This window comes from Hypomesus nipponensis, chromosome 2 (genome assembly GCF_054491055.1).
Source record: "Hypomesus nipponensis isolate SF chromosome 2, ASM5449105v1, whole genome shotgun sequence".
Lineage (NCBI taxonomy): Eukaryota > Metazoa > Chordata > Actinopteri > Osmeriformes > Osmeridae > Hypomesus > Hypomesus nipponensis.
In genome coordinates this window covers 15,918,094-16,447,127 of record NC_140362.1, presented here as the reverse complement: position 1 = coordinate 16,447,127, position 529,034 = coordinate 15,918,094, and the positions used below count along the sequence as shown (strand labels likewise).

The window sequence follows — 529,034 nt, the reverse complement described above, 5'->3', positions numbered from 1 at the left end:
GAAAACCACATTTGCACATAAAAAGATTAAAAGCAACAATTAACTTTTTCCTAAGGCCCTTAGCTGGTGCTCATTCTCCTGCAAAGGACTCCTTGCTGCCCTGAAATAACGTATTTCTGATCCAATCTGATGCGTGCCATACATCTCCCTGTGTTGTCTGCATGTTATTATCCATCAGGGGGATTTTTGTTCTATTTTCTTCCTGCCTCATATTGTATGCATACATTCTAGGGAGTGCTTCCCCTAGATATATCCACTCCGCCAATATCAATCCTATTTCTATGTCTATGGTATCAATAAATGGTCAAATTAATACACGAGTGTCTTGACTCAACTGTCAAAATGTTGCCCTTGTACAATTTTAAACGAAAAGTTATTAGGTAGTTTTGACCATAGTTTTGACCATATCACTGTTGCTAAAAATGAAAGCTTATCCATTTTAAATAATGTATGTATGGGCTACAATGTTATCTTAAATATAACCATTCTAATCATTTTAAGAATGTACACTCATTGAATATGATACATTAACTGCAGTACATTTTTAATGTATCAATATAACATGACCCACATATAGCACTGTGTGTGGTAGCTTGTAATCAATACTGAATATGACATTGACTGCGAAAATAAATAAATAAAATAAAATAACATTTATTTGTATAGCCTTTTTTAGACGCAAGCATGTCACAGAGGGCTTCACATACGCCCATAGAACTGCCCCTCAACCAACCTAAACCCTCAAGGAAGACAAGGAAAAACTCCCAGAAAAACTCCCAACGGGAGAAAAAATTTAAGAAACCTTGGGAGGAGCAATTCAGAGAGGGATCCCCTCCTCCAGAGACGTTTGGTAAGAGAGAGGAGCAGAACACAAGCTAAACATAGTCATACAGTGTCAATGGGTTTTGAAACACCAAAATCCATTGTTTGGCTTTATAGCCGTTGGATAAGACCGGGAAACTCGCTGTTGGCTGTCATGGAGACTGTATTCCGGTTGACAACCTGGTCCAGTGTTGGTAGACCGACGACCAGGCAGGTCCTGACAGCTCAAACCCCCACACCACAGGGAATGTGTGGGGGGAACGGGACAGAGAGAGGAGAGCAGGGATTACAGAATGCCAGGAGCAGCTAACAGTTACAGTCATAATAGAATGAGATCCCCACCGGTCAAGTGTAGACTAGTGCAGCAATTTAACAGAGCTAAAAGGGTATTTGATGCAGCCCCACACACCAAGACAGCGACAGCCCCAATCGGTTGGAACATGAAATCTGTTCCAGGGGAAATAACTCTAAAATAGGTTATGGTGCAGTAGCTTGTGATCAATACTTTGACATTATACAGGCGTTTGGGGTGGACAACGTTTGGGAAGTGAATTATCCAGATAAAATCTGTGCAAGTAAAGGATCTACTGTTACCATCCCCTGCAGTTACAAGTACCCTGAAAAATATCATCCATGCCATGATACCACTCCAAGATTTTATATGGGATTTTATTCCAAATTTGGTAACACTTAGCTTTGATGGTTGCTTCTTTTCTTAACAGAAAGTGTGCAATACAATATGGATACCATAATGCATATTTAAGGTATAATGCAGTACCTGTCTAGGTTTTAATATACATGCCTCTCTCTTTATTTTAAGGTTGAAGGGAAAATACCCAAATAAGGAGAACAGAGATAGCGTTGACACACCGGTCTGTCTCACAGTGTGTCTCACATATACACTTCTCTCTGTGTGTCTCTCTGTCTCTCTCTGTCTCTCTATGTCTCTCTATGTCTCTCTCTCTCTCTCTCTCTCTCTCTATCCCATATACATCAACATGAGGGACACTAACCCATCACCCACAGGGAAGAGCAGACAGGATGTAAAAATTCAGTCAAATGAGGAAGTAAGTTTTGCCACCATTCTTTTGCAACGATTCCCCAAGGTTACTTCAAGCTTCCTCCAGGTACTCTCCATGCTTATTGGTGTTGCATTATTTGGGGCAGATGGACAGCAGAGACGGTGAAATAAAAAGGCCTCTCGTCACACTTTACTTATATACACAATAAAGCATGGAAGGTTGGATGGATGGTTCGTTGGACACTTTTAATGCTAAATGCACTAACCGCAAGTTCAAAAGTGTTTCGCAAGTGCAATGAAGAGATTAAGAGAAATAGGATAAATGTGTGAGGCACTCGACAACTTAGTCTTGCAACATCTAGATGGAGAATGCATGTGAAAAAACGGACATGAAAGAGTTACATAGTTGGTTGAGAGGAGTAAGTTTGAAAAAAGTGGTTTTTCGGTGAATATTAATATAATAGTACTGAATAGTATACCGCTAACAGTTTGTTTAACGCTTTAATACACTATTGAAATATGTATATTTCCCTTTTTCTCATAATGTATTGCAGGTACTGTATTGTGAACAAGACCAAACTGTGTTTACAGTTTATTCCACTAGGTGCCAGTAGACCAAGACCAATTTGAGAAGTGGTAAAACATAGCTAAAACTATCTTTGCCGACACTTTTATTATATCAACTTTTACCGTAACGTGGTTTCACGTGGAGTCAACTTACTTTCACAACTGAACAGTGAGGTATGACACGAGTGCAGATTAAACAGCAACGTAAAGCAGTCAGGAATACCTGTTTTTAATCCGCAAGTCAGATTCATGCAGTGAATACCTGCCGGAAAAATTCCAACGTTTGAGGAATTATATGGCCGTTCAGATGCCTTCTCCCTTGCAGTATCAGAGTCCCCGCCCTAGTGACTGCTAGGCCCTAGTGATTGCTAAGAGATACAGGGTTCTACAAAGACTTGGCCGTGGAAGTTTTGGCTGTGTTTACCAAGTTAAATACAATATGGCATGAGGGAAGGAGCAGCTGTAAGTCCCCTATAGACTTTTTCATCTTCTGGCTGCTTCTATCCAAATTGCATGTGTAGAGCTGAAATACCTGTTTTTACATTTGACTTTTGCTATCATTATCCTGTCCAATTCTCTCTTGTAACAGAACATGGGGTCCAGTCTTGAATACGCTATACGGTCCATCATCATTCATTCTTCTTTAGGGGGCAGCATTAGCCTGCTGCTTATACACTTGTGTACCATTTAAATCTGTGTACTCCAACAAGTGATAATGAGCATCCACATTCTTCCCCTTCTTTCTCTCTCTTCCCTGTCTCTTCCCCACTCTGACCTGCCCTGACTCTTTCACTTGTACCCTCCATCCCACTGTATCTCTTACACTTTCCCTCGAGTCTTATCTTTGTCTATATTTACCCTGTCTCTGTCCTACCTCTGTTTCTCTCTCCCTCTTTGGTCGTTCCACATTGCCATTCCCTGGAAAGTAAGCCTATTTGTTCAGCATTACTAGACTATCAAAACATTATCTGGTCAAATCAATTAGGCTTAAACCACTGAAGATCTGGTGGAACAATAGGTTAGGTACTCTATAGAACCACCTATAGTTTAAATACCTACTGGTCCCTACAGACAACCATCATCTTTACGAACTGCCGCCAGTGTATCAAGCAGCAGATCTACCAGGCTGAGCTGGACAACGTTCCAGCGGCCTTCGTGGATGGTTTGGTGACCAGTGGCGAGAGGCGTGGAGGAGTGTCCGCTCTCAGAGCCCGGAAGCCATGCTGAGATAGCCGCCGCCCACATCGCCACCGTCCTGGTTGTGCGTCAGAGCGGCCGCTCCCTGGGTCTGTCCGTACGCACGCCGTGCGCCATCGCCGACGCCTTTATGCCCGAGCAGGACCTTCAACTCTGTGTGTGGGGATGCCCGGCATCACAGCGACTGGAGACTTTAGCCTCTTACCTGTCCTTGTCCTCCTCCTCCCTCTCCTCCACCAAACCCTCCATAGTCGGCCCAGCACACTGTGCGGCCCTGCTTCCAGCCAAGGATGTTTACTACCAGGCCTGCCTGTTTGACCTCCTGGCCACAGGGGACCTCAACTCCAGCATGGCCTCTGTCGCCGCCCTGGAGGACGCCCGGAGAATGATTATCAACCCTGAGAAGGTGCATCTGTTGCCCGTCACTGCGGCAGGGGACAGACTCACATTGTCTCTGTCTGTGGTCCTGGCTGTGAAACTACTGGTACAATGGACCGCCACACTATGGGGGGGGCGGGGGTCTGTGTAAACGCTGGTGGTGAAGGGGTAGAAAAGCCATACGGTGACAACAGAGACACTGCTTTATTTGTCATATGGGAAGGCCTACTGAATATTACTTATTGATACAGTGTACTACAATACTACGATAACACTACAATGAAACAATAGCATATCAATTGTTTAAGTACATAACAATAATAACATCTTGATTACAGTCGCTAGCTGAATAAACGTATGGTGAACAAAAATAATAGAACTACAATGCAACAATAACATCTCTGTTCTTGCATCTCAGTTATAGTAGGCTAGTAGGCCTACCACAATGTATATTAAGTGGAACATTGACCAATGATTGTAGTTTCATGATAGATGGTTTAACTACACAATCAAACAAATACAAAGTGCAGGGAAGGGACAAAATCGTAGGTTTTGCAGAAAGTGAACATCTGCTAAGAGTTGCTTTGGGTGCCCATCGGACAAAAAACTGTTCCTGGAAAAAGCTTAGTTAAAAAAGGAACTCTGAAAGTGAGCATGAGTAACTTGAGTTTTTCAACCACTTCCTATATTCATCTTTTTTTTTGCATTAACACTGTGATCTATTCTGCTGATATTGGATAGTGAGAAGAAGGGTAGGGTGGAGAGGGAAGAGGACAGGAAGAATCATACAGAGAAGAGTAGAAAGGGTAGATAGACTTGGTAGAAAAGGGAGAGAAAAAATAGAGAGAAGAGGAGAAGGTAGAGAGAAGAGAAGAGGTAGAAGGAAAAGAGTGCCATGAGAACAATACCAGTGGGGTCCAGGGACAGACAGAACCTCTGGATCTTGGTTCTACTCCTCCTGACTGGTAAGTACGGAAGACATACTGCCGTGTAAACTCGCCTTGTCTGTCCCCCCACTCCATGGCGAGAGTTACATTGAGGGGTGGGAGTTGGTGGTGGTAGTAGTGGTGAAGGTCGCGAAAGCTCTCCCCTCTTACCAAATCTCACGCCAAGGTTTTTGAAAAAGTTGATGATAAGATCAAACCAACAATGGGTCTACTGGAAAATTGTTTGAGATCATAAAATATTGCTGTTGGTTAAATTTGACAAAATTAAAGAACTAACAGTTTTTGCTGGGTAGTTGGAATCATATCATGGTTTTCTGAAAATATTGCATCAGTTTAAAATAATGGATGTGTGCCCTGCATTGTTAGTTTATATACATATTTATATAAAATATAACCCACCAAATCATTTTAATAATGTACACACTGAATGTGACATTGACTGCAAAAAAATAAAAAAATAAATAAGAATGAATAAATTTTAATTTTGTGCGGTAGCTTGTGATAAATACTTGAATATTTTACAGGTGTTTGGGGGGACGAAGGTTGGGAAGTCAATTATCCAGCTTCATTCTGTGCAATCAAAGGATCTACTGTTATCATCCCCTGCAGTTACAAGTACCCTGAAACATACCATCCAGTTAGGGTTAGCTGGTGCGTAAACCATGAGATATGCCAGACCACAACTCAAAAATTTTACGACAGTAACTCCAGCACTAATCATTCAGGTTTTAAATATATTGGAGACAAAAAGAACAACTGTACTTTACAGATTGAGAATATAAACACAACAGATTCCAACACATATAGGTTCAGATTTGAAACATATCCAATAAATGCACACACAGGTAAATCAGGAGTACACATCGAAGTAAAAGGTGAGGATATTTGCCTTAACATCTGATTCTAATATTCAATATGAAGGCAACATTTTAACAGAGAGGTGTATTATGTCCCGCAGAAATTGACAACAACATTAAATTGAAGGTGACAGCTAGTGATGACAGACCCTCTAAAGAGGGAGTCACACTGAGCTGCACATCATCTTCACCCTGCATCTTCAACAACCTGAAGATCACCTGGTACCAGAACAACAACATTGTCCAGGCGACAGGTCCCACCCTAACCCTGAGTCCTGTTTCTCTGAGTGATGCTGGGAACTACTCCTGTGGTATAGAAAGTAGCCCTCTCTCTCGCTCTGATGCATACAGTCTCCAAGTGGAGGGTAAGTCAGAAATGCTGTTCATCCAGGCTGAACTTGGGGAAAATGTATTTTGTTAGTTTCCTATGGTACTATATTTTATTACTATATTATTATAAGTCTGGGTTGTGCATGTCCAGCCCTTACCCTTCCCCAATTCTAGGCTTTCCCTCTATACAACATCTGGGGAGATAGCATTGGTGTAACCATAGCATAGCAACACATGATTAGAATGTCATTAGTAATCCCAGTTTTCTTCACAGATCCATCCAAATCTTCCATTGTTCCCATTATTGTACCTGTCCTGCTGATTGTGCTGACCATCATAGCGGCTGCTGCTATTCTTCTCATAAGGAGGTACGTCTTCCAATACAATATCATTATGATTCACAGGTACATCTTACAGTTCTATTTGAACCAGTTATAATTTGATTTCAGACAATACATAACAAATGGATTTACCGTAATATATTTAGGATGTGATCTCTCTCTCTCTTTCTTAAGGAGGAAAGCAGAAAACCCTAAAAAGGAGAACAAGGATGGTGTTAGCACACTGGTCAGTTTAACATCCACAAACAATAAAAAACACACACATGCACATACGTGTGTCTCTTTTTCTTCACCGTCTTTCTTTCTTTCTATCTGGTCAAGCCTGGAGATGTCATGTACAACATCAAGACAACAGTACAAACCATAGGAAACAACCCACCGTCAGAGGAGGAAGTAAATTATGCCACTGTTAATATCCAGCACAAGACTTCCTCAAGGTATCGTTGATGATGAGGAAGCTGGTTGATGTAACATCAGTACTTCTTAACAGACTGCAGACTAGTTCCTCTAGAGAAAGATCAGTGTTGCTGTAATGCACAAGATTTTCTAGGCACATGCTAGAAAAGCTAGCCTTAAAGGTGCAATAAGAGCTTTTTCACACTGAAATACTATTTTTACCCCAGAAACCACTAGTTGTTTTAAGTAAATTGCTGCTCAAATCAAATCAAGTGCATGTGACATATTTATTCAAATATTTGTGAATTGTGTTGAACCAACAGGTTGATTGATATACTGTATATATGTATGCTTAGTCTTGTTTAAAAGAAACAAGTCAGCTATGTATGAAAATCTTCTGATCCTTAATTACAATTTGTTTTGTGTATTTTGCTTATAGGTCTGCTAATATCAAGCAGGAAGAGGATACTGTCATCTATAGCTTAGTGTCAAGGTACTGAAGATACAGTACATATCTCTGTAGCTCAGTGTCCAGGTAGTGAACATACAGTACATATCTCTGTAGCTCAGTGTCTAGGTAGTGAACATACAGTACATATCTCTGTAGCTCAGTGTCCAGGTAGTGAAGATACAGTACATATCTCTGTAGCTCAGTGTCCAGGTAGTGAACATACAGTACATATCTCTGTAGCTCAGTGTCCAGGTAGTGAACATACAGTACATATCTCTGTAGCTCAGTGTCCAGGTAGTGAACATACAGTACATATCTCTGTAGCTCAGTGTCCAGGTAGTGCACATACAGTACATATCTCTGTAGCTCAGTGTCCAGGTAGTGAACATACAGTACATATCTCTGTAGCTCAGTGTCCAGGTAGTGAACATACAGTACATATCTCTGTAGCTCAGTGTCCAGGTAGTGCACATACAGTACATATCTCTGTAGCTCAGTGTCCAGGTACTGAAGATACAGTACATATCTCTGTAGCTCAGTGTCCAGGTAGTGAACATACAGTACATATCTCTGTAGCTCAGTGTCCAGGTAGTGAACATACAGTACATATCTCTGTAGCTCAGTGTCCAGGTAGTGCACATACAGTACATATCTCTGTAGCTCAGTGTCCAGGTAGTGAAGATACAGTACATATCTCTGTAGCTCAGTGTCCAGGTAGTGAACATACAGTACATATCTCTGTAGCTCAGTGTCCAGGTAGTGAACATACAGTACATATCTCTGTAGCTCAGTGTCCAGGTAGTGAACATACAGTACATATCTCTGTAGCTCAGTGTCCAGGTAGTGAACATACAGTACATATCTCTGTAGCTCAGTGTCCAGGTAGTGAACATACAGTACATATCTCTGTAGCTCAGTGTCCAGGTAGTGCACATACAGTACATATCTCTGTAGCTCAGTGTCCAGGTACTGAAGATACAGTACATATCTCTGTAGCTCAGTGTCCAGGTAGTGAACATACAGTACATATCTCTGTAGCTCAGTGTCCAGGTAGTGAACATACAGTACATATCTCTGTAGCTCAGTGTCCAGGTAGTGCACATACAGTACATATCTCTGTAGCTCAGTGTCCAGGTAGTGAAGATACAGTACATATCTCTGTAGCTCAGTATCCAGGTAGTGAACATACAGTACATATCTCTGTAGCTCAGTGTCCAGGTAGTGAAGATACAGTACATATCTCTGTAGCTCAGTGTCCAGGTAGTGAACATAAAGTACATATCTCTGTAGCTCAGTGTCCAGGTAGTGAACATACAGTACATATCTCTGCAGCTCAGTGTCCAGGTAGTGAACATACAGTACATATCTCTGTAGCTCAGTGTCCAGGTAGTGCACATACAGTACATATCTCTGTAGCTCAGTGTCCAGGTAGTGCACATACAGTACATATCTCTGTAGCTCAGTGTCCAGGTAGTGAACATACAGTACATATCTCTGTAGCTCAGTGTCCAGGTAGTGAACATACAGTACATATCTCTGTAGCTCAGTGTCCAGGTAATGAACATACAGTACATATCTCTGTAGCTCAGTGTCCAGGTAGTGCACATACCTCTACAGCACAGTTTCATATTGGGTTGAGAATGACCATTAAGCAACTGCTTTGTCAAAGTTACCATTTACAGTAAGACATTGGCCCTTTAATGAATTTTAGCATTTGTGAAATGCTTAAAAAATACCCAACTATGTGCAATTAAGGGGTGTCTTTCAAGAAACATCTGTCCAACTTTGTTTTTGCCACAACTATGAGACTACCCTGTTTCAGGCCTTTGTGTCAATCCTGGTCTCTTCTGATAACCCTTGTCTCATGGTTGCACTATCAGTAACATTGCACTACTGTACTTCACTGTACTTCGCCATCAAGCTCCTGTATGGTCACTGACATAGTAATTGATTGACCTCTTAATAGTTACTTACACACTGTCACTTTCAGCTGCTGGTTGCACCATCTGTAATTTTGCACTATTGCACTCACTGTACTCCACCTAGGTTAGAATAGGTTATAGGGTTGTAATGGGTTTTATTTGTACTTAGGGTTAGTATTGTGTATCATTTATTGATATAAATGTATATTTAGGACGTTTTAGCTTTCAACTTGATTCACCTTGTATTTGATCTGTGCAGATGTCAGTGAAGAGCATTTGAAGGCGTACCATTCAGCCAAGTCGTGTCATCCTGCAGCCCTCCACAGTCCTTCAACCTTATGATTTACTATAGCACTGCAGTTGGGTCTAGCTTCAGTTTGACCTGAGGATTCCTGTTTTGTTTTCTTTGTTGTGTTATGGATCGCCTACTTTCTCCATCCAATCTGCTTATCTTGCACTGTCATATTTAGAAATGTCTGTATAATCTTTGTTTTTGATGTTTAAACACATACATAAAGACTCCTAACTTGATTAAATGATGTGCTCCACCTTTGTTGACAGGACAGGTTTAAGCAATCCAGGGGATAGATTTCAGGGTAAGGGTAGTGGGACAAGCTATAACTCAGTTTTCTTCCTGTCCGGGGTCTGTAGTCCTTCATGGGGTGTGGTTCTGTGGGGGTAAAAGCAGAGGAAAAGGTCAGGTGGTTCCAGCCTGGCTTTTGTTTGGCCAACGCTCCTCCAGGGTTGTCTCTCTGGTCCTCTCTCCCTCCTGCAGGCCTTGGGCTGGCTCCCTTTATGCCCTCCCCTGATTATCTGATGGGCTCCAGGTGTGACCACTGCCATGTGCCAAGTAGTTGTAGCATTTCGACAGGCAGATAGACTCCTTCTATCACCTCCCTGAATTGAAGTCTATGTACTCGCCTTCGGTGGCGGATTGGCTGGTCTGACTCCCCTGGTTTGCTACAAGGGGTCTCGTCTATCTATTTTGTTACAGTCTAGCAGTCTGGTTTATAAGGTCCAAGGATTCAACAATCTATTTGAAGTGTTTTATATCAATTTACTGTGCAAATGATAAATAATGACTCATAAGATCTTGATACATTTAGTCTGCAATCGCACGTAATGCTTTAGTGCATTCATCAGTACATGCAAATAGTTAAACATCAGCACAATTTTAAGCGTTACAAACAAGTAGTTTGTCAAGCTCTTGTGACCCAGTATCTAACCAAGTGAAAACCACATTTGCACATAAAAAGGTTAAAAGCAACAATTAACTTTTTCTTAAGGCCCTTAGCTGGTGCAAAGGACTCCTTGCTGCCCTGAAAGGGTTAAACATAAACAAACTTCCGCTGATAATTCAACACTGGCCAACAGATATTGCTATTATGTATCAGTTCAGTAAGCCATACAATGTGTTTCACATATTTTGACACTTAATAATACTTATTCTAATTCACAGATGTTCACTTTCATCAGTTTCATAATTTTTTGGGGAACTCTCCATAATACTTATAACAGTATATACTTATAATAAAATATAATTATGAGAACGTTTAAATGTTATTGAGTACTCTTATGTAGTATATAAAGTAAAGCACATGAGGACAATTAAGACGTTTCTGAACAAAAAAAGGTTTTATGAAAAAGGAAGTCAATCTGTCATAATTTCATGGTGTCTGAGCTGTCTGTGTCTTTCTTCGTCAGTGCAGTCTGTTCTGCTATTTATGGTGGTAGATAAAAGCGGAAGAGATTAATAGAGAGAGAAGAGGAGAGGTAGAGAGAGAGAGAAGAGAAAAGTTAGAAGACTAGTGTTAGATAGACAAAAGGAGTGGAAAGACGTCTAAAGGTATAGTGAGGAGAGGAAGAGAGAGGAGGAGAGATAGAGAGAAACAAGGAGGAGTTCAGGCATGGCACTAGGGCACTAGGAAAGCATGCTCATCTCGCTCCTCAACTACACTTGGGTTACATCAAGCCCATAGGTCCATGTCAAATGAGGCGGCAATAAAAATGCCTCATGGATACATGTACACTCATCCCAGGTTGTGTATGATTCTATGCTGCTGCCGCCCTCCACCATGCCATCTATCGAACACCAATTGGGTCAGAAACACACGTGGTTTAAATGAGTTATTCTTGATTGGACAGCCATTGAGGAAGTGCCTGCAGTCCTCAAATAAGCACCTGCACCCATAAATGTACAGGCGTAAGTTACACGTGAAATGTATGCATGAAATGTACTCATGAATCTACACATGTGTTTACACATGACATGAATGCCTGCAATTACAGGTGTAATGGAAGGCGGGAAATGAACGCATGCTTTTAGTGCTGTAATTGCAGGTGTTCATGTCATGTGTAACTACACGCGTAAACTAATGCGTGCATTTCATATGTAACTTACACCTGTACATATACGGGTGCAGACGCTTATTTGACGGCTGTGGACGATTCCTTAACGCCTGTCCAATCAAATGTATAAACCACGTGTATTTCTGACCCTATCGGCGTTCCCTAAATCTCCCCTGAGTTCTCTGCATGTTATTATCCATCAGGGGGATTTTATTCTATTTTCTTCCTGCCTCATATTGTATGCCTACATAGGGAGTGCTTCCCCTAGATATATCGACTCCGCCAATATCAATCCTATTTCCATGTCTATGGAATCAATAAACGATCAAATCAATACACGAGTGTCTTAACTGAACAGTCAAAATGTTACCATTGTTTGAATTTGTACAATCTGATAACTACAATTATTTAAAACAATTAATTTGCTGGCTAGTTTTGACCATGTCACTGTTTGCTAAAAATAAAAGCTTATCCATTTTAAATAATGTATGCATGAGCTACAATGTTAGCTTTAATATAACCTCTCTAATCATTTTAATAATGTACACTTTGAATATGATACATAAACCGCAGGAAAATTTAAATGTATCAATATAACATGACCCACATATAACAGTTTTGTGTTGTAGCTTGTGATCAATACTTTGATATTTTACAGGTCTTTAGACCCTCACATTTGGTAACACTTAGCTTTGATGCTTTCTTCCTTTCTTAATAGACAGTGTGCAATACAATATGCATGCTATAGTGCATATTTGAGGTATAAAGCAGTACCTGTCTAGGTTTTAATATACATGTCTCTCTCTCTATTTTAAGGTTGAAAGCAACCATCACAACCGTAAAAAAAAAAAAAAAAAAGTCCTCTCGTCACTATTTGATGACTCACACATTCAAAGATGCCGCAGTTCAAATACATTCATAATATGCTTGGAAAGTTGTTGTCTTCAAAGTTTACATTTGTACTTTTAGAAACATTGAATAAAATCAATTGCTCCTGAAGGATTGCTGTTTGGTAATATGACTGATGTATTGAACAGCCTCTGCCCACAGCATCCTGTTAATTGGTTCCTAGGCCTGCTGAATATACGTTATTCTCTAATGTATTTTTCTCACCAGATAAGTGTGAGTGGTAGGCTGAGGCCTCACTGCATTCTAACTGGACCTTCAATGGGTTCACTGGGTTCCAATCAGGCTTTGGCCCTTTGCTGCATGTCTTCCTTTCTCTCACTGCCCTTTCTGTCACACTTCACCTTTAAACAATAAAGCATGTAAAATGCCCCCGCCCAAATTATATATATTTATTTACTGTGACCGAAGATGGATGACAGAACACTACAGGGCTAAAGATCGTTGGACACGTTATTCTTGCTAAATGCACTAACCGCAAGTTCAAACGTTTTCTGCAAATGCAAAGAAGAGAAGTTGGTTAAATGTGTGAGACGCTCGATTTAGAACAACTTAGTCTCGCAACATGTAGATGAAACAGTTACTTAGTTGCTTGAGAGGAGTAGGTTATAAATGTGTGGTACAATTTTTTTGTATTCTTTTTTGGTAAATACTAATATAATAGTACTGAATAGTATACCGCTAACAGGTTGTTTAACACTTTAATACACTATTGAAAATGTGCATATTCTCGTTTCCCTTTTTGTCATAATGTAATGTGGGTACTGTATTGTGAACAAGTAACAAACTGTGTTTACAGTTTATTCCACAAGGTGCCAGTAGACCAAGACCAATTTGAGATGTGCCAAGACATAGCTTACTCAGCCAATCATTGTCTTTCTTAATTTCAGCAGCTTGGAGTTACCCCAAGCCTTGTGACCAATTCACAAAAAACTCCTGACCACCAGAAGATATTCAATTGATATCCCTGACGTAACTATAGCCTCCCATGCCATATGACAAATATGATTATGCTGTATAATAATATAAGTAGTAATGTATATTAAAGGCAGGGTAATGTTGTTGTTGAGAAGCACTTTTTTACATATTTGTTGAAATAAACTTCACATCCTGATTAGGAAAGGTTTGATTGATTTGATCTGTGGGTGTTGTTGATTGTAATAAACACGGCCAATCATTAAGGTCAGACCAGCACTAATATAGCATGGGACCGAATGCAATGATTGAATGGGATACTTGGGAACTGTCTGTTTACCCCCGGCAGTAGTCGAGTTCATGCGTTTTGGAGCAGTGGCTTTTAACGGACGGGGGAGGATATGGTTTGAATCCTTTCGAACAAAGTTGCAACCCATCCTGCCTACCTGTCTTCGACATGTTGAGTATTAAACACATTTTGCATGCACGTTTGTAAAATAATTTGACATTCACGTCACAGAGTCAACTGGAACGCCCCCTCAAAGGTCGGAATTTTAAATGTCAAAAGGTGTGTTCGACTTCATGCAGCGCAGCGGGGCGCCGACCATATATAAAGGCCTAGATATATCTATGGCACCGAAAGCCATTGGCTGATTTAGGTCAGCCGGTTGTCAAAGATACTTAAAGTCACCATAGGAACAAAAGTAAACACGGAAGTTGCGCTGGAAGTCACGGATCTCAAAATTAAACGCTAAAACTATCTTTGCCGACACTTTTATTCGACCAACATTTAACGTGGTTTCACGTGGAGTCACCTTACTTTCACAACTGAACAGTGATGTATGACACCATTGCAGATTAAACAGCAGTCAGGAATACCTGTTATTAATCCGCGGTTCAGATTCATTCAGTGAATACCTGCCGGAAAAATGCCAACGTTTGAGGAATTAGATGGCCGTTCAAATGCCTTCTCCCCTGCAGCTTCAGAGAGTCCCCGCCCTAGTAACCTAATTGCTAAGAGATACAGGGTTCTACAAAGACTTGGTCGTGGAAGTTTTGGCTGTGTTTACCTAGTTCAAGACAACAAGTCACGAGACGAGGAGCCGCTGTAAGTATATTTGTAGACGTATTCATCTTCTGGCTGCTTATATCACAATTGCATGTGTAGAGCTGAAATACCTTTTCATTTGACCTTTTTTTGACAATTTGAGAATTCTCTCTTGTAACAGAGCATGGAGTCCAGTCTTGAATACGCTATACGGTCCATCATCATTCGTTCTCCTTTAGGGGGCAGCATTGGCCTGCTTATACACTTGTGTTCCGTTTAAATCTGTCTACGCCAACAAGTGATAATGAGCATTCTTCCCCTTCTTTCTCTCTCTCTCCTGTCTCTTCCCCATTCGGACCTGCCCTAACTCTTTCACTTGTACCCTCCATCCCCCTGTATCTCTTACACTCTCCCTCGAGTTTTATCTCTCTTTCTGTCTTATATTTATCTTGTCTCTGTCCTTGTTTCTCTCTCCCTTTCTCCCTATTTGGTTCTTTCCACATTGTCATTCCCTGGAAATTAATTAATAAAACATATTTAACCACATTGCAGAACAAACTCCTTCAGAGAATCTTATTGAAGAGTCCCATTTCTTCAATGGTTTTTAATATTGGTTACTGTACTGTGCAGTATCACTTAAAAAATAATGGACCATGGCAAATTGGAATGGGTTTTTGTCAGATGTGCATGTGTTTGTATCTTGTCATTAGTTGTTTAAATACAATGACTGATCTGATGAAGATTCAACACATTGCATTCAAACAACACCAGATCTCATAACTGCATATCCCACTGCAAAGGGAATGATGATGCCAGGCCAGCCTATGTCATTATGATGCCCACTGGCACAGTCTGTGAGCTGTCAGCCCCAAAGCTCTTTGTACCCACAGTGCATATCTAGCCTTGCCCATCTCTACCAGCCTTGCCCATCTCTACCAGCCTTGCCCATCTCTACCAGCCTTGCCCATCTCTACCAGCCTTGCCCATCTCTACCAGCCTTGCCCAGCTCTATCAGCCTTTCCCATCTCTACCAGCCTTGCCCATCTCTACCAGCCTTGCCCAGCTCTATCAGCCTTGCCCATCTCTACCAGCCTTGCCCATCTCTACCAGCCTTGCCCATCTCTACCAGCCTTTCCCATTTCTACCAGCCTTGCCCAACTCTGAACCTTATACAAAAAAGAAAATCTTTCACATACACTGTCACACAGCAAGAAGCTCACAGGCAATCAGCATGGCTCCACAACACTATGGTGGATGTCGTAGCCTGCAGATGCTGAGTGTGTGATATGTTGATGGGAGCCCCTTATGACACTCTTCAGTAACCCATGTCCACTAAAAATAGATCCCATCAATCATCTGGTCCGATCAGCACTCCGCTCATGAATCACTTGCTTGAGAAATTGATGTCTTTTTGGAGGGATTGCTTTGTCTATTCCATTAAACTGTCTTTCAGTTGGACTATCCACAGTGATAAAAGAGGTCTAGCTACCCTTCCTGGAACACACCCTGTGGGACGAAGTGATTCAAGGACTTTGAAAAAAGTTAGGATTGAATGAATCATGACCATCTCCATCACTTACAAGTTTGAACACATTATATATTTGATTGATTTTCTCTATCCCCATTTTTGCTGTTCAACCCCTACTAATTGGCCTACGCCTTATTCATGGTGAACAGCCCGGGTATTGTATAGGTCTTCCGGGCCTGTCTCAAGAGCACTGTTGGTTTTGGGGATCCTAAATAGGGTGTGAGACAAGCCCCCCTGCAGAAACAGAGGGTACAGCTGTTTCACATAAGCCTCACTCCCTTTTTAATAAGACTTCACCCATCCCATCCATCTTATCGTTTAATTGCTATGTTCAAATGATTGACTCGAGAATGAGGAGCGATGCGTTCTGTAGCCTGTTTAATAAACAAGACTGACAGCCAGCCAAAGCAGGCTCTCCTCCCTTTTATTTAATTCCTACTGATTAGTGTGTGCAATGTTCTGGAAAAGGGCAGAGTTACAAATTCTAGCCCTGTTGGTTAACCCAACTGTTGACAGTGTAAATCATTCAGTTTTCCGTATTCTGCGTGTTCACTAAGATGGAAGTCGACTACGTTAGCAGACTACTGTACTGTAGGTAGCAGCTGATTATAGGCTGATGCATTTAGATTGGATGCATCATCAGGGAACTCCCTAAATACATATTAATGTAGATAATTAATTGTGTTTAATGGGAAGTTACTAACATTTGAAGAATTTATATTGTAAAATGTTTCTCTCTTCTGTCTCTGTTCCACCCATCTTCCTCCTGTACTTCTCTCCCTCTCATCTGTCTCTCCCCAGTAACCCTATCATTTGATCCACACTGTATCCCCCCCGCTGATATTTTACCTCACTCTTTCTCTCTTTTCACTCGATCTTTCTCTGTCCCTCCCCTTCTTTTCCTCCTCCTCCACCGCTATCCCCTCTTTCTTTTCCCCACTGTGCCACATTCCCTCTATCCTACCTCCTTTCTCTCTCCTCCCCGCAGTGACAGATCTAGGGCTCCCCTGGTCTTAATTGCTCCATGTGTTTAGTCTCCTGTATCTGGGCTGGCAAGCTTCTTTCTAACCTGCATCACTCCTGCAGGGACTCCTCTTTCCCCTCCCCCTGTCCCCATCTCCCCCTCTCTCTCTCCCTCCCTCTATCTCTCTCTCTCCCACTGTCTCTCACCCCTCCCTCTTCCTCCCCCCTTGCCTCCCACTCCCCCTGTCCCCCCGCCCCTCGCTCTCCCTCTCTTTCTCTCCCTCTCATACTCTCTCCCTCTAAGTCTCTTTCTCTGACTCCCCCTCTTCTGTCTCTTTCTCTATCTCTCCCTCCTTTCTTCCTCCCTCTCTCTCTATAAGTATGGTGCTCATATTGTAATTGGAGCCTTTGGGACACTCTGAAATATCCATGCAAATGAGTTTGGATTGTAGTGAGAGCTAGGGAACGATAGAGAACGGCTGCACCTTTGTAGCATTTCAGAGTCTAAAGACGATTTTGAGAGGTTGTGTTCTTTCTGCGAGTTGCCTGTGTGACTGTCAATGAACATAACTTAAAACATAGTGACAGGCATGCCGTATGCTGTAGCTACTCTATCTAGGTTCAGTTAACATTCACAATGAGATCGAATGGGTGCATGGAATTATGTTTATCAGGTGATATGTCTGTGGGTGGCATCCTGTGTGTGTGTGTGTGTGTGTGTGTGTTTGTGTGTGTGTGTGTGTTTGTTTGTGTGCGTGTGAGAGAGAGAGAGAGAGAGAGAGAGAGAGAGAGAGAGAGAGAGAGAGAGGGAGGGAGGGAGGGAGGGAGGGAGGGAGGGAGGGAGGGAGGGAGGGAGGGAGGGAGAGGGAGAGGGAGAGGGAGAGGGAGAGGGAGAGGGAGGGAGGGAGGGAGGGAGGGAGGGAGGGAGGGAGGGAGGGAGGGAGGGAGGGAGGGAGGGAGGGAGGGAGGGAGGGAGAGAGAGAGTTGGAGAGAGAGAGAGAGAGAGAGAGAGAGAGAGAGTTGGAGAGAGAGAGAGAGAGAGAGAGAGAGAGAGAGAGAGAGAGAGAGAAAAACTGTCTTTCTTTCCTCCTCGTTGACCCCTGACCCCTCAGAAAGGTACTGAAGGAGATCCCTCTGGGAGACCTGCACCCCAACCAGACAGTCCATGCCAGCCAAGAGGCCCAGCTACTGTCCCAGCTCCACCACCCAGCCATCCTCACCTTCTACAGCAGCTTCCTGGAGAGAGACTCCTTCTGCATCATTACAGAGTACTGTCAGGTAAATCCAGCTACGGCAAATACCTGACCAATGACCGAGGAATCAACCAAACCGAAGACCCGACCAAACAAATAAACCTTCCCTTTGAAAGACGTATCCCACGCGGAGCTGGTCTGCATATAGGCATCTGGAGACAAGTATACACACAAGCTCACGCTCACGACTCCACCTCTCAGAGCCCCCATTACAGACACAATGCCATTAAGATCGCTCATTGAGTCTCTGTAAAACTCCCATTAGGTTGAATGGATCCGCTGACGAAACGTCACATTCTCTAAGCCCACGTAGAGGTGGCTATGGACATTTTTCTCAGGAATGGGATATTAATGGCTGTACCAGAATGAGATGGACTTTAAATATGTATCTGTGAGAGGATGTGGAATGTGCTCATCGGTGCCTTGGTTTGTGTGTGTATGTGCCTGTGTGTGCGATCCCTTCCCTCTCATGAATGGGCATTCAATGTCGATTCGTTTGTGTTAATTTCCGAGGGCACATTGTTCACCCTCCATACCATCTCCATCTCAATGCCACAGGATAGGGACTTGGACTGCAAGCTGGAGGAGGTCAGAGAAGCGGGTCAGAGCTTACCCGAGACCCAGATCATCGATTGGCTGATCCAGCTGCTGCTTGGACTTCATTACATGCATGAAAGGTGGGAACCTTTGGTTGTGACTAGCCAGTCGTGTGGTCTTCTTCCCTCAACCAAAAGTCTTTGCATAGACTTGGTTAAACCCACTCCTTGGTATAAATACAGCTCATTTGTGAGCAATGATAACACTTGTTACACATATTTCAGTGTCCGTTATGACGTTACAGCCCAGTAAACCATAGTCTCAATCATTTCCATACGACAAAATTACGTCTTTCTTTTTGGACGACCTTTGATTTTCAAGTGCGAACAGTCCCTCAGGGCACCTGAAGTTGTGTGGCAGACAGAGTTGTGTTTGCGCCGTCACACCTCACAGGTTTAGAGGACCGAAAGCTCCGATGGGCTGTCATGCTCTGACAGCCAATAGTTGTAAAGCTTGAATGGTTACCAAGTGGCACAGCTCAGCTTGAAGAGCTGTTTCTATAAACAAGAGGAGGACGTGGTGTTGACAAAACTTCTTGTTTGCTCCTCTGACTCTCAGGCGAATCCTTCACCGCGATCTGAAGGCCAAAAACATCTTCTTGAAAAGAAACCTTGTTAAAATTGGTGAGTGGGCCCATGGGAGTTTTGGATGTCTGTGTGCCCCTAAAGCAGGGATGGCACAAGCCCCTCATGGTAGAGTTGAAAGCTCAACATGTGTGCAGGGACAGTGGATGAATAAACGTGAGGAAGTTGTCAGACTGAAGTAGTGGTAGAAGTATATAAAATGATGAAGGGTTGATCGCACGGGCGAAATATTTGTTGTACTTAAATGTCATGAATCTCCTACAGTCTATAACAACTGGGTTTATACTTATTCTGAGAAAGGACAATATAAATCAAATTAGACATTTGTTTGATTCATATTTTGTTGCTTTCCTTGTAGGTGATTTTGGTGTTTCCTGTCTCCTGATTGGGTCATGTGACCTGGCCACTACATTCACAGGTACTCCCTACTACATGAGCCCGGAGGTGCTGAACCAGCAGGGCTACAACTCCAAGTCTGATATCTGGTGGGTCGAGGACCAAACAGCTATTCCCATTATCTGCTGAGGACTAATGACATTCAGGGAATAAGCCTGTTTTCGCAGAGATTGAATGGAGCTTAGTTCTACTAATATGTTATCCTGTGGATGCTTTCTATGCTAGCTCTCTATCTTAGAGGAATGCTGTATGGTTGGAGCGTTAGAGAAGAGTAGAGTAAAATAGAAATTTAAATCCCCAAAGGGCGTGTTTGCTTTACAGCGAGATATCAAGAAACATGCAACGCATGAAAGCATATGACACCCACAAAATGTGTATGGGATCTGTCGCACATTCCGACACAACACTCAACCGCACAGTATTTCCTGGCAACTTCAAAGCTCTCCAGAATCAAAGGAAGCCTGACTGAGTTGAAATGGTTATTAACAGTAACATTTGATGAGTAGAAAGGTGTAGAAGGTTGGAATTTACCAGTCAACAGAATCCAACCCCATGCTTGTCCAATCAGAAACAGTCTTGCTTGAGCTTGGGGGAGATCATATGGTACGAGATATGTTGGATAGCAATAAGGCTGACTATCTGAGATAGATGGACTTGAAGGCATGGTTGCAGATATGGTTGCAGATATGTACCCCCCACCCAAATAAAACAATCAATAAATCACCTAAATTGAAGTGAACTTGGCACTATGTCATGCTGAATGGAGCCATCTGCCATGGGACCAATCTCTGCTATCTTCCACTCTCACACATGGCCTCCCTGGACCGTAAATCTATTTTCCCAAGGAAATGACCACTAATCTAAGACTGGGCATGGGGAAATTGGGTTTTTGCAGAGAGAGAGAGAGAGAGAGAGAGAGAGAGAGAGAGAGAGGGGAAGAGGGGGGGGGATACTGTAGATAGCATGAAACAGTGGCAGAGAGAGAGAGGAAGGCTGGGCGACCGGAGAGATAGCATTGATCTCCAGCATAGATAGACACACTCCTCCCAGGGTAGAGTGTTGTTGACTCAATGTCCACACCCTCCTACCCCCCCACCCTTTCTACTGCCACAAACCATACTAATGAGAAGAGAAGAGAATTCAAGTCTGTATCATTATAATGCCTTTAAAAAAAATAAGAATACAGTCTTTGGTGTGGAGACTGAACTAGTAAGTAGTGAAAATGCCTTTGTTCTCTTAACACATTATCACTGTGGTGAAAATGCAATCTGAACTGTCCAGCATGTCAATACTGTCAAGAACATATCCCTATTTTATGGATGAATCAATCATCTAGGCTATTATTATCTGACTTGTGAAAGGAATTGCAGGGGTTTGAAATGAGAAAGTAAAAGAGATGGAAAAGACAAAGCAGGGGATGATTGGTAAATAACCTGCAACACACTTTCTAAAATCCCATTTCCCCTATTCTGATGCTATCACGAAAGCTGAAGCTCATTTTTCCAGTCATATTTCTCCAACCTACTGCATACTCTTCCACTTTCAGATTCCAATATGATTATTCATAGCCGCTCTTGGCTTTTCTTTTATAACTATCAGAAGTATATGAGATGCGATTTCACCTCTCAAGATTGTGTGTGTGCGCGCGCGCGGTTTCTGTTTATTCAGCATTAATCCTCCAGGATCGGGCTCACATGAGTCTATCTTTGGGATTATAGATAGTGGAATATGAGACCAAATTGATTTTTTCTGTTTCAGTTACATCCGGTATCAGTTTGCACTGCCATAAAGTGTCCTTTATATGGATCAACAAAGTTCCGCACAACCTCATCACTGCCCAGGTGCTTGGGGGCTCAGGGGTTACCTTGGCTGACAGAACAGGGCCTTCGCTGTTATCTGAAATAGGGTTGAGAATAGTTGGTATGTATGTGCAATAGGGTAGAGAGGAGTTTGTATGTGCGACACGGTAGAGACGTAATAGGGTTGTATCACACACCTAGGCATTCCGGAGTTTGTTCATGGTGAGTGTTGGGGGGAACATGCCATACTGGAGATCATTTTAGATTGTATTGAGCTGTAATTGTCCATGCAGTGTTTACATGATAGAGCTCAGTGTGTTTCTCTGGTATAAGATGAGGTGTGTTTTGATCCCCAGGGCGCTTGGCTGTGTCCTGTACGAAATGTGTTGTCTGGCGCATGCCTTCGAGGGTCACAGCTTCCTGTCTGTGGTGATGAAGATAGTCGAAGGGGAGACCCCCACACTGCCGGAAGGTTACTCACGAGAGCTCAACTCCGTCATGCAACGGTGAGACACTTCTGAACCAAATGATGTAACCCAGCAGAACTATTTCTGACTTTCAAACTGATCCTTCTGGCCACAGGATGCTTGAGAAAAACCCTCCTTTGAGAATCTCTGCTGAAGAGGCTCTCAGGACCAAGATCATAGAGACTAGCATGCAGGTAAGACAATGCTACATCAGCATGTGTCTTGCATTCAACTGGCATGGAGGTTATATCACAACATTACCAGTTCTGCATTCAACTAGCATGCAGGCTAGACAACACAACATTAACATGTCTCCTTAACACAGCCATACAAGCATTACTATTGAGTAGCATTTAAGTCCCAAACAATTACTTGTTTGTTTGGCTGACCTAATATTAAAGACATTTCAGCAACATCATCCACTTTTTCAGGCTGACAAACTGAAAGTACAGTATTTGACTTTCTATCATATTTATTTATCAAATCAATATCTTCTCTGACCAAACGGGTTCATACCCTTTTCAAACCAAGTGTTCCAGTAGTTTTTCAAGCACTTATTGATTGCATTCAAATACAGTCAGAGTATCACACCACCCCATGTACTTATCACACACGCACGCACACACACACACACACACACACACACAGATAAATACATGCAAATACAGCAATCTAATTTAAAAAGCTATAAGCGTGTGAAATAGTAAACAGTTATGTTGTAAAGTAATAAACATTTCTACCAAGCAGATATTGTTGCATTAAACATGTTCATAAGTCTCTCATATGCCCAGTGGGGCTTCCAATGACTGAGCTCCCAAAAGAAGCTTTGAATTCTGTAAAAAATATAATTACACCCCCAGGCATGTTTCACTATGACTGTTCATGTACAAATCAGACTCAACATGTAGGACGGATTGATATTATAGCTACTAGCAATACCCAGTATATAAACCATGGTGTAGATGTTAAAGAAAACCCCTCCTCTACTTACACCCTGTTATCTTCTATTCTCTGTTATCGGGGTCATTACTACTGTATTTGGTCTTCACAAGATGACACAAAACACAGTGCTTTTTTTTTTTTTAAGTCTCTTTTCTGCTCGTCCTCCTCCTCTTCCTCCTCCCCCTCTTTCCCATTAGCTTTCCTCTGTGCTGGAATCCTCTGCAGGGTGACAACAGACCGCTGTAATTTGTGGGTTGGGTGTTGTGAGATTCCCCCCCATTGTTGTGTGAAGTGTTCCTTCCCCCCCTCTTTGCCCTGTGGCTTGGACCATACATCCTTAGTGTTAGGTTTTGAGAGAGATAATACAAGGGTGAGAGATGGAGGGAGAGATGGAGTGAGAGCAAGATGGAGGTAAACGATGGGATATGGACAGAGAAGGAGACGGAGTGGAAGAGAGATGGAGGGAGAGGTTGAGAGCTGGACTTGAATAAAGTGATATAGCGTGAGAGCTAGTTAGAGACAGTAGCTTCCTCTGTGGTTTACTTGGTTTCTCCATTTGTTATTGCAAGCTTTCCTCTCTCTCTCTTCTCCTCTCTCTCCCTTCCCCCTATATCTTCCTGTCTTAGAGCTTAAAGCACAAGCTCTTCAGCGCGACACTGAAAGACAAGGAGTCTGGAGGAGAGAGAGATGCTGTACAGATAGCTAAAGCCGTGTAAGTGTGTGATTTCTCCCCTCAATGTCTTTGCCTCCCCTCTTTATCTTTTTTATTCTCTCTATTCTGTATTAAGGTCTCCCTCTCTATCTCTCTAACTCGATGTCTCTCTGTCTCTGTCTCTGTCTCTGTCTCTGTCTCTGTCTCTGTCTCTGTCTCTCTCTCTCTCTCTCTCTCTCTCTCTCTCTCTCTCTCTATATACACTCACTCAATTACTCACACCCGTCAGTGTCTATAAAAACACATCCCCCCTCCAGTCCCATCCGAGCTGTGCATTTGGTTGGTGATAACCATGTGAAGGCTAAGTAGCAGCTGTCTCTTACCAGACCTAGGCATCACTGATGAGGACTACCTCCAATCAGACAGCATGTCCATCAGCATTAGCTTAGCATGGCCACTCTGTGGCATGGCTACACACTGCACACATGTTAAACTCACTGCATATTTACATTTTACATGTAAAATCCACGCATCCGTACCACCACACACAAGGACATATCACTTGTTTTTGGTTTGTGTCAGATTATTTGTAAATATAGTTCTATGAAAACCTTTCCTCTCATTGACACTTTTATCTTTTGATGCGTGTAACCCAGACAGAAGAAGGTTCACCTGCAGACCCTGCGTGAGAGGTCAGAGGTGGACAGGATGACCCCCAGAGAGAGAATGAGGCTGAGAAAACTGGAGGCTGCAGATGACAAGGCCAGAAGGCTGAGGTAGCACACACACACACACACGCACACACACACACACCAACACAGTCTCTATGAGGACATTGCTTGTTTTTTTTATTAGCGTGGTTGAGCGTAAGCATGGTCTGGACTGTGTCAGTGAGCCCTGGGACCAGGACCAAGAGTACCAGCGAAGCTGCTTACTGTCACAATTTACTGTATATTGCTTGTCCCATAACAGGAAATTGGCTGAGGAGAAATACCAGGAAAATCACAGAAGAATGCAGGAGCTTAGGAGCCGCCATTTTGAAAAAGTCAGCTTGGACGTCTTCAGTGTAAGATTTCCATCTAGAATAATGAAAGTGTATTCATAGGGAATAGGCACATAATTGGATGAAAATGATTTGTCTAGGAACTCAATTAAATGAATTCACTAATTGTCTTGAGTGCAATTAGTTTTCAGTTCTATGGTGGCACTTCAACTCCAAAGGTTTCTTTTTTTGGTGAAGCTAATTGCCTATTCCCATATGGTCCCATTAGCCAGTAGCTCCCCCTAATTGAAATTCAATTCCAAAATATATATATTTTTGTCAGTTTCTTTGAAATACTGGGTATTTTTTACGACACATGTAGTACACAGGGGACAAATTATCTTTTCACTTCTAACCAATAGGAGAGTGCAGAAGATGCTGATCACCAGACTTTGCCAATTACAGCTCAGGATTACCGGTCGCTGGGTTGCTCACAACCAATAGGAAGGCAGCAACAGGACAGAATGTGTATGTCTGAGCCAGGTGAATGCAGTAAGTTGATATCTCTCCACCATCAGAATATTATCTTTCACAAGCATTACATTCTGCCTCAGCGTGAAATTAGCAGGGTACATATTTCAACAGTTACCAGATGCTCATTGTCACTGTAGAAGGTCTAGAGGAAAGGGTCCATCATGATGATGTGTGTACACCCTCACCCTATCCTTTTATCCATCCATCTATCCATCCATCTCTCTCTCTCCCTCTCCATCCATCCATCTGTCCCTCCCTCAATCCAGCTATCTCTCCATCCATTCCTCCTTTCACCCATCTCTCCATCTGTCTCTCCCTCCATTCTTCCTTCTTTCTCTCCCGCCATCTCTCCCTAGTTCCAAGCTGGGAAAGCAGAGATAGAGATTGTTGAACCCAAGTCATACTTTCTTCTAACCTGATAAATAGAGCTCTGCTGAGTAGTTTTTGGGCAGAATGTAATGTGACGATAAAAAGGTTCCAATGTAGTACATGTATATCTCTGAACAGTAGATTTTAATTAAAGTAAATCCCAGGTACCCCAGACTGCCTCTGCACAGTTTAAAAAACTAACACCCTTCAGGAAATGTAAAAACCCTGCTCACACACTCATAATTCATAAGTCAACATGCAGTGAGAAGTAGCTAAGCACAGACACATACTGGATCAAACCACACTTTTATAGTGAAAACATCAGTGCATGACGCAAACAAACATGCTTAAATAAATAGATATTATATATATTCAACAGTAATGTTCAGTATACTCATGATCAACTCTAATAAAACAGTACAGTGCTTGTAAATACACTACTGTTCTCCCTCTCCCTCGCTCTGTCTCTATGTCTCTCTTCCTCTCTCCCTCCTTCTCTCTCTCTTTGCTGCTCCTTTTCTTTCTCCTTCTCTTCCTCTCACGGTCTCTCCCTCTCTTTGTCCATCTCCCTGGCTCTGGAGTTATTGTCCCTCCAGAGCCCTGGTTAGGGTGGTGCTCAGGTGGAGGTTGCTAAGTGAGAGAATGGAGGCGTTCAGGCGAGACAGCACAGACATACACCACAGATGCTTCCACCACACATTGCCTCATCATAAAAGTCCTAAGTGAAAGATGGAATAGGAGAGATAGAGAGGAAATGATACAGTGGTTGAAAGACAGAGGGGGGGGACGGGGGGGGACGGGACATTGATTGGGTAGACCTTGCATCTCCATCTCGGTGGAAGGTGAAGACTCACAGTGTAAAGGCATTGTACATGAATCCCAGTCAACAACCATTCATAGAATATACATGAATCTGTGGTTTTATTCTAACCTATCAAAGTATGTCTTCTCATAACAAACACCGTCCCTCTAAATTCCCGTTAGTAAATATAAAACAGAACCGTACCCTTCATTTACTCCAATGATTTGCTGCTTTGATTTACCCACTGTGAGTGTGGGTAAATCTTCCAGATATGTGTGTGTGTGTGTTCAGACATCCCAGAGGATCCCCAGACAGCAGAGGTCTACTATGATCAGGATGGCTTTGAGTCGTGCTCGGAAGAGGAGCAGGACTCGGCAGAGAAGAGCCCAGCTCTCACCTCAGACCTTTATCACACCTGTCAACAGGTGAGGGGTGTGTGTGTGTGTGCGTGTGTGCATCGTTCCTAAAACATTAATATATAATTAATATAAAGTTTGAATCTATGTGTTGAAGTTTGATCAGAGTCGTGCTGGTGCCGGATCACAGAGCATTAACTCTAATGGGTTCATTTGACAGAATCACTTTTGCACCATTTACTTCCATTACAGGAGTCAGAATCCATTATTTATACTGGGGTCGGAATGCCGTAATGTTGAAACGGCATTACTCTATAATACTCTGTATTTTAATCTAATTTATTTTTCATTAAAATGGCTCATCCCCATGTAATTGACAGTGGAGTATCTGCTGTCTGGGCCAACAGCAGACACTCACCGATATGGACAATTCAATCGGAAAGAGTTTATTGAGGGAAGTCTGTCTGTCTGTCTTGCAAGCTGTCTGGCTGTCTGTCAGTCGGTTGGTCAGTTCGTCTGCCTGTCTTGCAAGCTGTCTGGCTGTCTGTCAGTCGGTTGGTCAGTTTGACTGCCTTTCTTGCTATCTGTCTGGCTATCTGTCAGTCGGTTGGTCAGTTTGTCTGCCTGTCTTGCTAGCTGTCTGGCTGTCTGTTTGGCTGGCACAAGGTAATTACCAGAATAGCAAAGAGCTTGAAAATCTCATAGAAATTCAACTATAATTCTTTAGTTTGTATTCTGTAGCTGTGTAGGAGTGGGGTGGGGGTTGAGGGGATTAGCTGTTCTTCTCGTTCTCAGCTGGGTGCTTCAGTAGATAATGATGTTCATTGGCTGTGGGACTTACACTATGCATTCATTGTTTCGCATTTTTTCTCACCTATGTCCAGTTCCGAGTGAGAGAATACTCAGAGTTTTAGCTTTCTCTCCTCGGCTTCTGTCTCTTAACCAGCACCCGCTCATGTTTTAGAAAACACAAAATGAAACAAGCAAAAAATAAATGTTATAAAATGGATGAAAGCCAGAGGGCCTTTAGCAAGATTCCATATTGCGAGACCATTGACATGACTTTTGGCAGTGTGATGCTGTATTGTGAGACCATTGTTTTACAGGACTGACGGTGGCCCATTCATTCTGAACATACCTAGTTTGCAGTCTATCAGCATTTACAAGGCATTAGCATTAAATACATCATCACAACCATTGTCAGCATATCTTATCCTTGCCATTAACGCAATGTAAGTACTTTTATTGATGTGAGGGTCATTCACCTGTATCAAGGCTGTGTTTAGTTAATGTGTGTTAATGTATATGCAGTAATGTGGCCCTGTACACTGTTATGGGCTATGATATGGTAATGCTGTTTCCCATACTGCTCTTGCAGTCACAGTAATTAGACTCTAACGGTCAGGGACAACAGTCAATAGGGCCTACACTGATTCTGATAACACACACACACTTACACATTAGGGGTCACACAGACTGATATTACATAATGTTCATGATCAGATTAACGTTTCACATTGTGTACACGATCTCAGTCTTTTGTCCATAATTAAAATTCGATTAGCATTATTGTGATGCAAACCATGTCTCTTTCGACCAGTAAGATTCCCTGACATGAGGGAATGTACGTAATGATCAAGAAGCGTTTGGGAAATACAATGCAGAATTACACAAACTTATTTGGAATTCCTAGTGCATGCAAGGCACCAATTAAAGAAGAAGAATTTATATATTTGCCCAAATGTTTCCCTTCTTTTAATTTGAAAACGTATCAGGGCTGCCATCTAGTCCCTACTGGCAGAGAGGATGAGATTAAAACTATATCTCAGTGCTGGAGAAAGATAGACTATAGGAGAAGAAAACAAGATACTAAATAAATGAAGTCTGTCAATGCGAGGAATGGACCAAGTGTAAGTAATGAGGCCCGTTCCAGCTACTCGTGTGGTAATTAAGTAGTTCCTAGTGGCAGCCTGGGAGTCGAATTAGGCCACCCTAACAACCACAACCACTCCCAGACAGGAAACTGTAGAATGAGTGATAATCTCATATAAAACACCCTCAGTGAATTTCCAGGGGTCTGTATCCATCCAGACAAAGTTGATTTGGTAGTTGAATCAATGAAGATTTAGTAGTTAGATTAACTACATAACTTTTGTAGGAAAGTAGTGAGAAGTGCTCCATGCTTGATCTTTGGAGTCAGTTTCATCCTCCATGTTTCGTCCGCCATACTTCATCTTCCATGCCTGTACTTTAGCAGACCATCTCTCCATCCCCGCCCAACAGTAGCAGGGTATCTACAAGACTCAGGCTCTCAACATGCTCTCTCGTTCGGAAGGTTTTGTCTCCCCTTTCCAACAACATGTTGCAGTTCTTCATGCTTTGTCCCACCTCACCCACCTTACTCCCAGAGCTGATGTGGTTGGTGGCTGCTGACAGATTAGGGGTAGTGAATGCAACAAAGCACGGGGGGGGGGGGGGGGGAGGAGGAATGTGTCACCTGTCCTGTTCTCTCGCTGTCAGGTGAATTTACAATGCACCACTCCAGAGTTTCACAGGAGAGTGCATAGCTTCTGTGTTGGCGTATCGAGTGTGTCGGTGTGTGTTAGTGTGATCTTGGAGGTCAGCCAACAGCTGGTGCACTTTGGTCCCGGTGACACTACAGCTGCAGACACATCCTGTCGTGTGTCTTTGAGAGCATCTGCTGAACGTAATGTTGTCAGCTGAACGATTTCTCCTGAGATGAGGGTGTGTGTCTCAGTAGTGCTGTCGGGGGATTTAGGCTCATCTTTTTTTCGGGACAGTGTAATTGGCTCACGCTGTCTCCGGGGGAAGTCTGGTTTTGAACCCTATCCTACCTGTGATAGGGAGTGGAACATTCTTGGGGAGAGATGTGTCTAGAAGCATGAGGTTGACCATCCTTTCAGGAGAGCCCTCACCTGTCAGTGTGTGTTTGTGCTGGGGTATTTGCTCCTGGAGTCAATGTGGTTTAGCAGTACATTTCTGTCCTATAACATTCTGTGAACTTGTCTGCTTCTCCCTTGTTAACTGTATCAACTAGCAACAATTTATTCTCGAAATTATCTATTTACTGATTCATATTGAATGTGATACATTAGAATCTAAATGTTTTGTTTATTTACGTCATATAATGTTTCTAAACAAAAGCCAAAAGCCTTCCCTTAACAACACCGAAATGTGTAAACTTTTCCATACTGGATAAAGTGCTTATGTAGCCGGTGTGAATCGGTGAAACTCACTCCTCAGGTATGTAATGGACCACCCGCGTCAACAAATAGCTAGCTTTTCTTTGGCGTAGCTGGTAGTGGTGGCGCTTGGGAAGTGATGGCGTGTTCGACCCTCGGTGAAGGGTGAACACGGTCCGGAAAAGCCTGACGGAACTCGCAAGACCATGTCCGTTACATACCGTCACACTTATTAGTAACTATCTCTAACCCAACAATAACTCTTAAAGGGTAATGTTATTAACAAACTTTAACTCTGATTCTTCCAGGATAGTGACCTAAATGCAATGATTATGCACATGGAAAAAGTACTTCAAGGAGAAGTCAGTGGTAAGATATGCTTGTGTACTCACACACACACACACACACACCCACACACACACTCACACATGGATGTATGGTGAGGTACACAAAGACAAGCAAACACACAGACACCAGCATGAACTGAGGAAGCATTTAGCTCTGAAACTGATCTGACTCCTCTGGCTTTATCATGATGCTATTTGCAGCACCAGGAAGTGTTCCTTCCTCAGCCCAGATAGGGTTGTCCTTCCAGTATCTCCTACAGTCTGATTTATCCTTTTAGCATACTAGGTTTCCTTCTCATTACTGTGTACAGATTGCCTAAGGTTTAGGGATTTGTTTATCTGACTCCATTTTATGCACCCTTAGTTTCTCTACTCTTTCAATATTCTACCATTTCAGTCAAAGAAAAGATCTCTTTACTGTGATTGTTTGTCTCAGAAAGAAAGTTACCATGATGGCACAAATGATTAATCATTCTGCCATCACAATACAATTCACATCAAATCGATCTATCATGGTTAGATATCACATTAAGACTGTATTCATCCAGGCTAGATATTCCAAGCTAGTTGTGAATGCAGTCAGGCAACTACAATGTACTGTAAGTGCATTGTGCTCAACACATTTATATATGTGCATCCAGCGTTTTTTTGCATATTTTTGACAGCTTGGTTTTGGTATGTATTTGACTGTTGCCAGTGAATATTTCTGCGCATAAATGTTTCTGTGACGCGTAGCGAGACAGGAGGGTGTTCAGCAGAGATAGAATTCACATCCATGTGGAGGAATACAGAGAGAACACATGCTTACATTACACACATATACAAATGAACACACACACTCGCAGGATAAAGTCAAGGAATAAGGGTTTGAAACGTAGGAATGGTAAAAAGTAGAGATAGCATCTGCTATCTCTGTGTAATGTCCAAAAAAAGATCTGTTAATTACTCCTCAAACTTGTAAATAAAGAGCTATGGTATGATACGTACACACACACACACACGCACACACATACACACACACCTCTCTATTCCGCTCTCTCAAAATACAATACATAAAGCAGTACAGTATGTCCAGCTCTCTCTCTCTCTCTCTCTCTCTCTCTCTCTCTCTCTCTCTCTCTCTCTCTCTCTCTCTCTCTCTCTCTCTCTCCCTCTCTCTCTCCTCTGTTGGCTGATGCAGTGAACCATAGCCCTTATGTCAGATGCTGGCAGCTCCCAGCCCCTGCTCAGTCTGCTCACCTGTGGCGAGGCCTCCTCTCACAGCCAGCACACTGCATTTCAATACTGCCCCAGATACGTTTTTAAACTTTCTCCTAGTCCATTTATTACTGCATTAACAGTCTGGGGAGTTTCAGATGTTATGCTGGCCAGCAGAGGCATACTCAGAAACATTTCTTCACTGCCTTGGAGCACATGATATATCATGTTTTGTTGTAGCAATTGCTACTCAAAGCCACTGAGTAATTATAAGACTGTGTGTGAAATGGTTTAGATGCCTGAACTCCACAGATGAATAATAACAATATACAAAATAAAAGCGTGAATACAATACACAACAACAAAGGAACCATACATAATGGCTGCAACATGTTTATACACACACACTGTTGAGGGACAGTGTTGAGGGACACTCTGTTAAGGGACAAAGTGCTGAAGGTATGCTATGATGGGACTGTTGAACTCAGCCTTATATTTTTAAAATGTTGATGTTGTGAATAGCATCTGACGTGTCTCACTAAAAACAAATATATTTGTAATACCCCCATACTTCCACCGATTCAACCCTCCATTCTCCCAGGCAATATAGAAGTATTTTATATCCGAAGAGACAAGAAAATACATAGCATCATTTACTGAGAATAGAGATCATATCATAATCCCATATTGTTGTTGAGAAGCAGCGTGTGCAGTGTGCAGAAAGAACACTCCAGTTTTGCCCGACCAGAATCAGAGTAGAGCTATCTCAAATGGTCATCTGTGTGTGTGAGTGATTGTGTGTGTGCGTTTCACCTGAGCTCCTGATCTCTATCTGTTGTGTAGCGCACGGAGCAGCAGGAGGCCAGTGCAGCCCTCAGGGAAGCTCCATCGTCAACAGCAGCATGGTGCACACCAGGATTCAGCGCATGAGAGAGTGAGTGCCGACACTTCTCCTCACCCTCACCTTCAACGCCTCTCCTCAGACTGACTTCCTCGCCTCCCTCGCCTCCCTCACCGTAAACACGCCCCACACCCCACTGACCTTCAATACCCCATCACCTCTTCAACCTTCAACAATGGCCCTTATATGACTTCTTGTATTGGTAAGCATTCACTGTTAGTCACAGAGGACATGCATATAGAAGACACAATAAGATAACAACAGCATATAAAAACCAAAAATCTGTTCTATAGTTGTTTGTTTAATAGTGGTATCTTTCTCCCTGACGTTACCGCTGATCAGGTAAGCCATTGGTTTTGTGTACCTCTTTGCTCACTGAGATTCCCCAACATAGTGAGACACAGGCAGAGAGACACAGACTGAGACCCAGACAGTAAGACGAATGGACAGAGACAGAAAAACAGAAAACAATTGTTTAACGTTTAAATATGCAGTCGGGAGCTTAGAAGAGGTCCATAAATACTTTGCGGAACATTGCGACGATTAATCACTTAAAACTACTCACATACTGTACATCTTTCTGTCTTCCCTCTCAAGTCTCTCAAACGCACACACACACAGAGATTACACACTCCTGCTGAGACTTGGCTTGGCGTATTAATAACAGAAGACATTTCCTGTGGGAAGAAGAATTAGACCCTGTCAGATCCCAGCTATCGCTGCATAAAGGGCAGAGGAGGGGGAGGAGAAAGTGAAGAGATAGAGGGATGGAGGGAGGAGAGGAAAACAGGTAGCAATTTTCAGCAGCTGTGCTCCTCCCAAGCCTCCCCTGTCTCTGTATGATGGAGCCTGGGCTCTTTATAATATGGAGGCTGAGACCGAATGGGAGTAACCTATGGTGCTTCTGCCTGCCTGCATGTTTGTCTGTGTGTCTGTCTTTGTGTCACTGAAAGGGATTGTCCCAGTAAGTGGGCATGGTATTTGGTTTCTGAGATATAGTGGAGGGTTACAGACTGCAGGATTAGCACCTTCCCCACGTTCCTACCCTCAGTATCTCCACTGACTGGCGAGGGAGAGAGACCTGTCTACTTGTGGCTGTCTCTGTTTGAATTGGAACTTGACATTTAGTCCAAAGCATTGTAAATGAGTGGCTACTGCTATCATACCGTGAGCCTCTCATCGGTCTCATCACAGGTATAAAGAACTATTACACTAAAGTGCATTTGCACGTAAGTTCACCTGTGAAATTCCTTATTTTTGTTGGGTTTAAAAATGTAAGCTGATTGCTGGTAGAGGAGGGTAGGATTTAAATATGACTCTGTATTTACTGTTGTTTTGACGGCAGATGAATGGGTTTGATTGCTAAACCTTGATTAGCTCTAGACATGAAGTAGACAAGGCTCTGCTCGAGTGGTGTGTGTTTGTGTGCATGCGTGGGTGTATGAGTGAGGGATAAAGTAGAAGTTTTTGAACATTTCATAAAACAAAAAACAGCATTGAGGGGTAAAAAAGTTTTGAATCCAATATTTTGTTTATTTCATAATGCTCTCAATTTTATGAGTTTGATTTCAAATACATTTGATCTGTTTGACCTGAAATTATAATAAAATGGAGAAGCTGTTTGCACCAGTCACAGTATCTCATTAGAATACTTCACCTCAACAGGCTAGATAAGGACTGACTTTTCTGTGTGCACAGACACACACACACATATACACTCGGAGTGTGGTAGACTATTTTGGCTAATTTATCATGCAATGCTTACTCTCTATGCCATGCATCAGTTTAGCTTAGCAAGCATTCAAGTGATTGTCATAGTCCAATGGTCGCATTTGAGAATATTGAATATTTCAGGGCAGTTGTACCGATTCCAAGTCCATTGGAATGCCAATTATGTAAATCCAAATACATCCAGTACATCAAATGTCAGTGCTCACAAAATAACATGTGATCCTGAAACAGACCGCTTAGTGGTGTTGACGATCTTAACCCTCTCTCTATGCCACCCTCAGATCAGTGTCCCATCGTCTGGGTCCAGGAGTCTTCCAGAGAGTTTATGAGTACCTGAAAGAGGCCAGGACGAGGCATGAGAGTGACGCCAGCATAAGGGAAGCCCTGGCGAGCATGGTGAAGACGCCCAGCGACTGCTTTGAGGTTGACCAACTTCTCTACTATGAGGAACAACTACAGGAGGCCAGAGAAGGAGCAGGAGGACCCACACATACACATTCACAACACATATTCACAGAGACACACTCGCATGCATAGAAAGGTAACCCTAAATTTATATTAAAATCAACACCCCTTTAACCGCATATCATTGTAAAATCACTGTTTTCGGTGACTGAATACCTGACACAGTTAAACAAGGCTTTTACAGAAACTAGCCTAAGCTCTGCTCTTTTCAGCTGGTTCTTCCTTCGTGCTCTACTTCCTCATCTCTCTTGTGACGTCTCTGAAGGAATTAAGATGATAGTATTTCATCAATCTCACAGAGAAACCTTTACTGTTTCTACATACTCCCAATGCTTCTCTGCTGTTGCATTGGACCTCTTTGATGTGTGCAAGGACATTATCAGGAGAGAGATGGCGTGGGTCCCACTATTTAATTGCATCTTTACTCCCATCTCTCAGCAGCACCCATTAAACGCATCTTCAGTACATGGCTTCAGTGCAGTCATCAATATTCTTCAGTATGTACATTTCTTCATAGGCTTCAGAGCAGTTTCCAGGTTGAAACCTGTTCTCAAGAGACATGGGAGGAGTGAGGGTGGAAATATTTATATGTTTAGTAACAAAACGTATTTTCTTCATGAGCTGGTGTTTTGACAGGCAGGAGACCCAAACACTCCATAATGAACTGCATTTTATTTCACTCCTAAGTGTCAAAGTTTTATCACTGTTAAGATTCATTGGCATATACACAGAGCATCAAGTCCCCACAGAGAACGACTGCCTCCACCAGCTGGTGCTACAATACTGCGAGGGAGATGAAGGGGGAGAGAGAGATATAGAGGAGTGAGAGAAACAGGGAGGGAGACAGTTACTGAGACTGAGGGTGAAAGTGATACAGAGAGGCAGTGAGAGGACGAGAGAGAGACAGGAAGGCAGAGATAGAGACAGAGGGAGGGAGGGAGGGATCCTGAGAAGCCTTCTGCCTGTCAGTGCGCGCAACCTCTTTTATCTCCCAGGGTGTAACTGACGAGACCAGGAATGGAGGGTGGGGGGGTTCCTCCAGCTTTGTGAGATCAAACCCACACACGTTGTTACCCGCGGAAATCTTCACAACAATCCAAGCTCCAAGGCAGTGTCTTCCTCCCCCTCTGAAGAGCCTTCCTCCTCAACATGGTCCTCCATTGCCCACTTAGTCAACTATGAACACCTTGCTTTGGTTTTTCGAAGCATCTGCTTTGGTTTTTCAAAGCATCTGTTTTTTACTGTGTGATCGTGGTCATCCAAAACGAAGCTAATCAGCTCAGTATAGCTTGATTTGTCACCATGCACTGGAACATGCAGACACTCCCAATCTTCACTCCTCCCAATCTGTTCTTTGTTGTGAAAAATTATCCTTTTTTTTTTCACACACTTTTTTTATCTGACGATACAGATAAAAAGAAAAGTCTATACCAGTACACTGGTATACAGTGTATTTATAATCAAGCCGTGGGGGGATGACCCACAATCACTGAAGAAACAACTACCGTGGACATTTTCCAACTCATACTTCCAACCAGGAAAAGGCAATTTTGTTTGTAAAGGACAATTTGTGTGTTATGGAAAATGAAATTAGCAGAACACTCATGACAGCCTGAGGGAATGTGTGTGTGTGTAAGGAAGGGCGGGAAATTACAATGGTAGCTATATAGCAATAAATACTTTAAATCAGGGTGGGGGAGGGCTATAGGTCTTGAGAGTTATTTGCTCATCACACAGTGCTTTTATTAGGTTGGGAACAAAACCAACAGAGGGATCTTATTGCTTTGCTGTCCATGATGGACTCATTAAGCTGGGTGAAGGAGAAAAACAGAAAAAGAGAGCATTTGTTCATGGGCATGATTATGACCATAGATAATAGCACAAGCTTTGTTTTCAATTCAGAAAAAGAGCCGTACTGCTGTTGGTATCTTCCCAGATGGTCAACATTGAACACTCTTAGTGCTGCAGTTCTTTGGCCCGACAGCTGTTTAATGGCTTACGTGGCATTTGGTGTTTTTCATGCCACCTCAAGTGGGAGTTTGCTGAGATTCCACAAAGTTTGCCACAAAGTATGCGGCACAAGTTTAGGTTGTGTTGGGGAAGTGGTGCGATACACGAGAGCAGAGCTGTCTGGAAGTTCGTCCGAGGTCGTGCGTACGACGCAGCTCTGTATCGAACCCGGACTGCTGGACTGGGACAAAAACCACCGTCCACCTCCTCCATTCTCTGGGTTCGACTGGAGGGGGTGCCCGACAGCTTGATGTGGTGTGCTCCTGACCGTAATGCAGGGGCACCGCGAAAACATTTTGGGTCCCGTTGAAGCAATTTAGGCCCTCCCTCTCCATTTTGGTCATGTCCGTTTTTTTCAATCAACACATGGTGACACTGAAGTGACAGCAAAGAGGGACACAGTAGGGGATCACTGTTCAAAGTAGTTGTGAACTCTCACACACAGACATGTGAACCAGGTTGACAGAATAGTTTGCCGTCCTGCTTTAAAAGAGTGGGAGCGGTCACATGGCCCTCTGTGCAGCTTGTTCTCGTTTCCCTGAAAGGGAAAGAGGGATGCTCTGAATGGAGTCTGATTGAAAGCGAGAAAAAAGAGTGTGTATGTGTGTACTGGTGAACGAGAGAGCAGTAAGAGAGAGAAGTCTGTGATTGCAGCTCCTCTGTTATCAAGGTATTGCTGATGTGTTTCCTCTCCTCCCACTATTCCTCCTGTTCCTTTCTCTACTGCTGTCTGCAGCCTTCCCTCTCTCCTACACCCCAACTCCTCCCTCAGACATAGCACATAGCATGGTCAGTACAGGAATGCATTCGACTGAAATAATCACTCCGCCACAGATATTGATGAGGAGAGGTGAGTGGAAGAAGACTAGTGTGTTTAATGAATATTGAGAAGCCTATCAACACCAGACAAAAAAAAAACAAGGTCTCCATCACTGTCACAGTGTTTGTCTTAGGTTTTCAATCAAGTTATTTCTCTCTAACACAACAAACTGTCTTATCTCTCGCTCTCTCTCCCTATCTCTCCTCTTTCTTTTGCGCTCTCCCTTTCTACTTGTCTCTCGCTGTGTCTCTCTACCTCGAGGCTACATTAGTATTCAGCTATGTAAAGGTTTTTTGTGCGCTTTCCTGCAAGAAGATAAATTAATTGCCGTTTGTGTGGCAGAGGTAGCGACAGTTATACTCCAACAGACATTCCCATGGGCGAAGCCAGTTTAGAAGTAGAAGAGAATTCGTAGGGAGTCAGAATGTAGGCTTTAGAGATACTTACACTATGTGAATAAGATCAGCATATTTGATGGACGATATTCTGTCTAATATGTGAACTGTCTTGTTGTTCTTGATTTGATTGTGTCATTGTTGACATTATAGGCAGCATGATATCAGCTTTCTTGATACATAAGTGTTGACACAATCTATGTGGTGAAAATGCATTACTAAACATAATCAATGTTTACTCTCTGTAGAACACTAAACTACTTTGGAAAGATACATAACATATTCAAAAAAGAAGAAATATGTTTTCTTTGTTTTGGACAAGAGCGTACTTCACAGGGAGTCGGCCTTCATTTATATAAAAAAACTACCAGCACAATAAAACATCTAAATGAGGCCACGTGTGTCCTAGTTCTGTAGAGTGGATTTTTCCAATACTCTAATATCGCCTGTAACACAGAAACCTAATTTATTGATGCATTGGGGCTATGGTAACATGCAAATCTTATTTCTGTGTACCCCCAGGAACCACACTACAAGTGTTTCTCCCAGTTCTGGAAGATATAGACATTGTTCAAACACAAACCGATTGTTATTAAGTTATACCGAAGTATGTCAAGGGACTTGTGTTTCCATAAGTCAATGTTTAAACCCCTTTCAGCATTTTATTTTCTTCACACGGCATGGTACTTGATCGACAGTGAGCTTTCTCCATAAAACTACTTTGTTGTTTTTGTGTCTTGCATGGGCAAGTCTTATTAATACAGATGAAAGTTAACAAGCATTTAATAAGGGCCTTATGAACTCATAACTAATGCTTATTTCATCTGACAATAACACTGACCCTAGCCCTTACTAACGTTATTAACACTGATAAAGTGTTATAGAACACATATTAATGTTCATGGGTATCTTATAAGGACCTTGTTATATATTACCTTGTTATATATTACCTACCTAAAACTTTGCAATTCAATTCATTCTCCCTGTATTGTCAAAAAGCATGAAGGCATTCTATCTCAAAATTCTGACCATCACAGACAAGATTTATAATTATTTCTTGCTATTTCTGACTTCCATTGGAAAGCTGTCAAAACACAAAATAATACAAAATTACAGGCTTGGAATAAAGTTGATGTCATTGACTATTCTTTAAATGTTTGAGTCACTGCCATTAAGTATTGTTGTACTGTTTATGATTGAATCACTGTTAGCCAATCTTTGTGAAACTATCATTATAGATTCCCGAGTGACTAATGATACTGCAGACAGACTGCTTATTAGAATGATGAGAGAGGAAATACACAATCACAGTCACAGCTGGCAGTTCCTTACCGCCCATTTATCGATTAACATCGTTATGGCAGTGATGCCGTTTAATCAAACCTGCGCTGTGATGGTTCTGCCTGCCTCTGATCTCATAAATAGATGCAAGGCTCCAAATCACCCTTCCCACAATCCCCTTATAGGGACATCTGGATTGTATGCTGTCTGTACAGTTGTTCCTCAAACCCCTCAGTGTTAGCAGAATCAGAGCTTAGCAGAATCCATTGCACACTCTGTAACCCTATCTAATGAGGGGGCTTATACAGGGAGCCCCATCTCTGCACTGTCTGAGCTGAGACAACAAGGCAACAGTCATGTTGAGAAGGAAGGCATCCATGATCTCCCTGGGAGACAAACAGACAGCCATGTTAAAGACTGGAGCAGCACCCTGACAGGGTTAGCTAAGATGCTAGGAAGGAACACCAGAAGCAGCAGTGCAGTAGTGAGTGCTGGGAGCAGGAGAGACAGTTGCTCCACTGAGCAGCATGGTGTGGTAGTTAGGTCTGAAGGGAAACTCTAGATAGTAATATCTGACTATGCTCCAAACCCGGATATGCGAGAATGCATGATTGGGTTCGTTGTGTATTTAATTCGAATTCTTTTTTTTACACATCATTTATTTAAAGTTTGAGTTTGAATCAGTCAGAACTCACACGCCACATGATTTGAATGCCTCACGCACACACAGACCCATGGATGGAACCTTCATTCAGCACCTTAGACAGCTCTTCTCTTTTAGAAACCTTGTATATAGTGTTTCTTTTCAACTTAACTTAGGGCTTCAATATACTGATCCTGGAAAAGAAGCACTTTGGGAGCAGAACTCTGATTGTAGAAATTACTCTGTGACACATTAACAATAATGTGACAACTACATGAAAGTCTCACTACAAATGTCTCCTTTGCTGGTAAGTGAACATTGGTTGCTATTGCTAAGTGCTGCACAACACCGTGAGAAAAGACGACAATAAATAACTGTACGAGTTAACAAAGTGAAGACAGATTGGTGGGTAGTTCACAAGCAATGACTCACTGTGAGTGATGATGATGATGGTCGTGAACACTCTAATTTAGTGTTACTGTGCATTCTTTACAAGCTGACAGCCTTGACTATTGAACTGTCACAGTACCACCACAGTCATGTATGACCTCATGATAACTGAGACTGATGGCTGCTAAATAGAGCATGGGCATTCTAACCACTTACGGATACATTTCCCTTCAAGCGCTAATTAGTGAACTATACTGTCTCAAACATTACCACTAAGCAAAAGCTACCTCACTGTATGCATCCCTGCCTGGCCCTCAGAGTTAATGCCCACACATTCTATTTAATGTGTTGAAGCAAGCACTACTTAGTCCACATTACTGCAGCAAAATGAACCTTTGAAAAAATCCTGCTTTAAAAACAATAGCAACACACATAATCTATGTGGTCTTCCTGGAAGTTGTTGGAGGACACATGTCCTTGGTGACTGCAAGGTGTCCCCAGGGCAGCTGAGATAGTGTCTATGTGCCCCAAGGCTGGCCCTACCTCCTCCATCTCTGAACGTCATCCCTCTTTCCTCCAGCCATCACAGTAAATGAGAGGTGGCATCCATAATGGTCTTTCCTATCTCCATAATGTACCCTTGGGATGTGGAGGAAAGAGGAGAAATGGGCCCCACAGCAGACTGGACAGATTTTTATTGCCCACTACTATCTATCAGCAGGCTTGTTTACCCCTTGAGTTCCAGATGAGGGGGCTTAAATGTATATCGATGAGTCAATGATCAAAAACACCATCCAGCACCTTTTGTATAGGGTGTTGTTTCTGTATGTGCACTGTGGTATTGATGGATCTGGTGCTTGCTTGAGAGATTTGCCATTTGGAAGCTCAAGCAATAGTGAGCAGAGTTATATGTTTCAAAGAAAACTCGTGACTGGTTGCCAGCTATAGATAAAAACTGAATGTCCGGATGAAATTGATCAACATTTCACGAAGTTACTGCAAGCACCTTGTACCACATAACCCAAGGGTTTTCCTCCCCGAATCGTTCAGATTAAAGTGCTGGTTGTCAACAAGCTGCCGGTTCAAACAGGTAACAGCCTGACACACGAGGCAGAGCCCAAGCACATTAGTACCACTCAAAACGTGAACAAGAAGGAACAAAACCAGATTAATACCATTTGTCAGGTACAAAAGATCTCTGTTGAGAAATCCCAGCCATTGGCGAAGGCTATCTATCAGCATTTTATCAGGAAAAAGCACCTGTCATGAGTCTTTTCCTCATGTACACAGCCAGTGTGCAGACTAACAATGAACTGTCAAGAGCCCAGCTAATCTTTAGGGCCTCTTACCTTGGGTTGGCCGGCTTGGTCAATACCAAAACTGATTTTTCATTGTAATGAATACACAATGAAATCAGCATTTCACAATGCAATAGAATACCACAGACCCCAGCATTCCCAGTGCTCCCAGTCTAACATTCAGCACACAATACATACTGCATAATCAAAAGCAGTATGTACATTTTTTTTGTTAGTCAGAGGTTCCAGGGATCCTTTCTGAACTCGATATTGCCCATTGGAGTTGTTCCCCAGAGCTAATCTTTCACACTGTCACAACAAATACATCACTTACAATCATGTGCAACAGAACATGAAGATGCTGGAGACCTTCAGCGCAGCACCTGCACCCTATCTCTCATTGTCTCCCTCACTCTCCATTTCACACACACACACAAACATACAAACACACACTTTGCCACAGGATGCCAACGTAGACCCCCCTTCAAACACATCTTCACAAGGAGCTTCATCGAGGAGATGCTGCTACTCAGATGGTCAATAATAAAACCTCCATCTGACTGATCCATATCAACAGCTCTGTTTACATTGCTTCCCTGGTGGAGAAAGACCCAGAGGAATCAGTATTCAGCCACATGGCACTATTAATAACACATGACACAGAGCCACCAGTCCAAAACAAAAGAGATTGAAGGAAGAAAAATGCTTTCATATTTTATGATTTAAATCTGAAATAGATCAGGTTATTCTGATGAACTGGGGTTAATAAATAAAGCATTGCTGTTTCAAGTCTACGCCATCAACAGTTAACATTAGGAAAATATAAGGAATTTTATGGAAATGTAACAAAGTGAAATTGGTCTGTTGTATCCAGACACAGACCCTGGTGTGAGGAAGTAATCATTCTGTGCTGGCTAGGATATTCCAGGTTCATGGAGGGCCTTTCCCACTGAGAGCTCAACACAGTCAGGAGCTCTCTATGAGCTGTGAAACAGATCAATAACACAGCAGGGTTTAGAAAGGTCTATTTAGAAAGGTCTAGCTAGTCTCAAGTTTTCAGCTTTTATTGTCAGATGCACAGAAAAACACAAGGTCAGACTGGGCACTGAAATTCTTGGGGCAAGACAACGCAAAGCAACCTAGCATAACATGACATAAGTATTCAGTTTAACATAGATTACATCTATGATAAACTAATACTTCCATACCAGCCATACAAAAGAGTAATGTGACCTCTAATTTCTTCTCTTATCAGATCATGTTTCATTCACATCAGCACTTTCAGAGTGATCACTCAAGGAGACATGAGAGTGTGAGTGCGGAACCAGGATAGAGAATGTGAGTGTAGTACCAAGATACTAAGATAAGGGAATATAAAAATAATAAGTGCATGGAATTGCACACTTTCAGAATGGAATTTACAGTAAATGAATGTACTTTGCAAGGAGCGTTAGTAAAAAAATAAATAAAAAAAGTTAACAGTTGCCCTACGCGACTGACACGGTCAGCTAGCTGTAAGCAGTGAGCAACTGGGGGCTGCTGGATGGATATTCCCAAATGAAAAGAGCTGAAGCCTCTGCACATGGCTGGAGCCTATTCACCTGAGCAACCCTCACATCGGAGATTCCAGCTGGACAGAGATCAAACATATGGCCCAGTTCTGTCTGGCTTCCAAACACAAGCAGCTCTGTCAGTAGTCCTTGTATTTGCTTCCTATCTCACCCAGCTCTATCCTAAATGTCCTTTCAGAATACAGTGGCTGACGACATTTTACACATTCTACAATACTTTAAAACGATTTGAAATATTTGTATGGATTGCATTAAAATGTTTTAGTTGTTACTTCCTTAATTGGTATTTGATGAAAAATACATTTACACAACCCCTCTCCCTCACCCATTACCTCTCCCACTCTACATACCTCATCCCAACACCCCCCTAACACACCCCCCTCCGTCAGTGGTCCACCCTTGGCCATTCTGTCACTGGCAGACCATAGCAAATGATTGTGATACAGTACAGAAGGACTGTCTCGGTACTGGTACTTCAAAGGATTAAAGATTCCTGAATTCAGATGTGTGATGGTTAGGAGTCACCGTGCTCAGCATCTTGGGTAAGATATATTTCTTGGTAAACAGATTTGAAGAAATGATATTGCATTTTTCATGTTTCTGTAATTATCTAATGATAAAATACTCAATCCACAACATGGAAAGCTAGAATCGCAAAGCGGAACCGGGTATTCCTATATCTTAGATGCAAATTAAGTCTTACAAATGTGGAACTTAGAAGCAAAGAAAATTATTTGGACACACTGTGTATCTGGGACCTGCTGTCTGAGTTGGCTTCTAACAGATAGATCTCCTCTGAAAGAGTGCCATCATTACTTGCCCCCTGCCAAACTAATCCACTGTTACTTCACTTTCTTAGACCTCTCTTCCTGTCACACATGGATGGAAAGCACACGAACAGAAAGGTCCACTGCTGCAGTATCCAATGAGCTTTTGTAATTACAAGTTAATATGTGTCTTTGGATCTGCACTGTGTGAGAATGTGAGTGTGGTAATGCATATCATGTAATTGTGAGTGGTAGTGGGAAGAAGACCTCCACGCATTAACTACGACTTTGAAGTGAGGCAGAGAATGTAGAGCAGAGGTGAGGTGGGTCTTCCGGGAGAAGGAGGGTGGGGGATGGGGAGTTGCCATGGGAACTAGGATCTCCTGGTCAGGACGGCACAGCAAACGCTGCCTTGGGGAATTTTTCACTTGCAGCAACGCTGAACTCTAAGTGTTCATGGTGATATTTTACATTTTTTATTTATGATATTAGCACATTAAGCAGGTGAAATGAGCAAGGTTGGCTGACACGTTCTAAAGTGTCTCCCCAAACATGTTGATTCTATCATAGCAAAAGTGCTACGTGTAAACATATTCTCTAAACGTCTAAGAATCTTCAGAAAGATAATCGTGTGTTAGACATCTTCTCAATACCTCTCTTGGACGATATCCAGGGACAGCAATGGACACAGGCTCAGACAGAGGTGATGACCTGGTTCAATAGTTCCCTGATATCAGCTCCCCCTCCAGCAGCCCTGGGTCAAGCCATGACCCCTGACTTGGGAAGGACGAGAGAAGAGAGACATCTTTCTCATTAACTCACAGAGGAGCCAAGGCCACAGGGATCCCACAGCAATTAAAACAGCTTTTTTTGTGTTGCTACCTGCGGTTTTAGAGTTAAATTGAGAAAGAGGGAGAAAGAGAGCGAACTGGAGAGAGTTTGGTGTAAAGGTTGAAAGACATTACCCTGCACTACTTAAACAAAACCTGGGGATGACCTCTTAGGTCATCCCCCAGCACAGCCAACCTTTAACACTAGCACAGCAGCTGTACTTCCTGCAAGTCTACGCTTCTTCATTTGGGGAATCTACCATCTTTTTTATCGCTATTGTGGAAGGATGTATGTTGGAAATGTAAACAAAGTAAAAAAAATAAAAGCTTCACAATATGAGTTAAAGGAAGCAAAGGTCATTGAGTTGTAGAAGAACTCAGGGGGGCTACTTTCTTTGTGAGTCACCAGTAACTACTTCTCTCAGACCCTCCTCAGCCATGTTTGTCAAAGTATTTTTGAATCACGCTAAGAGAAACTGGCACCTTAATTAGGCTTCTTCTGAAGTCTAGAGCAGCTGCTGGTAGAAAACTGAGCATCAGTTTGAGCAGCAGCCATTAGACAGTCACTGTTCCCATTCCATGGTTCTATCATGTATAACTACTTAGGGAAAAAAATGTTGTGGACTGTTTCTAAACACTGTTTAGAAAACCTGCCTGAGCAAGAGCGTTTTCATGGTTTCACCAACATGACTGCAAGTACTGTGCCTCACAATATAGACAGTACATCATAATAATCAATGATAACCCCCCCCCCCCAAAAAAAAAACACACAAAAAAAACACTTGGTTCATTCAGTCATCAGCTAGTATTCCTGTGATAAAATATTGAAATGAGTTATGTTAACTGCCAAAGGAAAGGCACCATGGGGAGCAAGGCAATGTACAGTTTTCTAAAGACAGTTCTCTAACCGGCGGGATGAACAGTTCTGTCCAGACTGTTCTCTAATCAATATGCTGAATAGTTATCTGTAGACTATTAATTAACATGCTAAATAAGGCTTGGTTAATTGATTTTGCATGGCAGCATGGTTGTTGAGTATGACAATCAGATCACAGCATGAGGAGGGGTGTTTGAGGGGAACTGATTAGGAAGCACAGGGAAGGATGGATTTGGGGGAGGATTTGGTGATGCACGACAGGAGCTTATTTTGCATCTGTGTGCAATTACAATTAATCAACCCAGAGGAAGATGTGAAGTAACATAAAAGAATGAAGAGACATGCTCCAGGTCATTTAAGCCTAAAACTGGGCTCACATTTTTATTATTTGATTTATGGACTAGGATTGACACCTCTATAATAATGACAGAGGAATTACCTTGGCTTGCTACTGTGCTACACAATAAAATAACAACACTATCAACAGAAATTGCTGATTTATTTTGACATGAAAGCCATTGGCCAAGCAGCTATTTGCCTTCTACCAAGCCCATATAGTCTAACAAGCTGGCTTGATATTGAATGCATTCTTATCAATTAACCTCTACAGGTCACAGGCAATTGACAAGATGATTTGCTTAGCTACACAAATGGGATGTTTCAGCCAATAGGCTTCCTTCAGGCTATCCATGTACTTAGATTATTCCAGTTTGCGAGTGTGAGCCCATTGGTTTTTTGTATTTTGTGTTGAGAATCACACCACCAGGCGTGTTTATATTAGAACAGCTGCCTTAGATGACATTTTCAATCAGTCCAAAGTATTACAACAAAATGATTTATCACTTTGAAAGTAATTTTCCTATGGAAATGCTTCTTCAAACAAAACAAAACAGTTAACTACTATACAGATGCATGACCAGTTTTACTTCAGTGTGGTTTGGGTTGGACATATTGTGTTATGTTTAACGTGAAAAAGAGACTGTGTTGCAACCCAGTGATATTTTGACATGATAGAAAACACACTTCACCTGAAGGGTTTTTGGGGTAAAAAAAGAATCAGCAAGCTAAAATCAAATTCCTCTTGACCTAAAGAATAGAACTTCAAGTGCAAAAAAGCAAAGTCACTTCGAGATGATGACATGCATCCAGAGAATTGCGGGAAGGTTACTTCATATAACATCAGCCATGAGAGTCAGATTGAAAGTTTTAAACCTCTCTACCACTGCAAATCATAAAAACCATAGCCAATTTGATACCTTGATACATTGGACTGACAGAACCAGACAATGGTTTTCAGTTTAACCACTGACCACTAAGATCTGTTCTTTTCAGAGAAGTATAGAGGGGTGGATCTGGGGGATCCCCCCCTTCTACTACACTCAGAATGGCAGCTTACTGTCCTTGTAGTAGCTAATCAACCCCTTTCACAGCTCGTTGTCTTTGAACAAGACCCTCATTACCTCTGTTGCTCTCCCTACTCAGCCTACCTGCCAGTTAAATCTGCATGGCATTCAGCTCCCTGGGCAGACCGCTTTGACCTATCATGCACTCAGAGAGGTCACCAGAGACACTGATTTAAACAAAGACGTAGGTCAACACAGCTCAGAATTATAGTGTTTAGTGCTCACTCGGAATAATTGACCTCCCGTGTGTGTCCATGAATGTCAGGACAGCTTTGGTTTATGATTGAGGGCTACAGATGTCTATCAGTCCCTGACCTCCTGAAATACATTTCCAAACCTTGAAAACACCAAGGATAACTAGGGCGCAAATAATCCCTTATTATTGTTTGCTAACCTCAAAGATTTACAGCTAATAACTGTGATTCGCTGTAACTGGCTGTGATATCAGTTTTCTTGGTACATAGTGCAAGCCTGTTGGTTTACAAACAGCCCATCATTACATACAGAGCATCGTTTGCTTTGTTTCCTTTGCACACAAGCATAGAAAATATGACACAACCATCTACCTGCATGTTTTCATTTCTTTTAATCTGACTGACCATCCATACAAACACACACACACATCCAAACACTGTTTGAAAAAGGAATGAAATGGCTATCTTGGGACCTTGTTTTTTTCCATTACGTTTTTCTAACCATCTATCCCATAATTGGTCCCATAACACAGGGGTCCACTCACTGCATGGACGGCAGCAAATGAGTCTGTTTTCTTCTGTAAAATACTGTGTGATTAGGCCTCCAAGGCAACAGCAGTCATCTTCTGTCCCATCAACATGAATCAGACTGATGATAGAAGTAGACCTGTAGTTGTGTCTGGACTCCCACTTCAGTGATGGGGCTCATTTTGAAATACTGAGAGCCCTGTTTGGATTTACCATGAAAGATGCCACTCACTGGAGTCATGGCTGGCTGTGTGGAGCTGGCCAGAGGAGGTAGTTTCAAAGTCAACCTAGATCCCAGGATGTGGTTGTCTGGTGTTGGGCAATCTCATTTCCTTCTAAAAGGATTGGATTTAAATGATGCTGTGTGGTTCTAGTCCCTGGGGTGTTCATTTTGGTATGATACAATTTCTAAGGCATTAAGGAGAAATATAGTTTGATTTCCCATGACAACTCACTGCACTGTTACTGTTACACACACCACACACACACACACACACACACACACACACACACACACACACACACACACACACAGTAGACACACACACACACATATACACAATCAGAGAAACACGCATTATATGAAGTGTTCTTTCTCAGATCACTTATCTCTCTGATTGAGGCAACACACATCTGTGCATTGAAGTTAAGAGTTAAAAAGTATGAAATCTTTTTTATGAGATTGGAACAAAAATATTATTTCGATGATGGCATTCAAATACCAGCATAATCATATTTGTTTTAAGACATTTTAATGTTGTTTTATTGATTTTAAGACACTTAATGCTTTCACACCCCACTCTCCATCATACCTTATCATTTAACAGTGGGCCATGCTGATCTTGTGCTTGAGACTCAGTTAATTATTGCAAACATACAATTACTTAAATGTCATCTGATAGGCTTCAGTCCATCACAGAGCCATGGACCTTTCCACTGCACACCCCTGACATCTCAAAATCCCTCACTCCCTCCACCCCTCTTTAACTCACTATTTCCTTAACACAACGTATCGTGATGGGGGTTATTCTGGCAGCAGGACAACAGTCCTATCCCTACATCTGGTCACACATGGTTGAAGACATTCCACTTCAACTTCGGCCAATGCCTCTCTTTGGTCTAGCAATCCCATAGCTTTCCATGTGCATTCTAAAATTCATGATGTACAGTCAAAATCTTCTCAGTCTTCTGCCATGCTTTTCAATGTAAAACAGCCTGCAATTGTATATATTAGTCAAGACATTCTAACATTAATAGTTATTATTTTTGACCACAAGCTTGTTAACAACACATTGGCATCAACACAATACAATTCACAAAGATATTGATAAAGTGTTTATTATCATAAGTTGTTCATCCTTTTTCACACACTACTGTATGGTTACAGAACTATTGCAAATCATGTGACCATAATTTTAAATTCATTTTCCCAGAATACTCAAGTTGTGCTTTACGTTCTACTCACACATTTGAACATGCTTTAGAGTAGAGAATACCCTTCCCTAACCGACACTGTAAACTTGATTCCTCACAAAGAAAACAACATAAAACGCGTTCCTGAATCGTTATGAGCATGCAAAACAACAGTCCATGCATCTGCTCCAACTCCACAAGCAGCAGCTGAGGCTATGGGTATTAAAGTAGGTTGCCACTTAACTTGCATTGATCCAAACTGCTTTACAATATACGAATCTTACGAAATTTAGCAAAATCTCAACAAACTGTTAGAAAAACGAACAAGGGTGGTTTTCCATCCAGTACATTCCTTTATTCACATGCTTCATCTGTAGGGAAGCCAAGTTTGGTTGTAGTTGGTTATGCATTTCTGTGTGGGTGCTTTTTTTTCAATCATATAAATGTTTGAAATGTCAACAAATGCGAGCCTGTTAACATTTCAGCATGCACAACATAAAATATAATGTACCCCAAACAGTAACTGTCTTTTAAAGTTAGCTATGATGAGCTATCTGGGTGCAGAAAATGGGAAAGATCAAGGGCCAAACGTTATGGAAGACTGGTAGTCACTGGGCACTTTGGGCTTGATGCCCTTGCTATTGTAGTAGTCAACCACTTGGTTGGGCACTTCTGCAAGGACAGTCTTTGCCAGCGCTGAAGGGGAGGCCTGGAAGGGAGGGGCAGAGAAAGTCAGAAGAGTCACTTTTATGGATCATATTTAGAAAAGTTTTGCATGAGACAATGCAAACCAAAATGGAGCTACCATGTTAGCATGCATGCAACCATTTCTCAATCCTTTTCTACCAACCGTAACTCTAACCAATAGTGATTCTTCAAAGGGGGGGATGTCTTACTCTTACTGTATCACAGTGGCACAATTACTTTTGCTTACGTATCTCTTCGCATCAACCTAGTGACAAAGTAACATTTCCTTTCATCTCAATGCAACAACAGCACACAACCCTAGTTCGGTCATTTGTCTGAAACGCCTGTAGACTATGAACAACGACGATGAAGAAACAGCACCTCATTAGCACACAAAAGCATTTCGAGATTTTGCAAGTCACAGATCACCAAGACTGACATGTTTGAAGTTTCGGAAGGGGACAAACTGGACGATGTCCCGTAGAACGGGCTCCCCTTTCGGCGAGCGCAGGATCCCGTCGTCCCCGTCCAGCATCTGCATGTCGCTGAAGTCAGCGTTGCCCACGCCAACGATGATGACGGACATGGGCAGGTGGGAGGCTTGGACGATGGCTTTCCTCGTGTCCGCCATGTCTGTGATCACACCGTCCGTCAAGATGAGCAGAATGAAGTACTGCTACAGAGATGGAGTAAGGGGAAGGGCTTCATCAGTTGTTTTGCAATAAAAGGCTTGATTTCCAGGCTTCCTCAACCGAGCTGACAAGTAGACTAGTGAATACACAATATCACGATTTAACTTACAGAAGTACAATGTACGGTATTGATGTTAACCATAAATCCATCCACTACAGCTCACCATTGCCTCCTTGGTGTGCATTTCCTGTGAAGCAGAGCTGGCCACCTTTTCTATGATAGGGGCGATGTTGGTGGGTCCATAGAGTTGGATCTTAGGAAGGCAGTTCTGATAGGCATCGACCACACCCTGGATACCTACACATTCAGTATATAGACATATGTATATAGTATATGATGGTTAAACCAGAAACAACCACACACTTACACACGGGAACACACATGCACATTCTTCACACTGTGCAAATAATCCAGTCATTTTCCATATAGACGCCAGACAGTAACACATCACTGTAAAGGATCTGCAATATTAGACAACCTACAGCCTTAACGCGTGGCTTGATGAAATTAATTCAAAAAGCATTCTTTGATGATCAAATATCAACAGAACGTTATGAAATACAATCAAAATGCTGCAAGGCATGAAATGCAATAATGTGATGCATTGGTGAAACTGCATCCAAGCTATAAAATGTTTTAATGACGGGGTAAGGTTGCCCAAATGTTCTTTTGGGTCGTTCATGCTTCTGCGATAGCATACATGTGAAGCTGTTACAGTAAGTGGCCAGGCAGGATAGTGCACATCAGAGATGCCCCACTTTCACACCCTGTTCTCTCAGGAGTAAAGCAGATGTAATCAGACCTATCCTCCAGAGCCATTGCAGCAGCAGTAATGCTATTTACTCACTGACTGCGTTTTAGAGGTCACAGACAACTTGGACAATTTGACTTAATTAAACAGCCCATCCATGAGCTCATCCAGTGGGTCAAAACACACACGCGCGTGCAAGCACAGGCAATTCATTATCTGTGGGTGGCTTTCCTTAAGAGGAGCAGAATTCTGAGATGTGTAAAAGGGATCGAAGGAGCAGTGTCGTGACAAGTCACTGCTGCTTGGAGGGCAAGGCACAAAGTCTCAATTCTTGTAACAATGTACCTACTGGGCGAATAGAGTCAGTATTTCTGACCGTGTGTCCTCACTTAGGATGTGATTATATAGGATGTATCTCTCTGACCTGGCTAGCAGCCAGTGTCCTGGCTCTGGGAAAGCTGCACTCTTGGGCCTTGAATGAGGGATTCCATCCCATCTATCTATTACTTGACACCGGAACCCTTGATCAGTCCCTGGCAGGTAGAGACTTGTCTAGGCAGCTACTGGTTGGTGCCCCGTGTGAAGGAAATTGGGACAGGGGACCAGTCACACAAAAATAACTGTCCAAAAAAATCAAGTGACACCAATACACACCCGACAGTGGGGCGTGAGTTGACAAGCTGATCAGACTATTCATAGCCAGAGTGTGGAAACATTTGACTATAAATAAAAGTGGGCTGTGTAAATGAGACCAAGTCAGATTCTTTCTCTACGGAAGTCTCTTTGGGGGGGATGAAGTGACATCACGAGCATGTGACTGGCACTGGCAGTGATATGCACGAGGTTACCCCATGCCAATCCATCCCACTGAACCAATTGCTCACATCCTAGGAGATCGTGCTCTACTGTGACCTTAGTAACGTGCCGACAGTCAATCATGTTTCAAGTTTATTTTTGTTATTCTTCATATCTTTTTATTATTCATAACTCTTACATGATTTGTATGTGTTGGATCGTAAACCAGGAATGCAAGTAGCCTACATTGTATCTAAAGAGACTACTTGAGCATGTGTAATACATACAGACCTAAGCTCATTTTGTGTTCCAATTCTAAAAAAGGTGCACAATATCTCCCCGATGCTCTCGATTGAGTGTGTCTGCCGCGTCATAAAACGATAAAAGTAAATATTTTTGCACAATGATGTTCTTAAATGACTAAATGTAAAATGACTAAATGTACTAGGGAATTTGAAAAGTAAACGTAGTGAGCCATGTCATCCTCAGTAGTTCAAACCCCTAAAGACTCGTTACGAAGGTTGATTTGACTGTATGACACATCAGCCTCTCTCCCCGCAGCCTCACTCCCCGTGGAACACAATGCATTTTACAGCAGTATTAAACATTCATGTCTGGGAGGTCTGTCCCCTACAGAGTTATTATTCTGGCCTCCACCTATTGATTCCTTGTAGTTGGCAATGACAGAAGCCTCAAAAGAGTTAGTGGATTCTATGGGTCACCTTTCTGTGGGGTTTTCAACCAGTTCCAACCAAAGCGTTTGTCATTTGAAACTAGGAGTCGGACATTTAGATCTTGAAAATGTCATCCTAAAAAGCTGTATAGAATTACACTTCACATGTGCATGTGGAAACTAGTTTGAATTCATTAAAACCAGAGAGGTTTTTCCAATTCACTCAATACCTAGGACAGTTTACACACCTGCACATTCTGGGTTCTCCTCATTAAAATTCACAGCAAAGTCATGGGACACCTGGGGGAAGAGGACAAATATTTCCTTTAGATCTCATGATCAACATCCAATGTTAACACAAAGCAGAAAGTACACACTTACAAACCCCCCACACAGAGTTACACAACTAGAATAAAACACACACACACCTACACAAACACACACACACACACACACCAACTCAAATATGAATACACGCACACACACACAGGGCTGGACAATGGGCAGCATAATTGCGAGCATGTATCTCTCAGAAGCAGTTCCAGACAGCCACGGCAGGCAGTGTCACTCATTTCCTGCTGGGTAACAGTTTAGTGACTCAGAGTGGCAGAGCTAGGGGGCCTGGGGTTACGGGGGGGGGGGGGGGTTGTGTGGGGGTGTGGGGGCGTAATCAGCGGCTAGCCAGGAGAGAGAGCGCCTGGCCTGGCCTCCACACACCAGGGGAGTCATTAATAAAGTCCCACGAGGCTGAGCCCAACTGTGTGAAAGGCTGGAGCTGCTGAAATTACCTTAAAGTCAGGCGGGATCCGTGCACCGAAGCCAAATGCAGGGAACATTTTGTCACTGAATTGAGAGGACAAAAAAGCGACAAGAAAGGGATTAAAAAGCAAGAGGGCAGGCAGCCGCAGATACTAAAACTGGTTTGACACAACTGTACACACCCATATATGTCCATACACAACTGTCCACATCCATATGTAACCTTACACAACTGTACACAGCCAGGTCTCTTGACTTATTTACGTTTTCACAGTGGGAAAGAGAACACAGCAAATGTCTTCCCTGTGCAGTCACCTGTTGATGTGTTTGCTGATTTATGATTGTCCGCTTTTCAACCTTAAAGAGTAACTGTTGGATTGGAGCTGTTCCATTGCTGGTGGAGGCCACATCTTACCTGTCGTAATCCTGGCAGATCTCTCCCACGGCGACCAGGGCTTTGAGGTACTCGTTAGGCTGGTAGGGGTGGATGTAGTGGAGTGAGCAGCTGTTGCGAGGATCACCATTAGAGGCAGTGAAATCAATAGCTACCTGGGAAGACGAGTGGCAATCAAAGAAGAGCTTCATGCCAATTATCTAGAACAGCATCCTTTATCTGACACTTATGCAATACCGCGCTTCACACTCATGTTAGCTCCTTTCTGCGGTCTAACGCTCTCACTCTATGGACACTAATGGTCTCATTCAATCCTTTGACTGACTGACTTAGATTGCATGGGTATGTTTTGCATGTTTTGAGGCTTGAAATCATTCAGATGTTTGTTGTCCTGTTATAGAGTGGCAGACTGTGGTCCACACCGATCTCCTTGTAAAGCGGTCTGAGAGTCTAAAAGGCATATGAATTGATAAGTAGCCATGTTAGTGTGTGTGTATGTGTGTGTGTGTGTTTAGGATGAGCGGAACTCACTGTAAACTGGATCTGACAGCCACCCATAATGTAGTCGAGGAAAGAGTGCATCTTTATAATCTGTGGACCAGGGAAAAAAGCTCTTGACAGCAGCTGAGCAATGGCAAACTGTAAGAACATTGAGCCAATCACTGTGGTGGTGGAGTGATGGACACACTTACTGGCCACTTTGGAGCCCCTCACCCTCCATCTCAGCCTTTTAAATACCAGCTGACTGAGCATGGGGCTATTAGTGCCCAGGACGCCAGCTGGCCATTCACATTCCATATTAACCTCTGTGGTTTCATTAAAGAAATGTTGTTCTGTATAACCACTTACACTGAAGAGTCGGGAATGGAGGGAATGTTTGTTGATATCAGCACGTAGGTAATATATGATCAAAGGAATGGTAATTGTAATCAAATGACCATGTGTCATAATTACTTTCTATCACGTTAAAATAAAATAACGGCATTGACATTGAGTTCATTATATAACATACCAACTTGGTAGTGAGGGGTACTACAATACAAGCTCTGTAACCAATTCAAATCAACCGAAATGTCAAAGTACAACAGCCAGATTGCAGCCCAGAATAAAGCGCTTGCGTCATGAAATTATATTTGGTATTCAATGTTTTTTGTCATCACACTTACACCCTAGCACCTTGAGCTGCAGATCAGAGGAGTTATCTGTGAGGGCCATCTGTGACTTCCTCTTACAGAGGAAATGTCATGTTAGTCAGACCCAATCTGATCACACCCAACTTTCTCCTGTCACATTATGATGACAAAGATTACTGATCAGTCAGCCAGACATCAGGAGAGGAGGAGAGGAGTGGAAAAGGAGAGGATGGAGGGGGGGAATAGAAAGAAGAGGAGGAGGGGAGGAAAGAAGGATAGAAGGGGAAAAGGAGGAAGGGAGGAAAGGAGAGGAGGAGGAGAGAAGGAGAGAGGGAGAAGTAGAAGAGGGGAGGAGGGGAGGAGGGAAGGAGAGGGGAGGAGAAAGGAGAAAGGAGAGGATAGAAGGACAAAGGCCATGGATGAGGCTAGAAAGAGAAATGAGAGGAGGGAATACAGACTGAAAGAAATATTAAAGGCACGAGAGATGATTTTATGTTGTGAATCACCTTGCACTGATTTAGAATGACAATTCCAGAGTTCTTGTAGTTCTTTTTCTTTATCTTATATTTGGGGTTTATACACTCCCACTGGACCTGAGGAAGAAACAACAAGGACATACATGACTGTGTTAACCCAAATTGTTTCTTAGCATTCTAATCAGGATGAAATATTTTGGCTCTGGGGAGAGCTATATCTGTGTTTTGTTGTGTATTGTTCTGAAATGAGATAATAACATGATTCACACCATGGAGCAAACCTACCATGTTAGCAGGGAATAACAATAAACAGCACTAAACATGACACCATTCATCCCAATAACAGTAAATTGTTGCTTGCTAAAGAAGGATTATTCAAGGAGATCCATTTGTGATTATGCAGATTAACCAGTTCTTTCAAGAGCCAACTACTTTTACAGTAGTTCTACTTTTTAGACATTAGTACTCAAAGGGAATCAGGAGAAGCCTTTCAAAGCTTTCGAAATGTTCTCACCTGGTTGTGAACAACATGACCATTGGAATGCCTACCTGCTTCAAAACAGGTTGCTACTCTGAGGCAATCATTTCTGCTTCCAGAAGGAGTCATCCCTGCCTTGTGCATTAAGTACATGCTGTATGCTGGCCCCATACCTCTTCATCCACCTCCATTGGCATGTTTTGGTTGTTTGGCCAATATAAAAACCCCTACACTGCTGTGGAACTACATGCCTATCAAACAGACAACAGATGGACCTTCGTTTGGTCAAAACACAAAAGGATATGACAAGCTTACAGTCCATAATTCCATGAGAGAAACAATTAGTGGGCCAAAGCACTGCAGGGTTCCTTTAGACACTGAAGCATGTCACAGCATAATGTAACTATGTAATTACCCACAATGCCTCTGCCCAGAGCGGTGAGTCTGAGTGGTAATGAAGACATCTCTGCCAGGGCATAGAGGTTGCAGAAGACCCATTCATACAACATTGACAAAGTAGTTTGTCATTCTAGAGACAACATTGTGGCCAATAAAAAACATCCTGTCTAATCCTCTGTTCCCAGGAAGTCTGTTCCTAAAAGCTGCCGTTATCAAACAATAACAGGGGGATGTTAGGTGACATTTCTGTGTTTCTTAACCCAAAATGGATTATGTTGAACTTTCAGTTAGGTTTGACTGCTCAGACAATCTTCATGATTGAAGGTGATGATGTTAATTGGTGATAAATGCTGACCTCTACAAAAGTTATCATGACATGTGACTTGGAGATTACTGGTATGACTAATGGCACTGAGGATATGATGAAGACATATTCGTTATCCAGTCCTCATTGCCATTAGTTACACGAGCAATAACACCGACCTTTAAAACTGAATTTTCATCTCAAAGGACCATTAGTCATCATAAAAGGAACATTGCAGAAATTCAACAGGGGTGCTTTTCTGTCCCTGGAGACCAGTTCCCCCACACATCCTGTCAGAATTGACTTAGCTTAATAGAACATATTAAATCCAGTCGTCAAGCACCAGTTGGATTTTCCAGAACCCTAAAGGTAAGGACTCCAGACACTGGACTCAAGCAGAACAATACTCTTCCAACCGGCTCGCTTCTTGTCGAAGAAAGTGGTCTAAAACCTGTATGACACGTCATGGGGTGGGTGGAGGGACAAAAGGAGAGCATGATGATACATCTAGTATCCTGCTGTGAGAGATCATTGCTCTTTTCTCAGAATTGCAGGTGTTCTGTCCCACTGATCCACCTACCCATTGATATGGAAACAGGACTCTTGAGCCAACATGCCTCAGCATCAATGGGTCCTAGTCAGCTGTCAGCAGAACAGTGTACACAGCTCACACAAAGATAAACATTCCCTCCACCTGGACCATATATAGGAATACAGTATCACATTCCTACAGTGCTATATGTCATTATTATATTTTATAGTAGCAACACCCAACACTGACTTGTTTGTTTTCGGACACCTTGGCAACACTGAACCCTGACTGAACTTAGCTGGGGGATATCCCAGGTGGAGCCTTCAACAAATACAACCATCAAAACAAACTGGGGTCAGTGACTCGCATAGTTCTGCTTCAGCTCTAACCTGCTCTCTCTGTTGAGGACAGTCCAGGCTCAGGCTTTCAAGGAAGCACAACCCTACCTGGGGGGCTGCTGTTCATTTAGGAAGCAATGAGGATCAAAGACGATTTACACGTATTTATACTGTGTTTATACATAGATTTGTTTGTGAGTCCATGTGTATTACAACCATACAACACACACAAAGGTAGTGCTATACCTGTCTTCCATCCATCGCCCCTCTCATCTCTTTAAACGTGGCCTCAAATTCACCTATGAAGTCGTGCTTCCCATTGGAGTCCCAGTCCCACACTGTGCACTGGTAAAGAAGGGAAGGAGACAAGGAGAAGACTCATTGAGAGATGAAAGACAGACTGAAGTGAAAAAACAAAACATTTTATTGCTGTTACATTTAGTGCTCTGTGACAGTGGACAATGAGCTTTGATGTTTTGGTGTCTGGGTTGGAGACAGACACACTTTAACTTTGAAGGGGGGAAACTAGCCCTGGTTAGAATGCACTTAACAGTCCTACTGGAAACATTGTGTACTATGGGATGTTTCCACTGGGACCAGTAGGATGTGGGTAGTACATTTGCACTGGAACCAGTCAGATGCACAGACATGTTGAACAGATTCCCCAATGACGCAGTTCTATGAATAAAACAGCGAAGGACATTACTGAAGTGATCAACATTTGATGTCCCTCATGAATTATTGATTTGAAGATGTGAAGCAAAGGCTCTATAAGGATGTTATAAGGAGCAGATGAGTTGGTTCTCTCTGTCTGTGTGTGTGTCCTGTTTCAAAGAGATAAAGGACCGTTGACCCTTTCTTGATCTGTTGCTGTGATGCAGATCTATCGCTGCAATGTGATGAACAATTCTTTCCTGTCGTATTACATCAAGGGTGTTCACAGTTGACCGATGTATTACAGCATGGCTGTTCACAGATGAACAATCTTCTCCACTTTTACCCTCACCCTAACCAACCTCACCTTCACCTTAAACCCTATCAACTGTCACCCCAACCCTAACCAACTTCACATTTGCCCTAACCAACAACAATCATTCACAAGAAAAACATTTGACAAGAAGAAGAGTGACTTCTTCTCAGACACAGGAACATCATACAGGCTCGTAAATCCAGAGAGAGCAGGGGGAGGATTGAGAGAAAGAGAGAGAGAGAGAGAGAGAGAGAGAGAGAGAGAGAGATAGAGAGAGAGAGAGAGAGATAGAATGAGAGAGGTGCCTGCAATTCATCTCCTCAAGTGGCACATCCTCACTAACCGCAGACGGATCTTTCTTTTCTCATTACACTTCTTAGTTGTTTTCCTTTCAGTGAAACAATGAAAGATGGCCCCTACACAAAGGATCTGTGTCTGATCAATCCATGTCGGGATGTTCAATTAAATGTGTTTTATAGTGTTCTATAATGAGATGAGAATAAAATGCTGAATGGCTTTTTGAAATATGCCATGACCGAAATAATTTACATCATATTCGCAAATTTTGAACTGAGCAAGTGCTATATAATATTTATGAGACACAAACTGTCCTACGCATACACACACATATTGTTCTACACACACACACGCACGCACGTACACAAACATGCACACCCAACCTCTCACCCAAACTGTCAGCCACACAACGTCTTGGACAAGTGGACGACCCAGAGTCAACATCTGACAGGATTAAGAGGATCTTAGAGAATTCTGACACAAGCTCGTCAAGCCACCAAGACTTCCAAATTCCTCGTCGCCCCTCCCGGTTTTAAGGAGCACATAAATAATGCATCACTGAGAATGGGAATCTTGCTCCTTTCTGTGTCTGTCTCTCATTCCACAGTGCTGTCACATATGACCACAGTCTCTGAACTCTCTCTGGGTCTGGGCAGTATAAATCGCTAAATTAGAAGACTTTTTCTGCACATTTAGAATTGTTCTCTTGTTAAGGTCAAATGGAGTCAAGTGAGTAGCTGCCCAATTAAGGCCAGGTTGGTATATTAAGACGGTTAGTGTGTGTGTCTGTGTGTGTGTTTCCAGATATCCTCCCTGTCATTAATTATATACCACAGGCAGAGCTGGGTGGAAATGGAATACTGCTCCTGCTTTCATAACAGAAATGGCACTGAAGTTATGAAACCTGAAAACCCCCCAAAAATATCGAATGCTTGGGAGGAAATGTCTCAGCCTCACGAACGGGAGGAGAGGATGAAATGTCATGTTTATTTTCTAAATGTTTACACACTGTCACTTTAACTTGTCAGAGGAAAAGCCAATGAATTACAGAATCCAATGATGTGTCTCCTTAGGGAGCAAAACAACTAAAAGTAAAGAGGTTGAAGAAATGTACAGTTCAAGAGTTTAGTTGGGTGTATAGTGAGAAAGGAGGGAAGTAAATGGAAGGGAAGTAGGAGGTGAAGAATTGGGATAGCTCTTTAGCCCATTTAGCGACAATGACAGAAGTCGCCTTAAATACACAACATACATGTTTAATGAGTTCTAATCTGTTTCCCGTCAAGTCTTTTCAACTTAGCAGATAAATGATTCAAATATGTCAGAGGATGGAAGAACTTAAGTGTTACCAGGCCAAGTCACAGGTGAGAGTCATGTCTTCTCTCCCTTGGGAATTAGGACCAAGGCTACACAGATACACCACATCTCTCTCTCTCTCTCTCTCTCTCTCTCTCTCTCCCTCTCCCTCTCCCTCTCCCTCTCCCTCTCCCTCTCCCTCTCCCTCTCCCTCTCCCTCTCCCTCCCTTTCCCTCTCCCTCTCCCTCCCTCCCTCCCTCCCTCCCTCCCTCCCTCCCTCCCTCCCTCCCTCCCTCTCTCACTCTCCCTCCCTCCCTCCCTCCCTCCCTCCCTCCCTCCCTCCCTCCCTCCCTCCCTCCCTCCCTCCCTCCCTCCCTCCCTCCCTCCCTCCCTCCCTCTCCCTCCCTCCCTCCCTCCCTCCCTCCCTCCCTCCCTCCCTCCCTCCCTCCCTCCCTCCCTCTCTCTATCTCTCTCTTGTTTTCTCTCTATGCATCCTGCATCCTCCTTCTCTTTCTGTCACACTCTCACACACAGTCTCTCCTAAACAAACGTCACTTTAACTGTCTTTCATTCTACAGCTAAATATAACCAGTGGAATCCAATATGTCAAATGAAGACCTCTGACTAAATCGAGAATCAATCCATTGTCTGAATACAGCTGTTTGTGGAGACAGGAACTCTTACCTTGAGTTTTCGGTCATGGTCTCCACTACAAAGAGAGTTGAGAGACACTTTGAAGGTTATCCACATAGGGTTGAGGTTGTTCATAACAGTCTGTGAGCAGAGCAAAAAAGAAAGAAACAGTAAACCACTGGATGAGTGGGTTAGTCTCAGTTAGTGTGACTTGTTGTTGAGATTAAATCAACATGTACGGTTGAGACACGGTTCATGCAACAACACGTATCTACAGGATTAAGAAAGTATGGCTATATCAATCTCAGGCTTAGTTCATGTAGTTCATGCAACATCTTGCACGATCACATGCGTTTTGTCACATTTTTTCCCACTATATAAGGTTAGCCTCTATTTCAGCTGAGGTTAGGTATTACTGCAGTTTTGTTTTACCTCTGTTCTGTGTACAAGTTGTGTTGTGGAATCATCATTTATCCTGAAGATCTCTAGGAAGGGGTCTGATTTACTGAAAAAGTCCTGAACAGTCAAAACAAACATGTCAACATGAGTAGAAAAAAATCCCCAAAAGACATATTGTGCCAAGACAGTTATGATGACCCATTTGATACAGGACATCTACAGTGCTAGGACTTGCCTTGTCGTCCAATTTCCTGGCACTGAAAGACAGCTCAATATAGTCATCGTTCCCCGTCAACTCCTCAGCAGTGATCTGTGACAACACACATGATGAAGCACACACTTCAGTGGTGAAACACACACTAAAACAGTGCAAAAACACACCCTGTGATAAATGGTTTCCAGCCAATGAGTGCGTGGTGTGTCATGTTGTCATGATTTCTGTTTGACTGTTCTGTAATTTCGTTGTCATCTGAGTAAAATGATAACTGTGTATGAGTGTTCATCTATTATTAACAACAATTTAATTTTACCTGGGGAATTATGGTTTGTGTGAAGCCTCAAAAGAAGGGGTATTTGAAAACGGCCACTGAAACCTTCTCTGCGGTCTAACAAAGATTTTCCAGCACAAAGTATACAGCATAAAACAGGTTCCAATTTGTATGACAAAAAGAAAATAGGCCTTCAGAAACAGATGGGATATAATACTTACGATTAAAACAGTTTATCACAGACAGACAAAAACAGACACAAACTGATGCATTGAACATGTCTACACATGTCTGCAGGGATCAGTTGAATACTAGAAGATGCTAGTAAATGGCAAAAGCTGCCATGCAAAAAATTGATGAGCTCACGTTAGGTTTAAGGATAATGCTTGATGTTTTCTCAGTAAGCTATCACAATGTTGTTGAGCCTATGTGTGCCCAAACAAGAGTATGTTCTCAAGTAATTACACATTATCTAAAGACCCCAGCGTAGGGAGTAAAAGAAAGGTAAACAAGCCCTTAATTTCACAGTGCATAATTGTACTTCTTTACAGGAAAAGTAGAGTGTGGATGGCTGAGACGTAGCGAGAAGGGGAAGGGAGGGAAGAGTTCATTCCAAAAAGCGACGGGAAGCACAGCGGAGCATGTCAGTGTTTGTGTGTGTGTGACAGCGAGAGAGGGAGAGAAATAGAGAGAGATAGAAAAAGAAAGATAGGCACTTTACCAGTATGGAGGATTTGCCCACTGTGCTACCCTGTTTGAGCAAAGCTTTGGAGAGTTTTCTCTGGGACACAATCTGTTGGAGAAAGATAAGCCATGAGACACCTGTCCCTAGGTCTCCCCAGACTTGATGCCACAGAGGGAAACCATGGGGAGACAAAACAAGGAAGAGGGAACAGCAGTGGAGGAGAGGATGAGACAAGGTTTCCCATTATAGTGACAGGATGTCAGGAATCTCTGGTGAACTTACTATGGAGGAAGATGTTCATGAGGAAATCTTTACCATGAATGAACATAAACAAGTGGTGCCAAGACCGGTGCCTGGATTTTAATCGTGTTATTGTTTAAATGGTGTAAGTGTTGTATTTCCTAAGTGAATAGCATTAACCCTGCAGTGATTACAGGGAAATGGAGTCCACTATAATTCTACATCCCCAACATCCATATCCCTAACATTCTCTATCAGCACTCGAGCCTGAGAAAATAAACAGTACATCTTAACAATCACATCTTATCTGAGACAGACCCCCAGAACCAAATTCTCTGAAGGAAAGGATCTTAAAGAGCGCTGGTTGGATTTGCTGAGTGAGTACAGAATATGGAATGCTAGAGGTGCCAGAACAACATGGGTCTGAGTAGGTTGTGCCATAGAACCAACCTGGCCCAGCGTACACTCCATGGCGCCCAGAAAGGTCTCTTCCTTCAGCCCATTGTGGCTGCTGCTGATGTCATAGAGTTCGTAGCGTAGTCGCTGCACCTCCTCAAAGTAGAAGTCCAGAGTGAAGATCTTGGAGAAGGTGGGGCTGATGCTGCTCCGGATCACCTCCGTCCTGTCCACCTGGACGGACACATCCACAACGGTTGGACACTTTTTCGATTTTTCTTGAATTTTCTGGACTTGACAGTTCTGGCTGGCATGCAGCACCCTCTGATTGCAGTCTGCCGAGCAGGCAGATGGTAAACTATCGACTGTCCCCAGAAACAGATGGTAAACAAGATGATGCTCAGTGAGAAATGGTCCTTAATTGAATATCTATGTGGTTAGTCGGTTCTCCGAAAGCAACAGATAAGAACTGTTTGGAAGTGTGTAAACATCAGTTGACATCAATATGGATTATGTGTTTCTATTGCATGTGTATAAAAGTTCTGTTAAATCCATGTTTCTTTGTGAGACTGAAGTCAAGATTTTGAATGTGAACTGTAACTGTCATCAGGACACAGTAGGTTTCAATAGGAACATAATTATATGAATGGATAATAAGGCAGCACATATGAACACATGATAAGGTCATAGCTGATTGTGATCAACATAGGCACATAGGAAATCCCATTCTTTCCACAAGTTCCAGCTACAGTATATGATTCATCCATGTTCTCTTTCATTCTCTCTCTCTCTTCCCGCTTTCCCCACTTGTGTCAACCCCCAAGTATTAACCTTTAGTTTTTTCAGATAAAGCTGTTAGAGAGTCTGTCTGGTCAAAGTGATCTGGCAGGATGAAAGCATCTGCCTCACACATCTCCTCGCTGACTGAGAGGGAGAAGTCCTGTAGGAATCCCAGCATCCCTCTTCAACCAGCCAATTTTGATCTGACTGGGGAGGGAGGAGGATGAGACAAATGCCTGGTTGCAGCATGTGAGGGATGGAGGTTGGGGGTCTGCCTAAAGATTAGAAGGCATTCCAGAAGCTTCAAAAGACCTCTTATCCTTACAGTAGAAACAATGTGATAACCCCCCCCCCCTCTCTCTCTCTATAGCTCCCCATGCTCCTTCTCCCATAACCCCCCCCCCTCTCTCTCTCTCTCTCTCTCTCTCTCTCTCTCTCTCTCTCTCTCTCTCTCTCTCTCTCTCTCTCTCTCTCTCTCTCTCTCTCTCTCTCTCTCTATCGCTCCCCATGCTCCTTCTCCCATAACAACCCTCTCTCCTCCCTCGTATCTCCAGCTCCCAGCTACATACTGTAAACAACCCTGCCTGACCTGCCGTACTTAACCCTCCACAGCCTTCTCACCAGGTCCTGATACTAAGAGTTAGCAGTCCTCACCTCTTCCTGGGTGTCCTCATCTCAGCTTCTCTGTGGCTGGATAATCACATGCCTTTTGTCACATTTCACAGCCCACGTTAGGAGGCCGAGCACTGGGGAGGGGGTGCGGAGGTGGTGGTGGGGGGGGGGTTAAGGTCGCTATCCTAACACTAATCAGCACACTGACATAGGTGTGCGGGCAGACACTAATAATATACTACAAACATGTTAAATCAACCATGGGCTTCTTTTTTCTGTGTATGTGAATGCGTGCGTGTGGGTTTTTGAGCATACCTTTCGCAATTCAAGAGTCTATTTCCATTTGTGTTAAATTCATGATGGAAAGCCAATACACACTACTAAAGACGTCTCATAGTCCTTGATTTCATAGGCCATAGCTAAAACTCCATACTCTCCATTTACAAAAATGATTTCTTCAGGAGAACTTGAGGTTTAGTTTATGTGGCGCAGATGTAATTGAGACATACTCCTATAATTCTATATTAACAGTAAAGTAGTTCATTACTTTCAATAGTTTACATTTGTGTCACAAGCTTGCTGGAGGTTTCAAAATGTTTATATTGTTCTTTAAAGATGAGAGAGGCAGGAATTGGTTGACAGATATAAAACAATTTTGACAGAGAGTGTGTATGTGTGCGTGTGTGCGGGGAGGGGGGTTGGGGCTCTGTGGCAGAGTCGTTACTTGAGATAACAGACGCTGCTGGCTTTTTCACTGGCTGACAGACAATCTGCAGAAAGGTGTGGAATCTATTTCACACAGAGAAAGACTCCTATCTGAAAAAGGTTAACACACACACACATACACACCCACACACACACACTTTTTCAGCTAGCATGGTATGGGATTGTCATATCAAAGTTGGAACCACTAGCCATGTTTAGTTTTCTGTGAAAGCCATGGTGCAATACATACTCTCCTTTCAAACTGTGCATGAGATGACAAACACATGCATTTGATAAAAGGGTCAGGATTCAGTGGGGCTGGTGCCCAAGAGATTTCTCTACAGGCCTCAGTAAGGTTAGGAGCTGGTCAGCGTGGTTGTGATTCCCAAGCTTGGTGAAAACAAAGACCCTGTCCTGCACTACAAAGTATCAAACTTTACACCATCAGGAACAGGGCATTGGTTAATGACGCCTTAGATGCTTGATATTCAACTGAACACCCAGAAAATATGCATCAACGCCATCCTGAACCATCACCAGCTGAAACCACAGAACACAGCGGCCATTGGTGATCATTCACTGAAGGTTGGAGCTTTCGCTGTATTTTTCCTATCCAGTAAACAAACGGCACCATTAACACATGCATTCCCAAGAGAAACCGTTAGGGTTCTTTTGTTTCACAAATCAGAAGACTTTTTAAAACCTTGGAGAAGCAACACATCCAGAAGGCAGACAGCTAGGGATGTTAGCAGAGCGAGGGCTTAGCATCTCTGATTGCTGTGCTCAGATCAAGACAGCACGGCTCCATAATTCAGGTGCCTCGTCGGTAGCACTCCGCCCCATCAATTAAATAGGAGGGGTTGACCCACTGTGCTCTCCCTGTGACTAAACGCAGACAGTCTCACTGATGCTACAACCTTCTAGGACCTTCTAGTGTTCAGCTTCATTAAAATGTACGGAACACAGACACACAGCATTCAGACATAGACCTTGTTTAAACCGAGTCACAGTGTTTGGAATGTGTCCCTGATGGATAGTTTGGATACCAGTGACGGTCTCCTACCTCTAGCCACTGTCCATGGGACTGCATTTTGATGAGGACGCAAGGGTCCGGCTTGGAGAGGGCGTCACGGTCGGAGATTCCCTTGCAGGCCACCCTCAGCTCTACCTTAGTCAGGCACTGGCTGCTGCCGAACAGACCAAGGGAGTTGGCTGCCGATTCATAGATGTCGCTCATGTTGTAAGTGTAACAGGGTCGCTGCGGGGGAAAAACGCAACCCACACACTCATGCACAAACACACATGCACACACACACACACACACCAACACACACATACATATTCACACACAAAAACACACAGACAAACACACAGTGTTAACAGTGATTAAGTGATAGGGATGAAATAACAGCTTCCTATTCATGACTTCATCTTACTCCTTCAGTTGTTCTGGTGCACTCATTTCCCTTCATCCTGCATCCTCCAGCCTCCGCCACACTCCAAATGATCAAATCATGATTTAATCACCATAAAGTGGACAGGAAATGATCAGTATCTCTTTGCCCACCAATCACCTAATGAATCCTAACCCTCTAATCATCCAATCATGCAGCTTGAGCCCTTTCCACAGGAGCCTGGCATGGGCTCCACTGATGATAATTGTCGGTGGCTAATTTAATCAACAATATCAGTGGATCGTATTTTTCTGAAGCGATGGAATTCATCCAGTCTAACAATATGAAAGATGGTCCCCATATATTCATCTACTGCTCATGTGTCCATGCCCTTTAACTTCAACACATAAGCAGCAGATAGTTGATAACAGTTTGCTGGTGTGTCTGAAAATGCATTAGAAAATAAAGTACTATCCAATAATTTGATATTAATACTACTTCTCTCTTTGATCTGTTCCTTGTTCCAATCAGATTCACTCAGCCCCTCTCTGGGTAATTCGCCGTCTCCAGGCAAGCACAAGATAGCAGTTCAAACTAACCCTGTGCACATACGTAAACAATTCAGGGAGACAAAGAGGAAAAGAGAACAATTGGTGCCTCAAAAGGAATTCATAAGAAAAATAAAACCTTCCAAGATTCTGACCTAAACAGCAACCTTGCCAGCACATTAGTTTAATGATGTCATGGACAGTAGTTCAGTGATGTAATGGGCAGTACAGTAGTTTAGGGATGTCATGGGCAGTACAGTAGTTTTGTGATGTCATGGGCAGTACAGTAGTTTAGTGATGTCATGGGCAGTACAGTAGCTTAGAGATGTCATGGGCAGTACAGTAGTGTACTGATGTCATAGGCAGTACAGTAGTTTACTGATGTCATGGGCAGTACAGTAGCTTAGAGATGTCATGGGCAGTACAGTAGTGTACTGATGTCATGGGCAGTACAGTAGTTTACTGATGTCATGGGCAGTAGGTTGCAGAGGAGATTCCTGGCCTCTGGGAAACCTGTCAACAAAACGTGACAGATCTGCTGGACAGCTGAGCCAGCACCATAACATATCTTTAATCAACTAGAATCACAAAATATTTCTTCCATATTTGTGATCCATTCAGTTGTGTCACAACCACAGCAGTATCAAGGCTTTCACAGTTGATCAGACAGGTGCATCATTAAAGCACCAGCCCTTGAAGCCCCTTTAACAGCCATGGCTGTCATGCCAACATAACCCGCGTCTGACATTCCGTGGGACTACCAGCTGCTTGGGGCACTTTGAAACCCAGTTGTATCTCATACTCTTGTAATTGCCCTTTCTCTGAATGGGAAGGAACCATCCATGTGAACTCAAGCCCAGAGTGCGAATTATACAGTGACAATCGGAGGGGGTCAACTTCTTCTCCGGGGCGTAAAGTAATTTTTAAGATTACAGTTAAGAATTATATATAAATGTATCGACCCATCCAATCTTTTTTTTTTTTTTGGGGGGGGGGGGTCCAAGTCTTAATTAGGGGGGTCAAACCCGTCAACCCCCCCCCCCCCCCCCCGCCCCTTAATTCAAACCCTGCTTAAGCCATTAGCATGCCTGACCAACAACATGTCTGTGGTGGGAGAGGTTCAAGACTTCCAACACTCTGGGTACGACTGACGCAAGAGGTCTGTTGATGTCCGTCATGCAGGATGAGCCATGCTAAACACATTCAGCTGATTGGGATCAAGTGCAACCTAAAGTGTCAGTAAACAGATATGAAGCACTCAATATTTGATATGGAACAATGAGGTTTAAAAGTCAAGCGTCAGAATTGATGAGAATCCTCAATAACTGGATGTGCAGCATTAAAACAATGTTTTGCTTAAGAAAGCTTGATTTACATATTCACCTCACATAATGATTGGGACCACTATATGTGGCTCAATTTACAGATAACCTCACATAATTTAGTTATGGAAAAGAAATACCTTTCACGTGATCGTTCATCCTACGTGATGAAAAGAAAAAAGCTTTCGAAATGTTGTTGACCACTCATCTTCAATGAGAAAAAATATTTGATTTAAAATTTCACATTTCACATTTAACATATCACTTGTCTATCATTATGCTACATTCCATCCCTTCATCCCTCATGTGTCATCAATTCATAAAGGACATCGCATCAGCAACTCACCTTCAGAGATTTCAGAAAATCCAAGAGAGTCGTGGCAACAAAAAAAATAAACTTTTCTTGTTCAATAGGTGCGATGTGTGCGCACTCGGCTGATGAGGACGACCGCACCACACAGATGACCTATCTCCATTCTCAATCCATAGTTCTGGTCAACGTCAGTACCGGAGGAATGTTCCCCAGATGTGACTCCCTGTCGCTTCCCAGTCTCGCCCTTTTTAAGTTTATGGGAGACGTTGCAGGAGACTCCTGGAAATTCTTTCTTAGGGTCGTCCAAGGAGGTGGAGGTGGTTCTCATCACTTTCACACACACCCTCCCCTCCTTCGAAAGGAAAAACTGAAAGCTGATTGCTTTGCACTGGAAGCACACCTTGACGACAGTGTCATCTAGCGGTTACTTGGCATTCTGTCACACAAAGTGTTAATAACAGTGTACGTCTGACTTTAAATTCGTACTTAAAAGCGGTATACAAATACTCTATAAATATATTTCATTGTGTAAATTATAGAAGTTTGTATTTTATTCGGACAACAGACCCACAGACAGACCTAGACCAACATCTGGTTAGACAATAAGCTTGTTGCCCATGAGACTTTGCTTTGCGTCCTCGAGCAGAAACAACAGGTAGGGTATGCGTGCGCGCAACTAGGTGTGCCGTAGGTTACGGCGGAATTTACCTACTTTTCCCCTACAACTTTCTTGATAGTTTAGGATACAGTACACGGGAGGGATTGCAATATATGCTGTAGGATGTGGACATCTTTCACGATACTGTATTTTTTTTTCCAATTGTTTCCAAACACGTCTGGTTTAAAACTCTGCTTGCTAGCCGCCCACCTCGTTCAACCGGTGGGGTGGAGACTTTAGACAACACGCGGAAGTTGAGTTGAAGATCGAAACAAAAGACAGCGTGAACTATTGTAGAGAGAAGTTACTTCACGAGTAATTCTTTATTGCTGATTTGACCCTGGTGATTTGACCCAACAATACACGTGAGTTTGTTAATATTATATTATTTATTATTAGGCTTACACATATCACCCTCCAATGCTTCATTTCTCTGAATTACATACGCCCAGGGTATAAAGTTATTGTGTACTATAGTAGTTTCATTTTCCACCAGTTTTGCCTGATAAGTTATATGCCAAAGTATAGTAAAAAAAAAAAAAAACGTGTCCCTTCTCCTTACATTTTATGTGTGTGTCTTCATCTCTAACCTAGCCTACTTTATGTCGGTTAAACGGACATTTATTTTACAGCAGTAGCATGGCCTCGGCGGACCAAGTCTACAGTCCAACAACTGTACCGGAGACTAAGTCGAAAAACTGTTTCACAGTGCCAAATGAGTTTTTAGATAAACCACGGAGTCTGATAAAACTTGCTGAAGTGGTAAGTGCTCCATCGTTTGTCATTTATCCAACCTTTACACTAATAAGTCAGCCAGTCCAGTTTCCTAGTAGCAGTAAAGAGACAGCTATTTGAGGTTTGGAAAGGGACCATGCTGTCCTGTCAATGACTAAAATGTGCAGGTCACATCTAATTCTGAGATTAAAGTGTCATTCTATGCTCTTGAGAACTGTTGTAGTGACCACACCAGAATGATATGGGCAATTACTGTCATGCTTTGTGGTGCAAGTTTTTTACAGTACAGTAATATAACAGGCTTACTCATTTAAAAGACTATTGTGACCAGTGTCCAGCTGGTGTCTAAGGGGGAAGTGAAAATGCTGGGCTCTGGTGTAGCAAGCTACTGGACCAGAGAGGAGGGAAGAGCTGACAACAGCAGTTCTGTTATTACTTAGAATTGTCAGGGGTGGGATGGTAACTTTGCCATTCAATATAAGTCATGATTCCAACACAAGCTTGTCTTGTACATACAGTATTTTTCAGACATGTCCCTCTTTTACGGCCAGCCTGGTCCTGGACACATTAACCTGAGAGATTAGTTGTTGTTAGGGAACACAGGGAGACAATACAACAACACTAACAAGACATGTAGGTGGGCATTTAAAGCTCATATGATCTTAAAACTGGTGCTGAATCCATGACTGTGTTTATTTATATTGTAGGTGCCAGACACAGATATCCAGCTCTGGCTTGTTAACATGGCCTTGTATTTGTGGTTACACTAAGTCCCTTCACACACTAACTAGAATCAGGTGTTTGCAATACAGCTCAGCAGTTCACCCCTAATGAAATTAGCAGACAGATGCTGAATTCCTTTGCTGGGTTTATTTTAAACCTGCTGCTTCCACACACATTATCACGCAGTGCCAGATTGTGTGTATGTGTTGCTTGTTTCATCTTTGTCTTGCTTCGAACACAGACCACATTTCAGAAATGTGGGTCCTGGTTCCTCTTGGGAAGCATGACAGCACTTACAGAACATGAAAGACCCATTCACTCCCAATCCTATAGACGTCAGTGTGATGAGGAATATATTGAAAGCTGCAAAAGAGCCTCGAACAGATATTTACGAATATACAGTAAATGTATACTTAGATGTGTATATATCTATATATCTATATATCTATATATATATGAATAGGCAGTAGATGATATAGGCCACAGTGGTTCCCAACCCTGGTCCTCAGGGCACCCTGTCCTGCCTGTTTTAGATGTTTCCCTGTTCCAACACACCCGAGTCATATGAATGGTTATAAGCAGGCTTCTGCAGAGCTGGATAACAACCCATTCATTTGAATCTGGTGTGTTGGAGCAGGGAAACATCTAAAACATGCAGGGCAGGGTGCCCTGAAGACCAGGGTTGGGAACTACTGAGGCAGTGGGTGATATAGTATGTGCCTGAGTGAGTGTGCCAGAAGATGTGTAATCAAATACAGTACACATCTTTTGGACCCAAAATAGAATACAAACACATTTAAACCTTTATCCCTGCCTGTCAACCACACACAGACACGCCCTTTCACAAACTTTCATTATAGAAACCCACTAATGGATTGCGAGAGGAAACTGTGGAAAGAAAGTATTCCAGTGGCTGCAGTGTTTTACGGTGCTCCAGCCTCCATCTGCTCGTAGTAAACGTCCAAATATAGACTCACAGCCTCGTCAGTACAGCTGGCTCTGTCTGGGCCAAGAACCGGCCTTGTCTCTTATTCCATGAGGAAGTGGCCCTGCCCTCTTCCTATGAGCCAGTGGTGACGCTTCCTTACGGAGGTCTTGTCTCACACAGGACCACACACCTCAGGGTGGTACTGTGTGTACATGCACCTCTTAAGTCCACAGCTTAGCCCAAACTCACTCCTTTAGTTGGGAGTTGGTGTTTGTCAGATTACTAAAGCAGTAATATTGGAAGGCGGTCACGTGTTTGCAGTTCGCGGGACTAGTAATCGATTCCAGGCTGTGGTTAGCAAGGGAGGAAACAATACTGAGGAAAGCACCTGTATCATGCCTCGAGAAACTGAGGTTTCAATATCAGCCGTGGCTCTCCCTGTTTTGAACGTGGACTGGAGAGAACATCTGCTTTCATCCCTAGATGAAGTGTTTGGGTGTGCTTGTGTGGGACTAACTTAATAAAATAAAAGGCGTTGTCTGATTAGCTCTGTCACAGTCCAGAGACTACTCTGAATAATACTGGCAGGTCAGGGTGTTATGAAAGGGAGTTTGCTTTGGTTGTTTGCAGTGAAAATATGGCTTTGTATTTGGTCTTCCGTTGCAAAACAAAATGCAGCATTTAAGGGCTGCCAGTTGTAGCCATTTCCACACGTCAACATCCTCAAAGGATCTGGAAAAGGAACTTCCTTTGGCATGGGCAGTAAACATGTTTTCTTGGAACCGTTCTTGTTGAGATGAGATCAGAAAACCCAACTGTCCGGTTTGAGCTATAGAATGAAGCCTTCCTCTGTCCTAAGTATTGGAATCCTTGATCTGACACAAAGCATTTGTTTATTCTTCAGTTGCAGAAGTATGTAGCTTCTTGGTTCTTAGGTTTGGTGGCACCACCTGTTGGTGAGAGAGAGTTGTGGTTAAAATGGTGTGTGTTTCTTTCCTCAGCTCCTGTCGTTTGTAGCGTTCATCCTGGAAGAGGTGGTGACAAACTGTGCGAGCTGTGGTTCACTCTACTTCTTTGAGTTTGTCAGCTGCACAGCCTTCCTCTTCACAGCCCTCCTCCTCTTCCTCCTCACCACCAAGTGGAATACAAGAGTAGGAATCAGCTGCTGGTCTACTCTAGTGAGTTGTGTGTGTGTGCATACTGTATATGAAGGGTAATGTGTGGACTGGTAGTTGTTCCAGGCTGTCATTCTGACTTGTGCTGCTTGCAGGATTTTTGGTACACTGCCGTGGTCTTGGCCTTGTTCCTCTTTGCCTCCATCTTCTTTGCTGCAGACAATGGAGGGACGGACCTGGAGAAGGCTGCAGTGGTAAGTTCTCTTCTTTTGGGGTCCAGCCAGGAGTCTTGTTAGCCAGCTAACTTGAAATGGTTAATTTAGGTATTTGCCGACACAAGAAAGGGTACTATTTCAGTGATATAATAACAGCAGGAAACAGCCTAGTGGCTTGGTCATTTCAGCTCTCCCAAACAGCTGTTTAAACTATTTTCCATTGGGCCTTATTAATACTCATATTATTCCAAACGAAGTGTACATGAGCAGAGTCAATCTCCACAGAGGGAGTTTTTAAGGCAACTGTAGCTGGTTTGGTATGCTCATAAATGTAGTAACCACAAGATAGCAGTGTGGCTGTCATAATTGATGTCATATCTTCATGTTTTTCTTGTTTCTTTTCTAGGCCTTTGGAATTCTGTCCTCCATTGCTTTTGCAGTGGATATTGGGATTTTCATAAAACTGAAAGGTCTTCCTTTCAGACACCAGACCGACATAAGGAACAGGGATTCCCACAGCGGGCCAGCAGAAGTAGAGAAACTCAACACAGAAGAATAGTTCACAATACTCACACCACTCGATATTGCATCAAAATGGTTGTAACATTATGTTTTTAACATTGATATCTCAAGGGCAGTGGGCTTTTTAAATGTATCAATTTTGAAACCGTTTTTTTTGTCCAAAACATTCCTTGTGATAATTTCCGGTTTGGTCTTTTGTTCGGAGCAATCTTAATTTGTAAGACATGTAGTGCTTCCTCCCTGTGATAATTCAGCTTTCCCTAAGCAGTGACCATGACCTACCAGACTGACTTAAGTAGATGGACTTCTATCCCAGTGTATTACTGTATCTAATTCAAAGAGATTGATACTGTTCTATCTCTCTGTGTTTGGTTCAGCTTATATCACACTTAAAACACAACTGGAATAACCCAATTTATACACTTTATAGTATAAAATATTTGTATTTTCATATTTTTGAGTTGCTATTGTTATTTATATTTTTGAAAAACTACACAAATACTTTTTTATTTTATTTTTATTAGTTCATTAGGATTGTAAAAAGAAAAAAAAAAAAACTTCCAATCACATTGTTGAAGTTATAAATTTATTTTGGCATTTATACTGAAATTGATTTGTCTATATAGATTACAACTTGTGTGTTTTAAAAGATGTATTCTGCTGTCTTAGACTTCTTACTGTCTTATGCTGTTGACCAGCCATACCCATCACCCCTATTCTGGAATTACACCTGGATGGCAAGCAGATATATAGTAAATACCATTCTGTTGAGATTCCATCATTTTCTTTTAATCAGCATGACCTTATGTGCCTTAATGAATATAGCTTTGTTTGTGAAAGTGTGGAGTATGTTAATATTCAGACCAAATAAATCTGCGTCCCTAAACTTAAGTTTACATTCATGTAAGAGGTAGTGATGTCAGACATGTTAAATAGAAATGTTTGCCCCTCTTTTTGTTTTTTTATTTCTGTAGTTATGCCCATTTTATTTCTAATGTTATGCCCATTACAGGTAAGGACTGCAATACAACTAGACATGCTATTGCCATCTGCTGGAGTAGGGAAATTACCTAAATATCTGACTAACCGAGCTTTGCAGCCTACATTTTGTGGGGAAGTGATAAAGACGGATTTCACACACACACATAGTCCATAGTTGTGTTTTTTGGATTTACCTGACAGCATGTTGATATACTAAGTGACTTTGCGGTCAACCTTCTTGCCTTTAACTAAAGGAGAGCATCACTGTCAAGAGACGAGTACATGGACAACCAACCCCCAGCTCTCTTAGCCTAGCCAGTGTGTCAGAATGAAGGATTCATTCTGAAGGATTGATGGGATGTAATGTAACATTTAAGACTACTGACAACTGTCTTGTAAAAATCAGGCAAAAAAAAAACATGCTGTTAAGTACCATGTTAAATATGTGAGTGGCTGAGTGTCATGTCAGTGTGGTATTAGTGTTTGTTAGAGAGATCATCTATTGGATGCAAGTTGGTCTTGAGGCTGTAAAGCTATAAGTAGGTCTCTTCTCTGTAAACTGTACCTATCCACGTTTATATCATACAATAAATACCTGAATTTTGCTTTATGTTCATGTCCTTTGTATGTTAGAGCACACACCCGTGATAATAACACAGTTCTTTCTCCAACCATGACTTTAAAGGAAGTGCAGTAAGCCACAAGAGGGCGTTGTTGGTTCACAAACTGCTGGCTAACTACCTGTATAACTCCTCACAGGCCTTCCTTATCCAAACAGCTCTACAGACATCTCTCACTTTGGCTCCTCCTTCCCATCTCCCTCTAGCGAGATGGTCTGTGTGTTGCACTATACTGCTCCAGGAATGGGCAAGCATATTTTCTCATACCTGTCATTTGTTTGGTATGTTCATAATTATATCAAACTCCTATTGCTGTGAGGAATCTAAATACACATCTTTAGGAGTGTGACTCTAGACTAACTCTCTCCAGTGTGTTATTGGTAAAGCATGTACCACATGTTGTCATTCATTATAAGTTGCGTTGGTCTTTGTCAATGATAGATAACATGTTCTTAATCTAAAAATGAATAAAATAAATTTTACTTCAGTCAAAAAAGCATGTTTCTTTTTAATTAAACTTATAAAAAATTCTAATTATCAAAGACAAATCTGAGTTTAATTATGCATGGCATTGTGAGCAAGCATGTTGAAGCTAAAACAACACTGTCTATGGTAGCTGAGGCACTCAGAATACAGTATACAGTCATCTGGGTCTGAATAGGAACTGCATCTTGCTTGTCAGTTTACTACTAATGCACCAACTGGAAACACAGGCACATAAAGAGCGGTACTGATATCAAAGCATCATAGTTTTGATGATTAATCTACCACCGTTTTTTGGTAACAAAGCTTCATAGTGCACTTTAAATTCAAATACTGAAAAATGAAAAATAAATAAATACGTACTCACAGCAAACATTTTAGACACTTTCCACTCCTAACAACCCCAACTAGCAGTTTCACCTGTGCAGAACAAATACAAGCCAGCTGGTTATACAACTACGAGCCACTGGCTGCTGAAACAGACCCTGGAGGTATTACAATCTCAGCAGTTGGTTCACTCAAAAATCTATTTAAATATGCATGCAATGTATGCAAATGAATCTTTAATAAAAGTGAGTTTGAGAGCACTCATCCCAGAGCTGATATGTTGATTCTGTAAGGGGAAAGAAAACATAACAGTAGATCTTCTTCCAATACTGATTTGGATGTAAAAGGAAAACCAACATGGGGAGTGCCCAGGCATTGAAAGTGACCATCACACAGCACACTGATAATAATAATAATAATTGAGCCGCCTTGGAACTTCAGAGCATGGCACACTTGATCCATTTAAACAGATGCACCTACAACAGACACAGAGAAAGATGGAACAATGAAGAGAGGGAGGAGGATAGAGAGCTGAGTACAGCTGTTACATAGCAAAGCCCCCAAGACGTAGAGGAACAATGTCATAATTCAATTCAAGTGCTGTAACCAAATATTTTTCGTACGAGTCAGTCATGTCACTAAGCAACAGAGTGCCTGAAAACTAGTGATAATCATTTGACTTACTGGTAGGCTGGGAGCCACAGGACACCTTGTATGTAGTCCAAAGACTGACAGCCAGCAGGAACGTGGCTATGAAGCCAAACACCTGACAGAGTACACAACAGTGCTTGGAGTCAGTTCAGGTTGAATCCTTTCCCAATTTAAATTACACTACTGTTATATAAAGTAGGTATGTGAAGCATTTCTATGAAATGAAGCTATTCTTAAAAGATACACTTAGGAATATCAATAGACGTGATACAATAAATAAAGACATCCCCATCAACACAAATGCCTTTTAACTCCTGCTTGGTAGTTGAAGCCTCACATAAACATTAGATCAAAATGATCAAATTTCTTCTTATTCTCAAACTCTGTAGCCAAGTATTAAAACCATAGAACAGCAACAGTGAAGTAATCCAAGTGGTCATCAGTGAGGTCACTCACCGACCCGGCCACCAGTTCAGACACACCGCTACTCTTCACAGCTGCTACGATGGAGGCTATACCAACCAGGATGGTCCCCACGGCATAATGGAAGAACTCCTAGAACACAAAACTATATTTGGATTCACATTACCCACCTGTTTGTGTGTGCGTGTGTGTGTGTGTCTGTGTGTGTATGGAGGGAGGGGGGAGTAATGAATGGCCATAGATGGTTAGTAAATTCAAGAGAGAAAAAAAAAAAAAAGTGATGCAAATTGCAAGAAAGAGATTACAATGTGTGTGTTGTTGCTCACCGTCAGAGTCCAGTTGATACAGGGAATCTTGCTCTGCAGCCGGAGCAGGTACGTGAGGTAAAAGATGAGGAAGGCGATGAGGAACCACAGGGTCACCACCTCAAAGTAGCGGAAGGCTGACCAGTCTGTCCATCCCCGGGCCAGATGCACGCACAGAAACGCTATCAGGAGTGCCACCTGGAAACACACATACAGGTTTACTTCTTATCCTGATGGATTTTGTTTAGTTCAAACTGGGAGGTAAAATTATTTGTCATTAATATTTGAAGTGAATAATAATACATAAATCTGAATCAGCATTAGCAGCATGAGAATAAATTGCATTTGTAATGGGCCTTTCTTGCACTCAAACCGCTGAATGGAAAATAACCCTCAAAAGGACATGAGTTATTTGTTATTCAGGAAATTGGTTACAAGTATTTCATGAAACTGCAGAGGGTAGATGCCAGTGTGCAGCCGAGTTGGACAGGTGTGCATAGTATGACCGGGCGGGTTCTTATGACATAGGCCTATCTACTAGGAGGGGTTTGAATAGGAAGTAAAGCTAAACATCACCATCATTAATAGCGAGTTTAAACATCACATTTTCAACATAAAAGCCATTGGTTTGGATCATATTTTAAATACTTTGAATACGTGCGAAAAGAAGAGTATGAAAAGTCGTCTCAAAACTCGCAAACCAATTTTGAAACTGCGTTGTTTGAGACCCTACATCCACATCGTCATATCATATTTGGATTAGAAACTGTTTTTTTAATTTCACAAAAGTTTCTTGGCTTTAGTAGGCTATAGCAGGATGTGGGGAACGATATAATCTGATCTCACCATTTGAGCGATCTTCAGTAAGCCATGTGTGGAACGGGTGTAGTCCATATTAAAAAAACCTCCATCAGAAGTCGATGTTGTTGTAGTAGTGGTAGTTACAACAGTGTGAGACATTTTTATATTTGTAGAAAATACCTATTATCAAGATATATTAACCGTTATACGCCGTTAAGTGTCCAACAGTACGCAAAAGTCTGTGCTGTTCTGTTACCCGTCGTGTCCGAGTCATGGGGGTGGGGTTTTCAGCAAACGAGCAGTTTCAACATCAACGGATTCACTGTTGATTTTTACTCCATGGCTGAAAATAGGAAATCACAATCAACAAGTATAATCTACAAATTAGACCTAGCCTACTCATGCAAAAACGTTCTTTCTTCGTTCTCCCGTGCGAGACAACCTACTATCACACACTATCATCATGTTAATACATTATTTGACGTTTGGTTTGGCTGTTTTTATTTATTTAATTTCAATTTGAGTTGATTTGTCAGCTTGAAATACACTCCTACATTTCTAAACAATTTACAATAAAGCGTAGTTGTTTTCTAGAAATGATGCAACAGTTGGGACGCACCTACTAAAGAGTAATACACTATAATTAGTATAGAAGCTACAAGCTTTGTGGCTCACACATTCCCTATCACCAGATCATGTAAAGTAGCACTAAGTCCACAAACAAACACACTAGCACTCTCTGGGGATGGAAAAAGATTTAAATAGCAATACCAGAGAAGTCTCCACGGTCAAACAGGAACCACACCCTTAAAAGGCCAAAGTCATTAGTAGGCTAAAAACCCATTCTGCTTCACGTGTGCCAGCTGACATGACAGCTTTCTCACATAGTTTTAGCTTAGGCCACGCTGCACATTGCCAACTAAAAATAAAGCTCTCAAATTCAAAGAACACACAAACAAATGTATATGTTTATTTGCTTTACTTGAAGCAATAACAGGCATACAAATATATAATATAGAAATATAATGATTGATAGGATATGAGGGTGGGGGTGTGGGGGTGGGGGGGGGGGGGGGTCCAGAAGAGACATGGGTGACAGGTAATTAACAGATTGAAATCAAGTTTGTGAACAGTGTGATTAGGAGGTTAAGAGCTACATCGGTAATAAGGGGTCATGTGGAGGTTAGTGCAGTTTATTCATTATATGACGTTTTAGAAATTGCACAATAAAGATATGTCAACACATTTGCTTGTAGCTGAAGCCTGTACATGCCACAAACATCAACTAACCAAACACATCCCAGTTTATTTTCAACATTGTATCACAAACAATTTGTCTGTGGCTTTTCCCTTGACTTTTTCAGTCAGATGTTCTCAAAACAACAAATTATTTCGTAAATCCAACCAAAAACAGGAAAGTTTGCTCTCTCTAGGAACATCGTGCATGAAGAAAAACGGCCAAAAGCTTGTTTGCATACATAAGCATTACTTAATACCAAAGGAAAAGGGATTTCCTATGACTGTCAAAAACCTTTCTGTTGCTACTTCCTAAAGGAAGCATCGTTTTTATACAGCATGGGAAATGTAGATTTACAGTTTAAACAGTGTGGGACATGTTGGTTTCAAATCTGGAACAATCTCTTCTCCTGTTTCCTGCCGTTTGGAGAAAGTCACTGAAGCGTAGTTGACACCTGAGCAGTTAAGGCAAAATCTGTTGGTACAGTCAGTCTGTTGGTGCAGTCTGTCTGTTGGTACAGTCAGTCTGTTGGTGCAGTCTGTCTGTTGGTGCAGTCTGTCTGTTGGTGCAGTCTGTCTGTTGGTGCAGTCAGTCTGTTGGGGAAGTCAGTCTGTTGGTACAGTCAGTCTGTTGGGGAAGTCAGTCTGTTGGTACAGTCAGTCTGTTGGTACAGTGCAGTCTGTTGGTACAGTGCAGTCTGTCTGTTGGTACAGTCAGTCTGTTTGTACAGTGCAGTCTGTCTGTTGGTACAGTGCAGTCTGTTGGTACAGTGCAGTCTGTCTGTTGGTACAGTCAGTCTGTTGGTACAGTCAGTCTGTTGGTGAAGTCAGTTTGTTGGTACACTCTGTCTGTTGTTGCTACTCACCCTCGTCTTCTGTAGAGACGTGAGGTAGCCCCTGGAGAGCTATAAGAACATAGAGCCACGTGACTATGGTTACTTGTCAGAGGGTACTGGTCTTGTTCAGTACAATACTGAAAGGGTGGACTATTTCAATGTTTGAATTGTAAAACACGCTGAAGAGTAAAACTCATGTGGACCTGGGATGTGAATGACTGAGTAAACCAATTCCATTTCATCAGCTCCTATTTCCGTCAGGTCACTCTGCTCTGATCTCTTCTCTGGATGTTGGAAAATAGCAACAGTATGAAAACAATGATATGATCGATAGCCATGATGAAACTGTATCATACTCAGGGTTCGTATTACCGGGGGGCTTGGGGGGTGTTGACCCCCCTAATTAAGACTTGGACCTCCCCAAAAGAAGTATAAACAACAGGTTGGGGGGTTCGATACACGCCCTGGAGAAGAAGTCGACCCCCCGATTGTCACTGGATAATTTGCACTCTGATAATACTCACCTAAGTCCGTGCTGTTGGCATACATAGGGCACTCACAAGACTGACCTGTCGACAAGCAGTTTCACCATGTTATTATTTTCTGTTATTTCAGAAGTTGGAAAACAAGGAGAATCATAACTCACTATTACTGCCTTTGTGAGGCAATGTAAACAATACTGAACCAGTGTGAGGCTAAACACCTGGCTTAGTTTGCTCTTCACACCTGGGCAAGGAGAGAATCTTGTTAGTGTCAATGCTACCTGATTAATGCAGTTATACAAACAGGTATTTCAGAACACATGTCACCTGTTGTCTGAAGGACAGAGTCTCAGGATTCCTTGGGAGGAAAGGGGGACAAAGACAGCAGAAACACTGAATGACATAACTGTGCTATGGAATACTAAGGCAATCTGGAGTAAAGATACCCAAATAGATGAATTACGTTTTAATATCTTGTTTCAATGTACAGTAAACTACCCACCCCTCTTCCTTAGCAGAAACACAGCCACAACACCAAGCAGCAGCACCAGCATCACACCGCAGACAGAAAGCGCTACAGAGAGGCATGAAGCCTTAGGGGGGAAGGAGGCCTCTGCTCTCCCCAGCCTGTTGTCCGCCCTGCAGGTGTACTGATGTTGGATGTAGTAGGGTATTGAGCTTTTGATCTTGTAATCTCCAGTGGCATCCTGCTGGCCTGAGGGCTCCTCCTGGCCAGAGGACAGCCAGGTGATGGAAGGCTGGGGGTTGCCCTCTGCTATACAGCAAAGGCTTCCATTCCCTGAGCCAGAGGCTGTTCTGTCCCAAGTGAGGCTGAGAATCTGGACCGGAGCTGGAGAGGAAGAACACAGGCTCTTCATGTTCCTTAACCTCCTGACTAGAACTAGTATTTGATCAAATACACTGTAACATGTTCTGTTCCACAGTATTTTATTTAGACACGTTAGAATGTGTCTGCTTAAAATATGGAGGACTATATTCAAATGATATTGACATAGAACAATGTATGCCTTCACCTGTGACGTTGAGGTGTGTTGGAGACTGGAATCCATCATACTCCAATTCTACTCTGCAGTAGTAGTCTCCATTGTCTGTGAGTGTCAGGTTTCTAACCAGGAGGGAAAGTTTGCTCTCTCTTGGATCCTCGTGAATGAAGAATCGCGGCGAGGATTCAGAAACCAGGCAGCGATACGGTTTTCTCTGTGTGACATTTTGCATCTTGCACTCAAAGAAGGGCCTTGCGTTTGACCGTCTGAACAGCCACTGAACTGTGATGACCCCAGAGTATGTGTTTTGCTGTGGATGTGTGAAGGTGCAGGGCAGTACAACATCTCCCCCTACGGTGCCGTTCACCACAGGGGCGGTGGTCATGTGCCAGATCTGGGACAGTACGCCTAGAGGGAACAACAAAGGCTGAGACGTCTAGAGTGCTCCGAAACACAATCAATGCACCATAAAACTAACACAAGTATATTACAAAGACTCAAATGACTCCAGAGATGCTAATAGAAGAATGCTCCAGGATGGTCGGTTCCTACCAGGGATGACCCAGAGGAGCAGCAATGTCCACATGACCCTCCAGGTGAGCAGGATCTGGGCTCTAACAGATTCAATCTCTGCACGGAAGATGGTTCCAGACAACGGTCTCCTTCTGAGTCCTTTATCAACATGTGAACATGTACTTACCATTGAAATGGTAAAATAGCTGCTGACAGGAAACATTGAGAAATCGCTCACACCCACTTCCCGTTTAAAGTAGATTATTAAAAACTTTGGACTTCTGTTTTCATATATACGTTAGGGTAACTTTGGTTTATGGTGGATTGGTCTGATCACTTTAGATGGAAGATCTCAAGGACAGATGTTGTCCTCATCTGCTATACAAGTATACAACATAAAAATGTGTTTTAGGAATAATATGGTAGTGCACTCTATATTAGACATGAAAGTATGAACTCAGACACTGAATGACACTAAAGCAGTGTACTGGGAATACTGACAAATCTTGTGACACTGTGTCTGGGAGGCTGGGAGACAGTGAGTCAAGTGGGACCCACACATACACACACCTCACAATATACAATATCCTGAACAGTACAGTCTGGCTATGGACATTCAAGCTGTGCTTTTCTCTTTGAGTCTCCTGCTCTCAGTCATTGAAGGTAAGTCATCAACCATACTTTATAACCAAGGGACATACACACAAGGAACACACGAGGAGCCAGGGTTCTGAAACACAGGAGCAATTTCATTATTTTCTAATGATCTCTAATCACCTAATCACAACCCTTGGCTCCTTTCATTTTAATGAGTGATCTTGTCAGTGTGGCAGCCATCTTCGCCTCCACACAGTGTCTTCACAGCCAGGCTATTAGTGGCAGTAACTTTACAGCTCCTCCAACCTTCAGAGCTGCGTCAGCTGTTGCTCTTGTCCCCTCCCCTCTCCCTCTAGTGTGGGGCTCCAAGGACGAGGGCTGGTCCATGAAGGTTCCTCCTGAAGTGAGGACCATGGAGGGCTACCCCGTCGTGTTGCCCTGCTCCTTCACCCACCCTCACCACACGCTGCACTCCTCCCTGAAGGTGCTGTGGCGTCTGGGCCACGGCCAGGGCTCCAGGGTCCTGTTCCAGTGCTCTACCCCCAGCAGCACCAGCAGCTGCAAGCCAGGGCCTAAGCAGGACCAGCGTTACCGCCTGGAGGGGAACCCCCGCCAGCATGACCTCTCCCTGCGCATCACCAATGTCGCCCTGCAGGACATTGGCCGCTACTACTGCCGTGTAGAGGTGCCCGGCCACGCCCATGCCAGCTACGAGGACAAAATGGGAACCAGGCTCCGAGTGGAAGGTGAGAAGATGAGGGGAAGTAGCTGAGGGGGGTGTCCTAGGGGGGCAGACTAACTTGTGGTGGGAGGACAATATGAATTCTGAAGGTGTACGATCTTGCGTGTTTTGGGCCAATCTGCTTCTCTGGTGACTATCTTGTGTGTGGTGCTTGTGGCCAGCGGCCCCGCGTATCTTGGGCCTGTCTGTGGAGGGCAGCGAGGACTCTGGCTACAAGGCTCTGTGTCGTGTCCAGGGATCCCCACTACCTGATATCCAGTGGCTTGGCCAAGAGGAGCTCCTGGAGGGGGCCTCCCTTTCTCCGCTGTCCCAGGACGCTCCTGAAGAGCACCACACCACCAGCCAGCTGCTGGATGTCCACCCTGGGCAGCAGTACACCTGCAGTGCATCCAATCCCCTGGGGAAAGAGCAGGCCACCCTGTACGTGCTGTCTCCCAGGCCCCTGGCTGCTGGGCAGGGCCCCCCATTGCTGTTGCTGCTCTCCGTGTCCCTGGGGGCAAAGCTGCTGCTGCTCTTGGGGACGGGGACCTGGATGTTGCTGGGGGGCTTAGATACTGCTGGCTGAAATGAGACCCGTACGCCCACACAGATGTAAACTAAACTGAACTAAACTCAATAAACGAGACACTTCAAACTGAACTTTATCCTCTTTTATTTCTACATGTCACTGTTAAGATGCCTCAGCCTTTGACACATACTAGATTTCTTTCTGAAATCAATGTAAGTGTCAATGCATGCATGGAGTAATACATTTATATTAACCTCTCCAACACAAATTTCATTCATAATATTTAAATTCCACCAAACCAGTACAGTTAATCACACAATATAGTATTATAATTAATATAACTATTAATCTAATCACTCAAACAGCACTGAAAACGACAACAATTCTATTGTTAAGACCTTACATTCAACGTACATGACTATTCGTTAAACTAGATTTTTAAAAATTTTAAAAAATGTATCCTTGCTACAGTCCAAATGACTCAGCTCTGGATTGAGACCTAGGTCAGAGGGAAGTAGAGTGGCTTTCTGTAGCACAGAGCCGGGAGGGGTTTACAGCAGCTCTGGTCGCTCCAGTTGTAGTCATCCAGCTTCATGGCAGCACACTGGCCCTCCGTTGGGTGCCCTGGCTCATTGGCGGCCCAGCGAGTGACATCCAAGGCAGCCTGATTGTACCAGTACCACCCCCCAGTCAGGGAGCTGCGCCGCAGGCCTATCCACACCTCCTTCTTCATCTTCCCCTTCACCTCAGCTTTCTGTTTCTCCATCTGCTCGGTCACATGTTGCAGGAAGTAATTAGTGCTGAAGCTGATCTGTACCATGCCCCGGTTAAGGCAGTATGTCAGCGCCTCAGGCCAGCCAACCTCCTCTTCTCCCACCATCAATACCTCGGGCCTCAACACACAACCCCTCTGATCTGCAGGAGAGGAGGATTATGGGAAAAAAGGACATATGTTTGTTTACAAGCAACATCACCTCAACATACCGATACAAGAAAACACACAACTATCTTTGTTTTTAAACCATTCCATTTTGAAGCTAAATTTGATTCAAACTAAAATCACCTTCAAACAAAAAATGCATCGGATATTTAAAATGAGATTGGCACATATATGTGACTGTTTAAGTTTCTGTCACCATACCTGGGTACTTGCTAAGACTCAGAGCTGGACTTCCAAATACAGCTGTCCCTTCACTCCCTAGGTAATAGACAGCAATTTTGGAGGACTCATGCCAAAGCACTGTCACATCACGTCCAGCGTGTAATGCCACCAGCGCCCAGGAGTGGCTGGTGCCTTGCATGGGGTTCCAGTCAGCTGCCAGGGGCTGTGTACCTAAATGCACCCCGTCTGTGTCCTCAGTAGGAGCCATCAGGAGGGCTCTGTTCTCGGAGGTTGGGAGCGTGTGGAGAAGGAAGCAAGAGGAGAAGTCGTGGAGAGGGATGAGCTTAAGGAGCATGTTGGATATCTTGAGGGTGAGGGAGATGGGATTGGTGGAATTGATTTCCAACACAGAGGAAAATTGTTCGCCTGCTTGTCCATCGGGGAGACCCTCGTCCTCGTCCGTTGATGCCAAGAGGAAGGTGTCGTTCTCTGTGTTGTTTACCATGAAGGCAGGCATAAGGAAACTCGAGCCCCAGTTCTGGGTAAGGGGGAGGTAAGTGACCAGCATGCTGCAGCTGCAGTCACTGAAGAAAGCACAAGGGTGGCTGAGGAGGACAGCCACGGGATGGTCAGCAGATACCCTCAACCCTGGCTGGGAGATGTTAACCCACAGTTGAAGAAGCTGATACGGTTTGAGTGTAACAGATGTCTTGTTCTCGCCCTTCTCCGAGATGGTTACCTCGCTTGTGTTTTCAGTATTGACGACAAGGAGTCGGAAAACCACTTCTTCCATGCGCGTCACATCTAGGTGTCTTCCGTTTGGTGTGCTCGGAGCGGAGCCTGTTTGACCTGGTCCCCAAGGTGCCTGGTGCCACATTGCAGGTATGTGGTACTCTGTCCCAAGCCCTTGTGTGGGTGGGATGGGTGTGGTCTGGATGCTTTGTGCTCGTCGACTGACGGCTTGGACCGTGATGTTGCCATCGCTGGTCACATGCAGCACTTTACCGGAGATGTTTGACCTGTCGAGCTCCGTTGGGTTCAGCTGATTCATGACTGGGATGTTCACCACCACCATTTGACCTCGGTTCACCATTACGGTCTGGTAGATATCCTCCATTACAATATTGACTCTATGGTTGCCATCTATGGCTGTGATCTGGACTTGGTTCACAGGTTTCCATGGATGGTAGTAAGCAATGTTCTCAGGGAAGGCCAGGACGAAGTCTGTCCCATAACTATCCAGAGAAGACATGGCTGTGGATTTCAGAGAGGGGTGAGAATTAAACATACTCATTCAATTTGGTTAGATCATTCATTTGAGATCTGAATGGAAATAGGGTTTCGAACTGTCGCGACACCACGTGTGCAGAACAATCTAGTGGTCATCACTAGAGGGCGACAGACACCGCCTCATGTTCTCCGTCATACACACTTCATGTGTCACAATATTAGGCTTGAGGGCATAGTCACATGGTTCCTACATGCATCTGTTTAAACAACTGATTGATGGTAGGATATCAGATATCACTTAGGAATCAAAGTGATCTAGGCATTCTCTTTGTCCATACCTGTGTGAAAAGCTGTGAGGGTTAGCAGAATAACTGGTATGATTCCCATGATTGTAAAAGCACAGCAAACAGCGTACCTCAGGTGGGCCCACTTCACTTTTCCCTGCAGGTGTGGGGGGGTGGGGGTGGGGGTGAAAACATAATAATAATTTGTATGACTAGAATGAACAATGTAGCTTGGCAAAATATCTTCACACGCTCACATACTGTCACATAATAATTAACACAATAAAACAGAACTGTGGTTTTGTTACAAGATCACATGTCAGCAAACCAGCCCTGTCACCTAATACCTCAGCAGTTTGCCTTGTCAGTTTGTTGCTACAGACTAGGTTGCCTCTGTAGACAAGGCAAGTTTGAATATGAATTCAAATAGCCACATTCAAATACCCACATTGACCTTATGCACAGCAAACATTGAAAACAGATACAGTTTAGTTTACAGTTTGTTGTTGTGTGGGTAATCTGTCTGACACAGGCTGGTATGTGGTGTCAATTGATACTTCAAAGCTAATGTGACAGGAGGGACAATGATGATGAAGTTGGATTAAAAGCTAGTTAGCGGTAGGCTTAGCGATTAAGAAACTGTGTGTATCACAAATATGCTACATGGCCTACAAATAAAATTTGTAATCTGCAAACAAATACCAAAACCCAATATCTGGTTTTACTTTAATGTGTACAAAAACTTGTGCACTTGTCGTAATTTGTGGACAAACGCTTCTCAAGATACAAAATGTCTTCTGAATTTTTTATGTGTTAGTGAGTATAGTGCAATTATCATACCTTCCTCTCTACTTTTTGAGTTCAGCAGTCAAACACATTACCAGTGAGCACAGGTAAAGTGTTGACTGCATTTGTTTACCGAAATTTGAGACAAATGCAGCCACTACTTCCAGCTCACAATGCTCTCAAACTTCTATGAACCAGGTCGATTAGTGGTATTATACTTAACAAACACATGAACAAATGCATACGCAAGAACAGCTGACTAACATTAAGCATGTGGAGAGGCAGTAGTGAATGTGAAGCAGTCTGGTTAATACAGATACTGCAGGCAATCCCTTTGTTTTCTGTTGGTCCTTCTGTAGGTGTGCAGTCTCTGGGATGTGGAGCATGGCAAGTCATCATGTCTAGTCCTAACAGGCGGCCCATACACAGTAGAACCTTTGAACCATCCAATTGCAAGGCTCTTCGTTTCTACAAACATGTGGTACACCTCTATCCCTATGTACTTCAGGTACGGAATAGGACTTGATAAACACGTTATAGCAAAAGAGCCAGACTGAATAGTTTACTTGTTGATGAAGACACTCTTACCTGAGAGTAGAGACCCTTTCTTCACCAGCAGCTCCTGATCAGCTGTGAGAAGAGGTGTCAGACTGCTCTTTTCCTTTGGCCATGTGAAAAACACATTTGCCAGTCAAACTCTTGGTATTTGACTTCTCTTTGCATGGCCTACAGAGATTGGAGGTGAATGTGTAGGTAGGAATACAAGGTGACTTGGAAAAAGTCCTTTTACAAAGGAAGCAATATGATGAACACTTCAGTATACTCCACTGGAGTAATTCAGTGCAGTACTGTATAAAACAAATTCAAATTCGTTAAGGAAGCTTGTCTTGTATTTTTCTTTTTCGATAAGAAGTACAAACTGAGAATGTTTTCAAAGAATTTATAATCACACTCTTCATGAAAATCAGCTTGTAATGAAAATAGAGATCCATTTGTCCTGATAACCATTGTTGTGGACTTTAGAGGCCAGTACAGTCCTCTATTTCAGCAAGCCACTGTTGCACCTGACGGTTTCTCCGCTCGGTCTCTGCGGTGGTTCCACTCTGTGACCTCACATCCTCCCCTAACGTCAAAATGTTCTTCCCTAGTGGAAAGGGGCTGCTGTGTGGCGGGCCGTTGCCCTCAAACGCTCTACCCTGGAGTCTTTTAATTTCGCTCCGGCAGCGAACCTCCTTCAGCTTCTTGTAGTAGACCCTGCAGCTAAAGCCCTCCTTCCAGCCCTGCTGGATATGTATCTGCAGAGAGCCCAGACTTGGGTAGTACCACAGGCAGCTGGCACAGCGGTACAGCAGCTCCCCCTGGATCTTCTCCAGCGTCGAGCAGGCTCGCAGGAAACGAAAGTCCAGGTAGTCTGAGGTGGGCTTGGGCTCCACGGACACGCTGCCCCCCTTCCTGGCTGGGTGTCTGAGGTGGGAGGTGACCCCTGCAGGCTTCAGAGGAGGAAAGAGGGGTTCGGGGGCCTTAGCTCCCAGGATGGAGTGCTCAGCTACTCTTGGGGTCTGGGTGAAGAATGGGCCCCATTGGAAACCTGGATGGCAGGGAGAAATAGCTGGTATCCTGACGTTTGTGTTGCGATCGTCGAGTGCTGCAAATCGGGGACATTTTCCCCTGATCTGATGAAAATCCTCTATCATTCAGCCACCTGTCATTGGGTTGTCTTTCTGTACAGTCCTCAAAAGGCATGGATGAATGGAAAGGTGCATGACATGGACAACAAATCCATTCATCCATTCAAATTTGAAAGGGTTTATTTGTAAAAAAAAAAAAAATAGAAAATACTCACCCGTCCTGTCCATAAACCTTTCAGAAACCCTAGAATCTCTTAAGAGAGTGTGTGAAGACTTCATCTTAGCACACAATGAAGAAAAACACAATCTTTTTGGGCGAGGTTTATTTTATTGTTATTAATGGCAAATCCAAATGACAGAATTCTAAATGTGATGTCACAATAAAAAATGTTATGATTGTGAAATATTTATTTTTTAAGAATGTTGTAGTAGTTCACAGCTTTTGTAAAGATAAGCATTAAATTAGTACTTTACTTTGTTGAAATTAAACCTTATTGAGGTGTCAATAATTCAGAATAAAAAGGTTTAATCCATAAGGGGATAAGACATGCATAGCAAAACCACTTATAGTTGCCTTTAACAACCTCTCACATTAAAAAACTCCACAAATTGCAAAAATATTTCAAAACATTGTCCAACAATTGGATAACAATATGATTTTATAGGAGGGAGATACAGCCCAGCACGAAGCCTTCTGTGCAAAGTTGTCCCATGATGACTGACACATTCCATCGCATTACCGAGAATTAGTGTGCTGACCTGCAAAAAACATCCCACACTCTACACAGGGCCTGTTCACAGTGGCCAGGGTCACATGACTACACAAAGAGTTTGCTTTGTGAATAATGTCCCCTTATTGATTCCAGATCAAATATGACGGTGCCTCTGAGGGTCTTCTGCAAGGTTGGGCAACGTGAAGTGAGTGTTAGGGCGAGGTCTGGGGGCCCTCAGAATATGTTTGTCGGGAGCTTTTCCACCCAGTTCTCAAGGTCTTCAACCACACTGCCATAGAGAAAAAGTGGGATTTTTGTTAGACAATGTGAAAACATTTTGGGGTCCATTGTGAACCTTCAAAACAACCCAGGCGAGGGAGTGACTGTACTGACGAGTGACCAGTACAGATGTCTCATTTCCTGTTTCAGTGAAACACTTCCTTGTGTATAAAATCCCCCTGACAGTTCCTCTGCTGACTATGGTTGCTCTTTAGAGCCTGGCAGCTGAAAGTCTCTTTCTAATTCAGTTTCTGCACTTCTTCTTCACAACCACAACAACTACTATAACTGTTCATACACACAACCAAGGGGTTTCCCCAAATCGCAAAACAAAACCCTGATTTTCCAAGCCCTGTAACAGAAACACAGCTGGTACAGTTCAGTATCCTCCTGACGTTGTTATGAACTTCTCGTTCAGTGGTAATCAGGACTGTGGTTACAGCACGGCCCAGACACTCTTCTACCCACAGGGCAGTCTGGTGTGCTGGCCTCTCTAGTATGTTGAGGCCAGGGACTCCCCTAGCCCATGGTGCGCAGGCCTGTCTGGTAGCCTTTCTTCTGAGACTGGAGAAGTGGCGTCTGGGTATCAACATCCCTCAGAGAGGCCTTGCTAGCTGAGCGGAAGGTGCTCTGGGTCCAGCCGTACACCAGTGAGTTGAGGAGGCCCTGGGAGGCTGAGGAGAAGGCCTGGGGGGTGGACAGACAGGGATGGAATCAACCAGTGAACATAGAGCAGGGTTACTCCTTTTTCTTTTTTTACTTTCATCTTTAACAAGCTAGTCCCAATATCAGCACTGTTTGATGAATAACTCATTTGAATAGGGCTGTTTAGCCAGAACACACTGCCATAACTTTCAAAGGCCAGAAAAGTTGTGCATTACAGTAACAGGCAGGGGAATAGTTAGGCCAAACACCTCCTGTAGACCATTGCGTGATCATGATTTGTTCATTTGTGATCAGATGGAGTACTACCTGTGATAAGTAGAGCACCACTCCTACGAGTCCCTCCACTGCAGTGGGCTTGAGGAGCCTGAGAACTGCCAGGAACACAGCTAGGAGACAGAAGCACACAGACATGCTCTCTCTGTCAGTGAGACAATCCTGCGCAGGGCAGCACACAAGCAAGCCATGTTAGTTCCGAGGGTCAGTAGTTACCTGGTCCCCAGCAAAAGAGGAAGACTGAGGGGTAGAGGAGAACGCGTCTGTCCACAACACGGAGGGATGCCCACTGGCGGTCCCCTAGGAAACCACTGGAGGTGACGCAACGTCTGTAAGTATGGCGGGACTTTCCAATCAGGACCTGGTAGGGAAGAGATGTGTGGCATCACTGGTACATCCATGGATGTGATTGTGTACGATGTGTGTGTGAACGTAAGGTTTGTTTTGACCGATTGGTTGTCATTTTCCATACATGCCTATTCAGCATAGTTTGTATCATCCAAAGATCCAACTCACCACAATCCCCACCCAGGTGAAGAAGAAGGCGAGCAGGAAGACCGCAATGCTGAACAGGTGGCACAGAGTGCAGGCTGTGATCTGGTGCTCCTTTGTGGGATGGGGGGGTGGATAAAGAGCCCCCGTGTGCATGAGGAGACACCTGGTGAGCAGGGACAGGGATACTGGTAAGTTCAATCATTGATCAAGAATTGAAAAAGGTTCCATGAAAATGGTTGTATCCAAAATAAATATTTCTGACTGTGGACGCTGCTGGCTTTGTCTTAAACATTCACCTAGCACTTTGATATCTTAAATGTGCTTAACGACAACGTTTGTGACCATCGTACGAGTGCTCTCTGACGCAGTTGGACGCTCCAGACTTACTGGTAAGGCTGACTGAAGTTTGCATGGCACTTCTCCATGTTTCCAGTTATCAACACCGGCGTCATCAGGAGAACAGGAAGCACCCTGAGGGAAGAGAGAGTCAGAGGCAGGCCCGTACCAGAGGCAGGGTAGTCTGGGTGCTGACAGGTGCATCATTGCACCTATCAGCAATGGCTGCTTACCAGGACATGTAAGCAGCCATCTTGCAGAAGGTGCTCACTTTGCGGGGAAACTGAAACATGACAAGAGAAACTATGATGTACAGAGACCCCAGATGGTACCATTCATCTCTTGAATTTAAGGTCATGTTACACAAATAAGTATTACCAACTGATTTTCTTTTTTGAATATACAACAACTGTGTTTTACAGTTAGGCACCTACCTGAGAAGGACCTCCACTGACACTGCAGTAGAACCTTGTGCTGATGCTACTGTACAGAGCCCACATGTAGTTCACTGTGTAGCTGAAGGACGTCATGTACAGCATCTGAAAACAGTCAATAATACGTAACAACAGATTACAGATCATTTACCACACTACAGGATGCACCAGTATTACATTAGATGATCATGTGTCCTCAGGATCTGGGGAGATGTATTGGTAGAACTTAGAGAGGTGTATTCATAAAATATAGAGCAACACTCGAAAGTCCAGCCTGGAATCACCAATTGTATTGGTTCCCTAATTAGATTACTGTATGTTTTCAAATATACAGACAAACTATGGAAAGTAGGAACATGACGCAATGCCAAACTGTTGCAATTGACTTCCCCTGATGCGTTTTAATAAAAATGATTCTGTTTGAATAAGGACTGATTTGCTCATAACACTGCGTTGTTTATTTATCCATGGTCCAGTAAACTAGAACCAGGGAAATGGGTCATCCACAGACCAGTGTTGTCCTGCTCTAAACACTGAACAAGTGAAACTGGCCTGAAACTGTCCCTATTGCTCTAGTTCTATTTGGCCTACTTAGGTAGAGACCTGGAAAGTCTAATAGCCTGCCAGCTAATCTTTAGTTATTTCTCCAAGCAATGTCATTGAGTTCAACGCTTTTGCAGCGAGCCGAATATTGTCGATTCCCTTTTGCAATTTTCAAATTGGGGCTGGTACATTACCAGGTGGTGTAGATTAGCCCACTGAGGTGATACCTGTTCAAAAGTGTGCAGGTTGTAGCAGGTGGTGTGATTATCTCGGCCCTGGGAAAACAGCACAGCTCCAACCAGCCAGCTCAGTGCCAGCAGCATGTCAGTCACACTCAGGAGAAACAGAGCCTGGATCTGGGAAGGAGACCATCATCTTTAACAAGGATCATTCTAGTCCTCTCTAGTCTAATCTTCAATTCTACAATGTGACATGACAAACATAGAGAGCATTTAATACATGTCATTCCCAAGGCAAAGCCTGTCATATTTACTAACCTCTGGAGTCCGGGTGAGTTTTTTGGAAGATGCATGAAAAACAATGGATCCAGCTCCTAAAATGCTGCATGACATTAAAGGACCTGGTTACTATTAACTGAACTATGAGGCTGACGACACAACAGAACTGAAGTGCATAATAACACTGAGAATCCTTCTTACATACCTCAGAACTGCCATTATCAACTGGATCCATCTGACTGCAGTGTAAACCTGTGGATAGAACAGACGTGTCAACAAAAGCTCATTCAATTGAAGTGTTTTGCTGTTGTTGTTTTAGTAAGGAGGGGGGGTTCTGACTTAAGTTCTGAAAGTTTTACTCACAACGGTCCAGTCTTCAGATTGTGTCGTGTTTTGCTGAGTGTTGTTTGAGAAGACCCCAAAAGTGGCCATGATTTCCTTTCTGTTGTCAAGGTTCCAGACAGGAGTAGGAATGCAGGACTGTGGTAGCACTGCAGTGACTGTGACATCATGCTGCACATCCTCTCTGTTCACTGGAGCTCCACCTACGGCTGTCACCCCGCCCACACTGGCACATGAACGTCCTACTGAGATACCACGACATCCCACTGAGTAGATTCTCCATTCGCCCTATCTGGAGTAACTGCACCTCAATTGTGACACGAAAACACATACACACACACACACACACACACCCCACCCCGTTTTAGCACACTATTGTAATTAAGCTATTTTTGTGATGGGTTGCTTGGGGGAAATACTGTAGCATGTGAGTACCTAAAATAGTATGAATCTACTGTACACCTGCCAGTCCTAATAACAGGAACATAAGAAAGACTTTCTATTGGAACAGTCTGTGAAACAGTACTACTCTGTGAACTTTGTGAACTCTATCTGACACTGTTATCAAGCTATGTGCAAAACTAGCATTTTTATTTGTTTATATCTTTTTTTGCTGCTTAACATTACGAAACATCAAGATACAACTTGGTAGTTATTGATCTTGGTTTAGCACAAATTACTTTATTTTAAGGATAACAAACGCCCTTTGAAGTGCTATCTTTCAATTAATTCTCCACATCCCTTTTTAAAAGACAGACAGTTAACGTCTTGAGAAACGAAAGACACTCCACTCCTCCCGATTTCCAGTACACTCTCCACTTCACTCCTTCCCACTCCCACAGAACTCCCGGATGCACCAGGACTCGCTGACAGTATCGTGACTTCACCCCGGTATATCACTATGCGTTGTTTTTACACCTTTGTATTTTAATGGATAGTGCCGAACCCAAGGCCATCTGTGACAACACAGAAATACAAAACAAATACCATTTAAATCAAAGCAACTGAATCCTCCCTCTTTGCTTAGTAGTCAAAACCTTATCTGAGAGGTTGTTTCAGTTTCTGGCCTGACACAAGCCATTAACAATAAATCTCAGATAACAGTTTATAACATGAGGTCTTGAAACACGCTCAAGGATTTATCCTTGAGAACAATCTTTAAGCTTATCCTTATCCACCCACCAACCACCACGAGTATAAAAACCATGTATCTTGGTAAGATGCTTTGGTTGTGAGCTGTACAAGTGACCACAGACATCACAATGAAGTTGGAGCTGTTGGTAGGCCTAATGGCAATAGTTCTTAGCGTAGACTCAGTACCACTGGTCAAGAAAACGAACAAGAAGTTACTGGTGATCTCTTTTGATGGTTTCAGATGGGACTACGACCAGGATGTGGACACCCCAAACATGGACAAAATGGTGCAGGATGGAGTCAAGGCCAAGTACATCAGTCCTCCAGCCATCACCATGACCTCTCCTTCTCACTTCACCACCATCACTGGTAAGGAAGCATCATCACTAGCTCCACATTACACCAGCTGGCTGGGGGCTCTTATGAGTTCGTAGTATGATTACAGAGTGTATTTTAGCTAACATTTGGTTTGGGTGTTTATTCCTTGACAAAGCAGCTTTGAACATCTTCAATCTTTAGCTTAAAGGGTTTGTACACTGTAAATAAATGATTACAATATTTTAATTTTTTAATATATTAATTGGACAGACATGGTTCAATGGGGAGGAAAATATTATTCAAACAAGAGTCTTCGTAGGGACAGTGATTTTCCTCAGAGATCAGACCAATGTGCTTTTACCTCTGTCACTAAATCAACTGTATTACCTTAGTGTTTGAGTAAAGCTTCCGGTTGAAAAAAACTGGCTCACCTCTGCTCTGGTTCAGTATTATATAATAAACGTAACCGTTTGCCTCATGAGACTTTGGTCACCCTCACTGACATGTTGAAGTTCATCAACTATCAAGTTAACGGCTTGATCATCAATAACGTCTGAATTCCAGGAACTCCTTGTTGATAACACCTCAGAGAGCTCAGCTGTGGGTGAAATATTTCACACATTCCCATCTTCTTGTCTGTCTTCTCAGGTAGATGGATAGAGGACCACGGAGTGGTCCACAACATGATGTTCAATACCTCAACTAACCAAAAAATTCCTCACAAAGCCACGATGCAGAGATCTGAGTGGTGGGACAACGGTGTGCTGCCACTTTGGATCACAGCGCAGAACCAAGGTCTGAAAACCGCCTCCTTCTTTTACCCCGGAGGAGGGGCCAATTACAGCGGCCAATCCGTAAACAGAGCTCTGGTAGAGAGGCCCGGTCAACCAGACGACAACGAGACCGAGTGGCAAAATAACATTGACACAGTGTTGAGTTGGTTCAGCCAGGAGGACTTTGACTTTGTGACTCTTTACTACGGCGAGCCAGACAATGTGGGCCACGCTGTGGGCCCCGAGACGGCAGAGAGGAGGGCGATCATCAGGCAGATAGACCGTACCCTAGGCTACCTGAGGGACGCCATCACACGCTGGGGTCTAACAGAACACCTCAATGTTATCATCACCTCAGATCATGGCATGACCACCATTAAAAAAAGACCTGCGGTAAAGGAGATCATCCTCAATAAGTACCTCAACTTCTACCAGACGACTTCCTTTGAGCTCCTGGACTACGGAGGGTATGGGATGGTAACTCCGAAAGAAGGGAAGCTTCAGGAAGTTTATGATGCTCTCTCCAAGGCACCAAACCTCACGGTTTTCAAGAAAGAAGACATGCCATGGAGTTTTCATCTGGCCAAGAGTGAAAGAATCCCACCCATCATTATCATAGCTGATGAGGGCTTCAACCTAAACTCTGTAAGTGTTTGACCTTTGTCATTAAATCTGTTCAAAACAACATTTAGGCTCAGTCAACCGACAACTCTGCAAAGTCATGTAGGTCATGATGAAACCATAGCAGTTTCCTGTTTTGGTTGCGAGTGTACAGAAAGTCTCATTAACAGAGTAGGACGTTAGACTCTGTTACTAGCGTAACACGCCATGTTTGATTCCATACAGAGACTCCTCATTTATGTGAACAAAGGTGATCATGGATTCCACAATGGGCTAATGGACATGAAAATGATTTTTCGAGCCTTTGGACCTGATTTCAAGAAAGGTTACGTGTCCGAGCCCTTCGACAGCATCCACATATACTCCCTAATGTGCAGGCTCCTGCAGGTAGACCCGGCCCCTAACAACGGCTCCTTGGCCTTCACTGAGGGCATGCTGCATAGTGGTGAGCTCACCTCACAAACCCCCACACTGAGATTGGAAAACTTAAGAAATCACTGTTTATAGTGTTTATAGTATGTTCATACTAATAATCATTTAAAGGCGGGGAACACTGAACTAAACACATCTAATGTGATATCATAAATTACGCATACCCCAAAACCTGACCAATACCTGATAACTACTTATTCCCTCACAAATAAATTATTTTTCTGTTTACAGGTGGAAACAGCAGAACAAGTCAGATGTCTCTAAGTGTCCTGGCATCGGTTATGTTCCTTATTTTAAATGTCACATAGTTTAGCTTTCAGAATGGACTTGAGTCTAGTCTACAATCACCCTTCATAAAACTACACAGACCACTCTACAGCATATCACAACTTCAGTCTGCAGACCAGTCTACAGCATATCACAACCTCAGTCTACAGACCAGTCTTCAGCATATCACAACCTTACAGTCTACAGACCAGTCTACAGCATATCACAACTTCAAAGTCTACAATCAACAGCAACCCCCACCCATAATTAGATTTTTTAAAATGGTGTTTGAATAAAACATTTGACAATTTACACTTTTTTTTTTTTTGATTGCATCAATGTGTCCGTGCATACCTGCATATGTAGTGACCAATAGTTGTTAAATTGCTGCAAATATAACTGAGGCACACAGCCAAGATTACTTAGACATGCTCTTTATTGCTTTACTTCACAATTTCATTGACATCAGGTTTTGCATTTCTCATTTCATCACCTCCCAAAGTTGTCAAAATAGTTGAGATGCCACCGATCACTACATTTAAGACACATCCTTTAACAGGTCGGCCCAGATCAGCCACGTGGGACTGACAGGTGGCAACATGAATCCTACCCTGCGTCTTGGCTGCTTCACATAACAGTACTGGAGAACTACTTTGATAATGTGTTCTTCAGTGGCAAGGCAGGGAAGACCAATAAGACACTTGGTAGTTTTAAGTCCCAGCCAGCACTTTTCCTACTTGGAAGTATCAAGCTATTACACTTATACACACCAAGGCACTACAAAAAGTTAAAAATAAAAATGAATAATGATTCTTTAACAACAGTAGTTCAAAAATAATATAGACCTTTGTTTACCATAATTGTCATTGAGTGAGCAGTAACTGTGTAAAATAATTTGATATTTGACATGGGTTTCCTCCTCTGATAAAGTAGATCGATTACTGATAAGGGATTGATTACTGATAAGGCATGAATTATTAACTCATAAAAATCTTATCTTAAAATCTTAGCAGTTCTGCATGCTGTTCCACTCTTGCAAGAAGTAGTTGAACTACTACTATTAACAAAGAGCATTCATATAAGAATAAACTACAGCATAGGATTGTACAATTATATTTAAAATTCAATTGCAAAAGTCTAAACACTTTACAATTTATGTCACAGTATGAAATAAAAAGTTGAATGATTGGCATACATTTGCACTTCAAAACATCTGGGACAAAATACTAAATAAATGATTCAAAACCTTTATAAAACAGCCATTCAAAACAAAATACATTATTCATAAAACAAAACAGGAAAGAAACCATCACAGTTTTGTCCAGTGTAACATCGAAACGACCCCTCAAACTATGAGGGGAGGGAAGGAAGAAAACATGATGACCAGAGTACATATCTAAGGTTACGAGAGAGCAGAGATGAAGGTGCAGGAAAGGGATAGATAAGGACCTCAATAGGCCCCACTGGTTCCTGAGTCTCATAAAAGAATATCTACTTAGATCAAAAGATACATCTCGTTTGCCCTCTCTCTCTCTCAATGACATGTGCAGCTTAAGTGCACAGATATACATAACAGGACACAAGCATCCACTACATCCTTGCCATCTCCTCCTGGCACCTGAACTAGTTCTACTAAATTACCCATTTAGAATAAATAAAAATGCTTTACATACTGTAACAATAACAATAGCGAAGAAGACAAAAAAAACAACATAATAATTGGTGCATTAGCCATCTGTTAATATCCCATTGCATGTAAACCGTAAATGACCAATCAGCAGAGGCTACCAATCAGGCAAGACTTAATTACCGTACAGCCCCACCAATCAGGTTAGACCTAATAAGCATACTGCCCTACTTGAATCAAGGCAATACAAGACAACAAATTCTTATTCTTCAAAGCCCGTCTGAAGACTAACATTACTCAGATGAATCTGGCCTCCCAAGTGAGTAGGTGGGAATATAAGCCATTACTATACTGACATTTTGTATGTTAGTTACAATTTATTTAATTCGAAAAAGTCATAAAATAAAGATGAAAAAGGGAAGCTAACTAAAGTTGCAAGCATTTGAAACAATTTAAAGAACTGTTAACAGTAGCTTCACGCCAACCCTGTTTGGATTCAGATGTGATAAATAACTTGAATATAAGATAACATGAGACCATGCTAACCCTGAATCAGTAAGGATTATAGTTTTGTCGATGACAGATGTCTTCTAGGCAAGCTCACCATCACAGCAAGAAATCCCACCTGCTAACAAGTCGAGTAATAAGGATTTTACTATATAAAACAGGGAAATAGTAGGTTGTGTTTGTGAACTTTGATACACAGTCACATTGAGTCTATATCTGAGGTGCTTGATGTGTTTCAACATAATTCATATCATATATAATATTCACATCATATATAATATTCACATCATAAAAGCTGTGAGCGAGATAGGCTTGAGTCCTACTGAACGGCAAACTACATCTGCGTGAGGAGAGTGACACCCCAACGGTAACCCTCTCCCACCCTCATACATACTCAACAGCACCGAAATCAACATGTCAGAAATGTGCTCCGACCATTTAAAGCAAAGCTTTATAGCATTTTTAAAGAATGAGGATAAAACAACCAAAAATTCATTCAGGTGTTGAAACAGCACAGCTTGGATTTAGTTGATGTACCTTTTGCACTATACAAACACATGGGGCATTCATTTAATGTTGTCCAGTACACATAGATACACCTACTATATGTATAATAGTCTCTGGGCATGTCATCAGTACAACTGGAGATTCATTTTAACCAGGATCCAGAAGAAAGAAGGGAAAGAAACATTTCAAAACCAACAAATAATTTACTGAGATAATACTATTACTAATAAGATATACACCTGAAAAGAAAAGGGTTTTCACCATAAAACGATGATATAAAACAGAATAATCAATCTTTTGCAGACTAACTTTAAGAAAACAATTCAGCTGGGTAAGTGCGTGGTGTCCTCCAACTTGCCTACTTGGCTTTGGCATGGCAGCAGCTGCTGAGGAAACAGCCCCCCCTGGTGTAGGGGAGGGGGACAGGCAGCCTGACAGCCGGCCCTCGTGTGGAGGAGGGGTAGAAGCAGCATATCAACGCCCCCTGGTGTACAAGAGGCTTTAAGGCAGCTCATAAAGATGTTTCCACATCCATAACCTTGTCCCCATGCGCTCCTTCCAGGTTGATCTTCACACAGGACATCTTCTCCTGGCTGGTGGACACAAAGAAACAACATAATCATGATCTTCATCCTTTCATGATCCTCGTCATCATGATCCACCACCAGAAATTATTTCCAAAATAGCTTCTGAAATGAAGTAATCCAAAATAACATGTACGTATGTATGGACATTCCAAATAGGATGAATAAACAAAGCTTGCTCCTTACTTCTGTTTAACAAACCATACACCAATAGTTTGTTTTTACTTCAGTCTGAACTATAAAATAAAATCTGTCCTTCAAATTGGTCATTCCACACTACAACAATAACTAATAGCAAGCAGGAACAACATCCACAATATTGAAAACTTTCTAGTGTGGAGACAGAACCAGTAATTTATAATTTAATAGTTGCAGTTTCTAGTCATGGTTATCAGCATGACAACCCCAAACCTATGCAAGGACAGAGGGAAAGGACAGGTTTTTTTTTTTTTTGGGGGGGGGGGGGGGGGGGGGGGACGTCAAACGAAGCAAGGAGACAAAAACCCAGTGAGTTCCAGGAGTCATAGCTACCTTGCACTGGGTTTCAGAGCTTTGGCACTGTCAGAGTTCATGGCAACAGCTTTCCACATAGCAGTTTTGGCCATTTCATCAGAAATGTTTACCACAGATGGATCCAAACTGCAGGAAAAACACACACCACAACAATCTCAGCTGCATAAGCCACACACACAGGATGGGAAGCACACTGTCAGTCTGCTTTCTGATGAGGAATAAACACACACACACACACACACACAGAAAGACAGAGTTTCCCAGTGTTGACTTCACGTCCAAGCATGATGTGTGCTTAGATGCTTTCAACGTAATTCCAAAGATCATCTTGGAATTACTGCCAACTCTGGCACGGCATTTTATTACATAGCCTATAGTCTGAAAGTCCGAATGATGACAGTGATGCAAGGCATGTGCTGACACATACAGTATAGTACTCCCTTTATAGTGTCAAACTGAAGGCTGTTTAGTGTGACACTAATACAGTCTGGTTTAGGCGGTTACAGTGGTTGTCATGGTACAGAGTTGTTCACATGGTTGCTGTGGTGCTGGTGGTATAATAAAGAGGGTGGTGTTAATGCATCCAAATCTGAAACTAAACTGAAACACCATACCTGCCCAGATCTGCCAAAGCTGAGCAGACAGGTTGGGCTCCAGCTTTTAGGACAGGTAACGAGTCTATACTGTAGGTCAAGTACTGAGGTCTGAGAGAGCGAGAGAGGCAAGACAGCCCAGTTTGACTCAAGTTATTATGGGATGTTAATCATGGAAGGCGGGCTGTGTTAAAACGAGGCCAGGACATTGGCCGAGACAGACCAATCCACTTTACTCCACCCTGACGGACGTGTCCGACGCGATACTGTCACACCTGCTTTGAGACAGACAGGTCAAGACATTAGCCAGAGACATTTCTCTCTCTCACTGCACTTGAAGCTTTATAATGCTTTATAATGCTTGGTAAGGCGAAGAGTATGCTTGGTAAGGTATCCTGCAGGCGTTCAGGAACACTGGGTCGAAGAGGGTGCTCCTCTCCAGACTGACCTGACTTTGAGCCCTTTCACTGGGATCTTGAGGACGTTGTCTCTGTATGAGTGTTTTAATTTCTCGTTCTCCTCAAGCAAACGCTGGGCCTCCTGAGGAGAGTGGGGATAGATTAGGAACACACACGCACGCACGCACACACGCGAAGCATCCCGTTTGAGCAAAAAGTCGTCATTTTGCAGTTCCGACGCAGCACTGTGGCGTTCCCTCAAACCTCGGCCGTCTGAATGTCACACACCTCCTTGGCCTTCTTGTTCTTGTCATCCTCCTTCTTCTTCTTGCTCTCTGGCATCAGGTCGTCCAGCCAGCTCAGCTCCCTGCTGGTGAAGCAGAAGTCGAGCAGCTTCCGAATGAACACCAAGGCCAGGACCTGGAGGACAGCCGGGAGAAGCCAATCAGATTCATCTTTGTCATAAAAATTAAAAAAAAGATCGTTTCACCACACCAATCCATCCTCCGCGTACGACGACAGGGGGAGAGCCGCTACCATCATGGGGAAGACGACAGCGGCGGCGGAGGCCTTGATGACCCAGAGCAGCACCAGGCAGGTGAGCTGGACCAGGGTGAACACGTGGACCTTCCACAGGGGCACGTAGCGCAGGTAGATCAGGTCCGGCTGGTGCTTGGCTGGCATCCCAAACAGCTTGATACGGTCAAAGAACTGGGAGGGAAGGGGGGATTAATAAGGCTCCCGGTGAAAGACATACACGCACACACCCACACTGATTGCGAAGTCGGGGCCGTGGAGTACCTGGATGCCTTTGAGAGAAGACACGCCCATGTAGAGAAACACCCCGTAGAGCACAGGCATGGGGATGAACTGGAGAGGAGGGGGAGAAGGAGGAGAGCAAACAACAATGACCTCTGTGACATTTCTCGTACAAAAAAACAAAACAAAAACAAAGGGCTATACAAAAATCGATGTTGACGGGATTTGAAGTACTCTAGGGGTTCCCCCCGTTTCAAAACACCGTTCCACCAACAGGCGAGTTCCCCCCCACACGCCAGAGACGCACGTCTCACCTTGAGCACGGAGGTCATGAACACGGAGCAGCCCATGAGCAGGAAGATCAGGAACGCCGTGACCCTCTGTTCCCGGATCCCCAGGAACTTGGGCTGCTCCCCGGGGGCGGCGCACTCGGACTCCAGCTTCAGGCTGTTGACGTGGGAGATGGAGAGGACGGTGGCCGCCACGAACCAGGGCAGGCCCATGAGGGAGCACACGCCCAGCATCACGGCCACCACCAGCAGGTCCAGGTGGTAGCCACAGCCTTTCTGTGGGTGCGGTCGGGGATGGAGGGCAAACATGCATGCGACAGAACTTCAGTTAACCAGCTGCATGGGGGGGGGGAGGGGTTCCAAAAAGTATTCTCTCTCTCCCCCCCCCCCTCCCCTTCTCTCTCTCCTTCTCTCTCTCTCTGACCTTGAGTTTGTGCTCCTTCCTGTTGATGATGACGGCGGTGATCTGCTGGTCCATGAAGATGAGGATGGTGCAGAGCAGCGCGGGCACCGCGGCAGCCAGCATCGTCCACCAGGGGTTGACCCCCAGCGGGCTGATCAACCAGCCGCGACTCTTGGAGGTGGGCTGGAGGTGGAAAGCGAAAAAAGCCAGCGTTCAGTGCCACGTGATGCAGACATACACCCGGGTACATACATGGGATGATCATCAGGCCCTGAAATGTCTACCTCAAAGCGGTCTGGGACGTGGAGTTTGGGTGAGGGAATTCCCACCATGTAGTCGACCAGGACCATGATAAGGATGGTCAGGAACACGGCAAAGTCACTGATGGAGGAGCGCACCTGGACAACAAAAACACAAAAGTCACCCACGAACCACACCAAGTCTGTAGAGTTCAGAACTGAGGCAGCTCTGTCTGCTTTCGAATCTTTGGGCTATCTTGATTCGACACAGCGGTGCACCGCCGGGATGTGTGAGGGAGAGGCTGGACCTTGGTGGGGAAGTAGCGCATGGTCTTGAACTGCTTGAGGAAGGAGGACAGGAAGAAGGTGGTGAAGAAGAGGATGACGGACCAGAAGAGCACGTCGGGGATGAACGGGCCATCGTGCCCACAGGCCGCGCCCACAAACTGCCCATGGAGCCTCAGGCACTCCTGGGTGGATGAATGGAGAAAGGAGGGGAACGGGGGGGGGGGGGGGGGGGGATAAAGGGTGTAAGAAAAACATGACTCCTTCATTCATTGAAAAAAAAATCCAAGATCCAAACGTGTGTAAAAAGCTAGGGCGAACAGACGTGCTAACCTTGACGTCAAGGTCTTCCCAGGATATAGAGGACTGGGAGGGGAACCCGCTGCTGTTCCAAACCCTCTCCACCTCCGCGGTGCTGTTGTCTGGAGGGGAACACTGACACCTGTGACCAGACACCACGTTAACCTCAGAACCGCCTCCACAAGCAGGAACCACCGCAAGCCTCTCGACCTCTTTAGTAACCTGACCCCCTAAACGATCAGCCCCGGGTTGCTAACGAGTAGCAGCTTCGAGCGTGACCCTGCCGTGACCCCCCCGCCCCCCCTGACGAGGCTCTTACGTGTAGAGGGTGAGGTTGTCCAGGTGGTTGTGCATGTTGACGGGGTAGAGCTCGCCCAGGTTGAACAGCTTCTCCAGCGCCTCGTAGATGAAGATGAGGCAGATGAGCGCGGCGAACGCCTCCTCGGTGAAGCGCGTGATGTAGCACACGAGCGAGCTGGCGTCCGTGGCGACCAGGACCAGGCACAGGAAGGCCGTCCACAGGCCGATGCTGGTGCGCAGGGAGAGGTAGCAGAGCCCGTAGTCGCTGTGGAGACGACAGAGGTGGAGGGGGGGGGGGGGGTCACACACACACACGCACGCACGCACGACTGCACCCCCCCCGCCCCCCACGCCGTCCCGTCTGTGTCACCTGCAGAACTTGAAGAGGATCTTCTCGAAGACGAGGACGGGCCCCGTGCTCCCCAGGATGGTGAGGGGTTGGCCCGCGAACAGGGAGAAGGCGACGCCCGTCATGGAGGCTCCGAACAGGGACTCGATGGCACTCTGAGGGAACACGAGGGGGGGGGGGGGGTAGGGGGGTCACTACAGACAGCGTAACGCGGACGACTCGATGTGCAATGCGGACGAGGCGGGGTTAGGGGCTGCTGCCTCACTATGTTGCCCTTGGTGGCCTCGCCCAGCAGGCCTCCGAAGGTGATGACGGGAGACATGCAGGCGCAGTAGAGGAAGAGCACCGAGGCCAGGCACTGCAGGCTCAGGGCCTCGCGGATGTCACTCCAGTAGAACGGCCACTTCCTCCTCACGTCCATCACCAGGCCCCCAAACATCCTGGAAAGAGAGCACGACCAACCAGAGAGGGATCGAGAGAGGGAGAGACAAAAGAAGATCGTTCGCTCGGTTTGTTCTGCAAGGTACTCCGGGTCGATATTGGATTTGGCAACTATATTGTGAAAGGGGACTGCATTGTTCAGTCGTGATATTGGTTACGTAAATGAGAGATCTCAGAGCAGCCCTCCAGCAACAATTTTAATAAGCTCCCCTCTCCACCCACTCTGCATAATGCTGCTATAATGAGCTGCTGGACTCACCCACACTGCTCCTTCAAGAGGGACTTAAGCACCATTGTGTGTGTGTGCGTGCGTGAGTATGTGTGTGTGTGAGACCCACCTCCCTGTTCTCTGGAGCTCTGGTCCAGCTTGGTGCTCCTCTTTCTGGACCGGGTCAGACGAGTGGGCCGAACCGTTAGGGAGAGCGGGAATTTTCCTCTTCTCCTGTAAGGACAGACAGAGAGACAGACTGAGAGATCAGGACGGGGCGTCTGGACGGGTCGCCAGGACCCCACGTGGACCAGCTGCAGCCTCACCTGTGAGGGGACACTCTTGGGGGGCTCGATGCGGATGGTGGGGTCCCACTCCCCCGGCGGCAGGACTGTCACCTGGTCCAGGAACTCGTCGATCCCTGACAGGAGGTCGTTCCTGTCTCTAGCCTTGTACGCCACGTCGTGGAATATCTGTCGGGCGAGAGAGAGGGCGAGAGAGACAGACAGACAGTGGGAGGACGGCGAGGCTAAAACCACATCTGAGGAACAAGAGCGCGTCATCAGCGGCGACGCTTACCTCGTCTGTCATCAGGGTGGCGATGGAGCGCCCTATCTCGTGGTACTGGGGGCCCTTACCGTTCGGCCCCAGCAACAGGAACAGGAACCTGTCAGGTGAGAGAGGGGGGGGGGGAAGGTTTAGGGAGGCGCACACAGCACCAGGCGAGAGGGGGGAGGTTTTGGGGGAGGTGCCCCGTACCTGGTGGGCACAGGGACCTCGGTCAGGCCTGTGAGGAGCACGGCGGGGGCCAATCTGATGAAGGCGATGATGGGCCTCTCCAGGAAGTCCACCTCCCCCACTAGGACGTTGGACGCCTCGGCCCCCGCCGGAATCTTCTTCATGAAGTTCATGTCCACCTGGGAGGTCAGGGGTTAAAAAAAAGGTCAAAAAGGACAGAAAGAAGACCGGGAACGTTGTGACGAGGTACCGTTCTCGATTCTCTTCCAACGGGATTCCACACGGGGCCCCCAATGTCCAAGACCCACGTGAAACCCCTTGCCTACCTTCTCCAGGACATGCCAAGTTAGTTTAATAGAACCACAACTCAAGGAAAACTATTCTCAGGGTGCAGACCAAGAGCTTTTTCGATAACAAACGCCATCAAATCTTCGTGCTCTGTCTAATGGTTAAAGTACATAGATGCGTCTAGTGACAAGCCAGAACAGTGGTTCATGTCGAGTCAGGTGTCAAGTAACAATAACGGCACGTGAACATTCTCTCAATGTCACAACACGACCCACTACATAAGACATGCAGAATGACTTTACACAGATACCGCACACGTGCATATACGCTTCATCGCAAAAAAATCACCAAATCTCACACACACACACACAATACAGACAGGCGACACTTCACTGGCAACTAGACAACAAGGGCACTGATTGGACCACAGGTCCATGACTGACAGGTGGAGGGACTTACGATAGACCTCCTGGCTCCCCCTCCCAGGGAACCACATCTACAGGGACAGTCCTGCTGAGGGCGGGACAAGGTTAACACTCATCTGACGCACTCACATCTGCCCACGTGTTTCAGTTAGTGTGCGGCGGGACTGGTTGTCGTGGAAGCGGGGGCGCGTGCTGTTCTCTGTCATGGCAAGGCTGTGTGTTTTGGAAGGCGGGGGAAGGGGGGGGGGGGGGAGTCACCTTGCTGAAGTCCACCGTGCTGTTCTCCCTGCTGCTGCTCCCGTTGATGCGAGCCTCGCTGGGCTTGCTGCTCTCCAGGTTGCCAGGGGCCGACTGGGGGGACGCCAGGAGACCTGGAGGGGGAGCAGGCGATGAGAGCAGGCAGTACAAACGACTACCAAGTGGTCAACATCTTACATTGTGTGGTGAGGGAGGAAGGTTTTTCATGGCAGCATTCTGTTCTGTCTTTTTGACATGACTCCTGCTCAATGTTGAGCTTCCCTACACACTTATGAGTTGACGCTCATCCGCCAGCCTGAGAGAAAAACGATGTCCCTGCTCTCTTGCCCTTTCTAGTTCTTTGGAGCCCTCCCCGAGGCGCACACAGCCAGGAACAGCGTGTAGTCAGAAACGGACTCCATGACATCACAACCCCCTGCTCTCCACTTACAGAACGGGGCCTATCACCTGACACTGGATTCTGCAGCCCGTCTGCGTAACAGCATGCGCGTGTGCGCGACTGAACCACAACACGGCCGGCAAACCAGTGAGCTCTGATGCACTCGTCTCGGGCCCCTTTCATAGCTTTAACCAAGCAGGAGGTGTATGGTAGCAGCAGACACTCACATGTGAGGAGGGCATCAGAAGGGGGGGGGCAGGAGGAAGAGGGGGGGGGCAGGAGGAAGAGGGGGGGGAAAGAGGAGACGGTTGGTAGGAGAGATGAGGACTGGGGGGGGAAGAGAGGACAGGGTTCATGTCATGCCTGCCGTGTATTTGCCTTCAGAAGGAGGGGGCGGAGGGTAGACCACCACCTGGGGGAGGCCCCGTCGCTCCCCGGCCAGCAGCACCTCCGGCTCCACAGCCGGGGGCGCCGAGGGCGGGCGCGCGGGGGCGGGGGAGGAGCGGCCGCGGGGCGACAGAGGGGGCGTGTCCGGGCGGGCGGAGGCGGGGGGGGGGCCGGGCTGCGTGTGGCGGAGGAGGGAGGAGGCGCGTCGGGAGAGGGAGCCACGAGAGTCCCGGGACGTCCGGCGGGAATGAGGGGGCGTGGCCGCGTTGGAGGAGGAGATGGATGAGGTCCGGCGCAGGAGGGAGAGGCGGGAGGCAGAGAGACTGTCCCCTACAAGGGGGGAGGGTGGGGCAGTGTGGGAGGAACATGAGGAGACAACCACAGAGCAGAAAAGGTCAGGAGAGGCAGAAGCTCCAGAGGAGTATAAGGCTGGGCACGAGGCAGCGAGAGGCAGGTAGAGGCAGCCATGGGCAGGGCAGGGCAGGGCAAGTCACAGGAAAATGTTGTCGAGGAAAAGTTCATCATGTTGGGAGGCAACCAAGAGCACGATGAGAAAAACGAAGCCAGCACAGTTGTATAATCGGTTGAAACATTCCACCAGGCTAGTAAAACTACCCAGACCCCTTGGTTGCATCACACCACAAATTCAGAAATGAGGTCACCAAAAACAGACTTATACCAGGCAAGCAAGATAATTAGTGCTGTCAAACGATTCAAATATTTAATCGCGATTAATGTCATAATTAACTCGCGATTAATCACAATTAATCGCAGATTTTTATCTATTCTAAATGTCCCTGATTTCTTTTTGTCCCAATCTTTTTTCAAATTTTAATGCTCTTATCAACATAGAAAAGTGGTTCGGATTGCTTTGTGCAAATATTTTTTTTATTGAAAACAACATTGCAATCGCCTGGCTTTGACGAGGGGGCAGAGAATTCGCATCAGCTGTGTGCTTGGCCATCAAGTGGTATTTCAGACTGGACGTGCTGCGATGATAGCTCAGTTTACAACGACAAAACACACAGATCACTGGTCTTGTCAATAGAACCATTTGGCAACTTTTTAAAAGCAAACTTTCCATTCAGAATCTTATTGGCATCCATTTCGGCATCTCGCGCTCGTCATCCACTCAAAACGTAACGTTAGCCTACTACCAGAGAATGTCTAATATCCGTAAACGGGCTCTGCTACTACTCTTAAGCCAGCTCGCAAGCCAAACGAGTGTTTGGCGTGCCTGTTGTTTTGTTTCCGGTCTAGCTAGATCCGGTGTGGTGTTGTAGTTTTTCTAACGTCGGTAGTTGTTGCAACAGCATGTGAAAAAAAACTACAAAGTTTGCTAGGCCAAAAAGAGCGTTAATCGCGCGATAAAATAATTGACGCCGTTAATTTGGGTTTGCGTTAACGCCGTTAATAACGCGTTAAACTGACAGCACTAAAGATAATCTATCAGTCATACTATGACCATTGGTAGCACCACTTCTGTATGAATGGTTATTAATGAGTTTCCGTGGCACAGTGAAGTAATCTTGCCCTCCATGGAACAGGTTCCTCTCAAGTAGCAGATCAACCCTGAAAAGGTCACCCCAAACACACACACACACACACACACACACACACACACGGTACAGGCTGGTTGCTGTGAGTAAATAGAGTTATAACAAGAGGCTGATACTAGATCAGCTGATGCACACATGCTCCAGGACCAGCACACAAGATGTCCCAATCAAACTCTCACACTAACACCCACACACACACACACACACACACACACACACACACAAGGCCATGCACCAATCACAGAAGCCCGCGGGCCGTGCACCAATCGCAGAGGCCCTTCGTCTCCACACTCCATTTGCTCATCCGATAGAAACTTCCGGCTACAACGACCCACAGAAAACGAGGATCTGGATACGCGACATCAAATCAGTCGCGACCCCTAACTAACTTCAAGATTCGAATAAGACACTTCCGAAGTCGGTTCGAGTCAATTGTCCGACGGCTACCTTTCCTAACGGCAGCGGAGACCAGCCGCGCGCCCCCCGCGCGTCCAGGAGGAGTGGGGTGAAGAGAGGGCCCCTCACCGTTGCGCTCCAGCAGGTAGGGGTCCGACTGTTTCTTGCCTATGTCAGCGAAGGAGCGCACCAGCGGGATGCGGTTGCTGAGCTTCTTCTCGTTCTGGTGGTGGTGCCTCTTCAGCATGGCCTCGCGCACCTTCTCCCGCTGCTCCTCCTCCAGCTGCTCCGACGCCACCATGCTGTCGATCACCATGTCTACTCGCGCGTGTGTGTGTGGAGAGAGAGAGAAAGGCGGGGGACATTCAGTTTCATGAACTCAAGTGTAAACACAAATGCACCGTCAACCAGGACTACAACCTTTTTTTTGCTAAAACATTGTATATAGACACATAAACCACTACCATACAGGTCGCCACTTCACAAAAACGGTTCCACAGATGAGTTCCCTCTCTCTCACTCACGCACGCACACGCACACACCCCTCACCGGCAATCTCTTCTATGGAGCTGGCCCTCATGTCCAGCAGCACGGTGCCGTTGAGGATGCAGCTGCGCAGCTCGAACAGGCTGTGGAGGGACAGCGTGGCCACGTAGGGCTTGCTCCAGCGCTCGCCCCCGTCCTCCACGTCCTCCTCGAACTTCAGCCACCTGCACGCGCAACAGCCGGGGATCGAGACGCAGACCCCACACACACACACATTCATGACAACAGACACACGTCATTCATTTATTTCGCAGACGCTTTCGTCCAAAGCGACAAATAGTGCCTACTCAGGCATGCAAACGTTAAGATAGCTTGTTACTGTTTATGCGTATTTGTGTGTGCATGCCATGCATGTGTAGACACATACATGTGTATATGTGTGGGCAGGCTGTGTGAGGCGGTGCAGGCTATGTGAGGCGGTGCAGGCTGTGTGAGGCGGTGCAGGCTGTGTGAGGCAGGGCAGGCTGTGTGAGGCGGTGCAGGCTGTGTGAGGCGGTGCAGGCTATGTGAGGCGGTGCAGGCTATGTGAGGCGGTGCAGGCTATGTGAGGCGGGGCAGGCTATGTGAGGCGGTGCAGGCTATGTGAGGCGGGGCAGGCTATGTGAGGCGGTGCAGGCTATGTGAGGCGGTGCAGGCTATGTGAGGCGGTGCAGGCTATGTGAGGCGGTGCAGGCTATGTGAGGCGGTGCAGGCTATGTGAGGCGGTGCAGGCTATGTGAGGCGGTGCAGGCTATGTGAGGCAGTGCAGGCTATGTGAGGCGGTGCAGGCTATGTGAGGCGGGGCAGGCTATGTGAGGCGGGGCAGGCTATGTGAGGCGGGGCAGGCTATGTGAGGCAGGCCAGACCGTCTGACCTGGCCGTCTCCTTCCACTCGTAGACGTGCCCCTCCCTGAAGGAGAGCTCGTCCAGCTCGGTGAACAGGTCGTGGGGGATGTGCTCCTCGTCGTCGTCCTCCGTCCCCAGGATGAACTGCACCCGCTGAGAAGGCGTGTCTGCAAGGTCACACACAGGTCAGCCGCCTCTCTCTCTCTGCTGACGGTAACACGACAGTAACAGGAGGGGGGGGAGGGAGGGATGGGGGAGAGGGGGCGTGGCCTACTGCAGGTGGGCGAGTCGCGTCCTTCGTCCCTCTCCGAACTGCGGTCCCTCCTCTTGCGGTGGTGTTTGTGTCCGCGGTGACGGTGGCGTCGCTTGCTCTCTCGGCCCAGCGGCACATGGACGCCCACATACACCGCCCGGTGGCCTGGAGGGGTAATTACAGCAGGTGAGAAGGGGGCCTGTACTACGAAGCAAGTTCATAACACCCAGGATATATTTTCACTAGCTGGCTTCACCGGCTGGGTGCTCCATGAGGGTTGAACTGATCTGGCCAGATTGGATTCCATTGTCTTGGTTTCATAAGCTGGGTATCTGAATCTTAACTGTAGAAAACTGAACACCAGCCAGGCTAAATGAGGTCATTTACAAGCTCCATTACCACTGTTGTATGTCCTCGTTGGGTGATTATAAGCCACATCCTTATGCAACAGATACTAAAACATGCAAACGTTCTAACCTGCATCCAAATACACAATCAAAACAACCACCACAGACTCCAGGTCTAGAGTCAGCCTGTCCAGCCAGCCCCTCTTTTCCATTTTCCCCCCTTTCTTCCTCTCGTTCGTCACAGCAGGGCTAGGTGTGGCAGGCCATATAACCGTGCTGATACACATGGCGCCGCATGAGTCACTGGAAACACTCCCGTTTGGAAATAGCCACCAAACTGTCTCTATTAGTGAAATCTTCCGAATGCCACAAACCGTCCCTCAGCAGAGACACAGGGCGGGAGGGAACCCTAATAAGGAGAGGGAAGCGCTGGCGGGTCTTTGTGCTTATAAACACAGCCTTTATCTGCTCAGAGTCGGGTCCGCTGGCCTGCTCTGGCAGGGTGTCCTGCTGACGTCAATGGGGACCTCAGAGATTAGGACCAATAGAACAGAACGACAATAGGAGTGGAACTTCAATACAACAACCTGGGTGCCCGGCAACAATACCCCGTCTCACAACCTGCAGAGGTAGGAGCTCCGTGGGAAGTCTGGGGGCTTCACGGGTGGGACTTAGGCTGGCGGATGTGATGCTGAACTTAGGTTGAAGATGTCCAACTCAGGTTAGCACATGTCCAACTCAGGTTAGCACACTGGTCTTTCATTATCAATGCGTCGCTGATCAGATCCAGATGCCAGAGGTTAATTACTGTGTAAACTAGGGAACTAGCACGCAACTAACTAGCATAGTCAGACTGCAGAGGGAGAGGGGAGGCAGCTGGATAAGGTTGGGATAGGAGGCTGGGATAAGTGGCTGTGATAGGAGGTTGGGATAGGAGGCTGGGGGAGGAGGCAGGGGGAGGCCTTGGAGGAGATTGGCCAGGGCTCCACAGAAACATGGTGCATGTCAACACCTGCTCCCTTATTTCCAAACAACCAGCAATAGGAGTCTACAGACACACACACCACAAGAGCACATTTAAACACAGGATGACTAGCAACAACACTAACAGAACATGAATTGAATGAGTGTCTTTAGACAAAGGTCTACCCTCAGTGGCTTTGCAACACACCGTACAAGCGTGTGCGCGTGTGTGTGTGTGTGTGTGTGTGTCTGAGAGGGGGAGGGAGTGAAGCTGGCTGGCTGGCTGTGATCAGTGGGGGCCAGAGCAGCAGGGTTCATTCTGTCCATTGCTGTTATGAGAATTAGCTACAAACACACAACCTTCTCACTAACCTTCTGTCTCTGGCTTGTCATCATGTCACATGGTCAGGTCCACCTGTCCCAGTGTGGACTGTGCCTCATTAGACATTCATTGGAAGCCGGTGTAAGCTAAGTGTGTGTGTGTGTGTGTGTGTGTGTGTGTGTGAGAGTAACAATGGCCATGAATAAGCCTAATGCTCACAAGTTCTCTACAGAATCTTCTGTTGTGACACTCTACCCCTCCTCCTTTCTACCTCCCCCTCTCTCCCCCCTCCCCCCTTCTCTCTCTCCCCCCCTCTCTCTCTCCCCCTCTCTCTCTCCCCCTCTGATTCTGTGGAATGTGTGTGAACGTCAGGCTCCCTATCATACCAGAGAGAGGCAAACGTGACTGGAACTCAAGGAAAGGAGTCATGAGTATGCAGCTGTGAGCGTGCGTGTGTGGGTTCCTACTACGGCATTGTGGAAATAATTGTAAAACACCCATGCCCTGTGGCTGTAAACGAATCAGCAGTTATGCTGTTGGGCCTGTTGTCTGCTGCTTCGGTGTACACATAAACCCAGGACGGGACTAAGTTGCCACAGTGTGTGTGGTGGTAAACACAGTCTAAGTTACCACAGTGTGTGTGGTGGTAAACACAGTCTAAGTTACCACAGTGTGTGTGGTGGTAAACACAGTCCAAGTTGCCACAATGTGTGCGGTGCTAAACATACTCTCCAGCTCCTCCTTCTCAAAGTTGGTGTGGATAGTAGAACTTGTCTTCCCCAGGTCAACCACAGCTTCGTCATCATTACCCTGGAAACAGACGGTCACAAAGACGGTCACAAACAGTCACAGAACATCAACCAGAAGAAACACAACATTTCAGGTTCAGGTAGTAAACTGGAAACGGTGATATTACCCTGTCATTACAACATGGTCTATGGGCATATTGGTAACTAAAGTAAATAAGCACTGGTTACTGAAGAGAAGATCTGCATCAAGTTCCCGGTAACTCTTGTCCCATGACCAACCCTTATCATCACATCCTTTCACATCCTCTAACCAACACATTAGACAGCATGTCACACGACACCTTCAGAAAACTGAAGTCAACATCAGCTGGTAGCACAAACCCTTCTAAGCTAGTCAACACCAGTGTTTCCAAAGATCATTTTGCTGTGTTTCTAACAACACGAAAAAACAAGGTAGACAGGAAAACCCAGCTCAGACAGACCTCTCCAACCTTCTAGGCAGGTCCAGGCCAGAGGTGTGTGACTGTGATGCTGATGATGATGTATAGCTGGGTTCACCTGACCTCTAATGTTGGGGGGCTATTTTAGTCATGAGTACTATACCACGTTGGTGCTCCATTTCAGGGGCTACATCTGATTTCATTCGGAGTTTAAAAATAACTGCCACCCATAACACACCCCACAAGCCAAGAACACCCCTACCACTAGAATAACCCCACCTGAAATACCACGCTAACTAGCCCTGGACGAGACTGAACAGGACGGACAAGGTGGACACGCGTATTGCTGCCTGAATGAAAACAGGGAAGACCGTTAGAAAGACAGCTCGTCAGTTCCTCAAAAGTCAGTAAAGCTAAACTAGTCTACAGCACCTGGTTATACCCAGCGCAGAAACGCCACACAGTGCAGAAACGCCACTTGGCATAGAAACACTATTATAAACTGGATTATTGCGGATTCTGTTCCTCGCAAGTCTTATTCACAAAATTAGACAGCCCTCCTAACACTTAATCTATAAATCACACACACACACACACAACACACACACAGAGCATACCAATACAGGCTGAGCTGTTCTTGTGGTCCTCAGATTGACAATATCACCCCAGAAGTCCTGCATGGCTGGCCCAGATTGTTAGACTCAATCACATTCAAACTGCTGAGGCAGGACTACAAATCCCAGCCTAAACGGGAGGTTTCCACCGGTTTTCCCCTAACGAATCCTAGGAAAATGTACTCTGGAAAGGCAGGCACTGGTTATCATGGATACGGTACGCACGCTCAGTGCAAATATGGCCCATGTGTCTGCCAAATGGCCTTTACATACGCGTGAGTGAGAGCATGTTTGCGTATGCATGATTGGCTTGTTCCCAAAAGTTGAGTCTTGTTTCGACCGCCTACTGTAACTTCTTTATTTATAGTTCTGTGTGTATTTCTGTGTGTGTGTGTGTGTGTGTGTGTGTATTTCTGTAAAGGAGAGTCTGCAGCTGTGTGTATTTCTGTGTGTGTAAAAGAGAGTTTCTGTGTGTGTGTGTGTGTGTGTGTGTGTGTGTGTGTATGTTTAAGTGTGTGTAAACGGAGAGTGCACATTTGTGTGTAGAAGGAGAGTGTATAATGATGTGTGTGTGTATGTGTGTATGTAAAGGAGATATTGTAGCTGTGTGTGTAAAGGCAAAGGGGATGTGTGTAGAAGAGTGTGCGTTGTCGCGTCTTTCTGCTGAGTTTGTGTGTACGCCTGTGTGTGCATCTCATGAGCTACAGCACAAGAGAGGGTGCACCCCATAACATTTACATTACATTTACATTTAGTCATTTAGCAGACACTGTACGTCGCTCTGGATAAGAGTAAGTACAGAGACATTCTCCCCGAGGCAAGTAGGGTGAAGTGCCTTGCCTAAGGACACAATGTCGTTTGGCACGGCCAGGAATCGAACCGTCAACCTTCCGATTAATAGCCCAATTCCATAACCGCTCAGCCATCTGACTCAAAACAGTCTGAGTTGTGAACTGGAGTGTGAATGTGGAGAGCTGACTGGCAGTGACGTGACTACACTAGTCCCCGCCCATGACATTACCATACTCGCCCACTACAACTACGCCCTTAGCCTGACGAAGAAGAAGAGAACCCAAAGACAACAGGTAGGTGTACGAGAACCATTCTGATGTGATAACGTTCGACAGGAAAACCGTCACGTGAGCTGCAGCACATTTAAACCGCATCAGACGAACACGACGCCACATCCTCCACGCTCGCGTTCTCCACAGCTGTGATCGAGAAAGATCCTGTGCGTGAAACGGAGAGAACAAAGAAAGGAGGTAGAGAGAGGCGAGGGCAAAGCGCGAAAGACCGAAAGATGGGGAGGGTGTGAGAGAAAGTGTGAGAGAGAGCGAGTTGAGAGATTCCCACAGCTGCACTGTTTTCCTCTGACCTCTGTGACCTCTGGTCACTGCACACAGAAAGATCAGATATTACAGTACCTCTCGCCAATGACCCTAGCCAGAAGGGTCTGACGGTAAGCAACTGTTGATAATAGCAAATGAACACAGATAAACTTCTGATCCAATTGTCTGTATGTTGAAAAGTTTGGAAATTCATTGGCACGGGATGATTTGGAAAGTCGATGGTTTCCTTCAGAACACAAAGTAGGAGGAGCCAGACTAGTATGAAACAGTAGATGGTTTTGATAAATCGACACAGAAATAGCTTTGGGTGCCACTTGTCCTTGTCCATGTGTCATTCAATGGCCCAAACAGCAGTGAACCACAAAGCAGCCGGGGGAGCATTCTGATGGGAACAATCCCCTCAGAGATTATTTCAGCATTGTATCCTGTTAATGAACTGGCCGGAAGGTCAACGACAGACAGAAAAGAGGGTCTCATATAGAATGATTTTTTCAACACTCGTTAAAACCCCTCAGTTCCATGAAGCCCCTGTTCATCTCTAAACCAGCTTTAATTATGGTAATATGCATTCGCACTCCCAGAAGCCCCCCTCCCTCCTTGACAAACACTCACAGCTCCCCCCACCCCCGAACAAACACCCATCCCTCCTTGCTCGAGCCATCTGGGGTGTTTGAATGAGCACACAAGCAAACACACATCTCAGAAAATTCCCATTTAAAAAGACTCAGCCAAGAAGCCTACTGTAGGGTGAGAGCATACTGTGGTGACGGTATCACCAGCCCTCCTCTTCCTCTCACTGTCATTCACAATCTCTCACTTTCTTTGTCGACCCATAAGCTGAGCAAACGTAAACAACAAAAGCCTGGAAAAGGAGCTGTTGCAGCGTTACAGGATCAACACCAGGTCCTAGAGGGCTCAGGCCCATTACAGGTCACATCAATAGAATTACCATGGCAACACTAACAAGTTAGCTACATGAAAAAATATCTAGATGTCTGTAACTAGATCAGGTGATGCCAAGCTTAGGCGAGTCTTAGAGAAACCTGACCATCAATGAACCTTTTAGAAGTGCCCCCAAAAGAACAAGCTTTCTTGCATATCCTCTCACTCTTGGTCCTCCGCCCGTGTCCCCTTGTTCCCTTCACAGAGCAAGGTAAACAGACTTACCAAGCAACATCCATGCTCTTCCCCTCTCCTCTCCATAACGGTTAGAAACACCAAACTGGCTGACTTCCTCCTCGCTCTGCCCTCCCCTTTGCCTGACGCACTTCGTACTGTACACTGCTAGCACGCATCAACACCAATCTCTCAGCAAGGCTACCCCACAGACAGGGACAAAAAGGTAGAGACAAAGAGAGAGAAAAAAAATCAAAAGAGAGAGGGAGAGAGAGAGAGATGGATGGAAAGAAGCATAGAAAGCAGGGAAGGAGGCAGATGCACTCTAATAACCATCTGGCTGGCCCAGCCAATCAGACAAGGGACTCGTATTCTAATAGCCTCATACAAACACACACGCACGCACACAAACACACACCTTCCGGTCTTAGCATATCAGAGGAAGAGCACAGAAAGAAGTAGGAGGGTGAATAGAGGGGTGGGGAAAGAGGAGGTGGGGGATGGCAGCAGGGTCCAGTGTGAATAGCTTATTTATCCAACTCCTGCTTTAGGTCACTTACAGGCTGAGTAGACGCACAACACTGTAGACAGAATCATCCAGAAGGCCTAGAAGATATTAGCTTCATTATATCAATAAGGTCATTTTGATTTGCCTTGTTGGCACAGCTCTCAATGAGGTGACATTTTGTTTGGGCTTAAGACAGGGAAGATAGTTATAATCCTTATTTCTCAACAGGAAAACACATTACTGAAACTGGCATGAAATGCAAACTACAAACTGACAGCTACTGCAAAATAAATCAATGGCAGACTTTGACCTAATGTATTGATTTAGTAGAACAGTAGTATCCAGTCTAGTAAAATGACTGAATAGTCTTTGAAAAGATCAGACATCAAGACTCATGTTTTATTAGTCTGCGATGGAAAGTCTGTTAGGACTATTTGCATGGGTTCTATGAACTGCGTAGTAAAGAGAGCAGAGCAGAGAACTGACTATGGGGTCACTGAGGCAGACAGATGACATGAATAATTCCAAGCCAGTTCTTTTCAAAACACCCTGAATACAGAGCCATTAAGACTGGTACTTATTTCATAGAAACAAATGTGAAGGTTAGTCTTGGGTACATTCGATTTGATTCATATATTTGCCTGTAGTTAAACCCAGGCCGCACACAGTGGCAGTCTTTGGCCAGTTCCTCACAGGTCTGGATCCAGAGTGTGGGAACCTCAGTTGTGTAAATTGAATACAATGATGTGATTGTATAATGATGCAGCATGCAGTTCCATCAATAAGTCATAAAGCTGAGCTGCATGGGGGTCTGTCTGGAGGCAAGGCCTGTGGGAGTGGCCTGCTGCGCATGGCTGCAGGCAGGAGGAGCTACAAGCCTCCACAGCGTGATGCTACAGTAGCCCTGAACCGACATGAACCCTGAGCTAGCCTGCCTGCGTGTGTGTGTGTGTGTGTGTGTGTGTGTAGCGAAAGAGTAGGTGAATACATGCAAGTGTGTATGCTGCTTTAGCCCTGCCTTTGTCTGCTCAGGCCTCACAGTACAGTAGAGTTGCTGAGCGCCCAGACAGGAACAATGACACACTTCCTGCTGTGTCAAGCTCCCTGACCACGTAGCCCTGTCCCGACGCAGCCCCGATGCAGATGCAAAGTTGGGGATGATCGCTGGACAGAAGTGGGAAGCCAATCCGTTACTAAACAGGCAATTTACGTGGTGAGGCCTACACAAGAAGGATAAGCATGATGGGACCAGAGCTATAACACAAGTTTGAGGTAACATTAGAAAGCTAGGAGTTGGCGCCGAAAATGGCTGCCTAGGTAGGCTCTCCTGCCAAAGTAAATTCCTTGTCTGTGCAAACTTTCATGTCGAATAAACACCCAATTCTGATTCCGATTCTAGGAGCATGGTTCACGGTCAACTGTGAGAATATCCCAGTCTTTACGAAGGTCTATTGAGTTCATGTAGCTCTAATAGAGGGCTCGGAAGAACAAACCTGATTCAGCCTGGAACACAGACCAAAGGTTGCTATGGAGAAGCCTTCACTCCAAAAGCTGTCAGCAGAGTGCTGAACGCAGACGCAGACATGCACACGTCAAACTAGGAGTCTGAAGGATGTGGGCTCGGCACACAACTGAGAGCGAAGACATGCATGAGGGGCTGTTCCTGAAGTTGAGATGGACTCAAAAGAGAACCAACTGTTTCCGATTCATCAAAATGAGCCAACTTGTGAAGAGCCATGTTGATTTGTAACGTATGGGTTATTTAAAACCTTCTTTTCAATGAGAGCTGTCCATGGATGAATCTGAATTGTGCATCTGCAGTGTGTTGTGATGGGAGTAAAGTCACATTTTTGCCTGAGTAAGCTTACTAAAGCTGTCATGTCTGCAGGTACGACATAGGAAACAATAGCCTTAGTACACTCACTCGACTTTCATTTCACTGTCACAAAGACTTCAAAAACATGAATGGAACTGGTCAAAAAAATGTTTTAAGGAGGTTTAGCTGACATAGACATTGAGCGTTCTCCAACTAATGTCAATGAAACCATTCAGTGACCCAACTGTGTGAAAGTTGTTTTGTGTACCACATTCACTCGCAGCTGCTTCTTCTTCTAACGTTGATTTGTGATAGGCCTCTGTGACTCACAGGTGCTCAGTCTCTGGGGCGTCATCAGAGGGCATCACCAAGGAGGCCTTACAACACTGCCTTAACAGGGTCCCTGGGCTGGCTGGCTGGCAGGAGGATGCACTTGACAACTTAGGAGGGAATATCAGCAATGGTATGATTCTGTGCTAACATAAGGTATGTGGATGGTACTGTACAAAAAGTAGGGTTGTCTTGGCTTTATGAAAACAACAATGTATTTGTTACATACAGATGAACTGTAATCACAAAAGAGTGGAATGGGTCCTTTACACGCGTCTGGCGTCAAAGGAAGCTGCTTTAGAAGTAGGTTTGCTGGTAAGACATCTTCATCAACACTCATATTAGGTTCTGAGGGTATGGCAACAAACGTTCATAATACTTGCTCCGAAACCAAAATCTGGTACACTGAGTTTGGAGCCGGCCTACGTACTAACAAAGGATGACCTCATTAGATTGTTCTACGATTTCTAAGTATTTAGGTATGTTTCCATACTATTCGGAGGACACATTATTCAAGACATTGTATTCCCTTTCAGTTAGAATTCTCTGTTTGATACAGTAAGGGGTTTAACTGTCACCCAGATATGATCAGGAACTGTCCAATACTGATCTTAAATTACACACTAATAAACAATGATAATCTTTAGAGCAACACGTGTAACAGTGCAATTGTAAGTTTGACTAGCGATCCTGTGGCCCAAACATCACGTAAGTTTTTCCCATCGCTACCGGCGAGTTTCACTAATCTTACAGCAAAAAAGACACACGCGACTTCAAACCTGGCGACCTCGGAACCACGCGCACATCCTCATTCACAAAGAAATGAGTTTTGTTGTCTTATTTGAATATGATTCGCGTGTGAATCATCACTGGGGAGGAGACGAGACTGACTGGAGTTGACTAACGCTACTTCCTGGCGAACACATGGTTCTCTCCCCCCCCCCCCTCCTCCGAATAACTAACACCGACAAAGACCTCTTTCATTCTAGATAAGATGTATTTTCGGCACAAAAGGGAAGTGATGCTAAAATACGATTAACTTCATCTCCATCTATGCTTTTTGTTGTAGCAGACAAAATGATAGCATGCGACTGGAGTGAGCCCCCAACCCCCCTTTCTTCCTCCTTCCTTTCTCTAAAAATTGTGTCTGAAAGCAGAGAAGTCAGTCAAGCCAACAGGTATCGGAGGCTAAAAACTACCGTTACAAGATAAACAAAAAACTGCTGGTTCCTCACCGATGTCAGGAGGGGTCGCATCTGCTCGCTCATCTCTTCTTCCATTTTCCAGACTTCGTGGGACCACTCTTCCCTATCCGTAGGCAATTTGAATGTAGAACTCTGAACTGCCTTTTTTGACGTGTCACCACCGCCACTACAACAACTGGCAATTATAACTTAGAATATAACCCGCCCTATTTTGATTGACAGTTTATTTCTATATTCAGAACGAACCAGTCCCTTTTCTACATCCAACAAATTATATCGAAAGCCAAAGAGGCGGGTTTGTGACGCCCATTGGGGCGGAGCTTGTAACAAAAGCCGTTGGATGGATGCTGTTGATTCAGTGTGGTTCATAAAGCTGTGTTTCTCTCATCATTTTTGCCTCAAAATAAATGTTTCAAATATTTTGTGAGGGAGCGTTGTTTTGGGGATGAAGCATTCCATTGCCCAACTCCATTCAGTTCGAGATTGTTGGATGATTTGTGACCGAACCAAGATCAGCCCAGCCACAAACTTTACTAAATCAATTACTAAAAGACAGAACCGTCCAATACCCAACTCTGAACTGGAAATGATTTGTGCTGAAGTGTGAACTGTGACAAGAACTTCTGCATGTATCGGTTCTTGTAAGGAGCTTATACAAGATTAGCTGATTCCTATTCATGTAGAGTTTACTCCCGTTGTTAGTGTTGGTTGATTTAATCCTGAAGGATTACTTCAGACCTATTCATGTTCCAAGTCTCACAAGAATGGTAGGCTAAAACAGTTTCTGTGTTGAAACAGTCTTTAATATTTTATTAAACTATATGAAATATAACAAAAATAAATGTTATCCAAATTAATCACAGTGTCATCTGGGACAAGTATGTGCCTTTTATTGACTGTGTGTGAGTATATGTGAGACTTTTCTGTAATCTTATTAATTTGGGTTCAGGTGACACCTTTGTATCTAGTTCCTGGAAGCGATGGAGAGGCCAGCTACACAGGTGGGGCCAATAAATTAGCCTTTTTAATACCTTCTCCAGCCAAGCTTCAAAGGTTGGCAGGCTAGACCTAAATTAATATTTCAGCCACATGCTGACCCTTAAGGTAACATTTGTGTTTTAGATTCTACACACGCCTCTTTAAAACATTGAAAAGATCATGGACGTTGGGCCTATTGTGAAAGAAAACTTTATTTTATAATCCCAATAAAAAATTAAAGAACAAAAAACACAGACTTCAGGTAATCAACATGTTATGGGGTTTATACAGTATTTGCAATTCCACAGTTATAATATGAAACATTATGGAGAGCAAACCACATTTGGTTTTCAAGCACTCTGTAATAGCATACAGTTGGGAATTCAATACCTTACAAATTACATACTGTAATTGATTAACCTTTTTCATTTCAATAACATGAATGTCCTTACAGCATAAACTCAGATTATTATTGTAAACATGCTACACAACCTAAACAGTAGGCTTAATTTAGTAATATATCTCATTCGAATCCAAATCAATTTGATTCTCAGTCTGCCACACCACTATAACTCCTAAATTCTCTTTGTGTTCTTTGGACCTGTTCCTGCATTTGACCACCTTTAGTGCTTGATCATTTGTAACTCCAATTTAAATTTAAATTAGCCATTATGATACACACACACACTATATTTGGTGCACATGGAAATTGAAATCATACATCAAGTATCACAGATGTGTAGTTTCACTTATAACTTAAAAGCCTTATAAAATGATTTCTGCTCTGCTTTGTGCCATTGGCAGTAATCATACATCTGTGATTCTACTGACTTTAGGCCCAGGTAGTACATCTCAGTATCGTGCAGATTGAACAATAATAATCATAAATCGTGTTACTTTAAATTATAACCTCAAATCAGCAAGAAAGGTCTATAAACAGAATGTCTATGCTGTAACAAAACTTGTCCTTCTTGAGCACACGCCTCTGACAGATATCAAACATTTCCTGCCAGCCACCTCAGGGACCTCTGACAGCATTGTCCTGGGTGTTCCTGACTCTCATCAGCTTAACATCGGAACCTCGTACCAGACCAGCATTATTCCAACCTCCTCTCTGCTCAACTCAAATATTGGAGCACCCCCTTGTGGAACAAACCTGTTGGTGTGTACTTACTACCATTCCATGCAAGTGGAAGAAGACCCTCAGAATAAGAGCTGTCTGCCATCATTGCGACTATGATTGTGATTGAGCGAAAGCAGCTTCCGGAGGTGAGCGAAGACAAAATGCTTCACATTGGGAAGTCTAGATGTAGCCAGAGCAATGGATTCTGGCGTATCTAGCCTGTGACGAAGAACAATTGAGGGAGTCAGTCATTGAGAGAGAAAGAAGGAAGATCATTTTTGCTTATTTACAGTTGGGCTGTGACTTATCACTGTTTATTTTCACCCTCCTCTCAATCCTTTTCTCATTTATTTCCCTTCACTGATATTTACCTGGGAGCCTTGGAGCGAGGCTTGGCACTTGTGAAGGACCGATGGAGGATGCGAGTCCGTCGGGCCCCCAGAGGCAGTGTTCTGACCTGTGGGCTTTGTGTTCTGGCCAACCTCGGAGCCATTAGGTTCCTGGAGAGAGACGAGAGGGAGTCTCTGTACACCAGACCATGTCTGGAGGACAGGTTGCAGTGTTGACATGTGGCCAGCTGAAGGAGAGGAGAAGAGGCAAGAGGCATTTTCAGGTTATTCAATTGGGGCCCCACAAAAAATACCTCCTTCAAGTACCCAGAAAACAAACACATATTTACTCATAAAGAAGACTCATACAGATGTAAAGTAGGGTAGTTTAGGCCGGGAAAAAAAGTTCAGTTAAAAAAAGAAACCAAAACCAGGCTAAATGTTTCCTTCAAAGCTTCCGCTGCCTGGGGTCACGGGATGTAATACAGGCCCCCAGAGTGTATCTCTGTAATGGACATGAAGGCAGCTGACACTGCTGAGCGAGATAATTCAGCTGCAACTGTGATGTTGGGCTGTTGCGTTAGACGAGCTTGCTGCCTCTTTCCAGAAGGGTTTTAGGACAGCTCTCTGGAGAGCTTTAAATTGGTCCCAGACCTACTTCGGAATGACAACCTGTATTTGTACCTACAGAATTGTAACAACAAAGTATCCTTACATTGCACCACACAGCACTGTCTTTTCCATGACGGAAATTCTATTTGTTTTCTTAATTTCTTATAAAAGTGTGTAAGATAGCTGTATTGCTATGACGCACATAATTGAGATAATCATAATGCCTTTGAAGTATATTAAAATTAAATCAATACTGGTATCTTAATTGTATACAGTAATACATGGAATGTAGACTTATGTATTAACAGAAATAACAGAAGGTTCTGTAAGTAACAGAAAGTGTAATCATTCTTCTGTATGGATAAAGACGAAGATGTACATGTTACTAACTCTGTAAAAGGGATGGAATCAAACAAACAGAAGTAGACAACAAAGGTCTAGAAGTACTCACCGACACAAAAGCTGCCATCCTGATGTTGCTTGTCCTTACGTGCAACTCTCTCACAGTCTCTGTCTTATCCCAGTGTGGGACTCACTGACAGCCTATCACAAGATCAGAGTCACACAATGTGGGAGTCACAGGGAGGGGCCTGATCTCTCCTTTCTGCTTTTAATGATGTCACCAGGACAAGCCTATACCCACAGATGTAATCTGTGTCCAGATTGTGGATTAAAGTTACTGTATTTTACACACACAACATGACACACACACACACAACATGACACACACACACACACACAGGTTTATGGACAGACCAACCTATTTTATCTGAATTGTTCTTGGAAAGTGTAGGAACACACTGCTACTCTTACATCAGCCCCTAATTTGATTGTCCTGTTTTCTGTGTCTGGTTAAAGAATAGGATTAGGTATCCTGCGTGGTTACACAATGCTGACATGACATTTGACTGAAAGAAGGTTTGTCTGTTTGTCCTCAGCTGCATTCACATGCCCCCCCCATCCCTAACCTCCCCGCCCCCCCACCATTATAGGTGAGAAAGAATCAATGTATTGTATTACATAAATTGTATAAGTCAATGTATTTAACTTTTATTTGTCAATAAAACATGAAAAAAATGTTTTATCTCATACTGGAGTTTAATCACATTGTTTCCACATACGACCAGCTCCCATATGACAGTTGTCAAAGATGAGGCTGTAGTCACTGCCACCAGCCTTGACAAAGTCAGAGACAGTCTTGCACCCTCCAAAGTTTTTGGTCTCTTTGATCTAAAGAAAAGAGGAAACAACAAACAAACTACTTAAGTTGTTGTTACTACCATCATCATGATGTTATAACACAAAGCAAAACATGCATCTTTTGAAGAACCATAATATCCCTATGTGGTTACAAACATTTGGAAAAAAAAGGTACTTGCATTCCAGTCAGAGCTCATGTGTCTTGCAGCAACCACCACTGTCTGAGAACTCTGGCCAAATCCACCCCCCTTGTGTATAAGCCACTTGGTGCCGTCCTTAAGTGTTACTCTGAGGACCAACAACCATTCCACAAGTTAGTGGATCCGATTCCAACACATCCGTAAAAAATTAGGATGCTGCAAAGCTGACGTAAATCCCTCTGGCATTATTTGAACACACTGATGCATACTTTCAGACCGGAAACTACTTACTGGCACTGTAGCAGAAGTTGAACCCACACACAAACACACACACATGTAATCCTATTTAATCCTTTTACACGAAGAAAGAAAAAAAGAAAGACAGAAAGAGAAAGAGAAGAAAGAAAGGAATACAGTATTGGCCTATTGGAATGGAACTTCCTCTAACCTCCTGATCCCATGACTCACCTGACTCCAGAGTGGCTCAGTGGTCCTAGCTGGAAGGACATGCCATCCAGGGATCTCTTCATCCTGTCAGCTTCATACACTTTGGAGTTATACAGCTTCCTCAGGTCAGAGGCATTTGACAGATCAAAGTTATAAGATGAACTTCCACCTGCCAGAAGGGGAGGTGTTTGGTGGGACAATATCAGTACAAACCTGAGAAATAATATACAGTATAGACATTAAACAGACAGAGGGAAAACAACTTACCTCCACCGGAAGATGAGTTAACATCGACTACCAACAAGGTGAGCAGGGCAGCTAGAACGACAGCTTTAATTGAGAACATGACTGATTCTGATGTGACTTCTCACCTATCCTGTCTGAGCTTCATCTACTTATCCAGTCTAACTTTTCATGATGCCCCTCCTCATTTTAGTGTAACCACAGAAAGATTTGTGGACAGAGGGCTGCTAAATGAGCACAGTTCAAAGTGCATGTCCAGGCCCAAGCTACCAAGCCAAATATTTGGCTTTTGGGGAACTACACAATTGACAAAACATAAAAGTTCCAGACAAACAAATCCAATCCAATTTCCAAGAAATGTTTGCATTACAGCTTGTGGTCATTACAGCTTGTGGTTAAGACCATGGGCGGGTTTCCCAGATTCATTAAGAAGCTCTTAACACTAAGAGCTTCTTAGGAGCGTTCTAAGAACGCTCTAGAACGCTCTTAGAACGCTCCTAAGAAGCTCTTAGCGTTAAGAGCTTCTTAACGAATTTGGGAAACCCGGTCCATGTCTGCTGCAATCATGGACTTTTACAAATAATTATTTACTGACCTTTCAAATCAGGGTCAAATAATAGCTCCTAGATATATATATATAATTGCTGGACCACACATACAAAGCAAAAACAACACATTGTAAAGAACCTGCTCAAGATTTTAAAAAGGTTGGGGTACTGTTTATTCCACAGACCATTAATGTGCTTTTAATTATATGTGATGGTTGTTATAAATGTAAAGTTTATAATATTTTGAGCTTCAGAGTTCATCATAATCATTTTGGTAATAATATTGACAACAACATGGCATTAGGCTTGGCTCAGAAGACTGGAGCAGCTAGCATTGACTCCTCCAATGCCAGGAAGGTAGGCGTGATGCAGAATAGGCAGCTGGACAGACATTCTTCGTTGGACGCTGTGAAGCACAGAACCAGGAAGTGGTTAAAATACTGTCTATGTTGTTTGAGCACGTACCGTACCGTATACAAATCCTCAAGTATGTGTCTAGAGTACTAGGGCTTGACAACAGCCCAATTTCTGCAGATTCATGTCAGGGAAAGCTCTGAGCCAGAACGTGAGCATCATAATATAAATACAATGTCCATTCTATTGACATAGTGGAGCAAAGCGTTGTTTGCTTACTGTTCAGGTGAGTTGATGTCAGGGAGCGACTGAAACACATCCTCCTGGTTCGGGTCTTGCTGCTCCAGCTGTACCAGGGATCTACCCTCTCCTAAGAAAAAGAGTTGGGTGTATTTATACCCATTCATGTCAATAATTGTATAATGAGACATTTTTACTTTTATGTTAGGAAACCATCGTAAGAAATTGGGTTTGTAAAATTATTTTACAGGGTAGATGTTTTGAAATTATGTTTGTACCCAGTGATAGAAAATACTGAAAGAGAGCAGCCCATCGAGAGACACATAGATGGGCAATACCTGAGGTCTCTCTGAAGTAGACACTACTTCCTCTTTGGGCCATATGAGCATCCTGTGGGCTAGGCTCCTGTTCATGATTCTCTTGTAATTGCACAGCCAGTATCTCTAACTCTGCATCAAGCTACGAGATAGAGATAGAGAGAGGGAGGGGGTTTGGGGGGATAATGAACATACTGTAAATGGTCAAAATGCTGAACCAAAAACACATGAAAGAGACAAGAAAGGAACCATACTCTAGAACACCTGCTTGACATTTTGCCTCCATTCCTAATGGAAAGACAGAAATGTCATGTTACGTCTTCTTCAGACTTCACCTGTATTATTTGTCCGCAGAGGTGCTGGTTTTCAATTTGCAGATTGTCCAGCAGAGAAGCAATCTCATTTTTGTCAGTGGTCTGGAGGTCTCTGGTCTGGTCTTGGTCAGTGACTGTACAACTCCCTGACTCCTTCTGTTTAGGAGGGGACTGTACCCCTGTGGTTTGGCTGGCTTCAACAGGACTGTTCCTAATATGAAGAATCTACAAGTACAAGACAGTGCAGCTCATTTATTTATTCTATCTTATTCATAAATAAAAAGTTACAGCCCATAAGGCCTGGAATGCCTAACAATGGGCATCATATTTTATTAATGGGTTCCGACGGGAATCTACCTTTGGCAAGAACAGCAGACAGATGATGGAGATGTTGCAGAGCAGGATGGCAACAGCGAGAATGCAGAACTGCACACTGGGTTGGTGGCTGGTCACATGGTAGCCAGACACTCCGCACACACACAACACTGTCAAGATGAGAACACTGCCTGCCAGGTACACGCTATCATTCAAGGGAGGCTCCTGCACCTTCCTGGTGCTCCAGGCGAGAAAACACCCCAGTAGCTGATGATGACATGGAGTAAAAATCCTTAAAACATACCAAGAAGTGGCTTCCATTTAGTCCATGCAGAATGGAACAACATTTCAACAATAATCCTATGACTAAAACGTATCAAGCTGGTCGTACTTCTTTACTGTATTCTCTTAGTATAAAACTACCAATGACCTGGTAGTAACATCCCAGTAGTACAGCTCCAACACAGCTTAATGCTCTACTCACCATCACAGGCCCTTTGTAAGCATACATGATGGTGAGCCATAAATTCATTCTTCTACTTTCACAGCACGTTATAAAAGGCCTTATTACAATGTCCTCATCACTTGGATCAGTCTGAAATACACGTAAGAACACAAGATCAATGTATTTTACCACAACAGGTTAAACAACAGCACCCTTACACCCCAGACAGGAAATCCCAGAGGTCCATGTGGCCCAGCCTCACCTCCCAACCTGACTCTGACTCTGTGTGCCTGAGTGGGTCCACAACCTGCCAGCAAGTCAGTATGGCCACATCCGCAAACAGCAGCAGGCCAACCACCCTTCCTGGATCGCTGGCCTTGAAGCTCTGTGGACACAACAGGGTCAGGGGGTTGGTGGGTTAGAGGTGGGGGCTATCTCAGCACTGATCCATTCAATACAACATTATGATAAAATACTCTAGATACAAATGTTAACAGTATATAAATATAAATTCTACCTTGTTCATTTCCATATTCATGTACACTCTCCAGATTTTGGCTAATAAAGCTGCAAAGGTAATGCTGTGTCCTATGGACAGAAACCATGTCCTCACCTGACAAAGAAACAAAAGACATTAGGAATATTTGATCCTGTCTACAAAATCCCTCAATGAAAAGACGATAAGCCTATACTTACAGAGCAGAGGATCTGCAAATCGTGGTCTGAGACCAGGGATCTATCAAGGCCGAAAATGAAGATGGAGGTGAAGGACAGTATTGTCCCCAGGAAGACAAGGTTGTCCAGAAACAGCCCAGAGTTCTTCATTAACCTTTCATGTTGAGAGAAGTCAATGTACTTGAATGTAAAACAAACTCAAACTTGATCAAACCAGCTATGCCGTCAGGAGGACGAACAGGAGATCATTGAGGATGCTATTACGACTGATGAAAAATCCAAACAGACCTGTGGTCGCGGTTTTTGATGTTGAGGCAGAAAAACCCGATAGCTGTGATAATGGCTAAGCCTGTGGTGGCCGACAGGATGCTGTAGAGAGGCAGGCTGACTCCCTTCCTGAGTAGACGGACTATGGTGCGGTCTCTGGCTGGACCGGTTCCTGCCACGGACAACACCAGCCGAACCAAAACACTTATGATCTGGCTGACAGGCAATGCAGCTAAGCAGCTGTGCAGCTATTACACCTGAACAAGACTTCAAAACAAGCGGAGGACTGCCACATGAACCAAAGTTGCTCCTCAGGAACCCTAATGAGGAAGGTCAGGCCTCCTGCAAACTTTGGTGTGAACAGTTTCTTACCTTGAAACCTCATTTTGCGGGTCAGTTGTAGGACTTCAGTACTGGTGTTATACAGTCCCACTTCAACTTCTTGGCCCCCTGGAAAGCACTCCACAGTCAGATCTTTGATCACAAATCAAGGGTTCCATAACAACACTATTACATTTAAACACCTTTACCTTGAAACTGGCTTAATTTGAGACATCCCATTCGCTGTCCGTTTCTGAAAAAAACAGGACCCTGTTGGTGGAAAAAGGCCTTAGTGTGATGTAGAACATATACACTTCATATTCTGCTCTCAGGGGCTCAGTTAAAAACAGTCTAAAGTATTTATATACTGCATGTTAAGTCAGGCTTACTGTGACTCCTTCAAATTGAAGTTGCTTCATGGAATGCAAGACCATGTTCTCCAGCTCTGTGTTGCTGACTGTGAAGTTCCGATGGATGTTGTGTTTCTCTCTGTGCTTTATAGACTCCATCACCTGGGTTAATGCTAGTGCAATCGCCCAAACTCCGTCATAGGCAAATCCATGCAATTTGCTGCCCACCAACCGTTGCTGCCGTAGCTGCTGTTTGTATTCCCCCTCATACTCCTGTGGGGTCTTCACAAAGGAAAGAAGAAACAACATGTTGAATTACATAACACAAAACCAGAGGCAAGCCTGTGTTTATGTACAGTGTACAAGAGAAGTCTAAGACTACTGACCCTTCCTGAAATGCCTTTTATTTGTCGGTCGCTCAAATGTTTGAGGTCCATACTGATGTAGCCTTCTATTGCTTTCAGCAGACTCTTTGAGGAACATGTGGAGATGTTGGAGTCCTCCCACCACCCCTGTTTGTAACCACTTGGTAAAATCCACTGGTACTTCCTGCCAAACATGTTGAGGTTGTGAACCTGCAGGTGAAACAATGTTTTTTTAGGACGACACTGATGAGGCATTCAGATATAAGGATATGATTAACTACTGTATTAACTAATACAGGACTACTCTACGAAAAGTTGTAAATCTGGACTCACGCAGCAAAATACTTTGGAAGCCAACTTTTCATCAAAAAGACCAATAATTATCCGTACATCATTGTCCTGTGGAACCAACTATGATTATTTTAGATCTATAACATATTAATCCAAACCTCAAAGTCAAATGCATATAATATGTTATCTTACTGCACCTGTCACCAGTGTAACAATTAAACCAGAATCAAGAAGAACAAACACATTGGTTACCTTAAGCTTTTTTAAATGGATGCAGGGACTGTTAGAGAGTCTTTCAGTGATTGCCACATCAACTTTAGCTTCCCTGAGTTTTGTAGTCAGATCTTTCTATTTGAAAACAGAAGCAGCAAAGTATCAGTTCATTTTCATGTGTTTTCCCATTCCGTCTATAACTATACTATTCAATCTAATATTCATCGACTAAGACACAATGTACACCCTGTCATACTTACTGTTATTTAAATGACTTTTTCGTCACTAAGTCGTTTAAACTGATCATAAAAGGCGTTGTTTCAGTGTTCACCTCTAAGATGTGCTGTCTGTCCGTGAGGACGCCCACCCTGCTCCACCTGTACTGAGAGAGGATCCGCACCACAGACCGGCTCACGGTGGCGTCTGAGGGGACGGTGCAGAAGAGGTTGGGGTACCTCTCCCTGTCAGCTAAAACAGCTGCGCTGGCAGCAAACGACAGCTGAGAAATGTCACAGGGCCAATATGTGAAAAAGGAAAACACTGTGAGAGAGCAATGACAATTCTTTCAAATAAGTATCAAACTGGACTGAAGAGGAAGTGTTCTCCAGAGAGCTTTGATAAAAGGAATAAAGATCCATGTGTTGGTGATTGAGAGGGATACCTGCACAAGATTCCAATTCTGCACAGATTGTGCAATTGTGGAGGTCACAGATGGACACACACCTCCAAAAACCATTGAGTACTTGGTCCCATTCCATATGGCATCAAAGAAGGCTTTAAGTCCTTTGGCACTGTCACACTAGACAAGTCAAAGACAACATGGACTGCAGGTTATCTAAAAGTCTGTCACAATGCTGTGTAACAAGTGTCAACGGTCTCTTGATTACCAAAACAGAAATCATTACCTCAGAATCGATGACGTCAAATTGAATTTCATAGTTTCTGAGAGGTGGAGGCTGCGTGCTGAGGTCCTGCAGTGCTATCTGGACGGCTGGCAGCACCGTAGCGGTGAGGTTCTCTAGTCCTGGCCGGCTGGTGTGAGGTGTGATCCACAACACTGGAAGGGGATGGCGGACCTGGGCTCCAGAGGGCACCACCAGCAGCCATATGAGACTCAAGGCTACACATCCACCCACATCCATTCCTTCTGTTTCTGAGGCGATTCTTCTTCCTGCTTAGATACTCTTACCCGCAAGAAAATCTGCCCCTCTAACCCACTAGTAATCCTCAGCTGCTGTCCAGTCAAATGGTGCTGCCTCAAGAGAACCCCACGAAGGGTTAACAGGATAAAGATCTGGCAACAACAGATCACCTACATCTGCCATGGTGGTAATCCTCCACTCCTCGACACACACTCCTACTTGGCTGTAATGCTGTGGCCTCAGGCCGTAACTCATGACCTGACTTGATTATGATCACTTCAAAGGATTGTTTACATTTACATTTCGCTAACCTCTCAAACTGAAAATAATGTTTGCAACTTATACACATTATGTGTACTGTCAAACATATGGTTAACTCCTAAAACCTAATTCCATAATGACAATTGGCTTTTTACTTAATCTGGACCACAACGGATCATCTTGGCACAGTTTCTAAAAGGATACTCAACAGTAACATGTTTGTTCAATCCATGAAACTTCATTGACCTCTTCCATGATTATTTAAAATGTATTTACCTAACTTTAGTTTGTACTGTATGGGAACTATGTAATACTCATGTTCTGTCCAAGCAGAATTACTTTAATAAAATAAAAACTAGATAATTTCCAGTAAAAAAAAATAGTTGTATATATATATCCTTTTTTTTTTTTTTTTTTACAAATTAATATTGTATGAATAAGAAAAAGCCCTCAATGAATGCACTTTCATTGGTACTCCAGCAGAGGGCAAAAAATGTATTTGTCTTAAATGTTATTACAGGATTAGGACTATAATAGGTTAAAAAAAAATCAGGTTTAGATAGGCCACTAGGATTCTGTCAAGAGGTGCAGGATCAACACATTCAGTGTGTACCTGTACCTGTCACAAATGGCAATAAACATGAAAACTTAACTTAATACAAAGAACCCTGAAAAGCAAAATATAGCCTACAACTCTTTTACAGATAACGTGTGCACAGTGAATGTGGGGTTGTCATGTACAGTCATCAATAATCTATATTGAAAAAATACAGAAATAAAGATTGCGGGACAACATTTATTTTCCTATTTGCAGTAAAGACAAACCAAAAGTCAACATGAATTCACTTAAAATGAAATTATATAATTTTTTCTCCTTGGCTTTCAAACAGTATCAAGTTTTCCAAGATATTAAAATAAACCATTTTCATTACAGACACCAGGAGACTACAGCATGTGACGGATGAGTAGTATCTTCCTCCACCCGGGCAGCGGAAAAAAAAAACATCTTTGACACCAGCTCAAGTCTGGCCTTTACTGGGCTCCCTTGATCGACCAGCCGGTCGAACAGGTCCACCTTTACCTCGTCCGCTTCCTCCTCCTCTCTTCCTCCTCTGCCCATGCCTCAGTCCTCCAGCCACACCTCCTTCCTCCCTGGCAGCCTGTGCCCACAGAGCCTCATAGTTCCCTGGGGACTGGTACCCAGGAAGGCTGGCATCCAAGGGGTCCATGGAGAGGAGAACCCAGATTGCAGGCTGGTTTCGACTGACAGTGAGACTGTCCAGGCCTGCCCCTGGCTCCAGGGGCTCCCAAACCTCCAACACAGTGCTGTACATCAGCTTAGTGTGCTGGTAAAGTCCTGTCACCCGTCGCTTCAGAATTTCCACACATGTTATTGTCTTGGAAACACCTCTACCTGTCCCTGTAAAGACTATTTGACGGCAGGGAAGTTTATCCATAGGTGCGCTGCTCACCCCCTCCTCCTGGACTCCTAAAGAACCGCCTCCTTCACCAGTCTTAAGTTGCCTCGTTTCATTGCAGGCTGTCTTGGGCTTTGGCCCCATACGGCTGAAGGCATAGCGCATGATGTTGCGGATTTTGCTGCCGTCTTTGACCCGCACCTCCGGCGTGTCGGCGGGGAGGCCAGGGAAAGGGCAGAGGCAGGGCTGCTCCATCGTCCTGGCATGGCTGTAGTTCTCCATGTCAATTATAAATCTCTTTCTTCAATGGTAGACAGAATGAGGAAAGAAAAAATGAAGTATTTTATCTATAAATAGCGGCCCAAAAAATGTGGACAGCAAGTTATACTGTGTTATACTATTCTGGAGTTCTAGCTTGTTAACTTCAACAGTTATAATCACGGATACATTTTGAATAACTGCACACATCCGAACAATGGACCCAAATACTATGTATATATATTTTTTAATGTAATTTGTAAAATTGATGGACAGTTAGCTAGGTAGCTATGAATGAGCTTAAAGTTGGCTAAAAAAGCTAGCATCCCAACGTAGTTTGTTTATCCTTCCAATCAATAGGTAGCGGGGACAGCTATGATAATTGTACAATTAAACAGAAACCCGTTAGTCTTACCAGACGTTAAGCTGAAAAGGCATACATTGATATTATCTACTGTAGTGTATTTGTTTTCATCCGAAAAATGTGCCTGATCAGTGACTGCTGTCCACATGCTTGAAGCTTCCGGCCCCACAGCCATAGGAGTACTCTGCGCGCATGGGCAAATGTATCCCTTACATCTTGCTATGAGCTAACCTGAAGTAACACTGTTTAGTTTTCGATCCTGAATTTGCAGAAAGACATACGCGTCTGAAAACACGCACGCACGCACACACACACGTAGATATTGATACAAAGATATATATGTATAGACTTATATTAAAGTAGAGATATATCCATTCAATAGGATAGGCTATTATGGTATTTGATTACGCGAAGCATGCACATACAGTGATAAACTCGCCCTGGGCCCACAATGTGCTAGGACCGCCACTGGGTTAAGCTATGCTACCTGTTGTGTATGACGAAACTGTGATACCACAAGTACTAACCCCAAACACTCAATGCTGTCAATATATACAGTGGTGTGAAAAAGTGTTTGCCCCCTTCCATATTTCTTATTTTTTTGCATGTGTGTCACACTTAAATGTTTCAGATCAAACAAATTTAAATAAAAGACAAACATCTTGGCGATCTCCAAGACTTTTGGGGAAACACTCTGTGGAGTGACGAGTCAAAAGTTGAACTTTTTGAAAGGTGTGTTACATCTGGGGTAAAGGAAACACAGCATTTCAGAAGAACATGGTGGTAGTGTGATGGTCTAGGGCTGTTTTGCTGCTTCAGGGACATGCAAGAGTTGCTGTGATAAATGGAACCATAAATTCTGCTGTCTACCAATTAATCACCATGACACCACCCTTATTAAGCTCATCTCTGGTAGAGACAAGTCTGATTATAGGTGGGAAGCGGCCAACCTGGTGACCTGGTGCAGCCAGAACAACCTAGAGCTCAATGCTCTTAAGACAGTGGAGATGGTTGTGGACTTCAGGAAGAATACAGCCCCACTCACCCCCATCACCCTGTGTGACTCCCCAGTCAACACTGTGGAGTCCTTCCGCTTCCTGGGCACTATCCTCTCCCAGGACCTCAAGTGGGAACTGAACATCGGCTCCCTCACCAAGAAAGCACAACAGAGGATGTCCTTCCTTAGACAGCTGAAGAAATTCAACTTGCCAAAGACAATGATGGTGCACTTCTACTCTGCCATCATTGAGTCCATCCTCACCTCCTCCATCACCATCTGGTATGCTGCTGCCACTGCCAAGGACAAGAGCAGACTGCAGCATATCATCCGCACTGCTGAGAAGGTGATCGGCTGCAATCTGCCTACCCTTGAGGACCTGCACACCTCAAGGACCCTGAGGAGAGCAAGGAAGATTGTGGCCGACTCCTCCCACCCTGGACGCTCCCTGTTCCAGTCACTTCACAGAAGACAGAAGGCTGCGGTCCATCAGCACCAATACCTGACGCCACAAAAATAGTTTCTTCCCTTCCACTGTTCGTCTCCTCAAGGTCAAGGGGCCACACTGAATTTAATGACTTCCTGCTTGAAACCTGCTTGAAACACATTTCATTTTGCACTGCACTACAAAATTGTATCCAGTACATTTTTATGGTAATATCCAGTATCCTGTATCCAGTATATTTTTTGTAATATTTGTATTTTTCAGTATTGTTTTTAGTTACAGGCAACTTATATTTTATTTGATGTTATTGTACATTCTATTTTAATTCTAATTCCACTTAGTAATGCAACCATATGTACCCTTAGTATAGATAGTCCACATATATACATTTAAGGTTCCTATATGTTTATTGTATGCACCTTCCTGCCAAAGAAAACTCCTTGTCTGTGCAAACTTTCATGGCGAATAAATACAATTCTGATTCTGATTCTAAAGGAGAATGTCCAGCCATCTGTTTGTCACCTCAAGCTGAAGCGAATTTGAGTTCTGCAGCAGGACAATGATCCAAAACATACCAGAAAGTCCACCCATGAATGGCTGAAGAAAAACAAAATGAAGACTTTGGAGTGTCGTAGACAAAGTCTGACCTTAAAATGGCAGTTCATGCTCGAAAACCCTCCAATGTAGCTGAATTACAACAATTCTGGGATGAGTTGGCCAGAATTCCTCCACAGCGCTTTAAAAGACTCATTGCAAGTTATCGTAAATGCTTGACTGCAGTTGTTGCTGCTAAGGGTGGCCCAACCAGTTATTAGGTTGTAGGGGGAAATCACTTTTTCACACAGGGCCATGTAGGTTTGGATTTTTTCTTCCCTTAATAATAAAAACCTTCATTTAATAACTGTATTTGGTGTTTACTTGTGTTATCTTTGTCTTATATTCAAATGTGTTTGATGATCTGAAACATTTAAGTGTAACAAACATGCAAAACAATACGAAATCTTGAAGGGGGCAAACACCTTTTCACAACACTGTATATCAAACGTCACATTTAGCCAGGTTGATATGGCTATATTTTTAGGCCTAATATGGCTACAACGTTTGGTGTGAAGATTGCATTACGTTTAGGCTAATGTTGTAATGCTGCATGAAATAAAACGTGGCAAACATTTGTTTCCACAAAACAAAACACAGGGAGGGGTTGATGAGAATCATGAGTGATGTAAGAAAACTGAAACTTAAAGAATTGTGACCGTGACTATCCCTATAAATTCCAGTGTACTCATGACACTTGGAAAAAAACTGAGAGCACATCATGGGTGTCAGAGGACTGACCAGTTTTGTGGATGACAATGGACACATTTTACAAGATGTTTCCTTCAAGAACAGCAAACTGGTAATCGATGGCAATATCTGTACTACTTACTTTATTTTGCTGAACAACTGGACCAGAGTCACGGGGGAGACTATGATTCTTTCGAGGGTCTCATCTGTGGGTTTATCAAGGCTCTGAGAGACAATGGGATTGCACCCTATGTTGTTGTTGATGGTGGGTCTGACTATACAGACAAGAAGTTTGAGACTCTGAAACAACGAGCTGAAGAAAAGATTCACAAAGCTCACGACGTGTCAGTGGGTCGCAAAGGTAATGTCTTGCCACCTATCACAAAGCGTGTGTTCTCACAGATCCTCACCAGATTGAAAGTACCTTTTGCAAAGAGCATCGCTGAAGCAGACAGAGAAATAGCCTCACTGGCAAGGGAGTGGAACTGCCCTGTGGTCTCCAATGACAGTGACTTCTACATATTCGACGTCCCAGAAGGATTTTTACCCAGCGCACATTTCAAGTGGAAGCAAGGGGGCTTGAAAAGGGGTATTCCCGCCAAACACTTCACTCAAGAAAGGTTCTGCTCTTGGTTCAACATCGACCGGTCTCTACTACCAGTTTTTGCCTCCATTGCAGGAAACGATTATTTCAATCTCGCCAGACGGGGCTTGTCCATAAAATGGTATGACTTCTCGAAGCTGAGTGGGAGATTTGCCAATCTCGACGGCTTGCTGCACTGGTTAGGCAGTTTAAAAAATAAGAATGCCTTGAACGCTGTGCTCAAGCTAATGGATGACGGTGATAGGGTGAAAACAAAGCAAACAGAACAAGCCTTCATGTTGAGCATGGAAGAGTACAAACTATCTCCTAGCTCATTGGGGGAGTTCTTCAGGAACGGGACCCTACCTTCCAATATTCCAGAGCCTGTGAAGGTGTTGCCAGACTGGGCCCTCCCATCCCTGACGCAGGGGAAGCTCAGCTCGGACATCATTGACGTTATACTCTTTAGAAGAGCTATGCAGAATTCCCAGGTAGAGGACACTAGCTTACCCAGCGGACAAATCACCTCAAAGCCCATACGGCAGACATTGTACGGGCTTCTACTGGGTGGGAGCTCCCCTGTTTCGATGGAGACGGGACAGTGTATGGTTGAGGAGTATGACAGAGATGGCCTGCATCTGACTAGTCACATGGTCAAGCCTATCCTCAGCGGGCCTGTACAAAAACTGCAGCTGGACACTCTGGATAAGGTAAAAATAAATATATATGATGCAACATTTCAGTACTTGTCTAAAAGATTGAAAGGATTTTGATAAATTGATGATTAAAACAAACTTGAGCTTAATGGACCGAGTCAATTTGAAATTCCAAACTCCAAACCTGTTGTAACACAGGTTACAGTATTTTTTGGAGCAGAAGGCTTCAGTCTAGCTCTCCTCTCCGTCCTGCAGGCCCACCTCCCAGATCATCTGACGGTGATGTTAGAGACCCTGGGAGTGACTCAGTCTCTAGCTGGCGTCCCGCCTCACCTGCGTCTGCCTGTAAGCGTCACCTGCTATTGGATGACACACGCAGACCCTACCCCTGACCTGCCTCTCCTGCAGGCCCTGCTCCTGGGCATGGTCTATGGAGAACTCTGCAGACAGAAGAAGAAGAAGAAGAGAGGTGGGGACGCTGAAACACACACACACACACACACTGGAATGTTGTAATCAGGTATATCAGGGGATGCAGACTCAACGCTTTTTTCTTCGGTGGCTAAAACTAGAAGAGCCATGTTTGAGCTTTGTTAGCCCTGATTGCTCAACTGTGGGTGATAACTCCTTCTGTGTATGTGTCAGGGATCTCAAGGAGTGAGAGTCTGGTGCTGCAGAGGTTTGAAGGAATAGTCCAGAGATGTACTTTGAAGCTGGACCTGGATGTGGCCCATGCCTACAGCCAATGGCAGGCCTGCTTTAGAGAAAGCCTCAATTTGAATCAGCTGCTATGCTTCCCCCTGGTGGAGACAGAATGTGCATGGTAAACTGGAACCCTAACCATCACTAGTGTTAGCACTAACATTGTCTTTGTTGTTGACCAGGCTGTACAAGGGCACTCTTGTGCACCCCCTAGTGGTTGAATTGAGAAGAAGGGCGAGCCCAGAGTTTATCCTGGCTGGAGGCCCCATCACTGGGCCGCTGTACAAGGCCCTCCTGGACACTGTGCTCCTCTCCCAGGACTGCAGATCCATCATCTCCACGACAACCAGAGGGGCAGCTCGGGGCAGGACATAACCAAGGCAATCAATGGATGACGTCACAGCCGATCTGCAGAGGCTGGCAATCCCAGAATAGTCAAAACTCCAGGACAAGAAAAGATGGATCTGAGATTACCTATATATTCTAAGTCTTCAAAATATAGAAATTAATTGCCTGAGGAATGTAAAGAAATGATAGGAAAGACATGATTGATAGGGAAGAAATAATGGCCTTCCAAGTGTTTTTGTAAATCTACTAAATGTTTAATGTTTATTTGTGTTTTTATGCCATTTGAAATGTAATGAACATGTTTTAACATTTAATATATTGATATAATTGTACACAAAATAAACTGTTTTGATAAGTTACCCAAATCCTATTGGACCAATGTCTTCGAAACAAACAGCCCTGTGTGCATAACCAAACAATTTGTACTTTTTGAGAACAAAAATAGATCTGAAATCAAGAACAGATTGTGAAATGACAGAAGAATCAGACAGCCAGAAATTTAAAAGAGTAAAAAACGTTGCAAGATATTATCATTGATTGTAAAAAGCTAGCATCCCAACGCAGGTTGCTTATCCTTCCAATCAATAGGTAGCGGGGACAGCTATTATTCAGCTCTCCGTTCCTCTGATGCCAACCTCCTGTCCATCCCGCCGGCCAAGCACCGAACCTGGGGTGACAGAGCTTTACTCCATCGCCGCTCCCTCCATCTGGAACTCACTCCCAAAACCCATCAGAGACTGCACCAACCTATCAACTTTTAAATCATTTGTCAAAACGCACCTTTTTAGATCTGCTTTTAATGTGTAATTAATGTTGTGATTTTATATGATGTCCTTGTTTCATGTTTATTTTAAACATGTACAGCGACTTTGAAAACTTTGGAAAGCGCTAGGCTATAAAATTAAATGTATTGTTATTATTATAATTGTACAATTAAACAGAAAAACTTTAATTTTACCAGACGTTAAGCTGAATAGTTGAATACATTGATATTATCTTCTGTAAGTGTATTCGTTTTCATCCGAAAAATGTGACTGATGAGTGACTGCTGTCCACGTTTGATGCTTCAGGCCCCACATCGATAGCAGTACTCTGTGCCCATAGGCAAACTTTGCCCTTACATAATGCTATCAGCTGATCTGAAGCAACACTGTTTCGTTTTCGGTCCTGAAGTTGCAGAAACGAAAGACATGCGTACCTCTGAAAACACGCACGCACACACACACGTAAATATTCATATATAGAGAGAGATATGTAGACTTATATTAGAGAGAGAAATATATCCATCCAATAGCATAAGTAGGCTATGGTACTTGATTACGCCGAAACATACACATAAAGTGTTCTCTCAAAAACGTTTGGGGATTTTGTCATATGTTGTTATATTGGTTAAGGTATATGCTACCGTTGTCTATGACGAATGTAATTTATGCAACTGATATTTGTCTGTCTCCGACACACGATACATTAATAAATTATGCGTTATTGTTTATCTACGTCATTACCACAAGTACTAACCCCAAACTCTCAATAATGTCAATATATGTATATCAGAAGTCACATTCAGCCAGGTTGATATGGCTATATTTCTACGCCTAATATGGCTACAACGTTTGGTATGTAGATTGCATTACGCCTAATGTTGTAATGTAGCATGAAATATAAATGTGTCTATGGTTTTGTTTCTCCAAAGCAAAACACTGGGAGGGGTTGATGAGTATCATGAGTGATGTAAGAAAAACGAAACTGAAGGAAGTTGTGACTCTAGCTCTATAAATTCCAGTGAACTCATGACATTTGGAATAGGATTTCAACTCAGAAAGACAGAGAGCACATCATGGGAGTCAGAGGACTGAACAGTTTAGGGTTAATGAGAATCATGAGTGATGTAAGAAAACTGAAACTTAAAGAATTGTGACTATCCCTATAAATTCCAGTGTACTCATGACACTTGGAAAAAAACTGAGAGCACATCATGGGTGTCAGAGGACTGACCAGTTTTGTGGATGACAATGGACACATTTTACAAGATGTTTCCTTCAAGAACAGCAAACTGGTAATCGATGGCAATAATCTGTACTACTTACTTTATTTTGCTGAACAACTGGACCAGAGTCACGGGGGAGACTATGATTCTTTCGAGGGTCTCATCTGTGGGTTTATCAAGGCTCTGAGAGACAATGGGATTGCACCCTATGTTGTTGTTGATGGTGGGTCTGACTATACAGACAAGAAGTTTGAGACTCTGAAACAACGAGCTGAAGAAAAGATTCACAAAGCTCACGACGTGTCAGTGGGTCGCAAAGGTAATGTCTTGCCACCTATCACAAAGCGTGTGTTCTCACAGATCCTCTCCAGATTGAAAGTACCTTTTGCAAAGAGCATCGCTGAAGCAGACAGAGAAATAGCCTCACTGGCAAGGGAGTGGAACTGCCCTGTGCTCTCCGATGACAGTGACTTCTACATATTCAACGTCCCAGTAGGATTTTTACCCAGCTCACATTTCAAGTGGAAGCAAGGGGGCTTGAAGAGGGGTATTCCTGCCAAACTCTTCACTCAAGAAAGATTCTGCTCTTGGTTCAACATCGACCGGTCTCTACTACCAGTCTTTGCCTCCATTGCAGGAAACGATTATGTCGATCTCGCCAGCCGGGGCTTGTCCGTAAAATGGGCTGACTACTCGAAGCTGAGTGGGAGATTTGCTAAGCTCGACGGCTTGCTGCACTGGTTAGGCAGTTTAAAAGATAAGAAAAACGCCTTGAACGCTGTGCTCAAGTTAATGGATGACGGTGATAGGGTGAAAACAAAGCAAACAGAACAAGCCTTCACGTTGAGTATGGAAGAGTACAAACTATCTTCTAGCTCATTGGGGGAGTTCTTCAGGAAGGGGACCCTACCTTCCAATATTCCAGAGCCTGTGAAGGTGTTGCCAGACTGGGCCCTCCTATCCCTGACGCAGGGGAAGCTCTTCTCGGACGTCATTGACGTTATACTCTTTAGAAGGGTGGTAAAGAGTTCCCAGGTAGAGGACACCAGCTTACCCAGCGGAAAAATCACCTCAAGGCCCATACGGCAGATATTGTACGGGTTTCTACTGGGTGGGAGATCCCCTGCTTCAATGGAGACGGGACAGTGTATGGTTGAGGAGTATGACAGAGATGGCCTGCATCTGACTAGTCACATGGTCGAGCCTATCCTCAGCGGGCCTGTACAAAAACTGCAGCTGGACACTCTGGATAAGGTAAAAATAAATTATATGATGCAACATTTCAGTACTTGTCTAAAAGTGTATTGAAACAAACTTGAGCTTAATTGACCGAGTCAATTTGAAATAGACTCCAAACTTGTTGTAACCCAGGTTACAGTATTTTTTGGAGCAGAAGGCTTCAGTCTAGCTCTCCTCTCCGTCCTGCAGGCCCACCTCCCTGATCGTCTGACGGTGATGTTAGAGACCCTGGGGGTGACTCAGTCTCTAGCTGGCGTCCCGCCTCACCTGCGTCTGCCTGTAAGCGTCACCTGCTATTGGATGACACACGCAGACCCTACCCCTGACCTGCCTCTCCTGCAGGCCCTGCTCCTGGGCATGGTCTATGGAGAACTCTGCAGACAGAAGAAGAAGAAGAAGAGAGGTGGGGACGCTGAAACACACACACACACACACACTGGAATGTTGTAATCAGGTTTATCAGGGGATGCAGACTCAACGCTTATTGCTTAGGTATCTAAAACCAGCAGAGCCATGTTTGAGCTTCGTTAGCCCTGATTGCTCAACTGTGGGTGATAACTCCTTCCTGTGTATGTATCAGGGATCTCAAGGAGTGAGAGTCTGGTGCTGCAGAGGTTTGAAAGAATAGTCCAGAGATGTACTTGGAAGCTGGACCTGGATGTGGCCCATGCCTACAGCCAATGGCAGGCCTGCTTTGAAGACAGCCTCAATTTGAATCAGCTGCTATGCTTCCCCCTAGTGGAGACAGAATGTGCATGGTAAGCTGGAACCCTAGCCATAACTGATGGGAGCTTTGCACTCAAATTGAACTTTTATCATGTTATTAAGCAAATCATTAACAAAGGTTCTTCTCATTATAGTCAAAAAAAAAAAAAAAATCTGCTTTGAACAGATGTATTTTCTAAGAACTCATATACAGCCACCATATTCTGTAGCATAACAACTTGCGTAAATATTTAACCGAACTAAACAGTGAATGTTGGGTTTATGGCCCATGTAGAAAAGTGGATTTGTTCTATATAAATAAAGTCTGTATTTGTACAGGGCACTGTATTTGTACAGTTACATTTTTCCTTCAGCTACTGGTGGCACTATCAGCAATATGGCACTAATTGTACCCCACTTGTCTTTAGGTTAGTATAGGTTTATAAGATTAGTATAGCCTATTGTGTGCATGAGGGGCAGTATACTTTATTGTATATTATTTTGTATATTTAGGAGGTTTATTATATTCTATCTTATCATAGATGTAATCTATTATCCTAGATGTAATCTATGTTCTGGGTACTTTTATGTTAAGACTTGAACTTGAACTAGTGTTAGCACTAACATTGTCTTTGTTGTTGACCAGGCTGTACAAGGGCACTCTTGTGCACCCTCTAGTGGTTGAACTGAGAAGAGGGACGAGCCCAGAGCTTATCCTGGCTGGAAGCCCCATCCATGGGCCACTGTACAAGGCCCTCCTGGATACTGTGCTCCTCTCCCAGGACTGCAAACCCATCATCTCCACAACAACCAGCGGGGCAGCTCGTGGCAGGACATTACCACGGGAACCAATGTATAACCTCACAGCCGATCTGAAGAGGCTGGTGATGCAGTTGGAGCAGGAGGAAGAGGAGGATACCTGGAGAGAGAGGAAGATAAAGGACACCCCTGCAGAAGACCTGGGCTGGGTCGTCACAGTGAAAACTCGGTACAAGACCAAGTACAGGGCCCAGAAATTTCCTAACCCAGAATTGTCAAAGCTCCGGGACAAGAAAGGCTGGATCTGATAATACGTTTATATTCCGCCTCTTCAAAATATAAATTATTACAAATTATTATTATTATAAATAATGGACTTCCAAGTGATTTTGTAAATCTACTCAATTTTAAAATGTTTATTTGTGTTCCTCTGATGATTGTAAGGTATTTGAAATGTAATTAACATGTTTTCGCATTTAATGTATTGATTTAAATTGTGCAAAAAACTAAACTGTTTTGAAGTTCGCCTAATCCTAAGAAAAGACCAATGTCTTCTAAACAAACCTGTGTGCATAACCACACAATGTGTACTTTTTGAGAACAAGAACAGATCTGAAATCAAGAACAGATTGTTAAATGAGAGAAGAATCAGACAGCGGGACATTTAAAAGATTTATAAAACTTTTTAATATATAATTATTTTCATACCGTCATCACAGAGCACTGGTTTCAGCTGTGCAACACTCACAACTCATAAATAAAGAAAACAAAAACGGAAAAATAAACATGAATGAGTTTTTTCCCCAAACTGCATGAGACCAACGCCATCGCTAATTTCTACTTTCCACACACACACCAAGAGGAGGAAATTTAAAAAGAGCAAAAGCTGTATTGGAAAAGGAGTATTTATTTAAATAGCTAGCGATTTATATGCTTCAGGTATTAAGTGTTCAGGTGAGGTGCTCTACTGGCCAGGGGGAATTTGTTGTTGCCTTGCCAACGGGAAAAATTCACAAAGCCAAATCAATAACTGGATGATTAACAACAAGAGAAAATAAATAACTTAATGATTTCACAAAGGTACAGAAAAAAATATACAATTCAGGGGTTATAATGTTCATTTTGGAGCTAAATCTGTTCATTCTTGCTGACTTTGGTGATCAGACAGTGACTAGGACTGACAGGCTGCCCCCCAAAAAGGGACAACTGACAACTTTAGAAGAAGCCTGAGATTATAATAAACTTGGGATCATCAATAAGGGCCTCCAATACATACTCTGAAATCAGAAGAGATACAGTGAGCAAGAGTTACCAACAGCATATATGAGTGCATATAAATGTCACTAAGACCAATATATTTGCACTTACATTACAGTGTGGGACTGTACAGGTCTTTACAAACGTTCTCCATACCCACTGAGCAAAAGTACATTCCCAAATATGGAAAAAGCAAGTAAGATGCATCAAAGACAGACAGTAGACGGTGGGCGAACAGAACAGACAGGGTTCTTGGCTACGATAACACAGACCAGCGTTCCACAGACTGACAGAAGACCTTAGCTGGCTCAAACAGAAGGTTTGAAATATTGGATGTCCAAATCACTGTTTAACAGTGCCTTAAAAACAGTGTTCAAATGACGGAGCTAGTTCCACAACATATTTTCTTTTCTTTTTTTTCTTTTTTATTGTTGAATCTAGAGTAACATTTGTATTCATTCATTCATTGAAACCAGACATCATGAAAAACGTGGCTGTATTTATTTGGGGGAATCAGCATTAGGACTGTGGAAACTGCACTCACTCACCCATACTGGTCTGTATTAGTGTTAGAACATTTGAAACAGCCTGACACTTCACAGGAGGTGCTGAGCTGACACTGGACAGAAGAAACAGCTCTGATTGAAGAACTGGTTCCATGTTGAATCCAGCAGAGGTTCACAACACAAAAACAAAACAAATTCTAATGTAAGGGAATAAGAACAATGTGTGCCTCCAGGGAACACTTAAATTGAAAACAAATAAGAACAATCAACATAATTTAAAACAGAGTCTTAAATGTCCAGAAAAATCCAGTATATTTAACAACAAATAACAATTTATAGTGGTCAACTCTGACTCAAGTCTACACCAAAACAAAAACATTAAAAAAAGGATTGCACACATTTCAAGCTTTAATCAGAGTGACACACGTATCCATGATAGAGATTGTTAGAGCATGAAAAGAGGGAATGTAGAAAGTCATATCCCTGACTCTGTTAAGCTGTGGTCGCCCACCAACTGCTGAAGGCAAGGTGATACGAGGAAGAGAAGAAACTAGTAGGAAACCACTTAACGTCATGAAACCCACAAGGCATGTGTAGACGCTCCACGCAGAGGAAGTCTTCCTCCTGCAGTCTCGGTACCTAGACATGAGCAGCTGATCTACGAGAAGTCCCGGATGTTCCCTCGGATGCTAAAGTCCCAGACATGAGAAGGTGCTGCATGAACAGTTTACAGTGTGGGATAAATAAAGGTCAGACCCCTGGTCTGGAGGAGGGTAGAGTCTGAAAGGAACAGTCCAAAAGATCCTTCTGGAATGAGGATTGGGAGGGGGAATTTATCACTTTCATTTTAAACTGTGACAAAACTGTCAGTCTCTGTCCACCCCCCCCCCCCCACCGCCCTCCCTCCCTCCCGCCCCCAACCACTGTCAGTTAGCGCCTCCCCCTCCGCTGTGGAGCGTGCGTCATACTTCATGGAAGGAGTCCGACGCCTGGGTCAGCCGCTCGCCCCCCCGCCACCGCTCCATCAACTTGATGGCCTCTGAGACGACGCACACGGACGAGGTCAGCGCCACCAGGAACAGCAGGTCTGAGGAGCAACGCCACGGAGACGGTTAGTGCTTCAAACGACTGCAGCTCTCACAGCCAGCAAGCGTATCGGTCCAATAAAAGACGGACCGCGGACGGCTCAGTTCAGGGTGTAGTTCGCGTAGCGGGCCACATGGGGGCGGTACTCACCCAACGCACTGAGGCTCTCCGTCTGAAAGACGCTCTGGAGCGGGGGGAAGTAAATGACCAGCAGCTGGCCCATGATGGAGCCCAGCACAGCGTAGCAGAACATCCGGTTACTGCATAGCCCCAGCTCATGCACCATCCGAGTCTGACAGGGATTAAGGAGCAGGTTAGCAGATGTGTTGCAGGGTTAGGCTTAGAGACTGCTCTGACACACAGGGAGCCAGGACAGCACAGTTTCTGGGCTGGTCAGGGTCCAAGGCCTTTGAGACCAAGAGACTAAACCGTTCCCATGCCATGTCTGCTAGCTCAGGACCCACCTGGGAACGCGAGCTGAGAGCGTTGAACATGTCGAAGAACACGAAGCAGGTGAACGTCATGGTGGTGTCGCGAGGCGTGATCTCGTTGTCCCGGAGCTGGGAGAGGAGGAGGACAAGGCAGAGGACCAATCACACGGACACACATTAGGTTAAGTCTGGGGTGAGTGGAGCGGCGCTTTGAGAAAACACGACATAGGCAAGATTGTCTGGGTTTGTCGTAACATAGCAACAGATCAGAACCGTGTCTATGGCTCCCGGCGCCACGGTTACCTCTCTCCAGAAGACAAACAGGGTTCCGCACACGATGATGAGAGCAGACACCAGCACCTTGACGAGGAGGCTGCGTGTGATGATGCTGTCCCGCACGTTCCTCGGAGGCTTCCGGATCACGTCTTTGTCTACGGGCTCCACGCCCAAACTGGGAGGGACAGGAAGCACATATTAGAAAGTGGATCAGTCTTCATTTCCAGAAACAGCTAGGGTACCTCGATTGAATGACATCCAATTCAAAGATGATGTTCAACCTCTGACCCCCACCCCCCCCACTCCGCCCTCCTAGGTCCTAGAATCCCCAAGGATACCTCTGAGCTGGCGGTCCGTCCATGATGATGTTGATCCACAGGATCTGCATGGCGTTCAGAGGGTTGGGGAAGTTCATCAGCGTTGCCAGGGAGATCAGCGTGAGAGCAGCGATACTCCTGAGAGAGCACGTAGGAAGGGACATGAGAGCTGCTGAGAGGCCAGAGGATCCAGTTTCCTCTCCACAGGAAGACCAACTTCTCTGAAAGCACTTGATATGACTTCTAAAAGAACAATGCTGCTCATTCAAATATAGACTGATTTGCCAAAAGACAAGCCGAGTTATACTAATGACAAAAGTGCATTAGAAGCTGCTCAAAGACCATGTGAGCATGTTTAGCTGGGGAGATATCCTCCAGCATTTGAGGAGGATTGGCCATGTAACAGAAACATTGGAAAAGGGACGTTTATAACACGTTTTTAAAGAAATAAAGGATAAAAGATCGACCTTTCGATCTTTCCGCATTCTATGTAGACGCGTTTGAGACAAAAACAGAGAACTCACGTGCTCAGCTGGAAACGGACAAAGTTCTTGATGTTGTTGTAAATCCCTTTGCCTTCCTCAATGGCAGACCTGTGGGAGGCCAAACAGACATGCCCTCACATGACTGAGCAGAGACATGGCGGACCACAGGACACATTTACACTGGATTTAATGAGCCCTGAGAGGAGGAAGGGGAAGACTGGAGGGGGGGGGGTCACCACACACATGATGGTCTGGAAGTCGTCGTCCACCAGGATCATGTCGGCCGCCTCCTTGCAGACGTCCGTGCCCGTCTGGCCCATGGCCACACCGATGTCCGCCGCCTTCAACGCCACCGCGTCGTTCACACCGTCACCGGTCATGGCAACCACCGCGCCGATGTTCTGAAGAGACTGGAGGGGCAGGGAGCAGGAGGGGAGACAAAGAGAAATGCTTTAATAATACTGTAAGGCCTACTACTAAAACTTCCCCAGAACTCAGTAACTCGAGACAGTTGTAAAATCTCTGGCTATGGGAAGTGCTAGTCAACAGACCATGTCAGACTATTTACGTCCTCAGTATGAACTTCCTTGGGTCTCACCCACATGCTGTGAGTCTGAGGCCCCCACAGGCAGCCCAGGGCTCTTACCTTGACTATCTTCAGCTTGTGCCTGGGGCTGGCTCTGAAGAACACCACTATCTGTTAGGAGAGGACAGAGAGCACCATGCTCGTCACCAGCACCCTGACTGAGCACTACCACTATGGACATGGCACATCACCATGGACACAGAATCAACATATGGGATACTCTTTGATCACAATGGACAGAGCATCCACATATCCACAATTCTGCTGCTTGTTTGGCTCAGGAAAGGGTGGTCCATACCCCAGCACAGGCAGAACTATACGTTGTGCAATAAGCTGCGTGTGTGTGTGTGTGTGTGTGTGTGTACGTGTGAGTGTGTGCGCACACTTACCCGTGGGACGATCTGAGAGAGCTGCTGGAGGTCCATCTGGTCCACCTCCTCTCCAGACAGGGACTGAGAGCCCTTAGTGTACAGGCCCAGTCGACTGGCTGAGGACACACACACACACACGCTTTAATGATCATTCCATTCACACATTTTCACATATTTTTTAAGACCCTTTGAGAAGAAAAGGGTCAGAAACACTGACAGGCAGAAAGACAACACACACACCTATGGCAACAGCGGTCTCCTGGGAGTCCCCGGTGACCATCTTGACGGCCACGCCAGAGCTGATGAGCGTGCCCACTGCCTCCTTGACCCCTGACCTGGGCGGGTCAATGATGCCCACCAGCCCCAGGAATGCCAGGCTGCCCAGCTCAACCCCCGAGGCAAATGCCAGTACTGCAACAGACACACACAGTCATCAGACCTCTACAGCCCTTTGACACATTCCCAGAAGAAGATTAGCCAAAAAGGACACAGAATACACAGAACCCATTAGGTGAGGCCTTCCTGGTATCAGAGCAGGAAGGATCAGCATGTAAACATAGCTATTGTAGGGTAATACAGATAACGGTATGAGCAAACACTCCAGGCTACATGGAACGCCCCCAACCAATCCTGTGCTCCATCCTTCTCGGTTGGACAACTGCAAAGTGTTTTGGACAAGGGAGCGCCGGCGGTGTACCTCGGAGCCCAGCTGTACCCATGTAGCTCGTCTGTTGCTGGTAGAGCTCCCTCTGCTGGTTGGTCAGGGGCAGCGTGGCGCCTCTGCTGTTGTAGCTGCTGCAATGGCGGATCACGTGCTCGTAGGCCCCCTTCAGGTAGTACACACCTGGCTTGTCCTGAGGAAACACAGAGGATGGCCTAACCATGTGAAGTACACTCCTAGTTCATCCGAAGGGAACACAGGGCTCTACTCTGACCTATTGGACTTAGTCTGACCCCATGACTGTAGAGCTCAGGCCCTCAGAGAGCTAGACCAAGGGTAGCTCCTGCTCTCTGCTGCACAGCAACGAGAAGACCACAAATCCCTACAAAACGAGCCAAACGACCTCACAGAGTCGAAGATAAGGAGGGGGAAACAGCTGCTACGGTGTTTCGCAACAAGGAAGCAACTCATGCTGTCACTTTTCTATGTGCCATGCGTCTTAAGGATCGACCCGTTCTGCCAGGGTATCACGTTGCGTATTTCGGGGCGAGGAGTTGCGCGGGTCCTCCACCTCGGAGGTGTCTGGTGTGCTGACCTGCTGCGTGCGGTGGACACAGCGCACGGCCATCCACTTCTGCTCCGAGCTGAACGGGTGCTCTTCCACGCGAACGTACTCCTGCTGGAGACCCTCCAGACCCATCTGCAAGGGAGGCACGCACACAGGCACACTTAAAGACCTAAATCCATGGCGAAAGGGTGTAAAGGTGAATAAAAGGACACAAAAAAAAATACACACAGACACTCCTATCTCAGCACTAACTCTCCTTTCAGGACCTTTCAGGACCTAGGTATTACCTATGAAATATGAATAGAGAGACCTGTGCCAGTGCCCCGAGTTATCTGTAACAATGTGGCAATAAATTCCAACAACATTTCACAGGTTTCAAAATCGGTTTTCTTGTGTCAGAGAGACTTTGTTACATACAGCACTGTGCAATCGAATGAAGGAAAATCTCCTGTCGTATTATTCCTAGAAGGCTCCAATCTCCTGGTGTGGAGAGACTTAGAGCCTGTTTTCCTAGTGCCAGCTCCACAGCCACTCCCCAGACAGCACACAGGAGATCCGGTTTGTTCCCAGGGTGAACTGTGCTTGGGGTCACAGGTGTGCTCTGGTGCTTTAACAAAGATACCAGCCAGTCCTCCAAGTGAGGCGCACACGGCTTTTAGTCTTGTGAACAACACATCCTTACAAGGTGCGGTGGGAAAATCTCCACCTTGACATATTCAGGGGAATTTGAGACTAAGAGACAAGCCTTCTTTGTTGGATTTGCGGACCTGTTCCAGTGTCAAATATTTGTACATTATTATTCATTTATTCAATTGTAACTTGCCTAACTACATGCTCTTATGGTTCTTCCCTTTGGCACTTATTTTTTGGTTGTTCACAATGTGTGCTTCTTGTTTTGGCTACCCGCAATGCTTTGTGGCTATCTTGTTGTTATTATCAGTGACCTATGCACTTTGTAAAGCTCTCTCTTGGAAGTCGCTTTGGATAAAAGCGTCTGCTAAATGAATAAATGTCATTGAAAGTACCTTCATGGCGAGAGCAACGAGTGCTCCCTCGGTGGGGCGTCCCATGAGTGTGTTGTTTCGGATGACCGAGTCGTTACATATGCAGCCAGCCTACCAGGACACGGAGACAAACACACACACACACACACACACACACAGAGTTTAGAGACAGAGACAGAGAGCATGTGACCCTGTTGTCTGCGTCAGTGCCGACCAATGACCTCGCGGCCAGGCTCCCTCACCTCCACCACTCTGCTGAGGGAAGGGCTGGAGAAGCCGTGCACGACCTCCCCGTCCAGCAGCACCTCTCCTGCGCCGTTGTATCCCACCCCCGTCACCTGTCACAGGACAAGACGGAGGACAATCCAAATCACAAAAAGGCCCCAGGCCAGGTTCGGAACCTTCAACGACGAACCAGACCCACGGTCAGTGTAGCACAGCTACACATGCCGGATCGGGTCCAAACCAAGCTTGTGAGAGCTCCTCCCCACACCTCGGCGTGGAGTCCGTCCGATGTAAACAGGTGAGTGACCGTCATCTCGTTTTTGGTCAGAGTCCCAGTCTTGTCAGAGCAGATGACGTTGCAGCAGCCTAAAGGGTACGGTGAGGACGAGGAGAGCAAAGACGCACGTTTAGAATGCACCGGAAATCCTCTCCTGCACCCAAATGGAAAACCTTTATATTCCAAAAAAAGCCGCAAGTGCAACGAAAACTAAATACGACAACCCAATACTTTAAGGTATTGGGTTGACTGACACACACACACACAACCTATGTGTAGCTCACCTAGCGTCTCCACGATGGGCAGCTTCTTGATGATGGCCCGCTTCTTCACCATCCTCATCACGCCCAGTGCCAGTGTGACCGTCACCACGATGGGCAGGCCCTCTGGGATGGCTGCCACCGCCAGGCTGGGGGTGGAGGGGGGGGGGGGGGGGACAGGGCTTATGAAATCACACAGGGAGAGGCCAACCTAATGGAGGAACCAGACATTACACTGCTCTGGCTGAACATGAGATCAGCTATGCAGGCCAATTGGAACCATGTCAGGAGTTGTAATAACAGCCATGTGATCTCCTTAGAACTCCTATGATTAGGCCCAGTCAGATGACCACACAAGGTCAAAACAACACAAAACTGGACGACAGACCAGAAACACGCTGTGGTATACGAGATCATGACAGGAACACAAATCAGTACACGGCTTACCTGACGCCAATGGTGAACATGTCCAAGATGCGTTTCCCCTGGAGCCAGCCAACCAGCATGATCACCCCTGAAACACAGCAGCATGTTAGCCATGCTAACCTGAAAGACAGCAGCATGTTAGCCATGATAACCTGAAACACAGCAGCATGTTAGCCATGCTAACCTGAAACACAGCAGCATGGTAGCCATGCTAACCTGAAACATAGCAGCATGGTAGTTATGCTAACCTGAAACATAGCAGCATGTTAGCCATGCTAACTTGAAACACAGCAGCATGTTAGCCATGCTAACTTGAAAAACAGCATTGATAGGTGATATAACAGACAAGCATACACTACCTATTATTCCAAACGAATAGAGAGAGAGCTGTTTTCCTAGTAAGTCCATGCTTTTCTGTAAAGGTGTTTTGGGAGCCTATTTGATAAAAGAACAATTGGGTATAATTTAATCCTCAGAATTAAATTATTTTAAGGCAAAATACTCAACCAAATACTGTTAGAATTTTTCTTTTCAAACATGAGTGTTCCATTACCTCCTCTGCTTGCATCATCTTAAACACTTCACCAAACTCAGAATTTTCTCCCGTTCCTATGACGATGCCCTACGAGACAGGGGGATACAAACATTAGGACAACATGTATATTCACTGCAGAGGGATGAACTGTCTCAGAAGAGGATCATCCTTTTCAGAGTCAAATCAGTCCACAGCAGCTATGGAGGATGTTGCAGTACATTACCTTGGCCTTGCCGCACCGCACCAGGGTGCCCATGAAGGCCACGTTGCTACGGGAGGTGATGTCACCGTTGTGGGCGGACGGCTGGTGGGAGGTGGATTTGGAGCAGGGCGCGGTCTCTCCCGTCAGGCTGGACTCGTCCACTGATAGGTCAGTGGCCTGGAACACAGAAGGGCTTGGATTACTCTCTGGGGGCGGGAAACCTAATGAAGGGGTTAGGGTTATATGGGCACAAGTGTGTGTACCTCAAAGAGGCGAAGGTCAGCTGGGACTCTCTCTCCAACAGTCAAGCACACCGTGTCTCCAGGTACCAGCTCTCGAGCCAGCAAGTGCTCCAGGTGCCCTTCTCGCACACTGAGGGGAGGGGGGGGGGGGATTTTAGTTTAATAGTGGTTTAACTAGCACACGTGTGTGTGTGTGAGTGAGTGAGTGAGTGAGTGAGTGAGTGAGTGAGAGAGCGAGAGAGAGACTGTGCGGGTGAGAGAGAGAGAGAGAGAGCGAGAGAGAGACTGTGCGGGAGAGAGAGAGAGAGAGAGAGAGAGAGAGAGACTGTGCGGGAGAGAGAGAGAGAGAGATAGAGAGACTGTGCGGGAGAGAGAGAGAGAGAGAGAGAGAGAGAGAGAGAGAGACAGACACAGACTGTGTATGGGTGAGATAGACAGAGAGAGGGTGAGAAAGAGAGAGATAGGTTCTGACCAGTGGCATTCTGGAGGCACCAACTTCCCCAGCTCTGCCAGGGACTTCTCGGAGCGGTACTCCTTCAGAGACAGAGAAACACGGTGAAACCATGGCTACCCACGCCAACGTATTCAAATGCAGGCTGACACACATTGACTGCACACACCTCTCACTATGTTCCACCCTCTCCCTCACCGTGTTCCACCCTCTCCCTCACCGTGTTCCACCCTCTCCCTCACCGTGTTCCACCCTCTCCCTCACCGTGTTCCACCCTCTCCCTCACCGTGTTCCACCCTCTACCTCACCGTGTTCCACCCTCTACCTCACTGTGTTCCACCCTCTACCTCACTGTGTTCCACCCTCTACCTCACCGTGTTCCACCCTCTACCTCACTGTGTTCCACCCTCTACCTCACTGTGTTCCACCCTCTCCCTCACCGTGTTCCACCCTCTACCTCACCGTGTTCCACCCTCTACCTCACTGTGTTCCACCCTCTACCTCACTGTGTTCCACCCTCTCCCTCACCGTGTTCCACCCTCTACCTCACTGTGTTCCACCCCTTCGCTCAGCTCAGAACACATCATCGCTACACTGGACACCGTCCAGGACGGGAACCGAGATCCACTCACCTGGACGAAGGCCACCGTCACAACGATGATAATGGCCTGTCAACAGAAAGAAGGAATGGAGGGACACGTGAGAACCCGGACAAGAGAGCAGCACGGAACGCAGGCGGGTCTTCTTGCACAGACGTCAAAGCGCAACGGGGATGTCGTGTTGCCACGGGCGAGTGAACGGGGATGTCCTCTTACCACTGTGATGCTGATGGCGTCGTCAAACTGGTGCATGAGGACACTGATGACCGCAGAGGCCAGCAGCAGCATGATGAGAGGGTCCTTGAACTGAGGAGAGAGATACATACACACAGTAAGACAGGGGAGAGAACCGCGCACACACACACACACACACACACACACACAGAAAGACAGCAGTAAATTTAACAACACTCACATACCCAGCAGTAGGACAGAGCTGGGAGTAAGTAGAAGCAAGGAAACCATTTGTCTCTATGACAAAACCACGTTCTTTAATGTTCTAGCAGGCCACTGGCAGAGTAGCAGCTGAGCTGACAGGGCAGCCATTTACACTGTGGGGTATGACAGTGCTAGATTAATGGAGTAACCTCTGATTAGCCAGACAACAGCGCTGTCGAGCTGTTTGACAAGGCAAGAGGGCAACACAGCTAGGGGACAGGGTGTGCAGCACTCAGAAACATCCAATCACAGTGTGCAGAATGTTCCAGGTCATACCCGGGCCGTCACTGTCAATTGTCCAACTGCACGGTTTCAGCACACCAGTATTTATCACTTCAGTAGGGGAAAGAGCCATGACGGATGGCCTCGAAACAGGATGACAGGAGATTCCGATCCAACACCAGTGCTCTTCCAACCCCCTGTTTCCATAGCGGCCAGCTGGAGTCAGATATCTGCAGCATCAACATGCAGGCCTGCCATTATGCTGATGAGTCCAGTGGCATTCTCTCTTTTGTGCGACACACACACGCGCGCGCAGGGATTCAATTGTGGTGCTGCCTGTCATGTGGAGACCACGCCAGCTCCTGCTAGCTGGGCACTGTGGAGTGCGAGGCCTGGCCGAGCTACTGGTAACTGGGCGATAGTGGAGGGAGTAACACTGATAAGAGGCAGAGTATCCCTCCACCAGCCACACACACCACACAGTGACAAGACATTGGAGATAGGGTGGCTTTATCTGAAAAGCTTCTTTTCAGCGACCCTCTGACCCTGACTCAGCATTCTAGAATGGCCCTTCTCATACTGTTGGAGAAAGGCTGTAGAGTGTGACCTTGGCTTCAGGCAAACTGTGACACAGTTTGAGGGGCACAGTAGCCCCTCAGTCAACAGTCCTGAACACACCGACTTTGGGCTCAGCATACCAAAGTTACTACAAAAAGCAAAGATTAGGCACTGTTCACAATGACTAGCTTAGCTAACCAGCATGCTCTTTTCCAATATGTTGCCAAGGCAACAAGAGACCGCAACTTGCAGTCACATCCTTGAAAAGTATTTTACTTTGGATGCTTTTTCTTTTCCCTTTTGAAGCAGAAGTTGCAAGGGGCGAAACAAGGGCAATACAAGGACAGTGACACACACAGAGAGAGAGAGAGAGAGAGAGAGAGAGAGAGAGAGAGAGAGAGAGAGAAGGACAGCAAGAGAGTGAGAGTGAGAGTGAGAGTGTGTGTGTGAGTGAGAAAGAGAGAGAGCACAGCACCCCCATCACTCTCTTTTATCGTGAGGAAGAGAAAACAGCCTCTCCCGGTGGCAGTGCTATATTTATCAACTCTCTTCTCTCTTCTAGCCACAAAGCACTGAGCTCAAAACAGCCTAGATCTCCCCCTCCCTCCCTCCCTCCCTCCCTCCCTCCCTCCCTCCCTCCCTCCCTCCCTCCCTCCCTCCCTCCCTCCCTCCCTCCCTCCCTCCCTCCCTCCCTCCCTCCCTCCCTCCCTCCCTCCCTCCCTCCCTCCCTCCCTCTCCCCCTCCCCCTGTCTAGAGGACACTGGGAGCTTTTGTCCTTGTCATAGAAAACCAGAAGGGGAGAGTTGGTTGAGGAGGAACCGAACTGTGATATTTCACATGTCCAAAACACTGCTGTGTGTGTGCGCTTCGTCTGAAACCTGATGCCTCCATCAGTGATAGCAGCATTGGTACAGAAATGGCTGGAAATGTCAAGTCAGCCCTGGTACCACTCTACCATGAAGAATGCTATAACAGGTAACTGGCTAGATTCAACTTACAATTACTCATTTATTCCCAGTGTCTTGACATTGAGTGATTGCTGCTTGATTGGACTGGTCAAACTCTTCATTTTAAATAGATAATTTCAGCTTTCAAATGTTATACCAGTAGTCAACCAATATAAAAAATAAATAAGCTTGTAACTTTTTTTTTCCTTACTTAGATACCCAATTAGAGTAAATAACTCATTAACATAGATAGCATAGTCTCTCACCTGGCAAATATACTTCCTCCATAGTGGTTCCTCTTCACTGATGTCAAACTCATTCCAGCCATGGTAGGCACGGCGACGTGTCACCTCACTCTTAGACAGGCCGTACTGCAGGTCAGCCTAACACAAGGACAGAAAGCTCTGTTTAAAGTGCATTATCAACACCAAACAGAGTTCACCTCAACTGAACTATGTGCCTACCACATCTGTCTGTTTGTATTTGACCTTGGACACCATCCAGCTCTACACGGTTCAGGTGTCTATCATGCTAGCAACTTCAATATGGGTGAGATAATTATCATGCGATAAAGCTGTTATCAAACAAGCTCAAAGAGAAGCTGTGTCATCAGTGTGGGTAGATTATGTTTGGAAAAGGCATTGTTCAAACCACCAAGTCACAGAATCCTGCACATATCAAGTTCATTCATTTCATGACTGTGTGTATTCAGATATCATTCCCGATAAGACTTTTTGGATCTATTAAGTGTTGTGGCTCTACCAGTCTGTATGACATGATAAACGTACCTGCAAGGCACACACAACTTCGTTCACTGGTAGTTCACTGGCTTTCTTTGAGGTTAATACAGGAACCATGGTCTCATCTTCACTGGATGGTTCTCTCTGGGAAAGCTGCAAGACAAACAAAAACAGAAAATAATCCACTTTAGGGATATTAATATCATGATGTAATACAAAACTAATCCCTTGAGAAAAGTTGGCCCATAGCACACCAAATAACCGACTAACACTGACTGGGTTTAATAAAATATTATGGTTGTATTTATCTTGACTTTGCTAATGTTCAAACATGAGTCCAGATGTCCCACTGACCTGGACTGGACTGTGTCTGTAACTAAATCTACACTCAACCACATTGTGCCATATTCAAACATGGCAACCCAGAGGGACAAACCTGGCAACCCATAAGAGAGAACGTTTTGAAAAGGAGGACAATCTAATTATGGGATGCAATCAAAAACAGCATGACATACCAGAGTGAAGATAGCTAACTCTACCCCGTAGAGGCTACTGTTGGTACACTAAGGAGGCAACGTGTTGCATGACCAAATTTCATCAGAAGTGAAATAACTTGAATATATCCTCCCAAAATGGATGATATCACTTAGTCAGACCTACCCCCCCGAGGGAAATATCTAGAATAAAGCAAAGCCACTCACACGCTCTAGCCCAAATAAAAAGCCTTAACTCACCCTCATCATACCAGACTGAATCTGCATGTTAACAAGTAGGATATTTGAAAACTCCTTCGACCCATGGTAGGGTACATGACCATAGACGGAGGATCAAACAATTCTTCACACATTCCACTTTTGCCTACATTTGCTATGTGGCAATCGTGATGATTTGCTGCACTTCCCAGGGAGCGGTAGGCCCTGCTCCTAACCTGCGCAGGCCAGCAGGCTGTAAGCCGGTGAGCAGACAGCCTACCTGCTCTCCACACTGCGATCCTGACCCTTCCAGTCACACTGTGGAAGGTCTGCCTGAAGAGAGACTTTCTTGGCCAGTATCTCCCGACTCCTGTTTCAGGATCCAGTCCCAACGTCTCCCTCTCCGGCTCTCTCCTACCGGTCTCTCCGTTAAGATGAGACAAAGCGCCTTGCGTAAGAGATGGCAGTGAGTGTCCGGCTGAGAGGATCCCCTCTGATTAAGAGTGACAAGAGCTTAAACCCCGATCACACTCCTCCTCGAGTGCTCCTCTCTCTCCATGTCCCGGACAGGCTGGCCTAACAAAAACGACCAAGGCTTTCCCTGGGATTGACACTCGCAGGAGAGGGAGATTAGATTAGAAATAGGCACACTCTCTCTTTTCCTTCCCAACTCTCTCTCTCTCTCTGCACACCCTCTTTCCCTCTTCTCCTTACACAATGAACAAGCAAAGTGTTAATCATTGTCTTGGAAACTCTAATTAGATCCAGGTCAAACTCTGTGAACGAGGTTAAGGACTTGTCGGAGGAACAAGGCCACTGCCCGGGGGGGAGAGAGACGCGTTTCCCCACTGAGCAGCACAGAATCACCAGCCAGAACACCTGCACATCACCTCCTCAAAATGTGCACTGCCACAGAAAAGAGATTAGAAAATGGGCGAGTGTGCTTTTTTTCCCCACCTTGTAGGACTGTCCTATATGCCCACGCCTGATGGCAGTGTACATTAAGCAGGTCTTGCGTGGCGATAAGAGGTTTGTGGTTAAGATCCCAGAGGAGATAGATGGAGTCAGGGGAGAGTGGGGTGCTGTTGTAGCCTAAGCCATGTAGGAAGCCAGGAGCCTCTGAACCAAGCAACAGCCCACAATACAGAAATAAGGAACTCTGGTTAGTATTCAATGTAGGTAATTTCAGCTACACTAAAAAAACTGTCTAAATGTGGCTTTGGTAATGACTAATGAGAGCTGCTGTTTCCCACAAGCTTGAACATCCCAAGCCAAGAAACTCTTAGTACGGTCTTAACCATAAGCCTGCCTGCATGGGCCTCCAGGGAAGAAAGAAGTAAGAGTTGGAGACACTGTGCTTGGTCTTGAACCTTGATCCCTGACTGATAAAAGAACATGGATTTCCTGTTGGGTGTGATTCTGCAAGCGGCGCTTCTCACTTGCTATGACAAGTGAACGGGATCCTCTCTCCCTCAGGTAAACAGGGGTAATGAGAGAGAGCCAAGGAAGACTGGAGAGTGTCAACAGCCATCACAACATCTCGTTCCTACACAGATTCCTTGGCTGCTTCAATTCAGTACTTACAAAGTAAAATACTTCCAGATTTTCAGTATCTGGTCACAGAGACATGTCAGTACACAAGAGAGGAAAATAATGTGAGAGAATAGAGAGAGAAACAAGCAAAGGAAAAGGGAGTCTGAGAGGAGGATGTAAAGTGTGATACTTATACTTTGCAGTTGGACAGACTTTGCAAAGAGGACCTGCACAATTCACTGGTCATACCAATCATTCTTAATATCCCACTGGTGCACCATAACAAGTGTGTTATAACATCTGTCTCATAGACCTTTAAAATGTTACTTTACAGGATTGTTAAGGAAGTTAATAGGGTAGAAATTCTATAGTATGTCTATAAAATCACCATGCAACATGCCTCAGAAGAGGTTTGTTGTTCAAGTTAGCAACAACAACCATGATGGGTCAGACTTAGTTAACATTTACATTTTGTCATTTAGCAGACACTGTAAGGCACTCTTATCCAGAGTGCCTTACAGTGAGTACAGGGACATTCCCCTTGAGGCAGGTAGGGTGAGGTGCCTTGCCCAAGGACACAACGTAATTTGGCCAGGAATCGAACAGCCCGATTCCCTCACCGCTCAGCCACCTGACTCACTTAGTTAGGGGGAAGGTTGATTATGTTAATGTAATAGGATAACGTTCATTAGATAAACAGTCCCACACTTGATATTATACTTTGAGAAGGGCAGAGCTTATTAAGCTCTTTGTACTTTATAGTCATTATTTAACAGATTACCTTTCTTCTTGAGGGTAACAAAGAATAAGGCTGCACTGTGGACTAGCAGTGTTCATTCTAAGTGAGTTCTGTCTGTGCTGAAACAGTCAGCACCAGCATCTGTTCTTCATGCCGGAAAATGCTGTGTTCTTCACATCTGCCGTGACAGGTTTTTCAAAGACAACGGTTTTCAATGATGGTTGACCAAAATAGCAACCCTATGCATCGTTTCCCCCATCTTAAGAGAACTTCATGCAGTGATTTGAAACATATAACTGAAACATTAAGCCTTTCTAAAGATAAAGAAAGAAAGAGAGTGACTGTTGAATAGGGATTGGTAAAAAGAGTGTGTGTAGAGGCAGTGTGAGCCAGGCCTGGAGAGACAGGTTTGGTTTGCCACATACTGAAATTACGCCCACCCACTCTTTAGCAGGTACACATGAAGAGCAAACACACATTCACTCAGTGCCTGTCCCACACTAGGCTAAGTACACGTGCATACATAGCAAACACACAACTGTCCAGTCAAGTATTGAGACCGAGCCTACTGAGCATTTAAATGTATTAACACAGAACATAAAAACACAACTGTATTTGCTAATAAGCACTACTACGTCCCTGAACGTATGTGACTACTGGGTCTTTTTAACAAACGAAAAAGGGATAAGCCAACACCAATACAGATTATTTTCAACATCTCGTGCCTTGTCCCAGTGCTTGCCGTCAATTTCTCCATTATGTTACCAATCAGCCTAGACCTGTACTTGCCCTGAAGCACACGGAGAACATCAGACACACACACACTTAAAATGTCCAGCTGAATGACGGCAACATTGCCTGCCTGGACAAGAAAGAAGGAGAATGCACAGCTTTAGACACATTCAATTGTCAAACTAAGTCTTAACACAGGCCTCCCTTTGAACAATGTGTGTTGTCTGTAGACACACGTTGTGTTATTCTTGTTGTGTTATTCTCTGAAAAAGCACAATTCACAATGCACTGTCAATTCTACATTTCTCAAGAATAATGATCGGTATACCTTACCTATAGGTAAGCGTTCCCTCTTAATACTGAGATATTCTTTGTATATTCAAACAGGCCTGAGTCAAAGTATCAACCTCGGTTCTCTTTTTCATTGGGGTATCAGAAAATCAATGGATAATTCAAACATCTTATCGCAGAAAAAGTGGATTCCAAATCTGTGTAGAACAAACTTGCCAACCATAAAGGCTAGCTAACGCTATACTGTTCTCAATTCTCCGTAGCAAAACGAATTGTTATAAAGGACGGCGGTAGACACATTATGAAGCTAGCTAGCTAGTTTACAGTATGAAGTATTACTAGCTAGTCAGTATCAGCTAAGTTCTTATGAGAGAATACTCGCGCTGAGTGTGCAATGTTAAAATTCGCTAGGCTAGATAGCTGGCTACACAACGGACTTGTGTGGTGCTAAACCACCGGAGTAACCCCTCCTAGTATGGTTGGAACAATTACAGATTAAAGACCAAGGTGTGTAAACAGAATACAACATGCTTGCCAGTCGTTATTTGATAGCTATCTTGCAAATAAGGTTGCCTTACAGTACGCAAAATAGCTAGCATAGCTAGCAATCAGGCTACTGGGGGTAGCCTAGATGGCACTACTACAGTACAGTGATAACGCGTTGCTGGTCTTGCGTTGCCCACTCACCCACTACCAGACATGATATAATGTCCTTGAACATCAAAGCTTTTGTTAGCTAAATAGGTTACTGTTGTGAGCACATTTACCTTCCAATGTACTTTACGTCTATGAAAACGACTATGCCATCACTGTTGACAAATACGAGAACCGAGTCTAGTAATCCGGAAACTTACCAGCAGCTCCCGTTTCTTCAGCATCTTCCGTGTAATCTCTGTCATTTGACGTCTGCCTTGGTGATCGTTGATGAGGTCAACACGTACTGGACCTGAGCAGATGAGGAGGGGCCCACATGTTAAATTGTTCTCCAAAGCAACAAGGCAATCAAATTAAATGATACCAAACAAAGGAGTGTTAAAAGACTGAAGACAAACAAATTACTCAATGTTGACTGTTTGAGAAAAGTGAGATATTTCAATTTTTATTAGGCCTACTCATAATATACCACTATAATAGATATATATATGCGTAAATGGTCTGTGGTTGACGTTAGTTTGAAGTTAGTACAGTTTTGAATGTGTGTGTGTGTGTATGTGTATGTGTGTGTGTGTGTGTGTGTGTGTGTGTGTGTGTGTGTGTGTGTGTGTGTGTGTGTGTGTGTGTGTGTGTGTGTGTAATGGTGGGTTATAGCCGTGAAAATAATTTAGTAGTAGGCTAATATTTCATTTAGATTTCATACAGTTAATTCAGCACACCAGGAACAGACAACATGTTTTTCATGCTTTTAATGTTTTCTTTTCTATTAATCCATGCTTATTTAGCTTTAACATAGCAGTAGCTCCGGGTAAGCAGGTAGTAAATTCACATTTACCTGCGTGGGTCGCAATCGTGTCCGCTGAAAGAGTTTGTCTGCAGGCTACGAGACGAGAGTCTTCCTGAATAAATTGCCACCACAGATAGTTTTCACCAGTCTTCTCTCATAGCGTACCAATAAATAGTGTGATTCTAAAACCGCCAGGTAGCCTATATTATAAAATCAGGTAGGTTAATCATGTGACTACGAACAACGGCATTGGACAGTGACGGGGCACTCACATTTCCACTTCACCATGAGCCTTCAACCTGCAGTCAGAATGCCACCAACACTCTACGGATATAAGGAAAGGAATTTATCCGAGGACCTTCTGCAGTTCATGGAATAGAACAGCCTTTTTGTATACTGGGAAATTGAAAAGTGAGAGAAACGATGTATAATTTAGTACCAGGTCATCTGCTTTTAGAAACTGGATCACCAAGAGCGTTATTGTCAAATAACAGCTTTTAAACAATGTAAAGCATTTTTCTCTTGTATCCTTCAACAGAAGTGCTGTTGCCGTAGAATACGTAGCCTACCAACCGCACCACAAATTAATTATGGTAATCTTTATCAATATTTTTTTCCTAAATGTAAAATTGAGGCCACCAATACAAGATGTAATGGGGTGTCAAATTCAACATTGAATTATTCAACAAATTTGTAGCCCAGTTAATGTACTTATGTTATGAATGGTGTGTACTGGTAATGGTGTGTAATACTAAAAAATAAACAAAATTAATTGCCCTTACATAAGAAATGCAAATGGTAATTGGTACTTTCTTCAGAAAGTTTTCAAAACACATTGAACTTTTCATAATTTATCAGATGTGATGTCGATGAACATTGAGCTATTATAGTTCCGTTAAGAGTAAAAATAGAGGTTGTGCGACTACAAATAACCTTTAACCCGGATACATAGTATCAGCTGTTAGCTCCAAGAAAAAAAAATCGTAGAAGAAGTAGGGGAAAACAACAAACTCACTGGCTAGTTAAGGAAATGCAAAAGAAGACACAGCAACACATTTTCCGTAGAAGAACAACACAAATTAAATAGTTTGTAAGCCTTCTTAACTAAGAGCTAGATCAGATGTTTAAGCGATGTGTGTGCAGTTCTATACAGTAAGCTAGCTGGCTAGCGAAGCACAGACTAGCTAGCTAGCTCTAGTTAGCTAACAGGAGAAGGAAGACATATCCAAGTCAACAAACATTTTAACACCATCCGTTCGTCTGGTAAAGATTCCACATTTTAACATTATCAGTACATTATGACCACTGTATCGGGAATCTATGTTTTTCTTAACATAATATTACAGCATAATAGTGCTAATGCAACTTATACAGTGAAAGGAGTCACGATAATTGCGACCACATGAATCACATGATGAACAGATCATTAAGCTACGATCTATTAACGTGTTCCTTATTACATCATTATTTGTTCTTAGTTGATCAGCCTGGCAATATGATGACAAATAAATACAATGTTAAAATACTTATTTTATAACCTATTCATTTTCGTTTTTACTGTTACTCATTTGGAATGGCAGCCATTATTATAAAAAGAAGGGTTATTAAAAGAATGTCATTTTTTTTTCAAATAACAGCTTCCTGTAACGATGAATGTTTTACTGTTTAGGCAGACAAAAACTTCTGGTCAAGCAAGCAGAAGCTATGGGGAATCAACTAGCAGGCATTGCCCCCTCACAGATTTTGTCGGTGGACAGTTATTTCTCCGATATCCACGACCACGAGTATGATAAGAGCCTTGGCAGCACCCGCTTCTTCAAAGTAGCTCGTGCCAAACACAGGGAAGGGCTGGTGGTGGTGAAGGTGTTCGCCATTCAGGACCCATCCCTGCCCCTTACCAGCTATAAACAGGAGCTGGAAGAGCTGAAAATCAGACTTCACTCCTGTCAAAATTGCCTGCCCTTCCAGAAGGCTTCTCTCACAGAGAAGGCGGCCATTTTATTCCGCCAGTATGTTCGGGACAACCTGTATGACCGCATCAGCACACGGCCCTTCCTCAATGGCGTGGAGAAGCGCTGGTTGGCCTTCCAGATCCTCACAGCTGTGGACCAAGCTCACAAAGCTGGTGTCCGCCACGGGGACATTAAGACAGAAAATGTGATGGTGACCAGCTGGAACTGGGTCCTGCTCACTGACTTTGCAAGCTTCAAGCCCACGTATTTGCCAGAGGACAACCCGGCTGACTTCAACTACTTTTTCGACACGTCCAGGAGAAGGACGTGCTACATCGCTCCTGAGAGGTTTGTGGATGGGAGCATGTTTGCTACAGAGAGCGACCAGAATACCCCTCTTGTGGACCTTACCAGCAACCACCAGAGGACACGGGGGGAGCTCAAACAGGCCATGGATATCTTTTCTGCAGGTACATGTCAGACATGTTGGTGTGAGTCAGAGCTGTGGTGTCAAGCTCGAGTCAATCAGTATGTCAGTCTTATTCTGAGGGAAATGATCCCCATAAATGATTCATACTGTATCAGTAGAATAAATTATTCAAGTTGCTCTGAAACAGTTGTGCTATCCAACAATGATGTGATTTGAATGGATATTATGTCGCACAGCCCTTGTACTGATGTTTGTTGTTCTTAGGTTGTGTGATTGCAGAACTCTTCACAGAGGGAGTTCCATTATTTGACCTCTCCCAACTATTGGCGTATCGCAAAGGACACTTTCAGACAGAGCATGTTCTCATGAAGATTGAGGACCAAAGCATCCGTGATCTGGTAATTGTCAACCATTAAGTATCTTGAATTCAAATTGAAAACAATCTGTCATTTCTAAGCAACACTGCCTTCGTCTGTTCGTCTGACAGGTAGCCCAGATGGTGCAGCGCAAGCCAGAGTTGCGTCTGACAGCAGACGAGTATCTGAAGCAGCAAAGAGGCAAAGCTTTTCCAGACATCTTCTACACCTTCCTGCAGCCCTACATGGCCCAGTTTGCCAAGGAGACCTTCCAGTCTGCAGACGAACGTGTTCTGGTCATCCGGAAGGATCTGGACAACATCCTCCACAACCTGCGTGGTGGAGGGGGACCCTCCTCCCCGGAGAAGGCAGAGAAAGCATCTCAGGAGTGGGGCAGCGTGGAGGTGAGCTCCAGGGAGGAGCAGGGCTTGGTGGTGCTGGTGTCGGTGATCACTTCCTGTCTGCAGACGCTGCGCTCCTGCGACTCCAAGCTGGCGGCGCTGGAGCTGGTGCTGCACCTGGCGCCGCGCCTGAGCGTGGAGATCCTCCTGGACCGCATCACGCCCTACCTGCTGCACTTCTGTAACGACGGCGTGCCGCGTGTGCGCGCCCAGGCGGTGCGCACCCTGGCCAAGGTGCTGGCGCTGGTCAAGGAGGTGCCCCGCAATGATGTCAATATCTACCCGGAGTACATCCTGCCGGGCATCGCCCACCTGGCACAGGATGATGCCACCATTGTCAGATTGGCATACGCAGGTGCTTGGGGAGGGAATGGAAACGTTTAACATAATGACCCGTATTAGTACGTTACCTGCTAGACTGGAAGAGGACTGTAAACCATTAAACAGCATGTTACTTTTCAAAGGAATAGTTAACCTAATTAGCAAGTTCTCCTGCTTTCTCCATCCCTTTTTCACTCTTCATCCTCTCCCGATCTCCAGAGAACATAGCCCACCTAGCAGAGACAGCGTTGCGGTTTCTGGAGCTCGTCCAGGAGAACAACCTGAACACAGAACACGACCTGAGCGGGGAGGACGGAGAGGAAGCCCTTCACCCCAACGAGAACTATGACTCAGGTAGTTTTACGGGTCATAGCTGCTAGGGCTCTCTCCGAAAATAAACAACAGCAGCCATACAGGCAACAGACCCTATAACAAGATTTACAGGCATCTTCATGAACCATTGTTTTCCGGAATGTTCCAGCGAGTCTGTTGTTAATTTATGTAGCAGATTGTGAGTCTGTTTTTCAGCTGTAAGTACATGAACAAAAAACTCAGTTGCAGGATGCTCATTAAATTCTGTTGTTTACAATACCAACACCCTATTGGTAGAGTTCCAACATTCTCACCTGTTTACCATCAATGTATTTTTCTTTTGGAGGGACATTGATGTACTTTATTTCCCCCACAACCTGACCCACCTTCAGAGCTGCAGGCGCTGCACGAGATGGTGCAGCAGAAGGTGGTGACGCTGCTGAGCGACTCGGAGAACATCGTCAAGCAGTCGCTGATGGAGAACGGCATCACGCGGCTCTGCGTGTTCTTCGGCCGGCAGAAGGCCAACGACGTGCTGCTCTCCCACATGATCACCTTCCTCAACGACAAGAACGACTGGCACCTGAGGGGCGCGTTCTTCGACAGCATCGTCGGTCAGGTTCCCTTCTGTGTTGTGGGGGGGGGGGGGGGGGGGGCTGGGGGAGGGACTTAGCACCTGTAGCTGCCCAAAGCTATATTTTGGCACTGAACTGTGTGGCAGATGTGTGACACCCCTCTCCCTTCCCATGTCCAGGTGTGGCGGCCTACGTGGGCTGGCAGAGCTCGTCCATCCTGAAGCCCCTCCTCCAGCAGGGCCTGAGTGACGCCGAGGAGTTTGTCATCTACAAGGCCCTCAACGCCCTCACCTGCATGTGCCAGCTGGGCCTGCTGCAGAAGCCTCACATCTACGAGTTCGTCAGCGACATCGGTGAGAGTCCCCGGAATCGAATCAGACAGGGTGAACGTAACTGCCGTTGACGTGATCGTTTTGATGATTCTGCACTGCCTTTACGTTCCCTCTCATCCACTGAACCTGGGAATAAACTGCTCCCCCACCCCCAGCTCCGTTCCTGTGCCACCCCAACTTGTGGATCCGCTACGGAGCCGTGGGCTTCATCACCGTGGTAGCCCAGCACCTCAACATCGCTGATGTGTACTGCAAGCTGATGCCCCACCTCAACCCCTTCGTCACCCAGCCCATCATCCAGGTACTGAACTGACCCCTAGTCCACCCCACACACTTGCTGTTTGATCCTTGTGTCGTTAGCCTGCCTCGAAGCCAGTCTGGTCATTGTTTGTCCTGTGATCCCCTTCAGATTGATAAGGAGATAGTCCTGCTGAGTGTGCTGAAGGAGCCGGTGAGTCGCTCCATCTTCGACTACTCTCTGCGCTCCAAAGATATCTCCAGCCTCTTCCGCCACCTGCTGCTGAGGCAGAAGAAGCGCAGCGGCTCCATCCCAGAATGCCCCATCCCAGATGACCCAGCCATCGCCCAGCTGCTCAAGAAGCTGCTCTCACAGGTAAAGGGGCTCACTCCGAATCCATGGTCATGTAAATAAAGGGGCAAAATACGAGGTGTATTCATGATTTATTTAGAGGGGAACTGTAACGGACGGTTTGTACGAAATGTACATTTAAAATCAGCACTGAGGAAATCTGACAAAAGTGACTAAAGCTGATTGGCTAACAATGAGCTGTTTGTGGAGACGACATGGTTACTCGTGTCCCGTCCCGTCCCGACACCCTGCAGGGGATGACTGAGGCGGAGGAGGACAAGCTGCTGGCTCTCAAAGATTTTATGCTCAAGTCAAACAAGGCTAAGGCCAACATGTCGGACCAGGGCCACCTGGGTGAGGTCGCCCAGAGCGGGGTGATCGACCTGGGGACTCTGGGCATCACTGGACGCCAGGTGGACCTTGTCAAACCCAAACAGGAGGCCGAGGACAAAAGAGGTAAGGCCGCACGACGTAGACCACCTCAACACATCTTAGATCTCCCCCAGCACCCCACATTCTTACTGAGACATAACATAAGATTCATTTTTTATCATTGATCCTTTTCTTTGTTCACAGACTACATCCCTTCAGTGTCTGGTATTACTGTGGTTCTGAATGATGAGCATGTTTGATGTGGAAATAACACCAAATATTGACGTGTCCTTTCACACTTTTCCCTAATGTTGAGTTTGTCTTGCAGCTGGTTTGTTGCAGTCGCATGGGAGTGTCATTCGAGAGTGTTGGACTGCTGGTGACTCTTTAACTCCCCCCTTAAGTAGTCTGGCTGTAGATACTCCTGCACTGGCCATAGTATGGATGACCTAGAAGCATTCTGAATGCTGACTCTGCATCGTCTTTAGTTATAGTGGGGAGAAAAAAAATAGAAAGATTATATATATATATATATATATATATATGATGTAGATTTGCTGGGAGTTTCATGTGAATTCAGACTCAAACTTACAAAGGGCCAGCTGCCTTAGAATCCAGCACCATAAAACCATGTCTTCATTTCAGAAATAACATTTTTATGTTCTGGAAGTTGCAACAGACATTGCATTATACAGTTGGCTAGTTCACAACCCCCTCAATCTTTAGCTCTCCTTCATCAGTGTCATCGTGTTTTTGTGTGTTAGAAACATGTGTTTCCTTTCAAGCTCCTTTCAGATTTCCCTCAGACTCAGTGAATTAGACCCAAGACCTTGTACTAACCACTAAATCGTTTATAAGGGAAAACCTGTCCTATTACTCAAAAAAACATTTCTTGTCTTTTCTGTCAGCCCGGAAACACACCAAGCAGGATTCCAACATGAACGAGGAGTGGAAGAGCATGTTCGGCTCTCAGGAGCCCGCCTCACCACAGCCCGCCACGGTAACCACGGCCTGTTGGTGCACTTTAGGATGTGTGTCATTGAAACCATTAGAATTTGTTTCTTGCGTTGTAGACTTGAGGTCTGATTTAGATTAGTCTACATTCCTCTTTTGACCCGTGTTCTAAGCTCTAAAACGCCTGCAGCTGGCTGTGTGGAGCTTTTCTTCCCTCAGTTCTGGCATGTTGAATCAGTCATTTAGCTTGGCCATGCAGGGTGAAACTGATATCTGTGTTACCATATGGTCCTTGGACCCAGCTGCATTCCCACACATTTCTACTGGTGTGATAGCCCTGACCCCAAAGAACCATTGAACCATCTTTCATATCAAAGACCCACTTCGCATGAACACTAGTTGGTCCCTTTGATCAGTTTTCACACTCTTAAAGCTCCAATAGGTAACATGAAAAAATACATTCAAATATGAAACATTGTCCCCAATTCTTGTCAGAAGTTCTGCGCTTTCCTCCAGCTCAAATTTGACTGTTGCTTCTCCAAATAAATTGAGGAAGGCATGCCTCGCTGTAGACAATTAGCTTGAAAGTAACGGGCTGCTTAAAAATAAGTAATTGCTATTTCACTAACACTGAACCTTTTAGGGTTGCAAAACAAGTCTCAGAGGGCCTCATTAGCTTACACAATAAGTTTATTTAGGCAAATGCTTTTTTTTGTCCACTTATATAAACATACCTATTGTAACTTTTTAAAGGAGTCCATCCCTCTCTCTGACAGGTGTCTGAGGGGACAGCGGCTCAAAGCAGGAAGAGTCCAGCGCCCCCTAGTATTGCTGTGGCGCAGTCTGTGGCCGGCAGCTCCACCTACCAGCGCAGGTTGAACACCTGCAAGGCGGAGCTGCAGCAGCTGGTGCAGCAGAAGCGGGAGCAGTGTAGCGCCGAGCGCATGGCCAAGAAGATGATGGAGAGCGCAGAGTGGGAGAGCAGGCCTCCGCCTCCGGGTAAAATGTTCCTTCCCGTCTAAAAATACTTTCTCCAGACTAGGTGTCCCCTAGGTTATACCTCATCACACATTCAGAGTGTACTGCAATCGTTTGGTTAATCATTTCGGCAGATTAGTTTTTGTTTTCGTTGTTTTCAAACCTAGTTTAGAACAAAGTTAGGTTGGAAGATATATTTTTTTTGTTCATCGAAAATGTTCCTCATTCAGGCTGGCACCCTAAAGGGCTCCTGGTGGCCCACCTCCACGAACACAAGGCTGCTGTGAACCGAATCCGTGTGTCTGACGAGCACTGCATCTTCGCCACCGCCTCCAACGACGGCACGGTGAAGGTGTGGGACAGCCAGAAGATGGAGGGCAAGACCACCACCACACGGTACTCACACACACGCAGACACACCACATCAGCCATATGGAACTCGTAGTCCACAGCTTCTTTGAAATGAGTAAATCAGAACTACAATCGTTACAGCCCGTGTTAAGGGTTAGTCTCGGTGTCGGGTCAAGGTCACAGATGTTGTGGTTTCCCCCTCAGGTCTGTTTTGACATACTCTCGCCTCGGGGGAAATGTGAAGACACTCACCTTCTGTCAGGGCTCTCACTACCTGGCCGTTGCCTCCGACAACGGCTCCATCCAGCTGCTAACCATCGAAGCTAACAAGCCCCCCAAATCACCCAAAGTTCAACCTTTTCAGTCAAGGTACATTTACATTCATGCATTTTATCCAAAGCGACTTCCAAAAGAGAGCTTTACAAAAGTGCATAGGTCACTTATCATAACAACAAGATAGCCCCGAACATTGCGAGTAACCAAAACATCAAGCATACATTGTGAAAACTAAATAAGTCTCAAAGGGAATAACCATAAGAGCATGTAGTTAAACAAAATACAATTAATATATACACTATACAATTAAAGGTCATGATGAAACTATTTCATTTGGGGTGGGTGTGGTCACATGGTAAATGAGCTTGCCTGTTCCATGTTGCACGTATGTCTCACACACTCTCTCGCTGTATTTTCCCTCCTACACACACACACACACACACACACACACACACACACACACACACACACACACACACGTTGCCCCGACAGGCTCCTGGACCAGAAAGAGGACGGCTCTGTTGTGGACGTTCACCATTTTAACTCTGGCGCTCAGTCAGTGCTAGCTTATGCCACTGTGAACGGCTCTCTGGTTGGCTGGGACCTCCGCTCCAACACCAGTGCTTGGACCCTCCATCACGATCTGCGTCTGGGCCTCATCACCTCCTTCACCGTGGACATGCATCAGTGCTGGCTCTGTCTGGGTGTGTGTGTGTGTGTATATATATATATACAAAGATATATTTTGAGTCAAAGATACAAGTGTCTCATTCTTGTCTTTTTGTTTACTCTGTCATCTCAACATCCAGGCACCAGCAATGGCACTATGGCCTGCTGGGATATGCGATTCCAGCTGCCCATCTCAAACCACTCCCATCCAGCCCGAGCACGAATCAGAAGGCTGCTCATGCACCCTGTCTACCAGTCATCTGTCATCGCAGGTAAAGATCTTCCTTTTTTAAGTTTCGGTACAAGTACAACATGAGTAATTCTTTGAGATCATTTTGTTTAAGTCTATTACTTTTTTACCTTTTTTTTTTTTTTTTTTTACCAGCGGTGCAAGGCAACAATGAAGTGTCTATGTGGGACATGGAGACTGGGGACAGGAAGTTCACTTTGTGGGCCAGTTCTGCCCCCCCCCTCTCTGAGATGCAGGTGTGTGTGTGCATGTGCGTGGGTGTGTGTACGCGAAAGAGACAGTGAGCAAGATACTCTGTGACTCTGTGATCGTTTGTGATGGGAGTGTCTTGTCTAGACATCCACATTCCATTGGCTTGGGTGAATCATCCCTGTTTCACCCTTATCCACACTCTTAACAGTGTCTCACTCCCCTTCTCTCCATCTCCCCCTCTGTAGCCCTCTCCACACAGTGTCCATGGCATCTACTGCAGCCCTGCAGATGGAAACCCCCTCCTCCTCACCGCTGGCTCAGACATGAGAATCAGGTAGGTGGACAATGAGCAAATACCGGTGTGTTCCTCTAGGTCGCCCTTTCCCAATCACCCTCAGGGGTACCGAGGACCAGGATTGAGGCTGCTCTAGGTCGTTTTATACTGGTGTGACCTCGTTCCTCTAGGTTCTGGGATCTGGCATACCCAGAGAGGTCCTACATCGTAGCGGGAGGGGCTAACGACTCGCTGCACTGCCCCTCAGTCCTATACAACCGCAAGATCATCGAAGGAACCGAAGTTGTTCAGGTACCCGGGGATACCGTCTGTGGAACATGAACATCCGAAGTCTAGCTAATGTGTGTGAACGGTGTAGCGCGTGAGCGCCCCCCCCCCCCGAAACTGACAGTCGTGTCCATCCAATCAGGAGATCCACAGCAAGCAGAAGAGCGGGTCCACGGAGGACGCTCCCCGCCGGGGGCCCGGCTCCCTCCCCGTCGGCCATCATGACATCATCACGGACATCGCCACCTTCCAGACCACCCAGGGCTTCATTGTCACCTCCTCCAGGGACGGCATCGTCAAGGTCTGGAAGTGACGCTCTCTGCTGGGCTGCATACTCTTTCCAACCTCAGGATCAGAAACACACATGCTCAACTTCTAACATTTCTATACCACCCCACCAACTTATTGTTAGCTTTTGTATATAATATATATTTTAAATGTAACTAATTAATATAAAACAACCCCTATTGGAATTGGAATGAATAAGTGATCATAATGTCATCAGTGTTTGTTATTGTTGATGCCGTCATGAATATCATGCAATGCCTCTTAATGTGTCATGCGAAATATTAAATGTTTTCTGTTGAGCACAGCTGCCCAAAATGTGTTAATAAAAAGCACTGTCGAAATGTTTCTGTGGTACTATATATTTGTTCAGGTTTTATTGAGAGGATTTGGTAGGTAGAATTAACACTGCGTAACAAATCATGTGGTAGAGTACAGAAACTAGAGTGGGAAAGTTTTTTAAATTTAAAATCAGTATATCAGGGGTTTAGCATGAACAAGGTTGTCTCAACTGATTTATGCCATGGACCAGCTTTAAATCTTGCAACACCCGAAGACAAATGTTTTATTAAATACTGCAGCTTTTTATGAATTGTTTTAAAAACCTTTGAAGTATACACTACAAGTGTGTTAAGCAACATGACATCTGGCGGAATTAATAATGTTAACATCCTAGCCAAGAGAAATGCAAGTTTTTTTTTTTTTTCTACCACAGCACCATTAATAACGTTTAATAAAACATTTCTAGCAAAGAACAGAATGACACAGAAGTTTGTCTTTCAACACGACAAATACATTTCCTGCCTTTTATGGTTTACATATCTTTCTGAAAGTTATCTTTCAACTTCACCTACTGCTATGTTGACACTGGGCAGGGCATGTCTATCCTGCTGGCTGTAAACATCTGCAGGCTGTGCTTATGTTTCTTGTAGACTCAGAGCAAAGTCTTTAGAGATGTACAGACAAAAAACACGTTCTGCAAACACATTTTTGTCATTGCCAGTAACCAAGGCTTCTAGTGACAGGGTTTAAAGATGACTGTACAGATACACAGAGACCGGGGTTATCAATAGGACATGGTTTATTGTACAACTGATGTAACATCTGAGTTCCAGGAAGATATTGTGTGAACATTTGCAGCTATGTTTGATATAAGGGGCTGCCTCTTGGGCTGGATTGCTTAAGGTCAAATATTTGGAGTAAATATTCCTATTGCAAGCAGCTGCTTAGCCATTACTCGGAGGGGTAATATGTAACAGACAGGCACTTGTCAAAATGTATTTCCTTAACAAAATGTATAAAACAATATAAGATTAAGAAAGGGCCTATGAGTACATATTCAGTGAAAGATCTTGGACAAACCAGAGGAAGGTTTTAGTCTAGTGTCAAGTCTTCACCAAGGGCTGGTTCTGTGGAACATCATCCTAGTGCTTCCTCCGGAGGCACAGGCCCTCACACTCCTCCTGCGTATCAAAGCGGTTGCCGTTTCCTCCACAGCCGCTGAACCAGAAGCGAGAACACTCACTCTGCTGTGTGTCAAAGTACCATTTAACAGTATAGTTCCCACAGGTGCCGACATCCTGGCTGAGGAAACACGAGTCTGGTGGCAGTCATGGACAGAAGAGAGACAGAGCAGAGTGAGGGAGGTTTAGTGTTTTTGTCCAAACATTATGCACATTATTATCATTATTTAACTGCCTTGTTAAATATATTTTAAATGAAAGAGTTCAGTCCTTACTCTTGTCCAGCACATCAGAGTCCTCTTTCAGTAGCATGGCTGTGGGATCTGGAACAAAACAAGTATTACTAAGCTCAAAAGAATAAGCATGTAAAACAGAATGCAATAAAATAGGTAAACAAAACCAAATGATTACAAATATTAGGACAGATACATAGTTTAGATAAATGATAAAAGTAAAGTGTGTTTTAGGATCAGATACATCTGTGTATTATAGAGATGTCAAAGTGTTTTATTTATCAAGTGCACAGTATAACACAAGGTCATTCTGATTGTGGCTAAACTTGATTCTCAGCCCTGATAAGAACCACGCATTCCCTCTTAACACCTACTATATGGTGCTGATATTTGACTGAAAGACACATAACTTACTGTGGGAGTTGCAGGCCTGGAAACATTCGCTTTCCGTACTAAAGCGGTTGGCATTGCCATGGCAACCGCCATACCAGAACGGTGAGCATGCATGGATGGCTTTATTAAAGTACCAATGCTGGACGTAGTCCCTGCAATGGGAGCCCCTGTCCACATCCAACAGACAGTGTACTGAAAGCAGAACAGGCAGGTTTACCAAGGACACTACTAAAGTACCAAAAGCAGTCCTTCAGGCGGTCATGCAACAGACAGTGCAAGGGCCTACTCATGCAATATCTGAAAAGTGGAGGAATAAAGACATGCCTTCAGCCATGCGGTACCTGATAACTCTGTTGTAAGAGACTAGGAGTACCATCCAGTTACTGCTATTCCAATTCAAGTTCACTTTAATGGACAAAAATGGTGGTCTGAACCTAGAACTGTGGATATCACACCATTGAGCTTTGGTCGTGAAGACAGTTCTCCTCCATCCCCCCTGGAATGACTCTCGAAGATTTCCACCTGAGTTGTTTCTGGTTTAGACAGGTAGTCATACTGACTCTGGTCCTCCACTTCCTCCTGCAGCTCCTCCTCCTCCAGCTCCTCCTCCACCTCTGGTTCGCTGAGGAACAGCGAGTAAAAATTCCAAGGTGCTGGTGTCAATGGGGTTTGCTGTCCAACTAGTTAAACACTATATGTCATATGGATTTGAGTATAATGGGAGTTGCCTACCTGTATACAAATATAGTCTGCCCCTGCCCCTGTCCCTGTCCCTCAAGCTGTGCACACTTCTGTCTCAGAGACGGAGGAGGGTAGGTGTTCATACCTCCTACAAATGAGAAGAAAAGGACAAGTCCGAAGCTAAAACGCACGCATTGAAGTCCACACACCACCGAAGACTTCTCAATCAGACGTCACACCTATGAAAAGCTATGCATATTCATCAATTGTATATAAGTTGTAAGTAAATGAGTCGAGTAGGTAAGGGTCATGCTTTCGTACCGTTGAACACGGCCAGGAAGGCTCTGAAGAAGCGCTGGGCATATTCCTGGTCATCTTCCCTGAGCTGGCCCAGATGAAGCAGGTGCTGCTCCAGGGGGGTGCTGGCCAGATGCTCCACCTCCGTGCGGTTGTAATAGCTGCCCACCGTGACCACAAACAGCGCTACGCCCTGACATTTGGCCTGCTCGGAAACGTAGTGCAGCTTGGCCCTATCCCGGTCAAGCGTCTTGTCCCCTACTATGGCCAGGACCATCCTCCTGGTCCGGGGACGGGGGGCCTTGAGCAGCACCTCCCTGAGGGTGAACTCCAGGGTCTGGCCAAGGGCCAGGGACCCTCCCTGCTGTCGAAGGCCTTGGAGAACGTGTTGCTTCATGGCTCTGTGGTCCTTGTACTTCTGGAAGCCAAACTCCAGTTTGGTGGCCTGAGCGGCACCCTGCTGGACGAGGGCCACCCTGGCCTGCCGATTCCCCTGGCCGGGCTGGGGGCTCACTGCCAGCTGCTCCACCACCCTGCCCAGCAGCTGCTGCATGCCAGAGAACTGGTCTGCCTGGACCTCCCTGGAGCTGTCCACTAGCAGGGCCAAGTCCACATCCACCTCCTGGATCAGAGGGGTCTTCATGATGTAGGAGCAGGTGCTCTGCACGGTCCTGCATGGATCTGGGGAAAAAGAGGAACACACTGGATCACACTGCGGAAACGTGTTGGTAAGTCCTCAACAGTAGTTGAAACTGTGAGGGGCTGAGGTAAGATTAGCTGATGGAAGTCAGGAGAGAGGAATGGTAGAGGAAGTTCTACCATAGCAGATGACACATTCCCTGATATTCTTCAGCCCCTCCTCCAGGTTCTGGTTGTCCCGCAGCACCAACAGGGTGGAGCGCCGTGTTTCATCAGCCTGTTTGCCCAACACCACAACAAAAGCACTTAAAGATAATGTTCCATTTCACCATGAGCTGCTACTGGGTCACATCAGCTTCATTACCTCAATTCAGTGTCTCCATTTATTACCTTAAAAGCCTGGAGAACATTTGGCAAACTCCTAAGTGTGATGACTGCTGGGATGATGTTCAGGGCATTAAACTCCATTGTTGCAGTAACAATGGCAGAGGAGTCTTGGGAAGGGCCATTGGAGAAGAAGATGGCTACCTTCCTTATCCTCATCCCCTTTCGAGTGCGTTTGAAGATGTTGTGTGCCACGTAGCGCATGGCGGCGCCCAGGTTGCGTTTGTTGGCCGTCCGGACCAGCGGGATGCCCTGCACCGCCTCCAGCAGCTGGCTCTTGCGCCGGTAGTCCTGGAAACGGATCAGGTACTCTGTGTAGGCACTGTAAGCTACCACGGCAACACGAGCACCAGTCGGACAGTTGCTCTCAGCGATGTTGATGTTGTTCAAGAGAGAGACGAGAGCAGAGCGCATTCTCTCAAAGGCGGGAAGCTCAACATCATCAGACATGTCCAGGGCAAACACCAGCTCTGTGGGGTAGGCTGGGCACCCCGAAGAACCTGATAAGGAGGGAGGGTTAAGAAGGAAGAGAGTTTGGGAGTTTTTACGCTGTCATTTGTTATTAGATGTGTAGGGGTGTATTGGAGAGAAAAATACAAGTGACACATACCTTGGGAGCACGCTGTTCAGATAAGAGATCAAATAAAAATGTATTTAGAGACAGACAAGGCCCTTCTGTCAATGGCAAACATCTTCACTTCTTCCTCTAATACATCACTCGGGCTACTTACCACAGTTGTCACGGATGTAGGTAATCAGCTGGCATTCCTGGAAGAAAAAAATTAAATAAACTGAATCTCTCAAAAGTCAAAGTTCAAAGAGTATTCTGACATTTATTTATGATATATTACTATTTCTATTGAAGACACGGGAATATACTTACATCGGGTCTCTCACCAGGAGACCCTCTAGGACCCTGTGAAGAGAACATAGATAACACAATGTCATAATAAGGAAAATATAACATTTATAAAAACATAATATATAAGTGTACATTTATCAATATCTAAATATAAACAGAACAACAAACAAAATGAACATGGATTTCTGCTTAGATCCCTGTTTTTATGGACCCCCATTTTCATGAAGCAGGTGACCAGCAGCATACTAACCCTGTGTCCCGCTAGTCCTGGGTCTCCGGGCTGTCCTGTTTCTCCTGTTCTGCCAGCGTTCCCCTGGAGACCAGACAGTCAGATATTGTCTTCATACATTTGCATTTGGTGCATTTAGGCCAACCAAATAAGTTGTTTGTGTGTCTGTGTGTGTGTGACACCCACCCCCCTGCCATGGTTGCCTTTGGGGCCTGGTCCTCCTGGTGGTCCAGTAAAACCACCCTCCCCCTGAAACCACAAAGAACAAACAGAAGACATGTCAGCTGACAGGTATTCCAGCCCCATTTCTTCACACCTGCTTTTCCATCAGAACCGATGTGAGAAACCAAGGAGTTACTGACCTGCAGCCCGGGGTAGCCAGGGAAACCAGGTTCACCCTAGGAAGTAAACACAGTCCACTCTTCCTCAATCAGGGTCTGTCTTTATCATAGTCTCTCTTAGTGAATGTGATCCAGACCCACCAAGACACACAGGTATCCAGGTGAAAGACAGTTTCTTACCTTCAGACCCTTGGGTCCTGATGGACCATAACCATCTCTTCCATCCAGACCCTGGTGTAAAGCAGACAGGTCACATGACCCACACATGTAAACACACCTAGACAAACACAACCATAACACACCCACCCCCTACACAAGCACATACACACACACACACACACACACACACACACACACACACTGACCGGCATCCCTCTGGGACCCAGAGGTCCTGTGTCGCCCTTGACTCCAAGATCTCCTGGCTCACCCTGCATGGATGTAAATCAAACTTTTCATGTTAAGGTATTACATTGTGAGTGTGGCTTACAAACTACATGAAATAGTAGCTAAATGAGACAGGACTACAGACGGAAGGAAGACTACAGAGAGCAGGAGGACTACAGAGAGAAGAAGAACTGCTGACAGAAGAAGAAGTCGCCAACCTTTCTTCCATTTCGACCTGGACGTCCAACTGATCCTTTCCTGCCCCCTATGCCAGGTGTACCCTGGAACACAGGATGGGTTAGGGTAAGAGTTAACACCAACCCACTCGGACAGTGTCTGCCTCATTGAGTGGTACTGAGGAGATCCAGAACCCACCTGTGATCCAGGTAATCCTGTGGTACCTTTGGGTCCGTTCTCGCCTTGTTCTCCTCTTACACCCTGAGCAGGCAAGGGATATGGGAGAATGTTTTAACTGCTAATGTCTTGACAGTTTCCTGACAATCCTCCAAATGTACCTATATTAATCTTTAATGCACTGTGCAAACACACATTCCAACAAGATTAAGGTGGGGTTGCATGCATGAGAAATCAAACTTGTCTCTTTGTCAAGCCACATCCTCGCTGAGGTACCTACCTCTGACCCAGAGGGACCCTGGTTTCCAGAGAGTCCAGCAGCACCTGGAGTTCCATTTAGTCCCTGGAAGACAACAAACACACAAACAGAATGTTCTTGTGATGCAAATGGGACTGATAATGCACGGGCACTCGTCCACAACTTTGCAATCTCTACCTCACACACACATGGATTTTGATAGCACCCTATATTTATGGGAGTGTACCTTGACTCCAGTTGGACCTCTCCTACCCTGTGGGCCCTGCAGGAGGAATCAACACACAGTGCTGTTAACAATGCAGGCTGTTCTACCCACTAATGTATGTTGCTGTCTGGGACATGAGCCTGTAGCTGGGTAGTTCAATCCAAAGATCTCACAGGGTTTCCATCGATTCCATCCCCTCCTGGAACCCCGTCCTCTCCTGCATCTCCCTGCATGGCAGAACAAAACATGTTTTATGTGTGTGTGTTTGTGTCTGTGTGTACTGACTGGCAAGTACACATTTACACATACATCCCAAAGTCATCCTCATTGTCATTCTTTACCGGCAAGCCTGAGTTCCCGGACTGGCCTGGCGGTCCACGCTTTGTGTTGCTGCTTCCAGGCTCCCCCTAAAACCACACAAAACTAGAGATAAAACAATGAAGCCCTCATCCCTGTGACTCTTCTGCTTCTAAAGAAATGAAAAACAGCGGGTCCAGTAATAACATTTGCTGACATCCCTGTTGAGGTCCCACACATTTGACATGCTGCAGTTGCAGCATGAATTTGGAGTATCCCTTCTTAAACTCTGCAACTAGAGAAGAGGAACTCATAGTTGCATATTTTCTAATGAAATAAACATTCAGCTTGTGATAAGGGATGACATTTGCAGAAGGAATGCATTCCCCTAAATGCACCACAGGCTGTCAGTAACCACGTACTTATAAGTGGGAGGACTGCGACTGAGACATAAGGACTGAGACTAAAAAAAACATTGTTCACTCATTTTTCTTATGAATTGTGCGTTGGTCTTTTGTGGGTTCTTTTTTCTTTTTCTACTTACAGGATCTCCTCTCAGCCCATGCTGGCCCTTGATCCCTGGCTCTCCCCTAATGCCCCTGGAACCCTGCAGAGGAGAAGCAGACAGGAAGCACCAGTTGGACATTGAGACAAGTTGAGATAAAAGGAAGCATAACATGTACATAAGGTACAATTTCATTAATAAAGTAGGAGTGTTTTCATAAGGGGTACATTCAAGATTAAATAAGAGAGTTGCGCATGAATGAAATGAAGAGTAAAAGTCTGGTAAAAAAAAGTGTGTCAAATGGTAGAACGGTTTAATAGAAAAGCAAATGACAATTACCGGGTTGCCGGAGTCTCCTCTCTCCCCAGGGCTTCCAGCCAATCCTGTCACACCCTGCAAACACGCACCAGAACAGTCTCAGGAAACTAAAAATGTGTCAGTCAAGCATGGGTATCTGATCATTTGATCCCTCTCAATCAAAAAAAAGTGCTCAGTAGCCTAAAATTTATGTTTTCATGAACTACATGCTGAACAGAGGAAGGCTACCTGTTCTCCATTGATGCCATCCAGCCCATGCTCTCCGTCATCCCCCTGTCAGATTCACAAGAACAATCCGAAAGCAACACAGAAATATATGAACTACAGAACACACACGTTTCTTGAAGAGCGGGGGAAAAGAATACAGATGCTGCTTGTCAGAAGACCAGCTCACTCACCTTGTTGCCTCTGTGACCTTGGTAGCCCTGTCAATGAGACAACCATGTATGAGATACCTGCTTACAACTGGTCTCTACTGACTTTGAGTGTGACTCGAGCAGAACAAGACGCGTCTAACTTACCTTTAGGCCTCGAGTACCAGGACAACCCTGCAGACCTTGAGGTCCAATTGGACCTGATGGTCCTCTCTCACCCTGGGGAAAAACACACCAGGAGATAATCCTAGGTCAAAGGTCACCAGCCTGTGGTGGTGTGGATTGGTGTTGTCGGTCAGTAAGACATTCTTGTTTTTGTGTATGCTTTTTCAATACTAAAACCAACTCAAGCAATGGTCCAATCAAGCAGTGTCCTGAGTTGTCTTTAAATAAACACTTACAATCCCTCCCTCCTCCCCAGGGAAGCCTGGGTGGCCCCTCAGCCCTGGAACACCCTGATGAGGAGAGATGAAGACCAGAATAACATGAGCTCATCAGGTTGTGACAAACATAACAGGCATCATCAACTGCAGTCATTTTTGATCAGAACCAGAACTTTCCTGTGACCTCCAGGGGATTCTTAATGACCAACCAGTTCAAGTCTTTAATTTGACATCCTTGAGTTGTATACATTAGGTGAAGTAAAGTTGTGCCACATTTCCTTACACCTAATGTATATTTGACTACATTTTCAATCAATCTCATAATTTTACTTAACTTCTGTCATTATATATATTTACTCTTTCTACTCACCTTTTCCCCAGGTGAACCCGGTAAGCCGCGGATCCCCTCGTGACCGGAGCACTTACACGCCACGTTGCAGCACTCTCTATCAGCTACTGTGTCCTGGGCAGATATAGACATATGGATCATGTGTCAATGCTGTTTTGTTCTATTCTATTTGTCTGCATATCTCATCTCCCACATCCTACAAGCCTATATCTTTGGTTGACCATTATCCTGCCAGACAAGTCAAGAGAAGAACCAGGCTCAACAAAACATCAAGGCTTATTTCGCTCAACACCCTGACATTCAATATTCCGAAATTTTCATTAGTGAACAAAACATTCTCTCAACGAAACACCTAGAGAAGGCAGTCCAATCGATCGCAACTAAACTAAGTATGCTCCAGGACTAGGAGTAATCCCTCAGGTAGAGACGTCTCGGAAGATCCTAGAAAACAGGCATGATTTACTTACTATTTGTTGGTGCATGGTACTGCCCACACTCTGCATGCCAATATTGAGGGGCTGCTTGTAGCCAAACCCTCTCCCAAACTCCACCATCTGGAGGTGCTGGGCATTCTGGACCCCCTCTAAGGCCACAGTCAGTAGAGCGTGGACACCTGCCCCAGAGGAGGGGTGGAAGACAAGTCTCTTTACTGAGCCACAAGTTCGGCATGAAGTAAATTGGCAATATTAGATAGTACAGTAACTGAGTAAAAATACGATGCTTCCTTACCAGAACGACGCAACTGTTCTGACTCTCTCTCCATGTCCTCAACGTTTTCATCAAGTCCATCAGAAAAGACTACAAGCACCTGATGGGCAGGTTAGGTAGGAGAATATGATCAGTTATCAGGCTGGGTTTGGCAGAACTGGATGGGACTAAGTATTAACAATGAAGAACAATATCAAGCATGCAAACTCATCAGAGGTGCTAAGAGTGACACAGATGCAAGTCTGGGAGTATGCAAAAACTGTACAATAGCTTTGCCGTTTAGTGTCTCACCTTCACGCCAGCCCTAGACTCTTTCTGGAACTTCTCCTTGAAAGAGGCCAGCAGAGCGCCATTAAAGCGAGTGGTCTGGGGTATCTGCAGGGCCTTGATCTTCTTTATCACATCCTCATTGTACGGCTCAAAAGAGAAGTCATGCAGAAGTTGTCCATCATCAGCCACCACCCGGTATCCAATGTTGACCCTAACCCTGTCCGTCCTGACGCAGCACAGGCCCTTCAGGTTGGACATGTAGAGGACTATCTCCTGGAGATACCTCTGCAGCTTGGACTGGCCTTCCATGAGCAGCATCGACCCGCTTCTGCGAGAAATATCGAAGCCAACGGCGACATCTATAATGCAGCCTGGAGGAGGAAGACATGCTATCCATTTGAACTGCCTTTCTCTCAAACTTGATTAGTTATGGTTTGAGAAGATGCACAGATAATAGTAGAGAATGAGAGATAAATAAAAGGATATATTTCCTTATTGGAATTTGGCCTTACCTGGTGGATTTGGTGGGGGATTGGGTCCTTCACATATAGTGTTCACCACCCGGGTCTTGATCTCGGCCAGAGAGGGAAAGTCGTCCACAATGAAAACCCTGTCTAATGATCCTGCAATATTCTTCAGCAGTAAAGGATTAAACTTGCTCCCAATACCAATGGCAAACAACTCTATCTTCAAATCCCTAAGGAATTTAGCTTCTGCAACCATATCATCATCAGAGTCTCCATCCGTGATCACCACCAGGTTCTGGGGGACCCCTGACTGGATACGACTCCCTGCTGCTGCTTCAAAGAAACTTCTGGTGAAATTAAGGGCCTTTCCGGTTAGAGTTCCTTGACGAAGTTGTTTAATATCTTTGATGCGGTCTCTTATGCCTTCTATAGTGTAGAACTCATTGAGGTAGAACTCCTTTTGAGCCTCAGTGCTGAACTGGGCAACTCCTGCTCTAACGGAGTTTTCGCTGATTTTGAAGACCTCTATGAGATCTCTTGTGAAGTTTTTCACATGTTGGAATTGTAGTCTCTCGATGCTTTCTGAGCCGTCTATTAAAACGACCAAGTCAGCCTCCTTCGTCTGACACACTGGGAGAAAAGAGAGAGATGTTAAATATCTACAATTGTAGAAAAACATATTCTTAGAGAAGGATCTATTTGTTCGGAAGCAATACTTTTCTCTAAAGTTCACCATTACTCGCCAAAGAGATATCTCAATCAAAAAACAAACATAAAAACATATAGTAAGCTTGTACATTACCTGGTTTCGTAGTGTTGCAGAGGACCTGAGAGATATTGGCGTACAGTGATTCGAGAGCCTTAAAGTCGTTCACATAAAAGATCTTGGATTGGTCTTTGCCAGTCATGGTCTCCAGTTCCGTCATGCTGGCTCCCTCCACTCCGATGGCAAACACCTCGACCCCGTTGTCCCTCAGAGCCTTCGATGGCGCTTCTAGATTGTCACGGTCATGAGCTTTGCCGTCTGTGATTACCATCAAAATCTGCGTCACGTTTTTTCTGCCGCCGTGCGAGGCACCAAAGTACTGCAGGGAATAATCCAGAGCCTTGGCTGTGTAGGTATCTCCCTCCGGTGTCGACAGTTTCCAAATATGCGAGTGTATCTCTCTTTTTGAGTAGTATGTACTGAGGCTGAATGCATTCTCAGGATTGGTGGAGTACATGATGACACCAAATCGTGTCTGCTTCTCCCCGACAGTGGTTTGGTTGATCATGGACACCATGAAGGTCTGCATGCTGCGGAACTTGTCTGGGGTGATGCTGGTGGAGCGGTCCACTAGGAAGATTATATCTGCAACTTCTGTTTTCGTACACTCTGGATTGTAGGAGAGGACAGGAGACCCTTAATATCCCAAATTATTATTTTTTTTTTTTTTTGATGCACACTCCTACTCATTATGTCATGGTGAACAACCTCACATAACTCACCTTTTTCTGGATCACAGATGGACAACGCCAGTTGCCTCTCCAAGGCTCTGAGCCCATCGAAGTCTGCCACAGAGTAGACCCTCTCTTGTGTTCCACTGATTTCCAAAAGCTGAGTAGTGTTGGCATTGTCAACTCCAATGGCAAAAATCAACACCCCCTTCTCCCTGAGAGCTTTAGCAGGCACTGACACCTCATCCTGGGCTTCACTGTCCGTCACAAGCAATAAAAAACTATTTTTGTCCGGGCGACCGCCATTTGAGGGGTCAAAGTACTGTGAGATTTCAGAAATTGATTTTCCTGTGAGTGAGCCTCCCCCCATCTGCTGCATGGAGTCTATGGCATTCTCTATACTAGGTTTGTCATACAGTTTGTTCAGAGGGAACTCCAACTTTGAATTGCTGCTGAACTGCGTCACACCAACGTGCACTTTGTCTGGACCGACAACAGACCGCCTCACCAAGGACTTCATGAATTCTTTCATTTTCAGGAAGTTCTCTGGGTTGATGCTGGTTGAACTGTCTATCATAAAGAGCAGGTCAGCTGCTGCACCCTTACACGCTATGGACAGAGAACAGAAGTGGGAATCATGTTTAATACAGCTCATCTTGCAATCAACCATGTGGCTAATTTTGCAATTGATCTCTAGCTCAATAAAACTTTATATACTTCCTGTATGATTATAGACACAGTAAAAACTTTTCTACAGACAGGGTCACGTACTGTCCTCTGTGCAGATATCTGTGATGATTTCGTCCTTGATTGACTTCAGAGCATCAAAGTTGTTGACAAAGAACTTCCTCTCAGGTGAACCTGCAATCTCCAGCAGCTCAGTCGGGTTGGCGTCTTTCACCCCAATCGCGTAGATTTGAATCTTCTCGTTCCTCAGAAGCTGTGCTGGTTCCTTCACCTTGTCTGCAGACTTCCCGTCTGTGATAACAATGAGGTACTCTGGGACTTTGGCTCCCCGTGTAACTTCTGCTTCTTTGAAGAACTTGTTCATAAAACTCAAAGCCAGACCCGTATTAGTTCCACCTCCCCTTTGGATAATACGCTCAGCTGCAGCCTCTAATGTTTTGCCGTCTTTGTAGGTTGTCAAATCAAATTCCAGTTGAGGTTTGTCTGAATACTTGACCACACCTACTCGGACATGCTGCGGGCCGATGCGCAATGTGTGTACAAACTCAATTATGAATTTTTTCATGTCCTGGAAGTCTTGTGGGGTGATGCTTCCGGAATGGTCAATCAGGAAGAAGATGTCAGCCTCCTCTGTCTGCTTACAGCCTGAATAAGAAACAAAAGTGTGTCACTTTGCTGGATTTTACTTTGTTGTTGATCTGAAGCAAAATAATATTAATAATAATAATACAGTGATAATAATCCGCAATTTCAATTAACAGTTTTGAGGTAATAGAAGCCAACGCAAATCCATAGCCGTGATTTCACCTGATATGTTCTCTGTAATGTTATCTCACAAATAAGTTCAACTTTGCTAACCTGCTTGGATGCTGTATTTCCTGGCACTGACAGAGAATTCTGAGCGGAGAATGTTGTAGCAAAGGCTCTTCCTCAGGGTCCTTTCCAGGTTCCCCAGCTTGGCAAAGCTGTCCACGTTGAACATGTGAGATTTAGGAGGATGTGAAACTATCGCCTTCAGCTCTTCGATGTTGGCGTTTTTTACTCCCACGGCATAGACAGTGACGCCAGCTCTGCGAAGGGCGGTAGCTGCAGGGCTCACTTTGTCCTGAGACTTGCCATCAGTTATGACCACAGCCACCTGCTGGATACCAAGGTCAAGCCTGCTTCCCTTATCCTTAACAAAAACATTCTCTTTGGCAAACTTCAGAGCAGCACCCGTGAGGGTACCACCCCCACGCTGGGGGAGGATCTTGATGAACTCCAAAATTTCATCCTTATTGTCAAAAGAGTTGAGGTAGACGTGGGCAGTAGCCTTGTCACTGTAGAGGACAATGCCCACCCTCACTTGTTTCAAACCCACGTCCAAGCCTTTCACAATCTTATGCAGGAAGCTGCGAATCAGATTAAAGTCTTCCGTTGAAATGCTACCAGACTCATCAACAATAAAAACGATGTCTGCAAATTTGGCTGCCGCACAATCTGTAACAAACAAACATCAGTAAGTGTCTCAGTCTTGAATATGCTTTCATCTCTTTACACATATTTTTTCAAAACTGAGCACCATTAGTTTATTTAATAGTAAACACATTTTTTAAAGTAATTTATGAAAACAATTTTAAAACTTGTCATGCTCAACTTGCTATTAAAGTATAACTAAACTCACACATTTCCACTTAGTCTCACCCCTTCATATTCTTAAAAATGCTGAAAAGTGGAGTGGAGTTTTTTTCATTAAAATGCTTGTTGGGATTTCCTCAGATGCTTGAAGTAATCCAAGACAATTATCACACACAACCCCTCAAACATGAACTTGCACCTCACAAATGTATTTTAAGGTTTTTGATCACGAGGGGCAAAATACACTGTTTTTACCACCAAATAATAAAAAGTTTCACCAAGATTTGTCAGAATCAAGATCAAGATTGGGGAGTACCAATGCGTGAACATGAAGTTAGACAAAAAAATAGGATTTGTAGTTAAGTTGTTTTTTAGACCCTCACCTGCACTCATTACGATCTCCTCCTCCTTCTCAAAGAGTTTCCTCAGAGTAGATACAGTGTTGGTGTCCTGGGACATATACACATGTGGTCCTAAGAACTTCAACTCTGTGACTGATTTTGGATCAGTAGCAACAGCCACCACAGACACCCCTTCAGCTCTGACCAGACGTGACGCTCCAATAACTGGGTCATTCGAAAGCCCCCCTGTCAACACAACAAGAAACTGACGATAGCCTTGGTTGGCGCGTCCCCCGTCTGATTTGTTAAAGAACTGTGTTCTGGCAAAATCCAAAGCGCTTCCCAGATTACGAGGCCCGTTCGGGCGAATCCGGAATCGACGCAGTGCATTTACTGTCTGCTCCTTGGTTTGATGGGCGTTCAGAAGGAACTCTACTTTGGTTGTTTGACCAAACTGTGCCAGACCAATGCGATGCTGTTCTGCGCTGACTTCCATGTTCCCCAGTTTCATCAGTAGATTTCTGACCTGCTGAAAGTCTTTCTGTGCCATGTTGCTATCCACAAGAAAGAAAATGTCCGCAAACTTTGGGACCAGAGCTGATTAAAAGAAAGCAATCGAAGAAGATAAGTCATTATATGGTGTCATCATCATAAGATCATACATTCGTAAAAATGTGTTTCTGTTTTCAACTAGCTTGTGAAAGCTTTTTACAGTAATATGAGCAATAGAAATATTGATCACATGACTGTATTTATGTAGACATAACACACAGAGGTGCTTTCCCTCACCCTGCCTCCGGGTTTCCATGGAGATGCACACAGTCTTCAGCATCTCTTCTGACCTCTTCTGAAGCTGATGGTAGCTTCCAATGCTGTGGAGGAACCACTCGTGCGGCTTGTTAGCAATGGCCTTCAGCCTATCTGTGTTGGCTGCCCCTACCCCAATAGTGAACACGATGACTCCCTCCCTCCTGAGAACCCGAGCTGGTTCCGCCACATCATCAGATGAATTCCCGTCGGTTATCACCACAGCAATCTGTGGCACACCCTGCTGGGAGCGGCTCCCGGCGGTCTTGGTGAAGTAATTGGTCTGGAGGACGGTGAGAGCTTTGCCGATGGCTTTGCCAGAAGAGGTGCCTCCAGGCCGGTAGGCGAGATTGTCTACTTTCTCCAGCAGGTATTTCTTATCTACAACATCTCCCAACAGGAACTCCTGATGGGGCTCGTCTGCAGTGTACAGCACCAGCCCTACACGGACCTGTTGTTCGCCGATCTCCAGACCTTCTACAAAGGTGTGAAGAAACCCACGGAGCTCCTGGAAGTTGGGGTCACCGGCGCTGAAGGAACCGTCCACGAGGAAGACGATGTCGGCTTCGGCGGCTTTGCGACACTCTGGAAACACAGGAGAAGACAGGTTTTTTGCATCATACAGTACCAGTCAAAAGTTTGGACACATTTTCATGGGAAAATGTGGTACTGTATATGTGTCTATTTGTAAGTTTGTAAGAGGATGGGCTGATATACAAGAAAGTCCCTCGCATTAGGGGGTCAGTGAAGCCACAATGCTGGTGTAGCGATCTGTAGTGATCATGGTGGTGTGGTAATCCTTTACCCTGGGCCACCTGGGTCAGCTGTCGTTTGGCCTCTTCAACTGTGGTACACAGCACCTGGACGATACTCTGGGAGATTCCCTGCAGCGCTGCAAAGTCGGACACACTATACACATGCTGTTCATGGGGCTCAGTGGCAATCTCCCTCAGCTGCTCCTCATCTGCGTCTTTGATTCCGATAGCATACAACGTGATCCCCTGCCTCTTCAGAGCGAGGGCTTGCGGCTCCACGTTGTCCTGCGATTGGCCGTCAGTGATCACCACGGCTATCTGAGGCACATTATTGGCAATCCTACTCCCAGCTTGGTCTACAAAGTGGTTCTGAAGCATGAAGTCCAAACCCAGCCCGGTTTTGGTTCCACCGCCCCTGTATGGCAGTTTGCTGATGTACTGGAGAACATCCTGTTGGGTCTGGTAGGAGTTCAGGAGGAACTCTGTGTGTGGCGTTGTGCTGTACTGGACCAGGCCAATGCGAACATGATCAGGCCCCACCTCAAAGCTGTTGACCAGCGTGTAGAGGAACTGGCGGATCTGCTCAAAGTTTTCTGTTCCTATGCTCCATGAGCCATCAACCAGGAAGACAATGTCAGCCACCGCCTCCTGTGTGCAGACTGGGAGGAGAACAAAGAGCATCAGCCACGAAAAATCCAATTTTCCTGTCAAAACCTATTTCATTTTTGGATTTTTCATTCCATAATCTCACAGTTTGAAAGAAATACAATGTTTCAGAATCCTCTGATTCAAAACAAGTATCATGAGCTGCTGCACGGCTATTTAATTATAGGATTGAGACTACCCCAGAGTACCACAGACAAAACACCAATCCATTCTCACCTCTTTTTTGCGCACCACTGACCAGAATACATCCAGCTGTGATGATGAGCGCCAACAGACCTCTTGTCCCCTCCATGATGGACCCTTCTCCAGTCACTCTCCCTGGAGAAAACCAGAGAACAGTTGTTACATACATCAAAGTCATGGTTGACAATGTGATTTAGTATATCAAAGGGAAACATGGCAAAGGGCACTGAGAAACTTTGAATTGCAAATAAAAATAACTAGCCAAAGGGAGGATAAGCACTTCAGAAGCCACAATGTCTTTGGCGTGTGAGTAACACAGCCTAACCACATTTCTTAAATGTTGGATTCACAATGTTGGGACTTGCACAACTTCAATTGTTGTTTTGACTTATACAGAAAACAATCTGACATCCAATGCCTTGAATTTATATCTCTATCTGTCTATTTGCGTGACATAATTTAGCAACAATGTGCATGATGTGATAAAGCATCATCTCCCATCTGGTTTCTATCTTTAGATTCTCAGCAAATCTGTAACTGCAACAAACATCACTAATCATCTGGCTTCTCTTGCATCAATAAAAAGTTGCTGGGGGCTTTTTAACACCATCCTTGGCCTTCCAAAATTAGGTTTAAGGGAGATGCTACATTTACAAGAAAAAAATGGTTTTGATAAAGATCTTATCTTTGTCCAAATTCCAATGACAATATTGTCTGCTCAGGCCTCAGATAAATATGACATTAGGAAACCAAATATAGACTTCACTAGTGTTACAATTCTGAAAAAAAACAATGCCTTAGGGGAAATGTTGAGTTCATTCCCCATGCGAAATGTTGAGGTCGTCCAGAGTGTTTAGAGGCCTTGTCAGTAGTTAATCACAAAGTGGGAAGGTTGTACTGAGGCCAACCCTTGAAGAAGCAAACTTGTTTCATTAAGGGTGTAACTATATTGTAAATATTTGTTATGTTTAGTTCTTATTAAGTATTAACCAGATGTTCTTGTGTGATGTTTAAACAGTATTAAACCTAATTTGATTTCTTTGGCCCTTTTTACAAACAATATCACATAGGGCTTCACAGACGCCCATAGAACTGCACAGGGTACACCAAAGTAAAAAGGCTGGAGATTTCAGATGCATGGTTCATCCCAATGTCGTAACCCAACCCTGGTTGGCTACTTCTAAGGCAAGCACACCCTATATGGCAACAACAAGGATTGTTTGAGAATTATGCTCTATCATTCAACCTAAACAACCAAAGACAGTATTAATGCAACAGTGCAATAAACAAGGTCTGCCCAATACCTTTCACCCAGCTGAAGTGTTGTTGGGTTTGAATATGTCACCGTCACAACAGGTGGAAGACTTCACATTTATTGTGTTGTTTATAGATCTTGTAGAAAACAAGGTTGCATATCAGATTATTTTTTTTTAAGCGTTATATTTAGTCATTTAGCAGACACTCTTATCCAGAGTGAATAATGCTGCAGAAAGTGCAAATTCATGAAATCCAAGTTACATGGTTATGTCGTTTTCTAGCTAGCTATTGCTAATTTCCTTTGCATGGTCATCCCATATTATTTGGCTTTAAATGGGTCACCAAAAAGGGGATTATAGTGTTACTCATTGGTGTATCCAGTCAAATTATTTATAGTTTTAAGTTCTTTGCATTAAGTGCAGGTGGTGAAACTGTATATATTCTTGTCAAACAGCAAAACTATCTGTGTATTTTCAGCTCTAAACAACTCAATGTTTTCAAAAACGTTGTTAAGATGAATCCAAGATGGATAACACCCAACCCCAACCATATAAACAGGAAACCATAAACACTGACTGGATTAATGGACCTACAATTCTGCTTGGTTTTTAGACAAGAACCTTGAGGTGAATTATCTTATGTGTTTAGGGGCTGTGTGTGTATGTGTGGGCCTGTGTGCATAATACTTACAAGTTTATCCCTGTAGGCATGCACTGTACGTCCACATGAATGTGTGTGTGGTCCTTCCTGTGTAAAGGGAAATGACCCATCCCCTTACAGCTGCAAGTTTACATGGCTGCACATCGTGCACTGAGTTTAAATTCTAACTAACATCAAACTTACACTGAACAGTCTTCCTGACCTGACAATTACAGTTGATAGTCAACTAGACCTGCATCGGTTATGTTCTTCCAAATTGCATTCTGTAGAGAACATCTTGTTAAGCCACTATCTTCAGACAGATTTCTGGGAATAGGGGCCCCTAAAAGCCAGGTTAATGAGGCCTATAACTTTCACCCGTGCCGAAGTGTCCTCTAAACAGAGTTTCTCACTATATAAAGAAGGGGGGCCACCAGACTCTCAAATAACTTCTAGTGATGTCATCTAGACTGTGACACTAGGTCTATTTGAGCTCAGAATAATATCTCTGTAAATTATGTGTACCTCTCAAAACTCATCCATGTATATAATTATGTAGCTAAGGTTGTATCGGTAAGGCTAGAATAAGTACAAAAGTAAGTTTAACACACACATGAACACAGAGAGAGGAGAGACACAGCAATATAGAGAGAGATGCTCAGGTTGTTCATTTTCTGGTCCTACATGTACTAGGATAAGCACAAGATTATGTTTTACATAAACACAGAGAGAGAATCCTGGCTGTTTATACATAAAGAGTGATGCTTAGGATGTTCATTAACGGATTCCAAAGATACTGTGAGGTTCTAAATCTTACCTACTTTACGCAACCTTGTCAGTACTGAGTGATATTAGGGTTTGGACAATATAGTTCTATACGACTACACAACAATAAACAGTATTAATTAGTCTACTATAAAAACTGACAGGGTCAAATAAACTAAGTCGCTTTGGATAATAGCCTACTGATCTGCTATACTACAAAAATGCATAACGGACATGCGCAACTGATCATCAATAAATTAATTAACTAATAGTCTAAGTATCTCAGAAACATGTACATAATGCATTTTAGAACATTGAAACTTTAAATAACAAAAGGTTTAGCTCAATGTCCAATCTAAACGCTAAAACAACAGTGTCACACACTATGTATTAGACATAGACTAGACGTTTGTTAAACTTCGCACAAATCTTTGCAGAAATTGGTAATGCATGAAACCATATGCATTACAAACAAACAAAACTTGGCAATATAAAAGCACCATAGACAAACCTTCAATGAAAAATCTGGCAGAGAACAAATCCATGCAAAACACTTCTACGTGAAAATTGCGTGTACTTACCGTATGGGGCTGGTAAGTTATCTGCAGCGCGCTAGCGGAAATAGACCCAAATTATACTGTTCTGCCACTCCTCACACCCCGCCCAACCCAGAAACCTGGATGATGTTGGGTGGTTCTTGGGAAATTGGGGAGTTCTAGTTTCAAATCAATTTCTGTAGTCAGATATATAATAGGGTAAGAAATGAATGTCAGCTTCGTATTATATAGTTTACGCCAATCCAAACTGGATCACAGGATCTATCTTGTGATCCTTAGCCGTGAATTTTTATATTCCCATTTTAATTGCATTTCAGAATGTGAGGGAGAAGCGAAGACATGTGAAAGGGCGCTAGCAGGATTCAAAGTTAAGGTTAAAGTATACGGGTGATTACAACAAGGGTGAGAGTTGCACTATCCTGCAATTACACTACAAATAACATTTTGCTATCTCACCACAACACAGAAACCCTAAGATTATTGGATTTGGGAATTTTTGTTTGTTTATTGCTTACACCAGAGATCTGTGCAATCTGTTTGTGCACCCTTGTACTTTAGTTTCCACCTTTATGGTCTTGTCAGATGTCTTTGTGGATTTTCTGAGATAGACTTGCTTTGCAGAGAAATAATCTGCTGAGAGATGGACAGCGTATTTAGCTGAGCTGATGTATGTGTGCTGGTATGAATGCTGGATGCACGTAGATGAATGTTTGGCTCCAACACTTCCCCCTCATGGAAGGGAAAGCTGGGCAGTCCAGATAGGTTTGAATGACATGTGCTTTGAGATGTGAAATTATTTTGATTGATTGTACATTGCCATGGTTTGTTTTCAAGTACACTACCAATCAAAAGTTTTGTATAGAAATGTAAGCAGTTCAATTCCCACAAATAACCTGAAATTGAAAAAAAGTTCAAAACACCAAACAGAACATTATAACAATTTCAAGGTTATACAACATTTTCAGGGAACAAGAAATGAGTTCATAACGAGCAGGGACCACCAATCCAAACTACCCCTGGTATTTAATTCATTAATCTTCTTCACAGTCAATCTGAAATATTCTGGTAGAACAGCAGTCTATTGCCAGTTTTACAGTAATGTGGAGCGGGTGTGCAACAGGAGCGTCGTTTGAGAGCCAGCAGCTTGTCCTCCTCAGGGATCCCCTGCAGGGTGTCATTACAGGACGGGACACGAGTAACCATGTCGTCTCCACACACTGCTCATTTTAATTACTTATTTTTCATTCTGATTTAGAAACTTACATTTCATACAAACCGTCCATTACAGTTCCGTCTAATAATTAATACACCTCGTATTTTGCCCTTTATTTACATGACCTTGGATTTTGAGTGACCTTACCTGCAACAGCAGCTCCTTGAGCAGGTGGGTGATGGCCGGGTCGTCTGGGATGGGGCATTCTGGGATGGAGCTGCTGCGCTTTTTCTGCCTCAGCAGCAGGTGGCGGGAGAGGCTGGAGATATCTTTGGAGCGCAGACAGTAGTCGAAGATGGAGCAGAGAATGTCCAGAGCCCGTCTACGGAGAGCCTGTCGACTCCCTATAAGACCCATTGTACCAAATTTGGTTGCAGTTCCACCAGAGTTCCACTGGGGGTGATCGCCAGCGAGTGCAAAATGATTGGCAGTCCATGGAGCTAAATGGCTAAATGTGTCTCTTTTGCCTGATTGTCGTTCTCAAATCTCAAATTAGATGGTAGTTTTTGCATGTTCAACATGGGTTATAGATCGAAAGTTGAATGAACAAGTACTAAAGTCCTTTTGATTTCTTACAGGGTGAGTCGTTGTTGCCCATAACATGCTAGCATTCTGCTAATGAATACTGATTGGTTAGTGAAGGACTGACTACTACCAGAGATCCTGCTTGATGGCATCCGAAGCGAAACCTGAATGTCAGAGCATTAGCAACAACATTAGCAAGCCAAAACTCTTTCTAGCATATGTGTTGACAGGGAGAGCCTAACCTGTCAGCTGTGTTGTCGTTGCCTCGATAGAAAAAAGGAAGTGACCAGAGCTTGTCGTAAAGCTCTGGTCGTACGCTGCGTATGACGTCATTTACATTTTAAAAGGCTTTTTAAGACAAAAAAGCAATAAATAGACCTAGCCTGCCTCTTCCCTCCTACGTACTTCCGCTCAATTTTCATTTTGCTTCTGCACTGCGTCTGGGCTTGAGGTATATTGGTCAGATGTTCCCGGTAAACTTTTTACCAGTCCAATCAGCGAACAGAGGGAGTGGCTGAGAACAATGACGTTTACGTTGTGCTGTTGTTTGAGTTGTAATTCCGTAATGGCGGCCGAGAAAGATGTGGGCAAAGCCATTTGGTCTGTGGCAACGATGCCGAATATCCAGAAGTTAAAGCCAGAGCAAGAACAATCTTTGATACCCACGGGGTTCATTTGATTTTCCAGCTAGCTCAGTTAGTGGTGAAGGAGTTCGCTAAGGCGAACACTAGCAATTGTGTCAATACTATATTTATATTTAATTTAACTATATTTAATTGTGTCAATTATTCTCTGTGATGTCACAAGGAGGAAGGTTACCTCCCCTTTCTCTGGCCCACTCATGAGAATCTAAGCTATGACCATGCCTGTGTGATATCGTTTTTTCTTTGAGAGACTTCATGGCTTGCAAACGAACAAAGCATAACAGTTACTCAGTGTTTTTTTTTTTTTAAGCCTTTTTTTAGTTTTTTAGTGTTGGGGAGGTTCTGTGTTGGCTCAATGGTGTGTGTTAGTTGTCACCATGGAGTGTCGGTAAGAACACTGGACGATGAGGCACAGGCTTTCTTTCCTTTCCTTTACGTAATGAACTTGATGTGGTAGGTATATTTTGTGCTTGTGAGTTTATGTGTTTGTATGTATGTGTGTGTGTGGTCTGAAACAAAGAAAATATACAAACTATAAGTGATACAAAGTAAACATATATATATATATATAGATATATATATATATATATATATATATATATATATATATATATATATATATATATATATATATATATATAGATATATAGATATATATACAGTTTGTAACAAGCCCGAAATTAAGGCACACCAGTTGAACAGATAAGGCTAAACTAGCATCGGCAGTCTATGCTAATGTTCACACCGAACCTCTAATTGCAACTGAACGTCGAAGGGCTATCTCCGCTTTTCTTGACATTATAACATGTACAACACAGGCATAAACCAATACAGAACAACAAAGCAATGACACACTTACTTCGTATTCATTGACGCACACGAAAAACAAATGAAATTGTCAACTTCCTCACTGTACAAACACAACGAGCATCTCTCGCTCCCATGTCGATGTCTAACGCTCTCATGTCAATGTCGTTGATGTCTCTCACGTGCACAGAGGATGCAACATCACGTCTCGCACTCGGCCAAAGGCACGTGTCCAATCGACTCTCTTTTACAAGTTCTCTCATCTGAGCCTTTGAAGAACCAGTGTATTAATTGTATTTTCTCTGGAAATGTGCCCACACAACTTCCCAAAGTTTTGTATGGCTGCGCCAAACATTTCATCCACGACTGTTTCCTCAACTTGGGCCAAAGCTGGCCCTGCTGACCTTCTTAACTTAACTAATGCATTTAGTTTAGGGTGTCAGATGGCTGAGCAGTTAGGGAATCAGGCAATTAATCAGAAGGTTGCCGGTTCGATTCTGTCCGTGCAAATTGACCATTGTAGGCACTTCACCCTACTTGCCTCGGGGGAATGTCCCTGTACTTACTGTAAGTCGCTCTGGATAAGAGTGTCTGCTAAATGACTAAATGTAATGTAATTTAGGGACATGACTGTCTCCCCACCTTAAACAAAAGGCTCAAGACGCACTTGTTCCGGGAGTACAACGGCACTTAGGAATGCTTGCTTGATTGGACCTGATGTTAAAATTTCCTCCACGATCACAATGACTCTTATTGAGAGACTTGTTGCTCTTGTAAGTTAGTTATAACGAAGTTAACTCTTGTACTCGCTGTGAAATATTTTACTGTTGATTGTTCTTCTACAGGTACAGTCTTGCACTTTTTGGGGTTCATGTTGTTTTAATTTGTAATTTGTATAACTGCATGCTCTTATGGGTCTTCCCTTTGGCACTTGTTTCGTTTTTCACAATGTATGCTTCATGTTTTGGTTGCTTGCAGTGTTTGGGACTACCTTGTTGTTATGATCAGTGACCTATGCTCTTTTGTAAAGCTCTCTCTTGGAAGTTGCTTTGGATAAAAGCGTCTGCTAAATGCATAAATATATGTAAATGACAAGGAACGTTCAGCCAGTACTTTCTCCTGATCCCAAACATCTATTAACCCTGACACAAAGACACAATCTACTCTTATTAATAGCAAGCTTACATGAGAACATACTAACAAGTATCCAATGATGAGTTCTATTGATTAGTGAATAATGTAAGCACACAGGAAATCGCAATTTCTTCCACACTCCCCAAAAATCAAATCAAAAAATCAATTTACACTGCTGAAAATAACACCACTCTGCTAGTTTACGCTTTGCTCTTGGTGACATAACTCCTCTTTTTGACAATCGCCTGATCTGGGCTGCTTTTATTCTCTGTGTTCGCGCACAATCTACGTTTATTCTAGCTTGAATTAGCGTTGCTTGTAGAACGGAACGTTAGTGGAACGGCTTGAGGCTTAAGTCTAAGTTGACGTTTACCTAAGCAAGGCTTTTTTGTGTAAGCGCGGCTTTTGTTAGCGACGCTGATGGCATACCCCCCAGGTCTATCCTGCTGGCTGTAAACATCTGCAGGCTGGGCTTAGGTTTCTTGTGGACTCAAAGCAAAGTCTTTTGAGATGTACCGACAAAAAACACATTCTGCAAACACATTTTTGTCATTGCCAGTAACCAAGGCTTCTAGTGACAGGGTTTAAAAATGACTGTACAGATACACAGAGACTGGGTTTATCAATAGCACATGGTTTATTGTACAACTGATGTATCATCTGAGTTCTAGGAAGATATTGTGTGAACATTTTCTGTAGTTTTGTAAATATGTTTTCTTTTATACAACAGCTATGTTTGATAAAAGGGGCTGCCTCTTGGGTTTGATTGCTTAAAGCTGCTGTAAAGCTTCTCAGTACATTACATACATGTGAAATGAGTTGCTGAAAGCATGTGAAACCAGTGTGAATCGGTGAAACTCGCTGTAATGGGCCACCCGCGTCAACGAAGAGCTAGCGTTTCTTTGGCGTAGCTGGTAGTGGTCACGCTTGGCAAGTCAGAGGTCGTGCGCTCGAGCCCAGTGAGTGGCGAACGAGCCTTGTCGTGACCGAGGGTGGCTACAGCTGTTACATACCCGTCACATGTGCAAAGCTCTAAAACTTTGTCGCACTGAAATGTGGACTTAGACCGTTCAACAGTTTTGACCCTTTTTTATCTCAGGTTTTGTTTAGGCGGGGCAAAACCCAACCTATCTACCTCACGGCCACATATCTACATCAGATCCCAGACGGTTTATATAACCTGCATTCTGTTACCCAGCTGGTACAAGGCAAAGACAAAGTAATTAACACATAAACACTCAAGACTGCAGGTAGGTCTGTTCTAATATCTGCAATAGATTTAGCTATTTGTTGCTGTTGTTGCTAAATTCAATACATTTTAGGGGGCGGAGCTTCCGCTCTTTCAGGCGACACGCCCCCCACCATCATAAAGCAGAGAAGACTGATGATTTTCTCACAATTTCAAAGCCTAATTTAACATACTGTGGGTAAAAAAAGAAAAGAAAAATTGGATGGGTAGTTCACATTCTTCTGTGGTGTGATGAACTCATTTTCAGTTCTGCTTTACAGCCACTTTAAGGTCAAATATTTGGAGTAAATATTCCCATAGCAAACAGCTGCTTAGCCAATACTTGGAGGGGTAATATTTACCAGACAGGCACTTGTCAAAAAGTATATCCTTAACAAAATGTATAAAAAAATATAAGATTTAGAAAGGGCCTATGAGTACATATTCAGTGATAGATCTTGGACAAACCAGAGGAAGGTTTTTGTCTAGTGTCAAGTCTTCACCAAGGGCTGGTTCTGTGGAACATCATCCTAGTGCTTCCTCCGGAGGCACAGGCCCTCACACTCCTCCTGCGTATCAAAGCGGTTGCCGTTTCCTCCACAGCCGCTGAACCAGAAGCGAGAACACTCACTCTGCTGTGTGTCAAAGTACCATTTAACAGTATAGTTCCCACAGGTGCCGACATCCTGGCTGAGGAAACACGAGTCTGGTGGCAGTCATGGACAGAAGAGAGACAGAGCAGAGTGAGGGAGGTTTAGTGTTTTTGTCCAAACATTATGCACATTATTATCATTATTTAACTGCCTTGTTAAATATATTTTAAATGAAAGAGTTCAGTCCTTACTCTTGTCCAGCACATCAGAGTCCTCTTTCAGTAGCATGGCTGTAGGATCTGGAACAAAACAAGTATTACTAAGCTCAAAAGAATAAGCATGTAAAACAGAATGCAATAAAATAGGTAAACAAAACCAAATGATTACAAATATTAGGACAGATACATAGTTTAGATAAATGATAAAAGTAAAGTGTGTTTTAGGATCAGATACATCTGTGTATTATAGAGATGTCAAAGTGTTTTATTTATCAAGTGCACAGTATAACACAAGGTCATTCTGATTGTGGCTAAACTTGATTCTCAGCCCTGATAAGAACCACGCATTCCCTCTTAACACCTACTATATGGTGCTGATATTTGACTGAAAGACACATAACTTACTGTGGGAGTTGCAGGCCTGGAAACATTCGCTTTCCGTACTAAAGCGGTTGGCATTGCCATGGCAACCGCCATACCAGAACGGTGAGCATGCATGGATGGCTTTATTAAAGTACCAATGCTGGACGTAGTCCCTGCAATGGGAGCCCCTGTCCACATCCAACAGACAGTGTACTGAAAGCAGAACAGGCAGGTTTACCAAGGACACTACTAAAGTACCAAAAGCAGTCCTTCAGGCGGTCATGCAACAGACAGTGCAAGGGCCTACTCATGCAATATCTGAAAAGTGGAGGAATAAAGACATGCCTTCAGCCATGCGGTACCTGATAACTCTGTTGTAAGAGACTAGGAGTACCATCCAGTTACTGCTATTCCAATTCAAGTTCACTTTAATGGACAAAAATGGTGGTCTGAACCTAGAACTGTGGATATCACACCATTGAGCTTTGGTCGTGAAGACAGTTCTCCTCCATCCCCCCTGGAATGACTCTCAACGATTTCCACCTGAGTTGTTTCTGGTTTAGACAGGTAGTCATACTGACTCTGGTCCTCCACTTCCTCCTGCAGCTCCTCCTCCTCCAGTTCCTCCTCAACCTCTGGTTCGCTGAGGAACAGCGAGTAAAAATTCCAACGTGTTGGTGTCAGTAGGGTTTGCTGTCCAACTAGTTAAACACTATATTTCATGTGGATTTGAGTATAATGGGAGTTGCCTACCTGTATACAAATATAGTCTGCCCCTGCCCCTGTCCCTGTCCCTCAAGCTGTGCACACTTCTGTCTCAGAGACGGAGGAGGGTAGGTGTTCATACCTCCTACAAATGAGAAGAAAAGGACAAGTCCAAAGCTAAAATGCACGCATTGAAGTCCACACACCACCGAAGACTTCTCAATCAGACGTCACACCTATGAAAAGCTATGCATATTCATCAATTGTATATAAGTTGTAAGTAAATGAGTCGAGTAGGTAAGGGTCATGCTTTCGTACCGTTGAACACGGCCAGGAAGGCTCTTAAGAAGCGCTGGGCATATTCCTGGTCATCTTCCCTGAGCTGGCCCAGATGAAGCAGGTGCTGCTCCAGGGGGGTGCTGGCCAGATGCTCCACCTCCGTGCGGTTGTAATAGCTGCCCACCGTGACCACAAACAGCGCTACGCCCTGACATTTGGCCTGCTCGGAAACGTAGTGCAGCTTGGCCCTATCCCGGTCAAGCGTCTTGTCCCCTACTATGGCCAGGACCATCCTCCTGGTCCGGGGACGGGGGGCCTTGAGCAGCACCTCCCTGAGGGTGAACTCCAGGGTCTGGCCAAGGGCCAGGGACCCTCCCTGCTGTCGAAGGCCTTGGAGAACGTGTTGCTTCATGGCTCTGTGGTCCTTGTACTTCTGGAAGCCAAACTCCAGTTTGGTGGCCTGAGCGGCACCCTGCTGGACGAGGGCCACCCTGGCCTGCCGATTCCCCTGGCCGGGCTGGGGGCTCACTGCCAGCTGCTCCACCACCCTGCCCAGCAGCTGCTGCATGCCAGAGAACTGGTCTGCCTGGACCTCCCTGGAGCTGTCCACTAGCAGGGCCAAGTCCACATCCACCTCCTGGATCAGAGGGGTCTTCGTGATGTAGGAGCAGGTGCTCTGCACGGTCCTGCATGGATCTGGGGAAAAAGAGGAACACACTGGATCACACTGCGGAAACGTGTTGGTAAGTCCTCAACAGTAGTTGAAACTGTGAGGGGCTGAGGTAAGATTAGCTGATGGAAGTCAGGAGAGAGGAATGGTAGAGGAAGTTCTACCATAGCAGATGACACATTCCCTGATATTCTTCAGCCCCTCCTCCAGGTTCTGGTTGTCCCGCAGCACCAACAGGGTGGAGCGCCGTGTTTCATCAGCCTGTTTGCCCAACACCACAACAAAAGCACTTAAAGATAATGTTCCATTTCACCATGAGCTGCTACTGGGTCACATCAGCTTCATTACCTCAATTCAGTGTCTCCATTTATTACCTTAAAAGCCTGGAGAACATTTGGCAAACTCCTAAGTGTGATGACTGCTGGGATGATGTTCAGGGCATTAAACTCCATTGTTGCAGTAACAATGGCAGAGGAGTCTTGGGAAGGGCCATTGGAGAAGAAGATGGCTACCTTCCTTATCCTCATCCCCTTTCGAGTGCGTTTGAAGATGTTGTGTGCCACGTAGCGCATGGCGGCGCCCAGGTTGCGTTTGTTGGCCGTCCGGACCAGCGGGATGCCCTGCACCGCCTCCAGCAGCTGGCTCTTGCGCCGGTAGTCCTGGAAACGGATCAGGTACTCTGTGTAGGCACTGTAAGCTACCACGGCAACACGAGCACCAGTCGGACAGTTGCTGTCAGCGATGTTGATGTTGTTCAAGAGAGAGACGAGAGCAGAGCGCATTCTCTCAAAGGCGGGAAGCTCAACATCATCAGACATGTCCAGGGCAAACACCAGCTCTGTGGGGTAGGCTGGGCACCCCGAAGAACCTGATAAGGAGGGAGGGTTAAGAAGGAAGAGAGTTTGGGAGTTTTTACGCTGTCATTTGTTATTAGATGTGTAGGGGTGTATTGGAGAGAAAAATACAAGTGACACATACCTTGGGAGCACGCTGTTCAGATAAGAGATCAAATAAAAATGTATTTAGAGACAGACAAGGCCCTTCTGTCAATGGCAAACATCTTCACTTCTTCCTCTAATACATCACTCGGGCTACTTACCACAGTTGTCACGGATGTAGGTAATCAGCTGGCATTCCTGGAAGAAAAAAATTAAATAAACTGAATCTCTCAAAAGTCAAAGTTCAAAGAGTATTCTGACATTTATTTATGATATATTACTATTTCTATTGAAGACACGGGAATATACTTACATCGGGTCTCTCACCAGGAGACCCTCTAGGACCCTGTGAAGAGAACATAGATAACACAATGTCATAATAAGGAAAATATAACATTTATAAAAACATAATATATAAGTGTACATTTATCAATATCTAAATATAAACAGAACAACAAACAAAATGAACATGGATTTCTGCTTAGATCCCTGTTTTTATGGACCCCCATTTTCATGAAGCAGGTGACCAGCAGCATACTAACCCTGTGTCCCGCTAGTCCTGGGTCTCCGGGCTGTCCTGTTTCTCCTGTTCTGCCAGCGTTCCCCTGGAGACCAGACAGTCAGATATTGTCTTCATACATTTGCATTTGGTGCATTTAGGCCAACCAAATAAGTTGTTTGTGTGTCTGTGTGTGTGTGACACCCACCCCCCTGCCATGGTTGCCTTTGGGGCCTGGTCCTCCTGGTGGTCCAGTAAAACCACCCTCACCCTGAAACCACAAAGAACAAACAGAAGACATGTCAGCTGACAGGTATTCCAGCCCCATTTCTTCACACCTGCTTTTCCATCAGAACCGATGTGAGAAACCAAGGAGTTACTGACCTGCAGCCCGGGGTAGCCAGGGAAACCAGGTTCACCCTAGGAAGTAAACACAGTCCACTCTTCCTCAATCAGGGTGTGTCTTTATCATAGTCTCTCTTAATGAATGTGATCCAGACCCACCAAGACACACAGGTATCCAGGTGAAAGACTTTCTTACCTTCAGACCCTTGGGTCCTGATGGACCATAACCATCTCTTCCATCCAGACCCTGGTGTAAAGCAGACAGGTCACATGACCCACACATGTAAACACACCTAGGCAAACACAACCATAACACACCCACCCCCTACACAAGCACATACACACACCCACACACACACACACTGACCGGCATCCCTCTGGGACCCAGAGGTCCTGTCCCACCCTTCACTCCAGGGTCTCCTGGCTCACCCTGCATGGATGTAAAACAAACTTTTCATGTTAAGGTATTACATTGTGAGTGTAGCTTTCATACAAACTACACTAAACATTATGGACAGTACTAGACCATACTATAGACTACGGACAGAAGGAAGACTACAGAGAGCAGGAGGACTACAGAGAGAAGAAGAACTGCTGACAGAAGAAGAAGTCGCCAACCTTTCTTCCATTTCGACCTGGACGTCCAACTGATCCTTTCCTGCCCCCTATGCCAGGTGTACCCTGGAACACAGGATGGGTTAGGGTAAGAGTTAACACCAACCCACTCGGACAGTGTCTGCCTCATTGAGTGGTACTTAGGAGATGTTAGGTTGTGAACAGAACCCACCTGTGATCCAGGTAATCCTGTGGTACCTTTGGGTCCGTTCTCGCCTTGTTCTCCTCTTACACCCTGAGCAGGCAAGGGATATGGGAGAATGTTTTAACTGCTAATGTCTTGACAGTTTCCTGGCAATCCTCCTAATTTATCTAGATTAATCTTTAATGCACCGTGCAAAGACACATTCCAACAAGATTAAGGTTGCATGCATGAGAAATCAAACTTGTCTCTTTGTCAAGCCACATCCTCGCTGGGGTACCTACCTCTGACCCAGAGGGACCCTGGTTTCCAGGGAGTCCAGCAGCACCTGGAGATCCATTTGTTCCCTGGAAGACAACAAACACACAAACAGAATGTGCGTGTGATGCAAATGGAACTGATAATGCATGGGCACTCGTCCACAACTTTGCAATCTCTACCTCACACACACATGGATTTTGATAGCACCCTATATTTATGGGAATGTACCTTGACTCCAGTTGGACCTCTCCTACCCTGTGGGCCCTGCAGGAGGAATCAACACACAGTGCTGTTAACAATGCAGGCTGTTCTACCCACTAATGTATGTTGCTGTCTGGGACATGAGCCTGTAGCTGGGTAGTTCAATCCAAAGATCTCACAGGGTTTCCATCGATTCCATCCCCTCCTGGAACCCCGTCCTCTCCTGCATCTCCCTGCATGGCAGAACAAAACAAAACATGTTTTATGTGTGTGTGTGTTAGTTTATGTATGTGTTTGTTAGTTTGTTAGTTTCCCCCACGATCACAATGACTCTTATTGAGAGACTTGTTGCTCTTGTTGGTTTGTTGTAACTGTCTTAAAATAATTGTACTCGCTGTGAAATATATTATTGTTGCTTGCTTTTTCCACAGGTACACTTTTGCACTTTTGAGGTTCTTGCTGTTTTATTGTAACTTGTCCAACTACATGCTCTTATTGTTCTTCCCTTTGGGACTTATTTAGTTTCACAATGTATGCTTCATGTTGGGCTACCCAAAATGTTTAGGGCTATCTCGTTATGATCAGTGACCTATGCACTTTTGTAAAACTCTCTCTTGGAAGTCGCTTTGGATAAAAGCGTCTGCTAAATGCATAAATGTAAATGTGTGTGTATGTGTTATGAATGGCAAGTACACATTTCCACATACATCCCAAAGTCATCATCATTGTGCATTCTTTACCGGCAAGCCTGAGTTCCCGGACTGGCCTGGCGGTCCACGCTCTGTGTTGCTGCTTCCAGGCTCCCCCTAAAACCACACAAAACTAGAGATAAAACAATGACGCCCTCTCCCCTGTGACTCTTCTGCTTCTAAAGAAATGAAGAACAGTGGGTCTGTGTGAGCATCCAATGCCAGTAATAACATTTGCTGACATCCCTGTTGAGGTCCCACACATTTGACATGCTGCAGTTGCAGTATGAATTTGTAGTATCCCTTCTTATACTCTGCAACTAGAGAAGAGGAACTCATAGCTGCATATTTTCTACTGAAAGAAACATTCAGCTTGTGATAAGGGATGACATTTGCAGAAGGAATGCATTCCCCTAAACGCACCACAGGCTGTCAGTAACCACATACTTATCAGTGGGAGGACTGAGACTGAGACATAAGGACTGAGACTAAAAAACCCATTTAGACAGTTTGTCAACATAGTTCATTTTTCATATGAGTTGTGCGTTGGTCTTTTGTGGGTTCTTTTTTCTTTTTCTACTTACAGGATCTCCTCTCAGCCCATGCTGGCCCTTGATCCCTGGCTCTCCCCTAATGCCCCTGGAACCCTGCAGAGGAGAAGCAGACAGGAAGCACCAGTTGGACATTGAGACAAGTTGAGATAAAGGGAAGCATAACATGTACATAAGGTACAATTTCATTAATCAAGTAGGAGTGTTTTCAAAAGGGGTACATTCAAGATTAAATAAGATAGTTGCGCATGAATGCAATGAAAAGTTGAAGTCTGGTAAAAAAAAGTGTGTCAAATGGTAGAACGGTTTAATAGAAAAGCAAATGACAATTACCGGGTTGCCGGAGTCTCCTCTCTCCCCAGGGCTTCCAGCCAATCCTGTCACACCCTGCAAACACGCACCAGAACAGTCTCAGGAAACAAAAAACATGTCAATCATGTATGGGTATCTGATAATTTGATCCCTCTTAATCAAACAGAAAGTGCTCAGTAGCCTAAAATCTATGTCTTCATGAACTACATGCTGAACAGAGGAAGGCTACCTGTTCTCCATTGATGCCATCCAGCCCATGCTCTCCGTCATCCCCCTGACAGATTCACAAGAACAATCCGAAAGCAACACAGAAATATATGAACAACAAAACACACACGTTTCTTGAAGAGCGGGGGAAAAGAATACAGATGCTGCTTGTCAGAAGACCAGCTCACTCACCTTGTTGCCTCTGTGACCTCGGTAGCCCTGTCAATGAGACAACCATGTATGAGATACCTGCTTACAACTGGTCTCTACTGACTTTGCGTGTGACTCGAGCAGAACAAGACGCGTCTAACTTACCTTTAGGCCTCGAGTACCAGGACAACCCTGCAGACCTTGAGGTCCAATTGGACCTGATGGTCCTCTCTCACCCTGGGGAAAAACACACCAGGAGATAATCCTAGGTCAAAGGTCACCAGCCTGTGGTGGTGTGGATTGGTGTTGTCGGTCAGTAAGACATTCTTGTTTTTGTGTATGCTTTTTCAATACTAAAACCAACTCAAGCAATGGTCCAATCAAGCAGTGTCCTGAGTTGTCTTTAAATAAACACTTACAATCCCTCCCTCCTCCCCAGGGAAGCCTGGGTGGCCCCTCAGCCCTGGAACACCCTGATGAGGAGAGATGAAGACCAGAATAACATGAGCTCATCAGGTTGTGACAAACATAACAGGCATCATCAACTGCAGTCATTTTTTATCAGAACCAGAACCTGGTGACCTCCAGGGGATTCTTAATGGCTAACCGGTTCAAGTCTTTAATTTGACATCCTTGAGTTGTATACATTAGGTAAAGTAAGTTGTGCCACATTTCCTTACACCTAATGTATATTTGACTACATTTTCAATCAATCTCATAATTTTACTTAACTTCTGTCATTATTTATATTTACTCTTTCTACTCACCTTTTCCCCAGGTGAACCCGGTAAGCCACGGATCCCCTCGTGACCGGAGCACTTACACGCCACGTTGCAGCACTCTCTATCAGCTACTGTGTCCTGGGCAGATATAGACATATGGATCATGTGTCAGTGCTGTTCTGTTCTATTCTATTTGTCTGCATATCTCATCTCCTACGTCCTAGAAGCCTACATCTTTGGTTGACCATTTTCCTGCCAGACAAGTCAAGACAAGAACCAGGCTCCACAAAACATCAAGGCTTATTTCACTTGACACCCTGACATTCAACATTCCTAAATTTTCATTAGTGAACAAAGCATTCTCTCAGTGTACCACCGAGAGAAGGTCAGATTGATCGCAACTAAACTAAGTATGCTCCAGGACTAGGAGTAATCCCTCAGGTAGAGACGTCTCGGAAGATCCTAGAAAACAGGCATGATTTACTTACTATTTGTTGGTGCATGGTACTGCCCACACTCTGCATGCCAATATTGAGGGGCTGCTTGTAGCCAAACCCTCTCCCAAACTCCACCATCTGGAGGTGCTGGGCATTCTGGACCCCCTCTAAGGCCACAGTCAGTAGAGCGTGGATACCTGCCCCAGAGGAGGGGTGGAAGACAAGTCTCTTTACTGAGCCACAAGTTCGGCATGAAGTAAATTGGCAATATTAGATAGTAAAGTAACTGAGTAAAAATACGATGCTTCCTTACCAGAACGACGCAACTGTTCTGACTCTCTCTCCATGTCCTCAACGTTTTCATCAAGTCCATCAGAAAAGACTACAAGCACCTGATGGGCAGGTTAGGTAGGAGAATATGATCAGTTATCAGGCTGGGTTTGGCAGAACTGGATGGGACTAAGTATTAACAATGAAGAACAATATCAAGCATGCAAACTCATCAGAGGTGCTAAGAGTGACACAGATGCAAGTCTGGGAGTATGCAAAAACTGTACAATAGCTTTGCCGTTTAGTGTCCCACCTTCACGCCAGCCCTAGACTCTTTCTGGAACTTCTCCTTGAAAGAGGCCAGCAGAGCGCCATTAAAGCGAGTGGTCTGGGGTATCTGCAGGGCCTTGATCTTCTTTATCACATCCTCATTGTACGGTTCAAAGGAGAAGTCATCCAGAAGTTGTCCATCATCAGCCACCACCCGGTATCCAATGTTGACCGTGACCCTGTCCGTCCTGACGCAGCACAGGCCCTTCAGGTTGGACATGTAGAGGACTATCTCCTGGAGATACCTCTGCAGCTTGGACTGGCCTTCCATGAGCAGCATCGACCCTCTTCTGCGAGAAATATCGAAGCCAACAGCGACATCTATGGTGCAGCCTGGAGGAGGAAGACATGCAATCCATTTGAGCTGCCTTTCTCTCAAACTTGATTAGTTATGGTTTGAGAAGATGCACAGATAATAGAAATAGATAAAAGGACACATTTCCTTATCAGAATTTGACCTTACCTGGTGGAGGGGGGGAGGGTTCATCACATATAGTGTCCACCACCTTGGTCTTGATCTGGGCCAGAGAGTTAAAGTCCTGCACAGTGAAAACCCTGTTTGGAGTTCCTGCAATCTGCTGCAGCTGTAGACTATTAACCCTCCCGATACCAATGACAAACAACTCTATATTCAAATCCCTAAGGAATTTAGCTGCTGCAAGGAAATCATCTCTAGAGTCTCCGTCCGTGATCACCACCAGGTTCTGGGAGACCCCTGAGTGGATACGACTTCCTGCTGCTGTTTCAAAGAAACTTCTGGTGAAATTAAGGGCCTTTCCGATTAGAGTTCCTTCAGCAAGTTGTTTAATAGCTTCAATGCGGTTTCTTATGCCTTCTATAGTGTAGAACTCATTGAGGTAAAACTCCTTTTTAGGATTAGAGCTGAATTGGGCAACTCCTGCTCTAATGTAGTCTTTGATGATGTTGAAACTAGAGATGAGATCTTTTGTGAAGTTTTTCACAAGTGAAAATTCGGTTTCCTGGATGCTGTCTGAGCTGTCTATTAAAACGACCAAGTCAGCCTGCTTCTTCTTACACACTGGGAGAAAAGAGAAAGAGATGTTAAATATCTACAATTGTAGAAAAACACATAATCTTAGAGAATGATCTATACGTTTGCACCCAATACTTTTTTTTATCAAGTTCAACAACAAAAAACCCGAAAAGAAACCTAATTCAAGAAAACAAACATAAAAACATATAGTAAGCTTGTACATTACCTGGTTTCGTAGTGTTGCAGAGGACCTGAGAGATATTGGAGTACAGTGATTCAAGAGCCTTAAAGTCGTTCACATAAAAGATCTTGGATTGGTCTTTGCCAGTCATGGTCTCCAGTTCCGTCATGCTGGCTCCCTCCACTCCGATGGCAAACACCTTGACCCCGTTGTCCCTCAGAGCCTTCGATGGCGCTTCTAGATTGTCACGGTCCTGAGCTTCTCCGTCTGTGATCACCATCAAAATCTGTGTCACATCTTTTCTGCCGCCGTGCGCGGCACCAAAGTACTGCAGGGAATAATCCAGAGCCTTGGCTGTGTAAGTGTCTCCGCTCGGTGTCTTCAACTTCCAAATCTGTGAGTGAATCTGTCTTTTTGAGTAGTATGAACTGAGGCTGAATGCATTCTCAGGATTGGTGGAGTACATGATGACACCAAATCGTGTCTGCTTCTCCCCGACAGTGGTTTGGTTGATCATGGACACCATGAAGGTCTGCATGCTGCGGAACTTGTCTGGGGTGATGCTGGTGGAGCGGTCCACTAGGAAGATAATATCTGCACCTTCTGTTTTCTTACACTCTGGATTGTAAGAAAAGAGAGAAAGGATACTCTTAATACCCCAAATGACAGTTTTTTTTGTTTTTGAATCATTCCTCTCCTAATCATTATGTCAGAAAACTCACCTTTTTCTGGATCACAGATGGACAACGCCAGTTGCCTCTCCAAGGCTCTGAGCCCATCGAAGTCTGCCACAGAGTAGACCCTCTCTTGTGTTCCACTGATTTCCAAAAGCTGCTTCGTGTTGGCATTGTCAACTCCAATGGCAAAAATCAACACCCCCTTCTCCCTGAGAGCTTTAGCAGGCACCGACACCTCATCCTGGGCTTCACCATCCGTCACAACCAATAGAAACCTTTTTTTGTTTGGGCGACCGCCATTTGAGGGGTCAAAGTACTGTGAGATTTCAGAAATTGATTTTCCTGTGAGTGTGCCTCCCCCCATCTGCTGCATGGCGTCTATGGCTTTCTCTATACTAGGTTTGTCATACAGTTTGTTCAGAGGGAACTCCAACTTTGAATTGCTGCTGAACTGCGTCACACCAACGTGCACTTTGTCTGGACCGACAACAGACCGCCTCACCAAGGACTTCATGAATTCTTTCATTTTCAGGAAATCCTCTGGGATTATGCTGGTTGAGCTGTCTATCAGGAAGAGCAGGTCAGCTGCTGCACCCTTACACGCTATGGAGAGAGAACAGAAGTGGGAATCATGTTTAATACAGCTCATCATGCAATCAACCATGTGGCTGATTTTGCAATTGATCCGTAGCTCTATAAAACGTAATATACTTCCTGTCTGATGATACAAAAAGTAAACGCTTTTCTAGAGACAGGGTCACGTACTGTCCCCCGCGCAGATATCTGTGATGATCTCGTCCTTGATTGACTTCAGAGCATCAAAGTTGTTGACAAAGAACTTCCTCTCAGGTGAACCTGCAATCTCCAGCAGCTCAGTCTGGTTGGCGTCTTTCACCCCAATGGCGTATATTTGAATCTTCTCGTTCCTCAGAAGCTGTGCTGGTTCCTTCACCTTGTCTGCAGAATTCCCATCTGTGATAACAATAAGGTACTCTGGGACTTTGGCTCCCCGTGTGACTTCTGCTTCTTTGAAGAACTTGTTCATAAAACTCAAAGCCCGACCAGTATTAGTTCCACCTCCCCTTTGCATAATACGCTCAGCTGCAGCCTCTAATGTTTTGCCGTCTTTGTAGGTTGTCAAATCAAATTCCAGTTCAGGATCTTCTGAATACTTGACCACACCTACTCGGACATGCTGTGGGCCAATGCGCAATGTGTGTACAAACTCAATGATGAATTTTTTCATGTCCTGGAAGTCTTGTGGGGTGATGCTTCCGGAATGGTCAATCAGGAAGAAGATGTCAGCCTCCTCTGTCTGCTTACAACCTGAATAAGAAACAAAAATTTGTCAATTTGCTGGATTTTTTGTTGTTGATCTGAGGCTAAATAATAGTTATAATAATAATACAGTAATAATAAACCACAATTACAATTAACATGTTTGAGTTAATAAAACCGATGCAAATCCCTAGCCGTGATTTCACCTTATGTTCTCTAAAAACATTTGCTGTAATGTTATCTCACAAATAAGTTAAACTCTGCTAACCTGTTTTGATGCTGTATTTCCTGGCACTGACAGAGACTGCTGAGCGGAGAATGTTGTAGCAAAGGCTCTTCCTTAGGGTTTTCTCCAGGCTCCCCAGCTTGGCAAAGCTGTCCACGTTGAACATGTGAGATTTAGGAGGATGTGAAGCTATCGCCTTCAGCTCTTCAATGTTGGCATTTTTTACTCCCACGGCATAGACAGTGACGCCAGCTCTGCGAAGGGCGGTAGCTGCAGGGCTCACTTTGTCCTGAGACTCACCATCAGTTATGACCACAGCCACCTGCTGGATACCAAGGTCAAACCTGCTTCCCTTATCCTTAACAAAAACATTCTCTTTGGCAAACTTCAGAGCAGCACCCGTGAGGGTACCACCCCCACGCTGGGGGAGGATCTTGATAAACTCCAGAATTTCATCCTTATTGTCAAAAGAGTTGAGGTAGACGTGGGCAGTAGCCTTGTCACTGTAGAGGACAATGCCCACCCTCACTTGTTTCAAACCCACATCCAAGCCTTTCACAATCTTGTACAGGAAGCTGCGAATCAGACTGAAGTCTTCCGTTGTAATGCTACCAGACTCATCAACAATGAAAACGATGTCGGCAAATTTGGCTGCCGTGCAATCTATAACAAACAAACAATCAGTAAGTGTCTCACTCTTGAATAAGCTTTAATCTCTTTCTATATATGTTTTCAATACCAAGCACCATTGGTTTATTTAATAGTAAACAAATTAATTACATTTATTTATTTATCAAAACTATTATAAAGATCCCATGACATGCTGTTTTTGGATGCTTTTATAAAGGCCTTAGTGGTCCCCTAATACTGTATCCGAAATGTAGCCTTGGTGGAGAATTACAGCACTATGAGCAGTCCCACAATGGGCTTTCCTCTGGACGTGCCGTTTCTGTGTCTCTAGCTTTAAATGCTATGAGGAAGAAAGAGGTGGGGCTAACTGCCATGCTTTGGTCGTTTGCAATCCATGATGTCTCGAGGAAAAAACTATGTCGTGCTCGCATGGTCGTAGCTTATTTTTTCATTGGTGGGCCAAATCCTCTGTGCGGGCAAAGCAAAGAAAAGGGAAGGTAACCCCCTATTGTGACATACAAATAGGGGGATTTTCAAAACCGAGCGTTTGAACTCTCATTTTCTCAAAGGCGGAGAAGAATACCCAGGTCTTAGTTTACACCTATCGAAATGTCTAGCCACTGGGGGACCAAAGGCAGGGGAACTCATATTAATGTTAAATTACCTCCTAAAGTGAAGTTTTCATGTCATGGGACCTTTAAAACCCAACATGCACATCTCAACTTGCTGTTTAAGTATGACTAAACCCACACATTTCAACTTGGTCTCACCCCTTCATATTCCTAAAACTGCTGTGGAGTGGAGTTTATTTCATTAAATGCTTGTTAGGAATTCCTCCGATGCTTGAAGTAATACATGAACAGGCCAATTATCACACACAACCCTTCAAAAAGGAACTTGCACCTCACAAATGTTTTTAAAGGTTTGTTATCACTTGGGGAAAAGTACCCTGGATTTACCACCAAACAATAATAACATACATTTTGCAAAGATTTGAAGGAATCAAGATCAGGATTGGCAAGTAGCAATGCCTGACCATGAGGTCAGACAAAAATATAGGTTTTGTAGGTACGTTATGCTTTCGACCCTCACCTGCACTCATTACGATCTCCTCCTCCGTCTCAAAGAGATTCCTCAGAGTAGATACAATGTTGGTGTCCTGGGACATATACACATGTGGTTCTAAGAACTTCAACTCTGTGACTGATTTTGGATCAGTAGCAACAGTCACCATAGACACCCCCTCAGCTCTGACCAGACGTGACGCTCCAATCACTGGGTCATTCGAAAGCCCCCCTGTAAACACAACAAGAAACTGACGATAGCCTTGGTTGGCGCGGCCCCCGTCTGATTTGTTAAAGAACTGTGTTCTGGCAAAATCCAAAGCGCTTCCCAGATTACGAGGCCCGTTCGGGCGAATCCGGAATCGACGCAGTGCATTTACTGTCTGCTCCTTGGTTTGATGGGCGTTCAGAAGGAACTCTACTTTGGTTGTTTGACCAAACTGTGCCAGACCAATGCGATGCTGTTCTGCGCTGACTTCCATGTTCCCCAGTTTCATCAGTAGATTTCTGACCTGCTGAAAGTCTTTCTGTGCCATGTTGCTATCCACAAGAAAGAAAATGTCCGCAAATTTTGGGACCAGAGCTGATTAAAAGAAAGGAATCGAAGAAGATAAGTCATTATATGGTGTCATCATCATAAGATCATACATTCGTTAAAATGTGTTTCTGTTTTCAACTAGCTTGTGAAAGCTTTTTACAGTATTATGAGCAATAGAAATATTGATCACATGACTGTATTTATGTAGACATAACACACAGAGGTGCTTTCCCTCACCCTGCCTCCGGGTTTCCATGGAGATGCACACAGTTTTCAGCATCTCTTCTGACCTCTTCTGAAGCTGATGGTAGCTTCCAATGCTGTGAAGGAACCACTTGTGCGGCTTGTTAGCAATGGCCTTCAGCCTATCTGTGTTGGCTGCCCCTACCCCAATAGTGAACACGATGACTCCCTCCCTCCTGAGAACCCGAGCTGGTTCCGCCACATCATCAGATGAATTCCCGTCGGTTATCACCACAGCAATCTGTGGCACACCCTGCTGGGAGCGGCTCCCGGCGGTCTTGGTGAAGTAATTGGTCTGGAGGACGGTGAGAGCTTTGCCGATGGCTTTGCCAGAAGAGGTGCCTCCAGGCCGGTAGGCGAGATTGTCTACTTTCTCCAGCAGGTATTTCTTATCTACAAGATCTCCCAACAGGAACTCCTGACGGGGCTCGTCTGCAGTGTACAGCGCCAGCCCTACACGGACCTGTTGTTCGCCGATCTCCAGACCTTCTACAAAGGTGTGAAGAAACCCACGGAGCTCCTGGAAGTTGGGGTCACCGGCGCTGAAGGAACCGTCCACGAGGAAGACGATGTCGGCTTCGGTGGCTTTGCGACACTCTGGAAATACAGGAGAAGACAGGTTTTTAGCATCATACAGTACCAGTCAAAAGTTTGGACACATTTTCATGGGAAAATGTGGTACTGTATATGTGTCTGTTTGTAAGTTTGTAAGAGGATGGGCTGATATACAAGAGCAATGTATAGTATAGTACAAGAAAGTCCCTCGCATTAGGGGGTCAGTGAAGCCAGAATGCTGGTGTAGCGATCTGTAGTGATCATGGTGGTGTGGTAATCCTTTACCCTGGGCCACCTGGGTCAGCTGTCGTTTGGCCTCCTCAACTGTGGTACACAGCACCTGGACGATACTCTGGGAGATTCCCTGCAGCGCTGCAAAGTCGGACACACTATACACATGCTGTTCATGGGGCTCAGTGGCAATCTCCCTCAGCTGCTCCTCATCTGCGTCTTTGATTCCGATAGCATACAACGTGATCCCCTGCCTCTTCAGAGCGAGGGCTTGCAGCTCCACGTTGTCCTGCGATTGGCCGTCAGTGATCACCACGGCTATCTGAGGCACATTATTGGCAATCCTACTCCCAGCTTGGTCTACAAAGTGGTTCTGAAGCATGAAGTCCAAACCCAGCCCGGTTTTGGTTCCACCGCCCCTGTATGGCAGTTTGCTGATGTACTGGAGAACATCCTGTTGGGTCTGGTAGGAGTTCAGGAGGAACTCTGTGTGTGGCGTTGTGCTGTACTGGACCAGGCCAATGCGAACATGATCAGGCCCCACCTCAAAGCTGTTCACCAGCGTGTAGAGGAACTGGCGGATCTGCTCAAAGTTTTCTGTTCCTATGCTCCATGAACCATCAACCAGGAAGACAATGTCAGCCACCGCCTCCTCTGTGCAGACTGGGAGGAGAACAAAGAGCATCAGCCACGAAAAATCCAATTTTCCTGTCAAAACCTATTTCATTTTTGGATTTTTCATTCCCTAATCTTGCGGTTTGAAAGAAATACATTGTTTCAGAATCCTCTGATTCAAAACAAGTATCATGAGCTGCTGCAAGGCTATTCATTTATAGGATTGAGTCTACCCCAGAGTACCACAGACAAAACACAAATTCATTCTCACCTCTTTTTTGCGCACCACTGACCAGAATACATCCAGCTGTGATGAAGAGGGCCAACAGACCTCTTGTCCCCTCCATGATGGACCCTTCTCTAGTCACTCTCCCTGGAGAAAACCAGAGAACAGTTGTTACATACATCAAAGTCATGGTTGACAATGTGATTTAACATATCAAAGGGAAACATGGCAAAGGGCACTGAAAAACTTTGTTTGAAGTTATATAACTGACATGCCTTGCAAAGTGCCGCATGGCAACACATGTTTTTAATGCCAGAGAAGATTGTAATGGTTTCCACATTGACTCCTCCTCCTCTTAATTACATTTGGTGCACATGGAGCCTATGGGGGTGAACTATGGAGGATAAGCACTCGAGAAGCCACAATGCCTTTGGGTGTGAGTAACACAGCTCAACCACATTTTTAATGGGCTGGATTCACATCAGTGTTGTTTTGACTTATACAGGAAAAATCTGACATCCGATGCCTTGAATTTATATCTCTATCTGTCTCTTTGCGTGACATAATTTAGCAACGATGTGCATGATGTGATAAAGCATCATCTCCCTTCTGGTTTCTATCTTTAGATTCTCAGCAAATCTGTAACTGCAACAAACATCACTAATCACCTGGCTTCTCTTGCTTCAATAAGAATTTGCTGCATGATTTTTATTTTTAATACCATCCCTGGCCATCCTAAATTAGGTTTAAGGGAGGTGCTACAACTTACAAGAAAAAACATGGTTTTGATAAGAGTCTTTTCTTTGTTCTAATTGCAATGACAATCTTGTCTGCTCAGGCCTCAGATAAATATAATTACTTCAGGAAACCAAATATAGACTCAACAAGTGTTTGAATTCTGAATAAAACGATGCCTTTGGGGAGATGTTGATTTAATTCCCCTTCAGAGGCAGTCTCTGCATCAGACAGTTATACTGAAGTTTGTTTGTTATAAATTCTGAAGTCGTCCAGAGTGTTTAGAGGCCTTGTCAGTAGTTAATCACAAAGTGGGAAGGTTGTACTGAGGCCAACACTTGAAGAAGCAAACTTGTTTCATTAAGGATGTTCAGTAACTATGTTGTAAATATTTTATGTTTTGTTCTTATTAAGTGTTAGTTCTTGTGGGATGTTCTTTTTGTGGTTTCAGTATTAAACTTAATTTGATTTCTTTGGCCCTTTTTACAAGCAATATCACAGAGGGCTTCACAGACGCCCATAGAACTGCACAGGGTACACCAAAGTAAAAAGGCTTGAGATTTCAGATGCATGGTTCATCCCGATGTCGTAACCCAACCCTGGTTGGCTACTTCTAAGGCAAGCACACCTTATATGGCAACAACAAGGATTGTTTTAGAATTATTCTCTATCATTCAACCTAAACAACCAAAGACAATATTAATGCAACAGTGCAATAAACAAGGTCTACCCAATACCTTTCACCCAGCTGAAGTGTTGTTGGGTTTGAATATGTCACCGTCACAATAGGTGGAAGACTTCACATTTATTGTGTTGTTTATAGATCTTTGTAAATTACTTTGTTCAAACTCTCAAACATACTGGAAAACTCCCAGCACAGGCAGTGCACCATATCGTAGCAAATATCCAGAGTTTGTGTGTTTGTGTGTGTGTCTATGTGTGTATGCGCGTGTTGCATACCATATTCTGTGTGAGGCCCCAAGATTTATCTGAATGCTGTTCAGGAAATGAGGGGGTCGTTCTAATTTGAAACACCTGGATATAATCAAGCATGCCATTTCAAACAAGAGTCACTTGAGTGACACTGACTAAAATACTTTACATCCTTTTTACGTTGGTTAGGGTATCTGTATAAAGTTAACCAGATCTGTATATAGACCTCCAAACTCTGTTTATTTCACCAGTGTTCAGAAAACTCCAGGACTACTCTGTTCTCTGCTACAGATGTGGAGATTTCAGATGCATGGTTGGGGGTATACATGTGTTCTGCACAGAGGAGGCCCCATTGTTTGGCCTATCCATCATAGAGTCCGATCACAAAGCATAATCACTGGCTGCCTTAGAACATGTTCATTCAGGGGTTACTTTAACTGGGGAGAACGTACTTCTAACCCTGATAAATGGTTTGCAACATGAACACATGTAATTTTCTTTATGAACTATGTTGTTTAGCGCCAACTAATTTACATTTAATTTACTTTTAGACCATTTGGAATTGAGCAATTAGTTCCACCCGTTCCCTGGATGGTTAGACGCTCCTGCTGATTGGTTCCAGCTATCAGGAGGAAATTCCTCATTAGGAAACTCAAAACAGGGTTGGATTTCTGAAATTGAAATCCAAGTTATAGTTTTCTAGCTAGCTATTGGTAATTCTCCATCCCTACAAACCTAATTTGCTTAGTCATCACATATTATTTGGCTTTAAAAGGGTCATCAAATACGATGGACATTGTAGTTTTACTCATTGGTGTCTCCAGTCAAATTATTTATAGTTTAAAGTTGTTTGCATAAAGTAAAGGTGGTGCAACTGTAAATATTCTTGTCAAACAATACAATTATCTGTGTATTTTCAGCTGTCCACAACTTCAATTTGTCATAAACATCATTAAGATAAAATCAAGATGGAGAACACCCAACCCCAACCATATCAACAGGAAACCATAAACACTGACTGGATTAATGGACCTACAATTCTGCTTGGTTTTTAGACAAGAACCTTGAGGTGAATTATCTTATGTGTTTAGGGGCTGTGTGTGTATGTGTGGGCCTGTGTGCATAATACTTACAAGTTTATCCCTGTAGGCATGCACCGTACGTCCACATGAATGTGTGTGTGGTCCTGCCTGTGTAAAGGGAAATGACCCATCCCCTTACAGCTGCAAGTTTACATGGCTGCACATCGTGCACTGAGTTTCAATTCTAACTAACATCAAACATACGCTGAAAAGTCTTCCTGACCTGACAATTACAGCTGATAGTCAACCAGACCTGCATCTGTTATTTTCTTCTAAACTGCATTCTGTAGATAACATCTTGTTAAGCCACAATCTTCAGACAAAGTTCTGGGAACAGGGGCCCCTAAAAGACATGTTCATGAGGCCTATAACTTTCACCCATGCCAAAGTGTCCTCTAAACAGAGTTTTTCACGATAGAAAGGAGGGGGGGCACCAGACTCTCAAATAACTTCTAGTGGTCATCTAGACTGTGTCACTCGGTCTATTTGAGCTCAGAATAATACCTCCCTGTAAATTATGTGTACCTCTCAAAACTCATACATAATTATGAAGCTAAGGTTGTATCGGTAAGGTTAGAATAAGTACAAAAGTAAGTTTAACACACACATGCTCAGGTTGTTCATTTTCTGGTCCTTCATGTACTAGGATAATCACAAGGAACACGGAGAGAATCCTGGAGGTTTATATAAAGAGTGATGCTTAAGATTTTCATTAACGGATTCCAGAGATACTGTGAGGTTCTAAATTAAACTTCTAAAACTGGTTGTTCCCATCCTTGATTGTGATTGGCTATATCGCGTTCCATGCCGTTGTAAAATCCAGCATAACCTCACAGGTTGTCCTCATAACATTCTTTAACATTCCATATTACTGCGCATCGAATATTTCAAATTGAAAAAGACGGCAAAGATGTCCATCTGGCTGTTGCGTGGCAACGATTTATGAAGGAACTATACTTTGTAGTAGCGGAAGAATGACGGTTTATTATTAAACTATTTTGTTTCTAATTGTTTTTATTGATGAAACCATATCAAATATTTGTAGTAACAGTTTAAAAAAAGCAATAAGCCCCGCGAGTCCGTGGTTTACGCTGATTTTAGAACAGGTAAGAGAAGTTGTTAGACACGACGCGAAGCGGAGTGCCAAAAACCCCCTTACCTGTTCTAACATTTTTGAATGCTTAAATTTACGCACCCTTGTCAGCACTGAGCGATATTAGGGTTAGAGTTTGTGTATACACACAACAATAAGCAGTATTAATTAGACGACTATAGAAACTGTCAGGGTCAAATAACAAACTAAGTCGCTTTGCATAATAGCCTCCTGGTCTAGGCCCTACTACAAAAATGCATAACGGACATTTGTAACTGATAATTAATAAATGAATTAACTCATGAGTTAATGCATAGGCTAGTATCTCAGAAACATGTACCTTATGCATTTTAGAGCATTGAAAATGTAGACAACAAAAGGTTTAGCTCAATTTCAAATCTATACGCTAAAGCAACAGTTTCACACACAGTATGTTTTAGACATAGCCTTTGTTTGTTAGACACACACATCTTTGCAGAAATTGGTAATGCATAAAACGACATGCATTACAAACAAACAAAACTTGGCGATGTAAAAGCACCATAGACAATCCTTAAACGCAAAATCTGGCAGAGAACAAATCCATGCAAAACACTTCTACGCGTAAATTGCGTGCACTTACTGTACCGGGCTGGTGAGTTATCTGCAGTGCGCGAGCAGAAATGGACCCAAATTATGCATTGTTCTGACACTCCTCACACCCCGCCCCAAACCCAGAAACCTGGATGATTGGGGAGTTCGAGTTTCCAATGAATTTCTGTAGAAATGCCTGCTTCGTATTATATAGTTTATGCCAATCCAAACTGGATCACAGGATCTTACTGTGATTCTTAGCGGTGAATTTGTAGGTTCCCATTCTAATTGCTTTTCAGAATGTGAGGGAGAAGCGAAGACATGTGAAAGTGCGCTTGCAGGATTCAAAGTTAAGGTTATAACCATAAATATACAAATAATATGTTTAAAAACAAAGTTCCAGTAGTATACTTAAGAAATTAGCCAACATATACATTTTATTTAAAGTATATATTTTTTTATAATATATTTACTAAAAGTGTACCGTATAGTATAACATTTTTTAAAGTGTGTTCAAAGTAGGCCTATAAACGTTAAAATTGGTAAAAGCATGATGGCAGTATACTTTTTATATATTCACAGATAGTACACTTTTTCTTACTATAGGCCTATTTCAAATGTACTAGCCTATTGAAAATGTGAATATGTTTGAAATACTCTAAAGTGTACTTTTTTTCCCACCTGGGTAAGAAGGAAGTACGGGTGATTGGGACAAGGGTGCAGTTGCAAGACACAATGGTTGCACTATCCTGTGATTAAACTACAAATAAACCGTTTTTGCTATCTCACCATAACGCAGAAACCTTGAAAAATTATTTTGGATTTTTGTTTGTTTATTTCTTACAGATTGTGGAATCTCTGAGTGCACCCTTGTACTTTCGTTTCCACCTTTATGGTCTTGTCAGATGTCTTTTCTGAGATGGACTTGCTTTCCTGATAAATACACTGCTGAGAGATGGATAGAGTATTTAGCTGAGCTGATGTGTGCTGGGATGAATACTGTATGCATGTAGATGCATGTTGGGCTCATCACTCACCACTTCCCCCTCAGGGAAAGGAAAGCAGTACAGTCCAGATAGGTTTGGAAGACATGTGCTTTGAGATGTGAAAGGATTTGGATTGGTTGTACATTACCATTGTTTGTTTTCAAGTAGGCCCTACACGCCCAATCAAAAGTTTTAGAAAATTGTTCCTGCTTTTATAGAAATGTAAGCAGTACAATAACCCATGAATAACCTAAAATGGTAAAAAGGGGGAGAAGAAAATAAACTAAAAATGATGAACATTTCAAGATTATACAAAACATTTTCAGGGAACAAGAAATGGGTTCACAACTAATAGGGAGCGCCGAACCAAACTATCACCGGTAGGTCCTATTACGTATATTTTCTTCACAGTCAATCTGAAATTCTCTGGTAGAGCAGCAGTCTCCTGCCAGTTTATCAGTGATGTGGAGCAGTTGTGCAAAGAATAATAGGCTCTTTTTTTTTCTATCAACAGATGGTTCCACCATTAAACGTTAAGGGGGTTAACGTAGGCAAATATTCAACTGCCAACTTTTCCAAGGAACAAGATTTTTGTTGTTGTTGTAGGGCCAACCACTGCGTGTGTCTCACGGCCAATGCGTGAGAGTTGGCGTCCTTGTCTTATAATTTATAACACGTGTGGCATCACCTCCTCCAGTGAAATTTGGAAGACGGGAATACTAGGCTACATTCCTAGATATTCAGGTTACCAAGGAAACAGAACCTATGGGAAACCAGATGCAGCCTGTAGTAAATACTAACTAACCGAGAGTGAGGTCATGCCGGTGTTACAAGCCAACTGGTTTTCAAGCCAACTGGTTTCCCAATGTTAAGGCTGTGCGTGCACCTATCAGTCCGCCACTATCACCAGATTCGTCACAAATTCACAAACATATTACTGGCGATTCTCAAGTCGGATCTCATATTTGCTGCGGCAAATATGAAAGTAGGCCAATAGGCTACCTGCGCATTACATTAGGCTACCATTTGCGACAAAATAAATGGAGACAAAATAAAACATTTGCAGGCTCGCATGAAGTGGGATTCGATCCCACGAGCAAAAACACCTGCATATTTACAAATCATTGCGTTATACCGTGAGCCACTGAAGCACATACATGTAATGGTCACTTATTTTTTAAGTAGGCGTTGGCTTTCAGGCAACATGTTGTTTTTGTTCTTCTGAATCAACTAGTTACCGTAGACACCACCCTGATGTAGGCTAACTCATCACGTATTTGGAGTTGTCTCAAGGCAATAGCCATATTAACCACATCTTTTGGGGTTAGGCTACTGGAGTTCACCCAAAACAGATGGTTTAGATTTACCTTGCCATGATTATCAGAAGTATGATCACGTCTGTGCCCACGTTTCTATATCATGCAGAAACGATTTAAGTAGGCTATTACTTCGCAATATGTGGTACCATTAGAATCTGTGATATCGTGGTTAATATGGCTATTGCCTTGAGACAACTCCAAATACGTGATGAGTAGCCTACATTCGGGTAGCCTAATGTAGTGCGCACGTAGCCTATTGGCCTACTTTATATTTGCCGCAGCAAATATGAGATCCGACTTGAGAATCGTCAGTAATATGTTTGTGAATTTGTGACGAATCTGGTGATAGAGGCGGACTGATAGGTGCACGCATAGCTGGGAAACCAGTTGGCTTGAAAACCAGTTGGCTTGTAACACCGGGGAATATCAAACTGAGGCTGGAACGTATCGACCGAGCGAAAGCGAGGTTGATACGGCAAAGCCGAGATTTGATATTTCCCGGCATGACCGAACGGTCGAGGTTAGTAAGTAGTTTATTATATGTCATTTTTTTTTAGCTTCTTTTCATTTTGTAAACGAAAATAAATGGTACCCTAATTGTAGCTAGCTCTCAAGTCTTCTCACGTTGTGTTTCATGTGTTGCCTAGCAACATTACTTTTCATAGAAAGCGGACAACATGGTTCTGCTAAAATGGCTTTAATTTCAACACAAAATAACGACACAAGTGATTAAAAGAGTCTAGTCTTCATCCACGCATTTTTGATGACAAATCTTTTCAGCGTCATCTGGATAGTAAAACTCAGCAGCTGACTCGTCGCTCATTTTGAATATGACGTCAGAGGGCAATACGGAGCCGTATTGACCGCTGAGGGCAATACGCGTCTGGCATGACTCCCCATTAGCCAATCAGAAAGCTCGTACCGTCGTTGCCATGTAATAATAATATGTAATGAGCAGTAGGGGGCCCTCAACACCTATTGCCCAGAGAGTGTCTATGAGTGTCATCTATGCGAGTAGCACGTACCTGCAGAGCCGGGGAGCTGAAGGACCGCAGTTTCAGGACCGCAATTCTAGCACCCTCGTTTTATCTAACATAACCATGGACCGGAACAAGATATTCAATATTTTCCTGCAGTAGTGAATGTATACGGCTCGACATTAAATTATAACAAGATGAAGAAGGAAGTGATGTAGGCTAGCTTGTTTAGTAAGAATCCTACGCACAGTTTTATAAATGAGACCCCAGGTCATATTCATCCCTTTTATCGGTTAATTTGTACAAAGACCAACCTGTTTCTGAACTTAAGTAAGTGGGCCTGTATCCACCAGCTGCTTCACCTAGCTAGTTAAGACACAAATGGAAAACAAGGCAGTCATGAGCATCATAAACCCGGGCCAAAATGTGGGGCCTAATGGTGAGAAAAACCTACACCTTTTACTGGGCAGGTGATGGAAAACAGTATATAACCATTAGTTAGTTAATTAAAGGTATAATAGGTAAGATGTTTTCAGTAAAAAAAAAAGTCCCCTATCACCATGTGTGAGCTATCGAGTACCTCTGACACTTGTTTACTATTAACAGTACCTTCGTGCCTGCCTCTGGGTTGGTTTAATTGCGCCCTTCTCAGTCTGTTGCCTGCAAATGTGTAACCATTTGTATTTGATATGCAAATATAGTGTTCGGTTGAGAATACTTAATAATTTCAATGAATTAAGTATAAATATATATAACAATATGTATATATCATGTTGTAAATCGTTTTTACACTGTCTATCCAGGACACCCTTGTTTTATTTGTAGACTGGCATTTCTTAGAATAGCCCGGGTCCACATTGGGGTCCTCGGTCAACGTGGTGCACGCGAAAGTTGTTGTGAAGTTATTTAGCTAGCATCTGCGGCAACTTTCTCTAGCATATTTACGCAGTTTTGTTTACTGAATAACGTCATTGTTTTGGTATTTGTAGATGCCCTCAGTTTTATTATGATGCCTGGGGAGAATCATTCAAAATTGGTAAAAATCGCAGCGGACGCCACTATTGGAGCCTGTCAAAATTGCACTGTTCTGCATGAGGTAAGTTGTGACTAACTATTAGGAAGCTTCCCTCAACAATACATAACTGACGTTTTGTTTAACGATTACAACAGAGTCTGACTGGATATGTGGCGGCTTTCGTGAAATTGAAACAAAAGATAATCGATTCCGAGTAAGTATTGAACGTTTTTCCTGACATTAGCTTTTGTTTGCAAGCTATCGTAGCTAGTTCTTCAGTCATCATGACCCAGTATAGTAATGTTTAATACCTAGAGTCTCATAACTGAATCCAATCGTCGCATATGCCTTAATAGAAGACTTATTGTGGTCTGTGACGTTCATACGTGCAACTGATAAGTAACCAACCAGCCTTCCCTGTCCTTGCAGTGACACTAGCAACTTGCATGCACAACTAGAGGAGCTGCGGCTGAAAATGGCTCCGCTGGAGAAAAGAAACCTTGAGTATGAAGTGATGCAGACAGAACTGGAAGAGACGCGGGTATGAGAACTCTAGTTAAACATTCAAAAGATAAAGCTACTTTCTGCACCTTGCATCAGGATAGTTGCCCATCCATCTACTCATAATGTCCTGATGAACCCATCCTGAAGGTCAGCCTGAAGGTCCATCAGCAGATGACAGAAGATGTGGACAAGCTGAAAGAGGAGAACAACAACTCTCTGGCGCTGTAAGACACAACCTCCTGATGCTGCTACAAAGAGCCTTTTCATGGTCTACTATGTTGTGGTTGACCTCTGTTTCTCATTCACAGAAGAAAGACACTTGAGAACCAGCTGAAGGAAGCAGAGGGTGTGTCATGAATAAACTGCTACAGTTTGAATCATCCTTGTATCTTTTGTTGTGCTGTTAAATCCACATTACTCATTCTTACTGCCAATTTCTTCATTAGAGAAAGCTGAGAAATATAACATTGAAAATGCACACCTGAAGATTGAAAAGGCAGCATTTGAAAATGAATCTCTGAAAGCACAGGTGAGTTATTGGGATTTTTAAGAAAGCATGCTCTTTGCCCTTACTGAATCTCAGTATTTGAAGACTGAAGTCTCCTGTTATAGCTTGAAGACCTAACTGAAATATTGGACATGCATTTCCTGTTTAAACTGTAAATAGGATTTGGCTTGTTGTGGCCAAGCTTGATTGCATGATGCATCTTTCTACTCAGGCGTCCTTGATGGTGTGTCAGAAGGTGGCTGATCAATTGGACAACCTGAGAGAGAAGAACGCCAAATTGTTAAATATGTATGACTTGATTATTAATTCAGGACATCATCCCCTTTAAAAAATGTTTCTCACAATTCACTCCAAATTTGCTCATTACTTACAAAATCTTATTTACAGAAATATCATCGTAGAAAATCAACTTAAAGTATTTCAAGGTTGGTACAGTTTCTTACATTAAATAAACTATTCCTAGTTATATTTCTTAGTTTTACTTGCAGTAATGTGTAAATATTGTGCCTGGTGGCTCACTTTCAGAGTCAAATCTGAAGAAGGATCGTATGATATCGGAGTTGCAAGAAGAGAAGAGTAAATTAGAGAGAAGTCTTCTAGATAATCGGGTATAGGCACTAAAATCCCAAAGCATGTTTTGTTGTTATTTTATATTGCTATAGCGAACCTTTGATTTATGCTGTATTGGATTTGTTTCTGTTTTTGTTTTGCAGTTAAGAGTTGAAAAATTGGAGAAGCAAAATAATAAGGGTAAGTACGAACCATCCCATTTGTTTTCTTCAGAACCATTCTCAGTCACTAGTTTGTAATCAAAATGATATTTATTTTCTTCTTGTTCAGAAGTTAGAAGCACTTCAACTCAAGCAACTGAAACAGAAAAACCAGGAGTTGATAAGGGTAGGTGTTTCATCAAGTGTCCTTTTTTGTATCACGAGAAAGAACACTATTGTCCTGTTAAATGGGTTTAAAGCAAAAATCATCAAGCTACACTGTTCATTTTGCAGAAAGATTCCAGAGGCTCCTAGCAGATCTCTGGTCATGTGTAGAACCTGTATCTTCACAGACAGCAAAGACAGAATGTTTTTCTGGTTGGTTTCCTTCACCTGTTGTGACATTAAACAGTCAAATTGATGGGTTATTTGATACCACTGACTCTTTTTTTACATCTTTCAGGATTGGTAGAAAACGGCACCAGGCAAATATTAACCCCTGCTGTGAAAGATGTATGCTTACCTCAACTTACAAAATCTCAGAAATCACAAGCTGCACTGAGTGTTCATGGCATCCACCTTTCTCTCACCTCATCTCAGAACACCTCCACGCCAACCCTAAAACCTGTCAAAGCCAAAGTGTTCTCACAAGATTTAACTGTTTCAAAGGTAAAACCTGACAGGAAGAAAAAGCGGTCCAAAGAGCACTTAAACCACAACCCTGCAGTTGTCAACTGCAAAATGGGAAAACAAGCGTGTGAGCATAAGCTGCCCTGCAGTGAGGAACAGGAGTGTAGCAGAGATGTGAAGGCCATCCTGGACTGGTTTAAACCACTGCCTCCAGCTATTTCACCAATGCCAGGCTCTTCAGCTCCATGGGTAAGAACAACTTCATTCTTCATTCAGTCTCTTCATTCATTACTTTTAAAGAGGGTGTAAAGGCAAAGTGCAAACGCTTTAAAAAAGAATTTCATATTCAGTACACTGTCACAATTTAGTGTCAATAAGGTCCATTTACTGTCATGTTTACAGGAGTGTGAAGACGATCCAGTGGATTCAGGAGATGGACAGGACACTCTAAAAGACTCCTCCTCCACCGTCACCGCAGCTGAAACAAGTGCTCTTGATGTGAACTCTGAATCATCTCAAAAGCAGACCACAAACTTGTCTGTAAAGAGTGGATTGGGTGGAGAACCGCCTCTCCTCTGTGAGACTTCAGTACGGACTGACAGTGTTTCTGTGGGGACCAAAGCTGGCAGATTGATTCATGGTGGAATTAAGGATGTGCCTGGGAATGAAAGTAAATCTCCTGAACAGGATGACATGGACCCACCAGGTGGAACTATCCCGATGCCCTCAGAAGAGACTTTGCCTTCAAACTCGGTAGAAATCCAAAACCACAACATCGTCTTTGAAACCTCTACGAGACAAGCTCAAGGATCTGAGACCTCTACAGGACCAACAAATGGATCAGAGGACGTGATCATGATGGACACGGATACTGACCCCATTTCTCATGACGCTAAATTCTCCATTGTGATTAATTTACATGAAGAAGGTGGAAATGCTTGTGTAAGTTCTGCTGTAGACATGTCAGAGTCTCTGGAGTCACAGATTAACACTCAATCTTTGAATTCCAGTAAGGAGAATGTCACCAACTTGGAGAATGACAAAGAACCATGTGAGACAAGAAGTACCAAGACTGAATCTGTAAAACCATCCACTGACATTGTTATAGATTTCCCCATGCATATGCAGGATGTGTCCGTTACTGAAAGACAGAGCCATTGTGAAGTCCTGGAGAACCAGGATGAAACTACCAAAGGAAATCATCTCGCTGGGATGGATGTTGAAGAGTCCAACACTTCCATAGCTGTAACTGTGGTTCACCCAGCTGTTGTCCCAGATGAGGGGCCTGCTAAACCAGCAGTACAGCCTCTCTCTGGGAAATCTTTGAGTGATGACGCTTCACAAATGAGCCTCAACAATCCTGATACTCTCAGTGACGGTTTGACAACTGGAACTATGGAAGGACCTACGGTAGAATCTCCATCTGGTACAGAGAACTCTACAACTGGGCAGAATTGCCTGGGACCACAAGAGGAAGTCCATTCACTTTCTGAAGTTTATACAGAATGTTTACAGACGAGTTTGCAGAGAAATGTGCAAGACGAGATGGCTACAACACCTAAATTACTTGACCCATTGCCTACTGACCCAGGGTTGCCAAAAACAAAGAAAAATTTAGATAAACTGAAATGTATTTCATCCTCTTTAATAACAGAGTCGTTGCAATCACCTGAAAATCAAGATAAGATAAATACTGACAAAGTAGTGACAGAGGAAGATGAGATTATTAGTGTCGTATCGTTACCATCTTCTGAGTCCCAGCAAAGTGATCATGAACTCAAAAAGAATGCACCAAAACTACTGTACTCTGAGGAGAGGTCTAGTTCTAATGTTGAGTGTGAAAGTGAATCTCACTCTAATGCTCAAAAAATTGATTTATTAGAAGACAGTGCCCAAGAAGAACCAGAAAGGTTACTTGGTTCATGCGCAGTTATCCTTGAAAGACTAAATCCCACTGTTAGTCCTGGAGTTGACTCGGAAGTTGTCCCCAAGCACATCCATGTCCAAACTTTGCCCATGGCCCCACCACATCGCTCAAAGAGCATTGTTCGAGTCAGATCCGAAATGGGCCCACCCCTTCGCCCTCTAGTGCTACCTCTGACAGCCACACCCCCAAAACCAGTGAAACTGGTCAATCCAAGGCAGGCTATTGGGAAACTATCCTTCCCTTCGCCAATGGAAGGACTTGTTTCTCCTCAGGAAGAGACCCCTCCTATGTCACACCAGTACTCACCATCCCTCAACACTCCTCCACCTGCCAATGGAGTGCCGTCATCACCCCTGCAGTTTGGTTCAGCCACCCCGAAGCATGCCGTTCCTGTTCCAGGAAGACTCCCCTCATCGGCACTAAACTCCACCCCGTCCTCCTCTAGCCCCGCCCAGGAAAACTCGATGAGGATTCTGGACAGCATGTATCCAGAACTTTCTGCCCGCGCTCGGACCCTCAGTATCCTGCGTGGAAACGTCAACCTGGGTATATCTGCGGCCGAGAGTGGAACCACAACTTCCGTGAGTTCCGTCAGCCAGATATCCAGCTTCAAGTCCATCAACTCCTCCTCCACCGCCTTCACTAAAACTGAGCTGAGAGGGAAGAGAACTGGGGTCAATATGCTGCTACCGAAAAGTGCCAAAAGGCTCAGGCTGGACACATGTTCACCTAGTCCTTCTGCCCCAACTGGTCCAGAAGAAGCTGTCCCTGAGAAGGACTGCTTACCTGGAGATCCTCCACACCTCACCACCACCCCTCAGTCTAAAGAAAAGGTTGAACCAGATAGACCGATGTCTGTTTTCCGGGCATTCGTAAAGATTGAAGCCCAGTGTTTTGACCTCTTGCCAGTAATCAAGAGCCACCTGTTTGTGGGAAACCGGACAAAAAAGCCCGTCCTGAGGGATGAGGAGAAGGAGGTGCTCTGTGAATTCTCCCAAAACAGTCAGGTTTGTCACATTATGCACTATGCCAAGTTCTTGTTGGACTGCTGTAAGACTGTATGCATCTCACACCACTAAATCATGTATTTATCAAACCATTCACATACTATACGTGTTTTATATGCGTTCAAAAAGGGTCCATTTAGATTTTTTTTACAGAATGTTTTTTTACCAATCTTACGTGCTAATTTGATGTTATTGCCAGTTGTCAGATGAACTGATGTCGGCCATTCTGTTGAAACTGAAAATGGAGAGAGAGGTTCTGAGCGAGGACCACCTACAGGCCTTCTGCAGGGTCTACACTGGGCTGTGTCGACAACGTAGAGACCGGGAGAGAGCCCACATCCTGGCATATAGCATCCTCAGAGAAAGTAATTAGGACAACCTTGACATTGGCTGCTGACATCTGCTAAATGTTGCTAAATGGGGGTTGTTCAAGAACAAGCTGTACGTTGTTACATTTACAGCCATGTTTTTGTGTTCACCACAGATTTCCCCAGCGCAGCAAAGCTCATTCTGTTCATGTTGACCACATGGCACAATGTCTTCTCACACAGAAGTGTTGTTTGCCAAGCCATTCACACTATAACCAGGCTTAAGGCCTCGGAAGAACTGCTCACCTGTCTGACAGCTTACTTTGACTGGGAGAAGGTATAATGAACCACTATCTGTATGAAATCAAATCGAATAGTTCATTGATCTCACACTTGATTAAAATGTTCAGGCGTCGTACTAGTAGTCGGTGAAAGAGGACAGAAAGTCAAATGTAAAGTGTGATTTATCCTGCAAGTCCAGTATTACCACAGATTTTGCGTCTCCAGAACCCACCTGGTGACATCGACGAGATGCTCACTTGCTCGCTGGCTGCTCTCCGTGCGGGGACAGATATGTCCTTCCAGAAGCACGCCCGTCAGGGAGACGACCTCAGCACCTCGGCATGGGAGCTGGTCTTCACCCTGGACCTGCTGTGCTCACACAAGCGCTGGCAGTGGACTTACGACAACATACTCAGGTAACAGAGGGCAGCTGGTCAGTGCCATTGAACATATATTTCTTAACTGTCTTATTTACTTGTTTAGATGACTAAACTACTAAGATTTTAGAACTTCCAATTTCTAAAATGACCAACATTAGTCCCGTGAATGAAGCATAATGTTTTTGTTGATGTTTCGATTCAAGTAAAGAGCTGTGGCCTCTGATGAACGCCTGGGTGATCCAGCCCAGGACTCAGCAGGCGCCTGTCCGGGATGTTACTGTGGCTGCTGTCCTGCGGCTCATTGGTAAGTGTTTGTTTACCAATAGAAACCCTGTCATGCATGTACCATCTCTAACTTACATGTTCATTCTGTGTAACAAAGGCTAGAAGATGTGATGGTAATCCACAGTTGAGGTGAAACTCTGGGATTTGTGTTTGTCAGGTCGTCTGGGACAGCTGGGTGTGAAGGAGAACTGCAGCTCCACTGTGAAGACCATCGCCAATGTCATCAACACGTTTGGCAGGCATGGGAAATCGGAAGGTAAGATTCAAAAAGACTCATTGGCTATAGGTTACACTCTTTAATTATTTATGAATTCCACACACTATAAATTATCTGCGAGGATAGGAAAGAAATTGAAGAACATGCGTGTTAAGGAGGTTATCTGAAGAAGGCAGGCCGGAAGGAGTCACGACAACAGAAAGTTGTTTGATTCTTTGTTTGATCCGGGTTTGATTCTTTGTTTGATCCGGGTACTCGACTAATAAACCAATCAGTTCAAGACAAACTGATGGCATGAGTGAAACTCTGTCTCTCAGCCATGCTTAAATACATGAGTTTGGACAGTATTGATATAGAATGTACAGAATTGCTTCCTTAACGGGTCTTCAGTGGTCAGTACACTGATACACTAGAGTATTCACTAACAGGTGAACGGGTCGTTAATCACGTAAGCCCTGTTTTGTACATGATTTGTCTCAGTCTCCTAACTGTCTGGACTGTGTGTCATATTCTGCTCAGTGGACGGTCTCGCTGCAGGACCTCTTGACCTTACAGATACTTAGGCTTTACATGTACACAGAAAATCTGCCTTACAATGGGGGTAATCATAGAGGGTTGGGTTTTCATTTTATTTTTATGTTTTTTTCTCTTCTTTTTTTTTCTCCCTTTAGAGTAATTGAGGTATCCGATAGGGCAAGGAATTTGGGATTCATTTGGGATTAGTTTGACTATAAAACACATACAGCAGTAGGAATGCCCTGTCTGGTCTTACCTTTTCCCCCTGACTCCCAGGTGTGCCATGGGAGGTCCAGTTGGCAGCAGTCTACACCATCTATGACCTGTCACCTAGCAACCCAAAGGAGGCTCTGGAGGCTCTGGCAGGTTGGCGTGGCGACACCAACCAGCACGTCCCGCCGGCTGTCACCAGCTGCATCACCCAGATAGCCTCCATGTGCCGACAAATCAAGACCTGAGAATCATATCTCATACCAAACTTGTGTGCACACACACTCCTGTCTGTTCCACACAAAATCCCTGAGTTATCCCTAGTGACCGTTCCACAGAACCATTGTCATTTTGTTTGCTCATGCAGACCAAAGGTGTTCTTGATAGAAGGTCAATCCTATCTATTCATGTTGGGGTCGGTTTTTCTTCTTCCAATGTTTAGATTATGGTCTTTCTTCTTTTTTTTTTACTTGTAAATGTTCTGAGCATCAAGTCTGCTTTTGTAAATGTTTTGTACATGTGTTAAATACAGAGTTTGTGTACTTTTACAAATTGAAATATAAACATTAAACATTATGATTCTATGTGCTGTGTGCTTTCTCCATGACCTAGATAGTTTTAACTCGAATTCAGGCCAATTTATATGAGTTGATTACAACTTCATTCATTACAATAAAATTAGAAAGGACAATGAGTATGAGCCTCCTATTTAAAAAAAATGTCTTCCATGCTGTCGACATTTTGCTAGGTTCAATTGGGGTACCTGATCACAGAAGACCTTCCATTGACCTTTATAGTCTTAACTCAAATGCAGACCAATCTATAAGAGTTGATTACAACTTCATTCATTACAATAACATTTGAAAAGGACAATGAGTTTGAGCCTCCTATAACATTTTTTTTCTTCCATGCTGTCGACATTTTGCGAGGTTCAATTGGGGGTACCTGATCACAGTAGACCTGCCATTAACGTTATACTTCAAATCACTTCGTTTCATTCACTCCTCGGTACAGCTGTTGTGCTAATGGGGGTGTGTTCAGGGAATCACCACAGACATGCGTATAACTGGATCTATCGAAATGTACGCCATATTGGACTATCGGGGAGAAGTTGGGCAGACGCTGAAAAAGCGGACAGGGAGAAAATGACACGAGGCACTTCTGGAGAGAGTAAATAATCGTGCAAATCCTTTGCTAGGAACCTTGTGTCCAAATTGGCCTGGGTCGGATTCCGTGACAAGGTGGTTCCACCTCACAAGTTTAATGGATCCTAGGACTGGTTGGATTCAGCCTGAGCAGAAAGGACCTGCCAATTCCTTGTGGATGCAGGTTTGGGAAACCTCTCAGGCAAACTCAAGTACCAACACGCATCGGAACTTTAATGAGCACAGTGTAAACACGGCAGCTATGAGTTGTGGGTTTTATAAAAATGTGTCAGGAGTTTCTTTTGACAAATGCACGGATAGCGATAATGCGCCTGCGGGAGAGGAGAGACGTCTTAGACGGAAGGCTTCCCTTTCGCTTTCCTCTTCCTCACAAGATTCGGAGGCCGATAATTCACCCGTAGACTCTTTGCGAATTGACAACTTGAACATCGAAAATGAGGAAGGTAAATATCAGCTTATTGGTGAGCAAACGTACAATGTCCACAATCACAGGTATCACCAGCTTCTCTTGCAAAGTACCCCGCAACAACGTCGCAGGCAACATTCAGTCCACACCCCTTCGGCAATTAACAATCAACACCATGCACATTCATTTCGGAGGAAAAATAGTAATCCTACAACTACTACTGAGCTCTGCAATTTGTTCTCCAACACAAATATTGGTAACAACCCATGCTCCTGGACCCTCTGGAAGACCCGGAGGTACAGCCCAGGTGTGAATGGGTAAGGTTATCTGGATTGTTGCACATAAACACAACGCTAAATGCTCCAGTGTGCTTATAAAGTTTCTCAACATGATCTACCAGTATCCCTTGAATGTCCTTTTTTTCCAGTCTGCATGAAGAAATCGTAGACTTCTTCAATTTCATGTCCCCACGCCCAGAAGAGGAGGCGATGAGGAGAGAGGTGGTGACCAGGATAGAAACAGTCATCAAGAACCTGTGGCCTACAGCTCGGGTCTGTGCCCGGAACAGGGCGTTGTCCACAAGAAAGACGTTCAAACCCCACACTTTCGAACCCCACACTTTCTAGTTTTAACATGGATTTCCAACCTACGTCACATCGTACATAGATGTAACTGAAACCACTCACAAGCAGGGATTGTGTTTTGACCATGGATGTTTTTTTTCATGTTAATTTGCAGGTGGAGATCTTTGGGAGCTTCAGTACAGGGCTGTATCTACCAACAAGGTAACCAGGAAGAGGCCCACAGTTATATATTAGTGTGCGCATGGTCTGCCCTGTTCATAACCACAGGCTTCTTTGTGCTACAGTGACATTGACCTGGTGGTGTTTGGAGAATGGGTCAACCCCCCTCTGCACCTCCACCAGCTTGAACAAGCCCTCAGGAAACACAACGTGGCCGAGCCCTACTCCATCAAAGTCCTGGACAAAGCCACAGTCAGTCACGGGCCCAATCTCGATAGTCCCCTCATGTCCTCTCTCCTATTTGTCCTCTCTTTATATCCTCAAACTTTGAATCCTTTCTCATAGGTGCCAATCATCAAACTGACAGACCAGAAGACTGAGGTCAAAGTAGACATCAGCTTCAATGTTGAGACTGGGGTTAGAGCTGCCCGGCTTATCAAAGACTACTTGAAGGTAAGCCCCCTATGACAGTCTGTTATCAAACATTGCTACTTCCTGTTTCCTCATCTCTTGTCTCTTGCAGAGCTACACGGCCCTGCCCTACCTGATCTTCGTGCTGAAGCAGTTCTTGCTGCAGAGGGACCTGAACGAGGTGTTCACGGGAGGCATAAGCTCCTACAGCCTCATCCTCATGGCCATCAGCTTCTTACAGGTAGATTTCAACACTGCTGAGGGCTCCTCTGTAGCAGAGGTGGACCACGTTTGCTTTCTGCTGGAAATTAGAATGCTGAAAACAACTACAAGCTGTATAGGTCTCTAAACGCAAGCTGTATAGGTCTCTAAACACAAGCTGATGTAGGTCTCTAAACACAAGCTGTATAGGTCTAACACCTGGGTGTATTTCAGCTCCATCCCAGAATTGACACCAGGCGTGCCAACCTCAACCTGGGCATCCTGCTGATTGAGTTCCTGGAGCTTTACGGCAGGGACTTCAACTACTTGAGAACAGGCATCCGGGTGAAGAATGGGGGTGCCTACCTGGCCAAGGATGATATGGTGAAGAGCATGACCAATGGGAACAGACCCTCCATGTTGTGTATAGAAGACCCCCTCCAGCCAGGTGAGGTAACAAATGTACTCCATGGAGAAAGAGGCTGGGTCACACCATGCTGCAACACAAGTGCTGCTGGGTGGGATCTCTTGTCAATCCCCCTATTTCCAAGTGTTTCACCTAAACTCACCTGTTGAAATATGACCGCCACTGCTGATTCTTTTATATTTTTTATGAGAAGAATGGAGAGCTCCGTATTTTCTCTTTAGACACACTCACACAAACTAATAGCTTGTTTACCTAGGAGGGTTTGGTCTCTGTCTGGCAGCAACGTTTTGAAAGGAGAGCAAATGGATACACAATTATTTGGAGATGCCTTCATACATTTTTAAATGGTTTTGTTTTACATTGTTGCCAGATACAATCTTATCGACCATATTCTACTAGACAGGACAAGCAATGAGGCAGGGAAGCTAAGATGTGATGTGGGTGGAGTACAGAGCAGAGGAGGTGAAGGAGAACCAAGACAGGAGCATAGGGGAGCTAAGTTCAGCTGCTGTACCAGGAGCAGGAGAGGTAGGAGGACCAGGAAGAGCCGTACGCAAAGAGCCACCCCTGCTGCTGGCACTGTAGAGCACCCATGAGCACTGAGGCAGTTTGGATCCACGGTGTATGAAGAATTTCACATTTCACTTATGGAAATCTCCCCGCAGTGTGTGGTTTGCAAGCGCACAAAAAAACGAATTGTGTGTGTGAAGGCTCCATTGCCACAACACTGAAACACTGATGTCCTTTTTATAAAGTATTGTTCAGTCCATTTTCCTCTCTATAGTGTTATGTAGTGTATTTTTGCATGAATTAAAAAAAAATCTTCAATGGTGTCTTCAATTTGTTCCTGTTAGGAAACGATGTGGGCAGGAGCTCCTATGGAGTCCTCCAAGTGAAGCAGGTCTTTGACTATGCCTACATGGTGCTGAGTCATGCCGTGTCTCCGCTTGCTCGTTCCTACCCCAACAAAGAGACTGACAGGTGGGTTCCTACCTTGCAGGATGTGCTGAAGCTGCAGTAGTGTAGTTTGGAGAAACTGACAGGAGGTGGATGGATATACCACTTCAGAATGCCGTTAGATACATTTTCTGGGTCTCAGGTTTGTTTGTATTTCTGTGATAAGTGACCATCTAAAGGAATGCGGTTTTGATAGCTTAAATTGTATCTTGCTCTCAGCCAGTAAATGCTGTTCTGTGTAATAACATGGCATCATCTTTTGACCCAGCATGATGGGACGCATCATCAAAGTGAGCCAGGAAGTGCTGCGCTACAGAGAGTGGATCAGCAGGAAGTGGGGGGCCAAGCACAATGGCAAGCTGGAGAACAGCGGTAATGAAATCCAGATTTTCTTGTTCGATCAAACTAGTTCCTTGGTGACATGCAGATGAGGGTCCTTGCTGTCTTTGGGTCCATTGGTTATGTTTGTGTACACCAGCTGATCATGTGCGTGTCTGTCCATGTATGTATGTGTTCGGTGCTCCCAGGCCCGATGGAGACGGACCTTGGCAGACTGGTTCTGTCTATGGAGGAGCAGAGAGACTGCCCCTCCCCACTCAGCATCGAGTCGCCCTCACCCTCCCCTGTGTCCCTCCCCAGCCCCTGCTCCTCATCAGCATGCTCCCTCTCCTCCCTGTCAGGAAGTGACATCGTAAGTCCCAGCCCCTGTCGGGAAGTGACATCTGTCCCCTGTCTGGACCCTCCAGACCTTCATTTATCCGTCTACCCCCCAGTCATTGGAGAGATCTAACATGATTGGATTGGAGGTGTCTAGGGAGGCATGCAGGCTCACACCTGTCTGAGTGCGTCAGATTAGAGACAAAGTCAACAAGCCGAGGAAGCAAAGATGCATTATTCTAGTGTTTGAATCACCTGCCAAAAGTCACAGAGCCTTAGCGCTCTGGAGTGTAAGAATTTGGCAACCATCTTGACTGCTTTCATCTTTTCACCAAAGGCTTGACTTCATGGTGTTTTGTTCCCATCAGGAGTCTGAGTCCACTCCCAGTGGTGCCCTTCCTCTCCAGGCGCACCCCCTCAGCCGGGCCTGTCTGCCGCCCGGCCTGCCCTTCCCCGACGCCAGGCCCCCTCCAGCTGCCGTCATGCCTGTCAGACCCCAGGTTGGTTTCTCTCAGCTTGATGGTTTGCCGCGTCATGTTTTCCCTGCTCGTCTGATCCCTCTTGAGTCCTGAAGCACTAACCACTTCCTCGAACTTGGATGTGTCCTCGTCGCAGGTTCGGATGACCCTCCCAGGAAATGTGCCTGTCCACGCTCTGCCTGACAGACAGTTTAATCCAGAGGGTTCAGGGTACATGAACAATGGCCAGCGGTTTCCCCGACCTGTTCCCTCTCCTGGGCTGGACACGGCCAGTCCACACCCACACAGAAAGGCAGATGGCCTCCAAGGACACCAGTACCACAGGACCAGCCAGCATAGTCCTGCTATTGGGCCTCCCCCCTTCAACTACAGTCACAACTACAACCATGGCTACACCCCCCAGAACCAGCGCAGCGGCCCACGGCACCGGAGAAGGGTTAGCGTGCCAGGCAGCCTCAGCTGGTGAGGATAACACAGCCCTGTTCCAACTGCCACTGCGTTCAGGGATGAGTCCTGTGAGGTATGCAGCTGGGTCGTCACAGGGGATATGTGACTACTAGAAGTGCCATACTAGAGAGGAGCTGTGTGTTCTAGATTCTTCTGTCCGAGTCAAATCACAACCTCTTGTCCATGAACGAGAACCAGCTTTATGAGGCATTATTATATGGAGGTTGTATTTTGGTATTGAAGTACAACTTTCTATGCCGCTACAAGTGCCAACCCCTCTGAACGCTGTTAGGACTCATTTGAATGTACAGGGTTTTCCTTGCGTGTCTTGGAGTTTCATTATCACTGTCTTGGTTTGGCCTTGGTGGGTACGGACAAGGCAATGAAGCACTGGTAATGAAGGGAGTTTATTTACAGATTGTTTACCGTTTGTCTTGTATAATCTCTTTAGTGCACCTGTTTTTATGTAATTTATTTCAATTTTTTTAATTAGAGGATTTGTTGTTAAATTTGCTTGACTATCTTGATTTGTGCAATATGGATATAAATGGATACATGGTATAAATCACGCTGATGTCCACACAGCATTTACTAGCCATTTAAATCTACCATCGCGTGAAGGTTTGCTAGTTTTGCTGCCTGAGCCATGTTTAAATGCTCCCAGAATGCATTGTGTTAACCTATGGTTGACGAGAGTTTGTGCTCCTCCTACAAAGCTGTTGGCTATCCAGGCGTATCACGAAGAAAGGTAGGAAGGGAGTGAGTATTTTTGTTTGTTTATCACTTGGCTTTCAACAAACTGCATGTCATTTAACATCTAATTTATGTGCCATTTACTTGTGTAAGTGTGTGGTGAAAGGAACAAGGTTACTTTTTGTTTACTGAAGCAGTGTTTACATATCCCCAGGACTGAGTATTATTTACAGCAAAAATGCTCTATTCCTTTTATAGATTGTTTTCCTTTCATTCACAGAACCTATGTACTGCATATCCTAAATGACCAATATTTTTTTCTTTGACTACATTTTTGTTTTGTTTTTTTGTACAGACTTGTCACCTGTAGTCCACACGTTTGTGCAGACATACCAAGTTCATTTTTGTTTTGCATCCATGCCTTGTCACTTCACACATCTTTAGAGGGGTTGGTGTCATTTACACTTGGGATTGCTACACTCTTGGAGAACACCAGTGCTTGTTTTAACAGACTTTTTTAATTTGCTGAAAGACCTTGAGAATGTATATAAACGACACGTGAAGTGCTTCTTTGAGGCCGCTGTATAGGAACAAATAGGTCCAGTCCTCTGGAGCCTCTTAGTCAATCAGACCTGCTCTGTCCTTCATTGACTGGTAGGATAGCTCACTTATGACCAGTGTAGTAGAACTTCACCATGTTACTCAGCCAGCTACACAGTGAGTGGACAGCCTGTTACAAAGAAGCAGGCATTGGCACAATGTCACTCTTTAACTGTTTATTGTCTAGTGTTTGTGTGTAATGTGTCCACGAGGGAGTCTGTGTGACAAGCCAGACTAGCTCCTTGCTGCCTGCTCTTGTGTTGGAATGTGGAATGAGTGACTAATGGATGTGTATTGTTTGTTTTCTCTTCCTAAGCAACATTTTTATGTATAGTTTTCTATTTGGATTATTTTTTTAATAAACATTTTAAAACAACAGAAATTTCAACTGACTTGTCATCTTTAATAGCTGTATGTTATGAACCTTAAATGGACCCCAATCCTCTTTAACAACTTTCTTTTCACTCTGCATACCTGAAAACCAAACGCACTGATTGTCACTGATTCACCTCACTGACATTTCACCATCTGGTGTTAGTTAAATTCTCCATTCTAGATTAATATCAAAACAACTGAAAAACCTAGAAAATAAACAAATGACTTTTTTGGGGTTGGTTTATTGATTCAGTTCATGCTTAAGGGCTCCACATTACCAACACTAGAATATACATTTACATTCCTTAACCTGACACTGGTAGGGCACTAAGACTTCTACACTTTGGTCAGCTTTCTCACCAATCTCTGTACAACTGCTGGTCTGGCCAGGTCGCTGTACAACGCAATCTGCAGGAGACGTCTGTCCACAACACTGTAGTCAAACCCATCCAACTGCCCGGTAACCAGCTGACACACCCCCGCCTCATCGTAGTCCTTGCCCACAGTGAGAGCCAGGAGCCGGATACCTTGTCCCAGGGCAGTGGCCGCAGCATTGGCTATGGTGGCACTGGTGGCTCCGGCAGAGCGCCCGTCTGTGAATAACACCACCTTCCTAGCGACCCCTGGCCGCCCATCCTTCTGCAGAGTGGAGGAGAGGAACGCTAGGGCTGCGGGGAGATTGCTGGATCCGTCCATGAAGCGTGTAGCTGTTAGTCCCGCTTTAACATCCCCCACGTGGGTTGTGAAAGGGACTTCTGACCGCTGGCGCCGGCTGTCGCTGTACTGGAGGACAGAGATGCGTAGTTGCCCCACAGCATCGTTGAGGAGCATCGTGATCGCCGCAATCTCCACAAACTCTTTGGTCTTCTGGAAGTTGGCACGGCCCACGCTGGAGGACCCGTCCAGCATGAAGACAATGTCGGTGGCCTCCTTGAACTCAGCTTCGAAGAACATGGAGAGCATTGTGTTAACTGGAGATAAGTTGGGCACCTCATCATACAGGGCATCTGTCAGTGTACGCTATGTGAATACTTGGTCAGGAAAATCTAGATAATGAACATCTAAGAGAGACCTACCTGGACAGTGATAATCTGGACACTTCTTATCTGTAAACACAACAGTCATCAGAGCATTAATAATTCCAACATGGGAGCAAAATTATGTCATAGAATTGTAAGCCCTCTGTGACATTGCTTGTTAATAGATCTAAACAAAGACATTTTGATTGGATCATGAAGGAACAGTACAAAGAAAGTGGATTAAGTTGTGTGCCTCGACTGTGCCTATACTATACTACCATGACAAATGGCATCTGTGACAATGCTGAGAAACTGCTCCTCCAGTAGCTGGGCATGGTCAGTGATTTTCAGGAGGAGTCCTGGATTGGGTGTGGCCAAACAGGTGATCTCCTCCAACATAGTGGTGTATGCCGCCCTTCTGAAGATGTCCCCAATGCCAACACCCACCACCTGGAAAGAAAGCATAACCAAATACACAGATCAAACCATGAACTTTTGACACTATGCCATTAACACCTACAAGCATGCGTTGAACAGGATTTGGTATCGTGAACCTGTGACCCGGGGTAAGACAGACAGTGTACCTTGATGTTTGGGATGGAGCAGAGAGAGGACAGGGGCTTGGTGTCCCTCGTGTCGGACCGCCCGTCTGTGAGGACCACCACCGCTCCTCTGGAGAGCTGAGAGCCGGCTAACGCCTTGCGGGCAAACTCCAGAGCCTCGCCTGTGTATGTGCCTCCAGCAATCCATCGCATGTTCTTCACTGCGCTAGACACACAGCAGAAACGGTTAGGACCCTTTTCTTCACTGCACTACAGACAGAACAATCTGTCATTCAGACAACTCACAATAAGCTCACGTTAGTCTTTAACGAAAGGGTACCACATCAGCAAATTCATAGCAAAAACCTCCTTATTTTGGACTGTAAGGGGAAAGAGAGATGACATTCTGTCCTGTAGACATCGTCTCCACAGACCTCTTCAGGTGAGTGGTGGATGTTATTGTAGGGTCGCCCATAGACACCAGCTCCTGAGTTCCCTCATGGCTGTACTGCACAACACCAACGCGAGAACTTGGCTCATTCTAAACACACACACACATTTTGTGTGAGGTGAGACAACACAGGGTTAGTCATCTGGCTCCAACCAGAGAGTCTGCCATCCCTCACCTTGTCACTCCTGAAGGTGCCCATCTTGTTGATAACTCGGATAATGAACTCCTTCTCCAGAGTGAAGTTCTGCAGCCCCACACTCTCGGAGCTGTCCAGCACAAACAACAGCTTCACCGGCCCACACTCACACACTGGGTCCAGGGAATAGGAGGGAGATAAGGAGGTCAAGGAAAGGGCAGAAACAGTACATACAGTATTGGGTGTTCTAGAACTTACCACAGCATGCTGTAAAAAAAAAAGAGAAGGGGATGGGGGGAGAAGGGTTACATTCTTTAAAACTGATACCTATTTCCTTGTAAACCCAGACACGATGATGCACAATGCATTACTCACTGCAGAGTTTCTGGATGACTTCCAGGATCTCACACTCCTGTTGACCAAGAAAAACATGTGTTAATGGCTGTGAATCAGCATGGAGTCTTGAAAGAGCAGTTCTGTATTTAGGACAGCTGAATAAACTATACTTACATCTAGACCTGCATGGCCCACAGGCCCTGGAACACCCTGCCAGAAATGAATGAATGTCTTATATTGTCATTGCACATAACAACTAAATTAAATTGCACTTATCCTAGTGTATTTTTCTTAAAAACTACAAAGAGTCACTCATTGGCCCCTACTAAGGTCACCAACACATCTATTGGTCTGGGAGTGTTTCCAAGGGTATGGAAGTCCGCCATAATAACAGCCATCTTTAAATCGGGCGACCCTGCTGATGTGAGTAACTACAGGCCCATTAGACTACTATCTGTGATGTCTGAGGTTGTTGAAAAGTGTGTATCAGAACAACTGATTGTCCACCTCAACAACAGCCCCTTCATATTACACCCCATGCAGTTTGGCTTCAGAGCGAAACATTCAACATAAACCGCCAACTGCTTTCTTCTGGAAAATGTTAAGATCCTCCATGGCCTGGTTCCCCCTTCACTCAACAAAAAACCCAAACATATGGCAGTAGAACCACAAGATCTGCCATGAGAGGCGACTGCATAGTTCCCTTTAGGAAAAGCACATTTAGTAAATACGCTTTCTCTGTGAGAGCTTCCCATGTCTGAAATATACACTGCCATCAGACACACACAACTGCACCACCTATCACATGTTCACCAAAAACATGAAGACATGGCTGAAGGTCAATCAGATTTGTGAACATAATCCCTAGCCGTGCATTGCCGCTTTGCATGTTGTCTGTAGCTTGTGACGTGTGGCCAAGGACACAACGTAATTTTTCACAGCCGAGAATTGAACCGGCAACCTTCTGATTACTAGCCCGACTCCTTAACCGCTCAGCCATCTGACCCACTACTCACATTGAGTAGTGTGTGCATCCATGCATGCGTGTGTGTGTGTGTGTGGACTTGGCAGAGCTTACATTCTCTCCTTCAAAACCAGGATATCCTTTTGGTCCCGGAGGTCCTCCTGGCCCCGGCTGCCCATTCTGGAAGGCAGGAAATGACATAACAGACTTGTGATATTAGTGACAGACTTAAGATCTTAGAAACAAATTCAATTCTAAAGCCATTCGTCCGACGTTACTGCCACAACCTGCCCTTTTGTAGTACTGTAACAGCAACACACACAGAACACTGCTCAGACTGCTGGGGTAGCCTGGTGCTACTTCCACAACTCCAGAGATGATGTCTCTAACTGTACAAACCAGATTATTCATCTCACTGAAACTGTATGAAGTAATGCTTCTTCTATTGGTGGCATAGTGTGGAGCTGCTTACATCATCACCCGGGTCACCTGATTGGCCAGCATCTCCCTTTATGCCAGGGAGTCCTCTGATACCCTATCAGAGGGTGGAGGGAGAGAAGGAGAGAGATGCATGAGTAGTCCATAGAAACATGAAACCCTTGCATAACAAACAGACAGACAAACAGACTGACTGACTGACTGACTTACCTTTACCCCTGGTTGTCCCCTCAAACCAGGCTGGCCCTAAGGACATAGGGGATATGGTTAGACGTAAAGCCACCTGTTTCTCATGAAGGTTATAGATCCAGATCTGTACTCCTGTGTTGCCATGGAAACATATCTGTATTCCTGTGTTGCTAATAGATACAGACCTGCATTCCTGTTTTGACATAGAAAAAGACCTGAACTCCTGCATTGCTATGGATACATACCTGTATTCCTATGTTGCTATGGATACAGACCTGTATTCCTGCGTTGCCTGGCTGGCCATCAGCTGGAGCTCCATCCTCTCCCTGAAGTCAAAATGGACCAACTTTACTTAAACACACACACACACACACAGACACACCAACTCTCCCCATCATCCCTTTGACCCTGGTGTCTCACCCTCTCTCCCGTTGGCCCCATCACCCCTATCAGTCCTGGAGTCCCTCGCGGGCCCTTCACACCCTGGGGAGTACACAGGTCAGCCTTATCTGAACACAAACACAACACTGTACTACTTATGCAAGTGTTCTCTCTCATGGTGTGTGTCGTGATGGCGAGGTCGCCCATCCTACCGCAAGACCTGGGTTTCCTGCTTCTCCCTTGTAGCCTTTCTGTCCCTCCACACCACTCGTACCCTTGCAGGAGGAAGAGAGGACCCATACAGGGGTGACACATCCCAAACAAAGCATAATGTAAACACAGGTCAGTCAAGTAAATCAGATTCAGACTGTCTGAAATAGCTGGAAAATGTGTCTGAGTGTGCATCAGTCTCTCTCTACAGGAATTGGTTGGGATGGAGAGCAGAGGACCCACCCACCTGTGAGCCTATAGCTCCTGATTGGCCCTCGTGACCCTGAGCTCCTGGTGGACCTGGCTCTGCCTACAACCACAGCAGAATTAAGTTTTTAATGAAAAACCTTTGTCTGGTCACCTTTCTTTCTGTCCCTTTGGCAGGAAGTGCATTAGCTTTCCTGGCTAGAATTGTTCAAGGCAGGCATACCTTTTCTCCTGGAGCCCCCCGTACTCCGGTCGGCCCACTGGGCCCCCTTTCTCCTTTCTCCCCCTGAGAGAAACACAGATGAGCTGTGTGAGGAGAGGATGCTGCCAACCACAATCAATGCTTCACCCCCTGATATTGTATCTCTCAAGTGTGGAAGCCATTGTTTATTGCATTTGACAAAAGTTCACGGTTAGACCCAAGAGAGTGGTTATTGTAAGTTTATAGAATGTGTAATTCACTTCCTTACCTGTCCACCAGGGGTTCCAGGCAGACCATAGTCTCCCTGGGAACAGAAGAGACAGCAGGAAAGTCACTGTGAGGACTACTGTTTTCTCTCACCGAACATAAACAACAGAATCATCCCCCACACATCTGGTGGTCTGTGTGTGCAATGGAAGTTTCCACTCAGATCATAACTTGTTTAAAGACATCCTCCCTCCACTCACATCCTCCCCTCGTTCTCCTCTGCTTCCTGGAGCTCCTCTTGGTCCCCTCTCTCCCTGTACATGGGAGACAAGCTCATGAGGAGAACAAGTGCACGAATATTCCTCTTCAAGTGAACATTTTATGCAGAGGTGGAAGGAGACACGTGACTCAAGTGTTCCTCAACCTAAAACAACTGGAGTGGTGATTAAGTCTGAGTGTTTAATACCTTCACCCCGGAGGGGCCCACTACCCCCGGGCTCCCGGGGCCCCCTGGTGAGCCCGGTTCACCCTGAGGAGGGGACAGGTAAATGCTTGTCAGAGCAACATTTGCAAACATTCACACGTGCACACACACACACACACAACAACAAAGACAACAAATACTACTTTACTGAGTGATCTGGTTACCTTCGGCCCTTGTAGTCCATGAGATCCAGCGTCTCCTTTCTGTCCAGGAAGACCGGCATTTCCCTGTCAGAGTCAGACCCTATTAGAACTCAGGACTGCACACAGGTCGCAAACAAACTAACCCACACTCCGCGCAAATAAATGTACCCAAATCCCCACAAAACAAACAGACTAATTCAAACCACTCAAAACAAATCTCACCACTGCCCCCTCATCTCCTTTACAGCCTGGTAGGCCCACAGGTCCAGGGTCTCCCTGCAGAAAGCGAGGGACAGGAAGAAAGAGGGAGAGAGAAAGATGGTAGGACAAAACCATACGATGATTCAAAAGTTTTGATATTCATTCTGGATTTTCACGAGGATTTAAAAGGAAAAAAATAAATAAGACGCAAACCCCAAATCCATCCTTCCCATCCACTCCAGTTACACCCCCCTCTCCCTGGAACAAAACAAATACGTGTCAGAACAATTACTGAACGTTGTAACAAAGTAAACCATGGTAATGAATTGATGAATGAACAGATGAATGGATGGATGGGTATGAGTTATGGATGCAAAGATGAGTGATTACATGAATGAAGGGTAATTAATAATTTGTGTATACATACTTTTTGTCCAGATAGTCCTCTTGGACCCTTTGTGGTGAGAAGACATTAACATAAATGTGCAGCCCATCAAGCTTTGAATGAAATGTATTTTCCGTTTACAAGACCTACAAGCTACACCTCCCCAAAACACTCACTCTGTTACCAGGTCGACCTTGGTCACCCTGAGAAGAGAAAAAATGGTAATCAAAAGCGAACTGGATACAATAACAGTACATATAAGGCCTTGAGTAGCTGCTGCAGACAGCAGTGTTTATATCAGGCATAGCATAAAACATGATGCTTCCCAGGGCTGGAATAGTTTGTTTCATGTTTCATTGAATGTGTTTACAGCGTTAGTCTGACCTTTTCACCTCTGTGTCCAGGGGGACCGGGGTCCCCTGCTGTTCCCTGGCAGAGCAAAGATGTCATCATAAAAAACTATTGTATTTTAGTACATTTTACATTATGTTACATTTTATATAACTATTTAGCTTCAGAATCAAGCCAACATAAAGCAGACCCTCCCCCCTTCCCCCCCAGAAGCCTAAATCATTACATTCTAGTTTGATGAGGGACCTGTCTAAGTTGCAACTTACTCTCGACAGTAACACATCCTGTAGCTAGACATCACATCTAGAAGAACAAAGATGGTACCTTAGCTCCCAAACTTCCTGGCTTCCCACTAATCCCATGGCGTCCTGGAGTTCCCTGCAAATACATCAGATTCCTCATCAGACTGCCCTCAAAGATATGTCCATTTGGTTGAATGAGTTTTCCAATGTAATGCTTGGTTGTCCACAGGGAGGATGTCTGTATAGTATAGCCTATACCTCGGATGGCTTCAGTAAAAAACACTGGCAGAGCCACTAACAGATAGGAGTCACACAACTCCTGCTTTGAAGGTGAAGAAGAGGGTCTTACCACTTCACCACCATTCCCTAGGGGGCCTTGGGGTCCTTCAGATGCCTGTCAACCGCAAACAGACCAACCAAATATGAGCTGAACTGAGACTGGAATCTGGCATTTTATAAACATACAGCAGCTGGGAGGTCCAATACAATGACTGTGAGCTTACCTTGCACTCAAACGTACAGCACTAAAACATGAAGCAGAATGGTAAACAAATGGTCATGAACATATTGTGCATAAACGGACATAAGATTGGAGTATTAAGCTGAGGGTAGATGTTAAATGCTTAAATGATTTTACCTGGTTAAATAAAGGTCATATAAATGCAAGAAAGCGGTTTTTCAGTACTGTTGATTCTAACTTTGGTTCTTTACTTAATGCAAAATGTGTACTTAAATAAATTCAATGAAATGCAAGACTGGACTCACCAAATCCTCTGACTGCTTATACTGCCCAAGGGAATAGAAGTAGACAGTTAGTATGACCTCTGAACTTTAACATCTACAACAGCGTTTCAGGGTATGTGTTTGAGGTTTTGACAGCAGCTGGGGTACTGTGCGTCCTCACCATGGAAGCCAGGATGAAGCTGATGGTGTCTCTGACCACCTGGGGATCCTCACTAGTAGCAGAGAAGTTCTGGATGGGCTGCATTTCTGTGGCAATAGAGCCAAGTCTGTTATCCTGCAGAGAGCATGAATGAGAGGGGATTTAACCGGTACAGAGCAATCACACAACTGCTCAAACCAATAGTTGAACCAGGAGTCTGTTAGAGGAGACTTTGCAAAAGGAGGTAGAACAAAGTAACATCTTTTTAATGTTAATCGTCCAGATTTTAAGTCGACCAAGAAGTGTTGGCCACATATGACCCAGTGTTGCCGTCTGCGTCGCGTCTCATGGATTACCAGATGATCAGGAGTGATGGGCACGGCGAAGATGTGTACGTCCGTGACCCTGGCCTCAGCCACTGCGTGTGCGACCCCACCACATGGCTCCTTCCAGCCGTCCAGGGGATGCCCGTCCGTCACCACCACCATGAACTTATTCCCACGGAGAGGAGAGCTGCCGTTTGGAGACATGGTCAAGGAGGTGCACGTTCTCATCAATATCCTTAACCCCCATGACTTCCATCAGTACTACATAATGAGACGGTAACATATCCTGCCCCATAACATGGTGTGAGACTTAAGTTCAAATCCAAATAAGGAAACCATTTCACATGAACTGTAGATGGGAAGAGAGAACTGGACGAACAGACAGACAGACAGACAGACAGACAGACAGGTGATAGACAGGGAGAGCTAGATGGACAGACAGATAGACAGACAGACAGGGCTGACAGGTGAGTCACCCTCTCATCAGCTGTCCAGTTGCCACGGAGATGGCACAATCCGTGTGGGTTCCTTTGCCGATGTAGCGGATGTCTTGAATGGCTGTCTTGATCCGAGCTTTGGCTACGCTCTCGCTAGTGCTGGTCAGTTCACTCATCACCTTCACCTCATCACTGTAGTGCAGAACTCCCACGTTCCACTCCAGGTTACGATTACAGCGGTAGTACCTGTTTGTGTGTGTGTGTAGTGTGCATGTGCGTGTGTGTGTGCATGTTTATTGGTGTTTTATGTAATGTAAGGCAAGGACATCTAGGTAGTAAATGGATTTGCACATGTTTATGATGCTAATTACATATAATTTCACAACCAATTGGATGTAGCAACATTTTGATACAAGCCATCAATCTGTCTACTGCATCTCAGCCAAACAGATAAATCCTAAAACTGCTCTATTCAACTTGGCTCTATCATGTTAAAACTCACACACACACACACACACTTATTTAGTCTGTCAGGCCGCCTGTCTGAGCTTGTTACCCACCAAACAGCCACATACAGTAGCAGGGGATATAACTCAAAGGCATACCTTCACTTGCTTCAAATCTTTAAAACCCTAATCTATGTTTCCGTAGATATCGTAGTTATAGGGAGCTCTCACACAGACCTGGTGTCGAGCTGGTCCACAAGGTTCATTGCGAACTGTTTGATCTGCTCCACCAAGGATCCATAGGGCTTGCCTCTCAGGGCCACGCTCTCCGAGGTGTCCAGCACGATGGTCACATCCGCCGGACAGTCTGAGGGCGGCGGGGGAGGGGACGCCCACACACAGGGAGAGATGCAGACGCCACATGGGTGGGATATAGAGAACGAGTGACACGTTGGTCAAACTTACTGGAAGCATCTAGACCATGAGGTGAAAGGGATGGTTATGCTTAGATGAGGAGATTACCCCAGAGGCCAGCTTGACCCTGCCCTCCAGGGGCGCAGAAAGCACTGGCCGGAGAGACCAGCAGAGACCCCAGCAGAGCAGGAAGCACCAGGGAGCAGACCAGGGGCATGTCAGCTGGTGTCTTTGCAGGTGAACAATGTAGGTTCAACATTGAATTCTCAGGCAAGACCACCACACTGGTGTATTTTATATCTCATTAAGTAAATGTAAGCATGGCCTGAATCTCTGCACGTGAAATAACACTTGAAATTATGTCACACAGATCTTTCCAGTCTGACATTAGACTACTTAAGTGTGTCGACGTCCAGATTCTATAAGCATGAAGCTCAATATGGTTTAGGCTTAGCCGAAATTAGCTGAAACAATGTGAAACAGCTCTTACCTTTATTTAATTTCTTCTAATTGAATAACTGTCTTCACAGCCCAAATGTTCTCCTGTTATCTTTACCCTCCAAGTTTCCTTTGATTGCAGGTAGGGTGGAACTCACCTGCAATATGCCCCTCCCACACCAGAGCTCTGCTTTCTGGAACGTTTCCACATCTGACCTGAGGGCAACTTGAAATTAAAGTTTTGTCTTTGATCCAAAGCTCATTTATAAGCTAATCAAACCTGATATATCTCACAATGCCTTCAAGCGCTTACCCACCACATTTGTGAAAAGTATTTCTCGGTAGGACTCGATAGCAAGCAATTACACTTTTCAAACAAACAAAAAAAATGTTGTGTGCCAAATTTCATGTTTATGCTTGCGATAACTAAACCAATCATGTGATAATAATAACACCTGATATAAGGCCATATTATTATGATTTCTCGGAAGATTAAAAAATGCTTTCGGTTCAGCAGCTCTCCATGGATGGAGACAGGGGCAGTCACCGGAGCCAAACATGCAGCTACATGAGTCCTACTTGAGGAGTCCTGCTTGAGGAGTCCTACTTGAGGAGTTCACTGTTCTCTGTCAACAAGCAGGCATTTCATCTGTCAGCGCTGCTAGTGTTTAGCTCGACTACACTCTGCTGCACTCCAGTCATCCTTGCTTTCAGTGAAAGGTGTAGTTCTTAAGCACGTAGAGCTTCTTGTCCCAGTAAATAAGGATGAGCAATGTTTTTTTTAACAAGATTGCAGAAATTGTTTTAAACACATTTTCAAACTCCAAAACATGATGTCCTATGTTGATGTTTAGTCATGTGAGACTATGGCATGGTGTTACCCTCCAGGCACGAGACGTGCTCTGTCTCACAGTCTACTCTGTCTTGCCCTAGGCTACTGGCCCTGAATGAAGTTACTTCTTATCCCACTGGGGGGCACTGGTCTATCTGGGTTTTAGTATCAGAGACAAGGATAGGATTGAGCTGGAAACCTATCTGTGCCAAAGACAATGATGGTGCACTTCTACACAGCCATCATTGAGTCCATCCTCACCTCCTCCATCACCACCTGGTACGCTGCTGCCACTGCCAAGGACAAGAGCAGGCTGCAGCGTATCATCCGCACTGCAGAGAAGGTGATTGGCTGCAATCTGCCTTCCCTTGAGGACCTGCACACCTCGAGGACCCTGAGACGAGCGAAGAAGAGTGTGGCGGACTCCTCCCACCCTGGACACTCCCTGTTTCAGTCACTCCCCTCCGGCAGAAGACTGCGGTCCATCAGGACCAAAACCTCATGCCACACAAACAGTTTCTTCCCTTCCGCTGTTGGCCTCCTCAACAAGGCCAAGAGCTCACACCGACTGAATGTCTTAAAAACTATTTATATTTTGCACTACATTCAATTCCTGTAATATTTGTATTTTATATTGTATTTTATATTGTAAATTGGCAACTTATATTTTATTGTATTTTATTTTAATTGTATTCCACTTAGTATTGCTAGTTTATGTATCCTTAGTATAGTTAGACCACATATTTAAGTATTTAAATTTAAGATTCCTTTATGTTTACTGTATGCACCTTCCTGCCAAAGCAAATCCCTTGTCTGTGCAAACTTTCATGGCGAATAAATCCCTTTCTGATTCTGATTCTGCTGGTCAGACTACATCTTTGCCGTCTCAAAGGCCACCGTGTGACCTTTGCGCTCCTCGCAGTAGGTCAGCTGGGCCTTCTCCTAGTACCTCCCTTTCATCATGTTGTTAATCCATCAGTCTCCCAAGCTTGTTCTTGTCCATCTTCTGAGAGCAGACCCTCCTCCCCCCGGCATTGGCTCCGTTTATCTCAGTTGATCGATTATGTGTAACTGCCTAGTAAAAAACGACAGGTGGCAGCAAAGGCTTGTTTCCGACGCGTTCTGAAGCTCCTGCTTCCTGACCAAGGCTGCTCATTGTGGGCTTGGCGGCTGCGGTTGTCTGTTCTAGCGAGGGAGGGTGTGTGATTCCACGGCGGTCCACTCTCGCGAGGTGAGGTCGGTAGCTTACTAGCCATTTAATAACTGGAATCTCCCCTGCCTGGTTATTTCTCAATGTATGATTTCTACGAACGTAGTACTACTACCAGAGGGACCGGGGAACGACGGAGATGCTGCGAGACAAATGTGGATACATTTTACCGACACCGCAAGGGGAGGGAAACATGTAACCGCGCATTCGGAGCGGCACCTGACTCTACAAGCGCCGGAGTAGCATATCATCGCATTTTATTCCGTTATAGTTTTATATTTTGATGAATCAACACTAAAAGTGTTTCCTTTTGGATAAGCGACTCCACTCTTTACGAAAATGAGCGAGGAGGTATCAGACGTTCCCAAAGAACTGCTTGGTAAGAAATATGTAAAACGGTCTTTATTATAGGCTAATACCCTGAGATGCATGTCCCCAAGTTAATTGGTTCTCACTGTCAAAATGTTGTTCACATTGTCAGCCCAATGATGAAGCTGCATGTTTCTCAACAAAGCGGGTGAGTCCGCTGGATTCCCTGCGTCCCATTGTTGCTAAATAGCCCACACTATTTCAATGATTAGTCAGAATGGCAGTAAATTTGATACAATGACATATGTATAATTCAGATAGCTGTACATATATACAATTCTCTAATTATATTTCGTATCTTTTAGTTAGTAGGCTACTTAGGGTACTAGCTTAAATGTAGCCTAACTTACCAATGTCTATATCATTTCTCCACTTCTTTGTGTAGGCCTAGCATATAGTTTTAGCCCACCAGCTTGCGATCATAACACAGTGTCAAACATGCAATTCTACCAGCCAGACAGGTCATAGTGTCGTGTCAAACATGCACTTCCAATAGCCAGACGGTCACCCAGTTCTCCTACCCTACTCTGCCAGGCATGGCCAAACCAGCCAACGTTCACCCGCCAGTAGTTGTAACACTTATGATATTGTACTTGTATGATTTGGTTAGTCATTACAAAGGTAACCCTGTAGTTATCTGAATCAGTGTAGTCAAATAGATTAACCACCCAGACAAACAATAAATTACACTTACAGGTTCAGCAATTATTCTGTCTCAGGATAAGCAAATTATAAATGTGATTGTAAGTATTCCCTCAGGGACATAGTTTGACAGTTTACTTCTGAAGTGGTCAATTAGAACATTAATTCAGTGGACAAATCCCACTTCAAACATGTTGTACATGCTCACTCTGTATCATTTTGAATCACACTATTCTGCAGCAATGTCCCTAGAGTGCCAGCGCTGTGAACACAGCAGGGGTAGTAAGTGGAGTTGGATCACAGTTTTCTCTGAATAGGGTGAGGGTCCTGTTTCTAATCCAAGTGTCCTCGACAATGAGCAATTAGCGTGTCCCCACGTGGACAAGAGAGAGAGAGAGAGAGAGAGAGAGAGAGAGAGAGCCTGCATTGTTTGAGTGCCGAGCAGAGAAACCCATTGTTCCATCCTCCAGCCCAGAGGTTCCTATAGCTGTCACCTGGTGTGTGTGTGTGTGTGTGTGTGTGTGTGTGTGTGTGTGTGTGTGTGTGTGTGTGTGTGTGTGTGTGTGTGTGTGTGTGTGTGTGTGTGAGAGAGAGAGAGAGAGAGAGAGAGAGAGAGAGAGAGAGAGAGAGAGAGAGAGAGAGAGAGAGAGAGAGAGAGAGAGAGAGAGAGAGAGAGAGAGAGAGAGAGAGAGAGAGAGAGAGAGAACGTGTGTGTGTGTGGGGGGGGGCAGGCAGAGTAAGGGGGGAGGTGAAGAGATGGGGGGGGGGGAAGGAGACAGAAACGGATAGAAGGAGAGAACATGTTATGGAGTGGAAAGCTGATTGGTGTGAAGAACCCCCTTTATGTGTCCTAGACAGCTTGTCACTGGGCGGGCAGGGCGGGACAGGGTCACTGTTCAGGGTGTTTTCACAGTGCTAACAACAACACCATCAACATCATCAACAACAACAGAGGGACACCTTTATTCCCATAGAAGCCTTTGACCAGCCTTTGTCTAGTCTGCCTGTTTTCAGACAGGAGGATTGTGCCAAACTCCTCCAGACTTCAGAATCGGGATAGCAGTGTGGAACCGTCTCAGCCCAGTCGTCCATGAGCCTCCACTGGGGACACTGCCAGGGGAGGGGGGGGGGGCGGTGTGGAGAATCAATTAGAAGAGCGGAACCTGCAGCAAATATGACTGGTGACAAGGTTTCACATCTCAGCCAATTCGGGTCTGGAGTTCAAAGGAGATGATATTCATAAGGAGGGGGGGGAAAGAAAAGCTGCTTAAGATGACTGGCTGGGACGTGTCTGAATTGTGGAATGAGTACACAGTTAGGATTTCTTTTTATCAGCAGAGATTTAAAATAATTTTCTCCATTGCAGAATCGCAAATGTATCTTTCCTTGTCTAATTGAAAAACTGCTACCCAGATGTTCTATATCATCTCCTTCCGTTCCAGTTGAATTTACTGATAAGCACTTTTCTTTTACTGAAGCTCTATTTTGAGTTTTGTCTTCTTTCTTTTTTTGAAGTTTATTTCAAATGCATTACTTAGTTGACCGAACTAAAAATTGAATAAACTCTTAACCATGTAGGGGACTCTAACCACCAAGGGAAGTCTATCCTGACTTGCTGACCTGTCCTTTCTCTGCTGTCCCTCCCCAGACAGTGTCAAGGATGCTGTGGGCAGAAAGATCAAGCTGTCTGTCAAGAAGAGGGTCAAACTGGAGAGCAAAGGGGACAAGATGGAGAACAGAGTCCTGGTGAGTCCCCCTGCCGCCTCCTCTGCTGTCCTGTCCTGTGTTGTACAGAGTCCACTGTCATCCATAGCATCAAAGGAACACGCAACATGCTGTGTAGTGATTGGGTGAGTGATGGAGGCCCAGAACAGATCTCTGAGAACTCAGCCTTCACGCTGTCTTCACACAACTTCAGTTTGGCTACATTAAATGTTTGTGTCCGAAAGCAGTAAATCTGATGTCTCCTGAATAATTCAGACGCAACGGGTCATCAAAAATGCATGTTGTCATCTTCTGTGTTTAATGGATGAAGTGATGAAGAGCCTAAATGAGGCGAACGAGCTGTCCTTCCCTCCGTGTTAGAGCCCAATCAATACTCTGATGGAAACTGACTCCCCATATGAGACCAGGGGTGTGTGTTGGGAGTGACATTGCTATGGAGATGGCGTTGAACTGTTCAGCTCTCTCTACCGCTGACATCCGAACCCACAATCTACTGTGAGGAGTTTCATCATGGACAAACACTCTGCAGGAAGTGTTTTCTTGTCCATGTTTTAGTCCCATCTGACATAACTAGTGTGTTTCCCACTGGCCATGTTGTTTTGAGTTGTGGTGGGCTCTGCACAAACAACAGTGAGTGGTGGGTGGTTGTTGCGTAGTTGGAAGCGAATGCTGGAATGTCTCCCAGTGGTTCTCTGGAATTCCGTCGGGGCGTGGACCACGACAAGGACATGCTGACTTCTCATGTTCAGCTTGACTGAACTAAATAAATAAATCAATGAAAGACTGTAAATGGAAGTATTTGGTGTTCCACAACATAGGGGGGAAATGGCACAGAGGAAAAACAAACAAGCCCCAAACTTAGCATTTACCCAGATTTCTGACACTCCTGGACCCAGACCCACACAAACACACACCCTCCACCATCATGCAAAACCTCTTTCTGACTGACAGAAAACCCTGTGCCGGGATTATGGTCTGAGAAGGTTGGCTGTTGGCACGATAGTGTTCCCTTCACTGAGGAAATGGAGCTTGCCAGCTAGACTGTGACTGGGGTGGGGGTGTAGGGTGGGCGCACAGTCGAACTTCCTCTTCATCCCTGTTTCAATAGTCAGGGAGGAGCTGTGTGTGGGACGTGTGTCAGAGAGGACTATTAATTGTTAACTTATTCATGGTGTGTGTGTGTGTTTGCTCTCAGAGGAGTGGCAATGGGCTATAAATCACAGATGCTTATCTGAGGAAATTGTAGAACCTTCTCTGGTGCTCTAAAACAATGATGTGTATACATATAAATGCTAATATATGTAAATGCAGGTATGAAGTACAACATTTGTTTTTATAGATGTTTTACTGTCATTCCAACAAATGTTTTAGATCTCTCCTTGCTTGTGTGATCTGAGATAGTCAACTTCCTTATGGGGTGAACACACAAAACATGGAACACCTGAACAATATATCTAAATGTGGTTCCTCTAACTCTGTCAGGTTCATGTCATTGACAGGATGTTGTGTAAAGTCAAGTACAGTATGGAGGTGACATCCAACCCTGGCTCCAAGTCCTGAACCAGTTCTCCTACCCTGGCCGGTGCTCTTACTGTAGGTTGCTTGGCTTCATGCTAAGGGTGGAGGTGTGTTTGCAGTGGGCTTCCCACTAGAATTCCTCACCCCAGTGTGAGTGTTACAGTTGGCTGCCTCTGCTTGTGTAGACCACAGGGTACAGATCACAGCCTGTCCCTAATGCCCACCGCCAGTCCAGCCTTCTGCCCCAGGTCCTAGTGCCCCTGTGATGCCGAGGTTACCAGAAGTTGCTAACCAGGGCTAACTGGGCATACATATGTGTGTTTGTATAGCCAGGAGGCACTTCCTCTTTTTCGCTAGCTGGTTCAGCTGAGCCAACATCACATGTGTCTACCAGTGTGTACTGTACACAGTTTGGTTCGGTGGTCACGTTAGAGTGATGAACCTGCTATGCTCAGCATAGAGCTGGAAAAGAAGCACATCTGCAGCGCATGAGAACAGGCTTCAAATACAGCTTTGTTTGTTCAATTACCATTGAAGCCAGCGGTGCTTGTGTGTGTGTGTGTGTGTGTGTGTGCTTGTGTTTGTGTGTGTGTGTGCATGTGTGTGTGTATGTGTGTGTCCTCCAGAGGCAACAGGCTCCTATTGATCCTTGGCAGACCTCTGGGAATGAATCCTCCTCCTTCTCTCTTAACTTGAAAAGCTCTCCTGGTCTTTGAAAACTGGATTTACTCTGTTGGTGTGGCTACACCCCACCCCCCCCCCCACACACACACACACACACACGTGCACACATGCTCAATGCTGGTGACGGCCAGAGCACCTTGCAGGTCAGCCAGTGTGTAGAAGCAGAGGGCTGCTCCTACAGGACGAGGTCTGCCTGTGTGCTCTCGTTCAGTGTCTCTCCACATGAAGAATTCATACACAGCTGTATTTCTGTGGTTTCAGCTTAGTGCGGTTAGAGGTCTGCAGAAGGGTGTTTCAGTGTGTGTTTGTCGAAATCTCAGTCTTTCTCTCAACCCTCTGCTTTTTCCTGGCTGGGTTCTTTCTGCTTGCTTAGCAGCTGATTCGTCATTTGAAACTGGATGTGAAAAATAGCAGTTAAATTATCCAAAGGAGGTCACGGTTTCTACAGGAAGAATTGGTGACACACTGACTGTGTTTTACCCTGCTTATCTGCCTGAGGTGTGTGTGTCAAAATGGCCAGTATTGTGATTAGTGATGTGATTGGAGGTGTGTGTGTGGATGGTGGTGTGTGGGCTGTGGTGTAGTTGGTAGTGTGGGTGGTGGTGTGCGGGTGGTGCAATTGATAGTGTGGTGTGTGTGTGTGTGTGTGTATGTGTGTGGTTGGTGATGGTATGTGTGGGTGTGGTTGGTGGTGTGGCTCCATTGTCCTGTCCGCTAGCAGCAGCTGTACAGTGGGCCGGCCAGCACTGCTCCGCCAGCACTGCCCTGTCAGCACAGCCCTGGGTGAATCACTGCAGAGCCCATCCTGGGCTGGAGGGAGGGAGGGAGGGGACAGGAAGCCCGGCCTACCTAACACCACCTCCACTGTGTGTTGGTGCAGCATGTTCACTCTCCACAGAGAAGCGTGGATCATATTTGCCACTCTATGGAACTCAACTGTGAAGTCTATACAATGGGGTTTGGGTTTAGCTCAGTGGTAGAGCCTTTGACTACAGATCAGGAGGTTGAACGTTTCAATATCCCTCTGTATGTTACTCTGGATAAAAGTCTGCTGAACGAATACATTATTATTATCATAGACTCCAGTTGTTGTTGCAGTTTCCTCTGGTAGTAATGTGACATGTGACTGCTTCGGGAGCATGTACTGTAGCTGGAAGCCTGGAGGTTGAAAGGAAGCTCAGAGGAGTTGCTGTGTCTTACATCATGTGTGATTACCGTAAGATAAGAAGGGAGGGGAGCGCATAGTGGGGGGTGTGGGGGCAGGGGTTCTCTAAAGTGTCTGTGCTGTAGATACTGTATGTGCAAAAACTGTGTCTGGCACCCAGATGAGGTCGAATTGGAATAACTGAGACCGTAGGAAACCTGTGTTCCCCAGACAGCTGGGCTGCAGAGGTGTCATAAACATTTGCTTCTAGGATGTTGTCGGCCTTCAAACAACTGAGATTAAAATGAAACGCGTTACGAAGAAGAAGAAGAAGAAAAACAGCCCGACAAAGATTCAACCTCACCGCAAACAACGTTACACTCTTTTCAGACATTCAACAATGTAGTCAAATAACAACAACAAAATCAAATCACAGCAGTTAGCTCCACCGGATCCGAGAAGGGGCTCTCCACGGTGACAGTAGACCACATGACCTCATCACCGTGACTAGGCTGTGCCATCAGCACCATGAGGCTGTCCTCTCCCTCCACATGAGTCACTGGCATGGGGAAGTGGTTCATGTGAATGACCAGGAGGTTCTGTGGAGGATGAGGGAGCACGTTGAGAAGCAGGAGACGAGAGCATCCACGCTCAGCAGGTTCAGAACATGCCGGAGACGGCATCTTCCACTTTTTCCTCCATGTCTATCCTCTGTGTGTGTGTGTGTGTGTGTGTGTGTGTGCGTGCGTGCAGGTTTGTGTGTGTTTGTGTGTGTGAGAGAGAGGGAGAGCCCTGGGCTGTGTCTAAAAGAAGAATGTTCTGATTTGGGTGAACAACCTCCTTTGAGTGTCACGTCAACCTAATTATGATGTTGGATCACTTCACTCAACACAGGACATGAGATGAGCACAGTAGAATGGTATTAACATGTCAGTTCCTGACTTGAGGATGAACGTATAAAAGATTCATGCGAGCTGCTTTGCCAGGAACCTTGTTTGTGGAGGGAAGGATAATGGCAGTCATCATTAGCTGCATCTGCTGAGAACAAGGAAGTATAACCAGCACTATTTGTTGAGAGCCTCAAGGAGCCATAGGAATGAAGGGAATTTGAACACACACACACGTACGCACGGTTGTTGTGGTCCACGGAGAACAAGCCCATGAGCAACTGATGTGTAGAGGCTGTTTGGTCATGGAGAGGACTTGTTTCTCTGAATTTCATCAGTCCACAGAAGGAGGCTTTTACCTTTCTCATCCCCCTGTCTTTTCTCTTCTCCTTCTATCTCTCTAAAAACAGTACTGCAGGGAATATTATCTCTTTCCTTGTTGAGGGAGGGGGGGGGGGGGGGTTAAGATGTGAGGCTGTAGCAGACCGTCCAGCCGACTGTCTGGTAGATCTTCCTCCTGAGAGTCAAGCTGAGGAATATCAGGAGCGCTGCGTTTGGTCTATTTTCAACCTGTCAGAAATGTCTGGAAATATCTATTCTCTGACACAGTCCTGAGAGCTTAAGGGCTTTGTTCCTTGTTTTTCAGTTCCGTGAAATGTTATTTACATGTTCTCTCTCTCTCTCTCTCTCTCTCTCTCTCTCTCTCTCTCTCTCTCTCTCTCTCTCTCTCTCTCTCTCTATTGCTGTCCTTCTTTTTCTTTCTCTCTCTCTCTCTCTCTCCCCCCCCCTCTCTCTCTCTCTCTCTCTCTCTCTCTCTCTCTCTCTCGCTGTCCTTCTCTTTCTTTCTCTGTCTCCTCTCTCTCTCCCTCCACAGGCTCTGGCGTCTCATCGAGCTTACCTCTTGACTGCTCGCATCCCTACCAAGGTAAGGACTGACACGTGCTTACATACTGTGTGTGTGTACTGTATTCTTATTGAGGCCAGACTTCCCTGCCAGAGGCCTGATCTGCTAGACCTGTCAGCTTGGTACTGGCATAGTAGTTGTGGCCTGCAGAGAGGGCTGTCTGGAGAACAGAGGACAGGGTCTGTCTCTCTTTCTCACACCCCCACTCGCACACTCTCTCTGTTGGTCTCTGGTGTGTAGACAGTTCTGAAGTCTTCTGTTTCAGTGTATCTATCTCTTGATCTGTTTACTTTTCTCCTTTTCTCTGTCCGGCCTTTCTAGCTCATATCTCTGAGCCGCATCGCATCGTTTGTGGTTTTTCTGTTAATAATAGTGCATTATTGTTCGGATTATACACACTCTCTCGCTCTCACACACACACACACACACACACACACAGAGTCTCTCTCACACATACTCGCATCCACACAGTCTTTCACACACGGGGCCATCCATGCTTCATTAAAGATGGGGAGGCAGACCACTGTAGGAGACAGTTGGATAATGAACGAATCACTGAGCTGTACAATTAGTCCCACGCTCCGCTCTTCTCAGCGGCCCGTTGCTATTGGCTGGCCCTCACTACCTCAACCTCGCTTATTGCTCATTGAATCTTTTTTTCACTTCCTGTTTCCTGTCCACTCACAGCATTATGTAATGAGCTCTTCTCTGTATGTGTATTTGTGACCAAGAAGTTTAAGAGAGAGAGAGAGAGAGAGAGAGAGAGAGAGAGAGAGAGAGAGAGAGAGAGAGAGAGAGAGAGAGAGAGAGAGAGAGAGAGAGAGAGAGAGAGAGAGAGAGAGAGAGAGAGAGAGAGAGAGAGAGAGAGAGAGAGAGAGAGAGAGAGAGAGAGAGAGAGAGAGAGAGAGAGAGAGAGAGAGAGAGAGAGAGAGAGAGAGAGAGAGAGAGAGAGAGAGAGAGAGAGAGAGAGAGAGAGAGAGAGAGAGAGAGAGAGAACGTGTGTGTGGGGGGGGGGCAGGCAGAGTAAGGGGGGAGGTGAAGAGATGGGGGGGGGGGAAGGAGACAGAAACGGATAGAAGGAGAGAACATGTTATGGAGTGGAAAGCTGATTGGTGTGAAGAACCCCCTTTATGTGTCCTAGACAGCTTGTCACTGGGCGGGCAGGGCGGGACAGGGTCACTGTTCATGGGGCCAATGGGGTGATGGGGCCAACGGGAGAGAGGGTGAGACACCAGGGTCAAAGGGATGATGGGGAGAGTTGGTGTGTGAGAGAGAGAGAGACAGAGAGACAGAGAGACAGAGAGACAGAGAGACAGAGAGACAGAGAGCGAGCTACATGTAGAGAGAGTCAGGTTAGTTTACCAGTCAGTCAGCCAGACTGCAGCTCTTCTATTGCCAACCCTTAGGAGCTCTGCCCACCTGGAATAGTCTGGCCTCGCTCCCTGGCCTGGCCTCCAGCTCTGTGTGTGTGTGTGTCGGAGAGTGTGTTTCTCCAGGCACGCATGCATTAGCAAGTATGTGTGTTTTTGTCTATGCCTGTGTAGACTTCACAGCAATATGGTCTGCATTTTATATGCAGGTGTTCCTGCACATTTAGAAGTGCTTGCACCTTTTTCCAGACCTTTTATGGAAGTAGAGTGACCAGCACCGGTCAGTGTTTGTTCAAAAACGCCTTCATTCAAGAGGAAATGAAAGAATGTGGACGTAGCCTGTCTAGTTGTTATTACCTTTTGATAGAAGCTCAGGCTCTGCTGCCGGAAACCCAACCCTCATATGACTCAGCACAACCTTGGTTCTGTACAGATGTGCAAAAAATCTCCCTACCCGTTCATTTCAGAACAAAGCTATTCTGCAGACGTACCGTCACTATTCCAGACACTCATTATCCCTCCCAGTCAGACAATGTCGTTCAATCAGTTAGCCTTCAGGCCACAGCCTGCACTCAGACCTGCGCTCCTATCACACATGCAGTCATTCATTCATTTATTCAGTCATTCATACATCTTTCTCTTGCAGATTGAGCAAAGCTTCAATTACCTGGAGATTCAGGGAATCTCCTGTAACAAGCCCACACAGGTAACAGAAAATCACTTTGCCCTGGAATGTTTTACACCTGCTGCAGTGTTTCTGTTCCAACATGCAGTCATTTGATAATACATCAAATGAAGACAAATTTGAAACAGTTGTAAGTTTTATGTGACAAGTCAAGGTTGTTAGACGCCTCATGGAGATTCACAGGAGAACCACAACCTTTCACCTGTACAAATTTATATATGTGTGTCTTTTTGCATGAATTGACTGTCTGTAAACCCACTAATGGACACTTAGTTTCTTTATTAGTGAGCAGCTCTGCGGAATAGTATGACATGGAAGTTGAACTGATGTGGGAGGATTTTTAGAAGTTCTTAAAGTTTGTCCGTTTGGTCTGGCTGGGATGATTGGGGTTTCCATGGTGCAGGTTACCGACACTGTTCTCTCCTAGCTGGTGGTGGAGCATGAGCGGGGGGTCCTCTCCCTCAAGATGGTGTCCACGGACGAGGTCAATGAGGTGGTGGCCCACATAGGCAGCTGTCTGCAGAGGATATGTCCTGGCTTGTCCCCAGTGTGAGTCTCTCTCTACCTCTGTCCCTCTCTCATACCTTTTCTCTCTCACCATACCTCTATATTTAGTCTCTGTAGTCTCTCTCTTTCTCTCCCTCTATCCCTCCCCACCACTACACTTCATAGAGGGATACGGGCAGGGCAGGGTTCATCAGAGGCCAGCATGCAGACCTCTGTCATGCAGGAAATCCTAGCCTGTACCCTATAGGTGTACCCTAGGCTGTGCCTGAGGCTGTACCGCAAGCAGGAAACCCTAGCCTGTACTCAGCCCCAGCCCGTAAGCAGGCCCAGTCAGCAGGCCTGAAGGTCAGTCAGAGGTGCTCCAGCCACGGGAACCTCCCTGCCTCACTGCAACACAAAGACTGTCTGTCTGCTAGACACAGCTCGGACTCTATCATGTTCGTGGGAACAGTCAAAGAATGAATGTTTTTCTGGATTGTTTTTGCCATGTTTGTGTGTCGGTATGTGTACACAAGAGTGTATGTGTGTGTGTGTGTTGCTAAAACTCCTTGCTGAACCCCCCTCCTCATGTGTAACCTTTAACGCAATCTGCTGCATGAACAACTGAAAGTTTGTACTTGCTCTATGACAGGGAAGTATGAAGCAAATGCAGAAATGATTATTGAGCTTAAAGCATAAAGCAATGCGCAAACCACAGTTATTGTCCACTGACCAGAGAACAGAGAGTGACTGCGGTTGAGCCTGTGTTCTGTGTGTGTTCTCCTGCACCTGCCCAGTAAGGTGATGAAGAAGCTGACCATGGAACCCTCAGAGAGGATCTCCGGCCTGCAAGCCCTCTGGGAGACCCAGAAACTGGCCGACCCTGGACCCTGCGGTACGGAGTCTGCGGCTCCGCTGGGCTTTCTGGGGCTAGGGGGGAAACTGGAATCGTTTGTGTGTTTATTTGTGTGTGTGACTGTGTATTTATGAGTGACGTACTTCTGTCTGTGTGTTTGGGCTCTTACTTTTAATGGATGTGTGTGTGTGTGTGTTTTGTGGATGTGCTTTCATCACACTGACTCTTCTTTCTCCTGTGTGTTTGTCCAGGTGGTTTCTCCCAAATGTACAGGTGCGTGTGTGACTGGTTGGGACTGCCTTACAAGGAGGAAGTGCAGTGGGTCAGTATCTGTCTAGAATCTAGTAGAATCTATGAAGATGCTCAAGTGTGTTTGACGCTGACAGGATATGTTGTGTGCTCTGCCAGGATGTGGACACCATTTATCTGACTCAGGACACGCGGGAGTTGAACCTTCAGGACTTTAGTCATCTGGAAAATAGGTGAGTCACGGAGCCTAGTTTGCTACAGGAACTGGCTCTGTTTGGCTGCAGGCACGTCTCACGCGCGCCATTGTTTAAGGCACTGGCTGAGTGGACACATGATTGATGAATCATACAGTTCTGGGGTCTGTTTTTAGAGCACATCATTACTGGAGAGACAGGAGGATAGGGTCTGGGGTAGTCCATTGGTGAACATTATACAAAGAATATTGAAAATGCATATTGAAACCATAAAAGAGAAGTGAGCTGTGTTATTTGAAGAGCATTACTTGACTGTCACTTAACTCACATGTTTTCTCCTCCGCCCTGCAGGGACTTGGTGGCCATTATCGCAGTGCTGGAGTATAACCAGTGGTTCACAAAGCTGTCCACCAAGGATTCCAAACTGGTGAGTTAATTTGAGCGTGGATACCCCCCCTCTCCTGTCTCTCCTCCCCGCGGAGCAGCCTGATGTTTCTGTGTGATAAGACACGCAAATCCCTCAAAGACAATAGTCTCCATTACACACACTGTCAGACCCAGCCCACCCCCACTCTTCTCATCCTAAATCTGCCCACCCCCTCCCACTCAGCCCCCACACTCCTCCCCCACCCTCCCACCCCCCTCCCGCTCCCCCACCCCTCCTGTCTAGTGATTTATCACACACCTTCGTTCTCCCGGCCCTCTGGGCGCTGCTCCATCCGCTTCGCATGCTCTCTCTGCTTGATCCATTCTGACTGGGTATTTGTAGAGGAAGATGTTTACACAGTAATGGTGTATCTTATTATCCATGCAGACTAAGCTTGTCATATGAATAATACATGATATGTATGCTTTTCTCAGTTTCAGTGCGGTTAATTAATCTGGCCAAAGGCTTATTTGTGTGTGTAACGGGGCATTTTTGTTAAATGTCCTGTATTCGTTGACAAAGGAGCGTTGAGCCCTCATAGTCTGTTTGGAGGCCAGGTTGCCATGGAAACCTGGACTGGGATGGGAACACAAAAGGTGGTGGTTTTGAGTGGATTTTGATGCGTTTTCCTGTCTGGCAATGGGACAGCACAAATAATGTTACAAATAAAGGATAGCTTAAATGTTTTGCTTTCAATTATATGTAAGAGAGTAGCCAGCTAATCCAACTGTTTAGGGTGTCACAGATGTACATAATTGTATGGATATTACTGTCTGTCTGTGACCTTGCGAGTGGTTAGTATTATGCTAGGTAATATCACAATAGTATTATTAATAGTAATTATTATGATTATTATTAGTAATAATAATAGTAGTATTAAAGTAGCACTATGTAGCATGCTACTGTAGCTAGTTGCACCATTATGATAGCTAGTAGCAGTAGGTATATTGTTAGCTAGTAGCAGTAGGTATTATGTTAGCCAGTTAGCACTAGGTATTATGCTAGCCAGTTAGCACTAGCTATAATGCTAGCCAGTAGTGGGGTCCGGGGATAGAAGCTCCTCTGTACCCTGTAGTATGCTCTCCTATCTGGGACATTCCATTAGACACGCCCACTCTATCTCCCAGAATCCCGTGACCCAGAATCACACCCCTCCCCTCTCTCTCTCCCTCTCCCTCCCCCTGCCCACCCGCCCCCCTCCGCCCTCTCTCCATACTCTCCCTTTCTGTCTTTCTCACTCTTTCTTTCTCTCTCTCCTCCAGTCTTTGTCTCTTCCTCCCTATCTTTCTCTCTCTGTCATTCTCTCACTCTCTCTCTTTCCATGCCTGGCAAAGAACAACAGTTCTCTCTGTGCCATCTCCCCTCTCTCTCGTCCTCCTGAAAGAGACATCTCACGCACAATCCCTCTTCTGTTTGGAAACAATCAGCATGTTGCTGCTCCAAATGTGCCTCATACATGCGGAATGCCAATTAGCAGGACCAACACAATGTCCATGAGTGACATTATTTTGATCTGTGTTTGTCTGATGAATGTCAACAGATAACCCCAGCTTTATAACATTGTCCTGGAGACTGTGTGTGTGTGTGTGTGTGCGTGCATTTGAGTGTGAAGCAACAGGATCGAGAGGCAGAGGGAAATGGGTCAAAAGCATTAGAAGGCATGGCCCCGTATACATTTTTAATCCATCTTAAATATAGTTAAATGTTGGGCACAGCCTTTTTCTGTTAAATTCTATTTTTCATGTATAAATGATTCTGCATGTCACAAGATAGTTAACCCAAACCCTAGTTTACGCCACATTTCATTCTGTTTAAGATGGAAAGTAACTGACTGTTAACTCTATTATCTGTGCTGCTTATCGGTTGTTAGCTCTATTATCTGTGCTGCTTATCTGTTGCAACGTTTATCCATGTCTGAGCTCCTCAATAGAGCAACTGTACTGACTTTCAGTAAGGATGTCGTAAAGAAATAGACTCCTAGAGACGAGGCCCTTGACCTTGTGATGCCTTAACGTGTGTGTCCAGTCGGCGGACGTGTGTGACCAGATCCTGAAGGTGGTGGCGCGGTCCAGTCGTCTGGAGGACTTGGTTTTGGACAACGCAGGACTGAAAACGTGAGCCTCCGCTCGATACCCAACTGCAGAGCTCATTTACCTAGCATGCAAATAAGCAAAGAAACAAATTGAAGAGTGCACAAATGAAAAACAGTTAGATTAACGGTACATGAATGTGCTGTGTAACTACATAGCAATGTCTGTAGTAAAGAACATGGTACTTACACAGGAACTGTTAAACCATAACTGCGTTATGGTTTAGCGGTACAAGTTACTGTACATGTGAAACTTGCTGTGGGGGAGGTTGGGCTTTTCAGGACTAAGTGGATGTAAACATTGATCTTGTTTTGGTAACACAACCTTTTACTGCCCCTTTACAACATCCACTTACCCCTTACACCCCTCCCCAATATTGTGCTTTCGTACACTTTTGTTATAACCTAAATTGCTAACACTTAATCCATTAATCTACATAGGAATTGCAAAATACCAACAATGCATTCACTATTGGTATTGCCATGAAGTTGAATGGTAGTTAATGTCACTTTTAATGTCAAATGTTGCCCACTATTTTATAGCACTGGCCTAGATTTACTATACTCTACCCATTGCTTTGATGCATTGTCATTTATTGGTATACTGTCCTGCTGTCTTCTCTGAAGGGATTTTGCTCAGAAGTTGGCTGGTGCTCTGGCCCACAACCCTGTCTCAGGTCTGCACACCCTAAGCCTGGCCAACAACCCCCTGGAGGACAGAGGTAGCCGGCTCCCAGAACACACGCCACAGGGGACAGTCACACAGAGTAGACACAGAGACAGAGAAAGCTGTGCAGCTCTGGCCACTGTTTCTGTTCAGAAGACACTGAGAGCTGCTCCATCAGAGCAACGCAGCATGCTCTCATACCGTAGCCCTCAGGATGTGTCTGGGCTGAATTGATAACATGCCAGTAGAGGGTATTCTTTAGATAAGTTAGGAACAGCCTGAGGTTCTCTCTATTCCTTCGGTCTGGAGTTGAGAGAAGGTTGTTGAAACAAACAACGTGAGTGTTCAGCAGATTGTTGGCTGGTTGAATATTTCATAAATCTATAAAGTCTAAAACTTATTCAGGTCGTCATGAATTAAAGATACACCAAAAATACTCATGTCAGATGCAGCAGTCTCCTTGTGTTTTAATAATGGTATTACAATAAACTGCAAGATGCAGATATGAATAAACTGATATCATGGCTGATGTTTGAAATGAGGGTGTTCATGGGAATGCTGTTTTCTTCTGCAGGTATCTCCTCTTTGGGAGCACAGTTTGCTAAACTTCGTAAGGGGCTCAAGCATTTGAACTTCTCCAAAACGTCATTGTCACCCAAAGGTAGATATATACCTTTGTTTCTTGTGTTCATGTGCATTTGAAAGTTAGGAGTTTGTGGTTCCACATTATCAATGTCAAGCATGTTTCACCGAATTGTTTCTGCTAGCAGTTGAAGGTCCCAAGATTTCCAGGCTAACACAATGCTTTTTTCTTTTCTGGCATGGAAAAAAGCTTGCCTGAACTGAATGGTTCATAATGGATTGATGTCTATAAATCAGCCAGTCTTGCCAGGGTTCTGGCCCGTTTGAACGCACCTTAACGGCCCAGTATTTATCTGTGTATTGATCCATGTCCCCCGGGAGAGCTGAGCCAGGTCTGCTCTCAAACCATACTGACGGATGGGAGTTTGGTCCTGGAAAACACAGCCCTCCCTCGTCCCTCTGCTCCTCCATTCCCTCTTAAAACCTTCTCTCCCCCCCCCCCTGTCCCCCCCCCCCCCGTCCTCCTATCCCTCCTCCTCCCTCCCTTCTCCCCACATCCTTCCCTATGTGATATGACTGGACTTGTGTAATCCAGCCCAGCCCTGTGACGCACAGGCATACACAGTCAAATGCACGCTCGGAGGCACACAGAGGCTTACTCAAAGGCATACGCACACACGCACATACACCCAATTTCCTCCATCTCAAAGCAGTTATTTTTGTCTGCCAGCTGACAGCTCCTACTGCCCCTTACTGCCTGCATCATGTCTGACTGAATCCCAGCCTCAAGCATGAGTCACAGCTCTAAAGGTCAGAGTTCATATGAGCTTGGTCACGTGACCGGGGTCTAGCTGAAGGCCAACCCAAAGTCTAATTCTCACTACTTATCTCCGAGCACAGGAATGAGTCCTGACAGACCACAAGAGCCAAGTAGTCTAACCTGACAGTGTTCATAGACGAGAGGAGACGTCCTCAAAAATTCCTGGAAAGCACATCATTGCGATTGTCCTACAAGTGTCTCTCCATCCAGAGTGTGCTGTATCATTAGTCGTCCATATTATTCCTACTAATTAGCTGTACTAAAACACTTCAAGTCTTCAAACAAATGCCACCATCAGCGGGAGGTCTTCTTGATGCGATTAATAAGCCTGGCCACTCTTATCTCCTCCCTCCACTATCCATTATTCATATCTGCAAATCGGGCAATTTGTCGCCCTGGCGTCCTGCAGTCTGTAAAGTGAGTGGGTCGCTCACTTTTAATTGGATATGGTGATTGTGCCCTTTTAAATGTGTAGTTCTGAATTTTCAGCGGATTGGACAATTTTCCTCCCATTAGTCGTGTTTCACTGTGCTGAAGAAGGACTGAGAGAAAAGTCTAAGCAGGGATTCAGAGACATCAGTGCTTTGCTGCGAGAGAAGAGCATCTCCAGTCTCCATGTTGGCGTGTTCCCGGGAGGGCTCTCATGGTGCTGTCTGGTTCGTGTGTTGTGGTTCATGGTGCTTTTGTGTCGGAGTGATGAGGCTCATGGTGCTGTCGTTCCAGGGGTGAACAGCCTCGCCCAGTCACTGAGTGCCAACCCTCACATCTCCAGCAGCCTCATCCACCTCGACCTCTCAGGAAACACCTTCCGCGGCGATGACATGCAGGTACGCAACACTCGCACACACACTCACACACACACACACACACACACACACACACACACACACACTCACTAGCCATAACCCTCTCCAGGTGGATCCAGATCTGCATCGGGAACAGTGTGAGATGTTGTCATGACATGAGTCTGTGTTTTCTAATGAGCTACATGACCAGAGGTGCTGCTGGATGTCCTAAACTGGATCTGCTCCAAAAAGGACACACAGCTTGGTTTGCATATCAATGATCTAAAACAGGGATGTGCAAACGCACACACTAACACACACAGAATGGATTTCTGGCTGATGCTACTATCAGTACCATCCTATTGATTGGCCGTGTGACACACTGCAGTATTGATGTCCTGTGGCTTTGTGTGGAGGCCCTGTTCGCTGGGTCCTAAATCAGTCTGGTTCAGGGCTCGCCTCCCCTACGACTGGCAACTAACACTGCTGCCTGCAGACTGGACTGTAAGCAGTTCACCTCAACATTCCGTCAGCCCCCGATACAGCATCACTCAGGGTCCCCGTGGCAACCCATGTTCGATTCTGACCTAATGCACTGTAGATCATCACCTTGGGGGTCGCCACTGACAACCGCTACTATGGCCACCAGAGTGATATGTGGTCGGCAAGGAAGCAAATCATGATGGGTTGGCAGTGACTTTCATGGTCTGTTGCCATATACTAGACGCTGCTTGAGTGCAAGTGACATTTTGCTGCATCTTGGAGAGATTTATTTAAGATTGGGTTCAAATAAAATGTATGATTGGAAACTTTGTGGTTTTCCAATTTTCCAAGAATTTCTACAATTTCCTGGCCCAACCTAACAGCCTGATGACCCTCGACCTGTCCAACACTGACTGCTCATTGGACCAGGTGAGTGAAGGACCGCCCTCTCACGTAGTTACTAGAATGGAGACACTGTGGAGTGAACATTTGACTGCCCGCTGTTATGTTTAATCAGTTCTGTTCACTAAGGTTAGAGCACTTAAGTGTAGAAGTGTTTAATTTTCAAATACTTTTATACTTTCTAAACACCATCATTGGTCCTATATGGATGCAGTTCTACTTTAGAATACAGTACGTGACGCTCTGACCTGGCCTAAGCCAAACACGTCTTATTGATTGTGTGATAAGCAGCAGCTTGTGCAGCTGCTACAGACAGTATTGATCTGGTTGTAGCTCACTGCTGGCTGTTGCACTGCTTCACACAGATGTCCTAGTCATGGTTGTCCAACCATCACCATTCATTACTTTATTACATCTCGCACACGTCTGAACGTTACAAATCCATAACAACCTTTCAGGTCTCAATGTGCCAATGTCTATAGAAGTATATTTGTTTGGTAAAATAATATTCTCTTGATTTATTGACACATAACAGCGACTAATGTATTATTAGCCATGCTGGATGTGGATGCTAGCACTGCAGCCAACCTCTCCTCTGTGTTTCAGTTGGGTGTGAATGCTAACAGTTAGCAGCTTATCTTTCCTCTGTCTTCCAGTTGGGTGTATGCTAACAGTTAGCAGCTAATCTGTGTGTATGCCTATAGCTATCAGCTAACCTCTCCTCTATGTTCCAGGTGTGTTCAGCTCTGCTCAGAGGGTCCACCCCGCATCTCTCCATCCTCAACGTGTCAAAAAGTGTCTTCCCCCACAGGTGAAACACCCATTAAACTTGTGATATAGCAACACACACACACACAGAGGCACAGAGACACACAGACCTTACTGACTGTTCACATTGACATCTGTTTAGTGAAACAGTATCAGGTTGATCAGGAATCTTCTGTCACTAATCGAGGGACTTAGATACCAGGGAAACAGAGGAATGTCACCATGGTAACACAATTGTCTACACTAAATCTGCATGCCAAAGGTATTGTCCTACTACAACAACTGCTATCTGCTGATGAGTGACAGTCCAGATTATGTAGACAACGTTGGGTTTTTGCCCTCTGCTGTTTCCTACATGTCTGTACAGTCTGAACCCGCTGCCTGACCAGAACACTCAGCTTGGACTCTGGCATTCCCCCAGGGAGGGGAGCAGCAGATGGACACTGGCCCCCCTCATACCCCCCTCTCTCCTGTCCCCCTCCTACCCCTTCCCCAACCCTCCTGGTCCAGAACTGGGACATGGCAGAGTTAGTGCTTGCGTGGTTACAGGCTACCTCTCTGTTGTCTATACAGGATGTGTCTGTTTTGCCCTGTCTGGTTCTTTATCTCAGGAGAATGTTTTCGAAGTGCTCATGAAGCAGGACGTGTCTCACCTCTCTCTGCCTTCCCTCCCTGTTGTGGCTGTGTGCTGTGCTGCGGCGGGGTGTGTCCAGGAAGGGCAAAGACGTGCCTCCCTCCTTCAAGCACTTCTTCAGCAGTGCCATGGCTCTCAGCTGCATCAGCCTGTCAGGAACCAAGCTGCCCCCGGAGGCCTTGAAGTGAGGCTCTCACCCTCTGCCCTTTCACTCTCTATCTATGTCTCTCTCTTTCTCTGTCTGTCTTGTCTCCCCCTCCAGTATTTTATAGTTACAGATTATAATCTTTCTCTTCTGTTATCCCTGTGGTTGTCATTAATATGTTTCCATGATTTTTAATTAGTAATCCTAATTCATTCTGACATCCCTGTGAAAGACGAAGGTTTTCTGTTGTTGAGGTTTTTATCCTCAAGTTATGTGTGTCTGTAGGGCTCTACTGCTCGGACTGGCCAGTAACCCCAACTTAAAGGAAGTGACTTTAGACATCAGCTGCTGTGAGGTAAGAGTCCGGATCTCTCCAGCGCAGGGACATTCTCAGGCAACCAAACCCTGTGTCTGTGTCTCATTTCTTGGTGGCAAATCAACGTAAAAGAAAGTGATCAGCTACGCAGGAGGGGCGGTCCTCTCCAAGCAGCCCCTGGCACTTCATCATGGGGATTCAGAGGAAGAAGCTACCGGGCTAGATGTGTGTTTGTGGATTAGCAGGCTGGGCTACACCAGAGCAGCTCTGTGAGAGCGTGGTTTGAGGGAGCTGCTGTCTGCTCGCGCTCCAGGGCCCCAGAGCCGTGTGTCTCCATGGTACCACGGAGCTAATTAACCACTCACGGTCTGTCAGAGAGAATTTTCAGCTGGTTCTTGGATTAACATATGTAAACATCACAGCGATTTTTTTTTTCCACCTCTGATTTGGTTTGTAGTCATGTGGATAAAGTAACCTGGACAAGCCCCCCTCAGATTCAAGTCTCTTTTTTTGGAACCTGATAGATTGCTTTGATGATTCATTTTGGATGAGAAAATATTAAATTTGATCATGACACATAAGGGAAGTTGAACTACCTTTGCCACAGAAGTATTTTATCTTTCAACATATAAAGATCTACTCTAACATGCTTTGTCAGCTGATTCCCAGAGTGCTGATTGAACACATTTCCTTGCAATTACCAAAATGAGTTCCCTCCAAAACTATGCGACATGCCACTATTAAACAGAAATGTAATGGATCACTTGGCATCAGAACCATAAAGACGGAGGAAGGAGATTGAATTTTTCTCATCGCTAATTTTGTCAGCAATCCTGGCCTTCCACTCCCACTTTAACACAGATTCAATAAAAAGCTAAAGATAGCCTTTGATATTAAATTCCCTCCAACTTATCTGACTGTCTGATCGCCGTTTGTTTTGAGACAGCTCGTCTCGTATGTTTGTGTGTGTGAACAGTTAAAGGGATAGTTAGGGACTGCTTCTCTGCTTGATTGTGCAGTACGTTTAGTTTGTCGTAGGCTTGGCTCTCATATGTGCTGTTGTCTTCCCTCTTCACGCTGCTTTAAGCTTGGCCACTGTGTAAGTACTGTCCTCACCAGCTACCTGCACCTGTCAGTCACCCTCACTCTCATCGAGCACCTGCGTCTAAGGTTTAGACCCTCACTTTAGACACGCTGCGACAGATACACTCAACGACTAGTCTTCCTATTTCTCCATGACAAATACACTCAGTAGTTAGTCTTCTTGTTTCATCTAGTTACCCTCTACAGTGGTGATCTTCCCTCTTCCACAGCTACTGTAGACATGCTCTCTCTCTCTCTCTCTCTCTCTCTCTCTCTCTCTCTCTCTCTCTCTCTCTCTCTCTCTCTCTCTCTCTCTCTCTCTCTCTCTCTCTCTCTCTCTCTCTCTCTCTCTCTCTCTCTCTCTCTCTCTCTCTCTCTCTCTCTCTCTCTCTCTCTCTCATTTTTATATAATATGCATGTTTCTGATCGCTCTCTGTTATCTGCTACTGTAGACATGCACTTCATCTCTCTCTTGACATGCTTGTCATCTCTCTCAGCTGATTTGGGTCTCCTCTGTCTCTCTCTCTCTCTCTCTCTCTCTCTCTGTCTCTCTCTGTCTCCGTGTCCGTCTCTGTCTCTCTCTCTCTCTCTCTCTCTCTCTCTCTCTCTCTCTCTGTGTCTCTCTCTCTCTCTGTCTGCTCCTCAGCTGCGGTCTGGAGGCTCTCAGATCATGGAGGGCTGCATCGCTGAGATCCCCAACATCGCCAGCCTGGACATCTCAGACAACGGTGAGCAACAGTAGCAGGTCCGTCAGCCTGTCGGCACAGGAGGCCCCTCCCTCTCCTGTCCAGCGTTGTGACTGTGATGTGTGTTGCTGCAGGCCTGGACTCCGACCTGTCCACTCTGCTGGTGTGGCTGGCCAAGAACCGCTCCATCCGACACCTCGCCCTGGGCAAGAACTTCAACAACATCAAGTCCAAGTAGGACTGGGGAGGGATGGGGTGAAGCAGACACGCACACACACACACACACAAAAACATGTCTGCACAACATGCACACTGTGTATGATACCATATGCTACATTTGTAATTCAAAATGCCAAAGTTGTTCCGTAACATGCTGCTTGTGGTTTCTCTCAGGAACCTGGCTCCTGTGTTGGACAATCTGGTCCACATGATACAGGAGGAGGAGTCGGTGAGTTACTCCGTTTCCAGAAGGGAAGGGGGGGGGGGCTGTTATCTGATGGTGCAGGTGCAGACAGTCTGAGATAACCCCCGCCCCCTGGAGGGAGGGAGGGGTGGGTTAGGGATGTGGAAGGCTGGAGATTGAGGGATGATGAGTAGGCCAGGGAGGGACAGTCCTGGTGCGGCAGGGAAGGATGCTGTCTGCTGGGCGGGGATGGATGGATGAGGTGGGTGGGTGGGAGGGGGTCTGGTTCTGTCTGTGTCCCTGCTGTGGGGATCAGACAGCCCACTCTGACACCACACAGGGCGGCAGAGATAAGCATATGTTCCCTTTGACAGCAGATCTTCCATGTGGTCAGCCATGGTCTGCGTGTGACTATTAACAGTCTGAGAGGATGCTGGGTCTCTAAGCTGTGGCTATGGGATCTGACAGCTTAATTCATATCAGTGTAGAACAGCAGCTTTCAACTGGTCTGGAGCCTGGAAGAAGCACATGTCGAAACTCTGGCTCATTTGTATTTTATAGTTTGGAAACTCCTCTGGTTTCATATTTTAATCTCACTTCTGCCGGGTCTGTCACGCTTGACATTGGATGGTTGGGTAAAGAGGGGGTAGAGATCTCACTACTGTAGAGAAGACAGTTTAGTATTCTCCATTGCAGCATATTTTCCACAAATGTGGTGGAGTAAACAGTTGAACCCTGAATCCTTGAACCCTGTTAACACCGGTGTCCTCCACATCCCTCCAGCCCCTGACCTCCCTGTCCCTGGCCGACTCCAGACTGAAGACAGACCTGACCATCGTGCTCAACGCCCTGGGCAGCAACAGCAGTCTGACCAAGCTGGACATCAGTGGCAACGCCATGGGAGACATGGGGGCCAAGATGCTGGCCAAGGCCCTGCAGATCAACACCAAGCTCAGGTGAGGGTCAGAGGTCAGGGAGATGCCGGCTAAGAAAGACTCTGAATACATAGACACATGGCCGTTCAGATGTTTAAAGGATATATCAACGGTGTGGAGATGTGAGCGTGTCTGAACTGCTTGCTTCAAGTGTTCTGACTGGGCACTGTGTGTGTTGTACAGGACGGTCATCTGGGACAAGAACAACAGTAGCCCTCAGGGCCTGCAGGACGTCGCAGCAGCCTTGGAGAAGTGAGTGTCACCGTGAAACCTGTTACTGGTCGGTACATTCATGCAGCCGTGGTCTGGAGCGGTACATTTATACAGCTGTCGTCTGGAACATTCGAATCATCAGAGTCTGTTTAACCTGAGAGTCTGCGCCATTCGCTCTGAAATAAGAAACGCTGTAAATGGAAATGTATTCATGAACCCAATAATATATCAAAAGCCCTAACCAAGACATTCCAATTTGAATTGGCTATCAGATGGATTTTTCATATTCAGCATGGGACATGAATAGTCATTATATCTATTTCAATATATAAACACACCATATGAACCCATGAATAAATTATGTCTACTCCACTTCCTACTACGCACACAGAAAATGAACAGTTCTTTTGAGCAATAATTCATATGTAACTGATACTCACGGATTCCAATAAAGTTTGGATGCCTCCATCCATTGCTTGGTGTCGCCCCACAGGAACTACACTCTCCGCTTCATGCCTATCCCCATCGTGGATGCCTCCCAGGCCCTGAAGACCAGCCCAGAGAAGACGGAGGATGCGCTGCTTAAGGTCAGCCGTCTGGCTACACAGTCTCCAGAGCACGAGACACATCAGACCTGACCGAATATCATGCTGCCGTGTTGTCAGAGTACTGTTCTAACTTCCCCAAGGGTGATTCAATGCCCTCTCCTTCCTGTTTCCAGATCGAGCACTGCCTGTACAGGAACCACGAGACCAGGAAGTACCAGCAGGAACAGGCCTATCGGCTTCAGCAGGGCATCGTTACGACGACCACCCAGCAGGTCAGCCTCCCCAGCACGCCCTCCTTCATGTTGAATGAGCAGTCCAGTCCCGGTGTATCGACGGCGGTGATTGGATGAGGACGGAGCATGCGTGTCTGTGGTTTGAAGGTTGAAGCGTGGAGAGGGGGGGTTCCCTCTCGCCTGAGGCTTCAAAAGAGCGTCTGATGAAAAGTGAAGGAGGCTTTTGTTTCTCGTTAAGATGCTCTGAAGTCCCCCCCCCCCTTCGTTTCATCTCTCGTGCTTCATCTTGAGAAAAGTGGGATGTTAGAAGGCGAGTGGCTCATTGCAGGAAACCGCCCTTGATTTATCTCTAACTCTTCCTTCTCTTCCTCCTCCTCCTCCACCTCCTGCTTCCCCTGCAGATGATTGACAGGATCTGTGTGAAGGTCCAGGACCACCTGAACTCTCTGAGGAACTCGGAGACAGACGCCATCTTGGAGGACGTCAAGGTGGCAGAGAACCTCATGAAGGATGCCAGGAACTCCAAGACGGTGGGCGGAGCCAACAGAAAACCACCCAGTGTTTTTAATGTTCCACTGCTATTGAAATGGACACGATACTCCATAGAAATAGTTATTCACTATACACTAATTGTTTACTTCAAAAGGAGTTTAAATCAGTCTTACAGGACATCAGCCTTTTGTTTCTACGGTTGTAGCTGTCTGTTCTGTACCCACATGACAATGAGTCGTGACCCTCGACTCCCCCCCCCCCCCCCCCCCGCCCTGCATGTGCACAGCTGCTGCCCAACCTCTACCACCTGGGCGTGGCCTCCAGGGAGGAGGTCAACGGAGCCTCCGTCGGACCAATCCAGGAGAAGCTGGAGTCCATGGCAGGAGAGGTCGCCAGGGTCATGGACGAACAGCTCCAGGTAGGGTCAACAAGTAGGTCAAAGGTTAAAGTGCAGTTATAGGTAAGGTCCGGGGGCGTCACTGAGAGCAGCTGTTGTACGGTAAGGTCAGGTCAGCCGTTTCCTCCCCTCAACATTGTTCCCAGCAACCCAGCCTTTGTGCCACGTTGTTTATATTCCTGGGATGTCGTTTATATTCCTGGGATGTCGTTTATATTCCTAGGATGTAGTTTATATTCCTGGGACGTACTGGCGGCTGAGCTTACACTGGGGTAAATGTTCTCGACAGGCTGTCGGCCAGCACCATGGAAACCTTGCTGGAAATCTGTCAGTTTCATCCTCTCTTGTCATGTGATGAATTGGGTGGTTAAGATTATAGAACAGGACTTCTTCCTGATGAGAATGTGTCATGAAGTAACTGGCTCAGTAGGTGCTCTGTAGTCTGAGGAAAGCTTATATCCTTCTGTTCCGGTGTGGCCTCTACAATCTCTCCTGTTGGTCCTATCTATTGATTTCATCTGAGCTACAGCCCCCTGCTCGTACACACACACACACTCTCACACACACATATAACTACACACATACACAAAACCAAAGATAGACAAACATGTACACACAGGCACTTTACGTCCCCGTGAAGGAAGGTTAATTTCCTTTCGTTAATCTAACCTTGGGGGGGGATGATGTTATTCAGCCTTAACACTCAGGCAGCCAGACACACTGACAGGCAGGCTGAGCAGAGCTGAGCAGGCAGCAAGCACAAATGCCATCACTGGGAAAACAGTCCACCCGCCATTACAGACCATGTATGTTAGAGAAGAAGAAGAGGAGACCTCATCACCTCCCCGTCTCCCGTGTCCACGCCCTGACGGGTTACACACGCTGTGCACACGATCCATGGTGACCCCCGCCCCCTTCCCCCACCACCCCTCCCCCCAGAGCCTGCTGGAGTCCATGGTGGACGCCGCCGAGGGCCTCTGCCCCCACGTGATGAGGAGGAGCGACCTGAGGCAGGACCTGATTACAGCCAGCACGGCCAAGATGGTGGTCCCTCGCAGCTTCGTCAGGGACACCCTGCTGGAGCAGTCCGGCGTTGACATCATCAACAAGATCAGGTGACGGGGCAGCCACACTGGGGGAGGGGGGAGGGGGGAGGGGGGAGGGAGGTTTATGCTTGGTGCTGCCCAGAATGTATTGGTATAGCAGTTAGTCTAACAAAGGTAAGTGTAGTGTGTGTGTTAGTGTGTAGCTTGTGTGGGTGTGTGTGTAGGATTTGTACGTGTGTATGCATTTCTGAGTATATTGCATGTCCTCCTCTCTCCCAGCGAGGTGAAGCTGAGTCTAGCTTCCTTCTTGTCAGACCGCATCGTGGATGAGATCCTGGAAGCACTGTCTGGCTCCCAGCACACACTGGTATGTTCACACACACACACAAACTCGGTCACACACACACACAGCTACTTAAATAAACATGCAAACACTTTCAACATGTATTTGTAATGTTTGTTTGTGTGTGTGCATGGGTTAGGCGGATCATCTGGTACTGCGAGGCCGGTCCCTGGTCAAGCAGGGCTCTGTGGACCTGGAGGTGCCCGAGGAGAGAGTTCCCAAGCGGGGCTCCACAGAGCTGCTGGAGGCCGAGAGGCTGGACGACCTGGAGACCTGCATGGTAATGTCTGGGGCTGGGAGCCGGGGGGGGGGGTGTCTGTGTGGGGGAGCGGGGGATTCAGCGAAAGGAGGAGCGAGAGGAGGAGGCTGGGTGGGGGGATTTGGGAGCGGGGGTAGGGGAGGATGGAGGAGGGGGGCTGGACGAGGGGGGGATGGAGGAGATGGAGGAGGGGAGGATGTGAAATAATGAGAAGCAGCTTGGGTTTCTGTCAAGCCTGGTTATACAGGCTCTCTGGTTAGTTTAGGATATCAGGCACAGGACTTGACCACTCGACACACCAATTAGGACCCCAGGTACTTCTCATGAATGAGATATAAGGCAGCAGCACATGCTCTGAGAGCTAGACAGGGCCTTGTGTGTGTGTGTGTGTGTGTGTGTGTGTGTGTGTGTGTGTATCCACACACTGCTACCTTCATACCTGTGTGAAGTCGGAGACCTGTTCTGTTTGCTACCAATAGCAGTGTTTAGCAGTTTTTGTCTCATACAGGGATCTTATACCCAGTCAGTTCTACTCTTCTTCTCATGTTAAATTCTTAAAATCTTTCTCTATCTCTCTTCTCCTCCTCTCCCTCTGTCAGTTAACACCCTCCTACTAAAGAGTTCACTTTCCAGTCCTCTCTCTGAATCTATAGAGCCTCTCAGTGACTCTTGTCCTGCCTCTTCTCTTTACTCTGCTCTTATTTCCTCCTTACCTCCATCCCTCCTTCCCTCCATCCCTCCTTCCCTTCATCCCTTCGTCCCTCCTTCCCTCTTTCTCTTTCAACCTTTGCTTCATGGAGACTCTATGCTGCAGTGTAAGTATTTCTGGTCTGTCACTGTCCTTACTCTCTTTCTTTCTTTTTTTCTTTCTCTTTTTCTCCCTCTCTCCTCTTTTCTCACCCTCTATCTCTCTGCCTGCCTGTCTGTCTGTGCTGTAAAGCTGTCACTGTAGCATTAGAGCCAGCTCTGTTCATCACCCTCCCTCTCTTCTCTGGTGAGATACCAGAACCCTCCTGTCCAGGCCTATCAGGTGCTTGTCATATCCATCAGTGGATATGACAGAGCTTCTCGTCTCCTACAACAGGCTTAATCTGTGTCTGGGGACCCAACTCTTTAGTAGATTAAATCTCGGCTGTCTTTTCAAGCGCTCACAGCTGGAGGTTTCATCCGCTTGGTGCTTGACGTCCTGCAGCAGAGTTAGTCAGCTATTCCTGCTTCCTGCTCTGCCTGCAATAGCAAAAACCCGGGGTCAGCATTGGGTTATTACGAAGCCATGATTAACTCTATTTATAGAACGCTCTGTTGATTTGAGTGGAACTGGACGTTCCGTCTTCCCGGCTGTGTTTAACCCAGATCCGCTCTCTGGGTTTCTGAGGGATGAAGGACCCCTGCGGTCAGCTAGCTGTCCATGTTCCACAATGCACTTCTCCACGCAAGCCTCCATCCACACTGCTCTCCGGCGACCGCACGCTTGTGTTTCTGTGCCTCACACCCACCTGGTCACGCCTCTCACCCGTCACGCGTAACAAACTCACCTGGTCACGCACTCAGCCCTTATTCAGGTTTTAGCAGGGCTCTGACAAAGGTCACATCATGAGACTTCATTCAGATCGCTCGTGTAAGAATGACAGAACAGACTGTGACTGAGTCCACATAGATCCCCTCATCAGTCTGTTTTGATAACTACATTTCTATTCCAGCCTTTGTTGATCTGTGGTTATCATGTGTGTGTGTGTGTGTGTGTGTGTGTCTGTGTGTGTGTGTGTGTGCGCCTTACAGATGACACCCAAGTCCAAAAGGAAAAGCATTCACAGCCGAATGCTCCGACCGGTGTCTCGTGCCTTCGGTAAGTCTGCTAAGTACCAAATGTTTAGTCGTTTTCAAGTAGCCCGATGTGGATTCCCTCTAACCCTAATAAGATCTGTCTGGCTGCACTTTAACCTTGTAGCATTATTTCAACTCCAGTGCAAAGCTTGAAGATGCTTTTTCCACCCAACACAGTATTGTGTATACACAAGCCCCTGTACTGCTTTCACTTACCGACAGCCCTTCTGTCCAATAGAGATGGAGTTTGACCTGGACAAGGCCCTGGAGGATGTTCCTGTGCATGTGGAGGACCCGCCCAGGCAGGAGAAGAGGAGGTCGGGGGCGTCGGCCTCCGTGACGGAGCTGCCCTCTGAGGAGAGCAGGAAGCTGCAGCACTTTACCAAACTGAGGCCCCGGAGGAACAAGAACAAGACCACACAGTCCAGCAAGAGCCCTGTAAGAACAGAACGCCAACAATGCAATCATGCCGAGGATGGTGTGGTAGAGCATGTGGATCCTGCCCAGACTGTCCAACCTGGCAGCGGTGGACTGAGTTTGTTCCCTCTCCCTCACAGCAAATCACCAGCACCCCCTCGCAGGACGGGGAGCAGAACGGCCTCATGGGAAGGGTCGACGAGGGCGTGGAGGAATTCTTCTCCAAGAAGGTCACCAAAATGGACTCCAAGTGAGGCTGAAGCTGTTTGCGGGTGTCTGCTCCCAGCTCATTGTGTTCTCTGCTGCAAAAGGTTTCTGACCTCTCCCTGTCTCTCTGTCCCTCCCCCACCACCCATCTCTCAGGCGGTCCCTGAAGAACCAGGACTCTCAGGATGGAGAGAAGAAAAAGAAAGGTGGCTTCCTCAACCTTATCAAGTCCCGCTCCTCCAAGTCTGACAAGAACCAGGCCTCAGCCCCAGCTTCTGTCCCAGCCCCCTCCCCAGCCCCAGCCCCTGTGACTGCAGTACCAGAAGAGCCCTCCTCCCCTCGGGGGGTGCTAAAGAGCCCGACACCTGACCTGCCCAAGCCTAAGGAGAGTAGGGCGGACACCAAGGTGGAGAGTAAACAGGAGAGCAGGGCGGAGGGCAGAGGTGGGGGCAGGGGGGAGAGCAGGGATGAGGGTAAGGGGGAGGGCATTAGCCAGCCCACGGACTGCAGCAGCAGCTCTGACCGCTCGGAGGAGCTGCGGACGCCGGACTCCATGGACGAGCCCTGGGAGGGGGGCGAGGGGCGGGGAAGCCCCCAGGGAGGCCGGCGCTACGGGGTGCAGGTGATGGGCAGCGGCCTGCTGGCGGAGATGAAGGCCAAGCAGGAGAGGAGAGCTGCGGGGTCACACAAGGTGGGAACGTCGCTCTCTCCGACACGTATATGGGCGACCACCTAGCTGTACGCTGATGCACTCCCAAGCCAACGCACGCACACACACACACTACCAAACTACCTCTGTAGACTCACACAGCTATCAGAGACCGACTCAAGGCTGTGAATTATCTGTGTGTGTGTGTGTGTGTGTGTGTTTGTGTGTGTTCAGGCCTTGAGGGCAGACCAGATGGACCGTACTCAGATTTCACCTCCCATTGGCTATCTGGGGGAATCACTGCCATCACACACACACACACACACACACACACACACACACATATGTGTATACACACATACACACAGGCACACAAACCTTCAAAGTGATCACATATGCTCCAGTACCAGTGGTCAGGAATGGATTTATGCATGGAAGCTTTTTCACACTTCTTTCAGCCTGCTAAACTTGTCTTTCTGCTACTCTGCCCTGCCACTCAGTACACTAGAGGACTGGCCCCTCTGTGTTATAGTCATATTCGGGCTTAATGAAACGGTACACTTTCACTTGTGTGAACTGTGTGTGTGAGCGTGTGTATGGGTGCGCGCCTGTGTGTGAATAAGAGGTTTATAGTGTTTGTACGAGCTCTTCCTGACCTTGTATCACTAGGCAGAGCCATGCCGGCCATCTGTTTAAAAAGGCTGTTTGCCCTAGAGTGTGTGTGTGTGTGTGTGTGTGTGGGTGGGGGGAGGGGGGGAGGGGGGGGGGGAGGGGGGACGTGTGCCAAGCCCATTTTCTAATACAGATCGCCACCTACTGTTCAGATGTATTACACATATTTGAATAACCCAGTACTAGTTTGCTAGCGTGTGTGTTTTACTGACCAGCCGTGCTGCCTGTTTCCAGGGTCAGGACCAGCCAGTCAGCCCAGACAGCAGTGGGACAGGTTAGTAAAATCCTGACTTCTCCATGCTCCATCTCACAGAGAGTTGTCACATGTGATCCATGTGACAGTGAGCAAGCCTAATGCACTCAGTGAAGGCCCCACTTGTGTTATACACTGGCTGTGTGTAATCTGTTACCTCCTGTGTGTGTGTGTGTGTGTGTGTGTGTGTGTGTGTGTGTGTGTGTGTGTATATAATCAGCTAAGCCCCCTCCACCAGAGAGCAGGTCTCCCAGTGGCTCCATCAGGACTGAGGCGAGGGTGTCCCCTGAGAGGCCTCCCACGCGTGGGGCCGATGCCCGTCCAGAGGCAGCCTCCAGAGTCCGGAGCCCCTCCTCCATGACGGGCCATGCCAGCCCCAAACCCCCGCCCCCCCAGGGGGCCAAGCCCAGCCTGGCAGCCCGGCCCTCCATCCCCCAGAAACCCCGCACCAGCAGCACGAGGAGCATAGGTAAGCCCTCTCATGCCACACTGCTGCTCTCTGGGGGCGGAGCCCATAGCGGCTGTGTTCTGGAGCCCACCAGCAATGCGAGGTGATGCCCTTTGTTTGTTTCTCAGACGAGTCCTCTGGCCTCAAGAGGGCGCCGTCGGAGAAGGAGGGTCCGTGCAGCCCTCTCCTGGGTAGCTCGGCGAGTAAGACCAGCCCAGCAAAAGAAGGTAGCAGTGTGTCCCAATACCCATACTAAGCTATAGTAGTTCGGTTGCTGAATAGTTATTACGTATTTAAGGATAGGTATCCAGTCGTTCCCATTGTCTTTGGTTGAATCCTTCCTTGCCCATTTGATGCAGCTGCTTTTGGTTGAGATCTGTCTGTCCGTGTGAGATGTGTTTTTGTCTGTGTGGTGTTTATGTGGTGTGTTTGCCATGCACCCCTTTGCTGTGTCCCTCCAGCAGAAATCTGATCCTTTCAGATTCCTCCAGGTCAGTGTCTCCCCCTCCTGCTCGTGGTAGCTTCCACGGGCTCCCGCTGAGAGGTTACGGGACAATCACCGTGATCTTGATAAGCAATAACAAATCCAATAATTATACATGATTGGTTGTGGATTCGATGTTGGACTCATAGGAGTCCCTATTGAAGAGTTTCAGGCTGATATGAGAGATGAAGGGTATGTCTGTGCCAGCAGATATACTTACAGGTGAGTGGGCTAACTGATTGACAAGTTCTAAAGCTCAGACTCCGCCCTCTCCCAGTACACCAGGTGGGAGACAGTAGCGTATTTGATTCCGACCAGGAAGTGGAGCTACCTGTGGCCAGGGTCCGACACTCCCCACAATCATCCTGCAGCACTGCCTCCACAGAGGAAGTGGGCGAGCATGAGAGCAGGAAGTCCCTCCCCCGGCCTGGTTAGATCCCCTTGTCATTCACCCTTCACCCTATCACTGCTCCCCTCAACCAAGTTGCTTCTTAGATACTGATCTGGGATCAGTCCATCTTCTCTAAATTCAGACTATGACCATTAGGGACGAAACCTAAACTGACCCTAAATCAATATCCAGAGACAACTTCCTCCTTCGAAGTGTTGCTCAATGTCCTCCTCCCTGCTCATCCTTCTCTCCTCTCCATCCGTCCTCTCATCCACTGTCTCTGCTCATCCTTCTCTCATCCCAGGAGCGGGTCACAGCTCATGTTGATCATGTGATCCTTTCCAACCAGCATCTAAGACATCGATACTTTCAAAGAGCTGACATGCTGAGCTGAATAACAACTAGCATCCGTCTAGTTATCGTCTCAGTACGCATTTGAAAGATGTCTTGCTGCTTGTTTGAAAATCTGCTGTATTTTTCATTACAAAACCCTTCTTACTAATTTTAAGTGTTTTATGTGTGTCATGTATAATCTCAGTATTCACATATGTTTCTACTCCATATTAGCTGTATATTAGTAGTATATGTATTATATGTACATACAGGGGAATTCTAGTGGAAGCTCTTTGTTCTCAATCGGTAGCCTACAGTGCCCCCTGTTGTTCCTGATATGTACGGCGTGTCATCTTGTCCCAGGGAGGTCAGCCAGTGTGTCTGACCCAGCCCAGCGGTCCAGCCCCAGCCGCACCAACGACCACAAGACCACAGAACTCTCCCCCAAGCCTGACAGGAAAGACCGGGGTCCGGGGAGGAAGACCTCTGACTCGGGGGAAGAAGCAGACAAAGACTTTATTTTCATATGAGACAACTTACTGTTTGGGGATTGACCAGTCCTCTGCACCTTATAGAAATACAAGTTCTTTGAAAGGCCATTTCCATGCAAGTGAATTGGAGGATAAAAGGTTAATTCAGAGAGTTGTATTTCTATGCATGGTACGAGAGTAGCTTTCTGACGGTCGTCTCAACCTGCTATCAGGAAAACCTAAGCCTCTTTCAGCCTCTGTAGCCTCACCCCCAGCCTCTGTAGCCTCAGCCCCAGGCTCTGTTGACCTGGGCCAATTAGAGAAGTAAATGACCAGAAAGCATGTATTTTCTATTTGTGATTGAGGTGCTTTTGATTGGCCTCTCAGTTGGCACTTATTGTACCAATCCACTGGTGTCACGGCAGTGGGTGAGACCAAAATCAAGTGCATCCGACGTATTTGACAGTATTTGCAAATACAGGCCAACCATAACCGCTGTACTGCACTGTGCTTTAACTGTAACGCTGTGTTAGCTCTGAGAGCTGTTTAGGCTCTATGACCTTTTAATGCTTCCAAGAGGACTGTGGTACACTGGAATAACCCTATTGATAACTTAGCTGCAGCACTGTTCTGATCCTTGCAGTGTGTGCCATGTTACTGTGGAACAGCATCCTTGTTAAGGGGAGGACCTCCTCTGATTCCTCAGATACCTGGCTGTGTGGCTGGAGGGAGGACAGACTCTCTAGATGAAAGACTGATTCTGTTCCCAGTGTTTTTGTTTTGAACTACCTGGAGAACCTGAGTGGAGTAGGTAGCCTAGAGTATGCCAGCTCACCACAGGAGCAGCCAGACATGTTCACATGCACCTTTCTACTGCTGCTGCACCTCGTCCAAGATGGTGTCTATTCGGTTTGTAGTTTGTTTGTTTTTTCACTTCCTTCAGGCAAAAGGTATTTATGATGTCATGTACTTAAAACATGTGTTTCCGATGTTACACAAACTAATGCTTTGCTCTTCCACTTTATTTTCTACTCTGTATCTTAACTTGGTTTGGGGTATAAAAGCAGCTGGCTGTGTTCTGTTTGTCATATAAAACAATGAACTTGTGTTAAATCTTTGAGATTAAAAGGAGAACAGCAGGAGGCTCGGTGAAAGCCATGATTGTGTGTGGGCTACTTGTGTGTCCAATATGCATGGTGTGACCAAGGTGTACTGTATGTATATATGTGCTTTCATACATATGTATGTGTGTTCCTGTCATATGCACGTCTAATATATACATTATGTTTAGAATAAACATACTGATATATATGCACACACATGTGTATATGTACACAAAATCCTATTTTGATTATGGTACTAAGCACACTCAAAATGTATGTATAATTTATTGGGTTAAAAACCGTGGCGGATGGTGTTTGTATGCCTTTTTCTTTTAAATGTACATTGTGTTAATACTACAGAAAGTGGTTGTCTTTTGTTTTGTCATTAATCTTAATACACAATCAAATATTATTTTCATTATAAAGATCAAGCAAATCTTAGATCTTTAATGTGTCATTTTTAAAAGAAAAACTGTACACGTGTCACTGTTGCTCTTCCTCTCAATTATTTTGTTAGGCTGTAGTGTCAATTTTTTTTAATGCATAAACACATTAATGTTTTACTAAAGCATTCTACTGTATGTGGACATTTCCTTATGTGAATATTTATACCAATTAAAATAATTTTACAGGCTGCAGATATGATCATTCAAATTGTATAAAATTTGAGGTTTCTGTTGAAGTTGGAAAAAATAACCCTCCAGGTGTCGTGCTTGAAATTTTTACGGCTCACACGCGCGGAAACAAAATATGATAGTTTGCTGTCCAACATTTATTTACCCAAAATGAAATTTCATGTGCATTTTTTTTATTTTACCGTACAGTGGCGAATGACACTGTACGATTTTCAGTTTTATTCATAAACGTCATAAGGAGGTGTGGTTTGAGAATTGATTGCATTCAGGGCCCGTATTTTGAGTTACTTGAAAGCTAGACAGCAGTTGACTTCACGTTGTGCGTCGGGTAGTTATATAAAGATATCGCTATGGAGTGCGCCTTTGATAACTTAGATGCAGCAGGTTTCCTGGAAATTTGGCAACACTTCGATGCCGACGGTGAGAAGGATGGGGAATGTATTTAATTATAGAACTTTTTAAATCCTCGAAGATTTCATATGGAAAACAGTAGCCTAAATTTGGGACATGTCACAATGTAATTGTTTTAATTGTCTCCTTATATATGTAACTTTCCAGATAATGGTTACATTGAGGGTAAAGAGCTGGATGACTTTTTCCGTCACATGATGAAGAAGTTGGGACCAGAGGTAAGTCAGCTGGTGTTCAATCTTGTAATAATTTGTTTTGGAATAAAATCATGACTAATCTTAGAATGCAGATGACCCATTGCTAACCGTAATTGCGCACCTTGATTTCCTGAAGAGCATCCAAACTCCATTTATTTAACTTAATGGTGACTGTAGGCTATGAAGTGGATTGGCTGCATATTGATTTAAATGTTGACGCAACCTAGTCAAACTATTTGTCATTACTAGTGTATTCAACTTAATCATTTAATTTGTGAGTATTAATAAAGAACTGTAATGACACTACATGTCAGGATGTTCATTTTGGATGTAAGTAAATAAAATATTTCTGTATTTTAACCCGTTCTCAAAAACAACATCTGCTTGCCCTTTTCCTAAGAGAGTGGACTGGTTGTGCTTGGAAGATTGGGTGCGGGAAAACATTAGGTCCGCGGGGTTGGTCAGGAAAAAGCTCACAACGTACTGTATTTAAGCTTGTGCTGGTCAACTATATGCGCATTTATATTTAGGGCAATTTGTTTTATTTCAATTTTAGCCTAAGTTTATGATACAGTGAAATTCAATAAATCAATACCAGAAAAAAAACTCATTCCAATGTTAATGAAATATATTCATGCATGTCCACTACCAGGTAATATAGCCAAGCTCTATAATTGGAACTGAAACCATTGTGGGGGAAAAAAAACATTATTCATTAACCAACAGTTGCTAAGCAGCACCTGGCTGACCAGAGATTCTGGCTCCTGTAAGTCTGCAAGTGGGTGTTTTTATGTGTACTGACCCTTCTGCTGGTCCTGTATTAATAATGATATACATCATACACTGACATACTAAGATACAGTTTACTCTCTGACACACTACCTCTGTAATCGATGTTACAGTCTAGTGTCTACTACCCACTGATGAGCTACATTCTACACTTTGATAAGCTACAGTGTGTAGTATAAGTTGTGGCCACAGTCTGGTAATGGTAGGCTGAATGATCTATTCCATTGTATCAGCTCTTTATTTCCTTAGAAAGTATTCCCTAAAGTGGTTCTTAGGGAAGCAGCAATGCCATTTTACATTGGCCTGGGGTTGACACATTGTGCTAACATGTGTAATAAGGGTGAAGTAGCCCGCACAGACAATAGCATCCATATCTGGCCTTGGCCTGCTGTCGTCTAGCTGCTTTTGTGGTCATGGTAACTGGCTGATTAATGACACCAGTTCCATGTCCAGGTGTTGACCCCTGCTCTGTCCTTCCAGGAGAAGGTGACGGAGGACAGGGTCAAGAGGCTGAAGCAGCGCTTCATGTCAGCGTATGACGTCACCGCAGATGGACGCCTGCAGATCCAGGAGGTATATTAGAAGTCTCACTTTTAATGGATTCATCCTCTCCATCTTTCCCTCTTTGTCTCCATCCTTCTTTCTTGAACCTTCCTTCCCTCCATCTCCTTCTCTCAGTGGTTATCCCTATTGAGGTGGAAGCTTTCTTCCCCCCCAGGGACTGGCTGGAGCTGTGCTCCCTGTGGTTCAGAGTAAAGAGGTTGAGGTGGGCTGTGGTTCAGAGGAATAAGAAGGGTGAGAGGGACTCTAGACTGCACTTACAGATGGACTAATGAATAAGCTAAGCAGAGTGGCCTAATATCAAGACTTCCCCCTGAAATCTATTAATTCCCTCAAGAAATGAAAGCAAACCTTAATAGATAACAGAAGACTTCTTCTTTCAGTTTTGTACTTTGGGCTAAAATCAATAGCTGTCCATGTTCTGATTCATTGTTGTAGAGGTTAAGTAGATTTGATGAACCTTCTGTATCTGGCAGGCTGAGCCGTTTGTGATTAATGTACAGCAAGAGCCCACTGCCAGACACAACCAATGAAAAGTTTAGCTACTGGAATTGATTAGATGTGGTGCCACAAACAAAAGGGCTTGTCTGTACGACTCTCTTAGAACATTAGAGCTGGTCTATAGTTCGTCTGTCATAGAAAACTAAATTGCCTAAAGCCGCACATTATATATTAAATTATATATAAAAATCAACCAAAACAGACCCAGAGGAGACAACCTACAGTATTATGGTACCACTGTGGTGCTAATGTGTGTGTTGGACATACTGTAGAAAGATCAGAGCCACAGACTCATCTTTGGTCTACAGAACCATCCATGTAGTCATCTTTTCACTCTAGGACTGTACTGGACTGACATAGAGCCCTGGGGCAGATGGCAGAAAAAGAGGAGAGTTAACAGGATCTTCAGGATTCCTGACTGTTGGCACAGTTTTCAACCACCTGAGCAGTAAACTTGGTGCATTGCGCTAGATCTGTGCTGCTGCTGTAAAGCCGAGTGTAACCGTTTTGACTGGGCGTGGTGGTTGAGCAGTCCAACTCAATCCTCTAATGGAGACCCAACTTGATTAGTAGAAGAGCAGGAAGAGCTGGAACACGGCCAGGCTGGCTCTCCCTGGGTGGGGCCAGCCTCACCCCCTCTTCAGCTAAAGTGCCGCTGCAGAGATGGAGGGAAGGATCTGGTGGGAGATGGTGGCCTAAGATGCCAGACGCCTGCTGTCCAAGATGGCGGAGAGCGTGTGGAAGAATGATTGATTGGTAGCATCCACGTTTCTTTTCTGTAACCCATCGCCTCTAACCTGTGTTACAGTTGGCCAACATGATTCTTCCCGAGGACGAGAACTTCCTGTTGGTGTTCCGCCGGGAGGCGGCCCTGGACAACAGTGTTGACTTCATGCAGGTAAAGGGATATTTCCTTCTGTGTCACACACCTGTCTACATTGTTCCCAGAACAAGACTGCTTTACACAGGTTGAGCACTATAGATCTGGTCTAAGCACTGACCCTGAAAGGATAATAAATCCACGTAGTAGCACACACTATTGGAAACACGGTTGAGATGTGGAAAGTGACCAAGAGGCTGTCACTATGAAGTAATAAGATACAGGAAGATTTCTTACAAGGAAATGACCTACAGCGTGTGACGAGCTATGTTGTAGTTCCACACCAATTGGAAACAAACCACTGTTGAACATAGCTCCTCCTTTGTCTCTTTGAGGAACTATATGCAGAACTATATAGTGCCCTATTAGATGGTGTGGGATCTCCTCCAGAGGCCCTTATCATTTATATGTTAATGTCATTAACAGGTGAATTAGATTTTAAACCTGGTTCGCTGCTGTATTCATAATCTGGGGCCAAGAGACCAGTCAACTAATGAGAGATCATTAAACAGCTGAAACCACACATTCTCAGCTTGACATGCAACCTAAAACCGAAAATGCCAGTTCCTGTAACGTTGGTTTAACCTGATCTTCACTGAAGATATCTGATGCAGCCACATGTGATAAGGAAATGTGTGTTGTTTGGTGTGAGTGTGACATTGTCTTCTTTCTCACTGTAGATCTGGAGGAAGTACGACGCAGACTGCAGTGGGTACATATCTGCAGTGGAGCTGAAGGTAATTTTGACCTTACCGTAAACAGACTCAAAGTAAAGTCCAGAAGTCTCCTAAAATAAGGATGTTTAATTCTCTGTATTGTTATTTTGAACTAAAACGTAACTCTTTCATCTTCTCCAGCATGTCAAACCCTAACCCTAGTTTTTCTTACTCTTACACTGGTGTGTCTGTCCTTTAAAACAGAGTTTCCTAAATGATCTGTTTCTACAACAACAGACAACTGTATCCTCCAGCAAACTGGAGGAGTACACAGATGCCATGGTAAGAGGTGACATCATCGGGTTTGCCTGAAGGAACATATACCGTACATGCGTGAAACATACATGAAAGCAGCTAATACAACCCTAACTCTTTCCCTATGACAAAATGATTTATTCCTCTGCAGGGTGTGGCCTGAGATCAGACAGCAGTCTAATTAGCTTAATGCAACCATCACCCTCTAGTGTTGCCGACATTAACTCGGCCCATAAAACAATTTTTGGCTCATCTTCATCTTGGCGCAGCATCAAGCATTTCAGCTGATGCTACAAAAGTGACAAAAAACAATCATTTAAACAAGACTTGAGCACCTGACAGGAACGTTCTGTATGAAAAGTTAGATTGTATTTCATTTATAGATATAGAGGAAACTCCTAACTCCTACTACTCGTCCTGTGGAGCTTGACCAAGATTTCCCATCTAACTGTAACTCAGACAAACGTTAAATTACCCTCTAGACTCTCATAATCCCATTTAGAGGGGAGCAGCTCTAACTCTGGGCAGATAGGGAGGTCACAGTGCTCCAGAGAGACTGACACAGACATCCGCTGAGTTTTCTATCCCCTAAATGAATTGGTTCACCTCAGACAAGGGAGAGACTCTCTGACTGTCAATCACCAGAGCTTCAGGAGAAACTGTGGCTATCTGGTCACTCTTGGTCTGTTTACCACTGGCCAGCACTGCATCTGGAATGCCTTAGATATATCATGTCATATCATGTCTCTATGCAATGTCAGGATTCTGGGAAAGTTGAATCAACATTCTTCTCAAGTCCTTCAGACTAACAAAATTGTTCAACATACACCAATCCCTCTTTTTAACAGATGAAGATCTTTGACAAAAATAAAGATGGACGCTTGGATTTGAACGATTTGGCCAGGTATTATATACCCTTCAATCATTCTGATAGACAGGTATTATACCCTTCAGTCATTTTGCTAAACTGTGTTTGGTGTTCTTGTGTCAACTGCTACATGTTTGTGGAGATCTGAAGGAATGTGACCGTTTTGATTGGCTCCTTGGAAATACTGCCATATTGCTTGAACCTGTACAACACCTCAGATCTCCACAAGTGCATAGTCAGGGGTATAGGGTTTGATATTTTCCTTCTCTCATTTCAACATTGAAAGGATGTTCTGTACTAATAAGAGTTACATTTAATACCCCTAATAGAATTCTGTCTCTGGAAGAGAACTTCCTGCTTCAGTTCAAACTGGATGTGAGTCCCTGCTTCCTTTGTCTCCTGTATTCCACAGCTTCATTTTCTCAAGATACACACGATTAATCTGCCGCTCTGTTTCTACAGGCCTGCAGCAAAGAGGAGAGGAAGAGAGACTTTGAACACATCTTTGACCACTATGATGTTGTGAGTGAGCCTGACTGAGGAAAGCAAGATATAGATGCAAGGCTTCCTTTCAGATTAAAATTAAACACATGTCCAACCAAAAACTATTATATATTATTGTGTTGTAGTTATGCCAATGACCGTCCTACTGTAGCTATGCAACAAGCTCAATAAAGCCACCCCGATTCTTCTCTAATGAATAGGATCACATTAATTAAAAATCGTTAGACCAATAAAAAACTACAGTGAAATGTTAATGCTTAATATTTAATATGCATATTGTACACATTGTACTCAGTGCATATTTTACATATAGTTTTCTTTCTGCCTCTCAGAATACGAGTCTGATCGCATAAGAAATATGTTTTTCTTTTAGCTTTCAATTTGATATTGTTATCAAAATCTATCTTCGTTTTAAGAATGTTATTCTCATCACAGGGATGTAGAGAGAGTTTATCCCCCTTTCCTGTTTGACAGAGCAAGACTGGAGCGTTGGAGGGGCCTGAGGTGGACGGCTTTGTTAAAGACATGATGGAACTAGTTAAGGTGAGCAGACATATTTACTGAAAACATACCCACTGATATAAGGGCAAGGTAACTGTATGGAAACATTCGAACAACCAAAAGAGACACATCATGTAAGCAAATCTTAACAGGCTTAACTGTACATATTGTTCTCTCCCCCACCATTTCCTCTCTCCCCCACCCTCCTACTCTCCCCAGCCCAGCATCACAGGTCCTGAGCTGGACAAGCTGCGAGCAGTGTTGCTGGGCCACTGTGACGTCAACAAGGATGGAAAGATCCAGAAGAGTGAGCTGGCTCTGTGTCTGGGGGTGAAGGCCCAGCCCTAGGCTGCAGAAAGGGGAGGATATTTGCTTTACATCCATTTACACCACAGAAGCACCTACAGTACAATACCTATGGGTATGGTTTGTCACTAAGAATGCTATTTCTGAATGGGCAGAAAGACTTTGACTCTCACTACTGACATCTAAACTGTTACTGTTGGTGGGTTGGTTAGAGCTGTAGATAAGGTGTTGAGTCATAGAAATTGTTCTTGCATGTAAAGTAGGGAAACGCTGTGTGGGTATGTGTTGTAGAATCTAGTGCGGTGAATTACGGTGACACTGATGTTAGAATGTAGTGGTTTTATGTTATACCTGTTTGTTTTGTTTTCGTAGGTTTTTGTTTGGGATCAGTTAGTTTCAAACGGTTTATGGATTTTTGCTTTGTGCATGCTCCTGTTTGCATATACATTTAGACATTTGGTTTTGATATATCATGTTTAAAATTAAAATAAAGAAATGGTGTAAAGTTAAATGCGAAGTACTTTGTTGTTTCTATAAAATATCAAGAATTACAACAGTTTCCTTCATACATATGCTGTTCCACCGACAGATAGCACAGTGTAACGATGCCGCAGGCTAACAGGAGGTCAAACGTTTAAAACACTTATACCACAGCTCAACACTTAGCAAGAGGAAAAAGGAAACCCAATTGTGTGTGGGTAACTTCCTGCAAAGCTGCAATGAGCCGTATACCTCTTAGGCAAACAGGACACAACACAGGCACCCAATAGACTCTAATGATGCTAGTCTTAAGTGGATACAGGCTTAGATCCCTAACTATTTGCTCTCAGTGTTCAGTGAGATGTGTGTCGTGGTGGACTGTGTTTGGTTTGTTATCTGGGAGTGGTAGGTGGGCGGGGGGGATGAGCGAAACAGTTGCCCAATGACAAACAATTTACCATACTGCTTATAGGGTTGTATGCTATGTTCTGAGGACTAACCTTAACATTGGTGCCAGACGTTTCGATTTGTTTGGGGATAAGCATGAAGTCTGTTAGTGTCAGGGTTGCTTTTTAGATATCGAAGTCTGTTAAATCACATTTCTTCTTCAGCTCTCGATATTTCCTGTATATTATCTTGAAAACATTTAGGATCAATCGTGCATTATAACAGAGGTCCGTGTCTGATGAATGGAGGGCTTCTGAGCATGTCCAGGTGGGATACTAATGGAACAGGAAGACGTATTAACAGAACACAGTATGGTGTCTCATGGAGAGCGTGGGTTTCCATGGAAACCACTCCGCCCCATTCATCAAGAGAGGCAGGGATGGCTTCCTCCCTGGATCACAAGTGATCACCTGACCTGTGGGCCACACAGTGGTCCAATAGGATACAGCTAACACACTGTACACACACATGTTTTATATACATATCAATCTCAATATAAAGTTGAATCTGAACACAAATTACATCATTAAGAAGCACCAATATAACCAATGTTACCATTAACACATAGGTATTAGTATCTTAGGAAACACTATGCTAAAATGTACTTTACCATAGGCCTACTAAGTATCTGACAAATATGGCAATGATATCACACATCAGTGTACGTTTTCCCGTAGGCTGATGCAGCAAAAGACTTCCTCACAGCGTATGTTACCATATACTGATCCGGAAGATTAGGCTATCTGCAAAGGAAGCAACCCCTTATCAGATACGCAGTCAACAAACATGAGTAGAACGTTAGCGTGATAATAGTACCAGCTGCTGGAGCTGTGACCATGAACACGCGTCTGTTGACAGTTACCTGTCAGGTGTCTCCTCCCACGCGATGGTTGGGAACAGACACCTCGATAAACAGATAGCATATAGTGATAGAAAATAGACTGATTCGCAATTACGTGCACCTGCGTACACACACATGGTATATCTCTCTACCTCCTCAAATATACCCATCTTAATATCTAAGTGTAAGGGAAGGGAGACCTCTCCCGGTAAGGAATCATTACAGAGAACATTTGAATTGTTTCTCAGATAGGCTACCTTCTGTAGCTAGGCTGCTGCTGTTTTGTTACACACACAGTTGACCGCTCAGCCATTTTGCTCTTGTATCCACTAGGTGGTGCAAGATTACCGAAATAATAGCTGCCGTACTTCAAACTATTAGGGGTTGCCAGGTTTGAACATAAACTGAAACAGTTTACGTGGCTTTCAAAGCCTTAAACGAATAACGTATTCATTATTGAACAAAAAATGTCAGCCGACAGCCTATCTTAAACACTTTGACTGCTTTACTTTAAATATATGTAGGTATTGATGGTGAACAACGCTGGTTCAAAAGAAACATATGAGGTTACAATGTGTAGGAAGCCCATGATAATGTCCTATAATTGGTCTAATGAAAATATGTTTGGCAGAGGCGTCTGTGGGAAGAGCGCAACAAGCTCATGTGGAGGTCTCAAGCGCCTTAATAGGGGGATAAAATCAAATAATCTGGCAACCAAATCCTTTACTCCCAGACTCGGCTTCAAGCGCTTTGTATTGTGTTTGTGAGTCAGCTAGACGAGTCTCCATCGGAATTTACGCTGCTTGCTCTGTTCTCTTATCGAACACACTAAATAACCTTACTGGATTTTATTAGTGACATTTTATATCCTACTTTGAATATAACAATGATATCGGCGAGGGAACCATGGACTGTTTCTCAGAGTGGAATATAGAGGGGGCTTTAATTTCGTCGCCTTCGGTTCTCTCACCCCTGTTCTGAGAGAGCTTTGAACCCAGCCACAGGCTCGTGCTGGGTTGTTGTATTTCAGGTAAAGGTAAAAGTGTTGCTTACAATATATCGGACAGATTTGAAGATAAATATCCCTCCACCTAAACAAAATTAAATACATAAAGGACAGATTTTTTCATTAGCCAAGTTCTTGGAAGGTTTAGCTTTTTTCGTCAGGTGTGACCAGTTAAAGTGACCACTAACTGACCATCAGTTGGTCCTGAAAATGGAGGCTGTTATCGAGAAGGAATGCAGTGCGCTCGGGGGACTTTTCCAAAGTGTTATCGGAGACATGAAAGTAAGTACAACATATATTTAACATCTGATGCGTGTCTAGTTAATGCATTCATCCGAGCCGGGGTGCATATTTTGAGAGAAGAGTTAAGTAGATATAGAAAAACGGTACTTTTTAAATGCTGGTGTTTAAAATCACAAGGAAATGGTTGTTGGTGGCTGTCTAACATCCACGCAGGCAACGAGTGACCTTTCTCGCCCCACTTCTTTGAAGATTATTTGGCTCCAACCAGGACGAGGTCACCAAAGGCAGACTACGGACATAATCTTCGAGTCACGAGTAGTTCACTACTAGTTAGCTCATTATCGGTTAGCAGAGATTCGACCACAAATAGGACATTTTAGCCATATGTTGGATATTTGTTGGTCAAAAATAGTATATAGCCGCGATAGTGGTCTAATAATCTTATTTCACAGCTGTTATGGGGCAAAGGAACGGTTGGAATGCTTGGTGACCTGGAGGTTACTAGGCTTTGACATGGCCAGGCCAGGTCAAACTGTCAGCTGGATACCACCCTCTAAGCCTCCAATTAAGTTCTCTGACACTTGATTTTTTAATTTTTATCCGTGGTTACAAACAAAAGTTAAAGCATAGGGTTTATCCCTGTTTTCCAGTGAAAAGTAGCATTACTTGATTTTACTTACCATGCCTTTCAACTGGAAGCTAGTAGACAGGCACACATACTACTTTTATCAATCGACCTCATAGACCAGTCAACTTGTTCAAGCACACTTTTGTATGTTTCATATGAGCAGTGTCTGCTGGGCAGATATGTCTGGGATGCAGGCCGTGTGTTAGCGGGTGTAGGGTTGCCCTGGGTGACTCCTTGGGGCACTGATGCAACAACTCACCAGACCCATGCCGAGCTTCTCCTTAATCTCTGTGTCATTGAAAAAGTATTGCCGAACAAGTAATCTGTTTTTTATTTTTATTTGTCCAAACTGATTTGAAGTGTTCTCAAAAATAAATGCTGGCTAATTAATGCAGTGATGTGTGCTCTGGTTTCCATAGTGATGGTTTATGCGTTTTCTGTTCTGTGCCTACAGACCAGTTATCCCATCTGGGAGGACTTCATCAGCAAGGCTGGGAAACTGCAGTCCCAGCTCAGGTGAGTCTGGTGTGTGTGTGTTGTTCAGTCTTCAATTGTTATCATGGAAATCAGGTTAAAGCCTGTGCAGGGCTTGTAAACCATGTGTATGTAAACCATGTGCCCCAAGTGTGTATACCGTCTATTGGTTTCCCTGTCTCACAACGGAGAGCTCTTTACTCTGTTTTACTGAAGAGTCAATTTGATTTGAAGGCTGGGGTATGCCTGTGAGAGTAGCTGCAGATAGGAGGTATCGCAGAGTCCTTGGGGCAGGAAGGAGGAGCGGGGCCATATGTGGCAGGGTGGGCCAGAAGCAGCATCTGCAGGGCAGGTGTGGAACAGGAGTGAGGAGCTGCTGTTCTGGCCAGGGTGGCTAGGGCACTCACAGTACAGTTTGAGTGTCTCTACCCTGTACTCTGTAATGACATCCAGTGGGTAAGTGCTCTGTAATTTAGCCTGGTTCGCTTCTTTCAAAGCGGCTACGAAGTTCCACAATTATAGTTTGTAGTCATCTCTGTATTTTCGGGCCAAAATCTGGTCTTTTTGGTGTCCTCCCTTGTGGGTTTGACTTCTTTTTTTCTTCATAAAACAAGGTTGACCCGAGGCAATCACAGTGTGGCCACAGCCCTTACACGCCCCCATCCTCTCTTTGTAGCTTCGTCTCTTACCTTTTGAGATACAAGTCATCTACCGTGAGAACCCAAGATATAGGCACCGTGGCATCACCAATGGCTGAAATGAGTCTTCTGTTGAGCTTTTCTGGTCGTTCTCTGTAAGAGGACTCTCCAGTTGAGTGGAGACAGGTCAAGGACGGCTCTCTTTCAAGAAGGGCTCAGAGCCGTGGGGAATCTCCGTGACATCCACAGTCTCTTGCAGATGCGTCAGCTACAGTAGGATAGTAACGCGTCTCAGTCAAACCCAGGCTGTGGATGAGTCTGTCGGCTCATGAAATGGAAATAATGGTGTTTCCCCTCCGCTGAGTCTGTAGCATGGGGATCTTTTGTCAGTCGGTGTTTATAGAACATGCATGACAATGAACAATGCTCCGTCGAATCCAGGGAAGTAAACAGTTCCTCTGGCTTCCGCCGTGTCTCTACCCAGTCTTCAAATAGATGCATGTGTTTGTGTGTGTGTGTGTAAAAACACACCCTCATCCTGCTGCGACACTTTCTCCCTCTTAATGCCATGACCACAATGATAAAGGAATGCATTGTGCATTCATTCTAGGTTGTTAGTTGACTTCAGTATAACTCCTTGAGTTCGTCTCGGACGAGCTCTCTCTCCCCCCCCCCCCTCCCCCCCCCCCCACCATGAATACACACATGCAGACACACCTTATCTCCCATCCCAGAAGTGTAACCCTAGTATGTCGGCCGGTGGAGCATCGTTCTTCCTCTTCTGCGTTCCTCCTCTCCTACACCTGTTTATGTCTGAGCAACCTGCTTTGACTGTTTCCATAGCGATCCCTCCAGTGTTGTCTAGGTGCCTCCCTGTTGATGTTCCACCGAGGCAGTTTCTGTTTTGGTTTTTTTCCACACACTACCGACAACAACCCGCACACACGACATGCCTCTATGGCTGCTACCAAAACACTTGTTTTTGTCTTTAACCTAAAGCTGCAATAGGTAACATTATAACATCGATTCCAATGAACTTCTGAGCTTCCCTCCAGCTCAAATTTGATTGACAGTGGATTTACAAAATAAGCGAGAAAGGAAAGCCCGCCTCGCCAAAGGCAATTGGCTGAAAAAGGATTGCTGGAACATAATTGAAAAATGTGAGAAAGAAAATTGACATTGACATTCCACTAGCACTGAGCCGTCTGTGTTGCCAAACAATGCTCAGTTGTCCTCATTAGCTTACACAAGATATTTATAGGGGGAAAAAAACATTTATTTGTTAGAAAAAATCATACCTTAAATAAGAAATAATAATCCAAGCAGCAGGTTCATGTAACATTTACATGTGTAGTGTAAGTCACGTCCCAAGCCTGTATATCACCCCCAGAAACACCACCAGCCTGCCACCATCCTGCCCTGCATCTGGTCCCTATCTAGTCCATATCTGATGGGAGACACGCGCCAACAGCCCTGCCTCTGGCCCACGTCTCCGCTATGCGATCTTGATCACGTGACGTGCTCTGGTGCTCACGGGCCGGGCACCTTTGATGAGCGCTGGAGATTTGTGGTGTCCCGCTCGTCTGCTGCCGGTCAGTCACACATTCCAGACATGTCAACGCTGCTGGGGTGGATGGACCCTCTGTGATGAAGAGCCCTAATCTTCATCTGCTATTACCGCCATTAGCTGCAATTCAAGGAGTTAATTGCAACCCCCTGCTGTCAGAAGGCGCAATGGAATCTAGATCTAGTGAATGGACGTCAATAAACAAACACTCTCTCTCTCTCTCTCTCTCTCTCTCTCTCTCTCTCTCTCTCGCAAACACACACCCATGCACATAAAACAATGTAAACTCAGATAATCAGTACTTGAATCGGGTCCAACGAAGTGAGCTCAAGTGCTGGCCTCGGCACACGTGTGTCTAAACTGTGGTTTATGACCAGACCAAACCCTGACCTGACGGCCTGTGTTCTATGTGTTCTCCAGGGCAACCGTGGTTGCAGCTGCAGCCTTTCTTGATGCCTTCCAGAAAGTGGCTGACCTGGCAACCAGCTCACGAGGTAAGCACACCACCTGACCTGGCCACTACCACACGAGGTAAACACATGTTCACCATCTGCAGCCGCTAAATGAAGGCACTGGAACATCTTACTTTGTTAAACATACCTACTAAACTACAGAGAAACATGATCAATCCTATTTGTATTTAGTCATTTTGGAGCATCTTTGTTACAGTCCCTTTTGGAAAAGAACGACAGATACATTTATTACGTTTCATTCTGGAATTCCCCCTTCAAGATACAAACCAGTTTTTGCCTGTAGACCTGTGTTCTGGTCGGGCCTCTGGTACTCTGAGGACGCCAGGGCTGCGTCAGGGAACTCGGGGCCCATCCGTATGGGTGTAGCTGTTGGGTTGCTTGGTCCAGGTGCAGTGGGGTTAGTAGAGCCAGAACTCCTTGTCCTTCAGGCTCAGTGCAGCTCTGGGGGTTGCCAGGTTGGCTGGTGAGAGGAAGGGCGGTGGGGGTGGGGTTGTCAGTGGGTCAGTGGGTTGTTAATCCCCTTTAGCTGTAAATCCATCAGACTGCTGCTGTTGAATCCCAACACATCTGGCGTTGGTGTGTGTGGGTTTGTGTGTGTGTGTGTGTGTGTGTGTGTTGGTCTTAGTCTGTGCCAGTGTCTGTCTTTAATAGAGGCATTCCTACATGTGCAAGGTGCCTGTCTGTAAGTACCTTATGTGAGGAGCCTGTGTGTGCGGAACAAACAGGTTGTGTTTGCAGTGCTGACTGCAGTGGCGTCGCTGTGAGTGTGTGAGTGAGTGAGAGAGAGAGAGAGAGAGAGAGAGAGCGAGAGCGAGAGCGCGCCATCTCAATCCCTGAGCCTGACACCTTCTGCCTCGTACTGCTATTAATAGGAGGCCAGGCGCGACACACACATTCATCACACACTGCAGGGCAGGCACAGGCAGGCCGGGGAGATGTAGAGGGACTAAGACTCTGTCCCTCTCTCTATCTCTCTCGCTCTCTCTTTCTCTCTCCGTCTTGCTCTCTCTCGCGCTCTCTCTCGCGCTCTCTCTCGCGCTCTCTCTCGCGCTCTCTCTCGCGCTCTCTGTCCCTCACTCTCGCTCTCTCTCTCTTTGTCCCTCACTCGCTCTCGTTCTCTCTCTATCTTTCTCTATATCAGTCCTGTCAAGCCAAAAATGCGAAGCTACAACAGCATTCAGCTGAGTCAGTGACTCAACCCTGCAGGTAGCTAGTCATGCAGGCAGTGTAGGTGGGACACGCACGCACGCACGCACACTTGGCCCAGGCATTGTGGGAAGCTACCAGCTGTGCCACCCTGCGTCATCACCTCATGGTTCTGACGCTTCCCCCTGTTATCAAGATCAGACCAGGAACATCACACTCCCAGAGGCCTGAGTGAGAGCAGAGACACTGGGCCTGGATGTGAACCTGCACTATGACCCAGGGGCTCTCTGTCCCGAGAGGACTCCCTCTATGAGCACAATCGCCGAGTGTATAGTACAGTCTGGAACATGAGCCTAACGGTATTCATATGTGATACCCCCTCCCCCTCCGCCCCTTGACACACACACACACAGCCACACCCAGCTAAGCACCACAGCCTCCCCCCCCAGCCTCCCCCATCTCTCAACCCAGTGCTGGGGTTGGTTTCCCCTAATTGTCCATGCAGTGCTAGTGGGGCCAGCTGAACGTGGTGAGAGGAGCCTGGGGGGCTGTGGAAGACAGGCTGTGGCAGAGAGGCTCACATGAATTTACTGCCTCATATGCAGACCCCCCCCCCCCCTTCCTCTCTGGTGTTTAATGATGCTGCAGTGGCCCCTGGCGCAATAACTGTATTGTGGTCTCTCTAACTCTCTTTCTCTCTCTCTCTTTCACACTCCATCTCTCTCTAACACTCTCTTTCTCTCTCTTTAACATGCTCTGCCTCAAACACACTCTCAGCCTCTAACTCACTGTCTGTCTCTATATAACTCGTTCTCTCTCTCCCTCGCTTTCCATTGCCCCCCGTCTGTCTGTCCTCCCCCCTATCCCTCCTCTGCCCCCCCCCCGCCCTTTTCTCCATCTTCTCTCTCTAATAGCTACCTTCCTGCTGGATTTGAGATTGTTCTCTCCCCCCACCGCGATTAAAAACACATCGTCTGATCTGAACCCGTTCGTCTAGAAAGAGCCGGAGCTCTGATTGCTTCGCCTAACGACGGCCATGTGGTTCAGTATCACTGCCTGCTCTAATGATGATCTGAGCCGGGTCAGTCTCACTGCTCTATAGGGGCTGCTTGGTGCTGTCTGGTGATCCATCAGAGCTGTCTGTACTGTAGGCTCAGAACCCCATCCATCATTTCTGCCCCGATCTCCGCCATGCTTCCTTAACAGCCCGGCTACACAGTTACATAATGAGAAAAGCCATGTTCAGGTGATCTGCTTTCGGGAGAGGATCGGCTTTCCCCCTCGTCTTTGTCCAAGCCCGAGTGAGATCACATGGAACGTCAGCCTAGATGTGTTTGAAGTTGGATGTGAGACGGGTGGCTACTGTGTGACGGACAGGACGGGGGAGGTATGGGGACAGGGCTCTGTATTGTTCAGCCTTTTGTCTCCAGAGGGGAGTTCTGACAGAGACTTTGTACTGGGGAGATGGAGTATCCAGGCTTTAGGTTAGGTCTCCAGGTGGCCCTGTGTTTGTGTGTGTGGGGTGGGGGTTGGGACCAAGAGTCTTTAATATAGAGGGAAACCTGGGTTTTGTTCGTTGTACAGTGTACATCTCCATTGCAACCTGATGGCAGCTGGCTTGTTATGCTGTTACAGAAGGTAGCTGGCTATCTCCTCAACAGTCCCCATCTCTGAGGCGTCGCCCGGCTTTCTGGTTGTTGTCTCCATAGCAACACCATGACAAGTGTGCATTTGGTAGTCTGTAAGGTGATCTGCACCTACCCTTCTCTCATCTCTTATGCTGAGCTGTTCCCTTCTCAACAACAACCGACTCAATCGCAGGGGACACTGTTTGAGCCATCACCGTGGCAACTAGATAACCCTAGCCCCCCCTCCCTCCACCCCCATCATCCAGAGGTACAGTGATGAACCTGCTCACACCATCACACCACACAGCAATGTCACACACCACAACCCCTCTGGAGCCTCTGATAGGACAGAAGAACAGCTCTGGATTACCTGACAACGTCTCACTGTGCACGTAGGATTTGTAGTGTTCTTGATCTGTGGAGCACAAGGTAGGCAGACACGCACAAACGGCTTGGCAGACAAGGGTGGACTCACTCCAGAGGGGATTGACACACACCATAGTAGTTTTGTGTGTGTGAAGTCTTCTGCTTGCTGCCCACATAGTTGGTTACCCTCAATGTCTTTGATGGTGTCCACAGAGAAATCTCCAGAACATACAGTCGTTTCTGTTTCCATAACAAAAAATGGGGAAGTCCTTGGGAAGTCATAGACAATGTGCACCAATGTTTGCTGTTGCTTTCATGTGTGTCCTTTGAAATGTGAACTTTACGGCATTGTTTTATTCTTCCCAATTTAGCACAGGTTACCAATACATAAAAAGAATGAATACAATGCCAAATGAGTAAATGTATAATGTACGCTGTATTATTGTTTTATCTGTTGCACAGTCAGACTTGCACTGCTGACAAGCTGTCAAAAATCCGAACCTGCTTAGTTATGTGCTCATAACTAAGTCGCAGTATATTACAAGGGAATGTTTACACAGATGTCTTTTAACAAGACAAGTATGTCTGCATGTCTGTATAAATAGACTTGATATGCAGGGGAGATTCTGTAGGTGTACTGTTAGAGGGCCCGGTTACATTAAACACTATAGTTGTCAAATGGTTTTCTTTATCTCTTCACACATTAACAGGCAAAATGCCATTATGTTTATAATTATTCAGACTATACATGTAGGGGGGCCACAAGGGGGGTCCAAGCTTGTTGTCACAGGGGCACTGCCCCCCCCCCCCGAACCGCCCCTGTTGATATGAATGATCAGCTTTCAGGGCTTGTGTTCCGGTTAGATATTGATCAGATAAACACTGCTACGTGTTCTCCCCAGGGGAACGGAATGGCGGGCCAGGCCTTTGAAAGGAGCCATTAAGAAGTTACAGTTACCAGCTGTCTCACTAAAGGCTGATAACAGACGGTGTCAGCAAAGTGATGCGTGTCTAACTAGAGAGGGTACAATTTCTGGGGAAATTTAAATTTAAATTTTTTTTTAACTTAAATTTAAGTAAGTAATATTTCGGTAATTTGAATAGGTATGCATACTTATTATCATAGATTAAAAAACATACATTTGTTGTTGCTAATTTACAATTCCAAACACTAACAGTGACGTTAGTGTGTACTGATCCTATTCTCTATAACTTAAACATCCCTTAAGTTTTTCCCTTCTATTGGTATTTGCTATCATTTAGCCTACTCATATTGTATTAATTCATTAGAACCCCTTTTGAAACAATTAACAACGTTGTCACCGGCAGTATCTCAGATAGAATCGCGATTCAAACAGTGAAACAGTACCATCAGCTAACTGACATTATGCCCAGAAAACGTAAAGAAGCTTAACATTTATTTAGGGGAAAATGGCTCATTCCAAAAAGGTTTACTGGAAGCAATTATTGTCAGTAACAATGCAAAATATGACCATTTGGTCTTCTACTACGGGGTCCTTAGATTGGTCCAGGTTTGTGTTCCAGGTTGAGGTGGTTCATGATCTGTTACTCACAGATCATTTAAAAAAAAAGCATCATGCTAATTCTAACAAAGTCAAAATAAACAATTCAAGTCATTACGCGGGTATGTTTTTTTTCAGGGGCATCAATACAGTATATGCTCTATTGATTAATTTACTTAAATGGCTTTAAATAAAAACTATATAACATAAAAATTTGCAGAAATACATAAATACCAACCAAACTACAATATTCTTGTTTGTTTTACCTCGGATTGGGAGCAACAGTGGAAACGCACGTCAATGTGTCGTCCCCTCTATCCTGGACCTTCAATGCCGCAGATGCCCCCATTGTGACATTCTTGGCTGCAGGTTCCGTACTCTCCCCTCTCATTGCCGTCACCCTCCAGAACTGGGTTGCAAGTTAAATATGACAATAATAGGATTAATGCTATGAAATATTTTAGTTGTTTGACAGCACTAATAAATGTATATGAGAGAGAACCAAGGTTGTACTCTTGCCGAAGGCAAGCACACCCAATAATAATATATATGTGAGATTACAATAGGTTGGGCTATTGCCAAAGGCAAGCACACCTAATAAAATACAGCTAATCTTTCATTATCAACTGTTCTCTGCATGGCTCCTATACAGAAGCAGAGATCTATTTTCATCGTTCACGGTTGGTAAATGAAAGGAATGCCAATTAAAGATTTCAAACACAAAAGTAGTTTTATGCAGCTATTGTGTCAAAACTGTCACAAGTTGTTGGCCGTCCAGTTTAACAGGCAGGTGGGTAAGCAGCAATGAGGACTAGGATTAAATTGGTAGTTTTAGTCGTCAGTTTCTTCTACTCAGTTTGGGCAAAGGGCCAGGCACAAAGGATTGTTGTTGAAGTCTGAGGAGGACATTTAAGGTGGGGTTGGTAAAATAAAAAAAAATACTTTTCTAAATTACTTCACTAACTCCCTCTCCCTCCCTTTTTTTCCTTTATTTTTCTCTCTTGGTTTTGGTTTTCATCCCAACAGCAGTGTTGGTTTGCGTTGATCCCGATTGGCCAACCTTTAGACTTCTGTCTATGTCTTCTAAGTGTTTTCTGTGAGCTTCACAGCACTGGTCACATGGCATCAACAACACAGTAGGTTAAAAAGTAACAACAATCCTTCAGGGTCACGCCGCAGTGGTTCAAATTCCCCCTGACATTAGAAGTACATCAGAGTTGAAGCAGATAAAGAACTTTAATGCTGCAGCCTGCTTTCACCACATGCAACACTCTGGAACTCTGTTTAGTTTTGTTTGAATTAAGACTTGCTTCTAAACAATTTGCATGTTGGCTTTGCCTGGGCTCATGCAAATGCATTGTTCAATTCATGTTTTCTTTCCTTTTTCTTGAAATCCACTCACTCGTCAGGAAAAGATTGACCTTAAAAGCCGTCACTCTCTCTTAATCCCCGAGACATTCCTGCCCAGCGCTCAAGCTTTGCTCCAGCCCCTTCCGCAGGCAGAAGGTTTTCAGACTGTTTACCTTGAATCAGCGTGACTTCATTTACCTCGAGCTGGATCCGTATTCAATTTGATTCTAAGCAAATCTGATTTAATGATTACCACAAGTTTGGAAATAGAGGCAGCCTTGCCTGTGAACATCAGCCCAGTTAATGTTAACAGGCTGAAAACAAAATCTCACTCTTTCTGGATCTCTCTCTTACCCTCTCTTTCTCTCTATCCTCTTTTTCTCTCGTCTCCATCTCTCTCGTGTTTGACTGAAAGACAGTTCCTTTTTTCCATACATACTGGTGCCTCTCAGATCATATTTTCCCCTGAATGTATAATAGTTCCCTGTGCTAAGGAAGGATCAATGGGCCTGTGTGTGCATGTGCACGCTGTGTGTCTACGCACACAGAAATGTCTGCATGTGTGCGCGAGTTTGTATGTCTGTAGAACTACTCGGACTTCATTATGTCCCTTTGTGAATCCGGAGCTGCCCTGTCGCAGAGTACAGTAGCCAACAGTAACAATGAGGCCTCTGTGAGGCAGCCTGGTGCAGGCCTCTCAGATGGCCTGGACAGGGTGTCCATCCACGGAGGTCCGGGAGCCACAGCCAGGGATGAAGTCATGGCAGGGAAACGGCAGCGCTGACCATCCTAGCAGCTCCAGGGAGCCAGCTCTCCTCCGTGGAGCAGGTTAGAAACCAGAGGGATCTGGGAGAGCGGCTCCCTGCGGAGAGCCAGCCAGGCAGCACTCTTCGAGGGCATCTACTCGCTCCCAGCCTGATGTGCTGGACCAGCTGGGTGCAGAACCAGGCCAGCTCTGCCTCACCTCAGTCATGTAGAGACTTGGATATTTCACAAGGTCATTTGATCCCTGTGGTGGATCATAGAGACAGGCTTTTCTACACATTGATTGTTTCTCTCTCTCTCCCTCTTTCTCCCCCTCTCTCTCATTTTCAGATACCACACCCTTCCTAATGATGTTTGTTTGTGACTTTTTTTATAAATAGGAAGCATGTGTGCTGACAAGTGTCCAGGGCCCGAGCCAAACTCCTGTGTCATCATCACAATATCTCTGTCCCCACCACAGATGAGTCCAGACACGTCCAGACAGCGACGCACATACGCACGCGTCTAGGGAAACCTGTTTCTGTCACTCTCTGGGAAATGCCAGCCCATCAGTGCCTTGTGGTTTGATGCTTGTAAAAACACGATTTCAACATGATGAAATCATGTGTACTGGGTAGGTAAACAAAGTACAGTTGGGCTACTTGAAAACTTCTTGTTGGCCGCATTTTAGACGTGTGCACTTGAGCGAACACAGCTGGTCAATTTTTTTCCGCCAAAAGAATTAGATTAGGCTACATTTTTAAGACAGAAGCTCAGAGGTGCTGGCAGGCATTGGTTAGGAGTTCGTGCCCCGGGCCCATCGGAGAGGCATCTTTGACGTCTGCTATAGTAGCCTATTTCTGCTCATGTGAGGGGAGGGGGGGGAGGGGAGATGTAGATATAGTACTGTACTGTACCTACATCTCAGATAACATTCTTACAGCCAACAAGACCTGAGTGCTTTAGAGGCCTCGGCAGGAGCTGGGTAACTCTCTCACAAATTCACTTCAGCTACTGGCATGCAGACCCCCACCCCAGCAGAATTGCTGCAAGCGAAAACTAAGCCTCCAGACTCCAGACCCCCGGCATTTACCTCGAGAGTGCCAGAGAAAGTGCAATCCGTGGCCGGGTCCCTTACACATGGCCAGGGAATGTTTACGGATGTTAATAAGCATTTCTGCTGACCCCCGAGTTCATTTTCCAGTCAGCCACGGCGTGACAATAGTATGTAAACATGTTTGTTCTCAGTTGATCTGTTTGAGCAAATAATCGGCTGTGACCAACAGACTTGTTGAAGGGGAACTTAGGAATGTTTCACAGCCAATTTTCTTGTTTCATCTGTGGTCCTCGTCTTAAAGATACACTATGTTATTTAAGGCTTGTTGTGTGTCATAATTACATCAAGATTATGCTCCGCATCAGGTTCACCCCGAAGAAAACTCTATTTTACAGTATGTAATCTCCAAGAGTATCCACCTTAATAAAAACACAACTACATCTATAATTTCTTCAAAGTATATTGGGTGTTGGCCAATTTAGTAAGGACCATCACAAAGACCCTACTTTCTCTCAAATGTATCCTGCTGTAGAATGAGACTCTTCCCCTCAGCATCGTCAGGGTCGTCAGTACTGGCGGCTGTGACAGACTGTTGACCTGCACAAGGACCGTGTGTGTGTGACTTTCTGGAGTTACTTGTGCAGGCGAACAGGGAGGTGCTCTGTTGGAATTTGGAAGCCCTAAAACCTTGTAGTGTGGCAGCAGTGATTGTGGTTTTTCTGGTTGGTTTTCAACAAGCCAGTCAGTCATGGAGAGAGAGGACTGGAAGGCCCTGGTGTTGAATGATGAATCTTTTAAGCTGTCTTCCTACAAGCTGCGCTGCTCAGAAAACAACCGTCAATGCCAACCCTTTTTCCAGTGGACAGTTTGGGACACAGTTACAATTGTAGCCCTGATAAAACGTTAGCAGAGGAAAGTGAATCAATGACCCAAATACGAGCAAATTATTGCTCGTCTTATCAGTTCTCTTTCATTTTGTAGATAGAGTTGCGATTGTATTTCGGAATCTCAATACGATACAATTCAATACTTTTGGGATTTTCATGCAGATTTAAAACTTGTCTCTTCTGAGATGCAAACTGCTGTGTGTGTGTGTGTGTGCGCAGGAGAGGGGCACAGGGTGCAACGTAGACGGAGTACTGGTAGTGAAGTCCTAGCAGCACCATGGTGGAGGACTGCTCGTGGTCCTTCACATGGAGGAGACATCCACAGCCTCGTGCCCTGCCCGGGACTCAATCAAGCCTCTGTTCATCATGGGAAACTCCAGGCCAGTGGGAAGAGCAATTAAGTGTCTAATAGACCAGACGCACACAAAGAAAGTCCCTGCGCAAATTTATGACGAGGCCCCAACCCCAGTGTGTTTGTGCAAGATTTAGGAACTGGTGGCTTTGTTAAGCCACTCTGAACGGTCAGGTTGCAAGTCTGTATAATATATATTAGCATAGGGTTAGTCAGGAATATGGTAAAAGATGCAGTTGCAACAGCTGCTCTGTTTGGAACATCTGTCAGTTGTATTTCAGCTCATTTGTGAGATTTGAATCGCTTCTGGAACGCTGGTGGCATGTCTGGAAAATACCTCAGAAAATACCTTCCTGCGTGTTAAGCTATATGAGGTAGATTAACTGCCTTCAACAAACCAAGCTAGTCTTTTTGTTTTCAGTTTTTATTCAAACATGGTTCAAACATTGAACCAGACTTGTGACCTTTGGATTTTGCTCACTGGAGCAACAGTGCTAATGTTCGATAAGGGATGCAAACTCATTCAAACCCAGCTAACTTCCCAACCAAATGTATTCTAGTCTTTGACATACTACCATCTTCATGAGTTAATCCTGTTTCAATACGGAAGACATTAATGCTGAAGTTAATGAGTTTGTTTTCTTGTTGGTAGAAAGGTCACATTTCAAAATATTTTCAGTTACAGATACAATAGTTGATATAGTAGTAGTTTACCTTGAGTAACCAAGGTTTTAGTTGGACGACTGTGAGTTTCTTTGTGTCTGTGTATAGGCCTTCTGTTGCTGGGTTCCAGTAGGGTCAAAAAATGTGCTAATTAAAGTAGTGCTCATAATGTTGTTTTAGGGTTCATTTGTTTTTAAATGAAACATGTTTCTTATTGAGTCCCAGTTACCCTTGCGTCAGCGCTTTGACCTCTATCTCTCTCTGATTTCCAAAAAGTCATGTTTTCCATGTTGTGTCACTGGGGGCGACACACTGTTCACACAGCGGGCCAATGGCAGACTGCCTGATGGACATTTTGTAACTAGGAGAACTTTTTGTGCAAGGAACACCCTCAAGGACAGAGCATGGAGCAGGGAGGGGGCCGGGGGCTGATATAGCTTTGTCACTGAGAGGTTGTGTTTGGGAACAGCTTTCTGTTACCAACCTGTGCACATACACAAAAGCACACACACACACACATTGAGATCTCACCTGCCAGTGCCCTTACCTGGGTCCACCATCTGCCAGAAGAACAAGTAAAGAAGCACTGGCTGTGTACCAGTTTCTAATGTAGGCTATACAAAACTGCTCATAGGACCCTCTTTGCCAATACAAATTTGGTAAATCCTTGAAACAAACGCAGAATACAACCGGCTCTGAAAGTGCTCATATTTTTCCTGGTAATCTTGTGCCAAGTACCCTTCTCCGGGGTTGTGTTCGAGTCATTATCCATTTTTCTATTGGGCAGTAAAGTATCTAAACAGTCGGATCCATCAAGCAGTCTGAGGCATGTTATCGGAGAGAATCCTTCATTGGTTCTCCTGCCAGGCTCAGGCAGCTAGGGTCTGTGTTTCTTTCTCTGACTCATTTCCCATAGAAACGCTGACTTGGCCACAAAGCCACTGTGAATCAAGCATTGTCAAGAACACAGCCTTCAGCAGGATGGTATCTCGTCAAATGTTTGGGCTCTGGGCTGGGACTGACAGGAGAGCAGACTCGTGGACGTCAGGATGTGTCTGTCATTACCAGAACAGGGACATGCTGGTCTGACACGCCTGTCAATTCTGGTTTGTCTTCTTTCTCAAATGATCATCATCAGCGTGCTGACAGGGTTCTTTGAACCTGTTCCTGGCCACAGATAGGAGGGATCCTGCAGCAAGCTTGTTAGGAGCTCTGACTGATGTTGTCATGCAAGTGAGCACTTGTGAGTTTCCCTTTATGGATGTTCAAAGGAAATGGAGGGTTTCTTGTGTTGCGTTGGAGCAGGTGATTGTAGCAGTTTAGCACACTTCAGGTTAGAGATACAGATGTACGTCTCATTGATTTCAAACCAGTTTAGTTGATGTTCTTGTTAGTCGGAATGGGACACCCATGCTTTTACCTGACTTGTTGCAGATCCTTAGCTTGCAGATCCTACTTTAGATTGTTGTTGCTTAGCGATATGTTATGTCCTTGTCTTTGATGCTGCCCTACACTTCTTTTTGATGTGCTTTACAATAAGCATTACTCTCATCTTTCATCGGTATCGGGCAATCTCAGAATACAACCTTTTACCTCACCTCCTGTCCAGCTGAGAATAGATTATTGATCATGTACGCGGTCTGAGTGATATCGATGATTAGATGACTGTAACATTAAGCCTCCCCTCTACTGCCTGTATATCTGTGATCGCCATCCGAACAGTCTCTAATCGGTTTCCTTATTGTATGATGATTGCCAGTGGTTTGATAACGCGCCCGGCCTGGCCTTGAGAAAAGACTCCAGGCCCATCTGTTGCCAAACGACAAGGCTATCTTCAATGCTGTTGCCTGACAACATTCTGAGGGCTTGGGCAGAAGCCCATCACCGTGCTGGTCTTATCTGGACCTGCTTCCTCCGGTTCCCTTTGGGGATTGTCTGAGATCAGCCCCATGGCTGTTTCCACAAGCTCTTGTTGGAATCTGAGTGGATTTGTCAACAATATTATGTTTCTGTCATTCAAACACCACCCAGGATGTTTAACCAATAATGCTCGGTGCCAGGGGATAGGTGGTGCCTGCTGATTTTGGCAGCCTTTTTGTAGTCCACTTTCATGAAGATGCTGCGATTCGGGAAAGGTTTGAAGTATCCCAACACCAAGATGACCTCTTCTCCCGATGTCCCACATTCATGAGCCTGTCTCATCTCTTGAGGCGGTCGACCAGAAGCCTGCCTAATAATCCTGTCTCCGAATCTATGTCAATGGCACCAAGATTAGAGAAAGTGGGCCAGCGGAGCCCAGAAAAGAAGTGCACCGGAGAGATTCAGTGGGGGGTTGGGGAGAGAAGAGAGAGTGGGTTCCATGGGTGGTCGTTGAGGATGAGAGAAGACTAAGGTTTGTCGCCTGCAGGACTGCTAACACTGGATGAACACAGCATTAAGTATCCTATAATGTGTCCTTCTCTAGACTTCTCTTAACTTCCGCCACCTCTTGACTTGTTATACTTTTATTGTTCTTGGGTATATTATCTACCACAGCCCTTATCTCTGGTGACACGTCCTCCTACGTCAGCCAATACTGTTGTGTTGCGATACGGACGTCTGGAATGCGTGTAATGTGTAGACACTGTTGCATGTAGATTATCGCAACAAGCCAAAGTAAGCTGGAGGCTACTGTGCACACAGGTTAGTGTTTGTACAGACGAGCCTTTCAGTGGCCATTCATGTAACCCATTACCACCATAAACCTTTGGCATTGTTAGAGGGTCAGACCCTGAATAGTCATGGACCATTGTCTACCGTTCAATGAAATGTTGTATTTGTCCCCAATTTAAACCCATGAATTGGCCACTGTAGTGATTGGATTTGTTCAACCACCATTGACAGTGGTGTACAGCACAGCGCAGTACCCGGTGAGGGGAAAAGCAATCTGGGAGAAAATCCGTCTGTGACCTACTTATTATTGGCCCTGATGTGTAGATGGTGCTGCGCATCTGCAGCAGTCTCTGGGCAGAACTCTGCATGGTAATGGCTGTGACGAATGCACTCCATGAATATTTCCCCTCATTGATTTGGTCCATGTTAGAGTTTGTGTTTATGCTTGAACAGCTTCCCAGACTGTGATGCCAGACCATACCAGTCTCTGGAGGCATTGTTCTCACTCACAGGGACTGATTTATTGTCCAAAACTTGGTAGCCGCATTTCTGGAATCCCCCGGTTGGTCTAATTGATAAAGATCTTATTATTTCTGTTAGAAGGGCTGGCGCTCACAGGCGTAAATGTCTCGCAAGTTTATACCACTCATTTCCAGTTTTGTGGTGTCATGAATCCATTGTCGGGTAGCAGTCTCCCGGAGGCTGGCTGCAACAATGGATATGTAAATATCTCAGAGCAAGCTGACACTCGAAGTGCTGTAATCAAGACATATCTGCCAGCACCACACCCCTCCTAGAAGATGATGACTCTGCAGATCGACGTGAGGAACACAAGACTTCCTCCAACCCCCCCCCCCCCCCCCCCCCCCCCCCCCCCCCCCCTTCTTCCCTAGATGACCTACTCCGTCGTCTAGTTTTCGAAGGCGTGTGACAGGGCGGTCAGCGTTTTCCTGATGGATGCAGCCGCGAGCGCTCGCTTCCCACATCTGAAATGGGGCCTCGTTAGAAACCAGCTCACTCCTCTGCAGTGGCACAGTGACACAGATACCGCCTGCCTGCCTTTTCCTGCGCACCATGCTGCAGGGTCGGCTTTAGCTTGCTAAGTTGGCGTCCTCTTGTTTCCAGCAAGGAATTAGCTGCCTGAGGGAGATCATGTTGGTTGCTGAGCTGTGATTGGCTGCCTTAGGGAGATCCAGTTGGTTGCAGAGCGGGAATTGGTTGCTTAAGGGAGATCCCGCTGGTTGCAGAGCTGAAATTGGCTGTCTTAGGTGATCTTTTTTATTGCTATTGTGCCAGACAAGCTCAATCCAGCTCAACTTAAGTATGTGTAAGAAATTGTAAATACTTTTTCATCCCAGGTCAGATAGTTGTCAGAATACCCAGACCAAACATCTAACAGTCAAAGAGATTTACTGTCTGCCTCCAGGCTAAAGGAGATTGACTGTGGGGCGTGTGGCTTAGCAACAATATTCATGACCCTGGATGGCTGCCAAGTTCCTCGCCGTAGCAAAGCCCCTGCTGTTTTGATGAGAGCCAAACCACTGTCTTTGACTGAAATACAGTACAGTATAATCAGTTCTCCAGTGCCAAATGATAATGAGGTCATCTGCTCTCAGTCTCTTTCACACTTCCGTGAGGTTCATCTAGAAGTCTAGACTCTATCGATCGAGGTCACCACCTGAAGAGACTGGCATAGATTTGGGTTCAAACTGAACCGTTTGACGAAAACCCACATTTCGAATTGAGCCCAAAGTTCCCAACTCCTCAGCCCAGCCCCTCCCCCGCCCCTAGCTGTTGTCGACAGCATGGTGCTATGTCTCAGTCAGCAGAGCCTGGCTGTCTCCCGGTCTCCACCTCCCACTCCTCCCACGGCTGACAGCTGCCATGGTCTGCAGTCCTGAGACGTGTGCGTCAGCACCGGACGACTGCTGCCGCGTGCCCCCGGGAGGGTTCACATAGCACGGCTCGCTAACGCGCAGACCGAACACACAAGTCCGTCCACCACTGGGTCTGGCTGCCCAGTAGGGGGGTCCACCTGTTTGTCCCGTTTGGAGAGGAGTGTAGAAGTGAGGCCTGGGAGTGTTTGGTGGGGGGGGGGGGGGGGGGGGGGAGAGGTGGCCGGGGAAGGTGGGAGGTTGGTTACTGGGGTTGGTGGGTCGGGTAGACTAGCTGTCAGCAGCTGTTGATAAGTGTGGGTGGGGGTGGGGGATGGAGGGGGTTGTCTAAGGCCAGGGGCTCCTTAATTAAAGAGCTTACCTGTGTGACCAGGCCCACCCTAGAAACGCCTTCCACCTCTCTCTCATCAGCTCCGGTCCCTTCCCCGATGTTTAACCTAGCCCCGAGTCCAGGAAGCGCTCCAACCACCGTGCTGAAGGACATGCTTCCCGTTTCAAGGCATCTCTTCCCGTTCAATGTTCCAGTCGGTATAACATCAGTCGTTAAAGGCACGTGACTGGTCGTGCCTGGGAGCCTTTGTCCTTCATCCTAGGACATGCTGTTTTGTTTATGAAAGGTGTCATCGGAAGGTTTGAAACCAGTATTGTGGCTTCTAGGTACTACCTGTGTTTGGTCGGTGACTCACACAAGTCAACTCTGGCCTAGCCTTCCGAAGCCTGGCCCAGCCCAGCCTGACTGGTGCTGTGAGCTGCAGTGGTTCTTATCACTAACCTCGAGGAGTAGCAGGGAACATCTGGGCACCATACGCACCAGCAGCCAGGGGGTGATCTGGCCCAAACTGAACCCACACACTCCCTCCATCCCTCCCTCATTACCTCCTTGTAATGACAAGCTAGGCTATGTTCCGAGATTAAGACCAGGCGTTGTGATGCGGTTACGTTTAGCATGAGCAGTGCACACCGAGTGGTGGTCTGCCCCCAAAATAGCTCCATTTAAGAAGGCCACCTCTCAGAATAGGTTTCAATATGGAGTAGGTTATCTCAGAAATAGTCTGAAGGTTTGGTAGGTGTAACCCAGGCGGGGTTAAAACTATATTAGGGGCAGTTTGTTGTGTTACTTTCCTTTCATACTGTTATCCATCAAGGAGAAACCCTGTGTGGTTAGCCTATTGAGGGACAAAAACAACAAGTAACAATTTGTTTTGATTTTCTTTTCTATATCTTTGTTGGTACATAATCAACTCTATATCCACTCTATTACACAATTGAAAGAGGGATTAAGAGAGCGTGTGCCCTCTTGCTAGTTCAATGCGCTTGTGGTTCTTATTCTAACAACACAAAGTGGTTCCTATTGAATGCCAGCTTGTGGCTTTAGGGTTGCACTGCCTGCAGGGCCGGGGGTTAATCTCTGAAGTAAGCCCTGCCTTGCTGTGATGGGATTGTGTCACTAAAACTGTTGGCCAACTCAATGCCCTGCCGCTTACAGCAAAGGTTATCTAAAATCACCCGGGTCAAAGAGATACCTGTTCACACCCCGGCCAAGGCAATGTTCCAGCGCAGAGAATCACCTCATCTCTTCAGGGGATACTGGATAGCTGTCTGGCTGGCCGGCTGGCTGTCTGGCTGGTCAGTATGTGTGCGCTGTAATCCTGGCGGTCCTTAAAACGAGGATGGTGTTGTCAGATGTAGTTCCACACAACCCTCCTTCTGACGCCCACGTCACCCCAGAGCTCAGACAGGCTGGAGGCCCAGGAGTGTGGAAGGTGCTGACAGCTGAGCATTAGAGGGACCCTGCCCTGCGCCCCTCCACAGAGCCACAACCACCAGGCCAGGAATGTCACCCCCAGCTCCCCCCAGCCCGGCCCCACAGCCCGGCCCCCCACCTCAGGTCTCGACTGGCCTCTTTACCCCCCCCATTTTAGATGCCGTGTTATCATGGCTGCGCAGCCATGGAGGAAAGAGGTGGCTGACCAGGCAGGAAGGACAGTTGCTCATGTCTCATCCATAACAAGATAAGTCCGTGGCACTAGCTATAGGTTGAGGTTATGGGCTCCCACTGGGATCATCGGGGACAGTAAGTCAGCGTTAAGGCACACATAGTTGTGGCTGTTCAGCAGTCCAGTCATGGTGACAGCTGTTTGACGACCTCGTGAGATTGCCTGACAGGGCTTCTTTAATGTTGGGGGGGGCGCGGGGGGTGATCTTGCAGCATTCCATGACGACATCTGTTCCCCGACTGGCCACTGTCTCAGATGGGTTCACCCTCAGATGGGTTCACCTTCTGGAGTTCCCAGGGGTGACTTTAATTAGGGCTTCATGGTAACTCGGCATCTATCTGTGAAGAATGTTTCTCACAGGTTGTTTGTTTCTGTTGTGTGAGTGACGAGAGAGAGAGAGAGAAAGAGAGAGAGAGAGAGAGAGAGAGAGAGAGAGAGACCCCCGTCTTCTAGTTGTCTGCGTAGCTCATTCCTAGTCTGGGATGACTGAGAGGTATTCGAGTGCCCATCTCTGAGGTCATGTGAAGCAGTATACTGTACTCACTCACACACACTCTCTCTTTCTCACACACACACACCCCTCCTGGGCCCGTCCTGCTTGTGTTGGCAGGAGAGTGTGACACTGCGGAGTGTAGAGGCTGGTGGAGGAGAGCGGTCCTCTCTCTCTCTCTCTCTCTCTCTCTCTCTCCAGAGTCCCCATGCTGGGCCTGAGGGAGGCTCCTCAGGAACAGGGATGATCACCTCATTCACTCAGTCTTTTGCACCTCAGAGGGAAGTTCTACTGTTAGCAAGCATTGCCTTCCTAGAATTCTCACTCACATACACACACACACGCGCGCACACTTACACACACACATGAAAGAGACTTGCATAGTGTGGCAGAGAAGACATGGTACCGCAGTGCAGTTATAATCACAAGCAGGGATGCGCGTCACACCGATATAATAACCATGCCACACACAGGCGGTCTGGGTGTGGACGGGCCTATCAGGGCAGCTGCAGCTCCTCACTCTATAAATATCCAGAGGTCACTGGGTCCTAGAGCCCACCCCTCCTCCTCCTGGCCGGCAGCCAGTGGAACACCTGAGAGCATAGGAAAACACTGGCAGCTAGGGTGGGGAAGGTTTCCCTTCACAAAATAAAAAGCTCTTTTATGGCGTTGGTCGTTGAGGAAGGGTGTGAGGTGTGGAACACGGTATTGAGGTCACGATACGGGTATTAGATCTCACAAGATGCACACACGGACACACACGGGCATTCACACCATTTCGAAGGTTTCCCTTCAACAGCAAACGGAAAAGGTGACGAATATGCGGCAAAACTTTATATTCGTGTACTGTACCCGTCGCCGGGGTAACGGCCAAGTCCCAGCCCTTGCTTCCTGCTGATAGCTTGGCTAACACAATCTTCGAGCTAGCGGATGCTGAGTTCTGCTAGCTTGGTTAAACAACCTCCAATCCAGCAGATGCCGGGAGAGATCCAACCATTGCAACAGCTTCAAACACTCCAATTCACTCTCATTCACTTTGGGAAGACATACCCGGTATTTCTACCCCCCACATTTGGAAATGGAAAAGTCCTCTATGCAGCTGGTGGTGTGTGGGGACCAGACCACCTCAGTGGGGCTGGGGGAGGATATGGTTGAGTAGAGATATTGTTGGGTTATTCTGCCACATGAATGAGGGCCCTTGTGTTGTCCCCGGCCGCACCCACTCCTCTACAAGCCACGATCTGGAGGGTGCTGGTGAATAGACCTATAAAGGCTGACAGCAGGAAAAGGATGGGTCTCTGAGCTAAAGTCTAGAGAGAGGCTGTTTCTCTCTCTTTCTAGAGTGAGTTTATCACAGTGCATACAGGGGAGACGGAGGCGCCATGTGAACAGGCACACTGATCGAGATGGTCTAATTTGTCCTGTCCCAGAATGTTCTCCTCTCTTCAAAAACTGCCGAGCTGCAAGTCAATGAGGGTGGACGTTCGAGGTTATCAGCAAACCGGCCATCATCCGCCCCTCTCCCCCACGCAACCCTCCCAAACGTCCTCAGAGCCAGCCGGAACTCTGTATCACAAGTGCGTGTTCCAGCCGAGCGCCAACAAAGATTGTCAGTGCCAAAGGGGTGTTGATGTGTGCCGCGGAGACCTCCCGCGGGGACGGTCGGACTGCGAGAGCGCCGGGTCTGCTTCCTGCTGGTTCTCATACAGCACACTGTCACTCAAACACCGAGACACACTCCAGTCACACTGAGTGCACACACAATGGGCCTGCCTGTCACCATCAGGCCTCCACCCCCCCCCCCCCCCCTCCACAATCTGTCTCTTCATGCTTCCTTCTCTGTTTCCAAGGACCGCTGATATAGTAGGTCCAACCGGACAGTTCCTCTCCTCCAGACAGGAATCATTCACACTACTTCATTACGGCCGTCAGATGAGATCCCTGCACCTTTATCCCTCTGGCCGGGATCCTGAAGCAGCTTTAGAGCATTTATACCGAGAAAGTGATTTACGAAAAGAGTCTCTTTTATTTCTAATTAATCTCCACCAATCGGATTAGTTAGTCACAGTGCAGATTAACTTTTTGCTGTGGCATGGCCGATTGGACCGTACGGTGCCTGGAGTAAGCCATGGCTGACCTATCATGTTCTAACAGTAGCATTAGGGAGGTACAGTGACCCTGAGCGAGGAGCCTGGAGCCTCTCCCGGGGGTTAAAGGTCAGCTGTAGACCTTGTACTTCCGAACTATGGAAAGGGCTTGTTTCCTGCATCAAGGCTGTGTGTGTGTAGGCTGTTCGTGTGCAAGTGAATGATGTTAAGTATGAGAGAGTGTGTGTGTGTGTGTGTGTGTGTGTGTGTGCTGGCAGGAGCAGAGCCGATGTGTTGATGAGCCCTAGTGACATGGGAACAATAGTGAGTAGGTGGGGGTCCGTGTCAGAGGGACAATGTGTCTGTCTGAGTAGCCAGGGGTGGGACAGCTGCTGGGGGGGGGGGGGGGGGGGGGGTCGATACCCTGTAAGGAATTTGTCAAGTATGCTTTTGGCATCTCTTCCTCACTCACACACACACCGATCTGTGTGTGTGTGTGTATCTCATTTGGAGGATGAGGTAATGTGGTTCCCTTCCTGCGGTCCCACAGTCACACTGAGGTGCTGGCTGCCTGGCTCCTCCCCTGCAGGGAGACTCTGCTCACCCCAGTGGCCCTCACCACAAATGGGACGTGTTTGCTCAAATCTGGGCCACTCTGTGAAAGCTAACATTTGACCTCGACATTTCCCCTGGAGCCTGCCTGACATCCTTCCTCATCTGCTCCGGAGCTTGTTTCGTTTTGGGATCCCCGGGCTGTGCAGCCAGCCTGGAGAGCCTCTTTGTCATTGTCTTGTGACGTGTCCATGTGAAGTTTCTCATGCGCGTGTGTGTCTGTGTGTGTCTGTGTGTGTGTGTGTGTGTCTGTGTGTGTGTGTGTGTGTGTGTGTCTGTGTGTGTGTGTTTCAGGTGGCACCCGGGACATCGGCTCAGCCCTGACCAGGATGTGTATGAGGCACCGGAGCATCGAGGCCAAGCTCAAGCAGTTCTCCATGTACGTCTGGTCCCATGTTCCTACTAACAGTACCGAGTAGAACCTTCCAGCAGAGAGGGTCATGAAAGTGAGACATCAGAGAAGGAGTCTGTAGAATGTGACCTGACGATTCGGCCCTTTCCCAGAATTCCTTGCGTACAGACACACACACACAGACACTCCCACACAGTCTGTCTCTCCCGCACACGGCCTCACATAAACACTCTCACCCAGGGGTCTATCTAATTTCGTGTGGCATTTAGCAGACATTCCTGCTCCGTCTCCATAGCCCAGTACGGAGCAGGCACTGGGACCCTGGGGAGAGGTGACTGCTCACCACACTCTAAAATAGGCTCCCTGAATACCCTCAGCTGCCTGGCTCACTCCCTCTCTCTCACACACACACACACACGCCCACACACACACGCCTGTACACAGTAGTCCTAGTAGTAGTTGTAGTAGTAGTAGTAGTAGTGGTAGTAGACCATAGGGAATTCATCATATCTTTATACCTCCACACATCCTGACTCACTCCACACCCTCTGTGAACCTTAACCCCTCCCCCATCTACATACCATCCACTTCCCCCGGACACACCCTAACTGCCCCTCCCCTGACCCGGCCTGTTTGTGAGTGACAGACAGGACTGTAGACCTGGGCAAAGCTGAATGAACAACATGACTCATATTTATAGCCGTCTCCTCGTGTCTGTCTGTCGCTTTAACACAAGCGAGCCTTACAGCACCTCCGGAGCATTCACTCACCCAATCAGTCAGTCATTCATTCAGTTGAGACGGAAGGCAAATGAGTTCATGGTGCTCAATGTGTGTTGGCACTGAGACATTAGATATCTTCGGAAGCTTGTGTCCCTGTGTGTGCTGAGCCTGTTTTCTGCTGGTGTGTGTGCGCTCCAGGGCATTCCTGGACTGCCTGATCAACCCACTGCAGGAGCAGATGGAGGAGTGGAAGAGAGGGGCCAACACTCTGGACAAGGACCATGCTAAAGGTACACACACACACACACACACACATGACCATTCACACACACATGTATATATGTACATTGTACACAAAAACACACACGCACACACACACCATTATCAAGACCTGACCATGTCGCGTCTTCCTCATCAAAACTCCATCGTCACTTTGTCCGATGTGGTCTTTGTGTTGTTCAGAGTACAAGAGGGCTCGCCAGGAGATCAAGAAGAAGTCCTCAGACACCCTGAAGCTGCAGAAGAAAGCTAAGAAAGGTAACCCCGCCCCCCCTCCCCCTGTCCCCCTCCCCTCCCCCAGGTCAGTGGTCAGGTCAGGTCTTACACCCAGGCTGGATGTTATGGAGGAGAGCCGGCTGCTGTCAGGGTCTGTGAGCGTCAGTACACAGGGGGCACGGTGGAGTCTCTCCAAACGAGCTGAGGGAGGACTGGCCCCCCGAGCCCCGGACCCCCTCTGTCTGACTCCACATCATTATGCTGAGGACCCTTACATAACTGCCCCGCATCTCTGTACACCCTGCAGAGTACACATCGGAAAGCACTGGAAGGACTGTCATTACTGCAGGATGGAGATGGCGGAGTAGGGACTGTGAAGACTAAGGACAGCAATCCTTTGTTTTTAAAGCACAAAGAAGTTCTGTTTTGTGATATATATATATATATTCCTTAAGTATTCCTTCACCCCCCCCCCATTTTTTTTCTTTTCTAATGAAAGTGATCTAAACTCGCCCTTCTACTAAAACTAATTAGCTGGAGTTCAGGCTCGTCGTACTGTCTGCCACACACTCTAAGCCTGGGCCCTGCAGAGGCAGAATTCCGTGGTCCTGATAAACACAAACTGTACGGTCGAGACCCACGCGGTAAACATGACCTTACTTGGTAAACAAACAGACGCTTTGGAGACCTTCCTGTTGGAGCCCATCTGATTCTGATTCTGATCTGGCTTCACCAGCAGATCTGCATTACTCTTAAGGAGGAGCACCATACTTAGACTGATGTCTGATTCAACGCTGGATCCAAACCACATGAATCCCAATAATCCTGCGGGGGTTGAATCCACAGAGCTTCCCTGTGCCTCCAGGACAGGGTTATGTTCGCTTGATGAACGCATGCATGACAAATCCCAGTCTAGACAGAGTTCACTGAACATGTTTCTCCTCATCGTACAGTGTTTGAGCTGTGCTGGTTTCCCAGCGCCCAGCCGCTGGGTGCTGTTGACTGGTAGACAGACCCCAGGCACACTGAGGGACCTATTCACACTCTACAGACACTGTCAAATGGAGTTCTGTCTTTCTGGAATATTTGTTTACCAAGTCTACGGACGGACTGATGTGTCACCTGAATGGCCCTCTACAGTTCTGCTAGCTACTTGCTCTGTAGGTTTTTGGTCAGTTATGTTTATTCAACGAATCCTTCAAGGGGGCCGTTTCTGACCCGATTTATTGATTGAAACCTTTTCCCTCCCCGCCGCTCCTGTGGGCCCGGGTCGCACCCTGGGGCACCTGTCCGAGCAGCCGACGCCCTGGGTAAGTCTGCCAGGCCTCACGCCCCCCCCCCCCCCCCGTGGTGCCCAGAGACCCGGGGGACACATCCCCATACTCTACGCTGGCCTCCTCCTCTCGTCTCCTCCCCCCCTTCTACCTCTGCTACACGGCTCTGGAGGCCTCCAGAAGAGGGGGGGGGGGGGGGGGACCTTGAATGTGTCAAACTAGCCTGGGCCGGGTTTCCCAGATTCGTTAAGAAGCTGTTAACGCCAAGAGCTTCTTAGGAGCGTTCCAAAGCGTTCTTAGAACGCTCTTAAGAAGCTCTTAGCATTAACAGCTTCTTAATGAATCTGGGAAACCCGGCCCTGTCCAGTTCAAACCGTGCATTAAGATGGAAGGAGACGAGTAGAGGAAGCCAATCAAGACTATTGAGATGACCCCCCTCCCCCCCACCACCAACTCCCCAGTCTCCTCTGGGCAACGTGAGAGCACGTTCACGTTGGATGTGTCCTTGTGTGTGGCTCCGTCCTGCTGCCTGTCCCCCTCTGTGTGGTCCGGTCACACCACCCTCCTCCCTGCTCCTCTGCCTCGCCCTCGGGTCAGAACCTGCTTTGTCCATGTTCCTCCACCGAGTGCCTTTCTGAGGCCCCCCCCCCACACACACACAGACACACACACACAGGTCATTAGCAAAGAAGAACACACAGGGCCGATTCTCCCCCTCCCTTCCCCCAGGCCTCCTAATGACTGAAGGTCTTGTGCAAACACAGAGCGAGGAACATGCGCCTGCATTCAGATGCGCTTTCCCGCGTGTCCTCTCTACGGGCACTGCCGTCCCCTCTGACAGGGGCAGAAAGGCCGCACCGCCGATCGGAGGGTCGCAATTGCGGCGTTCGCAAATCGGGACCCTCCTCGACCCCCGCTGAAGCAGGGATGATCCTCCCGGCCCCCGGCAGACTGGGGGCAGCGGCTGTGCCGTGCGTGCCCTGACGGTCCGCGGCCCCAGCGTGCTCGTTGTGCAGCGCCCACGCCACATTAGAGGCAGATAGTGAGGCACTGTTCTGCGTCGAGGTCCTCGGCCCCCCCCCCCCCCCCGCTCCTCCCCCAGAGGGAAGGACCAGAGTCACATTTTTTCAATCCAGTATCCAGGTCAGGCCCCTCCACCTATCTGGTTGGGAATCTTTCCCACAAAGCCCCTCTGTCACTGGACAAACTGCTTGGTGCGTGCGTGTGTTTGACGTGGATCTCGTGAGGTCGTCACTCGTCAGGTCCTGGGACTAGCGCTGACCACTCGGCACAGATAAAGGCTCCAGAAAAGCGACCACAGTGGAAAGGATATGGCATGTTTCAGCAGGACGTCCATGCATGTCCTGTCTGTTGGAAGGCTCCCCTCTGGTATGAATGAGTGGACGAGGGGGCTCTGCCATGTCATGGCCTAGTTTCCTCTTTCTGAAGACGAATTAATCAGTTCTGATCTGGATTACCTGACCTATATCCAGCAGGCCACTGTCTATTCACAGACAAGTTACTTAGCAGGGTCCTTACATAGCAAACCTACCACTAAGTCCTTAGGTAGCATTGCATAGCCAGTGCTCAGGTGCTGTCGTGTAGCTAGTGGTCAGGTAGCATAGCGTAACTAGTGCTAGATGCTCAGTATTACATAGCACGGCTTGTACCAATCCATGGACTTTCCTGCTCATAAGCTTGTTTTCCTGCAATAAGGATTGTGATTGTGTGTGAAGGCTTTTGCGAACCAGTCCTAGCAGTCCCTCCCCCAACCATTACCTTAAGCATTAGCTCCATCAAGCTAATACTCTGCCTGTGGCTCCCCAACTGTCGGGGTGTGGATGTGAGTCACCCGGCATGACAGTGTTAGTCATGTTGCTACAGCAAACGCCGCATCCTTTTGTGTCAATCATTAACTTCAGTTAACCCATTTGATGCACTCGGTAACCTCCCACCCCCTGCCCAGCCCACACACCCTTCCTGCCTGTCATTGAAGGCCCTACGGGAGGCATCAACATGTATAGTGTGGGCTGGTTGGTCACTTTGTCTTTGTGCAAACGGATGGTTTGTATATGGTATTGTTGTGTAGGCTTGGTACTATATGTACTGAGGCAGCAGCTGGTTCTGGGACAGCCTGAACTCGCCTCACGCTCTGCTGGCATGCACGTCCAGTTTAGACTTTGGATCAACAGCTGGTAGACCAAATATTTATTTTTATGGTTCGAATGGAACTTTAGTGCGCATGATGTCTGCTTTGACCCGATTTGAATGATGCATTTTTTTCTTCAGTTCAAACCAACTCTAGTTATTTCATTTCATTTGGCTTCAAAAGAACGTTGTGTTTAGTCAGTCCTTCGGTAGCTCTTGGCATTATAAAACCCAAACCAAACCTCAGTTCCAGGGAGAGAAAAAAAGCACTCCAAATGAAAGCAGTCTGACCTTCTGAGCTTCTGAGCTGTCGTCTGTGGTTTGGGGATGGAGGAAGCAAACAATCTGGACCTTGTCATTGAGTCTCAGACGAGCTGGAACAAGACAGCTCACGTGAGGCTAAACAACAACAATATCAACAACACACCCAGACCGTTCCACCACGGGGTATTCCCCAGTGTATGAGGGGTGTACAGTCTGGTACATGATGCAGAAGGGGAACCCTCTGCCTTTTAGGGGTTAGGGCAAACTCGCACTGCTCCCTCCGCTGGAACTGGGAGTGAGACGGAGGTGGAACTCCAGCCACCATGGGAATGTAATTGTATATTTGCGTACTCGAAAGCTTTTCTTGGACTTCGTCGGAGCATATACGTTGTGAAAGCGTAGCGAGAGATTCATGCCGTTTGACCGCAATTGTGAGTTTCCAGTCCTGGTTTCACTCTTCTCTAATCATACTGTTGGAGAAAAACTGTGACAAACATAAACATAGCTCGCATTTTTCAGAGCGGGCTGGAATGGAAGGAAAACCAGAGTGGGACATGTTTGGATTCCCTCGATGGAAACATCCTTCATATATCCCTTTTATCCATTCTGTTAACGACCCAAATCATTTCCTCTTCCAAAATGTCATGTGCGGTTCTGCCTATTGAAGCGAGAATGATACCGCCTCAAGAAACAACATTGTACAGGGTCCTTCTCGTTGCCCACGCGGTCTGCTCTGTCTTGACTAACATTGAGCAGTGCAGCGTGAGGGTCCTGTCTGGCTGTGAGGGCAGCGGCTGTTGACATGGAGATAGATACTACCCTGAGAGGGGTGGTAGTGGGACTGACGCCAGCCAGCGAGCCAGGTCTCAAGTGGTCATCTGGAGGGGGGGGGGTGCTAGACGTGGAGCAGGAGTGATAGCCAGAGTGGATCCCTCTGAAGTTGTAAAGAGCCATCTCTGTGCTCCCAAGCTGCCTCTCGAGTAGTCACCCTGGACCAGCTTGCTGACTGTGTCTCTGTGTGTGTGTGTCTGTGTGTGCGTGCAGGTCGAGGAGACATCCAGCCCCAGCTGGACAGCGCCATGCAGGACGTGAGTGAGAAGTACCTGCTGCTGGAGGAGACAGAGCAGCAGGCAGTGAGGAGGGCTCTGATAGAGGAGAGGAGCCGCTTCTGCTGCTTCGTGTCCATGCTCAGACCCGTGGTGGTGAGGACGCTGGCCTGACTCTCTCTCACACACACACACACACACACACACACTCACACACAGTCTGTTAGATGATTTTCACACACACACACTCTCACACACATATAAACATACACACTCACACAAATACACACAAACACACTCTCACACACTGACACATACACTTTGTCCCTATAAATACATATGTCACACGACCTGAAACACATTTGTCTACGCTGCGCTTAATAAATCGTTCAAGAATGACATGTGTTTTCGCCCTACCCAGGACGAGGAGATCTCCATGCTGGGTGAGGTCACCCACCTCCAGACCATCTCTGATGACCTCAAAGCCCTGACCTCCGACCCCCACAAGCTGCCTCCTGCCAGCGAACAGGTCAGCACCCTCACTCCCCTCCCATGTAAACCTGACTGGGCATGGATGGACTGAAGTCATAGGAATATTATATAGCATTATTAGTAAGCAGCAATGTTACCAGCAGCCCCACACAGATACAGACATGTATTCATCGCAGGACTACTGCTCCCAGGTCTGTATGATGGCTAAAGATGTTCCATCCTCTCTCTTTGTGCACCTTCTGTGCTCAATCCACATGATCTAAGACAACCTACTGAAGAGTAATCCTGCCAACTCATCCTTCTCCTCCTCCCTTCACTTCCACCTCCTCAGGTCATTCTGGATCTGAAAGGTTCAGACTACAGCTGGTCCTACCAGACTCCTCCCTCCTCTCCTAGCAACACCATGTCCCGGAAGTCCAGCATGTGCAGGTAGGGCTCTTGACGGACAACCACAGAGCAGATGGCCTCCTGCTAGGCTGGTGCCAGCCTGCCCCCTAGCGATCGGAGTGAAGAACTGCGGCCCAGAGAAATCCGAGGCTGTAACATGAATTATTTTGTAGAGATGCTCCTTACCTGTGCGGACCTAGGTTGAGGATAAAGAGATGTGTTAAACCCTGTCAACACTGCTCCCCACGCCTGCCAATTGTCTCTCACATGAACGTGCCTCTGCAGCGTGTGCTGTGGTGCTTGTGTTCCCCCTGCCTGGTCCACTTCCTGTCTCATCCACACGTTGCTGGTCCTTGCCTGTGTACACAGATGTGTCGTCGTTTCACATTGCATGACAACAGTGGTTGTGTTCCATTTTCACATTTGCCTCGAGCTGAGCATGTTTTATATTTTGGCTTTGCAGTATCCCCTTACCAAATGTATTCATATTGTATCAATTTGACCATACTTAGAAACACACACACACTTTAACGTATTCACAAAGAGTACTTACTCTTTGTAGAAGCCATGAACCATGACAAGTGATTAAAGGGGTCGTGCTCTCATCATTTCATCATGTCTGACGTTCTTTTCAGTTTCTTATCATTTAAGTGTTGGACTGGCTCAATCCCAGTCCCTGCCTGCTGCATCCAGTGTGTGGAGTGTTAATGGTCACCCCCCCCTCCCCCCGTGTCTCCCCCCTCCTGCCTGACCCCCACCCCCCTCCCCTCTCTCCATAAACAGCAGTCTGAACAGCGTGAACAGTAGTGACTCCCGCTCCAGCGGCTCACACTCTCACTCTCCCTCCTCCCACTATCGCTACCGCAGCTCCACGCTGCCCCTGCAGGCCCCGGCAGGGCGCCTCTCCAGCATCTCCTCCCACGACTCGGGCTTCATCTCCCAGGACGCCTACCACTCCAAGTCCCCCTCACCCATGCCCATGGAGCCCCTGGCACAGGTGAGACTACACGACCCACGATGCAGCTGAGGGACGTGGCCTCGGCTGAAACGACGCAGCCTACACGACACTGACGACACGACGCTCCACGAGAGCCTGCCTTACCCACAATGCACCGTGTCCACCAGTCACTCGATTCCCCATGACGGAGTCCTGCTTTCTCAGACAACAGCTACTCCCCCCCCTAGACTCTCAGACTAAGACTGAACTAGAGTGCCGTTTAACAGGGTTACTGTAGTGGCAACAAACCCAGATAGAGAGAGATCCCTTCAAACGTCCCAGCAGACACACAGACAGTGCCCTCTACTTCTCCCTGCCCCTGGCTTCACTGCTGCTAACAGACACTGCTTCTCCGCTTGGTTCGTTTCTCCTCTTACCCACAAAAAGGACAATTTATGTAAAGTTATTCTTGTCCTCTAAGCCAGTAGGGTTCACCTCCAACTCTGTACTAACTTTGCTGACAGCTCTGAGAAACTGCTGCTCCCTTCACCCTCTAACCCTCGGCTTCCTCTCTGCTGTCACCTCTCTGCTGTCTGCATGTCACTGTGTGTGTGTGTGTGTGTGTGTGTGTCACGCTGCTCCAGCCTTGCCCCAGCTCTGGCTCCTCCGAGGCCTCTGAGACCAGCCAATCAGACTGCAGCTCCCCCACCTCCCTTGGCTCCGCCTCCAACGCAGGCGCCGCTCCCGCCTCTGCTGAGAAGGTGAACCACGCCCCCCTCCCACAGGCTCCCCCCCCCCCTTCCCCCCCGGGGCATGAGGACGGGGCCAAGTCCTCCCGGCTCAGAGCTTCCCTAACCCAAGCCGTCACACTGAGCCCACACGACCCCGACCCACAGATGTGGGTCCTACACACCCATCACATGGGCTCCCGCTCGCTCACACATACCTTCCTGTTTACTCCTTGTGTTTGTTCAGTTTTGCATTCATTTTGTATTAGATTTTTTGTATTGTTGTTGCATTTATCATTTAGCCAAACGTGTATTTTTTTTGTTTATTTAATTTGATTCTGTCATTCCTGCCGTCTTACGTTTGTGTCTTGTGTTTGTTTGGTCATGTTTGGTCCCTTCCCCCACACATGCCCAGTTCTCTAATGGCTTCGACCACTACGGGCACTCTGAGCCAGCCTACTTGGTGGGCGGGACCTCGTCGGCAGGGGCCTACCCCTTCTACCCCGCCCCTTCCTCCTCCTCCTCCATCACCACCACCTCCACTTCCTGTTCCCAGCGCTCGTGGTCACGGCCTTGCTCTGCCCTTGTCCCTGACTCCTCCCACTATTGCACCCTGGGACCCAGCCTGGTCCCCTCCTCCCGTGTGCCCAGCTGGAAGGTCGGTTCATCCCCATCGTCCTCATCTCCCTCGCCTGTCCCTCCTATCCTGCTCTCTACGGCTCTGGCCACACAGCCGGAAGCTTTACATAAACACACAACACATGTAGAAACAGGACTCGTGGAGTTCCTCTGCCTGGTGCTGATGGCCTGTGTGTGTCCTCCAGGACTGGGCCAAGCCTGGGCCCTATGACCAGCCCATGGTGAACACGCTGAGGAGGAAGAAGGACAAGGAGCCTGTAGACTACAGCCCCCACTCGGCGCCAGGCCCCGCCCCCAGCGGCCTGCCCCCCCCAGCCCTGGAGGAAGACCCCCAGAGAGCCAGGAACATGGTTGCCCCACCCAAGGTCAATGTTTCATGTTGGCGCTCCCGCCGTCTTAGTCTGATGTCGATTTGTCTTTTTCTTGCGCGTGTCTGTGTGTTTACACGTGTGTGTTTTGTGTGTGTGTGTGTGTGTGTGTGTGTGTCCAGGTGGGGGATGTGGAGGCCCATGAGCAGCTGGCCCTAGCCCTGTCCAGGGGGCTGCAGCTGGACACCCAGCGGTCCAGCAGAGACTCTCTACAGTGTTCCAGTGGATACAGCACCCAGAGCACCACACCATGCTGCTCTGAGGACACCATACCTTCCCAGGGTAACGCTCACACACACACACACACACACACATGCTCACACAAAACACACACTCCTGGGAGTCTAACCTGCGTCTGTGTCTCCAGTGTCGGACTACGACTACTTCTCCATGGCGGGGGACCAGGAGGTGGAGCAGCAGGACTTTGACAAGTCCTCCACCATCCCCCGCAACAGTGACATCAGCCAATCCTACCGCCGCATGTTCCAGGCCAAGCGGCCCGCCTCCACCGCCGGCCTGCCCTCCACCGGCGGCCCCGTCATCATCACCCCGGGCACCGCCACCATCCGCCGCACCCCCTCCACCAAGCCCTCTGCCCGCCGCGCCGGCGCCCCCGGGGGCGGGCCCATCCCCATCCGCACGCCCGTCATCCCCGTCATGATCCCCACCGTCCCCGACCTGCCGGGGCTCCACACTGGAGCACCGGAGCTGGGGGCGGCGTTTGAGGAAGCCCAGAGCCCAGACTCGCCCACCCTGGCTGGGGAGGAGCACCTGGGCGTCCTCCCTGTGGCCTCCTGGAGCGGACAGGCCTCCACCAACCCCCCCGTGAACCCCCTGCTGCCCCCCCAGGCGGGGCAGGAGGAGCTGGAGGGGTACCTGGAGGAGGAGGCCCAGGGGGGCAGCATGCTGCTGGCGATCAGGCGCGGCGTGAGGCTGAAGAGGACCCAGACCAACGACCGCTCGGCACCACGCATCGCCTGAGAGAACACCCCGTGCCACGCTGTGCCACCCCAGAGGGCTGGCGTCTGTCTGCAGAACACCCTGTAACACTGCTATTGGCTCCCTGTGTATAGTATTCTATCCTGTTTAGTCAGCTGTTGTAAAGGTAGAGCAGCCGGTATTAGTGGCACACATGACTGCTGGTACTGGTGCGTGTGTGTGTATGTGTGTTCAAACTGTCCATCCTAACTGTCCAATCCCGAGTCTGAGAAGGCTTGAACAGACCATTCAAAAGGAGAGAGAGCTCTTTTAAGTGCCCAGACACGGGACAGAAATGGTCCTACGCCCAATCACGAGGACAGAAATGGTCCCACGAGGGCCCAATCACAGGACAGAGTGGGCTTCCTTGGAGAGACTGTTCTCAAACTGCTCAGTCAGAGAACAGACAGGGCTCTCTAACAGCCCAATCAGACGACAGAGGGGTGTGGTTCCAATAGCTGCAGCGTGTGGGACTCCTCCCCTCAGTGAAGCTACATGCTGGTCACACTAGAGTACCACAAGCACAGAGATGCAGATCTCAACATGAGACACGGGAGAAACAATGAATCATCTTAAGTTCGTTTTAGAGTGCAGTAAGCTGTATAAATGATCACGCAAGGCGTCTCCTCGGTTGCCATGGCGTTAGTTCACGCCCCCTTTAACCCACCACTCCCCCTCCCTGCTTGCTCCAAGGTGCCGAATTACTTCAAGTAAGCTTTCAAAATGACTGAGTGGAAACTTCACGTAATGATGCGTTGCATTTTTTTCCTCGATCTGTATTTAGTTACCCAGTCTGTTGGGGTGTAAACGTAGTTAGTGTTGTGGTTCCCATAATATCTGCTCTGCAACACTTGCTTTGTAGCATGCATTATGTTTCAGTATTAGAAATCTATTTGAATATAGCATTTATTAGCGTGTCCAGTGCTAACCAAGTCTGCTGGTAACAGCCAACTATGTACATTTCCAACAGACGAAAGGTTGTGCCATGGAGAAGTTGAACATTGTATGCTAATTATAGGAGGAGGATGAAGGGTAGGTTATCACATTGGGGGAAGCGTGAATTGTGTTTAAAGTGAAACGTGTTATAACTTCAATTTGACGGTTGCATTTGATTATGCCTTTTTGCTGTTCAAGTGTCATTTTCTGTTGCGCTCATCAACCAAGTGAAACGCATGGTGCAGCCTTACCCCCGTGAACTGCTAATTTCTCAGTGGCTTGTCTTACTAGAGGCTTTAAAAAAAAGCCCAATCAACTTCTCTCGGTGGAGGTGATCCGTGTATAGCAAAGATCTGGACACCCTGGTCCCGCGAAAGCACTGAGTCCTGATGGCAGACGCGATAGACTGTAAATAACACTGAAGACCAGGAACTCACAATGCTAACTTATTCTGTCCTCAGCCCTCTATTTTTATACCTGATAACAGAGTATGTTTAGTCCTTGTCCCTATGCATGTGCCCTCATATCAAGTTGTATATTAGTTTCTATATTCTGGTATTTTCTCTGTTATCGTTGGTTGTCCGCAGCTCCACTGTGAGAAGCGGGGAAACAGGCTGACGTAAGCTCCTGCCACATTGCCCTCTGGTCAGTGTCAGATGTTGAAGCATTTTCTTTCGTCGTTTCTTTTGTATTGGCTTGTTTCAAAATCCTTTTGTGTCCCAACTTGTCACTTCCGAATTCAAAGTAGGCTAGTATTCTCACCACCAGACTCGCGGATGCTGTCTGCATATGATGCTAAACTATATTTAGGCTACTTATTTGACCTTCGGCTATTGATAGCACACGTATCGTAACTGTGTCGGATATCTACTCTGACTTACATTATTCTATTTAATTACAAGAGCATATCTAGATTTTTTTAAGTTGCCAAAAATGTATGTGTAAAACGATTCTAATAGTTTGAAGAGAGTTTGTGTTTTTGAGTATGGTTAAGGCTGATAGAAAACTGTAGCCTACTAAACCTTGTTTCTAAAATCTTAGTTAGAAGTATATACGAAGGGTGATCCTCGGTATTTGTACTTGTATTATGTCTGTAATGTTTCTCTGCTTTGGCATATAATAAATGAGAAAAGTTTGAGTCTTGTCTGATCGATTCTCCTTCAACATTGTATCATATCTGTTATCTCTAGAGAAAACGTTTTTTTTCTCCGATGCAATCTCCTTCACCGACCTCTAGGGGTCCGTGTTCCCTAGTATTTGTGGATAATCACTCATAATCGTATTGGACTATCGGGCGACAATATCAAATATCAGAGAGTGAAACATTAAATATGAGCAGAAAGTATTGTCCAAGATGTAGACAATAGACAGTGAGCAAGGATGTTATAATGTATTAGTGTTAAATAAAGTGTATATCCCATAATGCAGCAGCAGTAATATGGGTGAATATGGGTAGTGTAGTCCATGAAAATGCAACATCAACTATTTCTATCGTTTAGTTCACCTCTAGGCTATATGTCCAATGACGTCAAATGTAGGGCCCGTGCATAGATCCTTCGCACAATCCAGAGCAAGAGATGGATATCCTACGTCATAAAAACACCCAGGCATCGTAATTTTTACTACACACCAAGTCGACTTGTCGTCACAGCTACGCAGAGTCGAGCTATGCCACTAGAAAATATTTTTAGGCCACTGTGCGAAGAGGACGAGCATCACGGGGAACGGCAACATTCTCAGCTCATTCTCGAGACTGGAAGTACAGTAGCCTGTGTTATGACCATGAATATGAGCAATAATGAAATGTAACCGGACTATTTTGTAGATAATTCCGTGTTTTACACCAGTGGAATATTTGACGGACATATGAGATAAGTGCGGCCAACGAACGTAGTTTATGCCTTTCATCCGCTGCTCTCATCCGACGGATACGAATTGTTGACGGGACAGCGCAGATTGAGGTCTTGCACAAAAGTTGAGATTACTATTTATGACATTTAATGTTTTTTTAACGATAAGAAAATATATTTCATATATATTGACACAATAAAGGTTTAGCAAATGTATCTGTAGGTTTTTTTGATTGACCTTAGCCTAAGCCATTTTTTAATACCCTAACCTACTTTTGACATTTGACATCGTAGGCTAGGGACTATTCACAAATTAGTAATTACCATCAAGGCTGTATTCCATGCGAAGTGAAGGACATAATTTTCGAACGTTTCATTTGCACACCAGGTTTCAACGCCCATACTGATTCAATCGGTCCTCGTGATGCTACCGTGCCTGCACAAAGCCGTACGGCCCGCTTTCACGCTTAGATCGGGTACCATGTTTAGAGGACTCCGCGGGACAACAACGGTCCGTGAGACCTTCCCAACGATGCTTGTGCAAAGCTGTAACCTGGGCACACATCCGCACAAAGATCCGATGGAGCCCTTGACGTCACCACAGGGAGCCAGAGACTTTATTTGCAATCTTCATCCGACCGAACGCACGTGCCTGCTTAGAGAACTTCACAAGTTCGAGTCTATTGCAATAGCTCAAGGTAAGACCTTTACCCCCTGATACATGACCTATGACACAAGGCTGCTTTGTAGTAAGTTGCAGAATGTCTGTGTAGCTCTAACCTGTGATGTGGCTCTGTTGTAGTCAAGAGAGATATAGAGAAAGAAATGGAGACAAATGGGAAAACCGAGATTGTGTGCGTTGAGTGCGTGTCAGAGGAAGAGATGCTGACAGCAAGGACTAGTGCTGTTTGTTAGTCACTTATGAGAGGGAGTACTCATGTGTCACTCTTCCTGAGTACTAACATGGGGCTCTTCAGTGGCACAGATAGATGGGATTGAAAAGTGCCCTCTCTTGAATAAAGCTGTTTTCCACATTGAAACACTTTGCTTGTCTCCAGCGGTATGGTTTTAGCCTTTCTTTCTTGTCCCATTTTAATCTTTGATAAAGAATCTCAAATATCACAAATGAAGATTCTGATTTATTTGTAACCCTGGAGGCAAGTGCTGAATTATGAAGCAAATTGGTAATTATTCTAAAGGGCTTTCACTATAACAGAAGGTGACTGCGTTGCAGGTTTTAGTGACTGTTGGGAATGTTCATGTGCTTAAAGGAGAAGTGAAAGCAATGTATTTTATCTGTCAAATGATTGTACTCTATTGCAATCAGAACTGATGTCGCTGCAAATTAAACCATGTTTACTAATTAAGGTTTTCTTTAGACAAGAATTCAGGAAAATGAATTGGAAATGAATGTCTTGTCTGTTGTCATGGTGATTGTTGAAAGGGTTTCACTGGTCTGAAAATAGAGGTCAAGTGGGCAAGGAAACAGGAAGTGAAATAATTAAGATGCGTCTTTGAAAACCAGAACAGAACGCTACTGTGTTCTGGGTAAAGGGTCCCTTTCATATAAAATAAAACAGTGTAGCATTTTGTTATGTCATTGGTTCACCTATCTTAAGGATCAATCGCCATGGCTCCTGAGTTGTTCATGGAACATTTCTAAGGTGAAAGCCCAGGCTAGGTTGGAGAACATGCTGGCAGCTCAGAGGTGTCCTTCAAAGACTCTTCTAGATCCTCCCCTGCTCTGTGGGGCTGCTGACAGAGTCACCTTCATCTACTCCCCTGAGAAACTGTAATGTGTAATCTGTAATGTACGTGTCATGCACTGTAGGCTGGCTTGCTGGCTGGCTGACTATCTTGCCGTGTGTGTGTGTTTGTGTGTGTGTGTGGGGTGTGTGTGAACTCATAGCATGCATGCATGTGTAATGGGAGGTGGGTAGAATGAGCATGTTTTGCTCCACGTATCGCTCCACCATCTCTCTGGGCTTTTGACCGCCCGTGATGGCTGACCAGCTGCCAGGACACCAGAAACAGTAGAGGACGGGATCTCTTCTGTGTACGGAGTGTGTGTGTGTGTGTGTGTGTCAGGTTGCACATTGCTCTGTCAGCTCAACTCGTCGTAAGGCGTTGGTGTGTGTGTTTTTACTCTGGTGTGTCCTGGAATGACCTCTTCACTGATCTAACATGGCTATGCTTTCTAGTATCCATGGCAACACTTAGCTTCTGTAATTGGTCAATCCCTGGGTATATCAAAGTTGTTATTCATATAATAGCTTACTTGAGTTTCCATTCAAAGTCCATTCCAAGGCGTATAGATAGGTTTTAAAACCACCAACATGCACACATCTTTCTGCGCCAGGCCACCTCAGCGAGAAGTGTTTCACAGACGAATGCCTAAAGTTTCAGAGGTCATTCGATACTCTTACAACTCTGTCAGTAACAGGATAGTTTGGAGAGGGGCCGTGTTTCTCTCTGGGGGTTGAGGCTTATTGGGATGCAGAACACACCACTTATCACTTCTACGACAGTGTTCTTTTCATCAGCATTTAGCTGACAACCTCCTGAGTGCACTTGTTACACTCTAAACAGATGGGCCCTCAGACCCACACACACTTTGTTTCATCTGGAAACGCGCCAGTAAGAGGTCTGATAGCACCACAGGTGGAAAATGTAAAAGACGTGTTTTTAGATATTCAGGAGTGGTGGTTTGATATGCAAATCAGCGTTTGTCTTGACGAAATTCATAAGTACACGTCAAAAAACCCAGACGTCATGTAGGTCATTTGATGGTGAGACATATTATTGCCTCGGGCAAAGACACACAACTTGGTGTCCAACTACCTTCCCTCCCTGAGTTGTGTGTTTACTCCGCACAGCGTGAACTTGACAGCATGACTGTGTTCATCTGGGGGAGTGAGCTGGGACAGAAGGCTGCAGGACAGGACAGGACAGTGTGAGCATCTCTCTGCTCTCCTACCTACTCTGCAAGCTCACTCCTTCTCATCGATGTGAAAGCGTGGAGGGTTGAGAAATATACCTCGGCCAGTCCCTCGAGCTCCTGGTCCGACATCAAATGCTCAGAAGTATCTGGGTCAGGAGGGAGTGTGCTTAGGAATGAAGAGATTGGAATGTGCATTCCGACCAAACAAATTCACTTTGCCGGGATCCAAAAACACACGTTATGGAACATACGGAATCGAGTTGATTGAGGGTTCTTTTTCTCAGACTAAAGAAGGCTTGCCTGTAGGGTACCTGTATCTTTGACTGAGGAAGGCTTGCCTGTCTCTCTCACTCCCGAGGCTGCTATTTGTTCTCTGCCGGCTGGCATATCCCCGCCCCTGGCGAGACTACAGAGGGGCGGCGGCCATTTGGGAAACATTTCAAGGATTGTTTAGATCTTTTAAGTTTGTTTGTTTGTTGTCACTTCTGGCACGTCCATGCTCTAATTAGCGTAGGGGGAATTAGACTATCTGGCTGATGTACAGCTCTCAGAATACATTCTCCCTCAGCTCTTTTGAAACATGGTACTTATCCATACTGCTAATTTAAGTGTTTTCAAGGTATATCGAAAAATGAAATGACAGATCTTTTGTTTACTTTTGGTGGGCTGTTTGGTAAGGTAGGTAAGTATAAAATGATTATTCAGCTTTTAAAAGTTGGTTGAAGAATTATGACAAATGTTACTTTTCTCCAATTCTAGACATGGATATTAAGTCAGTCAGGGGTCCTGTGCTGCAACACAACATCAATCTAATTGATCAGGGAGCCAACTTCCAGAGTAAGCAAACAAAAAGAAATAATAATAAAATAAAACCTACAGAATTGGTTTAGCACTGGATGTGTGGAGTTAGTAACTGCTGAGGGAATCAGCAGTAATGAAGCACACTCTAGTTCTTTCATCCACAGCATCAGTGGAGAGACACTTTAGATGACTGCAGCCCTGGATACAGCAGGTCAAAAGCTAGAGTACTCTAGAGTTTCCATTTTAATGAGTGTCTTCCCAGTCTGAACTTTCACAGGTTTATATTCTGTGGTAAAATCCTGTGAAACTAGAATACACTGAAGTGATTCTGTCATAGCAGTTGATGGGTGTAGCTAGCTGTCTGTCTCTGTGGTTCAATCGATGCTGTCTCTCTCGTGTTGTAAACCACAAACACTATACATGATGCAATCTTCCTGTGCTAGTATTGTTCAAGCTTACTGAGGAAACCTTTCCATTAACATCCATGTACCTTTCTGAAAAACTTGCACACACAAGAATAAACAGTCCTGGGCAATGAGTCTAGATCTGAGATACTTTTAATACGAAGGACACGAAGCTCATTGAATACCGGTAATTTATTTAATAATATCTTATGAAATGCCATCTGGCTAGCAGGGGAAGGCTATGCTGTATGAAACACGTTCCAGAGAGATTCAAACACAGACACAGTCTGGGACACAGAAATGAGGCCTCATTAGCAGAGGAGCTTTTATATTAGAATAATTGTCCAAATGCTAATATAATATGACTATTATTATACAGTCTCCTTACTCACTCGGAAACAGTGAACTTCAGGCTAATGATGCCAAATGACATGATTAATGGCCAAATCTACACACACAGTATTACTTTATAAACAGTAAATGCTCTTTTGGAGTGTCATTTCTCCACCGGTCTGTTAGCCTCATACCACTGAGCACTAGAGACTGGTCCTCCCACCGTCTCCCTGGTCCTCACAGCCCAGGTCCTGCCAGGATCCTGAGAACCAGTCCCTCAGGGCCAGCAGCATCACCGCCAAGAGCCTCTATCTGGAGCAGTAGGCTGCTGACATGCAGACTTGTTGTGGATTTTGAGGCCTTATGAAACCCAGGCACATTTGATCATATTCCATTTATTATTTAGCACGGAGGCCTAGATATGGGGCTTGTTTTCTCTCAAGATGATGCATGAATAAATGAGTCCTGATTGAAGTCGAACCGATGCTCATAGTGATATCATGACAGTCTACTGTACGAGGACAGATGGATGGAAACCGACACCTTCCTCAGGGACACGAGTGTGTGAGCAGCAGAGTCACACCTCCAGACTCTCTACCTTCATTATCATCCCGGAGCTCTTCAGGATCTCCACTCACCATCCATCAATGTCCACCTGCAGCCTTGAGGTCACAGTCTTCCGCGTGCCGGCTAGGTTGTCATAGAAACACTCCATATTTTTCGGTATTGTCAGAATGCCTGTGGTGCCTGAGTCTTCCCAGCAGCCAGTGCTCTCCATGGGGGCCTTGGCATAAATTATACAAATGTAATTCTTCAGATAATTACTTTTGATTTCCCATTATGACTCATCATATTAATTTTCATTATTAATCAACTATAGTTAATCGTTGGAATGAAATAATTACAGTCGACCCAGTAGTAAAGTGAGGATACTCACACACTACTTCCCTTTGTTGACTTTGTCTGCTCTCTAGTCTTCTGGTCTCTCTGCTGGTCTCTCTGCCGGTGTCTCTGCTGGTCACATGGCTGGTCTCTGTGCTGGTCACTCTACTGGTTTCTGTGCTGGTCACTCTACTGGTCTCTGTGCTGGTCACTCTACTGGTCTCTGTGCTGGTCACTCTACTGGTCTCTGTGCTGGTCACTCTGCTCTGAAGCAGCGCTTAGTCTGTTGGTCACGTTCAGTCAATCAACAATCAATCGACCTTCCCCCTCCAGCCTCATGCAAGTCTATTGATTTTGCTATTTTTACACACATCTCCTTCCATCAACTTCTCACACACACACACACACACAGTACTCAGTGTCATGTTTTATAATACATAGCAGAACTGAAGTGACCTGGATCAGATGGCTGGAGGACATGAGTCAGCACCATGTGCTTTTTGAACAGCTTCTCCATGGTAGCATCAGCATCAACAACAATACCCCTGAGGGTTAGAAGAGGCAGTAATATCAAACCGAGACGAGGCATTAGGACTAGCCATTACAGCCTAGGGACCTCCGGATAGGGGGAGGGGAGAGAGAGTGTGTAATGTAAAGTGTGTGTGTGTGTGTGTTCATGTATGTGTAATGGAGGGTATATTTGTGTGTGTGTGTCTTGACTTTTTGTGATGTATGAAATGTGTGTGTGTGTGTGTTTATGCCTGTGTGGAGATGGAAGTGTCAGTAATGTTTTCATCAGCGATGCCATCAGAAACTGGCAATGAAATTACCTGGAAGGGGTAATAATGTCTGAAAAGAAAATTGACTTGATCGTGTTTGTTTCAAATGTCAAATACTGTTTGAGACACAAACTCAAACCCTTGAAGTTCAACAATGAACAAGACAATAACAACATTGACTTTGCACCTCTGGTCCTTGATCTTATGTTGTACTGTTTGTACATTGTACATTGCTTTTGATAAACGCATCTGCTAAATGAATCAAATGTGAATGAATGTAACACAGCCTCTGTCTTGGCTTTTAGGGACACTGGAAGTGTTGCCCCCAACCTCAGCTCAGCTCAAATATGGTAAGATTTCTTTATACTTCATAACACCCAATTGTCTCTCTTAACTTAGCCATAGCATGTATCATATTTAGTAACATGCTTTCTTTCTTCAGAATCTTCAGTCAGCCACAGGGATGGACACATGTGTTCATATACATGACAGAGAAAAAATTAAAGTACAGTATTTATTCCGAAGGCAGAACGAAATCAAAGGAACTTGCGTTATTAGGTGCTTGGCCCAGGGCCATAGAACCCCCTGGTAGACCAATCCAGGGATATAGAACCCCTGGTAGACCAATCCAGGGATATAGAACCCCTGGTAGACCAATCCAGGGCCGTAGGAAGCTGGTCTGCATCCTCCAGTGGGTCGTCAGCAGAGTGTTCAGAAGGTCACTCTCTGGAGCTGACTTGGCTCCCTGCTCTCCCAGGAACTAAGAAGGGAAATAACCTTCTTTGTCTCTGTCAACAAGGCTTTGTTTTTTTCCCTTTCATCCCACTCCCTCCCTCTCCGCTTCGTAGAAGTACTGTTTTCCGAGAGAGGCGTTTTCTTTCATCTCACATCTCATCAAAGTTTGAATATCATTTCCCTAGCCAGTTCTTTTTATTGTCTGAACAATCAGAGCTGGTTCAGTTGAAGGAGCCAGTGAGAGGTGTTCTGTGTGTTCACTCACAAAGTTGATTTTCCTTTTGTGTTTCCCCACTGCCAGCCTCTAAGCATGCGGGCACAGACCCTCATGTAGCAGGAATGATGACTAGCAGGGAAAGAATGTAGAGCTGCTGGATGTTGCTGGCAGAAAAATTGGACCAATTCAGACCAGACAGACTCTCAGCCGGGCCACATAGTTGACCTAGGGCTCTGGTAGAATATCTGACTGTATTGGTGGTCTACAGTCACACCTATTTGTTGTGTCAGTGGCTCCAAAAGTAAATGAATTGCATTAATCACCAGGTAATCATTTACTACTTATCAAATCATTAAATTCATTCTTATTAGCCTTTTTTAAAAGCAATGTCACACTAAACCCTCAGAGAACTTCTAGTTACAACTTTGTAGTTAAACAGAAACAGGCTACAACTTTAATGACCAGGGGGAGATAGTGTGTCCAAAGAGAGGGTTGTGTTAACATTTCTAACTGAAGTATTAATAATGCATTTTACGCTTTCTTGTCCCACGCCAGTTATCCTCCACAACGCCATTCCCTTTGTGGGGTTTGGTTTCCTGGACAACGCCATCATGATCGTTGCTGTAAGTCACCCACATTTATCATTGTCAAACTGTTTCAGTCCCATCAACTGTAATGTTCTCACTCATGGCAGACTGCTAGCTGGAGCGAGGCATCTGGAAACTTCTTCAGAACAAGACATTATCATTGAGGCCAAAAATGATCTATGGGATTCACCAGTAGAATTCAATTTAAGTCATTTCTAATGTAGAACTTTCCATGTGCTGTATTGTGCTGAGTCATCCACAGAGCTGCTGGGCTGTGGGCTGGTAGGATACTGATAAGAGCACCTGTCTTCCGATGCAGTTTTAGACTGTGTTGCATTGTCAGGGATTACAGTTTCATCATTATGCTGTCACATCAGATCTCGGTCAAATTGAATAGTAACACAAGGTTTTTAGAGTTGGCTGAATTTGCCTCAGAGGAAAGGCTGGAACTATTCCCACTGTGTAAAAGGTCATGTAAGTCAAGTGTGTCCAAAGCATTCAACAGTATTGTTAATTGTATTTAAGCTGGATGTATGGTTGGAATGATAAATGCATTTTCTTTCTCAGGGAACACAGATTGAGTTGTCCATTGGAGTGATTCTAGGGATTTCAACCATGGCAGGTACAGTACACTTCAAATACCATATGGAGGATTTGAAATGACTCTGTTTGGGTAAGGCAACTGTCAGTGTGAGAAATACCACACACAGTGTCAAATGAAGGGTTTGTAAACTCAGAACAGACGGCCTGGTGTCTGGTAAGCAGCCAGCCAATGAGGACACAGAGAGATGAACTTAATTAGTTTTAATATATATGCTAATACTTCTCTCATTTATTTGAACTGCACACCAAATGTTCCATTGATTTTGTGAGAATAATTTTCATGTCATCAGAATCATTCATTCCTTTAGACACCATCTTCTGACAGAGGTAGAAGTGTATGTGTGTGCGTGCTGTTGTATAACGTCTCTTTGATAGCCCTGTGTGAGATACTGCAGGGCTATTTGAAGCATCAGCAGGAAGGGATGGACACACACATACACACACACATAAACACACACAAATGGTGTTAGAGGAATGAAGAAGAAGGGTTTGCTGCCAGATCCAATCAGAAGTTTATGGCCCTTCTTAGTCGACATGTCATCGACTATGTTTATCAGCCTCAGGTCTGGTTTATTTGTCACCTACACATTCTTTCCTGCTCTCGGAAGTCTGCCAAGACCCTCCTCCAGCTTTTCCAGCAGGCTGTTCCTCATAGTCAAACAGGTTTACGTTTGTCTGAATGCTGTTCTGGGACCAGTGGATAATAGATAGACCACCTTCCATAGTTGTAATTACCATGGCAATGCTCTGTCCTCTAATTAAGATGGGCTGCTGCCAAGGTTGAACAGGTAGCAGGGTAACTCTGGGAAGAGGAGAGGGATGAGGAGAAGATCCTTGAGGGTTTAGGTTGGTTGAGGGTCAGTTCTATGGGCGTATGTGAAGCCCTCTGTGACATGCTTGCGTGTAAAAACGGCTATACAAATAAATTTGATTTGATACATTAAGAGTAAGTAAAAGATAAAGCAAATGAGAGAGACAGACAAATGGTGGTATTAAATTAAAGTGGTATTAAATTAACTGTACCCTACTCAAGGTGAATGTTTGTTGTTGTTTGTTGTCAGCAAAGATCAACACTCTTGTCTGTGTTTCTTGGCAAGATGGAACCTTCCTGTCAAGTTGGTGCCTCCTCAGGGAGGGTGTATGGTGTGACACTGAATCCCTGGCTTCATCCCTCAGACCATTGTTGTCATGGCATTTAGATCAATGGAAGCAGATTTATTGGTCCGAGCTCAATGCCAGTGGTGAAAAAACCCAGCCTTCTGGGTTGTGAACCCTCTCTCTCTCTCTCTCTCTCTCTCTCTCTCCCTCTCTATCTCTCTCTCTCTCTCTTTCTCTCTCTCTCTCTCTCTCTCTCTCTCTCTCTCTCTCTCTCTCTCTCTCTCTCTCACCCTCTCGCTCTCTTATTCCTCTTCTTTCTCTGGTTACAGCTGCCGCTCTAGGAAACCTGGTGTCGGACCTGGCTGGACTTGGGTAAGAACCGTAGACGCACAGTGACACCCTTGTATCCTGATCGAAGCTGTAATGTTGACAACACACTGTGTGTTACTGGCCTGATTCTCCCAGACCGCTCCATCACACTGAACTCAATCTCAACCCTCACTCACTTCTGCCCCCTACTGTGTGACAGGGCTTCTTTCTCTCTGTATACAAAACAAGATGAAGAATAATTGTTTCTGCTGGATTGAAGACATCATCCTCACTCTTGAATTACTGTCTCTGAGGCTGTTAGACAATGGCCTCGTGGGAACCTTAGTCATGATATCTCACATCCTCTGTGATCAGACTGACTGCTTCTGTTGATTTAAACTGCACTGAGTTGGCCTTAAGGGAGCGTCTCAGTTGATGTATGTATACCGTGATTCTTCAGGGGTACAGTAGTGCAAAACACACTGATTTAAAGACTGAAATACGGTTAAACTTCTACTTCAAACTTCTCAGTCTCAGTATCTTTTGCGAATCGTTTCGTAAATGGTTGTGAACACACGTCGATACACATGACTTTTTACATAGCTGAGTGGGAAAACATAGCACATAGCCGTCCATCACTCCCCTCAGTTACACCCTGCTACCTCGCCCGCCAGACGGATCAACGCTAAGCACTGCCGCTGACAGCTGGTGACATATCGCCGGTCCCGCTGGCAGAACACATCTGAAATCCACTCGTTTAATACTGGTTTGATTATTTATGTTTATTTATGTTTGTTTTGCGGCTCGGAAGCTGGTGCTTTCATAGATTTGATTAATGATGATGATTGTGTCGACTTGTAAACCCAAGTACTTTGGAAGTGGGAACTTGGTTTCAGGGGTACACATTTTAGATTCATACTTCAAGTAGGAATAAATTAAAGCATTGGAGATTTCGTTTTTCCTTTAGTACTGGGCGAAAGTGTTCAGTATAGTCATTTTTGATTCGATTGGTGCATTTTTTATTTAATTGATGGTTCAGTGGAGACTGGCCTGGGGTGTTTGTCTGTCTGTCTCTCTGGTGTGGTCCTCTCCCCTCTGACCCTCTCTGGCGTCTCTCTGGTGTCTCTCCCTCTCTCCTGCAGGCTTGCAGGGTATGTGGAGGCACTGGCCTGTCGACTGGGCATGCGGATCCCAGATCTGAGCCCCAAGCAGGTGGACATGTGGCAGACCAGAGTCAGCTCTCACTCAGTAGGTCGTCCTCCTCACCTCGGTCTGGGGTCACAGCCTTGCCATGGCGATCTCTCCTGTACTTGTCAGTCTCATTTAATTTGATCATTCCAACGACTCAAGCCTTTTTATTCAAGGTAGAATTGGAATGCAGATTTCCTATGAAACCTCAGTCTTGTTTATGTTTATTCTCTCTTGAGGTTCCATGTAGAAATGACACTGACATTAATCACAATTATTTGTGCTGGATCACGGCATTCTTAAATAACAAAGTTTCACAGTGTGACTTGCTAAATAATAATATATTAATATCAGATGGTTGCTCAAGCGTGAAAATGTAATTAAGGAAGGTATTAAAATAGTTTTGATTGGCTTCTGAAAAGGTTTCGGAAATGTTTCCGAGGTAGAAAATGTCGAATGGCCATGCCCGACAGCAGCAGTGCTTTCTAGCTGCCCTGGTAACTACTAATGACATTTTCTTCTTTTGAGACTCCAACCTATATCATAGTCATATTATTCTCTAGGGGTTTAGTTCCTTGGTCTGCTGCAGAAAAATGAGCCAATTTCTCTCCCTGTTCCTCCCTATCGGCTCCCATTCTGTCTGAGAAACTCTGAAGAGATACACAGCCAGTGAGGTCTGCCCATCCTCCATAACAACAGCACCCACATTTAACCCGTTTTCTGGTCTGGTTGGCAGGGTAAAGCTATCGGAGTGGGAATCGGATGCATCCTAGGCATGTTCCCCCTCCTCTTCTTCAAAGACGAGGAGAAAAAAAAAGATAAAAAAGACGCAGAGACCTCCTCCGCCGACAGCAGAAGCAGCAACTAAGACAGCGGACCTGAAGGACTTGGCCCTGTGGTGAAATGAGAGAAAAAGGATCACTACTGAACTGTTGCAGAGCCTGAGTAGCACATTATAACCTCTTTCAGTTTCTGTCAGACCTGCTTAGATTACTAGAATACTAAGACAGTGTACGAGCATGACTACTTTGGATGTCAAAAATCTTAAGAATCCTAAATGTTACCTGCAACCTTGCAATTGTATGACATCATAACATGTAAGCCTCTTCCAGCCATGCTAGCTGCTTATTGGCCCTTTTTTCAGTTCATGAAACACAGTCTAGATTCTGTGAATGAAAGCTGTTCTGGTCTGCAGTTAGCCACATTGAACCTCTCAGAGAAACCTCACATAAGACCTCCGTCTGTCAGACAGGAATGCTCAGAACTAGCATCATGTTGCACTGCATCTCTGCTATAATCACAGACCTACATATGCAGTCAGCAGTACACTTCAAATGAAAATGTATTTTGATTAAGATTTTAAATTTTTGGGGGCAGTGTTACATAACAAACTGAATATTTTCCCCCTGTTGTTAGGCCTCGTTATACTGGCATTTTACCTCAGCAACAGTTGCATCGTTTCACCACCAGAGGGGGCTTAAAGTAAAGGATTCCACTGAAGGGCCATTTAACACTACAAACATTCTGCTACTACTGCTAACACACCTGCGCTCCATACAAACTTGTTTTACATTTACCGTTCATAGCATGATAATAAGTAAAAGGCATACTTAGATACTTATTAGATACATATGAATTCAGTTAGCGCATCCCATGGCAAAACGTGCCTTAATCACAAGGCTGTTAAAGGTCAATAGATGTCCCTTCCAGTGTGCATGCCTGTAGGTTCCTGTGTGCTACTGTAGGTTTTATTGAGATACCTGTCTCATCTGAACTAACTTACAGTCCATCCAAATCATTCATATGAAGTAAAAAGTACCTTGGCTTAATGGAAACAGACCGTTATTTAAAGCACTATTCTCAGCTAACTGTTTCACCAGAGACCAACCTTATGCTGGGAATCTCGGTGTTGAAGAGAAAAACACTTATGTGGCACTTGAAGGAATTCACTGCTGGAAGTTATTTATTAATATTTATTTATCTGTCAACTTATTTTATTCGGGAAATGTCAAGCACAAAGACTTTAATCGGCAGTTTATGGGCCGATAAGTTTAATCAGAACCTTGTTTGACCTGCTGTGGTTACAGCATCTGATTTGAATACGTTGCATGTCCGATGTTCTGTTTTGTTCAGGTGGTTGCATGCTCACTGTATAATGAAACAAGAAACTAAACTATAAGGCTGGACACCTTCTGGAATGTCTTTAACAGACATGCTTGAGCAAGGACTCACGGTGCAACACATGAAGATTTCCACCATAGGGAACTAGGAAAGGACTATTTAGTAGCAATAAGAAAGCTGACAGTGTGTACACACAGGTACATGGAACCTACATGTGTTTAACCTGTGATTCCTCCAAAAACCCTCTGCTTGGTTAAGTTACATTTCTTTTATCATTGTTTGCCTTTTTCCATATGCTGGTCAACAATAATTTTTCTTGCTTATAATTCATGTTTGGGTTTGTTCTGTATCACTATATCTTGACTTTAAACCGCCATGGTTACTTACACACTTTATCTTTAAGAAGCTGCTTTAGTAGAATATGTCAGAATTCTTCATACCAGAGGGTTGAGGGGGATGTAGGTAAGAAGGTTTATACCCCCCCCCCCCACCTCCCCAACTTCTTGGTGCAGCAGGAGCCCCCCTCTTCTCACTGGACCCAGTCCAACTATATACACACATGCAAGTTCATGAAGGTGACCTTCATCTGTATATTAGGGTAAATATTTGTGTAAAAAAAGAAAAAGGAACAGACACATGGAACTATTGTAACTTAAATACTGAAATTCTAATCAATATTGAAATGAAGAATATCTCATGCTATCCAGTGTGTTTCTCTCTTGTGTTCACTGTGTTTCTCTGCGTGTTCATGGTTTAATAGATAAGGTGAATGTTTTCTCCCAGGTCTGGTCCATAACTAAGGTTAAGGGTTGATGGAGCCAACAGCAAGTCTGTGTCATTTTTTAATTGAATTGATTTATGAGTTTTAGGGAAGACAGATGAATGCATTGGTTTTGAAGCTCATCTTCGAAGACACATTTATTCCATAATGTCATAAAACATCATTAGTATAGTAGTGCAACACAGTCTTTGAAGTCACTCTGAGATATAAAAGTACGGCCCTGCCTCAACACACGTCGACGCTTCAGATATCATAGGGAATGGTGCCTCACCTGAACCTGAGCCTTCCCACAATACACCCTGCCGCCAATACGTAAACCGGACTGTTCTCTCACGCCTCGTGGGAGAACTAAGTCCTGACTGTTGGCTGATAGCTACCGATGTCAATCATTAATACCACTACACACAGAAAAAAGGCACAGGTGTGCATGTGCCTACACACATACACAAGATTTGACATGTTTTTGTGTGCATCTTCAAATACACATGGAGGAAAACCAAACCAGGCATGTCAAACCAACTATGTAGCTGATATACAGTACAGGCTAAATGTGGCAAAAGTGTATGACAGTAGTTAAAACAACACTAAACTTATTTTAAGAAAAGTGCCTTTTCAAACGGAAATCTGGATTACGGCTTGTCTGGTGTTTACCATAACTCCTTCTGAGAGAACTCATCACCCGAGAGAACAGGTCAGAGAATGTCCCGTGTGTCGTCCGAGTTCAGTCTTCAAGCACACAATCTGAGCGGAACAAAACACATCCGACACACACTAATACACAGGATCGACACAGTTTCAATACAGTATCAACTGACTTCATATCATCCCATATCATTCAAGTAACTGTGCTTAACTCTGGATCAAGTTCTCGGACCAAGACGTGTGATGACCAGCCACAACATCTAAGAGCTCTGCTGGGACTTTGACCGTCCTACAGATGGCTCTGCAACAAGCTCCACCTGAGGTCACGAGTTACACAAACCCAGACAGGAAGAACACACATTCTAGACATGTTACCAGATCAAGAGAGAACAGTACAGAGCCTGACCCCTGGCCTGAAACGAGCAGCCTGTCTTTTTCAGGAGTGAGACAGTAAAACAAACTAAAAAAACACAGTAGAAAGTACAGGAAGGGACAGACTGTGGTTCATTAATACTTGGTGAAGTCCAGTCCTTGGTCCTGGTATGGGTGGGAACAGCGGGTGATACTGGAGAGCGGATCATTGCCAAGGAGGAGAAACCCCCCACCTCTTCTTTGTTGCGGGCACACAGAGCCGTCTTTGTTAGCTGTGCTGTGGGCCTCTCCCGCTCCAAGCCAGGCCCCCCCTCTGAGCAGAGCTGAGTGGAGAGGGGGGGAGGACTTTAGTTTCCCTTCACGTTGTTGTTGGAGTGGGCTGGCTGGGCGCCCCTCTGCTTGGGCTGCAGCACCAACGCCGTCAGAATGCTGAGGATGTGGACGTGGAAGTACATTGACCTGACGAGAGGAGTGGAAAAACAATTTAAATAAGATATCCGAATCAAATCGGAGAAACGTAGTTAGAAGCAAGTATGTTGTGTTTCTAAAGGCGGTGCAGTAATGTTAGTCAGCCAGTAAACTGACAGTCCTCAGGGTGGGAACTGTCCTCAGGTTTCTAGAGTGTGTGTAGAGTTGGAGTAGGCTGACAGACAGACGGGTGTTCCTACCGGTAGTACAGGACAGTCGGCTCCACCGCCAGCAGCAGGAAGGGCATCACAGTGTAACAGATTGCCAGCTGGGTGGCGGCCCACGTCATGACATCATAGAACCGTTTCAACATGCCTGAGGACAAGAAATACTGGTGGCAGGTTTTACGTACCTGAGAAAGAGAGAAAGAGAGCGGGAGAAGGAACTTTCAAATTGGACTACCACAATCTGGATGGACTCTCAGATGAGCGAGGGAGAATGACCCTGGATGGAGATCATGCTGATGGTCAGGAGATATGATGAATAGCCATGTTACACAGACGAAGGCCTGGTCTGAGGTGGCCTCAGACATCCTGAGGTGAAGATAGACCTCAGGTGAACTGCTATGGGGTTCGGGTCAGCGGGAGGGTGGGGCAGACTCACAGCACGGGCTGCCAGGGTGATGGGGATGGCGGTCAGGAAGGTGAAGTAGTATCCTGGGTAGACACCGTGCCACAAAGCCGACAGCACAAAAGTCAGTGCCGTGGCATAGCGAGGAACCCGGTCATAGCACACCCTGGAAAGGAGGACCAACACTCAGTAAAAGGAGGACAAAATTAAGGATGTTGTCTAAACATGTAACCAGTTACTCCACCAGTCACTAGTGTGGCAAAGTAGCGTACTTCCTGTCACAGTCAGCACTCACGTCTTCAGCCAAACACCAGTCTGAATATTCCAGTTGTCTATAAACGTCTTGAAACTAGTTGCTGTCTGAAAAAAAGAATTGAAACCAACTGACACCAGCAATACAGGAAGGTGTAGCGTCTATTAGCTACAGTCCTATCACAGAATCTGACCTGCACTATACAGTCACATTTGACTGGCAGCAAGATGGTAGTGATTTCACTGTTTCAGGCTACCAACCTCGATGCCCCAGATATTCAGGTTGGAGACGAGGTCCCAGCATGCCTTTCCGTTCTCATCCATGCCTCTGAAGCCGTAACCTGCTGCGTTGTTGATAGCATCAGCTAGAGAGACAGAGATATGAGGTTAAAGGTCATCTGGAACCATGTGTCAATCACAGAGCACTTACTCAACGTCAGAAACAAACACACAACTAAAATACAAAAATAACAGTCACCTAAAGTCCATGCAAAGTAGAACTTGGGTCTGGCAGCTTGGATGGAGAAGAATGCATAGGCCAGCCTGGTGAGGAAGGGCGCTTGGCTGAAGAAGATGATGTCCACGTTGTAAGAGATGGGCAAGGCCTTGGTGAGGGTCAGAAACAGCAGCATGCACACACAGCACACCAGCACCTTGTGGACAACAGCTCCCTGGAAGACCACACACACACACACACACACACACACAGGACAGTCAGCCCCGTTGTCGGGCGCAACTGAAAAGAATCAACAGCCCAAAGAAAGCAGAGTGTCGAGCCACTGTCCAGTCATACCAGAGGAGAGGGGTCTAGCTCTGGGGTCTTATCCAGTCATACCAGAGGAGAGGGGTCTAGCTCTGGGGTCTTATCCAGTCATACCAGAGGAGAGGGGTCTAGCTCTGGGGTCTTATCCAGTCATACCAGAGGAGAGGGGTCTAGCTCTGGGGTCTTATCCAGTCATACCAGAGGAGAGGGGTCTAGCTCTGGGGTCTTATCCAGTCATACCAGAGGAGAGGGGTCTAGCTCTGGGGTCTTATCCAGTCATACCAGAGGAGAGGGGTCTAGCTCTGGGGTCTTATCCAGTCATACCAGAGGAGAGGGGTCTAGCTCTGGGGTCTTATCCAGTCATACCAGAGGAGAGGGGTCTAGCTCTGGGGTCTTATCCAGTCATACCAGAGGAGAGGGGTCTAGCTCTGGGGTCTTATCCAGTCATACCAGAGGAGAGGGGTCTAGCTCTGGGGTCTTATCCAGGCCGTTCTGTCCATTGCCGGTGGCTGATGGTCGTTTGAGCCTCTGTTGGACGTGCGTCCCCTGTATGAACTCTGCATAGTCCTGGTAGTTACTGCAGGGCCCCACCAGGACACTGAGGAAGTTGAGGTGGTAGCTGAGGTACTCTATCAGAGACGGTCTGGAGCTGGAAGACACCCGAACCCAACCGGTCAGAACCAAAACCTTTGATCCAGATTAGGACAGCACATGAACATGTTTGCTGGTCATGTGTTGCTATTTGTTCAGTGTTGGAGTCATGATAAGGAACGGATGTATACTGTGCACCTTGCCAACGAATGCTGAATAAACTTTGTTTAGAACAACTAGTACAAGTCAAGTACGATTCTAAGTACGAGACGAGCAACTGTTTCCAAGAAACGAACAAAGACAATATTCACTAATCTCCTTCACATACTTAAGAAGTGAGTTTAACCTTTGTTTAGACATCGAACACGCTCCACCTATGTCATTGAAAGGACCACACCTAGTTTCTCTTGACGAATACCTTTCCTAGATGGAAACGACTATAAAAACACAAACACTGAATTCCTAGAAAGAGATCCACAAAATGTAGATTCTACATATTGGCCTGGGCTACCTTAATTTGGTGTGGAGGAAGTCCCTGTTTCAATGAGTCCAATCCAATTGCACACTGAATAAACAAGGGATTCAAGGATGAACACTTACCGGACAGCATAACGCCTCTGCTCTGCTGTAAGATCCCCAGGTGGTTTTGACATGCCTGCACCCAAGGGAGACAACAACAATAATAGCACACATAGCTTCAACAGCAGCAGACCGCTGCCGATTCCCTCATGTATGAGTCGTCTGCTTTACCATCGTGCAGCTGGAACGCTAGCATGGTGATCTTCTGTGTGATTATCATCAGAGGCCTGAAAAGAAAACGACTTCTTTCAGAATGTGATTTGTCAACTACTATGTCACATTCTTCATATGAGAACCGTGTTCTGCTGTAATTACACAGTACACGATTCCTGGGATTACATAAGAGACACAGAGAGAGAAGATAAATTCTATTTTTATTCGGCCATCTCTGAAGAAAATATGAATAAACATTGTAGAATTAGAGACATTCATTTTCATGTACTCTGTTAGGGTTAAATTTAAAACCCAAATGTGTCTCCCAGGTGGCATGAAGGGTTAAGTCCCAGTCTGGCCTGGTCTGGTCTTCAGCCTCATTCACAGTTTGATCTACTTTCATTGAAAGTGACAGATAGAACCCCCTCTGTTAAACACAAGGGCACACACACACACTCTCTCTGTCTCTCACACAAATAAACACACTTTCTCTGTTTTCCTCACACACACACACACACTCACTCACACACTCACACACTCACACACTCACACACTCACACACTCTGTGTGTGTGAGAGAGTGGGATTCTGTGTTCTTGTGACGTCAATGGTGCTTGACACAGACTGGCACTGCCAGTTCAATGAGGATGGCAAAGAGTGAGTGAACACACACAAACACACAAAGGTTTCCTAGTAGTATCATCAGCCTATTGAAACAAGGTGTTAGAGAAGGAGAATACAACCTGGCAGGTTATGGGGAGGCTCCAGGCATGAATGGACTATCACATTCCTCTGAGAGTCAGTCGGCCATTCACAAGTCTAATATGATTCAGCTGATTCCACTCCTGCTGTCTACAGACAGAGAGGCCCTTCTATTGTCGATGGTTAGCGTGTTAGCTTAGCCCACTGCTCTGTGGTTATATTACAACATGTTAAATGCATAGTGATTGACTGTTTTTATCAGTACCAAGTATTTGTTCAGGGCAGTGCTTCTGGCTCCAGTATGGAGGAGATAACGAGACTGACAGGAAAGGAGGGAGACAGAGGTGTGGCTAGGAGCTGTGGCAACTGACCGAGAGACAAAGACAGAGAGGGGGAAAGAAAGAAAGAGAGAGATACTGTAGCCGAGTCGATAGACCAGCTTGATCTGTGACAACCTTTACTAACAACATACAGTGAGATCATGAGGACTGACTTGTTTGTGCCTCTGTCTACAACTATAACCACACAGCACACCTCCATAGTACCAATGCAATCATTTGTTATTCCCCAAAGAGCTGGGTTGGTGTTGGCAAGGTTGAGGTGAGATGAGGTGAGTACCTCTCACTTACCCAGAGAAGTCAGTAGATAGTATTCCATAGTTGTAGATAAACACTCTGCTAACTTGGCACACTGTAAGGTAACCCATAGCTGTGATCATGGAGTACCTAATGGGACACACAGACAGACATTTACACACAGAAACACAAACAGACAAAGTCAAACAGACAGACAGTCAGACACTGTGATATCTAAGAGAACATTCTCATTTTGTATAATGAAGGTTTCGGTTGCAGGAGTCTGGCTCCAGACGCCCCTCTGCCATACAACACATATTTCCAGCTATTGGTGTGGTGATCAGATATCTCTTCTTCATCCTTCAACTGTGCTGCATTCACTAGATTCCATCAACAAAGACCTGGAACCACATGCCTGGTCTAGCTGACGGTGCCTGCTACTGTCCTCTTACAGATAACAACTGTACTCTTACTGCTTTCAGCTGACGGGTGTAGTGAAGGCATTTGGGTTTCAGGGTGGCAGGAGGGAAGAAGGAGAGGATGCATGATGGCTGTACCTGTGGATGTTGTGAATGGAAGCTCTGACCATGATGCAGTAACATATTAACACCAGACCGATGATGTGCGCTGAATACCTGCATTGATAGGAAGGATAATACAACTGTGTTCAATGTTTCAAATGTCCTGTTTCCCAGACTAGATTTGTGTCTAATATGCTCCTTTCCAACAGTATTCACACTGCTTTGAGGCTAATAAAACATTCAAATGAATCACCAAAAAGCTACCTTACCACCCAAAGCAGAATATAACGAAAGAGACCCCAAAGAGGGTGGCCACAGCGTGGCGGACCAGCGGGCTGGCATGTCGGGGGCCGAGGTACAGGCGAAACCAGAAAGCGGCACCGAGGGCAAACACTTGACACGCCAAGAAATTGACCTGCAGAAAGTCATAGTACCAGCACTGACACTGTGGACTATGTAAAAGTGATATTGTCTTACAGTAGATATCAGTTGTAGTGAATTAATAACAAAATGATATTCGTAACTGACCAACTCGAAATACCTATTTGAAGTTACTGTTGGCCTTATGCTGGGTATTAAGAAACTTATATGGCTTAACATAGACATATTGTATGTAAAGACTGAAGAGCGAGAGTTAGAATGAGGATGCTTAACAAAGTTGATCATGGACCGTGAGGAGTCTGCTTACCTGATCTAAAGGAAATCCGAAAAATTCGCTGATTGGGAGTAACCATTTGGAGCCGGTAGTTTTAAACACAGAGATGTCTGGCTCTCCCATTCTGCATTTTAAAATTCTGAAGTCGTCCCGCAAAAATAAATAAATAAAATGCAACGGATATGATGTGACGAGTGCTGTAGCCTACTGTAACAGGCAGACGTTGTTCTAAAGATTATACTGTAAGGAGATTGTAGTCCATCGCGTTCCGATCAGCGTCCTCGGTGCCAATATGCCAAACTGACTGTGGCTCTATTGAGGCAGTGATATGCGGGGGCGGGGTGGACTAACAGACCGAGAGTTCAGTTGAAGAGAATGCATACATACTCTTGAACAGACAGATTTTATCGAGCTGCAAATCTGAATCCAACTTGTATAGGGCTGAAAAGCATTCCCGGTTTACGTTAAGTTAACTAGCCTAACAAAAGAAATGCTGCTGATACATCCCAGTACAGGCTGAAGTTTCCAATGATCAGAATCAGGTTTTATTCGCCATTTAGGTTTACACTAACACGAAATTTACTGTGGTCGGTAAATGCAAACAATAAACATATAAGGATCTTCAATCAGAAAGTATAAAAGTACAGTAGGCCTATCTAACTAGTCCTGAACTAACAATCTAAAAAAATAAAACAATTTAAAACGTAAATTATATAAAGCTGAACAAAACGTTGAGACTCCTGGAAGAATGTTGCCCATCGACTTAAAATAATTTTGTCAAATATCCTGTTATGGAAAATATGAATTTGTCTATCTCAAAACCCATTTTACCAGTCTGACATCGTATCTAATGGGTCGGAGAACACAGACTCAGGAGGTTATTGAATGTCAATTAGGCCTAAGTATTTACCAGATATACTAGTTTGACTCGCTTCTTAATATCAACCCTTAAGATGACCAATAGGGTTTAATTGTATCCTCGGGGATCGTCCTGATCAAATGGTGGGGTTAAGGGTAGGCACCATATATGAAGATAGGGCTGAAGTCTTACTGTCAGTCATCTCTCGGTGCACGAAGTTGAGGTGGTTTAGTAGTTTAGAAATGGACTCATGGGACGAGATACAACAAACTGTGAGAGACAGTCAATACCGTAATGCATTCCACAGCCGTCATTGCGAACCACTTTATTTATTACAAGAGTTGACTTCAAAGAAAGGTCACACCGGGTCCTTTTATTGTTGTCGGATGTTACAATGTTGGTTAGAGTACCACCTGGTGTACCTTTCCGGAATGGAAGTCTCTGCGAAAGTATGAGATGACGTTGACGTACAGAGCTGACCAATGAACTAAAAGTGGAGTGAATTCTATATTCTCATTGGACGATACAGTGTCAAACATAATCAAAGAGGGCGGAGTCACGCTTCAGTCCAGCCAACTGTATATATTATGCAAATATTGTTTGAAAATTTGCCGGGAAATCTGAGTTTCGCGGGAGGAGTACTTCGCGAGTAAACCGTATCCCTTCATTCATAGCCCGCTTCCTGAAGTCATTTCGAGGGACCAAGGCAGAAGATCTGTCTTAATATAATCCATTGCATCTGCCTACATGCACTCTCGTTACGTTATCTACTTTATACAAATCGACAATCAGGACTTTCATTTATTCATTGGTAGCAATATTTTTGAATTTGTTGCACTGGATTAACTAATACGGAGGTTCAAACTACAGCGGGACAAAGGATACCCGTTTTCACAAAGATGAGGAAAGGGATCTCGACAGCCCGGGACAAAGTAGTTATAGCGGGGGTTGGGGGCTCAACATTGGACAAAAATGCAATATTGACTGCATTGTCCGACCGATTGACCACTAATTTTACCACTGCCACTTATATACAAATTATAACTCCGCCGCCTTGTTTTACACAGACAACAAATGTCTGTATATCACAACCTCCCAGTGGTAATATTTATTCAACTCCGCATGGAACAAACGGTGTCGGACAGCGACCCACACTAGGACGTCCACGGGTAACCAGCTAATAATTACATTTTAATCCATGTATACCTAATCTCTAGACATTGCAGCTTTAGAGACAGCCAGCTAATTTACTGTACTAGCCAGCATTTGCTACTCTTTAAACTAGCCCCATCATTGGCTAAGGAATAGTTTTTCAGGTCTATTTACATGTTTCCTTAACTTGCTTGCTTTTTGGTTACCCATGTATGACAAGTGACATACAGGAAACCCAAATGTGAAAATACTTTCTGTGGATACCAAAAAACTGCAAAGTTGCTAGCTAGTTAGCTGGCTAGCAAGCAGCTAACCAACGTAGCCTTCTTTCGTAGCCTAGCTTAGCTAGCCAGGTCGTTCTGACATTTGTTTTGGGGAACCTATTGAGCTTGCAAGCTAGGTAAAGTTAGCCAGCTAATCTCTTTGGTCAATTATAGAGCGTGTAAGCTTTCATTGACACTTGTACACCGCACATTTTCGCAAACAGTTTGCTATTGCGAGATTTTATTTAAAACGACTATCAGATTGACAGTTTGTACAGCTAGCTGGATAGTTGCAGAAACACATTGGGGGTGAGGGCCTGTTCGTGTTTTGGACTCGATGGGGGAGGGGAATTTGTCGACATGTCTGTTCATATTGCACTCGATAAAATTGGACAATGCAAACTGTCGAGAGAGCAGATTGACAAGTCAACTATTCCAGGACATTGGCACATTGTCATAGCATTTTATAAATCCAGCAGTTTGTAGTTGGGTATCTACATACTAGAAACAATACTTGTTTTGCACAGTCAGCTGTCCCTCAATTTGGTATTTTCCATACAGAAGTGTAACTATTCTCACAATATGATTACACATGATGACATCTATAGTACATGCCTTAATTCAGGTCTATATTGTCATTTGTTAATATTACTATCTAATTTTATCGCCGTCTGACCAGGCTACAGTACCTAAATGCCTCTTGCAAGCCCTAAAACTGTGATTTAAAACTAACAAAGTGCTCAGAACATACATTTTCTCCCCTCATAGGTGAAAAGGAGATTGGCGTTGGATGAGTCTGACCAGACTTACCCCATTGAGGGAGCCAAGACCCCCAGAGGCCGAGGTGGGGGTCGAGGTGGAGGCCGAGCCAGACACGGAGCTGCAGTGCCAGAACTCAGGAGCCCCAAAAGTGAGATGGACTGTGGTTCTCATGTCCAAATCTCTACCCCCTCCGAATACACTGACAATCTCTACCCCCTCCGAATACACTGACAGTGAAAGTCTAACATTGATTACATTTTTTTCTCTCCCATTAATCCGTCTGACCAGCTCCAAAGTCTCCTGCTGAGAAGACGCGCTATGACACCTCGCTGGGCCTGTTGACCAAGAAGTTTGTGGATCTTCTTGGCCAGTCGTCCGACGGAGTCTTGGACCTGAACCAGGCGGCTGAGATCCTCAACGTCCAGAAGAGGCGACTGTATGACATCACTAATGTGCTGGAGGGCATCCACCTTATCAAGAAGAAGTCCAAAAATAACATTCAGTGGATGTAAGTGCCTTGAAAACTGACCGTCACTACATGGAATAAGTTAACATGAAAGATTTGAGACAAACATGACGAGCATGACATTACTAGGGAAACATACATTCTCGCGTTTAATTAAGAGACTATGTTCACAAGGTAGCTCATCCCTTTCCTGTCTCCTCTCCTCCCTCTTTCTCCTCTGGTAGGGGTTGCAGTCTTTCGGAGAGTGGCGGAACTTTGAACCAGCGCCAGACACTGACTGAGGAGTTGTCTGACTTAGGGCTGGAGGAGGGCAGGCTGGACCAGCTAATCCATGACTGCAGCCTGGATGTCAAACAGCTGACCGAGGCGACACACAACCAGAAATATCCTTTTGATGTACCTGACACATGCCCCTTACATTTCCCACGCTGTACGGTCCCACTGAATTTGACCAGTTTTAGGCTACACAGTACCTTCACATGCGTACTGGAAACTTTGCACTCAATACCCACCTGCTGCATTTAGGGTCCTGGACCTAACTAAATTTCAATGGGGATTCCCCCAGTGGGAGTTCCTGGCCTCCAACTTGTCTTTACCCAGTCTAGACCAATTGGCCTGTATGAAGCTACTTTCATAACCTCTCTATAAGATGAAGCGTTGTTTCTTTAACCGCCCCTGTCCACATTTGCATACGTGACATACCAGGACATCCGCCAGCTGGGCAATCTCGATGACCAGACGGTTATCGTGGTGAAGGCCCCTTCAGACACCAAGCTGGAAGTTCCTGACCCGGAGGAGGTGAGATCACCTCCACTACCTGTGTCAGCTAACCTCCACCTCCATTACAAACACCAGCCTGTCTGCTCACCCTCTATGTATGAGCTAACTACCACATTGATTACAAACCCATGGATACACCTTTTGTATAGATTTACCATATTTAGACCTGCTAATGGACCTTTCCCTCGTCTACAGAGTCTGTCCGTCCACCTCACCAGCACTAAGGGGCCCATAGATGTGTTCCTGTGTCCTGATGAGAACACACCCAGCAGCCCGGTCAATCAAGCTGGACTCGACGGGAATGGCAACCCACCCTTCCTAAAAGTCTTGGAAGGTAAACGCAGATCCTGATGGGTGTCTTGCCTTATTCGCTTCCAAAACAACATTTTGGTGGTCGATAACCAACAGGTGTTTAAGGGCTTTACATGGCTGTGACTTGGCCTTATCGTGTACTCTGAAAGTCTCGGACTGTTGGATCTAGTGTGTTGAGGAACAGGATGGGTTACTGCTTAAGCACAGTAGGTTGGTGTGGTAGTGATTGCACTAGGTCGGTGGGTAAGTGAATGCTTCTCACGCAGAGTCTTGTCCCACAGAGTCTTCCGAGAACTCCTGCAAGAGCGGCAGCGGCGACGGCGTTGGCCGCAGCATCCCTGCCACCCCTGCGGTGTCTGTGACCAGCCTGTCCCCCATCACCTCCCCCTTCACCAGCCTGCTGCAGCAGACAGATGACCAGATCGCTCTGGGAGGGCCCTTCCTCAACCTGTCCCCCCCCCTGCTCAACGAGGACTATATGCTCAGTCTGGGGGAGGACGAGGGGATCAGCGACCTGTTTGATGCCTACGACTTTGACAAGCTTCCCCTGGAGGAATACCTGTGTAACTGAGGACGTGGAGACCATGGGGAGGAATGTACTAGAACTGAGGATGGACATGTGACCTGGAGAGTGGAGATGACGGGTGTGGTCTCCTCTTGTAGATTGTACTTAGCTGCCTTGAAGTGAAGGAGAGACTGGCCCAGCTGAGAGACACTAGCCTATTCTGATTGAGGCTAACCTTAGGAGAGAGGGGTGGATAATTGAACATATTGTAGGCCAAATGAAAGGTAGTCTCTTCCCTCTCTCCTTGTGCTTGCCCCGCTGGTGTGACAATAGCCCAACGCCACTCACTGACCTGCCGTCAGAAATGGGAAACTGCCTAATCAAACCATGCCCTGAAAACCCAAATACTGGGTGAGTTTTTTTTTGGACTGTGTGAAATCCTGTTGTGTGCATGATTCACTTTTCTGTGCAATAGAACCAGCTGAAAAGCCACAACAGTGCACACCATCTAACATATTATACGGGCTCAAGAAGAACGTCACATTTCCCATCCAAACAAACCGACTTTGCCAGTCAAACATATAAATGTGCCTCTCTGCAGCTTGTAGGATAATTATTTTGGCGGCTCAGTCAGTAGTGATGTGCAGCAGTCTTGTGAGTAGGAGGACTGAACAGTTATGTGAGCGTTCCTGTGTTAAACAAAGGGATCTCATAGAACAGTCCATCACTTGGTTTTGCACACAAGCTATGTGTTCATGGGTGTATGTGTTGAAATGCATAACCTAATTACATGTAATTTCATGAATTGACAGGAAATGGTCTTAATGATGGGACAGAGTTGTGTCTGAATGAGCAGTAGATCTATGCCCTGCCTGATGTTCAGTGCAAGGTGGGAGAGGTGGCTCGTACTACAGTATAAGCCATTAGTAAATAACGGTACAATGTTCAGATGTTGTCTTTGTGCACTCGGAATCACTGACTACCTCGGGCTCTAGATGCATTTTCTAATATTCAATGCTTGACCAGAAGGGGGGGGGGGGGGATTTCAGCTTCCTGTTTCCTTGCGGTTGCTTCCTGTCTGTTTCTCAACTGATCAAAAAAAGTGAGTTTAAGGATTTTTAGCATTTATTGTATGTAGAAATAAATGATCGGATTAGATGTATTTTGTATGTCTGAATGCTATACAGCATTTTAGGCATGTATGATGAATGAAACAATTTTATATAAATTATAAAAGTACCCAAGCATTTTCTCTTGTTAGATTTTGACATTGAAGACATGTTTTCTACTTTGTTTGAAATTCACCAAAAGCATAATAAAAGCAATATTTTATAAAACAACACATTTTACTATTTACCTTTTCTGTGCTTGACTCGACTCATGGAGTATATACTTAAGACAAAAGTTTCCCATTCACATTTAGTTAACATTCTCCTTGGTTTCAAATGATAATTTTTTGGCTATATGGCGACATGTTTTAGATGAGACAACATTAACATGTTATAATCATGGAATAATCTTGATTTCTTAAAGGTCATATAAGGCAAACCGCTGAGTTTATCCTGTCGGAGCTATTTGAATTTTGTCCCTCGTGTCACTCCGTTTTACTCAGAGTTCAGAGGTTTTTCAGCATGGCGGACTGTTAATCAAAACAAGTCTCTAGCTGGCTTGAGAGGTAGAAAACGAAGTGTTTAACAACAAACGTCAGCGTTTACAAACAATTTGTCTACAACGAAGGTAAGCACTATTTACTATACCCGCAAGGAGTTTTAGAGCTTTGTCCCACGTGGTATAACTCCACAATAGGCACACGTGGGGCAGTAGAGAGTGCAAGCTGACTTTAATTGATTGCCGTTCTTACCTTCATTGGCAAAGTGTAAGCTTGATAGCTTTGCATCATGGCTAGTTATTTATTCATGTTTTCTACCAAACGAATTGAAAAGTGTACAAATGTCCTCAACACAAACGTCTATGCCTTTTTTTTACGCATCCGATTATACCACTTAGCGAGCGTAGCTAACTGACAATCTGCTACTTACTTAGAGTAACGTTCCATGTACTGTGAATTAGCTACATTTAACTTTTAACTAAATCATTAGCCAGCGTTAGTTATGTTACAGCAAGTGTGCGCGTGACAGAAGAACGGCGGGAATGTGTTTACACAATTAAACTTAGCTTTGTCCAAGTCTATTAGTTTTTAGTTTGTCAAAATAACAATAAAAGTAAACATTGGCTAATATTACATATTTCAATAAGATAAATAAACAGATAATTATGGACACAACGGTGAATATGTCGTTTGTGAGGATAACCACCTTACAAAGACGTGAAATAAATGTTTCACATGAACCAAGACCGTAGAAACACAGCTAATCTGTCTGCCTTCTCTCTAGAACATGCCGTCCGCCTGCGGCTCCCAGATTGACGACATCGAGGACATGGTGTCACTGGAGGACCTCACTCCTCAGGACCGTCAGTTTGCTAGGAAGAGTGTCATTCCCAGGGCCAGAAAGAGGATCCAGCAAGACCCTATAGAAGAGCTACAAGCAGACAGGTAGCTGAGCCACTGACCGCCCCACCGTGCAATAAGCACTAAGCAGCAATAGCCTACTTATAGTAGCACCTGTTATGTGAAAACATCGTGTCATGGCTCAGATATAGCCGATTCAGCAGAGGAACAGGAGCAAAAAAGCATATACAGTATAATGCCAATTTCCTTCAATGTGACAGAAGTAATTGTATAGTATTGGAACCATCCAGTGGACAGTTGGAGAACTGCATTTGTCCAGATCATTGATGAAGTCATAGCTAAAGAGGAAATGGGTTTTCTTCATATATGACATATAATAAGGCAATTGGCTTACGATTACAGGTAATTGGAAGTTTTAGTTAGAGTTTTAGTTTCTACAACTTTGAGTGTGAAAGCTTGAAACTACTCTCCTAGACACAATTCTTTATTACAGACCCTGACAAGATTATTATTAGGAGGAGGAAAATGTATTAAAAAGCCAGACACCATCATTGACAGCAGTGTTCAAATACAGTAGGCCTACACCCCTACTATATTCCATGCTCTTAGATAACATACAACATTTCTATTTCATGTTTGAATCTGGGACCGACCATTACCTGAGGACAAGGGCATACATTTTCTTCATAGAAAGTGAAGAGGGACAGATTAGCAGTTTTTGATTAAGTGGGTGGGAAAATCCCCCCTTTTATGCCAACTACGCCCCTGACTGGAATTGTCAGCCTGATGAATTGTAAATGTGTTTGAGCTAGTGCTGTGTGTTTGTGTATGTACTAATAATGTGTATCAGATGGCTGAGCGGTTAGGGTGTCTGGCTATTAATCAGAAGGTTGTTGGTTCGATTCCCGGCCGTGCCAAATGACATTGTGTCCTTGGGCAAGGAACGTCACCCTTCTTCCCTGTACTTACTCAAGTCGCACTAGATAGGAGCGTCTGCTAAATGAATTAATGTAAATGTAATGTGTGTGTGTGGTGATGTGGTTGGTCTAACGCTGGTCCTGTCTACTGTAGTGTGATCCCTGGCACTCAGAAGATCTGGATGAGGACCTGGGGCTGCTCTCACAACAACTCAGATGGGGAGTACATGGCAGGGCAGCTGGCCGCCAGCGGATACAAAATCACAGGTACGACACTGCTCTGCTAGCGCTATGGCTATGGGAAGTCTGGATGAGGTGCATTTGATTTAGGATTCCTGGTGCAGCTGAGCTGTCAGTTGGGGTGGGGAGGGGGGTAGAGTAAATGGCAGCTGTAATGGTTATGCAGGGAGGAATGACGTGTTCTGTGTGAATTCAAGTTACCCATCGTGGTCATGGAGTCCGTGGTGTGGATGTGGCCATGGGGCTTTCAGAGTTATTATTAGAGTTTGAGAATGGCGTTGCATGTTGCTCTCCTTTAATGGTGGGAAGAGGTTTTGACCCATTCCACCACAAGGGGGCAGTCTTGCCTTATTTAATACCCAGTGTTAGCATTAGGCTGTGTGGACGGGCACACTGTTGACCTCTCCACGTATAACAATGCTATTTGAATGTTGGCCATCATGTGACTCAGAAGCCTGGTCGGTGAGGTGAGGTGTATGCGGGAGAGTGTGTGTGTTACTGTGCATGTCAGAGAACCAAAGACGAATACTGTGCATTTGCAAGTGTATTTGGGGTTTTATCAGAAGAGTGGCTGCTGCAGGCTTATCGTAGTGCATGAAACGATTGTGTGTGTGTGTGTGTGTGTGGAGAGGGTGTGTTGGCTGCGCTGTGCATATTAACCCCCAGGCATAACTCCTACTGAGGTAGGGGGGGATTTCCACACAGCTGCAAAGGGACATTAATCACATACTTCAAACATGCAAATTTCCCTCTCTCCTCCCCTCTCACTCTCACTCCCCCACCCTCACCCCATGTGAAGCCATTCTGTGAAATGTGCTCTAATTGTTCTGGTCTTGGTGATGTGGAACCTTCCATTAGAGACAGAGACAGGCGCAGGTGCCTGACTGGACTCGTGCACACAAACACACACAGACGCTCAGATACACACATGCAACCGGCTTACGTATCGATAATCATTTCTTTCGTTTTTCACACAAACACATACACACACACACACACACAATGTGTTGAGTGACCTCATGATTCCCCTGTTGTTCGGTAGGAAAGTCCCGCCTCTGGCCTAATTAGTCTCCACTGACTCTAATTGTCTCATTAAGTATGTATAACCTTATGTGTGAGACATTAAAGAAAAAGCAGAGCATAATTATCCCACGTCAAATATATGTATATATCTTTTTTTAATCCATATGATTACAGCACGGCATTCAGTTTATTAATATTATCACACACCTCCCCTCAACCCCCACACACACACATTTCTCTCTTCTACCTCAGCCTGAGTTAGGAAGACGTCATTATCCTATTCTTATAATCCTTGTTGGTTGTGTGTGTGTGTCTGCATGTTATGGTGGTAAGTGCACTGTTTACACCGCTGTTGCCTAGGTTTTGTGTTTTGGAGCAGAGTGTAATTTGAGTGTCTGTCTGACTGAAACCAAGTCTCCCTCAGACTACAACCTCTTTTTCATAGGCAAGGTTTGGGCTCTCAGGTAAAACAACATGCCCATGCTAAGGTTACACTACATACGCACACACACTACACACAACTCCTGTTTTCAGTGTGACCAGGTGAACCATACCCTCACAAGGCTATGCGGTGTATGTCTTGTCTCTCCCTCCTTCCCTCTTCCTCCCTTGCTCGCCCTCTCCCTTTCCTGGCATTCCCCCCCTCCCTTCTGTGTGATCATGTTGTTGTCACCATGGCCAATGGTAGGTAACGGGGTGTGACATTGCCACTTTCTCCCCCTCTCTCTCCATGTATCCCCCCCTTACCTCACCACCCCTGCACATTGAAACAGCCTCCCCCCCAACACCACCACCACCTCTGCACATAGCTCTCCCTCTCTCTCAACCCTTCCAGCTTCAACCCGACTCACACACTTCACCAGCTTCATCAAAGGATGAAAGGGGGTGGGGGGGTTACAGGGGTGGTCAGCCTCTCGTTTTGATGGACAGATCAAGGGTGGGTGTGGGGGGACGGGGGGACGGGGGGACGGGGGGGGCGTCTGATGTGGGATGTGGGGGCTGGTCTGGCCTGGTGGCAATGAGTTTCTGAGATTGAGGGAAGGTGAGACTGTCACGGTCAAATCAAGGGAGATTACAGCAGAGAATGGCCCAGAATGGCTTGTAGCCGGCCATCTCTTTTCCTAGCCAGGTCTAGGGGCTTAGCTTGCTTCAGAGTGGGGGATAAAGCCTGCTGAACCCTGGCAATCCAAGCCTAACACACTTGTGGAGAGCATAGGTTAGGTTAGGATAGGTTGTGCTTGGATAGGATAGGGTTAGGTTAAGCAAGGTTCGGTTAGTCCAGGTTAGGCAGGGTTAGGCATCAGAAATCTGCCAGCCAACTGACCATCTGATATTCAGCTTTAGATGTTTGTCTATGTGGTGATGAGCAGGAGGAAAAACAACATAATGGACTTTCCGTGGGAGTTATTTAGACAATGATGTTTGGTTTGGCGTGTTGTGTGAACGTCAGTGTGCTTGTGTATGGTTGTGATAAAAAAAAGTTACTGGTCATGGAATGAATCCAGTATTGTCTGTGTTCTATGATCTCATACCTGGTCTACTGCAGAGTGCGGTTCCTGTGCCGCCCAGTAGGTGGTAGTGTTATCCCACAGATCCACACTCTTTGTTCTGTTTCTGGTCCTCCAGCACAACATTTGCAGGGCTGATGATTTTAACTGCTCCCCAAGAAAGCATGATGTCATACTAGATTTGTTGGAAGGCTTGTTTACAAAAGAGACTGCGTTTCCAAATGCGGGTTTATAATGTATTCTTTTATTTACACTTGTCTTGTGACTACAATACATGCAGTAGTTTGTGTGGGCATGCTGTGTTTTTCTAGTGAACCAAACAAAGGATTTCGGTGAAGCTTGGAAAAACCGTACACATCCCATCCTCTCAGCATCTGTACTACACTAGAGCCATACAGTTAAAACTGCTTCCTCCACAAAACTGTTGAATGAACACATTACCTGTTGTGACTGCCTTTAAATCCCCACTCCCCTGCCAAGGTCTTCTTCACGCCTCTATGGCCGTCTGCCCATAGGGGGCACTGTTGTCCTTCCTCAGCGATCGCTGGGCTTGGCAGTTGGTGGTGTTTGGCCCGGCTGCAGACTTCATAGAGTGGAAATGGGAGCTATTACTGCCTCCCAGTTGAAGCAGCACAATGCTGTTAGGATTTCCATAACGGTTAGGCAGAGATTAGAGCTGGTAAACAGGGAGCTGTCACACACCCCGCCCGCTCTCATGGAGGTCGTTGAAGGATGTGGAGAGAGAGAGAGAGGCGGATGCTGAGGTCTTGTGTTTCTGTCACTAATCACTGCTCATCAGGTACACAGGTTGTCTCCTGGTTTACCGTCTCCGACTGCCGTGTGTCGCAGCCAGTTTGAGGCCGGGCTGCGAATCACACGGACGAGTCTCACGAGTGGAATGAAACGATAAAACCATTGTTTTTTTGGGGGGTTGTTGTTTTTTTTCAGAACCCTGGTTATGTGACAAGTATGATTCGTCTGGCTGTGCATTGTGTATTGCGAACACACAGACTGAGAAGTGTGTGTGTGTGTGTGTTTGGTAACAGAGGTAGTAGTATTTTCATTGTGTCAAATACACCTTGCATACACAAGACGCTCATTCATAAAACACAGCCCCTGGCTCTGCCCAGAGTGGCTGAATGGTGGCTACGCAAAATTACGCGCGGTGGTGCCGCAGCCAATGAGGACTGAGCCTGCTCCAGTCTCTGCCCCGCCCACTGGAGAGCAGGGCGCTGCGTCTGCAAGCGCCGCTGGTTTGTGTGTGTTCAGCGTTAGCAGCCGACACATACCGATGCTAAATCTATTTCTGCGTGTGTGTGGACATGCGAGTGTTGACGTTTCCAGCACCATACCCCTACTCGTTCTGTTGATAGTAAGGGCAAAGGGAGGGAGAGAGAGAGAGAGAGGGACGTAATGGAGAGAGTGGGGATGGAGCGTTGCAGGGAGAGTTGAAGCAGAGAGCGAGAGAGCGAGACATGTCAGCCAGGAGTGTAGGACTAGGACCTACAGTAGTGGAAGACTTGACACCTGGACACACACACACACATGCGGGCATCTGAGTATGGAGGTAGGGCAGGGGACAGAGGTCTCAACGTTGTCTAGCACACACCCCACATTCGGAGTAAATAGGATCACAGGGAAAATTCAGGGTTTGAGGTCTGTTTTCATACTTCCATTGAATCCTTTTTCTCCTTAACATTCTGCATTGAAGCTATGGTAGGGCTGAATGAGGACTGGCTGACTGGATGACTGGCTAACTGGCTGACTGGCTAGGAAGTAACAGTTGCAATAGAGGTAACAATCAAATAATTGTCCGTTCATCAATCCAAAGAACGCTGAATAAAGAATGTCCATGTGTTCTCGAGATTAACTTTCTAAACTTGAATATTCTTGCAAGATCGCAAGGGCGGAGAATGTATAGCAGTGACATCTGGGAAATCATATGTGCACCCGCTGACCAAGTCACTAACCCATGCATCCTTGATTAAAAAAGGTACTTTGAGAACACATACAGGCATTTTTTGCGTTCTTGGTCAATTGTGTTCTTCGGATTGGAGCAGTACTGGGCCTTGAAAGATTCAAGCTTCAAACAAGCTCACGAGAGAAAAACTCAAAGATCAATAAACAGCCATTGCCTTGACCCTGTCTTTCTCCACCTCTCTCTCTCTCTCTCTCTCTCTCTCTCTCTCTCTCTCTCTCTCTCTCTCTCTCTCTCTCTCTCTCTCTCTCTCTCTCTCTCTCTCTCTCTCTCTCTCTCTCTCTCTCTCTCTCTCTCTCTCTCTCTCTCTCTCTCTCTCTCTCTCTCTCTCTCTCTCTCTCTCTCTCTCTCTCTCTCTCTCTCTCTCTCTCTCTCTCTCTCTCTCTCTCTCTCTCTCTCTCTCTCTCTCTCTCTCTCTCTCTCTCTCTCGGTATGTCTCCCTCCTGCTTACATCTTATTCTCTCTGTACCCTTTCACTGGTGGCAACATGGTTCAATATGGACACCTATGTTCTCCCCCATTCACAATTCCCTGTCCTTCATCGCAGATGCCAACCAGCCAGAGCCCCGGAGGTCGGCATGTTTGGAAGCCAACCCAACGTCCCACACAAGGCCTTCGGCAACAACAAACAGCGACCCAATAACTCCAGTTTCAATCAGCCTTTTCAATCACTCCTGCTACTTTTTCTGCCCCCCCCTTTTTTCTTTTCTTATTGTTTGAGAGAACAAAAGTCATATGAATGTCGCTGCCAGCCGAGCGCGGGAACCAGGCGTTCACAAGAGCACTCAGCACGGCGGCCTTGCTGGGACGACCAGGGAGGGAAGGGGAGTCATTCATGAAGAGATACGACAGGACCAAGGTCTGAACTCTATCATTGTAATTACGCTGCTCTCTGCACCAGAGACCACTATCGGCCAAGAGAGGCGGAAATAATAGTTCTTAGGTTTAAGTTCATCTGAGTTTGTGTGGAGAGAGAGTACACGAACCAAAGCATGACAGAGGGCATTACAGGGTAGAAGAGCGTTGGGTTTTTTTTCTCCCAAGGCTGCTTTCGATGGCACTTATTTTTTCAACATATTTATTTTATTTTTTTCGTTTTCTGTTTGCGGCTTGTGGCGTCTTGTTTTGGAAGATAACCCCCCTGAGAGTGAAGCCATCAGTGTTTAATGAGAGCTGTGGCACATTCCTCAGACCACCTGCTGGAGAGCTGGAGCGAGGGAGCGAGGGAGCGAGGGAGCGAGGGATGACCCAGGAGGACAACAGGCTACTTACGGATTAGTTCTGCATGTCTAGGCTCTCGTCCTTCCACATGCAACCCTGTATCGTCCACGAAGCGGCTGCTGAAGTTTTGAGTATAATGTTATGAGTTTTTACTTTTATTTTATTTCAGACACACACACACACACACGCGCAGACACACACACATGGAAGGAAGGGGGGCCAGAAGGAAGAGGAAAGTCAGCTTGGTGACCTTCAACCTCTCTGTGTTGATGCCTCCTGTCATTTTGACTCCAGCTGTCGTTAGCGCCCACAGCAACACATACACGCGCATACACACACACACACACACACACACACACACACACACACATACACAAACGTATAGGCCTTATATAAGGGGCTGGTTGGTTCGTCAGATATGCAGGCAAAAATATTTTTGTTTATAGTTCAAAGTAGGATAGTGGACTGGGAGTGGAGCAAAGACTCATGGAGATGGTGGCAGATGAAGATAGAGAAAGGAGAAGAGAATAGAGGGGATATAGAGAGGAGAAGAGAGGGGATAGAGAGAGGAGAAGAGAGGAGAAGAGAGGGGGTAGAGAGAGGAGGGGGGTAGATAGAGGAGAATAGAGGGAATAGAGAGAGGAGAGGAGAAGAGAGGGGGTAGAGAAAGGAGAGGAGAAGAGAGGGGGTAGACAGAGGAGAGGAGAAGAGGGGAAGACGGGATAGAGAGAGGAGAGGAGAAGAGAGGGGGTAGAAAGAGGAGAAGAGAGGAGAGGGCGTAGAGAGAGGAGGGGGTAGAGAGAGGAGAGGAGACGGGATGAATTAGGGAGAGTGAGGCTCCCTGCTGAGCCTGTCTCTCCACACAGGGACTTGAGAGCCCTTCAGCCATCAGTGTGTTGGTGCGTGCAGTCCTACCTGCCTGCCCCTCCCAGGTCTGCCCCCCCAGGCCTGTCCCCCCCCCCCTCAGGCCTGTCCCCTAGCCCAACCCTGCCTGGTGATGGGGCTCCAGACAGCCCTGTCAGGGGCAGACAGTCCCAGCAGGTAGCCCCATATCTGGCCACTCTCTCTGGGTCAAAAAGCAACCCGCTCCCCTTCACCACCCCCTACTCTGGACTCACTGTGTTTATCACTGTGTGTCTGTGTGTGTATCTCTATCTGCCTCTCTCTCTCTCTCTCTGTGCCCCTCTCTCTCTCTCTCTGTGCCCCACCCTCCCTCCCTCCATCCCCCTTTCCCCCTCTATTTTGAGGTGAAGAAGTTATGACAGGAGCTGATTGTCTGGTTGCCGTTTAGATTCCTATTAGTGATATTTGCTGGAATTATTCTTGTCCCTATTTCCATATAAAGAGCAGTGCGAACCTTTTATCTGGGAGAGTAAATGAGTTCAGAACATCTGTTAACAGTGATGGACCTCATGGTGCTGTTGTTACCCAATCACCTCAATGTAATGCTATTTTATCTGTGTGTGTGTATTTACCCTTCCACATTATTCCATCAGGTCTGATAAGGGATCAGGCAGTTTTCAGCTCTGTGATAAGCAGTTCTGCTTTAGTTTGCTTGACAGCATGTCTGAAACAGCCATTCAGTGTGCTGAATGCATCCATACCCTACCCCTCTGAACTGACATCCCAGTACCTTGCCTCTAGGTATGACTGTGTGCGTCCGCGCTTCAGTATGCGTGTGTGTGTGTGTGTGTGAGAGAGAGCGTTAGAATGTGGTTCTAATGAAGGTTGTGCGGTACAGAAAGGGGATTAGACCTCATGGCGTCCTCCAGGCATGTAATGTGAGGAGGCACTGCCAGCTGGTCCAGGTGGTCCCTAAGCCTGTCATGGGTTCAGCGGTGGTCAGCACCGTGCTGAACGTGTGCTTCAGCTTAGCGCTCCAATCAGGCTGGGCAGGCTGGACCCTCCGTAACCCCCCCCCCCCCCCCCCCCCCCCTTCTCCAGTCAGAATGTAAGACCCACCAAGTCTCACTAGATGCACTTCAACACCTTCATACACACACACCTTCCCTACTTGCCAGAGAGCACAGAGGTTTGACGGATACAGATACACACACACACACACACACACACTGCATGTGCATACAAACACTTAACTCCCTGTGGTTTCATCTGAGGAGTATGATTGCGGTCTGGATTATATAGGATGTGTTTGTGTCTGTGGTCGTGTGTCTGTGGTTTTGTCTCTGGTTCACCGTTACATCAGTGTTTCTCCTCTGCTTACGAAGAGAGACTCCAACCTCTTTAGACACCAGCACGGCTAGTTTGTGCGATATACTAATGCGTTCTGCAGAGAAGGGACACTGGCGTTGGTCATGGTTTGGAATGGATGGGAGAGAAACGGGCGGATATCGCTATAAAAAAATAGATATCTATGTTTATTTTTTTGATGCAGTTAAGGCGGCAGGCGTGTGTTGTTTTGGCGGCCGACTTAACTGAAAAGTGCTGCGTGAAACCCTGGTCTCGGGATGGTAGGGTGTGTGTGTGTTCACATCTCCTGTCTGTCTGCTGAGGCAGGCCCCTGGTTGGCTGAGGGGCCGCCTCTATCAGGAAGTTAAGCTCTGCGTGGATATTTGCATATCATTTGCATACACCTCCCCCCCACCTTCCCTAAAGGCAGTTTGGAATGCCAAGAGGCTAAATTCTGTATACCAGGGTCTTAACTAGTTTTTCAGTTACCCATTTTTTATATATATATATGTGTGTGTGTGTGTGTGTGTGTGCAGTATTTGCATCTCATTTGCATGGGCCCCCGCTTGACTGGGAATTGGAGGTTAGATGACCTAAATAGTTTTAATTCCTCAGTCAACTGAGAAAGCGCCAAGGCCATCATTGTTATGAATCAAATTAGGACCCTTAAACACAACTCTGATACACTAGTGTGTCTGGGGGGGTATTTCCTAATGAAAACAGGTTTAGTGTGAGTATAGTTGTGTGTGTGTGTGTGTGTGTGTGTGTGAGAGGGAGGGAGTAGAAGAGAATAGCTGGGCTTGCAGTTAACACTGGTTATTAATCTCAGCCTTAAGAAGGTGTCAGGTAACGATACCAGGAGACACTGGTAACACACATGCACACCTCCTGCTTCTGACTGTCAGGTCAGATGTGAACCTGATGATCTGGTTAGCTTGTCACTGGGAGACCCAGGGAGGAAGGGGGGGACATGTTGGCACCCCAGCAAACAAAGCAGGAGACATGTGCCCTCCCCAACCTCCCTTTTTCTCTCACTCTCTATCTCTCGCTCCCTCCCTCCCATCCCTCCATCCCTGACTCGGGGAGTGGTGAAAGTTGAAACATCTGGAATGTTACACAGCTCATTTATTAACCGGGAACATGGAAAGGAGATGCAAATTAAGTACCTGTGTGTGTGCGTGTGTGTGTGTGAGAGAGGGGAGGGGGGGGGGGGGAGAGCACAGACAGGGTGTGAGGTTGTTGGGTGTTCTGTTCTGTGGTTGAACAGCTGTGTCTTTAGTTGGGCCATCTGACTTCCCCCCCCATCCAAAAGAAAGCTTGGCCTTGTATTTCACAGCATTATACACTGCTGAGCTAACACACACACAGTGCTAGCCAGCTCCCCTCTATGAAAGATGAGCCTACGGTGGGTTTATCACCTGGAGGATTTGTTATTCATTCGATTTCGCTACGGCAACAATCTCCCTGCAGACATTCAAATAGCCTGTACCTTATTGTCACCATAACGACTGAGGGCATTGGGGGGGGGTCCAATTCCTCGAGGGCCTAGTTACCCATCTCTCTTTCACTCTCACACACACAGGTGTGGGACTGGGAGGTCATATTCAACCTTTGTCTCGCCCAGATGTTGCAGCCAGTCCATTTATGATTGGACGGTGTGTGATTCACAGCCACCTATCAGAGTCATCAAATCCAAGGCGCCCATGGTGATGTAGCAGCGAGCTGTCAGCTGACAGGCCGCACAGGGTGGCCTGTATTTATAGACTCCTTCGACGGCAGGAAAGGTTAACAGCAGTAATGGAAGTGTCTGTTGAGCAGATTACCTGACCACGCTATCGCAATGATTGGAGGCAGAGACAAAGGTTGGCGATAAACCCAGCCAATCATGTACCACGGTAATGCAAACAGTGGGCGTGGCTCCTCCAGGCATGACCCCTCCCCCTTTGCAGGGGCCAGAAGGTCATGTATGTGAAGACTCGGCTCTCCTGCTAACCTGCCTACCTAACTCTCATCCCCACCCCCCCAAAAAAAACACCCGTCCAACAACAGCAAACACAATCATATTCTGTAATGGCTTTCAAATGAAGTGTAAATATTTGCATGCCGCGGAAGGTGTTACTGTGTTTGCCGGACGGTGCAGCCCGTGGAGCTGTGGTCGAGCGGGGAGACTGGAGGGCAGGGGGGGGGATCCCAGTCTCACATCTCCTCAGCCTCACGTCTCCTCAGCCTCACGCCTCCTCAGCCTCATGTCTCCTCAGCCTCACGCCTCCTCAGCCTCACGCCTCCTCAGCCTCACGCCTCCTCAGCCTCACGCCTCCTCAGCCTCACGCCTCCTCAGCCTCACGCCTCCTCAGCCTCACGCCTCCTCAGCCTCACGCCTCCTCAGCCTCACGCCTCCTCAGCCTCACGCCTCCTCAGCCTCACGTCTCCTCAGCGCCTGGATTGAGCTGTCTGGAGCAGAGACGGCTCCTTCCCAGGCTGCCGTCTTCACGCTATCTGGTTGGGAGCGCTGAGACTGATGAAGGCCGGCTCATGCTGAGTTTTTATGAGGCTGCTAATCTTTTTTTGTGAATCTTTGTAGTGTAGTGAAGTCACTAATGTATTATTGTCATAAATATAAATGATGAGTTATCATTAGAATAATGCAATCAATAGTCATAACACGTACTGCAAGACTATAAAGTGGTTAATAATAGGAACACTTAATGTAGCCTACACAACATCTTGTCATGTGATGATCAATCTTACTTTACCTGACTATTACCGTTACATAACTACTAAGGTAAGTTATAAAATCAACAACTGTAAACACTTATTTGAAAGGTTTAGAGTTCTGTGCATAATCACAAAATCAGAGAAAGAATAAATGACGTATCATCATTAGTCAAGGATGATAAAAATGACTAATGAAATAAAATAATTAATAGCAAATGGAATGGATTCAGTGACAGAATGATAACCAGTCAATGTATGTAATGGTAGCAGGAAGGTAATGAGTAGCCTATGTTTTGATGCATTTTGGGCACACATATTAACCAACAACACTCAAGAACATTGACCATTTGGGTGTATACATGTGCCCACGGCAGTTAGTGAGTTCATGTGCTTGCGAAGGATCACAGCAATTCTTATTGCTGGTACTTAGGAGAGTGGACCAGTAACATTGACATCACAGGAATGAGATGAGAACTGGAGCTAAAGTGTGATCTATGAGCCGGGACGAAGGAGACACACACACACACACACACACGCATCAACTCCCTTACTCTGTCATGTCTGAGAGCCTACTCCAGTGGAACGAGTTTCTAATCACAACTGGGTGGACAGCAGTCTTCATTAGGCCGGCCCTGCCATGTCTAGCCCAGCTTAGCCCCGTTCTACTGTCTCTAGCCCAGCCTAGACCGGTCCTACCACGTCTAGCCAAGCCCGGCTGAGCCCCAAGACTCAGCTCCCTCTGGATGACTCCTCTGCCCTTCATGCTAATGAAAATCTCATCTCCTATCTCATCTCCTCTCCCCCAGTACTTACATCACTACCAGTTCCACCCTTCAGCCGGGGCTAGCAGGACACGCCACACTGCTCTCATTTGTCGTCCTAACAATGAGGACTCTGCTCTCCGTCCCTCTCCTCTCACGCACCTTATCTTGGGCCCCACATGGACGTCTGGGAGGACAGGAGGCTGAGACGACTCAGAGAAGATCAACATCCTGAAGCGGTTCCTCTCCTCAGCTGCTGGAGGGAGAGAGCTTTTTACTGATGTTTGGATCTTTGGCTAACTGGGCCGTGAGCTGAGTGTCGGTATCCTGCTGTGCTTAATTCAGTAGAAGTTGGGAGGGGGGACAGTTCCCCCCCGATCCCTCATATTCGACTTCTCTGAGCTGATGGGTAGACAGTCTCAAGTCCCTCAAGAGCATCTGCTCCTGTGCATCAGAGTGAACGGAGGAGCGTGTTAGTTATACAGTTCTAGTTAGATCTAGTTTGGGAGGAGACTTGGGTCGTGTAGAACGTGGCAGCATGCATGATTTTCCCTTCAGATCCAGGTTGAGGACAGTCTAGTCTGGGTCACAACGCAGGAGGCAGAGAGGTTCATTGTTCATTGAGTGGTTTGTTGTTTTCTGTCTCTTCCTCCGTTATCCACCCACTCCCTCCTCAGTTATTTTCTTCCTCCTCCTCCTCAGTTATCCTCCTCCTCAGTTATCATCTTCCTCTTCAGTTTTCCTCCTCTCTTTTAGTTATCATCTTCCTCCTCCTCTTCCTCAGTTATCCTCCTCCTCGGTTATCATCTTCCTCTTCAGTTATCCTCCTCTTCCTTAGTTATCCTCTTCCTCCTCCTCTTCCTCAGTTATCCTCCTCAGTTATCATCTTCCTCTTCAGTTATCCTCCTCTTCCTCAGTTATCCTCCTCTTCCTTAGTTATCCTCTTCCTCCTCCTCTTCCTCAGTTATCCTCCTCCTTTTCCTCCTCCTCTTCCTCAGTTATCCTCCTCCTTTATCCTCTCCTTCCTCCTCCTCCTCAGTTATCCTCCTCTCCTTGCCGCAACGCCTGTCTCCCCTGATCCTCCTTCAGAACCTTAGACGTGTATTCATGTTTTATGCAGGCAGGCTAAAACCTTCCCTTCGTGTCTCTCAACTGCTGGTGGAGTTGTTGTGACAGAGGAGTCTGCCGTGCCTCCCCCCACCCCCACACCCCTCGCTGAAGCAGGCAGGAAACAAGCCTCCTGCCGGGTTGAGTGTCCTCCACTCTCCTCCACCCTCTCCTCTTCCCTCTTCCATTCTCCCCCTCCTTCATTCCCTCGAGGTGAGGCGGGAGGTCGGGGGTAGGTTAGGGGGAAGGATAGGAGAGGAATGTTGTTTTACAGCGAGGAAGGAGGGGGAAGAGTTATACTCCGGGTGTTGTGTGCCCAGCAGGAGAATACCATCTGCAACACTGTCACATTATGTGGCCTGGATGTATACAAGTGTTTCTGAGAGGTCTGTTTGTATCTCTGTTTCCATGGGGCAGATGCACAAGAGTGTGGGTGGGTGGGTGACAAGGGTGGGGTTGGGGGGGTGGGGTGTCTTGACTGTGAATGACAGCTGTTGCTTTGGTGTGGGCAGCCTTGCTGGCGGGCCTAACTTGAAGGGAGGTGTGTGTGTGCGTGTGCTGGGATGTGTGTGTGTGGGGGGTGCCTTTCCTCTCCACTGGGCCGTGACATCATTGGAGGTGAGGCTCGCCAGCCTTGCATCATCCAATCAGGGAGTGCCACGTCACAGAATGTGGGGGGGGCCCGGGGCTTGTCAAAGGCTGTTTGTCTGGGAGGCCCCTGCAGCCGGTCAACCATGACACCAGACGCAATCAACTATGATTAGAGAGATGCTCACTGCTCCTCAGTACACACACACACACGACTGGACGAGCCTGTCAGAATTCCCCTCAGGTTAACTGGCCTTTTAGGCGGCCGTGTTTGTCTGTGGAGCTTCATCTCTGAGGAGTGTGTGAAGAGCCCGTCTGTAATTCGGTTCTTGTCAGCTGACTGCGTCACCCTCATATCTAAACACATCAGGAAGCCAACCTCCAGTATCTCTGCAAACGGGGGTGTGCGTGAGACAGTCCCTGGGTAAACACATCCTCCGCGAGGACGTGATGGTGTCACGGACAGTCAGCGCTCTCCCTGTGAGAGCCAGGCAGGGTTAGCCCTCTGTTTAAAGCCTCACTGGTTGTAATCTCAGCTGATCCTCAGTGTTAAGACCCAAACACTTGGTTTAAAGAGTCAGGGTGTCAACAGGGTCTAAACGGAGCTTTAACTTCACACAGAAAAGCCCACACCCTGTGACTCATCACTGATGTAACGTGTTGACAGGAAGTGTGCGGTGTGGCGGAGGAAGCGGTCTCCCTGTTTGAAGGATGACACGGGGAGGGGGGGGGGGGTTGTTGACTGTTTGGAGACTGCAGACCTTTGGAGGACCTGAGTGAGACCGCCCATGCCTGCGGAGCGCGACATTTGCCCTCCAGCAGATACTTAGCTCATCCCAGTGCATCCTTCTCTCCTCGCTTCACCACGCACACGCACACACTTCTGACCTTGGAAGAAGGTTTGCTAGGGGTGGGGGGTTGGGGTGATTGTGTGTGTGTGGAGACATGGGGTGGGACAGGAGGGAAAGTGGGTCACGCTCCCTGTGAAGTATGGGGGCTCGGGGCCAACGCCAGGTTACGTCTCTCCGGGGTTTCTTTGCCCAGAGCTCTCATCTATCAGCGAGGACAAGATGAAGAAAAAAAAAACGAACTAGTCTGACAAATGGAGCCGTTTCAGGATAGCAAGGGCCAGACTAGGTCAGGTAGGTTAGGTCTGGCCAGGCCAGTTCAGACGAGGCTAGGCCAGGCCAGGCTATGTAAAGCGAGACAATGTCAGGCCAGCCCAGGCCTGATCTGTGCCGAGTTATAAAAAACTCAACTGCACAGGTACCAGCCAAGACACTGTCATCAATACACCAACCAGGGAACATCATTTTAAAGACCCTTCTAAAACGGTGGTAATTTGTTTGATTCCTTGAGAACACTTGTGGTTCCTCAGTAAGCTTACACCATCTCCACCGCTCCCTGTAGCTCCCCTTGAACACAATTTTGATTTCCTCGGAAATCATCCTCCGTAAAACACAATAGTAGTGTACCCTCCAAAATGTTTTCATGAAGAATTGAGCGCGTTCTGAAAGGAGCCTCCAGCAGTCCTAGAATATTCATCCCAGTAATGGCTGCCTCTTGTTCCGGGGCTGTGTTGCCTGGAGTCAGCCCACAGTGCTCTGATGCCGGCATCACCACTGAACCGGAGAACCACAGAGAACCGTGGTACAGCTCTCCTCCTCCTCTGAGCGTCTCACCACCCCCTCCCCTTCATCTCCATCTTTTTTTTCTTTGCATCCTCTTCTCTCTTTCCCCCCGCCTGTAGAATTCTGATTGACACAATTACCTCAGCACGTGACCAGGTTCATTTGAAGAAATTCACACCAGCAGGACTTCCTGAGGCAATGCTGTGTGTGTGTTGTGTTCCATAAGGTAGTGTTGGACAGCAGTATCCTAGTGTCTCCTCAGGGCTAGTTTTCTCATCAGGCTTATGGTTGACTTGAGAGGGAGAGAAAAAAGGAGAGAGATGCATGGGAGAGAGACATACAGACAGTCCAAATGAAAGTAGCAGTTGTGGTTATTGAAGTGGGTAATAATTCCTCTGTGTCCACATGCCAATCAAAAAACTGGAATGATATGATTGGTTGGATCCCTAGGGTGACCATCAACACCCTAGGATACCCTCCTCTTCCTTCTCTCCTGCTCTGCTATTCTCTCTCTCTCTCTCTCTCTCTCTCTCTCTCTCTCGCTCTCTCTCACGCACGCACAAAAGCAGTTAATTTATTTCTCCTAATTTGTTTTTTCTGTTGTTTGACTGTCTTTTGCATCAGCCTTACTAACAGGAGGCCTTTCCTACATGAAGCTTTGGTTCCATCGTTGGCCAATGCAAATGATTCAGATGCATTAGCTAAGTGGCTTCATTAGAACAATGTCGTTATCTCACATGGGCTTGTTTTTCTTTCACTTTTGCCCCCATCTCTTCCAGCCCGCACAGGAAATATATAATAAGGTCTTTGTTTTGGGTTATAAGCCTCAATTATTTAGATAAGCTGACTAACAAACATTCATTCAGTCATTAGGAGCTATTCGAAGTGTTTGTGTGTGTTTGGGTAGGAAGGATGGATGAACATACATGGAAGTGACAAGCCTAAACTCCGGCTGGAATATCTAAATAGAGCCTGCGTCTGATCAGACGCAGGCAAAATAGATTTACTTCTTTAAATTCAATAGGTGTGTGTGTCAGTTTCAAACCATGCTCTGGCAAAGAAAGAACCCAATTAAAATGTGCTTTAAAAGTCCTGGCAGGTTGGAGGTTCCAGTCAGCCAGCCTCTGAAAGTGTGTGTGCGTGTGTGTGTGTGCGCGCGCATGTCCAGATCTCTGTTCTGTCCTGATGTGGAGCAGGTCAGTGACAGCTGATAGAATGTTCTGGGTCACAGCCCTCGGACTGGACGGCCCAGCATGCTGTACCTATTTGTGGGCCTAACTCAGCTGTGTGTGTGTCAGGATCATGAACACACACACACTTTACATAAACGTCTGTTAGGTTTAACTATTGTAGCATAATGACTCCACTTTCTTTCTGCCCCCTCCCCCCCCCCTCTCTCTCTCTCTCTCTCTCTCTCTCTCTCTCTCTCTCTCTCTCTCTCTCTCTCTCTCTCTCTCTCTCTCCTGATGAAAGTTGAAGCAAACCCCCCCCATCTCTCTCTGTCATGTCTCATATCACGGTAAGGATACACGGTCACTGACCTGGTTTATCCAGCCTCAAAACCATTTAAGAACACGCAGCTACCTAGCGGCTGACCTCTGGAACACAACTGTGTCACAACATTGTTATGGAGATCACCATAGCTACCAGTCCTCCACTATTCTCTTGTTGACATAACTGTATCTGTACCGCCAAAACAAGCTCAGGAGAGCCAGACTCAGGATTGTAGAGTAAAGTGTGTGTGTTTGTGTGTGTATGATGGCACATGACCGGATCAGTTTGTGTGTGTGTGTGTTAGAGAGTGTGTGTCACCCGAAACAACCCGACCCTTTCCATGTCTCAGGACAAATGTTTTCCGACAGTGATGCTCGTGCAGCGTGCCGGTGACGTTGGAGGACAAGCAGTGCAACTCTGTGGTTCTGTCCGAGGCAGCATAGCGGCCTGGAGATGCCAGGCCCACAAGGTGCTCACGGAGAGCTGGGCCAGTCTGGAATATTCCAGAGAGCCTAATCACTCCCAGTCACTACAGTTCAGTCAGACCTGCATCCTGTATGAAGCAGTAGCCCCTCCTTCTTCCTCTGCTGATAAGAGGGAGGGGCCTCAGGTACACCTGACATCCAGTCATCTGTGTGTGTGTGTTCTTCTACACCTGTTTTCAGGGAGGGTGCTTTGACAGTTACCAGTATAACTGCACCCTTTCCTGTACACCAGATAAAAGCAGGTGTGTGATTGGAGGGCTTCTCCAGGCAGACAGTGTGTTCTGTAAACACACCATGCCATTGGCTCATGCAAATGAACTATCCGGGAGTTGGGGTTTTCGAGCATGCTGACTCACTTCTTTGCTTGTGTTACCCAAGGACAAACACACATATGCACACATCTCTCTCTCCCCCTTTCTCTCTCCTTCTCTCTCTCTCTCTCTCTCCCTCCCTTGCTGCCTGCACCCCCCTCCCCCCTCCCCAAGCCTAAGGGGCCAGTCAGCAGTTGGCTCATTTCTCACGCTCCTCCCCTCAGGTCACAACTGTTCCCTGCTCCCCTGCTCCCTCTCTCTGTCTTTCTATCCTTCCATTCCTCTCTCCCTCCACCTCTCAGTCCTTTCCTCCATCCTTCCATCCATTTTTCCACTGTAGCTGTTTTTTTTTCCTGCTCAGACTGACAAACACGGCTAACAGCCACACAGGCCCAACATCAGCCATCTCCCCCATTACTTTTGTTAAAAGGGACGATGAAGGAGAGATTAGAGGGATGGAGGGATTATGGAGAAGTGATGGAGGAATGATGGAGGGATGATGGAGAAGTGATGGAGGAATGATGGAGGGATGATGGAGAAGTGATGGAGGGATGATGGAGAAATGATGGAGGGATGATGGAGAAGTGATGGAGAAATGATGGAGGGATGGTGGAGAAGTGATGGAGTGATGATGGAGGTTGTTATTGTTGTTGTAACAGTGTAGGACCCCATCAGGGGCAGAGAAGGAGTCGACCGCAGCTGAGACCACTCCCTGTCTGGGGCAGAGAGTGTGTGTGTGTGAGAGTAGCACACCTCCCGTGGGCAGGGTTGTGAGGTGGGGGGCTCAGGTTGTGTGTACGTGTAGCGAGAGGGGAACAGTGTTACAGTACAGCTGGCATGGTGGTGGGGGGGGGGGGTGGGGGGGGATGCCTGGGGGCACCCATACCCCCTCCCCCCCCCACACACACACACAGAAATGCTAGGATGAGAAGACTCAAATTAGTGTTGTTCCTCTGTGACTTTTCAGTAAACAAAACATTTGTATTGCACCATTGGGTGTCTCCCTCTGTCTTGTCTCCCTCTCCTCTCTCTCTCTCTCTCTCTCTCTCTCTCTCTCTCTCTCTCTCTCTCTCTCTCTCTCTCTCTCTCTCTCTCTCTCTCTCTCTCTCTCTCTCTCTCTCTCTCTCTCTCTCTCTCTCTCTCTCTCTCTCTCTCTCCCCCCCCCCTCACTGCCTCAGGACTAGCATCTATTGAGGCTCGTTTATTAGTTTGTTTGTTAGCAGCAGTGAGTGTTGGGTCACCTCCCGCAGTTGCAACATTGCTAACTGTTGTTCTCACCCCAGATATAAGGGCTCACTAATGCAGACCTGTGTGTGTGTGTGCACGCGCATGTTTGTGTGTGTGGAGCGGGGTCTGATAATGCTTGACTGAGGCTGGGGATATGGATCAGTAGTGATATATCTGGTTCAGCCTGGCGTAATGGAGCTAGGTTTACACTGTAGCCTGCCCTGTGTGTGTGTGTGTGTACTGTATGTATGACACAGTGTGCCATCTCTCCTGGCAGCAAGGCAGGGCCTGCCGTGATCCCCCTGAGGTCCAGCTGTGTCACACACACGCAGTCTCTCTCCGCTCCACTGGACATGGATATGCAGGAGTGTGTGTTTTGTGTGTGTGTGGGGGTCGAGTGGTATGAAGGGGGGGTTACTGTAGTTTTAATTGCAGTAATTGGGGAAATGGAATACTTGTGTGCATAGTAAAGAACTAAGGGTTCTGATGTGTCAATGGAGGCATGTTCTATGTGCAATGTATATGTTGTGTATGACCTTATCCCCCCGTCTCCCCCCCCCCCCGTCTCCCCGTCTCTCTCTCCAGAGGATGCGTCAGAAGCTGATCTCTGGCTCCTGAACAGCTGCACCGTGAAAAACCCGGCTGAGGATCACTTCAGAAACTCCATCAAGTAAGGGCACACGCACGCGTACGCACACACACACGTACGCACACACACGCACACACACACACACCCTGGAGGCAGGGGGTTCACACGCAGGCCTTGTCTGACCCAGCCCAGCCCAGGAGCAGAAGCCCTGCTCTCAGAGAGCCAGACTCACAGATGTAAACCAGAGAGCAGGTGGTTCGTCTCTACTAGAGTCACTTTTTTTGTTGTTGATATGGTTTCGTGGTCGTGTGCGTTACTGTATCCGTCACGTCCTCCCTCTTTCCTTCCGTTTTTCCCTCCTCCCACCCTTTCTCCCTCCTCTCATCCTCCTCCATCTCTCTCTCTCTCCCTCCTCCTCTCCCTCCTCATCTCTCCCTCTCTCCTCCTCCTCCCCATCTTTCCCTCTCTTCCCCCTCCTCCCTCTCTCTCCCCTTCATCCTCCTCACTCCCTCAGCAGGGTAATGTGATTATGGGTCCTGTATTGACTCCAAGGTTGGGTTCCAGCCTACCATGTAAATATCTGCCGGCGCTGGGGAGCCCCGCCCACAACTCCCGGAACGCGGGGGCTCATTTGCATAGAAATACGGCGATTAAACCAAGAACTGTTTAGCATTTTCATTATTTTCCCTGCGTCAGGGGCAGGCGGAGAAATCAGCCCAGTGCCCAGGAGAAGGTTTTTGTGTGTGTGATCCCTCTATGATTTATGACTGTGACAAGGGTTTAACCCTTTGCTGCCCTTCCACAGCCCAAGGCCCTGGGTGTGTCTGTCTGTCTCTGGGAGTCTGTCTGCCTGCCTGCCTGCCTGCCTGCCTGCCTGCCTGCCTGCCTGCCTGCCTGTCTGTCTGTCTGTCTGTCTGTCTGTCTGTCTGTCTGTCTGTCTGCCTGTCTGCCTTGGAGTAACAGGTTTAGGAGTGTTGTATTCTGTTCTATAGAATGGAACAGAGAATCGTTGTTTTTTTAATGAATTTGGTTGTAATTCTGTCAGGCCTTTTCCTAGCTTGTCTCTATCTGAATGAGTCCTCAGGACGTTTTGGTTTGATTTGTAAGAGTTCAGTTGTTCTGTCAAAGATGTTCTGAAATCTCTTCTTGTCCAATCAAGGATTTCAAATGGTTGTCATTATTGTTTTCATGGCTTTCTCAATAGAAATTGACAAAAAAAAACTGAAAATACAGCACAATGTCAAGCCTAATGAATACACAGATAATGGGGAATGGGCACAGTGAAGGGGACAAGAACTGTACACAATCAGGCTGCTGGCATGCTAATGCAATTAATGTTCCATTCAAGTCCTGGCCTCTCTTCAAGTCTGTCACACACACACACACACACACTCTCTCTCTCTCTCTCTCTCTCTCTCTCTCTCTCTCTCTCTCTCTCTCTCTCTCTCTCTCTCTCTCTCTCTCTCTCTCTCTCTCTCTCTCTCTCTCTCTCTCTCTCTCTCTCTCTCTCTCTCTCTCTCTCACTGACTAATCTTCATATCCTGACCCCACATGATCTTGCTAAATATTGTGTGCAAAAAATAGTGTGTGTGTGTGGCTCTGTATTTCTCCTTTGCTCTTGCCTCTGTGTGTGCGTGTGTGTGTGTGTGTGTGTGTCGGTGTATGTGACAGCCAGACAGTCTGATCAGGAAGGCCACACATGCGGGCACACGGCTGCCACCCCTCCCTCTCTCTCTCCCTCCCTCTGCCCGCGTGCCCAGTCACACGCTGACCCTTACACCCCCAACCCCCCCCCCCCCCCCACACACACACACACACACACACACAGCAAATGGTGAAGTACAGTACTGGTTTAAGTACGGACAGTCAGTCTATTATCCAGTGTTGGCTGGAGCAGGGTCATGTGATGTGAAAGAGACAGCTGATTCGCCACTCTCCTTGTTCTTCGTCTCCCTGTCCACACTGCTGGGCTCGCTTCACAGACTGACCCCCCACCTGCACACTGTGTGTGTGTGCTGCCCATTCTCAGAAGTGGTCTTTAGAGGGCAGTCTCATCTCATTAAGTGGAATACTCTGCAATTCTTTTACAGCCCATGGTGCTGTGTGTGTGTTTGTGTGTGTGTGTGTGTGAGAGAGGGATTAAGAGACCCACAGGGCCTCTCTCTCTGACGGGCCCCTCTGTGATTTTGGAGGAGTGCTAGAGAAAGGTTTAGTTGACTGTGTCATTAACGATATATGAGAGTGTGGGTATATGAGTTCCTGGAGGGTAGGAGGCACGGGGAGGTGTCCTAGGACACATCTGAGTACGCTAATGTGGCCCCTTTGTCTCCTACGTTCATTTCCTCTTTTCCTCATAAGGAGGGTAGTTCTCCTGAGGCCAGAGCAAAGGTAAAACGGGTAGTTGGAAAGTATGGGAGGGTGTATTGTCTGGATGAGCACTAGAGAGATGTGTGTGTGCGCGCCGTGTGAGTGTGTGTGTGCCCCTCGGCCCCCTACTCCATGGCCCCCCAGGCAGCTATAGCACACACCTGTCTGACAATCAGCAGCTAAATAAATGAGTTGAGGTTTATTCTGCTCCACCAGGGGACTCTCCCATCAGCGCTTCAGGAAGGAAACAAAAACAATATTTATTACTTTTGGAGATCGGGGGCTTGTTGGCACGGTTTCTGTGTTCTCCATGGTGGGTGGAGGAGGGGTGGAGCGGTGCTCTAATGAGGGAGAGTGGTGGGCTTGGTGTGTGTGTGTGTGTATGTGTGCGCACATGTGCAGGTAGTATGCCCTGTAATGAGGTGTAAAGATAGTTTGCAGTAGGCCAAGCAGGAACGTCTGGGAGGTTTTTACAAGGCATTCTCTCTGAGAGCTCTAAACTCATTTACCAGGAACACTGGCTAATGGAGAGACTGACACAGCTATTAATGATTAGTCCACTCTCCTCTCCTCTCCTCTCCTCTCCTCTCCTCTCCTCTCCTCTCCTCTCCTCTCCTCTCCTCTCCTCTCCTCTCCTCTCCTCTCCTCTCCTCTCCTCTCCTCTCCTCTCCTCTCCTCTCCTCTCCTCTCCTCTCCTCTCCTCTCCTCTCCTCTCCTCTCCTCTCCTCTCCTCTCCTCTCCTCTCCTCTCCTCTCCTCTCCTCTCCTCTCCTCTCCTCTCCTCTCCCCTCCCCTCCCCTCTCCTCCTTGTCTGCCTGCTACAGAAAGGACAGGGATATTCATCCTTCTATCACTCTTCAGCTGCAGTGTGAAGTTGAGGTTTGGAAGAGATGTACGGCTTTGCGCTTCTGCCATGGACAGAGAAGAGTTGGGTTGCTTGGTAACATACTTGAACATGAGGGAGATAATGAGAAGTGTGTGTGTGTGTGGGGGGGGGGGGGGCAGAAGAGAGAGAGAGAGAGAGAGAAGGAACCCAGCCAAAACCAGATAGAGCAGCCCCCTGCTGAGCTTCAGTAAATTGAGTTTTATTTTACACCAATAAATAAGAACATGATAGCGTTCCGCTCAAGCCTTAATTAAAAGCAGTAATTGCAGCGGTTAAGCTTTCCTCATTCACTGTTTATTTTATTAGATTTATCTAAATGCTGTCATATTTCTTTCAGATTGCTGAGCTTCCTCTTTAGAAACCGGATGATAGGAGATGAAAACTGTGTAATTGATGCCAGAAGTTTTGCTAAGTGTCGAAGTGGGGATCACTTAGTGACTGATGGATGACATGTTCGCTATCACACACACACGCACGCACGCACGCACACACACACATATACACACAGGCACACACACACGTACACACACTGTTTGCCCATATTGATCCTGAGATCCTGTAATTAGAGGAGCCAGACGAGGACAGAGAGGTTACTGATGCCAGCTGGTACAATGAGACTCTCTCCACTCAACCTCTGCTCATCTTTTAAGCATCCTTCACCTGTATCCTTCCTTTAAGCATCCTTCACTTGTATCCTTCCTTTAAGCATCCTTCACTTGTATCCTTCCTCAAAGCATCCTTCAGTTGTATCCTTCCTTTACTCATCCTTCACTTGTATCCTTCCTTTACGCATCCTTCACTTGTATCCTTCCTTTACGCATCCTTCACTTGTATCCTTCCTCAAAGCATCCTTCAGTTGTATCCTTCCTTTACGCATCCTTCACTTGTATCCTTCCTTTACGCATCCTTCACTTGTATCCTTCCTTTACGCATCCTTCACTTGTATCCTTCCTTTACGCATCCTTCACTTGTATCCTTCCTTTACGCATCCTTCACTTGTATCCTTCCTTTACGCATCCTTCACTTGTATCCTTCCTTTACGCATCCTTCACTTGAATCGTTCCTTTAAGAATCCTTTACTTGTCCTTTCACTCATCCCTCTCTAGTTGTCCCCAGTGTAAGCTATGGAGATAAACCACCAAGGCTTCATCAGTATCTGTCTGCAATCATTATGGCACCTGTCTTCACACTGTTATAAACACACACACACACACACACACACTGTGTAGTTTTCCTCGAGGTGGCGGGGGAGATATTGGTTGTTGTGTCTGGCCCAGGAGTTCAACATGTTTTGGAAGCTATCCCAAGTTTCCCCCTAAAGAAACAATCTTTTATCTTGTTCAGTAACCTTCTCTAATTAGCTTCAGACACTCAGGCAAAACGGAACAATGCCACCCCGTCTTTTATGCTTTGCTAAGAGAGGGAGAGAGGGAGGGAAGGGGCCTTCTGGGAGAAAGAGCTTGAAGAGAGAGAGTCTGGGAGATGTCTAGGAGAGATGGCGTGTGAGGAATGCATGCCGCGGGGAGGAGGCGACTGTGTCGTTGATTACTGCGGTGCTAGCGACATTAGCATGCGTTTTACCAGAGCGCAAACAGGGTGACAGTTTTTCTGCCGGCGAACATTACGAAGGAGGCTTCACAACCGACTAAAGAATGGGGTGCACTTCAGCCCTTCAGTGTTAGCCTTTAACAGTAAGGATGTGTTGCTCCTGGTGTCTTAGGAGCTGGCCCAGTCTCCAGAGGGTCGCACTTAAGACACACACACACACACACACGCACGCAAGGAGACATTCCAGAAGTTGTTAACCTTTATTCGACACCTGCTCGACAAGCAGGGTTATTCCATATTTTCTATATGTCTTACGTCCGTACGTATTTTCGGAACATGTTATGCCAGAGATCAGGCTGGCTTTCCCTGGCTTCCCTTTTCTCATGTTCATCTGCTGCCCGTTCGCTCCCTCGTAACCATCCAACCAACCATCTATCCATCCATCCATCCAGCCACCCATAGGCTCGAGCAGAGACGGTTGCATGTGTCTCTTAGTAAACACCATTATACAGGGTTTGCGTTGTGCTCTGGGCTTGCACAGATTTAATAGAATAGGAGAAATTATCCGCAATCAGCAGCGATGCGTTTTGCTGGTTAGCTAATGAGAGTATAGCGTGTGGCCTGTCTACCAACATGGAACCCGTGGAAAACCTCCAACCACCATTGTCTCTAGCTCTTCCCCCAGCGACGGATCCTTCCGAGGGGGTCAGGGTAGATCACTCGATGGAAGGGGAATGCAAATGGTTTCATGTTGAAATGCTAACACGGCTATTAGCGCCGACGCCTTGTTAAGGGTCGGCCTGATCCATAGCATTATTCAACAGAGGAGTCCTCGCATCAGTGAGCAGGAGAGGCGTCCGCAGAGCGCCGTGTAATCATCCAGCCCACTCCACTAACACGCCAGTCGGGGCGCACCACAGACCAGCCCGGGCACAATCCTATACTCGTCTCAATTGAAAGTCCTGTCGGGCATTTGCGTTTGTTTCAATATGGTCGTTAATATTTATGAACAAAGAGAGAGATAAAAAAAAAAAATGTTAATTGAAGATGGACATACACGCTTTGAAGTCCTGGAGGAGATCCAGTGTATGTGTTATGTAAATGATGTTTACTCATGGCAGGGTGGATCCTATAGACGGTACACACAGGCCCAGTGTCGGGGGGGTGGATTTGCAGCCCACCAACCAATGGACGTTTCAGAGGAGGCTATACATGGAGAAGTCCATCTATCTTTCTCTGTCAAGTCTGTCTCTTTGGCGATCTCTTTTTCCTCCATCTCTCTTTCTCTCTCACTCTCTCACACACAGAGCAGACTGGCTTTTTTGTTGTTGTCACAAGTGTTAATCATCTCCTGGATCAGGTCCCTTGTTTGTCTGAAGAGGAGGGATTTACACATGAGAGGTGTTAAACTGTCTGGTGCCAGTCTCCCGGGGCGCCCCTGCCCTCGTCCTGCTCTCCCCCGCAGTTCCCCCTTCCCTCCTAAACTCTGCCACAGCACCCTCCTGCTCTTGAAACAGGACGCACGACACACATCTACATTTCTGCTATATTTACACAGAAGGAGCGACTGGGGTGTTGAAAATGGAGGCAGGAGAATTGATTGAGGTTGAGAGTTGAAAGCAGGGCTGTAAGGCAGGCATACGCAAGCGTATTTAGAATGAAGGAACCCTTGGCTTGTCAGGCATTTCTGTGGGTGGTCTGTACAGGGGACTTCACTTCAGACGCCCAGACATGGTATTTGGCCTGGCTGGCACTACCATTACTCGGACACATTCCTGATTGACAGTAAGGTCAGGAATGTTGCGTTTAGATCAACAAGTACAGCCACCACCACCGCAGCAACACTGACCTTTGCAGATGTGAGCCTCGGGATTATTTGATATCCATTAAGGATTGTCCAGCTACCCTTCTGAATGCCACGTAGATTCACACCACAGAATTGGCCATTCATGTATAGACTCTGCAGGGTGTTAGGCTGCCTTCAGCCCGCCCCCCTCATCGCTGTGTTAGCCCAGCGAGCCCAAGGCAGGCCTGACCTCCAGGCCTCGTCCAGCCCCTGGAAGCGCTCTGGCGCCAAGGCTACAGCCACTCGTACGCGGCACTCAGGCAGGTGATCGTTTGAGACAAGCTGCTGAACCAGCAACGCCCCCTTTGCTCTGTCCGGGCCGTCACAGCCACACCTCCCGCACGCCCCTCGTAAACGACCTGCCACATCCCCTCCCCGCATGGGGCTGATTCAGGAGCCGCAGAGGAGCATCTCACACTAGTGACCCAAATCCTGCTCAAGCGCTGTTGATTCCCTGTCTTTCCAGATATTTCAGACAGGCCTGTATTGGGTAATTGACTCTGAGGAAGAAGGTAGTATGAAACGTGGACTATCAAGTATGAGTGTTCAAGGTGTCTTTTTAGATCATTAATGAGCTCATAATCTGAGCAGGTGCAGGCAGAACTAGCTTTCAACCAAATCTCTCTAAAATAATCTAAAATACAAAATATAATCTCAGCGAGACACAGGCCTACTGTACGCCAACTTATTGGAAACATGTTTTATCTTATCTCAAAACTTTCCTGTGGAGACTGCATTTGCGATTTCTTTCACACGTCTTTAAGCCTTTTAAACCTCCATTAGGGACACACAGGAAGTCTGTCCCCTGAGCTGAGAGTGCGCAAGGCTGGATCCGATAAAAGCCATAGAATGCAACAGAACAGGGAGTGCATAGAACACGGGGCGCCTGCATTCCTGTCCTTCTAAGAGACGGATTCCTCTTCTCTATGGCTGACGAGCTCTTTTGATATCCTCAAGGTCCTTATTCCCCTCACGGCACTCACTTCTCATCTCTCCTCTGTCGAGGCTGAACCAGGATGGGTCCCGTAGTCGGCGTGGCGAGGACATGTCGGCTGGCGCTCCTTGTTCGTTGAATGCCTTGAATGGACAGTGGCTGTGTTTGTTTTGTGGAATTCAGCAGAGCAGTAAGTCTACGAACAGAAGCAAACAAGGTGCTTATACGTGAAGGGTTGCAAAGGAGAGAAAAGGGAAGGAAGGAAAGAAAGAGAAAAGCGAGCCAACCGCCAGGGTCAGGTTTCACAGCTCGGCACAAAAGGGGGATTGGAGAATGTGGAGTGGAGCCACTGCAGCAGGCATCCTCCCGGATAACCGATGTGAGCCCAGGGTCCTTCCCCTCTTAATGGCCTGGCCCCGCCTCCATCTGGGCCCCTGATGGACCGGGGTCTCCTACACCAAACCACAGGGGTCAGCCTACTAAGTAGACCCCTTCACAAAGAAGTCAAGTGACAACCCTGCTGCCAAGATTTATCACCCCTCGTTATCATGTTAAAGCCCGTCTACGAACAGAGATTTAATTCACCCTAAGTAGAAAACCCCAGCGTGGAGCCAAGACCCCATGTATAACTAATCACGTATGAACTTTGCAAGGCTCAAGGCCTGATGGTTGATAAGGGCCAGAGCCTTGCAAAGTTCATCCATGATTAGGTATGAGAGAGAGGGAGGGTGTTTGTTGGAGTCCGGACACCGCAGTTTAGGGAAAGCTTAAGGTCTGACACACGTCCCGCAGAACACAGACTCGAGCCTGTCAAGGTATTTCTGCTGCCAAGCCCTCACGCCGAGTACTAGGAAAGCCCACAAGTTTCCGTCAACAACACGGGTCAGTGAACTTTCCCTGACCTGTCAGGCTGGAAAACTGATACTGAAAAACCCAGCACCCTAGGTCGTTGAGACACTCCTGATGGTTCGGTGCAGATGGGAGTGTTTGCCTGTGTTGTCCTGGCCCTGTGCAGGTGACAGATGGTAGATACCACGGTTAATCTGGCCTGTTTACCTGGCCTACTGCTCCTTGGCCCCTGCCCCAGGCCCAGGGCCGCCCGACACATGACTCTGCTGTTTGCTCCGGGGTCGCTTTATCACTCCTTCGATGACTTTCTTTTACTCTGCTGTTTTCTTTGCTCTCATTCTCTCTCTCTCTCTCTCTCTCTCTCTCTCTCTCTCTCTCTCTCTCTCTCTCTCTCTCTCTCTCTCTCTTTCTCTTTCTCTTTCTCTTTCTCTCTCTCTCTCTCTCTGTCTCTCTCTATCCAAGCTACTGTTTGTTATTGCGTGCAGAGTTAGTGCCCCTATGGCAGGCTCCTAGTCACGCTAGCATGCAGAATACAGCTCTTGTTTGCATTCGGAGGTTTCCCACACTAGCGTGTTGTTTACTCTAGGTTTGGCGATCAGAGGGGCGTTGGGAGATTGTCTAGTGTTTCTGCAACTGGGCATTTTCTGCTTGTTATGGCAACGGCAAAGAACACAAGACAAGAAAGGAGTTGTCGAGGGTCATCCACAATAAAGGCAGTTTAAACCTTGTCGGTGTGGCCGTTGTTGTTTTTTTTTTCGCCTTTATATGGGCATTTGAATCAGCAAATTGGAGCTACTGGAAAGATAAGCAGCGTGGCAACAAGCCCATTAGTCATGATAACCGCCAGTTAGCTCAAGATGTTTAAAGTGTCTTATAGGATTCAGAGTTGCCAAAGTTCAGTTGAGTTTGACCAGCTTAAAAGGCCTGCTGAGGGCCAGCGTGTGCTTACAGTACACCATGCCTGGGGAGAACAGGTTTGGACTGGTGGAGGGGGGTGCAGACGGGGCCCCCACACTCCCTCGACTAACGAGCACAAAGAGCAGGATTTGCAGCCGCACTGTACGTGGACAGAATGACTCCTGCCCTGCCACCTGTTGCCTGTTAACCACAAGGCTTTAGTTACAGAGCCAGGATTCGCCCCCTCCCTCACGCAAACGGGACAACAAAAAGCTATCGGTTCACCCTATTCACTGTAGGAAGAATACTCTTGTCTCATTAATATAGCTGCCTTCTTTTACCGGGCGTCTGTTGAGGTTACAGTTACCCATTTGTTCGCTATGGTCTTGGGGGCTGATGGCCTGGGGACTGGGAGGGGAGGCCCGGGCTGTAGAGGCCCAGGGAAGGGTGTCCTTGGCAGGGACAATGCTCCAGACTCAGCCCCTTATGGTTGAATAAGACTCCCTGGAGCTCCATACAAGACCACCTGGCCTAGCCTCCCCCAGCAGGCCTGCTCTCATCTGGGGCATGGCAGGCAGGAGGCTAGGGGGTTGGGGCGTGGGCCTGGAAGGGGTGGGAGGGTATTCATCCAGCAGAATGCAGGGAGGGTGGTGTTGGTTCTTCAGTGGTGAATGAGCTGCAGGTGTCCCCACCGAGGCCGTTGACAAACCGGGTTCTAGATCAGTCGTTGTGCTTCCTCCGTACAATAACTGCTCTACTTCCATTCATCTCTGTCTCTCCTATGTGAATCCATGCCACAAGAATCTAGTGTACCTGCTTCCTCAAGGACACAGAGTAAACAGAGCATACAGGACACATGGGGACATCTTGGTTTACAGAAGATGTCTTTCTCTCTCTGTCTCCCTCTCTCTCTGTCTTTCTAATTTTCTCTCCGGCAAGTTTCTGGAACTGTTGAGAAGCTTCCAACACCTTCAGGCAGACGTTTCGGCTGACAAGTGGAGATGAAATCACTTGAAAATGTTCTGGATCGTGCGTTTGTGTGTGCAAACTCTATAGGGTAAAGTACGTGGACGTGTGTTTGTTTTCATGATATAGATGAAGTCATGCGACGTGACAGCCACGCACTATTGACCTTTAGTGGTTTAGCAGGGTACCTGGGGGGGGATTTCAGATGCACGCTAAAGATGGAGGGAGGGGGGTGGGGGGGGGGGGCGGGCGCTGAAGAGCCTCAAACACATAACCTATAGTGACGGTTCCGACCATGCCGCAACTGGAGTAGGGATCGTTGTCTGTTGTGGGAGGCCGATGTGGGCAAACGAGCACCAGCGCGCTCCGGTCTGACCGCGGAGTGAACCGACTCCCGCAGTGTGTTGATGCCTGGCTCGGTTAATTCATGTTTGTTTGTTTGCGTGCGTGCTCGCTCATGCATATTCAAGGCTTTCAAATGTTGTTTGATAGCCATGTTTCTGTTTTGTATGAGGTCATACGTGTATGTGAACACACGCGTGTGTGTATGTGTGTATGTGTGTGTGTCCTACTGGACAGTGCTTCACGGCTGCGTCCCCTGCCCAGGGCTGGTGTCAGTCACCAGTCCTCAGACCCTGAGTGAATTCAGCTCTGCTCCTTTTCTCTTAATCACACACAAGTGCTCTCTCACACACACACACACACACACACACACACACACACACACACGTGCTGTTACACACACATCATCTACAGCCTCTTGTTTGCATTTACCCAGACAGTTGCTTATCCCCAGGCTGCTCCTAACCTATGAAGGGGGGGGATGATGTTCACTCAGGGGGGAGTAGAGGACCCGTGAGGCCAAACGCATCCCCTGACCAGTAGTGTGCAGCTGCAGAGCGAGCCACGTCCTGCTTCCAGAGATTCCAGGAGGACTCGTTTATTCAGCGCTCTGTTGTGTACTGACAAGACGCACGCAACATGATAGTATAGAGGTGCCCACTTTTTTCTGTTTAGTAGTTTGTGCCATCTGAGCCATCTGTTTCCCGCGAGAGTTCAATCCAAAACCTGTTCTGGTCTGTTATATGACCGATACGGTGAAGCCGTCCTCCTCCAAAAACCTCCACAATCATCCAGGTTCCTGACATCCAGTCTCCACAGAGAGGTTGGGTTGGAAGGTCCTCACCAGATCACCCCCCCCCCCCCCCCCCAACACACACACACACACACCACCCAGGGGTCATTCTACCAACCTATTTCAACCTCATTACACCAATCAGAGCCAGAGCAGCAGAAACCTGGACTGTGACCGGCCAGTCCCCCTCCCAGCCATGCACCGCTAGGTGGTCTGTGCTATATGCTAGCTTGTTATTTAACATGTAGGTTAATACCTGCAGTAGGACCCCAGGGCTTTCTGAGGGCCAGAGAGAACGCCATCCTGGTGAATCTAATCAACCTCAACTCCAGTCTCCATCTCGACCACAGCCCTGCAGGCTCTTTAGGTCTAGTTTCTGACCCCAGCTTTTAGTTTTTAGCCTATCTATCTATCTTCAATTGATGCCCCAACCTCAGCCCCAGCCCCAACCTCAGCCCCAGCCCTAGCCCCAGCCCTAGCCCCAGCTCCACTCCCCGTTTGACAGTCTGAGCCTATAGCACAAGCTCCACCCCCGCTCTTTCCCCCTCCAGTCTCTGTGGTGCTGCCTGCCCCGGGGTCGGGACCTGGTAATGGGGGTCCTGGCACCCCCAGGCTTGGCCAGGGCCCCCAGAGGCTTACTACACACACATTCGTTATTCTGCTGCTCTGGTTCCTGCTCTCGCTCTCTCGCTCTGTCTCTTTTTTCTTTCTCACTCTCTATTCTCATTCTCTTTTTTGTCTCTTTTTTTTTCTCTCTCTCTCTCTCTCTCTCTCTCTCTCTCTCTCTCTCTCTCTCTCTCTCTCTCTCTCTCTCTCTCTCTCTCTCTCTCTCTCTCTCTCTCTCTCTCTCTCTCTCTCTCTCTCTCTCTCTCTCTCTCTCTCTCTCTCTCTCTCTCTCTCTCTCTCTCTCTCTCTCTCTCTCTCTCTCTCTCTCTCTCTCTCTCTCTCTCTCTCTCTCTCTCTTTCTCTGTCTCTGTCTCTCTCTCTCTCTCTCTATCTTTCTCTGTTTCTCTCCCTGAAATGGATAAATCGTTCAGTCTGGTTAATGTGCAGGAGAGTGATTGTAGGTCCCGACAGCACAGCGCGAGGTGGCCTCACACCACACATCACAGCCCAGTCGAGCTCATTTAAATGATTTGGATTTTCTTCCATTTCAGACGAGTTGCGTCAGCCTGGTCGTGGCCCGGGCCAAGCTAGCGATGCCGGGCGAGTGTACGGCTTGCTTGGTGTGCTCCCTGGTCCTTCAGCCCGGCTTTATACAGACGCATAATTAGTTAGTAACCGTTTCATTAGTGTCTCCGCTCCCCTGCTACTCTCTAATTGTGCCCAGTCCCTATTTATTTTCCCAGCATGGTCTCCATGGAAACCCCATTATCACCATCTGTAATGGAAGGCCTGTATGAGGTTGCTTCACAAGTTTAGACCAGCTTCCCCATCACACTGTTTCAGACTCTCACACTGAGAACCGCAAGGCTTTCAGTATTCAACAGGCCAAATGGCTTTGATTGTTATCGGGACCCCCCCCCCAAAAAATAAAAACAACAACTCGAGATAACCTTTTGATAATTACCTTAGGTATGGTAATGTGTGATTTGAGATTGGTTTTGATAGACTTCGACTGTAGGGCAAACCCAGGAGTAAAGGAAACATGCCCTTCAGGGGCATGATTAGGCTGATTAGGAGTGTGGTTAACTGGGGCTCCCAGGTGGAGCCGACGTCCTTATCTGCTCTCTGCTCAGTGTGTCGGGGTCAGTTTAAACGGCTTTTAGAGCAGTTTGGTCCGAACGCGCCTACACACTCTTATCTAAGGCATCGTGCAGTCATGTAATCCACTCTGGCTCTCTGACACGGGCTGAAGTCGTTAATAACACCCGGAGCACTTACGACACCAGCCAACTGACGCTGAGTCACCTTACACCCAGCAGTGCTTCACGGAGGGTTGTCTGAACGCTAGTTAGCTCCTGTGTCTTTCTTTTCACCGAGCTCCTCGGCTCAGCGTCTGTGCGCGTGCGTGCACTCACGCGTGTGCGTGTTTAAAAAATCGGAGCTCCTGTGAAGCATCAAACACACCCGCAGAGCTCTGATCATGGTCCATTCTAATTGGAACAGCAATTAGACCGCCCCCCCCCCCCCCCGCCCCTCCCAACACTGTAACCCTTCACTTCATAACAACGTCCCCCTTAATGGCGTGCAAATGAATTTCACACTCGGGAGATGTAGGATCTGATCTGGTTGGAATTAAACATAGGCCATTATGGTCAGAACATCACATACATGAGCTGCCCATCAGCCTCTCGCTGGCGTCTCACATTTTCTAGAAGACTCCCATGTCTTTGTGAGAGGGTGGAGGTGGAAGCACACTTGACCCTCCTCCCTCTCCAGACTCCTTCATCGGTGTCTTCCTGGATGGAGAGCATACTCCCTGTCTCTTAAGCAGCGCCTTGAGAGCTTTACCAGTCCAGCTCCTAGTTGATATTCCGAGGACCCTTGTTCTCCATTGTGTTTCCAAAGGGGTTAAGCTTAAGACACGGCAGACTAGAGTTAGTCTGAGTTAGAGTTAGTCCCCCCCCCCCCCCCCATGAGAGGAGGTGCACACACTGTACTCCTCCGTGGTTTGAGGGCGCCTGGGTTCTAAGATCTAAACAGGTTCTATGATCTACCTGGGTCTTCCTCCTGTGTCTGCTGCTGTTCCTGGGAAAGTGGCGATGGCAAACACCATTAGCGTTCCGTTAGCTGTACACACGCACTCCAGGAGGAGGCTGCCTTCACAACAGCGTGCTTCTGAACAGTGAGATGGTGCATTAGCAGTTGCCGGAGAGCTTCTGATAGCGTGAGAACATGAGAGCGGCAACAGTTACAACAACAACAACAACCGTTAGTGTCGGTGGATAGGGTTGTTGGTTGGAATCCCCAAGGCAGTGTGTCTGCAGGGCGGCCGTCAGGAGTGATTGGCTTTGTCTCCTGTCCTCTATATTTACCTCTCTCCAGTCTTTCTCATTTCCCTCCCTCCCTCCCTCCCTCCCTCCCTCCCTCCCTCCCTCCCTCCCTCCCTCCCTCCCTCCCTCCCTCCCTCCCTCCCTCCCTCCCTCCCTCCCTCCCTCCCTCCCTCCCTCCCTCCCTCCCTCCCTCCCTCCCTCCCTCCCTCCCTCCCTCCCTCCCTCCCTCCCTCCCTCCCTCCCTCCCTCCCTCCCTCCCTCCCTCTCTTTCTTACTCTCTCTCTCTCTCTCTCTCTCTCTCTCTCTCCTTCTCTCCCTGCAGACACAGCACTTTCACCTGTTTTATCCCTCCCTCTGCCCCCTCTCCTCCTGTTCCCTGCTGCCCTTCTCTCATCTTCCTCTCCAGGCAGTGTCATGGTGGGGGAGGGGGGGAGTGGGGGAGTACAGGAGAGGCTTTCATTAGGGCCTGTCGCTGGGAGGTGACAACACGCTAACAGGGATCTCCTCTGACACTCATCCCCAGTCATGTTCTAATGATGCTACCCTGGAACATGCATGTGGGTATATGTGTGTGTGTGTGTGGGTCCCCATGCCCTCCTCGTCCCTGTTTGTGACGAGGGGGGTGGGGTGGGGGGTTACATCGGCCGAAGGCCGTAGTGGTGAAATAAACAGTCCAGCGGGTCCTGAGTTTCCAGAGATTGGAGGAGAGGGGAGGCTCCCAAACTTGCCGCCCTTCGTTTGAAAGGGCAGTAGAAGCGACCAGTGCACGTTCCTCAACCGCAGGAGAGATCCTTCACGTAGGGGACTCTCAGCCCCAGGAAGTAGTGTCCACAGCCAATCCGAACGGCTCTTTTCTCCCTTAGCAAAAGTGTGATCTATGATGCCTGGCACACCGACCGTTCAGGAAATCGAATCTAAACCCCTTCAAACAACCCTCCCCCCCCCCCCCTCCCCACACCCCTGCCACAGAAACACACACGCACCTGGATCCAGATGTGTAGGGATGGGGGGTGAGGAGGGGGTTGGGCACCTCTGGAATCAATTAGGCCCGTAGGGGAGAGTCCTGCTCATTCCAGTCCTGTCACAGCTGGAGTAGTCAAGGGTCCTCTGTGACTCGGGGCTGCCCTCACACATGCCTGCAGGGGACAGCGCTCACAGACAGGGGGGGCTCCATGGGAAATAACTGGCACCAAATTAAGCTTTTAAAGTGATTGATTTGGAACTTTTGAGTTTTTCTATTCCCTTTCGTTACGTCAGAAAAAGAAAAAAAAGCCACATGGCTCATTTTGAAGGTTCTCCTCGGCGGTGTGATTTCCGACCTAGAGGGGATTCTGTGTTTTTCCTTGTATGCACCTATCAGGCATCAGGCCCCGGGTTCCTCCACGCCCTGGTGGAGCCGATGCGTGTCAGGGGCTCAGGAGGGTTCTGATCCATCTGTACCTGTTCTACCTGCTGCTTTAATGACGAAGCAGGCCCATATGTGATCATGTGTCTGATCTCCTACCTCGGTCGCCACCCCCCAGACCCCCACCCTTGTCACCTGCCGAGCAGTGTGACCTCCCATCAGCTCCCCGTGACCTTTGACCCTCCCTGCTCCAGACACCCTGGTTAATTTATTACTGACACACAAACGCCATTACCGCATTTGTCGCTTATCAGGAGACGCTGAGAGGCCTCTAAGATGGATGTTCATGTCAGTTTTGATGTCTTACTTTCTACTTGGCAGCATTTGGAAATCCAATCGATTGAAGAACTTCCTGCCAGACTTTGTATTCCTGTGGCTTTGTGGGTTTTGGGGCCAGATATGACCCCAGCAGTTTTTCTAACGCTGGATATTGTTGTCTATCCCTTCATTTTGAGGTACATGGATGGATGGCGTGATTGATGGACAGATGGATGGAAGGAAAGAATAAAGGATGCATGGATGAGTTTTATAGAACAGGAGTTTGAAACGTGTGTGTGTGTGTGTGTGCGCTAGCAGCCTGTCCTCAAGTTCTCCAGTTTAAAGTGTGATCATGAATCCAGCGCCATAAAATAATGAAAGCACAATCCTCCCCCTGAATCACCGCCATGCAGTCCAGCACTACGCCAGCAGCGCCACGTATTACGGAGGATTTCAGCTGAGCTCAGTCGCACCTATGAACTTTGAACCTTCTAAGCTGGCGTCCCTGCTTCCGCGGCTGAGTAAATGACAGTGATTGTCCCTGCAGCCGTCTCCTCGCCCCCTGGTATCTGCGGTGCCACGCCCCCCCCCCCCCCCCCCCCTCCCCCGTTCAGCTGAAGGTGCTCCTGAGCCCCACTGCGTGGCAGAGCCTCATCTGGGATTGGACACATTAACACTTGAATATTTCATGAAGAAAGGATCTTGTGAGACACAAAGCTGAAAAGAGAGATGTGCTACAGACGAGAAACGCCAGCGTAACAAAAGACGGGGAGAAAAAAAAACCCTTTCATCCCCGGGAAGCAGAAATATACGGTATAACAAGTGCAGCTCACAGAATCTGTCTTTATTAAAATCATCTTTCCCATTTTTCCAAGCTTTCTTTCCCCTTTTTAATGTAATGAACCTTTCCTTGAACCTTCTTATTTTAATTGCTCCACACATTTGACAAGGAGAGAGAGAAGGAAAAAATAAAACAGTTTTTCATTCCATAAATTAATTTTCAGGCAGAGGGGGACTGAGCAGCAATTTAATTAGACAGCTGGCATTGTGCATGCATTCCTCCCTTTTAAAGAATGCTGTTTAGAATAAATAATGATTCACCAAACAAGGGTCTTTTAGAGTACGATAAGCCCAGCCCCATTATGCTGAGGAAACATCAGCCAGGGAAATTAAGTAGGAAAATTGACTTTTATTTCTGTCCCTAATGAGCTTTCAGTCTCCAACTCCCACACACACACACACACACACACACACACACACACACACACACACACACACACACACGTGCTGTTAAACTCCACAGCTTGCTGCTTACTTGTTTATTGTTGTAAAGGAAGATCTCATCTTTGCCCTGGCAGGTTCTTCAAAACTGGGCTTGTGTGTCTCCAGGCTGTGTTGGGCCAGGCCAGTGTCCATGCAGCTTAACTGGGGAGGGGTGGGGGTTTGACTGGATGGGCTGCATTCACACTTGCATTATACTAGTTGTGGCAAACCGTGAAAAAAAAAACGCCCTCCCCTTCCTCCACACACATTTTCCCCTGTGATCTTAGAAATTCATTTCCCCAGTCTCTATGGTTAGGATCAAAACAACCTCTTTACACACACACGCATGCACACAACCACACAACCACACATAACCACTGCTTCATCTTAACAAACACAGCCCCATCACAATCTAAAGGGTCCCCAGGAAGGCGGTTCAGCTGAATGATTCATGCGTGCCTGTGACCTGTGACCTGGCTGCCTCAATCACCACACACTCTGCACACAGTGAAAGCTCCCCTTTTCAATATCAGGAATAACATTCAGCTTATCAGATCCGGATGACTTAGATGGTTTGGTGTTTTTAAACGTTGCGTGAAGGGGGGGGGGGTCTCCTTGGCTGAAGTCCCTCCTCAGCCGCTCAGGTTTACCAGTCCCCCAAGGCACATTGGGTTGTTGTTGTTTTTCAACTGTGAAATAAATAAAGCTTTTTTTTTTTTTTTTTTTCACATGACCCACAAACAAGAATATTCCCAGAGGTGACCTGTTCTCAGGTGGTCACCACTAATGCAATTTTCTCCTTTTTTTTTTTTTTTCGAACACAAATCGAGCTTTTATTTGCAGATGTCTGATTGTGAACCAGTCATGCAAGAATACGATGCCATTTTAGTCATGAAATATTTATGATGTGTTCAGTTTAGTTTTACTGTACACATGTGAGCTGGAAGCCTCAGCAGATGTGATCCTGTGGTATGGTTAGGTGCTATGGACGAGCCTCAGAATTTAACCAGAGCTCTTTTGTAGTTGATCACCCGTGCCGAGTTGCTATCCTGGCCTCCACCTCCCCATAGAGAAGCTGCTAGGCTGGCCTCACTCCCTCACTGCCCGGTGATTCCCACCAGATCACCCTCAACAGGGAGCAGCATCAGTCCCTTCAGGAGAATGAGAAATAATACTATTTTCTACTTTTTTTTTTTTTTTACGGGCCAGAGATGTGATCCGCGTGGACATGACAGGATTTGCCCCCTGCCTATACTCCTCTCAGGCTCTCTGCTTGCATGCTCTCTCCCCCTGCTCTCCTTGCTGCCCCTCCTTTCCTCCTCCCTTCCTCCCCTCCTCTTCTGAGCCTGAGCTCGACTTCAATCCTGCTGCCTGAGTGACAGGAGGTCCTCTGGACAATCGTAACCAAATCTTCCAGTAAATCTTTTATAGCGAGGCCTCCTTCCTCAGTGAGTGAGAAGTGTCCTTCTTCGATCTGGTAGCTTTTGCCCGTTAAAGTTTTAAACCAGGTTTGCATTATTCACCCCGATCCCAAACTGAGTTGTGGTTGCCGGCAGATAATCCTTCTGACACGGTTTCTCGAGGTGGCTGATCAATAATAGAGGACCTAAATAAGAGTCCGACATCTGTGACAGGACCAGCAGTGTTCCTGTCGGTTTGGTCTGAATGATTCATCAGGATTGGCTGCCTGTGACCTCCTCTCTGTTCACCTCTCTGTTATCTTACGCTCTGTGGGTTTCCATGGCCAGAGCACCTCGGTCCAAACAGCCTTGGTCCCACACCACCTCAGTCCAAACTGCCTCAAACCAGGTTGGCTCAGTCCAGAACGCCTCGGTCTAGTCCCCTCATGTCCCTCATGCATATGCACAGTCTGAACGTGCGTTTAGTGTGAGGAACCTGCCGGCTGCTGCTGACGCTCCTGTGTGTTGGGGATGGATCAGCGTCATTACTAAGAGGGAGGGAGGTGATCCAGGTCGGGAAAGGGAGTGCGTGAGTGAGAGGAGAGGTGGTGAGAGAGCTTGTGCTGTGAACGGCCACAGAAAGCCAGCCTCAGGGACCCCCCCCCCCCTCAGCAGGCTCTCCACAGCTTCCGGAGACTCCGCTCAACAAGCCCTCCTCCTCTTCCTCCTCATTCTGACGTGGTCATTGACGTCACACTGTTGAAACGATGAAGACGTGGGGGGGTACGATTATGGAACTATCGCATTGAAAATGAATCTCTCAATCAACCCAATATCAACCCAAATCAATATTATATTCCGAACCTAAGTGTGAGAAAAGACCACTAGTAGGAATGAAGAGGCCTAGCCATCATTCATGACGTGCATTTATGGTCCAACTCCCAGAAGCTTGTCTGGAGGTGTCGTACTTAGGTCAGCACTAGCCCAAAGCTTGAGCACCCTACAGACTCCGTTCAAAGACAAGGCCCATACAGGGGCCTGTACGTGTCCAAGCTTACGTACGGCCAAAGGTGCCAACGCAGTACAGCATTTGTAATCAGAAACTACCAGAACAAGGGACCAATTGGGTGATGAAGTGTAGAATCTGTCACCAACTGTAAAGTACCAAATAGCAAAATAACACAATATAATAGGGAGGAAATATACAAGTGAAATGTCCGGAGAAAACAGCCCAGTCTGATCCCTGACCCACACTCCTGTTTGTTGGAATCTTTGTCACCCGAGAGTCCAATAATAACTTTGCATCGAACTGTGCTGAGTTCCAGTGTCGTTTTTGGACTTCCCCACTTCTGGACTTAGAATTGTTCCCACTACAAGACTTGGAACCTTTCACACTACAATTCCACTTGTCGTACTCCTCCTCTTCGTCTCCCTGGTCCGTAGTGACATGATGTTATCTAAAGACTCTTTCTTTTTCAGAGAGCCCCTACATCATGCTGGGGATCTGGCGCTCCCCGCCCCTCCCCCGTCCGCGCACGGTGACACAGCGAATCACCACGGACGCGTCTGAGCTGTCGCCCAGACACCCCAGGGGGGAAACACAGCCAATCAGGTCGTCTTGGTGTAGCATCGGGCGGACGGGGGTGGGGGGGGTGGGGGGTGGGGGGGGGGCGGTAGATGGTTTCGAGGCTGAGTGCATCCCCAGTGACCCGCACGGGAGCAGATGTCCGGGGAGATCAGCTGGAGATCTCTTGAACCTGCTTCAGTTCTGCAGGGGAGGAGGAGGGCGGCGGGCTGGGGCTGGGGCTGGGGGAGGAAGGGGGCGGGGGCAGACCTGGCATGTTGCCCCTCTGCACTGACAGAGAGAAAACAAGCGAACACGTCGCCTCGGTGCGTGCATCCTGCACGTCGCCTACAGCCCCCCCCCCCTCCCCACTCCAAATGGCACGTGCCAGGCAGCTATAGACAGTGTGCATGCATGAGGCATGGCCTGTGTGTCAGAATTGTACATACGGCTTGATTGGGAATCAGCCAAATGGATGTGGACAAAATGTCCTCCCAGATCAAGCAGAACCGTATAGAGGTCAGGACGTTCCCAGACCTACAGAGGCTGTTTTATCCACACGTGTTCAGAACCACGGCCTACAGTCTATTTTATGACCGTGTGTGTGTGCTGTACTGGACATGAGAGGCGGATTACAATGGGGTCTTGACCGACACTCTAAGCTCGCGCTGTTAATATGGAAACTGGAGGGGCCGGGCGTGTGTTGTGGGTCCTGTCACGTTTGGGCTGATATCCTGCCGCTAAAATGTTTCAGCTCTGCAACCAGAGAACCTCGTGTAGAGGAGGATAAGCACGCACACACACGCACACACACACACATACACATACACACATACACACAACAGACACTTGCATCGTGGTTCTTCTCCCTCCCCTTGATGCAGTCCTTCTCTTCCTCTCCTCGTCCTGTTCATCTCCTTGCTATCCTTTTCCTCCTCCTCCTCCTGCCCCTTCCTCATGTCCTCACTCTTAAGCCAGGCCAGTCAGAGCTCGTGATTTGACACCGAGCCAGAGAGATGAGCCCTTCAGTAAGCTTCTGACCTTTGTTCATTAGCATGCTTAAAGGTCAGGGGGTTAAGTGTCCTTCTCGCTCTCGCTACGAAGATGTCGGAGCGGAGCGTTCTGTAATCATCCAGAGAGGACCTGACTCTGTCTCTCACACCCAGCGGCCGTCTCAGAGTGGAAGGGGGCGAGCGCGAGGGAGAGAGAGAGGGGAAACCAGAAGAGGAGAGAGCGAGAGCAAGAGAGCTTTGGGCTGGCCTTTGAGGCGAGACCATAAACAGTGTAATGTGGGTGATGTACAGTGCTGTGGAGCAGTGGTTCTCAACATGGGGGGCGCGTAGAGATCCGAAGGGGGTGGGGGGGGTGCCATTAGTTTACTTTACAATAAAAAAATACAATCAGACAAAGCATATTTTGTGTACTCAGTGTATTTCTTATTGCATTTAAAGTAGTACAAAAACAAGTAGGCTAGGCTGATTCAGCCGTTATTTCATTGAGGATTTTACCTCATTTGCTCGGGTCAGGGATTCCTTCAGTTGTCCAGGAAAAGACCTTTCAGTTGCCATAGAGGAGCAATTTAGTCGAATTAAAGAGCGACACCAGACTGCGACACCTCTTTAGCTCTTGCTCTCTACCTTTTGTTTTGGTTGAGTGTGTGAATATCCTCAGTTGACTGATGCCGCCGTAAAAGTGCTTACTTCCATTTGCCTCAACTTATCTGTGCGAGGCCGGGTTTTCAAAATGTACTGCCTTGAAAACAAAGTATAGAAACCGTCTCCAGGTGGAGGATGACATCAGCCTTGCGCTGTCTGACAGTGAACAGTGAATCGCTTCTTTGTAAAAACAAGCAAGCGCTGGTGTCCCACTGATAACTTGATGTCTTGGCCAACCAGACAGACCTCTCTCCTATAACTTGTACGCAAAGGTTTTTAGAACCTAGAGTTCTCTTGTTGACAGTAGTTCAGAAGCATTTTTCATAATTGAAGAGCATGTTTCATACCTGTGTCAGTTATAGTTTTATCAAAGATCTCAAATCTTACAAGTTATGAAAAGTAAACAAAACAAAAATACAAAAAAACATATCCTTCTATCTCTTTATCCACCCACCCACCCACCCACCCACCCACCCACCCACCCACCTACCTACCTACCTACCTACCTACCTACCTACCTACCTACCTACCTACCTACCTACCCACCTACCTACCCACCTACCTACCTACCCACCTACCTACCTACCCATTGAGCCACACCCACCTACCCACCAACCCATCCATCTATATACTATCAATCTAGGGTGTGTGTGTATGGGGGGTGGGGGGACACATGATCTGGAAGGCTTGGGGGGGCTTTAGTTCCAAAAAGCTGAGAACCCCTGCTGTAGAGTTTTAATGAGATTCATGGTGCCAAACTCTGCCACTAGGGGTGCTCCTGAGCTCTGGTTGGGTTACCCACTGTCAGGGATCACTTCAGAAAGTTCTCTGGCCTGTAAGGTGAAACGGGTTCAGTGTTGTTTGTGGACTGGATTGTTGAAATCATATCTTTATTTTAAGTAACGTAACTGGTTGATACATACAGTACATACATTCAGAGTCACTGAACTGAGGGAACGTACGCCTAACTAATCTTTTTGTTTCTCTGTGTGTGTGTCTTATCTCCTATCTGTGTGTGTGTGTGTGTGTGTGTGTACTCCAGGAAGGCCCAGGAGCAGGATAAGAAGGTGGTGTTGGCGGGATGTGTTCCCCAGGCCCAGCCCAGGATGGACTACCTCAAAGGCCTCAGCATCATAGGGGTGGGTCTCCAGTACCAGATAAACACATCAGCTACCTGTATCTGCCGTCTCCAGCAGCGCATATATATATATATATAAGTGTGTCCAAACTTGACTGATACTGTATATACATACACACAGCTAAACAACCTGCTCAGGTGAGGTCTCTGGGGTAAAGGCCACCAGTTGTTAGAATATACCTGCCATTCTCCTGCCTGGTGGCATCAAGACCCAGAGACGTGACCTAGCAGGATGTAGCGTGCCTAAGATAAATGTTTGACGAGCCCCTGGCATTGCTGGGGCTGCCCACTCTCCCCCGGGCTTGTCATCCACACAAAGGCTAGGTCTGCCATCGGGCTAAACAATAGGCTCCTTTTGACTGTTGGTGAATGAGCCAGGTGACAGCAGTTACAGTCACCACTCCCTCTTTTATCAAGGTATCACAATCGCCTCATGCAAATGAGCCCCCACCCCCCCATTCACACGGACATTTGCATGTCCCACCAACGGCATTCCAATTTGGATTTCCAATGTTATTGGAACCCTTAAGGATATACAGGGAAATGGTAGATAGTATGTAAATGTGTAAAAGGCATAGATAATATGTACATAATATATAAATGGGTAATGCAGTCAGTGGTGGAGGTCCCCAGCTCTAATAAACTCACCAGCTGGTGTGGGGGCAGCACCTCAGGCTGATGTACGTCTTTATTGAATCTGATTACATTATTCATGGTATAGGACATTTAATGCAACATCTGATGTTCATGTTTATTAAGCAGACAAGCTCAGCAACAGTCAACAAAACGTATACCGTCCGTGGTTGCGGGGCCTCCGGATTAATTGAACGAAGCTTATTTACTCGCCAGCCAGTTAAACCAACATCATTTTGATTTGATTTGACTCGCAGGCACACTGACAGGCAAACAGACGAGCAGGCAGTCCAAGTTGTGAAGGACAACTTTGAGTGAGAAACAGAAGGGGTTTGCCGTAATTGGTTCCAGAGCTGTTTATGACCCATAGGATATAGATGCTCTATCAAATCTGAGCCTTTCCAGCGTTGCCTCTGCCTTCTCTAACTAATCTTCCTCACCAGCTCATCCTCCTCTCTCCCACCTGCCTGTCTCCAGGTGCAGCAGATCGACAGAGTGGTGGAGGTGGTGGACGAGGCCATGAAAGGTGAGACAGCCCACGCAGCAAGATGGACTGTGTACAGTCCCCCCCCCCATCCCCCTTTTGCACACGTTTATCTGTGCCCACGGCCTTCACTTTGTCTGCCGCCTCCAATCCCTCCATCACGCCTGGCAGCTAAGCATTGATATGGAGAGAGAGGGAGAGGGAGAGAGGGAGATGGGAGAGGGAGCAAAAGAAAGAGAGACATTGTTTGCTTGGATGTGTTCCTCTTGGTCTGTGATGGTGTCTTCACAATAGACATACCCTTGTGCTGCTGCGTGTGTACACCTCATTCTCTCCTTCTTTCATAGCCGTGGCAACAGGCCACTCTTGGAGAAGAAAAGAAAGCCCACTATTCAGTAAACCCGAGACAACACATTTATAAAGTACAATTTCCAGAAACACTAAACGCCCGATAAGGAGTGATAAAAGAAAAGATAACTATTGTGGCGCACTACAATGATAACTGCTTACAAAGGCAGAATGAACACTCTTTTTGAAATAATTGACATTGTACATATTTTCCCTGCGAGACAAGCTGCCATTTAGCTATCAGGGATTCTCTGTCTTTTTCTCTCTCTCTCTCTGAATCCATCCCCACAGTCATGTGGGATTGTGGGGCCCAAAGCCCCGCGCTCTTCATCTTGTCATCTCCCTCTTCTTCCTCCTGTGATCAGGTGGACAGGTGAGGCAGCTCCCAGACTCCTGCTGATCGCTCCTCCTGAGCTCCCCCACCAGCCCCCTCCAGCACTTCTCCACCTCCCTCTCTCCTCTCACCCTCTCTCGTCTCCTCTCCGTCCTTCTCTCACGCTGGCAATCCATGAAAGACACGGGAGGGAGAGAGAGAGAGAGAGAGGGAGAGAGTGTCCCCCAGCAGAGATAAGTGGGGGGTGAAGATGAGCGATTCAAAGAGTCTGACCGTATTTCTGACAGAGCGCGGGAGGGGGAGAGAGCACAGTGGGGTGGGACTCCCCATGTCTCAAGGACTCTTTGGGTTCTGTTATTGTCATGAAAGCAGAAGTTTCCCTGGGTTCACAGAGGTCAGGAAGTGTAGTTCAGTGTAAATAATCTCTCTCCCCTCCACTTTCTAGCTTTGTGTGTGTGGTGTGTGGCAGACCTTTGGTAATACATTCCAGTGTCTCCTTTTTGTGTGTTTGATGCAAAGGTCACTCGGTGCGTCTGCTGGGTCAGAAGAAGGATAAAGGCAAGCGTCTGGGTGGGGCCCGATTGGATCTGCCCAAGATTAGGAAGAACCCCCTCATAGAAATCATTTCTATCAATACGGGGTAAGCGCTTTTATTCATTCATTTTTATTTTTTCCTTTTGAAAAACGCCTCTCTCGTCCCTTTCTCATAAAATATTCAGCATCACCTGAGAATTCAATTTCTCTCTTCCCTCCTGCTGTCACACACACACACACACACACACACACACACACACACACACACACACACACACACACACACACACACACACACACACACACTGCACAGACACACACCATGTTCCAACCAAGCCATCGAATCCCCTCTGTGCTCCTGATTGTTTCAATTTGTTGTGATCTCTGTGTGCGTGTGTGTGTGCGCGTGTGTGTGTATTGCTGCAAGCTTCATTGCTGTGTGCCAGAAGATTAAACATATTTGCTTTTTGGAGCAATATATTACCAGGTCCCAGGTCCCTCTATATCCAGGCTTTCATTACTGTTGTGCTTCCGAAAACAAGATCACACAGCCTTAGCTCGGAGAATAGACTTGGACTGACTTCATGCTTGACTGTCTGTCTGTCTGTCTGTCTGTGTGTCTGTCTGTGTTTTCCTAAACTGCCCATGTAGACTTTACCTACAGCAGTTATCACAGCCTCCAGCACACTCCAGAGCTTGAGTGTTTCACCTCGGCGCCTACCTGAGCAGTTACCTCAGCCACCTACCTTGAGTCAACCTGAGTCCTGAGTCAGGACGTTGGAATCCATGACTCTGTCCTTTACCTGTGGCTCTGGAACGTTCTGAAGCATTATATCCGAGACGCCAGGCCTGAAAGAGCCTTTTGTTCTCCTTCAGCACTGACAGCCTCTCTGACTCAAGTCTGATGGCATAACACTTCCTTCCACTCAGGTTTCATCCCATCCCTGATGTCACCCGCCACGGAGCAACTTCCTGCTGCCCTTCCCTGTCTCAGTTTGTTGTCTCGTTGCCGTGGTGACCTTCAACCGACAGGGTGTTCTTGATTCTCTCAGAACCAGCGGGGAACACTGAGGAGGACAGACCAACAGCAGGTCAAACAGGATGTAGGAGACACTCCTGAAAGGAGGGGGTGAGGGGGCAAGAGGGCAAGGGGTCTCAACCCAGCGCTAGAAATGCACAATTCTTCAACCCCACCCACCCACCCGCCCGTCCGTCCGTCCGTCAGTCATTGCTTTAATCAAATCAATTAAAATCAACTCAAAGTTGATTTGTGTAGCCCTTTTTTCCAGTCACAGAGGGCTTTGCAAAAGCCCATAGAACCGCACTCGATACATACCCTGTCAACCCTGGAGAAAACATTAGATGCAACAGCACCCGAGACTCCTCGCTGTGGACTGGTCTTCTCTGACCGCACACACACACTTTCACTCTGATCAATTCAGTGGTCCATCTCTCTCAGAAGTGAAGGCATTTGAGTTTTGCTGTTGTTCGATTGCTTTTTTGACGAGGACTTACCTGCTGGTCACAGAGCATGTATGGCGTCCTGGGGTGCGTGCTGCCGTGGGGAGCGTGTTGCCGTGGAGAGCATGCTGGCGTTCCAGCGTGCAGGCGTCTTGTGTCAAGTTGTGAGCTGTGTCGGCCACAGCAGGTAGTGAGGCCAGAACAGGGAGGCCAACACAAAGCCATCACTGGGGTACGGAACCCAATTTATCACTCTGCTGCCCGGTGATTGTGTGTGCGTGTGTGTGTACAGTACATGTGTTTCTTATTTATTTTTGAGGCTATAGGTCAGCAGGGGTCACCTTGTTTTGAACCTCAGTGTGACCAGAACTCATCCATCCCGTCTCTGAGCTTCTTTTTATACGGGCCCTTTATGTCCAATTACCCAGAGGGCTGGAGAGAGGAGAACCTCAGGGGTTTCTACAGGGGGGTTTGTTGGAGACGGACACATGTCTCTGTAGGGAGCTGACTGGACTCATCACCTGCTCAGAAAGCTGTTAGCGAGCATCAGCGGAGAAGCCCTGTAGCACCGAGAACAGATTAAGCAGCATGCAATGGTGTGTGTGTGTCTGCGTGGTGCGTGTGTGCCTGTGCGTGTGTCTTTGTGTGTGTTCCACGTTGTTTCTCATACATACCTACCTAGACAAGGTCTCGTCTGCGCCGCTAAGAGCCTGCATCGCCCCAGTGCCTCGCCCCAGCGCACCCTTGGATAGCGGTGCAGCCTGGCTCCCTCTGATGTGCTTCCTGTAATCTGCAAGTTTGTACGACAGCGCAGAGAACACCGCCCCACAGCAGCATGCCAGGTTAATTAGAAAACTCCTCCCCCGGCGACGCGTAGCGACAAACGAGATGAAAAGACACCTTGAGATGCCAAGCGTGTATTTCCTTCGTGGGTTGGAAGTGTAGGCGTGGGACTTGTAGTTCTTTACCCTCTTTGCGGTCCCTCTGATTAGATTGGGCGACTTGTTTTGTTATTACTTTGATCGCTTGCCACTGCTGCTTGTACAAAAAAAGAAAAACAACAAACTTTGGGGTGATGGAGTTTTAAGGTGGGTGAGGAGTTGTGTTCAGCAGGATTGTGCTGGTCAGCAGGGAATCACTATCAGTTTATAGCAGCATGATTAAATGCACAGTGTTTGTAAGGATTTGCCAGATTTGGGTCAATTGTCTGATCCCTACCCAATAACGTTTTGACTTAACCTTGTATAACTTCACCACTCGAGTGAGAGCTAAACCCCCTCAGAATGTACTTATTGTTGGAGATGAGGCCAAACAGATGGGTTTTTAGGTAGAAATTCCAGTCCGGGAGCCGATGACGCGGTGGGTGTGTGTAACCATGACGTCTTATGTGTCAAACACAGCACTCTACCGTTCCACCAAGAGGTCGCCAGGGGTCACAGCCCTGCCTGTCTCTCCTGCCAACCTCCTGTTGATGGAGACTGCCTGCTGTTACATCCCAGCGCGTGTGCCGGCGTGTGCATGTGTGCGTGTCCCTACATCCCTCCCTCTCAGCCCAGTGGTCTTGTGTCCCTCCTGGGCAGAGGGCCGGTCGAAGGTCTGACCTCCTGTCTGGTGCCTGACAGGTCGGAGAGTGGAGGGGCTGGACTGGGGGTCCTGGACTGGGGGTCCTGCAGGGGCCAGGACACAGCTGGACTCCCCTCCTGCCCTCTCCCAGATCCTCAGGGCTCCACAACCTTAAGAGAACCTGCACTAGTGCTGGTCTTTGCATACCAAATACCCCCAGTGTCCTGCATGAAGCCGGTGTGCATAGAGTACAGTCATCTGCTTATAGAACCTGGTCAGATTGGAGGCTCTGCTAAGTATGATGTTGATAATGAGGAACAGACTTCTTCCTTTTAACCCAGCTAACCGAAGGGGGGAGGGCGGTTGGTTGGTTGGTTGGCCCGTCAGTAATTTCCTGTCCAAAAAGGGGCGTGTTTACGGTAACACTGTTGACATGCTGGCAGAGACGAGCAAACGAGGAAGCTGCCTGGCAAGAAGGATGACTCAGCAAGGCTGGCAGACACACCAACGAATGGATAGACAGGCAGGCAGCCAGATAGATAGACAGACAGACATACAGACAGGTAGACTAGACAGGCAGGCCGACAGACAGACCTCCAGATGGCCCCTGTCTAGCCAGCACAGACGGACAGTGTTGTCATGCTCAGTGATAAGTTGTCCCCTAAGCAGGGGGGCTTTTGACAGGATCAGTAGGAGAATAGCAGCCTCTGCCTCCTCCCTCTGCTCTCCACTTCTCTCAATATCACTACTGCACAGCACTGGAGCACACACACGCATCATCTATACCAGCCAGCCAGCAACTCGGTTCCAAACATGTGTGCTAACCTGACTGACCCCCCTAGCAACACCAACCCAAGCAAGCAGTTAACCTGGCGTCTGGGAATACCTATGACATTCAATTAAATTAGAAATTGATTTACAATATTAGTTTCATTAGGTTTGGTATTAATGTATACGCCTATTAAATCAAATTAAATTGATTTCCACTCCTATTAATTTCCTTCCCATTAAAAAGTAAAAGTAATTCTGTGCAGCTGTTGGAATCCTCCAATGCCCTGTAGCTATGCTAATTGTGTTAGCAGTTGTAACCAATTAAACAAGAACATTTACGTAGAACAGGCAGAGGAAGGCTGCTTGATGAGAAAGAAAATTTTAAATTGTCACTCATCATAAATACATTTTTTACTTGTTTATTCTTTTTTGTTTACCCATGATGCCTTACCAGAGACTTTGTGTACAACACTGTGTTAGCGTGGGCTAATCGTGACACTGTTGCTTCATAGGGAAACACAAGACGACTTGTTTGATTGGCTGTGGGGCAGGGGTCAGCACCAGGCGCTTCCAGCACGCGCTGGAGGGCCTCGGGGTTGGCTTTCCCCGCTTGTTGGAAAGAAAATCCAGCATTCAGGGCCTGAGGGGCTTCTTAAACTTTACTGGCAAGAACACAAGGCGTGGTCAGGCTTCTCATTTCTACAGTATGCAAGTGGTGTCTGGTGGAGGTTTGTAGTCCATTTAGCTCGTGTGTGTGTGTGTGTGTGTGTGTGTAGCCTGAGGGATTGACAGTGAATGGGCTATTGTGAGGCGTCAAGGCGTGAAGATTCATCACTCATAAACAAGCTGTTTACCGTCATCAGTGACCTGGCCCATAAAACGGGAACCAGCGTTTTATAATAACGGCTCTCCCTCCCTCTGTTGATCTCGGTGTGGAGGGTGTGATGGTAAGACAGTCCGTTGAAGGGGTAATTCCAGTGTGTTTTCTCAAGCTTGGCCGGTCTAACTGTGTCTAATGGGCCTGCAGAGGAGCGGGGCAGCATGCTCTCCCCTCTGTGAGCAGCGTGTTGACAGGCCTGTCGCTAGACGCCAGCCTCACCAGCTCTCACCAGGCTCTGGAGAGACACTGAGGCCAGCAGGGCTCTGTCAGGGGGGAGACGGGGGGGGGGGGGGGGGAGGCCGGGGTTGTCTCGTCTCGGAGACGCCGCGCGCTCAGGAAGTATGAAATTGTTAATGGCGCTTGTGCTTTGTTTTAATGCCCACTCACGCCGGGGCTCGTCAGCCGTCCTGTCAAGGACAGGGATCGTCGGGACATTTTTGTACACACTGAAGGATTCTGTTGATCTGTTTGAGGAGCCTTGTTTATTATGGGACGTGGGATGTTTATCATGGGACGTGCCCGGTGAATGATGTTATTGGGCCCATGCGGCTCTGTTGCCAGGGGAAGCAGGCAGAAAGAGCCAGCTCATCCATACTTAGTAATGTCACCCACTTTTCCTAGGGATTAGTCTGTATGTTGTAAACATACTGTGTTTGGGTTGTGTGTGTGTTTGTGTGTGGGTGTGTGTGTGCGTGTCTCTGACTGGAGGCCTAAACAATCATCCTAACATTGTTTGTGAGCATTGTTTCCAGAGTTTGTTCCTGTGAGAGCTGCAGTGTGAGGCTGTGGATCTGCGAGATTGACTCTGTCTGGTTCCACGCTGAGAATGTCGTCAAACTCAGACACTTACTCGATTTATGAATTCCCACAGCCTGTGCTAGCTGTTGCACTGTAACTGCACTGTAGTCGTTCACTGCGAAGGTGTATGTGAGTTTATGTGTGGGTTGTGTGTGTGTGTTGTAGCCGGATGAGAGGCGCTGGTCCCATCGGCTGTTTCCTGAGTGATTTCAGATGCCCCCCACCACGGAACCCCCCAGCCTCCAGGCTCTATCCTCCAGCCCCTGGCCTCCAGCCCCCGGCCTCCAGCCCCCAGCCCCCACACAGCGCAGGAGAAACAAAGGCTCTTATCTGCCTGGCTGCTGACCTTAACTCATGATCCTGTGTGACAGGGGCTTTCCCTCCCTTGCCCCCCTCTTTCCCCATGACTGTGACTGTGGGGTCACGGGGACAGGAACGAGGGGGCTGCGGGCTGGGGCTGGGGGGGTCCAGATTTATGTGTTTGTGCTTTCTCTGTGTTGTCGTCACCATCGAGGGTCTTTAGCCTGGTCAGCTGTCCGTCCCCTCACACACGGTACAGGCAACACACAGCACGAGCACCAAACATAAAGGCAGCCCATCTCCTCGGTCATCACCGCTGCTCTCGTCTAACACGCACCTTCAGCCAGTCTTCAGTCCTCAGTCAGTTTGGTCTGTAGGCACCCAACCTTCTTTGTTGAAGAGCTGCATCAGGAGGACCTGTCTTTTGTGCCGGCACACAGACACTCCTCTGGTTGGTGCCACTCCCCCCTCCTCTCTTCCTCACCCCTTAATGAATGTGATGAAACTGTGTTCGAACTCGCTGCGTCCAAGCTCAAGGTTTAATTCCGCTTATTGATTTTTTGTGGCGGCAAGGATTTATGAAAAGGGCAGGGTGAATGATCCCTCTGTGAGTTCATAGGAGATGATATGATGTTATAGAGGAGAGACGAGAGGCTTCACTCTCTCACCTGTTTTCCCCACAGGGCCTGTCGACACACAATGAAAATACCTCCTCCCCTCTCCTCTCCGTTTCTCTCCCCCTTTCCTCTCCTTCTCTCCTCTTCTCCTCTCCTTTCCTTTCCTTTCCTTTCCTCTTCTCCTCTCCTCTCCTCTTCTCCTCTCCTCTCCTTTCCTCTCCTCTTCTCCTTTCCTCTTCTCCTCTCCTCTCCTTTCCTCTCCCCTTCTCTCCTTTCTTCTCCCCTTCTCTCCTTTCTTCTCCTCTTCTCTCCTTTCCTCTTCTCCTCTCCTCTCCTCTCCTCTCCTCTTGTTTCCTCTCTTCTCCTTTCCTCTTCTACTCTCCCTTCCTCTTTTCCTCCGTCCTCTCCTTTCCTCTCCCCTTCTCTTCTCCTCTCCTTTCCTTTCCTCTTCTCCTCTCCTTTCCTCTCCCCTTCTCTTCTCCTCTCCTTTCCTTTCCTCTTCCCTTCTCCTTTCCTCTGCTCGGTAGGCCAGGTTGTGAACCCCTTCAGGTGTTCCAGCGTCTATCCTCCAGTCCTACCCTGACCTCCTCCTCAGACACCCCAGTCCCTCTCTCTGGGTACAACCTGTCAATCTCAACTTCCATACGTTTGTCTACCCGGGAAAGGACTTCCTGCTGTGCTTCGCCTTTCTATTCAGGATTGTCGTGCCACCTATACCTCACTGAGCAGGCTTGCTTCCTCTCAGCTTCCCCGTGTGATTTGATCTGCCGTCACATCCTTGACGGGTCGTGGGAGGTTCTGAAGAAGCACTGCTGGATGCACAGGGGCGTTTGATTTGCTCTACTTGGCGTGCCCTTTTGGTGCGGTAATGATGTGACGGTTCGATATGCCCGATTTGGAACGTTTGACAATGGAGATTGAAACATGGCAGCGTTGAATCATGCGATGATAATTTTCATTTGTATGCACTACCAATTTGTGTTTGGGTGTGTGTAGTACAGTGAAGTGTATAAGATTCTCAGTGATATCACTCTTCTCGTTGTCATAAAACTTCATCAGCGATTGTTCTTTATTTTCTGCACTTCATTTTGGAGTGTTTCATCGGGATCTGGTTCATCCAGCGCTTTCCACCCCCCATGCCAGGGGACATGGTTCTGTGTTGAAGAACAGCAGTGCTAGCTAGCTGCTCATGCTTTAGTACAAAACCCATCAAAAAAAATATCTCAAATGATCTCAAAAGTTAGACAAAGAGTGAGAAAGAGAAAAGGAGAGAGAGAGGAAGGGGAAAGACCAAGTGAGCAAAATGAAAAAAAAAAAAATCATTAGCCAAGTTTAAAAGCAAATTTAACTAGGCCTATGTGCACTTTGTAATTACAATTTTCCCCGGTAATTCCAGCGCAGCATCGTCACATGTGTCCTAGCCAGAATTAGAAGCAGGCCGTCAGCACTGAGCCCTAATGGAAGAGCTGTCTGCTCTCTCTAGGTACCCACTAGAATCCATTACCACACATTCACCACAGATGATAATTGCTTGAGATAATGTGCAGTATCTCCGAGTTATCTGAAGACAGAGGCACGCTGTGATGGGCTGTTTTCCCCAAGGAAAAATAAAAGAAACGTTTGAAGCCGAAAAAAGCAGTGAGGCCAAATGTGCTGATCCCCTCAGAATTGTAAAGTTGACTTTGACATCAGTGTGTGAACTTCTGCGCGTCGTCGCCTTTTTTTGGGTCCCGTTGCACTCGTCACTCTCGTGTATAAACGCACACGCACACACACGCACACACACACACGCACACACACGCACACACACACACGCACACACACACTGACATTTCTCCTCTTGTGTTGTCACATGTGACCTTCCCTGTCTCGTCAACACGAACATGACAGTAGACCAATCCTCCATGTCCCCACCCTCCCCCGCTCAGGCTGCGTTTGTGTCATCATGTCTTTAAGCTGAACCCTGTTCACATGCACGCCTTTAGATTCATCCTCCAATTAAAGAGGGGAAACCGCAGACACGCTTATCGTCATGGCTTAGTGCGTGTCTAGCGTGTGTTCTGAAGGAAGTGGCGTCCTCTCGGGTGCACCCTGCCATTGTGGGAGGGGGGGGGGGTCAAGTTAATTTATAACAGGCATCTGTTAGGGGGCCTGGATTAATAAATGGAGAGACCACTTTCTGTCCAGGGACCCTGTTTGTATTGAGTCATTGTGTTGTTTTTTGGAGGACTGTTTACAAGGTAAGATGGAGTCTCTCTCTCTCTCTCTCTCTCTCTCTCTCTCTCTCTCTCTTGTCCTCTCTCCTCTGTGAGACTGCCTGTCTTCCTGTCAGTGTCAGTTTGGACTGACAAACCAGTCTGAGCTCATTGTTTTGATGTTGAAACACAGCAGTGTGTCTTCTTGTCTCTCAGGATTAATGTGGAATGTGATCCATACTAGGGGCCTAGATCACATTAAAGTGTGTGGCGGGAGGGGGTCTAGACCCCTGGAGTGCTGTGTGTGTGTGTATCAGAATGATCTGTTTGTGTGTATCAAAAATGTGTGTGTGTGTGTGAGGAGGGGGGGCATTCAAGTACAGGACCCCATCTGTTTTGGTTTTCTCCCAGGCAAGGTCATGTGACCCTCTTGCCATCTTCAATGCCCACTCCAATCTAGCAAAGTGCCCCAGATAGACTCTGAACTCCCCCCCCCCCACCAAATCCCCCAGGAACCTCAGTTCACATCAGCTCCAGACCTCCAGATCATTTATAAACCTTTACAAGTATCCCCCCCCCACTCTGTCCCCCATCCACAATGGGGCATTTGCAGCTTGTAGGGCAACAAGATAAGAACATTCCAGATGAATTTATTTTCGTCCTCTCTGTCGGAAATAGACCTTTTTATTCTTAGCCGTGGGTACTGTGCCGCGTCTGTTCGGGGACTGGAGGCGGAGTGTTCTCCATTGGTTCTGGCGGCCGTGTTTACACGGCGCTCTCACAATCCCAGTCTCACGGCGGGATCATCAGCCGGGGCTGCATGACCACCGCTACGACAGCGGGGCCGAGCAGGAGGAGAGCGTCTGGGTTTATTCTGAGACCTGTTTCACGGCTCCCAGATGGGGTGGAGGGGGGGGGACGGGGGGCGGGACTGTCTCGTGTTGGCCCTCAGGCCTGTTCTCAAAGCATGTTTACAGTCGTTGCTCTTTGCAGGAGAGAGAGAGAGAGAGAGAGGGGGGGGGGGGGAAGAAAGACTGAAGTGTGAAAGGATAAAACTGCTGTTGTTACTGGGAGCACTGGGTTCTCTCTGGAGACAGAGATGGTGAGGAAGGGGAGGAGGGGAGGAGAGAAAGAGAGGAGGAGATAGTGAGGGAGGGAAGGAAGGAGCGAGGGAGTCAGAGAGAGATATACATGGATAGAGAAAGAAAGAGAGAAGCTCCAATATCGCCTGTTCCACGGTGGACGCTTATCAGAGAGATATCATTATGCTCACCTGTCCATGTGTCTGTTGCGCTCTACATGAAGCATGACACAAAGACCCCAGACATGTGCATTGATCCTGTCTGGAACTGGCTGGCCATTTACAGGAGCATTCATGTTCATCAGCGCTGTGTTTGAGAGAAAACACTGCTGCTTTTTCCAAAACCTTCCTTTGATCTAACACAGCGAGCTGTGTGGAAAACCTTAATGAGTCCTGCAGTATACTCTTTCCACATCACACACCGCCTGGTGTCTTCACAAACGTTTTCAGACAGGAAACAGTGTTTTGACATAAAATGATTTGAAAAGAGTGGTATTAATGTCTCTGTCTCTCTTTTTCTCTGTCACCCTCCCTCTCTCCCTCCACAGGTGTTTGAACGCGTGTACGTACTGTAAGACCAAGCATGCGAGAGGGGACCTGGCCAGCTACCCCATAGAGGAGCTGGTGGAGAGGGCCAAGCAGTCGTTCCAAGGTACGTCTCAACGCCCACAGACCGCCAGACAGACCGCCAGACAGACCGCCAGACAGACCGCCAGACAGACCGCCAGACAGAACGCCAGACAGACAGACAGACAGACAGACAGACAGACAGACAGACAGACAGACAGAACAGTGTGTTGTCATCTCCTCAGCAACTGTCTCCAGACAAGGAGACAGGAAGGGTCGCCTCCTCATCCTGCCTAACAGCCGCTTGATCGGACCCATCAATGGGTCCATCCAATCCCAGTGAAGGTCTTAAAACATGGCATGACTGTAGCCGTGAATCAGTTTACAGTCGTGATCTCCCGGGGTCACCAGTCGCAGAACAACAGCAGGCTTAGTCCAGTCTCCTAAACCAGAGGAGAGACGCAACAACACCAGGATCTCCCCTTCAGACCCCAGCATTCCATGACCACAACAAGATTATTTTGATAATGTGCTTTTGTCCAGTCCACTAATGTCCACGGGGTGGGGGGTGGGGGGGGGGGGGGGGGGCTGGATCACCAAGGGCAAGAATACGTCTTTATTCACTTATCTGGAGTGCAGCGGCTTTGACAGGATGGGGGGGCGGGGAAGGTATTAGAGGCCATCACAAACACATGTTGATGTTGTCGTTTATTGGGCCGCGCTGTCGCGGGCAACAGCCTCCACGCAGTCCGTTCTCGTTAGCAGTCAATCAACAGTCAGTCAGGGAAAAGCTCGGCGGCTGCTTCCCTGGCCTCTGACAGTGGAGCTTGGCTGGCTGGACTGGCGGTGTGTGTGTGTGTGTGCCGCTCTCTGACTTGTGGGCGAAACACTGTTTGAGCGTGTGCTTTTCCTGTCATGTAGTAGTGGAGCCCTGTGACAGACTATTTCCTGTTCTCTTGGCTTGTTGTGACAGTGGGACCGTGATACCTCTGGTACCGCTCTGCCATGTGGCTGCTTGGGAGGCGTGTGTGTGTGTGTGTGTGTGTGTGGGGGGGGTCATGTGTGTAAGCACGAGTTTGTCTGTGTGTATGTGAGCACTGGTGTGTGTGTGTGTGTGTGTGTGTGTGTGTGTGGGGGGGTCATGTGTGTAAGCACAAGTTTGTCTGTGTGTATGTGAGCACTGGTGTGTGTGTGTGTGTGTGTGTGTGGAGCGCCATGTGTGTAAGCACGTGTGTGTGGTGTTTTCTTCCTGTAGCAGCATGAAAGCAGAAGCTGGCTCTGGCCAGCCGTTAGACCTGGGGAAGCAGCCAGGGGAAGAGGGGCTGGTGTGTGTGTGTGTGTGCTGCTAAACTCAGACCCACAGGGGAACAGGAAGTAGGGGTTAGTAAGGGCGGGTGTCATTCTGGAGAAGTCGCTGAAAGACACTGCATTCTCTTATTTTGAAGTTTTGTGCCCCTCCCCCCCCACTCACACACACTCACACACACTTTCACACCCAGAATGGTGTTGTTGCGACAGTGCAAGGCCACAGTAGGTCTCACCACAAGCCCTGAGACTGCAGCTGCCTGCTGTTAGTGCTGCCTGCGTCCACGGTGACTCCAGCCTGGACCGCAGGGCCACCACGTCCCCTCACATGTGACTAACTGGCGCTAGGACCAGACTCCCCTCACCCTCTACCTGGGCTTATCTCACCCAGCTGAGCTTCACACACGGGCCCGTCAATTTGATTTGCGCCGCGTTTTCAAATGAAAAGCATAGGAATGAATGCTAATTCTGATTGGCCGGGCCGCCCTAGTGAGGTTTATCCTTTTATCTCTGAACTTTGAAAGGATTTATGTATTTATTCAAATGAGATTGGAGGTAAATAGCGTTGGCGAATGCTTGACAAAAAAAACGGAACCCTTTTTAAGTAATTTGAATTATTCAAATGGCTGTATGAATAAGTTCCCATCATGAGGCTTTTTACATAGATTTTCCCCACTGGAGTGTTTAGACAGTTCAGTGTTAATGTCTAACTCCTGCTGAGGGAGTGTGTGTGTGTGTGTGTGTGTGTGTGTGTGTGTGAGTGTGTGTGTGTGTGTGTGTGTGTGAGTGTGTGTGTGTATTCCGACATGAACTATTCTCTCACGCATGCACACACACACACACACACATAGACATACACAGACTGTCACTCCCACACCTATAGCTAGCTTGGGTTCTAATGATAGAACTACAGTAGAACAATAGAATCGAGCCCCGGCTCTGATAACACCAGCAGTCCACCAGGCAGGAACAACGTCACACTGTCTGGGTCTACCAAGTACGCTACAGTAATGTCTGTGTGTGTATGTCTATGTGTGTGTGTGTGTCTGTGTGTATGTCTGTGTGTGTGTGGGGAAAGTACACTCACACACACACACACACACACACACGTTGACTGAAGTGACCCTTTTGCAGCATGCACATGCACACATTGATGGGTGTTCGAAAATGGGTCGTGCAAACCTGCCCCCTGCCAGATTGCCTTTGGGACAAGGTGTGTATGTGTGTGTGAGGGAAACGAGTCAAACCCCTGTGACCCAGCGATGGGCCAGTATACGCCTGTCGCTGAGTGCATGTTTATGGTGTGTGTGTGTGTGTTTGCAATCCCCAGCATGGAGAAAGGGCCCAGGATTCAAACAAGCCTGGCCTCCCTGTACTGGAACATCTGGCTGCCAACTCTCTCACACTGCTCAACCTTGCAGGCTGCGTGTGTGTGTGTGCTCGCGTTTTAGTGCATGTGTGTGTGTGTGTGTGTGTGTGTGTTTGAGTGTGAATGTGGTGGCGAGTGTGTGTTTCAATATTCCCAGATAGGGTTGGTGCCAGTCCAGGGTTAAACAATCACTGCCTCAAGTTCACAAACACGGCGCTCCGAGCTAAATAAACGTCCCCAGCGTTAATGAATAGCAGCCTCAAATATTTACCCAGAACACCACTGAGAGGGGGTGGGGGGAGGGGGGTGGGGGCAGCCCGGGTCTCCACTGGCAGCTGCTCCCCACCCCCTGCCCCCCTACACACATAAAGGTGATATATAGCCGGGCTCCCTAATGCAGGAGTGACATATTTAATGTGTCCCAAAGACGCACGGTCCCAGATAAAGGTTATTAGGCAGGAGAGAGGGATGAGGGAAGGGCTGGGGAGATGGAGGGACGGATGACAGCATTAACCTCGGGTCTCACTGTTGACTGGGCCTCTCTCTGAATGCATGAGCAGAAGGCCCGAGTCTCCGAGACCAGGGGACCTGATCCATGTCTGTCGGGTGCTCCAGGTGTGTGTGCCTTTTGTGTTTGCTCGGCGCCAGGTGTTTTGCGTCCCCACCCTCCACCCACAAACACACGCACACACACACACGACTGAAAGGAGCTTGGGGTTATATGTGATGTAGGACCGAGACAACGCTGTGTCCTCCTCTCCCGTGCTCCTCCCGCCCTCTCCTCCTCCTCCAGGTGGTGTGTCCATCACTCCTGTCATTCTCTCCATCCTCTGGCCTGCTGTGTCGAGGAGCAGTGGTTCAGAACACGTACTGAGCAGCAATCAACATGAACATGTTGCATTTTGCCTTTCTGCTCGCGCGCGCGCACACACACACACACACACACGGGTAGTGTTTCTCCTGAGTTGTTTATATGGATGACTCCAGGTCCCTGGTCTACCTCTGCTACAAGGTGCATCAGAGCACACCCAAAGCTAATGTATTCATTGGTCAGGATGGGCCAGTGCACAGGAAACTGGTTCACCCTCGCCGGCATGAACTCACCAGGGAGAGGCCAGTGTTTATAAAGATTAGGGTGTGTGTGTGTGTGTTTGTGTCTACGTCTGTGTGTGTGACTGTGTGTGACTGTCTCACACAATCCATCAAGAGATGGAATATCAGAACGAGATGTTCTCCAGTGTGACCTCTGCCATGTTGACTGGTCTCCATTAGCTTGGTAGTAATATGTTCACTACTGTACAGTATTATATCCTATAGCCTTACAGTAAGCCTATGCATTGCTATTCATGTATACTAAAAGTTTGGTTTATGAGAGGAATTCAATCAGGAGACATAAAGGCAGAGCATGTTAATCATATGCTGTCCGAGAACAATACTAGCTCAAGCAGTCCCTCCCCCTCTCTAGGTTCTACCCTGTCCTCCTCTCTAGGTTCTACCTTGTCCTCCTCTCTAGGTTCTACCTTGTCCTCCTCTCTAGGTTCTACCCTGTCCTCCTCTCTAGGTTCTACCCTGTCCTCCTCTCTAGGTTCTACCCTGTCCTCCTCTCTAGGTTCTACCTTGTCCTCCTCTCTAGGTTCTACCCTGTCCTCCTCTCTAGGTTCTACCCTGTCCTCCTCTCTAGGTTCTACCCTGTCCTCCTCTCTAGGTTCTACCCTGTCCTCCTCTCTAGGTTCTACCCTGTCCTCCTCTCTAGGTTCTACCTTGTCCTCCTCTCTAGGTTCTACCCTGTCCTCCTCTCTAGGTTCTACCCTGTCCTCCTCTCTAGGTTCTACCCTGTCCTCCTCTCTAGGTTCTACCCTGTCCTCCTCTCTAGGTTCTACCTTGTCCTCCTCTCTAGGTTCTACCTTGTCCTCCTCTCTAGGTTCTACCCTGTCCTCCTCTCTAGGTTCTACCCTGTCCTCCTCTCTAGGTTCTACCCTGTCCTCCTCTCTAGGTTCTACCTTGTCCTCCTCTCTAGGTTCTACCCTGTCCTCCTCTCTAGGTTCTACCCTGTCCTCCTCTCTAGGTTCTACCCTGTCCTCCTCTCTAGGTTCTACCTTGTCCTCCTCTCTAGGTTCTACCTTGTCCTCCTCTCTAGGTTCTACCTTGTCCTCCTCTCTAGGTTCTACCCTGTCCTCCTCTCTAGGTTCTACCCTGTCCTCCTCTCTAGGTTCTACCCTGTCCTCCTCTCTAGGTTCTACCCTGTCCTCCTCTCTAGGTTCTACCTTGTCCTCCTCTCTAGGTTCTACCCTGTCCTCCTCTCTAGGTTCTACCCTGTCCTCCTCTCTAGGTTCTACCCTGTCCTCCTCTCTAGGTTCTACCTTGTCCTCCTCTCTAGGTTCTACCCTGTCCTCCTCTCTAGGTTCTACCCTGTCCTCCTCTCTAGGTTCTACCCTGTCCTCCTCTATCGGGTTCTACCTCGTCCTCCTCTCTAGGTTCCACTTAGTCCTCCTCTCTAGGTTCTACCCTGTTCTGCACTCCAAGACTTAACACTTGGCACACACAACTCTCTGCTTCTGACAGGTCTATTTCGCTGCAGCTCCGTTTAAGACTTTCCAGAGTTGATCGTGAATCCTTTCCTGTTGAAGCACCTGCTCAGCAAATATCCCTCATGAGTTTTTCAATACGCCATCACTTTAAAAAGAAGACCAATGGCTCTGTCATAATCAATATGCTAATATCAATAGCATCCTGAAGCTCTTAGTGGAGTATTGAAGATGTGGTTAAAGTCCCTTCGCTCTCCAGAGGTGGATGAAGCCTGAGTAATTACAGCTTTCAGCTAGGGTAGAGTGGAGACTGGTACTGTCCTCTCGGTGTGTGGTGTGTAGTGTGTGGTGTGGGTGGTGTGTGTGTGGTGGAGATTAGGAGTAAGCAGGACTGTTAAGTCTGAATGTCCCCATCTCTTTTACAAGTGTGCTTGCATGTTCAATACTGCCTTATACAGCATTTTTGGTATATATCCCCCCATTCCCCCTCCCTAAAGTGGGTTCTCATGAATAGAATATGTATTGGATCAGGAAGCATTCATCCGGTTAGTTGCTGTGTGGAACTGTCTGGAATACCCCTCTCTCCCCCACAACCTCCACCCCCAATTCCCTGCTCTCCTCTCTCTAGAAACAGAAACAGCACTCTGATCCCATAAAAGTTGCATACATGCTCAACGATGGCACGCGTTCTGTAAGTCTCTAAAATGAATCAGGTTCTCCAGGTCCAGCTGGGGTCCAGGTCATGGTCCTCCCGTGTTGTGGTGTGATGTGCTCTCTCTCTCCCTCTCTCTCTCTCTCTCTCTCTCTCCCTCTCTGTGTTGAAGTGCGTTTTCCTTCAAGTTGTGCAGTTCACTGTGAGACTCAGACATGACATAACAGACACATGTGAGTATTGCTGCTGCTGGTAGACAGGAACAACACACCCGTCACAGCATTCATTTATGAGTTTTACCTGGAGGGCGATGTGTTCATCTGAAAACAACCTCGCTCTCTCTCTCTTTCGCTCTCTTTTTCTCTCTCGCTCTCTTTCACTCTCTCTTTTGCTCTCTTTTTCTCTCTCTCTTTCGCTCTCTCTCTCTTTCGCTCTCTCTCTCTCTTTCGCTCTCTCTTTCTCTCTCTCTCTTTCTCAGCTCTCATGTTCCCTCCTTTATGAAGCTCAGCCAAATCACTGTTAGACAGGTTTTCACTCAATGTCTACTCCCAAGACACTAAACAATGGTGATGACATTCATTATTTATTACTGTTAATGAATTTTTGGGAAAGGATTTATTTGGCAGAGAAAACAAAAACAAGGGCAATGTATTGGTTTTCTCTTTGTCTATCACTCTTTTTTTGCTTCTTTCTTTTTTTCTGTCTCACTCTCTCTGTCTCTCTGTCTCTCTGTCTATCTCTCTCTCTCTCTCTCTCTCTCTCTCTCTCTCTCACTGTCTCTCTCTCTCACTGTCTCTCTCTCTCCTGTGCAGTGTGTGGGGGAGGGGAGCTCTTTCTGCCTCTAGTCAGTAGGTGGCAGTGGTGTTCTGAGGTTGCCAGTGACAACCATGTGCTGCTGAGCTCATCATTGTTTCTCTCTCTCGCTCTCGCTCTCTCTCTCTCTCTCTCTCTCTCTCTCTCTCTCTCTCTATCTCTCTATCTCTCTCTCTCTCTCCCTCTCTCTCTCTCTATGTCTACACACACACACACAGCTTGTGTTCCAACGGCTTGTTTCTCCCTCCACAGACACATGCTTGGTGTGCTCTGTTCTATTCTGAACAACCACTCTTTTCCATTTACGTGTGTGTGGGATGTGTGTGTGGGGGTGTTTGTGTGGGGATGTGTGTGGCTTGTTGAAAGCATCTGTTACACCTCGTTGGTTACAACGCTATGTTGTTATTTTATTTTCATGTGTCAACTTCCTCCTCTGTTCCCTGCGGTCAAACGGGTGAAAACTGCCTGCAGTATTTTGGCTCAGGGTGACAATGCTGGGCCACACCTTCAGCATCCAGTGGTCAAACATGTTGTTTTATCTAATACATCAAGTCCATGGTTGGGGGGGCAATACAGGCCAGTAAACAAAGTGTCAAGAGGAGAAGAGCAGTTGAGAGGAGATACCACCAGTATCACACATACTCTATTTCAGGCGAGTGCACACTCTTTCACCACGACACGCGCTCGCAAACACCACAGGAGCAGGTAACTGAGACCAGCTGGCCGCGTACACAGATGTTTATATACCCACAGTGGGGTTTATTATACAGAAGGACAGTGGACCAGGTCTCTTCAGACCAGCATCATCTGCCCATGTATCAACAGGCTCTATCTAACGGCTGGGAGAAGGACAAGGTGCGGGGGGGGGGGTCTGACAGTCACACCAGGAGGGAGGGGGATCCTTACGAGCAGCAGAAGCACTCAAACTTGGCCCTGCTGTACTGGCTGCTTACACACACACACACACACATACACATATACATACACAGACCCAAGTTGTATATTGTTTCATGAAGACTCTCTCATCTCATTTCACTCTTTCCTTTCGTCTAACCTTCCCCTCCCCGTTCTCTCTTCCTCTAACTTTACCTCTCCTTTCTGATCATGTGTTTTCTCCCGATCTTTCCTTTTGTCTGCCTTTACCTCTCTCTCTCTCTCTCTCTCTCTCTCTCTCTCTCTCTCTCTCTCTCTCTCTCTCTCTCTCTCTCTCTCTCTCTCTCTCTCTCTCTCTCTCTCTCACTCTCTCTCTCTCTCTCTCTCTCTCTCTCTCTCTCTCTCTCTCTCTCTCTCTCTCTCTCTCTCTCTCTCTCTCTCTCTCTCTCTCTCTCTCTCACACTCTCTCTATCTCTCGCCTTCCTTGCCTCCCCCCTCAGAGTGTGTTCTCACTGCCCCCAGATTGGTCCAGCTCCATGTAGCTGTGAAGCACTTTGAAGCCTTCTCTCAGCCCTGAGCTCCACAGCCAGCAAACAATAAAAGCAGGCAGTTGCCAAGTTTGTGTTCACAAGATCCCATTGAGAATTGACAGTGTTTCAAGAAAATGAAAGCACAGACTTGGCAATGCCAACCATGCTCCTTTACTGAACACACACTTCTAGAATTAACACAAGGCTACACCCGTTTAAGTACTTAAGTCCTTGTCCCCTTTGAAGTCTAGACTAGGTTTTAAGGGGGTAAACTAAAGGAACATTAATGGATGTACTTCACGTGAACCCTTGCTCATGTACTGTTGTCAAGACCGAAACCCGGGACTCAAGCCCGCGTTCACCTGGGGTGGGTGTTTCCACAGATAGAGACTCCAACCCTACGCTCACCTGCGGAGCTTTAGGTCAGTGCTCGACTGGAGAATGGAACCGTGGTCTCACTTCAGAGCTCTTCAGCTCTGATGTATTCCACCTACTGTACTTTCTGTTTGGGTGTTTCTCTTGGGGGTGAGCTGCGCACAGCTATTCTTGTATAATCTGTGTGTGTGTGTGTGTGTGTGTTTGTACACTTGTGTGAGTGTGCAGAGATCAAAGCAGCAGCTTCTCTGAAAGAGCGGTGCTTCCACCTTCACCTCTCTTCTTGGTGTCTGAGAATGAACACGCACTGAGAATAGAGCACACACACTCACTCACACACTGAAATCACACACACACACACACACACACACACACACACACACACACACTCTGTGTGGCCACTGGAGCCCATTAAAAAGGCATTGTACTGGATCAACACCAACAGAATGAGACATTAGACTATGAAATGAACTCTTCTTTATTTCGCTCTGCCCCCGTTGGTAAACAAGCATGTTTTATTCATCTCTTCCACTTACCGCTTGGTCCACACACACTCACACACACAGGATTTAGATGAGAAGTTAACGCCGTTGTAATTAACCCAAACCTTTAACATGGAGGTCCCAGCATCTCCCAGCTAATTGGTTTGTTTCATTAGAGAGAGAGAGCTTGTGTGTGTTTGGGGAGAGACTACAATGCTCTTTCTGCTGAGAGAGCGGTTTCATCCTCTCCTAGTTTCATCCTCTCCTTCTTTCATACTTTCCTGGTTTCATCCTCTCCTGGTTTCATCCTCTCCTGGTTTCATCCTCTCCTGGTTTCATCCTCTCCTGGTTTCATCCTCTCCTGGTTTCATCCTCTCCTGGTTTCATCCTCTCCTGGTGTCATCCTCTCCTGGTTTCATCCTCTCCTTCATGTTCAGTCATGTTTCATCGCTCTCTGGTGGCATCATCAGTATATATCAAGACCCTGGTCCGGTTGTTGTGTGTGAGTTGACGTGGCAGAGCCCATCCTGTCACTCACAGTACTGACTGACTCTGTGGGGTGTGTGTGTGTGTGTGTGTGCATGTGTGAGTGAGTGATAATGGGCAGGCCCCCAGTCCCCTGACATCCTACCCCCCAACTCACCATGACCCAGAATCCCTTGCACCCCCCCGGGGTCCTCCCTGCGAGGTGAGAAGAAGCTCCTGGAGGGGGTGTGAAGAGATCACTAATGGCTACGACCCCCCACCCCCCTCTCCCCCCTGCCAGCCCCTGCCCCCCCCCCCCCCCCCCCCCCCCATGCTTATTTGCCCCAATGCCTGGATAGATCCATACATGTGTGTGTTTTGGATGATAGAAAGGGCGTCCTCTACGAAAGGCGGCCCCAGCCAGGCAGCACCCGTTGGCCAGCGTGTGTGCTCCAGGTTCGATGGGTCACTGCTGCTCCCCCCGCTGGATGTCTTAAGGTTCTGTGGATGCTGTGTGCCATTGTCAGAACATGAAATGTGGTTCAGTCCAGTGCAGCTATCCGTGCGTGTGTGTGTATCTGTGTATCCTGTCGTCGCAGGGGCCTGCATTGGCCCGTACCAAGATGGGATGGGGGGGGTGGTGACCCGGGGTAACGTGGAGGGGAGGGGATGCAGGCAGCCTGGTGATAGTAGGGAGGGGGCATGGAGGGGATGTGTGTGTGTGTGTGTGTCTGTCTGTCTGTCTGTCTGACATTTCCTCATCTCTCCAGCAGCACTAAATGTCACTTCAGGTCTGGGGGAAGGTTCTCGCTTGGCTGGGCGTCCTCTCCACACAGATGTCATCTCGCTGCAGCGGCTCTCCTCTGAGTGGAGGGCGAGGCCCCCCCCCCCCGCGGAGACGGCCCCCCCACAGCTAATGTGGCTTGATATGTCCACTCAGGACTACTCCTCGTCTATTTGTGCGACACGCGCGCGCACACAGACTTGGCCTGTTGTAGCCATGATAGTTTAGTTGAGCTGTTCCATCACTGTCCACTGGTGCTGAAGCTATGCCCCGCTGTTCTTCTTCCCTTCTGTCCTATCTTCTTTCTAAAAGACTGAGTCCCACACGGACACTCAGCCAGCCAGGGTAAGGGCCTGGTGCTGTCATTGGCTGCCTGTTGTCCAAGGTAGTGTGACCGCCCTCCCTCCACCTCCATCCCATCAGAGAGGGCCCCAATGTGGCCAGTTTGGCTCCTACAAAGGTTGTTTCTCTGGTTGTGGTGGTGGTGGTGTGTGTGTGTGTGTGTGGGGGGGGGGGGGGTAGGACCTTTGGGAGAAGCTTACCCAGACTTCCTAGCAGCATCTCTCCCTGTCAGTTTGCTGTCATTTTTATTTAGTTTTTTATTATTTCTGTCATTAGATAACTTTGACTCAAAAGAGATGTTTGTCAGCTTATTTATTACTTATGCATGTGGTAGTATGCATGCAAGGGTATTGTGTTTTATAACACCAGTTACAGGGTCCACAGCTTAATCCAGTCACAGACCATTCCCCTTGTCCAAACAACACCTGATTGTCTGCTCCAGTTATGGCTATGTTTGAGAGGGGTGGATTGACAGGTTACAGAAGTCCCAGCCAATCACCTGTCTCCCTTGTTGGATGTTGCAACGGGGTTGTGGTAGATACACGGGGGACTTTTAATGGGTGTTGTTGGGGTGTGAACCTCACTTGGAATGAACCCCCCCCTGCTCTCTCTCTCTCTCTCTCTCTCTCTCTCTCTCTCTCTCTCTCTCTCTCTCGCTCTTGCTCTCTCTCTGTTGCTCTCTCTGTCTTTGTCCTTTTCTCTCTCTTTCCATTTAAAATATTTGCAACTAGACTGAACACACTTGCTTCCCGAGGGGGCTTGAAGGAGAACCCATCAATAATGTAGCAAAGCAACATGTTTTTTACATTTATGACCCCCCCCCCGCCCCCCCCCCCGCCCCCATTGTTGTTGTTATCCTTACACACACACACACACACTTGCACACACACAAACTAACAGGAGCCTGACAGTAGAGAGCCAGTGAGCAGGGATCAGAGCCTTGGTGTTCTCAAATTCATCCCAGTTGTTTCTGTTTGTAAACAAACCATGTTAATTGGAGTCAATGCAAAGCATACATGCCTGGGTTTTGGCTGTGCCAACCGGATAACTTGAATTAATAAACAACGAACAAGATGGCCTCCTGGTGGGCTAGCCTACATTTACAGCACTTACAGCCAGCACGTTGTGTATTCAATTAAACAACTGTGTCTGGATGTAACGTGAACGGGGGGAAAACGAGGTCAGTAGGCTTTATTTCCATCATGGAGACCTTGTTATGTCTTATTAGGAGGGGCTGGGGCTGACCGCGAGGCGGGGGCTGCCCCAGAGTTCTTTCCAGCCGATATTAAACATTAACACATCAATGACTTTTTAATGGTAACTCATTTCCATGTGTAATACCCCCTCATCGTCAAAGCTTCACCGTGTGTGTGTGTTTGTGTGTTTACTTGCAAACGCTGGTCACCCTGGCTGGCTTATGCCCCTCAGTGATGCAAAGACCTATTTACTGTCGCGGCTCAGTGAGGCGCGCTCACACACACACACACACTTTCTCCACCACCCCCAAGCCTCTCATACACCCCACACACCCCTCCAAAATTCTAAAATGAAACCGTACAGAACATCAGATAATAGAATGACCAAGAGTTTCTCAGGAGAAAGGTGACAGATATTTACTACATCCTTCTTGTACAGTTGGTTGCTTCTTTTCCACATCAGTGGTTTCTTTTTGAATGGCATCAAGCAGGATCATTCAGTCGGCAGTCGTTTGTGCATGATGTCCGAACAGTCCTGTCTCTCTCCTTCCTCCTGTGGCACACAGCAGCTTTGATGCTAATCATCCCCGACTTTAGGATCCCTTTAACTGCATTCATTACTGCTCTAAGTGACACTCATTTCTTAATTAGAACAGATAACAATGCCTGTTGACGGTGAACAAGGTCTGTGGTGATATGAGTCACCTGGCCTTGAGCTCCCTGTGAACCCGCATGCCCGGAGAACACGGGATCACACACGCCGTCCTGCTGACGGCGGAACCACGTCCACCTGTCACGCACACACACACACACCCACATACAAACACACACACGCTAGGATCATCGTCTACCCAGGAACCACTGACGCCAAACAACATTTGTTGTTTCCAATTAGGTGATTAATTACCACAATTAAACTGTGTGTGTGTGAGAGATAATTATCCCAACATCCTATAGAGCTGAGGACAATAGATTAGAGGTGGAAGCTCTTTCTTGATTTTACACCCCGCCCTGTTCAATTTGTAATTCCACCCCTCAATCAACTTCTTGTTGATCGAGTGAAACATTTACATGCACACACACACACACACACACCACTGCTTTTTTTGCCCACTTTAACATACATCTTTAATTGGAGATGCAAGCATGGCCGGAGAAGCCAGAGTGATTGGTGACTTACTTTAGTCCTTTCTAAACTTCAACGATTACTGGCACAATTCAACGATGGATAGAATTCAAATAAATGTTTTGTATTTCTTCTCAGTAAATTGAAATGTAGTGGAGACATTCATCATATTTAGACATTCCTACTCTCTCTCTCAGTCTCTCGCTCTCTGTCTGTCTGTCTGAGCTGTGTTGACATCTGCCCCCAAAATCTTCCTCTGGTTCTTCCTGGAGGGGGTGGGGCTGAGGGGCGGGGCCAGGGTGTGTGAAGGTCAGACAGCCCCCCCAGCTGCAGTATGTTTATGTATGACTGCTGTTGGGTTGTGCTCATGCCTGATCACCCCACTGGCTTCTAACAACAAGAGATGGAATCAAAAACATAAAGAATAGAGAACCCCCTCCCCCCCCCCCAGACACTTTCCGATTGGTTCTCAGAGATACATATTCATGGCGGCAAATCAACGAGCCTCAAGTCATGACCATGGAGCTGTGGGTATGGGTCCTGTGGTGCATTGTGGGTGTAGTGAGCGATCGTTTGATGTTAGCGTGGCAATGATGTCTCACTAATGAGCCATGTTTGGATTGGTTAAGCTGGTGGTAGGGGCCTGATGTTTTTGGGGTGAGGGGTGTCTGCCCTCACGCCCCTCCCGTCTCACTTCCGCTGGGGCAATAAGATAGGAAGATGAGAGAGAGAAGAGAAGTTGTTTTTCCATTGTCCTTTTGGGGAGGGCCTGAGGATGTCGGAGGAGACAGAGTAGAGACATCGAGAGCAGGGCTCCTCCTCGCTGTCCCAGTACCGGCCCAAAGTGCTAAATGAACCGTCCCAAACTGAACTTGACCTGTCCCAAAATGAGGGGGAGAGGGAGGGAGGGAGGGAGGGGGAGAGAGAGAGAGAGAGAGAGAGAGAGAGAGAGAGAGAGAGAGAGAGAGAGAGAGAGAGAGAGAGAGAGAGAGAGAGAGAGAGAGAGAGAGAGAGAGAGAGAGAGAGAGAGAGAGAGAGAGAGAGAGAGAGAGAGAGAGAGAGAGAGAGAGAGAGAGAGAGAGAGAGAGAGAGAGAGAGAGAGAGAGAGAGAGAGAGAGAGAGAGAGAGAGAGAGAGAGAGAGAGAGAGAGAGAGAGAACCAGGAGGATCAAAGCAAACAGACTGGCTCTGAGACTGATCAAACCGAATAGAGGGAACACCAGGCTATCGATCCGTGTGTGTATGTGGGCATATTTATACTTGCACCTCATTATTCCAACCACTGTCCGAGGAGAGTGGAAGATGGGCAGAAAGTAAACTCCCAAGAACTCTTTACTTTAAATCAACTTTAGCATGTTTTCTCCTAAATTTGCCTAAGGTGCAAAACAACCATGAAGTACTCTCTGAGAAGAAACCCACGAGCCAACTCAACTGGGGGTCAAAGGTCAGATCAGGTTAGCGACGTAACTAGTAACGTTTTGTTGACGTGTCATCCCATAATAGTAAGCACACACAGTTGCTATGAAGTATCTGGGTGTGTGCTACCCACAGTGCACCGGTCGCCTCATTGGTCCCAACCTTTACACAGTCTGTGATACTTACAACACCCACTGTCAGACTCTATTAATGTATTAAATTTTTTGAATGAAAAAGCCTGCAATGATGAATTTCATAAACCCCTATATCATTCTTGACTGGACAGTCCTATGGAACACAATGCGTGTAAACCCTGTCAGCTCCCCATCTCACACGTTCCACACGTCATACGTGTGTTGACATTGTCATACATGTGTCTAATCCCTGTGACATCAGCCCTGTACATGCATTGCATGGCATGCACATGCTTTTAATGACATGTGGATGCGTGCGTTTACAAACAGCATTTGTTGTCAGCGTCTCTCTTCTTCTAACCAGAGGCGGTAGACACATCGCCGCAGAGCTGCACGCACACCCTCACCTGACTCCAGATCAGGCCTGCCAGCCCAGATTCAGAGCCAGCCTCCTCCTCTCTCCCTTGAAGTGTCAGTCCTCAGATTGCTCTCCTGGGTCTTGGGCACCCGTATGTATGCCAGCAGCCATCTGCATATGGATCTGCATATTACCCAGCATGCTCTCTGAGGTCCTCCTGTCACTCTGAGGAACCCTCTGGCTTAGATGATGTTCAGAAGGGCTGTCCTTCAACACGGTTTCAGAGGGGTTTGACAAGTGGAATGTACCCCTAGAAGAGAAGATGAACCGGTATCTTCTATACAGTAGTGTAGTGGTGTGTGTCTTCAATCATCTCCTGATATTGGAAACATCATAGGGAATGATTACACTCATGCCTTGGTCGCTTACAAAGAATAATAAAAGTTAGAACATTGCTTTATATTTTCATGTGTTTCGCTATCAAGACCTAATGTTTTTCACATGCCATGAATCCAACTAAGCCTTGATTTAACAATCCACCTGGCTGTGGCTTAGCTCCCATTAGGTCGATGCACACTGAAACATACATGTCATTATTTGTATTTTTTTTTCTATTAATTTTGTATTTTATTTTGTATTGAACCTTTATTTAACCAGGCAGAATCATTTAAGAACAGCATTCTTATTTCCAAAGATGGCCTGGCAAAAAGCAAAAGCTTTTTGAGGGAGAAGAGGTGGGTTTGTAGGTGGGTGTCACTGTCAATCTTCTCTACCGAGGTGAATATATGGTAAATCCCTGTCCTCAGAGGAGGGTATACCCCGTATACCTGCGTCCATGCAGCACTACCCCGATTCTAGAGCAACAGACAACAATTCCACTCTTGTGGTTGTTTGTGAGTGTGTCATTCCTCCCTGGCCCTTCCCCACCAACAAACTGGGACCAGTATGGCACACGCCGTCTCCTCGGTTCACCAGGGAGAGGGCGGGCCTGCCGTCCAGCCATCCCCAGCCCTTGCTGCTGTCATGCAGCACACGTGTTCTTCCTGTTCTCGCCATCATCAGAGGGTTCTAATCAGGGCCCATGTTAGATCAAGGCCAGGCCGCCGCCAACGTACCGCTAACATACGTATGTTGCACACGCTCTCCTGCTTGAAGAGACGTGGAACATCAAAGCCTCACCAGACATCACCTCAAACAACCTGCCGCATGCGCACACACACACACACACACACACACACTGTACAACCAGTACTGACAGCCGAGGTTGGTGCACAGCGTTAAAAACCCCATTACAAGATGAGGTTGGTGTGTAGTTTGAAAAAGTGGGGATGGGGGGATGAAAGGTTAGTGGGACGAAGGCAAAGAGAGGAAGAAGGGAAAGAAGGATGGAGGGATGAAACCAACCTTAGCCCAAGCCCTTGGGTTGGTAGGTAGAGTGTATACCAGCCTATCAGGTTCATATCCAGGTAGCAGAGAGAGAGCTGTTCACACACACACACAACGCGATGTGTTTCTCTGAGCGCTGGAGAGTGGCGGGAAATTACAGGAACGTGTTGTTGCCCCGGGAATGCGTCGCTACAGTAGCGCGTCGCTACAGGATGGTTGTTTGTGTTTTGGTTCCAGGGAGTCGGGGTGTACAGGATGTCCCGGACTCGCATGGCTGTCTGTAATGGGATTCCCAGTGAGGAACAAGCGTTAGCTGGCTGTGTATGGCAAGAGAAAGAGTAGGCCAGAGAAAGAGAGATGTAGATAAGGAGTAGTGCCTGGGGACTCTGACTGTAATCTGAGCATGAATAAACATCTATAGATGCAGAGGAACTATTGTTGCCGGTGGCAACACACTGTTTATCATGCAGATTGCAGAAAATAAAACTGGGGGAGATTATGTAAAGGTATGGGGCAGGGTGTGTGTGTGTGTGTGTGTGTGTGTGTGTGTGTGTGTGTGTGTGTGTGTGTGTGTGTGTGTGTGTGTGTGTGTGTGTGTGTGTGTGTGTGCGCGCACGCGCAGGAGAGGGGTGAGATGGGTGATATGAGGTGGTCTGATGTCATCATAAATATGCAAGCCGGCAATGCAAGCGAATCCTTGTCCCAGGTTAGCTTCTCCCGTTGCCCTCCTGGCTCTGGCTAGCATGCTAATCTAATGCTAATATGATGCTGATCTGCCTGTAAATAAGACTGCCGCCGCTATACTGTAGGTTATGAGTTCATCAATACGAGACGCTCGCAGGCCTAATTTTAAACCATCAAAGCGTAATGGAGCTTAGCGACTTCAGCCCAGCTCCCCGGACACTCTACCCAGAGACATGGCCTCGAGGCCTGCTGCGTCCAGACTTCGCCCAGGCCTTCATCCAGCCCTGCTCCAGGCTGGCGTGCTGGGCTGTGTGGGTCTGGGAGCTGGTCTCTGGAATGCATTATCTCTTGATGGAGGTGTTGGTGCGGGTGCGGGAGTAGGCACAGTACTTCTAGCACTATCTTGTTTAACCCTCCCTCTCTCTTTACCTCAATCCGCCCTCTCTCCCCCCCCCCCTCCCCGTCTGCACTCTATTCGTGCCCACAGCTCAGTGTGATATAGTGTAAACAGAGTTTAACATTAATGAAATACAGAATAAATGATTCTCAAAGAAGCTTAAAAAGCCAGCGACAGCAACATGCTTCTTCAGCAGAGAGACAATTAACAATTTAGGTTTACTTTCTGTTAAGCTCTTGCAATATTTAGTTTGTTTGAGTGTAAGAGCGTTGTGTATCGTTTAATGCAATTTTTTTTCTTCTCCACAATGCTGGTTTATTAAACCTCCAAATGAGTTGAATTGATTAGTTCTGACATACTCTTCAAAGCACATACTTCAAAGCTGTTCTTCTATGCCACCCTCCCTCCCTGCCTCACCCCTCCCTCCTTGCCTCACCCTCTCCCTCCCTGACCCATCCCCCCCTCTACCAGAATGAGAGATTCTCACCATGCTCTTTATGTAACAATAGGGAGAAATTACCGTAGAGGTGGTTTGAAACCAAGCCCTCTCCTGTTGGGTGCTAGCTTAGATGTCCTTGTCTTCTAGCTGGGTGCTGGATGTCCCCTCCTGCATCCTTGTCCTCTAGCTGGGTGCTAGATGTCCCCTCCTGCATCCTTGTCCTCTAGCTGGGTGCTAGATGTCCCCTCCTGCATCCTTGTCCTCTAGCTGGGTGCTAGATGTCCCCTCCTGCATCCTTGTCCTCTAGCTGGGTGCTGGATGTCCCCTCCTGCATCCTTGTCCTCTAGCTGGGTGCTAGATGTCCCCTCCTGCATCCTTGTCCTCTAGCTGGGTGCTAGATGTCCCCTCCTGCATCCTTGTCCTCTAGCTGGGTGCTAGATGTCCCCTCCTGCATCCTTGTCCTCTAGCTGGGTGCTGGATGTCCTCCTAATGATGTTTTCATGGGAGAGAGAAGGAAAGTTCTCAGGGTTCTCTTTTCAACCCACTGCCCAGTAGAGTTCCACCTGTCTCTCTCTCTCTCCCCCCCCCCCCCCCCCCCTCCATGTGTAACCTCAAACCTAGATGACTCTGATCTGGAAAGAACAGGCAGGTCAGGGTGACACCCATGACACGGGCGCTGTGTGACAGGGCTGGGTGTGTGGAAAAGTTCCATGCACTCATCCTGTTTTGGTCGCTGGGTTTTTAACAGCGCGGACGGGCCAGTTCAACAGGGTTAATCTGTGTGTTTTTTGTGTATTTATTTTTCTTCGTTTTATGCACTTTCAACCTCAGCAAAAGCTCTGTCCGTGTTTCAGCAACTGATTACCTGCTTATGAAACACTAACACTGAGGTAGAAGTTGTCTAATAAGTGTAATAAGTATGGGTAGCACTGCGATCCATCCGAGGTTAGAACAGTCTTCTGGAAGCTTCAGAGAGAACGTGTAGTTATGGAGCAGTGTGGCTGGAGGTACCCAAAAAAAAACACACATGAATCTTGATATCGGAAAACAGAAGTTTGTTTGTTCGGGGGGGAACTACTCATTCATATCTGAGGAGGAATGTGCACAGCGCGCTGAAGGAGAGACAGTGTTCCACATGCGTCTAGTTCTTAACCCAGACCAGCTCATAAGCTGCGGCTGTGTTATTATTTATGTGTTTAGTGTTATGTAGCTCTGCCTGCATGGCCTGCCTAAGGGATCCACTGCAGTGAATTATTGAAGTAGGCACGGTGTCGGATCCTATTGATAATTAATCATTGCTGAGTTCTAGCTGCTAGTGAGAATGTATAGATGGCGTCTGTGCTTGGGAACATTGATGCTCTGTCGGGTCCCGTCGAGACGGAGAGGTGTGTGTGTAAGACCACAGTGCTTCGTTAGCTCCCCACCTGAGTGCGGTGTTACCTGGCCGCGTTTAAGGATTCAGCTGGATCCTAGCCGGCGCCACACGGCGGAGATCCCTCCGGCTGCTCCTTACGCCGCCGCAGGAAGTCTCTGTTCAGGACGCCCGTCCTCCTGTTCCTGCACATGGGCGTGGCGGCACCCAGGTGTTGCTCTGCTCTTACACATGTACACATGTACAGTACTTATCGAGCACTGGGTCCTGGAGGGAAGCCTGACGTTTTCGGTGTGTCTGGACACAGTCAGACGGTCAGCTGTGACCGGCAGCCATAGAACGCCACAGAGGCCACAAAGCAGTGGTGTTGTTTTTTTGGGCTTAGAGTGATGACAACTATGCCAAAAGGCTTCCTGCGCTGTTGCTGAGAGAGGTGTCGCTGTCACGACGTGTCGCTGTCTCGTCAGGGGGTTCATTAGCATGTTTTGATTCTGTAGCTTTAAAAAAAAAATCTGTCTTGTTTATATTTGTGAGCAAATACTTTCCCATGTGTGCTGCGATTGTCTGTTGTGCTCTCTCTCTCTATCTCTCTCTTTCTCATTCTCTCTCTTTCTCTGTCTCTCCCTCTCTTTCTCTCACCCCTCCCTTTTTTCTCTCTTTTCCACTCTGCCTCGCGCGCTCTCCCGCTTTCTCTGTCTGCTGTGTCGGCACATTTGAACAGTAAACAAGAGGGACCTCCGGAGCGAACTGTCTCTGGAATCCTGACAGACGAGACGAAGCACTTGTTCGTGTCTGTCACAGTCAGTCCATCATCCCCGTGTCAGAGAGAGACGAGAAAGGAGAGGGAAAGAAAGAGGGAGCACAACAAACCATCAGAGTCTTCATCGCTCTCAGACTCTATGGAGCGGAGACGTTATGGATAGGAAGTGCCACGAAGCGAACCCCATGCCCCCCCCCCCCTCTCTTTAAGGTTGTTGACAAAAGACTGCGAGACGCCTCTCTTAGAAAACGACCCAGGAGACAATGGCTCTCCTAATGAGCTCCTGATATCCCTCACGGTTGTAGCCGTGCTTCGGCACATTAAGAGAAGGCCTTCCTGCACACAGCCACGCGCCGGCCCCTTTTGTCTCTGGACGCTCCTTCCGAGGCACACATCAAAGTTAATGGCGATGCTCTTGATTTGTCCTTCCAATTACCGCGGCGTCGTCATTACTTACTCTCTGGGCCACGACCGCATGGATCATACTCAGCGTGGGTAATGATCTCTCGCCGCATTAGACGCCCTCAGCCGAGCTCCGCGCCTCCAAACCAGAACTTATCTGTCGCCCGCTCTCCGTCTCCGGATGACCTTCAGCGCCTCCTTTTCCCTGGTCGGCCGGATTCTTTCCAGACGGTCGGTCGAGCCGCGGTGTTCCTCCGAAGCGCACAGATGCGCGTCGTGAGCGTTTTGTCTGCGAGGTTTCGGGGCGGGTTGTGAAGAGGACCCTTAGTTTGCCAAAGGGATGCTCTTTGTGTCACGCATGCATGTCGTGGAAGGGGGATGCTGTAGAAGTTGCCGGAGAAAAGTGAGTTCTCTCTCACTCACTTGCGCTCTCTCTCTCTCTCTTGCTTTCTGTTTCTCTTTCTCTCGCCTTTTGCCTCCCTCACTCTCGCTATGTTCTTCTAACCCATCTTGCTCTTCTCCCATCAGAGGGCGTGTGTGAGATCTGGCTGACCAGTGAGGACACGGGGGCGTATGGGAAGGACATTGGCACAGACCTGCCCACTCTGCTTTGGAGGCTGGTGGAGGAGATCCCTCAGGGAGCCATGCTTCGTCTGGGCATGACCAACCCACCTTACATCCTGGAGCACCTGGAGGTGAGACATGCTCACACACACACGCATGCATGCACACACATGTACTGCACACTCACACGTGTATATATATATATATATATATATATATATATATACATACATGCATACATGCATATACACATATACACACACACACACACTAACTACAGTTGGCAGACATGTGTCTAGACTCCTTATACTGTATACTCTATAGATCCAGTCTATACTCTTCCAGAACCACGTGAAGACAGGAGAGGACATCGTCCTTCTGTGGGTAGCAGATGAAATGCTGTGGGAAGCACTTTTAATTTGCCCAGGGTTAATTGAGGTTGTAATTCTGTCCCCATATGTATAGGTTACGTTTATGCTTCGATACATTCAAATTAAAAACTGATGAAGCTCTTTTTTTCTAATGAAAGGGAAATAACAATTAAATGCTAATTAGGAATGTAGAGAAGTGAGAGTGTGTGTGGAGTTGACGGCACTATATCTGCCCACTACACCTTTAATTGTCCACAGTCATATATCAAACACATCCTTCGAAGGTGCTGTTGCCTGTATTAACTGTAATTTAATTGAAATCTACACTGCCATTGTACAGCGTGCCACTCATGAATACCCAAAGCCTTATAGGATTGTGGTCTTTGTTCGTAAAAAAAAAAAGAAGAGTTATTAGAATGTGCATGTATTTATATGACTCGCTATTCACCAAACCAGTCAGGTGCCTTAATTCATACTGCAGTTCCTTTGCACATTTTCATCACTAAATGAAAATGTTTTTAGAAGCCCCTGTTTCAGCAGAACAATTCAGAATTTTCCCCCTTTTTTTGTCTCCTTTTTGGGATTCCTCCGTCAGGAGGAAACCTATTGTTATTATTTTTTATTCACTTATTCTTTGAAGGACACCAGGTATTGCATCACCTGATATTGGGAAAATCAAACTAAAATGGCTTGGATTGGTGCAGAAATGCCAAGAGCACTCTTCAGAAATGCTCACATTTTCTCCTCCTGTGACAGAAGCAGAAATGACAGGGCTTCGGCCGTGATTGGGGCTGTTATCTCCAGATTGCCTCTCATGGGCTTTTCATTTTGACATTTTTTGATTACTTTGGGTCTTTAATGGCTCACTTCAAATCACCGCACACAGAAATCCACTAACAAAGATTTTTCTTACTTCTTTCCCACAGTTTAACTTATTTTTCTTCCTGCTACCTCACTTTTGTCTCAGAGCTTCCAGAGTTTCTGCATTTCTATTTAAAGAGGGCTAAAATGGCAGGGTGGTTTTTACCTGCGGAAGCTGTGCCATTCAGTGTCGCACCGAGTGCCCTTTCAAGCAGGTGTTTAGCAGGAGTTAGCCCCCTTATGCAGCCTTAGCACAGGAACCACATTACCCAGCAGCTGCTACACATTCAGGGTTGATTATTAGGGTGAAGAGTGAGGAGGAGGAGGAGGAGGAGGAGGATTTACTACACTACCTGACTAGAAAATCAACAGGCGTAACTAAATGGACTCAGCGGCTTATTAAAGTCCTCAGGATCAAATCAATTAAACAATGGGCACGGCTGAGATCTCATCTGAACGCTGGTATCAGTAGCCTCTCGTTCCTAATCAGGCACATGCAGTAGTAGGACCTCAGGCTCACCTGGGCAGCCAAGTTAAAGAAGCTGAATTGGAAAGCAGGGTAGCTGAACACAAGGATAGTTCACACTTCCTTAGGCATAGTTTGCCTATCCAATGTAGTATTTATTGTTGCAATTATTAACAATGTCTTACCAAATTCCATAGTGTGTTTGTGTGTGTGTGTGTATGTATGTATGTATGTATGTATATATATATATATATATATATATATATATATATATATATATATATATATATATATATATACGCACACCACACACTCTTTCACACATAATACAACACAATGTCAGTACTTCATTGCAAGCCCTCCAACATATTGATCCAAAGCATACTCTTAAAGCGAACTGTGATAACCTTTAGGAAACGGCTGCTTTTGAAAAATAGAACAAATCATTTGGTTTTTAAAAGGGTGCTTTTTAATCTCGTTTTCCTGTGTGTAAACCATAAACCACTAGTTGGCAAGGCTGAAGACATGGGCTCTCAGATGTATTTAAACGACATCACGTCCTGCACATGTCAGTGTTGGCACACTGGGAGCCACAGAAACAGCCACATGCATCATGACATTGCTCTGGTCTCCAGCGCTCCTTCTTCTGGCCTCCTCTTCTTCTCTGACTCCAGAGGTTGGTTGTGACTCCCTCAAGGGTTCTTAAGGGTTGAGCTGGTGGGATCTGCCTCTTTGGGTGTGTGTTAACCAGTGGTTATCAACACTTGCACACATCAAGCCATTTGCACACACACAGCCTGATCTACTGTACTAAGATGGTGGAGAAAGCGGAGCAGAGCAGTGTCATTTTGTATTTGGAGCTCTGGCTGCTAATTTCCTACCAGACCACGAGCAATTTTCATAGTAATGATTCTCCTGGGACCCTTAGTGCATTAGGGGCCTAATGTAGCATGGTAGAGGGGACCCTACACGAAGACAGAGATCCATATTGATGTGTTTTTGCGTGAATTATGACCGCGAAGCGAGGTTGAAGGGATGGGTTAGTGGTCGTCTTTGTCGAGCCACCATCAGATTATAACTGTGCAAACTGAGCCAAATAGAAACTAACAAGACTTAAAAACTGTTGAAGCTACATTTTGCGTCGGGGTCCCTCTCCGTACACATTGTGATCCTAGCTGCTTACCAAACATTCTTGGTTGGAAACCGTCCGCAGAACTCGTACTGCAGGAGTGAAGGGTGTGGGTAACCGAGGGAGCTGGTCTCGATTGACGGCTCGGTGCTGAGTGCTGCCTGGATCACAGCAGCACCAGGAGGCAGGCTGCCTGCCTCACAGCAGCACAGGGAGGCAGGCTGCCTGGCTCACAGCAGCACCAGGAGGCAGGGTGCCCGCCTCACAGCAGCACCAGGAGGCAGGCTGCCTGGCTCACAGCAGCAGCAGGAGGCAGGCCTGACCAGCGTGGCAACGGCCCTGCCGAGCCAGGCTGAAAACCCCTCTCCACTGCTGCGGATGGGGCTGTTTCCGCGCCGCATAAAGCTATTGAATTGTCTCCAAAGTGCAGCCCACCCCTCAGTGACGTATAGAGAAACAAACCAAGTCCACCCTATGGTTCAGTAGTTATTGCAAACTTCCATGGATGACTCCACCCAGGCCTGTAGTCTCTTATCCAGGTCACTGGAGTGGTCTTAGTGGTCTTACTCTAGTGTGGGAGTGATGTCATCTGACAGACATTTACGTTGCAGTGGGGACAGTGCGTGTCTGAAGTCGAATCCACCTAAAGCTTTCCACATCCATTTCTATCGATCCTCTCTTCATCCTGTCTGAACAGAATGCCATCGACGTGGAGATGGAGAGTGGCTAATTTTAGCACTTGGCGTCGTCAATGATGTCAGTAAGAATTCTGGGAAATTGAACCGGACCGATCAATGATTATGAACCTGCGCGTGTGTGTGTGTGTTTTAGTGAGTGTAGCTAGACCCAACACCCCTCCAGGACATTAATTTACTCAGACACAGAATGACATTTTAAATGATTAATTATCTCCAGTAGGTAAAGTTGGTGCCGCTTTGTATTGTAAAACTGGAGATACCAGCCCTGGAGACACCTGCTAATCTAGTGATACCCCAGGCCATGACACACACGCACACACTCTCAGACACACGTGACACACACACACACACAAACTCACATCCTTTCTGTCTTCATATCAGAGATATTAGAGCAGAGTTGGTTCCAGTGTATTATAGCCTCATTTACATGGAGGGCTGTACAGTGTGGCTGATTAAACACAGTCGCAGATAGACGAAGCAGATATGCTCGCTTGGTTTCTGCCTGTTTGCACTTCATACAGGAGCTCTCTTTCAATTCAAGCCTTCTCAACTTTATACTGGTACACTGCTCGGTGAGAGGCGACAAGGCATTAGCTAAGTGTGGATGACATCAGCTGAACCCTCAGTGCTACTCAACACATTTCACCAGTCCCAGCCTGCCCATGGATGTGAGCCCCAGACATATTGGCTGATATCGCTCTGCCCCGAGTTTCCCTGTCGCAGTAGCCTGTTTTAAATGGCTTGGCTGGGAGATGGCTTTTCCATTCAAACCTCACGCTAGTGCCCCTCTCCTCCCTCCCTCCCTCCCTCCGGCAGATGGTGTGTTATTCAGGGACGGGCGGCCAGCACACAGACTCTGGCTCCAAAGAAAACAGCAATTATACAAGAAAACACAGATTCACCGGCCCTTTGGGGAAGCAGGCAGGGAAACTCATTAGATAATGTACGGTGTATTCCACACTCAATACATTGTGAGGATTGTTTAATTAGCACGTATTTTCCAATATTGTTATCTGTTTTTTGAACGTTCCTCAACCGACTCTCTTAAAGCCAGAAAAGCGGCCTTTTCGAAAGAGTACATGATTGGAATGTCCCGCTTTTTATCTGTGTTATTGGAATTCATATCTTCTTCATCTAATTCTCCAATCAGATCGCATCCCAACACCGCGCGAGTCCCCGCTTCTCAGTTGATCAGGGAGAGATGAAAGCCGAGGAGTGATGCTGCGAGGCGTTAAGTATTGAGGGTATTATAATGTCATAGTGAATCATTACCCTAGCTGCATCTCTCAACCAGACCCTGGTAACCCGTTTGGTTGAGAGAGAGGGCTCTCCTTACATTGCCAGGTCTGCAATTCTATTAGGTCTGGCTTTCATGTCTCAAGTCTCTATATTCTAGCCTGGCTTCTTTCTGCTGCTGGTCTCCTCCCCCTGTTATCGGTGGAACATGGCTATTAAAGGGCATGATTTACTCAAGAGACTGTTTGGCACGCTTGTGAGCTTTGACAGGATTTCTTTAATTTGAGAAATGCCACTTTTTGATTAAACCTGTCAGGCATTCAACAGGAAGGTGTCATTTAGTAAATAACCAACTGATTGGATTGAAAGCTTTCACTCGATGGTTTCCACTCGGTGATCTATTTTTACTTTTGCTTCTTGCATGCTATTTATCATAGATGCACGTCTCCTTCTCATCGGAGGCTTTTGGAATCGTGCCTTATAGTAGGAAAGTCTGGCGAAAAAGACGCGAGTTGAGAAATGGTGCCAGGGAAGACTCTAAATGCGGAAGGTGTTTAAAGGACGCTTGACGTGTTGCCGCCCTACTGCGCCCACTGATGAGGAGTCATTAGGAGGCGTGACACGCGCGTGACACACCCCGTCACCCTCCCGTGATGAATGACCCAGATCAGGCCCCGCCCCCAGCCCTGACTGCCCTGGCATGGAGGGAACATCCCACCCCCGCCTGGTGAATCCCCTGTGCCCACCGCACAACCTTTGTCACTCAAAAGACGCAGTGCCATCTGCGAGGCATGCGTAGGAGCGCATACACACACACACACACATACTGATTAAAATCAGCGGAGAGAGTCCTCATTGTGTGTATGTAATGAGTTCAGGGCACACATTATCATACAGGAGCAAACGAGGCCTTTACTGGTAAATAAGATGCATATTCAAATCCTGCAGAGGGGCGGGGGTCAGGGCGGGGGTGGTCAGAGAATACAGAGTCGATAAATGAAATGTTTAATTAGCAACTCAGCATTTCAACTACTATTCTGTTTTGGTAAACAGAAGACGTCGAGATGAAATGTTCATTGTAAGGAAACAATGGGTGAATGATAGATCAGAGTCTAACCTAGGTGCTGGACAATGGACTTCAGTCCGTGAAAGAATTAGTCTAGAGCTGGCCGAGGTAGGTATCCTCTGTCTAAAGCTAGTCCTTGCAGACCAGCTGTAGTTATCTAACGACACGCCTAACGGTGGGAGACCAGAACGTTATCTCCAGCACGTCTCTCACCTCTCCCACTTAGCATACAGCCCCCCCCCCCCCCCCCCCTCTCTCCTAATTCTTCCGGATCCTTTACAGGTCCCAGTGCTGAGGCAGGATTTATGCACACCAATCAGCACATATTCTTCGATCTAATTAATTCTTTTAATTTTGATCATCTAATGGCTAACCCCATGCCGGGCTGTACAAGAGAGGTAGACTAGCGGGGAAAGGGGGACAGCTAGAAGAACAAGGGCACTGAAGGAGGAGGACAAGGAGAGGGAGATCCACTAAGAGAGGGAGCCACACAATGGCTTTTAATTGTGGAGATGGACCGCAATCAACAAATTCTTCACCGAAACCATTTCCTCTCTCCTTAATAGTGATTAGTGCTCGGGTAATGATTATATGACTGTGATTGCGGGGTACAGTGCTTGTACAAGCCATCTGCTGCTGCCTGTTAGAAGTGTTCCCTTTAACCTTGGGGGATATGAAAGGAATCCACTGCCAGACTTTCCTTTCAAACTAAAGCTAGGAACCCGGCTTCAACCTGAAGTTGTTTGTTATGAAGGAAACATTGTGCTCTTCTCGGCTACCCTGCAGCTAAACGTGCGACCAGTACTCCATACAGCCTCTTTGAAAGGAGGGAGAATAAATCTAGATTTTTCGGAGACGTGTGACCTCAGCTTTGCCCCAGAGCGCTTTCATAGCTGAACGAAATTCCTCTCTGTTCAAAAACCCCCTGACAATTACAGCAGCCTTGCATTCAGTCAGACGCACAATAGTTTACAGCAGATACGAAGAACAAGAAGCATTAAGGGGTTCTGGTTAAACACGCTCAGCACGCAGAGTTTATCAGAGAGGTAATCAATATCACCTCATGAGGTGCTTTTCATTCGTGGTGAGATTCCTTAGAGAAACGTTAACTTGGAGGTGCCCTGTCACAAAATGCTTTTGAGTCAACTGGGTAAAACAACTATCCACACCCTTTTACCATGTTCACAAAACACCCTTCACACACACACACACACACACACACGTTTTCCAGGCACATGTGGACAGTTGTGTCTGTGAGCATCAGAGGTCTGCATTGGCTTTTGTAGTCAGCCAGGCCTCTAAGAAGTTCTCCTAGAAGTCGTCTCTGCCCCCGGACTCCAGATGGAAGCAGGACGTGGGCCTCTCCCTGGCCAGCGATAGTGTTGTTAGCCTCAGATTAGTCTGGGAATAGAAGAGAATAGCTCCAGATGTGCCAGTACCTACACCAGCAGCTGTGTGCTTCACAACATCTGTCCAGGAGAGCTATTGTTCTCTCCACCCCCCCTCCCACCCCCCTGGTTGTATCTTTCTTTTTTGTCTGTTTTTTTTCTGGTGTTTTATTTCTTTTTCTTCCACTTTTGCTTTTTCCATCCCTCTCTTTTTTTCTCTCTCTCACCCACTCTCTCTGTCGCTCGCTTTCTCTTAACGTCTCCTTCTTTAGTGCCAAGTCATTTATGAGCCGGGCCGGTGTCACACTGGGCGAGGGATTCTGTCGTCAGAGTGCTTTTTAATTGGTTGCTCAGCTACATTTGCCCTTTGACCCCCATCTGTCATTGGCCCCATTGTGCGTTGGCTCCTCTATTGTTTAGCGTGGCGCTGCCAGGTGACCCGTGTGTAGAACATTCTCATATGGGGGGGGGGGGGGTGTTTCCCCGCTTCATTTATCTCTTTAGAAGCAAGGCCCCACTGGTGCGCCATACATCCAACATCGACTGTCCTGGGAGGGGAGGAGGGGGCATGTTCATTGCCGTGTGTGTGTGCGCTCGTATGCCAGGGGGATGTGCGTGGGTGTGTGTCTGCTTTATGGCAGAAAGGGAGGGGGGAGGAGGAGGGACAGGGTCACGTGTAGGCTGTCATCATAACTCCCACCCCAGCCGTGTCGGAGAGAGTCCTCTGACCTTCAGACAGGAAGGAGATCAGCCCTGGCTCTCAGAAGCCCGTCAGAGGAGGGGGGTGGAGTCTAGGTTTGCGCTGGCGCTCCAAGGCCCCTGCGAGAGGGCTGAAGGACCTCGTTTTGATGGAGGAGACTCCGTTTGACCCGGATACGTTTGCAAGCGACTGAAGATTTCCATAACCTCTCTTCGCCGCTCAAGCGTGACGGTGTAGGTGGTGGTGTGGAGTGGGACGGCAAAACTGCTGAGTCTTAACTCTCACGGTCTGTGAGTGGCGTCTCCTGGGAGCGCGCGTTGCAGGTCTTCAGCGGCGCCTGCGTTGACACAACCTCCTCGGACGTTTCTGCCCGTGCTCGCTCTGCGTTCCGTCACGGCAACGCGCGCTGCGCTGTGGGGCGAGACTACGAGGGTGCAAAGCGAATGTGACATTACGCGATGACGTTGCAATGTATTAAAAGGGACATTTCACAGAGAAAACCGAGGGGGGGGGGGGGGGGGGGGATGGTGGGCTGTCTAGTTGTTCAATTGATGCCCCCGTCAGGGTGTGTGTGCGGGACGTGTGTGCCGGAGTGGAGATTTCACAGGTGGCGGAGAGAGAAAAAGGCTGACGCGACACATAGGTGCTTATCTATGCTGCACCGAGTACAGGACAGTGGGAAGAATGATGATTGATGATGGGGAGTGTGTGTAACACCCCCTCCCTCCCCTCCTCCCTCCTCCCCCAGGAGATGGCCCGGATCATGAACCACCCCCGGGTGTACGCCTTCCTGCACGTCCCCGTCCAGTCGGCCTCTGACAGCGTGCTCATGGACATGAAGAGGGAGTACTGCGCCGACGACTTCAGACGCGTCGTCGACTTCCTCAAAGACAGGTGAGACAGGCGCTTCAAAGGTTAAGGCCGGAGTTTGGGGTGGTCCGAGCCAGCCTTTTTGTGCTCCCCCCTTCCCTCCCTCCCTCCCTCCCTCCCCGCCAGAGCTGCTCCTATCCCTCTTTAAACAGTTATGCAGGCAATAGGAAGTGTGTTTCTGTGTTTTCCATGGCGTGTGTGTTTTGTGCTCCGGGTGCGGCGGGGCTTTCCCTCCACCTCATCTCCTGACGTCTCTGTCCCCGTCTGACGACAGTACTGGGGAGGCGTGGTCCACAGCGGCCACGCTCCATAGCCCTCCACAGGCTTCCTGTTTGGAAACCAGGGCTTGACACCAGGAACGGTCTCTCTCTCACACACACACACACACACTCACTGTAGATGGTCAGGCATAGCGGTGATCCCAGAGCCTCGTGGGAACACACCCAGGCAGCGTCTCTCTCTGTGGGCTGGACAACTAGGCGAGCCGCCTGGTCCTCTGGAGACCTATGCTGGAGGAGGACCCAGACATTCCACTGAGCTAAACCAGTACTGACCCCATGCCGCTGGGCTCAGCTCAACTATACTTACCCCATAGACATCCAGAAACAGCCCCGGGGCTACAGCTGTGGGGGTATAGATGCACCTTTCCCCATTGCTCTCCTTCCCTCCCTCTCTCCTATCCCCATCTCCCTCCCTCCCTCCTCTATATCTCTCCCTTGCTCCCTCCCTCCCCCATCTCTCCCTCCCTCTCTCCTATCCCCATCTCCCTCCCTCCCCCATCTCTCCCTCCCTCCCCCATCTCTCCCTCCCTCTCTCCTATCCCCATCTCCCTCCCTCCCTCCCCCATCTCTCCCTCCCTCCGCCATCTCTCCCTCCCTCTCTCCCCCATCTCTCCCTCCCTCCGCCATCTCTCCCTCCCTCTCTCACCCATCTCTCCCTCCCTCTCTCACCCATCTCTCCCTCCCTCTCTCACCCATCTCTCCCTCCCTCCGCCATCTCTCCCTCCCTCTCTCCTATCCCCATCTCCCTCCCTCCCTCCCCCATCTCCCTCCCTCCCTCCTCAATATCTCTCCCTTGCTCCCTCCCTCCCCCATCTCTCCCTCCCTCCGCCATCTCTCCCTCCCTCTCTCCCCCATCTCTCCCTCCCTCCGCCATCTCTCCCTCCCTCTCTCACCCATCTCTCCCTCCCTCTCTCACCCATCTCTCCCTCCCTCCCCCATCTCTCCCTTCCTCTCTCCTATCCCCATCTCCCTCCCTCCCTCCTCTATATCTCTCCCTTGCTCCCTCCCTCCCCAATCTCCCCCTCTCCTAATGTGTTATTGTGAGGATATGGAGTTTAAACAGGCCATGTCTGGGGAGGAAGCTGACAATGGAAAACTTTGACCCGAGGGTCCGAGTTCAGACTGGGCCCTGCTAACAATTACTGTTGACATAGCACGCGTGCACGCGCGCACGCGCACCGTTTATGTTCGAGTAGTTCTATCAGGCTGTGTAGGCGCGTGGCAGCGGCCTTCAGAAACGCAGGGCCGGGCGACCGGCCAGGCTACAGGGCTCAACTAGCATGAACTGTAGTTATTATGTTCTCTCTCTGAGACACACACACACATTGTTTCACACAAAGTTACACTCCCCACGTCTCCACCCAGAGCTGAATGTTGGCCAGCGCTCTCTAAACAACAGCTGGATCAGCGATAACCTGGGAAAGAGAGTGGGAGAGAGAAAGGGAGAGAGCAGGGTGAACTGGGGATCTGGAATGAGGTGTTGGGGTGCTGTGCAGAGGGAGAGACGCAAAGTGTGACAGTCTAGGAGAGGGGCGAGGATATATCGCAGACACTAAACCTGGTTAGACAAACTGTCCGCCCTTGTACATCTGCATGGGGGGAGGGGGGGGGGGGGGTCATCTTCTTGTTACCCCGTCTCCACAGGCTGTCAGCCCCAGTCAAGAGTGTGTGTGGGTGTGTGTTTATCTTACGACAGTGTGTTTTGTGTCTGCTCACGCCTGCTGTTTTGATGTGAGCATGAGCTCCTGTTACCAGCGGCAACTATCTAGAGAGGCCTGGGTGGGCTGTCTGCTGAATGCGTGTGTGTGTGTGTGTGTGTGTGTGTGTGTGATTGACAGTCAGAAGAGTGTTCCACATATCCATCGTGTGATGGTCCATTCAGGCTTGGATGTGTTATTGGATGCTTAGGGGAATGTTCAGTAGCCGTCTCTATGAAGTCCTCTAATCCCCCTCTCCCAGACCTCATATGCTGATTGAGGACTCTCCCTGTTGCTCTCTGTAATTCTGCTCGCTTTACCCATCCCTTGAAAGCTAATCTCTAATTCACTCCTATTTGCAGAAATAAATCAGAGATTACTGAAGTCAATCTCCCATCAGAAGCAGTGAGTTTGTCTGTTTGTGTGTGTTTGTGTGTGTGTGTGTGTGTTTATCTAACATTACTGGAAGTAACAGTGGTTCCAGTCAGTGTAATCCTAGAGTAGGATTAGGCTGTCTGGTCAAGTCAACATGGTTTATTATATATCTGTTATTAACAGACAGAGGTTGATCAGTGTGTTCTTTCTGCTGTGGGGTTTAGCTTGTGGGGTGGCGGGCTGGCTAGCAACATAGAACACAGACACTGCTAAATGTAGAGTGTGTGTGTGTGTGTGTTTGTGTGTGTGTGGTAAGGTGACCTATAAACACATCCACTTTTCACTTTTTGTTCTTGCTCTTGCTGATGGGTCTTTTTAAAAGCCCTCTCTCCTCACTTGGTATCCTTTATATCTCTCTTCCTCTCTCTATTTATTTCTCTCTATTTTTCTCTCTCTCTCTCTCTCTCTCTCTCTCTCTCTCTTTCTCTCGCTATCTATCTATCTACCTCTCTCTATCTCCTTATTTCTCTCTCTCTCTGTCTCTCTCTCCTGGGTAAGTGTTGTTTTTAGATCACAGTGATTTAACATTCCTCTGGTGTGTAAAGACAGTGGGGCCATTAACTTGAGTTCTCAGAGAGCATTCTGGGACGGTATGTGTTCTCTACAGAGAGGATTCTGGGTTGGTATGTCTCCAGAGTGAGACATGGGAGTGCTGATCATTATCTGTGTGTCAGAATCTCTGTTGTTTTAAGAGGCCAATGTAATGGCACACTCTCTCTCCTTCTCTCTCTCTCCCTCTCTCTCTCTCTGTCTCTCTCTCTCTCTCTCTCTCTCTCTCTCTCTCTCTCTCTCTCTCTCTCTCTCTCTCTCTCTCTCTCTCTCTCTCTCTCTCTCTTACTCACTCACTCACTCACAGACACACACAGACACACACACAGTCTTTATCTCTGGGCTGGAACATGAGCCCTTATGTTTTCTTAGCAGACATGATGCATGGTACTTGTTGCTTTAAACTCTTGATGAAAGTCAAACAGACAGGGGAGACTGTCCAACTGAAACGCAAATGGGTTCTCCCTTGGCGACGGCAGCTGTGGATGTAAATTATTATGAGACGAGGGACATGAACCACCACCAACCACGGTGTTGTGTCAGACTGTGTTTTCATAAACAGGCTACTCTCCCCGGGTGTGTGTGTGTGTGTGTGTGTGTGTATATATAATGAATCAATTACTGGCTTGTGTTACAGACCTGGCCTCCAGAACATAACATGCCAGGACCGCAATCTCTTGTGTGAAACCCAGACGATCTCATATCTATAAACACACACATACACGTACACAAGCTGTCTGTCTATATGTTGCTATGTCTTTTGTTCTTTCTTTTTGGAAAATTGTTAAATAGTATATAGTTTATCTCTCTGTCTCTCTCTCTGTCTCTGTCTCTCTCTCTTTCTCTCTCTCTCTCTCTCTCTCTCTCTCTCTCTCTCTCTCTCTCTCTCTCTATCTCTCTATCTCTCTCTCTCTCTCTCTCTCTCTCTCTCTCTCTCTCTCTCTCTCTCTCTGTGTACTGGAGTGTGTGTGCACTGGAGATCTCACTGTCTGGCACACAAGGTGAGGAGCTGGGTTTCCTTTCCAACACCGCCTCATCTATCATATCTCCCTCACCCATTTAGCTAGGGGGAGACATTTTACTGGGAGGGAGGGGGGGGGGGGATTTGTGCAAGTGACTAGGCCAGACACGATGAGTCTCAGATGGGGGATTGTTTTTGGGTTGGGGGAGTGGAGCTTAGCCTCTGCTTGGTTCACTGCCCCAGAACAGGTCAGGACAGGCCCCAGAACAACAGTGGACCTGCAGGCCCTTAAACCCTGCTCCAAGACCCTGGGCTGAACCTCTGTCAGCAGGTTGTTTTCCAAGTGCTCAGTTACACACATGCCAAGGTCATAGTGGACGTTGAGGGGGAGGGGGAGGGTGAAAGGAGAGAGAAAGAACAAGTAGAGAAAGACAGAGACAAGAGAAGTATTTGCGTAATAACTCAGCCAGCCAGTGACTCATTGCTGTTCTGGACTGTGATTGGCTGGTTCACGAGAGTGCTGTTTCTGTGTGTTTAATCTCCTTCCTTACTAGGGTTAACATCCAAAACAGGAGCAACGGCTGCAACGGTGTGTATGTGAGTGTGTGTGTGTGTGTGTGTACATATTGACAAAAGGTCAGAAAGTAGAGCCGGTGTCTCAGCAGCTGGCTCTCTGGGCTCTTCATGCTTTATGGAAATGTGCCATGTTAGGGCTGGACCTGAGGCTGGGGCTGGACCTGAGGCTGGGGGTGGACCTGAGGCTGGGGGTGGACCTGAGGCTGGGGGTGGACCTGAGGCTGGGGGTGGACCTGAGGCTGGGGGTGGACCTGAGGCTGGGGGTGGAACTGAGGCTGGGGCTGGAACTGAGGCTGGGGCTGGAACTGAGGCTGGAACTGGGTCTGGGGCTGGAACTGAGGCTGGGGCTGGAACTGACTCTGGAACTGGGGCTGGGGCCTGCAGACTCTCCTCTGAATGTGAGTTTCTCTGTGTGTGCGTGCGCATGTGTTCACGTGACTCGTAAAACGCTTCACTTTCCTGCTTATCCCAGCTTGTTTTTGATACAGCCGTGCGTGCGTTTGTGTGTCTGTGAGTCACTCTTTCTGCTGTCTCTGTGGTTGTTTGTTTAAGTCTTTCACATGCAAACTTAGCAGGGCCCACCAGTACACAGAGGCTGCTTCCTCCATGTCTGATCGTCTAGTTTGGTCTGGAGCCAGTGCAGACACACAACAATATGAGCCCTGATCCCGGTGTTTGTCAGAATCTGCTTTGACCTTAGACAATTACTCGTCAGTTGTGTTTCACACAATAATATATAAACAGACACTCACACACACAAGCTTGGTTGCTCTGACAACAGGTAGAAACAAGGGAACACACAGCACACCTGAGGCATGTTATATCACTGATTTAATCACCTGTTTGAGTGTGTGTGTGTGTGTGTGTGCGTACACAGGTGTGTACAGTGTGTGTAGTCTCTGTGTACTTAAGAAGTGTGTGTGTGGAGGAGCTGCATGCAACTGAAAAAGAGAAGAATAGCTTTCAAAGTGTCCCTCCCTCTCTGTCCCTCTCACCAGCTGCTACCCGGGACATACCTCTGACCCTCAGGACACACACACACGCGCACACACACACACCACAGGACGTAAACGTGCCTCTCTGTACAAACACCACCGGCCCCAAAACTACCGGGGTCACCAAAGGTCAAATGCCTCTGGTCTTATCAGGTGACATGGTGTAACTCAGCTCTCCCTCTCTGACACATATTCACACACACACACACTCACACACACGCTCACACATACCCACAGACACGCACACACACGCACACCCTGGCAGATGTATTCTCCACAGAACGGAACTTTCTAAAAGTATATCACCATCCCATAGCCCCCCCAAACGACCTAGGAAAAGATCACTTTCAGTCCAGCTCCAGCTGACACAGCCCCCCGCTAATTGCAGTGTTTGTCTGGGGCAGTTTTCTGATCCTGATCCCAGGTGGTCTCTGCTGACTGCAGATGGCTGGGCATTCTGGACAAAACACCGTCACTTCATACAATGGGCTCTGCACTTGTAACCCTCTCTCCGGGGCAGGGAGAATCACATGAACGGATAACTGTGAATAACGGCCTGTGCTGTCGGCCTCACCAACACAGCACAGTCTCTCACCACTGGGACGCTCTCTCCCACTGTCGAATCATTCTAGACCGTACGTTAGCCGTGTGGTCACCTGCTGGAACTGCAAGCCAACACATCCTCCGGTGGTTTGATTCTAGACCATGCGTTTGATCCTTGTAACGGTCATGCACCATGTAATTAATGTCCCCAGATGCTAACATCCTCATCTGTTTCCATTAGCGTCGCTAACAGTGCTAACGGTGCTTCACGTTGCTAAAGAACGTGCTAAAGAGCTGGTTTTGGATCTTTTTGCCGTGAACTCAATGGAGGTTCTCTTGTGTGGGTCTAATGAGGCCCGATTGATATTTCCTGTGGTAAAGCCAAACCACGGTGGTTTCAAGAGTCATCGTTATATGCTTTTTAATAGTGGTTTGTCAAGGAGCTTGACAGTTGTCAGAGTGACAGGGTTATGCGTATCATTATTACAATCATGTATTTGACAGACTTCCTGTAAAACCCAGAAGATCCTTAGCCATTACAATCACCCAGCTATTGTCAGAATGTAAGTCTACAAAGTGGCCCCGCGGCGAATGCTCTCGGAGATGACGAGGCAATCGACGTACAGTGACCTATCACAGCTGGAGTGGGCCGCAATTGTCTGGCAGTTAGGAGAGAATCCCTCGTATGGAGCTGTTTACACCTAAACCTCTAGACATCCACGTCAAGAGGAGTAGCATCTCACCCGGCGTTTATCAGTCAAGTAATAACTCATTTCTTCAGCTCAATATTCATTAACTCTTCTTTTCCATGCATAATTCTACACTTAACGGAAGTATTGTTACATCAAAACGGATAATTTGCTTAGCTTTGCGAACGTGGATTTTTTCTCTCTCTCTCTGAAGGAATCAATTAAAATCACATTATTAGAGTGCCACTTTGTGCAATCACGTTTGAACAAATCCCATTATGGCAGGACTCTTTGAGAGGGAGGCTTCTGGCCGTGGAGAAGAACAATGAGCCAGGGATCCTCTGTCCTCCTCTGTTCTCCTCTGTTCTGCTCTCCCGTGTTCCGCAACAATACTTTTCAGTGATTTCCCCAAACTGATGGAGGATTTACTGTGTTGGTAAGGCAGGAATCCGAGCTCTTCAGAGGAAGATGCTACGTACCAGGCTCTCTAAGCTGCAGTGGTACCCAGGGACCTACAGTACAGTATTGTCAATCAGGAAGGGCGAATGTTCAAAGCAGAATTGAGCTTTCGGCCGGGGGCGGTTTACAGAGGAGCGTCGCGGGCAAGAGTCTAGCTCTAGACTAGGAGAGGAAGAGGGGAACAATGAGACATAATGATATTGAGGGCGGTGGGAGGAGAAGGAGGAGGAAGGTGATGGGAGGAGAAAGAGGAAGGAAGATCTTAGATGTTGAGGGCGGTGTTGGAAGAGGAAGAGGAGGGAGATGAGAGGTGTTGAAGGGATGAGGAGAAGCTGAAAGGTTGGGACCCCAACCCTCAATTCTTCTGACGGTCTGAGGCCCATGCAGTGCAGGGAGGACTACTCCATTGAGATAGAGAATCACTTACTGACTCTAAAAAGTAAGTAAAATGCTTGAGGTTCAGTGAAATAACTCCACATTAGTGTAAAGGTCGGTGAGAGAAGGAGACTTCTTCAAGCTGTTTAGTTTCTATGCAGCACATGCAAGATCCCTCACAGCCAGATTGTGGGTGGTCTGAACTGATTAACACATAATTTGACTTTGTATAAAAATGTTCGTACATGTGAGCACTTATCCAGATGGTTGGATCGTTGTAAGAAGCCAAGAACGGTCTTAAACATTAAGGGCTGCCCATTAAAATTAATAGATTGCAGATTTGCGATATTAATCCTCTCTCAATTATTATTTTTTCAAAATGTTCTTACTTTGTTTTCTCTGTTCTCTTTCACGTGTTCTCTATTACCCTCTCTCTCTCTCTGTCTGTCTGTCTCTCTGTCTGTCTGTCTCTCTCTCTCTCTCTCTCTCTCTCTCTCTCTCTCTCTCTCTCTCCCTCCTTCTCTCTCTCTCTCTCTCTCTCTCTCTCTCTCTCTCTCTCTCTCTCTCTCTCTCTCTCTCTCCTCCTTCTCTCTCTCTCTCTCTCTCTCTCTCTGTCTCTCTCTCTCTCTGTGTCTCTCCCTCTCTCTCTCTGTGTCTCTCCCTCTCTGTCCCTCTCTGTCCCTCTCTGTCTCTCTCTCTCTCTCTCTCTCTCTCCCCCTTCCTCCTCCACCTCTCCCCTGCTAGACCCCACCGTGCAGTGTGTGTCAGTGCAGTGTCAGGACTCCTGGGAGTCTGATCCCTCCGAGTCACCGCTCGCTGGAGTCGACCTGGGCTGCCGTGGTTACGATATCCCGATAAGCCCAACGCCAGCCGACTCTCCAGCTCGCCTCGTTAAAGCCCCTCCCCTTGCCGGGGCGGTCCCTCCGGGGCGGGGCTCCTCCCCCAGGACTGGGTGTTACTCACCTGCACGCCGTGACTAACTGGCTCCCGATCTGCCGCAGCAGCTGTTGTCACAAGCTACAGGATAGTGTTGTCTCTCTCTCTGGCAGTGGCCCTCTCACACACACAGCTGTCAGGCGCTGGCACATATAACAGGTGGCGTGCAGATTCCTAATAATAGTTTAGTTTAGTGGCGCGCGCAGCACGAATGTACACGCACAGAATGGGCGAAATGTCCGTTTTATTGGCATGTTATTCATTCGTTTCGTCTGTCGTTCTTACTGTAAAGCACATAGTCGTTGGACAGGAAACGGTGCGTTTGTATGTGTTGGTCTCAGACTCGACCGCGCTCTTGTCAGGTTTCTGGTTTGGTAAGAAGCAGTACCAGTTATCTCACACGGAGACAAACACACACACACACACAACAGCCTCAGGCCAGGCTAATGTTTCACCTGTGAAGGTGAGGACTTGGGGAGTTACTTACCCGGGAGAGAGGGTGGCGGGAAAGGGAGAGAGAGCGAGAAAGAGAGAGGGGCGGGAAAAGGAGAGCGAAGGAGGGGTAGAAGAAAGATTTGGCGCGGTGACCTGGCTCATTGGCGGGATTTCCCCCTGCTCTCTTCTCTCCCTTTCTCCCTCCTCCCCTTTCCTTCCCTCCCTCTGTTGAGTCAGCATTTAAATACAGTTTGAGTCATGCCCTGGATTCCTGACACTAAAGCTTTACCCACAATGCCCTTCTTGACCCTGAACACCTGCCCACACAAACCCTATCTAGTTGTTTTTCTCTTGTTCTCTCTCTCTCTTTATTATGCCCCCTCTCTCCTCCCTTCCCTCAGTCTTAGTTCCACCTGTCTTCTCTTACTTTTCCCACCTGGCTGGTGTGTGTGTGTGTGTTTACACTTATGTTTGTAGGTGGAACAGGTTTTGTATTGTCAGTTGTCAGGACTGCATAATGTGTGTTCGCCCCAAGGCATTGTGGGCAAGCAGAAGCCACGCACCTGACTTAACCCCCTCAGGTGAAGTGGTTTTATCAGGGTGAGAACCACTCAGTTACTCCTCAATCAAACTCACATTTTACATTTGTAAATGACTTAAGTTACTCAAATGATCCCCTAAATTACGCAAATAGAATACTCAACAATAGTTGTTTACACGTAAACAAGGTAACTCACTGCCTCATTCTACTTTAGTCGGGCTGTTTAGGGGAAGAGATCAGTACCGGAGATGAGCAGATCTTTAGCCTTGTCTCAGCTGTGTGCGTGCACAGCGTTAGCATGTGCTAAACACTCATTAGTAGGGCTGATTAACTTCAGGTGTATTGATTGATGTGGCTAATGGCTTGGGCTTGCGAGCAACAGCTGAAATGTTAACTACATACCCTGTGGGCTCACATAGAGGAGGGTAATCTGCCATCCACAGTATCTTGTTGTCACAGAACCTACATGAACCAAGGGTTACGCACCTAGTCATAACATTGTACTTTGTAATGGTTGTATAAAGCAGCTGTACACATTAGAATACTGTTTGTTGGAATACAGTTGATAAGTATTGATGTGTCGTCTAATGTATAGTTAGTGTTTACCTGGTTCCTGACTTTAGTTTTAGTTTTAAGAATCTGTGTAAGCTCAGACCCATGCAGGTGTTGAGGATAGAGCACATTACAGTTTGTAAAACGTCTCAAGCTATTCTGTCTTTTGTCTTGATTGTCAGGGAAAGTTCCTAGTTTGCTTCCCACCAGTTCTGGAAGTGGTGTCAGCAACATGTATGTCCACATGTTTTCCTCCTTTTGGCTTGGCTGAGTCTATTCTTTACCCGAGAAGATGTGTGTGCCTGTGCGCGTGTGTGGGTGCGTGTGCATGTGTGTATCCGATGGCAATGTGGGAGGTAATGACTGCTGGCAGACCCTCAGTGCTTGTTTACATTTCCCCTGAATGCTAACTCATCTCCTTCCCACCAACATCAACACATTACCTGGCACGAGAAGATATACCAACCCTAACACCACCCACAGCCCAGAACTTCTTCTAGATCCAGCCTGGGGCTCTCAGTCTGAACACCAGTAATCCATGGACAGACAGAAGAAAACAGATAACCAGATAGAGCAGTCCTAGGACAGACAGAACCATAAAGATAACCAGATAGAGCAGTCCTAGGACAGACAGAACCATAAAGATAACCAGATAGGCCAGTCCTAGGACAGACAGAAGAAAAGATATAACCAGATAGAGCAGTCCGAGGACAGACAGAACCATACAGATAACCAGATAGGGCAGTCCTAGGACAGACAGAACATCACAGATAGCCAGATAGGGCAGTCCTAGGACAGACAGAACATCACAGATAGCCAGATAGGGCAGTCCTAGGACAGACAGAACAACACAGATAACCAGATGGGGTAGTCCTAGAACAGATGGAAGAACACAGCGATTCTGAGAAGCAATGAAGGAGAAACCCGAGAATTCCATTCCACAGTCTGGTCTCCAGTTTCCTGGACAGAGCAGGCTTAGATGGTGCTCTTTGACCTGTGACCTCTGAGCCCGCGGGTGGACTGGCGTTCTGCTGTGTGAGCTCGGACCAGGAGACACATCTGGCTCAACGACCTGACCGATTTGAAGCAGCTGTTAGTGGTGTGTGTGTGTGTGTGTGTGTGTGTGTGTGCGTGTGTGTGTGTGTGTGTGCCATGGAACATGTCAGAACAGCGGTGAAACCGTATTCCTCCAGTCACAAAGGCCTTGCTGAGCAGGTGGGTAAACACTGCTCTCTCTCTCTCTCTCTCAGAAGCTCTGACCTGGATCGCATGCACACACACACACACACACACACACACACACACACACACACAGACAGACAGACAGACAGACTAGTCATAAACCACAAAATACCGGTCCAATCTTATGTCCTCCCAACTCACTCACTCACTCACTCTTCTTTTTTCCTAACTGGGAGGGAGGGAGGGGTAGAAAGACATAGGTAGAAGGATAGGGGACAGGTGCTGTCTCTCCTGTTATCTAGTACAGCTGTTATCCAGTTATCTAGTACGGCACTGAATAGACTGAACCATAAAGGGGCTCTGTGTGTGGTAGAGGGGTGCGTGGGGGGGCAACAGAGCACACCCTCGTGTGTTATCTCCAAGATAAAAGTACAAGCAGATATCTCTCGGTGACTTCTTGTGTGTCCAGATGACACAGGAAGTGATGTCATGTGTTCCCGCCCCCCGTCCCCCCCACACTGTGGTGAGTGTGCTTTAACCGCACCAGGAACCACACCTGTGTGGGAGGAACCCTTAGGGTAGCCGAGGACATGCTCTTCAAGGAAAGTGTCTGTTAGCCTGTAAATGGATCTGTGACAATGAACAGGAATCGAGAAAAGATTCTCTTCCGTCTTCAGTGCATGAGGCAGGACTCCAACCTTGGGCCCGAATGATTGAACCAGAATGAACATGTGGAACACGTTGCATGCACACGCACACACACACACACTCCCGAGAGGGCAGGAATGCATCATTACGTACGCCCGTCTGTAGCATACAATACTGTGTCTGTGGCCTCAGCCAGGACACACGCCCACGCCTTAATAAGCCCCAATGGGAACAGCTGACCTTTGGAGAGGAGGGGGGGGAGACTGGCATGCAGATACTCAGAGAGTTTGAGAAATGGGCTGACAGACAGACAGGCAGAGAGAGAGAGACAATGACTCGACAGCAATGTTTATTATTTGACAAAGTTGGTCAACCTTAAAATAGGTAGAGCAGGATATGGACACAGCTAATATTGTCTTAAAGAAAGTGGATTGTTTTCCTTAAAACCAACGAGCAGGGCCTATTCCATGGACTGCTCCTTACTTATCTCACCTGCTACAGTCACACAGAGAGACGTGTGTGTGTGTGTGTGTGTTCATCCTAACTTGAGTGGACAGCAGTGCCCAGAAGTGGAACAGATAGTCCTGACCCTGATCCCACCCACCCAACACAAACACTCAGCAATCATTCTTTTCAGCTGACACACACACACACACTTAAACACACACTGTGTGTGTGTGTCTTTTTTAGCCTCTGAGGTCGTGATAGAGATCAGCAGCTGCCTGAAGTATCTCTCCTCATCTAACCTGGTCTTTTTGTGCAGAGACCAGTGTTCTGTTGTCTCTCTGTAGACTGGGCTGCTGTTACACTGTGTGATTGGAGGTTTAACACACAAACACACAGCTAGATTCCATAGTTTTACTGGGCCTCGCAATGTATACACTCTGAACATACAGAGGTGTGTATGTGTGTGTGTGTGTGCCCCTCAAATACAGTGTGTGTGTGTGTGTGCTCCTCAAATACAGTGTATGTGTGTGCGTGCTCCACAAATCATGTGTGTGTGCGTGCGTGCATGTGTGTGTTTGTGCTCCACAAATCGTGTGTGTGTGCTCCTCAAATCCAGTGTGTGTGTGTGTGTGTGTGTGAGGGTCCATGTCCTCCAGGTGGCAGAGCCTCTGTATGCCAGCCTGCCTGTCTCCTGGCCTGTCTGTCACCCTGGCATCCACAGGAGCCCACAGTGCCAAGCTTGGCGACCTGTCGTCTAGACAACCCACCTCGGCGTGCTCTCCCACACACACCTGAGACAGGGACACACACACACACACACTCACATGTGCACACACACACACCCTCCCAATCCCCTCCCAAATGCCCCAGCTTCTCCACTGCAGTAGGCCTACCCTGCACTCCGTCTGCCCAGGCTCGGAGACCATCTGCTGGGCCAACTGGACCCCGGGCTCCCTCCCTTCCTTCCTCCCTCCCTCCCTCTCACACCAGCACCACCAACACCCCCACCATAGGCTACAGCCACTTTGCTGTTTGCTCTAGCTGAGGGGAGAAGCCCAGGCATCCAGGTAGCGGGGATGTACCATGTTAGCTCTGAGCTTACACCTCCCCACAACCTCAGCCCCAAGCGTAGAGGAGGTGGTTTGGGAGCCACGAGCCTCACGAAGGAGAGAGCTCACAGGGATCCGGCCCCTACCTACCCCCCCCCCCCCCCCCCCCGGTCGTTCTCTTGGTCTAACGGGAGACTTCAGTCCTGGGCGTGCGAAGCCCAACTCGCAGGCTATTGGCCGATCTCTCACCTGTGTGCAAAGGCCAGGCGCCCCGCTTTTCACAGGCCAGCGGCACTCCGGGCTTCCACTCACTCCCGCTGTGATTGGCCGGGAGGTCGGAGAGTCTTTTATTGGGGGTGTGAAACGGGAGCGCCTGGTCCGCCATCCCCGTGTGCTCCTGGCTCCGGAGCCAACAGTGATCCTCCACCACAGCCATCTGCTTCAGTGGGCGTGGGGGGGGAGGCGTCTCGCCGGAGCCACTGGGTCGTTTGGAGCGTAACCCGAGAGCGTCCTCCAGTTCCGCACGCCATTGTGTGCCCCGGGGACACGCGCTAGCCGGTGCAGTTGTTGTTGTCGTGACGTGTTATTTACGGAGTGTGACTGGTTCCCAGAAAACCAGGTGTCAGTACCTGTGTGTGTGTGTGTGTGTGTGTGTGTGTGTGTGTGTGTGTGGGGGGGGGGGGGGGGTGGAGGGACTCCAGGTGCATGTGTCATGTGTGGGTGTGCCAGTAGAGCAGATACTGTTTCTGTTCCACGTGTGTGTGTGTGTGTGTGTCACATCTATTAGGCCATGGATTTATCATCCAGGCACTACTTTCCGGGCCGTGCCGTCCGTTGCCAGGGGTGTGATAGAGTTAGCAGGCCTCATCTGTCTCCCTGAGTCAACAGACCTGGGAAGGCTGTGGTATCCTGCAGCCAGGTGTGTCTGAACGGACCCGCTCCTCTCTGGCAGCATGCAGCATGCAGCATGCAGCATGCAGCGTACACGCTGCACCCGGCTCAGTCGAAAAGGACTTACTTGTCCTAATTGTATTCAACTGCAATAGCAGCAATCTATTCCCTGTAGGTTTCCCTGAAATGTACACAAATGCACACACACACAGACACACACAAACAAACAAACAATACAAACTGAAATATCAGTTTTTGCAAAATAACCCAACAAATGTGTTGTGGCCTGTTTAATTGTGAAGCAAATTTAATTGGATGTGTAATTATTAAACAATATGTGCATGTTTTGAAATGTATTCTCATAAATAATAAGATGAACAGCATGACAAATTATGTTAAAGCTGATGTCTTTTTCGATGCCTCAGTCGGTCACATACGAAGGCAGAATATATTATGTCATTGTCACATGTTCTTTGCACAGGACTGTCAATGTGATCATGACTCTGTCATTGTCAGTTACAATCAGGGAGATTACCACAACTGAACATTGTCGTCAGCATGGATGAATATTAATTTGGGGAGTTTCACTGAATATTTATAGGTAACCGTGGGCGTTGAATGGGCGGTACAAAAAAGCCAAATTTCAAAATAATGGTGATTTATAAAGGACAACCGGCGTGGGATGTGTGTGTGCGCAGTGTTACACATAGGAATATTTGGGTGTGTAAACCCTTTCGGTGGGCCACCTAATGAGGCGAGTCCTCTGCACAGTTTTGGAAATGAGCGCCCTGGTCCCCCTAAGGGAGGTCACCCTGACACCAGGAGTCACAGTCCTCTATCCCTGACACCAGGAGTCACAGTCCTCTATCCCTGACACCAGGAGTCACAGTCCTCTATCCCTGACACCAGGAGTCACAGTCCTCTATCCCTGACACCAGGAGTCACAGTCCTCTATCCCTGACACAAGGAGTCACAGTCCTCTATCCCTGACACCAGGAGTCACAGTCCTCTATCCCTGACACAAGGAGTCACAGTCCTCTATCCCTGACACCAGGAGTCACAGTCCTCTATCCCTGACACCAGGAGTCACAGTCCTCTATCCCTGACACAAGGAGTCACAGTCCTCTATCCCTGACACAAGGAGTCACAGTCCTCTATCCCTCACCTGTCCAGACCGCATGGCAGGACCAGCCCTCTGTGCAGCGCAGATACTTGGCTGTAATTAACTATAAACAAAAGGTAAACAAAAACAATCATTATGAAAAGAACACGTCGGCGCACACAGCGGCGTGGGATAAGAGCGTGTTGTCAGACCGGCGCGCTCGATGATCTCTTTCTATTGATGTCAAAGCCCGTTGAAGAACAAGCCTCTTATGTGCTGTGAATAAATGTGTCTGGGATTGATTAGCCTGGTCTGGAAGCACAGTGCTACCAGCTCCAACACTAACCACACTCTGAAGGGACGGGCACGCTGCTTTGACTGGACTTCATACAAACTGGATGTGAACCCCCCCACCCCTAACTCACACGCACACAAACACACACACACACACACACAGGGAGAGGAATATACAGAGATCAAAAGGGAAGTGTGTGCGTGTATACGGCAGAGAGAGAGATAAATAAAGACAAAGAAAGATAAACAAACAGAGAGAGAGAGGGGGAGAGAGAGGGGGAGAGAGAGGGGGAGGGAGCTGAGCGGCTCCTGTCCCCAGTCTAGATGTTCATGTCTAGATGATGTACCTCTGGTCTATGTTTAGTTCTGCCTGGAGACTCGTGTCCAGTCTGCTCACACTCCCCTCATCGATCAGCAGTGCTGTGTGTGTGTGTGTGTGTGTGTGTGTGTGTGAGTTGAGTGTTCATCAGCTTAGTGTCCTCAGTGACTCTGCTACAGCATATATACATCATCTCCTTCTCATTATGGCTCAGAGTAGCCAGACACAAAACACACACATACACAATCTGAGACGCAAACATACTCTCTCTCCCTCCCTCTCTCCCGCGTCTCCTCCCTCCAAGCTCCTGTGGATCGCTTCTCTCACGAAGGCTCCCTGTGCTGCGGTCCGTTGGGCCATTGTGATCTTTGACTTCAGAGTCGCTGTTCAATCTCTTAACTGCTGGGTTTCACGTGCGCGTGCTGTGTCCCGGGCCTCCCCCGTTAAGGTCGAGTTAACAGCCCCGCCCCCTCTGCTCGGCTTTAGCCAATGAGGACAGCAGGTGAGGATGGCCGTGTCCGTGACCTGCCTCCTGCCCTCTCTGGGCGTCTGACCGCCCACACACAGACGCTCCCCGCCGCAATGCATCACTGAAGACCAGGGAGAACAGATGCATGGTAGGTAGGTGTGTGTGTGTCCTCCACATGTTGGGTCCGAGGAGGGGGAGAATCAATAACTCTGATCAGGGTGAGGGGGGGATCTGAGGTGACCCCACCACCACCGCACACACACACATACGCACACGCGCAGTCTCTCAGATCTCAGCGTGTGTGAGAATGTGCAGCTTTTGTTCGTAGCAAACCGATTCATTCCGTTTGTGGAAATTTGCTTATTGCTTTTTAGTCTGCCGACGAGAAGTAATTGACTGACGATAGAGAGAGGGAGGATAGATGGATGAGAGAGAGAGGATATGTGGATGAGAGAGAGAGAGGGAGTGAGGCAGGGGGAGAGAGGGAGGATAGATGGATGAGAGAGAGAGGATATGTGGATGAGAGAGAGAGAGGGAGTGAGGCAGGGGGAGAGAGGGAGGATAGATGGATGAGAGAGAGAGGATATGTGGATGAGAGAGAGAGAGGGAGTGAGGCAGGGGGAGAGAGAGAGGATATGTGGATGAGAGAGAGAGAGAGGGAGTGAGGCAGGGGGAGAGAGGGAGGATAGATGGATGAGAGAGAGAGAAGAGAAGGTAGAGAGGAACAAATCAATAGAGGAAGTTTGAACAAAGAGCTGCCTTGCCTTTCCTCCTCTTCTCCTGCTCTCCTCTCCAGACAGATACAAATATGTGTCCGTCAAGCCTCTACCAAATGAAAGTAAATCGCAAAGAAAGTCCATTTACCGCCTGGCTAGCCAGCGCTGGTATGACTGAGATAGACAACACTAAATAATAATGGACGCCTTTGCAACTGTGTGTGCGTGTGTGTGCGCATCCCTTAGCTACGTTGGAGGCCGTGTGGTAATTGAAAGTGTATATTACCCTCTCTCCCCACGGCGTGCAGCGGGGCGAGCCCCCCCGGTCGACCCTAATGAAGCGCGCGTTGACGAGGGCGGCGTTCCGAACGCCCGCCGGTGTTTCTTTTTTTCATTAAACGATAAACTTTCCTGATGACTTTTTCCATGGATTAATTATTTATCCGCCCCTCGCTGACCTCCTCTTAGCACGCAGCACATGGCGGCCTGGAGTCTGGCCCCGGCGCTCGGAGAGCGACCCCCACTCGAACCGCCTCTGTGTGGGGTGTGTGTGTGTGTCTGCCTGGGTGTATGAAGGTTATGGTTGTTGTTTTTCTTTAATTGGTCCTAAAGGTTGAAACAAAGTTGCTACTGAGCTAGTACATGCACCCCCCCCCCCCCCCCCCCACACACACACACACACACACACACACACAGCCTAGATACACACACAGCCTAGATACACACACAAGCATAGCATATCAGGAACAGAGGGGCCAGGGATGAAGAGCTCTGTCCTGGTGTGCCCCTCCACACACAGAGACTGTGTCCTGGGTGATTCAGAGCAGCAGTGTGGACAGCACGAGCCGACCTCAGACAGGAAGAGCCTAACATTGAACAGAATGTCAGGAACTCTGCCGAAAAGAGATGAGGGGGGGAAAAACAGGGGAGAAACAGGAATGTTTAGTGCCGCGAACGATGTTCCATCCATCAAGAATGGCACGCTACGTAAACTTCCTTAGAAGTGGGACCCGCACAGTCCCTCCCACCACCCCCGCACGCGCACACAGACGCCACAGAACGCCAGGACCGTCTACTTTCATCTTCTCAGTCTCTCCCACTCGACTTGGTGCCGGAGGGGTTATTCAGGAGTAAGTGGTCCTCGTGTTTAAGTCCCTGATTACTCTCCAGTCCTGGAGGGGGGAGGGGGGGGGGGGGCTGCACCTCCTTATCTCTCCCGGGATGGATAAGCTTGTCTCTCCACCCATCCGTCTTTCTCTCTCTTTCTATCTCCGAGCTGGAATATCCTCTCTCTCCCCCTCTCTCGTCTCCTTCTCTCCCTTCTGCTACGCCAAGTTCCCCCGTAGCAGATCACGCTGGTCATCTTCGTTCAGCTGAGCTGGCTCTTGCTCAGCAGCATGTCTGTGTTGATCCTCTGGTCGGCGGACTGCACCTCAAACTGTCAATGGGCATCTTGCTGTGCTGTGTGCCTAATGCATTAGCCAGAGCCTATTCCATTTACGGATTTGTTGCAGAAAGAAGGCCATTTGGTTCTAAATGCATTGTCCAGCATTCTGAAGTAGCACAGGTTGTGTTTGTGCTTGGGGTAAACTGACCTATGCATGCATATTTGCGTTCTTTGCTGGTCTGTGTGGAGCCCAAGGCCATGACCTTTCCATAAGGGGCTGTGTAAGAATGGAACACACACACATTACAGCTTTTTAGTCTCTGTATGTCAATATGTGTGTGTATAAGTGAGTGGGAGTATGTGTGTCTGCGCATTATAGGACTCAGCAGGAGTCGTACTGGAGATCCTAGCAGGTAATAGGGACAGACAGCTCAATATGTTGCTTTAATTAGAGAGGCAAAAACAACAGCAAGGGGTACAGGATGCACACACACACACACACACACACACTGTCCATCTCTTCTCAGCAGTTAGTGAAGGGCAGGCAGGAGCACTCTCGGATAAGGGGGGATGTGGAGAGAGTGGGCTTGGGCCGGAGCACTGCATGGGTGTACTCTGCACCTTTCCTGCACCTTTGTGTACCGTTCCTCAGGGTGCGTACACACACACACACACTCACACTCTTGATCAATGCAAGCTGTATTTTCAGCTACTGACCTTTCCAAACCCCTGGCCCCAGTTCTCTCATGTGTGTTTTCCCCCACCTCTTCCTCCATATCTCCTTCCCTCCACCTCCTCCTCTTCCTCCATATCTCCTTCCCTTCACCTCCTCCTCCTTTTCCTCCATATCTCCTTCCCTCTACCTCCTCCTTTTCCTCCATATATCCTTCCCTCCACCTCCTCATCTTCCTCCATATCTCCCTCCCTCCACCTCCTCCTCTTCCTCCATATATCCTTCCCTCCACCTCCTCCATATCTCCCTCCCTCCCTCCACCTCCTCCTCTTCCTCCATATCTCCTTCCCTCCACCTCCTCCTCTTCCTCCATATCTCCTTCCCTCCACCTCTCCTTCTGTCCCTCTCTCCCTCCCCCTCACTCTCCAGTGCTCCAGTGCCCCCCCCCCCGTTCTTACCATCCATCCCTCCGTCCCTCAACTCCCCACTTCACTCGATATTTGTAAACCCACACACGGCGTATGCACGCGAGCAGAAAGAATCGTAATTTAAACACATCTGTTCAAATATGCATTTCAGATCAAGTTGTTGCTGGCTGCCGCAGCATCGCCCCAGTGTTTGACAGGTATTATATCCCTACAGTACACAAGCAGATGGTATTTATTAGGGAAAGGAATGGAAATTGGAGTTTGGAGCTTTTAAGCTGTGTGAGTGTGGGCTTGTGTGTGTGTGTGTGTGTGCTTTCAGCTGTTTCTGCTTCAGACCTCTTGTGATGGCACAACATGAGATCATCTGCTCTTGCTGTGTGCTGTACTCTGTGTGGTGATATTTAGCAAGACGTGTTGTTGGGTGGGTGCAGGGGGGAGGGGGGGAGGGAGGATTGCCACCATTGCAGAACAAGGGCGGATCATTGTGCAGTTTGAGCAGAGATGAGATGAAGAGGGGGCTCCACCTGGTTGTTGCTGGAGCCAGGGTGCCTTTGAGGAAGGCATGTCGAGGACAGGATAATGACACGGTTGCCTGGTGTCGGTCTTCTCCAGCACTCTGTTCCTCGGGCCCACTGACCCCCCACCCCCTCCCCAAGAGCACCGTGGCTCAGTGACACCACTCTCACCTCCTCCAATCATCACCTCCCTCAACCCCTCCCCAGCCCCCCACCCTCTCCAATCATCGTAGCCGTTACTATAGTGACATCCTCTCTTCTCCTCTCAGGGGCAAGGGATAACGAGGCAGCCGAGAGAGAGATGTCTGACATGCTGCTAGTTTGGAGACGAGTGCCTCGCTGGAGTTAGAGACATTAGCCACAAACGTTGGGATTAAATGAAACACTTTTAAACGTCTCCGTTTTCCCCCAAACTTGCGGTAACTTGTCAGAAGTCTGTGTGTGTATGTCCCTCTTGATGAAACAGTTCTGGCGTGTGTGTGTGTGTGTGTGTGTGTGTGTGTGTGTGTGTGGCTGGCAGGTTTCCCTTTCAAGGTGTTCCACAACTCTGAGTTGTGATGCGAGTTGAACATCCTCAGAACCTGGCAGGAGTTTTGATCGTGTCATCAAAGGCAGCTTTGACTTGAATAAAACACCACAGATGAGTCCGTGTTGATGACTTCCCAGAGCATGCAAGCCTTTCATATAAACTAATCATCCAGATTGGTTGGTTTCGGACGAGGCATCCAAACACCCCTCTCAGTTCCCTTTGAGACGTCACCGAAGTATTCTTCCAAGATGGCTGACGTCAAATCTGCTTAAAGACATGACTCAACGACTGAAGAATCCAGTGAGGTTCAAATCCAGGTTCTCTCTTCCACCAGCTAGAGGATACCGTGAGACCAGAAGGACAGTGTGTCAGACATATTAATCTATCAAGCATTGGACAGTCAGTTAGCGAACAAGTTTAAGAAAGCTTTATTTCTTGCGGCCGGCCCACAAGGAGACAAAAACATCACACGCCATTGTGCTACAAGTTTGTCTGCTAGCATTTTGTGCTAGCTAGCTATTTAAGCTCTTTACAGCCATTGGTTAAGACAAAGGCATGCAAATGTTCCATGGCTCTTCTTCATTGGCTTCTTGCATAGACCTGGCGCGCGCGTGTGCGTGGAAACTTAGAGTTCTCTGACCCTAGGCTTGACCATGATTCACTCAGCACAGATAAGGTTAACACATTTATAGCACCTCTAGTAAGATAATGGTCAACCTAGATCAGTTTGTTTACGTAAGCCTAGTGTTACCCAGAGTTCATGTTGGGAGAGGGCTCTCTACTGACAAGGAATGCTGAACACAGAATCATTCTTATTACAGGATAACAGTTACATCTTTAACTTTTTAACACAGTGTGGAGGTCCATGTCGTGTCCTCCAGGGCTGGTGTCGCTCAATGTGGGGTTCCTGACCTCCACCTCAGGTGTTCCGGCCAGCCTGACACATCCCAAACGGAACATTGTCCTCGTCCGTGGTCTTGTCTTTGTGGAGAGCTGGGAAAGTGAAAGAGTGCCTTTTTCAACAAACTGGATCTCCAAGCAGCAGCTCTCCAAGCAGCAGCTATCCTGTTCCAGGTCTGGGGAGGAGGGGGGGGGGGGGGTGCGGGGGAGGACCAGCCGTGAGCTCTCTGGAACAAAAATCCCCTGATTAAGATGCAGAGTGTTCCAGCCACCTGGTTCCCTCAGCCAATCAACAATGGCTTGGGCCCAGCAGGTCAAAAGTGCAAAATGACAGCTCCTGGTTGGCTTAGACCGCCGCAAATGCACAAACACGTTGCCAGCAGTTCGACATTTCTATGCAGGCACAGTTCCAGTTCATCATAGACACTCACAGCCACATGTTGAGCCCCCCCTCCAGCCTTCTCCTGACTTTCATTTTCACTCTTATCTTTCCTCCCCCCCAACAAAACTGTGATCACGCCTCCAGCATCTACCTCCTGGAACCCGACAGGCCTCCTCCATTCCGCCTTTCCAGTCGAACGCCTCCCTCAACACTTCCCAGGCTGATTCCAGCGCTCCGGAAGTTTACCAAACACAACAAGTCCTCGAACCCGCCGGTCCCTTCCTCCAGTCTTCCGTCTTCTCCACCTCGCCACCCCGCCGCCTCTCGTTCCTCTCCCCACTCCCACGCTCCAGTGGCTCCTCTGCACCCCGCATTAGCACATCTGAAGCCCCGGGGCTGCGTGGTGCCAGGCTGCAGACGGCAACAGCTCCCAGATGGGGGCTGGTGGTGGTGGTGGTGGTGTGTGTGTGTGTGTGAGTGGGGGAGGGGATGGGGGGGGGACTGCTCTGCCGGATGAAGGAGTAAATGTTTACCTTCCCAGATTGCATTCTATCCTCTACTTCTTATCCCCCCCCCCCCCCCGCCCCTCGTATCCGCTCATCCACACACTTTCTGTTTTCTTTCCTTTTCTTTTTTTCCCCCTCCCCCTTCCCTCCCTCTCTTTTTCAGTTTTCGGTTTCTTCCGGATGCGTCCCACTGTTCGCACCTTCATCTCGTTCCGGGGCTGCCTCTTCTACATCTGTTGTGCAAACACATACCTCAGACGCTGCCATGATGTGGGGAACAGAGAACAGACCCCCCCCCCTCGTCAGATTCTTCTAGCAAACAAAGACATTCGAATAGTGTTGTTCAAGATAACCGTGTTTCTTAGTCCAAGGTAGCTGATATGGGGTGCGTGTTTCATGACAGAGTTGACAGAGTTTTCCCTGTTGAGCCCGTCTCCACGGTAATAGCAGGAACAGGACGATGTAGAGAAAGATGCAGGTAGAGAGAGATGGGGGTAGAGGGAGATAGAGAGAGATGGAGATAGAGAGAGATGGAGAGAGATGGAGAGAGATGGAGATAGAGATGGAGATAGAGAGAGATGGAGATAGAGAGAGATGGAGGTAGAGAGAGATGGCGGTAGAGAGAGATGGCGGTAGAGAGAGATGGAGGTAGAGATGGAGATAGAGAGAGATGGAGATAGAGAGAGATGGAGATAAAGAGAGATGGAGATAGAGAGAGATGGAGGTAGAGAGAGATAGAGAGCGATGGAGATAGAGAGCGATGGAGATAGAGAGAGATGGTAGAGAGAGATAGAGGTAAGAGAGAGATGGAGGTAGAGAGAGAGATGGAGGTAGAGAGAGAGATGGAGGTAGAGAGAGATAGAGAGCGATTGGAGGTAGAGAGAGATGGAGGTAGAGAGAGATGGAGGTAGAGAGAGATGGAGGTAGAGAGAGATGGAGGTAGAGAGAGATGGGGAGAAGGCCTCCTCAAGATGGATTTTATGAGGGGTGATGGAGCCTCAACTCTCACACAAACACAAACATGATCTCTCACACACACACACAGATGCGAGGGACCCATCGTGTTCGACAGCCACTGATGGACTGACTGTGGTGTCCTAATGGCCTAGCCTACTTGCAGCCTGTGGTCCATACACAGGCAGTTCCTGTAGCATGCCCAACTTTGACTCCTGCTGCACATTAGCTGGGACGCCCAGTACTCCCCCCTCTTCCTCCCCTCCTCTCACACACTGGACCCTGGTCATTATGTACCCCTGAGCCTCATTCTGCTTGGTGAAGGCTCCTCTGCACACACACACACACACACACACGCACGCAGGCACACACACTCACACACACTCTATAGTTCTTGCCATCTCAACAAATAACCTCTCCTCGGTTTGCTTTCAATTAAAACCACTCTTTCATGACCGCCATCATTGTCAAACATTGAAATAATTGGACCCAGCTTTGATCACACACATTTCATACAGTGTGTGTGTGTGTGTGTGTGTTTGTGTCTCTGTGTTTGTGTGTGTCTGTGCTGTAGCCGTCCCTGACTGGCCTCTGTGCTGCTTATTCATGCCGTTTCAGACCTGATTACCTTTCGAACTGCTGCCTCAGCTGTGTGTGGATGTGGCTGTGTGTGTATATGAGGTCTCAGGCAAGTCAGTGGTCTTTCATTGAAATGTGCGGGTGTGTATATGCTACTGAGCCCCTCCAGAGAATGCCACCGTCACTGCTGACTGGCCCACAAGGATGAAGATCTGCAGACAGACAGATGCACATAGGCAGACAGACAGACAGACAGACAAGTAGGCTGGCAGAAAAACAGACAGGTAGGCAGACAGAAAAACAGACAGGTAGGCAGACAGACAGACAGACAGACAGACAGGTAGGCTGGCAGACAAACAGACAGACAGACAGGTAGGCTGGCAGACAGACAGACAGACAGGTAGGCTGGCAGACAAACAGACAGGTAGGCTGGCAGACAAACAGACAGGTAGGCTAGCATACAAACAGACAGGTAGGTAGGCTGGCTGGCTGGCTGGCAAGCAGGCTGGCAGGTAGGCTGGCTGGCGGCAGATAGAGAGGCGTGCGAAAGGAAGTGACACGGTCAGACGGAGCAGAGCTAACACGGCGAGGAGAGCAAGGCATCATGCTCACACCCTGACAAGCCCTCCAGGAGATCTGGAGGGGCAGAGGTGTCAGAGTGGCTGCCTGTTCCTCCTCCCACACACGCACCACATGTCTCACACCTCCACACACACACACACACACACCGCATGGAAACAGACAGCCCTCAGACACACAGACCCGAGTTTAGGCAGGCACTGTCACGCACCGTGACACACACACACACACACACACACACACACACCCAAACGCACGTGCACTCTCACAACCGAGTGATAAGATCCACAAGTGCCAATTCACACCAATGTCACAGTCAGAGAGCGCTGGCTGTGGCTTCCACACCTTCGTTAGATCATTCACTGCCATCCTGCTCTTTTAATGGCTTTCTAGGAGACGACATGTCACTGCGGCGCGCTCTTCCTCACTTAAGGTGCTTCATTTCTACCTGCGTCTCGTCCCAGCCTCCGTTGGATGTAAATTCTATTTTTAGCAGACAGTAAAGCCAAGTCGGCGTCTTATTCCAAGTGTCGGAATAGAAAGTGAATGTCTTCAACGTGGTGGCCAGTGGAAAGCAGGAGGAGAGAGAGAGATGGCGTGAGGGCAGTCTGGACTTAGAGGGTGTCTTAGCAGGCCCATATCCAGTGATGCTAATGGTGAAGCGTGGCGAGGCTGTCTGGAAGCCAGATCAGTGTTGAGCAGAAACCGTCCACTGGTGTTTTGCCCTCTCAACTGGCAGGGAATGATTTCCAATATCGGGGGGGGTGGGGGTGGGGGGGACGGGGGGAGAGAGTTCCTAGGAGAGAGGTCCCTCTTAAAGATGCCATTGGGTTCTAACTGGCTGTCGCCTCATTACACTAGACCGTCCATAGACTCTGACTGGATGACCGAGTCCATGAGTGTGTCGTCCTCTGAGGGGGGAAGGGCTCATGCTGTGTTCCACGACAGAGAAGGTTGAGGTCAGACAGGCAATGAGAGGGTTAGTGTTGTCGGAGCTGGCCTCCGCTTTGTTCAGACACCTCATCCGCCAATCAGTGAGCCCGGGTCAGAAGTGCCGCCCCCGGCGTCACCGTCAGGAGTCAATGCAGAGCCAATGTAGATCGCTCCTCTCTCTCTCTGGAGCGCTAATTTAATCAGCGGGCTCGCGTCCAATAATGAGTCACCTGACGAGGTTCAGTCACACATGGCTCAGTAGACGCCATTTCAAATAGGATTTTCTCTGGGTTTATTCCCGAATCCCCCCCACCACCACCACCCCCTCCACCCCCTATATCATAAAGGGCTGTAATTCTGACTCTTATCTCTCGGTCTGCCCCCCCCCCCCCCCCCCTCCCCCAGGGTCCCTGGTATAACCATAGCGACAGACATCATCTGTGGCTTCCCTGGGGAGACGGAGGAGGACTTCCAGGAGACGGTGGAGCTGGTGAGACACTACCGCTTCCCCTCGCTCTTCATCAACCAGTTCTACCCCCGGCCCGGCACGCCCGCCGCCAGGATGGAGCAGGTCCCCGCACTCACGGTCAGTCACCCTGCACACACACACACTCTCTCACACGCACACTCACACACGCACTCTCACTCACACACGCACACTCACACACACACACACACACAAACACACACACTCTCTCACACACACGCACGCTCACACACACACTCTCACACACACGCGCGCACTCACACACACACACAGACTCTTACATACACTCACCGATGCAGGCTGGAATGCAGATACACAGTTACAAACACATATACACATATGGCACGGACACACTCACACAAACGCCACACGCAACTCCCAACGCGGCAATGTTTAGGATTTTGTTTACTTAGGATAGTTTTTTTGACCGATTTGATCTGTTTATCATATGAATGAAAGCAGATCCAATATGGTTTAAGAAGATGAAGTATTGAATCCTCAGGCCCTAGTCCTTTATGAATGTTGAAGTTTGACATGTTATAGATCAAGTCTGAACATTGGAATATTATCTAAAAAAATATTAAAAAAATAAGAAAAACTCCTGTCATCTGAGAATATATGTGGAAAAAAAATGTTCCAATTATGTCAGGATTTGCTGTGAATATGGCCTAGAGCTTCTTTCAGCTCCCCAGGATTAACACCTTCAAAGACACTGTGCTTCTCTTATAATATCCTCCAGAACTCATGCTAATTAGCTTGCACACACACACACACACTTAAAGTGTAAATACACACTCTCGCAAGTGCAAACTCAAGCGAATAAATGATATTAAATTATTTCTGAAAGTGTTTTGTCGATCAAGGGGAAATATCTGTGTCTTTTTTCGTGGGTTTTGGAAAATATGTATCATGTTTTCAGGTTGTTTATTTTTTTTTTTCCCTCACTTCGCTTCTCATCTCCCAGCTCACAACAGGGCATGTAAACAAACCTGCGGTGCATTCACAGAAAGCCTCAGTGGGTGTATGAGGGTGGGTCTGCAGGTGCGTGTGGGTTTAAAAAAAATTCTACAGTATTAATGAGGAACAATCTCTGTTACCTGATGCTGACCACTGAAACTATCATTCCTGGTGATGTAACTGGCTCGCTGACAGATGCCGTCAGCTGTGTCCTGACTAAGACCAGACCCAGCTCACACCGTTAGGCTAAGGAAGATGGGACGAGTACAGGACAGGCTGGATGGGCCAGGATGGATGTGCTGGGATGGATGCTCTTTGTTGGATGAACTCTAAAGAATCTCTAAAGATCTAAAGACTGTCCCCAAGTCATTTATTTTTACATGTTGTACTGTATACTGCCTATACTCTCTGGAAATATTCCACTTTCATTTCTCTCTGTCCGTGTACACGTTTGACCTTCCCACTTGTACGTTCCCCACCATGTCTCGCTCCCTCGCTCTCTCTCTCTCTCTTCCATTGCTCTTGCTCTCTCCCACCTTCCGAGAACTTCCTCCACACCATCAAAGGCTTGATATGGCTCTTTAAAGTGGAGCTCCTTCATATGTCATTCTCTTTCCCTGCTCTCCGTCTCCGAGGAGAGCTGCTCGGCCTTTGTGGGATCGTCTCTCCTCTCCGACTGGCTGGGAGACACGGGGGTGCAGGGGGTGCCCCCCCCCCCCCCCCCCCCGGGGTGCCCCCCCCTCCTCCTCTCCAGCTACACCGGCTCCAACCAGCTCATCTGACTTTCATTGTCAGTCCACTCGGAGCACGCCAGGGTTTTTCCTTTTTTCTTTCAAAGGCGCTCCCTTTTGATTCGCCGAGATGTAACGAGTCCCTGACCTTTTAGGTGAATCATTAAAACGTCGAGATTTTGTCTGTTTTCCAGTAATTATCGCCTTTTTGAAGGTGTGACTTTTTGGGGGGGATACTTTTGATGATATGATTAACTCGGTTAAGTCAAATTCGTGAAAAAAAGAAAGCGTGGAGAAAGTTCATAGGAGAAAGGGGGATAGGGGTAGTGAAAAGAAGGGAGACAGTAGAAGGGAAGGAGAGTGGAATAGAGAAAAGGGGGCGGGGTAAGGATGGAGGAGGGGGGGGGGGGTTGCGAACAGCGTCCTTTTGGTCACCCCAGACCTGTGGTTCACCTCATTCATGTCTATCATATGTTCACTTATGAATGAGGAACAGATAGCAACGCCTGACAGGATATCACAGCTTCTTTCTGAACTGCTGGAAGTGTAAACCTTTCAAATCAATATTTTCCCACAACAGAGGATATAGAAGATGCCTGCTATCCAGAGCAGTTGAAGCACCAGGGCTGAGAGTTTCTAGTTGTTGCTGTTGTGTGAGCGTGCGTCTGTGCATGTCTCTATGTTTCTGCTGTACGTTTGAGTGTGTGTACGATGGGCGTCTGAAGATGTGTGCCTCACATGTACATGCAGCCAGTCAGGAGGTGTGATGTTGTGTGCTATGTGTGGCGTGGTGGTGTGTGTTTGTGTTTGTGCATGTGGACGGTATATGCATATGTGTTTGTGTATGACGTGATGTGTGATGTGGGTGTGTACTGTGTGTTGTGTACTGTGTGTTGTGTACTGTGTGTGTGTGTGTGCGTGTGCCCATGTCGCAGCACGAGGGCCGCCACAGCCGTTTCCCCGCATCCCCGTCACGTCGCAGCAGCAGATGGACTACATGGGAGGCGCCATCGTTCATCATCGCCGTGCCGACAGACGCATGCCGCGCGGGGATTGGAGGCAGAAGCGGAAACGTCGTTTCCAAATGAACTCCACCGTCCGCTCGTCGATGGCGCCTCCCCTCCGGTGCGAGCCGCCGGGGCGAAAGCTGACAGAGATCTCTGCCGCTTGTCTTCCACATCGATTTGGATGCGCCGTGTCGTTAGTGGGTGGAGTCCTGGGAGGGGCTGTGCAGCCCAGCTAATGGGAGCAGTCACAGCTTTTATTGACGACTTGTTCACGTGTCAGGGAGGGCCAGAGGAACTGTTGCTGTTCGCACCAACCACTTGTGGCTTCCCTCTCCTTCTCCCTTCTCCTCTTTCTCTCCTCTCTCCTGTTCCCTCCTCCCTCTCCTCTCCTCATCTCTCCTTCCCTGGGCCATCCCTTTCCCCTCTCTCCTCCTCCTCTCCCGTCCCTCCCCTGCTATGCAGTGGGGATGGTTTGGTAACCATGCCACCTCAAGAGGTGGCCCTAACCCTAAACCCTTCAGCCATGTGGTCACCAGGGGAGCACAAGGCGGGTCTTTTGGTGGAAAGTCAAAACCTGTGTTCACTTCCACACGGCTACATGGTCCGAGATTCCGAGGGAGCCAATTACATCTCAGGTCAAGTAAAACGACACACTCTGATAGGGTGTAATACAGGAAATGAACAGTTCACAGTGGCCTGTGATTGGTTGACACAGACCTTGACTTGGGCCACCCTGGATTGAAGCCCCCCCGACCGACAGCACAGCCTCCGAATAACAGACGAGAAAAGTGGTTATTCTGCTTCATCAAGATTATATTTTCCTGCGGGCCCGGACTCCCTGACGCTTTGGGCACAGGCAATCTCTGCAGACGCGGCCCTAATTGGCTGAAATATTGAGTCTCCCAAGGTCAGCGGTGGGTTCATCGGTTTTGATCAAATTTCTGTCTCCGCTCCCTCCCTCTCTCTCCCGGAATGAAGATATGTGATGCCAGACTGAGGGGAGAAATAAAACGTATTCTCTCACGGCTTGGCAGCTGGTTATCTCTGAGCGCCAAACCCCTCCTTTCCTCTCCTACCTTCCTTCCCCCTCTCGTCTCTCCTCTCCTCTCACCCAAATCAAAAGGCCAGGTCCGGATGAGCTGCACAATGACAGGCTGGGATGGATGGTAACATCTGAGCTCAACAGGACTCGCTTTCTTCTCGCCCTTACACACACGCGGACACACATGCACACACACAGATGCACAGGGGTGGAACAGAGATGTATGCATGTGTGTCTGTCTGTGTGTGTGTGTGTGTGTGTGTGTACGCGTGTGTGTGTACGCATGCGAGCAGGCTGGGCTGCGGGAGAGCAGAGAAGCACCTGAGGTTACGATTCCTCAGCAGCACCAATGAGATCCCTGTTGGATTGGCTCAATATAATGTTCACACACATACACACACGCACACACTCAAAAACAGCAGCGCTTCTTATTAGGGGAGGCGATGGAGGTATGGAGCGAGTCAGCGAGGGAGAGATGGATGAGAGTTAGAGCAGGGCTCAGTGTGGATCATTAGCGAGGCCGGGGCATAAGTACCCTGCCCTGCTACCTGGCGTTACACACAGCCTCTAATCCTCCCCCAGCCCCCAGGGACCTCCTGCTGGAGGCTGTGACCTCTAAGTGCACTAAGTTGGAAGATGAACTCTCCAACTCGCTCTCCTCGGCTGCCACGCTGATCGCCCGCTGCACTCGTCGGAAAGTTTCGGTTGACTTTCCGTGCGCGGATGAAGAAGCGCACACGTGTGTGTGTGTTGCCTGTGTGTTTGTGTGTTGCCTGTGTGCGGGTGTGTGTGTGTGTGCCTCTGTTTGTCTCTCGATGCATTATGTATCGTGTATGCAGCTGTGGAGCTGTGCCGGAGGACATTGACGTCTTCTTGCCCCCCCCCCCCCCCCAGGGCCCTCAGCGTGGCTCTGCCCCCCTCCCCTCCCGCGCCCACCTCAGCCAGGCTGCCCACAGCGCCTCGTGGCCTAATCAGCGTTTTAATTATCCAGCCCTTACATCTCCGTGCCTCTCCTTAAGTGATTGCGTTAGGAGGCGTGGGATTCCCAGCGCTGTGGGCCCGAGGTGTCCTTCCCCCGGCGGCATGGAGGGGCCATGAGGGCAGGCTCCCAGGGTGCCGGGCATGGCCGCAGGGCGCTGCCTCGCGTCCAGGCAGCCGTGTCATTTCCTGCTTCCTATTTCCTTGGCGTTGTTGTTGTCGTTTTTGAACAACCCGTCCGCTCTCTCCGAAGCGCCCCCAGTGAAGCGTGCGGTCGTTCGGCTGTGCATGGCCGGGAGGAACCTTGGTGGATGTTTGTGTACGGTAACCTTGGGTGCTCGTGGTCCTGTTGGTAGCGTGCTAACGTTGGCTTCTCTCGGTTCTCCTCCTCTCCCCACAGAAGAAGCAGAGGACAAAGGAGCTGTCTCAGCTGTTCCACTCCTACAACCCCTACGACCACCAGGTAAGCAGCTCTCCCTCTCCTCCCCTGCTCCTCCTCTCTCTCCTCCTCCTCTTCCCCTCTTCAGCCCCACAGGCTCCTCTGGAGTCTACCTGTTCCAGGAGGGGAAAAGGCCCGACCGTTAAAAAGATGGATGTGCGGGCCGTCGTGCAGGCATCCCTGAATGATGGCCTAACCATGCTAGCTCACTAAACTTACAAGCCTACCCATGACTCTCTCTGGCACTCTCTGGTGAAGCCAGGACAGTCCTTGAAGCACTCCATTCACCATGAAACCACACAACCTAAAACCACCCCCCCCCCCGGCACTTCTTAATGATATCATCAGAATGTCAGCCAAGACGAGCTGTAGCCATAGTAACTACAGCCCATAAACGAGCCAGTGTAGTGTAGGTGCTCTGTAGTGCAGTCTCTCTCCTTACAGATCAGCCAAGCCTTGGCAGAGAGACACGATGAGAGGAGAGACTTCTCACCGGCCATGTGCAGTGAGGAGGCTCAAGAAATGTTTTGGTCCTGATTACATTCTGTCTTATTTTCCTGTGAAGTGGGTTTCAATAACCGACTGAACACACTCACATACACACACACACACACACTCACACACACACTTTCACCACCACTATGGGATGCTTACACTAGATTAGGGCTCCTTAGTGACTGGAGATCAGTGATGCTTGTGTACACTCGAAGCATCTCGTTTTGAGCGAGGGAATCAGTGGAGATTGCCGTCCTTCTGGCTAATGTCCTCATAAACATGCCTGTTCACTGCACACTGAGGCTGGCTGGTTGATTCATTCACTGACTGACTGTTTTGTGACTGCTTGTCCGTCCGTCTGTCTGTCTGGTGTTCCATCCCTCCAGTTACCTCCTCGTCTCCCCCCCGACACACACACACCCACCTTCCCCCTCAGTAATATCAGGACACTGCAATTAAGCAGGACGGCCATTTTGGTTGTGGTGCATGTGTCGGGAGTAATGAGTAAGCTTTCATTTAATAATCCTCCTTAATGATGCGTGGGTCCGGATGCTCTGCACTGATGGTGATTGGGTATTAAGTGTCTAATATAGACACCTTGATGGGGTCATTTGGCTTTGTTTCAGGGTGATTACTGAGCTCAGAGGGGATTTTCTGTGTGAATGAACATCGGCCTGAATAGCACTACATAAGTAGACACACACACACACACACACAGCCAAGCATACACACACATACGGACTGACACACATTCAGAACACACATACATGCACTCAGACAGACAGGCATACACCAAGTGGCAGATGTGTTGTATTCATGAGTGTGTCAGTGTATTGTATCCAGTTGGGGGGCCCTGGCGTGCCGCATGGTTAAGGTCACCCCCGACCCAGTGGCTTAGTCAAGCATTGGAAGCCATTATTATGTTTCAGTCAGTTCGGGAAATAGTATCAATCCTTTGCAAATAAAAGGCAATTTCCAAGCACTTCTTTGTTAGTGTATGGTGATTACATTTTAACTGGAATATATTCACTTTATTTGTGAAATCATGCAATATGTTATTAAACTCGAAACTTTCTGATTTTTCTGTTTATCTTGCTGACTGAATCATTAAAATCATTATCGAAGCTGTCAAAGAATGTTAAAGATTTTAATAACTTTAACCTTAGTAGTTCCCTCTTTCCTTCTTTTCTTCCTTCCTTTGTTTTGCTTTTTCTCTTTTGCTCTCACTCTCTCACTCCCCCCTCCTCCCCTCCCCTCTATCTTTCTCTCAGTCTCCCTCTCATCCCTTGTGTGGCATAATTGAAAGAAATGAAGAAAAATCACGCTTACCTCTAGAGACAGCCACACTTCCCTGCCACCCACACATACACAAACACTTTCCTCCCACACACACACACACACACACACACACATGCTGGCAGCCTATACATACTAGCAAAATCGCAAACTCCACTAGCCTCCGCTAACTGTCCCTCCACTAGCCTCAGAAACACCACTAACTCCACTGGCCTCAGAAACACCACCAACTGTCCCTCCACTGGCCTCAGAAACACCCCCAACTGTCCCTACACTGGCCTAGAAACACCACTAACTGTCCCTACACTGGCCTCAGAAACACCACTAACTGTCCCTACACTGGCCTCAGAAACACCACTAACTGTCCCTACACTGGCCTCAGAAACACCACTAACTGTCCCTACACTGGCCTCAGAAACACCACTAACTGTCCGTACACTGGCCTCAGAAACACCACTAACTGTCCGTACACCGGCCTCAAAAACACCACCAACTGTCCCTCCACTGGCCTCCGAAACACCACTAACTGTCCTTACACTGGCCTCAGAAACACCACTAACGGTCCCTACACTGGCCTCAGAAACACCACTAACTGTCCCTACACTGGCTTCAGAAACACCACTAACGGTCCCTACACTGGCCTCAGAAACACCACTAACTGTCCCTACACTGGCCTCAGAAACACCACTAACGGTCCCTACACTGGCCTCAGAAACACCACTAACTGTCCCTACACTGGCCTCAGAAACACCACTAACTGTCCGTACACCGGCCTCAGAAACACCACTAACTCTCCCTCTGCCAGACTCCCCCGGGTCCACTGTTGTAATTATATAAACTGCCGTAGTTTGTCTTGGGTCCTTATGGCTCATACTGTACGTGTCCTAATAGGCACCTGGAGGAAACAGCAGCATAGATAAGAGCTAAGTAGTCTGTTAGGACCGTTGTGTTCCAGCACCTTCTCTCCTCCTGAACACAAACAAATAAATGCCAACGCTATATGTCTACCCTTTGTAAACATGTAATTGCAAATCTAATTAAAACAAATAATTACAAATTCCCAAAGCCTTGTTTTTGGGGAATGACTGTCATGGTCATTGTGATGGGGTAGAGCAATCTCCATATTTCCTAAGGCTTTGAGGGAAAAAAAAGAATCTGTTTTCCCTTCACAGTTGAAACGTGCGGCCCACAAATAGCTGGCGGAGCTGACAACATCAACTGTTACTGTAATGGCTTCCCGCACCGCCACTTTCATATCTGCTATTTAATTCTCCTTTCTCCGCTGCCACCTTTAATGAGCGCTGTAAATTGGTACATTTAAGAGGAAATTGGAAAGAAAACTACCGTTTTCCCCCTTTGTTTCGTCCAGTTAATGCAGTGTTGGTCTCTCCTGTTAGCCTAGCGCTAAGACGAGCTGTGCAGCGCAGGGCTGCCGGGTGCTCCTCTCTGCTCTGCACCGAAGAGGCTCAAGCCATTTGTCTTAATAGACTGTGGGCTAATCAAGCAGCACTAAGGCTCACCTGAGACACTGTCAGGGGCCACGCACAAAAGGCTGCTGGAACACACACACACGTGCACAAACACACGCACACAAATGCACACACACACACACACACACATATGGACACACGCATACGTGTGCACACACACAGATGCACACACACAGACGCGCACACACATGCGCACACACAAACATACAGACGAGGCTGTCCCAGGATTCATTAGGACGGCTGGCAGTGAGTTCATGTCCATCTGGGATGGGTTTCCATTAGCGTGGTCCTGCACTGACAAACCAGGAAGTGGGTCCCCCTCTCTGCTCCTCTCTAAGCACACTACAAAGCCTGCCATTTGGCACGTATCCCACATTTATCAGGGGCGCACAGTTTTATCAACTCCTGAACACACTGCTAACCCTCCGCAAACACACACACAGGGCCCACAAAACCAGCGGCTCTAAAAGTCTTGTGTCCTCTCCTATCTACCTGTCCTAGTTCAGCCCATAACAGCACCACTGCACTTTTTAAGCTCTTTTCACAGTTCAGCTGTTACAAAGAGGGGTCCGGGGGGGGGGAGGGGCAGAGATTTTAAAAAGCACTGCTCCCCCAACACCACATACCCCACATTCTATCTGCTTCTCATTCTCAGATACCCCCCTCACACACACACTCACACACTCTCTCAATTATAAACACACGTACTTATATAAACACACACTCCCTCTCAAATATAAACACCCACACACACTTGGTTGGCAGGATATGTGTGCCCCCAGCTGTCTGTCTGCCCACCCATCCCTGTGTGGCCCAGCCCCCTATGCCCATGTTGGATGACCTGCTGCAGATGGCACACACACACACACACACACACACAATCATAATGGGAGTCTGGCTCCCTCTCTTTACAGTCACACACATCAAATAGGCCTTTTATATCCATAGGCCTCACACACACAAACACACACACACACACACAAGCACTGTGTCACTCGGAGCAGATCTGTGGCACACGGCCCTAGCGTGGCACTGCCATGGCGACAGGCACAAGCGCACCAGGCTTGCCGTCATTCACAGAGCCAGGGCCAAGTGTCTGGGCAGGGGGTTATCTCCCCATAGAGGAGGGGAGCAACATAGAGACCCCCCCCCCCCACACACACACACACACACAGACATACACACACACACAGTGCTGTAGCATTCTTACTGGCTTGTTGTTACTGTTCTATTGCTCCAGTTCTGCAGGTGTGTTGTCGAGACCCGGCTACTCTGCCCGGCAACACACCAACAGACCCCCCCCCCCTTCTCTCCCTTTGAGTACATGATTTAATGGCCCTAGTTCTGTGCCAAGAACCAATCTTTCTTTCTTTCTTTCTTTTTCTGTCTAAATCTCTATCTTTCTTTTGATTTCCCGCTCTGTTCTCTTCCCTTTTATCCTCCCCCCCCCCCCTCGTGTCTTTTCGTCCCCCCCATGCACACGTTTAAATACGCCTCTTCTGAATGAGGAGCGGGACTGTTGTCTTCCAACAGCGTCTGGCTAACATGTCAGGGCTCCACTCATGTCACCACCGAGGCCTCTACACCGCTGCAGCTATGGCCTCACACACTTTTGTCGGTTTGTTGTAGTAAAGTGTGTCTGTGTGTATGTGTGTCTGTGTGTGTGTGTGTGAGGCAGAAGTAGATAGCTGTCTGAGAGCCTCAAGCATCTTCAGTGTGTCGTCGTTTGTACACGTTGTGTCTTGCTTTCTCCACGCTCTCTCTGTGTCCTCGTTCCTGGGCTCTGATTCAGAGGAACGACTTCCTCCTGTCAGTGATAGAAAAGGAGTCTCGCTGTTCAGTTTAACCACGTCGGCACGACGACAACAATAACACTGTAAACCTCCGTTGTTACCAGAGGAACGAGCAATCGCGGGGTCCTTAACAACGAGGAGGAGATAAGACACGTTGCCACACGGCAGACCCTAACAACAGATCCAAGATCATTTGTTAAATGGTGGTTTTAATGATTTAGCTTGGCGTGGCAGCCAGGGGCTATGGCTGATCCCAGATAAGGAAAGAACATTTAATCGTCTGCTTTAAGAGAATGAAAAAAAAGAAGAAGAAGCTGAAAGGAGAAACATTTGTTATCACATTATAGTAGTCTCCTAGCCTTGAGCCACTGGCACACACACACACACACGTACACACTGGCCTCGGCAGAAATAACTCATCTACGCAATAATACACAGCCATGTCAACAGCGGTTACTAATAACTTGCTCTCTCAGCTATGCTAATACCTTGTGCAGTGAATGAAGTAATTACAGCCCCACCCACCCACCCCCTCCCCCCCTGCTCCACACAGAGAGGAATAATTACAAGCATTCTGGAAAAGAGAAGCACCCCCCCCCCCCACCCCCCTCTGGATTTTACATTTTAATGCCATCTATCAACACACAGACATACACACACACACACTCATACACACCTCTTCCACCCATTACATCTCTGAAATAATCTGTGTGTGTGTGTGTGTGTGTGTGTTTTCTAATTGAAGGGAATCTTCTGGGTCTGGAAGGAGACCATTCATTATTCAGCACAATAGTCTGCCCCTTTTGAAGCTCATTTATCAGTCGTCGTCCCCACACACACTCACACACACACACATACACACACACGTACGTACGTCCCAAATATCTCAGTCGCTGTGTGTGACTATCTCTTTTCGTTTCACATTAAGGCCCTGAAAAGTAGCTCCTCTCACTGGGACTGTTTCAGTTTTTTTACCTGTGTTTTTTTTTTGTGAACGTGTATGTCTACTGACAGAGGGTTTGAGAGCGCAGAGAGGGGGTAGGTGTGTGTGTGTGTGGATGTGTGTGTGAGCTCTCACACATCAGGAAGCAGAGTGTGTGTGAGTGAGGGGCAGGGGGGGGTAACTCTGATTTGGGGCATGTTCAGAATGATAGAATACACAGATGTGTGTGTGTGTGTGTGTGTGTGTGTGTGTAGGGGCCAGTGCCTCTGTGTGAGTTTGGGGATATGATTAATGTGATGTATGTGTGGCCAGATGGCGTTGAACAAGGCCCATCAATCAGAATGAAAAGACTATTGAGCAGGCTCTCAACAAAGCTTTGTTTGGGACCAGGGACCGGGGCCTGGCCTGGGCTGAGCCGGGCTGGGCCGGGCCAGGCCAGACACACTCTGAGACCCACCAGCGCTCCGAGGCTGGCAGCTGGGCCTCATAACCATGTGGAGCCTGCTGCTCTGATCCTGTGTGTGTGTGTGTGTGTGTGTTTTGGGGGCGAGTGGATAGCCGGCTGCCTTGGCTGCTTGTCCTTTGTGCTTGCATGCGTCGAGAAGTGACCAGATACACCCCCCCGCGCCCCCTCGGCCCCCCGGGCGTTTCCACCATAGCGGACGACGCCACAGTTCGGGATGCTTGCCGTTGTTCGAGCCTCCCTCCCTCCCTCCCTCGCTTCGTCCTCCCTGTCAGATGGTGTCAGTTCTTATCCCCAGCTGGCCGTGCCCCCTCGCCGCGCTGGACTGGATCTCCCATCATGCATCGGTCCCCGTGCGCCGCAGCTCCCCAGCGAGCGAGGGGGGAGGCCCCCGGACCGCGGTGTGCCGCCTCTGTCCACGGGGTCTGACAAGGTGGCGAGCATCCCTCTCCCTGGAGTCACGCAGAAGGACAAGCTGTCATCACGCCCGCTCGCTCCCGCGCGCTCTTTCCAGAAACCTTCCCTACACTCGCACAGGGAACACACGTCTTTCTGGGTTGCTGAACACTGTCACACCCACTCCGTCTGGTCTGAGTGCTTGTGCACGCTTGCTGGGATCTCCTCTCCATGAACGGCTCATGTCTTTGACCGTCCACAGCCTGGATGGGGGAGTGGAAAGAGGGATGGCAGCGTTGCACCAGATGGTAGAGAGTTCTCCCCAATCATCTGCACAACATCATTATTTTTGGACGAGGTCATGGTAGCAGTTTCAGTAATAATTAGGGTGAACTTCATAAACAACCAGAAACGTCTTCATACATACCCTAACTGTTTTAAACGATATCTAGCTACTGATTATATGGCAGAATATAATTATACCATCACAACATTGGGTGCAGTCTAATCACAGTTTAAACTACCAGAATTCTAAGATATTGATAAAAAAAGAAACCCCCAGCTATGCTCAAAGAGAGTCCTGATTAGTTGCAGCTTGTTGATTGGTTACGGCCTGGCGGGTGGGCGGAGCAGTCCATGTTTGTGCATCAAGACATTCAGACCCCCACCGTGTTGGCAGGACCCCCCTAACCTTCCTGGCTCCCCACGGAGAGAACACACCGACACAGCATCTCTGATTGGAGCTTGAGCAAGAAGATCTGCTGTGATTATCGGTCAACCAGCCAATCAGACGGTCATTGTTGTCCAGACACGAGGTGCTTATGGGTAATTGTGTTTTGGGTTACTTTTTTGGATTTCCCTTTTGTCAGCTGTAGTCCATGTTAAGAAGGTAGTTATTGGCTCTTTTGTTCCCATGATTTCCAATATTGATCCTAATCCTTAGACAAATACTGTATAGTCTGGAACATGGCTTTTCTTTCGCTATGATACACAAGTATTGATTTTCAGTAAAAACTAGGCTCATTTAATGTATGCACTTCTATTTCAGGGACTGTTAGGCTGTGTGTGTGTGTGTACGTGCATGTGTAAGTGGGTGTCAACATGACTGCCTGCATATCTCCTAAAGATTCCTTCTTACACAGATACTCTGATCTACTTTACTGACCAGCTTACACAGTCACATGGTCTAAATTTACCAAGATCAAGATCTTCAAACAGCTAGTTTGCACCACGCAAGAGTTTTATCACCCCTTATAGGAAGAGAGCGACAACAATTAAGATCTCCCTGCACTAGTTTTTGTCTGACACAAATTGGAATTCCTCACGTCCCCACAAATCCAATCAATTAGGGAAGCAGCTTTTGCTTGTGCTCTGTTTAATTGCTGCGTTCTGGCATGGATCTATTTATACGTTGTTTTTCAAGATCACAAAAGACAAAACCTCTCGCGCCCTGACACCTCTCTCTGGTGTTTGATGTTCTTCCTCCCCTCTCCTCGTCCGTTGTTGATCACAGGGTTTTCAACGTGCCTGGAGAGATGGATGAGAAGCGAGAGGCGTGTGGAGACCATGTTGTCAGTGTTGGCCCCAGTGTGCTCGGGGCCCACACCATAATAATGCTGAATGGTTTTGGTTTATGATTATTGTTGGGTGGGGGGCTGGTCATGACTGGTGCTTCATATTTGATTCAGCCACCGCATTATCTCAGACAAAGCTGTTCGAAAAGTCTTGCCCATGGACACATAGACACCCCCCCTCCCACACACACACACTCACACAGGAGAAGGCAACCTGTTACTGATCCATGTTGCGTTAGAACTCCAAAAATAGGTCAGCTTTGAATACAGACGACCGTCCATGACCTTGTGTGCGTGCAAGAACAGGAGTTGAGCTACAGTACAGTGTGGTGGTCCGTCCTGGCGTTATGCAATGACCCACTTCACAGCGTATCTTTGATCTAGAAAGATAGCCTCTTATATCCTGCCAGCTGAAAAAATCTGATCTGACCCAAATTCAATATGTATTTCCATGCCGATGCCAAATTCTCTTTCAAAACAGCACTGCTGTGCAGAGTGTGCAGGCTCCCAGAAGTGGGCAGCTCCGGGAGACCCCGGGGGATGAATCCGCTCCCTGTAAATCAGCGTGTGGATACGGAGCGTCGGTGGCTTGGAACCAAGCTCAGAGTGGTCTTCCCAAATCAAACCTTTTTTGATATCGGGGGTGGCGCCTTTGGTCGAATGGCGGATGGATGCACCGGAGACTACATGGGGGGGACGGGGGGGTCAGAGGGAGTCACACCCCCTGTTACATACTTCAATGAACACTTTATGCTTGCCCTTAGTAGTCGTGTGTTCGTGTGTCAAGCTTCATTGCTGCACGGTGACAGGAAGACCAGGCCCGTATGTATGATTACCCTCTTCTGAACTCCCAGGGTGCACCTGGCCTCTCGGCCGCGGAGCCTCGGGGTGTTGGCAGACCTCCTTCTGTCCTCCCATTGGACGGTTTCTCCGAGCGCACGGACACGCCACCGTTTTGAGACGAGATCGATCGTGTTACTTCAGCACCGCTGACCCCCGCGACACACACGTACACACGTGCACGCACTCAGGGGAGAGGTGCATTGGGGCTGAAAAGCATTTGGCTTTTCATCAGGGTTGCTAGGAACTCAGCATGGTGTCCTGTCACCTCTCCAACACTGCCCGAAAAAAAAAAAAAAGTATTTTTCTTTCATTTTGTGTGTGTGTGTTTACTTCTCTCGTCTTCCAGGGGCTGCTATATGTGCATGTGGGAGGGCTGACAGGCCTGTTGAAAGCAGCAGGGGTCGATGAGGGCCCAGCCATGCGTGGCTATGAGAGAGTGGCTGGAGGGGTTGTCAACTGAGCCAGGGCGTGGAGGGGCTCCGTCCAGGGCTACGGCAGGGTGACAACATTTCGGCCAGGTCAAAGTTGACCTCAGTACCTTTTCTAGTCTGCTCCACTCACCCGAGATCGAGCGAAATCCTTTCCGGGGGTCATCGTCACAGGAGGACTCGTCAAAGACCGGGTTAGCCTTAGTGCTCAAGACTACGGTGTTCTGCACACATTAGCGCTTAGCACTGAGGATGCACATGTAAGCAGGGAGTTAAGGAGGAGGGGGGGGGGAGACCAATTAGAGAGCTCTCGCAGCCCCCCGGGGCCCGTGTGCATGGCTGCTGCTGAGGTGACGAAAGGTTAGCTAGCGCCGGCGACGCCCCCTCCAATCAGATGCAGAGATGCAAGACAAAACCTGGTTTACAAGCGGTGGGAGATTTGCAATGTGAATTACAAGAAAATGCGCACACAGCTGCTGGAGATATGGAGGTCGTATTTTTTGGGGGGGGATAGTAAAAGTGAATGTGTGTAGGTTGAATAACAGACCTGTTGTTGGTTTGTGTTTGTGAAAGAGGTTTATGGTAAATACTTACTGGATTGCACCCAATCAATACATGTGTGTAATGTGCTTTAGTGGAAACAGATAAACAAGAACTTGAGTTAAGCAGGAGTTGCCCAGCAGATAACCAAAAGATAACCAGAAGATTTACAGCTTAAGCAGGAATAACAAACCACTGAATTGATTTTAGTGGGATGGAACATGATGAAATAGTTTCAAAGAAAATATACTAGCAGCCTGTAGTAGCTCTGTACATAGAGACTTCTAGATGTTACACTCCACGTTTTTTTTTCCCAGGGCATCTAGTATCTCCATAAGCATGAGAAGACTTGGCATATTTGAACCGCATCTTAAAGTTCAGACAGCTTATCGTTATTTTTCTGTAAATGATGTTGTGTGGCGGTCAGCTGGCTTGCCGCCGTTGTCATGGTGAATCTGTCTTCCACGAGGGACCAATCGTGTGCCTCATTTGTCAACCTCATTAGCATGTTTGACGATGGCCCCGACGTACGACTGGGGAAAACAAGTGCTTTTCAAATGATGTCTCCTATTCCCTGCCTTCTCATGCCAATTATCACTTTGTGTGGAGCAAGAGGTCCGACATGGTTATTATTTTCTTCTCCCCTGTCTCCAGGCTCTAAACAGGGATAATTATAACTGTTATCCAGACAGTTTGAAGCCAGTCATAGTGGATGTTTCTTTATGATTGTCGATGCCCCAGCCGTCGCACGGTTAGATAAGCATTTTATTTTTGTTTAGCAAAATTGATACGCGATTGAGTTTCATGCTGTTTTGAGTGTATGGGGGGGCACAGAGATTTAATTATGGGATGGGGATTATATTGATTGAGTGGTCAATACAGTGTGGTTTCTCCTTTTCGTTTCTGTCTTGGCCACTGCTTGAGTTCCTGACTGAAAGGCTGGAGCAGAAATGTCCCTGCAAGACATCTGTGTGCACCTGATGTCGAGTCTGGAAGGAAGTCAGCCCGGCATCGTCAGAGATCGACCACTTCATGGAACTCACTCAGTTGGTGTTCTGCACTTGTCCCGTCATCGTTTCATGTTTCTGATATTTGGATCCTCGGTTGGTTCTGTTTTCTCATAGCTGATGTGGAAAGAACCTAATGTAGAAACTCCATCTGTGGTGATGCTGAAGGGCACCTCTCTCCTCTGTGGAGGAACGGTCCTCATCACTATGGAATCCGTGTAAATGATCGACTATTCTCTAATACCAAACCGCCGACTATTGACGTTTAATGCAACGCCAATATGTCAGATATTGAAAAGAGGGTCACAGGTTAGGACTGGGACTAAGGCCAAAGGTCAGGGTCACTCAGGAATTGACCAGACCTGGTTAAATCGTTGATAGCAGCCTCTAAGCACTCACAGCGTTGACACCTTTCAATGGCGTTCGCTAGTCTTACCAGGCATTCAAATGCAGCGGCGGGTCGACTGTACGCTCTGCAACGGCACGCTGCTAAAAGGTTAACCAAGAGGAACCTCTGTCAGCTCTGAGAGAGCTCTTTCTCGCGACGCGATCGCCACAGTGTCACAAGCGCTGCTCGACACCAAATGGTGTACTAGTTAGTGCGACAGGAAACGATGTGCCTTGTCTTCCTGTATGAACTCTGAGGCGTTCCACTGTACTGCGACTGAGCATGTCAGGTAAGTCGGCGGACGTCTTACCGTATCGTTCGAGAGACGAGAGAAAAGGAAGTATCTGGAAAAGGATAGGCCTCTGGTGTCCGGGTACGACATCTCAGCGTCGACTGGAACCGTAATTGAGACACTGCAGCACCTTAAACCTGCTTTGATCGCATTGTTCTCTGCAGAACATCGAACAGACAAACGGGGGTTTCTAACAAGGCTAATCTGGTCGCCGTGGCTTAAATCAGTTCAAACACAACATCCCCACCCATACGCTAAGCCCACACATGATGCCACAACTGTTGTTTATTTCCAACGACAGCTGGCCTATTTACCCAGCCCTCTTCATTTGCTGTATTTGCACACTTATGCAATCCATTCCCCTTTGATACGGGAACATTGAAATGAAATGGATGTGGAGGCTGTGTTGGGTGCCTCTCCTGATGCTCTCTGCATGGTTCCTCGGGGTGGGCTGGAACCACCTACGGTTCATTTCTTCCTCAATGAATCTCATTATCTCCAGGGACGGGATCCTGTCTGGGCTGGTGGTTATGCTCGGAAACTGTCAGGCTTATTCGAGGGGATTTTTAATCCACGCAAACAGTGGCAAAGCCAAGCACGTCGACGCGTGTGATTTATGCAACCTTGTTTTTGTTTTGGGTTCTTCTCGAACGTCTTCTTTTTCATCGTGGCGTCTCGGTCGCCGGAGTGCGGTGGGACTTTGGGCGCAGGGCTCTCTGGGTTGTCGTCGTGGCGCGAACACGCGGGGCGATCTGGGGGATGCGGTGGATGGGATCTAGACGCGCACACACACACACACACACACACACACACACACATGCTTAAGGCCGCTCTCACGTAAGCTCAGAGGTCTGACAGTAATCCTCACAACTGTTCTGTGTTTCGGTTTGGTTTGCGACTCAGTCCTGTGGGATTGCGATTTTCACCCCTCAAAACCTTTCTCTCATTCCCCGGGATGTTTAGAAGAGAAATTGTCTCCAGCCACAAAGCCAGGGAACAAAGGCAACTGGCGCAATAGTGGCCATTCTGAGCTCAAGACATGACCTTTACATAGTTATGGGTTGATTGCTGTGGTCCTGTCAGTGGGTGAAATTACCTTTGTGATTGCTGCTATTTTGTCAGGGCGCTGCAGTGGGTCTGCTTGTGTGGGAGGAACACACCGCTGGCTTGCTTGTCTGTCCTGGGGACCAACCCCCCCCCCCCCCACACACACACACATACACACACACGCACGCACGCATGTGGCCTTGATCAGGGGAGAGGGAGAAATACGAGGAGAGAGGGTGGGCGAGGGGAGAAAGACATGCCGGGAGAGCCTGAGCGGGAGGGCAGCTCTGGATGTCCGGGGTGAGTGGCACAGGAGGGGTTGGGAGGCATTGATCCCTTGCAGTGGAGTGTGTGTGTGTATGTATTCATGATAGGACCGGAGCGATCATTGTCAGAAGGCGAGAGGTGCTGCGGGGTCACCCCTAACCCCTGCCCACATCAGCGTGAAACCCCTCAGCGACAGGCAATCCTCACCACCTCCCTCGACCAACCGGAATCAGCTTCAGAACGGCAGGATGTCAGGATGCGGGGCTATGTGTGTGTGTGTGTGTGTGTGTGTGTCTGGGGTGTTTGTGCATTAGCTTGTCCATTCTCCTCAGGGACCATCCCAAGGTAGAGAACGATCTTTGTCTGCGGCAGTCTTGCACAGTAAGGTTAAAGCCTTGACAGAGCTTCGTTTAGAAGTAATTGCCTCAAGTGCTTGTTCGATGTTCAATGGCGATTCATAGACTATTGGAGTATTTCTCTAGTAATTGTACAATGCTTGTGAAAGGCAAACGTAGCCCTCGGAAAATAAACACATTTCTGTCTGTCCTTCAGATAAAAGGACGGGAGGAGAGAGATTTTTTATTTTTGTTTGAAGGGGGGTCTTTTTATACCTCTTTTTGTTTGCCACAGTTACTTTTTCTGCCTTCTCCCTCCCGATAATTGTCAGCCAAAGCGTCTGTTTTTACTCCTTAGTCCTGCGAGCGTCTAAGTGCAATAGGACCCCCCTAACCCCAGCACCCCCCTCCCCATTCTCCCCTGACTGCAGTAATGGGCAGCTGATTGCTTCTATTTGCTGGGGGAGAAAGGTAGGGAGTCAGGGTGAAGGAAGGGGGGGGGGGGGGGGGTCCGAGCCTTCAGCCGACTGACGCCTGAATGCACTCTGCCAGCGTCCTGCGCCACAAAGACATGCTGCAGCAGTGTGTTAATGGTAGCCCCCCCCTCCCCTTCCACACCCCGGCACTGCTCACTCAACGCCCTCCTGAACAGTATTCACAATGCTACACATCAGTCAAAGGCTCCTAATTCAATTGGAAAGAAGAGGTTTGTGCGTGCGCGCGTGTGCGATGGGACGGGATACACATGAGGAGAGAAGAAGAGATTGCTGAAGTGCGAGTGTTGAAAGCACATACTCCATTGAGCTGGGGTGTGCAACAGAGGCTGGTCAGCCTTCACCCAGTGACTCCTAAGTCGCTGTTATTATAGCTGCATTCCAGTCTTACCTTTGGGTGGCTCCATGAACAACACTGCATTCAAGGGTGCCCCATCTGGCTCTGAACTCTGCCATGGACTTTGTATCTGTTGGAGACCAAATCATTTGTTGACTCGGGTTTCATAGTACATTTTATAGTCATGTTGGACTGACTTTGATTTGTACTTTTTAAACGTCATCGTTTAAAAGTATTTTCTGACAGGGATCTATCCGATGATTGTTGTGATCATGCCTCATTCTGCGGCTCTTTACTTTTCTATGGTTTTTTTACTGTTTTAATAGATGAGTTACTACATTGTCTTTCTATCATGTTATCCTCGCGGGTAATTGCAGTAGGATATGTTTTCTTCCACAACCCAAGGATTCTGATGTTTGTAATCAGCACAAAAGCTTTCTATAATTGACTTATGCAACTGGGTAGTGGCGTGCTTGATTGCATGGCTTGAGATTCCTGTTGTAATCATGGGTTTAAGGCTACTGTGGGTAAACTGGGTACAATCTATATGGAAATGTACCCTGTGTGGTTTTAGGCTATAGTCCCTACCTATAAAACCAGCTGTTCTACATATGTGTTTTTATGACACTGTATATATCGTTTTCTTCCTAAAGATAGGACTGATGTAGTTAATCTGCAAATGAAGCGTCTTTCAGATAATGTTTTTTATCAAGACTTTATTAGTTCTTTTCTTATATACTTTATTCTCCCAGGAGACTTGGTTCATTATCTGTATGCTGCAAAACGCCGGCATGCCAAAAGAGTCGGCAGCACCACAGCCTGTGTATGTGTGTGCTTGCCTTTGAGGGATCCCAACTGCATTTCATATCCCAGAATTGGTGTTAATCCCCCCCAGCCCCCCCCCCCCCCCCTCCACAGAGGGATTTGACCACAGGGTGTTTGTTCCCTTCAGCTCATCTGCATGTGAAGGTGGGGCTGCGTGGCTCTCTGCCTCCCAGACGTCCCCTGCTCAGAGCACCTTATCTCTCCACGCCACACCAGGCCACACCAGGCCTCGCACCCCCAGAGTCCACGCTCTCACCTCCTGTAGGGTGGGTGTGTGTGCACGTGTGTGTGTGTGTGTATAGTAGTAGGTGTGTGGGTCTGGGCTTCACTCCAGAAGTATCTGCAGCCTAACCTGGGCCTCACATGCCGGTTATGGGAAGGTTCTGTTCTGGTGCTGTGGTGGTGCTGTGTCATGGGGTTAAAGGGGACGTCTGGCTGAGTTGTAAATGGACAGTTTAACAGACTGAGAAGGATCTTGGGTCCTGGGGTATCTCTCTTTCCGACACACATACACACACACCCACACACACACTACTCAACCACACACCACACACACACACGCACACACACCGGTGTTTTAAAAATCGATCTGCACTACACAGAGACATCTGGTTACATCTGTTAATTCAGCATTCACTAATGAACTAAATCCCTGTGTGCGTTGGACACACACACACACACAGATCCTAATTGAGACATGGAGGTACAGCCAAATGTTAAGGGATCACCAGGGTAAAGGCTGCAGCTTCACGCTGCCCTTCAGTAAGTAGGGCAGCACAGACGAGGGCTGATACTACAGCGGTCACCGGGGACCAGGTTAAATGGGTAAAGATGAGCGTGTGTCTGCGTCTGCACGTGTGTGTGTGTGTGTGACCGAGCAGTACACGTGTGTGTTTGTGTGGGTGCGTGCGGATGGGTGTGTGTGTGCCCGCGTGCACACGTTAATGACACCTTACCGCTTTGATTTATGGCAGCGCTAAATGATGTAGTGTTTACCGTCTCCGCGTCTGTGGTGTTTGAGAGGCGTGCCAGAACGCGGGCCAAGAGACGGCTCCACGGAGGCAGAGCTCCCGCCGCTGCTCAAGGACGTGGCGTGTTCTCACCGAGCTGCCCGGGTGTTGGCCGGGGCCAGATAGGAGGCGCGCCATCATTCCTCAGGACCGCTGAATAGAACGAGGACAGGTCAGAAGAATGGAGCGAGGCTGGAGAGAGCGGATCGTTTGAGAGAGAGAGAGAGAGAGAGAGAGAGAGAGAGAGAGAGAGAGAGAGAGGGGGGGGGGGGGGGGACACCTCCTAAATATGCTCTCTGTAGATTAGTTTATTTGTTGTTCACGCGATGTGTTTGTAATTGTGTGTTTGCAGGTAATTAATAGCTGTAATTAAGAGAGGTTGAGCTGGAATGCCTTTGACTCGCTCACTAATTAGAAGTGTTAGGAAGATCTTTAAAGGGGTGCCGAGGTTCACTACTTCTTAGTGGTGTAAGGAAGATCTGGAATTAGAGGGCATGGTTTTACTCATTTTACTAAGACACTAAGATCTCCAACCAACCTTTCTAACAAGGCCTCGGTAGAACGGACCCTTGTAAGATCCACCTTTTACGTTTGGTGATTATCTGCATTTGCTGTAGGCCCCGGCCTCTACTCCCCTCCTCCTCCCTCTACGCTTGTTCTCTCTCCCCTCTCCTCCTCCTCTATCCCACGATATCTCCCTTCTCACCTCGCTCTTTCTCCTCTCTCCTTCTCTCTTCCTTTCCTCCTTCTCCCCCCTTCCGCCCCCCCCCCCCTCTTCTGCTGCCTGCAGCAGCTTTAAATCCTCCCGTGTTCTGAGATGAATAGACGTCTAGACGGCAGAATCACAGCCACCGTTGTGCCGTCTCCTCCCAGTCCCTCCTTCCGTGGGCTCCACTTCTCTGGGTTTTCTTCCCTCTCTTCGGCGCTCGTCTTTGTGCCGGCCCGGGCTCGCATGTGTTCAAGCGCGGGGCCCCGTCGTTTGAAGGCTGGGTTGTAAACGGCGCGAGATGGGCCCCCGATTTCGAGGACTCTGACAACAGCTGAGAGGAGTCGGCGATTGTTGATATCCTTTCAAGTCGTCCTCATCCTTCTCTTCTGTCTTTCTTTTGTTCTCTCTCTTACTCAACGCTTGGCGGACGTGAAAAATGTGCGTTCGCGCGCGCACAGTGTGTCGCTTTTGCGAGATCAATAGATGATTCACAACAGAGTACTGAGGAAAATGAGAGTGAGTGTGTGTATGTGTGAGTGTGTGTATGTGTGCAGCCCAAGCTTCAGCCCTAACCTAGCTTCAGCTTCACCTTCAGTCATACCCTGGGCTTGCCTAGTGTTGGAGAGAGAGAGAGCGAGAGAGAGAGAGAGAGAGAGAGAGAGAGAGAGAGAGAGAGAGAGGGGGGGGAGGTAGATAGGGAGGGAAAGAGGGAAGGTGGGAGTTACAGAGAGAAAGGAGAGACCGTGAAAGACAGAGAGGAGAGGACAAACTCCCTGTTGCTCTGAGACTGCATGGTGTGCTCAGAGGGACTTTGTGTGTGTGTGTCTGTGTGTCTGTGCAAGTGTGTACACGCGTGTGTGTGTGTGCGCGTGTGTGTGTGTGGAAAGCTGGAGATTAATAGGAGGACTGCAGAGGAGCTCACTCACAACAACCTGACGTGGAAGTCTGCCAAAAAAAAGCAACAACACACACACACACAGTCGGTGTGCTTGCGCCAAGGCCTCAGCTACATGTCCACAGCTATTTGCAAGTATTGATTCACCTCTGTGAAATAGTGGCAGTGTTAACTGTTCAATAAGCAGAGTGTTTCATTGTTCTTCAATATCACACCATTTCCAGGAGAGAATATGACATTTAAAGGACTTAATAATACCAGGAAGGAGCCCTCAACAAACCACAAACACACACACAGAAGTCGTGGCTGTTGACAGCAGTGTGTATTTCTGCACAGTTCCTCTCAGCCTTTTTCACACCTGACCGCAAGGGCGCAGAACAGCATTATCTCCATGGTTACCACCTGAGGATGGTGTCTGGCTCACCCCGCCCTCCCTCTCCTCACCCTGGGATGCCCCCCCCCACCCCCCCCAACCCTGAGGTGGGAATGGACCTCACCCACAGTAATACAACCGTGTCCAACAAGGGTGCCCTCAACACCATGGTTGTGGGTTTGAATCCCCCGGGGGCGGTTACAGTAGAGGCTTAGTAGGTGTTGTTGTTTTAGATAATGGCATCTGCTGCTTCCAGCGCTGCCGTCTCCCAGGTGGGTTTGGGTGGAGTGATGACAGGGAGGGAGGGGGGGGGGGGCTTAGGTGTGTGACTGTCGCACCATGGAAGTGTGATATCGATAATGATCCAGATTGGGGTGGGGAAACTTTATTCATGGTTGTTCAGTTTCATCCACACATCAGTTGGATGGAACTTGTCTGCATGCAGAAATGGAGCAAAGCATGCCTCCTGAGGTACTACAGCATTGCATCAAGGGCCTAATTAGCATCCTCATTTAAGTGCCATTTCCATAATTGCCTGGTTGAAGCAAAGCAGCCCCCATGCCAGATTTGAAATTGAAATTGACCCCTGTCTTGAGTTTCTTCCTTATTTGTAAAAAAAAAAAACAGATCCATTTCTGTCATTGGGAAATTCCAAAAGAACTTTGACTGAGACGAGCATGGCCCCAGGGCAGCTCCTGAGAAGTTGGGAGTGTAAAGAAAAAGAAAAAAAAAGCAAAGGGAAAGAAAGGCTGACTGAAGGAGCGGGGAGGATCAAATGACTAATTGCTACCTTTGAATGTCTATGTCCGTAGGCCAGCTCTCTCCCTGGCTCGTCAATAACCAATCAGAAAATGAAAGGGACTTGTCGCCGGGGCGGATTCCTGACCCTCCGGGTTCCAACTGTGCTCAACAGGTCTGAGCCCATTTGGGTAGCTCCTCCCCCTCGGGCCTGTCCTCAGATCAGCCTGCTAGCTAGTTAGCCGTCTCCGCGGGAGCACCGGACACACACTGACCGATTCAGCGCGGTTGGTCGGCTGCTCCACCCAGGACCCCGGTCCCCCCCCCCTCCCCCCCCCCCCTCATCCCCTCTCAGGACCAGATAAGGCCAGGGCTCGTTTAGCAGAATTACCCACATGCCCCGGGGCGTTTTTTAATATAGGATGTGCACGGGGCAGCGAAATGTCAGTTTCAGATTTGCCAATTATCGGAGGATTACTGGATTAAATTAACCAGTTTAGACGGGGGTCTTGCTGTTGCCGCCCGTAATCTCCTTACCCCAGTCACAGCAGATGACTGGGGCTTTAAAGGAAGGAGGGAAGAAGAGAGAGACGGAGAGAAAGAGTAGAGAGAGAAGAGAAGGAAAAAAAGTGATTATTCCTGCCTGTGAATGGCATCATCTGGTTTGCGGAGATCAGGAAGTTCCCTAAGGAGGGCTGATAGTGGGGCTTTGAAATGAAGAAGGGAGGGGAGCAGGAGAGGCAGCTAGCAGACTGAATGACGGAGAGAATAGCTGTCGCTTTCTTTTCTCTCTCTTCCCTCTCCCTTTCCTCTCCTCGCCAGAGCTGGAAGCTTGTCTTTTATTCCCCAAAGTGTGCTCTGAAGCAGTAAATCCTTTTATCAATATGGTTTCCACTGTGCTGCCCCCATCTCTCTCAGATCACTCTCTGTTTTCCAGCCCCTGTCCCGCTTACCTCTCCTCTCTCCCCCTGTCCTCCACAATCTCTCCCCTGTCTTACTCTCTCCCCCCTGTCTTACTCTCTCTCCCCCTGTCTTACTCTCTCCCCCTGTCTTACTCTCTCCCCTGTCTTACTCCCTCTCCCCTGTCTTACTCTCTCCCCTCTGTCTTATTCTCTCTCCCCCTGTCTTACTCTCTCCCCCTGTCTTACTCTCTCTCCTGTCTTTCTCTTTCTCCCCCTGTCCTCCACCCTCTCTCCCCTGTCTTACTCTCTCCTCTGTCTTACTCTCTCCCCTGTCTTACTCTCTCTCCCCTGTCTTACTCTCTCTCCCCTGTCCTCCTCCCTCTCCCCCTGTCTTACTCTCTCTCCCTTGTTTTACTCTCTCTTCCCCTGTCTTACTCTCTTCCTCCCTGTCCTCCTCCCTCTCTCCCCCTGACCCTGACTGAGTGATTAGGTCAGATGATATATAGGACAAATCTGTCGCCTGGGTTCAGTTCTGAATCCAGGACGTCCTTCCCCTGGCATGCAGCCAGCTCCTCCTCCCTCTCTCTCCTCCCTCTCTCCTCCCTCTCTCGTCCCTCCCTCTCTCTCCTCCCTCTCTCTCGTCCCTCCCTCTCTCCTCCCTCCCTCTCTCTCCTCCCTCTCTCGTCCCTCCCTCTCTCTCCTCCCTCTCTCTCCTCCCTCTCTCCTCCCTCTCTCTCCTCCCTCTCTCTCCTCCCTCTCTGGACACATGGCAGGGTCTGGGGCTCATTACCACAGAGTTCAAACAAAGCATGCAAAGCGATTATTTAACATGCAGTTGTATTTATTTAGTATTTGAGGAGATTTCAACAAGTTTTGTGTGTGTGCAACTTGTGCAGTATTTTAGAAACTTCCCAGTGGCTGTGAACCTCCAGTTTAAGAGGCTGTTAGAGGCTAGAGGCTGGCTTGTCCCCCTGCGGTTGGAGGCCCCTGCTTGTTAACAGACCCCCCCCCCCCCGCCCTCATCATCTTCTTTGTCCCATTCCTCCTTCTCTTCCTCCTCCTCTTCTTTCTACCCCTCCTTCTCACTCCTCCTCTTCCTCCAACTCCCCCCCCCCCCCCCCCACGGGCATCACCCCTGCCAGCCGGCGTTCTCATCGCCCCATCGCACGCTCAGATCACTCATGTAGACGATCGCCGGGGACACGCCGCGGCTTAGCCCGCCATTCCGAGAGGTCTTGCATCCCATAATGCCGCAGGCCCAGACTGTCATGCTCTAGCTGGCCTCTTCCTGACCCTGTCCAGTCCCACGCCTCGTAAACGCTGAGAATGCCGTTATCGTCCGCTCGCTTGAGCTGATTACTAAGCAACCACACGCTTTCTCTAGAGAGAGAAAGGCAATGGTGTCATCTCTCCTCATTCAGTAGTGATATTTGTCCCAGAGCCTGGAACTTTCCAGGGATGGGGTGGACCAATGAAAATCCCCACTCCCCCCCAGGCAGAGAGGAGCTTGGTTCGATTCAAACAGAGTCCACGGGGCTGCGGGCTCTTAGTCTGTCAGTCCTCTCTCTGTGAGAGGACCACCGGGGCTGAATGTTCCCAGTTGGCGCTATCTCCAGAAGGGGAGGCAGAAGAGGCCATGCACCAAATCTAGTGTGTGCGCCTGTGCCTGTATACGCATAGGTATACAGTCCGCGCGTGGGGTATTGGAGTTAATGGCTCCCGTCGTTAGTTAACGACTGCCCAGTGTACGTTGAGATCACACCGGCGGCCAGAGAGGGTCCTGGGCACATCCATCAACACTAATGAAAGCCACGTCCTGCCCAGTGCCGTCACTCAACCATATGCCACCCCCGGACCTGGCATCTAATGCGAGGACACACACACATCGTAACACATACAGAACATACACACACTATCCCAATCACATTTACCCCCCCCCCCCCATACATTTATCCCCCCCCCCCCGAGGCAAGTAGGGTGAAGTGCCTTGCCCAAGGACACGTCATTTGGCACGGCGGGGAATTGATCCGGCAACCTTCTGATTACTAGCCCGACTCCCTCAACGCTCAGCCATCTGACTCCCAATTAGGCTCACCCAGACACCCATACACGTTGTTACCAAACACACACACACACACACACAGAGGCTTGGCCGAGCTGGTCTGGGCAGGCAGTCCTCATTTTCATGCTGTCTGGGCCCTGACGCTCTGTGTTCAAACAGGAGATATGGAATTAATGTATGCAAAGTCAGTCGAACAAATCCTGGGGAAGACAGAGCAGAGCCGGATGAATATTCAAATGACGTGAACCCATTTAGGATGGGCCATTTGCATGTGTGTATTAGCCCTCAATCATAACAAGCTTACTAAACCAACAATCTGCCGGCTCCACACCGCGCCACGCCCAATCATATACACACACTTGCTCTTCCCTTTATATCTATCTATTTATCTATCTATCCCACTCCCTCTCTACACTCACATACACACAAAAGGCCTTTCTTAGACAACTGCAGTGTGGGGCCAACAGATGGGTTATGAGAACTGGCTGGGTTAGTCTGTACAAGGCAGGACCAGGCCAGGACCAGGACCAGGAGATCTGAGGACAGTAGAAGGATTTTTGACCGAGATGTGGTGTGGACTAACGCCTTTATCAGGCTGGACAGCACAGATTATGGCATGTTTTTGCATGTTGTAGGCGATAATAGACAACATTGTTGTTGTTTACAGCTGACACATATTTTGAATGAACACATCCAATTAACTGATGTGCAGATTATGAGATGGTGTGCAGATTATGAGACGGTGTCACGTAGAACATTGTGTGTCCTGCTGTGAGGTCAAATGGGATCTAATCTGGCTTTCCAGTCAATCTGGAGCAGAGCGAGGCCTTAATCTGGAGTTCTGGCTAGCATGGAGCAGAACTGGGCACTAATCTGACCGTGTGGTCGAGATCTCCAGATGATCATTTCTGGATGGATGACTGGTCGGTCGCCTGTGGTGATCAGCAATCCCAAGGTGACCTCCTGGAGAGAACACACACTCTGGAGCACAGAGGAGTCTCCCAGCAGGCTGCCTCTACATCTGCTGATTGACTGGGGGGCTGCTCACAAGTAATCACACACACACACAAACACACACAGATTAAGTTACAGTACAGCTCTGTGTTCTGGGTCATGGGGCATTTTGAATTGACTATAATCAGGCCCTCTAGACTGTACTGTGTGTGTGTGTGTGTTAAGGGGGGGGGGGGTTGGGATATTGTTCTAGTTTCCTCAGCCTGTGTCAGGGCTGAGCGTTCTGTCGCGCTCTCTCCCAGCGCTGGAGTGATGATGTTCTCTGAGCAAGGGGGTCTGGGAGGGAGGGAGTCTGGGAGGGAGTCTGGGAGGGAGTCTGGGAGGGAGTCTGGGAGGGAGTCTGGGAGGGAAGGAGTCTGGGAGGGAGGGAAGAGAGAGCGAAGCTGGACTAGAGATGAATGACTCGTTGGCGGGCCAATGAAGAGGGTCGTCCCTCCAGGAACACGGGAAGTCTCTGCCCGGCGAGACTCTGGAGTGTGATTAAGTTCCCTGCTGGAGGAGAGAAGAGGGAGGATGAGGGGGGAGAGGGAAAAGACCAGAGGGGGGGGGGGGGTGAAGGAGGGAGGAGGAGGGTCAAAGAGAGACGGGGCAGAGAGAGAGAAGGGGCCTGGAGGGGAACATTCATCCATTTCCCGAGTAACAGACATACAGGCCTCGCCTCCACAGACAGCCAGACAGCCAGACAGTCAGTCAGTCAGTCAGTCAGCCAGTCAGTCCCTCCAGCCACCCAGCCTATTTTGATTGCAGCCATATTCCCAGTGATGGATGCTAATGCGGATGCTAATGAGGTGACAAGGGGGCAGGCGAGTCACCTCTCGAGAGCCAGGCTGATTCACCAGCAGGAAGGAAGATCAATCGCAGCTGTTCAAGTGGTAATATACCATTTAAAAACAAGATTGAACCTGCCTCTTAACAGCAAGCCAGTGTGGGCTTTTCTGACGAGGCAACTGTTGACTTTTCTCAAATTCAAGTGAGTCCCCCTTAGATGATTCAAAGGGCTGTCATAAGTTTATAAAGTGTATTATAGCATATACGTGTATTATACACACATAAAGTGTATACAAACTAGACCAGTTGTGTATGAACCAAACCAGATGTATGTAATCTAAACCCGATGTAGATAAACCAGACCAGATGTACATGTACCAGACCAGTTTAACAGTATATAAAGCAGACCAGATGTAAGTAAACCAGACCAGATGTAGGTGAACCAGACCAGCTATTCAGTATATATAAGACAGCTCACATGTAGATGAACCAGACCAACAGCCTAACTGTGATGCTACCCACAAGGCTCCCAGCCAATCAGCAAAGCCCAGCTCTGATTGATGAAGCAATCACATGTCCTGGGTCTCATCTCCTATTCACCCACATGTTCTCTCTCTCTCTCTCCCCCCTCTCTCTCTATCTCTCTCTCCCCCCTCTCTGTCTCTCTCTCTCCCCCCCCCCCCCTATCTCCCCCCCTCTCTCTCTCACACATACACACAAACACGCACACTTCCTAACAAGCACCTCACACTGTGCACACACTCAGCATAAATCACTTGAGCCTCCTCTACCTGATTGCAGCTGGCTGGTCTGCAGGGCAGAACAGCTGTCAGAATCCCTCTGCAGTGTGGACAGTATGCAATGTGAGAGAGACAGGGCTATGATGGTGGTACACAGGAATGCACAAGCACAGACCTGACACTGATACCACAGCACAGAACTTTCCGGATATGGGTTCTCTCCTCTATGTCTATGTGTCTATGAGTAGTCTTCAAGGTTTTCCTTACAGGGTAAACTGTGTGTGTGTGTCTGTGTGTGTATGTCTGTTTGTATGTCTGTGTGTATATGTCTGTGTGTGTGTGACTGATGTTTTGGGAGCGTCCGCTCTGGCGGTGTTTTCTGTCATATCCAGGGTGATGTAATTGTGTGCAGCAGCTGTAGCAATACAAAGAGCCCATGGGCCTGTGTGTGTGTGTGTGTGTGTGTGTGTGTGTGTGTGTGTGCGTGCGTGTGTGTGTGTGCGTGTGCGTGCGTGTGTACTGTAGGCTGACGGATGCTGGATCTGTCTTCTCCCTGACAAACAGGATTAGTCATCCTCATGACTGAGTACTGTGTCATTTGTGTCATCTCACTGAAATTGATGAAGCAATGAAATTAATGTGTGTAGCGGGGAGGAGTTTATACCCGTTCGGCTTTCAGTCTTTGTGTATGTGTATTTATGTATCCTTGTGAGGGGTGTGTGTGTGTACATGTGTAAGTGTGTGTGGGAATCGGTGTGTCGGGGGGGGGGGGGGGTTGAAGTGTGTGTCTTGGGTGTGCGCTGGGGGTGCGTGTGTGTATGCGGGTGTGAGTGACTGTCAGGAAGCATTATGACCTACAGCACAACCGCCCGACAAAGATTGAAATGGAAGAACCTCATCAGTTTAAATAACATGATTCATAGTTGGATTTGTCTTCTCACGACGCAGCATCACTTCACTTCCAAAGTTCTCTAAACACACACGACTGTAAATGATGTTTGAGTGCGGTTTGGAGAGCAGCGCTAGCTTTCCACCGTGTCCCAGTGATTTTCCGTGAAACGGATCAGAGAGATGAGTCGTAATGGACACAGCTGTATGCTGAGCAGGAGAGACAGAGAGAGAGAGGGAATAAGAGAAAGGGTGAGGGGGAGGGAGAGGGGTAGTCAGACATCATGACTGATAATACACAGGGATTGCATGGGCCCTACAGGAGCAGCCCGTGCTGCTGACTAGTAATTGCTGGGGGGGGGGGGGCTCTGGGATTGGGCGGGGACCACATTTGGACACGATGCAGGTGCACAACACACTGTTCACATGTAATTTTTGCCCCCATGAGCCCCCTATCCAGCATAGCAGAGATGGAGAGAGAGAGAGAGAGAGAGAGAGAGAGAGAGAGAGAGAGAGAAAGAGAGGGGGGGGGGGGGGAGTGGGGGAACTTAAAAAGCCAAGAAAGCATTAGTGATTTGGCAGGGCCTCAAGCTGCAGACTTACAGACACACACACACATGTACACACACACACACACACACACAGGCGGGCCTGCCAAGCATCTATTCATGGGGGACTGGGGTAATTGTTATTCAGCTGTCCTTAATGAGATGCGGCTGGGCAGGAGTGGGAAACTAGGCCACTCCCCCTGCTTTTGTTATGCTAATTAGGCACCATTAGAGAGTCCTCCGCCATGTTCCTGAACTCATAAACTCACACACCCCTCCTGCTCACTGCACACACACACACACCTATAAACACACACACACACACCTGCTCTCTGTCCAGTGCTGAGCAGTGTTGACGGGTGAAGGGAGAGGAGTGTCCTTGTGACGCGTTTGGCGTGCCAGTTTGGGCCTGACACCTCGGGACGCCTCGTTACCCTCACTCCGGTGGGACGCTCAAACCAGAGTTCTGTCCTGATGCATTCTGGGAGTGCCCCATGGCGTCTGCTGCAGAGGATGTTAGACCACGGCAGGGGTAACGCAGTACCATGCATGGAAACTGTGCGTGTGTGTGTGAGATCTATAGGCCCTGCAAGAATCAGATCCTTATTACCATACAGACGACACTGCAGAGGATGCTGTTCATCATGTGGATTAATTATCAATTAAACACTTTATCCCAAAGATCTACTCCATATCACTTTTGTCTTCCCCTAACATATGATGGAAGGCTCTTGAGCTTTGCTGACAGAGTGTGTAAACACACACACCGTCACACACGCACACAAGGTCGGTCTCGGAGGAATTCTGTGTCTGCAGCTGATAAGACTGTCATTTCCCCACACGCACACACACACACACACACACACACACACAGAGGGAAGCAGATTTCTTTCATCACACATGTAAACCATGTCTGTGTAAGTCATCAGTCCTCTTCTGTACTTGGTGTTTCCAAGCGCCGCTGAAGATTACCACCAGTGTTTGTCCTGAGCCCACAGAACCATCCTGGTCCCCATTGATTACAATCCAACGAGCTTTCGATATGTTTTTTTTTATGGAGGCGCGAGCTGAGGGGGATTGGGAGCCCCCTCCCCACGGCATCCTAATCCCGCCCCACAATTAGATTAGCACGCTATCGCGGCGCATCGTCCATACCTTAATCCCGCGTCATTATTCCTCATCTGATTGTGTACCTGCTAATCCAGCAACCTGGATTAGAGTCAATTAAGAAGGAAGAGGTTTCCTCTGATCGCAGGCCAGAGCGGGGGAAAGAGAATATCAGCTCCACGCCAGCAACCATCACGCTGTAAGGAACATGTGGGAGGATTGCAACTAAAAGCATGTTAGTTTGTCAAAGAGTATGGGCCTTTTGTTTTTTGTGGCTTTTTGTCTGTCTCTCTCTGCCGTGGGCATCTCTTCTCTTCCATCCATTCCCCTGCCCTTCTGTCCTCCTTCTAGTTTTCCTCATCAGTTTTCTTTGTGGAGGAAGAGTGTGGGGCTTTGTTGAGCTTCCTGTTAGTTCTTTGTTGTGGAGGTGTGCATGTACAGTACGTGTGGAAGTCAGTGTGTGTGTGTGTGTGTGCGCGCACGCTTTAGTATGTGTGTACGTCTCTCTCTTTCTCTCTTTCTCTTTCACTCTCTCAGCACACGTTTAGTATGGGGAGCGAGCACTGGAATTTGCGTGTCAAATAGAAACTTTCCCAGCACGTTGTTTTTTGCGTGCGTACATCTAATCTCGATCAAAGCTTTAATCAGGTTGTGGGCACACAAGCATGGAGACTGATCCCCCCCTCGTGAATCAGCCCACGCTACTCTGCTCTTCAGCTGGGGGCTCCAGTTCTGTACCTCTGGGCTTCCCACTGCTCCACGGGGCATGCTCGCATCGGTTAACCTCAGGTTAGAAGTTGATGTCTGGACCACATCTCCCACAAAGGTGCGTCTCTGGACTCAACTATAGTCCTGCTCTGTCCTAGAGTCCTACTCTGTCCTGTTCTGTACAGGCATTGTGGGACGGCCAACAAGAGACGACGGCTAGGTTTTAATAAGCCCTGGAACCAAGGGGGGGTGTGTGTGTTGGTGTGTCAAAGAAAAAGTGTGTGTGTGTTTGTGTGTTTCTGCTATCAAGGCTCCTCCACTTCTCTTCTCGTTCAAGTTGCCTTTTCATCTGCCTCTCGCCATCAGGCCCTGACGGGGTGTGTGTGTGTGTGTGTGTGTGTGTGTGTGAACAACAACAGGCTCTTTCTGTGCCAGGCCAGGCTGAGTAGCACATTTAGGGTTGTCATCTCAAAAGGCCAGCTGCTCCCCTTCTTCCCCAAATAAAGTGAAAGCAATTTGGATATCGTAAAGACACACTATTCACTCTCTCTCTCTCTCTCTCTCTCCCTTTATCTCTCTCTCAGTCTCCGTCTCTCAGTCTCTGTCTTTGAAGACAAGCATATGGGTGCTCTTGTAGACAATGAACATGCACATTTGAAGTCTGGGTCTCAATTTGACTAGGTGTGTGTGTGTTCCTCATACGTGTCTGCTGTGGATCTTGTCAAGCCATGTTGTTTATGTGGTGAACGTCATATATATGTTATTTGGCAACCTAGACTCTAACAGCAACTCTGTGTCCAAGCAAAGTCTGGACTAGACTGGACTAGGACCAGAGCAGTGCCTTGTTCCTTATTTCATGAAGCAAGCCATCCGGGTGCTGTTAAAGGAAAATTCAAACCGATTCTGATAGTGTGTGTGTGTCTGACGTGAGATCCCAGTGAACATGAACATACAGAAGCTGTAGTCCTCAGTGAAGGGAGGCGACGAGGACCATGGCTCCTCTCAGGGGAAGGATGCAGGCAGACATGTTTGAGTCTGGCTCTTATTGTGAATCGTACCTTGGAACAAGCAAGCACAATGGTAGATTTCGACGTTTATCTATCCTAGAGAGAGGAAGTTGAAGCACACCAAGGTGAGATTGTGGCTCCATCTGTGAGTGTGTGTGTGTGCGCCCGCGCACACATGCGAGAGTGCGTGTGTTTGTTCAGGGTTTTAAACAGAAGGTCATTGTTGGACGGTTAATAACCAACTAAGCGTGTCATTTAGATGTTGTCACTGCAAATAGTCTCACTCCCTCACCTGTTTTCTGTTGTGCTCTCTCTCTCTCTCTCAGGTTGGGAAGAGGCAGTATGTTCTTGTGACTGAGGAGTCCTTTGATGCACAGTACTATGTGGCTCACAACAAGTTCTATGAACAGGTAAGACACAGCCCGTGGTTTGTCCATTGACATGGTTCTGACTGTATGATGTGGTGACTCAGTACCACTGATGTTAAATGGGCTCATCATAGACAACCTCCAGCCCCGTGTTGGGGGGGGGGCGGGGGGGGGGGGCATCGACAGGAGCTTCCCCAGGTTAGGGCTCTCGAGGGTGGGTTAGCTGTTAATCAGCCACCCTGATACCCTCTGGTACTTTAGGCTGCAACAGCATGTGTCTTACAAACTCTTTAATGTGAAAACACTGGGTCAGACTCCAGCCCTGGGCCATAGTACAACGAGAGGGAGGATGGGAGGGAGAAGATTCCTGTCTTCTCTGCACATGGCTTCAAAGAATCTTGTAAAAAAAAAAAAAAAAAATTAAAAGAAACTCCCAAAAAACTTTCAAACATCTTCAAATAAATCAATTTACTCCTACATTTAACGACTATGAAGAACATGTTTGAAGTTATGCTTTTAAAGAAAGTTCAGTGGAAAGGGGAAGTGACTGGTCGTACCCCCCCCTTCTCCCAATCTGGCTGTCTTGGGGCTATGAACGCCGTTACAAGCGTCAATCAGTTACCTGCACACCAGGTACATGTTAGAAGATGGATTTGAACCAAGCCCCCCCCCCCAACCCACCCACCCACCCTCCCACACCCAACCCTCCCCTTCCTCCCTCACCCATCCCACCCCCAGGGTGAACTCCTGGCTTCTGTTCTGGATGTCAGCTGTTGTTCAGGAAGGTGGGGTTGGAGCCTTGGAGAGGAGGGTTGAGGCAAATGTTGGCTTCCTGGATGTGGGATCCAGCTACAGTTTTGAGCTATCGTACATAGAGGGGAGAGGGGGGGGGAAACGAACATTGGCTACTATGGATTGCTGATGTTTATTGGCTCAGCTGGCGTGCTGATTCTCATTGGCTAAGCTAGCAATGCAGATGCTTGAGCTTGAGGGTGGGCACACTTGAGAGAGAGAAGCAATCGACACACCGGTAGTCAAGAATAAATTCACCACAGTGTCACAGATAGACGCCGGGTTGAGGACAACCGCCATGTCCTTCGGCTTATTGGATCCAGGCTTGTGAAACCCATAGGTGCTTGGTGGCCTTGAAGTCTTTGACATTCTGTTCAGGTCAAGGATAAAATGATCTTCTACACTTACTTAAAAAATTAAGTAAACACGCACACGCTGTCAAGCACACAGTCTCAGCGTCATGCACACTGTCTCACTGTGACCCCAAAACTGCCTCGTTTAACACGCATGCTGCTTGACAACACACACTTCCTGAATCCAAATGTTTCTTCTTACAATAGAGAACTGACATTGTGTCAAACCTGTGAGGTTTGGTTTAAACCTGGTGTGTGTGTGTGTGTGTGTACAGGTGCTGGTTCCCAAGAGGTCGGAGTTCAAGGGGAAGATGATTGAGGTGGACATCTACGAGGCAGGAAAGCATTTCCTGAAAGGCCGGCCAGTGGACCAATCAGAGGTCTTCACCCCCTCCATCTCGCCGCCCTTGGAGAAGGGACAGGTGTCTGGACTCACTCAGGTCAGCGGGCTCTGGGGCACACACACACACACGTGCGGAAAAACCTCCCTCCACAGGTTGCTAGTTAAATTTGCTCTATTGATTATGCATTGTACCCCTAACACAGATGTGTTACCGAGCACTCTAGGATCCAGCTTCTATCTTCCTTATAAATGCGGTTCATTTCTTTTGAAGCTTTTCACAAACCGTAAGTTGATACATAAATCCATTGTTATTTGTAATAGTCTTGGGTGTAAGAGTTATTCAGGAAAGCTGTCTTGCTCTCCTGTTTTACCACTGCAGAGTGACGAGACGGGAAGTCAAGGTCACAACCACACACAGTCCCCGTTGTTACCTCCTGTAGCCATGGCAACTAAGTTTTATCCAAACGCTGTTACATTGTTTTGTTCTGCTGGGACGAGTGTACAATAGACTGTGTTTGTGTGTGTGTGCGTGCGTGCATGTGAATAGTAGCAGGATATTTCGGAAATAACTGTAATGAAGAGCGCCGTCCACACGGTTTGTTTGGAGGCAGCAGGTGTGCACAGTGCGTGTTCCCCCGGGAGGTTCCATCGCCCCCTCTCCTCGCCCACACGCTCTCTCATCTTCTGCTGTCCCCTGTGTCACCCTGCTATCCTCTTCTCCACACCTCCATTCTATCGCCCTCTCTCTCCTATCCTCTTTTCTCCGGTCGCCATCCCCTCTTCCTTTCTCTCCTCCTCTCCTCTGTCCGCCCCTCCCCCCGCTTCCACCCTCCTCTCCTCCTCTCCTCTGTCCGCCCCTCCCCCCGCTTCCACCCTCCTCTCCTCTGTCCCTCTGTCACATCACATGGCCGCTGAAATAATGAACCTCAGAGTGACTCCTTTCTAATTGGTTAACTACTGGAGCCCTGGATGTGGAAGCCCAGGGATGGATGATAGCGGACGGTAGTTAGAGGGTCATTTACAGCCCATTACCCCTCCTTCTCCCTCCATAAACCTGAAGAGATGACACCATCCCACCCCACCCCTCCACCACTCCCCACCCACCCTACCCCTCCTCGCTGAACACATGGAGTTATTAGGGGAGAGTGGAGGTCAAAGCGCGACGCAATGGACCATTTTTTATTCTTTCGTTTTCCTGCGTTGCATTTAAACTCATTTCCTACCCGACTGTCTCGCGGACAGTCAGCATCTCGGTGGTGCGCAGGAGAGCCGGCTCCCTCCCCCCACAGGAAGGAGTGTCACTGGGAAAGTTTAAAGACATGATGTCATCGGGCTGGTCAGGGCTGGTCAACTCAATACGGGCGGGTTGCCAGACTCTGTTTCTGTGTCTCACCTCTCTCACTCTCTCTCTCCCTCCTTTTCTCTCTCTCTCTCTCTCTCTCTCTCTCTCTCTCTCTCTCTCTCTCTCTCTCTCTCTCTCTCTCTCTCTTTATGTTGTGCCAGAGTCAGGCTGTAACAACTGATGGAGTGTGAAATTAAAATGTGTAGCACATTCCCCAGCATGGCTGGGTGTCCTTCACTGCAGTAGCAATGTGGAGAAGGTGCGCCGGTGAAAAAGAACTCTGAGCCCCAGATTAACATATGGAGAAGAAATAGTGACAGTTTAGCCAGCCGTATCATTTCCAAATTGCTCATTTCGTCCAAGACCCTCATGTGCAGACACGCACACTCTTTCTGTGTGTGTGTTTGTGTGTGTGTGTGTGTGTAATGGGAAAAGGTGACGGTGTTTAAACACACACACACACCTCATCCACTACAAGAGAGGAGAGTGTGTGCAGACAGTGAAAACCTCTCTGATTGCATCTCTCGGTAAACCCACATTAACACTGCTTCATTCTCTTACGTAAGGCATTCACAAGCACCGGCCTTGCACGCGGCCCCTACTGGGTGTGTAAAGCGGTACAGACACGCACGCACGCACACCAGAGGAGTCCTCGTCCTCTCCATGTGCATCTTCAGCTGCCTGTGAGACTGACAGCTCACCACACTCCCAGCTTCTCTCTGCCATTACCTTGTCCTACAGACCTCCATTAGCATCCACTCTGTCACCATGATGACACAAAGCCGCCTCCATCGTGTGCATTTCAATGCATGCAAGCCTTAACAGTGCCCCACACACACACACACACACACACACACAAACACACACACATAGAGGAAGTTTTAATGGCACACATAATTAGACCTGCCTAGCTCTACACCCACGCAATCATTCCTCTTCTCATCATCTTCGTTTTTTGTTTTTTCTCTCTCTCTCTCTTCCTCTTATTCATTTCTTGTTGTTTGTATGAGCCGTTTCCTGGGTGTGCGACTCGCACACTTGCAGACACGTGCGTACACACACCTGCTCGCATTCGAACGCATGTAGACACACGCGCGCTTTCAAGCTTGGAAACACACACACAGACACACTCACTGCCCTCAGCAGGAGGCCTCTGAACACAAGAGGGCTTCAAGGTCTCCGATCGGCAGAGCCCAGTCTAAATGATCACAAATCCAGTAATGAACACATCTTACACAAATAATAAAGGAGAACTCCGTGAAAAGACTTTTGTTATTCGCATCCTTTTGTTAGCTGCTCTAGAATATTCTGTTTGAGGAGAACCAACACAAGGTTGTGGCTGAGGAGAACCCATCAGTGTGTATTCAGGTTTACAGTCCATTTGCCACTCTTTCAACCAGCACTTACAAACATGAAACACTGGATCAAGACGTGTTTTGTTTCTGTTCTCCATTAAAGAGCCCGAGGGGGGCTTGTGCTCTTTTTAGGCGTTATGACATTAGTTCCTATCTCCCTTTCTCTCTCTCCGCTCCCCTCTCCCCTTCTACACTCCTCTGCTCTCTTCTCCTGTTTCTCTCTGCCCCATCTCCGCTCGCCCGTTCGCTCAGTCTCTCCCCGCACCCTCGCCTGCTTCTCTCTCACCCTCTCTCTCTCTGTCTCTGTCTCGCTCTCTCTCTGGCCCCTCTCCCGGTCACCCCTCCCCACCTTGATAGAAAGTGCTCTCTCCATTGTGAGTCAACTGAAGGACTCATTACAGCGTCTGCCAGGAGACACGGCCCCTGTGCAAGGGAAGAAAGAGGCCTGCTCTCCTCCCTCCATCCCCACTCCCCCCCTCCATCCCTCCCTTTCTCCCTCGGCCATCCTTGCCTGGAGAGCAGCACCAGATAATCAGCTCTATTCACCCGGTAGCCTCAGAAGCAGCCGTTGCAGAGAGGTAGAGAGAGAGAGAGAAACAACATGCGTTATCCAGCGGATGACAAATGAAAGAAACCCCAATATGGAGGCTGCTTCAAATTGGCGAGCCCGCGTCTTTCTTTCACTCCATCTCTTTTTCTTCCTCTCCCTCTGTCTGTCTCCCGCTCTTACGCTCTCATCCTTTTTTCTATTTTCCTCCTCGCTCCCCCCCCCCCCATTCTGTTCGCCTCTCTTCTTTTCTCACCTTGTCTCCCCCCCTCCTCTCGTTCGCCTCTTTTCTCCCATCTGCCCGTCCTTCCCTCTCCTCCCTTCCCTCTTTCGCTCTCCTCCTCCTATTCCTCCCCTGCTCAGTTTCTCTTGGCTCTCCCATCCTCCCTCCCCATATCTCTGTTCACGGGTGACCTGGAGGCCGCGGACGATAACCCTGGACCCGGCCTGGCCCCAGACCCTGAGCGGCTGCGGTGGCGGCAGCAGCACACACAACAACACGCCTGCATTATGTATGACAAGCAACACGCCAGGCCGAGACATCCAAACGCCATTAAAAAGGCGTCCAGTGGCGCTCGTCCCACGGCAGGCTGGAGCTGGATGCGTTTGTTTTTGGCACTGATGATGCTTCAATAATTCATGGGCAGTGCTAACCCCCCCCCCCCCCCTTTGACCCCCGCCCCTTGAGAACGAACACCTAGAAATGATGGATTAAAAAATGCCGCTTACTCGTTTCACTACAGTGGAATTGTTGCCAGCCTTTTGCATCATCCACACACATACACACACCTAAATACACTTACACATTAACAGTTAAATGCAAATACACGTTTAAAATGCATGCGAGTCTGGACGTCAGACACACACACACACGCACACATTTACTCTGACACACACACCCTCTCCCTCCTCCGAGAGGTAGGACAATATTTATCTGTATACAGTAGATTTAATCTGCTGTACAATGGAAGATGTTTACTTTAATGTTGCTTTATGCATATATTTGTGGGGGGAAAAACAGAGATGATATATCATTCATTTTGCTGTTTGATGTTGTTATTCCCCCCCCCCCCCCCCCCTTGTCTGTTTGTCAGATACAATAGCTAACCAGGTTGAACGCTCACCTTCCCAAGTATTTGTGCAGACGTCTTGATTCTAAGATGTCAGATGTTTGTGGGGGACCTTTTCCCTCCCGCGCTCGTCTGCTATGAGGAGTGGTACGACCTTATCAACCCCAGAACGCTGACCCCAGACAGCCTTCCCGTGTTAACCCCACAGGGCTGGTGAGCCCTCCACAGCCTCACCACAGAGTCACCCACCATTGAGATGCACCTTTAAAGAGAATCATATTTGATATTTAACTGATTGTAGTTATCTTCAGAATGGCTCAGTCTGCCCACTGAATGTCCTTTCTAAACATGTATTTTGTGTCCGGTAATTCTTAGTTTGTGATGCTCCCTCGATACTGTTCTTCTTCTATCATTTATGTTGCGCTCTGTCTCCTTTTTCTTTCTTTCTTTCTTTTTTTCTTCTCTCTCTCTGTCTCTCTCCTCTCTCTCTGTCTCTCTCCTCTCTCCCCCCCCTCTTTCTCTCTCTCTGTCTCTCTCCTCTCTCTGTCTCTCTCCTCTCTCTGTCTCTCTCCTCTCTCTGTCTCTCTCCTCTCTCTCTGTCTCTCTCCTCTCTCCCCCCCCCTCTCTCTCTCTCTGTCTCTCTCCTCTCTCCCCCCCCTCTTTCTCTCTCTCTGTCTCTCTCCTCTCTCTGTCTCTCTCCTCTCTCTCCCTCCCCCCCTTTCTCTCTTTCTCTCTCTTTCATCCTCTCAGTAGTCCTGCTGTGATCCCCCTTTCTCTGTCTACACACACTTATAAGCACTTTGCAAGTTCTCACTCGAATGCACACACAAACGCTCTTTTACACACACACACACCTGCACATACACACACAAACCTGCACATACACACACCCTCTAGCCTAAGGCATGTTTCCCTTCTCTCTGAAGTTATTGATGGTATATATCACACCCATACCGCAGTGTTACTGTACACCTGTATCCTGGGGGCTAGAGTTACTGTACCTGCACCTGAGACCTGGCTGGATCCATACACACACTAGCCATACACACACTCCACACACACACTAACAATACACACACTAACCACACTCTGTATCCAGACACACTCCTTCCAGACACACAGGGCCAGTGCTGTTAACAGGCCTCTTCAACTTAGTGTGTGCTTCACGTGTTCGGTCTCGTGGATATGTTTGAAAATTTGCACAGATGAGGTTTCACAAGACGGTGCATCCCATGAGTGACGGGGGAAAGAGGAAAACAGAGCGGAGGAAGAGAGAGCAGGAAGAGAGAGCAGGAAGAGAGAGCAGGAAGAGAGAGCAGGAAGAGAGAGCGGGAAGAGAGAGCGGGAAGAGAGAGGGGGAAGAGAGAGCAGGAAGAGAGAGGGGGAAGAGAGAGCAGGAAGAGAGAGCAGGAAGAGAGAGCAGGAAGAGAGAGGGGGAAGAGAGAGCAGGAAGAGAGAGCAGGAGGAGAGAGCAGGAAGAGAGAGCAGAAAGAGAGAGCAGGAGGAGAGAGCAGGAGGAGAGAGCAGGAAGAGAGAGCAGGAAGAGAGGGCAGGAAGAGAGAGCAGGAAGAGAGGGCAGGAAGAGAGAGCGGGAAGAGAGAGGGGGAAGAGAGAGCAGGAAGAGAGAGCAGGAAGAGAGAGCGGGAAGAGAGAGGGGAAGAGAGAGCAGGAAGAGAGAGCAGGAGGAGAGAGCAGGAAGAGAGAGCAGGAAGAGAGAGGGGGAAGAGAGAGCAGGAAGAGAGAGCAGGAGGAGAGAGCAGGAAGAGAGAGCAGAAAGAGAGAGCAGGAAAAGAGAGCAGGAAAGACCAGGGGAGCGAGAGACGGACGGGGACAAAGACGAGGTGGTTCCTCTGATATCTCCTCTGACCTCTCCTCTGACCCATGACCTCGGTCGCTGACCAGTAAACCCTGCGCCCCCAAGACAGACTTCAAGTCCTCTGCGACGTGGCTTTCTTCACCTCCTGACAGTGTCGCTGGCCCTGGCCCCGCTCCCCAAAGAACAAGCCTTTACTGTGGCCTGACCAGGACAGCCCACGCCTGGGGCTCATGGGAGAATGTGTGCGACGCGGTCGGTTTTGTCCCCGTAACCGCCATCAAAGGGTCCGCCGAGGAGAGCGCTCGTCCCTGTGAATGCGGCCTTGTGATGGGTGACCACAGGTGACGGGAAGGGAAAGTTCAAGGGGTCAGGGGTCAGAGGCTGTGGTGGTTACTGGGAGGGAGGGAGCGGAAGGCACAATGGTGACCCTTGTTCAGTGGAGGAGTTTTTTTTTTTTTTTGGCGTGCCCCATGGGAGGTGTTTGAATACACTAACGCTGAAGGCCTATCTCTGTAGCCTCAGAGGGATTTTTACGGGGGGGGGGGGGGTGGAGGTGCGGGGGGTGGAGGGGGGGGGGGCTGGTTGGTTGAAGGAGCTGTGGAGTTTGTTTCTGGGTCTCACGGCATCACTCGTGCAACACCGCGTCTTATAAACTCTGGTTCTAAAACCCTCGTCTGGTATCTCACTCCTTGGTTGAGGGTTTCGGAAACCTGATAGGGGTTTATAGAGTCCAGGAGGCCAACAGGAAGCCGCTGGTCCTCTATGTGGAGAAGGTCTGTCCACTGGTAGACCAGTCTGTCTGCCTGAGGAGATCTCCACGGCTTCAGCAGGGTGATGTCAACAGAATGATCTCTCTCGCTCTCTCTCTCTCTCTCTCTCTTGCTCGCTCTTGCTCTCTCTCTCTCTGAAATTAATCTGTTTACCTAGATGTGCATGGCCTGCTGGCAGCCAGCCGGGGGATACTCATCTCTGACATATCAGGATGCTGTGTGTGTGTGAGAGAGCGCAGACCTGTCACTGGGTTCAGCCTTTGTGTGTGGGTCGGTGTGGGTGTGTGTTGACAAGACTGGGATCAATAAGACGTCTCGTTTGAGACGCGTCTGCACACCTATACATTCTCAACTAGATTAGAACCTGCATTCTACATAAGGTCAACACAGAGGGAGAGTGAAGAGACACATTTGTCATGCCACACACACACACACACATCCCAAAGCCTCCCTTCACAAGACTTCTTACCCATCAGCCATTGCTCCACAGAGACGCACTGGAACAGAATGGAATCCTTAAATATGATCTATTTCTCTTCCCCCAATTAGTTTCTCTCAACTCAGCCAGACGACTTGGTGAATCGAGAGGAAAGGAGGAGGGTAGGGAGGCCAGGAGAGAGGAGGGGAGGGAGGTGAGGAAGAGGGGAGGGGAGAAGAGAGGAGGGGAGGAGAGAGGAGAGGAGGGGAAGGAGGTGAGCAGGAGGGGAGGGGAGAAGAGAGGAGGGGAGAGAGGTGAGGAGAGGGGAAAAGAAAGGTGAGGAGAAGGGAGAAGGCGAGAAAGGTGAGGAGAGGGGAGGGGAGGGGAGGGGGGAGTGAGGCGAGGGTTTATCTGAGGAAGCTGGCAGGGGAGCGATCCATCTCCTGTGGTGTCAGCAGGTTTCAAGGAGCTTATTCATCCTGGGCTGAGCACGGTGAGAGAGGTGCTGCTGCCGGAGGTCTCCTCGCCAGTTCAGGCGTGTGGTGACGCTGAGGCCCAGACGATGGTGCGGGGGGGGGGGGGGGGATTGTAACACACTCAACCAAGCGGCGAGGTTCAGGGCGGAACATCCTCTCTCTCCGCTTTTTTTTCTTTCTTCCCTCTTTCTGCTCCTCGCTCCCTCTCTCCCAGACCGCAGCATCGGCCTGAGGTTAGGCCACTGTTGTCTGACCTCCTCTTCTCTGGAAGCTGCGTGCATTCTGATGAGCAGAGAGGCGCAGAGGGAGAGGGAGAAGAGAGAGAGAGAGAGAGAGAGAGAGAGAGAGAGAGAGAGAGAGAGAGAGAGAGAGAGAGAGAGAGAGAGAGAGAGAGAGAGAGAGAGAGAGAGAGAGAGATTGAGCCTGGGGTAGCAATGTTCGTCTCATATCTGTTTTTATTTTACCGTCTAAGTGCTGGGACAAAGTGAAATACAGTCCAGAAATAGAAAATCTGCTTCGGAGTCCTGACTGTCATTCTTTGTTTCTCTTTCGCTCTGTAGTGTCTCTTTTCCTCTGCCTCTCTCTATTTCCCTCTGCCTCTCTCTCTTTCTCGGTTTCTCACTTAACAAGGTTAAAGTAGGAGTCAACTGCAGCAGGCTGACAGACTGAACATTTTTCTAGATTCTAGATTCCTTTGAACCCGAATTGGATTTCTTTCGGCTGCGTTCTGGTTCCCAGCCTGTTAAAACGAGTCACACATGCACAGTTACAAATCTCTCTGCCTCATTGAGTCATATCTCACCGCCACAGAGAGTACGGTGTCATAACACCAGAGTGTGGGTCTCCAGAGTGCGTGCTGATGTGCACCCACACACTGTGCACACACACACACACACCTAAAGTACACACACGAAGGACACACACTCGCAGATTTAATGTGTATCCTGTACGGTAACGCTTAAAAACAAACTGTAGCTACGCTAAAGACACGGAAAAAGAAGAGGAGAAAGGGATGTTAAGAGAGAGGGGTGGGAGCTCCCAGGAGTGAGCCTGCTAAATGAGCTCCTAGCTTTAGAGCAGCTGTGCTTCGGTATAGGTGTGTGGGAGGTGAGCCTGGAACTGCATTCTGCGCTTGTAGAACACCCACACACACACACGCACACTTTCTGACATGTACTGAACACACCTTTTCTCTCTCTCTCCATCACACGCACGTCCTCTCTCACACACACACACAAACACACACACCCGTAATTCACACGTCTACCACTCAGAGTTCATCCACATGGTGTTACGTGCCTCATGTCAGTAGTAGGGAGGTGAGAATAGTAGGATCGGGGAGGGGGGGCTAGTTTCAAATGAGGTTTAGATCAGGGTCCAGTTCAATCCCTCTGTGACATAACTTCATGGGAAGGCCTTTTCAGGACGACATGAATTGACGAGTGAATAGACAGTGATGGTCCTGTCCTGGTGACGTTACGGGACGTCAGTCAGTCCCACGTCAGACCAAGCCACATTAAAGACTAGTCTCTTCATCTGTCTTCCTTCCTCCCAGGCTCGCCTCATTCTGCCCAGGTTAGACACACCCCCCTTCCCCCCCCCCTTCCCCCCCCCTTCCCCCCCCCTTCCCCCCCCCTTCCCCACACACGTACACGCACGTGTCACACACACACCCACTCACTCGTGCGCACGCACACACGCACCCGACTGTCGAATGATGGGATATGGGGCAAAACCCTATACTTCCCCCGTCCCCCCCCCGCCCCCAGCTCTCCCCCCGGATGAGCGCTTTGAGATGAGTGATCAAAACAAGTGTTCCCATCTTGACAGGTTTTCCTTGCAATGGGGAGAGGGGGTGGGGAGGGGGGGAGCAAAGGGGAGCTTCTGAGCTCTATCAATTACCCCAGCCGAGACAGAGGGAGAGGAAGATGTGTGTGAGAGAGACTGCCAGATCTCTCTCTCACCATGAAGGTATGTAGGGGAGGTCAGGGTCGGGTTCGTACAGCAATCCGACTCTGGGTGTCTGAAGGTTGCTCAATGCTTCTTAGTGTGGAGTTCCTGGAAATGGATTGTAATGACACCAGGGCGAGCCTTTAAAGCTGAAGGTTTTTGTCTACCTCAGGGTGGACAGGCTGGACAGAGAGCAAGACTTACTGGAGGCTGGAAAAGTAGCATTACTTTTTCAGGATTGATACTCTAACCATGTCGTCCTTACGCCTGGTTTAAATCACTGTATATTTTTATGGACTGTGAGTTTTCAGTGCAAATGCCTATATTTAGCTGAGCTTGACGCGGGCAGGTTTTAACGTTCAGTAATACGGACAGAACAACTTTTGGGTGCGTACGGACATTGTATGACCAATCAGAATTTGCACTTTTCACAACTGCTGCACAGTAGCCTATCAGTACATAGCACAACAGTTTGAAGCACACCCACCCTCTGCAGACATCCGTAATGCCTTACGTTTCTGTGTTTGTACAGGAAGCAGCGGCCGCCATGTCTAGCAGCGCCGGGGGAACCCCGCCCCCTGCGACCATCATGATTGGCTCGTGGAGCGTTGACAGAGAACGCCTGAAGATGCTGATAGCAGGACTGACTCTGGTGGCGGCCATTTTGTCGTACATATTCGAGAAACTGGACTGAGGATGTCCCCAAACTCCACATCTTACCCCTGACCCCAGACTAATAATTCTATAGCCATTTACCAACTGACCCACACACTGAGAAGATCAGTCTAGGAGTTAATTGGACACGTAGAGGGGAACAGTGATGTGGTGGGATGTGGGCGTGGACAACATTCAGCCTATAGGAAGACTTTTTGTCCGTCTTTTCAAAGACTGTTTAACTAGAGATGCATTGAGAGTTAATGAGTATATGATTGTTTAGGTGGTCTACATATGTATTTCTAACACTCTAATCAAGGGTGACGCGTTCACTGACCTTCAATGAAAGGTGTTAATATTTGACCAGACCCACACACATAGAGACAGTATATTTTGCATATTAATGCCTCCCTCTGTGTTTGGATGGAGGGGGGTTTTAGGTGTTGTTTTAACTGTGTTATTAAAAGTTTACTTTGTGTCTCTCCACATGTTTGACGTTTTTTCCTTTTTTGTTTTGGGGCGCGGGGGGGGGGGGGGGGAGTCAGCGTGTATCTGGCGTCAGTCCTCTCAGTGTTTGATCTGGCCGCGGTAGTCAAGAGTCTACAGGTGTCTTATTGTCTGGCTGACCGCTGACTGGCAGCTTCTTCCTCCTGTTTGTTCGCAGCATAAAGCAAACTTAATAAACCAAACCTCCATGATATCTCCTGGGTGATATTTCTGGAATGTTCCTCTGGCTGGGCAGTGGGGCTGGTTACAGGGACTGTGTGTGCATGTGCGTCCATACATGCACACATGCTACTCGAGCTCCTACTCCAACTTAATAATACATGGCCCAATTTGTGTGTCGTGTTGAATGAGGGGCATGTGTCTCTCAGCTCGTCTCTGTGTGTACCTACTGTGTGTGTGTGTGCTTGTGTGTTCCATCATGCCTAATTTAACAGAATCACAATGCACGTGTGGATGGAAGGTTGGGTGCTGTTTGTAGGCGCGTTTTGTTTTGTTGCTGGGGGAGAGCAGAAGCATGACTGCAACACATCTCCTGCTCGTTATCCCACCTCCATGTTCTCACATCCGTCTACTGCAGCCATGGAGAGACTGACATAGTGCCCCGCTTCGTATTATGGGAGAACAATGTCGGGTGCTATGAGTTTGTATTGTGCTCCTATAATATGCTCTGTTGCCTGATGATTTCGATTGGACATTTCTCCCCATCTGGTCTACATTATCTGTTCAGCATGGGTGAGATGAAATATAGATGTGAGGTTTTCTAAAAGATTCCTAAGTCTTGCACACCGTAACGCCGTGTCTGGGGTTGAAGCTGAAAGGGATTTAGTAGTGCTGTGTATTCATATGTTACCGAGGTCTAGACAGTAGACCTAATCACTGCCAAGCTGGGCCTCAGTGGTTTACAAGTAGGCCCAGTCATCTCTGATCTACCATCACCTGATGGCTACACTACACAGATGTCATCCGGCCAGGAAGTGTCAAATCAGTGATTTCTCAAAGACCAGAAGCCAGGGCTTGGGATCAGAGAATATCCCAGCTGTGGTTCCTCCAGGATCTTCAGGCAGCCTGGAAGGAGGACAGCTTGATCCCCAGAAAGCCTGTTCAGACCAGGCTGGACGGTAGCTGTAGAAGACCCATGATGTGGCTCCAAAGAGCTGCTCCCGTGATGCTCTCCCTCCCTCTCTCTCTCTCTCTCTCTCTATCTCTCTCTCTCTCTCTCTCTCTCTCTCTCTCTCTCTCTCTCTCTCTCTCTCTCTCTCTCTCTCTCTCTCTCCCCCCCTCTCTCTCTCTCTCTCTCTCTCTCTCGCTGTCTCTCTCGCACACACACAAAACACACACACACACACACTGAGCTCCCTGGGTGAGACACAGAGCTACTTGGAGGATCTGTGGTAATCTAAGTGTCAGGCTTGTCTGACGGCCGAGCGGAGGAGAAAGGGACACACAGGACCGGGGCGTCCCCAGGCGAGCCTCCCCGTCTGCTGGGTGGAGGGTTAGCAAGGATGACGCCGCTCCCCTCGGGTCCAGTCAACTGTCTCAGCCCTGTCTGTGTGTGTGTGTGTGTGCGTGTGAGAGAAGGTGTGTGTGTGTGTGTGAGAGAGAGAGAAGGTGTGTGTGTGTGTGTGTGTGTGTGTGTGTGTGTGAGAGAAGGTGTGTGTGCATGAGCGTGCGTTTCAGAAGAAGAAAAGTGGGAGAGAAAAAAACCCAGTTGTCTGTGCCACAGAGAGAGAATGTGTGTGCGACGGGATTTGTGCCGTTCCCTGGGGGAGTCCCACGCCTCCTCAGTGGAAGTCAGATCTTCCAGGAGAGATCAGCGGACCTGGCAGTGGGAGAACTCCCTGGGTGGAAGGACACCAAGGACGTCTCTCTGGTTCAGCTCAGACAGCTGGAGATCCAAAGCTCTCTCTGTCCTCACACTGCCTTGTTCAAACCCTGTCTCAGCCTTTGTAGTGTACAAAGCGCAATGTGCTTTCACATAGTGTCCTCCATGGTATAGGGACACAATAGCTTCTCTCTAGCAGAGCTCTTTCCCTGCGTGAGTTTCACAGTCATCCTATGATTTCAAACGATTCTTCTCTCAAACCGATGCTTGTTCTGGGGCTTTCAAAGGCTCATAATGTCATTCACATCCTGAAAATCACACCTCAGATTCCAACCTCCCCTCCCCCATGTTTTTTCTCCCTTTTGTTGTTCCCCGTTGTATTTCCTGTTGTCCAGCTCTACTAGTGTGTCTGCCATGCTGACCTGGATCCATACGGCATCAGGTGGAGGAGGTGAGGAGGTCATGTCCAGCCACAGACTCAGGACCCGGAGCTCTGCCTTTGAAGCTGCACACGCAGTAACTTCTCTGAGGGCTGTAGCCCTCTGTAGCCCACCTCCCAGCCCCCTATGGGACTGTGTGTGTGTGTGTGTGTGTGTTTAGCCCCCTGGCACTGGATTTCATAATATTAGTCCACCCTCTCTACCGTGGTTTAGTGTGCGTATGTCCACAGAGCTCAGGCCACTGGGGACAGGTAAGATGTACTGCATGTTAGGAGGCATGAAGATTTGTTTTGATCCTGAGGGTGTGTACGGAGTACTGGCCAATAAGCGACTTTGTTGGTAACATGGTTGGCTAGTCCACGAGTCTCCTGCCAGTAATGTCCTAGAAAGCCTTCAGGAGCAGAACACACAATGGGAGTTCTTTTAAAAATGAGGTTGTGTACGGTACCTACAACTATCTTAGAGCTACATTTGCTACATTAGCTAGTACCCTTAGCTTGGTATGGTACCAAGGTACCTACATCAGCACCAACCATCAAAAGAGGCTTCAAAGATGCTAGCTACCAAAAAGTTGACTTAAGAGTAGCCAGTAGCTAGCTTCAGGGCAGACTCGGTTGCATCAGAGTGACAGCACCTTGCTGCCCAAACACGGCACAATGTCAATTATTTCTGAATACACACATTTTTCTGTAAAATGACAATCCCCCCCCCCCCCCCCCGTACTTTCCAGGGGGTCCACTTTTGTCTTCTCAGGGCGCTGCTCTAATTGGAAGCCGACAAGCCGGTGCAATCTTGGATTGGCGGGGGGGACGGTGGGGGTTGATTGGCAGGCTAATATGGGTGCACCAGGAGAGGCAACATCAAGCCTCGCTATTTGCTCTGTGTAAACATCACCAGAGGGGAATAATTAAAGAGACAACATCACAGAAATGGCTTGGAGGGGTTCTTTTCACATGTGAAGCTGTGTACACACACACTCTGGATCCACCGACAGGAGCTGCAGGTGGAGAGGAGGAGGGTTTCAAACCCCTTCTGAGATCCCTGCTTTTGTTCCGACGGTCGCCAGTCGAAATGGAGCACAAGAGACCTGGGTTCGATCCCCAATCGCTCAAGGGGTTAAAAGAAGCTTTGTTCGAATGGAAGAATCACTTCTCCGTGACTGGGTACACACCGGCAAGCCCTCCGATTAGAGCAGGCGCTGACAGTCTGTTTGCTCTGAAATGGCGTCGTGAGGAGAGTTCCTTTCACTGGTCTGTCGAGTCAGGCCAGAGAGCGACTCCCATGTCAGCACACTGTTATATGATCACATTGTTACTTTAGCGGCCTCTCTCTCACAAGTACGCCGCCACATTGCCGTCAGAGCTCATCAAACAGCGACGCTTTCTGTTCAACCTGCCTGTTACGCATAGAGAAGATCAGTTCTATCACTGTCTGTACTTCAGGGGTGTGTGAGTTGGTGTGTGTATCAGGGTGGGCGGCGGCCGGGGGGGGGGCGGGGGGGGTGATTACATGAGAGAGAAAACACAACTATTTTGAGCGTCTACCCTAACGGAAGAAGCATTATGGAATTACTGATGTTAATGGGCCAGAGTCACATGAGAGGAGACTTGCTGGGGTGTCCTATCTGTGCGGAGCGGCGACGCGTCACGGCTCGTCTCTCTGAGTCGTCTCTCTGTCCGAGGGTACAAAGCCCCTTCTGTGAACGCCCCGTACCCTCGGATGAACCCGGACCCGTTCCTTGGGAGGAGAAGTGATATGTCCCGTCGCAGATGAAAGACCCCGTTTGACTGGGATGTGCCTAACCCACAAGGCCACGTTGCTAAAAACAGAAACGTAATGGGACTGACGCACTCCCTGCTCTCTTTCTCCGTAACCACGTCCATCCAGAGGAGCCTCGCAACTCTAATGGGACAATCACGTTAACTTCATGTCCTTCAATCATCTCTTGATGCTACAGATAGGATGCCAAAATCCAAAATGCAGAAATGGGCTCGCAGCCTCTGTTTCCTCTCTCTCTCTCTCTCTCTCTCTCTCTCTCACTCACTCACTCACTCACTCACTCACTCACTCACTCACTCACTCACTCTCTCTCTCTCTCTCTCTCTCTCTCTCTCTCTCTCTCTCTCTCTCTCTCTCTCTCTCTGTCTGTCTGTCTGTCTGTCTGTCTCTCCCTCCCTCCATCAGCAGTGCTACACGAGTGCCTCTGGGACCGAGGGGACAGGCCTTGGCAGACCACCCCTCTGTAAACATGCAGCGCACGCCCGTCCCTCTCTGCGCCCGCCCTGGCGTCCCTCGCCCGAGCGCCGCTGTGTCGAGATTCCCGCGCTCGCCGCTTTATCTAACACGCACACACTCCTCCGGTGCTGCAATGCACCCTGGGACATCGCAGCCCGCGGTGAGGAAAGATTGCTCCTATTGAGTCGGCTGGTGGCTTGCCAACCCGGCTTGTGTTTGGTGTTTACGCCTTTGACTTTGAGCAACTGAGAGTATTTGGATTAATGAGTGTGAGAGAGAAGATGGGGGGGGGGAGGGAGTGTGGGGGGGGGACCAGAGTCAATATTTAGCCAGCCAGCAGCATTGTTCTTGAAAGGTTTCTAATATGCTTATTGATAGAGTTTACTTCAGAGGGAGTTGATAAAATGACAATATCTCTTTCATTTGGTAAATTAAAAGTCTATTAGATTTCCTCTTTGTTCCGAGAATCGACTAACACATATGATTGAGATTTGTTGTGGCATTAAGCTATTAAAACAACATTGGTTCATTTTACTGTTTGTGTTACGTCTAGGCCAGCGACTCCACGTCGATGCTCAGATTCACGCTCAGAGTACTAGTGGCGCTGCGCTCCAGTGCTGATTACGCACTATTGCGCACACCTGTGTTTTTGTTCACCTGTTTCTAATTGTCGTTAGTGTAGTATATAACCTCGGTTTTTCTGTAACTTGGTTGTCGGTTATAATTCGTTACCCCTTCCTGGCTTATCTTGTGTCAGGTGTTTTTTTTTTTGTTATTCGGAGTTATGTGCCTCAATTGTCGATATTCCCTTGTGGGTTATCAAAAGAAACATCAGATCTCAATTTGCCTCCTCATTCCTTCAAATACCGGAACAGTTTGTTTCTCTGAACAATCTCCATGAGGGTTCAGGAGCAGCTCTCGTCTGATACTGGGTGTTTGCATAGACAAACTGGCTCATCTTATTGACATAGTACCTCTTAACCCCAGAATAGCCATATCCTTCCTCTGAATAAAGCCCATGGTCCTTCAGATGACAGAAATACATTCACATCTCCCACTAAGCGAGTCCTCCTGCAGTCTTGAAACAACCTGATTGTCAATTACTTTCTGGCTGATATTGTGATATGAGTTTGGCATCAAATCTTTACGTTTAAAGGGACAATCAATGTGGTCAGTGGGAGGGTGATTAATGAAAGACGAGGCCCTGAATCTCTTTCTGTCTCTCTCTCTTTCTCTCTGCCTCTCTTTCTCTCTGCCTGTCTTTCTATTTATCTCACCCTTACCTCGCTATCCCTCCCTCTCTTTTATCTGATTGGCTTCTTATCGTGCGTGTGGGCGTGCATTTGTGCCTGTGTGCTGACTGTCAGAGTGATTACACGCGTCACCTCATCAGTCTTTGCCTGTGTCCTCGTTTCTCCAGAGGTTCGCGGGTTCATTAGTGAACCAGTTAGGTTCACGGTTCATTTAGCCCAGGTGACTAACCATGCCATGACCAGAGCTCCATAGCAGTTCAGCACTATGACCTTCCTCACACTGCAGAGCTGAACCTTGCGGAGGTCTGTTTCACAATGGGCTGGTTGACAACACACATTGAAGCTGCAGTCAAAGTTAAACTAAGCCATCAAACAGCTGGACACACTTGGCAGGTCTGATGCACACACTCACTCACACACACTCACACACACACACACAAACACACTGTGTGTCTGTTCCTCCCAGCATCCTCCCTGCTGACTACGAGCATAGAGCATCCCTCACAGCAGTCTAAACAGGGGTGGTTATCCTCCATGCTGCTCTGGCAGTTACTAGTGTGTGTGTGTGTGTGTGTGTGTGTGTGTGTATGTGTGTGTGTGTACATCATTACAACACAACCCACCCCCCCAGACATGACCCTAACCGTAATGACAGTGTAATGGAGGATTTGCTACAGTCACTGTTGGAAGCTTTAACCTCATTACACTATCTGGATGGAGCCTTTCACTGTATTATGAAGTGATTTGAGCTGATGTCTATTGTAAGCCACTGGTCTTTTTCGTTTTTGCCGTGGCCGATCCAGAGAGGAGGCTGGTTCAGTCTGGTTCTGGGTGGAGAGGCTGTGGAGGTGTACAGAAAAGATTCCATATGGTGCGAGTTAAAGAAAGGGCACTTGTCACCTCTCATGTCCTTTCAACACAGTGTGTGTGTGTGACCCCCGTTCCGTGCCTCTCTCCGACCCCACCACACGAGGGCTCCGCGCTGACACATCGCATCCTCACACGTCTGCTCGCCAGCCCTGTCCCACGCCAGTGACATCATCAGAGCAGGGTCAGCGGGCGATGTGCTGGCCTGACAGAGAGGCTGTGACTTCACCCACAGCTCCCGTCCACGGTGGTGGTGGGGGGGGGGGGGGGGGGTTGGGGGGGATAAGGATTACAACACAGCTCCTGAAATACCGGCACAGATCTGCTTCCTGGTTGGAGCTGTCCTCTCTTCCTCCTCGCTTCCCTCCTCTTCTCCTCCTTCTACCTCCTTCTCTCCCCCTTGTACCTCCTTCCTTTCTCCCCCTCTTTTCCCTCCTCCTCCTCTTTTGCTCCTTATCCCTCCTCCCTCTTTCTTCCCAGAAACAGTAGGCTGTCGATCACCTGTCTGCCAATTACCGGGCTACACAGGGGACCGCTACCTGATCTGCCCAACACACACTTACACATACTTACACACACACAGTGACATACACACGCACATACACACACACACACACACAGTACAGTAATTACAAACACCCGTTCAAACACAGTTGCACACACAGTAGCCAGCACAATAAATACACCCTTTCCCTCTGTCTCTCTCTCCCTCTCTCTCTCTACCGAGTGAGAGAGCGTGGTTGCTTAGTTATCAGCTCCAGTAAGCGACACACACACACACACAGACGCGTACGCACTCTCTCGTTCACAGACACACATACGCAGTCACACATTCGAGGGCAGGATCCACACAGGTCATTGGGGAGTCCAGTGGGCTGCCTGCTGGACTGTGTCCTGCTCTGGTCTGTTAGCTCCGCCCCCTGGAACCTACCAGGCTGCTGGCACACCTGCAGTGGAGAGCCCTGTGGAACCCAGTGATGTGTTTGTGTGGGGGGGATTTTGCCTTTAATCGGGTCCAGAGGTAGCTACTCTGTACAGGGCTGTTATCTCCAGTGGTGGCGGGGTCTCTGTAGAAGAAGCCTGGGACGGAGTGAAAGTCGCTTATGGCTCTGCATAATCACAGTTTAATTAGGCGCTCGCCATCGAGAGGGTTTTCGCTGCTGAGCGTTGTGTTGCTTTAGAGACAGTGTCCCTGGTAGGGGGCTCAAACAGAAGCCCGGTTCCAGTCATTTAGCGAGCAGCCTCACAGCTCGAGCCATAGAAAACACTAGAACTCCACCAATGAAAGGGAAGCAGAAACAATAACAAGTTGAAAATGCCCTAAGGAGATGTTTCATTGTAAATTGTCAGGCGGTTTACCCCTGCTCTCTTCATATCTCTCTCTCTCTTTCTTTTCTCTTTGTCCATCTCTCTCTCTCTCTCTCTCTCTCTCTCTCTCTCTCTCTCTCTCTCTCTATCTCACTCTGCTGCGGTCTCTTGACAGCTGAAGTTAATTCAGTGTCAGCTCACAGCCTGCCTTTCACACTGAGACAAACTGATCTCAGAACACGGTGTGTTCAGGGAGAGAGAGGGAGAGCGGGAGGGAGAGAGAGTGGGAGAGAGATGAATGTAAGAGATAAGGCTGTGGTGTAGTAACATAGTCACACTATAACATTGGTGCGGTACCTACATCTACTCAGAACAGGCTCCTCCAAAAAAGAAGCAATTACAATTTCACAGGTTGGAATTAAAATCCCCTGTGGTATGCAGTGTCACCCGCATAGGCTGTCAAAGTGATTTCAAGCTGTTTATCCCCTAACTACGGTAAGATGATCCTTTCTGGAAATAAATCTCTCTTTTCTTTCACCCCCCCCCCCCCAAAATAAAATACGAATTCTCAGAACGATAATTAGAGCGGATGTTCGATGGGCTTTGTTTGTGATGAGGCTGCACAACAGAAACTCTAATAATCCTTCCATTCCCCTCATATCGTTTAATACATGTTTATAGGTCAGAGGGTGCCTTTCGAACTTCTGTGCGTGGGAGGAAAATCTTGGAGGACTTTGTTTTAATATCCCTCCAGAGTTCTGTGATCTACCAGAGTTTTATTTTAACCTATAATATGTAGGTCGTGTATTCACAAAACCGACAGTGTATTTTGGGTTGCAAATCTTCCCCTGCTGCTTCCCTTTCTGGAGTGTTTCTATGGTAATACCCAGGTTTCTTCTCCGTGCAGAACCCCCCCCCCCACACACACACCCAGCCAGTGCTTCTGTTGCTGTTTATCTATCTCTTAGCCTCAATAACAAGCTGTCACCATGAGAACCAGTGTCCTCAGCTCTACCACGGAGAGCCTGTCACACTACCGACCAGAAGAGAGCTTATTGTTTCAGTGACATTTCTGCGTTCCAAGGCCTCGTCCGAGGCCTCATTAGGGCTGATCCTCGTTCCGGGAGGTAGCGAGGTGCAGGGAGGTAGAGGTACGACTGGGGAGGGAGAGTGGATGAAAGCCGCGGTGCTGCAGAGGAGAGCTGGCAGGGGGATGAACCTGCCTGTTGGCATCGTTTCAGACCGCACTCTGAATCGCACATTAAATTGAAAGCTCAGGGTGAAATATTTGTTGCGCTCCCGTGTATGAGTGTGTGTCTATCAATTTAGCGTGTGCGTGCATGTGCGTGTGCTTATATTTCCCAGTATGAACTCGTGTCTGTGTATGAGGGTGTATGTGTGTGTGTCCTCTCTCGTCATGCCTTTTGAAGGTTGAAAACTGCTGGAGATCCATACAGTTGGTATGAAAGTCTATTGAAAATGGTGTCAATCGTTTCTCTCAGCATGTTTTACCTCACAAAAACATGTTATTTCATTTACCTTTCATGCTCTCAGTAATGATATTTGGAATGTCAGCAGCCGCTACCGCTCCACTGTGGCTGTCTCCATAAAGCAAGGTTGAAGCAAATCATGAAATATTAATGTTGTTCTAACGTTTAGATCTTATACAACACAACTTGCTGACCTGTGTGCATTCTCTGTCAGTGTTCACCACTGGGTTTGCAATATTAATGTGCGCTTGTGTGTGTGTGTGTGTGTGTGTGGGGCGTACTATTAAAGGCATGAAAGTGTGAAAGCGTTTTTAAATTGCTCCTAAATTGCTCTGGGGGACGTTGAGGTGAGGTGGGATCCTCTGCATGTGAAATAGAAGATGATGCAGTCACGCCTTCTCTGCCAGTGTATTCCTAGCACACACACACACACACACACACACACACACACACATGCTACTCCTGCCAGATAGCATCATGTTCAAACTAATACGTGTGTACATCCACACCTTTCCTCCCCTCCTCCCTTCCCTCTCCCCCTCCTCCTTTCAGTTCTTCCATAGTCGGAGGACATGCCTCCCTGTTGCCCCTTCACCTCCATCCCTCCCTCTACTCCCACCTGCAACCCCCCCCACCACCACCACCCCCCATCCTGACAGTGGGTAATCAGGTTGGACATGGGGGAGAGGGACAACTGCTGGGCTGGTGTTTGACTCCCATCCAGAACATTCTCCAGAGTCTATCTCCCCCCCACCACCCAAATCCCCCCCAGACCTGGTTGTGTAACCCAGAGACAGAGGGGAGGGACTAGAAGGATATTAAGGCTTTTAAGGACACTCTTGAGGTATCTCAGAAGTTGAGAATTGTAAATGTAAAATATTTGAAAGGATGCCAAATCCTATGTGTGCCAGGTGTAAAGCATGTGGAATCTGGGGGGGGGGGGAGCATCCATCATAAGTAGAGACAGCACA

At 46.8% G+C, this 529,034-nt stretch overlaps 31 protein-coding genes, 3 long non-coding RNA genes and 1 pseudogene across 59 annotated transcripts; 18 read left to right on the top strand and 17 right to left on the bottom strand.

Annotated features, from left to right (window-relative positions):
- Window positions 1–1,820: 1,820 nt before the first annotated feature.
- On the top strand, window positions 1,821–4,136 carry LOC146301021 (hemojuvelin pseudogene; annotated as a pseudogene).
- Window positions 4,137–4,880: 744 nt separating this feature from the next.
- Window positions 4,881–6,647, top strand: LOC146301020 (sialic acid-binding Ig-like lectin 14). The gene is made up of 4 exons (XM_084669141.1): window positions 4,881–4,950; window positions 5,457–5,777; window positions 5,891–6,154; window positions 6,394–6,647. The coding sequence occupies exons 1-4, from the start codon at window positions 4,881–4,883 to the stop codon at window positions 6,555–6,557; spliced, it is 819 nt and encodes a 272-aa protein (XP_084525267.1). The 3' UTR covers window positions 6,558–6,647.
- Window positions 6,648–14,109: 7,462 nt separating this feature from the next.
- Window positions 14,110–34,955, top strand: nek11 (NIMA-related kinase 11). Of its 3 annotated transcripts, XM_084670285.1 has the most exons (16): window positions 14,110–14,507; window positions 18,051–18,216; window positions 18,750–18,868; window positions 19,347–19,411; window positions 19,731–19,857; window positions 21,924–22,073; window positions 22,150–22,228; window positions 23,603–23,688; window positions 24,285–24,404; window positions 24,601–24,694; window positions 25,033–25,162; window positions 26,607–26,740; window positions 30,183–30,243; window positions 32,262–32,352; window positions 34,332–34,591; window positions 34,728–34,955. In XM_084670285.1, the coding sequence occupies exons 1-15, from the start codon at window positions 14,329–14,331 to the stop codon at window positions 34,585–34,587; spliced, it is 1,857 nt and encodes a 618-aa protein (XP_084526411.1). In that variant the 5' UTR covers window positions 14,110–14,328; the 3' UTR covers window positions 34,588–34,591; window positions 34,728–34,955. The 3 variants fall into 3 exon arrangements, with proteins under 3 accessions (XP_084526411.1, XP_084526402.1, XP_084526420.1); XM_084670276.1 differs by lacking the exon at window positions 34,728–34,955 and having other exon boundaries at window positions 34,332–34,702; XM_084670294.1 differs by lacking the exons at window positions 30,183–30,243; window positions 34,728–34,955 and having other exon boundaries at window positions 34,332–34,461.
- Window positions 34,956–49,268: 14,313 nt separating this feature from the next.
- On the bottom strand, window positions 49,269–66,176 carry cpne4a (copine IVa). The gene is made up of 15 exons (XM_084670263.1): window positions 65,909–66,176; window positions 62,803–62,982; window positions 62,149–62,220; window positions 61,175–61,249; window positions 60,973–61,056; window positions 60,592–60,681; window positions 57,594–57,692; window positions 55,327–55,413; window positions 54,219–54,278; window positions 53,709–53,842; window positions 53,323–53,377; window positions 52,783–52,834; window positions 50,479–50,612; window positions 50,062–50,298; window positions 49,269–49,644 (listed from the first exon to the last, which is right to left on the bottom strand). Exons 1-15 carry the CDS (start codon window positions 66,080–66,082, stop codon window positions 49,513–49,515), a joined length of 1,665 nt encoding a protein of 554 aa, XP_084526389.1. The 5' UTR covers window positions 66,083–66,176; the 3' UTR covers window positions 49,269–49,512.
- Window positions 66,177–68,918: 2,742 nt separating this feature from the next.
- On the top strand, window positions 68,919–74,904 carry cmtm6 (CKLF-like MARVEL transmembrane domain containing 6). Its single transcript, XM_084708596.1, has 5 exons — window positions 68,919–69,445; window positions 69,713–69,842; window positions 72,468–72,644; window positions 72,737–72,835; window positions 73,203–74,904. Exons 2-5 carry the CDS (start codon window positions 69,720–69,722, stop codon window positions 73,353–73,355), a joined length of 552 nt encoding a protein of 183 aa, XP_084564722.1. The 5' UTR covers window positions 68,919–69,445; window positions 69,713–69,719; the 3' UTR covers window positions 73,356–74,904.
- A 505-nt stretch (window positions 74,905–75,409) lies between these two features.
- Window positions 75,410–78,255, bottom strand: cmtm7 (CKLF-like MARVEL transmembrane domain containing 7). 2 transcript variants are annotated; one of them, XR_014767904.1, is made up of 6 exons: window positions 77,955–78,255; window positions 77,130–77,306; window positions 76,837–76,935; window positions 76,414–76,495; window positions 75,770–76,205; window positions 75,410–75,620 (listed from the first exon to the last, which is right to left on the bottom strand). XR_014767904.1 is itself a non-coding variant. In XM_084708597.1 (5 exons), the coding sequence occupies exons 1-5, from the start codon at window positions 78,066–78,068 to the stop codon at window positions 76,192–76,194; spliced, it is 486 nt and encodes a 161-aa protein (XP_084564723.1). In that variant the 5' UTR covers window positions 78,069–78,255; the 3' UTR covers window positions 75,410–76,191. The 2 variants fall into 2 exon arrangements, 1 of the variants encoding a protein (XP_084564723.1); XM_084708597.1 differs by having other exon boundaries at window positions 75,410–76,205.
- Window positions 78,256–79,086: 831 nt separating this feature from the next.
- On the bottom strand, window positions 79,087–82,170 carry siglec15l (sialic acid binding Ig-like lectin 15, like). Its single transcript, XM_084669140.1, has 9 exons — window positions 82,020–82,170; window positions 81,498–81,875; window positions 80,966–81,313; window positions 80,791–80,821; window positions 80,685–80,707; window positions 80,506–80,550; window positions 80,185–80,265; window positions 80,012–80,050; window positions 79,087–79,600 (listed from the first exon to the last, which is right to left on the bottom strand). Exons 1-9 carry the CDS (start codon window positions 82,168–82,170, stop codon window positions 79,500–79,502), a joined length of 1,197 nt encoding a protein of 398 aa, XP_084525266.1. The 3' UTR covers window positions 79,087–79,499.
- Window positions 82,171–82,588: 418 nt separating this feature from the next.
- On the top strand, window positions 82,589–83,884 carry LOC146301014 (sialic acid-binding Ig-like lectin 15). Its single transcript, XM_084671300.1, has 3 exons — window positions 82,589–82,643; window positions 82,934–83,323; window positions 83,481–83,884. The coding sequence occupies exons 1-3, from the start codon at window positions 82,589–82,591 to the stop codon at window positions 83,882–83,884; spliced, it is 849 nt and encodes a 282-aa protein (XP_084527426.1).
- Window positions 83,885–84,326: 442 nt separating this feature from the next.
- On the bottom strand, window positions 84,327–86,061 carry LOC146301013 (IgGFc-binding protein). Its single transcript, XM_084671756.1, has 2 exons — window positions 84,969–86,061; window positions 84,327–84,742 (listed from the first exon to the last, which is right to left on the bottom strand). Exons 1-2 carry the CDS (start codon window positions 86,044–86,046, stop codon window positions 84,327–84,329), a joined length of 1,494 nt encoding a protein of 497 aa, XP_084527882.1. The 5' UTR covers window positions 86,047–86,061.
- Window positions 86,062–88,221: 2,160 nt separating this feature from the next.
- LOC146301012 (uncharacterized) lies at window positions 88,222–89,163 on the bottom strand. Its single transcript, XM_084702132.1, has 2 exons — window positions 89,073–89,163; window positions 88,222–88,817 (listed from the first exon to the last, which is right to left on the bottom strand). Exons 1-2 carry the CDS (start codon window positions 89,134–89,136, stop codon window positions 88,249–88,251), a joined length of 633 nt encoding a protein of 210 aa, XP_084558258.1. The 5' UTR covers window positions 89,137–89,163; the 3' UTR covers window positions 88,222–88,248.
- A 74-nt stretch (window positions 89,164–89,237) lies between these two features.
- Window positions 89,238–93,486, bottom strand: tmem116 (transmembrane protein 116). The gene is made up of 11 exons (XM_084670252.1): window positions 93,418–93,486; window positions 93,260–93,306; window positions 93,094–93,157; window positions 92,824–92,952; window positions 92,054–92,158; window positions 91,853–91,902; window positions 91,671–91,754; window positions 91,305–91,446; window positions 91,005–91,149; window positions 90,822–90,901; window positions 89,238–90,536 (listed from the first exon to the last, which is right to left on the bottom strand). Exons 1-11 carry the CDS (start codon window positions 93,484–93,486, stop codon window positions 90,369–90,371), a joined length of 1,083 nt encoding a protein of 360 aa, XP_084526378.1. The 3' UTR covers window positions 89,238–90,368.
- Window positions 93,487–94,658: 1,172 nt separating this feature from the next.
- Window positions 94,659–97,253, top strand: LOC146301010 (ectonucleotide pyrophosphatase/phosphodiesterase family member 7). Its single transcript, XM_084708593.1, has 4 exons — window positions 94,659–94,899; window positions 95,497–96,266; window positions 96,468–96,687; window positions 96,906–97,253. Exons 1-4 carry the CDS (start codon window positions 94,659–94,661, stop codon window positions 96,980–96,982), a joined length of 1,308 nt encoding a protein of 435 aa, XP_084564719.1. The 3' UTR covers window positions 96,983–97,253.
- Window positions 97,254–97,359: 106 nt separating this feature from the next.
- LOC146301009 (sodium bicarbonate cotransporter 3-like) lies at window positions 97,360–121,256 on the bottom strand. Of its 4 annotated transcripts, XM_084708589.1 has the most exons (27): window positions 114,737–114,967; window positions 113,659–113,740; window positions 111,320–111,463; window positions 111,074–111,212; window positions 110,224–110,384; window positions 109,804–109,992; window positions 107,711–108,049; window positions 106,954–107,066; window positions 106,730–106,783; window positions 106,004–106,161; window positions 105,824–105,911; window positions 105,571–105,717; window positions 105,375–105,478; window positions 104,861–105,035; window positions 104,617–104,750; window positions 104,266–104,511; window positions 103,980–104,088; window positions 103,670–103,831; window positions 103,407–103,520; window positions 103,144–103,305; window positions 102,744–102,995; window positions 102,472–102,540; window positions 102,208–102,381; window positions 101,959–102,090; window positions 101,721–101,812; window positions 100,698–100,805; window positions 97,360–100,175 (listed from the first exon to the last, which is right to left on the bottom strand). In XM_084708589.1, the coding sequence occupies exons 1-27, from the start codon at window positions 114,797–114,799 to the stop codon at window positions 100,094–100,096; spliced, it is 3,792 nt and encodes a 1,263-aa protein (XP_084564715.1). In that variant the 5' UTR covers window positions 114,800–114,967; the 3' UTR covers window positions 97,360–100,093. The 4 variants fall into 4 exon arrangements, with proteins under 4 accessions (XP_084564715.1, XP_084564716.1, XP_084564718.1 ...); XM_084708590.1 differs by lacking the exon at window positions 106,730–106,783; XM_084708592.1 differs by lacking the exons at window positions 106,730–106,783; window positions 107,711–108,049; window positions 114,737–114,967 and adding an exon at window positions 121,088–121,256.
- On the top strand, window positions 118,400–121,914 carry LOC146301008 (uncharacterized). The gene is made up of 2 exons (XR_014767868.1): window positions 118,400–118,978; window positions 119,106–121,914. It is a non-coding gene; the product is annotated as an uncharacterized LOC146301008 (long non-coding RNA).
- Window positions 121,915–122,227: 313 nt separating this feature from the next.
- Window positions 122,228–125,065, bottom strand: LOC146301007 (uncharacterized). The gene is made up of 3 exons (XR_014767857.1): window positions 124,551–125,065; window positions 123,530–123,735; window positions 122,228–123,377 (listed from the first exon to the last, which is right to left on the bottom strand). It is a non-coding gene; the product is annotated as an uncharacterized LOC146301007 (long non-coding RNA).
- A 59-nt stretch (window positions 125,066–125,124) lies between these two features.
- On the bottom strand, window positions 125,125–126,297 carry LOC146301006 (uncharacterized). The gene is made up of 4 exons (XM_084708595.1): window positions 126,154–126,297; window positions 125,908–126,055; window positions 125,479–125,587; window positions 125,125–125,329 (listed from the first exon to the last, which is right to left on the bottom strand). Exons 1-4 carry the CDS (start codon window positions 126,230–126,232, stop codon window positions 125,198–125,200), a joined length of 468 nt encoding a protein of 155 aa, XP_084564721.1. The 5' UTR covers window positions 126,233–126,297; the 3' UTR covers window positions 125,125–125,197.
- A 523-nt stretch (window positions 126,298–126,820) lies between these two features.
- Window positions 126,821–132,286, bottom strand: LOC146301005 (gamma-aminobutyric acid type B receptor subunit 2-like). The gene is made up of 19 exons (XM_084669139.1): window positions 132,050–132,286; window positions 131,806–131,943; window positions 131,476–131,643; window positions 131,184–131,279; window positions 130,974–131,039; window positions 130,662–130,850; window positions 130,315–130,557; window positions 130,135–130,195; window positions 129,977–130,054; window positions 129,626–129,776; window positions 129,359–129,491; window positions 129,180–129,275; window positions 128,925–129,047; window positions 128,702–128,812; window positions 128,260–128,484; window positions 127,924–128,127; window positions 127,610–127,730; window positions 127,311–127,401; window positions 126,821–127,083 (listed from the first exon to the last, which is right to left on the bottom strand). The coding sequence occupies exons 1-19, from the start codon at window positions 132,284–132,286 to the stop codon at window positions 126,978–126,980; spliced, it is 2,637 nt and encodes an 878-aa protein (XP_084525265.1). The 3' UTR covers window positions 126,821–126,977.
- A 1,043-nt stretch (window positions 132,287–133,329) lies between these two features.
- On the bottom strand, window positions 133,330–134,763 carry rpp25l (ribonuclease P/MRP 25 subunit-like). Its single transcript, XM_084670238.1, has 2 exons — window positions 134,639–134,763; window positions 133,330–134,266 (listed from the first exon to the last, which is right to left on the bottom strand). The coding sequence occupies exon 2, from the start codon at window positions 134,245–134,247 to the stop codon at window positions 133,567–133,569; it is 681 nt and encodes a 226-aa protein (XP_084526364.1). The 5' UTR covers window positions 134,248–134,266; window positions 134,639–134,763; the 3' UTR covers window positions 133,330–133,566.
- Window positions 134,764–137,300: 2,537 nt separating this feature from the next.
- LOC146301003 (single-strand DNA endonuclease ASTE1-like) lies at window positions 137,301–140,463 on the top strand. The gene is given in 4 exon segments (XM_084670228.1): window positions 137,301–137,435; window positions 137,438–138,606; window positions 138,808–139,021; window positions 139,198–140,463. Coding segments are annotated over 4 exon segments (1,656 nt in total). The 5' UTR covers window positions 137,301–137,344; the 3' UTR covers window positions 139,380–140,463.
- A 940-nt stretch (window positions 140,464–141,403) lies between these two features.
- On the top strand, window positions 141,404–145,077 carry LOC146301002 (single-strand DNA endonuclease ASTE1-like). Its single transcript, XM_084708588.1, has 4 exons — window positions 141,404–142,843; window positions 143,018–143,231; window positions 143,409–143,586; window positions 144,180–145,077. The coding sequence occupies exons 1-4, from the start codon at window positions 141,578–141,580 to the stop codon at window positions 144,598–144,600; spliced, it is 2,079 nt and encodes a 692-aa protein (XP_084564714.1). The 5' UTR covers window positions 141,404–141,577; the 3' UTR covers window positions 144,601–145,077.
- A 1,904-nt stretch (window positions 145,078–146,981) lies between these two features.
- atp2c1 (ATPase secretory pathway Ca2+ transporting 1) lies at window positions 146,982–163,486 on the bottom strand. Of its 2 annotated transcripts, XM_084708586.1 has the most exons (28): window positions 163,439–163,486; window positions 162,804–162,895; window positions 158,011–158,115; window positions 157,489–157,605; window positions 155,274–155,363; window positions 155,091–155,126; window positions 154,480–154,541; window positions 154,029–154,137; window positions 153,787–153,942; window positions 153,582–153,650; window positions 153,388–153,463; window positions 153,050–153,116; window positions 152,627–152,751; window positions 152,334–152,431; window positions 152,083–152,178; window positions 151,862–151,951; window positions 150,864–150,968; window positions 150,305–150,461; window positions 149,848–150,018; window positions 149,626–149,723; window positions 149,297–149,347; window positions 148,894–149,060; window positions 148,690–148,758; window positions 148,187–148,303; window positions 147,876–148,023; window positions 147,606–147,701; window positions 147,292–147,433; window positions 146,982–147,142 (listed from the first exon to the last, which is right to left on the bottom strand). In XM_084708586.1, the coding sequence occupies exons 2-28, from the start codon at window positions 162,846–162,848 to the stop codon at window positions 147,018–147,020; spliced, it is 2,787 nt and encodes a 928-aa protein (XP_084564712.1). In that variant the 5' UTR covers window positions 162,849–162,895; window positions 163,439–163,486; the 3' UTR covers window positions 146,982–147,017. The 2 variants fall into 2 exon arrangements, with proteins under 2 accessions (XP_084564712.1, XP_084564713.1); XM_084708587.1 differs by lacking the exon at window positions 163,439–163,486 and having other exon boundaries at window positions 162,717–162,806.
- Window positions 163,487–164,361: 875 nt separating this feature from the next.
- Window positions 164,362–173,891, top strand: pik3r4 (phosphoinositide-3-kinase, regulatory subunit 4). 3 transcript variants are annotated; one of them, XM_084708583.1, is made up of 21 exons: window positions 164,362–164,480; window positions 165,060–165,812; window positions 166,037–166,170; window positions 166,260–166,884; window positions 167,070–167,204; window positions 167,555–167,776; window positions 167,917–168,090; window positions 168,225–168,370; window positions 168,479–168,682; window positions 168,913–169,114; window positions 169,235–169,255; window positions 169,939–170,030; window positions 170,761–170,983; window positions 171,193–171,358; window positions 171,518–171,682; window positions 172,082–172,293; window positions 172,399–172,530; window positions 172,644–172,744; window positions 172,946–173,034; window positions 173,166–173,286; window positions 173,405–173,891. In XM_084708583.1, the coding sequence occupies exons 2-21, from the start codon at window positions 165,095–165,097 to the stop codon at window positions 173,573–173,575; spliced, it is 4,053 nt and encodes a 1,350-aa protein (XP_084564709.1). In that variant the 5' UTR covers window positions 164,362–164,480; window positions 165,060–165,094; the 3' UTR covers window positions 173,576–173,891. The 3 variants fall into 3 exon arrangements, with proteins under 3 accessions (XP_084564709.1, XP_084564708.1, XP_084564710.1); XM_084708582.1 differs by having other exon boundaries at window positions 164,362–164,653; XM_084708584.1 differs by lacking the exon at window positions 169,235–169,255 and having other exon boundaries at window positions 164,362–164,653.
- A 719-nt stretch (window positions 173,892–174,610) lies between these two features.
- Window positions 174,611–197,013, bottom strand: LOC146300999 (collagen alpha-6(VI) chain-like). 4 transcript variants are annotated; one of them, XM_084708575.1, is made up of 44 exons: window positions 196,895–197,011; window positions 195,014–196,544; window positions 192,383–192,439; window positions 190,469–190,570; window positions 189,637–190,245; window positions 188,814–189,416; window positions 188,067–188,621; window positions 186,925–187,545; window positions 186,151–186,711; window positions 185,431–185,988; window positions 184,745–185,317; window positions 183,988–184,572; window positions 183,497–183,846; window positions 183,227–183,305; window positions 182,965–183,110; window positions 182,519–182,611; window positions 182,167–182,220; window positions 181,913–181,984; window positions 181,790–181,816; window positions 181,620–181,664; window positions 181,413–181,466; window positions 181,113–181,175; window positions 180,613–180,678; window positions 180,445–180,498; window positions 180,293–180,328; window positions 180,088–180,150; window positions 179,829–179,891; window positions 179,672–179,734; window positions 179,435–179,497; window positions 179,250–179,300; window positions 179,091–179,126; window positions 178,915–178,977; window positions 178,750–178,812; window positions 178,521–178,553; window positions 178,369–178,405; window positions 178,248–178,259; window positions 177,644–178,137; window positions 177,434–177,530; window positions 176,639–177,295; window positions 176,369–176,465; window positions 176,092–176,258; window positions 175,658–175,828; window positions 175,286–175,333; window positions 174,611–175,147 (listed from the first exon to the last, which is right to left on the bottom strand). In XM_084708575.1, the coding sequence occupies exons 4-44, from the start codon at window positions 190,542–190,544 to the stop codon at window positions 174,972–174,974; spliced, it is 8,334 nt and encodes a 2,777-aa protein (XP_084564701.1). In that variant the 5' UTR covers window positions 190,545–190,570; window positions 192,383–192,439; window positions 195,014–196,544; window positions 196,895–197,011; the 3' UTR covers window positions 174,611–174,971. The 4 variants fall into 4 exon arrangements, with proteins under 4 accessions (XP_084564701.1, XP_084564700.1, XP_084564699.1 ...); XM_084708574.1 differs by lacking the exon at window positions 192,383–192,439 and having other exon boundaries at window positions 195,014–195,210; window positions 196,412–196,544; XM_084708573.1 differs by lacking the exon at window positions 192,383–192,439 and having other exon boundaries at window positions 195,014–195,210; window positions 196,895–197,013.
- A 1,585-nt stretch (window positions 197,014–198,598) lies between these two features.
- col6a4a (collagen, type VI, alpha 4a) lies at window positions 198,599–216,310 on the bottom strand. 2 transcript variants are annotated; one of them, XM_084708571.1, is made up of 41 exons: window positions 216,205–216,310; window positions 215,373–215,981; window positions 214,527–215,129; window positions 213,780–214,334; window positions 212,100–212,720; window positions 211,319–211,879; window positions 210,599–211,156; window positions 209,922–210,494; window positions 209,165–209,740; window positions 208,685–209,034; window positions 208,415–208,493; window positions 208,153–208,298; window positions 207,710–207,802; window positions 207,362–207,415; window positions 207,108–207,179; window positions 206,985–207,011; window positions 206,815–206,859; window positions 206,607–206,660; window positions 206,307–206,369; window positions 205,774–205,839; window positions 205,213–205,266; window positions 205,061–205,096; window positions 204,856–204,918; window positions 204,602–204,664; window positions 204,433–204,495; window positions 204,182–204,244; window positions 204,011–204,061; window positions 203,854–203,889; window positions 203,678–203,740; window positions 203,513–203,575; window positions 203,284–203,316; window positions 203,132–203,168; window positions 203,011–203,022; window positions 202,407–202,900; window positions 202,197–202,293; window positions 201,402–202,058; window positions 201,132–201,228; window positions 200,855–201,021; window positions 200,421–200,591; window positions 200,049–200,096; window positions 198,599–199,910 (listed from the first exon to the last, which is right to left on the bottom strand). In XM_084708571.1, exons 1-41 carry the CDS (start codon window positions 216,278–216,280, stop codon window positions 199,735–199,737), a joined length of 8,325 nt encoding a protein of 2,774 aa, XP_084564697.1. In that variant the 5' UTR covers window positions 216,281–216,310; the 3' UTR covers window positions 198,599–199,734. The 2 variants fall into 2 exon arrangements, with proteins under 2 accessions (XP_084564697.1, XP_084564698.1); XM_084708572.1 differs by lacking the exon at window positions 200,421–200,591.
- Window positions 216,311–224,719: 8,409 nt separating this feature from the next.
- Window positions 224,720–232,940, top strand: ice1 (KIAA0947-like (H. sapiens)). 3 transcript variants are annotated; one of them, XM_084708569.1, is made up of 21 exons: window positions 224,720–224,953; window positions 225,028–225,086; window positions 225,302–225,413; window positions 225,524–225,600; window positions 225,685–225,722; window positions 225,823–225,905; window positions 226,096–226,172; window positions 226,272–226,309; window positions 226,410–226,492; window positions 226,598–226,634; window positions 226,725–226,781; window positions 226,889–226,972; window positions 227,058–227,107; window positions 227,264–227,473; window positions 227,627–230,158; window positions 230,358–230,523; window positions 230,643–230,803; window positions 230,974–231,164; window positions 231,332–231,432; window positions 231,571–231,669; window positions 232,423–232,940. In XM_084708569.1, exons 1-21 carry the CDS (start codon window positions 224,864–224,866, stop codon window positions 232,602–232,604), a joined length of 4,527 nt encoding a protein of 1,508 aa, XP_084564695.1. In that variant the 5' UTR covers window positions 224,720–224,863; the 3' UTR covers window positions 232,605–232,940. The 3 variants fall into 3 exon arrangements, with proteins under 3 accessions (XP_084564695.1, XP_084564694.1, XP_084564693.1); XM_084708568.1 differs by having other exon boundaries at window positions 227,195–227,473; XM_084708567.1 differs by having other exon boundaries at window positions 227,058–227,473.
- Window positions 232,941–233,448: 508 nt separating this feature from the next.
- Window positions 233,449–239,925, top strand: LOC146300996 (terminal nucleotidyltransferase 4A-like). 4 transcript variants are annotated; one of them, XM_084708565.1, is made up of 14 exons: window positions 233,836–233,965; window positions 234,217–234,245; window positions 234,356–234,479; window positions 234,667–234,713; window positions 234,797–234,923; window positions 235,017–235,124; window positions 235,195–235,323; window positions 235,518–235,731; window positions 236,110–236,238; window positions 236,565–236,691; window positions 236,936–237,039; window positions 237,195–237,358; window positions 237,693–237,824; window positions 237,940–239,925. In XM_084708565.1, exons 1-14 carry the CDS (start codon window positions 233,957–233,959, stop codon window positions 238,267–238,269), a joined length of 1,773 nt encoding a protein of 590 aa, XP_084564691.1. In that variant the 5' UTR covers window positions 233,836–233,956; the 3' UTR covers window positions 238,270–239,925. The 4 variants fall into 4 exon arrangements, with proteins under 4 accessions (XP_084564689.1, XP_084564690.1, XP_084564691.1 ...); XM_084708563.1 differs by having other exon boundaries at window positions 233,449–234,245; XM_084708564.1 differs by lacking the exon at window positions 236,110–236,238 and having other exon boundaries at window positions 233,449–234,245.
- A 155-nt stretch (window positions 239,926–240,080) lies between these two features.
- Window positions 240,081–244,184, bottom strand: LOC146300995 (collagen alpha-1(VI) chain-like). Its single transcript, XM_084669138.1, has 13 exons — window positions 244,179–244,184; window positions 244,015–244,050; window positions 243,839–243,901; window positions 243,481–243,546; window positions 242,577–242,612; window positions 242,442–242,478; window positions 242,325–242,333; window positions 242,106–242,239; window positions 241,914–242,020; window positions 241,522–241,705; window positions 241,216–241,387; window positions 240,995–241,024; window positions 240,081–240,859 (listed from the first exon to the last, which is right to left on the bottom strand). The coding sequence occupies exons 1-13, from the start codon at window positions 244,182–244,184 to the stop codon at window positions 240,255–240,257; spliced, it is 1,485 nt and encodes a 494-aa protein (XP_084525264.1). The 3' UTR covers window positions 240,081–240,254.
- A 413-nt stretch (window positions 244,185–244,597) lies between these two features.
- On the bottom strand, window positions 244,598–245,049 carry LOC146300994 (uncharacterized). The gene is made up of 3 exons (XR_014729266.1): window positions 245,015–245,049; window positions 244,832–244,894; window positions 244,598–244,649 (listed from the first exon to the last, which is right to left on the bottom strand). It is a non-coding gene; the product is annotated as an uncharacterized LOC146300994 (long non-coding RNA).
- Window positions 245,050–251,986: 6,937 nt separating this feature from the next.
- LOC146300993 (F-actin-uncapping protein LRRC16A-like) lies at window positions 251,987–286,348 on the top strand. Of its 2 annotated transcripts, XM_084708560.1 has the most exons (38): window positions 251,987–252,371; window positions 254,652–254,749; window positions 259,836–259,886; window positions 261,882–261,941; window positions 262,348–262,469; window positions 263,204–263,301; window positions 263,514–263,584; window positions 263,671–263,744; window positions 264,057–264,132; window positions 266,158–266,246; window positions 266,849–266,943; window positions 267,463–267,549; window positions 269,014–269,117; window positions 269,910–269,987; window positions 270,695–270,771; window positions 271,442–271,546; window positions 271,793–271,862; window positions 273,553–273,634; window positions 273,727–273,826; window positions 273,986–274,040; window positions 274,779–274,951; window positions 275,114–275,182; window positions 275,637–275,730; window positions 275,865–275,963; window positions 276,326–276,454; window positions 276,703–276,834; window positions 277,753–277,928; window positions 278,139–278,226; window positions 278,342–278,482; window positions 280,241–280,307; window positions 280,524–280,723; window positions 280,843–280,952; window positions 281,066–281,600; window positions 282,465–282,504; window positions 282,704–282,952; window positions 283,060–283,158; window positions 283,693–283,845; window positions 284,503–286,348. In XM_084708560.1, the coding sequence occupies exons 1-38, from the start codon at window positions 252,332–252,334 to the stop codon at window positions 284,667–284,669; spliced, it is 4,353 nt and encodes a 1,450-aa protein (XP_084564686.1). In that variant the 5' UTR covers window positions 251,987–252,331; the 3' UTR covers window positions 284,670–286,348. The 2 variants fall into 2 exon arrangements, with proteins under 2 accessions (XP_084564686.1, XP_084564688.1); XM_084708562.1 differs by lacking the exon at window positions 283,693–283,845.
- Window positions 286,349–286,642: 294 nt separating this feature from the next.
- Window positions 286,643–293,331, top strand: LOC146300992 (secretagogin-like). The gene is made up of 11 exons (XM_084708559.1): window positions 286,643–286,767; window positions 286,906–286,976; window positions 288,225–288,317; window positions 289,615–289,704; window positions 290,367–290,423; window positions 290,607–290,684; window positions 291,506–291,561; window positions 291,855–291,900; window positions 291,988–292,047; window positions 292,504–292,572; window positions 292,750–293,331. Exons 1-11 carry the CDS (start codon window positions 286,698–286,700, stop codon window positions 292,876–292,878), a joined length of 819 nt encoding a protein of 272 aa, XP_084564685.1. The 5' UTR covers window positions 286,643–286,697; the 3' UTR covers window positions 292,879–293,331.
- Window positions 293,332–295,344: 2,013 nt separating this feature from the next.
- LOC146300991 (protein MTSS 1-like) lies at window positions 295,345–331,986 on the top strand. 4 transcript variants are annotated; one of them, XM_084708556.1, is made up of 16 exons: window positions 295,345–295,634; window positions 295,809–295,892; window positions 296,936–296,997; window positions 299,581–299,654; window positions 319,377–319,461; window positions 320,355–320,446; window positions 320,619–320,693; window positions 325,382–325,539; window positions 325,805–325,912; window positions 326,207–326,304; window positions 327,046–327,259; window positions 327,844–327,960; window positions 328,343–328,585; window positions 328,752–328,931; window positions 329,057–329,216; window positions 329,302–331,986. In XM_084708556.1, the coding sequence occupies exons 2-16, from the start codon at window positions 295,821–295,823 to the stop codon at window positions 329,913–329,915; spliced, it is 2,352 nt and encodes a 783-aa protein (XP_084564682.1). In that variant the 5' UTR covers window positions 295,345–295,634; window positions 295,809–295,820; the 3' UTR covers window positions 329,916–331,986. The 4 variants fall into 4 exon arrangements, with proteins under 4 accessions (XP_084564682.1, XP_084564683.1, XP_084564681.1 ...); XM_084708555.1 differs by having other exon boundaries at window positions 295,346–295,634; window positions 295,772–295,892; XM_084708557.1 differs by having other exon boundaries at window positions 295,345–295,892; window positions 327,130–327,259.
- Window positions 331,987–332,361: 375 nt separating this feature from the next.
- Window positions 332,362–346,398, top strand: LOC146300990 (transmembrane protein 65-like). Of its 2 annotated transcripts, none has more exons than XM_084708580.1 (8): window positions 332,362–332,822; window positions 333,087–333,396; window positions 339,144–339,188; window positions 340,346–340,413; window positions 340,945–340,999; window positions 342,408–342,450; window positions 343,530–343,635; window positions 344,312–346,398. In XM_084708580.1, exons 2-8 carry the CDS (start codon window positions 333,123–333,125, stop codon window positions 344,441–344,443), a joined length of 723 nt encoding a protein of 240 aa, XP_084564706.1. In that variant the 5' UTR covers window positions 332,362–332,822; window positions 333,087–333,122; the 3' UTR covers window positions 344,444–346,398. The 2 variants fall into 2 exon arrangements, with proteins under 2 accessions (XP_084564706.1, XP_084564705.1); XM_084708579.1 differs by having other exon boundaries at window positions 332,363–332,809.
- A 181-nt stretch (window positions 346,399–346,579) lies between these two features.
- mboat1 (membrane bound O-acyltransferase domain containing 1) lies at window positions 346,580–353,598 on the bottom strand. Its single transcript, XM_084708578.1, has 13 exons — window positions 353,353–353,598; window positions 352,934–353,079; window positions 352,701–352,778; window positions 352,198–352,293; window positions 350,886–350,941; window positions 350,736–350,790; window positions 349,995–350,193; window positions 349,260–349,452; window positions 349,043–349,146; window positions 348,825–348,889; window positions 348,563–348,695; window positions 348,160–348,311; window positions 346,580–347,950 (listed from the first exon to the last, which is right to left on the bottom strand). Exons 1-13 carry the CDS (start codon window positions 353,440–353,442, stop codon window positions 347,839–347,841), a joined length of 1,479 nt encoding a protein of 492 aa, XP_084564704.1. The 5' UTR covers window positions 353,443–353,598; the 3' UTR covers window positions 346,580–347,838.
- A 1,203-nt stretch (window positions 353,599–354,801) lies between these two features.
- LOC146300988 (transcription factor E2F3-like) lies at window positions 354,802–359,750 on the top strand. Its single transcript, XM_084708554.1, has 7 exons — window positions 354,802–355,347; window positions 356,362–356,503; window positions 356,644–356,863; window positions 357,046–357,206; window positions 357,507–357,619; window positions 357,797–357,935; window positions 358,195–359,750. The coding sequence occupies exons 1-7, from the start codon at window positions 355,078–355,080 to the stop codon at window positions 358,482–358,484; spliced, it is 1,335 nt and encodes a 444-aa protein (XP_084564680.1). The 5' UTR covers window positions 354,802–355,077; the 3' UTR covers window positions 358,485–359,750.
- A 265-nt stretch (window positions 359,751–360,015) lies between these two features.
- Window positions 360,016–518,627, top strand: cdkal1 (CDK5 regulatory subunit associated protein 1-like 1). 3 transcript variants are annotated; one of them, XM_084708551.1, is made up of 15 exons: window positions 360,016–360,155; window positions 360,812–360,972; window positions 361,960–362,072; window positions 380,870–380,954; window positions 403,824–403,920; window positions 405,030–405,078; window positions 406,238–406,358; window positions 416,467–416,570; window positions 437,198–437,364; window positions 445,897–446,042; window positions 471,930–472,110; window positions 477,127–477,189; window positions 506,214–506,297; window positions 507,676–507,840; window positions 518,020–518,627. In XM_084708551.1, exons 2-15 carry the CDS (start codon window positions 360,815–360,817, stop codon window positions 518,179–518,181), a joined length of 1,695 nt encoding a protein of 564 aa, XP_084564677.1. In that variant the 5' UTR covers window positions 360,016–360,155; window positions 360,812–360,814; the 3' UTR covers window positions 518,182–518,627. The 3 variants fall into 3 exon arrangements, with proteins under 3 accessions (XP_084564677.1, XP_084564679.1, XP_084564676.1); XM_084708553.1 differs by lacking the exon at window positions 360,016–360,155 and adding an exon at window positions 360,527–360,640 and having other exon boundaries at window positions 518,020–518,313; XM_084708550.1 differs by lacking the exon at window positions 360,016–360,155 and adding an exon at window positions 360,564–360,704 and having other exon boundaries at window positions 518,020–518,313.
- The last annotated feature ends 10,407 nt before the right edge of the window (window positions 518,628–529,034 follow it).

Excerpts from the sequence above, each read along its gene's own strand:
- atp2c1 (XM_084708586.1), bottom strand. The coding sequence starts at position 162,848 with ATGACAGAGATTACACGGAAGATGCTGAAGAAACGGGAGCTGCTG. Across the intron at positions 153,117-153,387 it reads CTATTCGTTTGGAATAATAG|GGGTGATCATGCTGGTTGGC; the intron begins GTAGTGTATGCT and ends GCTGTGTTTCAG. Across the intron at positions 148,759-148,893 it reads GACGACTTCCAGACCATCAT|GTCTGCCATTGAGGAAGGCA; the intron begins GTGTGTGGTGAC and ends GGCCTCCCACAG.
- LOC146300993 (XM_084708560.1), top strand. The coding sequence starts at position 252,332 with ATGAGCGAGGAGGTATCAGACGTTCCCAAAGAACTGCTTG. Across the intron at positions 259,887-261,881 it reads CTGCTCGCATCCCTACCAAG|ATTGAGCAAAGCTTCAATTA; the intron begins GTAAGGACTGAC and ends TTTCTCTTGCAG. Across the intron at positions 278,227-278,341 it reads CTGGCTCCCAGCACACACTG|GCGGATCATCTGGTACTGCG; the intron begins GTATGTTCACAC and ends TGCATGGGTTAG.
- ice1 (XM_084708567.1), top strand. The coding sequence starts at position 224,864 with ATGATGCCTGGGGAGAATCATTCAAAATTGGTAAAAATCGCAGCGGAC. Across the intron at positions 226,782-226,888 it reads AAAACCAGGAGTTGATAAGG|AAAGATTCCAGAGGCTCCTA; the intron begins GTAGGTGTTTCA and ends TTCATTTTGCAG. Across the intron at positions 227,474-227,626 it reads CAGGCTCTTCAGCTCCATGG|GAGTGTGAAGACGATCCAGT; the intron begins GTAAGAACAACT and ends TCATGTTTACAG.
- LOC146300990 (XM_084708580.1), top strand. The coding sequence starts at position 333,123 with ATGCTACCGTGCCTGCACAAAGCCGTACGGCCCGCTTTCACGCTTAGA. Across the intron at positions 341,000-342,407 it reads AGGGATTTCAACCATGGCAG|CTGCCGCTCTAGGAAACCTG; the intron begins GTACAGTACACT and ends CTCTGGTTACAG. Across the intron at positions 342,451-343,529 it reads TCGGACCTGGCTGGACTTGG|GCTTGCAGGGTATGTGGAGG; the intron begins GTAAGAACCGTA and ends TCTCTCCTGCAG.
- LOC146301002 (XM_084708588.1), top strand. The coding sequence starts at position 141,578 with ATGGGTGTCAGAGGACTGACCAGTTTTGTGGATGACAATGGACACATT. Across the intron at positions 142,844-143,017 it reads AGCTGGACACTCTGGATAAG|GCCCACCTCCCTGATCGTCT; the intron begins GTAAAAATAAAT and ends TCCGTCCTGCAG. Across the intron at positions 143,232-143,408 it reads GAAGAAGAAGAAGAAGAGAG|GGATCTCAAGGAGTGAGAGT; the intron begins GTGGGGACGCTG and ends TGTATGTATCAG.
- col6a4a (XM_084708571.1), bottom strand. The coding sequence starts at position 216,280 with ATGGAGGGGACAAGAGGTCTGTTGGCCCTCTTCATCACAGCTGGATGT. Across the intron at positions 204,665-204,855 it reads AGGGTCCCTCTGGGTCAGAG|GGTGTAAGAGGAGAACAAGG; the intron begins GTAGGTACCCCA and ends TTGCCTGCTCAG. Across the intron at positions 203,741-203,853 it reads CTGGCTACCCCGGGCTGCAG|GGTGAGGGTGGTTTTACTGG; the intron begins GTCAGTAACTCC and ends TTGTGGTTTCAG.
- LOC146301012 (XM_084702132.1), bottom strand. The coding sequence starts at position 89,136 with ATGAAGTCTTCACACACTCTCTTAAGAGATTCTAGGGTTTCTGAAAGG. Across the intron at positions 88,818-89,072 it reads AAGGTTTATGGACAGGACGG|GTTTCCAATGGGGCCCATTC; the intron begins GTGAGTATTTTC and ends CCTGCCATCCAG.
- tmem116 (XM_084670252.1), bottom strand. The coding sequence starts at position 93,486 with ATGGCCACTTTTGGGGTCTTCTCAAACAACACTCAGCAAAACACGACA. Across the intron at positions 91,903-92,053 it reads TCAGTGGAGGTCCTTCTCAG|TTTCCCCGCAAAGTGAGCAC; the intron begins GTAGGTGCCTAA and ends GTCATGTTTCAG. Across the intron at positions 91,447-91,670 it reads AACTTCAGTCAGCCTTACCA|GTGTCTCCTCATGCACACGG; the intron begins GTAAGTCTGGAG and ends CCTGCTCACCAG.
- LOC146300992 (XM_084708559.1), top strand. The coding sequence starts at position 286,698 with ATGGAGTGCGCCTTTGATAACTTAGATGCAGCAGGTTTCCTGGAAATT. Across the intron at positions 286,768-286,905 it reads GCAACACTTCGATGCCGACG|ATAATGGTTACATTGAGGGT; the intron begins GTGAGAAGGATG and ends GTAACTTTCCAG. Across the intron at positions 288,318-289,614 it reads GACGCCTGCAGATCCAGGAG|TTGGCCAACATGATTCTTCC; the intron begins GTATATTAGAAG and ends CCTGTGTTACAG.
- LOC146300995 (XM_084669138.1), bottom strand. Across the intron at positions 242,479-242,576 it reads TGGGCCATGCAGGTCTAGAT|GAGTGTGAGATCCTGGAAGT; the intron begins GTAAGTATAGTT and ends CTTGGTCAACAG. Across the intron at positions 242,021-242,105 it reads GCACCTTCAGGAGTGACAAG|AATGAGCCAAGTTCTCGCGT; the intron begins GTGAGGGATGGC and ends GTGTGTGTTTAG.
- mboat1 (XM_084708578.1), bottom strand. The coding sequence starts at position 353,442 with ATGGGAGAGCCAGACATCTCTGTGTTTAAAACTACCGGCTCCAAATGG. Across the intron at positions 348,890-349,042 it reads TGAATATCTGGGGCATCGAG|ACAGCAACTAGTTTCAAGAC; the intron begins GTTGGTAGCCTG and ends TCTTTTTTTCAG. Across the intron at positions 348,312-348,562 it reads TCACCCTGGCAGCCCGTGCT|GTACGTAAAACCTGCCACCA; the intron begins GTGAGTCTGCCC and ends TCTCTTTCTCAG.
- cmtm7 (XM_084708597.1), bottom strand. The coding sequence starts at position 78,068 with ATGTCTCACACTGTTGTAACTACCACTACTACAACAACATCGACTTCT. Across the intron at positions 76,936-77,129 it reads GTATCAACTGGACTCTGACG|GAGTTCTTCCATTATGCCGT; the intron begins GTGAGCAACAAC and ends TTTGTGTTCTAG. Across the intron at positions 76,496-76,836 it reads CTGAACTGGTGGCCGGGTCG|GTGTTTGGCTTCATAGCCAC; the intron begins GTGAGTGACCTC and ends GTACTCTGTCAG.
- LOC146300988 (XM_084708554.1), top strand. The coding sequence starts at position 355,078 with ATGAGGAAAGGGATCTCGACAGCCCGGGACAAAGTAGTTATAGCGGGG. Across the intron at positions 355,348-356,361 it reads CCACACTAGGACGTCCACGG|GTGAAAAGGAGATTGGCGTT; the intron begins GTAACCAGCTAA and ends CTCCCCTCATAG. Across the intron at positions 357,936-358,194 it reads CTTCCTAAAAGTCTTGGAAG|AGTCTTCCGAGAACTCCTGC; the intron begins GTAAACGCAGAT and ends CTTGTCCCACAG.
- LOC146300999 (XM_084708573.1), bottom strand. The coding sequence starts at position 195,071 with ATGCCCCATCCCAGACGACCCGGCCATCACCCACCTGCTCAAGGAGCT. Across the intron at positions 187,546-188,066 it reads GGAGATCGTAATGAGTGCAG|ATTGTGCGGCAGCCAAATTT; the intron begins GTGAGGGTCTAA and ends TGTTTGTTACAG. Across the intron at positions 179,498-179,671 it reads CAGGTCGAAATGGAAGAAAG|GGTGAGCCAGGAGATCTTGG; the intron begins GTTGGCGACTTC and ends ACATCCATGCAG.
- LOC146301020 (XM_084669141.1), top strand. The coding sequence starts at position 4,881 with ATGAGAACAATACCAGTGGGGTCCAGGGACAGACAGAACCTCTGGATC. Across the intron at positions 5,778-5,890 it reads TCCAATAAATGCACACACAG|AAATTGACAACAACATTAAA; the intron begins GTAAATCAGGAG and ends TATGTCCCGCAG. Across the intron at positions 6,155-6,393 it reads ATACAGTCTCCAAGTGGAGG|ATCCATCCAAATCTTCCATT; the intron begins GTAAGTCAGAAA and ends TTTTCTTCACAG.
- LOC146300996 (XM_084708563.1), top strand. The coding sequence starts at position 233,620 with ATGGATCCTAGGACTGGTTGGATTCAGCCTGAGCAGAAAGGACCTGCC. Across the intron at positions 235,125-235,194 it reads TTATCAAAGACTACTTGAAG|AGCTACACGGCCCTGCCCTA; the intron begins GTAAGCCCCCTA and ends TGTCTCTTGCAG. Across the intron at positions 237,825-237,939 it reads TCATGCCTGTCAGACCCCAG|GTTCGGATGACCCTCCCAGG; the intron begins GTTGGTTTCTCT and ends TCCTCGTCGCAG.
- LOC146301010 (XM_084708593.1), top strand. The coding sequence starts at position 94,659 with ATGAAGTTGGAGCTGTTGGTAGGCCTAATGGCAATAGTTCTTAGCGTA. Across the intron at positions 94,900-95,496 it reads TCACTTCACCACCATCACTG|GTAGATGGATAGAGGACCAC; the intron begins GTAAGGAAGCAT and ends CTGTCTTCTCAG. Across the intron at positions 96,688-96,905 it reads TGAGGGCATGCTGCATAGTG|GTGGAAACAGCAGAACAAGT; the intron begins GTGAGCTCACCT and ends TTCTGTTTACAG.
- cmtm6 (XM_084708596.1), top strand. The coding sequence starts at position 69,720 with ATGGCCTCGGCGGACCAAGTCTACAGTCCAACAACTGTACCGGAGACT. Across the intron at positions 69,843-72,467 it reads TGATAAAACTTGCTGAAGTG|CTCCTGTCGTTTGTAGCGTT; the intron begins GTAAGTGCTCCA and ends TTCTTTCCTCAG. Across the intron at positions 72,836-73,202 it reads ACCTGGAGAAGGCTGCAGTG|GCCTTTGGAATTCTGTCCTC; the intron begins GTAAGTTCTCTT and ends TTTCTTTTCTAG.
- rpp25l (XM_084670238.1), bottom strand. The coding sequence starts at position 134,247 with ATGGAGAACTACAGCCATGCCAGGACGATGGAGCAGCCCTGCCTCTGC.
- LOC146301009 (XM_084708589.1), bottom strand. The coding sequence starts at position 114,799 with ATGCAGGACTTCTGGGGTGATATTGTCAATCTGAGGACCACAAGAACA. Across the intron at positions 109,993-110,223 it reads CTCCATAGAAGAGATTGCCG|ACATGGTGATCGACAGCATG; the intron begins GTGAGGGGTGTG and ends ACGCGCGAGTAG. Across the intron at positions 105,912-106,003 it reads GAGGTCCCTGTGCCCACCAG|GTTCCTGTTCCTGTTGCTGG; the intron begins GTACGGGGCACC and ends CTCACCTGACAG.
- pik3r4 (XM_084708583.1), top strand. The coding sequence starts at position 165,095 with ATGGGGAATCAACTAGCAGGCATTGCCCCCTCACAGATTTTGTCGGTG. Across the intron at positions 168,091-168,224 it reads CGAGTTCGTCAGCGACATCG|CTCCGTTCCTGTGCCACCCC; the intron begins GTGAGAGTCCCC and ends CCCCACCCCCAG. Across the intron at positions 168,371-168,478 it reads TCACCCAGCCCATCATCCAG|ATTGATAAGGAGATAGTCCT; the intron begins GTACTGAACTGA and ends GATCCCCTTCAG.
- nek11 (XM_084670285.1), top strand. The coding sequence starts at position 14,329 with ATGCCAACGTTTGAGGAATTAGATGGCCGTTCAAATGCCTTCTCCCCT. Across the intron at positions 23,689-24,284 it reads GTACAGATAGCTAAAGCCGT|ACAGAAGAAGGTTCACCTGC; the intron begins GTAAGTGTGTGA and ends CGTGTAACCCAG. Across the intron at positions 24,695-25,032 it reads TCAGCTTGGACGTCTTCAGT|GAGAGTGCAGAAGATGCTGA; the intron begins GTAAGATTTCCA and ends TCTAACCAATAG.
- cpne4a (XM_084670263.1), bottom strand. The coding sequence starts at position 66,082 with ATGAGCGACATCTATGAATCGGCAGCCAACTCCCTTGGTCTGTTCGGC. Across the intron at positions 61,057-61,174 it reads CCAGGAAATTGGACGACAAG|GACTTTTTCAGTAAATCAGA; the intron begins GCAAGTCCTAGC and ends TTGACTGTTCAG. Across the intron at positions 54,279-55,326 it reads TCATTCTAAATCAGTGCAAG|ATTATAAAGATGCACTCTTT; the intron begins GTGATTCACAAC and ends CCTGGTCCACAG.
- LOC146300991 (XM_084708556.1), top strand. The coding sequence starts at position 295,821 with ATGGAGGCTGTTATCGAGAAGGAATGCAGTGCGCTCGGGGGACTTTTC. Across the intron at positions 296,998-299,580 it reads AAACTGCAGTCCCAGCTCAG|GGCAACCGTGGTTGCAGCTG; the intron begins GTGAGTCTGGTG and ends TGTGTTCTCCAG. Across the intron at positions 320,694-325,381 it reads GCAGAAGAAAGCTAAGAAAG|GTCGAGGAGACATCCAGCCC; the intron begins GTAACCCCGCCC and ends GTGTGCGTGCAG.
- LOC146301014 (XM_084671300.1), top strand. The coding sequence starts at position 82,589 with ATGGACATTCAAGCTGTGCTTTTCTCTTTGAGTCTCCTGCTCTCAGTC. Across the intron at positions 82,644-82,933 it reads CCTGCTCTCAGTCATTGAAG|TGTGGGGCTCCAAGGACGAG; the intron begins GTAAGTCATCAA and ends CTCTCCCTCTAG. Across the intron at positions 83,324-83,480 it reads AACCAGGCTCCGAGTGGAAG|CGGCCCCGCGTATCTTGGGC; the intron begins GTGAGAAGATGA and ends GCTTGTGGCCAG.
- LOC146301006 (XM_084708595.1), bottom strand. The coding sequence starts at position 126,232 with ATGTTCTCAATTAAAGCTGTCGTTCTAGCTGCCCTGCTCACCTTGTTG. Across the intron at positions 126,056-126,153 it reads TAACTCATCTTCCGGTGGAG|GTGGAAGTTCATCTTATAAC; the intron begins GTAAGTTGTTTT and ends CCCTTCTGGCAG. Across the intron at positions 125,330-125,478 it reads ACATGAGCTCTGACTGGAAT|ATCAAAGAGACCAAAAACTT; the intron begins GCAAGTACCTTT and ends TCTTTTCTTTAG.
- siglec15l (XM_084669140.1), bottom strand. The coding sequence starts at position 82,170 with ATGGTAAGTACATGTTCACATGTTGATAAAGGACTCAGAAGGAGACCG. Across the intron at positions 80,051-80,184 it reads CTCAGTCATTCACATCCCAG|CTCTCCAGGGGCTACCTCAC; the intron begins GTCCACATGAGT and ends ATGTTCTTATAG. Across the intron at positions 79,601-80,011 it reads CGTCTCTACAGAAGACGAGG|GTGTCAACTACGCTTCAGTG; the intron begins GTGAGTAGCAAC and ends TTAACTGCTCAG.
- LOC146301013 (XM_084671756.1), bottom strand. The coding sequence starts at position 86,046 with ATGGAGGATATCTACCAGACCGTAATGGTGAACCGAGGTCAAATGGTG. Across the intron at positions 84,743-84,968 it reads GAGTCTTAGCAAGTACCCAG|ATCAGAGGGGTTGTGTGTTG; the intron begins GTATGGTGACAG and ends CCTCTCCTGCAG.
- LOC146301005 (XM_084669139.1), bottom strand. The coding sequence starts at position 132,286 with ATGGATGTGGGTGGATGTGTAGCCTTGAGTCTCATATGGCTGCTGGTG. Across the intron at positions 130,196-130,314 it reads TTCAATTTGAAGGAGTCACA|GGTCCTGTTTTTTTCAGAAA; the intron begins GTAAGCCTGACT and ends TTCCACCAACAG. Across the intron at positions 127,402-127,609 it reads CTACTTCAGAGAGACCTCAG|GAGAGGGTAGATCCCTGGTA; the intron begins GTATTGCCCATC and ends TCTTTTTCTTAG.
- cdkal1 (XM_084708550.1), top strand. Across the intron at positions 362,073-380,869 it reads CAGCGGATACAAAATCACAG|AGGATGCGTCAGAAGCTGAT; the intron begins GTACGACACTGC and ends CTCTCTCTCCAG. Across the intron at positions 403,921-405,029 it reads AAGGCCTCAGCATCATAGGG|GTGCAGCAGATCGACAGAGT; the intron begins GTGGGTCTCCAG and ends GCCTGTCTCCAG.